The sequence below is a fragment of the Lagenorhynchus albirostris genome, chromosome 5 (assembly GCF_949774975.1).
Source record: "Lagenorhynchus albirostris chromosome 5, mLagAlb1.1, whole genome shotgun sequence".
In the NCBI taxonomy this organism is placed as follows: domain Eukaryota; kingdom Metazoa; phylum Chordata; class Mammalia; order Artiodactyla; family Delphinidae; genus Lagenorhynchus; species Lagenorhynchus albirostris.
Genome location: NC_083099.1, coordinates 30,729,420 through 31,306,135, shown reverse-complemented (window position 1 = coordinate 31,306,135; position 576,716 = coordinate 30,729,420). Strand labels below are relative to the sequence as shown.

General features: G+C 46.5%; 2 protein-coding genes and 1 non-coding gene across 3 annotated transcripts; 2 read left to right on the top strand and 1 right to left on the bottom strand.

The window, feature by feature from the left end:
• Window positions 1-11,065: 11,065 nt before the first annotated feature.
• LOC132520432 (pseudouridine-5'-phosphatase-like) lies at window positions 11,066-11,705 on the bottom strand. Its single transcript, XM_060149178.1, has one exon. The coding sequence runs from the start codon at window positions 11,697-11,699 to the stop codon at window positions 11,088-11,090; it is 612 nt and encodes a 203-aa protein (XP_060005161.1). The 5' UTR covers window positions 11,700-11,705; the 3' UTR covers window positions 11,066-11,087.
• A 196,442-nt stretch (window positions 11,706-208,147) lies between these two features.
• Window positions 208,148-498,407, top strand: EPHB1 (EPH receptor B1). The gene is made up of 16 exons (XM_060149500.1): window positions 208,148-208,169; window positions 208,479-208,543; window positions 231,577-232,258; window positions 357,697-357,852; window positions 382,966-383,301; window positions 406,305-406,429; window positions 414,382-414,544; window positions 418,341-418,449; window positions 419,269-419,333; window positions 431,426-431,548; window positions 445,057-445,304; window positions 452,854-453,069; window positions 485,954-486,103; window positions 492,681-492,874; window positions 494,749-494,904; window positions 498,299-498,407. The coding sequence occupies exons 1-16, from the start codon at window positions 208,148-208,150 to the stop codon at window positions 498,405-498,407; spliced, it is 2,919 nt and encodes a 972-aa protein (XP_060005483.1).
• TRNAK-UUU (transfer RNA lysine (anticodon UUU)) lies at window positions 438,740-438,812 on the top strand. Its single transcript has one exon. It is a non-coding gene; the product is annotated as a tRNA-Lys (tRNA).
• Window positions 498,408-576,716: the final 78,309 nt, after the last annotated feature.

The window sequence follows — 576,716 nt, the reverse complement described above, 5'->3', positions numbered from 1 at the left end:
GCATGGCCGTGCCCTCCAAGAGTTCCTAGTCTACGGAGGGTGACAGCAACAGGATGTCAGCTAACGACAAGAGGGACGTAGGCTAGTCAGGGCCAGAGGGGACACCCCAAGAGGGAGTGGCAGTGTGCTCTGAGGGGAGGAGTCTACAGCACAGAGGCCTGGGACAGCGCTGCTCAGGGCACCATTGGCAGGCGAGAGGAGTTGAAGCAGGTGCGTCGGGAGGAGGCTGGACGCGGGAGAGGCAGAGAACAGGTCCCAGAGGTCCTGCAGGCCGAGACGAGGAATCCAGGCCCGGCAGAGGGAGCCACGGAGGGCTTTTAAGTAGGTCAGTGGTTTTCAGCTTTAGCAGGCATCATAATCACTTGGAGAGCTTGTTAAAACACAAATATATGGGGAAAAAAAAAATACGGTCATAAAGAACCTAGGGGCAAGACGGGAATAAAGACACAGACCTACTAGGGAATGGACTTGAGGATATGGGGAGGGGGAAGGGTAAGCTGGGACAAAGTGAGAGAGTGGCATGGACATATATACACTACCAAACATAAAATAGATAGCTAGGGGGAAGCAGCCGCATAGCACAGGGAGATCAGCTCGGTGCTTTGTGTCCACCTAGAGGGGTGGGATAGGGAGGGTGGGAGGGAGATGCAAGAGGGAGGGGATATGGGGACATGTGTGTGCATATGGCTGATTCACTTTGTTGTAAAGCAGAAACTAACACACCTTTGTAAAGCAATTATACTCCAATAAAGATGTTAAAAAAAAAAACAACCTACAAAACGTTGGGCCCTGCACCGGAGTTGCTGAATCAGTGGATCTGGGATGTGTCCTAAGAATTTGCATTTTTATCTAGTTCCCAGGGGATGCTGATGCTGGTGGTCTGGGAGCCACACTTTGAGAAGCACTGAAGTAGGAAAGTGAAGTGCTCAGATTTTCACTGAGATGGACTGCAGAGGGACTAGTTGGGCGAAGTGGGTTAGAAGGCTGTTGGCTGCTGCAGTGATTCAACAGGGAGCTGAAAGGGCCTGAGCCAGGCGTGTGGGGATGGAGACAGCAGGATGGGAAGCAGAAATGTTAAGAAGAATCAACAGAACTTCTGTGGTTTGGGGAAAGGATAATATAAAATCCAAGTGGATCTTATCACCATTTCAAAATCTCCAGACCAGGAGTCAGGGTGTCCAGCTGGGAGAACTGTATAGAGAGGCAGACAGACCCTCCCTTCCCTTTATTTCTTCCACCTCCTTCCCCTCCTAGTTAGAAGAGCAACAGAAACTGTACAAAGAAAGGAAAAAAAATGCCACAAAGAAGATAAAGTGGGATGATAAAACAAAAGGAGAGATGAGCAGCGAATCGATTGCCAGCTGCAAGCCAGAGACCAGGAGAGCCAGGCAGACGGAGGGGTGGAGGGGAGAGGATGGACAGACAGACCAGAGCTTCCAGCCCTGGGCCCCGCTGGAGGAGGGGTGTGTGCCCCGAGATACTAAGGTCAAGGTGCTCTGTGGCAGGTCCAGTCTCCCAGTGGTTCATTAAGCCCTTGCTCCCATTAGCTGCAGGATGCTAGCTTGGCATTGGAGGGAGGGGACACATAAGCAAGGGCTCCACTCAGCCAGATAACACTTTACTATCTCACCTGCTTTAGCTGGGTTGCTCTCCCCAGATCCTGCAGCTTGCAAGGCTCTGGAGACTAAATCACCATTAGCAGCCCCTGGATAGCAGTCCCACTGTGAGCTCTTCCGGGCACCTTCAAGCACAGCATTCTTATCCAAGACCAGGACAGATATTGACCAAGGCTGTATGATGTGATGGGGTGGGGCCTCTGCTGTGGTTTTGGACAGAGCCCCTCCCTCTCTGCTAATAAATGTCCCCGCCCCTGTAGGCACCTCCTGGAGGAGTGGCCGCACAGAGTCCATCCTTCCTGCTCCTGACCTGGGAACTTCCAGAGCAGGGCTACCCAGCAGTCCGGGTAGATGCTCCTGAGTCCAGGGCAGCAGGATTCCCCTGTTCCTGGCACAGAGCTCCTAAAACTTTTGGAATTTCCTTAGTGATGAGACTGATAAACGTGTCTTTTGTTATATTAATGAGATGACTTTTGGAAAGCTCCTAGGTTACCTAAGGACCAGGGGACCCAACCACAGGATCAGAAGGTTGGAACTTTCAGTCTCACCCCCACCCCCCCACCTCTGGGGAGGGGAAAGGGACTAGAGGTTGAGTTCAATCACCAATGGCTAATAATTGAATCACTCATGCCTATATAAAGTAGCCTCCATAAAAACCCAAAACGAAGGGGTTCAGAGAGCTTCCAGGCTGGTGAATCAGAACTCTTCCACATGCCACTTTGCAAGACCCCAAACTCCATGGGGACAGAAGCTCCTTTGTTCGGGACCTCACCATATGTATCTCTTCCTCTGGCTATTGATTTTCACCCTTTGGTATCCTTTGGAATAAACTGTTAATCTAGTGAGTAAATTGGTTTCCTGAATTCCATGAGCCACCCTAGCAAATTAATCCAACCCAAGGAGGGAGTCATGGGAACATCTAATTTATAGCCAGTCGGTCAGAAGTACAAGTAACCCCCTGGACTTGCGATTGACATCTGAAGTGGAGGGCAGTCTGGTGGGACTGAGCCTTTAACCTGTGGAATCTGATCCTATCTCTGGGTAGATAGCATTAGAATTGATTTGAATTCTAGGACACCCAGCTGATGTCAGAGTATTGCACAGCGGAACAGGGGGAAAAACCCTCACATGTTGGAACTGAGTTAGAATCAGAGGAATCACACAATATATGACCTTCTGCGTCTGGTTTCTTTTACTTAGTATAGCTATTTCAAGGTTCATCCACATGGATCAGTACTTCTATGTTATGGCTGATTAGTTTTGCATTGTGTGGATATACCACATTTCATTTATCTATTCATCCATCGATGGACTTCTGGGTTGTTACCACATTTTGGCTATTGTGAATAGTGCTGCAACAAATATTTGGGTACAAAGACTTGTTTGAGTACCTGTTTTCAATTATTTGGGTATGTACCTATGAGTTGGATTGACTTATATGGGAATGGGTTATGTGATAATTCGTTGTTTAACTTTTGAGGAGCCGTATTTGTAGTTCAGGGGTTTTCCTACCTCATCTGGACCCATACCTCACAGTTCCTAGGATACTGGGATTGTTGTGGTGTGGGTGGGAGGTGGCTCCCAGGGTCTAGCTCGGGCAACTGGACCAATGGGTGAATGGTGGTGCCATCATTATGGGGAGCGCATTGTTGGAGGAGGTCATCAAGAGGACATGACTATTGCTGGTTGACCAGAGAGCTGGACCCAGACAACAAGAGGCTCCTTCTCCTTCCCCTGTCCTTGGGATGTATGTTCTGTCCACTGTTCCTACACTAGGGTGTGTTTCAAGGACACAACCCTCAGAGAGCAATGTGATGCTGAGACCATCTGGACTGAACACCCTTAGGGCCTCTACATAAACTTTTAAGATTCTGGCTGGAGGGTATGGTGATCTACTTGTCTACTGTCCAAGACAAGCCTCTTATGTGAGTTCCCTTGCTGGTTAAACCTGCTGCCTACAAAACTGGAGTGGCTGCCTCTTTCCTCTGTTTCTCCTTGCACTCCATGTATGGGGGCCAGTTTCAGATTTCACCTGGGGAACTCCTGAGATTGTGAACCAATGGTGGGAGATGAGTTCCACTGAGACCTGTTGGATTTGAACTGCCTGTTGGATGCCCACGTGGACATGCCTGGGGGAAGGGCTAAGTGTTCTCACCAGTATCCACAGGGAAAGGTCTAGGCTAGAGGCTGAAGCGGGCCTCATCAGCGTCTCAGGCCATCACATGCATCTTAACTTAACTTGTCATCTCCCTGGACACTGTTCTGAGCACTTTCCACTATTCCATCATCCCAACAACCCTCTGAGGTTCTATGAAAATCCTCATTATCCATATAAGGAAAAATGTGCTGGGCTCCCTTGGCACATCTATATCCCCTAGGCACAAGGCTCCTTGATATTGTTGTTGCTTGTTTCTGGCCACTGTCCTGGAAGACTGGGCTCCTGAGGGCAGCGGTTGCTCTTCCTGCTCTGTTTCCCTGGGCCTGGCACAGGGCTTGGCACACTTGTCCAGTGGGTCCTGAGGGTGACAGACTCTGTGACTGAGATGAGAAGAGGGCCCAGAGTGGTACCTGGGGAACATGACAATTAAGGGCAGGTGGAAAAATGGTAATCAAGAAAATAGATGAAGAAAATCGCTGAGAGGTAGAGAGGAACCAAAGGGAACCCACAAGGGAGGTATTTTAAGATGAGGCAATTCATCCCAAGAACACCTTGCCTGTGGACATTTGAGCACAAGTCCCTAGGGCAGAGGCCATATCAGATGTAACCATCACTGCAACCAGCCCTATGCTCAAGGTAAGTGCTCAACACATGGGGGGAGCAGAGTCAAGATGGCAGTGTGGAAAGACACAGAGTTCCCATCCCCCCACAACTAGGGCCCCTGCCGGATGCTGGTGGGGGTCCTCGATGCCCAAGGAGATGGGAGGAACCCCCAAGTAAACCGGTAGGGCATGGGGGGACTGAGGCAGGAGGAGAAATAGAGGCCAGACAGGACTGGCGCACCTGAGGAGTGGCTGAGAGGGGGGAAGAGTTCCCATGCCTGGAGGGGCCTTTGGGGGCTTGGATCAGAGGATAGCTTGCCCAGTGTTTCCCCTGACCAATCGGCTGGGGAAGTCTGCTAGGTCCTACGCCCTCAGAGGCCCCCTCTGGGCCATGTTGGTCCTGGGGGCCTAGAAGGGAGGTGGAGGGAGAACAGGAGAGGCAAGCAAGAGGGGCTGTCCAGGACCGGAGGACCAGGAGAAGGAACGGAGAGCATTGGTCCCACCCACTTGGGCCCAGGAAGCCTGCTGAGCTCCCAATGGGGTCCCCTGTCTTCTGAGACCAGAGGCTGGAAGCATGCCTGGACCCCTTCTGTTCCATTGAGCTTAAGTCCCACTCCCCCACACCTCCCAGGGCCTTTTCCAGCCCTGTCCTAAGCATAGGTCCCAACCACCGCCCAAACCGTGCCCCTGCTTAGGGCCCACCCTCCACAGCCAAGGCCTTTTCCACTGTTTTTTTTTTTCTCCTCCTCTTTTTTACTATTGTGGTTCTGTTTTACCTTCTAGTTGTTGTTTCATCTATATTTTAATTTTTATATTCTTTCTAACATACCTGTTAGTTTCCTAGTCTAATTTTATATTTTACGTTGTTATTGTTCTTTTCTTTTTTCCACCCCACATGGCTTGCAAGATCTTGGTTCATGAGCTGGAGGTCAGGCCACAGCTCCTATGGTGGGAGCTCTGAGTCTGAACCACTGGACTAACAGAAACCCTCAGACCCCAGGGAATATTCATTGCAGTGAGGTCTCCTGGAAGTCCTCATCTCAGCACCAAGACCCAGGACTACCCAACAGCCTACCGGCTCCAGTATTGGAAGCCTCAGACCAAACAACGAGTAAGACAGGAACACAGTCCCACTCATTAAAATAAAAAAATATATATATATATATATATATGTCACAGATGAAGGAGAAAGGTAAAATCCTACAAAACCAAATAAATGAAGAGGAAATAGGCAATCTACTTGAAAAAGAATTCAGAGTAATGATAGTAAAGATGATCCAGAATCTCAGAAACAGAATGGAGGAACAGATTGAGAAAATTCAAGGAATGTTTAACAAAGATCTAGAAGAACTAAAGAACAAACAGAGATGAACAACACAATAACTGAAATGAAAAATATACTAGAAAGAATATATAACAGAATAACTGAGGCAGAAGAGTGAATAAGTGAGCTGGAAGACAGAATGGTGGAAATAACTGCTGAGGAGCAGAATAAAGAAAAAAGAATGAATATAATTGAAGACAATCTCAGAGACATCTGAGACAACACTAAATACACCAACATTTGAATTATAGGGGTCCCAGAAGAAGAAGAGAAAAAGAAAGGGTCTGAGAAAATATTTGAAGAGATTAGAGTGGAAAACTTCCCTAACATGGGAAAGGAAATAGTCACCCAAGTCCAGGAAACACAGAGAGTCCCATACACGATAAACCCTAGAAGAAACACACCAAGACACATATTAATGCAACTAACAAAAATTAAATTCAAAGAAAAAGTATTAAAAGCAGCAAGGGAAAAAGAAAAAATAATATACAAAGGAATCCCCATAAGGTTATCAGCTGATTTTTCAGCAGAAACTCTTCAGGCCAGAAGGGAGTGGCAAGATATACTTAAAGTGATGAAAGAGAAAAACCGGATTGCTCTATCCAGTAAGGATCTCATTCAGATTCGATAGAGAAATCAAAAGCTTTTCAGACAAACAAAAGCCAAGAGAATTCAGCACCACCAAACCACCTTTGCAACAAATGCTAAAGAAACTTCTTTAGGCAGGACACACAAGAGAAGAAAAAGACCCACAAAAACAATCTCAAAACAATTAAGAAAATGGTAATAGGAACATACATATTGAAAATAACCTTGAATGTAAATGGATTAAATGCCCCAACCAAAAGACACAGACTGGCTGAATGGATTTAAAAACAAGGCCCATATATATGCTGTCTGCAAGAGACCATTTCAGAACTAGGGACACATACAGACTGAAAGTGAAGGGATGGAAAAAGATATTCCATGCAAATGGAAATCTAAAGAAAGCTGGAGTAACAATACTCATATCAGATAAAGTAGACTTTAAAATAAAGAATGTTAAAAGAGATAAGAAAGGACACTACATAATGATCAAGGGATCAATCCAAGAGGAAGATATAACAATTACAAATGTTTATGCACCCAACATAGGAGCACCTCAATACATAAGGCAAATGCTAACAACCATGAAAGGGGAAATCAACAGCAACATAATAATAGTAGGGGATTTTAACATCCCACTTACACCAATGGACAGATCATCCAAACAGAAAATAAATAAGGAAACACAAGCTTTAAATGACACAATAGACCAGATAGATTTAACTCATATTTATAGAACATTCTATCTGAGAGTGGCAGCATACATTTTCTTCTCAAGTGCACACAGAACATTCTCCAGAATAGATCACATCTTGGATCACAAATCAAACCTCAGAAAATTTAAGAAAATTGAAATTACATCAAGCATCTTTTCTGACCACAATGCCATGAGATTGGAAATCAATTACAAAAAAAAAAACTGAGAAAAACACAAATACATGGAGGCTAAACAGTGTGCTGCTAAATAACCAAGAGATCACTGAAGAAATCAAAGAAGAAATTAAAAAATACATAGAAACAAATGACAACGAAAATACAATGACCCAAATCCTATGGGATGCAGCAAAACCAGTTCTAAGAGGGAAGCTTACAGCAATTCAATCGCACCTCAAGAAACAAGAAAAATCTCAAATAAACAATCTAACCCTACACCTAAAGCAACTAGAGAAAGAAGAGCAAAGAAAACACAAAGTAAGTAGAAGGAAAGAAATCATAAAGATCAGAGCAGAAATAAATGAAATAGAAACGAAGAAATCAATAGCAACCAACTAAAAGCTGGTTCTTTGAGAAGATAAACAAAATTGGTAAACCTTTAACCAGACTCATCAAGAAAAAAAAGGGAGAAGATGCAAATCAATAAATTTAGAAATGAAAAAGGATAAATCACAACTGACACCACAGAAATACAAAGGATTATAAGAGACTACTACAAACAACTATACACCAATAAAATGGACAACCATGAAGAAATGGACAAATTCTTGGGAAGGTACAATTTTCCAAGACTGAATCAGGAAGAATTAGAAAATATAAACAGACCTATCACAAGAAATGAAATTGAAACTATGATTAAAAATCTTCCAACAGGGCTTCCCTTGTGGCGCAGTAGTTGAGGGTCTGCCTGCCAATGCAAGGGACACAGGTTCGTGTCCTGGTCCAGAAAGATCCCACATGCCACGGAGCGGCTGGGCCTGTGAGCATGGCTGCTGAGCCTGCATGTGCAGAGCCTGTGCTCCGCAACGGGAGAGGCCACAACAGTGATAGGCCCGCGTACCATAAAAAAAAAAAAAATCTTGCAACAAACAAAGGTCCAGGACCAGATGGCTTCACAGGTGAATTCTACGAAACATTTAGAGACAAGCTAACACCAATCCTTCTCAAACTCTTCCAAAAAACTGCAGAGGGAGGAACACTCCCAAATTCATTCTACAAAGCCACCAAAACCAGAAAAAGATATCACAAGAAAAGAAAATTACAGACCAATATCACTGATGAACATAGATGCCAAAATCCCAAACAAAATACTAGCAAACAGAATCCAACAACATATTAAAAGGATCATACATCATGATCAAGTGGGATTTATCCCAGGGATGCAAGGATTCTTCAATATATGCAAAAAAGTCAATGTGATACACCATATTAACAAACTGAAGGAGAAAAACCATATAATCATCTCAATAGATGCAGAAAAAGCTTTTGACAAAATTCAACACCAACTTATGATAAAAACTCTCCAGAAAATGGGCATAGAGGGAACCTACCTCAACATAATAAAGGCCATATATGACAAACCCACAGCAAACATCATACTCAATGGTGAAAAACTGAAAGCATTTCCTCTAAGATCAGGAACAAGACAAGGATGTCCACTCTTGCCACTCTTATTCAACATAGTTTTGGAAGTCCTAGCCATGACAATCAGACAAGAAAAAGAAATAAAATGAATACAAATTGGAAAAGAAGAAGTAAAACAGTCACTGTTTGCAGCTGACATGATACTACATGATACTATACACAGAAAATCTTAAAGATGCCACCAGAAAACTACTAGAACTAATCAGTGAATTTGGTAAGGTTTCATATATGAAATTAATGCACAGAAATCTCTGGCATTCCTATACACTAACAATGAAAAATCAAAAAGAGAAATTAAGGAAACAATCCCATTTACCACAGCAACAAAAAATACCTAGGAATTAACCTACCTAATGAGGTGAAAGACTCAGAAAACTATAAAACACTGATGAAAGAATTCGAAGATGACATAATCAGATAGAGAGATATATCATGTTCTTGGATTGGAAGAATCAATATTGTGAAAATGACAATACTAACCAAAGCAATCTACAGATTCAGTGCAATCCCTATCGAACTACCAATGGCATTCTTCACAGAATTAGAACAAAAAATTTGACAATTCATATGGAAACACAAAAGTACCCAAATAGCCAAAGCAATCTTAAGAAAGAAAAACAGAGCTGGAGGAATCAGGCTCCCCAACTTCAAACTGCACTACAAAGCTACAGTAATCAAGACAGTATGGTACTGGAACAAAAACAGAAATATAGATCAATGGTACAGTATCAAAAGCCCAGAAATAGACCCACACACATATGGTCACCTAATTTATGACAAAAGAGGCTAGAACACACAATAGAGAAAAGACAGCCTCTACAATAAGTGGTGCTGGGAAAACTGGACAGCTACATATAAAAGAATGAAATTAGAACACTACATAACACCATACACAAAAACAAACTCCAAATGGATTAATGACCTAAATGTAAGACCAGACACTATAAAACTCTTAGAGGAAAACATAGGAAAACACTCTTTGACATAAACCACAGCAAGATCTTTTTTGACCCACCTCTTGAGGAATGAAAATAAAAACAAAAATAAACAAATGGCCAGTACCATACTGTCTTGATTATTGTAGCTTTGTAGTATAGTCTGAAGTCAGGGAGCCTGATTCCTCCAGCTCCATTTTTTTTTTTAAGTGTCAAAACTTTTATTCAATTAAACACACTGGTGAGGGAACAGTAAGATGTTACAACTGATTCCAAGGAGAATTCAAAGAACAGGCACGTATACAGCACTCAAGAATGTTGAAATGAATTTGCTGAAATGATGTAAAATTGGTCAACAGCCAGAGACAACCATGCACAGATAATCATTCCCCCTGACAATCACATACATCACTATCACCTTTCTAAGACTCACAGAATTGAAAATTAGCTCAAGGACAATCAATAACAGAGACCAGGGCAGGACAGAGGTGGGGTGTCCACCAGTGGAAACACCCTGTGATTGTATTGTTCCCATTTTCAATGCCTCTCACTACATTCCCATCACAAAAGGCTGAGTAAATCTACTAAAAGCAGTTAATCACCAAAGTGTAATGTCCAATAAATTGTTCCAAAAATGGGCTACGGCTCTCGGTGGTACCAAGGATGCACTCTGAAATCCAATTCTATCTGCATCAAAGAATGTATTAAAAAAATAAATGTTCTTAAAGGAAATGATTTCTCTGAGGCAGAAAACATTCTGAAACGTGGATATGCACCTCGATATAAGATGTAGGCTACCATTATATTCACACTGAAAGGAAACAACAGAAGATACCGTTCACAGTCAGTCTCTCAGTAGAGGTCCACAGAGATTTAAGGGCACATAAGGAATGTCAACATTTGCTGATAAAGAGAATGATTTATGAAAACCTCAACCTTCATGCAGATTTCCCACTCAGATTACAAACCAAACAGAATTACCATTACCACCTCACTTTTATTAGTTGCTAGCGCATGTTAAGATGAAACACTGAGGAGACTGACACAGTACACAATGTATATAACTAAAATAAATATGTACATACACATATATACATAAAAGCATATACTTATATGTATATATATTTTACATTTTCCAGCCAGGGTTGAGAACAACGAAGAAGAAAAAGAAATGAACCCAAATTATTCAAATACTAAACATGACTATTCAAGCGACAATTTCCATCTGTGTTCTGGGCTGTCTCTCTTTTGCTTTCTGTCTGTCACGTTATAGTTCATTGACCCTTTAGAGAGTGTGGGCCAGACGCTTGTGGGATGAGAAGGCTTCACAGGCTGAAGGACTGTTCACGTGGAGGTCTGGGAGCTGGGCTTTCCTCTGCCCTTCTCCTGGGCAGCGTGGGTCACACGTGTGGGCACAGGAGCCTCTCACTCATAGGGCGGCAGACCGAACAGCTCGGGCTGGAAGTCCTGCAGGGAATCCAGCATGAGGGTGGCCTTTGTGGTCAGGTCTCAGTTTAAGTTTCCGTCGGGAACCATGACCACCTGCATCCCAGCTGCGAGGGCAGCCTCCACCCCATTGGGAGCATCTTCAAAGACCAGGCACTGCTCCACGGGAGCGGCAGGAGAAAACCTGCGGGTGCACGCCAGGAAGATGTCTGGCTCCGGCTTCCCACTCCTCACTTCGGGGTCATCGCCGAGCACGACGTGATGGAACAAGCTGAAGAAGCCCTCGTGTCTGCTGGTCTTCATCTGGAAGGATGCGGTCCCTGAGCTGGTGGCCACGGCACAGGGCACGCCGTGCTTCCGCAGGTGGTGGATCAGCTTCTCCACACCTGGCATGAGCGCGGCGGTGGGGAACACCTCCTTCAGCTTCGCCTGGCTGGCCTCCACCAGCTCCTCCTTGGACGTCGGGAGCTGCAGGGTGTCTACGATGATCTGGGCCACCTCCAACGCCGTCTTACCCATAACAAGGGACTTCACATCCCAGCTGTATTTCTTCCCATAGAGACCGCAGACTGCCTCAAACACCACTGAGTACAGCCGTTCAGTATCCAGAAGGAGGCCATCCAGGTCAAAAAGCAGGTGGGTGACGGGACGCAGCGGGGGCAAGGGCGCCGCCATTGTGCCGCCGTCTCGGCCGAGTCCTCCAGCTCCATTTTTTGTTCTCAAGATTGCTTTGGCTATTCAGGGTCTTTTGTGTTTCCATACAAATTGTGAATTTTTTTATTCTAGTTCGGTGAAAAATGCCAGTGGTAGTTTGATAGGGATTGCATTGAATCTGTAGATTGCTTTGGGTAGTAGAGTCATTTTCACAATGTTCATTCTTCCAATCCAAGAACATGGTATATCTCTCCATCTATTTGTATCATCTTTAATTTCTTTCATCAGTGTCTTATAGTTTTCTCCATACAGGTCTTTTTTCTCCTTAGGTAGGTTTATTCCTGGATATTTTATTCTTTATGTTGCAATGGTAAATGGGAGTGTTTTCTTAATTTCACTTTCAGATTTTTCATCATTAGTGTATAAGAATGCCAGAGATTTCTGTGCATTAATTTTGTATCCTGCAACTTTACCAAATTCATTGGTTAGCTCTAGTAGTTTTCTGGTAGCATCTTTAGGATTCTCTATGTATAGTATCATGTCATCTGCAAACAGTGACAGCTTTACTTCTTCTTTTCTGATTAGGATTCCCTTTATTTCTTTTTCTTCTCTGATTGCTGTGGCTAAAACTTCCAAAACTCTGTTGAATAAGAGTGGTGAGAGTGGGCAACCTTGTCTTGTTCCTGATCTTAGTGGAAATGGTTTCAGCTTTTCACCATTTAGGACGATGTTGGCTGTGGATTTGTCATATATGGCCTTTATTATGTTGAGGAAAGTTCCCTCTATGCCTACTTTCTGCAGGGTTTTTATCATATATGAGTGTTGGATTTTGTCAAAAGCTTTCTCTGCATCTATTGAGATGATCATATGGTTCTTCTCCTTCATTTTGTTAATATGGTGATCTAGAAACACTAAATGCTGGAGAGGGTGTGGAGAAAAGGGAACACTCTTGCACTGTTGGTGGAATGTAAATTGATACAGCCACTATGGAGAACAGTATGGAGGTTCCTTAAAAAACTAAAAGTAGAACTACCATATGACCCAGCAATCCCACTACTGGGTATATACCCTGAGAAAACTGTAATTCAAAAAGAGTCATGTACCAAAATGTTCATTGCAGCTCTATTTACAATAGCCAGGACATGGAAGCAACCTAAGTGTCCATCGACAGGTGAATGGATAAAGAAGATGTGGCACATATATACAATGGAATATTACTCAGCCATAAAAAGAAACAAAATTGAGTTATTTGTAGTGAGGTGGATGGACCTAGAGTCTGTCATACAGAGTGAAGTAAGTCAGAAAGAGAAAAACAAATATCATATGCTGACACATATATATGGAATCTAAGAAAAAAAAAAAAGGTCATGAAGTACCTAGGGGTAAGAGGGGAATAACGGGAATAAAGACAGAGACCTACTAGAGCATGGACTTGAGGATATGGGGCGGGGGAAGGGTAAGCTGTGACAAAGTGAGAGAGTGGCATGGACATATATACACTACAAAACATAAAATAGATAGCTAGTGGGAAGCAGCTGCATAGCACAGGGAGATCAGCTCCATGCTTTGTGACCACCTAGAGGGGTGGGATAGGGAGGGTGGGAGGGAGGCTCAAGAGGGAGGGGATATGGGGACATGTGTATGCATATGGCTGATTCACTTTGTTGTACAACAGAAACTAACACAGTATTGTGAAGCAATTATGCTCCAATGAAGATCTATTACAAAAAACAAAACACATAGGGGCTGTAAGCCTGAGATGTGACCCATGTCCTCCCATCAAGGGGAAGGAAGCCTGAGAAGGAAGGTGGATCCTGCCCAGCACCCTCTAACCTGGGATCTCCTGCTCTACCCCGCAGGCATGGCCCAGCCCTTCCCTCCCCCCACATTCCATAGTGGTGGGACAGCAGCCACCTCCCCTTCTGGGCAAACTACTGGAGGGATGGCAGATGATTAGGTACATGGACAGCATGTTCATTTATTTCCCTTGGAAAGAATTAATTACAGTCATAAAAGAAGACAGAATTTCTGCCACACTCCTCCACAGAGCGGGTGAAGCTAGGACAGGGGAGAGGGGCAGCTTCACAGGGCCAGGACACATAGAAGGACGGCACCTTCTCAGGAGAGAAAATTGCAGGAGGTTTCATTAATGCCATTAAAATGCAGAACTGACAGTGAAGGTCCTTGGCGATTGCCTGTGGCTGCAGGAGCTGTTTCCTCCTGCTGCCTGGGCTCACCGGTGACCTGCGCTGCCCCCCTGCCGCCCGCCCCACAGGCTCTACCGCTGCCCAGGCACGACACGGGCCTGGTGGCCAGCGGCCTGGCAGGGACTCAGCTGCTGGGAGGGAAGGGCCTCTGGGGAGTCCAGGCACGAACTGGGCGCCAAGGTCACCAGCAGACAGGGCTCTGTGTTCCATCCTTTGTCCTCAGTCCTCAGCGGTGGGATCTGGGCATACGTGATTACTGAAGCCTGTGATCCTAGATATCGGTCCTTCTGTCTGTCTGTCCTTCTGTCGGTGGGTCTCTGGCTGGCTGTCTCTCTGTGGTCTTCCTAAGCTGAGCTCTGTATACAGGCCCTCTCTGCTCGTTCCCTTTGCATCTGTCACTGCTCTATTTACAGTTTCTCTTTCTCTATATTTATCCCAGCTCTCTTTCCCCTCATTGTCTCCCTGCGGTCCGAGCTTCCCTCCATGGGGACTTATTAACAGCTGGGTCTTCCAGAAAAGCAGCTAGCAGGCTGAAAGTCCCCAAACTCCACCCCTCCGACAGTCCACAGGCTGTAAGTCTTCTGATGCTGGCTAGGGACCCTCATTCCCCATGGACCACAGGAGATGGAAAACTGCCCTAAAGCCAGTGATACCCGGTGGGCAGGGAGCCAGTCCTCTTGGCTTTGAGAGCACCCACTCAGCACTGTCATCCTGGATTCCCACACACAGCCGGCATCTCAGGGTTACGGGACGGATCTCAGGCCAGGGCTCTGTGGGCCAGTTCCCCATTCTGCCCGCAGAGTGAGCCCTGGGGGCAGATGGTTCTGACACAGGTGCTTTTACAAATGAGAAAACAAAGGCTCAGAGAGGTAGGGTAACTGACCTGTGGACACAGAGCTAGACAGCAGCGCTCTTGGCCCAGGGTCCTCTCTCCCAACCACTTTGCAATACTGCCTCGGGGCACTGTGGTGTGAGCCACAAACGTGTGCAAACCTCACACTGGTGTGCACGCTCAGAGCTGAGTATCTGCAAGGTTGTATGTGCACACGTGTGGGGGGTGTTTTTATGTGTGCTGCTCATGCACCCCTTTTAGGCTTAACTGAAAATGTGACAAAATAGCACCTCTGAGCCCAAAGGACTTGCCAGGAGCAAGGCCGCTTCCGGGCTGGATCACACCCCTGCCTGCCTTGGCATTCTGCACCACACTGCATGGCGACCGGGGCCGGGCCGGGTGGGCAACGTTGTGTCTTAGCCTCAAGGACTCCTCGAGGCCTGGTCCTCTGGTGTCCCGGGGCTGCCCCTGCTGGGCCTGTGACCCTGTGACCGCCACGGGAGAAGCGGGGCTCATGCGCAGAGACCCGGGGCCACCCATTTGGCCCATCGGGAATGTACTCAGAAGGTCAGAGTTTTCTTCCAGGGTTTTGGTGAAGGACACAGCTCATCTTGTCAACGGAAGGGCTGCCCCAGCGTGAGGAGGGTCTCTTCCTGCGTCCTAGCCCTTCCCCTCTATCTGGTCGCTCTCCCAGGTGCACTGACCTGGGGCTTCTGGCCATCCCGAGGCCTCGTGATGCCTAGCTTGGCCATTTTCAAACTGTGTCCTCGAGACTTTTAGCCTCTGCATGAGGTGCTTCAGTGACTGCTCAACTCGGGGGTGGAGGGTGGGGGTAGTTATGGATACTCAGGGGATGGGAGTCTGTTTATCCTCCTCTGACCAGGGCAGCCCTGGTTTTATGTTCTGCAAACTGGGTTTCCTTCTAAGAGCTTGGCTAGGCAGCACAAATTTTTGTCTTCTTAAAAAAGGCTATAGGCCACCTTCCCCCTTGACTCTTAACTAGGGACAGGCAAGCTTTCAGCCCCTCAAATCCTCCCTGCCTGCCCTGTGGGTCTGGGGAAAGCAGACCACGAGCGGGTTGTATGTGTGACTCTGACACTCCTCCCCAGATCTCCGCTGCACCCTGGCTCCCTCTTCACCGCGGGTATCATGGCCAGGACACATGGGGCCTGTTGGGCAGCTGGGTGTGAGGTCAGCTTATTCTGAGCTCAGAGGAAGGGTACTGGGCCATGTGGCCTGTGAGAGCTGATTTATGGAGGACCCAGCAGGTACAAAGGGGGAGGGGAGGGGAGTGCCTCATCCTCTACCAGCTGTGACCTCCGGTCAGCCCTGAGCCCAGGAGGCCCGACAGCTCCCAGAAGGGGCAGAGCCTAGCCCTCACCCAGGGCTGCCCTCTAGTGGAGAGTCTGTGAATGGAGGCCCTCAGGTGGTCAGCAACTCAGCTCCCAGAGGGCATCTCTAGGAGGCTGGAGATGAAGGGTGGTGTCCTCCATAGTGTATGCACAGAACAATCGGGCTTGAGGGCAGCTGCAGGGCTGCTCCAAGCTGACTCGACCTCTAAGCGGAGAGAGATTGCCCCTTTCTTCAGTCTCTGGTGCAGGCTGCTTGGGGCTGGGACCTCTCCAAGCGGCAGAGTTTCCCCCAGCCCCACTCAAGGTGCCTCTTCGGTGGCTGGGGCCACATCTCAGCTTCTGCCCCCCCCTCCTTCATCCTGGCTCCCTTTGTGGAGAAGATCCTGAGAGGAACCCCAGCTTTGGTAACTTCCCCGTACAGCCGATACTTGTGGCTAAGGAGCTGTATGTTGAAAGCTCACCTGGCTGTCTGAGTTTTAGATGAGAACGGGGTTGGTGCTTCGCGTGTCCCCAAATGCAACGTTTAGAGAAATAGCACAAAGTGAGTTCCCGCTTTGCCTCTGAGGGACAGTGCAGGGGCAATTGCCCCTGCTCTGGAGGAAGGCTTGCACGTGTAGTCCACGGGTGGCCTGAGCCCCGTGCAGGGGCAGGATGGTCACTGATGGTCACCGAGCCCTTTGTGCTGGGGCACTTGCCTAGCCCAGTGGGACAGTCTCCACTTGGCACCCCCAGGACAGTTTCAAGTGTTCCTGGTCTGGGTGGCATCTCTTAGCAGTACTTTCTCACTTATACATTCCAGCTTTCCTGAGTTCAGGTTCAAATCGGAGGAGAAGAAGGCCCATTCTTCTGTGTGGAGAGCATTCCCAAGGGGACCATCCATGGACAGCTGGGGAATCCTCATCCCAGCACTGAACATTTGGCAAAGTGTCGGGAGGCCCCTTATCAAGAGCCTCGCAAGGGAAGTCAGGTCCAACTGTGTGCAGGATGGAGGGCTGTGATGTCTGGTACATTTCAGGGACCAGTATGGTGTGGGGTTTAGAAACCAGTCCTGTTCGGTTTCTGTCTATTTCCCAGGTTCTGAGCCTCTAACATAGGCCACTTTATTCCCATGGAGACATCAGCAAGAAGATGCCTTTCCTTTTGCATCTCTTGTATGGAAGACTGATTGCTTACTTGGCTGGTGAAAAGTCTGAGACTGGGAGGACCCCCAGGATGCAGCAGATGTCAGCGTAGGCCAGAACTGGCCACCCGCAGAGAAGCTGGGTTTGTGGCCGAACATATCACCACCCAGGACAGGAGAGGTGCCCCTGGAGGGGAGCCGATGCAGTCTGCGGGACACCCGGAGTGGGTGCTGAGGACATGAAGACCCCTGGGGAGAGAAGGGAAGGAGGGAAGCAGGATGGTGATGTGAGCTGCAGGAGGGTCAGGGAAGGACCAGTTTCCAAGGCTGAGGAGAACTCGATAGAACTGTGGGCTTTGGTGGAGGAGTCAGAGGAAGCAGGGATTTGGGGTGCAAAAGTGAGCAGAGGGGGGGCTTCCCTGGTGACGCAGTGGTTGAGAGTCTGCCTGCTGACACAGGGGACGTGGGTTCGTGCCCCGGTCTGGGAAGATCCCACATGCCGTGGAGCGGCTGGGCCCGTGAGCCATGGCCGCTGAGCCTGTGTGTCTGGAGCCTGTGCTCCACAACGGGACAGGCCACAGCAGGGAGAGGCTCGCGTACCGCAAAAAAAAAAAAAAAAAAAAAAAAGTGAGCAGAGGGACTGGGCGGGGGTAGGGGGTGGCTCCGGTGGCCCCAACACTGGTGGGGGGAGGAGTTGGTGTGGTGGCTCCAGCCCCGGGCCCAGGTGAGGGGCCAGGAGAGCGGGGACTCAGTGCGCTGGGTCTGGGGGTGAACCTGGTTGTGAGCACCTGTGTGCCCCTCGTGTGTGACCGTGAGCTGGCAGAGGCTAAGCCTAAATGGGGTTGGCCGGGGCATTGTGCAGAGATGAGATGAAAAATGGAAAAGCAATTCAAATCACACCTTGTTTGAGACAAAGTTGCCCCTGATCACAGCTGTTACAACGATTATCGACCATTTATGGACTGCTATAAAAAGATGTAACCCAAGGGTCAGCTGGGTGAGATGGGCTCAAGCCCACCCCACCTGCATGGTCTGTGGGAGTCCAAAGGCTCTCCCGTCTGTCTGCAGACGTACGGACATGGGCTGTTCACACCTTCTCTGCTCCCGACACTGCTGGTCTCTGCAACCACACAAAATAAGCCTCCCCTTGGGGCTCCTCAGAGACACCCCACGCCCCCTTCATCCACCCCCAGGCAGTGCAGGCTTCTCTGAAGGGTCGTAGAGGAGACGGGCTGGGCTGGGCATGCATCAGGGCAGCCAGCGGTCACCTCTTCTCTCACAGCATTCGTTGTCCCCCGAGGGCGTGTCACGCCCACCCGCTCCGTCTCTGGCCCCTCCTCAGCTCATCCGCTGTCCCCTACCTCTCCCCTCTTCCTCCTTTTCTGCCTTTTACAGTCTTCCCAGGCAGGTCCCCCTGCTCTGAAGCCTTGGCTGCGACAGACATGCAGCAAGCAACCTTTCCCCGAAAAGGGCAGCCTGTTCCATCAGAAGGTTACACGGAATACGTTTTTCACCACCCACTTATTATTCACGTTTCAGGTTTGCTTTAGTTTAGGCGGCCCTCCAGCTCTGCACTGAACTCCGATCACGTCTGTTCTCTACCATCACGGGCCTGACGACTCTCTGGGTGGTCACGTGGGCTCGACTCCCCAAATAGGACACAGCCGTGCTTTCTAGCTGTCTACACAGAGGAGAGGCACCGGGCCAGGAGCCAAGCCAGGACTTTAGCTGTGGCTGTACCACTGATCATCACGGGGGAGGTTCCTTTTCCCGGGGCCTTGTTTCCTCACCTGTAAGGTGAAGCTGGTCCAGGAACCCTGACAGGGTATTTCTCCCCAGTGGCCGATCTGAACAGCAGCTCTAGGGGATGCCGACTGCCCCTTCCTGTCCTCGCTTCCTGGGCCTATCTCTGCCTGGCTCTGGCCCCGTTTGTCCCAGTGTAACCACACCCTAGTCCCCTAGACACGGCCACCCTAGCCTCCCTGGTCGCTGTGAGCCAGCTCCCAAGGCTGGGACACTCCCTCAGCATTATTCTCTTACTGCTTTTTGTCACCCAAACTTTGGGCTGCCCCAGTCAATGGCAGCTCCATTTCCCTTGAATTGTCACCCACACCCAAACCCAGGGCTTTCCATGGTGTGTGTTCTTTTGACACCCAAGGGATCACCCATTCCTCTGGGGGCTCAGCTTCAACTTTAGGACTGAGCTGGGGATGCCCTGGGGTCCCTCAGGCCCAAGGACCATCCCTGTACATACCTCCCCACAGAATGGGATTCTGATAATTAAGGAGCCGGCAAGTACTCCATTCATTAATTCATTTATCCAACACTTCCTTCCACAGTGGGTTAGTGACCTCCCAAAAGAGAGGGGGTCCTAACCCCCAGTACCTGTGATAGTGACCTTATTTATTAAAAGGGTTTTTGCAGATGTAATTGTTATGAATCTTGAGATGAGATCATTCTGGATTAACCAGGTAGGCCCTAAATCCAATTACAAATGTCCTCCTAAGAGACAGAAGAGGAAAGGACACAGGGAGAAGAAGGGAAGGCCATGTGAAGGTGAGTCAGAGGTTGGAGAGATTCTGCCACAAGCCAAGCAATGCCTGGAGCCACTAGCAGCTGGAAGAGGCAAGGGAAGAGACTCTTTCCTAGAACTTCCAGAAGGAATGCAGCCCTGCTGACACCTTCATTGTAGACTTCTGACCTGCAGAACCATAAGATAGAATCAATTTGTGTGCTTTTAAGCCGCTAAGTTTGTGGTCATTGTTTACAGCAGCCATAGCAAACAAATACAGTCTGTGGCCAAATGGGTCTTTCTCCCCCTTTATAGGAGCAGCCTGTCATGGCCACGGCCCAGGACTCCTAGGAATCAGGCCTTTACTTGCCAGCTCGTTGCTGTTTCCCACAAACTGGTCCTGTACAGAGGCCACAACTTCGCCTCTGGCATCATCACCCCCTGGATTTTCCTGACAAGGGAAACCTTCCCCTCCTTCCAGGCTGCCTACAGCAGACCATCCAGCAACTCCACAGCAGGAAATCAATCCAAAGGAGCCGGAAACAGGTGGGTGCTGACTTTGACTCACAGCACCTGGATTTTAAAACTGGAAACCAGTAAAGCCTGACTTGTAGGGCTGTGGGTGGAAGGAACCTAGTTACAGAGGTGTCTGATAGGAAGAAGGGAGACCAAGCCACTTTCCCCATAGGACAATTGGAAGGGTTAACAGTTATTGAGCAATTACTACATGCCTGCCAGGAATGGTGTTAATCCATTATCATGTGCACATTCAATCTCATAATAGTCCCATGAGGGAGAGACCAGAGAGGTTAAGGAACTTGTTTGAGGTCACACAGCTAATAGCCAGTGGTCAAGCTAGAAACGCTCACATGCTCTTGCTGTGAGGGGAGCTCAGAGTCCAATGCAAACAGCTTCCTCACCATTACTTACAGAACTCGATGGGTCCCGGGTCCCGGGTCCCGGGGTCTTTCTCGTTGGAGGGCACTTCTGCAAGGTAACAAGGGATCATGCCTGCTTCGTTTCTCAGTGCCCACAGAATGCTTTCTCTGCACCGCTCCACTGAATTCTCGTACCGGGACCCTTCCAGGTATTTGGAGTTTTAATTCTTTGGAATGACTAAGCCCATTGCTCAGAAGGCTGTTGTAAGATAAGGCTGAGGGGGGCTTTCCTGGTGGTGCAGTGGTTAAGAATCCACCTACCAATGCAGGGGACACTGGTTTGAGCCCTGGTCTGAGCCCTGGTCTGGGAAGATCCCACATGCCGCAGAGCAACTAAGCCCATGAGCCACAACTACTGAGCCTGGATGCCACAACTACTGAAGCCCACGCACCTAGAGCCTGTGCTCCACAACAAGAGAAGCCACCACAATGAGAAGCCTGTGCACTGCAACAGAGTAACCCCCGCTCGTCGCGACTAGAGAAAGCCCGCACGCAACAAGGAAGATCCAACACAGCCCAAAATAAATAAGTAAAATAAATAAATTAAAAAAAAAAAGGCTGAGGGCTCTTTTTTGCTCTTAAAGTACTTCAGATTTTTGCTGGGGTGACTCCTCAGCTCATCCACTGAGCTCTTTTGTTTAAATGCTCAGACAGACCCCGCCCAGAGCCTGCCAGCTTCCTTCGGCTGCCCACCAAGCTCTGCCATTCGTTCTCCAAATTGGCCCCCTAATCAAATCTTCAGGACTTTTAATTTTCATAAACGTGAATATGGAAAATGAAGCGGGCCGGGAAAGTTATGGAGAGAGGCCCACTGCTGCCCAGACGGGGAAGGTCAGGGCTCTTCCAGGTGAAAAGTGCCTGCCAGGGGGCCCCTGGACACCCCCTGGGCACCAGGCAGCCCTTGAGCTGAGCCTTCAGAGAGGATGGCTCTGAGGAGGTGTCCCCTGGATTCATTTTAAAGCTGAGCCAAGAAAAATTCATTTTGTCCAAAAAGGCCAAGGGGAAACTTCCTGCTGTGGCTGAGATGGCCTTTGGCGGAAGCAGCGTCTCCACCCTGGGCAGCAAGGTGGTGAGATGCTCGGGGCAGGGATCTGGCAGCCTTCTGGGCATGCTGTCCACCCGGCCCTGATATTAGTGCTTCAGATTTGCCTAGGAGACTCAGAGCAGAATTTGCAATTCTTTAGCTTTCTTATTTTCTCTATGTGTAACCCTTGAACGCACCTGAGCCCCTCACTTCTCCTCCTCTTCTATCCCTGATGTGGAGGGGCTCCTGGGGAGGCTCCTCCGAAGCTTCCAGTCACCCAACCTGAAAGTAAGCGGAAGGAGCCTGGGGATCCTCTCTCCACATTCTATATATGACGCTGAATTTCCTTTACCTCTCCAGCTGCTCCCGATTCCTCCTGCAGGAGGAGAACCTTCCAGCAGTTCTTCTCCTGAGATTTAACGGAGTTGCCACATTTTGTAGCTAGCTGAGCAGGAGGAGAGGTGAGAAACCTTGATACTGACCCCTTGGTTATATAGAGTTTCCCACATGTGAGGCCCGCAGATGCATGGTTGACACTGCAGTGAAGGTCCTTGTCTGAGGATGCCATGAAAATAGGCCTAGCCTATAGGTCCAGACTCTGAAAAGACTGGCAGGCCTACAGGAAGTCAGCCTGAGCCAGGCCCAGTGCACATCTGGCTGGTTACCTACCCCGGGTGGGCTCTGTGGAGGGTGATTATTATCAATATATCGATTTCTCCCCTGCACTGTGGAAACATGTCATGTTCTGGGGAACTGGACCAGGTGACTTGGCACTCACATCCCCCATTTGGCACAAGTGCATGTAAGCGGGGTTGTGGGTTGAACTGTGTCCCCCAACCAAATTCCTATGTTGAGTTTTTACCCCCTAGTTCTCCAGAATGTGACCTTATTTGGAGACAAGGATTCATGGAGGTCATCAAGTGAACGTGAAGTGATTAGGGTGGTTCCTGATTCAGTAGGACTGGCATCCTGAAAAGAGGAAGACAGCCTGAAAGCACAGGGAGAAAATGGCCAACTACAGGCCACGCAGCGAGGCCTGGGCAGATCCTTTCCTCACAGCCCCCAGCTGCATGTGAGATCCTGCCAGCACCTGGATTTCAGAGAACAGTGAGGCAACACATTTCCATTGATTAAGCACCCAGTTTGCTGTGGGCAGCTCTCGCAAACTTGTACGGGGGGCTTTACCAGCCAAAACAAAACAAACATAAACAAAAAACACCTCTAGCTACAAATGCAGCACTTAGGGAATAAGAGGGTAAAAGAAGTTCCCCCATGGGGTCCCAGAAACTCACTATGCAACTTCTAGGGTCTGTGCTGGCGAATCTTCTCACTGTGAATAAGAAGGGAGAGACAGTTTGCAGAACCAAATGGAGACGGGTGTGCAGAGGTGGGGGGGAGGGGTAGGGCAGCAGCAGCTTCATCATTAATTTCTGAAAGTAATTTACAAGGCTCGTTAAAAATCAGGGCTTTTCTATAGTTCAGGGCTGTGTTATGGAGTTCCGTACCTGCTTTCCTTTGATGAACCAGGAGTCAGACAGACCAGGACTCCAAAATCTAGAAGTCTGAGATCAGTACCTCTAACATTTATTAGGTGTGTATGAGAGAAACTGTGAGATCTTGTTTTATCCTCCAAACAATCCTGCCTGTAGATATTTTCATCCCTGTTTTTTTTAATTGAAGTATAGTTGACTTACAATGATTCAGGTGTTCAACAAATTGATTCAGTTCTACATAATATATGTGTGTATATATATATATATTTTTTCTTCAGATTCTTTTCCATTATAGATTGTTATAAGATGTTGAATGTAGTTCCCTGTGCTGTACCCCTGTTTTGAGATAACACTAAGAATCAGAAGGACTAAGTTACTTGCTCAAGCTCACACAGTTAGCTGTGTATTGGAGGAGTATTTACCTCCAAAACACATATTCTTTTCAAAACCATCAATTTCTTGTGGATCAAGTGTCTCCCTTAGGTTTTCTGAGATGATGACCTTGGTGTCCTTAGCCCTGAAATAATGCCCCATTCTTAGTAACCCAGTGAAGGCTTTTCTAGCTCCATGTGGCAAATCTGGGGTCTCCACCACTCACTCCTCATTTCTTAGGGTCCCATGTCACAGGGTACTAGGTAGAGTGACAAGGGCTGCAGATTGAGAACCCCCCTTTGTATTCTCTGGATCATCAGGGTGGCCCAAGACCAGTTTCATTACTGTGTAGATTATATTCTGCACGCATGTGAAGACCATCTGAGAGCATACTGCACAGAGATGGGCCATCTAGAAGCATATGGTAGGACTTCAGCCTGCCGCAGGCACAGTTCAACAAGCAAGTCAGCTCTATTTCCAGTGACTTCAATGCCAAGTTTAAGTTGGCTTCAATGCACGACTTCCCACATTCCTAGTCTTTAAAGGAAAATGAGCTCTTTCTGGTGGGCCTTCAGGGACAAGTTCAGGGACCCGAGTTCTGGTTCCTCTTTCCAAAGCCTTCTGAGCCACCTTGGTCTGCTCTCCCCTTGAGCACAGCCCTGGCTCCTTTCACTTGCCCTTATAGTGAGTACATGATGATACCTGCGTCACTGCATAGTACTAACTTACTTCTTTGGTCCAGGCTCTCTTCACCTCCCTGACCTCTGTTATGATCCCATTCCTGTCCTGGAGCCTCCTCCTGAGCCCCAAGGTGCCCACAGCCACCTGGTTGTCACTTCTGTGGCATTTGCCTTTTGCACCCGGGCTGTGTTTCATTTCTCACAAAGGGGCAGCACATGGATTTGGAAAGGGCTTCCTCCCTGGAACCTGCCATGAATGGAACACCTCCCCCATTCCAATGCTCCTTACTTCAGCCACGAAATTAGCTTTCAGCTCTCCGGGTATTCCTTGTTGTCACTTTTCTATTTAGCCTCCAAATTAGTCACCCGACAGAGAAACGATCTCCCCTCCAAACTCTCTTCATCTGCAGTGACACCTCCAACCCTGGAGTTATTGCTTCATACAGACCAATAACTTGGAGAATAAACTGACCTTGGCTTCTCTGAGGGTATAGCTCTACTGACTGCAAACCACCCCCAAGCCTTGTGTCCAGCATCCTCTAAGCAGTGTTCACATACGGCTGACTTCATCGTACCTGAGAGTGCTACCACCTTCAGAATACTCTAGTGTTTCTACTCCTTTGAGGACTCATTATGTGATGGCAGTGGTTCTCAAACTTGAGGGAGCCACCTGGAGGCTTATTAAAACCAAATGACTGGGCCCCACCGCCAGATCATCTGATGAACAGGTCTGGGGTGGGGCCTGAGAATTTATGCTTCTTTTTTTTTTTTTTTTACATCTTTATTGGGGTATAATTGCTTTAGAATGTTGTGTTAGTTTCTGCGGTACATCAAAGTGAATCAGCTATATGTATACATATATCCCCCATCCCCTCCCTCTTGAGCCTCCCTCCCACCCTCCCTATCCAACCCCTCTAGGTCATCACAAAGCACCGAGCTGATCTCCCTGTGCCATGCGGCAGCTTCCCACTAGCTATCTATTTTACATTTGGTAGTGTATATATGTCAATGCTACTCCCTCACTTCGTCCCAGCTTCCCCTTCCTCCCATGTGTCCTCAAGTCTGATCTCTACCTCTGCGTCTTTATTCCTGCCCTGCCACTAGGTTCATCAGTACCCCTTTTCTAGATTCCATATATATACATTAGCATACAGTATTTGTTTTTCTCTTTCTGACTTACTTCACTCTGGTTGACAGACCCTAGGTCCATCCACCTCAGTACAAATTACTCAATTTCGTTTCTTTTTATGGCTGAGTAATATTCCATTGTATATATGTGCCACATCTTCTTTATCCATTCATCTGTCGATGGACACTTAGGTTGCTTCCATGTCCTGGCTATTGTATATGGTGCTGCAATGAACATTGTGGTACATGTATTTTTTGAATTATGGTTTTCTCAGGGTATATACCCAGGACTGGGATTGCTGGGTCATACGGTAGTTCTATTTTTAGATTTTTAAGGAACCTCCGTACCATTCTCCATAGGGGCTGTATCAGTTTGCATTCCCACCAACAGTGCAGGAGTGTTCCTTTTCTCCACACCCTCTCCAGCATTCTTGTTTCTAGATTTTTTGATGAATGGCCATTCTGACTGGCGTGAGGTGATGTCTCATTGTGGTTTTGATTTGTATTTCTCTAATGATTAGAGATGTTGAGCATATTTTCATGTGTTTGTTGGCAATCTGTATGTCTTCTTTGGAGAAATTACATTTCTTTTTTATTTTTCTTATTAAGGTATGGTTGATGTACAATATCGTATAAGTTTCAGATGTACAACATAGTAATTCACAGTTTTTAAAGGTTGTACTCCATTTATAGTTATTATAAAATACTGGCTGTATTCCTTGTGCTATACAATATATCCTTGTAGCTTATTTATTTTATACATAGTAGTTTATTCCTCTTAATCCCCTGCCCCTACTTGCGCCTCCTCCTTCCCTCTCCCCACTAATAACCACTAGTTTGTTCTCTATATCTCTGAGTCTGCTTCTTTTTTCACTAGTTTGTTGTAGTTTTTAGATTCCACCTATAAGTAATATCATATGGTATTTGTCTTTCTCCATCTGACTTATTTCACTTACCATAATGCCCTCCAAGACCATCCATGTTGCTGCAAATGGCAAAATTTCATTCTTTGTATGACTGAGTAATATTCCATTGTGTGTGTGTGTGTGCATATATCTATCTATCTATCTATCTATCTATCTATCTATCTATCTATCTATCTCACATCTTTATCCACTCATCTGTTGATGGACACTGGGGTTGCTTCTATATCTTGGCTATTATAAATAATGCATCAGAGCTGGTGTGTCTCATCCTTTGTGAGGACAGGAGTCAGAGCCATCCTAGTCACCATGTCATCCTCAAGGCCTGGCTAGTGACCAGTAGCCACTCAGAAAATATTTGCTGAATGAATGAATGAACAACATGAACTTGATCATTGTCTTATTAGGATATTATCCTACTTTTAAATCAGGCATAAGTTTAGTACCTTATGCATACACTACCACAGTGGTTCTCAAGGTATGATTCTTGGACTAGTAACACCAGCATCACCTGGGAACATCTTAGAAATGCAAAGTCTCTTTGCAGACCAGCTCTGATGATACGGTGGGCTCAGAGTGACAGGAGGGGAGGCACAGGCTGCTCCTGAAGCTCGGAGCAGGAGTCCCAGACCAGTCTGATGTGTGAATGAGAGAATAAGGGAGAAGGGAAAAGTCTTGTAAGGCTTCCTGAAAGAAGTGGCATCTAAGCTGGATCTTCAAACAGAAATAGGAGTGAGCCAGAGGAAGTCAGGAATGGGTTGTGTTCCAGGTAAAGGAGAGAGCAGGTATAAAGATCTGGGGAGAGTTATGGCATGGCATGATGTGGAACCTGAAAGTTCAGGTAGCGGGGAGGGTGTCTGTGTGTGAGAGGAGGATGGGGAGTAGAGAGAGAGACTGGAGGCTGGAGCTGACCATGGTAACAGGTGATACTGGGGCAGGCGCTCTTCAAGTAGTCCTTGGACCAGCAGCATCTGCATCACTTGGGAACTTCTTGGAAATGCCAGTACTTGGGCCCCATATAGACCTACTGAGTCAGAAACTCTGGGCGTGGGGCCCAGCCATCTATGTTTCCACAAGCCCTCCAGGGAATCTGATGCAGCTCAAGTTTGAGAGTTACTTGACTAGAGAAGTGGGCAGAGGCTGGAGAGAGGCCATGCAGGTCCTAGTAGGGCATCTGGATTTGATCCCACAGCAACCACAGCACAGAATCATTTCTCAGTAACACATATTTGCTGCTTGATTGAACAAGTGAAAGATTTTAAACAAAATGGTAACGTGGCTTACTTGCATTTTCAAGGGATCTCTTTGGCCAGTGTGGAGATTGTCTACAACATCATTTTTGTGCATACCTTTATTCTCAGGGTTAGTTATCTCTTCACTGAAGTAAGGCCTTGGGGTTATATTCACAGGGGTCAGAAGGTGGAGGTATTGGCTGAGCCTGGCTCCCCACAGCTTTCAAATATATTTATTAATGTACCACACATCTACAATAGAATCAACTCCATCATTGTGTGAGAAGAAAGGATGTTCTGGTTTGTGAAATGTTCCTGAGAGCTGAGGTTGGACAGGCTCATACTATGAAAGTCCTTGGGCTCAGGGCCCTGCTCTGTGTGTGTGTGTGTGTGTGTGTGTGTGTGTGTGTGTGGTGTTAGGATCTGCCTCTCCCATGGTTTTCTGCTGTTGACTGCTCTGATGGTGGAGGCTCAGAGATGCCGATCTGAGCAGCCTCCGGGATCCAGCAGTGTCTCTGTGGCTCTGAGCCAGGCGTTGCTCTACCTTGTCCTGTACCCACTTCTGGTGCCTGCCTCCTGATTTGGGGACCCAGATTCTTAGGACCCTGCCTTCTCAGCACAAATGCCAGCCCAGTACCCCCCTGTGCCCCTTGCCTGTCTGCCTGGATCTTTTACCACCAAGGCTACCCTGCAGGGAATGCTCTAACTAGAAAGGGCCCTTTCCACCTGCCCTGACCACACTCTCCCAGTGGAGGCTAAATGGGCTAGTTGGAGGCTGTACCACATGACCTGTAACCAGAGCCTCACCAGCTGGACCAAGGGTGATCGTCTGACCATCATTGCCTGCCTGGTCATCTGAGACTGTGCCTGGGCTAATGTCAGGCCAATTCCTCCCTGTAGAATGCGGAAAATAGACCGGATCGAGCCGTGAGCATAGGGGCTGAAGGAGCAGAGCCATGGTACAGGGGGGATAAGACCAGGACAGGCTCGGGGGCTTGAACAGTCCAAGTCACGTGGGGACAGAAACCACCTGTTAACAGGTGCTGGTCGGAGGAGAGGGTAGTCCTGACAGTGCAGGGACGGGAAAGCAGAGGCACCCAGGGAGAAACTCATCCTCACAGCTTCCTTGCTCCCTGCCGCCTTTAAGTTCTAGTTTGTCCATGGCCTGGTGTCCCCCAGTTTCACTCCATGAGATCCAGCAAGAGCTCTGCTCCAGGCCACCCAATGGCATTTTAAAACTGGCTTGAAAGGTCTGTATTCTTTGTGGCTCTTTGACCTTCAGTGGGCCTCCCTGTCACTGGCGGTGTGCCTGGGACTGACTGGTTCTGTCCAGAGGTTGCCCTCCCACGTGGATGCCCAGCACGCTCACTTACACTGTGCTGTGCTCTGGAGGACCATCTGATCTGCAGCCCAGTCCCCCCATTCAGCTTCATCTTGCTACCCGGAGCCCTCTGGGCCCAGTGGTGGGAAGAGGTTGGCTGCGGACATGTGTGCATTGGTGTGACTTGGCCTTTGCAACTACTACGTGGAGAAATGGGCTGCAGGGTACTCAGGTCCCAGGCAGAGACACAGCCATGCTTTATATCACATGGCCAGTGGTATCATGCAGGCGGTATCTCCCTCTTAGACAAAGAGGTCTCAACTGGAGGCTGAACCACAGCCCCCCTTCATAAGGACAATTTCAGTAGGTTAACTTCATAGACACTTTGACTCAGGCCTGAGGATTTGGGGAAATGGAAGGTGAGTGTTTTGGCCTTGCTGCTTCCACACTTTTAGCCCATGTCAAGATTCCAGACTGGCAGACCTGACTGACAGGCATGTGAACTGTGAAGTCGCACAGGGCTCCATGCTCAGGAACATCCCATGCTCAGTTTAATGCTCTGTCATCTTGAGTTTCTTAATAACTGATTAACAAGGAACCCTGCATTTTCATTTTGCAAAGGGCCCTGTAGGTAAGAAGCAAGTCCAGTGGAATGGGCCCTCTTCTGGCCCTTTCCTGACTCCACACTGATTTTTTCTTCACATGCACAAATCTGGCTCTGATTGCTCTAAGTTCTTGCCACAGGTGTTGGTCTTGTTGCTTGTAAGCAAATATTTTTGAAAGCCCGTGCTGTGCCAGGCACCATGCACTGTTCAGGGAGCTCTCCATTCAGGCAGGAGATAGATGCATAGCTGGAAAATCGACATGCAGGGACAACTAATCTAACCTAGCCATGGAGAGGGAAGAGCCTTCCTGAAAGAGTAGAGTGATGGGGGATTAGAGATTAGTCAAACACTCTAGGCAGTTCAGTCTGAGCAAAGATCTGGAGAAGTGAAGGTCACACTATGTTCAGGGAGCTTGAAACACGTAGGGAGGACTCAGTGTAAGGCTAGGAGTGATAGGAGAAGAGGCTGAGGGACAGACAGGGACAAGACAAGAGGGCCTTTTATATACTCAAGGAACTTGGAATCTTTGGCATCAAATGGGGAGCCATGGAAGGATCAGGAACAGGCAGGAACACAATCAGATTTGCATGTGGGACAAGCTTCAGGTGGCTGTGCTGTGGCCAGTGGATTAGAGGAAGTGAGCCTGGAGGGTGTCTGAAACAAGCTGCCCCATTACCGAAGGTTATCTTTAGCTGGTCAGACTTGAGCTTCCTAGGAACAGGAATTCATTTGGCCCACTGCAGACTTTGCCTACAGATCTGAATTTTGCAAGCCCTGCTTAAAAGTTACTGGAGCTCTAATTAAGGCCATGAAAGGCTTTAACAGTGACCAGAGACATTTTTCCTTCTCTTCCTCTTCACATGGTGCCAGAAGGAGCTGAGAACCCTTCTCTCTTCTCAGTTGGCACTGGCATCCCTTCCTAACTGTGGGCCAGCCCAGGTGCTGGAAACCCAGGGATTCTGGATGTCCAGGTGCCGACTATTTACATGGCTGAAACTAGGAAGTCATAGCTTCTCCAAGTGCCTGCTCATTGGAAAGCACTGCTAAACAGGTAGGGTGCTGTGGTGGGCAGGAGTCTAAAGATGTCTCTCAAAATCCCTGTCCTGGATTATTCAATCAAACACTAACTTAAGTGCTGCTGTGAGGGAACTTTGAGAGGCATTATGGTTGCTATTCAGCTGGCTTTAAGATGGCGTGGTTATCCCAGGTTATCCAGGCAGGCCCGTGGAATCACATGAGCTTTTAAAAGCAGAAGAGGGTCCCAGGAGAGATTCCCAGCAGGAGAAGGGTTTGATGTGCTGTTTCTGGCTCTAAGATAGAGGGGCCAGGAGCAAGGACCAGAGAAGTTACGAGGCACTAGAGGAGCACCAGCTGACAGCCAGCAAAGGCACGGGGAAATCAGTCCTACAGCCTCAAGGAACTGGATTCTGGTAACACCCTGACTAAGCTTAGAAGCAGGTGTCCACCCCCCCACCCCAGCCTCCAATAGGAATGCAGCTGTCTGTGCCTTTCTAATCAAAACAGGCCCTAAAGGCAGGCCAGAGGCTTGGGCTTGGAGATGCACAAGGTGGAACAGTTTTGGGTGGCTCTGTGGTGAGGGAGGTATTACTTTAGGTGGGCTCTGAGGCTGGCTAAGAAACAGGCATGAGAACCTAGTTTCAATCGACTGTAAGTTTCATGAGATGCAGGCACTAAGTACCTCAGTAGCTCTTGAGTGTGGTCCTGGACTGGCAGGATCAGCATTACCTGGGAACTCAGAGAAAAGCAAATTCTTGGGCCCCACCTCAGACTCGCTGAATCAGAAGTCTTGGGGTGAAGGTGGAAGTCTGTGTTGCACCAAGTGCTCCAGGTGGTCCTGATTCTGGCTCTTGTTTGAGGACCGCAGGAGTAATGCTAGTACAGTGAGTCTGAAACTTGGCTGTGCATTAGGAACAGCTGGGATGCTCTCAAACTTACAGCTGCCTAGACCCTATGTCAAACCAATTTACTAAAAATTTCTGGGCTGGACATTTGTAATTAAGTTTCCCCTGCAACTCTAATGTACATTAAGAATTGCTACCCAGATGCCTGGCACATAATTGAAGCCTGGTAAATATTTCCTGACTGGATGGTTGGTTAATAATATACTTTGAAAAATCCTTGGTATTAGTGATTGTTTCACCAGAGAAGTAACCCCAAAGCCGGACCCTAAGTGCCTTGGGAGCTGTTGGGGAGGAAGTGACCAACAAGCCTTGGTCCTGGTTGCCATCTTCACTGAGCACTTTCCTGACCTCTAATCCATCCTACTTAAGTTTATCCAAAAAGGATAGAGATGAGATGCAGGTGTAGGATGAGAGCGTAGTTATTTCCATTCCCTCTTACATCCTCAGTCCTAGGCTGTGGAGTGTAAATGGGCTCATTTCTGAGCCATGGGAGAACCGTATTATGCCAGCTCCTCATAGCTTCCTCCCCGTCCATTCACTGATGTGGAGCCGGCAGATCAAGGCTACTTTTCTTCTCATGGAATTGCTTTCTCCATTAAGGTAAGCAAATGTGCTTGCTTTTCAGTCCAAATAGTTAGTCTTCTCCAGCAGGTGGATAGCAGAAATACCAGATCATTCTCAAATCTGGTTGCCCATCAACATCTCCTGGAAAGTGACGATTCATACTGCTAGGTCCCATGTAGACCCACTGGATCACAAAGTTCAATAGTTGAGCTTTCATTAAAACCCCCAGGAGAGTCTGATGTTGTCAGGCCATGAGAGTTTGGGAATCACTGCATCCTAACATACTCTTTTCACAAAGCTATGTTCCTTCTATAAGAAGGTCTCAACATTGTTAAATATAAACTAACTTTAGGAAAAAGATTGCATTGATAAAAGTATCAGTACATTAGAGTAAAATTTTAAGAATTGCCAATATTTTGCAACAGTTACAATTCTTTCTACTTATCTTCCTTTTCTTTTTCACCAACCTGATTCTTTTCTTGGGATTTACAGGTACTTCTCATTCTAACCTGATTTCTGAATTTAATCTTCCTCTTGTGATATTTTTTTGTTGTGCTATAATTGCTTTACAATGTTGTGTTAGTTTCTGCCACACAGCGAAGTGAATCAGCCATATGCATACACATATCCCCTCCCTCTTGGACCTCCCTCCCTCCCATCCCACCCAACTAGGCCATCACAGAGCTGAGCTCCCCGTGCTATCAAACTAGTTTGTCATCAAACACCATTCAGGATGCTTTTACTTCTCCCCCTTCCCAGCTGCAATCATTGGTTAACTGTATCATAATTGATCAGGGGTGATAGAATTTATCTCCCTAGCCACAGGGTCTTTGCCATTTTCCCTCTTAGCTTCCACCTTATTCTTGTCAAGCGGCAAAGGAAAACTATAAATAGTTAATAGCATCATCAGGCCCACTCCTGAGTTCTCCTCTTGTGTCTGTTTTGTCTTAATCATTAGTACATGGGCTAATTAGCTTCCAAGTCTTTCAAAGTTACAGATTGTATGGATGCTAATTTGGAAAACGGTGATAAGATTTACATACCAAACACTTTTCTCCTGATTCCCTTAGCAACCATCCCCAAACTCAGTGCAAAATTATCAACCCGTGTTGGCCAGAAGTTAACCGTAAGAATACATTGGACAGATGCTAACAAGGGGAGTCCACATCCTCACTTCCACTCCTGGATGCTGACCCTCACAGAGGTGTCAGGTGCTGAAGTCAGAGTAACCCAGCCTCCCACTTCCACACCATCAACTCTGCCAGCTTCCTGAGTCCAGCCAAGAGAGGCTTTACTGTCCTTTCTCCAGGCTGAGTGAGGCGGGCAGACTGAAGGACCAGCGCAGAGCAATCTATGCCCATTTCCACCATCAGAAGGCACCAGATCCAGGAGACCTCTTTTCTCTTCTAGTTCTTGTCCACTGACACTTGAGAAATAGCCAGAATGTTCTTAAAGCCATGAGCACTCTGGATCCCTGACTTAGGGGGAAAGATTTCAGGGATGAAGGGTTATTTGCAAAGGTGCTGGTGAGATCGAGTTGCAGATATCTTCATGGGGAAAGTGGATCCAGCCATCCAGGGTGGATGGGGCGGAAGCAGACATGGGGGCACAGTGCAGAGGCATCGCATCCTGACTAGCCCTGTCTGAAACGTCAGTCTTGGCCACCTGTTGCCTTCTCCCCAGAGGTGCTGCGGGCATTGTGCTCTTTTAGTGCCAGGAGAGGAAGTGGATGGGAGAAACCTGACCCTCTGATGCTAAACGCCCGGTGCTGGATCCTCTTGCCAGACTTGGCTGGCCTCCCTCTCTGTTTGAGGCAGCATTAAGAAGATTGATTTCTGTTAGCCAGCCATAATGGGAGACTGTAATGGCTGAGAGGGAGACACTTGGCTTCTGGACATCTTGTATGGATGCCAGTCGCTTCGGGAGAGAGCACTTGACCGAGAGCCAGACAAGGCTCCTCTTCAGCTTCTTGCTGTTCTGTTTTCTCCCCTCCCCCCTCCTCTCTTTCCCTCCATTTCTTCCCCCTGTCCATTCCCCATGCTCTCCCTTGTGGTCTGGAAATGTTCCATGTGGGAAGCACTCAGAGCCACTCTTGGCTTTGCTTGCAGGGGGCTCGCCAACCTAGATTCTCCCCTTTGTATCCCTGACAAGGGTACACCTGGGGTGGGGCCCCTGCGTTGTCACGGTGGCGGGCTCCCACCATTGCCCCATGATGTTCCCAGACAGCCCTCAGTCTCATCGGCAGAGTGTAAGTGTTGCCTTGTGAAGTCTGACTGCTCCCAAGAGGGAATGGAGAGCTAGACCATCTCAGGCGCTGAAGGGTCATTTCCAGGACCTCAGCTTGCCTGTGACTCAGTTTATGCCCCTTGCAGCCTTCTGGGGTGAGGGGAAGGGAATTTGGCTTCTGGTGGGTGGAGACAGCTATCCAGGCTGGTGCTGCCAAGGCCCTGTGGTCAGTGAACCTCTCCTGGGAAGGGATCTCCAGATTCCAAAGCATGGGTAGCAGCTACTGCCTCCTCTTTCACATACCCTAGGGTCTGCCCAGAGGCGCCCGGAGCCCCTTGGAGTGTGATTACCAGTCCCAGTCTCCCACCAGTACCCATGCACTCGTAGAGACAGCAGGGCTTCAGGAAGCCATGGGCTGGCCGGGGGCAGAGACACTGCGCAGCTTCCTCGCTCTCCTCCCTGGCTGCAAGATCCTGTTCCTGTTTGCTGCCACCTACACTCAGCGGTGAGACCAAGGCCTCAGAAAAGACAGGGGACCCAGACATCCCAGACGGATGGGCAGTCCGGGGGGCTCCCTTCCTGCAGGAGACAGTTACTCTTAGAGCAGACAGAGCCCTCTCTACATGGCGTGGCTGGGAGCGACCTTTGGAGGCCACTTAAGCCACTCCCTTAGCCTAGGCAGCGGCACCCATAGAGTCCAAGTCTATTTTGATCATTAAATTCCAGGTGCTGCTGTTATCAGCCGGTAGGGGTGGGAGAAAAGCCAAGTGCACCCTGGTACCCCTGGTTGCAGGTGTATCCCTCAGCACACATCTCCATGAACGTGATACTTAAAATCGTAACTCAGAACAAACAGGGCTCCACATAAATGAACCCTGCCCATCTTCCCAACCTCATGCCCTACACTTTCAGCTATTGGTTCCTCTCCAGGCTTCAGCCCCACTGCCCTCCCTTGTCCCTGACATTTCTGTTTCCTTCCCCTGATTAAGTGTTATGTGCTCACAGATGCCCTTCCAAATGGCCCTGGGTGAAGCACGGTCCTCATCCCACCAAGAGTCACCCTCTGTCACAAGGTGTTTTACTTTCTACATGGTTCTTGGTTGACACCCTCTGAGATGATCTTATTGTATTTGCTTAGTTTTTTGAGGGGAGGGCCTGTCTCTTTTATAATTCCACACCCATGAGAACAGGGACTTTCTGTCCTGTCATTGTTTCCCCGGCACCCAGCCTAGTGCCCAGGATGCAACAGGTGCTCAGAAAATACATGCTGAGTACATCACTGACTGACAGCAGGAACAGAGAGCCTTGCCCTGCTGCTGCAGAGGCTTCCTGGGTCCAGGCGAGTAAACACTGTCCTCTGGGCACCAGAAGGAAGGAAGGAAACAGTTCCCACTGGCATAGCCTGGGGTATCATTTCCTGATTGACACCTCCTCCCTGCCATGTGGGTGTGTTGGTTCACACACACAGGAGGGTAACACACTGCTGTCTCAAGACTGCATTCTTGAATGGCTTCTAGTGTGGGAACAGTGGGCAGAACATACATTCCAAGGGCAGGGGATGAGGATGAGTAGCCTCTGACTGCCGGGGTCAGCTCAGGGGTCAGCCGGTGGTCACATCCTCTCGAGGACCTCCTACAACAGGCTGATGTTGTCTTCCTCACCTTTACTCTTGTTCTATTCTGCAGGCTGTCTGGGAGATAACGGTATATGCATTCCTGTTTCTTCCCTTGTGCTAAGTCACATAACCAAGAAATGACCGTAACAGTTCACTCTCCAGTTTAGCACACAAACTTAAAACTTAATCCTTAACTTGAGGCAGTGTAATAACATGCCACAATACTAATGCAATAGAGAGGAAAATTACTGTATTAATCTACAAATACCTTGTCAGGAGACTGAGTCCTATAAAATGAATAACTCTTTTGTTCCACTGAATCCCCTAAGAGGCTCTTGTCCACATGGATAGCCTAGAGCCAAGGCAGCAGTGAGGGTCCCGTGGGTGGGGCAGCTGAAGGACTTTGAAGAACAGGAATGTGTAATGTCGTCTGAGTCCATGTGCAGTTCTGCAAAGTAAATATCCCCGTCAGTCCTCAGTGAAGTCTACCTCACACACACAAGCTGTGTGAGAGTGGTGAGTGTGTGTTTGAGTCAGTTTGGCGCCTGGTGGAGAGGCTGAGGACATCCATGCATTGAACTCAGGAAGCAGAGACAAGTTTGGGACTAGTGTTGAAAACTCTTATGCCCATACCACATTCCCTCAGCCCTAGCACTTCAGTCACAGTGGCCTGACTTCCAGCTACCAGCTTTGGGGCCCAAGGCCTTTCTCTGGACCTTGGAGGGCTGCCTGCCTGTATTGACACAGCTGGAAGCGCTGTGGAGTCGATGCTCTCCACCTTGGCAGCCTGAACAAATGTCTGCTGAGAATTGGTGTATAAATACCCCCACTTCCTTGCCCTTGGGTGGGATAACTCGTAGGCCTGTGTTCTATGCTGGCATCCAGCATTTCCCCACAGGGTTACTCTCCAGGCGCCCACTGGTAGTGCTGGCTTGGTAATACACCGTATGTCTGCTTCTCCTCTGTTATCTCACTTCCCCATGTCTCTAAGTGAGGTCCCTAGAAGCAGAGCCTGAAGCAGGACTTAGGGGGAGGTGCTCTCAGGGAAGAGGCAAGAAGGCTGTCATGGGCCAGGGAAAAGAGCTGAGCAAAGCTGTGGTCTTGGCTGGAGACTGGCTTCAGCCTGATCCCTTGGGGAGCTCTGGAGCACAGACTCTACTGTAGAGTTCGTCCCTCCATGGAGTCAAGGGAACTGGCCTTTTGAACCTCCACTTCAGTTAGTTACTTCCTGAAGATCGCCCTGAATGGTGAGGGTGGGTAGGCATATCCTCCTAGCTGAGGCGGTGCCCATTTGGCCAAAGGCAATGCTCCAGAAAAGGGCCCACCCGTGAGCTGTTAGCAGCCAGTGATCACAGCTGGAGGAGGGGTGCACCGGCCAGTGGAGGGGAGCAGCCAGGGTACCTCCATGTAGGCTGGCGTTCTAATCTCTCTCAGGGTCTGATTCTGGGTATGGAATGAGAGACAGATTTACTGTGATCTCCAGGAGAGGGGAGGCATCAAATCTCTTGGTAGTGTATTCAAGTACCCATCAGTCCATCTGGTTCTGGAGGATACTTTGGATAATTTGTGGAGTTAATTAGACAGTGACCTCTTCTCTCTCCATCTTCATTCTGTGTGGAATTGTACCTCTCCTCCTGGAGTGACCTGGCCCCTCTTTTTCAGTCTTCTTCCTGTCATTCAGCTGTAAATGTGGGGCTTTCTGACTGCCCAAACCCCTCTTCTCTGTATCAGATCTACACCATGAGCACTAACAGCTGAAATGGCAAAAATACCAGGGATTACGGACGTGGCCAGCTGCTTCCTCAGCAAACCACCTCCCTGTCCATTTGTCTATGGGTAGAGATATCTGTGGGTTGTAGGACTCCTCCCCTGTGTGGTAGCCTAGTCCCTCTGGATGCCCTGTACCTCAACCCACCTCTGGGTGGCCTTGACACCCACCTAATCCTTGCTAACCTCTGGCCCTAGAGAGCCAGGTTCCATTTCCCATAGTTCCAGTCATCAGCTGGTTAAAATAGAAATATAATATAAGCTATGCATTTTCTAATAAACACATTAAAATGGTAAAAGGAACAGGTGAAATTCATTTTAATATAATTTAAGACAATATATCAAACAATTATTTCAACATGTAATTGATATAAAAATTATGAGACATTTTACATTTTTTTATCCTTAATCCTTGAAAGATGGTATAAATTACAGTATATTTTATGCTGAAAGTACATTCAATTTGGACTAGCCACATACCAAGTGCTCAATAGCCACTTGTGGCTAATGGGTACCATACTGGAGAGACTGATTCTAGAGTGTCTGGTAGTAAGCCTGGCTTTGCTGAAATGGCCAAACTATAGTGTCTAGGCTGGACTAGGGGGCAAGTGAAGCCAGGAGGGCCTGATGCTCTTGATGGTGTGGTGCGGCTGGTTTGGGTTTGAGGTCTGAGATTCACGACGAAGATGAAGGGTAATGATGAGTGGGGGAAGAGGAGAGATGGTTCTGGAAGCCTGGGAAGTCCTGGTCTAAGAGGGGAATTTCCAGAGTTGGAGATGATGGAGGTGGGGCAGTGGCCAATGCTGGTGGCTGTAAAGAGGAGGTGGAGATAGGGACCACTTGCTTGAGGTGCTGGAGGAACTTTCAGGCCAATGCTTTTAAGGTCTTTGAAACTATCCATAGCACTGCTAGCAAGAGGAGCAGATGGACAGGCTATGATGTCGATGCTGATGTTATTTGGGGCACCAGGACCACCTCATTCAGATGGGTTGAGATCAGAGCCAACTGTGTGAACCTGAGGCTCATCTATTTCGTGAGAAAAGTCAACTGTTCTTAGTTCTAATTTTTCAAAAGGAAGATTTCCAAAGGCGAGAAGTGACAAACACAAATTTAATCAGCTTGTTTTCTATTGCATTATTGAGTCCTTGGTGTAGGTGTTAAAAAAGGCACACGTTTCACATTGACCTCCTTGAAAAATATGTGTGGATTTTATCATTAATAAGTTCCCTTTGGTTCTAACTCTCCAATTAATTGTGAGATCACCTAACAGTATTTTGATCTGGACTCTATTTCTTGTTATAATGATTAGCATTTCATACCTTAGACTCTGTGAAGAGCAGGATAAATTGCCTTCATTTCTTCTTCTTGATCAACCACAGAGAATGATCAGATTTTACACTCTCAAGTGTCTTTTAATTGACTTTTGAGCAGGATATATACTCACCTCAGTTTTTAGATGGGTAAACCGAGGCTTTGAACAATTACTGGACTTGTCCAATTGACTCACTTTAAAAAAACAAATTAAACCTAGAGAGTTTGCTTAATGAAAATACATGAAAATGATTAGTAATCGGGGTCTCTAAGTTTTACTTTTGGTGAGATTCAATCCTTCAAATGATTGAATTTTGCAAAGAAGGGACTTTGTAATTCACTGCTGTAGCCCAGATTCTGATGCACTGTGTGCACTCAAATAAATATTTTTGAATGAATGGATGAGTTGCATCATCTCTTCATTTAGTTTTATTTAGATGGTCAAGTATCTTTTATTGGTTTTAAAACATTTTTTAAACTTAATATTTTCAAATAGTTACTCATTCAGGCTTTTTTTAAACAGCAAATTCTTTCTGGAGATAATTCAGAACAAATAAAAAATACATATACACACCCTTTTGGGAGATATAATACTGTTTTCTCTCACTTGTTTTGCAACTTGCCTTTTCACAGAACACTGGGTCTTGAAGATCTATGTACATTAAGCACAGATAGTTCCACATCACTCTTTTAACTCTGGCATTAGTAGTATGACTGGATCATGGTCTACTTGGTCATTTCCTTAATTAATGGCATTTAGGTTATTCTTAATTTTTTCCTATTTTAAAATTTGATGCATCAAACATTTCAGCACATTGAGTCCTTATGTGCCTCCATGACTATTTCTCTACGTTAGTGTTGAGTAGTGAAACTGGAGTTCATAGAAACGCCCAGTTTAAGGCTTTTAGATACTGCCAAAATGCCCTAAAGAGTAAAACTTCAATTTATACTTTTACTGTCTATCTGCTCACACATCCTTGCCTACATTCAGTATAAACAAACACTGGTTTGTACCAGCCAGTGTTGGTAATATCTAGTTCATTTTGAGGAAGTAACTTTGTTATTATAAATACATACATATATACTTATATGTAATGAGTTATTATAAATACACACATATATACTTACATGTAATGAGTATATGTACATATGTGTGTATATGTGTATGTATACACATACAATTTAAATATTAATGCCTACTACTCAGCTGAATATTAATATTGCCTTAGGAGCATCTTTTTAATTATGCAGCAGTAATTCATTCCTTTTTGCTCCTGTATATGAGTATACATAATTTTATCTTTCTGTGCTACAATGATGGACATTTGGGCTATTTCCTCATTTTTCCTACGGTGAATTGTGCATCTCTGAGCTTTCTTGCGTATGTCTCCTGGCTTATATGTGCACCAGCTTTGCTAAGATATACCTAGCTATGAACTTGCTGAGTCCTAGGGTACAGTGGAGACTACCAGTTGTCCACCCAAATCCATTCTCCCCACTTTCACACAAGGTATCCAGCTAGACATCTTTCCCAGCTTCCCTTTTAGTTGGATGTAGCTATATGACTAAGTTTTCATGAATGCAATCTAAGCAACTTTCTATTTTGCTACTTTGGTGTCAAAGATTTAAGGCAATGGGTACACCTCTTCCATGCTCTTATCTCTCTTCCCAGTAGCCAAAATCCAAATGTGGTGATAACCCAACTTCAACTTTGTGGAAAAGGGCAGAATCCTAGAGGATGGAAGAGCAATGACTTGAAAAGGACCAAGGACCTAAATGATCATGAGGATCAGAGTTGTCCCACTGATCAGGACTGTAAACTCCAGGAACTATATGTGTGAGAAATATAAACTTATTTACCTTTAAGCCATTTTACTATTACTATTTTATTGTTAGTGTCTTTATTATGGCAGCCTGTACTTTAATTAATACATAAGGAAGCACATGTTAAACCTCACTGATGCCATACCCCTACCCAAAGGGTTTGAACCAATTGGTACTCCCATTAGCAATGTATGAAAGTTCCTGTTGCTCCACATCAAACCAACCCTGCTATTGTCTGACTGTATTATTTTTGCCTATTGGTGTGTGAGGAGTATTATCTTGGTGTTGTTTCACTTGCAAATGAGGTTGTTCATCTTTTTAGATATTGCTAGCTCATTCATATTTCCTTTTACCTGAAATGTTTATTCGAATTTTTTGCCCTCTTTAATATTGAGGGTTTTAAATATTATGGTCAAATATATATATAATTTGCATTTTAATCATTTTAAGTGTACAATTCAGTGGTGTTAATTACATTCACAATGTTGTGCAACCATCACTACTATTTCCAAAACCCTTTCATCACCTCAAACAGAAACTCTACCCATTAAACAATAACTCCCCACACCTCCTTCCTGTAGCCCCTGTTAGCCTTTAATTTACTTGCTGTCCTTATGAATTTGCCATTCTAGATATTTCATATAAATGGAATCATACAATATTTGCCCTTTTGTGTCTGGCTGAAAAATATGGAACAATTCATGAATTTTTGTTTCAAGGGCTATGCTAATTTCTGTTATCATTCCAATTTTAGTTCCAATATGCTGTCAAAGCAAGCACTTGGGCACTTTTAAATGTTTATTTTTGGTTTGTAGAAGTTCCTTATCTACTCTAGATATGAATACTTTCTTTCTTAATTAAATGGGTTGCAAATATTTTCTTCCAGTGTTGGCTTAACTATGTTTATGTTGTCTTTTGCACTAATGTGTCTCATTTTATGTAGTCAAATGCATCTATATTATCTTCTGTAATTAGTGGATTTTGTGTCTTGTTTATGAAACCCTACTCCACCCACTGTTCCTCATTAAGCTATTCTCCTATATTTTCTTCAAAAACATTTTTCGAGTTTTACCTTTCATATCTATTTATTTATTTTAAAATCTTTATTGGAGTATAATTACTTTACAATGGTGTGTTAGTTTCTGCTTTATAACAAAGTGAATCAGTTATACATATACATATATCCCCATTTCTCCTCCCTCTTGCATCTCCCTCCCACCCTCCCTATCCCACCCCTCTAGGTGGTCACAAAGCACCGAGCTGATCTCCCTGTGCTATGTGGCTGCTTCCCACTAGCTATCCATTTCACATTTGGAAGTGTATATATGTCCATGTCATTCTCTCACTTCGTTCCAGCTTATCTTTCCCCTTCCCCGTGTCCTCAAGTCCATTTTCTACAACTGCATCTTTATTCCTGTTCTGCCCTGAGGTTCTTCACAATGATTTTTTTTAAATTTCCATATATATGTGTTAGCATACGGTATTTATTTTTTCTTTCTGACTTACTTCACTCTGGTTGACAGACCCTAGGTCCATCCACCTCACTACAAATAACTCAATTTCATTTCTTTTATGGCTGAGTAATATTCCATTGTATATATGTGTCACATCTTCTTTATCCATTCATCTGTCTATGGACACTTAGGTTACTTCCATGTCCTGGCTATTGTAAAGAGTGCTGCAACGAACATTGTGGTAGATGTCTCTTTTTGAATTATGATTTTCTCAGGGTATATGCCCAGTAGTGGGATTGCTGGGTCATATGGTAGTTCTATTTTTAGTTTTTTAAGGAACCTCCATACTGTTCTCCATAGTGGCTGTATCAATTTACATTCCTACCAACAGTGCAAGAGGGTTCCCTTTTCTCCACACCCTCTCCAGCATTTATTGTTTCTAGATTTTTGATGATGGCCATTCGGACTGGTGTGAGGTGATATCTCATTGTACTTTTCATTTGCATTTCTCTAATGATTAGTGATGTTGAGCATCCTTTCATGTGTTTGTTGTCAATCTACATATCTTCTTTGGAGAAATGTCTATTTAGGTCTTCTGCCCAATTTTGGATTGAGTTGTTTGTTTTTCTGATATTGAGCTTCATGGATGTTTATGAATTTTGGAGATTAGTCCTTTGTTAGTTGCTTCATTTGCAAATATTTTCTCCCTTTCTGAGGGTTGTATTTCATCTTGTTTATGGTTTCATTTGCTGTGCAAAGGCTTTTAAGTTTCATTAGATCACATTTGTTTACTTTTGTTTATATTACCATTTCTCTAGGAGGTGGGTCAAAAAGGATCCTGCTGTGATTTATGTCATAGAGTGTTCTGTCTATATTTTCCTCTAAGATTTTATAGTGTCTGGCCTTACATTTAGGTCTTTAATCCATTTTGAGTTTATTTTTGTGTATGGTGTTAGGGAGTGTTCTAATTTCATTCTTTCATATGTAGCTGTCCAGTTTTCCCAGCACCACTTATTGAAGAGGCTGTCTTTTCTCCATTATATATTCTTGCCTCCTTTATCAAAGATAAGGTGACCATATGTGCATGGGTTTATATCTGGGCTTTCTATCCTGTTCCATTGATCTATATTTCTGTTTTTGTGCCACTACCATATTGTCTTGATTACTGTAGCTTTGTAATATAGTCTGAAGTCCAGGAACCTGATTCCTCCCACTCCGTTTTTCTTTCTTAAGACTGATTTGGCTATACAGGGTTTTTTGTGTTTCCATACAAATTGTGAAATTTTTTGTTCTAGTTCTGTGAAAAATGCCATTAGTACTTTGAGAGGGATTGCACTGAATCTGTAGATTGCTTTGGGAAGTATAGTCATTTTCACGTTGTTGATTCTTCCAATCCAAGAACATGGTATATCTCTCCATTTGTTGGTATCATCTTTAATTTCTTTCATCAGTGTCTTATAGTTTTCTGCATACAGGTCGTTTGTCTCCTTAGGCAGGTATATTCTTAGATATTTTATTCTTTTGTTGCAATGTTTAATGGGAGGGTTTCCTTAATTTCTTTTTCAGATTTTTCATCATTAATGTGTAGGAATACAAGAGATTTCTGTGCATTAATTTTGTATCCTGCTACTTTACCAAATTCATTGATTTGCTCTAGTAGTTTTCTGGTAGCATCTTAAGGATTATCTCTATATAGTATCATATCATCTGCAAACAGTGACAACTTTACTTCTTCTTTTCTGATTAGGATTCCCTTTATATTTCTTTTCCTTCTCTGATTGCTGTGGCTAAAACTTCCAAAACTATGTTGAATAATAGTGGTTAGAGTGGAGACCCTTGTCTTGTTCCTGATCTTAGTGGAAATGGTTTCACTTATTCACCATTGAAAATGATCTTGGCTGTGAGTTTGTCATACATGGCTTTTATTATGTTGAGGTAAGTTCCCTCTATGCCTACTTTCTGAAGGATTATTTTTTTAATCATAAATGGATGTTGAATTGCGTTAAAAGCTTTTTCTGCATCTATTGAGATGATCATATGGTTTTTCTCCTTCAATTTGTTAATATGGTTTATCACATTGATTAATTTGCGTATATTGAAGAATCCTTGCATTCCTGGAATAAACCCCACTTGATCATGGTGTATGATCCTTTTAATGTGCTTTTGAATTCCTTTTGCTGGGATTTTGTTGAGGATTTTTGCATCTATGTTCATCAGTGATATTGGCCTGTATTTTTCTTTTTTTGTGGCATCTTTGTCTGGTTTTGGTATCAGGATGATGCTGGCCTCGTAGAATGAGTTTGGGAGTGTTCCTCCCTCTGGTATATTTTGGAAGAGTTTGAGAAGGATAGGTGTTAGCTCTTCTCTAAATGTTTGATAGAAATCTCCTGTGAAGCCATCTGGTCCTGGGCCTTTGTTTGTTGGAAGATTTTTAATCACAGTCTCAGTTTCAGTGCTTGTAATTGGTCTGTTTATATTTTCTATTTCTTCTTGGTTCAGTCTCGGAAGGTTGTGCATTTTTAAGAATTTGTCCATTTCTTCCAGGTTGTCCATTTTATTGGCATAGAGTTGCTTGTAGTAATCCCTCATGATCCTATGTATTTCAGCAGTGTCAGTTGTTACTTCTCCTTTTTCATTTCTAATTCTATTGATTTGAGTCTTCTCCCTTTTTTCTTAATGAGTCTGGCTAATGGTTTATCAATTTTGTTTATCTTCCCAAAGAACCAGCTTTTAGTTTTGTTGATCTTGCTACTGTTTCCTTCATTTCTTTTTCATTTATTTCTTATCTGATTTTTATGATTTCTTTCCTTCTGCTAACTTTAGGGTTTTGTGGGGGTTTTTTGGGTTCTTTTTCTCTAATTGCTTTAGGTGTAAGGTTAGGTTGTTCCTTTGAGATGTTTCTTGTTTCTTGAGGTACAATTGTATTGCTATAAACTTCCCTCTTAGAACTGCTTTTGCTGCATCCCATAGGTTTTGGGACATCGAGTTTTCATTGTCATTTGTTTCTAGGTATTTTTTGATTTCCTCTTTGATTTCTTCAGTGATCTCCTGGTTATTAAGTAGTGTATTGTTTAGCCTCCGTGTGTTTGTATTTTTTACAGATTTTTTCCTGTAATTGATATCTAGTCTCATCACGTTGTGGTCAGAAAAGATACTTGATATGATTTCAAGGTCCTTAAATTTACCAAGGCTAGATTTGTGACCCAAGATATGATCTATCCTGGAGAATGTTCCATGAGCACTTGAGAAGAAAGTGTATTCTGTTGGCTTTGGATGGAATATCCTACAAATATCAATTAAGTCCATTTTGTTTAATGTATCATTTAAAGCGTGTGTTTCCTTATTTATTTTCATTTTGGATGATCTGCCCATTGGTGAAAATGGGGTGTTAAAGTCCCCTACTCTGGTAGTGTTACTGTCGGTTTCCCCTTTTATGGCTGTTAGCATTTGCCTTATGTATTGAGGTGCTCATGTTGGGTGCATAAATATTTACAATTGTTATATATATCTTCTTGGATTGATTCCTTGATCATTATGTACTGTCCTTCTTTGTCTCTCATAATAGCCTTTATTTTAAAGTCTATTTTGTCTGATGTGAGAATTGCTACTCCAGCTTTCTTTTGGTTTCCATTTGCATGGAATATATTTTTCCATTCCTTCCCTTTCAGTCTGTATGTGTCCCTAGGTCTGAAATTGGTCTCTTGTAGACAGCATATATACAGGTCTTGTTTTTGTATCCATTCAGCCAGTATATGGCTTTTGGTGGGAGCATTTAATCCATTTACATTGAAGGTAATTATCGATATGTATGTTCCTATTCCCATTTTCTTAATTGTTTTTGGTTTGTTATTGTAGGTCTTTTCCTTCTCTTGTGTTTCCTGCCTAGAGGAGTTCCTTTAGCATTTGTTGTAAAGCTGGTTTGGTGGTGCTGAATTCTCTTAGCTGTTGCTTGTCTGTAAAGGTTTTAATTTCTCCATCGAATCTGCATGAGATCCTCACGGGGTAGAGTAATCTTGGTGGTAGGTTTTTCCCTTTCATCATTTTAAATATGTCCTGCAACTCCCTTCTGGCATGCAGAGTTTCTGCTGAAAGGTCAGCTGTTAACATTATGGGGATTCCCTTGTATGTTATTTGCTGTCTTTCCCTTGCTGCTTTTAATATTTTTACATTGTATTTAATTTTTGATAGTTTGATTAATATGTGTCTTGTCATGTTTCTCCTTGGATTTATCCTGTATGGGACTCTCTGTTGTTGCTGGACTTGATTCACTATTTCCTTTCCCTTATTAGGGAAGTTTTCAACTTTAATATCTTCAAATATTTTCTCAGTCCTTTGTTTTTCTCTTCTTCTTCTGGGACATCTATAATTTGAATGTTGGTGCATTTTTTCTTTTTTAGTTTAATTTTATTGATTTTTTATACAGCAGGTTCTTATTAGTCATCCATTTTATATACATCAGTGTGTACATGTCAATCCCAATCCCTCAATTCATCACAGAACCACCACCACCACCCGCTGTTTTCCCCACTTGGTGTCCACATTTGTTTTCTACATCTGTGTCTCTGTTTCTGCCCTGCAAACCAGTTCATCTGTACAATTTTTCTAGGTTCCACATATATGCGTTAATATACAATATTTGTTTTTCTCTTTCTGACTTTCTTCACTCTGTATTACAGTCTCTAGTTTCATCCACATCTCTACAAATGACCCAGTTTCATTCCTTTTTATGGCTGAGTAATATTCCATTGTATATATGTACCACATCTTCTTTATCCATTGGTCTGTCGATGGACATTTCGTTTGCTTCCATGACCTGGCTATTGTAAATAGTGCAGCAATGAACATTGGGGTGCATGTGTCTCTTTGAATTATGGTTTTCTCTGGGTATATGCCCAGTAGTGGGATTGCTGAGTCATATGGTAATTCTATTTTTAGTTTTTTAAGGGGCCTCCATACTGTTATCAATAGTGGCTGTATCAATTTACATTCCTACCAACAGTGCAAGAGGGTTCCCTTTTCTCCATACCCTCCCCAGCATTTGTTGTTTGTAGATTTTCTGATGATGCCCATTCTAACTGGTGTGAGGTGATACCTCATTGTAGTTTTGATTTGCTTTTCTCTAATAATTAGTGATGTTGAGCAGCTTTTCATGTGCATCTTGGCCATCTGTATGTCTCCTTTAGAGCAATGTCTATTTAGGTCTTCTGCCCATTTTTTGGTTGGGTTCTGTATTCTTCTAATATTGAGCTGAATGAGCTGTTTATATATTTTGGAGATTAATACTTTGTCCATTGATTCGTTTGCAAATATTTTTTCCCATTCTGAGGGTTGTCTTTTCGTCTTGTTTGTAGTTTCCTTTGCTTTGCAAAAGCTTTTAAGTTTCATTCGGTTCCATTTGTTTATTTTTGTTTTTATTTCCATTACTCTAGGAGGTAGATCAAAAAAGATCTTGCTGTGATTTATGTCAAAGAGTGATCTTCCTAAGTTTTCTTCTAAGAGTTTTATAGTCCCCAGTCTTACATTTAGGTCTCTAATCCATTTTGAGTTTATTTTTGTGTATGGTGTTAGGGAGTGTTCTAATTTCATTCTTTTACATGTAGCTATCCAGTTTTCCCAGCACCACTTATTGAAGAGACTGTCTTTTCCCCATTGTATATCCTTGCCTCCTTTGTCATAGATTACTTGACCATAGGTGTGTGGCTTTATCTCTGCGCTTTCTATCCTGTTCCATTGATCTATATTTCTGTTTTTGTGCCAGTATCATGTTGTCTTGATTACTGTAGCTTTGTAGAATATCTGAAGTCAGGGAGTATGATTCCTCCAGCTCCGTTTTTTCCCTCAAGACTGCTTTGGCTATTCTGAGTCTTTTGTGTTTCCATACAAATTTTAAGATTTTTTTGTTCTAGTTCTGTAAAAAATGCCATTGGTAATTTGATAAGGATTGCATTGAGTCTGTAGATTGCTTTGGGTAGTATAGTCATTTAAACAATATTGATTATTCCAATCCAAGAAGATGGTATATCTCTCCATTTGTTGGTAACATCTTTAATTTCTTTCATCAGTGTCTTATAGTTTTCTGCATACAGGTCTTTTGTCTCCCTAGGTAGGTTTATTCCTAGGTATTTTATTCTTTTTCTTGCAATGGTAAATGGGAGTGTTTCCTTAATTTCTCTTTCAGATTTTTCATCATTAGTATATAGGAATGCAAGAGATTTCTGTGCATTAATTTTGTATCCTGCAACTTTACCAAATTCATTGGTTAGCTCTAGTAGTTTTCTGGTAGTATCTTTAGGATTCTCTGTGTATAGTATCATGTCAGCTGCAAACAGTGACAGCTTTAATTCTTCTTTTCCAATTTGTATTCCTTTTATTTCTTTTTCTTCTCTGATTGCCGTGGCTAAGACTCCCAAAACTATGTTGAATAACAGTGGTGAGAGTGGACATGCTTTCCTTGTTCCTGATCTTAGAGGAAATGCTTTTAGTTTTTCACCATAGAGTATGATGTTTGCTGTGGGTTTGTCATATATGGTGTTTATTATGTTGTGGTAGGTTCCCTCTATGCCCACTTTCTGGTGAGTTTTTATTATAAATCGGTGTTGAATTTTGTCAAAAGCTGTTTCTGCATCTATTGAGATGGTCATATAGTTTTTATTCTTCAATTTGTTAATATGGTGTATCACATTGATTGATTTGTGTATATTGAAAAATCCTTGCATCCCTGGGATAAATCCCACTTGATCATGGTGTATGATCCTTTTAATGTGTTGTTGGATTCTGTTTGCTAGTATTTTGTTGAGGATTTTTGCATCCATATTCATCAGTGATATTGGTCTGTAATTTTCTTTTCTTGTAGTATCTTTGTCTGGTTTTGGTATTAGTGTGATGGTGGCCCCATAGAATGAGTTTGGAATTGTTCCTTCCTCTGCAACTTTTTGGAAGAGTTTGAGAAGGATGAGTGTTAGCTCTTCTTTAAATGTTTCATAGAATTCACCTGTGAAGGCATCTGGTCCTGGACTTTTGTTTCTTGGAAGATTTTTAACCACAGTTTCAATTTCATTACTTGTGAGTGGTCTGTTCATATTTTATATTTCTTCCTGGTTCAGTCTTGGAAGGTTATACCTTTCTGTGAATTTGTCCATTTCTTCCAGGTTGTCCATTTTATTGGCATATTGTTGTTTGTAGTAATGTTTTATAATCCTTTGTATTTCTGCAGTGTCAGTTGTGATTTCTTCTTTTTCACTTTTAATTTTATTGATTTGAGTCCTCTCCCTCTTTTTCTTGATGGGTCTGGCAAATGGTTTATCAATTTTGTTTATCTTCTCAAAGAACCACCTTTTAGTTTTATTGCTCTTTGCTATTGCTTTCTTTGCTACTATTTATTTCTGCTCTGAAGTTTATCATTTCTTTCCTTCTGCTAACTATAGGTTTTGTTTGTTTTTCTTTCTCTACTTCCCTTAGGTGTAACATTAGATTGTTTATTTGAGATTTTTCTTGTTTGTTGAGGTATGCTTGTATAGCTATAAACTTCCCTCTAAGAACTGCTTTTGCTGCATCCCATAGGTTTTTGATCTTCGTATTTTCATTGTCATTTGTCTCACAGTATTTTTTGATTTCCTCTTTGATGTCTGCAGTGATCTCTTGGTTATTTAGTAACGTATTGTTTAGCCTCCATATGTTTGTGCTTTTTACGTTTTTTTCCCTGTAATTGATTTCTAATCTCATAGCATTGTGGTCAGAAAAGATGCTTGATATGATTTCACTTTTCTTAAATTTACTGAGGCTTGATTTGTGACCCAGGATGTGCTCTATCCTTGAGTATGTTCTGTGCACACTTGAGAAGAAAGTGTAATCTGTGGTGTTTGTGTGGAATGTCCCATAAATATTAATTAAATCTACCTGGTCTATTGTGTCATTTAAAGCTTGTGTTTCCTTATTAATTTTCTGGTTGAATGATCTGTCCATTGGTGTGGGTGAGGTGTTAAAGTCCCTCACTATTATTGTGTTACTGTTGATATCCTCTTTTAGAGCTGTTAGCAGTTGCCTTTTGTATTGAGGTGCTCCTATGTTGGGTGCATATATATTTATAATTGTTATATCTTCTTCTTGGATTGATCCCTTGATCATTATGTAGTGTCCTTCCTTGTCTCTTGTAACATTCTTTATTTTAAAGTCTATTTTATCTGATATGAGTATTGCTACTCCAGCTTTCTTTCCATTTCCATTTGTATGGAATATCTTTTTCTATTCTCTCACTTTCAGTCTGAATGATCTGAAGGTCTTAAGTGGTTCTCCTGTAGAGAACATATATATGAGTCTTGTTTTTGTATCCATTCAGCATGCCTGTGTCTTTTGATTGGAGCATTTAATCCATTCATGTTTAAGGTAATTATGTATATGTATTTTCCTATGACTATTTTATTAATTGTTTTGGGTTTGTTTTTGCAGGTCCTTTTCTTCTCTTGTGTTTCCCACTTAGAGAAGTTCCTTTAGCATTTGTTGTAGAGCTGGTTTTGTGGAGCTGGTGCTGAATTCTCTTAGCTTTTGCTTGTCTGTAAAGCTTTTGATTTCTCCATTGAATCTGAATGAGATCCTTGCTGGGTAGGGTAATCTTTGTTGTAGGTTCTTCCTTTTCATCACTTTAAGTATATCATGCCACTCCCTTCTGGCTTGTAGAGTTTTTGCAGAGACATCAGCTGTTAACTTTATGGGAGTTCCCTTGTATGTTATTTGCTGTTTTTCCCTTGCTGCTTTCAATAATTTTTCCTTGTCTTTAATTTTTGCCAATTTGCTTACTATGTGTCTCAGCGTGTTTCTCCTTGAGTTTATCCTTTGAGGGACTCTCTGCCCTTCCCGGACTTGGGTGTCTATTTCCTTTCCCATGTTAGGGAAGTTTTCGACTATAATCTCTTCAAATATTTTCTCTAGTCCTTCCTCTGTCTCTTCTCCTTCTGGGACCCCTATAATGTGAATGTTGCTGCATTTAATGTTGTCTCAGAGGTCTCTTAGGCTGTCTTCATTTATTTTCATTCTTTTCTCTTTATTCTGTTCCTCAGCAGTGAATTCCACCATTCTCTCTTCCAGGTCACTTATCCGTTCTACTGCCTCAGTTATGTGCTATTGATTCCTTCTAGTGTAGTTTTCATTTTAGTTATTTTGTTGTTCATCTCTGTTTGTTTGTTCTTTAATTCTTCTAGGTCTTTGTTAAACATTTCTTGCATCTTCTCAATCCTTGCCTCCATTCTTTTTCTGAGGTCCTGGATCATCTTCACTATCATTCTGAATTCTTTTTCTGGGAGGTTGCCTATCTCCACTTCATTTAGTTGTTTTTCTGGGGTTTTATCTTGTTCCTTCATCTGGTACATAGATCTCTGCCTTTTCATCTTGTCTCTCTTTCTGTGAATGTGGTTTTTGTTCTACAGGCTGCAGGATTGTAGTTCTTCTTGCTTCTGCTGTCTGCCCTCTGGTGGATGAGGCTATCTAAGAGGCTTGTGCACATTTCCTGATGGAAGGGACTGGTCTGTTGGTGCATTTAATGTTGTCCCAGAGGTCTCTAAGACTGTCCTCAATTGTTTTCATTCTTTTTTCTTTATTCTGCTCTGTAGTAGTTATTTCTACTATTTTATCATCCAGGTCACTTATCCGTTCTTCTGCTTCAGTTATTCTGCTATTGATTCCTTCTAGAGAATTTTTAATTTCATTTATTTTGTTGTTCATCTTTGTTTGTTTGCTCTTTACTTCTTCTAGGTCATTGTTAAACGTTTCTTGTATTTTCTCCATTCTATTTCCAAGATTTGGGATCATGTTTACTATCATTACTCTGAATTCTTTTTCAGGTAGACTGCCTATTTCTTCTTCATTTGTTTGGTCTGGTGGGTTTTTACCTTGCCCCTTCATGTTCTGTGTGTTTCTCTGTCTTCTCATTTTGCTTAACTTACTGTGTTTGGAGTCTCTTTTTCGCAGGCTACAGGTTTGTAGTTTCCGTTGTTTTTGGTGTCTGCCCCCAGTGGCTCAGGTTGGTTCAGTGAGTTGTGTAGGCTTCCTGGTGGAGGGGACTGCTGCCTGTGTTCTGGTGAATGAGGCTAGATCTTGTCTTTCTGGTGGGCAGGACCACGTCCAGTGGTATGTTTTGGGGTGTCTGTGACCTTATTATGATTTTAGGGAGACTCTCTTCTAATGGGTGGGGTTGTGTTCCTGTCTTGCTACTTGTTTGTCATAGGGTGTCCAGTATCTTGCTGGATTTTGAGTGAAGCTGGGTCTTGGCTTTGAGATGGAGATCTCTTGGAGAGTTTTTGCTGTTTCCTATTATGTGGAGCTAGGAGGTCTCTGGTGGACCAATTACCTGAACTCGGCTCTCCCACATCAGAGGCACAGGTCTGACACCTGACCAGAGCACCAAGACCCTGTCAGCCACACAGCCAGGTACATGGGGAGTTTCTTGCCTTTTGAGAGGTCTGAGGTCTTCTGCCAGCTTCCAGTAGGTGTTCTGTAGGAGTTGTTCCATATTTAGATGTATTTCTGATGTACTTGTGGGGAAGAAGGTGATCTTCATGTCTTACTCCTCTGCCATCTTGAAGGTCTCTCTCATATTTATTTTTAATCTACTTGGAATTGATTATATTTGGTGTGAGAAAAATATCTAATTTTATTTTTTTCAAATTGTCTCAGCAACATTTATTGCTTGATTTATCCCTTCCCCAGTACTTTGTAATTCTTTTTTTGACATGGATTTTCCATCTATACATTGGTCCTAAACCACTACATCAATTCCATATTGTTTTATTTATGATAGCTTTATAATACGTATGGATAGCTGATCAGGCAAGGTCCTCCATTCTATTTGTTTTAAAAATTGTCTTGGTTGTTTTTGTCTTTGCCTGAATTCGGGGTCAAATTGTCAAATTCTTCAAAAATATTGTGGATACTTTTATTGTGTTTGTATTAAATTTCTAGTTAAAATTGGGGATAATTGCCATCACTTTTCTCACCAATTAACATGGTATATCTCCCCTGTTATTTAGGTTTTCTTTAATAGAGTTTTATACTTTTTTCCATACAGGCCTTTTAAAACTTTCTTTAGATTAATTCCAAGATACTTCAATATTTGCTGCTATTAAAATGCTATACTATTAAAAATTACTTATTATTTTTTTGTTGATGTTTAGGAAAGCAGTAGAGTTTTATATATTGGCTTTGTAACCAGCAAACTTGCTCATCTCACATGTTTGGTCTAATGACTTGTCTGTACAGTCTCTTGGGTTTTCTGGATAGATAATCTTACTATTTATGACTCAATATGGTTTTCTTTCTTCCTTTCCATTCTTTATAGCTTTTATTTCTTTTTCATGTCTTATGAGTACTGGCTAGGACCTCCAGTAAAATGTCTATTAGAAACAAAGACAGCAGGCATCCTTTTCCCCACCTTCAAAGGGAATGCTTCTGATGTTTGACCATCTGATGTCTTATCTGCTCTGGGGTTTTGGTATATACCATGTCTCAAGATTAGAAAGTTTCTTCCTATCCTCTTATTAAATACTTTTTAAATTGTGAAAAAGTTATGAATTTTTATCAAATATTTTATGTGTCTATGGAGATGAGTATATACATTTTTCCTTTAATCAGTTAATGAAGTGAATAGATTTCTCTAAAATTAGACTATCCTTACAATCCTAGTACAATCCCAAATTGGTCCCCTTAAAAAAAAGGAAGGTATACAGTACATTGCTGGGTTCAGTTTGAATATATTTTGTTATATATTTGTGCATTTATTTGGTCCTTTATTTTCTTGTAAAGTTTCTCTCAGGTTTTGATATCAAGGTTAAATTAGCTTCCTAACATGATTTGGGAAACATATCCTTGAATGTTTGGAAGAGAACTCACCGGCAAAACCATCTGGACTTAATGTTGTTTCCTTTTTGGTGCATAGATTGTTAATTACTGATTCAAATTATTTCATGGTAATGAGTCTATTCAAATATTCTAATTTTTTATGAATTAGATTGTTTATGTTATATTTTTCTATTTCATTCAAGTGGTTCATAGTATTCTCTAAACTTTCAGAGTTTTATTCTATACCTATGTCCCTCTTTTCATCCCTAACACTTTGTCTCATTACAGATTTCTTGCAAACCAACTCAATCTTGTTAGAAGCTTTTTCCATTTTATTAGTTTCTTTTTTTCAGACAGTGAGTTTTGAGATGAGGTCTTGTTAATAATTTCTGTATTTTCCATTCCTGTATTTTTATGTATTTATCTTTATATTATATTGCTTTCCTTTGAATTATTCTCAGTTTTATTGCTCTTTTTAACTTAGTGATTTCTTCTATTCTTATAAACTTTCTAATATTCCAATATAAGACACAAAATTACCTTTAAATATCATTTTGGCTGCATGTCAAAATTCTGAGAGGTTGAGTTTTAATTATTGTTCTATTTGAAATTTTTTTCATTTCCCATTAAGATGTTTTATTTAAAGGTTGTTAAAGTGTGTTTCAAAGTTTCTTTTGTTATTGATTTCTAATTGAATTACTTTGAGGTTAGATGCTGTGATTTGTATGACCAATTATTTGGACTTTGTTGAGACTTACTTTGTGGCCTGGTAAGTAGTCAATTTTTGCAATTGTTCTACATATACTTGAGAATAATAGGCAATCACTAGTGATTGGATAGGGCTCTGCATATACCTCTTAAATTAAGTAGGGTAGTTATGTTGTTACAGTCTTCCAGTACCAATTTTCATCTGCCTGATCTATAATAAACAAATGAGGTATGTTAAAATCTCTCTCTATAATGGTAGATTTGTCAACTTCTGTTTGAAATTCTGCCCTTTTTTTTTCTTTATACATTTGAGTCCATGTCTTAGGTGCATAGAAATTCAGAATCCATGTGTCTTCCTAAAAAAATTATTCATTTTATTATTGTGTATTGATTCTTTCAGTACTAATAATGCCTTTTCCTTAATTTTTTGTGTTAATCTAGCTATAACAGATTTCTAAAATCAATATTTTCCTGGCATTTTCTGGAATATATTTTTCGTGTCCATTTACTTTGAACATTTTTGAATCCTTATTTTTAAGTGTGTTTCTTCCAACAATATATAACTGGATTTTCTTCTTAACCAGTATGATGTTCACCTTTTAAAAAAAAATTATTTCGAAGTGAGGGGGAAGATGCAGGAAGAGTAAGACGCAGAGATCACCTTCCTCCCCACAGATACACCAGAAATGCATCTACACGTGGAACAACTCCTACAGAACACCTACTGAACGCTGGCAGAAGACCTCAGACCTCCCAAAAGGCAAGAAACTCCCCACGTACCTGGGTACAGCAAAAGAAAAAAGAATAAACAGAGACAAAGTATAAGGACGGGACCTGCACCAGTAGAAGGGAGCCGTGAGGAGGAAAGATTTCCACACACTAGAAGCCCCTTCACGGGCAGAGACTGCGGGTGGCGGAGGGGGCAGCTTCGGAGCCGTGGAGGAGACCACAGCAAAAGGGGTGTGGAGGGCAAAGCGCACAGAGGATCGGTGCCGACCGGCACTCACCAGACCGAAAGGCTTGTCTGCTCACCCGCTGAGGCGGGCAGAGCTGGGAGCTGAGGCTTGGGCTTCGGTTGGAGCACAGGGAGAGGACTGGGGTTGGCGGTGTGAACACAGCCTGCAGGGGGTTAGTGCACCATGGCTAGCCAGGAGGGAGTCCGGGGAAAAGTTTGGACCTGCCGAAGAGGCAAGAGACTTTTTCTTCCCTCTTTGTTTCCTGGTGTGCGAGGAGAGGGGATTAAGAGCGCTGCTTAAAGGAGCTCCAGAGACGGGTGCGAGCCGTGGCTAACAGCGTGAAACTCAGAGACAGGCATGAGACGCTAAGGCTGCTGCTGTGGCCACCAAGAAGCCTGTGTGCGAGCACAGGTCACTATCCACACCTCCCTTCCGGGGAGCCTGTGCAGCCCACCACTGCCATGGTCCCAGGATCCAGGGACAACTTCCATGGGAGAACGCACGGTGCGTCTCAGGCTGGTGCAACGTCGCGCCGACTTCTGCCACCACAGGCTTGCCCCGCAGCCACACCCCTCCCTCCCCCAGACCTGAGTGAGCCAGAGCCCCCGAAGCAGCTGCTCCTTTAGCCCCGTCCTGTCTGGGCGAAGAGCAGAGACCCTCCGGTGACCTAAACGCAGAGGCGGGGCCAAATCCAAAGCTGAGCCCCGGGAGCTGTGCGAACAAAGAAGAGAAAGGGAAATCTCTCCCAGCAGCCTCAGAAGCAGCGGATTAAAGCTTCACAATCAACTTGATGTACCCTGCATCTGTGGAATACCTGAATATACAACGAATCATCCCAAATTGAGGAGGTGGTCTTTGAGAGCAAGATTTATTATTTTTTCCCCATTTCCTCTTTTTGTGAGTGTGTATGTGGATGCTTCTGTGAAAGATTTGTCTGTATAGCTTTGATTTCACCATTTGCTCTAGGGTTCTATCCATCCTTTTTTTTTTTTTTTCCTTAAAACAATTTTTTTTCTTAATAATTATTTTTTTATTTTAATAACTTTATTTTATCCTTTCTTTCTTTCTTTCTTTCTTTCTTTCTTTCTTTCTTTCTTTCTTTCTTTCTTTCTTTCTTTCTTTCTTTCTTTCTTTCTTTCTTTCTTTCTTTCTTTCTTTCTTTCTTTCTTTCTTTCTTTCTTCTTTCTTTCTTTCTTCTTGTTCTCCCTTTTATTCTGAGCTGTGCGGATGAAATGCTCTTGGTGCTGCAGCCAGAAGTCAGTGCTGTGCCTCTGAGGTTGGAGAGCCAACTTCAGGACACTGGTCCACAACAGACCTCCTAGGTCTACATAATATCAAACGGTGAAAATCTCACAGAGATCTCCATGTCAGCAGCAGCATCCAGCTTCACTCAACGACCAGCAAGTTTCAGTGCTAGACACCCTATGCCAAACAACTAGCAGAACAGGAACACAACCCCACACATTAACAGAGAGGCTGCCTAAATTCGTAATAAGTCCACAGACACCCCAAAACACACCACCAGACGTGGACCTGCTCACCAGAAAGAAAAGATCCAGCCTCATCCACCAGAACACAGGAACTAGTCCCCTCTACCAGGAAGCCTACACAACCCACTGAACCAACTTTAGCCACTGGGGACAGACACCAAAAACAATGGGAACTATGAACCTGAAGCCTGCAAAAAGGAGACCCTGAAAACAGTAAGATAAGCAAAATGAGAAGACAGAAAAACACACAGCAGATGAAGGAGCAAGATAAAAACCCACCAGACCTAACAAATGAAGAGGATATAGGCAGTCTACCTGAAAAGAATTCAGAATAATGATAGTAAAGATGATCCAAAATCTTGGAAATAGAATAGACAAAATGCAAGAAACAGTTAACAAGAACCTAGAAGAACTAAAGATGAAACAAACAATGATGAACAACACAATAAATGAAATGAAAAATACTCTAGATGGGATCAATAGCAGAATAACTGAGGCAGAAGGACGGATAAGTGACCTGGAAGATAAAAGAGTGGAAATAACTACTGCAGAGCAGAATAAAGAAAAAAGAATGAAAAGAACTGAGGACAGTCTCAGAGACCTCTGGGACAACATTAAACACACCAACATTCGAATTATAGGGGCTCCAGAAGAAGAAGAGAAAAATAAAGGGACTGAGAAGATATTTGAAGAGATTATAGTTGAAAACTTCCCTAATATGGGAAAGGAAATAGTTAATAAAGTCCAGGAAGCACAGAGAGTCCCATACAGGATAAATCCAAGGAGAAACATGCCAAGACACATGTTAATCAAACTGTCAAAAATTAAATACAAAGAAAACATATTAAAAGCAGCAAGGGAAAAACAACAAATAGCACACAAGGGAATCCCCATAAGGTTAACAGCTGATCTTTCAGCAGAAACTCTGCAAGCCAGAAGGGACTGGCAGGACATATTTAAAGTGATGAAGGACAGAAACCTACAACCAAGATTACTCTACCCAGCAAGGATCTCATTCAGATTTGGTGGAGAACTTAAAACCTTTACAGACAAGCAAAAGCTGAAAGAGTTCAGCACCACCAAACCAGCTTTACAACAAATGCTAAAGGAATTTCTCTAGGCAAGAAACACAAGAGAAGGAAAATATCCACAATAACAAACCCAAAACAAGAAAATGGGAATAGGAACATACATATCGATAATTACCTTAAATGTAAATGGATTAAATGCTCTCACCAAAAGACACAGACTGGCTGAATGGATACAAAACAAGACACATATATATGCTGTCTACAAGAGACCCACTTCAGACCTAGAGACACATACAGACTGAAAGTAAGGCGATGGAAAAAGATTTTCCATGCAAATGGAAACCAAAAGAAAGCTGGAGTAGCAATTCTCATATCAGATAAAATAGACTTTAAAATAAAGACTATTACAAGAGAAAAAGAAGAACACTATAATGATCAAGGGATCAATCCAAGAAGAAGATATAACAATTGTAAATATTTATGCACCCAAAATAGGAGCACCTCAATACATCAGGCAAATACTAACAGCCATAAAAGGGGAAATCGACAGTAACACATTCATAGTACGGGACTTTAACATCCCACTTTCACCAATGGACAGATCATCCAAAATGAAAATAAATAAGGAAACACAAGCTTTAAATGATACATTAAACAAGATGGACTTGATATCTATAGGACATTCTATCCAAAAACAACAGAATACACATTTTTCTCAAGTTCTCACAGAACATTCTCCAGGAGAGATCATATCTTGGGTCACAAAACAAGCCTTGCTAAATTTAAGAAAATTGAAATCGTATTAAGTATCTTTTCTGACCACAATGCTATGAGACTAGATATTAATTACAGGAAAAGATCTGTAAAAAATACAAACAGATGGAGGCTAAACAATACAATACTTAATAACAAAGTGATCACTGAAGAAATCAAAGAGGAAATCAAAAAATACCTAGAAACAAATGACAATGGAGACATGACGACCCAAAACCTATGGTATGCAGCAAAAGCAGTTCTAAGAGGGAAGTTTATAGGCATACCATCCTACCTTAAGAAACAGGAAACATCTCGAATAAACAACCTAACCTTGCACCTAAAGCAATTAGAGAAAGAAGAACAAAAGCACCCCAAAGTTAGCAGAAGGAAAGAAATCATAAAGATCAGATCAGAAATAAATGAAAAAGAAATGAAGAAAACGATAGCAAAGATCAATAAAACTAAAAGCTGGTTCTTTGAGAAGTTAAACAAAATTTATAAACCATTAGCCAGACACATCAAGAAAAAAAGGGAGAAGACTCAAATCAATAGAATTAGAAATGAAAAAGGAGAAGTAACAACTGACACTACAGAAATACAAAAGATCATGAGTGATTACTAAAACAACTCTATGCCAATAAAATGGACAACTTGGCAGAAATGGACAAATTCTTAGAAATGCACAACCTGCCAAGACTGAATCAGGAAGAAATAGAAAATATGAACAGACCAATCACAAGCACTGAAATTGAAAATGTGATTAAAAATCTTCCACCAAACAAAAGCCGAGGACCAGATGGATTCACAGGCGAATTCTATCAAACATTTAGAGAACACCTAACACCTATCCTTCTCAAACTCTTCCAAAATATAGCATAGGGAGGAACACTGTCAAACTCATTCTACGAGGCCACCATCACCCCGATACCAAAACCACGCAAGGATGTCACAAAGAAAGAAAACTATAGGCCAATATCACTGATGAACATAGATGCAAAAATCCTCAACAAAATGCTAGCAGACAGAATCCACCGGCATATTAAAAGGATCATACACCATGATTAAGTGGGGTTTATTCCAGGAATACAAGGATTCTTCAATATATGCAAATCAATCAATGTGATACACCATATTAACAAATTGAAGGAGAAAAACCACAGGATCTTCTCAATAGATGCAGAGAAAACTTTCGTAAAAATTCAACACCCATTTATGATAAAAACCCTGCAGAAAGTAGGCATAGAGGGACATTTCCTAAACATAATAAAGGCCATATATGACAAATCCATAGGAAACATCATCCTCAATGATGAAAAACTGAATGCATTTCCACTAAGGTCAGGAACGAGACAAGGTTGCCCACTCTCACCACTCTTATTCAATACAGTTTAGGAAGTTTTAGCCACAGCAATCAGAGAAGAAAAGGGAATAAAAGGAATACAAATCGGAAAAGAAGAAATAAACTGTCACTCTTTGCAGATGATATGATACTATACATAGAGAATCCTAAAGATACTACCAGAAAACTTACTAGAGCTAGTCAATGAATTTGGTTAAGTAGCAGGATACAAAATTAATGCACAGAAATCTCTGGCATTCCTATACACTAATGATGAAAAATCTCAAAGTGAAATCAAGAAAACACTCCCATTTACCATTGCAACAAAAAGAATAAAATATCTAGGAATAAACCTACCTAAGGAGACAAAAGACCTGTATGGAGAAAACTATAAGACACTGATGAAAGAAATTAAAGATGATACAAATAGATGGAGAGATATACCATGTTCTTGGAATGGAAGAATCAACATTGTGAAAATGACTCTACAACCCAAAGCAATCTACAGATTCAATGCAATCCCTATCAAACTACCACTGGCATTTTTCACAGAACTAGATCAAAAATTTTCACAATTTGTATGGAAAACACAAAAGACCCCGAATAGCCAAAGCAATCTTGAGAACAAAAAACGGAGCTGGAGGAATCAGGTTCCTGGACTTCAGACTATATTACAAAGCTACAGTAATCAAGACAGTATGGTACTGGCACAAAAACAGAAATATAGATCAATGGAACAGGATAGAAAGCCCAGATATAAACCCATGCACATATGGTCACCTTATCTTTGATAAAGGAGGCAAGAATATATAATGGAGAAAAGACAGCCTTTTCAATAAGTGGTACTGGGAAAACTGGACAGGTACATGCAAAAGTATGAGATTAGATCACTCCCTAACACCATACACCAAAATATGCTCAAAATGGATTAAATACGTAAATGTATAGCCAGAAACTATCAAACTCTTAGAGGAAAACATTGGCAGGACACTCTATGACATAAATCACAGCAAGATCCTTTTTGACCCACCTCCTAGAGAAATGGAAATAAAAACAAAAATAAACAAATGGGACCTAATGAAACTTCAAAGCTTTTGCACAGCAAAGGAAACCATAAACAAGACCAAAAGACAACCCTCAGAATGGGAGAAAATATTTGCAAATGAAGCAACTGACAAAGGATTAATCTCCAAAATTTATAAGCAGCTCATGCAGCTCAATAACAAAAAGACAAACAACCTAATCCAAAAATGGGCAGAAGACCTAAATAGACATTTTTCCAAAGAAGATATACAGATTGCCAACAAACACATGAAAGAATGCTCAACATCATTAATCATTAGAGAAATGCAAATCAAAACTACAATGAGATATCATCTCACACCAGTCAGAATGGCCATCATCAAAAAACGTAGAAACAATAAATGCTGGAGAGGGTGTGGAGAAAAGGGAACACTCTTGCACTGCTGGTGGGAATGTGAATTGGTACAGCCACTATGGAGAATAGTGGAGGTTCCTTAAAAAACTAAAAATAAAACTACCATATGACCCATCAATCCCACTACTGGGCATATACCCTGAGAAAGCCATAATCCAAAAAGAGTCATGTACCAAAATGTTAATTGCAGCTCTATTTACAATAGCCAGGACATGGAAGCAAACTAAGTGTCCATCGACAAATGAGTGGATAAAGATGTGGCACATATATACAATGGAATATTACTCAGCCATAAAAGAAATGAAATTGAGTTATTTGTAGTGAGGTGGATGGACCTAGAGTCTGTCATACAGAGTGAAGTAAGTCAGAAAGAGAAAGACAAATACCATATGCTAACACATTTATATGGAATATAAGAAAATAAAATGTCATGAAGAACCTAGGGGTAAGACGGGAATGAAGACACAGGCCTACTAGAGAATGGACTTGAGGATATGGGGATGGGTAAGGGTAAGCTGTGACAAAGTGAGAGAGTAGCATGGACATATATACACTACCAAACGTAAAATAGATAGCTAGTGGGAAGCAGCCGCATAGCACAGGGAGATCAGCTCGGTGCTTTGTGACCACATGGATGGGTGGGATAGGGAGGGTGGGAGGGAGGGAGATGCAAGAGGGAGGAGATATGGGAACATATGTATATGTATAACTGATTCAGTTTGTTATAAAGCAGAAACTAACACACCATTGTAAAGCAATTATACTCCAAAAAAGATCTAAGTAAAATAAAATAAAATTTAAAAAATTAATAACTTTATTTCGTTTATATTTACTATGTTGCAGATACATTTATTGTGATTGCTAATATACTTGGATTTATTTCCATCGTCTTATTTTGTGCTTTGTGTATGTATGCTGTGCTTTTCTTTCCTTAGTTTTACTCCTTTCCTACTTACCATTGTATTGATAAAGTTTCATTATTCCCTTTTTCCCCCACTGCTTATCTGGGAAGTGGTTACCCTTAACATTTTAAAGCATGACTGACTAGATAGACAACATCTAAATTTTTTCAATACCTCTGCCTGCCTCCAGAATGGCACCAGCATTTTTAAAAACATTTAGCTTTTTAACTCCTATCTTAGATGCTGTTCATATTCCGTATTTTATTGTTATTTAGTGCTTTTACAAATGCCAAAGATTTGCCCACATTATTGCCTCTTTCATCTTACTTTGCTCTTTTGATTTCATTTCTCTTATTCATGAATGATTTCTCTTAGTAGATCTCAGAGATAGTATCTTGGTGGTAAATGCCCTAAGTCTTGCTTGATAAAGCGTTTATTTTGCACCCAGTCCTGAATACAAATTTAGCTGGATATAGGATTTTAGGTTATACAAAATTTTAGATTCATAGTTATTTTCCTTCTGCACTTAACATTTTGCTGCTGGGAAGACTAATTTTCATTTCTTAAAAGTAACCATCATTTCTTTTCTTTCTATTTTTCTTTTTTTGAGTTTCATAGATTTTTAATATTTAATATTTTCTCCTTTTTACTTTTTATTTTATATTGGAGTATAGCTGATTAACAATGTTGTGATAGTCTCAGTGCACAGCAAAGGGACTCAGCCATACATACACATGTATCCATTCTCTCCCAAACTCCCCTCCCATCCAGGCTGCCACATAACATTGAGCAGAGTTCCCTGTGCTACTGTCATTTATTTCTGATCACTTTTAAGGTTTTTTCTGTTTTTGGTGTCCTGAAGTTTCATTATGATTTGTCTAGGCATGAATAGTTTTTGTTTATTCTGCTCAGGACTTCCTAAATCTGTGCTTCCTAAACCTGAACAATCCATTTCTTCCATCAGTTCTGGAAAAATTTCTGCCATTGTCTCTTAATATTGCTTAACCACCCCCCACTCCAATTACTTCAATTATTTCCTCTTAAGTATTTAAAAAATTATGATAGCCTTCTCTTTGCATCACCCATATACCTCAACCTCTTTTAATGTTTTACATGTCTATACTTTTCTGTGTTGCATTATAGCCAATTTTCTCAGATTTAACGTGAAATTCAGTAAACTTCTCTTTAAGCATATTTAATGTCTTAAGACTATCCATTTAGTTTTTAATTTCAGTGTCTTTAAGTTTTTTCCTATTTTATGTTGTTCTCTCATAAATATTTAACTTTTTGTAGTGTCTTATTTTAAATATTGATATTTAAGTCTTCCTCTGATAGTTCTATTATAATGTGTCTACTCTGTTTAGTCTGCTGAATTTTGCTTATGGTAGATTTATTCATGTGTTCTGTGATTTTGGATTGTGAGTTCATATTTGGCAGGGCTTTATCTGTGGGAATCTTATGGGGGTGTGTGTCCTTTTTGCATTTCCTTCTACCAACCCATTTACAACAAATTATTTTCAATTGAGTTCTTGGCTTTGGAGATTTGAGATTAAGTAGTATAAATCTGAACTCAAGCCCGTGGTAAGTGAAGGCCTATCACAGGAGTTCTGTGGGGAGGTTACTGTCTCTCACACCCAAGTTAAGCCCAGGTTGAGATGCAAGCTTCCTAGTCCTCCTCTCTGACAGTGGGTAAACGTTTTTCTCAGTCCAGTATTTCAATGAAGATGTTGCAGTTTGAGGCCTCAACTTTATGCAGTGGTCTCAGTTCCAACTTTCTGTCTTGCATTCATTCAAAGCCTTGTTTCCAAGTGATATACATTAAAATTCAAGCCATTAGATTTCCGGACCAGGGACTAGTCCCTGCCCACACTGCAGCATAAGCTCCCACATTTATCATTCTGGATTTTAGTACTTTCTTTCTAGACTCTTAGGGATAATTATGGGCCCTGCAATGTATTGAAAAGAAGATACTTTACATATTATTGAGTTTTTCTCTGGATATGTTTATCAAGAGTTTTGTGGCTTAACCTATAGTATTACCATGAATGAAAGTTATTCTTTTATTATTTATTTTCCCCTTTGTTTTAGGTATGATATGTAAAACGATAATACTTTTTAGCCAAAAAGTCTTCTTTATCAATATTCTGTTTATTCATTTTGTTATTGGAAGTGATTTCTGTCATTTCTTATGCATTCTTTTTGTTTAACAATGATTTATCTTCTGCTTAATAATTTTTCAATTCCTTTTAAAAAATATACAAGTTATATTTTATTTTTATCTTCTCCAATGTTTTCAATGGTATATATACTTCTTTAAATTGTATTTGTGGAAAGCTTCAACTATTTAAAACTGTTTCTAAACTAATTTTAACTATTTTAAACCAATTTCAGTATTTGTAAGAAAGAAGCATTTAAGAAAAAAAGCTTCTGAATCCCTCCTATGTGAACAAGGAATTTCACAAAGCTTTGTTCCCCCACCTAACATCCCCCTCCTCTTTGGTCTTAATATAATTTGAGCTATTAGATTTAGGTTTTTGTAATTTGAATTTTAACAACATGTATATTCTTTATTGAGACTACTTTTGATATTTTTATTCAATTTAAAAGTGGTTTACAAACATTTAGACTTCTATTTTAATTGATTTTACTCTTGTCACCAAACTTCATCTCTATCATTTGGATATATTTTCAAGTAACTTTATTTTTAAAACCGCTGCAAATTTTCTGAGACTGGAAAATTTAACTGAAAATGTCTGTTGCTTTTTAGCCTGCTCAAATATATTATTTGTGTCACAAATTTTTCACTCATCAAAGTCTACAGCTTGGGCTCCATTTTCTTTTGGAATTTAGTGTTATGAAGTTAATGATATTTAGTCTAACTGTAGGTAATCTAATCTGTTTTTCTATGTGTCTGTTTGTGTGTGCCCTTGGGTAGATGTAAGATTTCTTTAAAATATCTTCAAAAACATCACCAAGATGGGACTATTAGGCCTTTACTCAGCTAAGTAAAGTGTTTTTTTTTTCTTTTTTTAATATTGATAGCTTTGCCATTATTTCATGACATTTATACTGCTGCCTCTTTTAGGAACTCTAAACTCTTTCAGGAATGCTTCTGGGAATTCTTTGGAGTCCCCAGCCCCTGGCAAGCATGAACACAATTTTACGTATGTTGGTCCTCCATCTTGTGTCTTCCATATGTTCGTATTCTCTCTCAATGTTTTTCCTTTTCTGTCCATTTTGCATGCATTTTTGGAAAGATTCCCCAGCTTGTCTTCAACACCACTCATTCAATGCTCAGCAGCAACAAATCTGCTCTTTCCTGCCACACCAGTGTAGAGTTTAATTCTGCCCTGCATTTTTATTTCCTTAAAACCCTCTCTCTCTCTCTTTCTCCTCCCTTCTCTCATTCTGTTGCCTTTTCCTCTTAGCCTGTTTTCTTGTCAGCTTCTTCCTTTGTCATGGAATTTGTCTTTATGCATACCAAGAAGCTTGTTGAAAATGTCTCTTGACTGGGCACAGCATCATTTTTAAAGGGATGCTCCCCCTCAGGGTCTTGGAGGTACTGTCCCTGCTCTTTGTCTTGCAGTATTTCCAACAGGTCCCTGGACTCTCTTGACCCCTTTTCACTCCTTCTTGAGAAGGGAGGGACTCATAGTCCTGTTTCATGCTAGGCAGGAGGAGTGGATTGGCCTTGGGCCCCCCATCTCCCTGCTTGCTTGATAGCTGAATCATCCTTTTAGACCTACAGCTGGAGGACCAGCCAGTGTTGCCTTCATCTAGTATATCTGCTCCACTGAGGTGGCGTCTTTCTCCAACTACCATGTTGATTCTCTGGTGCTCTGACCTGATGTGTCACCGGAAAAACTACACTCCGCAGTTGTACTGCTCCCACAATTATTACCATATCTGCTCCAGCCTCTTGACCTTTCTTCCCCTCCAGAATGCATTGTGTCTCCATTAGCCCATCATCTGTCCAGTTGTCTTGCTCATTTTCAGGCTCTTCTGGGTATAAGAAGACCTTGGGGAAGGGAGGAAGTTGACTTGGGGAAACTGTTCTTCATTTGGTTCAGAGTTGAAGCAATAATGGTGATGGATATTTACTCCATTCTCTGGTTAGTAGAGATCCTGGGTGTCTGAGTCAAGTATTGACAGAGTGGGAATTACCATGTATCTTCCTATTTCTTTAAAGCAAGTTCTCTTTATGGAAGAGAACTTGGCATATGTCACACATGTGTTTGATAGGATTTTCTCCATCCAGCTTCATCTGCCTTATAAGGGTTGTTAGTTCCTTCCACATCCTGGCAATTAGGTTGTCTGTCAGTGTTCATTCACCTTGTTACTCTGAGTCTTCATATTTGTCTGTATTTGCTGGGGTGTTTTCCTGAGAAATAGGGAGAGGCTTTGTTAGAAGCCTCTAGCCAGAGACCATTTTGTACAGAAAGTCCCACAATGCATTTCAGTGTCTGTCTTCCCAAGAAGACCTTGAGATCCTTAAAGGGAGGGTTTGGGTCACAGACATCACTGGGTCCCCAGTACTTTGCAGGCAACCAACACTGAATTTCTGATCAATAAACATTGAAAGAACAAAAGAGGGAGAGGAAGCTTTTGTTATTTGTCTATTATCCATTGTTAAAATGTTTTAAATAACTCATAAATGATCCACCTGCCTCTCCAAAAAGAACTGATGAAAATGTGTCTTGCAGCTTAAGAATCTAATTAAAGTTAGCTTGGGTCATGGAGTGCATGACTAAACCTTTCATTTATGCAGTTAAATAATGTTTAGAAAGAAAAAGATGGGATAAGAGAGCAACTTAATATCTCAGGTACAAGACACCCATATGATCATCCTCAGGGTGGTTACTATTTGTCTATGCTCCCACTACTAAGTAGAATGAAGAAAACAGGCTTACACTACAACAAAAGGGATGCAGGTTAGCGGTGAGCAGGAACTTTCTAATAGAGTAGCTTCATAATGTGTAGAATGGAAGCTGGGCAATTGCTTTCACTAGAAATGCTTTTCAATCTTTTAGACACAAAACTGTTTAGAGGTGGGGGTGACCTGGTTAGCTGCCCCCAAACCTTCCAGCCAGAAGGGCCTCTGAGACCTAGAAAAAGGGTCAAGTCACCCTTGGGTGCCTGAGGGCCCTCAGCTGCTGGCTTGGAGGTAAGCATCTGTCACTTTGAAGGAATGATTTAGTGATATCCAATAGCTGGGTGATTAATCAAGAAAACAAGTGAGCATTTGACTTCAGAGAGAAGAAAAAACAGCCAAGGAGTTGCTTTGGGGAAAATGGGCACCCAGCCTTGGAATCCCAAACCAATGGTGCTTTCAGGGATCTTTACAGAGCATAAATCATTGCAAGAGAGAGATCAATCTGCTGCACGGCTAAATTAATATTTAACTTGCTCAGGATAAGTCAATCCCCTGGGTTATTAGAGAAATTAACAAAAGCCCCTAAACTGATGCTATTCTTACCTGAGCCATCAGCATGGGCTAAAAGTCATCAGTGCCGTTCCCTCATACCCTTTCAAGCTGTTGTGCCCCGTCCCCAACCCGATCCAACTCCCTCCTCTAACCCCTCTAATTTTCCCCCTACCTCTTTCTCTTCTTGCCACAGAACACTTCCTTCAAACAAAACCTGATATAGTCAATAGAGTAAAATGAAAAGCTGACGGAGCAGAGGTGAGGTCTGCAGCCCCATCCACTGACCACTTCCCTATCTGCATGTCCCCTGAGAGGACCTCAGAGAACAGTTTGAAACTCCTAGGCAGTGGCTCCAGAGCCTCACTGTGCAGCAGAATCCACTGGCGTGAGGACTATAAAACACACCTGTGGCCCTACCACATCCTTACCAACTTAAAATCCTCGTGAGCCTTGGGTGAGCCTTGCAGGTCAGAAGATATTAAGTGGCTGATTCTTGTGTAATTTTCCCGGCACAGGTTCAGAGACCCTGGCAGAGCTCTTGGGACCCCTGTAATTGTGGTGTCCCAGGGTCCTCCCAGGAGTGAGGGTTGCAGTTGGATAATGCCTTCGGCCAAATCTGGAACTGCTGCTCTGTACCCACACAAGGAGCTGTAGCACAAGACTGTGGGTGAGAGGGACCAGTTAAGGGACACCAAGGCTTCCTGGGAGAGGTGGGCTATGGGTAGAAGTTGAGGGCAAGAAATTCAATTCATTTCATTTCAGTTTGCATGAAAACATCTGGTGCAGTGCTTGTATGCAGCAGGTGCGCAATAAACAGAAGTCATTCCCCTCATGTCTCACTACCCACCATCATCCTTTAGCTGTTAACCTTGCTTATTTTCCAGTCCTTCCCATCATCTGACACCTATTTCCTGGTTATTGTCATCCTTCTCCACTACACCGTAAGCTGCCTCAGAGCAGGGTCTGTGTCTGCGTCTCCCCAGCCTCGAGCAAGCCCTGCCTGGCTCATAGTAGGTACCCAATAAATATTTGTGGAATAAATGGGTGAATGCATGGCTAGCCGGGTGCAAGGGAAGGAGAGCCTGGGTTGGGTGTGGGGATGGTGAGGGGATCAAGCTGGCTGAGCAGCCCAGCACAGAGGGAGGCTGGCAAAGTCTGGGTTGAGAAGGCATGTTCCAGGGAGCTTGTAGAGGAATCTGGATGCCACGCTGAAGTGGTTGGTCTTTCTTTAGCACAAAATGAGGAGCCATTAGGTTTCTGTGCTGGGAAGAGATAAGATCAAGCTTGGCTTGAGGAGGATCGGTTTGGCAGCAGAGTGCCGAAGGATTGGAGACGGGAGGGGATGGAAGCTGGGTGACCAAAGCAGCGGGCTGGCACTGGGACAGGCTCACGGTCATGGGCCAAGGGCATCAGAAGCAAGCTGTGGCACAGGGGACTCTGCCTAATGTACCTCTCAAACGACTATGATGTTCATACAGTGGATTTTGTGTTTTGTATTCAATATGCTTCAAAAACAGGACCACAGTCCTTCCTCCTTGTAAAGTAAGAAAATTTTATTTATGATGTGTGTAGTTTACTTACCCTGCCTCAAAAACAAGAAGGTTAAATATTACACTTTTTCCTTTAGGAAATGTAATTTGGGACAATTACCAACACCATGTTTTTGGTCCTTATTCCTATGGAAACTGTATACATTTTCTTCTTGGGTGCTCTTTATGACTTTTAAAAATATTTTAAAAAAGTAATTTAGAAGTAAGTTTTTCAAATAAAGCAATATTTCTTAAAAAAAAAAGACTGTGATATAGCAAAGGACAGAAAGGAGTCTGAGACTCATCCATCTATCCATCCATGGGGGGAGGGCTGGAGGCAGAAGAGCAGGTGAAGCTGCTGAGGAATTGTCCATGGACCCAGCAAGAGTTGAAGAGGGAACAGTAAGAAGTGCTAAGATAGGTAGGAGGAGAGCAGGCACTATGGAAACTGAGGCAAGAGCTCCCTGAGGTCAAGGGTGCTGAGGGCTTAGGAGGACTGTGGGTAACTGGGTCATCCCCGGGGTGATGGCTCCAGAGATGTTGGGATGTAGTTGGTGGGGTGAGGCAGGACAGAGGGCAGCTGGCACGCCGTAAAGAAGGAGGATGAGGGAATGAAGGCTGGTGCCGAGGCAGGGTGGGATGGAAGGTAGTGGGGAGGGAGGCAGCCTGAGTCAGAGTGCGGGAAGCAAAACAGGGTCAGGATGGGGAGAGGAGTCTGGCTATGACTGAGGCAAAGGAGAGACTAAACATTCAGGGTGGGAAGCTGATTTGGCAAAGCTGGAAGAGGAGGGCGTAGAGCATGGGAGGGGTCATCACATCTGCCCACAGTTAAATCATTGACAAATCTGGGAAAGGCTTGGTGGGGAAGAGGCGACTGTTGGGGGGTTGACCTAAAAGGTCCTCCCTTACCCTGTAGGACCAGACCATCATCAGGTCTGGGGTGGGAGTGATGGGATGAGGACATTTCTCCAGCATAGCTTTACGGACTCAAGGCAGATCTTGAATGCTCCGGCTATCCCTAGAGACAGGAAAAGAAAGCAGAGCTGGGGGTGCTGAGCCCGGGAGAATCGCTCCTGCCTCCAATGCCCTGTCCTCCTGTTGCTGTCTCTGCAAGTCCTTCCAGCCCCTCCCCCACAGTTTTGGTGCCTTCACCCACCTGCCACCTTGCAGAGCTCTCGCTGCCCCTATAGCATTCTGCCCCTCTAAGGGGCTGTGTGACCACTGGTCCCTCCCGCCTGACCTGTCCTCTGGGGTTGGGGCCCTCGGTGGATGGTCACAGAACACATGGGGAAGTGAAAACTAAAGGCAGCCAGAGATTTCTGGGGGACAAGAGCAGCAGGGAGCTGGACAGGAAGCATATCCAGTGCCCTGCACCCTGGGGCTACTGCCCCCAGATTCTCTGAACCTCATTCATTCAGTCAGCGGATACATGCCATCACCTTCTACGGTCCAGGCATTGTTCTAGGCACTGGCCATCCCGTAGTGAACAAAGCACACACGAATCCCGTTCTGGTAAGGAGAGACCCACAATAAACAAAATTGATCAGTAAAAACCACAGTGTGTTAGGTGAAGTGCTACGGACAGGAGGGATAGGGTGTGCCATGGGGGCTGCACTAAATAGAGTAGTCAGGGTAGTCTCGCTGAGAAGATGAAAGAAGACAAATTTGATTATTTATAGTTCACCTAGTCCTGGTGGGCTGTAAGGGGAAGGGTCTTAGTCAGCCCCTTCCCTAGGCCCCCTAGGTTAGGGCATGGAGAGCTGGGGCCGGCCGGTGCGGTTCTCCGAGAGCACCACCAGGGGGAGCCCGGATCCCTCCTAGCGCCTTCCCAGCCCTCCCGCACAGCCTTGCAAGCAAAAGTTTTTCTTAAACTAACAATGCCAGTGTAAGGAGGTGCTCGCGCCTGATTGGACGGGGGAATTTTGCAGGTTTGATTCCTTGATTGGACAGGAGGTGTTAGGGGTGGGGAGAGAGCTGATGGTGGGGGATCCCGCACCCTCCCCCGTCAGTCTGGCCGGCTCAGTCCTCCAGTAGGCTCGGCTGTAGCTCGCAATGTGACACCAGGACGAACACGCACTCGCGCGCTCTCCCCGGCTCGCACTCCCTCGCCCGCTCTCTCACACACGCACGCACACACCCACCTCTCCCATAAACACACACACACACATGCACACCCACACCCACGCGCGCCCGCACCGCCCCACGCGCGCACAATCCCGCCCACGCCCACGCCGCGCTCCGGGGAGTCCGGTCCCAGCCAGAGCGCGAAAGGATACGGAGAAGCCACCGGCGGGGAGCGCAGCGGCACCCCGAGACGCGGTGCCCTCCCCCCGCGGCCGCCTCGGCTCGGGCTCGGCCTGGGGACCGCCGGCCGGCGATGGCCCTGGACTGCCTGCTGCTGCTCCTCCTGGCATCCGCAGTGGCCGCGATGGAAGGTAACGTACCCACCGCGGAGCAAGTTGGCGGCTGTATTCCCGGGGCTTCTGTGGCTGCTACGCGTCGCCTGCATCCCGCGACCCGAGAGCCAGGTTGTTGGGGAGCATCGGCCGCGGCCGAGCGCGGGGCTGGGGCGGCACCCACCCGCGCGCCCCCGGCTGGCTTTCGGCGCCCGCAGCTGGTTCGCGGAGCCCTCTGGCTCCCGCGCCCGGGCGCTCCTTAGCAGCCCCGGTCTCCCGCAGCTCGGCTCAGAGAGCACGGAGCCCGCTGCATTGCGGTGCAGGCTCCTTAGCTCCGGGGAGACCGGCGTTGGGGAGAAAGGGGCGTCTCGGGCGGTCCGGCCCCTGGAGTACGGGCGTCAGTCTGCTCGCTTCCTATCCCGGGCAAGGATGCTCTTAGGCAGCCGCGCGCCACCTCTCCTTTTCCTCCGCTCGGGATCCGCGGGCTCCAGGACTCGGCCCGGCGGGCTAGCGCTGCGCGCCGGGACCGGAGAAGCTCTGCCCCGGTACCTCGCAAGTGGCTGCCGAATGAGAGGAGCTGAGTTCATTGGCCCGACCCTCGGGGGACAGCTGGTGGTACCGGAGCCTGCGGGCTGCATCTTTCCCGGGTCGGTCGGGGCGGGGTGGACACGTTTGTCGCCTCTTGCTCCTGAAAACGGGGGTGGGGTGGGGTGCGTGATCAGTTCTGACGAAACTCGCCCAGTATCCCTCCGGCCTGGGAAGGTAGCCGACGCGCAGCGACGCTCTCCCTGCTACTTCAGCCTCGGCTGTGCCTCTGCCGCCGTGGCCCGGAAAGCGCGCTCCGCGGGCACAGCGCCTGGCGCAGCAGGGAGACCCGCGCTCGGCGGCGCCCGCGAATCCCTGTGGGAAATCCCTGCCCCTCTCCCGCCTCCCGCCCCCTTCCCCCGCCCCCTTCCCCGAAGCAGAGCGGCGGCCGCAGCCCCCTCCCGAAACGCAGCCGGCCTAGAGCGGAGTTTAGTGTCGGGATGGAAGCAATTCTGGGGGGAGATACGCGCCTCAGCCCCGCAGCCCTGGTGTCCGGCGTGGGTGAAACTCCACCGAGGGACTCCGCACGCAGCCCCCGGCACCCGCGCCGCCTTCCGAGCTGGGAGCTCGCTCCGCTGGGCCGCCCAGGTCCTCGACCAACTGCTACTGGTTGCCCAGTGGAACCCTCCGCCCGGCCCCAAACCCCGTGGTTCAGCGCCCCGACCCCTCCGGAAAGTGCTGCCCTTCTCGAAGCGAAGCTGGGGCCTTGTGGCCCCGAGGCGGGGCTGAGATTACCCGGTCTGGTAGCGAAGACCACCATATCCCGCGTTCGTTCTGGTGGCGGCGCGGGGGTGCGGCGATTAATGCCTAGAAAGCTCGCTTTTGCTTTTCTGAAGGTGGCTTTTTGTCTGCCCTCCGCCTGCCGCTGCCCTCTCTGGCTGCTGGGTCTTTGTGCCGAGGGGGTTGCTTTTGGGAACGTACAGGGACTGGAACGTTGGGGAGCGCGATCAACACCCCGCAGAAGGGATGCTTGGATTTGGCTTATTGAGAGGCAAGCGCGGGAGCGGTTGAATTAGGACAAGCCAGGCGAGGCACACCTCCAAACCAGTCGGGACGACCTGGGAGAGCGGGCATTTGCAATGGGCGAGGCCACACGGGACTTTCTAACGCTGGGGCAGAGCGTCCTGCCCGCCGATCTTCGCGCCCCTTGGAGGGTCCGCGGCTCGGTCTCGGAGAGCAGATAGGTGCCTACTTGGGGAGCTTGGTCTCGGCGTTGGGTCTCCATCGTTGAAGGAGGGCATATGCATTCGAGCGAAATTGGAGAGCAAATGTGTGGGAACTCACTGGGCGTCTAGCGGCGCGCGGTTTCTACCCTAGACCCCCTCTTGGCTAGCCCTCCCTATCTGCTGGGCTGGAGAGGCCCCAGGGAGGGTGCCGTGGTGCGGGCGCCCAGCCGCGCGCGTACCGGTCCTGTCACCCAGGTCGTCCGGAGCCCTTCCCTCCTCGCAGCTCGGAAACTTTCCCGTTAGCCTGGCCAGAAGAGCCCGGCTTTCTGGGCTGAACGTCTGTCTCTCCAGTAAGGGTTAAAAGAAATGCCACGTTCAGCAGAATATTAAAGCAGCCCTGGCGTCCCTGCTCAGTGCACAGTGATAGTACACACCATTCACTCCTTCCTCTCCCCGATGAACACAGGCAGGCTCATTTTCTCCTCCTCACACGCGGAGCTGCCTTCCCGCCTGCCTGGCTGGGCTGGGGCCAGCGTCATTCGGTTTGCGATGAGTGAGGAATAATTATCAGAAAAGTGGATCAATGAGCTGCCTACACAGAGAGCAGATCCCTCTTACACTGCCGTGGCCAGGCGGCGCCTTCCCTTGCTGGTTTGGCCACTTTTGTGTCTGTCTGTCTTCTTTCTCTCGTGGGTCTCTGTTGGAATTTCAGTGGGCCCTTGGCAAGCAGCTCTAAGAGCAGTCAGGTCCTCAGCCCAGGCCAGGGCAGGGACAGAGGGATAACGGCAGCCGCGGGCCAGGTGGTGGGGACACTTAGCCAGAAGCAGGAGGGGTCCTAGGAGACCCTCTGCCTGGGTGGAAGGAGGGAAGGGGCTGGCTGACCTGGGGAGTGAGAGGCCCACACTGAAGGAGATGGCCCCTTCCCTCCTCCCTTCCCTCCCCGCTTGCAGCCCGCTCTGCTGTGTGGGGAGAGAGATGGCATGCAGGGCAGAGGCATGGGCTTTTAAAGGCTATTTTCAGAGGGGAGCAGGCAGGCTGGGAGGCAGGGATGCTGACATACTCTGGACTTCTATACACAGAACCAGGGCTCTTTTCTCTGTCTCCAGAAAAACAACTGCCTCTTCAAGTCCATGTCTTTTCACGCTGGGCCTGAGAGCTTGTTGAGAACACGCTGCTGGTGTCTGCGGGCTGCATTCTCTGAGCTGCCCTTTGGCCCATACCCTTTGCGTCGGGGTCTGGAGACCTGGGCTTCTCTTGAGGTGCTTCTCAGGTGTTGGGCTGGCCGCAGACAGTTCTCCCTCAGAGTGGAGTATTCCTGAGCTAAGAGTATTGGCCCTTCTGGGAGGCAGTGCCCTGGAATCACTGGCAGCTCATAGCATCCTTCCAGCCCGAGCACTCATGGGCGTCCACGAATGATCCTAGACATGCAGGTGGCCTCCGTGTTCCACGCTCGCTGACCAGAGCACTCCCGGGAGAACTGCTCTTTGATGTGGCCCAGAGTGAAATCCTGGGCTTGCCACCCTTGTACGTGCACACATTTGATTTGGTGGTAGGGCTTAACAAATAGTGAGTTCTCGAAGGACTGGCTGATGTATGAATACATACACCCCTGAGTTACTGCACCCCTTCGTGGGGTACCCCACCTGGATATGCAACGGCACTGAATCTCACTGTTCACAGATTGTGGCGAAAAAGCCCAACCTCAGCCTGTGTGCCTACAACAGGCCACCAGGCCAGGGGGTAATTGGCAGTTTCTGCATTTTCTGTTAATATTCATTTGCTACATGTGCCTCTGTTTTGGGTACCCATGAGCGTGCATGAGCCGGCAAGCGGTAGCAGGCGCCAAAGATTGAAAAAAATGTCTGGGAGAGAAAAGTAAATTTGAGAGAATTCTATCCATTAGTTGATTATATTTTCTGTGTGTTATGAAACAGTTACCATTACTCAGTGTTTGTGGAGGGACCCCGAAGCCAGTGAGTGGAATGCTGGCGAGGAAAGGTAACGCAGCCCTAGGCCATTGCTTGAGAAAAGTCTTGGCAGTGTAGACAGCTACAGAGGTAGGATGCAGGCCTGAACCTTCTGGGTTGGTAAAGCAGAGCTGCCAGTAGCTGGTGATGCCCACCCATCCCAGCCTTAGAAGTTGGACAGGTAACATACATTCTGAGGATATCCCTGTACTGGTTTAAAAATAAAGATGCTATTAAAGTCAAAGATGCATTCATATTATTAAACTAAAACAATCATCTTAGCTAATCCTCAAGAGTTCTTAGAAACCCTAAGGTTCAGGAGTGTAGGGTTTCCAGCGTGGGCAAAGGGTGGAGGCAGTTTTGGAAGTCAGTCATCTCAGGCAGGGAATTTTAGGCTCTAGGCAGCCTCTTGGCACCTGGGCAATTTGCTATAGACTCCTGGACTCTTCCCACAAAAGTTCAGCAAGTCTGGATAGATCCTGAAAGTCTGCCTCCCAGAAAATCCTGTTGTAGGTGCTTCCTGAAATTCTGCCCAGGGGAATGGTTCTAAAATAGGCTGCGGTCACAAATCCTGGGCAGGTCTTGCTCCACTTTGCACTTACTGAATGGCCTGGGATCTTCATTTTTAATAAAGGGCCCCAGTGATTCAGATGCAGGCAGTCTGGCACCGGTATATTTGGGAACTGCTGATAATAGCTAACACTTAACGCTAGGTGCTTTGCGTAAATTAATTCATTTAATCTTTAGACAACCCTATCAGGTAGGTATTATTATTCACCCTCCTCTCCCATTTTTCAGATGAGAAGACTGAAGTGCAGGGTGGTTCAGTAATTTGATAAGGCCATATAGCTAGTGAGGGGCTTGCACTGGAACCTAGGCAGTCAGGTTCTGGGGTTTGTGTTCTTAACGACTCCACCTCACTGCATCACTTTTGTAGCCTTTGCATGAAGAAAGGTTCAGATCCACCTGAATCCATGGGCGGGAAGAATTCTAATGCTGATTCAGCCACTGGCCGTTGGGTACTCCATTGATTACCGGGGACTCCATGTTTTCTTGGTCATGGGAGAAGAGATGAGTGAAAGTTTCGGATAATCCCAGCACTTCAGCTGAAGCAGCAGTTTCCTACCCCTTCTTTCCCACCTCTCACTCTATTCCCATCCTGTGCACAGGCAGACACAGGGCTAGGGACCTGTACCGTGGTGAGGCTTCTGATAAGGAATCTAGTAGAAAGACTGGGAGCATCTTTGTTCCTCTTCTTGCCCTGGCTGCTCTCCCAAGGAAGAAATGATTGCAGACAAAGGTCCCTAAAGGAGGTGGGCCTGGGCACCCTGTGCATCCTGGGGGCAGTGGAGGGAGCACACTGGATCCTTACCTGTTCCACCCCCCTCACCAATAGTCTAGAGCACATCCCTGTACCTGGATTCTAGGAGTTCACATTCCTTGGAAGAGCTGCCTTTATGTCTCCCTCTTCTGCATTAACCACTTAAGCAACCTGAATATTTCCATCAGATTTCCATGTCACCAAAGGTGGTGGAGAAACAGAACTGGATGCCTGCCCTTCCGAGGAAATTACTGTAATAATAAAGTAACACCCTGGGAGAGATTCCATATTTAAAAGCACAATTTTGCATGAGAAATTTCTCAGCCCCTTCTGTGGATTGCATTTCAATTGCAACAATAGTCAGGGTCCCCAGGTGTGTGTTTGTGCTCAGAAGGGAGGCATTGAGTGGCCAGGTCAGGGCCACCTGCTCCATCAAAGGCCCTCAAGCCTGACGTCTGAGTCACCTCACTGGCTTTTGTTGATCACTCCTCTGGGGGTTAGAGAGATGGGAACACACTGTGCAGGGAGGCCTGGAGGGTGGTGGGCTTCATTCTTCTTTGCTAATGGAACACTGCTTTCCATCTGACCTAAGACACAGGAAGCAACTGGATGTACAGTTTGCTCTCTCCCTCCCTGTGCCCCAGGTTCCTCATTGTTGAAAGGCTAACGGAGGGGCCGTTATGATGGAGAGGGTAGCAGGGGCTTGAGTTGGGCACAAACCCCAGGGTAGAAGCAGTGGTAGAAGTAGGAGGTTTGGGGTGACAGCTGTGGGTAAAATGCAGTCTGGGGCATGGTGACCCTCTGACTAGTTGTGGGTGAGGTGTGGATCCTCTTAGGCTGGCAGGGGTTCTGCAGCAGCACCTCAGAGGTGAGTGAGGGTGAGCTGGGCCGACGTTAAGAAGGGTCTTAGCCTGGTGCGCTCCACGAGGAGACCTTGCTCCCGGGACCTCGTGTTGCCGACCTGGTCCAGCACTGGGGCCACAGTCTTCCCTGGTCTCACGCAGAATTATCCGCCAGGTGTCTCTCGGTGCAACTGGCTTTTACGTTTGCCACTAACTTTGTGAAAGAGAAGGTTTCACTTCCACAGCCTAGGAAGAATATCTTAGCCACCTGCTCCCTCATTCCCCGGGCAGCATGGGAGCCGAAAATCTGGGACCCTTCATGACATCATAACGACCCCCTTAATGGGGTCTTCAGGATGCTCATCTGCTAGAGAGGCTGAAAAAGTGATGAAAAAGGCCGTCTCCCACTCTGCCCCCAGCAGAGGTGTTCCTCCAGGGCAGGGAAACCCCAGCGCCTGCAGACAAACCATTAGCAGCTTCTGAAGGAGGCTGCTCTGTCCCCTCATGGAAGGTTCCCAGAATTCTCTGGAGCAGATCTGGGCCAACGTGGAAACATATAGGAAATTTCCTGAGAATTACCAGGACTAATTTCTGCCCACACGTTGCACCTGAGGCCTGGAGTCTCTCCTCTCGTCCCTCCCCGTTTCCTGGCAGCAAGTGAAAAAATGACTGATTTGAATTTAACCTCCTTGTTCTGCTTCTCCATCCCCCTAGTGGAGGTGATAATGAACAGAGAAATGGGCAGAGGCAGGTGGCCAGGAGGGGAGGGGCAAGTGAGGGAACAGGGGCCCCAGGCTGCAGCCTAGCACTAGCTTCTGAAGTCCCTGGGACTGATCCTGGGGCCGCTTCAGCTCGTGGGGGCCAACAGGGAGTCAGGCTTGTTCCCGGGGCCCCAACACGTCAGGAGAAGGACTGGAGACAAGTTGTAGGGAAGGGAAGAGACTTTGCAGAGATCTTACAGCCTAGCAGCACTAGAGCCAGGACTAGACTAAGCTTCTCTTGCCCATTTACCATGTGCTGATCCCAGACCCTTAATATCCAAGCATGTGTTCTCCCATTTTACAGGTGAGGAAGCTGAGGCACTACTGGCACAAGAGCTAAGATTCAAAGCCAAGTCTTGACAAATTGAAGTTGGACAGCTCCTCAGCCTCTGCCTCCCAGTTCAGTGCCTTTTCTATTGAACATTGCTTACTCATGAATGAAATCAGGGAGCACTTATTAATCACCAGCTGTTTATTCATTGTTCTGCCAGGTGCTGTCAAAGGTACCAGACAATATCCTGGCCTCTGTGCCCAAGTCCCTGTGGCCAGGCTCCTGCTCTCTGGAACTGCCCCACCTGTGCCCCCAGCTGGAGGAAGAGCTTTTTCCTTCTCCGTTTGCATCTTCCTGTTTGCACGTGGCCTTTCCCATGTTGTCCCACCAGTCAGACCCCCACTGTGGTCATTAGTGGTTTTCTTTCTGCCACGTGTCCGTCTGGCTCTTGTCTTTGATGTGTTGCTTAGACGGTGGTGACTCGGCATCGGGGCCGGGCTCGTGATGGTGGGGGTGTGTGGGGAGCAGGTTGCTGTGGGCCTCCTAGAGCTCCCACCACAGGCCCGCCTTCCAGAGGGAGGGCCAGTTGCCCGTGTTCTCCTTTGGGGACCGCCCTGACTTCTGCCGTGTGCACCCTGCCCTGCCCGGGGCCATGTTACTCCCAGAGCTCTGGCAGCTCCTGTCCGTTGGGACAGGTGCAGACCCACAACACCAGGGGAGGACCCGGGGATTTAGCATCAGGTTTGAGTGTGGAAGGGCCTGTAGGAAGAGGGGGGAGAGAACCCCCCCAGCATCCTAGTGTCATTGGACAGTGCCTGGTCCCCCTGGGGCCGTGCCTGTGGACGGTGCTGAGCAGAAGGGCCCGCAATAAGGGCAGGCAGCTTCATCGACAGGGGCGGCAGAGAAAACGCCTTATCTGTGAGAGGCAGATGGGGCCTGCAGTTCATTGTTCTGTTGTTTTCCTCTTGCTATTTTTTCAGTACGTCAAGGTGGGACCTTTGCCCTTGGCTTTCTCATTGATGCTGAGGCTTGAGCTGTGTGGTGAGCTTGGAAGGGGCGAAAGAAGGGAGGACCCTCGCTCAGGAGGGCTGGGAAGGGAGCCCAAAGAGGGGTGCTCTCAGGCCCTTTGGCAATGCATCAAAGAGGTCTGGATGCATTGGGGATGGGGTGGAGTGCAGGTTGTATGCTTCAGGGCAAGGAAGAGGGTCTTAGTATCAGACCATCCACGGAGCTGTAGGTGGGTGCCCAGGGGCCTGTGTTGGGCACTGGTCAGACCATACTTTAGGTGTCAGACCACACTGTGCTACTTAGGTTTACCCTGGCTGGGGCGTGTGTGAATCTCTTCCAGCACCTTCAGGACTGATGCGAGACCCTTCACAATCTGGGTCCCCCTTTCCCCCACTCTGGTCCTGCCAGCAGCACCTTCTGCTGCTCCATCTTCCCCTGCTCCGCACGGGCACAGATGCACACACGCTGCACAGGTACACACCCCCCGGGCATCCCCTTTTCTTTTTCCCCAGCTGTGCAGGGGCCCAACTGAGTGTTCTGTTGCCACATGCCTCCGGGTCTGCACCTGCTTGCTCTGCCTGTGTTGCATTTGTCACTGAGCTTTCCTTGGCTAGCTCTAACTTCGTCTTTAGAATTTGCTATAGTGGTTGCCTCCTCTTGGAAGCCTTCCTCCTAGCCCCAGGCTGGACCAAGTGGCCTGCTGGTCCCCACCACAGCTGCTTCTGCCTCCCTCTGTGGGAGCACAGTCCACACTGGTCTGTAATTGCGTGTTTATTTCACTGGAGACTCCACAGCTCTGTGAGCCCTTGAAGGGTGGGGCTCTGTCTTAATTGTCATGGTATCCCCAGCATGTGACATATAGGTAGCGGCAATGTGTATGTTGTATTAATGAATACAAAGAAAGAAAAGGTCAGTAGAACACACAAAAACCTGAAATCATTTCTTCTGTGGTAGTTTAAAACATGTCTGCAAATTTTTTGATATTCTTTTCATCAAAATATGAAACCTAGCTCTTCTCCATTTAAATATGGGCTGGCCTTCTGCTCACTCTGATGAATAGAACATGGCAGAAGTGATCTTGCCTAACTTTGGAGGTGAGATCAGAGAAGATACTACAGCTTCTGCCTGGCTCTCTCTCACAAGGGATGTGAGACCTTGTGACCCTGCCACCATATTGTGAGGAAGCCCGAGCAACTTGGAGAGACCATGTGGAGATGTTCTAGCCACAGCCCTAGCTTCAATCCCAGCCCACTGCCAGCACCAAATGCCAGACATCTGAGTGAGTGAGTCTTCAGATGGCTGCAGCCTCCATCTTTCCAGCCATGTCTGCTGACTCTAAGTGGGAAGAGACAGGATTTCCTCCCTGAGCCCTGTCCAAATTATAGATTTGTGAACAAAATAAATCTTGTCATAGTTGAAAACCACTAGGGTTTGGATTGGTCTGTTATGTAGCAATTGATAACCAAAATATCCTAAGAGAAGTAGTAGAAGTAAAATTGTTTAGAGAAGATTAGAGAGGACTTAAGGAGAGGCTAGGGAGAGGGAAGAGAAATGGTATCTCATTCATTCAACATCTAACAAATATTTGTCAGCCTCCTACTGTGTGCCAGGCAGTATGTGCAAAACAGGGAGTGGTGGAAAGGGAGCTCAGCCTTTGGGAGCATCTTAGTGGTAGGACAGACAGTTATTAAGCAGACAAATAACGTAGAACATAATTTTAGGAAAGTACTATAAACGGAGTAAACAGGGTGATGTGATTGAGGGTGATGGGTGCAGCCTTGGGCACCTGAAAATCAGGGGAGAATGTGGGGAAGGGAACACCTCTCTCTGTGAATACATGAAGGGTCATTTTGCCAAGCAGGCTTAGCTTTACTCAGCATGGGAGATGGATTTTGGCATGATTATTAAATTCTTTCCAGACAAACTGAACCAAGCTGGGATAGGCTGCCTTGAGGGATGATACAGCCCCATTCCGGGGTATCCAAGGAGGGCTGAGTCACTCCCGGAGGTGAGAGCCCAAATTCTACAAAAGGCAAATGGGGAGTGGGAACAGAGGGGCAGAACTGACAGCTTGGCCTGGGAGCCATCAGGTTCATGAATACTCATACAGAGCACATTTATTGAGCATCTACATGAGAAACTTTGTACTTGAAGCTGAAAACATGAAGGTCAGGAAGACACAGGCTTTCCTTCCAGGAGCTCACCGATTAACAGACTGGTGGGGGAGACAGAGCCATGCAAACTACAAGCTGTAACAGGATGTATGATGGCATATGCTAGCTGTGGGGTATAACAGTTACACATCAGCTGCTAGGAGAAACCAAAGGAGAGGGTCATACTTCCAGTGGGAAGGATTTGAAGCAAGAGTGTGTGTGCAAGAGAGAGAAACAGAGATAGAGGCATGGGGAAAGCTCCTTGGAGGGTGGGTAGAAATTTGTCAGACAGAGATAGGAGTGGGTAGGGATGAGAAACCAAGACTGATAGTCATTCCTATTCTCTGTCTTATGAAGGTGGACTTCAGGAGCTCTCCATGAAGGGCTTTACCTATTTTATTAGCCATATCTTTGGTTGTAGGGACAGATGTACAGCTCAAGCTGGAGAAAAGCAAAGGGTAAGGAGTGATTACTGGCCCTTGTTGTTCCTGGACAGTTTGGGCCTTAGGTTGTGATTATATTTGGGGCACCAAGGCTGTCTTAGGACTCAGTCTCCCTTTCTTCATTCCTTAGCTTTGTGTCTGTGTCAACCCAGGTCCTGGCAGAAAACCCGTGGCATTCTCAAAGGGTTAATAGAGGAGAGTTTAGTGAAGAGACACTTTCCAGAGGTATGAACAGGGTTAAGGGAACCAAAAAGTGTGGGATGCACCCAGGATCTGGCAATAGTGGGAAGCCATAGCTCCCCAAGGCCAGAAAGGGGAAGGGGAGGGACTGGTGCCACCAGGACCTGGCAAGAGCTGTACTTGGAGAGGGCTCCCTGATGGGAGCTGTAGACATAGATAGAGGAATGCAGCTGCTGCCCAAACCGTGCATGGGGATGGGGGGAAGGGCATCATATTCTCTGAACTCTTTCTCCTCCACTATTTCATCACCTGCCAGTACCTCCTGTTAGGTGAACCCAACAGGAAGGCGGTGGACGTGGAAACCTGGTCCATGGAAGTCAGTTTCCTGAGGCTCAGAAGAGGGCAAAGAAATGGGTCTGGAGGGACAACGGAGAATAATCAGCCCAGTCATTTACGTTGACTTCATCCCCCAGCAGTTTCTCCTGCCAGATCGGTCATGTGGCCAGTGACAGCTCAAACTCACATCCTCTTGAAATTTCATCAGAGAGATGAATTCTCACTCCCAGTGGCTCCAGCAAAAGCCCTGGAAGTTTTGTCTCCTTGGTTCCCTTGGGTCCTAAGCCTCTCCATGAGCCAGGCTCTGTCACCAGCTTGTTGAAATGCACTCATTGGCCAGGCTTGGGATGCATGACTACCCATCCCCAGAGCTGGGAGAGGGGGGTGAGAGTTAGCCCAGACCCACCTGAACCACCAGGCCTGCGATGGGGGATGGCTGACTCTCCACAGAAATATCAGGATGCCGTTACCAGAAGAAGCAGGAGTGGGTGCTGGACAGGGCAACAGTCTTCCACACCCATTCAACCTTCCTGCATCACTGGAACATTACAGAGGGCTAGTGTGCAGGAAAGGAAAGAACATGGACTCTGGGGGCAGCAGTAGGAGGCTGCGCCTGTGATGGTCCTGGATGAAGATGTGGGAAAAGCAGGGGAAAGTGAAGGTGATAGAAAAGTGAAAATCCAAGAAGGGAGACCTAGAGATGGCTGGGCAAACAGCTTCTTTCTTGAGAAAGATATTTTCTGTATTTCTGAGCAGCATGATCAAACTCAAAGTGATGAACAGCAAGACAGCAGGGGTGTTTGGCTGAAGGCAAAATGATTTTAAGACTAGGGTATCTCAACTAGACTCTGAAAAAGGGAGGGTTCCTATTTGGGACAAGATGAAAAAACAATGAGTGAGGGGCTATGCTTCTCACTGTAACTCTCTCCAACACAGATACCACAACATCTTAACCTAACCATTGCATTTAAATTGGATGCTCAGAGGAGAGCAAGAATGAAAGAAATGCAAACTCATAGATACAATGAGATGGCTTATTTCCTCTTATTGTCCCCATTCTCAATCATGGCTTAGTCTCACCAGGAATTTCCATTGTGTGTCAGCAGAATATTTAGTCAGTTTTCTGTGTACTTTTTGTCTAGGTTTTGAGACTTGTATAAAGATGGCAGGTCTTCAATGTCCTTTGCAGACTTCTTTCTTCACACCTTAGATGTCTCTTTCTCTTTTGAGAGAGAGGCATCTAAAATCTGCTAAAGTTCATCAGAGGAAGACTCCATTTGCCCTTTCAAGTTCCCTGCTCTTGGCTCCAACTTTCCTCTACTCCCAGCCAAGCAGAAAAAGAACAATTTTTTTTTTTAACACAGTAACACAATGCTGCCATTCTGCATGAAAACCCGTGGTTTTCTTTTTCCAATCAGAAGAAAGTTATTTTCCTTTCACTCACCTGACTAACTTGTTTAAAGCATCCCCTCCCCACCCTTGTCTGATATCTTGCTGCTAAGTATTTGCCAGTTCATTTGCATCTCAATGGTTCCTTAGCAACTATCATACCCTCAGGATTAGGTACAAAGCTGCTCTCTGACACAGACTGCTGGGGCTACATCGCCCTCTTTTATGGTACCTGAGTTGCCAAACCGAGCCCTGCCCAGACACAAGGCACACTCACTGACAACATCACACAGGTTCTGAATTACAGTGCGGTTCCTCCTGACCCTATCTGAGCATGCAGACTTCTCAGAAGACCCTTGTTTTTGAAATGCTCCCAATAGCCTATTGGTGCCTGCAAACTGCCCTCTGATAATACATCTTCAGGAAGAGAATCACAGATCTCAGCATTGGAGGTGAGTCCTGTCTTCAGATGAGCAGTGGATTTGGTCCATTTTATAGATCTGGCAGCTGAGGCTTAGAGAAGTGAAATGGCAAGGTGGGGCAGGTACTGTACATGCCGAGGTAGGATGGGAGCTCAGGGCTCTGCTGTTTCCTAGTGCTTGCTCCACTCACATGCTGCATCCTGATAAGAGTGACTTCCATCTGCCAACTATTGTGAATTTCAGGAATAAACTTAAAGAAAGGTGTTTTTGTGTTTTTTTTTAAACATAGGTATGCTACTCTTCTTCTGAGATCCTAGGAGATTTCTCTTCTCACCTAACCAGAGAGAGTAATTGCCCAAATGAATATGCCAAATATGTACATCACCTCATTTCTCTGCTCTTGGTGGTTGGTATTCTTTCCATCCTTGGGCTTGTAGCTGTGGGTAGCAGTGGAGGAGTGAGGGGAAGCCCGGTGTGTGCGTGTGTCTGTGAGTGTGTGCACTCGTGTGTGTATTTATGCAGATGGTGAGGATAGACAGTGGCACAGAGACTGGTAAGGAAATTAGAATATTCCGCCCAGAGTAGGTGGTGCTACTTTTGTAGCAGCGCCAGGCCTCCACCACCAGGGCTCACTGACATGCAACAGCTGGCAAAGGGAAGACGCTATTCAGAAAAGGACAATAAGAACAAAGCTCGTTCTACAGTAGGGCTGACCTTCGCGACTTCCACTTCACGTTGTTATTAAATATCCAGAAGGGACTGAAAGAACAATTATAGTATCGTCATAACGTGTAAGTGCACGAAGCAAGCCTTGCGCAGGGAGGCTGGGACTCGGCTGAGCTTGACAAAGCAGGGGACTCAGCGACAGCGCTTAATTTCTTCTCACTGGGAGGTTGTTTTCATTATTTCACACGGGCGGAAAACCACCAATGTGCTGCATGCGGTTCTACCATCAGGAGCTCCGGAAGCACAGGCGTCCAGAGGAGAGGGGTGGAAATCCTTGGATTTGTACTTGGCTCCCTGTAGAACTCCACGTGGAGCCCTGATTGTAGCCATCCTGATGGCCTGGGCTTCAATGGGTGCTGGCCGCTGGGGTTCTAGTGACAGTTTACTGAGTTGAGTTGGTTTAAAGGCTTTCATGGGATGGAGAGTGAGTGACTGGCTTTGCCATGACGGGGCGTCCTGTAAAGAAGGATCACAGGGGCTCACGTGGTCACTCCCTCCCTCACACATCCTCCGGCTCATGACGCCACCTCCCTGTGGTAAGGATGGGGACACATATCACAGGAAAAACGATCAGGTGGGAGTTGCACACGTGCACTGGGGGCTGGCTCTGCGGTGTCACGGCTCTCTCTGTTCTGCATCTAAACCAGTGTCTCTCAACCTTATTCTCATTGCCCCTCACCCCACCCCACCCCCCACCTCCCAGGAGCCTTTGTAGACATTTTTCCTGACCACCCCCTACCACACCCTATGAAATGTTAATACCTGGATATACTGTACATCTCTTTATGGACGGAGGCCCTTTGGGGCCGCAAACCATTGTAATATCTAAGATTTTTCACTCCCCACCTTCCCCCAAGAATCACCTTGCACCCCTGTGCAGAAAGCATGATCTAAATCAAATAAGGCCGGCAGCAAATTAGCCAGCCCTCCACTGAGTTAGAGCACAGCTTGGCATCTTCTGTTTTTCTGTATAAGTTTTGCTAAGAGTGGCACCAGCTGGTTGAAAGGATGTCCACCTTAGCTAGTCCAGGATGTCCCCTGCAGGCTGGTATTAACCTTTAGTTGTCAGGTCCTGGGGTGGTCCGGGGAGTGGTGTCCATTGAAGGCCTGGGGCACAGGGGTAACCAGAAGCCTTGGGCAGCGGTGATTTACCAGTAGGTGCGGAAGGATTTCAGTATTTGAACAAGCATGGCTGTGCCAGCCCATACTTAGTCAATGTCAGTCCTGAGTTCCCCAGATTTGGAAATAGTTTCTTGAGTCTGGGTCCATTTTTTAAATAAATAAGCTTTCTTGAGGTATACTTTCCATACAGTAACGTTCACCAAGTTTAACTGTACAATTCCATGAGACTTGACCAACGAATGTGGGTGTGTAGCCCCCATACAAACATGATACAGAACGTTTTCATCACTCCCATGTCCCTTTGCTGCCACCCCCTGCCCCTATCCCTCTCCCCTTGACGTTTGGCAACCACTGATCTGATTTCTGCCTCTACAGTTTTGCCTTTTCTAGAAGTTCGTACAAATGGACTCACAGAGCATGATCTTTCTGTTTGGCTCCTTTCACTCAGCACAATGCATTTCAGATTCATCCATGTCGTCCCACAACTGTGGATCCCTCCTTTTATTGCTGAGTAGTGTTCCATTGCATAGGCATACGCACGTGGTTTATCCATTCAACAGTTGATGGCCATTTCCTTCTAGTTTCTAGTTTTTGACTTTCATGAATAAAGCTACTGTGAACATTTGAGTTATGTTTCTTCGTGAAGACACAGAACGAAAAATAGGTTTTTCTTAGGTACTGGGTAAATACCTAAGCGTGGCGTTGCTGGATAATACGGTTAGTGTGAAGTTGTCTTTATAAGCAACTGCCAATTTGTTTTTCAAACATTTTGCATTCCCGTCAGCTGTGTGGGAGAGTCCCTGTGGCCCCACATCCTCACCAGCAATTGTTATCTTCAGTCTTTTTAGTTTTAGCCATTCTGGGGTGTGTGTAAGGGCATCCCATGGTTTTCATTTGCATTAACAGTGTTGTCCTTATCATGTGCTTCTTAGCCATTCATACATAGTCTTTGATGAAATGGATGTTCAGATCTTTTGTCCAATTTTTTTTTTTTAATTGGATTGTCTGTTCTGGGTCCATTTCCACTTGTACGGTTGTTTGGAGGTAACAGGGAAACCTCACCCCCACTCCTGCCTGTCTGTTGGGGTTGCTGTGTTGTGCTGAGAAGACCATAGGTTGGTACCTGCTGGGTCTCATTCCTGGAGGTGGGGTAGGGATGGGCCATGATCTCCTCAACAAGGATGGTTGTCAGTTATCAGGTAAGAAGTGCATCCCCAGATCGGAGCCACAACCTTGGAAAGTGGGCTCTTGCTGTGGGAATGTGTGAGCAGGAAGCCATAATTCAGGTGATCCAGCGTTGTGTCACCCTGTGTTTACTTCCCATGTGTTATCCCTAAGTTCCAAGCCTGTCTCCGCCATACTCCTGGGTATGAAGGGAGGGCCTGTGCCCTGCCCCGGCCCAGCGTTATGGGGGGAGCTGGGCCTCCATGGTGGTGGCAACAGAAATCAGGCAGAGATCCCCACACATCCTGCTTCTCCAGGTGGTCTTATTACAGGTATCTTTTGGTTTGGGCTTTCCTTCTTAAGGAGAAAGGTGATTCCTCTTCACAGGCTGCCCTCTGAAGGTTGGTCTGGCACTGCTCGGGATGCCTGGTCTCAGGCTGGGCCCATTTGATAGGGCGCCCGGGTGGCTTATCACCTTTCTGCTGCTCCGACTCCTGAGGGGTTTCCCAGCCCCACCAGTTTGTGCTGCATTGAAGCCGTGGAGAATGACTTTGGCTCATTTCTGAACTTCAGGTGACAGATGCAGGATTCCACAGGCTTCTCAACACCAGGGATGATGTAGGTGCTTCGACCACGTTTGCTGTTATTTGCATGACGATGATCAGTGATCATAGTGATCATGGGGGAGGTGACACATAACAAGCACGTGGAGGCCTGCCGTGGTGTCATCAAGAACTGATGGGCTCAGCTGCGCCCTGCGTCACAGCTCACAAGCACTTCTTGTGCCCACGAGCAAAGATGCAGCTGACTCTGCATCACTTCTGGCTCTGGGCAGGGCAGGGCAAGCACCCTGGCCAGAATCCACCCTGACCCTAACCCGGACACAGAGGAGGTACTTGGTAAGTGACGGGTGCCCGGATGGATGGACTGGATCCCTATCACACTGCACAGGGCCACTCAGGGAGAGGCAGGCGCTGGGGCCACCATGGCATAAAACCAGGGACTCATATCAAACAAAACAACAGCAGCATAGGAAACCCAGATCGAACTGTGAAGACAAGACCAACACACCTGGAGCTGGATGGAGAGACCTGAAGATGGTTCAGACCAGGAGACACCATTGAAAGGACCTGTTTTATGGGGAAGCTTAGGGTTAAACTGTACCTTGAACATGTGGAGACGGAGAGTGGCGGGGCACGTGTCATGGGAGAAGTAGCAGAAGCGGAAGTATGGCAATGGGAAAGGAAAGGCAAGCACGTGGAATAGCAATACAGTCAAGTGAGTGCTCAGTGGCTCAGCCAGGTGGCCGGGGCTGTAGGAGGTCAGAGGACGGAGAGACGGAATGTCCAGGGTAGCCAGGATGGCTTCCTGAAGGAGGGGTACCTCTTGCACGAAATAGAGGGTTCTTGCTGGTAGAAGAGGAAGAGCATAGGATTCTCTTCCAGCGAAGCTTGCCCTGCCCTGGGCCAGAATCATCGGGGGTGGAGAACCTGCAGAGAAGCTTGTTTCTGTGACCTCTGCCCCTCTGTCTTGGATCTCCTGGCTCCGGAAAGCCCGGGAGGTGTTCCTGTGGGGCAGGGCTCAGCAGCACTGTTGCATCCTGAGTCCCAGGGTGCAGCTGACACTGCCAACATGGGTTCACCTAGAGGAAAGCAAGATGCTTTTTGCAATGGTCTGGACCAGCTCTCACAGCTGTTTTCTCTGGTCTCACACTCGGGCTGTGGTGTGTGAGCCAGGGCCTGGGCTTTACCTGGGAGCTCGCCCAAAATGCAGAATCTCAGGCCCTGCCTCGCAATGACCGAATTCAGATCTGCCTCGATCAGGCGTCCCAGGCTCTAAAACTTTTGCATCAGGGACGTACCCTTTTTAAACAATTTAACAAACCTTTTTGAGCATTTTTTTTAAAAAAGGAATTGCTCCAGATTAATGAAGACCAAAGAGACATGACAAGTAAATGTAACACATGCTCCTTTACTAGATCTTGTACTGGAAAAAAATTTGTTCTAAAGGACAGTATTTGGACAATTGACAATAAACACCCCCAATTAAGGGAAAGGGTCTCATTAGATGAAAGTATCATCACAATGTTAAAATTTCCAAATTTAACAACTTGTGGTCAAGTAAGAGAATCTCCTTGTTCTCTTAATGTATGTACCCTGTTCTCAGAGGTCTTGGGGAGGAAAAGAAGCGAACAAGTGTGTGCATATCCTATAATAAATGTATACATAATACACAAATGTGTATGTATATTCTCTTATACGCTAAAATATACTTGTAGAAAGAGAGAATAAAAAAGCAAATGTGGCAAAATGTGAAAAATTGGTGACTCAGGGTAAGGGTATATGGTGTTTGTTTTGTTCTATTCATGCAACTTTCTTGTGTGATTGCTATTATTTTGAAAATAAAAAGTTTTTAAAAATGCATCCTGTTTAAAAGTTTGATGGATGTTGTTACCATCCAAAAGTGGTGAACCAATTTATATTTTCACAACACCGTGGGAGGATTGGTGCAGCTGTTTGATGTAGCTATTTTTATCTGGCTATTTTCATGCCAGGGACTTTTTTTGGATGGGGTCATAGATCAGTTTTGACCTGGGGATATTTTGCTTTTTCCCAATTTATTATGAATATTTCTAAAAGTAAAGAAAAATCATAGTGCTGCGAACATCCAGAGCTGACCACCCAGATTCAAGAATTGTTAATATTTCACCCTGTTTATTTATCAGTATGCATTTTTCAGGGAAGGTTGGGAATTGAGGCACAGCAAAATTCAGTAACAGCCAGAGGTAAGTGATGGAGCCCACCACCATATCCTCTGTACCTGGTGCTTTATCTCCTGTCTCCCGGATTTTCCCGAATTGCTTCCTGAACAGATAGAATTGTATTTTTTTCTTTTTCTGAAGCACTTTAGGAGAGTGTTGGAGTCAGATAAGCCTGAATTGGAACTCCATCTCTGACCTTGGGCTCCTTAACCTCTCTATGCCTCAGTTTATTCATCTGATAAGTGGGGATGGCACTACTTACCTCTTCAGATTGTAGTAAAAGATAAATGGGATAACCTGCTTAGCCATTATTCTTGTCATTTCTTCTGAATGTCTCTTTTCATTTAGCACAGACCTCCAGGCCATCTCCTCCAGGAAGGCTGATCCCCAAGTCTTTACCCTGCCTACCAAGACCTTGCCTAGACCTTCCGTTGCTGGTGTGTGGTTCTGTCTTGTCTGCTCCAGTAGTCTCTGGAAAGCTGATACTCAGGCGTGTGTGCTGGGGTGACGCTTGGTAGCTGGACAGCATGACCAGGAATCCCAGACCGTGGACCTCCCATGTCACTAACCCCCAGCTGCGCAGGTCAGGGTGAAGTCCCCACAGCCCTAGCAGAGTAAGGAGAGGGCCTGTGGCCCACTGCTCCCTTTCCCACCGTGTCTCCGGATTCTTCTCACTAGGCCAGGATTTAAGTTTGTGGGGACAGGGAAGCACAGGGCTGGGGCTAGGGTCAGAGGACTGAGGCATGCGGAATTTAAGGGGGTACCCCAAAACTCAGTAACCAAGATAAATATTTGAATGGAATATTAAAAAAACAATTCTTCAAACTCTAGCCTGTGGGCTGGCTGCCTGTTTTTGTAAACAGAAAATAGAGTTTTAAAATAAAGTTTGAGGGCCTCCGTCTGCCCACACGCCCCTCTGCGGCCCCAGGAACTCTCCTGCACTTGCTGTCCTCAATGTGGAATATCCATCAGACCTGCGACTCTGGAGTTTACACAGCTCTTTCATGCCCTAGAGGCCGGACGCCCTGATGCTCTTAGCACCTGTGTCCCCAGGCCCATGGCCAGCGGGGCTCATGGCTCGGCTGGAGGGAACACTGGGCTGGAGGCGGATGTGTGTGGTGGGTTCACATGGTGCGGGTGGCACTGGTTTCCCTGTCGTGGTGGAGGGGTCCCCACGGGGCCCCTCCTTGGCCTTAAGCGGAAGGAGTGCCTCCATGGCAGAGGTGCAGTGCTGGGGTCAGAAGACTGGCTGCCGTGATCTTGGAAAGTCACCTTGTCACCTATCTAATGGAGGTGATGGGGTCCAATCCCCTCCCCTCTGGGCTCTCCAGTAAGAGGCTGTTGAGTAGGAATTAGAGCTGCGGTGTGTGAGATGTCCCAGAGCTGGCCCTTGCTCTGGAGCTGTCAAGCCTCCTCTCCCGTAACGGTGAGTGCAGTTGATTCCGGTGGCTAAGTGGTCATCCCCATGGAGGATCCCCATAGAGGGGATCAAGTCTAAGACCCCACCACCCAGCCCAGAGTGGTGTTCAGCTCTGGGGTAACGAGATCGGAAGTCCCTGGCGCCCTAAGAGTCTGACAGGTGACAGCCAGGTGGGGGGTAAGGCGCCTTTGGTTTCCGATATTTGACCTGGCTCTGGTGTGTCCCTACTCCTGGGGACAATAATATGCTCCCCTGGGAGCCTTCCGCACAGCTGGCCTCTCCTCTCACAGGACTGTGTTTTAGGGTGAACAGGTAGCCTGGCTGGAAACGGAGTGGGGGTGGTAGATGGGAGCAGATTTAATCTTCAGACGACCAAGGGATGCTTAGGGGCCAGCTTATGAGCAGAGAGGGCTGTTTGAATAGGACAGAAATGGGTCTGTACGTGGGGTACCAAACAGGAGAGGCGGCAGAGGTGAGCTCCTAACTGAACACAGAGAAATGGAAGGTGGGCGGGCAGAAACACCCCTCTGTTTTCCCATTGCCGTGATAAACTGGGGTTTTCCATTTGGTATGTGCCTCTCCCTTTCTGTGTCTTGAGGTCTGGGACCTCCTATTTGTGTGTCGGTGCCCTGCACAGGCGGCCAGCAGGCAGGATGCACGTCCCCCGGGAGGTGCAGTGGTACATGTTGGGTGGTCTCCGAGACCAGGTGCCTGTCTTCGTTTGGCCACTCTAGACGTGTGGCCTTGGACAGTCATCTCCTCCGTAAAGTGGGAATGAATAATACCCCCTCGTAGGGGCTTCTGTAGGGAGAAAGTGAGCTAACACAAGTCCGGTGCCTGTTGCAGTGCTGAGTGTGTAGTGGGCACTCAATGAATGCGTCCTTCCATCTTCTTTCCCTCCTCCTTCGGGGCTGTAGCCTGGGGGGTTTGCTTGGAGAAGCTGGGTCTCCACCTCGAGCCCACACCCTGCTTCCCACAGGCTGCTCAGACACTTCTCCTTGTGGGCAAGGTGGCTGCCCTGCCTCGAGCTCCTGCATCCCCACTTCCCTCCTCTCTGCCCTGCTGGGGGCTTCCCTGTGACATTCTTGCCTCCTTCCCTAGCCCAGCCTTGCCTTCCCCACCCTCCTGCTCTGAGCCTCGCTCAGAGGACAGATGGACACCCTTGGTGCCGATTTCCAGTTTGGCCAGTGTCAGCTAATTGCTGTAACAACAGACTTCAAATCTGTTACCCGACGAGATAAAAGTTTATTTCCTCCTCATATCACAGTCCACGGAGGCCAGCGGCGATGATCCGTGCTGATGGAGAAGGCCGGCACTCCTACCTACCCCACCCTGGAGATGACACCCCACTTCCTCTCCTCTCGCGGTCCCGGCTAGACATGAGCTGGGAAATGGAGTAAGCATCCAACTGGGAAGAGGGCGCAGGTTTAGAGAGCAGCTGGCAATGTCCCTGCTGCTGCACCACGGCCTCTCTGAGTCTGGGAACGGGGCAAATGCCTCCCTGTGGCCCGGGGAGGCCTGTCCGCCAGGAGGGCTCAGAACATTCCTCCCTCCCTTCCTGCCTTCCCCCCTTCCCCCTTCCTTTCCTTCCCTCCCTCCGTCCTTCCACGTTTACAGAGCAGCCCCTTAGACGAGAAACTGGCTGCCTTCATGCAGTGGAGGAAGAGATGCTTAGGGTAACTTTTCAGTTCATGAGGGCTGGGCTCTCGATCACAGGTAAATAATGATCCAGGTTATTCCACTTACCAAACGCTTCCTCAACAGCAAGTTCTTGGTAGTTGCTTTTTATTTATTTGGGTTTGTCTGACCACCTGCAGTGCGTGCTCCGATGCCGGCTTCTCTCCTCCTGGCACTCCCCACGCTGCTACCTTGGCTGGGAAAAAGGAGCAAAGGTCACGTAAGCTTTAAGAGGGATGACTGCTTTTTAAAATGAAGAAAAAGTATTAGAATTAAGAGGATACGGACATTTAAAAATGCTAATAAAGTCATACAACCAGGGAACTAATTGCTTGAAAGAATTAGTGGAAGTGAAAAAGGTTTGAGTAAAGATAAAAGACAGGGACACAAGTTATGGTGAAAAGAGGGTGAAAGCCCAAAAGGGCAAGATGAAATGTGAAATCCAAACACCTAAAATAATGGAAGGCTGGATTACGTACCCCAAGAAGACTCAATTTGGAAGAAAGCAGACAGTCCCAAACCATAGGTGATGGGCACACAGCCTGGCTCTTGGGACCATTTCTGTGCCTCTTTCTCTTAGGGTTCTTGGGTGTGAGAAGTTCTAACGTAGGTAGAAAGAAACAACGCTTCTCTTTATGAGAAAGAAGCTGGAGGCGGGGAGGGATGGTGGGGCTGGGGGCCTGGGGTGGCTGGTGCCATTTGTCTTGCCCACTGCCCACAGAAGACACCTCCCTTCTGGGAGCATCATCTTGCCCTTTTCTCCCTGTGTTTGGGACAGCTGGAGGCAAGGAGGTTGGGAGGTCAGAATTTGGGGCCACACGCGAAGAGCAGAGCAGCCCTTCCCAGGCAGCAACTCCAGGAGAACATTGGCTAAATGGAAAGGTAAAGACAGTGTTAAAGTGGGGCAGGTAGGGGCTTAGAGGGTGTCACCAGGGGGCTTGTGCTGTCTGGGAACTGGTGTAGGATCGGGGAGGTCTTCTGCTTTGCTGGGGAGTTGGGTCCCGGTATAAAGGATTGCTTCAGCTGGCAGAGACATCCCCTTTCCCTCCCACTGCCCTCCGGCCTAGAACCCAGCCTCTGGGCTCCACAGCTCTTCATCCCCACTGGCCGCATCACCACACAGGCGGCTTCAGGGCTGTCCCCAGACATGGGCAGACCCCACAGACACCCTCTAGCCGAGGCTTCCCAGACCACTGGCATCTCTGACCGCTGATGCTGGCCATCCTTCACTCCCACCTGGCTGCAGGTGAGCTGTGATGTCGCAGGCTGATGGTGTGTGCAGGCCGGTGAGGGTGGGGCGCTAACCAGCATGTGTGTTTTCCTTTCTCATTCCTCTTGTAAAAGAATTGGCCCCCTAAAGTCAGGGCCTTGCCCTGACACTCCAGGAATGCCCATGATTCTTATTTAAAATCGTAGGATATTATCCTGTACTGCCACCCTCTCCCGCCTTGCTCTAGTGAGCCATCCCTTGCCAAAGCACGTTCCTTTTCCATTTTGTCTCATTTTGCAAAGGTGACAGGTCTAAGTTACATCAGGGACCCTTCTGCTTTTAAATAGCATACTTTTGCTGTTAAAAGATTTTTTTTCCAATCACCTTGGAAGAAATTTGTGTCCTTCTCAGAAGTGTTGGCATAGTTTCTGGGAGTTGGCGTGCTGATAGGAGGGTTGGCCTGGCAAACATGCACCCAGACCGTCCAGCCTGGGGTCAGACTCAGCAAGACGTGCACCCTGCACCCTGGCCTCAGATCCAGCCAAGGGGGAAGCAGAAGTGCCCTTGATGGGGTGCACTGGACCGCCCCTCACCTGCAGCGGGACCACCCAGCTTACCAGTTCCCTGCACCCCCCCCCTTGATTGGGTACACTGGACCACCCCTCACCTGCAGCGGGACCACCCAGCTTACCAGTTCCCTGCACCCCCACGCACCCAGCACTGGGTTGAAAGGCTCCACTGGCTTGCCCCTGGGCCTGTGGCCTCTCAGATAATTGCTTTTGCCATTAAATCTCTCAGGAGAAGGTGTGAACTGTTGTAAATGACTCATCTGCCTTCTTTTTTTTGTTCATGCATGTACTTTTATTTTTATCCTACCTTATTCTGAAAAAGATTTGTAGAAGAAAAAGTAAAGAAACAGGAAATGTTCATTCTCTTCAGTAATCAAATAATTGAATTAAATTACAATTTTAATCACATTAAATTATAAAAAATCTTTTCTTAAAAAAACCTGTTATGAAATTGCAAACCAGTTTGCAATTAATGGATATAATTTATAGTGCTAATGGTATTATAGTTGACAATCTTTTGGAAAGCAATATAATAGATAGCATGAACCATAAACGTAGGCATAACTACTGAATGAGTAGTAATTCTAACCATTATTAATATCATTTTAAAAAAGCAAAATAATATTTGATGGATTTTCATTACAGTACAATCTTTAATTTCAACTAAGAGAGCACTTCTTAATTTCTTATTTCTATGTAACTGTTTTTTTATCCAAAATAGTAGAAATGAGTTGGTAAATTTGAATAAATGAAATAATATTCTGAAGCTCCTCATAAAATAATTATTGAAACTATGGAAAAACATAAAAAATTATGAAACTACATCAAATATAACAGTATAAATTAGGATGTCTGCCTATTGCATTTCTTGAAAAATTATTCATTGCAAACATCACCTGCCTTCTTAATGGAGGAAGTAAATTCAGAGAGAGGCTTCCAGAAAACAACTACAGGCCAAGCTCTCCCAGAAGGGAGGTGTCTTCTGTGGGCAGTGGGTTTGATGAAGGGAGTGGGGCGGAGCTTGCACAGTGGAGAATCAAAAGGGAGCCGGAGGTCACCCTGGACTTGGGGCTTGGAAGGAGCACGGTGTCCTGGGGAAGAGCAAGCCGTTACTGCTGGCGCATGAAGGAAGCCCCATGCAAGAGCCTGCACCTCCATGCAGAGCCGCCAGCCGGTGGATTCTTCCCATGGGGCTACCCAGGCTGACAGATGAGTGCCCTGGGATGGTGGGAGGGAGATCTTTCTGGACGAACGGAGGGTCAGGTCTTGGATTATGGAGTGTGGGAAGGAAGAAAGTGGGGAGCAAGGAAGAAAGTAGAGAGGAAGGGGAGGAGGTAGGTGGGGCTCAGGTTAAGTTTCTCCTGCTTCACTTGGCCCCTTCTGTGCAGAACCACCTGCAGAACCCAGGGGAAGCGGAGAGTGAGGACAGAGAAAGAACGGAGAGAGAGTGGGAGGGAACAAAGGGGCAGTGGGGTTGGTGGCATCCTGGTCCTCTGAGTAGCTCAGAATTTCCAGCTCCCATGGCCAGCCCCCTACCTCTGCCAGGTTCCCCACTGAATCAGGCTGCACAGGCTCTTTAAGTCAGAACTCTGGGGGTCTTGTTGCCTGTTGAGTGCCTGCCTTCCTGCAGGCTCTGTGACAGGTAACCCCAGAGGCCTTTCCATTTTACAGATAGGGAAACTAAGGCTCAGCTTGGCCCAGGTAACACCAGAGCTGCTTCTGGGCCCCAGACAGGGTTCTTTCTCCTATTGCCCTGAGGGAATCTGATGAATATTCTGGAAGTTGATGAATATTCTGGAAGCTGATGTTTCCCATCGACCATCAAGCTGAGGTCCTCTCAGGAAACTGTAAATACAAAGACATTTTGTTGTCGACGTCAGAAGTTGGTGCATCAGTTTTCGTGACAACAGTATAGCATCAGTTAGCAACAGTATAGCATCAGTTTTCGTGACAACAGTATATGATGTCACAGACAGTTGCCTGGCACAGCAGAGACACAAGCAGGCAGGAACATGGGGAACCATGGCAGAGAGGGTGAAAGACACAATCCATTAGCATAGATGCTAAAAGCCTTCCACCCACCCTGTCCCAGCATCGGCTGCTGCTTTCTCAAAGGGAGACACACTGACATTTCGGAGCAAATACATGGGCTTGATGAACCATTGAATGCTTCTGCTTGCAAACTCACACAATTAATCAAAAACAAATATGATTTCCCTAAAAGTTTTCTTTGACTATTTCCTAAAAGAACAATACTTTTTTCTTTCTTTTCTTTTCTTATTTTTTGTTTTGTTTTTGTACCCCTGGGATCTTGCAGTTGGCTAAGTGGCAGTTGGTTTCTTGTGTGCCCAGCAGGGGAAGCTATTAATTCCTGTCGACATGGCAGAGCAGGGTGGGGGTGACAGTGAGAAAGGGCCAGTAGGGGGTCAAGTACTGGGAGGCAAGTGAGTTTCTGGAAGGAGACTGGGAGGTTGAGCCCAGATGCTGAATACGCTGGGGCTGAAAGGCACTAGTTCTGGGGTTCTCACCGTGTGACACGGCAGCACTGGGTCCTCTTGCCAGTTGGAATCATTCTCATTGAAGTGCTCCATGTTGTTAAAAGCTGTGACTGATTATGTTGTTCAAAGAGGGCGACAGCAACATCTTCCATCCCACACGCTCTTTGGCAAAGGGACTGTGCCAGTGTAGAACTGAATTCCCCTTCCCTGGAGCCTGGACTGGTCTTGGTGAATTGCTCCACCAATAAAATGTGGCAGAAGTGACGGGCCTTCCAAAGTTAGGTGATCAGTATCTCGCAGCTTCCACCTGGATGTCTGGGAACTCAGCTGTTAGGATGCTCATGCTGGGAACCCAGAGGCCATGTTGTAAGATGCCCAGGCCACGTGGAGATGCCACGTGGAGGGGCTCCAGGGACAACCCCAGGTGTGCTCCCAGCCATTTGGGCATCAAGCTTGCTAGAGGTTCCAGTGAGTGCAGCCCCTGCCAACATCTGACTGCAGACTCCTGAGTGACCCTCAGTGAGAACTACCCAGCTGAGCCCAGCCAACCAGCAGAACTGTGACATAAAATGAGACATCATCATGTCAAGCCACTACAGGTCCAGGGTGACTAATGGTAACAGGAACACAAGCAATGACTTGAAGCTGTTGTGTGAAACAAAACCCAGACAGGCCCAAGGTCAGAGACCACAGTCATGGCGGATTACTGGCCCTGTGGTGGGCCCTGAGGTCCAAGGCCTCTGACCTTCAGAACCAGGAGACAGTCAGTGGCCTGCCTGTGGGTGAATCCTGCCGTAAGGAGGGCATGTGGGAAGCGTGGGGATCAGCTGTCAGTCCGCTCCAGGAGCCTGGCTGTTGGTCTGCAGTTTGGCAACATAAATGCCAGTCAGGCCAGATCTGCTCCAGCTCTGATGGGGTGGTTTGGAACCTCAGCGTGCAGCACCGTTCATTTTATCTGGTTGGTTTTGGCCGAGTCTCCCAGCAATTGAGATTGGATGAACGTCCCTTTGCAGAGTTTCATCCAAGCGGTTGATAAAAATGCCGGAGAGCGCCGAGTCTGTGAAATCTTACAGAAGATGCTGCTTCCACGGGGCCCTCTTTGGGTACTGTTATTCTGCCAGCTGTGAATCCACCAATTTGTACTTATCTCGGCCTGTGCTTTTCTGTCTGATCCACCATTTCATGAAGTGCTTTACTGAAATCTAGTACAGAATGATTTAGTGGCCTAGGAAAACTTCCAAGCAGGAAAGGAGTTCGAGTTGGTGGTTATTACTAACCCGTCATCCTCCCAGAGACTTCCGTGTTTCCTCTGTGTGTAAGTATCCTCTGGTCCCCACCTTCCCCCATGGGTCGGCTCATGGGATACAGTGTTCACCATTTACATTCTTTTCCCTCTCAGTTTGCCCTCTCAGTTTTCTCCCACTTTATTCATCCTCTCATTTCCTGAAGATGCCTTTCTTTGACTGTATCTGCATTGTCTTTCTATATTGTATTTCCCACCAGATAGTATTATACCATAAAAGGCAATGAAAACATTTTTAGATGTAGAGCTTAGAACCAGTATACATTTAGGAAGTTCTTCCTGTTGTCATCTTCCAATATTTTTTTTATTGAAGTATAGTTGATTTACCATGTTGTGTTAATTTCTGCTGTACAGCAAAGCGAATCAATTATACATACATATATACATTCGTTTTTTATAGTCTTTTCCATTATGGTTTATCATAGGATACTGAATATAGTTCTCTGTGCTTTACAGTAGGACCTGTTGTTTATCCATTCTCTATATAAAAGCTTACATCTGCTGACCCCAACCTCCCACTCCATCCCTCCCCCAACCCCCTCCCCCTTGGCAACCACCAGTCTGTTCTCTATGTCTGTGAGTCTGTTTCTATTTCTTAGATAAGTTCATTTGCATCATATTTTATTTTACTTATTTAATTTTTTAAAGATTTATTTATTTATATTTATTTTTTGGCTGTGTCAGGTCTTTAGTTGCAGCATGCAGGATCTTTGTTGAGGCATGTGGGATCTCATTTGTGGTGCACGAGCTTCTCTCTAGTTGTGGCGTGTGGGCTTCAGGGCTCATGGGCTCTGTAGTTTGAGGCATGCGGGCTCTCTAGTTGGGACATGTGAGCTCAGTAGTTGGGGCGCGTGGGCTTAGTTGCCCCGTGGCAGGTGGGGTCTTAGCTCCCTGGCCAGGGATTGAACCCGTGTCCCCTGCATTGTAAAGACAGATTCTTTACCACTGGACCACCAGGGAAGTCCCTGCATCATATTTTAGATCCCACATACAAGCGATATCATATGGCATTTGTCTTTCTCTTTCTGACTTCACTTAGTATGATAATCTCTAGTTGCATCCATGTTGCTGCAAATGGTATTATTTCATTCTTTTTTATGGCTGAGTAGTATTCCACTGTATATATGTGCCACATCTTCTTTATCCATTCATCTGTTGATGGACATTTAGGTTGTTTCCATGTCTTGGCTATTGTGAACAGTGCTGCTATGAACATAGGGTACACATATCTTTTTGAATTAAAGCTTTGTCTGGATATATGCCCAGGAGTGGGATTGCTGGATCATATGGTAATTCTAGTTTTAGTTTTCTGAGGAACCTCCATACTGTTCTCCGTAGTGGCTGCACCAATATACATTCCCACCAACAGTATAGGAGGATTCCCTTTTCTCCACACCCTCTCCAGCCTCCTGTAGTCACCTTGATGTCTAGCCCATGTCAGCTGGGGTGCAGTGCCATCTCTCTTCCCATTTCTTTCCCCCTCATCATGTAAGGGGAAGAATCAGGCCTCTCCTCAGCAGACCTGCTCTCCATATAATTGACAGTTCTTGCTGTGCCCCTCATCTGCCTTCTCTGCTTCTGGATAAATAATCCCCACTTCCTGTGTGTTTCTTCACTACCCCTGTTCTTCAGGGCCCTAATCATTTTTATTTCATTCTCCACTATAAATGATTTTAAAGTCCCTTGGAAATATAAAGGTTCTCTAAATAATGCATCATCATTTTGGCAAATCATACTGAGACATTCAGAGAGAGAAAATTAATCACCCCCTTAGAGCCACAGAGTGGCTTTCCACAGGGCATACCAAGTAGTTTGTAGAGCTCATCGTTAATCCTCGACCCCTTCCTGGAGAGAGTGGGTAGGGACCATTTATTTTACTGGGGGAAAGGCCATGGAGGTGCAGGCGACTTCTTTGTTGGCACCTCCAGCCAGTGCTGTCCATGGTGTAAAGAGGCCTCTGCTCTCAGCATCCGACACTGCACCTGTGGGTTGTGCTGTCTCTGCTCCACCGTCACACGGTGGGCTTCCTGGGCCCATTCCCTCTGTACATCAGCCTGTACAGAGCCCAGGATAATGACCATAAAGCACTTTTTCCTTAGAGCAAATTCTCTGTCCAGACTGCTGCAGTGTCTCCCACTGCATCTAGTACAAACACCACAGATTCTACCAATGTTCAAGGAGCATGCGCTTTCACATACATCAGCTCATGAATTATTATGTCCATTTTGTAGATGAGGAAACTGTGGCTTGTGGACCCTCAGTGGCTTATTCAAACCCACACAGCTAGCATGTGGCAGTGCTGGGATCTGAGGCCAGGTTAATCTAACAACCTAGTCTAGTACTTTCTCCTCTCTAGCCTGAGCTTATGGCTACATCCATTCTAGTTATTTAGGTTTTGAGTGACAGTAAGCAAAATCTATACACGTGGACACACATACATACACCTTATTGGCCCATGTAATCCAAAGTACAGTGTGATGCTGGTTTCAGGCTTGGCTGGATGCAGTATGCTGTCGTGACTCAGTTTCTGTCTTGTGGCCCCACTTCCTCTGAGTTGGTCTGACGCTCTCCCATCATGGTCAGCAGGTCCGTTGTCCTGATACAATACAAACAGGGAGATTCACTTCTTGGCAGTTCCTGCACAAGGCCTGGGAGTCATGCTGGTTGATGCCAACCTAGGTCATGTGCTCATCCCTGAACCAGTCACCATGCCCAGGGGCTGGAATTCGCTGATGGGCCTAGATTACTGTTTCTCTTGGGCAACTGAGGGGGTGGGGGTTTGGGTACTCTAAAGGGTGGGTGAAATTGCAAACCAAGACCGTGGACAGTTATGATAAGGAGGATGAGTGGGCGCCGGCTGGCAGAAGATAGGTGCCTTCCCTGGGCACCCCCCCTGAGACCTCGTGCTCTGGCTGGGCTGCTCCTCAGATGGACATTGCCTGTCCCACCAGCATCTCTTTGCTAATTTTTGTTTCCTGGTCCTATTTTTCACCCTTCCCATGTGAATCCCCCGTACCCTTTGGTCTGTTTCATGCCTCCCTGGACCGAGGAAACCTTCTTGTCTGCTTGGCACCTGAAAGCTTCCTCCCTTGAGGACCTGTGATCTGGATTCCTGCTTTCTTTTCCTTGGTACCCCATTGAGGAAAGACATCTGCTCGCCACCTTGGACGGTTTGCGAGAGATAGATTATGTCCAAGTTGGAATAAATGTGCAAAATTCACATCTCCGTGCTATTTGGGACTTTTGGTGAATAGTTGGTGAAAATCACTACAGCCAAGGATGGAGGCAAAACCAAGTGTGTATGAATGGGAACAAAAAAGATCCTGGGGTCTTAATAGACCGATGAAGACTCTGACTCTGAATACAGTGCCATAATGCAAAGTCTGGCAGGATCCTCCTGGGCACCAAATGGGATTCAAACAAATGGGGCATTTTGGCCCAGAAGGTCACGTCATCCTCTTGCTCTGTTCCTGGTCAGTTAGAAACTTCTCCGAGCCTCATCCCCAGTTGGGCCCATTATACCTGAAAACGTGTTAATTCCAAGCATCTGACTCAATCTGATCATTTTCTAGATCAGGAATCTGAGATCCTGAGAGGCTGAATTAATTCCCTAGGGTCATGCAGTGGGTTAGGGCATAGCTAGAAGTCGAGATTACTTCTGATGCCCCCTCTAGTGCTGTTTCCAGCCTCTGTGGTTTTCCAGAGCGGCTCAGCAAAGCATTTACGCTGGGGAATGACTCTGTGTGGGAGGCTTGGGGACTGCAGGCTGTGCCCAGACAGACGGAGGCTGAGGGCCATGGACGGGGTCTGATGGTGCTTCCTGGAGACTGGTCAGCATAGTCCTGGGCACACGTGGACACTGAGCCAGTGTGTGGGCACCGAATTGGCCGATTATACTTTTCAGGGTTGGGAAGATTCTGGTTAGGAAGGTACTGCCCCAATGTTTTCTATACTGCAGAGGAATGTGCCTGTCAGGGCGACAGAATGCTGGGGTGGGCCACACAGGATGGCCACTGGGTCCCGTCTCTGGAGGTATTAGAGCAGGAGGTCTGAGTGGCTTAGACAGGAGCTGCCTGAGGCTGGCAAGGTGGGGCCCTCCATCACCCAGCTTGTACTCTGTTTGGGGAGCACCTACCATCTCCCTTTCCTTCCCACAGTCAGTGAAGTATTGTGGTAGAGATGTGCCTTCTTAGACATGATTTGGATAAATGGAAAACTCTCATATGGGAGGGTGCTATTTTTAAGAGATACTAGCTATGGAATAAAATTCTGTGAAACACACAATTATTTAGCTGTCTTTTGTTCAGGAACATTCTTCTAATTAACGGCCACTAGCATCTATTGAGATGTTGGGCAAGCATGCCTGCTATGTGCTTGTTTCGACGGGGAAAAAAATTAGTTTGTATCCTTGACCCCAGTCCTGAGTGAGCCTCCCCTCCAAGGACCTGAGACAGTCACCTCGGGGGTGAGTAGTAGGGGGACACTGGGACTTGGGGAGATTGCCTCCCCAGGTGCCTTTTGGCAGTGGCCTCCCTGGGGGGCTGTTATAACCCTGTGGCTCTGAGAGGGCCACTCAGTAATGCTGCCCTCCCCAGCCACACCCTCCCTTCAGTCCTTCTCAGAGCTCCTTTTCATTTATCTTAAAAAAAAAGAACTTATTTTGAAAGGATTTCAGACCTACGGAAAACATTTTTAGTACAAAGAATTCTATTATACTCTTGTATGGGTTGAACTATGTCCCCCACCCTCGCTGAAATCCTAACCCTCAATACCCCAGAGTGTGACCTTATTTGGAAATGGGTAGTTGCACATATAATTAGTCAAATTATATATATGATGAGGTCATATTGAAGTAGGGTGGGGCCCTAATCCAATATGACTGGTGTCCTTATCAAGAGGGGAAATTTGTATGATACATGTGTGCAGAGAGAGTGTCGTGTGAACACAAGGGCAGGGATCAGGGTGAGGCATCCATGAACCAAGCAATGCCAAAGATTGCCAGCAAACCACCAGGAGCTAGGAGAAAGGTATGGAAATACATCCTTTCTCCCTACTCACAGAAGTCAGCAAGGACTCAACAAGAAGGCAGAGGCCGGGGGTGGGGTGGGGGGCAGGGGCATAGATCCTCATAACTTCCATTAGCTCTCCCTGCTTTCTTGAAATGAAGAGTGATTTCCTGCTCTCATGTCAACTGCATGGCATCCCCAACCAGAGTATTGCTCTTAAACCCTTCTAATCGAGAAATTCCAGAGTGGCCTCTGGGGAGGAGACGTGTCATAAGAGGGCTCCTCATTTGGGGTAATTGAGATCCAGTGTCCTGTCCAGGCAGATAGCTTTGCAGAGCTCTGAAAACACTGGCCAGCGTGGCCTCCAATCTTCCTTGGAGCTTTCAAGAGCAGCTGGGAGGCCAAGAGTGGGCCCGCAGAGTTTTAGGCTCTAATGAGGGAAGCTCTGGCCTGTGGAGCTTGACCCTCGCCCCACAGTTCTAGACCAGCTGCCTGCCCCGTAGCTGAGCAGATTCAGGATCCAGCAGATGCTCTGGGACCATGTCTTCCCACCGTGTCACGCCCTCCTTTTCTCCAGTTTTCCTTCCCCAAGTTTACAGACCTGCTCAGGTCCCTCCAAACAAGGAACAGAAGTTTGCTTCTGGCCTATCCTACCCCTCTGATGCTTCCACTTTCCCTTCCAGTGTCTCCAAAGTAGTTCCCACGGGCTGCTTCCACCTCTGTAAAGACTTTTCCCCTGCAGTTGAATTGACTCTTCATTCCCGTGCTTTCCTAAATGTTGCCTCTACACAAATGGAAAATCATCTCCCACCTTCTCCACCTTCAGGCCGCTGTGACTCGGCCCAGTGCTTTTTCACACTTTGTAACATTTATTGGCTTTTCCCCGATTTCAAAAGAAATGCATGCTCTGAGCTCTCCTCATTTTCCAAAGAGGACTTCCTGTAGTCTTCCTTGGTTCAACTGCATTGTGGGAGAACTTACCTCTTTGAATGCTCGTGCGATCTGCTTGGGAGAATTCGGGGCTGTTACTCTGAAAAGGAAAATGTCAAGTGATGCTTTCTGAAATTGTCCAATGTGCCAACATACTGTGAGGGCAGCATGCTGGCTGGGTAGGGTCACCAGATAAAATACAGGATGCCCAGTTAAATTTGGAGTCCAGAGAAACAGTACACCATTTTTAGTATAAATGTGTCCCAAATACTGTGGGACGTGCACTGACATATTGCATGTGACATTGGGGATATACTTAATACTAAAAATGATTTATTATTTATCTGGAATTCACGTTTAACTGGGTATCCTGCTGTTTGTTGGTTTGCTGAGGCTGGAACCCTATATGGACAGGTGGGATGGAGCTAGGCAACCTGTGGACGGCCTTCATCTGAGGTAAACAAGGGCATTCGTGAATATAACATAAAGGCCAGGCTGGGAGCAAACCAAGACAGAATGAAGCTGAAAGGAAATCTGGGACAGGTCGTGAGACAACTGAACTTCAGACCTTCAAGTGAAGTGTGAGTCCCGAGAATTTGCCCTGTTAATCTGAGGCCCTCTTCTGTCCCCAGCTCCATCCCTCTGAGATCACTGCCATGACTCCCCCCTCACCCCCTATGTGCTAGTAGAGACCTAATATTTTCCCCTAAATCAATTCACTTAAAACCTTGAATGAATGTATTTCAAAAAGGAATACCATCGTTCTCAGGGGAAAAGCAGTCTCACTTTTCACAAAGTGCAGGTGACTTTCAATGTAAGGACAATGACATTGATGTTATTGAACTCTAACCTTTGACTCTGAGTCTGAAGCCTGCTCTTGATTCCTTAAGTGAACTTAGGGCTTCCCTGGTGGCGCAGTGGTTGAGAGTCCACCTGCCGATGCGGGGGACGCAGGTTCGTGCCCCGGTCCGGGAGGATCCCACGTGCCGCAGAGTGGCTGGGCCCGTGAAACGTGGCTGCTGGGCCTGGGTGTCCAGAGCCTGTGCTCTGCAATGGGAGAGGCCACAACAGTGAGAGGCCTGTGTACCACAAAAAAAAAAAAAAAGTGAACTTAGTAAGTGGTGGAGAGGTGCTAATGACACACCAGTCCCTGCTTGAAATTTTCTTCTTGACATAATCACAAGGGCCAAAGAAGAATTGCAGGGGACACAACTTTCTAACCCTGCAGGCCAGCATATTTAATGGTTAATGTGACTCTTGTTTCTAGAAAGTACTGGTGTTGGGTGTGTCTTAGTAATGGCCGGTAATGCTAGTTTGCTTTGTTTTTTTAAAAAGTCCTTTATAAATGAATTTCTTCTTTCTGTGGAGAGAAGTTTGAATTTTTGCAAGTGGGAGTCAAGTTTCCACAGTGCATGCTTGTGGTGACCTGACCCCACATCCTCTGTGCTGGGGCCACCAGCCAACATCCAGCAGAAATCACCTTGGGGTCCTTTGGGGCTCTCATTCCACCGTGAGTGAGGCTGCAGAGGTAAACACAACTAGACTCTCCCGCTTTGATCTGAAGAGGTCCCACTCTGCCCCTGTGACCCCTAGGCCCTCTGGTTTGATGGCAAGGCCAGGACAAGATAGCGTGTGCTGAATGGACTGATATCCTTGTCGTTGGGACTGTGAGTGGGCAAGCCTCGTCCCGACAGGCCAGGCAGGACTTGGAACACAATTTTTCCATGGAAACAATGTACTAAAGGGTGGTTAGGTTTTATGGTATGATTGGTTCAGGATAGTAAATTTTCTTTGAGCTTCTAATATATTCCAGACATTGTGCTGGGACTACAAAACGTAGAAAGCACTGTTTTGGGCTAAATGGAGTTCAGTCCTGTGGGAGAGATGGGCAGAGAACAGACCAACGGGCATTGGCTGCTTGGGGCAATGGGTGCCACAGGACGGATGGAGGCCCAGTGTGCTGTCGGGGTCCAGCAGGGGGCCCGGCTAAACCTGAGAGCGTCAGGAGGAGCTGCCCTGAAGCTGAGTCTTGAAGGGGGAGGAGGTGTTTGATGGTGACGAGCAGGGATGTGGGGCATGCCCAACAGGGTGGACAGCTAGCAGTGGGGCCAGGGGACTGACCTGCATGGTGTGTGCTGAGCTTCTCCCATCCGCCCATATTTCTAAAGTAAGTTGAGTTTGGAGGGATAAGCAGAGGGGTTTTATGGAGGCCCCCCCAGAGCCTGATAAGAAGTGTGGACTCTCAGTTTTAGGCAGGGGAGCCACTAAAGGATTTTGGTCAAGTTCACATTTAAGGAAGTTGCTCTGGCAGTTGTGTGGGTGATGGATGAGAGGATGCTAAGACAGAGGGAAAAGACCAATAGAACGCTTCTGTGTCATTCTAGGCAGGGATGAGAAGGCCTGGGCCGGGGGCTCGCTAGGCTCCCTAGAATGCAAGGCCCAGGAAGGCAGGGATCTTAATCTGTTTTGTTCAGACATATCCCAAACGCCTAGACGAGAGCCCGCTACATAGTAAGTGATAAATAAGTATGTGTTGAGTGAGAGGTTCAGAGTGAGGGGAGATTCAGGGGGTCCAGTTTCGTGGAGATGAAATGGGCATTTGATGTTTCAAACTGGATTCCTAAGTGTCCCCTCTAGCAGACCTCCAGAGACAAGGAGGTCTTTTTGTTTTTCTTACACAAAGCAAACTCCTGACCTATGGATGGTCTTTTGGGATGCGAGTTGTTTGGGAATCTCTGGGTGAGGTCATCTCTGGGGTCTTTTCTGCTGGACTCAGTTTGGCCAGCCCAGGCCTCTCTAGCTTGGTCCTTAGTGGAGACGGAATAATGCTTTGCCCTCGTTTTATGTTCAGAACATGTCACCTTCTAGCTTCTTCTTAGGGATAACCCTACCCTTTGAGCCTTTTTACTATGTAAACATCAAGTGGTCTTTCCAAATTCTCCCATTTGGAGGTTGCCTTATAATCTGTGAGCTGAGGACACCAGGGGAAGGTCTCCTGGCCATTGGGACAGTTTGGGATGTCACCTGGTGGAGGGACATGAACAGCCACGCCATCAAAATCCATGATTAATGGACATAATCTCCACCAGAGCATTAATTTGGGGCATAATCAAAGCCCGCTGAATTACTTCAGTGTCAGACCTTGACAGAGAAGTCAGCTTGGGATTAGCATTTTGATTTAAAGTTCAGGGGGTGGTATTTATCTTTATTTCTGTCACATACGACTGATTGACTGTCTGTCCTAGAAAATAAAAACAAATGCTACTTCCTCAGTCAAGTGAGCAGGGGGCAATTTAGAGGTGCTTTCTCACGGTTGGCTGGACACATACGGAATGGGTCGGCAGCCTCCCATCTTGGCTTCCACAAGGTGTCTGGGCTTCAGGTTCTTGCTTCTGTCAGAGGCCAGATGACTGTGGGAGAAGTCGTGCTAACATCTGTGCAGGGGTGTCGCTCCTGATGGCAGTGCCTTGGCAGAGCCCTGGCCTGAGCTGAGAGGAGCTGGCACGTGGTGTTGGGGACCCTGGAGAAACTAGGTCCATCCCCGTGGGACTGGGTTCAGAACATTGGAGACCCCTCCCCTTCCCCAGGCTGAACAGCACTGAATGGTGGTAGATTTCAGATTCCAGGCCCTGTGATTGCCGCTTGCAGCACTGCAGAGGGGTTGCTCAGGACAACAGCTGAATGTGTGCGTGAACTTGACATTATTGATGCAGACAGTGCAGCCAGGCACTGGGCTGGTGTCTTTACCTTCATTGCCTTGAATCTTGACCACAACTCTTTATAGATGAGGACCTAGAGGCCCAGAGAGGTGAGGCAACATGCCCAAGGTGAGTAGAAATGGCAGGAGCTGAGTCCAGCCCTGGACAGTCTGGCTCCAAAGCCTGGGTTCTTCCTGTCCCTGCACCTGATTCATCTAGCCAGGTGGGGCAGACCACGGGGCCAGAGGTGACGGGCCCCTGAGCCTTGAGCATGGCTCTGTAAAGGGAAGGGCCCGACTGCGGAAGAAGGACGGCAAAGGGGCATCAGGGTTTCCCGGGCTCCTCAGGGCTCCACCCATTCTTAGCCCCACATCTTCACCCTTCTCATAAGAACCCTGAAGTTCCTGTCACCTGTCCTGTGGGCTCTTTGGCCGCAAGTTGGAGGCTGTTGCCTGGTAGCTGTTTTGGTCCAAACTCAGAAGTGATCGGCGCTCCGCCAAGAGTCAGGAAGCTCCTTTGTAAATAGGGTTTAGTGAAAGGTTGGGTCAGAGTCAGCAGTTTGGAGCTTCTGTGGACGTTTCAACTGAAGGCAGAAGCTGATGCAGAGGCTGTCTGGAGATGGGGAGGGTGCGTTCCCCCTCAGGGAGAGTGGTCCACGAGGCACCTGCCCTGCACAGCCATCCCAGTCCTTCTGGCCACACCGAGCACCCCCTAAAGCACAGACACCCTTCATTCTCAGGGTTATCTGACAGCAATGGTCAATGCAAAGTATGATTTCAACATCTATTGTACTCACTTTTTCAATTAAAAAGTAAATTTTAATAATGGATTTTAGCTCCTTATCTCTCATAACTCAGATGCAGTTTTTTCAATACGTGCATTTAAAGAATTACTTCATTTGTCTATTTTTAATTTTGCATCTGAAAATGTAGTCATCTTTCAGGAATTTCATCGAACACAAATCGAAGCAGATCTTTGTAAATTAAGAGGCAAACCATCTGCAATCTAACAGAGGTATGATATGTATTTGGTGAATTTTTTAAAATTATACTTTATTAGGCAAATAAAGTACAACTGAAATAACAGGCAGTGAAACTATTTTCTTTGATTAAAACTGTATATTTATATATTATGAATATTTATTTACATTCGACAAAAGCACATTTTAACAAAAACATGTACCATGCATTGTTCGTATTTTGGTTATAAATATGAAACATGGACTTTAAAAAAAAACTGTAAATATGAATCAGCCTAAGTTTAATCAAGATAAGAAAGTTAATGTCTTCATTATGCAGCCGCTTACCTTCTTCCTGTTAATTCATTGACCGAAAAAGAAATAGGAGCTCGCCTGCTTTTCCAATTCCCAAGTGACTAATCTCAAATAGATTTGTCTAAAGAAAGAAGACATTGTTTCTTCATCTGTAGAAGACGGTACGGTTATTAAAAGCTTGGTTTATCATTTTAATAGTCTGCTGAATGCAGGTAAACAACTTTATTTGAAATTACTCATCGGCAAATCTCTCTCTTAATGTGTCCACCCTTAGCGCCATCTCATAAAGCTGATATTGCAAAAGGATGGTAGCTAGTTGTCCATGTGGCTGGATGCCAAGGTGTCCCTGCAAAGAAAGAGTGACCCCAGCCCACCTATGGGAATACTAGCAACCGGTGTGTCAGGGGCACATTGGGATTTATTTGTAAAATGTTTCTTTAAAAGATTAAAATAATCTATTCTCTCAAACACCCCATAACTAAAAGGTATATTATCTATTCCATGATTATGTCTTTGAGCTTTAGTATATCTTTTTGGCTATGGAAAGCAAATGATTGGGGTTAATTTCTTTCAAAAATAGATGTTTTAAACATCTGATTTACTTCTAAAGGATCTCTGATTCTCATCCTTCTTGGTTCACACGGATGCAGATGTTGTTGATATAAACTCAAGGATGAACACCAAGTGGTTCCCATGGCCTCAGGCTGCTTTGCAAAATGACTCCTGCTGTCCTGGGGCATGACAGGGGAGAGGGCAACCAGTCCTCTCCTGCAGACCTTGCCAGAGCTGGGAAGAGGTGGGGCTGGTGGGACGTGATGCCCACAGGGCTGGACCCTCATGGGTAACAGAGAGGGTATTTTGGCCTGGGGTTTCTTTAGGCCTTGCTAGCTTGAATCTATAAAAGCATGACTTTATCAAAGGAACAAAGTACCAAAGAAAGCTCTCCTCTGGCCCCCAAAGATTGAGAATTAGCCAATATGACTTAAGTATTTAGGGGTATTTGGTGGAATTTTTAACAGTTTCCATACAAGGAAAATTTAGAAAATGGGGAACATGAGAGTAGCTCATTCACGCAATGGGGAGCACAGAATAGGGGCTTTGATTGACTGGGATTTCCCTTCAGGCTTTAGGGAATCTTTGGTCCTGGACCGTGCTTCTGCTCTGCTCTTTCTCCCAGAATCCTCATGCCTGATGGTCAGGTTTCTTATACCTTGGGAATGTCACTGGCCTCCTGACATTCTGGTCTGAGCTCTGTCTTCAGGTGGTGGGGGAATTGTTATCACCTTGGGGGCCCAGGCTTGGAACAGGGAGATGCTGCACAAAAAGGTGGAAGATTCATGGGGCCTGAGGTCCGGGGAGCCATAGGAGGTCATTTACTTGCTCATTTCCAGAGTTTTGAGAGGGTTAGAAGCAGACCCAAAAGGAAACTGTGGCTTCCTTCCTGCCCCAGCCTTTTTGCCCTCTCACAGTTCTCCTGGGCTTCTTTCAGCTCCTGGGGAAGCCTCCTGGATGCCTCCTCCTCAGAGTCTCCTAGAAGTTTATGCTGAAATGTTGTTGCCCTGTTGGTCAATCAGTTCTTCCTAGTGTCTGTCATCTGTGTTGCCCAAAGTTAAAACCTTATCCTCTCATTGCTATACTTGAGATCATAAGAAAATAATTGCTTAGCGCTCTCCTCTAAAAGAAAATTCTTCACTTAATAGAATCTTCTAGGGGGTTGGCGGCGTGAACACAGCCTGCAGGGGGTTAGTGAGCCACGGCTAGCCGGGAGGGAGTCCGGGGAAAAGTCTGGACCTGCCGAAGAGGCAAGAGACTTTTTCTTCCCTCTTTGTTTCCTGGTGCGCAAGGAGAGGGGATTAAGAGCGCTGCTTAAAGGAGCTCCAGAGACGGGCGCGAGCCGCGGCTAACAGCGCGGACCCCAGATACGGGCATGAGATGCTAAGGCTGCTGCTGCCGCCACCCAGAAGCCTGTGTGCGAGCACAGGTCACTATCCACATCTCCCCTCCGGGGAGCCTGTGCAGCCCACCACTGCCAGGATCCCGGGATCCAGGGACAACTTCCCCAGGAGAATGCACGGTGCGCCTCAGGCTGGTGCAACGTCACGCCGGCCTCTGCCGCAGCAGACTCGCCCCGAACTCCGTGCCCCTCCCTCCCCCCGGCCTGAGGGAGCCAGAGTCCCCGAATCAGCGGCTCCTTTAACCCCGTCCTGTCTGAGCAAAGAACAGACGCCCTCAGGCGACCTACACACAGAGGCGGGGCCAAATCCAAAGCTGAACCCCGGGAGCTGTGCGAACAAAGAAGAGAAAGGGAAATCTCTCCCAGCAGCCTCAGGAGCATCAGATTAAATCTCCACAATCAACTTGATGTACCCTGCATCTGTGGAACACATGAATAGACAACGAATCATCCCAAATTGAGGAGGTGGACTTTGAGAGCAAGATTTATTATTTTTTCCCCATTTCCTCTTTTTGTGAGTGTGTATGTGGATGCTTCTGTGTGAGATTTTGTCTGTATAGCTTTGCTTTCACCATTTGTCCTAGGGTTCTATCCGTCCGTTTTTTTTTGTTGTTGTTGTTGTTTGTTTTGTTGTTTTTCCTTTTTAAAAACATTTTTTCTGAATAATTATTTTTTATTTTAATAACTTTATTTTATTTTTTCTTACTTTATTTTATTTTTTTTTGTCCTCTTTCTTTCTTTCTTTCTTTCTACTTTTTCTCCCTTTTATTCTGAGCTGTGCGGCTGAAAGGCTCTTGGTGCTGCAGCCAGGAGTCAGTGCTGTGCCTCTGAGGTGGGAGAGCCAATTTCAGGACACTGGTCCACAAGAGACCTCCAAACTCCATGGAATATCAAACGGTGAAAATCTCCCAGAGATCTCCATCTCAACACCAACACCCAGCTTCACTCAATGACCAGCAAGCTACAGTGTTGGACACCCTATGCCAAACAAATAGCAAGACAGGAACACAACCCCACCCATTAGCAGAGAGGCTGCCTAAAATCATAAAAAGTCCACAGACACCCCAAAACACACCACCAGATGTGGACCTGCCCACCAGAAAGACAAGATCCAGCCTCATCCACCAGAACACAGACACTAGTCCCCTCCACCAGGAAGCCTACATAACCCACTGAACCAACTTTAGCCACTGGGGACAGACACCAGAAACGATGGGAACTACGGACCTGAAGCCTGCAAAAACGAGACCCCAAACACAGTAAGATAAGCAAAATGAGAAGACAGAAAAACACACCGCAGATGAAGGAGCAAGATAAAATCCCACCAGACCTAACAAATGAAGAGGAAATAGGCAGTCTACCTGAAAAAAATTCAGAATAATGATAGTAAAGATGATCCAAAATCTTGGAAATAGAATAGACAAAATGCAAGAAACAGTTAACAGGGACCTAGAAGAACTAAAAAGGAAACAAACAACGATGAACAACACAATAAATGAAATTAAAAATACTCTAGAAAGGATCAATAGCAGAATAACTGAGGCAGAAGGACGGATAAGTGACCTGGAAGATAAAAGAGTGGAAATAACTACTGCAGAGCAGAATAAAGAAAAAAGAATGAAAAGAACTGAGGACAATCTCAGAGACCTCTGGGACAACATTAAACACACCAACATTCAAATTATAGGGGTTCCAGAAGAAGAAGAGAAAAAGAAAGGGACTGAGAAAATATTTGAAGAGATTATAGTTGAAAACTTCCCTAATATGGGAAAGGAAATAGTTAATCAAGTCCAGGAAGCACAGAGAGTCCCATACAGGATAAATCCAAGGAGAAACATGCCAAGACACATATTAGTCAAACTGTCAAAAATTAAATACAAAGAAAACATATTAAAAGCAGCAAGGGAAAAACAACAAATAACACACAAGGGAATGCCCATAAGGTTAACCGCTGATCTTTCAGCAGAAACTCTGCAAGCCAGAAGGGACTGGCAGGACATATTTAAAGTCATGAAGGAGACAAACCTGCAACCAAGATTACTCTACCCAGCAAGGATCTCATTCAGATTTGATGGAGAACTTAAAACCTTTACAGACAAGCAAAAGCTGAAAGAGTTCAGCACCACAAAACCAGCTTTACAACAAATGCTAAATGAACTTCTCTAGGCAAGAAACACAAGAGAAGGAAAAGACCTACAATAACAAACCCAAAACAATTAATAAAATGGGAATAGGAACATACATATTGATAATTACCTTAAATGTAAATGGATTAAATGCTCCCACCAAAAGACACAGACTGGCTGAATGGATACAAAAACAAGACCCGTATATATGCTGTCTACAAGAGACCCACTTCAGACCTAGGGACACATACAGACTGAAAGTGAAGGGATGGAAAAAGATATTCCATGCAAGTGGAAATCAGAAGAAAGCTGGAGTAGCAATTCTCATATCAGACAAAATAAACTTTAAAATAAAGACTATTACAAGAGACAAAGAAGGACACTACATAATGATCAAGGCATCAATCCAAGAAGAAGATATAACAACTGTAAATATTTATGCACCCAACCTAGGAGCACCTCAATACATCAGGCAAATACTAACAGCCATAAAAGGGGAAATCGACAGTAACATAGTCATAGCAGGGGACATTAACACCCCACTTTCACCAATGGACAGATCATCCAAAATGAAAATAAATAAGGAAACACAAGCTTTAAATGATACATTAAACAAGATGGACTTAATTGATATTTTTAGGACATTCCATCCAAAAACAACAGAATACACATTTTTCTCAAGTGCTCATGGAACATTCTCCAGGATAGATCATATCTTGGGTCACAAAACAAGCCTTGGTAAATTTAAGAAAATTGAAATTGTATCAAGTATCTTTTCTGACCACAACGCTATGAGACTAGATATCAATTACAGGAAAAGATCTGTAAAAAATACAGACACATGCAGGATAAACAATACACTACTTAATAACAAAGTGATCACTGAACAAATCAAAGAGGAAATCAAAAAAAAAAAACCTAGAAACAAATGACAATGGAGACACAACGACCCAACACCTATGAGATGCAGGAAAAGCAGTTCTAAGAGGGAAGTTTATAGGTATACCATCCTACCTTAAGAAACAGGAAACATCTCGAATAAACAACCTAACCTTGCACCTAAAGCAATTAGAGAAAGAAGAACCAAAAAAACCCCAAAGTTAGCAAAAGAAAAGAAATAATAAAGATCAGGTCAGAAATAAATGAAAAATAAATAAAGGAAATGATAGCAAAGATCAATAAAACTAAAACCTGGTTCTTTGAGAAGATAAACAAAAGTGATAAACCATTAGCCAGACTCATCAAGAAAAAAAGGGAGAGGACTCAAATCAATAGAATTAGAAATGTAAAAGGAGAAGTAACAACTGACACTGCAGAAATACAAAAGATCATGAGAGATTACTGCAAGCAACTCTATGGCAATGAAATGGACAACCTGGAAGAAATGGACAAATTCTTAAAAATGCACAACCTGCCAAGACTGAGTCAGGAAGAAATAGAAAATATGAACAGACCAATCACAAGCACTGAAATTGAAACTGTGATTAAAAATCTTCCAACAAACAAAAGCCCAGGAACAGATGGCTGCACAGGAGAATTCTATCAAACATTTAGGGAAGAACTAACACCTATCACTCTCAAACTGTTCCAAAATATAGCAGAGGGAGGAACACTCCCAAACTCATTCTACGAGGCCACCATCACCCTTATACCAAAATCACACAAGGATGTCACAAAGAAGGCCAATATTACTGATGAACATAGATGCAAAAATCCTCAACGAAATACTAGCAAACAGAATCCAACAGCACATTAAGAGGATGATACACCATGATCAAATGGGGTTTATTCCAGGCATGCAAGGATTCTTCAACATATGCAAATCAATCAATGTGATACACCATATTAACAAATTGAAGGAGAAAAACCATATCGTCATCTCAATAGATGCACAGAAAGCTTTCGACAAAATTCACCACCCATTTATGATAAAAATCCTGCAGAAAGTAGGCATAGAGGGAACTTTCCTCAACATAATAAAGGCCATATATGAAAAAATCAGCCAACATCGTCCTAATGGTGAAAAACTGAAAGCATTTCCACTAAGATCAGGAACGAGACAAGGTTGCCCACTCTCACCACTCTTATTCAACATAGTTTTGGAAATTTTAGCCACAGCGATCAGAGAAGAAAAGGAAATAAAAGGAATCCAAATCGGAAAAGAAGCAGTAAAGCTGTCACTGTTTGCAGATGACATGATACTATACATAGAGAATCCTAAAGATGCTACCAGAAAACTACTAGAGCTAATCAATGAATTTGGTTAGGTAGCAGCATACAAAACTAATGCACAGAAATCTGTGGCATTCCTTTACACTAATAATGAAGAATCTGAAAGGGAAATCAAGAAAACACTCCCATTTACCACTGCAGCGAAAAGAATAAAATATCCAGGAATAAACCTACCTAAGGAGACAAAAGACCTGTATGCAGAAAATTATAAGACACTGATGAAAGAAATTAAAGATGATACAAATAGATGGAGAGATATACAATGTTCTTGGATTGGAAGAATCAACATTATGAAAATGACTCTACTACCCAAAGCAATCTACAGATTCAATGCAATCCGTATCAAACTACCACTGGCATTTTTCTCCGAACTAGAATAAAAAAATTCACAATTTGTATGGAAACACAAAAGACCCCGAATAGCCAAAGCAATCTTGAGAACAAAAACTTTGCTGGAGGAATCAGGCTCCCTGCCTTCAGACTATACTACAAAGCTACAGTAATCAAGACAGTATGGTACTGGCACAAAAACAGAAATATAGATCAATGGAGCAGGATAGAAAGCCCAGAGATAAACCTACGCACATATGGTCACCTGATCTTTGATAAAGGAGGCAGGAATGTACAGTGGAGAAAGGACAGCCTCTTCAATAAGTGGTGCTGGAAAATTTGGACAGGTACATGTAAAAGTATGAGATTAGATCACTCCCTAACACCATACACAGAAATAAGCTCAAAATGGATTAAAGACCTAAATGTAAGTTCAGACACTATCAAACTCTTAGAGAAAAACACAGGCAGAGCACTCTATGAGATAAATCACAGCAAGATCCTTTTTGACCCACCTTCTAGAGAAATGGAAATAAAAACAAAAATAAACAAATGAGACCTAATGAAACTTCAAAGATTTTGTACAGCAAAGGAAACCATAAACAAGACCAAAAGACAACCCTCAGAATGGGAGAAGATATTTGCAAATGAAGCAACTGACAAAGGATTAATCTCCAAAATTTACAAGCAGCTCATGCAGCTCAATAACAAAAAAACAAACAACCCAATCCAAAAATGGGCAGAAGACCTAAATAGACATTTCTCCAAAGAAGATATACAGACTGCCAACAAACACATGAAAGAATGCTCAACATCATTAATCATTAGAGAAATGCAAATCAAAACTACAATGAGATATCATCTCACACCAGTCAGAATGGCCATCATCAAAAAATCTAGGAACAATAAATGCTGGAGAGGGTGTGGAGAAAAGGGAACCCTCTTGCACTGTTGATGGGAATGTAAATTGATACAGCCACTATGGAGAACAGTATGGAGGTTCCTTAAAAAACTGCAAATAGAACTACCATATGACCCAGCAATCCCACTACTGGGCATATACCCTGATAAAACCATAATTCAAGAAGAGTCATGTAGCAAAATGTTCGTTGCAGCTCTATTTACAATAGCCAGGAGATGGAAACTACCTAAGTGTCCAACATCAGATGAATGGATAAAGAAGATGTGGCACATATATACAATGGAATATTACTCAGCCATAAAAAGAAACGAAATTGAGTTATTTGTAGTGCGGTGGATGGACCTAGAGTCTGTCATACAGAGTGAAGTAAGTCAGAAAGAGAAAGACAAATACCATATGCTAACACATATATATGGAATCTAAGGAAAATAAAAATGTAATGTAGAACCCAGGGGTAAGACAGAAATAAAGACACAGACCTACTAGAGAATGGACTTGAGGATATGGGCTGGGGCTGGGTAAGCTGTGACAAAGTGAGAGAGTGGCATGGACATATATACACTACCAAACGTAAAATAGATAGCTAGTGGGAAGCAGCCGCCTGGCATGGGGAGATCAGCTCGGTGCTCTGTGACCACCAGAGGGGTGGGATAGGGAGGGTGTAAGGGAGGGAGACGCGACGGGGAAGGGATATGGGAATATATGTGTGTGTGTGTGACTGATTCACTTTGTTATGAAGCAGAAACTAGCACACCATTGTAAAGCAATTATACTCCACTAAAGATGTAAAAAAATAGAATCTACTAATCTATCACATGTAGCCTTTCTTGTTCTTTGAAAATTAATATATGGAAAATTCATGGTTGTAGTTGGATCTAAGGCAAATCAGGTGTCTTTCAGCTTGATGAGGAGCTCCGAGCAACCACTGCCACCTGGTGGCAATGTTGCCTAATTACAAGAGAAGTATATAAAAAGAGGGCAGCTTTCTTGTGTGCGACTTTGAAGCTAGAAAAAAAGCGAACATTGTACCCCTAGGCAGGCAGATTTTATTAAAAACAATAAGAGTAAAATAATTAGATGCAGTCTGGAACATGTTCAAGTAAATGAGTTCTTTTTTTTTTTTTTACTGCATATTCATCCATTAATTCATCAATTAATGTTTGGGTGAAAGAGAAGAAATATTTATGTAGTGCCTACTGTATGCCAGGCACTGTATTAAGTGCTTTACATATGTTACCTCATTTGCTTCTCAATATAAAACCCCAAAATATTATTCTTTTTTAACAGATGCCTTGAAGTTAACAGGCAAATCCACACACTCTGGAACTCACAGGGTTACAATGTGAACTCGATTTTTCAGGCCCAAGACCATACTTGTGTTCCTTGCCTCACTGATTCCTGATTCTGCAGCCTGCTGTGTGCTGATGGCATCAATGCTCAGTGGGCACATTCCTGCCCTCACCGTGTTGCTATTGGCTAGTGACTATTTCCCTGTTGTAGATATAATTACTGATTTGAGTTTCACCTAGCATTCTAGAGTCTGTTCCTTTGTTGTTGGCTGTTCTGGCTGTGTTACCAGCTTCTGCTGCTATGAGGCAGAAGTGGATGGGACTGAGTTCTGGGGAAGTGACAGGTTCTAAGTTGTGCTAGGTTACAAGGCAGAGGGGCGGGGCGTGTCCTGAAAACGGCTCAGCCCGTGGACACCCAGGCACAAGTCTCAGGGCGCTTGATCCTGGGCCCCTGACTGAATTGTGACCTTATGCCAGGCTGGCCTGAGTAGGATGACCAATGCAGTGGGCAGCCCCAGAGGGAGAGGCTGTGTCCTGGGATGGGGCCTGGAATAGGTGGGATGGTGATGAGTAATGGGATCCATCCGGTATTTTTCCGTGTGGCGACAACCAGACACCACCCAAAAAGGGAGCTCAACTCCACCGATGGTGGGACCTGTTTGCATGGGGGTGAAGAAGCTTCTAGATGACTCTGCTGTATGTCTTGGGCCACCCTTTGGTGACCAAATAAGTGAAAGGTTGAATGTGCTTCTGCTTTGTTGAGGATTCACTTGGGGTGGGTTTGGACTGACAACTCATTGGGGACCCCAGGGCATCCCACCAGGAGGTCCTGAGGCAATGGCAAGGAGTTCTATTTCTTTCTTTATTACTCCTCTGTCTCTCCCTAAGAACTCTCTTTATCTCCACTTGGTGCCTCCCTTATTGCTTGACACTCATTCTTTTCTGGATCAGTTATTTCTGTGTGTCTGTGTGTCTGTCTCCCAGGCAGCATGAGTCACTAGGGCACAGGGACCAGGTCTTACTGTTTCCCCATGGTGCCTGGAACAGGGCTTTGCCTATCGTAGACTATGCCGTGAGTGTTTGTGGTTCATCTAAAATCAGGGACCCCAAATCCAGAAGCCAGCCGGGGACTTGCAGTGTTCAGAGCCAGCTGAGGTTGCCTGGTGGGGGCCATGTGAACAGAGGAGCCCACGACCCATCTGACTATATGGCCATTGCCTTGTCTTCTGGATTTTCATGGGATAATCCCCAATTTTTAAATGTTGGCAAAAATGTACTTTTTTCTTTCTACATTGGTGTGCAGGCCAAATAAAATCAGTCTGGCTCTCAGAAGCGTTAAAAACCTCTAAATTAAAGCACCACAAAAAGCCCTTGTCCTTTAAAAACTAGTTTCTCAGTGCTCATGCCTAATTAATGGGCCTTGGCAATTGAACTTCTTTCTTTCAGGTGAGTGTGTAAGGGCATCCACTTCATGAGAAGGAAAAACTTTATGAAGTTGTTTGGGTCAGAACCATAACAATACCAATAAAATGTATTTTATGATGTTGGTGAGAAAGTTGTAATCTGGATGCTCTTTTACAGTGTGTAGAACTGATACATGTTGTAAATACCAGTTCCGTGACCGCCCCCTCGGCCACTCCTTTGGTGACAGATGTGAAGCCCCCTCCCTCCCTTTAAGAGCCCCCCTCAAAACTTCCGGCACAGGTATGGGCTTTAATGGCCCTGGTAGCTTACGGCCCTCAGGCCTACTTCTGATCAACTCATTGTGGTGACAGTCACCAGGCTGGTGACTGCAGGTGTTATTAGGAAGACTGGGGGGTGGAATTCAAACTGCAATGAGCTGCCCCATCTTGGGGCTCCCTCCAGGGCACAGGCCCCCTCCCTGATCTCCCATGCTCTCAGAGCCCCCTCCTCTGGCTGCATCTCCCTTCACCTGGCCAGGAGAGGACGTGTGTGCCAAGAAGGGGCAGAACTCACCGGTACTGCGGTGTGACTGGGGTTTCTGCCCCTCCTGGGGCCTTTTCATGGTTTCTGGGAAGATCTCTGATGAGAGCAGGGATCAGGATGTCTCTAAAACCCCATTAGGTGCTCTCTCACCTTGGCTGTGTTCAGATCCAGCCTGGCCACCTTGGAGGACTGGGCGGCCCATCCCAGCAGCCTTCTCCTACTTACTCCTAGCACTGCTGTTCCCTCGGGCTGCCTTTTGATGGAGGCTGCTTTTTAGGCATATGTCAATATGTGGGGGTGGGGCTGGGGGCAATGCTGAGCCCAGGTGTTTTGCTTCCTAGGGAACCTGGACAGGCTTGCAGGCAGTGGGAGGAGATATTCCTGAAAGGAGGCAGGGGCAGCTCTAGCTTAAAGAGCTCTCCTCTCCTTATTTCTCCATTTGATTGATTGAAAAAGCTGACTCTTTGGAGTGGGCATCTCCTCACTGGAAAGAGTGACTGAGTCTGGGAGGAGCGTGTGTGGGGTGTTGGGCACTCGTGCATCTGAATCCTGCTCTGCTGCAAGCTTTCTGTGTGGCCTTGGGCCAATGAGTCCTCAGTCTCCTCCTCTATAACCTGGGCTTAATAAAATCTTCTTTTTAGGCTTAAATGAGGGAATTTGAGATGCTTATCAGAGTGTCTGGCATTGTGTATGGATTGATTTAAATTCTCTTATTTGCTTATTTATTTGGGCTGTCCACCTCTCAGGGTCTCCCTCATTCTTTATACCTTACTGAGCTTATCTGCAGGGATTTTGAGACCTGGGGCAAGAATAAAATAAGAGGATGTCATGGACATCACCACATACCATTAGGGTGGGCTCCTAAGTGACCTCTGTGATCTGAGCCTCACTCCCCCACACCACACCATCCGGAGCCCACCCCATCATGGCTCACTCCATCCAGGACCCGCGCCACCTGCGTGCCAGAAGACCCTTCTGAAGGCACTGATTGGAAAGATCAGTTATTCTAATTTAAAAACAAAATCTGGGAGTTCCCTGGCAGTCCAGTGGTTAGGAATGGATACTTTTACTGCCGTGGCCTGAGTTCAATCCCCAGTCAGGGAACTAAGATCCCGCAAGCTGCTTGCTTTTCATGGGACTCCTTAGTTGTTACCTGCAGCTGACTCTTCCAACCTCACCCTCTAGGTCCTCCAGTCAGACAGCTGACTCTTCCTTAGACATGGCTTTCCTGGCTGCACACTTTCGGCTGTTCAGTTCTCTCTGCCTGTAGGGCCTTCCTCACTGTCTCCACCTTTTACTATCCCACACACCCTTAACAGCCTGCTTGAAGTGGTGCCCTGATCCTCTCCTTTATGCTAATGTTGTATCTGTTATAGCTATAGATGTTATAAACTCAACAACATAGTGTTACAATGATTATATAATCTTATGCTTTTTAAAGATGCTAAGAGAAGACACAAGGAAAATATATTTATAGAGTCTTTTATATTAACCCACATATTTACCATTTCCAGTACTTTCTATGTTTTCTTCTGTTTCCATGTTACTTCTGGTGCCATTTCCTTCAATCCTGAATGACATCCTTTACTATTTTTTTGTGAGTCAGATTTTCCAGCAATGAATTCTCTCTGTCTTTGTCTGGGAATGTCTTTATTTTGCCTTTGGTTTTTGTAGGATAGTTTGGCTGGATATAGAATTCTTACTTGACAGTTTTTTTTCTTTTCTTTTTTTTTTTTTTGGCCGGAGTGTGGGATCTTAGTTCCCCAACAAGGAATTAAACCGACAGCCCCTGTTTTGGAAACACAGAGTCTTAACCCCTGGACCACCAGGGAAGTCTGACAGTTTTTTTTTTTTTTTTTCCTTTTGACGCTTTGAATATATCATTCCACTGCCTTTGGGACTCCATTGTTTCAGAAAAGAATCAGGAGTTAACCATATCGATGTTCCTCTGTACGTGATAAATAATTTTTCTTTTACGATATTCAAAATGTTCTTTTTGCCTTTTAAATGTTTGACTATGATGTATCTATATGTGTCTCTTTTTTTTTTTTTTTTGTGGTACGCAGGCCTCTCACTGCTGCGGCCTCTCCTGTTGCGGAGCACAGGCTCCGGACATGCAGGCTCAGAAGCCATGGCTCACAGGCCCAGCCGCTCCACGGCATGTGGGATCTTCCCAGACCGGGGCACGAACCCGTGTCCCCTGCATCAGCAGGCGGACTCCCAACCACTGTGCCACCAGGGAAGCCCAATATATGTGAGTCTCTATACTTATCCTACTTTGGGTTCATTGAGCTTCCTGACTGTGTATAGATCAATGTTTTGCATCAAATTCAAAAAGTTTTAAGCCATTATTTTTCAAATTTTTTCTGTTCTTTTTTCTCCTCTTCCTCTGGAATGCTCATCAAATGCACATTTGTGTGCTTGATGTTATCTAACAGATTTCTGAGGTTCTGTTGCTTTTTTACTTTAATCTTCTTTCTGTGTTCTTCAGATATTATAATTTCCATTGATCTATCTTCAAGTTCACTGATTTTCTTCCTTTTTCCAACTTGAAGAATCTTCTGTCAAGCTCCTCTAGGAAGTTTCTCATTTCAGTTATTACATTTTCATCTCCAGAATTTCCATTTGATTCATTCTTTATAATTTCTGTCTCCTTAGTGAAAATACCTGTTGTTGGTTCATTGTTTTCACACTTCTCTAAATGTTTAAACATGATTTCCTTTATTTTTGAACATATTTATAATAACTACGTTGAAGTCTTTGTCTGCTGAAGCCATTGGGGGACTACTTTTTTTCTTGGCTCTGGGTTACACCTTCCTATTTTTTTGGGATGTGTCATAATTTTTTTATTGAAAACTGGACATTTAAGATAATATATTGTAGCATCTCTGGTTCTTCTTTCTTTTCCCCTAAAGGCTGTTTTAGATTTTGTATTTGTTTTGTAACTTGCCTGGGTTAAATCTGTGAAATCTGTCTCCCCTGGGGTGTGTGGCCACTGATGTGTTAGTTTAGTTTTTATTTTTAAATTTTTGTTTTTATGTTTATGTCTTGCTTCCTAGGCATAACCCCTCTGTCTGTGTAGCTTCGTGGTCTTCCAGTGATTAGACAGAAGTTGTGCTCAAATGCGTTGAGCCAGTCCATCTTCCATTCTCTGCTGACTGATCTGTGTGTGGGTAAAAATGCTCAAAGTTCAGGCCATTTTGAAACCTACTCCAGCTTTGAATTTTCAGTGGGACCTTTTGTTTCTCCTCTGAACAAGCACAGTCTTAGGGCTAGTGTGTAGATATCTTGGGTTCTCTCTGATCTCCACTGGGCATGTGTGCAACCTAAGCCAGGGGTATGCTTGCCCCAACCATGACCACAGCCTTGCCTGCTGAGATCCTCACTTCTACTGACAATGCTGCTGGACCTGGGCATCACCAATCACCCCAAATCCCAAGTCCTCTTTGACCCCACAGCTCTGCTCTTCTCATGTCATTTCCTCCCCTGGCAGAACCTCCTTATCAACCCAGCTGGGGGGAGGGTGGGAGAGGAGGGCGCAGCTCCAGGCAAGAATACCACAAAGTTCTTACCCAAAGTTCAGCCTCTGAGACATAAACACTTCTCAGGTTGTCTTTGGTAAATTTTCAGAGCGCTGAGATTGTTGTTTTTGTCACTTTTGCCCAGCTTTATAGTTTCTTTTTAAAAAAGAGGTTTTGCTGACCTCCTTTCTCTGCTCAGCCATGAGTCTCTACTGGGTTGCATATTTTTTAAAATGTAATCAGCTTTTTCCTGGCTTCAGAGTCACTGGAGAGCTTGGGTCACCTTCCCTACTTACCCAAGAGCTCCTTCTGAATCCACTTTGGATTCGTCTGTGGATCCTCAATGGGTGGCATCATACCTGGCACACAGCAGGTGCCCGGCACGTGTTTGTTGCTCTTATGATCCTAAAGATGGCTGATAGACGGGACGATCCATGTGAATGTTGGATGTGGGCTCAGACAGACCTGGCTTTGGTTCTCAAGTAAGAAACTGAGAACTTTACTGCGCCTTAGTTTCTCATCTGTAAAATGTCAAAAATAAAACACTTCTTGTGGTAGTTATGTGAATTAAATAAGAGAGAGTGTAGAAGTCATCTAGAACAATCCCAGCCTGGAGTAGTGCTTTGTGACTATTAATTTCATTTCTTCTCCTAAGATATGGGGTTGATGAAGATAATATGCCTTCAGTAATCTGGCTTATTCATCTATCCATCCATCCATTCATCCATCCAGCTGTCCATCCATCTTTCTACAGATGCAGAGATAAATGAGACAGGGGATGTGCTCTGGAGAAACACCTCTAATGGAGAAGACAGACACATAAATAGATAATCTACAATCCTGTGGACAAGAGCTAAGGCAGGTATGAGTGAAGAGCTTCAGGTAAAGAGGCCAAAGGAGTGACATTGGGGTGGCAGTCTCGTGTCCATGCCCTTTTGCTGTGGCTTTGAGGCTCTCTGGTTAGGGGCAGGGAGCTGAGGTGGGTAGAGACAAGACCACCTAGCACTTTCTTCATCCCATACCATCCCAAGGGAGATAACCCAGCAGACCTCAGGCTGCAGCAGTCTTATATATGCTCACACTGCCTCTGTAGGCGGTACAATTTTACTTTTCCTGCCAAGACACTCATCATTTCTATCCACTGTTTTACTGCAAACCACAAATGTATCATGGTTTTTCGTGGAGTCCAGGAGTGCCTAGCAAGCTCTTACTCTTTTTGTCACAGAGGAGGCACCCTCGCCTCTGTTAGGTGAATGGGACTATTTCCCCCTCCCCCGCCCCCACCCCCACCCCAAGCATGTCCATACTTAGGAGATGGAGGCTTTTGTGCACAGGTCGGAGAGAAGACTGGTCATTTCACATCTGCAGAGGGTCTTCTGAGGTGGCCACATCCTTGGGGAAGTGGGACTGCCAACCTGCGCCCCAGACTAGCATTTCCTTCTCTGCTTCAGGCATTGCCTCTTCTCGGGGGCCCACAGGCAGGACGGCAAGGAGCAGTGGACAGGTTTTCCCTGGGTCTGTTCGCCAGGCACTGTGGCCCCTGCCATGTTAAGCCAGCAACAGTTTTTCTCTGCAAACACAGACCCGTTTTAGAAGCTCAGTGCTGAGTATTGCATCTGAATAGAAGGCCATTATGAAGTGGTTCACTGCTTGCATGTCGCGACCTGCCAGGGCAGGGCTCCGGGGCCCCGTTCAGGGGAATGTTAGTGCAGCCCAGCGCTGCTCCACCTGCCCATCACACTGCCTTTGAGAGCCCTCCCGAGCCCTGCACTGCTGCCTGCATGCACGGCATCGGGAGCATCGCCCCAGCGCTCCTTGCCGGCCCTGGGAACTTTATAGCCCATGTTTACTATTCATTCTTGTTTCCACAGTACATCTTGTGTGATGCCTGTTCAGTGAAAAATGGTTCTTTCCCTGTCTTCTCCATGGAGTTACTTCAACACCTGCTCCTGGCTGAGGGCAGGGGCTTTCCTGTTTGTGGAGAGGATGCTTACCTTTGTGGGCGGTGTTTGGGGAAGGAAAGGTTAAGGGCAGACAGGGGAGGCAGGCTGAGGGCTCTGGGGGGCCACTCCCCAGTCCGTTTTGGAAGTTGAAACTGAAACCTCTGGGTATTTACCCAGCCAAGTCACCTGGATGAGGAATGGACCAGGAGGGTCATGTGACGGGAGTTGAGGCGAGCACAAAAGAATCCATTTATTATCCTGGCAGGAAATTTGTTCTTTTGGATTCTGGAGCTGCAGACATAATGATTTCATTTCCTTCAGGGGAGGGAGATTAATGGCCCTTCCCGGGCCTGTGTGGATTGCTGTTTCCTGCATTTCCCCGGGTGTTGTCAGCTCCAGTTTGCTGGGGTCAGGGGGCATGTGCCAGGTCACGCTGATTAAGGGAGCGTGGCCTTCCCTGTGGAAGGCTCCAGGATACCCGGAGGTGACCCAGGCTAAAACACACACATCATGGAAAAACACATACCAGACAGAGAGAGGCTGTCCCTGGAGCCTCTGTGAGCTGCCACCAGAAGTGGCAGGAGGCTGGGTCCCGTCCTGCTTTGGATGTAGCCACTCATCCTACGAGCGGGCTAGAGTGGTAACTGCCCAGGAGACAGCTGGGACCAGGACCCCACCAGCGCTGCCACTCGCCCGTTAGCTGTGTGACTGGGAGCAAGGTACCCAACCTCACCCAGCCCGGCTTCCTCATCTGTAAAATGTGGAGATTACACTTACATCACCAGGCCTTGCTTGGGAGGTTAAATGAGAGCTGTGCCAAAGTGCTTTAAAACCAGAGTCCTTCGCGGGAGGGGTGGCCTCCTGGGGCCCCTCTGGACTCCCGATGGCTGCAGGGAGGACCACTCCTGATGCCGAATCTGCCTTATCTAGAGGACGAGATGAGGTGGGTGGACCGAGGCTGGTAGTCTGCCCTGAGACGAGGAGGTTGAGTAGAAGGCAGGACGAGGGAACCAGAAGGACCTCGCCTGGGCGCTCCTCCCAGAGGTGTCCCCGGGTGACCCAGGTGGCCATTGCAACCTGGCCCCAGTGTTTCATATTGTGTGTAGCAGACATCCCATATGGGGAGTCAGATTCTGTGTCTGGATAAGGATCAGTGTTGTGTTTAAAAAAAAACAAACATTTTCCACTGTGGCCTGGAGACATTGTACCACACTGAGCAAAGATTGCTGTCAGGCTCTGGCTTGTGAGGCATTGGGGCCCCTCCCACTGAGCTTAGCTGTTTGCTCGTTAAGTACCTTTCATTAAACGAAACTTTTGCTTTCCGGAGAGATGCAGAGGTGATTTATTTGGAGAAATTTGTGTTTTTTCCTTCCGTCAGTTTCCCATCTATGTCTGCACTCAACCCCAGTAGCACACCTGTCATGGAGAATAGTGAGTTTCTTCGTCTCTGCATAAAGAGATGTCAGATTGAATGACATGAAATTAAGCTGAGTTAAACTGACAGAGCTGTTGAACACAAGAATGTGTGACTAGGATGAGGGGTTGTCTGTTCCCAGGGGGCCTTGGGAACAGGATGAGTCTCCCAGCAGCGGGTGGTTCCTGGAAGTCTTCCTGAAGGCAGGGGCATGTCTCGACAAAGCATTACTAAACGTAAGTTAAATATGGATAACAGAGCGAGTTTAATAAACATTTTCCTTTTTCTTGTAATATGTTTACACTGTTGTTAATTATCTCTCTAAGTGGAGAAAATAGAAACTGTAGCATATTGAACAAAGATTGCTGATTAGGATAATAAAGTGGAAATTTTAATCAAGACAATAACTTTAAGTCAAAGGAGGTTTTCTCCTAGGCTGCTGGAGCTTCCATCTTTATTAAACTCCCCATTTATCATCACCACTCCATTCATCACCAGCATTAGATTAATATTGACAATTTAAAACAGAAATAACTTTTTCTTGCCATTATGATGCTGATACGATAATGGTGCTGGAGACTTTGAAGAAACCGTCACAAGCTGTCATGCTTCCCTACCCTGCTGCAGTCAGCTGCCACTCTCCAGCCCAAACCTCAAGGCACCAGCCACTCGGCAGGGAGGCTTTTCTCGCGGGAAACTCCTCCACGATCCGTGACCCCCCAAGTCTTGTGTGTTCTTCCTTGAGAAAGCAGAAAGCCTTTGGTGGCTTGAGGTTGTCTCTTCATGGTAGAAGCGTGTCCAGGAGTCACAGGCCTCAATTTTTCAATCCAATGCGACAGGTAGCTGTTGAATATCTATCTGCAAAGTACTGGGCAGAGGCCAAAAGAGGCGAGACTCAGCCCTGCCCTGTGGAGGCCACAACACGCACAAGGCTGGAGACGTGAGTCTCAGATGAACGGTGCAGACAGAAGCACCCAGAGGGTAAACAGAGCTGGCCTGATGACTACAATTGGAGAACCACTGATTTAGACTAAGACTGCTATGAACAAACCAGGAGGGCTTCATGGAGAAGGGTCCTTTGGGCCTTTGCTGGAGGCCTAGAACCTCACCAAGCAGAAAGGAAGAGAAGTCCCAGAAGGTGACAGGGCCAGAGTCGGAGGTGGGAAGTTCGAGGGCAGCCAGCCCAGGAAGAAAGCTGCAGAGCCTTTGCAGTTGACATGGAGGTGGACGGCAGGTGCATCTGGGGGTTGGAGATGGAGAACTCTCTCTCTCCATCTCCGCAGAGGGGTAAGTGGTGCAGGGAGAGCTGTGAGAACGCAGGAGGACCATGAGGGCAGAGCTAGGAGATCTGGGGTCAGAAGCCATTCACGCCAGCTGGACAGCTCCCTCCTGCGATGCAGCCCAGCCAGACCACACCAAAGAGACCTGTGGTTCATGACCCATCACCCCAGGCCTCCTGGTGGAGTTATTATTGCTGCCTTTGCTGGGTGGGGGAGGGGAAAGGGAGGGCTGTGCCCCTGGAGCTCTGCTCCACGGACCCCCTATTGTGGGGAAAAGGACCACCACCTTGGGAAGAGGCTGGCCACCTGCTGCATTAGGTCTGCTGGGCCTGGTTTTGGGCATCGCCCAGCAGCAGGGTGGCCTTGGCCTCTGGGGAGGCTGCTCCTGGTGGGCTGTGCCCTGGGGTGCTGGGGAGGGGACAGGGCCGAGGATGCCCGTGTGGAGCCTCCCCTGTGGAACCACTTCATTCTTCCACCTTCCCAATCCTCTAGGGCTTCTTAAATGTGCTACATATTTCTTAAAAGGCCTCTTTCTTTGCCTTGATCATAAAATTGCCAGGGAACAATGATGCTTATTTAAAACAGCAGCATTAAATCTCCTTCTCCCTAGTTGCCGTTGTCACCTCTGTTCCACATCAAAGCAGCGTGGAGCTCCCGGGAGAGCAGCAACGAGAGCCTGGCTTCCAGGGCCTCGGGGACCAGCTCTCTGGCTGAGACCTTCTTTTTAAGAGGGGTGCCCTCCACTTTGGCCCCTGGGGAGACCACCCAGTTTGGGGCCTGGAGAAACGAGGCTGGGAGACCTCCAAGGATGAGGGCCCCTCAATCCTCTTGGGGGTCCTCTGGGCTTGCCCTCACTGACCACTCTCCAGGGGTGGGAAGAGGGGAATGTGGGCCAGGGAAAGGTTTGTGTCCCAGGCACAGAGGTGAGAAGGGCCGATGGGGTCTGGAGGCTGACTGAGGAGTCAAGGAGTTGTGCCTGAGCAGGGAAGGGCCGCCCACATTGCTGTGCCCACACAGCGGGGATTCTTGACTTGTCTAATGGCGTTGGGGGTCATGATCCATCCCACTTCCCATTCCCTAGGTGCTCCCATGGCTGCCCTGTGGGCATGAGGGTGGCGCAGACAGTCTCCCTGTGGATGCAGCAGACCCTCTGGCTGGTTGGTGCAGAGCTAGGAGGGTGGTTGTGCCCTTCCTCCTGGGAAAGCCCAGCAGAAGCAGCTGGGAGGGAAATTACATCACAGTGGAAGGATGGGCCTTGGCCTGTGCCTGGATCAGGAATCGTCTTTCCCCCTTCTTCCCTGTTGGATCATTGCCCTGTTTCCTCACGGCCAAAGGCCCAAATGTGTTTGTGAGGAAAGGCGCTGGTTCTGTGTCCTTCCACAGTCAGGCTGCGTCCAGCGAAGAGAGAAGCGGGTGCTGGGGCCCCCAGGGCTGGGCAGGCCTTGTCTGGAAGGGAGAATCCAGGCTTCAGGGAGACGGCCCAGCAGGGACCACACATGGCTCCTTAAAGCGGCTTCTCAACCACAGGTTTCCAAGGGTGGTTAAGGTCTCTGGAGACACTCCCCTCCACTGTCCAGTCCTCACACCTGTTTCCACAGGTCCCTGGTACCCTGCGTTCCTGCTTCTCCTCCTGGTACCCCCTTTCCTCTCCCTACTGCCTCTTTGCTCCCCTGAGCTTCCTTTCTCCCCCCACATTGGTTATTTCCTCTTCTCTCATTTCCCTTCCCTTTCTCTGCCCCTCCACCTTCTTCAGTCCCTCGGCACCTTCTCCTGTAAACCCCCTTTCTCCTGCCGACAGCATGCTCCCCTCCCTGCTGGAAGAACTCTGTGTACATTTGTTTGCATGGCAAGTTACACACCTGGTGACCCATGGGCACTGTGGTCACTTTTCCCTGCCTGACAAACGGTAGTTTGTTACGAATCTGAGGCTTATTTACATGTTAAGCCTTACAAAGGAAGGTATAAATATGGAATCCCCTTTGTTACACATTTAATGAATTATGTTGGCTGAAAATCATAAAGTAGTGAAAATCTTGACAGTCTGGAAAACAAATTGTCGCCTTGTTTACCTTTTGGTAGCTATGTCCATGCTCGGAGCTGAGCCATCGTCCTTTGCCAGGCTCTGGAGGCCTGACGTGCTTCTGTGGACCTCAGGATGAGCCTGAATCTTAACCATCCTTCTCTGTCCAATGTTTGTCTTGAAATTCTGCCGCAGGGTGGATTTTCAATAGAACCCCAGGGCTACAAGGGTCTGTCCAAGTTCAGATTATGCGCGCGGCCTCCATGCTGCACGGGTGGCTGTGTACTTAACCTGCCTCGGGGGTGTTTTCCTACCCATTTTAAGGACAGTGCACTGCCGTCTGGTGTCATCCACCTCCCCCCGCCTCTTACCACTGTCCGCCTCAGCGGTCCCCTTGTTTTGGTGACCCCACCCCTCTGGCAGTCTGCCTCGACCCTAAATCTGCAGCCGCACCGTGCACCCTGCCGCTCCCACCCTGGCGAGCAGCATTTTCGCAGATGGCTCTGTTCAACCCGGATGGGCTCCGAAGACGTTATCTGACTTCTGCAGCCCTCTTGTGCGAGACCATGTGGGGCTACAGGAGAAGAGGGCAGAGGGTCAGAGGCGCTTAATCTCCCACCCCCATCCCCTGTATGTCCTTCGGGCACCTTCTTCATGGCACTTTAGTCAGTCCTTTGTGGTGAAATGGTGGGATTTTGAAGAGGATTTTTGTAGGTACCTCCAAGTGCAACAGAACGCATCAGCCTCATCAGGAGGAGAACTGAAGGCCTGAAAAGCCACAGAGTAACATGTGGGGAGGCGGAAACCCGTCTCCTCGGAGACTGTGGGTGCAGGTGTCCGGATGTGCGGTAAATGCGGAGAGAGAGACATACAAAGAGACATACCCAAGCACCCTGGTTATTGATTTGTGTTGTGCAAAGGATGACCAGCCCTGTCTTTAGCCAGAGGCCTAGGCAAAGGGACAGGGACCAGGGGAATCAGTGAAATAGGGAGTGTGAGTGGGGCAGAGAGCTGGACTGGAGCCAGGACATCCGAGTCCTATAGGGCTGACCCTGTGGCCAGCCGCTCTGAAGATGTGGGCGTGTGGCTCTACCATCGGAGCCCCACGTTCCCCCCCTATAAAGTGGGGAGGGCCAGTGAGGTCGCTGCCACCTCTGATTTCCTATGACTGTCCCATCTGAAAAGGGGAAGAGAGTAGGGCTGGGGTGGGGTGGAGAGCGAGAGGGATGGAGAAGGAGGAAAGAGGGAGAGAAAGGAAAGAAATAGACAAAGCCAAGGAGTGGACGTGAATGAAGCAGAATCGAAGGTAACAGAAGCAAGAGGAGAGAAGGGGAGAGAAAGAACAGGTGAGCACTTACCTGAGAGCTGGCATTGTCGGAGGAAGAGAGAGGAAGGAAGCACATCACAGACCCCAGAGGCAGTGTGTGCTCGAGTCCCCATGTGACTCATGGCGCCAGCCTGAAAAAAACCAGGGGGGGCCATAGTGCCCCTGAAGGACCCCCTGGACCTGTGATGGGCTTGGGCAGTCTCTCACAATGGAGCTAGACAAGGGAAGAAATGGCAGACATGTTTTGGTGATAAAATCACAGATTTTAGTGATGGGTTGGCTGTGGGAATTAGTGGGGGGGAGACGTGGCCAAAGGCGGCATCCAGGTTTCTGGCTTTCACAGTCAACGGATGATGGGGCCACTTGTTGAGATGGGAAAGATGGGAAGCCGACCACGTTTGGGGGACTTGGCTGTGCTGACTTGGAGATGCCCATAAGAGTTCCAAGTGGACGTGGTGAAGGAGATTGGATGGATCTGGAGCTCCAAAGAGAGGTCGGTGGGCTGAGATGGAGGTAGAAAGTTGGTAGCCATGCGTATACAGGTGGTTAATTCCCCACCAGAAGCATCGTGGCCCAGCAGTGTTCTTGGACTCTTTCATAGGAGTAGAAAAAGAGAAGGCTTCGGGGAGGAAGAGAAGGCTTTGGACCCATGCCCCGCTCAGAGCTCAAGCAGGGTGGAGAGTATAAGACATGGGTTCCCTGGAAAATATGAGACATGGATGGGTTCCTTACAAGAATGACAACACACCTCAGCAAAGCCTGTTCCCCTCGACCAGGACCCAGAACCCCTCCATCACAGAGTTCTTGCCTATGAGCACACGCTCAGCCTCAGGATCCTTTCCTCCAGTGGCTCCTACCCGCTCTGAATCCTCTCCGTATACAAGCAGGCACACCTGTTCCTCTCCTGCCCTGGAGGTTTACCCAAGGCTCCTGTTCACAGAAATGGTGCTTGTCTTGCTGCAAGCCTGGAGCTGATGTCAGGTGGGGCTGGTTGGGGCTCCGGGTGTGTGACGGATCTGGGATTATTGGGAGGAATCGTGCAGTAGGAGTGCCCAGTAGGTGCTCAGTGAAGACGTGTGGGATGAACAAATGTCCAGCTGAGTGGGTGCCTGAAGCCTCGTGGGGGCAGAGGCGTAAGGACTCTGTCTGATGACCTCAGGACTGAGCTGAGCTAAGCCGAGTCTGGGGGGTGTTCCATGAACAGTGATCTGTGTACTCACTGTGGTCTACTGACATCTCCCTCTGTTCTCAGACCTACCATGAACCTGGCCTCTTGGTTTCCGCTCCTCGAGGAAGTGCCTTTACTGCAGTGCACTTTGGCGCAATGCTATCAGTCTGCACCGAGAGGCTTTGGAAGAACAGCCCTGGGAAATCTTGGTGGTGTTTATCACGAGGGTGTCATTGGCAGTGTTCCTTGCATTACACAGTGTCCTTGTGGGGGCCAGTGGGAGGCATTGGCTTCAGGCTTCCATATCCAGAACAGTGGGCTTTTCTGAGCAATCATCTTATTTATGTCCTATGAACCCCATGACCAGTGTAACTGGTCAGGTTTTCCTCATCCATCTACTGCTAGAAAATACAGCTTTAATGTGTGGCTTGGCCAAAGAAAATGAGTTGTTTCAGCCTCACCGTGGGCTCCAATTTATGCCTTTACTCTTGGTTTGGCTTTTTCTTCTCACCTATTTTTCTTTAGAGATTTTCTATTGCTTTTTTCTTAATATAAAACAAATATAGATGCTCTACAAAAGTTAAGAAAACATAAAAAACTATAAAGAAGAAAACCAAGTCAGTTGTAATCCCAACCCACTCTTTGTGGCAATCTGTTAAATTTTGTGTTCAGCTTACCTGTCTCTGTCCTATACACACATGAGCACATGAGCGCATGACACATAGGTGCACAATATTCAGATAACAATTTCACCATATTATACATAGTGTTTGGTAACTTTAAAAATAGTAATACACAATATGTAATACATAATACGATTTTTACTTGGTTACTTATATATCTTAGAGTATTTTACATAATCCCTGTAAGCCATCTTAAAGCTTCTAAAATAGAGTGCGTTATAAATAAAATAAATGTAAGATCTAAGGCAGAGACTTCCAGGGAAGCTTAGGCCTGAGGCAAGTCAAGTGCTCGGGGTGGAGGTGCTCCCCAGCAGCCGGAGGCTCTGGATAGGGGTGCGAGAGCTGCCCTGTGGGTGGAATTGCTCTGGGAAGGTTGCCTGAGTTCTTGATAGAATTTTGAACATCCTGGAAGAAATTCACGTGTGCCCATTGGATCCCACAGTCAGACTGGAAGAAACTTACCTATGGAACCTGCAGACAGAGTACTGAGGCTGCTATGAAGTGTTGGAATGGGGGGAAGGCACACCATCTGAATGCCCTACCACTCATCTGAGCAGAGACAGCAGACCTCACCTTAAAGCAACAGGATGTCTCCTGGTTACAGACTGGGCTGTAACCTGAGTGTACAGACTATGATGGTGCTGATATGTGGAGATAGCTCCTGATACGTTTTTCTGTATCAGCAGGCTGCTTTATTTCCCTGTAGCCTTTCCACCAGTGATGCTGGGGGAAGGAGAGAGGGAATATACCACAGAGTAGGGAAGAAGGAAGCCAGGACCTAGAGATGTTTCTGCTCCACTGGAATAACTCTTATTATTGAGCCCTGACCCGGTACCGGGCACTCTTCTGAGTGTTTTATGTGTGTTCGGCATTGAATCCACAAAGCAACTCGATTAGATGGTAGTAGTAGGATTATACCCATTTCACAGATGATGAAATAAGAGGAAGAGAGGAGTCAAGCAACTTACTCAAGGTCATGCAGCTACTAAGGGGTGGAGCCAGGTCCAAAGTCAAGGGGCCTGACTACGGATGTCACACTTAATGCACGAGGCTCCAGGGTCCACACAGGAATACATATAAGAACACCCTTCTGGTTCCTGGAGGAAGACAGAAAGCAGGAGAGGAAGGTGAGGGTGGATCTGAGAGCTGGTGCCCCAGCGCCCCACTTTGGGGTGAGGGTGCTGGTGGGGGGCACTGTGGGCTTGGAGACCCTTAGGCAGGTTTGGAGGAGGGGTGGATGTGTGGAGAGGACAAGCAGATGGGAGCAGGCCTGGAGAGGGGCTGCAGCACCATGGGAGTGACCCATGCAGGCACCCAGGGCCTCCACGATAAGCCTGGCAGTTCTGCCTTCCATCGGGGGACAGGCCGGGCGCTCGGCGTGGGTGGGGACAGGAGCAGACGGCCACATCTCATGCCCCTGTATGTGAGGATAGCTGAGCTTCCTGGCACCCCACCCCATTGTGGGATGGGGCAGATGAGCCTGAGTATATCTGAAAAGAGATTCTTTTAAGCTGGAAGAAGTGGAGTTTTCTTTAAGTTTACAGTGCATTTTTGTCTGCTGTCATCAGCACTTGGGGCTGATGAGCAAGAGATCAAATTTTAGACCTGTTTTGTTCGGTATGGTAGCTACTAACCACCTGTGGCTACTGAGCAGATGGAATGTGGCCAGTCCTTCCTGAGAGGTGCTATCAATCTCAAAGATACCCTGGATTTTGAAGACTTTGTATGACAGAAAGAATAAACTATCTCAAGAATTTGTGTATTGATAAGTTTAATGGTACTATTTTGGACATATTAGGGATAAGTAAATTATTAAAGTTAATTCTACTTTTATTAATGTGAAATTAAAAATTACATGTGTGACTTATTATATTTCTGCTGGATAGCACTGTTTTAGACAAGGTGGAAAATCGTAAAAAAAAAAAAAAAGAAGGAAGGTTGTGATTTTTTGCACATTTTATGACACTGTATTTCTGTGGCATAAGATGCATCTGAAGAAGGAATGTACCCTTTCAGAGATAGCGTTAGGTCGGGTTCCTGGGCAGAGTGCTTTAGTGGGATCTGATGACAGGAAACCAGGGGAAGCCCAGTGAGCCAGCCCTGGGAGGGTGGCGGAGGGGTGGTGAGCTCCAAGAGGGGGCGTGCTCCTGGGAGAGCCAGCAGCGTCTCTGAGTTTCCGGGCACCCGTCCCCTTGTCTGCTCCCTGCCGGCATATGTTCTGCCTCTTCTATCGGTACTTTGCCCTGCTTCCTCCGGGCTTGCCCAGACCTGCCTCCTGTCCGCCTCTCAGCCCCGGCTCCTCCTGATGCAGGCATTCTGGTCAGTGAGATTCACCTTTTCACACCAGGCCATGTCCTGGCCACTGACCACCTGAGGATGTCAGTCCTGGGCTGGGTGCCGACCTCGATCCACTCAGTGACTGCCTCTGTGTGGATGCCAACTTGACGTGTGTCCCTGAGCACAGGGCAGGGAAGTTGGGCCTGACAGGCACTATGATAACGGGGGTCAGTCAGGAGAACAGAAGCAAAGACCGGCAGTGTCCATCCCAGCACCACGCTTAGGGGCAGTGTCGGCCCCAAGCACCTGTCCAGGAGCGATGTCTGTACCTCCCCAGGTGGAGGTGAAGGCAGAGCCTGTGAGCTTGATGCTACTGAGTATTTAAGATCTATTATCAGTTCCTCTGTGCCTGTTGGATCATGTGACTCTTCATGTAGCTTGTCCACAGGCAGGAGTGCACTGGTGAACCATAATAGGTACCCTGGCTACCTGGAGAGGTACTTATTTCATTTGAAAGCGACACATTGGCATCCTGGTTATGCATTCCTCTCTGTGAAGCTGGTTGCATGAGTCAGCCCCCTGTTATCACAGTTATGGGTCTGACCTGGTGTGCCGTGATTTCACGAAAGATGGTACCACTTAGACAAACTTCCTGGAAGCCATCTAGGGGGCCTTAGCTTGTGCCATCCCTCCACCTAACTTTTACAGAATGGCTTCAGGCTGACAACTTTCTCTTGCTCTCAATGGCAAGCATTTGGTCCCATCAAAATTGTCATCATTGTTGGACTCCCCTGGTGGCGCAGTGGTTGAGAATCTGCCTGCTAATACAGGGGACACGGGTTTGAGCCCTGGTCTGGGAAGATCCCACATGCCACGGAGCAACTAGGCCCGTGAGCCACAACTACTGAGCCTGCGCGTCTGGAGCCTGTGCTCCGCAACAAGAGAGGCCGCGATAGTGAGAGGCCCGTGCACTGCGATGAAGAGTGGCCCCCACTCGCCACAACTAGAGAAAGCCCTCGCACAGAAACGAAGACCCAACACAGCCAAAATAAATAAATTAATTAATAATTTAAAAAAAATTGCATCATTGTTGTCATCACCAGGTCTCACTGTAGATGGGGTGACATGTTCTCCTTGCTTGGGACCCCTGAAACCTGTCCTGTTACCTTCCCAGATGCTTATTAGGTCCCCTGATGGGCCAGAATCAAAGACGATGCTTTGAGTGTGTTTATGTGAGCACTTGGGGTGGCATGTGGGAGGGCGACTGGGGCTCCCATAGCCGAGTAATTAAACAGGAGAATGTGTCTGATGTCCAGGTAATTACTGCTGAGCATCTGCTAAATACAGAGTTTCATTGATGGCTGGCGTTGTTAGGCACAAGAGGGCTGGTGTGTTTGCACTCCACATGGCAAAGGGATGATTTAAAATCTGTTCCCATCAGCGGCCCCTGGAGCAGCCCCAACATAAATTAAGGAAGCCTGGAGCTTATGTAACCTGACCCAAAAATCACTTCCAGAAAGGGGCACAGGAAAGCTCCTCTGCTCCGGAAAGGCTGCTAGAAATAACAGCATGAAATGATCGACTCTTGACTGAGAAAGGACCCCTGGGAGTTGGTCAAGCTCACGCGTCTGACTGTTGAGGAAACTGAGGCAGCGCAGGGAAGGGAAGGTACCACAGGGTCGGTGACAGAGCCAGGACTGGCTGGCCACCCCTTCCGCCCAGGACATCCCCCCATGGGGACCCCAAAGCCCAGCCTGCCCTGACAGATCCCTCGGAGGCACTTAACGGAAACCCTGGGCCCCTGCCCACCGGGCGAGTGGCAATCCTGGGGTGGCCTTCAGCTCATCCTGCCGCCTGGCCACATAGGGGGCACGCTGCTCACCCCACGTCCTCCCTGCCGAATGGTCACATGGGCTGAGACCCACAGACGAAGGGCAAGAGGAATCTGGGGAGGTCTCCCGTCTGGTTTGGAGGGCTTTTTCTTTTTCCCGTCCATGCCTGAGGGCAGAGCACTCTGGATCTCCTGGCTCTGGGGCCTCTTTCTTCATTGACTACTAGTTAACTGTTTTAGGCTCTGCCCTGGGATGTGTGGTGTAACATCTTCTCTCCACCCTCGCTCCCTAATCGCCCCTCCCTAGGCCTCATCAAACGGTGGGTGGTCGCCAACCAGCAGAGAAAATTCTATTCCAACACAGCCTCGCAGTGGTGGCAACTGGAAGGTGTAGCGGAAGCTCACCTTGGGCTGCACTCTCCACCCAGTCTTCCTGTGGGGAGTTAACTTGGAGGGTGGGAGGAGGTGTCCAGCCCATTCTAGGCCATTCTGGTCAAGGTGTATGACAGGTCTGGGCTCTGATCTGGTCCAGTGGTCCCAGACTTGGGATCTCTAGAGGACCCATCCCAGGGTGCTGCTCTGGGAAGCCTGGTGCCCCCAAGCCCCTGGCGGAGCCCCCACGGAGCCTTCTGCTAGAGGCTGCAGTGGCCACCACAGCTTTTAAAGCATCTTCCTCTGACCGTCAAGACCCTGACTTCGGTCTCCGTGGAGCCTGCCACCATTAGGACTTCAAATTTCTGCTACCCAAATGCAATCATTCATTCAATTAACAAGCATTTATTTGCAAACTTTCCCGTTTTTGAAATAATGCTTTATGTTACCAAAACACTAAGTACATTTTTTTTTTTTGGTGATACCTCTTCGAATCTGTGTCCAGGAGCATACAAATTTACTGTTTATCTTCCCTGCTTTACATAATCTCTATAATTGTCACTTTTCAATGGCTTTGTAAGAGTCTGTCAAATGGCTGTATAGTGTTTAATCATTCCCCTGCTTTGTGAAACTGGGAATAAGTAAGTCATGTATTTGTATTTTTTAATTTTTATTTTATATGGGAGTATAGTTGATTTACACTGCTGTGTTATTTTCAGGTGTACAGCAAAAGTATATTGTGTGTTTAGCTTTTTTATACTGCTTTTTTTTCCCCTTTGGTAAATTCTGAGGAGGGGATTATTTTGAACACTTTTAGCCGTTTAAAGTGCAGAGTTGAATTATATGCACATTTAAGTGACCAGACTTGAGCTCTAACAAAAGAGAAGGGGTGGAGACACACACACACACATACACACACACACACACACACACACACACACACACAGAGCTCTGCTGACCCCTAAGCCAGCTTCCCTCCCTCAAGCCTCCCATTCTGGTAGCCACACCCTCATTAAAGACTCTGGTATTAAAGATGCGTGGCTTTCGTGTTCTCTGGCACCTTAGGGTCCACCAACTGCTTCGTCTGGTACCCAGCCAAAAGAAGGGCCATCTGTTCCCGGGAAAGACGACGTGGCAGCGTCCAGCGTGGTGCCTTCCCCAGGGACTCTCAAGGGCAGTTTTGACTATATAGACTTTCAAACTCACCCTGGTGTAAGAAGCAAGCCCACTTAATACTTTCCAAAAGGTTGCTTGTCAGTGTCACTGTGAGTGACACTAGATCCTCTCACCAGTCATTGCACACCCCATGCATCCCAGCTCATTCCCAGATTAAATAAATGAAAAGCAGTACTTCAGGGCTCGCTGCCCAATTTGCCTGTGTTTGCTCCGTGTTTCTTTTTACTTTTTGTGTTTCCCCAAGAGGCACTTCCCTGGCTATGGACAGGATGAGTAGGACAGTGCATGGAGAAAATTGGTGGCTTGGAAGGCCATGAGAGGGCCGGGCCAGGTTTGCAGATGTTGGAATTTTGGGGCTACAGGGAGTGAATGCGGTGGGGAATGGGGCAGAAGTGGGGGAAACACATACATGCAGAACCCATTAGGGTCCCAGGGGCAGAGGGAACCCCTGAGACCAGGAAGAAGAAATAGAACAGAAGGATGATAACGTCATGCTAGACTTGTCGAGGGCCAGGGCGTTTAAGAAGAAAGCAGTCAAGTGGAGTGCGTGGGATGTGGCCAAGACAGCCAGCCAAGGGCATGGATAGAAGAGCAGACCTTGGCAAGCTTGCTTTCTGGCATAGTGGGAGGAGCTCACGTGGGGGGGTAAGGAGGGGATGGGGGGTAGTGAGCCTCCAGGTATAGACCACTTACCTGAGAGTTTCAGCAACCAAGATTAGAGAACCTGTAATACCAGCTGGAAGAGGCAAGGAGATTTCAGAGTAAGGAGAGTCATGGCAGCTTCCAGAAAGGGAAGCTGCCCTGGAAAGAAGGTTTGTGAAAGAGTTAGGGAAGGGACGGGGGTGGAGGGAAATAAGAGGAGAAACCATCCTCCCAGAGGTAGGAAAGCTGTATACAAACCCTGTTGGGCTAAGAGAATAGCCCGTGTGTGATATAGTCCCTGGGCTTCTGCCCTGTGTCTCACTTGGGTGTTCGTTTTGGAGGAGTGAAGAAATATGAACTTGGCAGCCTCCCAGCCAGTCCTGGGGTGGGAGCTCCACTCTGCGGGGATTCTTTGGAGCGTCCATCGCGGCCTCACTGCTGCCCTGGCGCAGAGTCCGTTCCCAGATTCTCAGCTTCCCCTGAGCAGCCTGGGTGAGGATGAGATGCTGCGGAGAGCAAGGAATCACGGGCCTTGCCCTGGGCCTTCCCTGCCTGCTGGGAGCATGAGGTCTAGTGCAGAGGGTGGTGGGGCTCATGGGCAAAGCCACCTGGGTGTCTAGCTTGGGGCTGATGTCCGGGAGAGGCACCTGGCTCTCTGGGGGAGGAGGGGTTGGTTCTGGATTGCAGGGGCAATTGGGGGGGCAGCAGGGGGGGAGGGCTTTAAGTTGGGCCCAAAGAGGTCAGAGGTGTGTACTCCATGGATGTCCTTAGTCTGTCCCCCTGGAACCCTAAAACAGACTTAAACCTGTCTTGACCACAGTTCTTCTCCTGGGGATACTGGCCTGTTTGGTCTTAGATTTATTTTTGTGGACAAGCTCTTATTCTTTCTTTTGTTCAAACCTTGTGAACTCGAAAAAAAGACACCCAATTAGAATAAAACTTAAATTGAAACACCAATGAAAACATATCATCAATTAAAATAGAGCACTAATTAAAGTGCTTCCAACAGGCAGCAGCCAATAATGGCCCTGTGGCCTGGAAGCCCCAGCCTTGGTCATGGGACGGCTGGAGGGCCAGCCAGACATACTGCTGGTTTGGGGAGTAGGAAACGGAAGGCTGACTTTGGGCCCTGGGAACAGGACATCCCTCTTGTTGAGTCCTTCTACCTGTGGCACAGTTGGTGACCCTGTTGCTCCTTTTCCTGGAGGCAGAGGGGCTCACAGCTGCTGCTGGCTCCATACGGAGTGGAGCAGAGCCTGTCCCCATGGGGCCCAGAGTAGGAAGGGCTGCAGGTCACACACAGGGCTTCACAGGCCACAACTGGCAGAGCCACCTGGACTCAAAGCCACATGCACATTTGCGGGTGCTCGTTTCCTTTCTCTTGGTAGTGAGGCTCTGAGAACCACTCTGTATGTGTAGCTTTGCTCCACGGGTCCCTGGAGCGCAGGTGGGGTGAACCCCAGGCTCCCCCTGACCTGGCAGGCCTGGCATTCATGGCCGTGTGCCACCTGGGCCCTCAGCCCTGTCTTCCTCATCTCCCACCGTGCCTGTGTGTACAGAGGACCTCTGTTCGGCCACTCTGGTCCCCTGGCTAACTGGCAAGCTGTTGGAAGTAATAAGGTGTTCCTCTAAAACTGTCCCTGGTTACCCTCTCCTCAAGGCCCAGTGAGACACGTCTTCTTGCTTCTCCTCTAAGTCGGTCTGTTGACCTTGACCGGCCTGTCTTGCATCATTATGTGCATATCCACCTCCATCCTTCTGTACAAGTCAGGGTATATGTTAATATATAGTATTAAGTTACATCTTTCTTGTATAGGAGACTGCGTGTTTTTAAGGGTAGCGATTGACCTTTGCTTAACTTTTTATTATCCACTAGTTTTTATAGTCATCAACTCAAACTTTTAGAATTTTATTTTACTCATCTAAGGAAGCATTCTAGTTTGACAGGAACAAAATGTCTGTGGAAAGGCCCCTCCGGTGTCTGGCCAGCCTGCCCCACCTACAGAGGCTGGACCACTGGGCTGTAACGCCACCTACCTGATGTGAGCTCACTTCAAGAGCAGGCGAGTTCTTAGGAGAAAATCAATAACCTCATGTGTGCTTGTCTTTTTTTTTTTTTTTTTTTGTGCTTGTCTTTTAAGCCCAATGCTCTTAAGTGGCAGCAAGCTCTACCAGGAACAAAAGAAGGAAGAAATTAGGTAAAGGGAGAATCAATATTTGTGTTGGGTTTTTAAAGACTTAACAGTCTGTTACTAGCCTTGGTTCCGGGGAACAGTAGCTGTTATTGCAGGGCTTCTGGAGCGAGCCTGGGGAAAGAAACTCCGTGTTTGGAATTTGCTCGTCTACCTCCAAGCCTGGAAATAGAACGGGTGTGGCAACCCCTGCAGAGCCCTGTTCCTTCTTTGTAGCGTTGTATGTTTTTACCCAGCTTCCTGTTTAAGGCAGAGATGAGGAGAAGCAGGCCCAAGTGTTGACAGCCTATCGTGTCCAGTGTCCCGATCCCCAGACCGCATCCCCGGAGAGGGAAAACAGATGATGGAAGTGGGCATCTCTGTTGCCTGCCCTTCTCCAGCCATATATCAGCTTTCATTGAGGAGGCAGCTGGTGGGGAGGTGGGGCTCAGGGACAGTACTGCAGGAGGTCACAGCATCTCTGCTGGGGACAGGATGAAGGCTTCCTCACTGGAGAGATGCTTTCAGGAAAGTGGTGCATCCTGGCCTCTGTTGTCTCAAGAACAGCAGAGAAGATGGGTCAGCTGTGACCTCGCGCCCCAGCCCTGGATCTTTTCGTGTCTATTCACCTCCATCTGGCCCTCTTCCGAGCCCCGCTGCAGCTAGTTGCTTTTGCATAAGGTTCCTTCACCTCCTCTTTTAAACCTCCTGATCTGTGGGTTCTGGACCGGGCTGGGCAGTCCTGGGGTCAGGAGAGGGCTTGCAAAGACCTGGGCCCTCATCCCCAGCTGTCAGTGTGGCTGGAGCTCCCACTTGCTCACCTTTCCTCAGGTTGTTTGGAGACCTGTGCACACATGCTCCTGTCCTGGAATGTCCCCCCCACCACCCTCCTTATTCCGCTGGCCTTTTCTAACCCTTGTCTCAGGCCCCCACTGATGGACCTCTCCTTTGACATAATTTGCCTTCTCGCACTTCTCCTCCCCACTCCCCTCTTCCTCTAATGTTCTATTTCTCTCCCGAGAGCCACAAGCTCAGAGTAAAAAAGAAATCAGTGGACTCAAAGGAGAGAAATCATTATTCTCTCTCTCTGTAACCCTTTCCCTCTCTTTTCATAAAACCAAAACAGCAGGTGAGGGACAGTATCACCATGGCTGAGAAAAAGAGGGAGTGGTGGAAGGCACATGGAGGGGATGTGTCAGGAAGAAGCATGGTTTGTTCATTTCTTCAGGGCAGCATGTGTTTTCAGAATACCTCGCTGCCAGAGGGGCTGCCCACGGGGGTGGGAAGACAACCCACTGGCCTGTTCTTGAGCGGCCCACAGTCATCAGCCCAGTATCTCCAGACCTGGGGTCCCTGCATGGGCCTCTGAGAGGTCAGAGATCAGAGATGTTGCGTGTGCAGGTGCATTTTTCTGGGAAGAGTTTCTACAGTTTTCCTCAGATTCCTGAAAAGGTTCAAGATCTAAGACTTTCAAAATTTTTTTGACCATGACCTGCAGTTAAAAAGACCCGTCTAGACCTTGTCTCACACATCTGTGTATGTGTGTGCGTGTGTCTATGTATGTGTGTGTGTATGAGAGAGAGAGAGAGAAAGAGAGAGTGTGTTAGTTTTGTGGGTGTCTATATCTATTTCTATATCCATGTCTATCTATATCATCTCTGAAACAAAATTTCCCCAAACACTACTTACCCTTCTACATGCAAATCAATGTGGTATTTTCTATTTTACTCTTCTTGATTCTATAATAAACTATTCTATTCTGTTTCATTAAAAAAATACTGATTATAGCCCACAAAATTGATTTCATAACCCAGTAATGAGTCACAACCTGAACTTTGGAAAACACTGATCTAAAGGAAAGTGTTAAGGATCACTGATCCGGGAACTCCGGCACATTCTTGATGAGGGCGTTTTGGCAATATCAATGTACAAATACATTCACCCATTGACCCTGATGTTCCTACAGGGATGTTCTACTTCTAGGAATTTCTAGAAATCCCATTACTAGGAATTTCTCTTACAGATATACTCATGCACAATGATGTTCAAGATAATTCTTTGCTTTGTTGTTTATAATAGCAAAAGACTGGAGACAACTCAAATGTCCATCATGATGGGACCGGTTGAATAACTAATGGAACATCCACACAATGGAAGAATACTCTGCAGGTGTTAAAGAAGAAAGGGAAGCTCTCAATGACCTAAGTTGGAAAGATTGCCAAGATATATTAATTCAAACAACAAGGTGCAAAATAGCATGTTTAATCTGTTACCTCTGGAGTGAAAAAGGGGGCAATTAGATTCTATATTCATACCTGCTTATATTGGGTTGGACCATATGAAATTCCCCTTTTTTTTTTTTTGCTGTACTCAGGCCTCTCACTGTTGTGGCCTCTCCTGTTGCGGAGCACAGGCTCTGGACACACAGGCTCAGGGCCCAGCCGCTCCACGGCACGTGGGATCCTCCTGGACCGGGGCACGAACCCGTGTCCCCTGCGTTGGCAGGCGGACTCTCAACCACTGCGCCACCAGGGAAGCCCTGAAATTCCAATTTTTTAAAGATCAAAATAATTGAATATTGGCAGTTTCACATGGTTCAATATAATGTGCATAAAGGAAGTATAAGGTAAGAACGTGTGGGAGAATTCTTGCTGGGACCTGTTAAAATAAGGAATCCCATTGGTTAATGGGACAGGAAAGGGGCTCACTCTGAGCTAAGGCAGAACTGAGGGCAGTCCCATGGCCAAGTGGAGAATAAGCAGAGGCCGCTGGTCCCTGTCCTCGTGCCCGAGACCGAGGCAAGACGAGCCCCAGACGGGGCAAGAGGCTGGGATGGAGTGGGCAGCTGGAGAATCCCTCTGTCTCCCTCCTTTATCCCTCCCTCTTTCTAGATATCAAGTGTGAATGGTATGGTGGGAATGAGATAGAAATTTAACTTTCAAAATTTTAAATTTTGAACGCAATTGCATGTGTCAAAAAAAGCATCACCCAAGGAATGTTGATACCTGCAGACCGGACCAAGTAGGGCTTTTGACTTCTCAGGGCTGGGCTGGAGAGGGCTGAGGATTCAGGAGAGCTGCCCACAGGCACAGAACATTTTTCTCATGCCCAGTACCTGCTGCCTGCTGCCCAGCGTGCTGCTCAAGCTCAGTGAGGTTTCTGGGACCCTAGGGTTATCTGGGCAGGTGTCTCGAGGGGTTGGACACTGTTGAGGTGTGGGTGGGGGTACAGTTGAGGATGGAGGTGGGACCTGGTCTGTTTACCTCGAAGCCCATGCTGATTCTGTTCAGGTTTCCAGGGCTAAGGAGGATTGCTGGGCAGCTGGCAAGGTATTCAGCTAGGACCTCGTAGGGCAACATTTACCTGGCACCTCACCACCATGATCTTAGTGCTACAGACTTGGGGGTTTGTTTTCATTAGCATGTGGATGCTGTTCAGGCTCTCAGAGACGCATATGTAGACCCTGCCCTGTGTGTTCATTACCCTGGGAACAGAACCACCAAGGGGAGTGGATACCCAGGCCCTCTGATCAGTATACCTTCTCCTTTAGGCAGCTCCAAAGGGGCAGAAAGCTATCATCAGAAGGCCTTTCGTAGGCAGGAATCTGAGCTATACAGGCCACCCCCGGGCTATGGAGCAGCAGCCCCGATGGACACCTGGGGACTGATCCTTTCCATTGAAAATGTATGAGGTGAATGTGCGTTAGGTACTGGCGTGGGAGGCAATGCTGGCAGGGCCATGGCTTAATCACCTCTTAGAAGTTTCTTTTTATTCTCTGTGTGTGAGGAGTCTCCCTTGTAGGGCACATTCCTTCATCAGCTTTATATACCTTTAATTCAATTATAGTTGATTCTATCTGGACAGATATCTTCGGTCCCCCTTGGAGGACTCCATGCCTGGACGTTTATCCAAGTTATATATGTATGTATCTATTTTGGCAGGAGAGGATCTTACACTCCCTCTCATTTCCTGCCTACATTTTACCCAAAACGCCAGTGCTCAAATAACAGAAACAGCCTTGGACAGTGTTTAGTAGAGAGAATTGTGGGACCCCCGTGGGGGTCTGTGAAATTAATCAGGAAGTACCAGGCAGACAGAGTGAGCAGGGACTGGGCAGGGCCAGCTAGAAAGCTACTGCAGAAGCTCCAGTGAGCAGCCCAAGGAAGGGCCTGGGCTGGGAGGAGCAGGCAGGTGAAAGCAGGAAGGTGAGTGGTACCAGTGGCCTTGGGAAGGAGAAGAAACAGGCTTTGGAAGCTGACTCAGTATCAGAGGTAAGAGGACAGACATGGCATGGCTCCTCTGATCAAGCCTGGGGGTGGGAAATGTGATGGAGAGGAGTCCTTCGGGAAAGATGCTTAATTAGATGCTTAATTGGACTTTCAGATTTGAGTTGCTGATGGGGGTGGAGAGTCCCATCTCCCTTGGCCCTGGTTCCCTGGTAGTTAATTTCAAGCTCGGGACTCAGTTCAAGATTTTGGCCTAAACTTCATAGAAGTGAAAGGTGGTGACTCACTCACATGAAGCGATGAATGAAATCATTTAAGAGGGAGTACAGAGGATGTAGGTGACCAAAGACCAGATCTTGGGGACTGCTCCATTGGGGAGTGCTGTACCATGTTGCTTCTCATTGGGTCCTGGGCTGAGAGTGATGGGGGTGGCGGGGAGAGTTGAATGGAGACGAGGCTGGTCTCCCAGGGCTTCTGAGGGGAATGCTGTGGGCACGTGTTGGAGGCCCCTTCCTGTGGGCTCTGTCCCCAACAGTCCCTTCAGCCTGTAGTGGAAATGGAACTGGGGGCACTGGCGCAGAATTGGAACCAGCAGAGGGTATACCCTGAGGACAGTAAGTAAAGACCTCATCTCTAAATGTGAAATTCAGGGAGATTTGAAGGAGGGTTTCTGCTTTAGCCAGGGGAGAAGAGTAGGGTTAGGCGAGTCATTGACTGATGAGTTAAAGTTTAATGAAAAGATATCAAATTGTACTTAAGTGCTTATCTTTCTGTGCCTCTTGTTCTTAAATTATTTATCAGGTTTTTAAATGTGGACATGATTAATGCTATTAGGATCTCCGGCTTGGCTGTCTTAACAAAGACTTACGTTTTAACTTAAAAACATAACTGAGTGGAGACTCTTACCATTTTTCGTCAATTAATCACCTGCGTGTGAAGCTCAGCTGTTCGGACCCTAAGGCCATATGCAAAGGCAGCCGCGCCCACTGGGTGGGTTCACCCTCATTACGGGGCAGAATATTTTGGAGAAAGTAAACTGACTTCTGAATGTTGCAGCAGTAATGTGAGATGAAGGTCACTAGGAATGCAGAGGTTCTGTGTTGCACCAGGAAGGGAAATGGATGTAGAGGGTGAGAGGGGAAGAGCACAGTGCTGATGCCAGGGCAGGGGCAGTCTCATCTCCAGACACACCAGGCAGAGTCCATGGAGACTTGGTCCTTGAAGGTCCTTGGTCCTTGGTCTACTGTTCAGAGCTTGGGAAGTGAAGTACCCAGGATGGGCCTGACTTGCACAGTTTAGTTCACTAGACATTTATTGAGCACCTACTATGTGACAGGTTCTGGGGATACAAATAGGAATAGGATACATTCTTGGCTTTAAATATTTCCCAGGTAGTGAGGAAAATGGACTGCTAAACACTGGATGTGATAAACCTGTGGCTTGTTCAATAATAGACGTTTGTATCAGATCTCCTGATGAGAAAATAATGAATCTGGAGTGCAGACCTGCTGTCGTGCTGGACCCTCAGCCATCATGTGCCATTGGGTGGCCACTTGGTTCATGAGAGGCCATGGGCCTCCAGCGTTTGATAAACTCTCACTGAAGGGATGATTACGTGGGTTCAGGTCTTGCCTCTGCCTCTTACAAGTTGTGTAGCCTTGAGTGAGTCACTTAACAACCCCCTGCCTCAGTTTCCTCACAGTGATACTTACTTCACAGGGTTTTCAGAAGGATTAGATGTGTTACATAGTGTTAGCTTAATGATGGAGAAGTGGGAGGGGAGGTCTAGGAAGCAGATCTGGAAGGGCATTCTCAGAGGAGCAAAAGCTAAGCAGGTATAGAAATCCCAGCCCAGCTTGGCTTAAGTGAATGGGGAATTTATTGACTTTCTCAGTGGACCAGGAAGGCGAAGCAGTGCTGTGGACCTGGTTTCTCTCTCCCCTCATTGGCCACGCCCTCTGGGCTGATGTCATTCTCACAGACTCTCAGCACAACCTTATCAAGCTGGTTGCAGGCAGCTGCTGGGACTATAGCCCTCCAGGATGAATTTAGTGGGAAGAAATAGCAAGAGTCTTTGTTCCTGCATTTCTAGCAAGAGCCCTTGGATGGACTCTGAGGGGGTTAAGCCTGTGCCCGACCTTGAACCACGCGCTGAGGTCGGCTGAGTGCTCAGAGACCGTTCCACTCTCTCCATTTAAGATACACCCTTTGCAATGTCCAATTCTGGCTTCTTGTAATGGAACAAGAACTTTAAGACCCTAAAGCATGTTGAGTGCAGAATCTGCCAGATTGTTAGTGATATTCTGTTTCTGATCTTTTAACTTTGTGTTACCCTGTCCAAAAAATGAACTTTTTTAGCAACTCGTTGTGTCTTTCCAAAGCATTCAACTTAATGCCATAGAAGCGAAGCTCTTCTTCTTCACATTGATACTTCATAGATTTATTAATATTTGATTAAATTAAGTATTTATAACCACAAATACAGCTGGCAAACAGGTATGGGGACAAACACAGACTCTGGGCAAGCATTCTGGTTAACTCATGGGCACAAGTGCACAAGTCTCCTTGAGCTGTCACGGGACTGAGGGCATTGGGTCCATGCAGTTGACAGAGCGCATAGAAAGAGTAGGTAAAGCAGGCAATCACATAAGGTCATTAAAGAGAGTTTCCACTGCCCAGGTTTGCTCTTGGATGACTCCATGGCTGGGCCAGTTGCAGAGGATGTTGAGAAAGTGAGCTGAACCCACATGGGATGGGCAAGAGAGGAAGCAAGCTCTGGCCTCCCTAAGGAAAGCCAACGGTCCAGAGAGAGACATAATGACTTCAGTCACATGCAGACCTGATGTCCAGAGTCTGTGGGCATCCAATCTGAGCAAGGAAGATACCCAGGGCAGGGTTGGTGGGGGCAGGGTGGAGGTGTTAGGAGCATCCTGCCCACTCTAAGTGTATCCCCTCAGGGTGGTCCCAGGTGGCAAAGCGAAGCAGGGCGTAGCCTAGCTCACAGTCGGGAGTGTTCTCTTTGGGTCAGTTGAGGAGTATTCAGAAGGGGCTACCGGCCCAGGACGGCCAGGAGGGCACGGACCCTTTGCCAGGGAGTCACAACAAATTTCGAGTCCCACTGGATTCAGGTTCCTGGGCAGAGATTGGCATCATCTAATGCTGCCCTGGACAGCCTGACATCAGCTGCATTGTGCTAGGACGACCCAGCCTCAGAAAACCCCAGCCACACACAGAGCTGGTCTCGGGAGCCTCATCAATAAGATGGGGACAAGGGGACAGACCTCACAGATGGTGCGAGGATTAATGAAATGAGAATCGCTGAGTTCCCAGTACAGAATAAGTACATAGTAAGTCTCAGTTACCCCTTAGCCATGTCTCCCTGGTTTTCCACTGCGGAAACTGATCTCACAGAAGTTATGCAACCTGCCTGGCTTATATGGTACAAGAGGGGCCAAGCAGGGGCCACCGAAGCTTCCTCTTTTTCCCCCAAACCATACGTGGTCCATACACTAGGCAGGCTGCTGCCTCTCTAATAGCTTGGACTCCCCGCTCCCGGCCCTGGGCTGGGTGGCCTTTATCATGGATTCCTGCACAGTGAGAAGGACCTCAGCTTAATAATGTAACAGAGATTAGAAAAGCGTAGGCCAGAGGGAGGCCATAGAAATACCTAGTTACTAAAACAGTATCAGATAACGACCTTTCAAACCAGCTGCAGCTCAGAGAAGGAGCGGAGCAGAGTAATGATTACAGCTCTGGGCCTAAGGGGCCTAACAAGGAGCCCATCACTTATTTATAACACTGCCGCTTTCTGGCTGTTACTGCGCACGTGCCCCTGGGTCTAGGCAGGGGTTACCTTTCATAATCTGAGCAACAAATGAGTCAATTTGGCCAATTCTCTGGGCTGGGGGATTGGCTGGGATGAGGGGTGAGGAATTCAGCAGGTGAGGTCCTCACACACTGGTCCTGGGGTTGGGGGGCAGGGGTGCAAAGCTCTGCAGTTCTCAGAGTCTGTTGTTCAAAGTGGATTCAGTTGCTGGAGACAAATCAAGTCTATGTAGGGTTGTTGATCTGCCACTTCGCCGTGTTCATTATTTATGATCATTATTATCATTGCCTTTATCGAGTGCACTGCACTTTGTAATCCAGGGCTCCCTAGGTGAGCTCAATCAAACCTGGGACTTTCAATACCACCCAGATGCTGACGACCCCCAAACTTATTTCCAGCCCAGTCTCTCTACTCACTGCAAACACATGATTCCCTCTGTCCCTGGATCTGTCCGCTGGGATGTCTCACAGCCTCCTGAACCATAGCAAATCCAAAATGGAACTGCTCCTCCACTAGCCTTTACACCCCAGCGAATGGCACTGTGATCTGTCTGGTTGTCATAGCCCCAAAGCATGGGTCCCCTTTAATCCCTCCTTTCCCTCATAGCCCTCAGCCGGTCACCCACATACCCTGCTGGTTCTCCTTCCAAAGTGCCTCCTGGATCTGTCCTCTTCTCTCCACCTGGTCCTAAGCCCCCAGCATCTTTTGCCTCCAGATTGCTTTACCCCGGTTCTAAGTCTGAGTCAGGTGATCACCCTCTCCACCTCAAACCTCTTGGTGTGTTCCCAGCACACTTAGAATAAGACCCTAACTTGGTGCCATGGCCCTCAGGTCCCCACGTGCTCTGACCCTTGCCCACCTCTGCAACCCCACCCCTTACTCGGAAATATTCCTCAGGCTGCAGTGACCTCTCTGGCCCTTTAACAGAGCAGGCTTGTTTCCATCTCGGGGTCTTTGCAGTTGCTGTTCCCTCTGCCTGGCATGGTTTCCCTCAGGGTCTCCTGGACTGGCTCTTTCTCCGGGCAGGTCCCAGAGAGGCCTTCCCAGCCCACCTTAGTTTAATAATACCCCTCTTATCTTGCCATCTTGCTTCATCATATATGCAGCACTTGTAATTATCTGAAATAAGCTTACTTATTTGTTTACTAATTTACAGCCTGCATGCACTGGAGTCTGCATGCAATGGAGCAGGAAGCTTTGGTTGCAGGTTCTGCTCTGAACAGGGCCTAGTATAGGACGTGGGACATCATAGGCTCTCAATAAATATTTACCGAGTGAATTCACGAACAAGTGTTTTTCTAATTTCAATAATAACCTAGCAAAGTAGATTTCATTTGCTCAGTTTTATAGGAAGCTGAAGTTCAAAGAAGTCACAAAGCTCGCCTAAGGTCATCCAAGCTTGTACATGGCAGAGATGAAGTTCATGCCCAGTTTTGTCTGCCTTAACACTCTTCTCCGAAACCATACTACCTTTTGCCAAGACAAACCTGTTTGGGTGCTGCTCCCAAAAGAAAGTGTGAGGATCCCCTGGGAAGATGTTCCTGAGCGGGCTCATGATCGCTCCTACAGAGTTGTTACTGTATCTGGACCCTGGGGTCTTTGCAATTACCATCCCCATCAGCCTAGAAGCTGCAGGTGAGACAGCAAGTATGAGTGTGTTCGGGGGGAATGGGTGGAATGAGCAGTGGCTGCCCTGAAGCTCTGGGTTTTCCTCACAGGGACCACATCGGTGTGCCCCTTTGATGGCCAGCAGCTGGCCTGCTGAGGGGAGTTAATATAGTTAATGGCACCAAGCTATTAATGCAGCCAAGGGCAGTATCTGCAAAAGGTCCAGACCAGAGTGGAGCTGCATGGGTGGCTATTGGACAGCAAGCACTGGATGCTGTGTCACCACGGGGTGACACAGGGGCTGCCAAATTGCCCTTCCACTCACCTCTGATGGCTGCATCTGCTCCTGTCCCCCATGTGGAGGTGACCCCCCCTTCTTCTGCAAAATCCTTGACTTTCTGGTCCTTTCCCACCACTCTGTGTCTCCGTGGGTTCGTTCTGTTTGTTCTGAGCCTCACCTGGTCCCATAGAATAAAGGACGACTTCTCACAACACATTGACAAAGGGTGGCTGGATTTGGGGTAACAGCTCTGCCTCCCCCAGGAGGGAACCGATGAATCCCCCACTGAGGGGGCTCTGGGATCCCTCCCAAAGGAGCCTTGACGTGGTTTACCTGGGCCCTTATAAGCACATCGGAAAGGTGATTCCCACTCGAGGGAGACGCCTTGTGCTCACAGTGTCTTAGTTCTCTCTCCCATCGCCTCTTCTAATCCTTATAATTTGGATCCCGTACAATTAATCAGACTGTAAGAGTCCAGGAACATTAAGCAGAATTTGCCATTTTCATGCAAAGCTGAAAGACGTGGCTATTTCACATGCAGTGATTGGATGTTTTTATGGCCAACCTATCACATTACACACCACAGACTTCCAATAAATAAAGGAAAGCTAGAACGGGGCCTGCCAGTTGTATTACAATCCAGCTAACAATATCGTGGGCAGAGCAGTGCTTTCTTGACATCTAATTTACTGAATTACGCGAGTGATCGTGTCGCTCCCCGCTTAAGCTCCTTCAATGTCTTTCTGTCAATTAGAGTGACGGTGAGGACCGCACAACTCCCCTCCATCCTGGCACCAGAGCACGATATGAGAATAGTCCGTGGGCCTACTCCATCAGACTGGGTGTCCGTGAGGCAGGGACCACACTATTTTCCATATCCCAGCCTCCAGAGAGAGCCCAGCAGAGGTTGCTGAGTGATGGATGACCGAATGATCCACCCGAGATACTGTGGACCTTGGCTGGTGGGGATGGATGGGGGAACATCTCACAGACCTGACACAGCTCGTGTTCAGCCGTAATTCACAAAGTAACATTTCTGGATATTTGACACATCACCTGGAATTTTCTATCTCAGCCTAACCTGAACCATTAAATTAGAATTCAGGAGCCAACTGATGCCCTCTTGGAGAGAGAGGGAGGGGGAGAGAGATGAACGCATGCCCCAGAGTGAGTGGGGGCCAGGCAATGCTTTCTCCTCTCTCCTGGCTCCCTTGTGCTCCTTGTGACCTGACATCTTGCTGCTCTGAGTGTGATAAAGGATTTGGCCTTTAAACCTAATTCACCCCACCCTTACCCCAAGTCAGAGAATACTGTTCTGGGGTGTATTTGCCACATCTGAGCCACTCAGATGGCTTGGGGATTCATACTGAATGTATCCGTATTCTAATAATCAACCACAGTAACTGTCTTTTCACTTAGTCTGCACTGCATCAATTAAGAGTGTATATATTTATTGAGGAATGGCAGTGGGGACTCATTACCTGCTGTTGTTAGTTCACAAGGTCTGCTCAGAGCTGCCTGTCCTGCACCCAGGAGATGGTCCTGCCCCATCCCCGCCTGCTGCCCTTCTGGAGAAACCGGACTGGCGTGGGGATGGCCGTTAAATGATGACCCTTTCATGCGTCTGGGCCAGCAGGTGGTGGCGGACTGTGTCTCTTGACAGCCCTGCCGAGGGCTGGTCGGGTGGGTTTAAGGGCACTGGCGGGGCCTCCAGTGTGGGCTGAAGAACAGAAGTAAACAAGAACAAGAAGGCAGTCTCTCAACCTCAGATCCCAGCTTTGGCAGGGTAGCCTTCCTTAGGACATCGCTGGGCAGTGGTTTGTCACTCAGCGTGGCCTGAGAGGTTTCAAGGGGAGACTGAGCAAGGAGAATGGGGCGCCCTCCTCTCCAGAGAAACTTTTCCTTTTTTTAACATCTTTATTGGAGTATAATTACTTTACAATGGTGTGTAGTTTCTGCTGTATAACAAAGTGAATCAGCTGTACATATACATATATCCCCATATCTCCTCCCTCTTGCGTCTCCCTCCCACCCTCCCTATCCCACCCCTCTAGGTGGTCACAAAGCACCGAGCTGATCTCCCTTTGCTATGCGGCTGCTTCCCACTAGCTATCTACCTTATGTTTGGTAGTGTATATATATCCATGCGACTCTCTCACTTTGTCACAGCTTACCCTTCCCCCTCCCCATATCCTCAAGTTCATTCTCTAGTAGGTTTGCGTCTTTATTCCCATCCTGCCCCTAGCTTCTTCAGAAACATTTTTTCTTTTTTTTAGATTCCATATATATGTGTTAGTATACGGTATTTGTCTTTCTCTTTCTGACTTACTTCACTCTGTATGACAGACTCTAGGTCCATACACCTCACTACAAATAACTCAATTTTGTTTCTTTTTATGGCTGAGTAATACTCCATTGTATATATGTGCCACATTTTCTTTATCCATTCACCTGTCGATGGACACTTAGGTTGCTTCCATGTCCTGGCTATTGTAAATAGAGCTGCAATGAACATTGCGGTACATGACTCTTTTTGAATTATGGTTTTCTCAGGGTATATGCCCAGTAGTGGGATTGCTGGGTCGTATGGTAGTTCTATTTTTAGTTTTTTAAGGAACCTCCATGCTGTTCTCCATAGTGGCTGTATCAATTTACATTCCCACCAACAGTGCAAGAGGGTTCCCTTTTCTCCACACGCTCTCCAGCATTTATTGTTCCTAGATTTTTTGATGATGGCCATTCTGACAGGTGTGAGGTGATACATCACTGTCGTTGTTTTTTTTTTGCAGTACGCCGGCCTCTCACTGTTGTGGCCTCTCCCATTGCCGAGCGCAGGCTCAGCGGCCATGGCTCACAGGCCTAGCCGCTCCGCGGCCTGTGGGATCTTCCTGGACCGGGGCACAAACCCATGTACCCTGCATCAGCAGGCGGACTCTCAACCACTGCGCCACCAGGGAAGCCCATCATTGTAGTTTTGATTTGCATTTCTCAAATGATTAGTGATGTCAAGCATCTTTTCATGTGTTTGTTGACAATCTATATATCTTAATTGGAGAAATGTCTACTTAGGTCTTCTGCTCATTTTTAGATTGGGTTGTTTGTTTCCAGAGACACTTTGATCAGCGCAGAAATTCAGCTGCTTCCACGGGTTGGTTCTGGGTGGAAACCTGAACTCCGTGGGGCCTGGCCGGTGATGCTGGCAGGCACGTGGGCAGCCTGTGACAGCAGGCTCATTGCTCCAGCCCTGCCCTCGCCTGTAGCAGAGCAGGCACGGCCAGATCTTCACATGTTCTTTAATGCAATCCAGAAATGGGCATTTTTGTGTGAAAGTTTCACTTTTTAAACATTAGCAACAGATTTTTAAAACACTATACACTGTTCCCCCCTCTCACCTTCCCAGAAGGTCTGTGGGCAGCGTAGTCGTTGGCTTCTGGAGGCAACAGACTCGCCCGGATGGCCTGGCGGCACTTGGTGTTGACTACCTCATAGGCCTGTGTGATTCTCCAAGCCCCATCTGAAAGCACAGACAGAAATACTCCTAATGTGGAGACACGTTCCTCCTTCTTCTTGCTGGAGAGTATCCAGAAGGAGGCCCCCAGCCTGGGGGCTGCGTTCATCATAGTGTTACCTGGTGGCCTATTTATAGAGCGTGGGCCCCCACTCTGCTGTCACCGGAGCCCCTTCCTTGCTCTGTTGCAGAGAGATGAGAATGCATCGATGTGCCCTTCTGAGAGCTTGGGGTCCCTGGAAGGGGGACAGTCCACTTCCCTCCATTTCCTCATTGTTGTCTGATCCGGGCAGCCAGCGGGCCAGGTTTTTGCATCATTTCTGGGGTCCCGCCCAGACCTTGGCTCCTGGCGTCCTTAGGAACTCATCCCCAAAGGGATCGGCCTCCCATGGGGCTTGTGGCACCTGGACAGAGTTTTCGGGGGTGAAGGCCCTGCCTAGTTACAACAGGCGAGGAAGCAGGGCGGCTCAGCTCATCGGCTGGCAGGTGGCTCCTAGGAAGACGCCGGGCCTTGTCCTGATGCCTTTCAATCTGAATCGGCCGGGAACAGCTGACCTCCCCGCCTGGTCCTTCACCAGGGCTTGTGTTGGCGGGCAGAGGGGAGCAGAAGGCCGGCTGGGAGGGCGAGTTTGGGCAGATGGAGGTGCTGCCGGCAGTGGGGAGGGCGCACATGGGCAGTGTGGAGAGGCCTTGGCCCAGGTCTCACTTGCGGAGCTGCACGGAGTGTGGGGGGCTGGTGGCCTTCAGGGGACCCCGGGAGGCCCGGGTAGCACGGCCCCGCACGCCTGTTCTTCCCTGAGCCTTCAAGCTGCTGCTGCCACAGTCACAGGAAGTTCCTCAGCACCTCTGAGCTCTCGTTTCCACATCTATAAAGTGTGGATAATAACCGTTCTGATGAGCTAATGTTTGCGAGAGGACTTGAAACACCAGAGATCGCTACACCTAAGTGAGATGATTATTATGTTTACCTATTTTTATTCCACTTCTCAAGTACTTATTTTTCATCCAGGTCTTTAAAGCAAAAATTTTAAAGGCATCCAAATGGAACAGATCAGGGAAGTGGCCACAGGGCCTCTTTTGAGCCTTTGTCATCTCCTACTGCAAAGGAGACTGTTGCCTCCGCCCCCTAACTTGCCTCCCAGAACCCGACCTGGCCTCCTCTGCTTCCTCCTACACACGGCCTGTGGAGGGAGCTTTTGGAAACTGCACCCCTGGTCTTGTCGTCTTCATACTCCACAAACTTCAGTTCATAACTCAGCTCTCACATAAGAGATGTACGCTGAGTTCTGTGCTCGGCAGAGAGCTGGGCGGGAGTGAGTTGCAGCACCGTCCTGTCTCTGGGCTCATGGCCTGGGGCTTCTCTGCCCCTGCTGGGTAAGAGTCCTGGCTCTCAAGGCTTCTGGCACTGTCCCCTGCCCACCTCTCCAACCCATCCTCCTTGCCCCCTCCTCCCAAGCCCCAGGTGAAACAGCCCCAGTGCTGTTCTCCGACACACCCAGGCTGGTGCTGGATCCCTCGCCCTTTCTTCTTCCTCCTTTCCTCTTCATGTGCCCGTTACCTGCCCAGCCTTCACGACTCAGCCTTTGGAGTGTTGCAAGGGATGGAAATTCCACTCAAAATAGCTTCAAGGAAAAGGAAATTTATTGATTCACGGTGAAGAGTTCCATGCTTTCCGGATGCAACATCAGGACCCGATCTCTCCCATCTCCTGGCTCTGCTGTCTTCCCTGGAAGCTTCATGCTTAGGCCCCCAAAGCGGTGGCACAGATGACCAGCCGCCAGTTTAGGCTTAGAATGTGGGCAGTGTGCATCTCCATGGTGGTGCCAGAGAAGGGCCTAGGCTCACTCGGCTGGTATGGGTCATGTGGCTGGGGTCACGGGCTAAGATGGGGTGGATAGTTGGGGCAGGATGGGGAGTCCATGAATCCCACGGACTGAGAGTGGGAGGGAGTAGTTTACTGGAGCAGAATCAGGGGCTCTTAGTAAAGAAGAGGGCGTAAATGCTGGGCGGCAGGCACAGAAGATCCCAGCACACCTCCCGTGACTGTTCCCACCACCCCGGGGGGTGTGTGCTGCCCACGTGCCTTGCTGCTGTCAATAGAGTGGGAGGAATTTTTGTGCCTGTTTCTCCCACTGCACTGTGAGCTGCCTGAGGCCAGGGCGTTTGTCCCCTTCAGCACTGACCCCTCACCACCTGACCCCGGGCCTGAACCCCATGGGGGTTTGGTACCTGTGAGTCCACTGAGGCCCAGCCTCAGGCTCACACACAAATTGGAGAAGTCTGGAGTCAGATGGCAGAGCTGGGGTCATGGCCCTGGGTGTGGACCCTTGCCAAGCACACTGGTCCAGATCCTGTGGGTCCTGTGGTCTGATAAGAGCCACCCTTGGGGGCCATTCTTTCGTGAGCTGAGAATGCCCTGTCACGGACAGGATGCCTGGAGAACCTTAGCTTCAGATGGGGTTGCTGCCCAGCACGAATGGAGATGAGCGGTGCAACATCATCAGAGCTGGTCCTCTCCTTGTGGGGGAGGAACCCACCCAGCCGCCAGCACCATAGCCCCCAGGGAGCAGTGCTGGCCCCGAAACTGTGCTCCTTCCTCATTGAGAACCTCTCCTTATCCTCCTCTGACCCTCAGGCCTTCACATCCTGCCAGCCCATTTGATGGTGGGCTGAGCACACCCAGGACGTTACCCTCCCAAAGGCACCAACTCCAGAAACAGGGTCGCCATCAGTCAGGAGATAGACCATAAGAAAATTGTAACTGATGACAAAAAACCCAAGTTTGTGAATAATCTGTTTGCTTCTTTAGCAAGTTGTAGGGGTCCAAGGTTCCTCCATGTAACAACATTCCCCTCACTCACGTGTGCTTTCCTGTGTGGAAGGGGAGGGTGGCTCCACTGTAGGGGGTTGGGGGCTGAGTGTCACCTGCAGCCTCTCATACCCATGGTGCAGCCCCCTTACCTGGGGACCCTGGGAAGGCTGTGCCCGGCCTGACAGTGTCTCCCAGCCAGGCAGCAGGGTGGCGGCTGAGGGAAGGCCAGCCCCCGCCACGCCCCTGCGTGGAGGTGCCCACCAGCCCTCCCAGCGAAGGTGATGGCTGCACTGAGTGTGTCAGCTCTTCACATCCCAGCTGAGGTGGCCTGGGGAAGGCTGGGGCTTCCTGGAGAACCTTCTGGCTCTGTCTCCATTGATCTTTCTGAGGGATATTTGTATATCATGAATTAAGAAGGAGTTTCAGGCTGTTCTTCAAGCAATTTCTTAAGCAAATGGCCCAGGTGAAATTAGCTATTCTGAATAATTCATTTTCCTTCTTCCAAATTTAAATTTGCTCTTCTCTTAATGGTGAATCAGCTAGATGAGGGGCAGGGGTAGTTGGTGGTTCGTATTAAAGTTATTAAAGAACGGAGAGAGGCTGGAAACCCTAGGAATTAAAAACCACTGTGTCGGTAGAGGGGATTGCCTCTGGGGGTTGGCATCGTTATTCCTGGCCATCATGAGGCGGTCTGCTTGCCATGCACCAGGTGAGTCCACAGAGCTGGGGGCTGAGCACTGTGGGGACAGGGCTCTCGCTGCTGTGACTTCCTCTGGCTTCCACAGAGCTGGTGGGAGGGGAGGATTTTGTCTCTTTGTGATGACTGTGATTACAGGGATGATTGGTTTCCCCAGTCAGGAGTCCAGATGCACAGGGCAGAATGGACCCCCAGGGCCATTTGCCCAGCATTTCCTCCATTTCTGTTGTTCACACAATGACCACACCGATGAATTTTTGCCATGAGTTTACTATTGTTGATTCGCTATTGTACCATTGTTGATTCACTTTTCAAAATTCTAAGTGCATTCATTTGTAAAAGAAAGTTTAAATCAATCTAGTATATGGCAAATATGCAACCAATGGAAGACAACTGTCAAAATGAATCGAATGAAAAACACATTAAGCTTTAGCGTTTCATAAGCTGGTTTTCTTGTTTTTGAGTATCAAGTTTTCAAGAGGTGTTAAAGAAATGCCACACCCAAACTAAGACTTTCTTCCTTAGGGTAGTCAGAAGGATGGAAAGGAAGTCAGAAGGGGCGTGCATTTCTCCCAAAGTCATGCAGTACGATTGAGCGTGGTGTCTGGCGCCACCCTGAAATTGCTTTGAGTGTCACAATGGTGCCTGCCTCTGCCTTCTCACTTAGAAAACCCTGCTCCCCCTCAATCCTCTCGCCCATTTTGCAGAAAGCTTTACTGAGGCTCACAAATAGAGTAATATATCCAAGGTGCCCGGAGCTGGCCAGAGAGCAGAGTCCAGGTCTCAAGACTGTCTGGGGAACTGGAATCTTTGGATCACTGCTAAGGCTGGAAAACCAACATCTGATCCCAATTCCAAGCCAACAGCATTTACCAAGCACAGAGTCCATCAAGAAGTGCAAAGGATGGAGATTCAATGAGGGAAATCGGTCCCATTTCCTGAGCTTTAGAGGAAGGGAATCGAGATTGGACAAAGTTGTGAAAGAGATAATATAGGTCTGCCGAGTTGACCTAGCCTGATGCCATCATAACAGGCAAGATCAAATCCAAAATGGACATTGGTAGGGTACGATTGATAGAGAAGTGATGTAAATGAGGCTGGAAAAAGTCAGCATACCCCAGAGGACGTCTCTGAGCATCCTGGGCTCCTGTTCCTTTATATCCACCCCAAACACTGGGCCTTCCCTCACACCATGCTTCACTCTGTTCTCAGCATTTTGCAGCTGTGCCTTTTGCTGGAAGAGGCCTTGTGAGAGGAAACACTCTGCCTTGGTCTGAATTGGCCAATGTGCAGCTGGCCAGAGAGCAAACACTGAAGCAAAGGTGACAAGGACGCTGCTGCCCTCCAGCCATTGAAGGACTAACTGGGAAAAGTGGAGGGGTTGGGTGCACAGACACGGGCTGCTTTGCTCTGGGACTTCTGTGGAAGCGTGCTTCTTCAAGACACCCCAGTGGCATTTTAGGATTGTGAACAATCTCTTAGGCCAACAAGGGGGCTCTGGTAAGGAGGCCTGCAGGGCTGGTTTGTCCACTTGGCAACGGCCGTGGGCTGCATGCTGCCCATGGGAGGTAAAGGCTGGTTCTGCTCTTTCTTCTTTGTCCATTCCTCTCACCACTGGCTTGAAAGTTTCCCGGGCAGGCCTACTGGTGGTGGCAACTTGCAGTCCACCTATTCAGGGGTTCTTCCTGGAGACTGCAGTAGCCCTCTCCACAGCCAGGAGGTGGTCTCCATCACTTCAGAGGACACGGCATTGAGGGCCCATCACCAGGGACCACAAGGCCAGACAGCTAGCCCCACATCACTGCTCAGCCAAGATTCATCTCCCTGGGCCCCCCTCAGAGTACCCAGCCAGCGCTTGGCAGGGCGAGGCTACAAGGATGAGCATCTGGGCTGCAGGGCCGAGCGGTGAGGCTCTCAACACTGATGAGAATCCCTGATGTGTCCTCTCAGGAAGGTTAGGCAGCTTGGAATTGGGCTTCTGGGTCCTTCTTTCAAGAAGGAAGAGATGTTATTGCTTTATCTGTGAGAGGAAGGGGTGGTGTGAGAATTACATGGCCAAGGGTTCTGAGAATTGTGGTGCAGTTAAGGGGAGTAAATTTGTTCATCATTGGAACAGCGCCATTTCTACGCTCATGTTGGCAGATCAAGGGTAGCAGAGGGGCCCTGGTCAAAACAGTCTGAGCACTCTGTTCTCGTGGGGGATTCTGGGTAGCCGAGCCTTTGCTGGTTGTGGGAGTACCTGTGGTTAGCAGTGGCTCGGAGCCTTTGTACTAACATCCCTAATGCAGGAAATAGCATCTCCCAGGGAGGCAGAGGCCCCAAAGGCTCCATGGGAAGCGACGGGTGGGTGTGTGTTTCACATGTGCATGGGTGTATCGGGTGTGTAGCAAGTATATAGTAGTATGTTATAGTAGTATGTAGCAGTAGTATGTTACAGTAGTATGTAGAATGTATGCTGTGTATGTTGTGGGATGGGACATATAGGTGTGTGCAGGCCGGTAGGGGCAGGGAATTGTCAGAAAGGAAAGCCCATCAAGAAGCAAAATACAGGGCTTCCCTGCTGGCGCAGTGGTTGAGAGTCTGCCTGCCAATGCAGGGGACGCGGGTTCATGCCCCGGTCTGGGAGGATACCGCACGCTGCGGAGCGGCTGGGCCCGTGAGCCATGGCTTCTGAGCCTGCGCATCCGGAGCCTGTGCTCCGCAACGGGAGAGACCACAACAGTGAGAGGCCCGCGTACCGCAAAAAAAAAAAAAAAAAAAAAAAAAAGAAGCAAAATACAGACCCTAGGCTGACTTGAGATAAAGGTGTTTTGGTGGATGATGGATAAGATGCACCCCCCATTCCAGAGCAGGTTCACCTGGGGTCCCCTCTGCCTCAGATCGATTAGGCCACTGGAGAGACCAGCTGGCAGAGACTGAGTGCCAGCCACCTGTGGGGCCAGGTCAGAAGGGACCTCTCTTTATAAACTAGGAAAGATCTACAGGGGCAGGAGGCCTGGCAAAGGACAATGACGGGTTCATGTCCACCAGCAGAGCTGCCTCAACAGACGTCAGCACCAGAATGGTAAATAAATGAATAATTGAAATCAGCCCCCCAACACAGGCATAGATCTTATTTTTAATCCCTGGAATTCTGACTTTTTTGAAAAGAGCTTGACTTGGCAGGCAGCAGCAGAGAACGTGGGAGTGACTGCCTTAACGCCTGGCCATAGCCTAGCGCGGCTTCCCATCAAAGATGACTGAGTAAATGAAAAGAAGTGTTCACAGAGGGTTAATAAAGCTTTATTGAAAAAATCAAACAAAGAATTCATGGAATGAAATGATAATGGGGAGCTGTCCAACAATATTCTTTGGGATGTGTCCAAGACTGTAATCAGAGGCAAGCTAATGCAGTACTAATTTCAGGGGAAAAGATGGGGAAAAAATGGATAATTAGAGAAGAAAATGGGAACACTAGAGGAATCCTATAAACATAAATTAGGTCCCCAAATACTAGCACAATAAATTGCAGCCAGGGGAGAATCAAACCTCATCCTATCAAGAAGAACTGAATATTTCAGTTCTGAAGAAGAACTGAAGAACTGAAAGTATACAGAAAAGGGATGAACCAAGAGGAATATAACCAGCCATAACTAAAACAAACAAACAACCAAAAAAAGAACGCTTGTCAGAAATTAACAAGTGAAATGCAAGAGAGAAATAACATCTTCATTGACCCATGGGGATGAAAAGTAGACTCAGAAAATACAACAAATACTCATATTCCTCAAAGTCCCATCTCTTTCTATTGAAATTACAGGCATAACAAAAATCTTTCTATTTTTCCTCTCTCAGGAGCAGAATGATTCATTGTATATAAAAAGGAAAAGAGAACATAGGAAATAATTAAAGCTATAAAAAAATTCCCAATTATAAAGCATCAGATTCCAGATGGCTGTGACACAGACTCACCATGAAGAATCAACTTGTGTGTGTGTGTGATCGGGGGGCATCTCCAACATGATGGAGTTGGAGACCTGGAGAAGGATGTGCTGTTAGAACTCTTCTTTCCCCCTGAAATTAGGACTTCTTAGGACTGGAAGGGAATATTCCACCATGATGGCTCTTCACTCAGAAGGAGGAGAAACAAGCCATGGTCTGCTCTGAGGAGCAGACTCTGGAAATCTGTCCTGAGAAGAACCATTGAAGCAATGAGGATGGACTGGAGAGAGGAAAACCTCAGAGGTAGATGTGAGAGTTGCTGCAAGGAAAAGGTCCCCCAACACAAAGTTTACACTGAGTGTCTGACTTGGGCCCTAGCTGTCTTACAAAGAAATATCCTGCCTTGGGGGACAGTGAACTCTCCATCCCAAGCGGAGGTTGTACAACCTCCTGTCAGAAATGTTGAGAGCGATTCAAGTACTGAGTTTGAAAGGGCCTTTTTATCCTTACGTTGTTTAATTCTGAGATTACAAGCTGGACCAACTTTAAACTCTCCTAGAAAGGACAAGTGATAGATTTAAGAGTTTGGGAGGAGGAGAGTGAGTGTTCCTTGGCTAGCTTTTAACAACTGGCCATGAACCCTGAGTTACCCATGAAAAAATAAAGGGCGTTACTTCTCTCGTGGAGAGGAATTGGGTGGGTTGTGGACAAGGGGATCACTGCCTGTTCTGAGATTGGACCTTCCTGAGAAACCTCTGGTTACCATGGAGCCTCCACAGCAGCTCCCGTCAGGGCTGAGATGCTCATAGGGCAGGTGTTGCCCTGCCTTGGGGAATCAGGGCACGGGTCAGGGAGAGTAGCCCTTAGGGACCTTCCCTGTGCTGGGCACTGTGCTAAATGCATTTTGTGCATCATCTCATGGCAACTCTATGAATCACAAACTGTTTCCCTTGGTTTAAGAGGTGGAGAAATGTAGTCTCCATGAATATAAAGGTTACACTGTTGGTAGGTGGTGGGAGGATGGGTTTTGAGCCCAGGTCTATCCATTCTAGAGTTGGGTGCACTGCCCTATGCTGCCTTCCATTTTGGCCTCTATGTGTCAGGCCCTGTGGCCACGGCAGGACTTCTGGGCCATGATATCTGAATGTCTGAGTGGTGTTCCATTGGCTGAACTCCACGCCTCAGAGGCTCTGGTCCCCCCCAGCATGTCGGAGAGCAGTGTTGGTGTGGAGAAGCCGAGAGCTGAAATTTCCTTTTTGGGTAGGGCACAGCTGGAAGAATTCTGAGTTCGTGAGCAATCACAATCCTGAAGCCTTAAAGAAGCCTTTTGTATGCATAAGCTTATTATAAATAAATGAGTGTAAGCTTTCTTTCCACTCTAAAATACATGCTTGAAGCCAACGCTGCTCAGATGTTGTTCCTGGGGATTCAGAAGTTCATTTGATCAGAAGGTGGTCTGTTCTTGCCAGAGAGTACAGTGGGTTCTAATTAGCTCAGGTTCAAAGCCTGAGAGAGCACTGGCTACCGTTCTGTTAGTTAAAGACAGTATCAAAAATCAGCATAAACAAGCAATAGGATATGAGTTAATAATACCATTTTCTTTCAAAACACCCGAATGACCCAGACCATATTTCCTTTGGCTAATTTGAATCTTAGCATTTTAAGAGGCCAAGGTACTGGGGCACTGGAATAACATAAGTGAGAAAGCCTCTCAGTTTACTCTGCTGTGTGGGTTGAGCTGTGCGATACCCACAGCTGACATGTGCAGGCACAAGGGAGGCACTGAACCAATGACCAGAAATTGAGCAATCCATCTATTTAGACCTGATCTCTGGAACTGCAGTCAATCAATCAGCATGCATTTATTGAACACATATAAATAAAGGCATGCTGGAATTGACATCAGCCCTTGGAGGAAACACAAGGAGTGGATGCAATGATTCTCATGCTGCAGGTCTGAAAGGATGACTTTGTTTGGTATTCCCCCAAGTAATTGAAGAAAAAGTTTGGATTCTAATGGTGCAGAGTTATCTCTGCTTTTGGAGGAGGTAGAGGAATACATGAGCATGATACGGAGAGACAAAGAAGATGTAAAAAATGTCCAAGTTGAACATCTAGAGATGAACATCTGAGATGAGAAATACACAGGATGGGATTGAAGGAAGATGAGGCACTGCAAGAAAGATTAGTGAACTTGAAGACAATCCAAGATGAAACACAGAGGGATAAATGATTGAAGAATAATGAACAGAGAATCAGTGAACTGGTATTAAAAAACCAAATGTAGTGCCATGTATAATGTTAGAAAATATCAACAACAGAAAAAGTGCAGAATGAAAGTGATAGCCTCTTGCTCCAATCTGCACTCCCATGTCATTCTCCAGCAATAATCACTGGTAAGTTTCTTGTGATTCCTTTCAGAAAAATAAATACACCCATAGCCACCTATTTGTATTTATACATCTGAGAAGCAGTCCCGGGTTTGAGGACAGTTAACTAGCCAGCAACAGGCAGATCATCTTCTCCAGTTCTGTACCTCTAGGACCCCCTAACCATGCTTACTTACATGCCTCCAGGGAATTTTGTGGAACATAATTGATAGTGTGAGAAAGGAGGGTTCCATGGCTTAGAAAGTTTGGGAAACCTTGGGGACAACAAAGTCAAGTGAGCAGGCCTAGCTATTGCTGACCTGGCAGAGCTTCAGACTCCTGGTGAAGGAGAAATTGTTTCTCAGTCTTGGATCCAGGAACTCGTTCAGGGAAGGGTGTGTCCTAAGCATGACCTGGGTGCTTCAGGAATCTTTTGGGAGATGCTGCTCTGCCAACAAATGGGAGACGGTGGCTTGACTGGAAACCAACTGAATCTATGGGGTGGTTGTGTGTGGGTGGCATGAGAGAGACAAAAGTCACACAGCTTGGAAGTGATGCTCCTTTCCAAAAAGTGAGTTCACCTGGGAGGAGATTGGGAAATAGGAAAAAAAAAAAATTAGAGATACAGACTCATGGGGCAACAGACATAGGACAACAGTTATCCATTGTTGCACAGCAAACCACACCCCTCCCTGCCTCCATTCCCCCACATGTAATGGCTTAAGACACTAACAGTGAATGACTTCTCAGAGTTCTCAGGATCAGCTGGGTCCTTTCTCTTCTGGTTTTACCTGGGCTCACTCCTGCAGCTGACTTTGGCTGGAGGGTGGTGGGTTCTAAAGTGGCATCACTCTTGTGTCTGGAAGTTGGTGTAGGCTGTTGGCTGGCGGCCTCGTTCTCCTCCATGTGGCTTCTCATCTGGCTCCAACTGGGCTTCTTTGTGGCACGGTGGGCTTGGGGACAGTGGAGTGGAAGTTGTCAGACCTCCTGAGCTCCTGAACTCACACATCACTTCCACACATGCTTTCGGTCAGAGCAAGCCACGGAGACAACCTGACTTCAAGAAAGTGGAGAAACAGACGCCATCTGTTGAGGGAAGGTGTGGCCAAGTCACATTACAAGAGGCATGAACACAGGGAGGGAGGCAAGATTCACTGGGAACCATTATTATAAGTGTCTGCCACACTGGATTTGGGACAAAGGGCGCCAGAAACAAGGAATGACATTTGCCTAGGAAAGAATAGGAAGTATTTATTTTCATTTATGTCTTTTGATGTTAGCTCAAAGGCTACCAAAACAACTCTTTATCAACCTGAATAATGTAAAGAAGTTGTTTGGGGAGTGATGCCAAAGGAAAATCAGGTTTTTGTTGTTTTAACTCTGCAGGATGATCCATTTTGTAAGTTAATAAAAAGTTGAAGATTAATGAGACCATATCCATGGAGTATTTAGAACTCCTTTTAAGGAGAGTGGAAGATTCATCAAACAGCTGTCCAAAATGCCATTTAAGAGAGGACAGGTCATATTTTCCACCTGTAAGAGTTGGCATCTGACTTTCAGGGGCCTCCCTGCCTGGATTTGTGTTGACTTAGTTCACCTACTCCTCTTGGCAAAGGGTAGGGTGACTACTTTTCTAAGGAGAGGATTTGGGGCCAGGGGAGGACTCGAGCTCCTCTAGCGGGGAGCACTGGGGGAGGGGTAGTGTGGAAGGGCCCACCTCCAATGTGTCCTGGAGGACAGCCCTTCCCTGTGGACAGCCTGAGCACAGCCCACAGGGCAGCTGCTCAGCACGGGAAATCCTTTCTGGGGAGGGGAAGGAATTTCCTCCCCATCCCCACAGGCGGCATCCATGGTTTCACACAGGGGCAGCCAGCCAGAGCCCCAGGGGCCTTCCCATGACAGGACTGGACTAGGACAGTCTCAGCTCCACACCAACCTGGAAGGAAGGTCTCACCACCGAGCTCCATGCCATGAGGGAGAGGGATTCTTTAGGGACCCTAAGGCCCTACGGTCAAAGCATTCTATGCTCTGATGTGGCCTATATCCCTAGTCCCTTCTAGGAAAAGATACCTCTTTTCTGGAAATAAAACATATCTTCTGAGAGTGTCAGTCTTACCCACATGTAATTTGTTTATCCATCAAATATTCTGAGTGGCAGTGCATCCTGGGCAGTGTTCTAGGAAGGGAGACACAGCAATGAACAAGGCAGACAAAATTGCTGCTCTCCTGGAGCTTCAAAGAATGTTCCAGAAGGAGAAAGAGGACAGTGCAGAGGTTCTGAGGGGAGGAGCCTGGCAGATTCCAGTAGCCGAGAGAAATGTTAGTTGGCAGGGACTGACTGTAGGGCCTGGATGCTCAGAGGTGGGCCAAGGTAGACCCCTTGAAAGCCATTCATAGGTCCTGGTGAGGAATTTAGAATTCTGCTGTGTGCAGTGGGGTGCTGTGGAAGGGTTCTACGCAGGAAGGTGAATGGAGGTGGTACATGTTTAAAAGATCCCATGAGCTGTTGAGTAGGGAGGCAAGAGAGGAAACTGCGGGGAGGGGACCAGTGAGGGGCAGGTCCAGGAGGCCAGGCTTGAGGAGATGGTGGCCTGGGCTGGGGAATTATGCATAAGAATGTATTTTTGAGTAGATTGCAATTCTGCCTTTGCTGCAGCAATAAAGATTGAGCCTTCAAAGAAGTTTTGTCCCCATGGTGGGTCACTTTGGGCTGTGGTCCCAGACCCCCAGGTCCCTTGTTCACCACCATCCTATCATGAGGGATTCTTGGGTGAAAAACTGTGCAAAGGGGACTTCCCTGGTGGCGCAGTGGTTAAGAATCCGCCTGCCAATGCAGGAGACACGGGTTCAATCCCTGGTCCGGGAAGATCCCACATGCTGCAGAGCAACTAAGCCTGTGCGCCACAACTACTGAGCCCATGTACCTCAACTACTGAAGCCTGAGAGCCCTAGAGTCCATGCACTGCAACTACTGAGCCCGCGAGCTGCATCTACAAAAGCCTGCATGCCCAGAGCCCGTGTTCCACAACGAGAGAAGCCACCACAGTGAGAAGCCTGTGGACTACAACGAAGAGTAGCCCCCACTCACCACAACTAGGGAAAGTCCGTGCACAACAATGAAGACCCAACACAGCGAAAAAAAAAAAAACAAAAAAAAACTGTGCAAAGCATTACCACACAGAAACTATTGTGTTAGAACAAGTAGGGAGCCTTCTGGAAAAGGAAAGGCAGGGATATTTCGAAACTGTATTTTATTTCATTAATCTACCTGTTTTGATGCCAGTACCACACTGTTTTTACTGGCTGTGGAATGATAATATGTTTTAATATCTAGTAGGACTGTTGCTTGTTCTTTTTTTTTTAACATCTTTATTGGAGTATAATTGCTTTACAATGGTGTGTTAGTTTCTGCTGTATAACAAAGTGAATCAGCCATACATATACATATATCCCCATATCACCTCCCTCTTGCATCTCCCTCCCACCCTCCCTATCCCACCCCTCTAGGTGGTCACAAAGCACCAAGCTGATCTCCCTGTGCTATGCGGCTGCTTCCCACTAGCTATCTGTTTTACATTTGGTAGTGTATATATGTCCATGCCACTCTCTCACTTCATCCCAGCTTACTCTTCCCCCACCTCATGTCCTCAAATCCATTCTCTACATCTGTCTGCATCTTTATTCCTATCCTGTGTATAGGTTCATCAGAACCATTTTTTTTAGATTGCATATATATGTGTTAGCATACGGTATTTGTTTTTCATACTTCACTCTGTATGACAGACTCTAGGTCCATCCACCTCACTACAAATAGCTCAATTTCGTTTCTTTTTATGGCTGAGTAATATTCCACTGTATATATGTGCCACATCTTCTTTATCCATTTGTCTGTTGGTGGACACTTAGGTTGCTTCCATGTCCTGGCTATTGTAAATAGAGCTGCAATGAACATTGTGGTACATGTCTCTTTTTGAATTATGGTTTTCTCAGGGTATATGCCCAGTAGTGGGATTGCTGGGTCATATGGTAGTTCTATTTTTAGTTTTTTAAGGAACCTCCAAGCTGTTCTCCATAGTGGCTGTATCAATTTACATTCCCACCAACAGCTGCAGATGACATGATACTATACATAGAGAATCCTAAAGCTGCTACCAGAAAACTATTAGAGCTAATCAATGAATTTGGTAAAGTAGTGGGATACAAAATTGATGCACAGAAATGTCTTGCATCCCTATACACTAACAATGAAACATCTGAAAGAGAAATTAGGGAAACACTCCCATTTACCATTGCAACAAAAAGAATAAAATACCTAGGAATAAACCTACTTAAGGGGACAAAAGACCTGTATGAAGAAAACTATAAGACACTGATGAAAGAAATTAAAGATGATACAAATAGATGGAGAGATATACCATGTTCTTGGATTGGAAAAATCAACATTGTGAAAATTACTCTACTACCCAAAGCAATCTACAGATTCATTGCAATCCCTATCAAACTACCAATGGCATTTTTCACAGAACTATAACAAAAAATTTTACAACTTGTATGGAAACACAAAAGACCCCGAATAGCCAAAGCAATCTTGAGAAAGAAAAACGGAGCTGGAGGAATCAGGCTCCCTGACTTCAGCCTGTATTACAAAGCTACAGTAATCAAGACAGTATGGTACTGGCAGAAAAGCTGAAATATAGATCAATGGAACAGGATAGAAAGCCCAGAGGTAAACCCACACACTTACGGTCACCTTATCTTTGATAAAGGAGGCAAGAATATACAATGGAGAAAAGACAGCCTCTTCAATAAATGGTGCTGGGAAAACTGAACAGCCATGTAAAAGAATGAAATTAGAACACTTTTTGTTCTTTTATTAAAGTTTTCCTGGTTTTTCTTGTTTGTTTATCTTGTAGTGAAATGTTTTAAAAATGTTTCACATCTATAAAGAGTAGAAAGAATAATGCAACATTTAAAAAAAAAGACCATGTTCTAGACACAGGTCTACTTACCACCTAGCTTCTGAAATCTCTTCCAATTTCCTCTACAAATGCAGAGAAACCCCATCCATCCCACCTCGGTCCCTGCCCCTCCTCCCACCAGGGTGGCCAATGAATTTGGTGGATTTTGGTCCCATGAATTTTATTCACTTTTAATGTCTATGTACGTGGGCCTAAATACAACAGTAATCTAGATGTTTCTAAATTTTATATGAACAGTATTATACTTTGTGTCCTTCTGAATTGTGCTTTTTTTCCCCCAACTCAACATTAAGCTTGAGAGACTCTTCCAAATTGAGATGATTTGCTCTAGTCCATTATTACCACAGCTGTGTGCTATTTTGTTGTATGAAAATACCACAATTTATTCATTTTCCTGTTAATGGGCATTTAGCTTGTATACAATTTTATGCCATTATAAACAGTACTTCTACTGACATTCTTGTGCATTTCTAAGAATTTCCCGTGGATCTTTTGCATCTATACTCAGGAATGGAATAAATTGTTCATCAGATATACACTTGTTCAGGCCTCCTAGATAGAGTCAAACTGATCTTTGAAGTGTGTGTACCTGTTGGTTTTCCTGTTTTAACTTTAGAATTAGCTCAACTATCTGCAAATGAGCATATAAATAAATAACAGTTTCAGCGGATTACATTTATAGATTAATTCAGGAATAATTAACATTTTATGATGTTTAGAATTCTTATCCAAGAATATGGAATTCAACTTTTTTCTTATTAAGTATATCTCCAGATATTTTGTCCTTTTTGGTCCTATTATACATGAGAATTTTCTCTCCTATTGTATCTTCCAGTTGGCTGTTGGTAAATATAAAAGCCATGGCTGTCTAGATATTACTTTGTCACCTGTCCTTTTACCATTTAGAGCAGAGTGCAAGTTGATTGTCTTGGGTTTGCCGGGCATACAATCATAATATCTACTAACGTTGACTGTTTTTGTCTCCTCCTTTCCAATTTATACACCTGATTTCCTAATTAGGTATTAATTGTTTTGCCTACTGCTCCACAACACTGCTCAATAATATGGTAAATCTGGACATTTTGCCTTGTTTTTAATTTTCGTGGGGAAAATCTGTTGTTTTTCCGTTAAACATTTTGTGTTGAGAAAGACATATATCATCGTGGCAGAAAATATCCTTCTATCTCTGTTTTCTTATGAGTTTTTTAAAAACCAAGAATGAGTGTTGAGTATTATTTATTGCCTCTTCAGTATCCATTGAGATGCTTAGATAATGTCTGGATCTAGTAAACTGGTTAAATTATTTTATGGATTCTCTAATATTGAATGATTCTTGTTTTGTAGTCAACCCCACTTAGTCCTTCAGGGTATTGCTGGATTTTCAGCTAATAATTTATTTAGGACTTTTGCACTGCTATTCATAAGCAAGATTGATTTCAAAGGCCTGTCTGGATGGTGGGGAGCTGTGTGGGAAGCACCCTGCGGAATCTGGGTGTTGGAGTCCCCCTTACAGCCTCAACATTTATACCATGAGCCAGTTCTCAAGATTATTTGGGTCCCCAAATGTCCACGGACCTCCAGCCTTCTAGAGATGATCTCCTTCACAATCTTGTCACAGAGGAGGATGGCCTCTCAGGTAGGAGGGGTCTGTTCAGATTCCCACAGCCTCCTATTTCTGCTCGTATTATTCTCTCTCTAGTCTGGCTTTTTTCCATAGAAAATGCATTTTGGGAACGAGGTGTAACTCATTGTCTAAGCAGATCTTCTCCCAGCCTTCTGTCCTCTCTGTTTACTGCTTCAGTAGAAGCACTTCGCAGTTTCCAAGCAGGTTCTTTTCTCAGAGTTGAATTTGTAAGGGAGACATTTAGATCTAGGAGTATACTTTCCCAGAGAAAGGATGTTTTAAATTGTAGATGAATTACTACTTCTTCCTGGCCTTGAAGCCCACTTACTGCTTCTCGTCCCTACCAGGGGTATCCCAGCTACAGCTGCTCACCAGTTGTCATATTCTGGGGACAGGAACGTGGGCTGAGTTCTGTGCTGGGACCCTCCCCAGAGGAACATCCTTTCCAACCTTGGCCCAGCAAGAGCATCTCCACCTCCAAAAGGCCAATTGCTTCTGGAGGATGCTTAGACTGGGCTGCCTACTTGCAACAGGAGTACCAGGAACAGGTTAACTCTGTTTTGAGAGAAGGTCCCTCTCTATCTGCATGAGAAAAGAGAACTCAATACACTTTCTCCAGAGAAAGTAACTGCCCATCAATCACTCCCTAGGTGACCTCTTGGGGGAACAAAGGGCAGTTGGTTTTTTAAATCAAGTGTTTCTAAGTTAGAGGTAACCAGCAAATGGGATCTCTCTTGGTAGGATGCTTTTACTTTTCTTTTTCTTTTTCTGCTGATGGACAAATTAGGCTCCATTTTTATTTCTTTCAGACTCCCCGCATCCCTGTAGGTCTCTGTTCCCTGGTTTTCCCTCTCCCCTTCCTTTTTATACTCACTTTTTCCAATTGGCTACCACTCTACTCTGCCTTCCCTCCCTCCCTCTCTCCATTCTATCTCTTGGTGTATAATTCGTTTGCAGTCAGGTTGTCTCTTTGATTTACTGGGCCTCTTCTCAGCAGAAGTATAATAAATGGATTGCTTTGCTGCACCCCGGCTGGCTCACCACCCTTGCGCAGCCTGGGTCAAGCCCCTTGCAAACAGAGGATGCTTGCGGCCTGCACAAAGGCACGGGCTCACACATACCATATCAGCCCCCTGTATCTTTTTCTAGCCAGATGTAATGAAAAATCTCAAGTCATCCATCTGAGACCCAATTAAGTTGCAAGAATATAGGAAGAGGTGTCCCTGGGGTGGTCCACCTCCGCATAGTGTGGTCCTGGGTGCCGATGGTCTCAGGAGCCTAGAGATTGTCCTGATTACAGACTTAATTAGCTGTGTAATTAGCAAGTGTAGGCCTGTAAAATCTTTGTTGTTTGCATCCAGAATGCATATAAAGAGTGTAAACTTAAACTGTGTTGCCTGAAATGAGGAGCGAGGAAATCCATTCATGGGCTGCTTGGCCTCAAACACACTTCAGCGGTTTCTCCAGGCACTGAGAATACAGTAGAAAAACAAGCAAACAAACCATAAATCCAAACAAAGAACATCTTAATGTGGCCTAGGAGGCCCAGCCTGCCCTGTCTCCCCCCAAATCTCTCTAATGCAAGTGCACACTCCCCCCATCCCGGCCACACGCACACCTATGCAGATGCCCACGAGAGCCTTTCACTTGCTCAGAAGTTCTGGACCTGCAAGCACTTGCGAGGGCCCTGGACCCACCCTTGCTCTGCCTGCTGCATCCTACCAGGCCCCAGCCCCGCCTCCTTCATCAGGCCCCTTCTAGCCATCCCTCTGTCTCAGTCTCAAAGCTGCTTCTTCCAGAAAATGTTCACATCCCCCAGCCCCCTATGTTGAGTGAGGTCCCCTTATCTACTCCACCCACTGGTGGCGTCCTCCGTGTCAGTCAGTGCAAAGGTCATGATATCAGTATTTGGGCCATTCCTTGCGGGATGTCTGTCTGTCCCCCTAGACCATAGACTGCCTGAGAGTTGGGCTCCTGCCTGTTACTTTCTGGGCTTTATCCGCAGACCAGGTGCTGCCCCTTAAGTACCTGTGGGTGAACTGAGGAAGGAAGGAAGCAAGCAAGGAAGGAAGAAAGGAAGGGGGGATGGAGGCGGGGAGGGGAGGAAGGAATGCCAAGAGTAACAGCATCTTTCTTCCCTCTGCTGTTGGGAGATGTTGGCATTGAAGTGTGCATTTTCTCCTGTATGTGCTTCCTCTGCTTCCCACCCTCAGCCCACCCTCCTTTATTCCTGTTTTTCTCTGAGTTGAGCCCATGCTGGTTTCTCCCCACCAAAGCCAGGGCATCGGGGAGGAAGGGCTAAGCTTCCTCCCTAGTGGTACTCCTGCAGCCAGTGCACATGGGGTTCACTCTGTACTTGTTGAACTGTTTAGTAATTTCATCCAGAGGTGTCCCTTCCCGGAGTCGCCTCTTGTCACTATGTCCGAGATGAGCATGGTGTGGCTGGTGGAAGGAGGGAGGGACTGGCAGCGAGGCCTCAGCTTCAGGAGGACCCGACTCATCGTGCTGCCTTGAGACCACACTCCCGATCTCAGTTTCTTCATCTGGGGACCCTTCTATTTTTCTTTTTTAACACCTTTATTGGAGTATAATTGCTTTACAGTGGTGTGCTAGTTTCCGCTTTATAACGAAGTGAATCAGCTATACCTATACATATGTCCCCATATCTCCTCCCTCTTGCGTCTCCCTCCCACCTTCCCTATCCCACCCCTCTAGGTGGTCACAAAGCACCGAGCTGATCTCCCCATGCTATGCAGCTGCTTCCCACTAGCTATCTATTTTATGTTTGGTAGTGTATATATGTCCATGCCACTCTCTCACTTTGTCACAGCTTACCCTTCCCCCTCCCCATGTCCTCAAGTCCATTCTCTAGTAGGTCTGTGTCTTTATTCCTGTCTTACCCCTAGGTTCTTCATGACATTTTTTTCCCCTTAAATTCCATATATATGTGTTAGCATATGGTATTTGTCTTTCTCTTTCTGACTTACTTCACTCTGTATGACAGACTCTAGGTCCATCCACCTCATAACAAATAGCTCAATTTCATTTCTTTTTATGGCTGAGTAATATTCCATTGTATATATGTGCCACATCTTCTTTATCCATTCATCCAATGATGGACACTTAGGTTGCTTCCATGTCCTGGCAATTGTAAATAGAGCTGCAATGAATATTGTGGTACATGTCTCGTTTCGAATTATGGTTTTCTCAGGGTATATGACCAGTAGTGGGATTGCTGGGTCATACGATAGTTCTATTTTTAGTTTTTTAAGGAAACTCCATACTGTTTTCCATAGTGGCTGTACCAATTACATTCCCACCAACAGTGCAAGAGGGTTCCCTTTTCTCCACACCCTCTCCAGCATTTATTGTTTGTAGATTTTTGATGATGGCCATTCTGACAGGTGTGAGGTGATATGAGGACACTTCTATTAATACAGTTTGAACGTTTTGAAGCAGAAATGCAAAGACCGAAGCTTCTCAGCCTAGAAGCCTTCCAGGAGGCTGTCTAAGCCACTGCTAGCCTCCAGGAAAGCTAGCATTTCCTCTCTGAGGGTCTGTTTTTCTCTATTGTCCTTCTACCTGTCTACCTACCGTTTGTGAAGCCCAGGATTGTTGGTTTGGGTCTTTCCTTGGGTTCTGGCAAATGAAATAATGTTCTGGAAGAATGATGGAGAGTTCTGTTTGGAACGAGGGCTCTGATGTCAGAACAAGCGGCCTCTGTCCCCAAACCCTCTGCCCTGGGCTCTTGGAGACTCACGTCTTCGTTCAGCGTTTGAGGATACACCAGTCGTAGAAGGGACATTTCCCCTGCCTTCTCCTGCGGTCACCTCCCATCTGCAGAGGTATGTTGACAAGCCAAGTGCTTTGTTCTTGGAAGATGTCCCCTTCTGATGGTTTTATTCCCCTAACTGGTATTTTTCTGTCTCGTTTTTTCATTTTCTCTTTGTCTCTGGGAATGAGGAACCGCAAAGGCCTCTCTTTTTCTTGTTCGAGTTCAGTAAATCTCCAGCATCTGAAAGGAGTGACAGCCTCCAGCCCTGGGTTTCTGCAGGGGAAACAGGCTTTTCACTCCTTAAGGTATAGCCAGATCTTCTGCGTTAATAATCACTCCCCTTTCTTCTGGGTATTTGCAGCTTAAAAGGTGTCATTTAAAATAAATTAATGCAAAGTAGGGGTCTGTGTTGTGAGGGAGCCCTAACGCCCTCTGCTTGCCCTGCTCCCTCCCTGTGGCCCTGTGGGCTGCCTTGCTTTTCCTGCCAAGCTTGGCTCCCAGGAATCGACATCCACAGACATCAAAACTGCCTCTATCTTGCCTTCTCACTCTGCATTTGGTGGCTCGTTGGATGCCCGGTGAATTAAACCTTTTACCCAATGACAGAGAATCAGGGTTCAGATGGACAGAGGTGTGGCCTTGGTGCCCAGCGCAGAAGGGGTGTGTTGGAGAGGGAGGGCCTGTGATTACCCACGGGCAGAGGGGGAGCTTGGAGAGAATAATCTTTGTTACCAATGCATTTTTTTTCCACAAAGAAAATAAGAAAGCCACAGTTTTGAAGTGGAAACTTTCTAGGCTTGGAAGAAGCTGAAAAGTAAAATATGGTGCTCGGACCTTTTGTGTGCAGATACGGAACCCGAAAACATGCACTTTTCCTATCCAACATGCTCAAATATCTTTCTAGTTCTCTTGTAAGGAAACGTGAATTCACCGTTTTAAGCTCTAAGAGGAAAATCCACCGAATGCTAAGAAGGACAGCTGAAGTTTCTTTTGAAGTTGAAACTGCTAGAGAAGATGGATGATAACAGAAAAGCACGCCAGGTTTATCTTCTGCATTGTGAAACAGATGGGCTGGCCTGGGGACCTGGGTGCAGTTCAAACCCCAAATGTAAGGCACACGGGTCTGTCCATAAGGTCACCCTCTACCTTTCGATTTTGGTCCCAAATTCTGCAGCCTTTGCCAACCATCTTCAAGAGAGGCAAACAAGGCTTGAAGATGAGGTGGGGTTGAGAACAAACAAGGAACTGGAATCTTCTCTTTGGCTCCTTTGCCAGCTTTCTTCCATGTCGCCAGTAACAGGGAGTTGTAGGCTTTCTGGAATCTTTCTAGGATCACTGGGGAGATGTGGAAAGAGCAGCATTTGAATGGCTCACCAGGTCAGGCACATGGCGTGTTGAGGCCGGGGAAGAAGCTCTGAGATGCCAGGCAGAGCGCCCAAACCTCAAAGGGTCCTCCATACCACCCCCTGCAGAGCTCATCTCAGAGATGCCCAGTCTGGGTTTGCTTGGCATCTGACGGATGCTGAGCTTCTTCCCCAACCAGTTCTCTTTAGTCCTGGCATTCTCCCTCCTGTAACCTGGCCCATTGGATGAGAGTTGTCTGTCAGTAAAGGGAGACAATCATAGAACCTACCTCAAAGTCATCAGGGACCAACAGAGGCGCTGAGACCATACCTGGCGCATCATAAGCACCCAATAACAGTTGACGCTGTTGTGGTGGATATTATTATTATTTATTTTTTTGTGGTACGCGGGCCTCTCACTGCCGCGGCCTCTCCCGTTGCGGAGCACAGGCTCCGGATGCGCAGGCTCAGCGGCCATGGCTCACGGGCCCAGCCGCTCCGCGGCATGTGGGATCTTCCCGGACCGGGGCACGAACCCGTGTCCCCTGCATCGGCAGGCGGACTCCCAACCACTGCACCACCAGGGAAGTCCTGGGTATTATTATTATTATTATAATAACAGACATTATTTCCACTCCCATTGCTTACTTTCCTGCCAGTTGACTTGCTGGTTTCCTCCTGTCAAAGCCTGTGCAGGCTGGTCTCCACTGTAGATCTTTGTGGGGTTGACCTCCTCCACCCCACACCCTCTGCCCTCAAGTGTTTTGAGTGCTTTGCTCGCTGGGAGTAATTCCCTGGGGTGTCAGGCTCAGAGGGAAGCCCCACTTGGGAAGACTTGCCAGAGATAGAAAGTGCCATGGGTTTGGTGTTGGCAGAGGGGGCAATCTGAGTGCAGGACCGTGTCCTGAGGGAGGCAGAGCCCCTGCTGTCCTGATTCAAGGGCATGGAGGTGGGTGAAGGCTTAGCCCTGATGGGAAGCTCCCTCTGGGTGAATGTCACCTTCCTCCCCTGGCACCTCTTCCGTCCCCTGGGACACATCTTGGCTATGCTAGACGGGACACGAGGAGGCCACCAGGGGGGTGGTGGGAGGAGGGCTCTGGCCCTTCACTGAGATGGCTGTGCCCCGGAGAGCTTCCCTGAAAGGGTGAGGGCAGAGGTTCTCCCTGATCCTTTCTCACAACCAGGTTTGAGTGGGAGATCCAGGGCACACCCAGCCCCATCACCATATTTATCCCTAAAGAATAGTTTTCTTCTTGGTCAGTTCAGTTCATCAACCTTAGGAGTCTGAAAGGTCCCAACCTCTCTTTGGCCTGGGGAGTGGTGAGGGGCCGCACCATCTTGAAGGGAAGGTGCCCCAATCCCAGCCACTCCCTAACCGCCTGGGACTCAGTCCAAGGGCAAAGGGAGGCGGGTCAGAGCAGCAGCAGTCCCACGGGAGAGCGTGGCCACCCTGGGAGTGCAGACCAGCAAAGCAGCACTTCCCGAGTGGTCCTCATTCACAGGGGTGCCAATCTTCGGGCACCGTCGGTTTCCTTTGCCTGGAATTCCTTCCCCACCAGTCTCTTCAGGGCCACAACTCATCCAGAGCTCAGAGGGGCATTGCCTCTGGGCAGCCTCCCCTGACCACCTGCTCTGAAGTTTCCAGCCCTGATCCTTCTGTTGCACTGTTGACTGATGCACTGAGTGGTCGGCTGTGAAAGCCTGGTGCTGGTTTGGGCCCCAGCCCGAGTATGTGTGTGTCTGCACATCCTCCGTGGGGAGAAACCTCTTTCTGCTCAGGCAGCTGGGTCTCAGTGCTGTGATGAAGGGAGGGGTTTTAGAGACCCTTCCACTGGCAGCTTGTCTTCTCATAGAGCCCAAACTGCATGTGGACCGTGGCCTGAGGCTGTGGCCCTCCTGTATGTCACCATTAAATGTCCCTCAGGGATCTGTGGCTTGGGGCTTCGCTGAAGGATTAATCAGCGAAGGAATTAATTTGCCAAGAAGGCAAATCGATGTTATCTCGTGAGCCAGCTGGCATCGAGTGGGGCGACAGCGGGGTGGGTGAGGAGGGGGTGACTTGGTGGATGAACGTGCCTGGGTCGCCGGCCATCGTGGGCGAGAGGAGAGGTGTGGCTGCACACAGCCTGCATATTTGTCATCCCAGCTCGTCAACTTCATGTCCAGCTCATCTCAGTCACACTTTACAGTCATCACCTCACGACTCCAAGCATCATCCTAGAAATGGGCTTCGTTCACAGCCCCATTTTCAGATGGGAGAAAATGACTTGATCACGTGGCAGGAGTACTGATGGCAGGGCTGGGGGAGAAGCGGGGCTGGTGGAATTTGTAGCCCCACCTCTGCAGGTCCCCCTTCCCCCTGGTCAATCTAACCATCAACCCCACTAAATGGCACTGGTTCAGCTCCTCTGTGTAGTTGGTGGGGGGACAGCCCCTGATGCTCCGACTCCCAGGAGGCTTCAGACGAGCGGCGGCGGAGCCTGCGTGTAGCAGGTGATATGGGGCTTCGGCACAATCTGCAGTTTGGAAGCAACTCTGTGTTTTCCAGGCGCCCATCTGTGGAGGAGAGCGGGGTCTGTGCGGGGTCTGCTTGCTTGTTGAGGAAACAATTGCCGCTCAGGACTGGACGTGTCCGTCCCCTTATGTGTGCCATTTCGTTTCCAAGCTGAGAAGTCCCGGGCTTCTCTGGGGAGGGGCTCCGGCCCTCGGGAGCTCTGCCTGCAGGCCTGGGAGCACCTTGGTGATTCCCTTCCTTGCTGAAATGAACCTGTGCAGCACTGGGTATGCTGCACATGGGCTAGGGGCTCAGGCCTAGCAGTGCACAGGATTCTGATTCGGGCCGGCACCCCGAGGGAGTGGGGCGGAGGGAGTACTGTGTGGGCAGCGGTTTTCTTAATTTCCAGGGTGCTGGTCAGTGGAGTGGAGGACAAGAGGCGGGCCGTGTGTTCTTCACATCACCTGAGATGCATACAGGATGCTTCCCAGGGGTTAGGAGTAGAAAAGTCACTGCAGACCCGTGATGCATGAGTTCCATCACTCATCATCGCCTTCTTCATCACCATTGTTATCATCATTCTCAGCCATGGGGGCCTAGGGATTATGGAACTTTAAAAAAAATTATAGTAGAGTTGATTTACAATGTCGTGTCAGTTTTAGGTGTACAGCAAAGTGATTCAGTTATACACACACACACACACACACACACACAATTCTTTTTCAGATTCTTTTTATGGAACATTTTTTGCTGGATGTTCTAGGCAGAGAGTAAAACTGCTCCTGAGGTTGGCCTGGGGTGTTCATTCACTCTTGCCAATGTATCTGAGATTCTGTACTAGGCAGGTTGCTAACACTTCTCCCCAGCCCCCGCCCAGCATTTCGCTGTTGAATGCTTCAGTGCCTTTGCCCTTGCTCTTCCCTTTGCCTAGAACGCCCTTACATGCTTCTTTGACTAGTATGTTCCTACTCATGCACTAAGCCCCAGCTGAAGCCCCGCTTCTGTCAGGCAGAATAAATATCTTTGCAGGGACAGTGTTGATCACATCCTAAAGTTCATCTCTTCCCTATTTTTCAACCATCCAAAGCACACACTAAGACTTTGAGCTCATTGAGGGGAAGGGCTTTCTAGGGAATGGCACAGCGGGACAATGGACCACACCTGGTGAGTTTGCGAGGTGGTGGGGAAACTGATGGCCCCGGGGCTTGGTGCCCCCAGGCCAGGAGTGGCAGGACCCGGGCCGGGTAGGTGGTGGAGGCGGTTGGTGTCTAAGCTGATGAAACCGTCCGAGGTGAATGGACTTGGGAGTTAGACAGGACCTTGGTTGGAATTAGGTTCTGGGTGCAGTGTATTCTGAGGTTCCATCTCCTTTGAGCCTCAGTTCCTTTTTCTGTGGAAATGTGATAGTAGAGCCTATTGCAGAGGCTGCTGTGAGAATCATGTCGGGTGATGCAGGTAAAGGGCGAAGTAGGTGCTCAGACACGGTGGTCATAACTGAACTCATTCTGGCTGAGAAGCTGAGGCCTTTGGGTGCAGGGGTGGTGCCTTTTCCGTCTTTAGATCTGCCAGTGGGCCTCGCACAGTGCAGGTGCTTACTGGCTGCTCACTTTTTAAAGCAGTCTGAGTGAGATAATGCCCTGAGAAGGATTTTGAACCAGCGAGAGGCAGGGTGAAAGTGGTCGTTAAGGAAGACTTTGGCAGGGGTGTGTGTAGGGTGGGTTATAGGCAGCAGAGGTGTGTGGAGGGGAGCCTGAGAGATCAGGACTTTCAAGCACACTCTGAAGTGACCTGGACTGAGCGCTTCCAGGAAGTCCTGGAGCCTCTTGAGGAAGAGCTTGGGCTCATGGGGCCCAGTGAGAGGTGGACTTGGGCAGAACATGTGCGAACGTGAGGGCGGGCGTGCTTGTGTGCGAGTAGAGGTGCTTGCCGGTGTGTGTAGGGGGTGGGGGATGTGTGTGCGTGTGTGTGTGTGTACTCACATGTGTCCACCCAACACTAACCAAAAGACACATATCCGCCCTCACAAAGCTTGTGACTGTAGTGACACAGGGAAGAAGGACTATAATGACTTAATGAAATCATTACTCAAAAGTGTGATGACAGGTCTGATGGGAAATTTCCGGAATTCTTTGAAAGTTCATACAAGTACCTCATTCATAACTGGGGGCTTGGAAGACAATCTGCTTTTTAAAAAGCTTTCATCTTTTCAACTTATTTATCATAATTTTAATAAACATAATTTATATTTTACATAAATATGTGCACGTTTTCCTTGTGTAACATAACCACAGCACCATTATCACATCTGAAAACATCAGCACTGAGTCCTTAGTGTTATCATAGCCGGTCGGTGTTCAGATTACCCTGCGTGTCTCATGAACGTTTTTACAGCTGGTTTATTCAAATCGGGATCCAAACAAGATCCACACGTTATGTCTGGTTGACTTGTCTCTCAAGCCTCTTCTAATCCATAGCCTCCCCCACCCTTTTTATTTTCCCATGTAATGTATTTGTTGAATGAACCAGGTTACATGTCCTGTAGAGTTCTGCAGAGTCTGGATTTTGCTGATCCAACCCCGTGGTGTTGGTTAGTATGTTCCCCCGGACGTCCTGTAAGCTAAGAGTCAGACCTATTGATCTGGACAGGTTCAGGTTCGATTTGGTTCCCACACAGGCTTTTCCCGGGTGGTTTGGCAGCCACTGGTGGGGGAGGACATCTCATTGATTACAGCATCTAAGCTGAAGCCAGCTGGGCGAGAAGAGTCACCAGGAGAAGGGAAGGGAGGGGATCATGAATCGAGGCTTGGGCGTCTGAGAGGACGTGTCAGAATTGAGCCGCTCGGAGGAGCTGGGAGGTGGGTGGCAAGGTCAGCACTGTGGTAAAAGAGGACTGGGCTGGAAGCAGAGGCAGAGCAGTGCTGTGGGAACTTGGGCGGTCTCTCAGCCTCTTTAGGCATCATCTGTAGAATGGACACCATCCCTGTGATTACCTCCTAAAGGGACTGTGGAGATTAAAAGAGACAGCAGATGAAAAACCTTTAGCACCAGCATCTGGCAAATAGGAAGGAATCAATGGATGCTGTTGGTGACGAGGATGATGAGGGTGACAGCAATGTGAAGAAGGAGGGAAGGGAGCTGGGACTTTTCCCTGAGATCCATGGGAAGTGATTGAAAGCTTCTGGGTCAGAGTGATACGATCAGATTTGCATTTCAGGAAGCCCGACTTGTCTGCAAGATGGAGAATGAATTTGGGAGGTGCAAGAAAAGGAGTGAGACGGCAGTTAGGGGCTGATGTAGTTGTCCAGAGGAGAGGGGGCTGGCCTGGGTGGGGTGATGGCAGTGGGAATGGACGTGAATGGACTTATTGGGAGGTATCCAGAGAATAAACACGGAAACGAGATGACAGACAACACAGGTGAGAGAGGGGAGCCAGGAGGGGGTCGGGGTTTCGGCTTGGGTCTCTAGCAGGAGGCTGATGCCACCCACTGAGACGGTGGGGAATCTCCACACCTCCAGGACCCCAGGCCAAACACCACCCCAGTACTTGTATATTTATGTATTTAGTGAATGCGTGTATGCTTATATATTCTGTGCATTTTAATATATTCAATAAAATAAAAATTATTAAAAATCAGATAAAGATGAAATAAGCAATATTTTAAACTCTCTTACTATGATGAAAATGGCTTCTTAATCTCATTAGCTGGTACAGCAAGGCAAAGTATACACTCAGGGAGAGATTCATCCTTCACAGTAGTAGATGTATATCCATATTTCAAATAGTCTTCCTGATTATTTGATGTTTTTGGCCAATTTCTTGTCAGATCTGATTAGACTGTCACGGCTTTTAGCTCTTCGTGTGGCTGATAAAGAGCTGTTAGTAGGGGTGGGGTGAGCGTCAGCTCCCTCAGGCTCGTGGGCTTACGACCGCGTGCAGTGTTGGAATGGTTCAACTTGTGCGTTCTTTGCCAGAATCTTTTAAAACCACTTATTCCACCTTTGTAAGGATTGGTTTTGTCTAAACCAGATCATAGAAGCTGTAAGTGCTCTTTGCCAGTACCTCACCCTGGAAATGAACAGAGTTAGGACACCTGGGCTCCCCTCCCTCGTGCTGCCTCCCGTTCGGCTCCCAGGACACCTCGGAAGCTGCACCCGGCATGGGACCATGACCATGGCCCGAGCGAGAGCATCAGGGTCCATCTGTATGTTCTGTAGGACTAAAGCTTAACTTTTTCTTTCATCTTCTTTTGTGTATTAAAAAAGAAGAAATAGAAGTTCAGGCACCCCACTTGAGCTCTGGGCTGCTCTTTGCCAAGTTGGGGGAACGATATGCCTTGTGGGAGGTGCTTAAGGCAGGTGAGGCTCTGAGCAGCTGCCGGGGCTCTAGTCTGGGCTCCTGCATCCCAGGTACACCTGCAGCTCATGGGTCTGGCTGTCGAGGTAGCTCCTATTGGTGCTGGAAGAGCTAGGACGGGTGTGTGGGGGAAGGGAGGGGTGGGGCTCCTTGTACCCCCTCTCTGGCTTCTTCATCAGTCAGGCCAGGAGAGAAGCCGCAGCTCACCCCAGGGCCTGGCGTGTGTCGGCATGCATGTTAATACTGGCACGTTTAGCAGCATCCCTTGCGCTTAAAAATGAATTTGCCTGGGACTATGCTGCCCTTTCTGAGAATCCCCTTCTCAGAAGGTCCTGGGGGCTGGAGGTCGGAGTCCTCCCACCGCTGCCCCTGGGCACTCCCCTCCCACCCAGCCCGGGCTGCACGCACCTGTACCAGGTTTATTTCTAGGGAGGAGGCTGATGAGGCCTCTGCAAGGGGAGGGGCCCGGGCACCCTCCAGAGATGGGAATCAGATAATAGATTAACCAGGTAGAGCTGACAGAAAAGAGATTTGTGGGGTTGTTTAAAATTATCCGGTGTTCATGGGGGCTTCCCTGGTGGCGCAGTGGTTGAGAGCCCGCCTGCCGTTGCAGGGGACACGGGTTCGTGCCCTGGTCCGGGAGGATCACATATGCCGCGGAGCGGCTGGGCCCGTCTGCGCATCCGGAGCCTGTGCTCCGCAACGGGAGAGGCCACAGAAGTCAGAGGCCCGCGTACAGCAAAAAAAAAAAAAAAAAATTATCTGGTGTTCTGAAGCCGGTTATCATTCTGTTGCTGTACATCCCGGGTTCTGAAGAATCCCCAGGAGACTGATGGGCTCACACGTTACACCTGTGCTGAGCAGTTCTGCCTCGACCCCAGGGCGGCCAGATGTGCCTGTGAAGGGAAAGTCCGGAGGACTGTGGGCCCTAATTGGCTGCCGCCGGACCATTTTTGATTGAGTGCAGAGGCAGTGCGAGCAGCTGCTCCTGCTTGAGCGAGGAGCCAGGCCAGTTCTCCAGAGAGGGGCCCGCCCCCTGGGCCATTTTCAGGAGGGCGTGTCCACCCGTAGTGGGATGGGCCGCCGCTGGAAGGAGCCTCTGCTACGTCCCAGCGTTCCCCCCCCCCTCCACGCCCCGAGGAGAGGAAGAATCCCAGCGTGGGAAGAGAGACCGCTGGGCTCTGACCCATTAGGAGCCCTACTGCCTGGCGCCTTCGTCCTCTGACTATCACTGCCTTCTTCGGCGGGATTCTGCCCTCTGATTGTCGCAGTGCATGGTCTGTTTGGTTTTTCTCGGTTTACCTCCCACAGTCATTTCGTGCATGAATGGGTACAATGAAACCCGTTTAATTTGCTGTTAATTCTCTGTTCAGAATATTCCCTTCTGTTTCAGGGACGCAGGCAGCTGCGGGGGTGGGGAGGGGGCGGGGAGGGCGGAGTCTTAAGGAAGTGGGTGAGCTCCGCGGGGAAGACATCCTCCTCTCAGAACCTGTGGGGAGGAGGGTCCGGGTTTGTCAGGCCCTTACACTTGCGGAGCTAGGGGTTGGTCGGACTCTCTTTGCAGGGGGTGGGGGGTAGGGGGGAGTTCAGGGTTGGAGAAATTCCTCCAGATGGAGGGGCTGGAGGGGCTTTGGCAGGGAGATTTGAGGGTGCAAACCGAAGCTAGTGTCTGTGGGTCCCCAGCGTGGGAGTGAGGAAATGAATTCTGTGGCGGATCACCAGTTGTGAGGTAGTCAGGGAAGACATCGGATGTGATTTAGGGAACACAAACTTGAAAAATTGCCTCAAAGCGTCTAAATATAGTGTTTGTACAATTTTCTCAAGCTTAGCTGGTCTGAAGGAGATTTATTTTTGACAGAAAGTTGCTTGTTTTGGTTAACTGAGCCTCTCTTTCGCACCTCTGTGTTTTAACCCGGGCCTTTGGAGGGAGGGAGGGGCTTTGCACCTGGTGGCAGATGCTCGATCCCCAGTCACAGGGCTGCATTTTGAGAGACAGATGATGTCCACAGCAGCTGAATCTGCAAAAGCAATGTCGGGGTGAGGGGGCAGCAGCTGTGTCTCTTGGTCACCAGGCCGTCCCTCAGGCCACGTGGAGGTGGGTGGAGGCGGCTGGGTGGTGGATGGGTGGGGCCGGTCCATCAGAAGGGTCTGCCTCGCCCTCCAATAACTGCAGAAAGACCCCTCCCTCGGCAGGGTACCTTTTCAGATACTCTGGTAAGTTGCAGATGGAGAGGTTCAGATGCCGCCCGGGATCAGCCTCCTCCTTGGAGCCATGGAAAGTGCTGGTGGAAGGGGCCCAGGAGCCTCTCTGGAAGCTAACACTTTTGATCTGTGAGTTTGCACCATCTGCGGGCTTCCCAGACTGACTGTGTCCATGGCAGGCACCGCCCTGCCTCACCTCCACACGGCCCTCCAGTCGCCCTCCGTGGTGTCTAACATTCCTGTTGTCACCCTGGGGTTCCTGACCACCCAGCCACTGTGGACCTAGGCAGGAGGGTGAAGTTCTGCTTTGGAAAGCACACAAGCTTTATCCATCAGTTCAGCACATCTGTAGAGACCGCCTGCTGGGTAAAGATGCTAGGTGGGTGCAAAGGGAAGGGAGCAGGACAAAGGCAGAGTGTGGTGGGTGGCTTTACAGGACCAGTCAGTATGGCCTGGGGGCACTCTGCTGTGTACTGCTTGGGGCACTGCCCAGGCTAGGAGCAGGGAGAGAATTCCAGAGACCAGGGATGCTGGGAGGCAGGGATCTTGGGAGCAGGTGCCGCCCTGAGAATGGGGTGAAGGGATGAGCTGGGTTGGGCTGGGCTCAGGGGTAGTGAAGGGGCTACCCCAGGCACGAGGCTGCTTCCCACCCTCTCCACTTCCCGCTGCCCCTTCTTGAAATCAGCACCATTTGGGGAACTGGGGCAGGGATTCCTACCCAGGAGTGAGCTGCGAATGAACCAAATCAGGATCGATGTGCTGTTCAGGGGCACTGTAGTTCTACCAAAGTGGAACATTGTCGTTAAGTTCATCATAAAGGATATAAAATGAAGATAAACACAGTCTGTGCCCGTCATCTTGCCTTCTTTTTTAATTAGGAAGTTTTCCTCCTCACTAGAAAAGATGGAGTTGCTTGTGTTCATGTGGGAGGGGACCTTTGCCCACCAGGTTCTTATCAGAGATGCCTCCAACCCAGATGTGGACCCCCCTCACCTCCGGCGTCACGCCCAGCTCCTGAGTGATGTGGAAGGATGGCTGAGGGTGGTCCAACAAGCTGACACCAGCCTGGCCCTGCCATGGCCACACTCCCCCGTCCATTTACCGTCCCTCTTCTTGGCAGCCAGAGAGCTTGTCCAGTGGCAGCTACTGAGAACTGTCTTTTTCCCTGGAGCCCCACTTCTCAGCTCACCCCTTCACCCTCACTCTGAAGAGTCTTGCAGTAATGACACTGGCTTAACTAACTTCCCTAACTGATTTGACCGACTTATTTCCCCCCTGAAACACGTGCTCTCTTTCCCCAGTTCCACAAACTACCCTTTGGGAAACACTGCTCCAAACCCTCCAACCTCTCATTTCTCTTCTCACACAAATCCTTTGCATAATCCAAGCTATGCCTATTGTCTGCCTCTTGCAGGAAGCCTTCCCTGACCACCCCAGGCTCTTCTCTCCTCCCCCGAGCCCTGGTAGTCTATACCAGTTGGCTCCAAGGATTCTTTTGGACACTGCAGTGATGAGGGCATTTCTCAGGACAGCCTCAAGCCCCGGGGTCATGGCTTGCCAAGAACCCAGCTTCTGCTTCCAGCGGACCCTTGAACCCCTGCCGCACTTCCTCACTCCACTGCCCCAGTGCCCCTGAGCTCAGGACCTCCTGAGCCAAGCCAGAGAAGCCCACAGCCTTCAGGCCAGTGCCTCGGCCAGCTGACCACTCACTTCTTGTCTCACCCTCAGGCCCAGGGACCACCTGTCAGCCAGCTCAGGGCCTCAGGTGGTCCTGACTATCTAAGCCCAGAGCAGGCGGTATATTTACAACGAGCCTGGGGCTGAGGACAGAGGGCAGACAAGACAGACCATGCCCCTGGGATCATGGAAGGGACACGCCGTTCCCAGCTGAATTAGCTTCCTAGGGTTGCTGTGAAAGAAAAAACAAACAAACATACAAAAGCCACCACCACACATTGGGGGCTTAAAACAACAGACATTTATTCTCTCGCTGTTCTGGAGACCAGAAGTCTGGAACCAAGGTGTCAGCAGGGTGCTTCCTTCTTCAGGTTCTGAGGGAGAAGCCGTCACGCCCCCAGCTTCTGGTGGTACTGATGCTTGGTGTTCCTTAGTTATAAGTGCAGAAATTCAGTGTCTGCGTCTGTCCTCATGCGGCCTTCCCCTCTGTGCATCTCTGTGTGTCAGATCTCTTTCTCTCTTTGCTCTTCTAAGAGCACCTGTCATCGGATATAAGGCCCACCCTAAATCCAGGCTGATCTCAGCTCGAGGTCCTCAAAGGTCCCATTCACAGGTCCGTGGGATAGGACCCGGGCTCATCTTTCGGGGGACACACAACTCAACTCACTATGCTGGCCCTTGCTTCTCGCCGCTGGAGGTGTGGTGAGTTCCAGCCCCCTCACCCAGGAGCCCCAGCCATCACCCATTACAGCCATGCACGGTAACACGAGCCAGGTCTGGAGAGGGCTCGCCCTCGGCCTCACCATCTCGCTGGCTGTTGTCTGGGCTTCGTGGACCCACCGGTTTCCCCTTCACTGTGGGAGGAGTTTTGGAGACAGCCACGGGAACCTGCCATCACAGCACTGCTTAGAGCTGTCTCTCATGCTGGAGGCTCCCTGGAGTAACCCTGTTGACCCCAGCCCTCCTTTGTTTGTGAGGTCTGGCCAAACCTGGACTGAGCCTCAGCTACGTTTTCTGCCAGGTGGTGACAGGGGCCTTGGGGTGTCCGTTTCCCCCAGCTGCCCTCTAGGCTTAGGGAGGCGGACAGAGCCCTGCCATCTCCCCATCGTTCCTGGGCAGATCTTGGCCTGTAACGAGTGAGCCTCTTGCTGTTGGCTTCCCTTCTGGAGCCCTCTTGGCCCGTCTGCTCACTTCTCTGCTTCTGCCACCTGGTTTGGCTGTGCCGCATTTTCTCCCATCTCCTTCATCATGCCTCTGATTGTGGTCCCAGCAGATCAGAGGGGGCTCTTCCCTGAGCCCAGGGCCCTTCTGAGTGACCCTGTGATGACACGTTTCCGTTATGTGCCAGGTCCACAGACTCCCCGCTGACAAACACCCTAATTGTACATGTTCCTCTGCAAATTCGTTAGTGGTGAATGAGGCTTACGCTCCCCATGATTCTCCTGTTTCCCTTCAGATCCTCTAGGAAGGACTCAAATTCCCTCCCAAATCTGGGAGAAACCAGTTGCCCCAAGAGGACAGCATCACAGGCCAGAATTGGGCCAGTTGTCTTCTGTAGGTACACTTTGCTAAGATTACCTGTGAATATAAACCTTATTTAAGCTTGTTTTCTTTCCCAAATATTCCCATGGTTCCCGCTGGTGTCTTTCTGGTGTTCTGCAGGTCACAAAGGCTTCTGCGGAAGTCTGTAGTTATAGTAATGGCTAGAAAGATATGTTATTATTGTATGCTAATATAATGAGTTAGTTGATCAAAAATTACAAGAAAACATTTAAATATTGCTGAACACATTTCGTCAGCACATTTGTCCATGCCAGAACCCTTGCCTGTCTGGACAAGGGATGCACAAACAGTAGCCTGCAGTGGCAATGGCAAAGTTGAATAGCTGCAACAGGGACCTTATAGCCCACGAATCCTAAAATAATTACTATCTGGACCTTTATTGAAAGTTGGCCAGCTGCCAGCGTAGGTGATTGTAGTGCACATCCTAGCAGCCCAGCTCCTGGGGGCCAGTGGTAAACTAAGACCACCTGGGAGGGTGTACTCCTGGGCTGGGCTGGAGGACTTCCCCTAGAGCTATGTTTCTCCCCAGCCAAGACGGCGTATCACCTGTATAGATCTGGGGGAATGCAAGCTAAGACCCATTCAACTGATGGTCTTATGTCCAGTTTGTGTAATAAGATCTCACGCTGGGGCTCAGAGAGTTTGTGTAGGGCTAATGCTTATCTCATAATGGTCTTCTGAAATGTGATCATGTTTGTGAAGACATTTATAGATTCTAAGGGCTAGAAAAGGACTATTTATAAAAAGCATACGTTGACACTCCCCAAAATGAAATAGTTATGTATAAATCTAACAAAATGTGTACAAAAACTATAGAAGGAAAAACTATAAAACTGATGAATGAAGTCAAAGAACTAAATAAATGGAGAGATGTTCCGTGTTCATGGATAGGAAGACTCAATATTGCCAAGATGTCTGTTCTTCCCAACTTGATCATAGATTCAATGTAATCCCAATCAAAATCCCAGCAAGTACTTTGTGGATATTGACAAACAGATGCTAATATTTATATGGAGAGGCAAAACACCCAGAATAGCCAACACAATGTTGAAGGAGAAGAACAAAATTGGAGGATTGACATTACCCAACTTCAAGACTTACTATAAAGCTACAGTAATCGAAACAGTGTGATATTGACAAAAAGAATAGAGACATAGATCAATGGAACATAACAGAGAGCCCAGGAATAGACCCACATAAAGATAGTCAACTGATCTTTGATAAAGGAACAAAGGTAATAAAATGGAGCACAGATAGTCTCTTCAAAACATGATGCTGGAAAAACCAGACATCCACATGCCAAAAAAAAAAAAATAGTCTAGACACAGACCTACACCCTTCATAAAAAGCATAATTTTTTAATCCAACTGTTTAGAAATAATAATAGATAATATTGATGAGTTGTTATTATGGGCTAGGAATAGTAATAGACACTCTACAAATAGCATTTCATTTGATCTTCATATTTCCTTAAGAAGCGGGTATATTGCACCCATGTTACCTGTGAAAAATCTGGGGCTCAGCGAGTTTGTGTGGGTTGCCCAGGCCACACTGCTCTTATGTACACAGCCTAGTTAGAACCCATGTCTTGCGACTTCAACTCCAGTGCTCTCCTAGCTACAGCATGGCTGACAAGGTCGGGGTCCTCTGAAGGAGGCAGGTGTGTGTTTACCTCTGCTGGTAAGTAAAGCTGGGCATCGTTTTTCTAAAGGAAGGGTAGGCGGGCCCAAGGACCTTAGTGAAACATAAAGAAAACACAGCTCATTGTCTCTGACCATTCCCAAATTTAACACTGAGTTTTGACTGTTGTAGAAGTTCCATGTCATTTTGCTGAGATGTGAACTTGACCAGGGGACCTGCCGGGAGGGACACAGTTGCTTTGCTATTTGCCATTTATCATCATTGTATTGTGTATGTCCTTTAGAGTAACTCTTATGAAGTGGGGAAAAGGTGGCACCCTCCTTCCCAAGAAAGCCAGCCAGTAGTACTAATGAGAAGGTAAAGACAATAGACATTTTACAAGAAAGATTATACCCTTGGTTGTATTATTCAATTTGAAAATTAATAGAAGTCTTGGAACCTGTCCACATTTCACCAGTTGGGAAAGCGAAGAATGGTCGTCATCCATGCCCACACCTACCTCACCTGCGCTCTCCCCTCCCGTGCGCCAGAATTTGGCCTCCTTCTGCAGGCATCCAACGTGTTGCTGCCCTTAAAGTCAGGGTCTCCCCCTCCAGAGTTAGGGACCAGTGTGTTCCAGATAAGTTGAGATGCTGTAGGCCATCTCCCCTGAGATGCTGTAGGCCAGAGCCGGTGGCCCCACTAGGGTCTCGTTCCCTCACTGATTTGGTCGCTGATCCATTCCCCCGTCCTCACAGCAGACACGAAGGGGCCCGTGTTCGGTGTCTGACCCTCCAGGCACATTTCCCACCCTTAGGAAGCCTGGAGTGTCCTCCTGTTGGCAAGCCCTCATCTCTCAGAATCGAAACACAGGATGTGGGGTCTTCTGTATACCCATCCAGAGGCCCCAGTGTGTCAGGGATGGAGGTGCTGATACCCCCAGTGACTGCGTGAGGCGGGGACCACATCAAGCCCCTGGGACTCTGCAGCTCTGTGACCTCCGACCCTTCCCATCGGCTCTCTCAGGCCCAGGGCCCAGGGCTCCAGCCTCTATGCTCAGGGCTCCCAGGCCCCCACAGCATCCCATGTGGGCAGCACGCAGGGCAGGGGTTTCTTCTCTGTACCTGTCACTCTGCACTACGTGGAGGGCTTTTGTGAGTTCTCAAGTGAATCCACTGACCCATTGTCTGGGCCCAGTTCTCCCTAGACTTCCACCAGCTCTGTGAGGACAAGGGTGGGGCTGGGAAAGGCCAGATGTATTCCCAGCCAGAGCTGAACACACTATTCATCCCAGAGATACCCTGTTAAGCAGCAACAACAGCACAAAGAGGGAGGAGGGGGGACAGGGCAGGGAGGAAGGGGAGCTGGCGATGGATTCAGAGCTCTGAGGAGCCTCCTTTCTCCCAGGGAGACCCTGGCATGCTTGGTGGGATTCTTAAGGGGATCTACAGGGAGATGAGGAGAGAAGTAGAATGTGCCCACTGGGGCGGTGACAGCCCCCTTCTCTCTCCTGTGATGCTGGGAAACTGTCAGAGGTGGTAGGGCTGGAAGGACAGCTAATGGAGCCAGGAGTGTGGGACTGGAAGTGCTGCCGTGGAGAAAGGGGAGCAGTTGGTTCTGTCGGGACCCTTTCGGGGCACAGCAAGGGCCAAAGAAGGAAATCCCAGGAGCCAAGCCTCTGACAGTTTGGACTACCTGACAAGAAAACGGCCCATCTGGACAGGTAGTGAGTGCCTCGTCTTGGGTGGTATGCAAGCAGACATTGAATGGCCGATTGGTGAGGGTGCTGGATCAGAGGCTGAAGCTTGGGGAGGAGGAGTGCACCAAGTCTCTGCAGCTTTTTACCCCTTGAGAGCAGTGCCCGGATTTGGACACAGTCCCTGACTGCGTTTGGATAGGCAGGAAGTGGCGTGGGCAGATGAGGTCTGGACTGGTCATCAGGTCCAAGCTGGAGGGCAGGGAACAGAGCTCCAGATCCAGGGCCACTGAACTTAATCTTTTCTCAGTTCAAAAGGAGGAGAAATGCAGGCCTGATTTTTCTAGAAGTCTGTTCTCTTTGCCAGAAAACCACAATGGAGAGTCTTGAGGTTCCAGCCCCTCAAGAAAATTTTTGCCCCACCCCAGTGGGGAGAATGCAAGGCCAGGTCCACGAGCGACCCTTCCCATTAGCTTCTAGCCCCTAACAGGAGGAGGAGATTTCCAGGGGCCCCAACTGCCTGTTGTCAGAGACCGGGAGCTCTGCTTCTGCTTCCTCTCACACAAGAGCTTCTGATAGAGAATCTGTTCTCATCACACCCGACCCTCCACCCCACCACATCCCTCCAGCTCTCTGAGGCCCGGCCACAGTCCCTCTCATCCTCTCGGGAAGCCTGCCTGGCCACACAGCCCTTGCTCTCCTCCTGCACCCGAGGATGTAGGCCACCCCTCACTGGCGCTCCAGCTCTGTAGGGCCTGAGCTCTGGGCTGCTCCTCTGGTGGTTCCCTGGCCACAGTGGCTTGTAGGCTGTGTGAGTGATGTCAGTCTCCTCCGTGGATCCTCTCTGCCTCGCCTGTGGCCACAGACAGATAGGGAACCCACTGATGTGGCCAGCCCTGCTATGTGAATCAGGCCCAGATTCAAAGGCTGCAGGCTGCGAGGCGGAGGCCCCATCACTCCTCCTCCAGGAGCCTCCCTGCTGGTTGAAGCCACCCATTCTATCCCATGCCTCACCTTGTTCCCTCAGGGCAGCCTCAGTCACTCTCTGCCTTTCGTCCTTCCCCCTGTTCTGTGGGGTGGATCTTGAACTGCTTGTGGTGGCCTGTCTGTCCTGGCTCTGATCCTGCCCTCCTGAACCCCATGACCGCTGTCATCTGCATGGTGGTAGAGGGAGCGAACAGGCCCCCGGTAGCAGAGCCCATGAGAGGAACCTGCCAGGGGAATGGCTCCCTCCTGTCTGCGAGGTCACAGTTCTGGCCTCCTCTAGCTGAGCGGTTGTGGTGGCCAATGGCGTGATGCCCAAGGCCCCTCCAGTGCAGCTCTTGTAACTCCACGGATGCCTCCTACCCCAGGAATGGACCTTTGGCCATTGTGCCTCTCCTTGTCAGGGCCAGCCTGTCATTCCTGCTCCTGAGAATGCTCCAGCATCACCAAGACACCTGGAGAGCGCCCGGGGAAGACTTCTATTTGTGTTTCCCAATCAGTAGCACTGACTGGCTCCTGGCATCCTGCGTTTCCTAAGACCCCAGAACACCTCGATGCCATTAGCGTCCTCCCCAAGCCTTGCAAACACCTGCAATGCATGCCTTTGTGCAGAAAGGTCTCCAGAGATATTGAGGCCCCAAGCAAAGCTCCCTTGTTAGCCTTCGAGGGGTCCTGCTGGGTTTCCACAGCTGGGGGCTGGCAGGCCTGGTGGCCGCAGAGTCCTGCTTCCCTTCCGCCCTGGCCGGGAGTACCTCACCTGCCCTCTGCCACAGAAAGGGAGGGCAGGGGGCCGTCTGGTGCCTAAAAGCCCCCAGGGCCCGAACTGTCACACTCCCAGAGCTGTGAGGCTCTGGGGGCTGGATAAATGCCACATCACAACCCAGAAGACACCCATCCACACCAAGCCTTAGGACAGCACCCTCAGCTACAGAGGAGACATTTTATGCAATTGTTGTCACTTAACAAGCAGCTAAAGTGAGACGTGGAGAAGGGAGGCTGTCTCCGCGTAAGCTTGTCAGAGGGAACAGACCAGGAGACGGCGGACCTGGGGAGTAGGCCTGGCTCTGCCATCAGCATGTGATGTGAGCCTGGACCCTCTCCGCCTGGTCTCCTTGGGTGGACAACGATGGGGTGGCTGGCTGATCACTCTGGGCCTTTCTGGATGGCGCCTGGCTCTCTGGAGGGGGTGGGGGGGGGCGCTGGGCGTGAAGGCTGGATGCCAGGAGAACGGTGCCATGAGACAGCAGCAGCCTCCGCAGGGCCGTGCCGAGGATTGCACACCGCTGGAAGGAGATGTCTGCATCTGGTGGGAGGTGCGCTGCGGAGCGGGTCCAAGGGGTCGTTTCAGCTCTGGTGGCCCCTTGGGACTCAGCAGCCCCAGTCTGGTCCAGCATGTGTCCACGAGAAGGCCAGGGCCTGCCTGCTAGCCGCTGCTCCTTCCTGCTCTGGCTGGTCGCCCCGCCCCTTTGCACATCCTCAAGCCCCTACCACAGCCCTCCCCCGGGGGCCCCCTGGCTGCTGCTGGTGCCTGCAGGGGCCCTAGGCGCAGAGACATCTGAGAGTCACTGTGCCACAGATCAATCCAGGATGAGGGCGCAGGAGGGCCTGGCGGCGGGGCGCGGGGGGGTGGGGGTGGGCAGGCGGCAGCGCGCTTCTTCTGATTAACGAGCCCGGGTGGCCATCCATCGCCGGCCTTCATTAGGGCTGCAGAGAGTCATTTTGCATGGGCGTGCGGCCTCTCCTCCCCGCTGTTCTCCAGGGTGATTGATGCCCCTTGGGTGCCGGCATCCCCCGGAAAGTGAGAGGCTCTCTCTCTTCGCGCCCATGAGGATCAGAGCGCCGCGCTTACTGTGCATGATTCTTACCTGTGTGCCACTGGCGCCAACTCACAGGTCTGTCAGAGTGGGCGGGGCAAAAGGATTTAATCTCCCTTAGAATTCATGGCGCTGGGAGACGGGAAAATGCCAGACTCCTCCATCTTAACGGGTCTTTGACTCTCCCCACAAAAATGCAAATAGGTGGAGCACAGAGCAGTGGGGTCCCGGCCAGGCCTGCGTCATCAGTGTGCCGGGACGATGATTTAAAGGATGTCCCTGGACCAGAGCACTCCTGTGCGGTTCTCTTTTCTCTCCTTGCTGCTAGATGGTGTTGGGGAAGAAGCTGGGTCAGGAGGAGGTGAGGGCTTTGGGCAAAAGCTCTGCTGCAGGGCTGGTTGAGGGCCCCCCTGATGCCTGATGGCCTGGGCGTAGCCAGTGCTGCCGGAGGTCATGCCTGGGCTGGAGGGCAGCCTCGGAGGCCCGCCTTGCCTGTGCCCACCAACACGATCTGGCCGGTTTGGCTTCTGCCTTCAGGTGTTCGGTGCTGGAGAGGACCGGAGATCCCCAGCCAGGAGTGGTGAGACTCATTTTCTTCTTGGCTCTCTGGCTGTGTGGTACTTTCAGACGTAAGAGGGGTGCACTTGGATTTGAGAGGCTGTCTGGTCATCTTGAAGGATCAGGGAATACAGGTATCAGAATGGGAAAGGGAGCTGAGATAGAAGGAACAGAAGGCAGACGAAGGAATCAGGCAGAAGAAAGACAGGCTGTTTGGCATTTAGGGCCTAAAATGAAGGCTTTCAGTCTCTCCTTTTCCTGGCTCCTGTGTTTAGTCTCACTTGCTCAGGGCTTCTCCTTTGTTGGAGAACAGCTATCAGTCCTTGCACCCCAGGCCCCCTCCTCCATCAGGGAGCCCTGTGGAGGCGGGAAGCTGTGCAAGGGCGTGAGCGGGTGGGCAAAGAGTAGTTGAGCTGCTTGCTGGTCTCTTCCCAAAGTTCTCTGGATGCAAGGAGAGACTCTTGCCTTCAGTTCTTGGTGACCTCCCAAGGTGGCACCTATGACAGTAGGTGGGCAAGAAAACCACTGCCTAGCACCATCATTCTCAAACCAGTGATTCTTCAACCATAGTTTTGAAGAAGGAAGCCACAGAGCACCTGACTGAGGGGACCCATGCTCTCTGGAGCCATGGCTGCTGGAGCCCACTGCCTCACGAACAAGACAGGCCGTGGGGCGTGTGTGATGTATAAATCCACTACTCTCTCCCACCCGCCCTCCACAGGCCATGATGGGTCCCTATCCCAGTCCAGGGCCCTTACACGGACATTCATCTTCGGTTAATCCAGAATGTTTCTGCGTCCAGCCCAAGAGAGAGGCTGTGGCCCCCCAAGCCTGGCTGCTGGAGGCTGCAGAGAACCAGCTGACCCCTGGCTGCAGAGCCCATGCCCCACCTTGGGATGGGGAGCTGTGTGCAGAACAGGGCAGTGTCGGGGGCACTGGGTCTGGAGTGTGGCCCGTTCACCCAGAGCAGAACCGTGGCTGGAGCCCGCACATGCCAGCCTCGCAAGTTCTGCACGAACACCAGGGCGCTGGGGCCCTGGTCTTCAGAGGCAGCCTGCGGGAGCGGCATTGGGCGCCAGGTCCCCTGTGCCAGGGGTCCGTGGGGTGAAGCAGGATGCAGCAAGTGTCCCTTGGTGGCTGGGTGGGGGCCTGAGGAGGAATTAGAGTGTGGCTGGAGGGCCGAGGCTTTTCAATCAACCAAGGCTGCCACGGTGGGCTGGGGTGAGGGGGGACCAAAACCCACCCTTCAGCGTGGGCCTCAGGGTCCGAGATGGACCATCTCATAGGGCACAGCTAGGGACCTTAGGCCTGTGAGAGAGTCTACTGCCCACACCAGGACCAGACACGGGGCATGACAGTGCCTACTGCTAGCGGACCAACTTCTGCTTGTCAAGCACTTGTGCAGTAAGTGTCTGGTGACACTTACTTCCCTGGCTCCGCCGACTGCCTTGTGACGTGCGCATCACTACCCTCGTTTAATGAGGGTGCTGAGCATGAGGTTTAGGGGTCTAGGTGACTTGCTCAAGGTCGTACAGCTGGAGAGCGTGGGGCTGGGACTCACACCCAGGTCAGTCTGATCCGAGCTCAGTGTGGTCAGGACAGGCCAGGCTGGCGGGTGGCTGCCTCCCGTGTGCGACACGGGGAGGGCACAGGAGACGAGGTGCTGCCAACCGGGGGCTACGGACCGAGGCCCTGCGTATCCCCAGGGACCTGGAGAAACAGATGTGACACAGTCCAAAGAGGTGATGGGTGGAGATGAACGAGGGGACTGTTTGCCAAGGTTTGCACAGAGTTAAAGAAAGGCGACAAGGATGGCAAAACACTTAGGGACTCGCAGCAGTGGGGAGCTTGTACCAGTCTAGGCCTGAAGGATGAGTGGAGGGACCCTGTGAACAAGATCAGGCAGTAGGAGAGGACCAGCCCCCTCTGCAGCTCAGCAGGGGGCAGCTGGGGATACTGCCCCCCCCAAAGCCTTTCCCTCCCACCACCCCCCCCCAGGCTCCATGGCAGGGGGCCCAGTCCATGTGTCTATGAAGACCTGCCTCCAGGTAAGCAGTGGGGGGTGGGTGAGCGGACCTGGAGCAGCTAATGAAGACCTCCCATCGCCTGCTAGAATGGGGTCTTCGAAGGAGGCACCTGGCCTTCTTTGTGTCTGAGTCTCCTAAGCGCCCAGCGTAAGGCCGGGTATTTGCTGGAGGAAACCCGACAGCCGTATTTCCTGGCATCCTACCCTCCTGTTATGGGTTCACTTGTGTCCCCTCAGAAAAAAATGATACACTGAGGCCCTGACCCCCAGTGCCTTACCATATGACCTTACATGGAAATAGGGTCATTGTGGATATAATTAGTTAAGATGAGGTCATGCATACTGAAGCAGGGCGGGCCCCTAACCCCATAGGACGGATGTCTTATAAGATGGCCATGTGAAGACAGAGACACACGGGGGACACCCTGTGACCCTGAAGGCACAGATTGGAATGATGCAGCTGCAAGGCAGGGAACGCCAAAGATCGCCATTAGGACCCCAGAAACTAGAAGAGGCAAGGAAGGATTCTCCCCTACAGGCTCCAGAGGGAGCATGGCCCTGCCGACACCCTGATTTTGGACTCAGCCTCCAGACCTGTGAGACAAAACATTTCTGTTTCCGAAGCCACCCAAATTGTGTACTTTTGCTATAGCAGCGCTAGGAAACTAATACACCTCCTGAAGCAATTTTTATATTTTATTAGTGAAAAGCATTTGCAGGGGACAGGTGTATGCACTGCTAAGTCACCAAAAGACCAAGCCAGACCTGGGGATTCAGGAGGCAGAGGGGTCCACCCAGGCTCCAGAGGTTCATTTCAGTTTCTTGCCATGTTTCTTAGAGATCACCCTAGGGACAGGGGGCCAGAAGTGACCCGCTGAGGCCGGAGAGGACAGGGACCCTCCCAAGGCAGGTACCAAGTCTGAGCTGGGCTGGGCAGAGAAAGAAGCCCTTCTGAGGCTTGTCCCCAGCCCCTTCCAGCTCCCTAGCTGAACAGACCGTGTCACGTCTCCATGCTGTGGTCTGCTCCCCGGGAGCCTCGCTCGCCCGAGCCCTGGGAGGGAGAGAAAGCAGGGCTGTGCGTCTGGGCCTTGCAGGCTTGTTCATGGGCTCTGCCATGTGGGAACCGGAGCCCCTGCCGGCTCCTGCAAGCATATTTCTATGCTGTGATCCATCTAAGCTGTGGCTTCTTTCTATTTATGATAATGAACTGCACCTTGGAAAATAAAAGCAACAGAAGGAAAAGGGTGTGGTGGGGAGGACTGAGCTAATGTGTGTTCTTTAAAAGAGCAAATTTCACAGTTTGTATTTATAATTTAAGTGCCTGTTCCTACTCATTCAGTCAGTCATTCAGCAGATGGGCTGGACTGGCTCATTCATTTACTCAGGCTTGTTGCTCTTCCTTGCTGGCCACTATTACACGTGAGTCAATGGAGACTTATGTAATAACAGCTTCTCTTGACCTAGCATTTTACACTTGGCAGAGACAGTAAATAAATGTTATTCCAATGAGTGTTCTTAAGAAGATACAGAGCATCTTTCTGGGTCTGGTCTCCCTGGCTCGTGGATGCAGGGGAGACGCCCCTCTCTGTGAAAATCAGACTTTGATGCTCAGAGGTGACTTGATTTGCTTGTCAGTCCTGGAGCTGGGACTTGAACCCAGGTCTCCAGAGCTGATGGAGCATTTCTGCTGTATGAGACATCTGATCAAACTCTGTGGGATATAAGTCACAGCTCTACCTTCTCACGGTACTTACAAAGTACTTGGGGAGGAAAGATGCAAACCAGATTTCAGGTAGAGAAGAGGAAGAAGCCATTCCAGGCAGGAGGACCTGCCTGAGCACAAGTGCAGGGATGAGAGGTGATGGGTCTCCTTTGGGAAATTGAAGATCAATTTGGAAAAGACGGGCTTGGAACAGAAGGTTCATGCAGGCCAGAAGTTTGTGGCATATCTTGGAATAGTGGAGAGATTTTGAAAATCATAAAGTAGGGGAGTGAGGTGGGATGAAAGAGGTATTTTTAGAAGGTGGGTTAAATTTCTATTTCTGAACATGTGTCTTCTAAAACAGCACAGTAGTAGTAAGGATGTAAGTAATAGTAAAACCGACATCCCTGACCCATCAGCCCTTGTACTTTGCTTTCTGGTCTTTGTACTCATGGTGCCATTTTACTCTATTGAAGCACTGTTTCCAGAGTTGCATCTGTGGTGCAGACACAGCTCTGTGTTTAATTGCCGGCATCCTGATGCTGTGACATTATCCTCATAACACTCCAGGAGCATGAATATGAGCACGCCATCCTTCACCTCCTTCCCCTATGCTGCTTCTAGTGTTCTCATATTCTAAATAATGCTGTAATGAACATCTTCACTAAATAGAACCTTTTGTTTTCTTTTCCTTTGGAATTATTTCCTATGGACTAATTCTTGGGGGTGACATCACTGGGTGATCAGAGGACCTGAGATTCTCTAGGCCCTTGCTTAGTGTGGCCATATTGCCTTTGAACCATTTACATTGACAGCAAGAGCTGAACTGGGCAGCTGTGTGGAAAGTGGTGCAGCTGGGGGCTTCTGCTGAGACACCAGCTAGGAGGTGGTTGCTGTGGTCCCACTGTGCAGGGCTGATGCCCTAGACTCAGATACGTTGCCGAGACTGGAAAGGAATACTCAGTGAAGAAGATGCAAGAGTCACTGTGGCATGGTTAGTGATTTGATGATGGACTGAGGGAGAACAAGGAATCAAAGCTAAATGCCTCTGAGGTTTCACATATGGGCTCCAGGGAAGGGCAGTGGGAAAGTGTGGAGGGGGGCAAGTGTGAAGAAGCTTTGGATGGGTGGACACGTGGAATGGGAGGTGAAAGGCTCGCTTGGAATACTTTATCACTTCAGTCTTTCATAGCTGTGCAGGGCCCGGGGCCCAGTTGTGCCAGAACATGCGCCCCGAGGCTAGCTGGTGCCCTTCACAGTTCACACTCAACCAGCATCATCCCCAGACCCAGAGCCAGCAAGGCTTTCCCTCCTCTGGTCCAGGGAGATGATTTGAGGCCTATTCAGAAGGATGGGGCTGAGATTATAGGGAGGCTGGCCTGAACTGGCAGTAGGAGGTCTGGGCAGGTGTGAAGTTGGGGCTTAGCAGCTATTGGTTCTGGGACCCTGTGTCAGGGGCTGAAGATTGCGGGGGCAGCAGACCACCTGAGGAGTCTGTGCCCAGTGAGCGGGGTGTGTGAAGACAGGACACAGCCCCAGGGAAGGGCTGGGGAAAGAGCCCCACGAGGCCTCTGCAGCAAGGCTGGGCTGGAGTCCTTGGCAGGCTGTGGTGATGGATGGAGCAGGACCAGGAGTGGGGGCCACTGAGAAGCCTGGGGTGGTAGCTGGAGGATGTGAGCTCCAAGAAATGCTCAGGTTCTCTGTGATGAGTCCAGGTCTGGAGGGCAGCATGGGGATCCCATGGAAAGGCTGACTACCACACCGTGGTCAGGGCTGCTCAGAACATCGTGGGTACCGGCACGCTCTGGATTTGGGGTGGGGGAGACTACCAACTACATGTCCTATTCCTGCAAGTATGAGCTCAATCCTGGGACAGGAGTGTGCATGTGTGCGTGAGCGTGTGTGTGTGTGTGTGTGTGTACATGCGTGTAAAGCAGGCAGTCCCTGTGCTTCCGTCAGCCGGGGGCTGGGGAAGGAAGGAGGAAGCGCCAGCTGTGTGCCAGGCTCCATACACCTGTCATTTTATTCAGTCTTCACAACTGTCCCTGGGATCACTCTTCCTGCCATTCACCAAGGCTGTAATTGCAGGTTTGGCTGTGTGCTTACTGGATTAATTTCTGTTTTCCCACTTGCCTGCAAGCTCCCTGGGGTGTCTGTCTTTCTCTGCTTTGTCTCTGGTGCCCACACAGTGCCCACCTGGCCTGTGGGAGTGACTTGGACAACCTTTGTTGAATGGGTACCAGCACCCCTTTATGCCACTGCGTTTCAGCCCTCTTCCAATGATCCCGACTGCACTGTGAAGGCAAGGGAGAGGGTGGGCTGCAGGGGGCTGACACCCAACTTCTGGCATTTACCTGATAGGACCTGGACTCATGAAGCAACTCTGTGCTGTGGCTCCTGGGTTTCAGGAGCTCTGTGGGTCACGGAGGGCTGAACAGGGCAATGACAGAACAGCTGCGCTGGTCCTTCCCTGCTTGGAAGGTCCATGGATTTGCCTTATCAAATACACGTGAGGCACTGCTCAGAGAAGGCCTGGAAGCCCCCATTCCATCTGTGTATGTTGTTGTGTATTGTGACCACCATGGAAGGACGTTGTAAATATTTTCAGCTGAATGTCTGATTAATGTCTCTCCAAAAACAGTGACAGAACGGTAAGGAGAGGATTCATTTAGCTCTCTTTCACCGTGATGGACATCTAATTCACCCCAAATGTCAATACATCCCAACGTGCCAATCCACACAGAAACAGGCGCCGTCTGAGAGTCGGGCGGCAGCTGCCTCTTCCCCCTAGCAGGGGGCTCAGACCTGCCCCCTCCACCTGGACCCTCGGGCGGCGGCCCCGTGTGGTTGGTTTCCATATTGAGACCCCTGTAGGGAAATCGTTCCCTGGGAAAATGGGGTCTCTCTGCCAGGCTGCTTGTGTGCCCCAGCCTTTCCGGCGTCTTGCCAATCTGGCCGGCTCTTGCCAGAGACCCCCTTCTGTCTCCCCACGGGGCCTCCCCTCCCCTCTGGCTCAGTCTTCCTCACCCCCGCCCCTTAGGCTTGGGACGGCTCCCACTTCGTTCCAATTGACCTGTCTCTGCTCCCTCCTGGTTGCTCTGGCAGTCACTCTTCCATCTCTGCCCAGGCGCCAGGTGGACCTCTCCATTCTTGCCTCCCACCATGGCCCACCCTTATCCAGGAGACCACAGCATTGCTTTTGCCCATACACAGTGTGAGTCTCCCTTTTGGGACGGGTCCACTGACTCCCCACATGGAGAAGAATTGTGTCCATTCTCTTGAGTTTCTCAGTCTTCTTCTCATGGCCTCAGCCAGAATAGGATGTCTAGTGGAAATTTGTTTCTTATTTCTCCCTGAACTGGGCCATGAGTCCCTCCAGGGGATCCACTGCTCTGATTCACTGCTGTATCCTCCACGTGTCACTCCTTGGTCTTTACAAGGAAGGAGGTAGATGAGATATCTGTAGATATCCACTATCGTTGATTCTTCCATATATCTTATACGTATTTTACAGGTAACGATCGTTAGATTCTTTTCATAGCTAAGAAACAGAAGCTTGGAGTGATTAAGTTATAACAATAAAAGCATTTGTTTTGCGGTGCTTTGTGTCATGCAGTCCATCCATGGTCCTGAGCACTAACTGGCCCTAGCCCCGTTCTGCAGGTGAGGATGGAGGTAGGAGGAGAGAGAGAGGGAGGGGGAGAGAGAGATGGCCACTAAGTGGTGGAAGTGGGACCCGGACCCTGTCTGTCTGCCCATACCAGCGCCCTCTCTGCCTTCTGTGTGCCCTCCCCAGCTTTCCTCCCATGGGCAGTGAGCACGCGCTCCCAGAGAGCAGAGGCTGGCGGTGGGTGGGAGTCCCAGAGTCATGTCCCCTGAAGGCATCGGATCTGACAGCAGCACGTGCACCTCCAGCTGGTTTGGTCCCCATGCCACTGTTTGAGAGTAGAAGTGATGGTAAATATTTAATTGTGCTTCCATCATAACTTTCTGCCAGAACTCTCAATATGCTTTATAAATGCAAATGAGTACTCTCTTCTTCTCCAGGGAGATGTAAACCTCCTCAAATCACTTTAATTCAGCCCCACCAGAGTGTAATGCCATAATCAGGAGCGCTCTGTGCCAGAAAGGAAACTGCCCTTAATCACATCAAGTGGATGGTTTACGGTTTTGTGGTCTTTTGTCTCCACGCGGGCAGGATGCAGAGAAATGGATTCCTCTTGCTGCAACTTCTGTCCAAGAGGGTGGATGGAAAACATTATTTAGAAACAGATTCAATTACAGCCCTTGAGCAGGTAACTATGAATATCATGAACTCTTAGACTGTATTCCTGGGGTTAACAGAACAAACCAGTCCTTGGAAGATTGAGGAGTGAAGGAGGATTCTTACTTTTGATTCTGGACTCTAGTTTCCGCCCCGCCCATGTCCTCTGCCTGTTTACTGCACTCCAACATGATCCTGAGTTTGGGGAGTGCCATGATATACATTATTATCGCATTATGCCTTATCCTGGGGGCTTTTGGGGCTTCTTGGCTTTATGAGCAAGGACTTCCATTCCAGGGCCACAGCAGAGCCACTGGATGCCCAGGTCTGCCTGGTGAGCAGCAAGCTGAGATTTGGGGCTGTCGGCATCAGGATGGGAGGCTGTGTGACCCAGCAGGAGGCACTGCACCTTTCTGTGCCCTAGTCCCCAGCCCTGCCAAATGGGTTCAGTGACTCCTGCTTCAGGCCCACCTGGCGAAGACATTTTAATCATGGAGATGAATTTCTACAGGGCATCATGGAGTGCCTTCTGAGAAGTGTATTATGTAAATTTGGTGTGTCATTATGATCATTATTAGTGCTGTGAAGTGGAGAGAGGGAGGGCTGCTCCATGCAGGGATCTGCCTCCCCAGCTGTTGGAAGAATCGGAGGAGAGAACAAACTGGAGAAGTCTGCTACAGTGCTTCCCTTCCTTCAGATATGCACGGGGCATGGCTCTCAGTCCAGTTCCAAACTCAAATGGGCAAGAAAATCCAGCTAACTTTATTTGCTTTACTCCCCTCCGTTTGCAGTGTAAGACCCCCTTCCACTGGGGTGGCAGAAAAGCTGTCTAGGTTGCAGGCGGGCTGTATAGCGTCAGGTTGTGCGGGAGATGCCTCACTGACCTGTTAGCGCCCATCCACCCCAGCATGCATTGGGACACCCTGGACTCCATCTGACCCTTGTGTATAGTCTAGGCAGGTCACCACTGGGTGGTTCTGGGCTCCCTTCATTAGACCCGTTCTGGCTCAAAGGCTTCCTCTGCTCTGTCTGTGCCATGTCAGCCTGGTGGGGTCACTCCAGGCTGGGATGTTGGGTGTCCAAGGCCCTGTCACCTGGACAGACTTCCTCTATCCCTTTTCTGGGATTGAGCACTTGGAGACGAGAGTGTAGGGGACCCTTTTGCTCAGCATAGCTCCTCGTTTATCACTCTATTTTCACCCCTTCCATCCTGCCCATAGGGTGGGTTTCTTCCCAAACCTTTGGTTTATGCCAGGAGTCCTTCTATTTTCCAAGGGGCCCAACCAAGACTCTGCCTTCTGCCTTCGTACCTCCCATCTCCTGCCTGAAGCACTGAGCAGTGAATGGATGTTCACAGCGGGAAGGATGTTCAGGAGAAAAGGAAACAGAAGAGGGAGAAACCAAAACAACCCGTCATGTCTATTTCCTGTGCCTGTGTTTGTTGAGCACCTGTGCAGCTAGGGCGTGCTGTGCCTGGTCCTTTGATACATGCCCTGGGAAATTCAAGTGCATAAGACACCTCCACTAGCCTAAACAGCCCCATTGTGTGATTTTAAAAGGTGCCCCTCTGGAACACTGGATACCCATGTGAAAAGAAAAAAAAAATGTATATTTGACTCAGAGCTCCCACCTTATGCAAAAATTAACTCAAAATAGATCATAGACCTAAGTAGGAGAAAAGTCTTTGTGGTCTTGGGTTAGGCAAAGATTTCTTAGATATGACACCAAACCATAAAAGAGAAAATTGAAAAATTAGACTTCTCCAAAATTGAAAACTTCTGCTTTTTGAAAGACGCTGTTAAAGGGACAAAAAGATAAGCCATAGAGTGGGAGAAAATATTTGCAGAGCGTACATCTGATAAAGGACTTGTATCCAGAAGATATAAAGAAGTTACCAGGCATTCCCTGGTGGTCCAGTGGTTAAGAATCTGCCTTCCAATGCAAGTGACGCGGGTTCGATCCCTGGCCGGGGAACTAAGATCCCACATGCTGCGGGGCAACTAAGACCACGCACCACAACGAAGAGCCCTCCTGCTGCAGTGAGAGATCCTGCATGCTGCAACGAAGATCCCATGTGCCACAACTAAGACCCGACGTAGCCAAATAAATTAAAAAAAAAAAAAGTTACCAAACTCAACAATAAGGAAACAAGCAACCCAATCTAAAAATGGAAAGATTAAACAGATGCTTCACTAAGAAAGACATATAGATGACAAAAAAAATCATGTGAAAAACTGCTTAACATCATTCTTTATTAAGGAAATGAAAATTAAAACCACAATGAGATACCACTGCACATCTGTTAAAATGGCCAAAATTAAAAATGACTGACGCTGCCAAGTGTTGGTGAGGATGTGGAGGAACTGGAACTCTCATGTAATAGCCCTAAACTGGAAATGACAAGTGAACAGTAGACAAAATGCAGTCTCTCCATACAATGGAATATTACTCGGTGATAAAAAAGAATGAACTATTGTTACACACAAACATGATGAATCTTAAAAACAACTGTGCTGAGTGAAAGAAGCCAGGTTAAGAAAACAGTATATACTATATGATTCCATTGATGTAAAATTCTAGAGAATGCCAGTTAACCTATAGTGACAGAAAGCGGATCAGTCATTGCCCGGGCACAGTGACAGGGTGGGGCAGGGGTAGGAGGGAAGGAGGGATTACAGAGGGACAGGAAACTTCTGGGAATGACAGATATGTTTATTATCTTGATTGTGGTGATGGTTATAAATATATGTCAAAACTTACAAATTGTATGCTTTAGTTATGCGCAGTTTATTGCATGTGATTTCTACCTCGATAAAACTGTTAAAAAAACAAAACAAACAAAACAAAGGGGCTTTTGGATTTGCTGATCAGAGCTCTTATCAGCCTTTGGGGAGGTGTTTCCCTTGAGAGGTGGGGCTGACAGAAGTCAATAATAGATTGAAAAGGAAAGAGAGGAAAAAGAAACAGCTGCCCCGTTTTCAGGACACTTTACTACTAACTGCCAGAAAACAGGTCGAATAAACACCAGCTCTGTGATCACTACATGGTGCCTGGTGATCTCAGCGTGTGTACTGTAGCCACCCTGGTGGCCCCTGGGAGCTCACAGCCAAGTCAGGGTGTCTGTCTTTCCCTTACTGGCCAGAGGGATTGGTGACCAGGAAGCAGGCCCTTGGGGTCTGAGATGTGCATTTATGTTTGGGGTAAGGGCTTTGCCAAAGCTATGTGAGCCCACAGCAGAGTCTTGGGAAAGGGGCTGGCCATGTATCTGGGCCCAGGGGCAAAGGGACCTGCAGGAGGGCTGAGTGTTGGGACCAGAGGGGTTGAAGGGAAATCGGCCAAGAGTGTCAACACGGAGGCCTGAGGGGAGGCGGAGAAGAAGGGTGGGGAGAAAGGAAGGCAGGCAGATGAGGTTGGAGGGTGGGGAAGGAGCACGGAGGAAGAGGGAAGAAGGAGGTGGCCGGGGAAGGCTTGAGGAAGGGATTAGGTTTGGCTACTGGGTCAACATGGCCTGGGAAGACCCTGGAGGTAGAGTGCTATGGGAAGAAGCTGCGTCTCAGGGTTAAAGTGATGAGTAGGCAGATGACTTCACCCCACCCAGGTGGCTTGGTGTCATTCAGGTAGAGACTTAGCATCAGGACACCTGAGGTCTGCGCCTAGCTCTGCCACAAGTTGCGTCCTCCTAGCAGACCTCTTCCTTCTCCGAGCCGTGGGCTTGGCAAAGGAGCCCCGGGCTCCTATCACTGATATTTACAGTCATAAGTAACTTCAAGAACATAAGGGCCACTGTCCAGTCACCCTTCTGATTCACCATTTTTTTCTTTTTTTGATCCGTAGAAACTTTAATGGACACCAGGACGGCTACTGCAGAGCTGGGCTGGACCGCCAATCCCGCATCAGGGGTGAGTTTCAGACCATCCATCCTTCAATCCTGATGAGTAGTCGTGGGAGCAGAGCCTGACTTGCCCGTTTGGGACGTGGAGTATAGGCGTGAATGGCTGTGTCCATGGTCCATCCACAGAGAGGCAGGAGCAGGGCCTTCAGACCTGAGCTGCTCCCTGGTGTGGAGTTGCAGACCATCAGGTGACCAGGGCCTGTGTGGGACTGGGGCCAGTGGCTGCCAATAGCTGGGCTCTCAAGCCAGTGGTGATGGGGCAGACATCCGTGCCACCCATGGGGCTGCAGAAAGGCAAGGGCATGAGGGGGAGCTGGAGTTCAGAAGGGCCGAGGTTCTCTTTCACCTGACATTTCCTTAGAGAGATGTTCTGTATTCATTTGTTCAGTGCTCATGCAGCTGGCCAGACCCTGTAGCTACAAAGATGAAACAGCCTTGAGGAGCTCATGGCCTCCTGTGGGATCCACCATGTTCATGAATGAGCTGAAATGCATGTCTCCTTTGTGGCAGTGGAGAGGTCGACAGGCAGCTGTGGGCACAGCGCTGGGAGTGAGGCACTTCAGAGGGAGACGTGAAGCCTTTATAGAGAAGGTGCACGCGAGCTGGGTTTTGGAGAGGGAGTAGGAGTTCGACAGGTAGTGAATGGGGAACTGGAAAGATATTCCAAGTACGAGGAATAGCTGGTTAAAAGGGATGGGGTCACGAAAAGATGTAAGAGCAAGAGTCTGTGTGTCTGGACCAGGCAGGGTGTGGGCAGTGCTGAGGTTGGGCTGGGATGTGGATTGGCTGGGGCACAGGGTGGGGAACTGGGACTGCCGTGCTGAGCTAGCAGTTTGCATTTATCCTATAGGTAATGGACGGATCTTGTCATGCTTGCTGACAGGATTGTAGGGAACAGTTGAGAGAAAGACCTTTAAGAGGTTCTTTGAGCTGTCTCAGATGGGTTGGAAGCGTCAAATCAAAACGGGATACTTAGGACAGTTGGAGCAAAGCTAAGCAGGAGGTATTGGCAGCGTTTGGCAATGGATGGACTGCGGAGAAGAGAGGCAGAGAGAAGAGTAGGGAGGAGATTCGCATCCCTGGCTTCAGTGATGGGCTCTCTGAGGGGCCTAATCACGAAGGGAGAAGGCAGGAGGAGTGCGTGAACACTTCATCCCAGCAAGGGGGTGAAGCTGGCAGGGGTGAGGTGGGCTAGGCCCCCTTAGCTGCCCCACACCTCCTCTCTCCTCCCTGCCTTTGGTCACCTCCAGCCCAGGGCCTCTCTGCACCCTGGGGTGCACGTCACAGCCAGTCTTAACACACCCACTTCTGCCTTAGGGACACTGGGATTCGGGCCCGAGGCAGGCTGTGGCTTCACCCGCACCCTCTCCCCTGGTTTCTCACTTTCACTGCCCTAGGTGCAGGCATCAAGCCTTGGGGCAGGAGGGCAAAGTCTGGCGTGAGCTGTGTTTCCCAAAGCAGGGGTGGGAGCAGGGGCACATCTTGCCCACTCTGACGAAGTCCAAATCCTGCTGGGAACACTGTGGGCCACTGGGGAACACTTCCCGCTCCCAGTAGGGACTTTATGCAAAGCTGACGAGGTGGCAGCTCTTCAGGTGGCCTGGACATTAAGAACTTGCCACTCTTTTATAAGTGATGTTGTTGCTTGAAGGTTTGCATGTTTTCTCACGAGGCAACGATGTGATTTATGGTTCATTTTTCCCTTGATTTTTGTACACACCACCTGTCTTCTTTAAACTTCTCATCTCCTTTCCCAAGGAAGATCGTCCTTTAGGGGAACATTCAAAGTCAAGAGATGCCCTGTAGAGACAGCAGCTGGCTGGGCTGCTCTCTGCTTACCCTTCCCTGGTTACCAGCCATGCTCGCCGGCCTTGACCTTATTGCTCTCCTCCCAGGGACACACATCCAGATAGTTCTCCTGGCACCCTGAGCAGCTTCTGAGCCTGTCTGGTTTAGGGCGAGGAGCCGGAGGGTCAGGCAGGCCCTTGGCCTGGTCGAGAGGGCGGATCGAGGGCTACACTTCCACCCAAGCTCTTGCCCTGCCTCCCTGTGTTCTCGTCCCTGGAGAGTTGCCTCTGATTCCGTGAACACACCGGTGACTCCCAAGTTTGTCCCTGGCCCAGCTCACATATCCACCTGCCCTGTCTTTCATTGGCTGCTCAGCGTGGCCCGAGCAGAATTCACCCTCCTTTCCTTCCCCCACTGGCACACGCGGGCGCCGTCTTAGCGCACTGTGAAGGCCAGAAACCAGAGCCATTCTTGACTTTCCTCTTTCATCTTCAGGCCTCAGCTCACTCGGCCCATCCTCGGGATAACTTCCCTGCATCCCCAGCCATGTTAGGTCCTCCATCACAGGTCGTCTCAGGGCCGGGGAGCTTTACTTCACAGCCCTTTTCACAGCTGCAAATTTTACATCTCTCTGTTAGTATTGGACCCATCTCCGCCCTTCCCCCACTTTGGCCATAGTGTGGTCTCCATGGTGGCCTGGACTCTATTCGTTCACCATTGGACACTGGCGCCTAGTTCACTACGTATATTTCAATGTATTATTTGTTGACAGTTCTTGACTTGGGCGAGTGGGGGGCTGATGGTGTCGTTCTTGGAGATGAGGACAAAGGAGGAGGGGCACGCTTGGTGGAAGGAGGCCGAGCTCATGAATCTGAAGTGCCCCTGGGCACCCCTGGGGAGGGGCCCATTAGCATGTGACTCCAGGGCAGGGGAATGAGAAGGCAGCCTCACGTGTGGCAGGCGAGCCCAGGGGGTGGCTGCAGTCTCCCAGGGAGAGTGTCTGGAGGGAGAAGAGGTGAGAACTTGGGATGGGTGACCTGACTGAAGTGTGAAATAGAGAAAGAGGAGCCTGAAAAGGGCATGAGAAGGAGTGGCCTGGGAGGCAGGAGAAAACCAAGAGGTGGTCTTCTCACGGGAGGAGGCATCAAGGAGGAAGTGGGGCAAAAGTGCTGCTGGGTGTTGAAAGTTTCCACTGGGCTTGGTTACAGGGACCCTACTGGTGACCTGTGCTGATGGCTTCAGAGGGGACCGGGGTCAGAAGCCAGAAATCAGGGTGTTGAAGGGTCAGGGGGAGGTGAGGATATGGAAGCAGCAGCTCATGAGGAGAGAGAATACAGAGCGTGGGGGGCGGAGGGAACGGGGGGCTGTGGGCGTGGGTGCCTTTCAGGGCCCGGGACTCCTTTGCTGTTGAAATGGCAGTGCAGTGACCGGGTGCCTTCAGAGATGGGCATGCTCAGGATTGGAGACAGAAGCCATCAAAGGGGAAAGTCTTTCAACTTCCTATCTTCTCTCTGAGGTTGGAGGGGAGGTTTGGAGAGTGGAGGTGGGGAGTCTTTTTATTTTCTTTATTTTCTTTTTTCATTTTTATTATCAACAAGCATTGGCCAGAAATTTTAAACAACGTGTGTGATAAAATACTTTCCCCTGCCCACATGCCACTACCACTACAGAGTGGATTGAGAGCCAGGGAGTCGGAGAAGGGAGAATGCTTAAATCCAGAGTAGGACAGCCAGGCTTGAATCCCAGCTCTGATGTTTACTAGCTGTGTGATGTTGGGTGAGTTACTCCACTTCACTGAAGCTTCATTTTCCCACTTGTGAACTGAGTACCATACAGGTTCAGGCATTGTTGATAGCTTTACACAAGTTATGAGTTAGGGAGTCTTGAGTAGCAGGTTTTAGGAGGGAGGAAAAGGTGTGAAGTAAGTGCCACTGCTGGTGACTTGGAGAGAGGCTGGACTTGTCTGGAAGGAGTGTGGCTGGAATAAGGGCCTAGCTGAGGTAGAGACCGTGTGTCTGTGACGGCCCTGATCAGGCGGCGGAGTCATCCTGAGTTATGTTTGTGCAAGAATGGTGGGTCCGGAGCTTCCCTGGTGGCACGGTGGTTGAGATTCCGCCTGCCGATGCAGGGGACATGGGTTCGTGCTCCGGTCCGGGAAGATCCCACATGCCGCGGAGCGGCTGGGCCCGTGAGCCATGGCCGCTGAGCCTGCGCGTCCGGAGCCTGTGCTTCGCAGCGGGAGAGGCCACAACAGCGAGAGGCCCGCGTACCGCAAAAAAAAAAAAAGAATGGTGGGTCCGGAGGGTCAGGAGCTGAGGGCGTTGGCAGCAGGGGGTGGGCTCTTGCAATGTGGCATCGACCCCACGAGAAGAAGAGTGAAGCCAGGACAGACTGACCATGTAACAAAGTATGGGGGGCCCAGTTGAGGGTCTTGGTGAGACTGGAGGAGGACCAGAGGCTGTGGCCTTGAGTCAGGGCTTAGATTTAAGACAAACAGAGTACTTCTGGGTGATGAAGGGGTCCAGAGAGTGGGGCCAGGGCCGGGCATTTGAGAAGCCAGGAGGCTGGGTGGGTGGTCCACATCTTCTTGGGATCCAGTGGGGAAGGAAATCGCCCCGCCAACCCCAGAAAGCGGACAAAGGCCTCAGGTGGTCCCTGCAGTCAGGATACCATGCATTCGTAAGATGTTGAAGGGTGGGCGGACATTGTTCTGGTAGCCTGTGGGTCTCCAGGGAACTGGGTTGGCCTCATCCAGAAGAGGCACCATGATTCTGCCAGGGGGCACAGCTGGCATTTCAATGAACCCTATCCACAGTGCACTGTCTGTTAGGTGGGCTCCCCAGAGAGAGACCAAGAGACTTCCTTTTATGGGGTCAGTAGGTATCTTCACCCCTGTACTTGAGGACTGCCAGATGTGGGAAGGAGTTGGACTGCCCACCCACACATAGCCCGCAAATTGTTTTCAGCTATATTGCTGGAAAGTGGATTATAATATTACGTGTCAAAAGCAGAAAGTATTTCTGCTCAAATGGCAAAATGTTGCTTTATAATCTAATTGCAGCTTTAATTTAAAGCCTTTAGTTTTAACCGGAATCAGAGGCCACCTGGTGAGCAGAGGGAGAAAGTAACAAATACATTTCTAAAGTAACAAATGCCAGGGAGGGGCTGAGGTACCATCAAAGGGCATCCTGGGACCCTCACCCACGACCCTGCTGACCTCACCCTCCTCCCTCAGGCTGCCTTCAGTTACCTCTCCCAAACCCTTGTTTCCAGCCCTGCTCCAGAAGGGTCCTGACCTTCAATTTCAGGAGCTCTGGACAGTGGGGGAGCTCCGAGAGGTCCCGTGGTCAAGCACTCGGTGCTGTGCTGAGCCACCGGCAGAGCTCAGTAAGTGCTAGTCTCCGTGGTTGCATGGTCCATCTTAGCAGTCCGCGCCAGTTCCTAGAGGCTGCCTGGCCCTCTCCCCATTTTCCTTTTCCACTGCCCTCCCTCCTTGCATCACTCTCTGTCTCTCAAGTATCAGTTCCGTTCTCCTCCCCTCAGGGAGCCCTCCTGGACGCCCCTCCCCACCAGGACTCTGTGGTAGGGGCCCTCTTCTTAAAGCAGAGGGCTTGGTGCTGACTTCTAATGTACTGTCCATAAACCTCTGTTGATGTGTGCTTTCTCCCACCGGCCAGAGAATGGAGTGGCTTCATCTCTGTCCCTGGTGCCCAGCACTGGTCCAGCAGAGGACAGGCTCCAGTAAATGTCTGTTGGCCAAATAAATGAGGAAGGACTGAAGCATTCATGATACTTCCCTGCATCTTCAACCCAGGGTTCTGAATTTAGGAGATGCTCAATTTAGGTTTATTGTAGCCCAATAAAATGCTTGTTGTAGGCCTCTCAATACCCAATTGATTGTCCATGTCTTTTTAAAGACGTTAGTTAGTGATGCAGATGGACCCACCTCTCCTGAGATGAGCATGAGAGAGGAGACGAGGACACCCACCGGAAGGTCCCAGTTGCTTTCAGACACTGGCTGTGATGGATTAGGAAGGTGAGCCTGGGTCCCTCTGATAGTGAGGCTTCTTCAGCTTGCTTGCTGGAAATCCAAGCAGGCCCTTTTACTTTCACAGTTTTGCCAGGGCTCACTGGCTATTTGCATGTGGGCGGCCAGTGACCTCTGCATGTGTAGGTTTCTGTGTCTGTGGGATGTGTGGCCCCCGTGTGACCATCTACAGATCGTGAGTTATCTTCAAAGAACACTCCACGGGCTTTCAGACTCCAACTCCATCTGTGCTGCCCTTTGAAACCACCTTCCCGGCCCATGACATGCTCTGTTCTCTACTTTAATATTGGCAAAGGAGGACAGCCAATGGGAAGTGGGGGAGGTTGATAGAAGAAAGATGGAAAAGGAATCTGGAGCCAAGCCTGATGAACCTTCAGGACGAGCAGGCTGGGTGTGTGCGTGCCTGTGCTCCATGTGTGTGTGCATGTGTGTATAGGTATGTGTCTGTGCATATATATATATGATATATGTGTTTGCACGTGTGTGTATCCAGGTACATGTATGTATATATGTGTGTATGTGTCTGTGTATATATGTGCTTCTGAGTATTTCTATGTGATATATGTGTGTATTTCTATGTGACGTGACGTGATGTGTGTGTGTGTGTATGTGTGTGTGTGTGTGTGTGTGTGTGTGTGTGTGTGTATGAAGTTAAATGAGCTTATTTCACCTTATGCCTCTGCAAGCAGTTCCCAGAGTTCTGGAAAAATCTTAAATGATGGGAGGATTATTGGACTAAGTAGAGAGCTTCCAGGGAGACCAGTGTGAAGGGAACAACCTTCATTTGAATGCCTGTGTCTGATAAATTAACTCCCCACGCAGGATGCACGCCCATGAGAGCGGTGCATTGGGATCTTCCTCCCTCACAGCCCTCCTTGTTCACGTGGGGACCCTCCTGGCAGCCTCCCGTCTCCTTGTCTGTCAGATCCAGGCACCCTCACCAGCTGCCCACATCCTGCGAATAAGGACAGCACGCACTGGAGAGAAATCCACCCTAATAACATCCCATTCGTTCCAAGGCCAAGCAAAATCAATTGAAATTTAGCTGGTCTGATGGGTGAGAAGTTTATGGAGCAGCAGTGAAGGCATCAGGCCTTGACATCAAATAATCCGGCTCCCCTTCCCGCTCGGCAGCTCCCTGGCTGTGTGATCTTGGGCCCGTCATGCAGACTCCTTCAGTCCTGGTTTCCTCCTCTGCTCAGCAGAGTGAGGATGGGAAATGTTCCATATATGAAACCATGTCAGTAAAAAGTTTTCCTTCATTCCTGGTTTCCTCCTCTGCTCAGCAGAGTGAGGATGGGAAATGTTCCATATATGAAACCATGTCGGTAAAAAGTTTTCCTGGGTAAACACTCAGGAAGTGTTAGCATAGTACGCATCCTCTGGAGGTCTGGATTTTCTCTTTTCTTCCTTTGATGACTCAATCATGCTAATTAAGACAGAAAAGTCTGAGCTAAATTAGGCAAATCCAAGAGACATTTAACTCTGGGCAAAATGATTCTGTGAATGGAGTTGTACGGTTTTTGAATTTCCGGCCATGCTGGAGGCAGGCAGGCAGAGCGGGACAGAGTTGGTCATCCTTTCTCAGACTGGTACCCCTGCCTGGGACTTGGGGGTGTTGGACCTGGTTGCTGACTGCTGGGAGCCACACTTCTGTATCAGTCAGGGCTTCCTGGTGGCCAGGGACAGCAAAGCCTAAGTCAGTCTTAAGGAAGGTATCTTGGCTCATGTAAATGAATGGTCCAGTGGCTGATGTGGCTTCATGGGTGGCTGGTCCACTTCCTTAGATCAATTTCTCTCTCTCTTCCCACACACTTTTTCCTCTCTCTACTCCCCTGGTGTTGGCTCCATGCTGGGCCTCCTCTTGGTAATAAGAAGTCTGCAGAGGCTCCCGCCCCTACAACCACATCCATCCATGTCCCCTGGGGAAGCGCAAGCACTTCCTCCTGGTCGCCCCAGCAGAAGCCCTGGAATTAGCCCTGAATGGGCCTGACTGGATCAGTTTGACTCCCGTGCCTGCCCTGATCCAGTCCCTGCATTCAGGAAGTACCGAGTGGTACTCCCAGGTCCTGTATTCCAACCCCGTGTTGTGCTGAGCCCACCGGAAGCCTTGGACTGACAGGCTGGCGGAAGTAATTCCCCAGAAGGAATCGGGATGTGGGTACCCGAGAACTGGATAGGTGCTCAGCAGAGAAAGAGGAAATCTAACACTGTATCACAGGCCCCATGTGCTTTACAGCCAGGCGTGCATCAATCGTCACAACAGCCCCGTTTTACAGATGAGGAGACTGAGGCACGGAACAGCTGTTAAATTGCCTCTGGTCACATGGCTAGAAAGCGCCAGTGCTAATAACATCCAGCCTGCTCTCCTGCTGACAACCAGGCCGTACCCTCTTTCCCAGTGAAATGCTACAGTGTCTCCAGAGGGTGGCTTCCAAAGGAACTCCCAGCTCGAGTTGCTGGGGGTTCCTTGAATTCAGGTTCAGTATCCAAAAGGTTTTTCTCACAGTTCAGGACATGGGTGGTATCCTTTCCCCGAGCTGTTACCCAGGAATTAGTACTGCTTTCTCCTCTGGGAGGGGCCCTGCCTCCCAGCAGGTGGGCCTCTGCCCTCCCTACTCCCTCTCCCCTTCCCACCCCTCCCCTGCCCTCTTCAGGTAACCCCCTGAGATAAGTCAGAGCTCCCACCCTGGGCCTCCCACCCACTCTTTATCTTTTTCTCTCGCTACCAAAAGGCCTGTAATTAGGAAACATTAGCAGGCTCAAAACAGCTTTCATACCTGAAACGTCCTCTGTAATTGCACTCAGCAGTGCTCTTCTCTGGCTATTAATGTCACTTTTATGAAACAATGAGGAACAAAACACCCCAAGGCACTTAAAACATTTTTTTTTTTATATAATATGTGTCTTTTAGGAATGGAAGTTTAAAATCACCTGCTTGACAGAGAGAGTTATAGAAAAGGCCTGGGGGCTCAGGACAGAGCCATGGGGGCGGGACCCTGGGGAGGTGGAAGGTGCTCCACGGGGTTCAGACGCTGCTCTGGGAAGTATGACAGCCCTGGGCTGGGTTGGCCGAGGCTGGTGGATCCCAGGGGAGGAGAGGTGGGCTGGACAAGGGCACAGTTCTGCTCTGTTTCATCTTGTGTGGTTGCTGTCTGTCACAGGGCTTTTATATGAGCTCTTTTCTGTGGGCACGTGTGTGCCTTTGACAGAGAGGTGACTAGAATGTTACAGATGACCAGTGTCATTGGTTAGAATATGAATGATTACATTGAGTAGAATATTAATCATTGCAACTGGTTGCAGAAATGCTAGGGAACCGTTGACCGAAACTGCCTGCCTTGGCCAGGCATGATGATAATTTGGGAGGGGCCAAAAGGAGGGAGGAGACGCCAGTCCCTATGTCCTGCTCTCACCTCCCAGAATCCTTCGCTTTGGAATCTATCTTGTCTGAGAGATGCGCGCACCAGGGGAAGGACACTGAGTCAGACCAAATATGGGCCAAGCAAGATGACTGGCCAGAGACAAGCTGGAAACTAACCCCATTACCATAGAACTGGAGACAGCCAGCCACGTGGCAGAGCAGTTCTGGCTTCCCTTACCCTGCTGCTCTCCGCCCAGGCGCCCCTTCCCAATAAAGTCTTTTGCTTTGTCAGTACGTGTGTCTCCTTGGACAATTCATTTACGAGTGTTAGACAAGAGCCCACTCTTGGGCCCTGGAAGGGGTCCCCCTTCCTGCAACAGAAATACATCGGATATGACTGCGTATATGTGTGTGTGGGTGGAGTGGAGAGAGAGACTGACTGAGGGAGAGATGCTTCTCCAACTTGCTGTGTTAAAGAACTTTGGGAGTTGTGGTGGTTTACCAGAACCTTACTGTCCGGCAGATTGATTTTCTTGCTCTCGGAAATGCCTTGCAGACTCATTCATCAGCAGAGCAGGAGATATCTCTGTCCGCAAACTCTGGGAGGGAACCACAGAGGTCACCCAGCCCCCCTCCCCGTCTCAGGGGCAGGCTTAACCCTCATTTGTCCGGACAGATAGGGGTCTTTTCTCTAAAACCTTCCCTAGAATGGCAAATCCCTGGCACACCCCTTGTCCCAATCCTGGAAACCTTTCTCCCACCAACATGTGAGGCTTAGGACCAGCTGCCTGGGACAGCTTTTCTCAGGTTGAAGGCTGGAGCGGCCCTCAGGGCCCTGGAAGGAAACGGGGCTCCTGACACAGGCACCAGGATGCAGCTGAGGGGGTTCCTCAGGGGCTCATTGCCCTGACAGCCTGAACTTGCAGCTCCTCACTGGTCTCATAGGTGAAGGAAAGAAATGTATTACAGGGGAGGATGAAGCATTAGAAGGAAGGTGAGGCAGAGTTAAGAGGCCTGGAGAAGATGGACAGGAGGAAAACGGATGGAGAAGGGGCGTCAGGATGGGCAAAAGACATGGATCTTCTGGCTCTGGAAGGACAAGCCGAGCTTATGCGGGAACAGGGAAGCCCTGGGGGTGCACCCTTGGCCTTACCTCCAGCTACGGCCCGAGGGAGAAGAATCCTTTGGCCTGAATCCCACTGTACTTCCCGTAGCATCAAGGAGCAAACCCAGGATTTGCAATCTAATATTCTGGGTTTATTTCCATTTTCCTCTGAGTTCTTTCACTCCTCTGAGCCCATCTTCCCCCTCTGTCACATGGGTAATGTAAGATCTTATTTACAGAGTGGTTGACAGCATAAATTGGCTTTACCTTCTTTGGAAACACCAAAGCTTAGTCAATACCACTTGCCCTGACTAGTGCTAGTGGTCTCAGTGATTCTTGTCTGAGGGACTTAACTTGCATGGGATGAGGGTAGGAATTGATGGGTGAGGGGGCCCTGAGATGCAAGATCAGATTTCCAGCCTTTCTGTCAGGTTGTGGCTCTTGTGAGAATACCATCAGAGGGTGCACCCTGTTATTATTCATAGCACTTTTATTAGGAATAGTGATAACTACTGCTACTACTAGTTACTGTGAATTAACTACCAGCTGTGTACCAGGCACTGAACATCACTTGTATCACTTCGCTGAATTCTCACCAGGACCCCGCAAGCCAGGGCGGGTATTTCTCCCATTTTACAGAGCAGACACTGAGGCTCGGGGCAATGGTCCAAAGGACTGCTTAGGGGTTTTGCCGAGACTGACCCCAGGCCTGTCTGACCACAGAGCTCACTCCTGTACTTGTACTTCTGCCCCTGGATGAGAGTGAGGAAGGGTGAGTCATACATTGTTGAGAAACCAGAGAACAGGGGGGCAAGGAGAGAAAAAAGTTTCCCAGTTTTCTACAAAGGGAAAGGGTAGGTTTGAGAGTGAAACGTACACATGTTAAACACCCATGAATCGCTTTTTAAGGCAAGCTGTTTGGGGAGGGGTGGCGCAAGCGCTGTGTGATGTGTGGGGTTTGGGGGTAGAGTAGCAAGTCCAGGAAGAGCCTTGAGGGAGCAGCCCTGTTCCCAGGGCAGGTGAGGCCTGGCCAGGGAGCCAGAGGAGGACACAGGTGGTCCCTGGGGATGGCTGGTTCCAGATAGTGATGGAGGAGCGTGTGGTCAGCTCCCGCCCCCAGGCCTTGGCAAATGCTCAGGAAGTGAGGACTCCTGGGAAGGGAGAGAGGTGAGGGGTCTCCGTGAGCTGCTGTTTCCCATCCAGTGGCCCCCCGTGTCAGTTCAGCTGAACCAGCCCCTCCTGCATTTGAGGTGCTCCTCTGCTAATAGAATGGGGGGGGCGTCTAGTCGTGGCACACCCTCATCTCCATACGTACTGTCCCACTCACCACTCTTCCTGGTGGAGAGAGGCATGCCCAACACATTTCCCAGTGTCACAAAGGACAACCACATGAAAGATGTTGCAGTCAAGATTCAGCCTTATCTTCTCAGTGAGAGCTCTGTCTTCAAACTGACATGGTCAGTGGTAATGGTCCACACTTGCGTTTAGGTGTAAATGGGTCACTGTGAGAAACAAGCCAGGGGTGACCCAGGTGGGCAGTGCCTCAGGTGGTGGGAACTTCCATGTGGCTGGCCACATATTCATAGGGACTGACTGCAAGACGCGGGTGCAGGAAAGGCAGCTGCAAGTCACAGGTGATGGTGGTCCCATTGTATGCTGTGCCGGCCTGAGCACATCTTCAGAAATGGGCTTATTCTGGGAGCAGAGTTTTGAAAGGGACAATGGACCCGGAGTGGTGCCTAGTCGGGGGTGGTACCTAGTGGGGGGTGATGCCTAGTGGGGGGTGACCAGTGATCGTGTCATTCAGAGAATGTTGGTGGACCTGGGAACCTCAGCCCAGAAGCAGTCTGAAGCAAAGTCCAGGAGGCAGAAGCACGAGATCAAAGTCCTCCCCAGGCTTCCCAGGACCAAGCTCCAGCAGCCACAGTCCCTCAAAGTGGATCACACACAGTGACCACATTTCCAGAGTTGGGGAGGGGACAGGATGGAGGAGAGTGTGTCCCCTTCCCAGGTCAGATTTGATTTTCCTGCACCCTGAGAATGGGAATGATGCCAGGAGCTCCTCCAGGAAGGCCAGTCTCTTCCTCCCCCGTGGCTTGCTGCCTTGTCTCCAGGACAGCTCCAGCTGGCCACAGCCAGCCTGCCCACACTCAGTCAAAACTCTCTGCACTCATGGAATAAGGAGCCCATCTCCCTGGCCTGTAACCCAGTGTGCTGGCCTTGTCTATGCGTGCTGAGCGGAAATCCCTCCAGGCTGAAGGAAAATGCCATCAGTCTCTCCCAGGGGTAACTGCTCTTCATCAATGGAGCCCAGGCCCGGGCAGAGCAGTTCCAGGCCGCTAGGGCCTGGGGCCCGCATCTCCCGCCCCTGCCTTGTTCGACAAGGCCTTGTTGGACAGCAGTGGGGACCGCATTCAACCGACAGCTTAAGATAATCACATGTGTGAGGCGCTGGGATAATGACAGCTGAATACCCTGCCACCGTTGCCATAGTGACCAGCCAAGCACTGGTTCCCTCCTTTTTTTTTCTTTCTTATTTTCTGGGCCTCCTTGTTATAGTGCTGGCTGGTGGGCGGGGGGGTGAGTTTGGGAAATGGGAAAGAGGAGGAAAGGGGGAGGGGAGACCCAAGAGGGGCAGCCCATTATATGTTCTTTAAATACCCCAGCTGGAGGTGTTTTAAATCTCAACAGAGACAGAGAGAAACAGTGTCTTAATCCCCAGCTCCCTGTGAATTATTTAAAAGGGATCTTGTCAGAAGGATGAATTTGTCACTGTTTCAGTGTCAACAGCAGCAGCAGCTGTCATAATGGCCGAGGACCCCACTCCAGGCAGGGCCTGGTACCAAATGCTGCTTCCTGCTGGAAGTTACAGCGGCCCCGGTGCTGTGGACAGGGAGCCCCCACCCGAGGCACAAGCCTTCAGTGTTTCTCCTGGCGTGCTGACAGAGACTGGGCTGTGAAATGTGCCAGGATGCCGAGATGCAAGCCATCTGGACCTCGGGCCGGCTGGCCTTGCCCTCTGTCAGTGTGGCTCCCATGACCCATAAGCATGGCGTCTCTGTGTAGCGAGGGGCGCTCCCTGGCTGGGAGTGGGCTGACCCACTCACTCACAAATGCTTGTACGGCATTTGATGGGTGGGCATACACCCGAGGGAGGGCACACGGGCTCCACCTGGGCCACAGCCAGCACCCCCAACTACACACACACACACATGCACACCCAGGCATGCATGCACACATGTACATATGCATGAACACATATGCACCCGTGCACATGCCAGAGATGATGCCCAGGTGCAGACAACTAGACAGACAGGAGAGAGTCAGAAATCATACACATCACGGAGGGAGAGCAAGACTTTCAAGGAAAAATGCCTGGTGCTGAGAGAGGTGCTCTGAGGGCTGACAGCCACGACTCGCAGGGGCCTCTTATTCAGGCTGAAGTACTTCGGGCACATCACCACGTTTAATCCTCACAGCCATCTGGTGAGGTGGGTACCCTGAGTATCCCTGTGTTAGAGAAGGAAACCGAGGCTCAGGGAGGTTTAAAGACATGTCCATGGTCACGGGGCTGGGTCTGGCTGACTCCAGAGTCTGTGCACTGAACTCCTGAGCTAAAAGCCAGGGGTCACCATGACCTCTGGGGTTCAGGGTTAGGCAGGGTGACAGCAGTGCTTCTTCATCCCAACCCTTTGTTGCTCAGCACAAAAATCTCCTTCCGAGCAACCTGGGTACGTTATGCTTGGGGCCATTTCTCTCACGCCCACCTCGACACCGTATTTCTTGCATTTTTCCACCATCCAAGTTTCCAGAAGGATTTTGTGGAGATTTATAGAGACTGCCTTGGGAAATAATAAGTATGTTTTCCATACTCTAATTCTTTCCATATTCTAATTGCGTCTGCCACCCCTATCCCCTGCTCTTCTGCACCTTACGCACCCTTTGGAAAATGCATCGCTTTGTGCCCTTTCAAGGCTCTGGGCTCTCAGAAGCAGTGGCTGCCCCAAGCCAGGGGCCCAGCTCCTGGGCTTACCGCATAGGGCCATGGTAATGAACAGCGGCCAACGGGTCCTCCCAGCCCAGTCCATCAGGGAGGTAAATGAAGCATGTCGGGAGGTGAGCTGGGGCTCGCGGCCCTCGGGGGAGCCACTGACTACATGGCTGCCTTGCTTGGTTGGTGTACTAAATGGTAGATCCCTCTGGGCTTGTAGGAATTTATGCCCCACGGACCACATTTTACATTTTAATTAGCCCTCAAGCTTGTCTAATATCCAAACTCTTTCAGGCTTAGTTTACTGTCTACACTGGAGCTGTGTTCTTGGGATCCAGGTTGATTGGAGGTGGTGGCCCCAGCCCTGCCTGAGCCATCTGCTGTCCTGAAGAACCTCTGGCTTCCTGTGGGCTCTGTGAAGTCGCGTGTGGCTCAGGCCTCAGTGGGCTTCTCTTCCTGTTCAGAGAGCAGCCATCTCTTACTGGGAGCCTGAAAGCAGGTCTTTGGACTTCCCCTGATTGAGCAGTGCCATGGGAGTCAGGGTCCTAACAGGGTGTGGTGATGGCAACTGTTTGCAGAATAGCAGGTTCCTCCAAACAAAGGTTTGCGCCCAAATGCAAGCTGAATGGGAGCAAAGCCTGTGATGTGTGTCCAATTTTGTCTCCTTGTGGTCTGGTGGCTGACAGTGGCCCAGGGATTGCCTGGCTGAGGGAATGGGGCCCATGCTGAAACCTGCCCAGAGGCAGCCCTGGAGATTCCGGGAGGCATGGGGAGAAGGCTGCTGGCTGTCCCTCTGGGTCCGTAAGGAGACCGAGTTCAGCCCTTTAGTCCCTGCATTTTCTGCTGACGGAAGGGTAGGATTATTTATCTAAAATGGAGGAGATGATTTCCACACCCTGATGCTCAGGTTAACATAACAGCGATGCTGCTGCGGATAGTAATGATAATAGTTGGTACTTAGTGAATGGTAGTTACTTGCAGGCTCAGTGCTAGGTGATTTCTTACCTAGGTGATGATCTTTGAGTCCTCGTGACACCCTGCAGGGTAAAGAGTGTTTTGCAGATGAGGAAACTGAAGCTCAGAAAGCTGTGTGTGGTTGCAGAGCTGTAACTGGCAAGGGTGGGGTCTGCCTGCGCCCGGCAACCTCTCCTGCCTCCCCTCCTCCCACTTTCCCCCTGCCCTATGCCACTTGACAGCCACCCCGGCACCCTGGCTTTCTCGGCAACATGCCGGCAACACTCTTGCTCCAGAGAAGTCTGTTCTTCTTCCCTGAGCCTGAGGTGCTGCTCCCACATGTGCCCTCCAGGCTGGGGGCCCCTGAGTGTCATTCCCATCTCTACCCAAAAGGAGACCTCTGATGATCCCACTGCCAGCTGTCACTCGCTAACCCCTTACCTGCTCCTCAGTAGTATTTAACACTGTTCAACTTTATGTTATTAATTTGTTTGCTTGTTCATCTACTGGTTTGTTCCCTTAGGTTATCAGGCCCATGGGAGCAGGGCTTTGTCTCTTAGTCACTGCTGTGTCACCAACACCTAAGACCACTACTTGGGGATGTAGTAGGTGCTCAATTCTTTATTTTAAAAATGAGTTAAATAAACTGGGTTGGAAACAAATCAGAATAGCCTCTTGTTAGACTAATAGAGGCCAAAATGCCAATTTTGATGATTTCTGTCCTCATCTTAAATAGCAGTGTCCAGAGGAGCACCCCTTCCTGGACGGGCCCTGTAGAGGTGGCTTATTCTCGGCAATTGCTATGATGCAGCACCACGGCAGCCACTGGGCGCTCTGGGGGGGGGGGGCAGGGCCGGCCCAGGGAGGTGCAGCCGTCCAAGGAAGGGCCAGCGATCATAGATCTTTGCAGAACTCCATGCTTGGAACTGTCTTCAGAGGCATAAGTAGCATCAGCTCCCTCTCCTTAACTTCATTTTATAGTGGTTCTTCATTTTCGACCAAGAACTAGTGTTTCTTAGCTTACTCATCCATCTGACTCATCAGATTGGGCTCCAGAGGACCTTTGCCTGTTTCTGAAATCCAAACCCACCCTTGGAGGATAAAGAATGTGTTAGTGTTTCTGAAGGTTGTTCTAGAAGGGCAGTGTCGATGGACCAGTGGGTAGAGTTCATGGCAGTGGTTTTGAAGGAGAACAGTGTGTTCTATACACACATATGCACACAATCGGCCAGACAGCAAATGCCAGCAGGCACTCGGGGGCTACTCCGGAGCAACAGACCTGCAGGTTCTGACTCCAACAAGCCAGTCAGAGAAACCGAGATCTTGGAGGAACCTACAGGGGTCTTTATCATACATCAAAGTCCTGATCTGAAAGCCTGAACAAGTACTTTCTAGTGGGTGTCATTGTTTTCTTCATTATGTTTATCTCAAGGACAGGTGGTCCATTGGCATCAATAATAATGCCCTTTCAGAGGTTGTTAATATTCTGCTGGTTGTGCAAGGCTGCTTTGCTTCTTCTTCTCCCAGGGACAAGTTAGCCTGGTGGCACCTGCTATAAGTCCCCAGGCAAGGACCAGGGGCTGAGGAACAGACCAGGAACTTGCTCATTCCCTCAATTTGTCAGTATGTATGGAGGGTTAGGCACTGGGTATATTAGGAGGTCCCTAACACAGTCCAGCCTTCTAGGGGGCAAGTCCACATTGGGGAGGGTGGGTGGAGGTTGGATTTTTGAGACTGCAGCAGGACTGTAGAGAGCAAGGAGGTGAGTTCCAGGAGGTTACCAGGAGATATCCAGCAGGCAGCTGGATAAACAAGTCTGGGCACTGGGAAGAGGTCGGTGATGTAGCGCATGGTGGTTGCAGCCTTGTGTGTGGCTGAGATCACCCAGGATAAAAGGTGAGAGGAGAAGGGAGTAAGGGTAGAGCCCCAAGAAACCTGTGGATTTCACTCATCCCAGATATCGCTGAATAACAACGTCATCATGTAATACCAGTGTTGCAAAGCTAAATGCACAGAATTATTTCGCTGTCGACAGAACTAATAAATTAGTCAAAACATAATTCCCTGTCCTCAAGGAGCTCACATCCTGGTAGCGGAAACGAAAGCAATTAACGAATCGTTCAAAGCAGTGTATTATCAAATGCTAAATTGTGTGGAATAGCTCAACCATACTCTAAGCATTTGGGAAGATGGTAGCTGAGTATAAGCTGGGAAGGCATCATGGGAGAAATAAGACTTGAGGCCCCTCAAAGGAAAGGCTGCCGAGAGAGCTAGGCTCTGCCACCCCCCAGCTCCCTGACTCCGGGCCACTATTTTGTCTCTGGGCCTCAGTATGCCCATTTGTCAACAAAAGGTCTTGGTCAACACGACCTATAGTGGTTACCAGCCAGGCTGTTATTCTCTGGTTCTGTGTCATGGAGGAGTTGAGATGGGATGAGGATGGGGTAGAAGAAAAGCTTCAGAACATTAGCAACATTATCAGGAGACAAAAATGGGCACTGTCTCTGAGTGATGGGAGAGGATGTGGCCCTAGCTTGAGCCCTGGCTGTCTCTTGCCTGGTCTGCTGTCATTACTCTCTGACCAAACAGCAAGCCAGGGCATGAATCCAGCCGTGAGGTAATGCTAGCCCTAGGACATGGCCACGGAAAGCAAGAAAGAGGCCAGATAGGAAGAACTTTGTTCTGGAAGAAATGGCAAATTGTGGTGACAAATTGGGCATGAAGTTGCCAGGGGCATACTGTTTGTGGATAATAGAGACCAGGCCAGCATTGTTGGGTGTTGAGGTGCAGGCTGGACCAGAAAACAAAGAGTGTTTTTCAGAAAAAGCTATGTTAGTTATTAGTTACATGTCATAAAATTTACTCATTTTAAGGGTACAATTCAGTGATTTTCAGTACATTTACAGAATTGTGTAATCATCACCACAATCCCATTTTAGAACATTTCCATCACCCCCAAAAAGATTTTTCATGCCCATTTGCAATCACTCTCCTTTCCCATCCACGGTCTCAGGGAAATACTAACACTTTTCTGTCTATAGATTTGCCTTTTCGGGACATTTCATGTAAATGGGACCCTGCAATATGCGGTCTTTTGTGTCTGGCCTCTTTCACTGGGCATCACGTTTTAGAGGTTGTTGCATGTACCAGTGCTTCCTTCTTTTTTTATTTCCAAATAGTACTCCGTCGTATGGCTACATCACATCATTTCTGTCATGCCAATTAAAAATGTATGGAGCTGAATTGATCAATATGTTCATTTACGGCTCCTGAGTTTCATGTCATAATTACTGTGCTTACATTGTCTCCATAGTTTCTTTTAGTATTTTTATGGTTTCATTTTTAATGTTTAAATCTTTGATTCACTGAGAATTCTTTTCTGGAGTAAGGTGGGAAATATGGATGAAAATTATGTGTTCTTTTCCAGATGGCTACCCAGCTATTACAACGATTTTAAAAAATGATTCACCTTTTCCCCACTGATTTGAGTTGTGGCCAACCTTTTAAATGTTGAGAGAAACTATTGATTCGACATCTAAAAAATTCCGCCAGTTACGCTGCCACCAATAGACTTGGGAGTGGCCTTTTCTCTTCATTCTTACGGAGACTTGAGATTTTATCTTTTTAATTTTGTGCCAATCTGATAAGCAAATTACTGTGTTTTGTTGTTTTACTGGGAGGAGATAATTATAGAAAGGAACACAAGAGGCAGTGTGTCAAATGCCTAGAAGTGGAGGCTGAGAAGCTGCCACTGAACGGAGACCTTTAGTAGGAAATTAGCTTTGGAACAGGCAGTGAGAATGCGTCACAGAGACTGGAGCCAGCACAGGTCTTGGGTAGAAGAAATTGGGTCTGAATATCACTGGGGTCATATATCCATTACTGGTGAAACTCCCCCTTTTTAAGGATCTGGGAAGCGGTGTGCCCGGGGACACAGGGTACCTCAAAGCCTGGCTGGGGAGGCAGGCCTGATGCATGAAAGGGTGTTAAGGGAACACACTGCCCGTTGGGTCTGGTTAAAGCAGCCTCTCTCTGTCCCTCCGCCCCCACCCCCACCCTGCCCACCTCGGCTGATGAGAGCCTAGAGCTTCTGCTACACCAAGATATATTTTCAGTGTCCACTGGTCTGGTCCAACCCACCATCATCTCTCACCTGGACTAGGACAGTGCTGTACATGTCCCACATACACTTGTCCAACGCAGTCTCTACTTTGCATCAGATAAATCTTTTAAAAACTCAGCTCTGATCACCTGATTTTCCTCCTTAAAACTCATCAATACCTTCTAGTTACCCTCAGGATGAAATTCGAAGTTCTCTACCAGACTCATCCTCTCCCCAGTCTTCTTCCTGCCACCTCCAGCTTTTTATGACTCTTCATTCCTCAATGGTGCCAGGACACTTTTCCCCACCACAGGGCCTTTGCACTTGCTGTTCCTGGGCCTCAATGCTCTGCCCCTTCTCTGCCCCTCTCTGCCCCCAGCAGATGCACACTTTTCCTGGCTAACTTCTATCCATCCGTCCCTCTCAGCTTGGAGGGTCTTCTCTGCCAGACCTCTGCATATCAAGTACACCCCCCCTCACTTGGCATCCTGAAATTTTTCCTCACAGCAGTTAGCACAATTGTAATAATTTAGTTATTTTAATAACCATTTGTCTAATTTCTGTTTCTCTCACTAGATTATAAGCTTCATATTTCTGCATCCCCAGTGGCTAACGGAATGTCTGGCATAAAGTTGGCATTCAGTAATTATTTTTTCATTGATAGATGAATAAGGTAGAACTATAAAGCAATGACACTGATTCCAAGTATCATAAACAAATAATAATGTCTGTCCTCCCTGCTGGGAACGCTATTCTACCCTCATCTCGATTTCCCCAAACCTTCTCTTTCAAGGCCCCCAATCCTAATTGCCACTAACTTGGAGAGCATTTGTGCCTCCTCCAGCCCCCTCTGATTGCTATATTTCCAACCCCCATACCACCCGCGGGCAGAAGAAGAATGAAAAAAGGAAAGAAAAAGACTCCATCATGGCCTTTTCCTGAACAACTAGGAGTTATTTACCCTTCTCTCAATTTCTCTCTACTCTTTCCCTTTGAATATACAGCTGTATTCCCCCTAATTTGCTTTGATCGCTCCCTTAGGAGTTGTCATGGAATCAATTAGACCCGTAGATTTTTATGACTCCAGGTCACCCAGTATGATTCCTCATTTTACAGATGAGAAAACTGAGGCTCAGAGAGGTTAATGTTTGAAACAATTACTTCTGTTGGGTCTTAAAATACCAATCAGTGTCATTTTCTAAGACAAATGTTCTCAATATCCCAGCTCCACAGGAGCGTAAATCCTCATTCTGTCTGTTTAAGGGTGTACTGGTGGTGATAGTCTCAGTGCTAAGGTGAGCCCCCAAAGGTGGGCTTCCTGTCCTGCTCCCACACAGCAAAGCTGCATTAGTCTTGGGTGGGTCAAGGTCCCCACCCTAATTGGGGCCTCAAGCTTCACCTGTGCTTTGACAAAGGAGCCCCATGTTTGTGCTGAGACCTCATACAGCCCAATGAAATGATGGATCGTGAGTTTAAACAGTTGCAGAACAGCAAAAGAAAAATCCTTTCCTTCCCTCAGAAGTCATGTAGGGTCAACTGGGAAAATGTAATTTCAAAACAGCCATGGGAGAGAGGCCTGAAAATTTGAACTGAAACAACTGTCAGCGATGACTTCTCCCTAATGTATTTGCTTTCTGGTTCCAAAAAACCAGGCAAGCAGAACATAACTATAATGAACACATTTAAATAGAACACAACACAATCTAAAGAAGGAATAAAAAGTGGTTCCTCAACATCTAGAGATTCAATAAGAAATGAAGCAAGGTCTAGGTGCAGTTGGCTGTGTGCGAGGATCCCAGAAGAAGCCCACCAGCTAGAGAGGGAACGGGGCCCCCTGAGAGTGTGGAAGGGGCCTGGGGAGAAGGAGTGGCCATGGGGGTCACTGTACAGGCCTGGGTGGGTGGGGCCCGCTCTCCACATACCCATCTTTCCTCTGCACCATGCCTAGTCATCAGAAGCCCTGGTACAAGTTTAAAGGACAGCCTTGCTTTGCCCTCCTGCTCCTACAGATAATTAATTCTGTGCAAGAAGAAATTCTGGTATATTTCCCATGTACACTTGATTAGCTTTTAGCTCTTTTTTTTTTTTTTTTTTTTTTTTTTTGCTGTACGCGGGCCTCTCACTGTTGTGGCCTCTCCTGTTGCGGAGCACAGGCTCCAGACGCGCAGGCCCAGCGTCCATGGCTCACGGTCCCAGCCGCTCCGCGGCACGCAGGATCTTCCCGGACCGGGACATGAACCTGCGTCCCCTGCATCGGCAGGTGGACTCTCAACCACTGCGCCACCAGGGAAGCCCAGCTTTTAGCTCTTTTAATAAAGAATTCTAATTTATATATTTCAAGTCCACACTGTGAATAATAAGCAATTAATACAATATTTAAAGAAATGGCAGTTGTTTGGGTTTTTCTTGTCACCACTGCTAAATAGTCAAGGACCTTGATCTATTTTCTCTTTTCACTTTAGAAGTTGAATTTCTTCTACCTCTTATTTACTTCTTTAGCAAACACATTGGAACCTCCTGGGAAGACCCCCAGTTCTTGAGGTCAGCGTCCTGAGAGCTCCTCAGTATGGGCAGCTGCTTCCTCTCCCGGCATAAGGAAGAAAGAATGACCCAGCAACTCTTCTTTGACCCCTGCCCCAGAGTGGCTCATTAAGGAAGCTGTGTCTTTATGGAGCCCCTCCCCTTATTGCCTGTTACTGAAATAAGTTACTAGGTGAATTTCGTTGGCCATTCAAAGCACTTGTTTCTATTTCCTCTCTTTCCCATCTCCTTTATGGCCATGGGACCATGGATGAAATTACATGATGTCTTTTCACCTGTAAATTGAGGATGATAATCTAGTTGTATGGGGAACTGTTGAGACTACTGAGAGACATCACTTACTAAATGCATTTTTCCTCCTCTCCTTCCAATCTACAGGACTGCTAAAAGTGAGAGCTCTCTTTTCCAACATGAATCACAACAGTCTCTCCCTTATTAAGAAGCTTTCCTTATTCCCTAAGTAACCCCCTCCAACATTCTCTTCCATCACATCTTTGTTTGACGTATGTGCAGATGATGCTTAATTTGCTTCATTAAGGATCTCTCTTAGTATCTCTACTCTTATTCGCTTCAGTCTAACTTTTTCAGAGATTGATGTTATAAAACAAAAGTTTATGTGAATCTAAGTTTATTGAACAATTCTGAAAAGCTTTATACTCATATGCTTTTTGGAGATATAAAAGAGTTTCACCACAATAAAGAAATTAGGTTCAGAAATGAGAATTTCCCAGGTGGGGGTGTCATGTGGTCAGACCCGTAATACACAGAGTGACTGTTGAGAGCAGAGGCAGTGGCATTGAAGATGAAAGTGCCTACCATTGCACGGGGCTAAGAGCTGCAGGTGGTCCCTTGGATGTGATGAGTCATTGTCACAATGAGAGCTGTGGGTTAGATGAAGGGAGGCTTTCTAGGGTGAAGTCTGTTATATTTTGGGATGGGCTGCAGAGAAGTCTTCCGAAGTCTGCTTATAAGGAGACCTTTAAAAGCAAGTTCAAATTAGGTGCGTTCATTTCTCAAGTCAAGCAGCCAGACTGGTGAGCTCGTAAGGCCCCCTCCAGTGCCAGGCTTCTCCTCTGCTCTGCCTCTCCTTGTCTTCTTACTCTCTATTTTGTGTTTTTCATGTGTGTGCCTGGCCTGCTTGGTACAGTGGGAAGAAGTCAGTGGCTATGATGAAAACCTGAACACCATCCGAACCTACCAGGTGTGCAATGTCTTCGAGCCCAACCAGAACAACTGGCTGCTCACCACCTTCATCAACCGGCGGGGGGCCCATCGCATCTACACGGAGATGCGCTTCACTGTGAGGGACTGCAGCAGCCTCCCCAACGTTCCAGGCTCCTGCAAGGAGACCTTCAACTTGTACTACTACGAGACTGACTCTGTCATTGCCACCAAGAAGTCGGCCTTCTGGTCCGAAGCCCCTTACCTCAAAGTGGACACCATTGCTGCAGATGAGAGCTTCTCCCAGGTGGACTTTGGGGGAAGGTTGATGAAGGTCAACACAGAAGTCAGGAGCTTTGGGCCTCTTACGCGGAATGGTTTTTATCTTGCTTTCCAGGATTATGGAGCCTGTATGTCTCTCCTTTCTGTCCGTGTCTTCTTCAAAAAGTGTCCTAGCATTGTGCAAAATTTTGCAGTGTTCCCAGAGACCATGACTGGGGCGGAAAGCACATCTTTGGTGATTGCTCGGGGCATATGCATCCCCAATGCAGAGGAAGTGGACGTGCCCATCAAACTCTACTGCAACGGGGACGGGGAGTGGATGGTGCCCATCGGGCGCTGCACCTGTAAGCCTGGCTATGAGCCTGAGAACAGCGTGGCCTGCAAGGGTAAGCCCTGAGGCTCTTGAGGCCTCTACTTCCTGCCCTTCTGGGGCAGGGCCGAGTCAGCAAAGGTCCCTGCCTCCAGCTCGGGATCATAAAGGAGCAGAAGAGCCTAATGGCTTCTTCTAAATTTCTGGGGGGAACCTCCATCTCCAGTGCTAGGCCTGATGATTTTCCAGTTGTGTTCAACTGGATATCCGTATTATGGTGGGGGGAAGAGATGGGGAGAATTCCAAACGGTGGATAATAACTTAATAACCACTCAGGTATATTTAGTTTTGGGGACACTGGCACTCATATTCTCCTTCTCTCTCTCTTTCTCCCTCTTTCAGACACACACACACACACACACACACACACACACAGACCCACACACCTGCATCCAGTCCAGCCCCGTGCTCTGAGGTGTGGACTATTTGGGTTGTCATAGACAAGTCACTCAAGGGTAACTGAGAAATGACTGAATTTGGAAAATATTTTTGTTCATTTCAGTCCAGCTCCCACAGCACTCAGCTTGGTACCGAACCCATGTAGCTCATTAACTCAAAACCCCCTGGCTTGGCTGTCTTCCTCCAGGGTCTCAGTGCCAGGCCCTGGGGTAGGAATGGGGTCTAGCATTAGTAGGTCCTGAAAGGAGGTGAAGCTGTTGGAATCGGGGTGGGACAGTACTGTGTGTTCTACTACCTGTGCTTTGGGATGATACAGAGTGATGGTGACTGTGCAGATGGGGGCATCAGGGTACCCTGTGCTCACACTGACCCTCCTCAGTCCAGGAGAGCACGTGTGCAATACATGGCAATAAACGTGCTGAACTGGCTTGAGACTCGATCTTCTCTGGGAGTTAATAGAGGGGTCTAGAGGGTCCATGGCTCATCTGTTGCCTGAGTACATGGAAGATGAACAGGAGGGAATCCAAAGTTGGGGAAGAGAAGACTGTTTTCCTTTATCTTTTGCTTGTGGCTTTCAAAGTTTCAGATTCTTTCAAGAGCAAGGCTTCCCATATGGACCTCAGAAACCACCTTGACCCTAACTCCTTACTACGGTTGCCCCAGTCCTTTGGGGACAAGTTGGAGGTGGGGGGGGGGCTGTGGTTGCTCCTTCTTCTCCATCATGAGCTTCATTCCAGCTGTCCCCCGTCATTATCCACCCCCCGCCTGAGCATCAGAACATCCCTTGCGTGTCTCCTTCCCCACTTACCTTGCTCACCAAACACCTGCAGGCAAAGCACGAGGCACAGGATTGCTAATGCCCACCTGCTCTGCCATCCTCTGGACTCAGCTAATTGCCTGGGCTGGGGCACTCACACAGCCTTTCTGAGGCCTGCTGAGAGCAGAGAGCTGTGCCTTTGTGTCTTTATTGGGTTTCTTGGTTATGGTACCCGTGATGGATGATGTGGAAACTGGAGGGAGAGAGTGCCAGATCAAGTGATGAATCAACGCAGACAGGTTTAAAACCAACCCAGCCTGGTCCCACAGCGCTCCTCTTTGTCCCATTGTTTGGGGGTGGGAGGGAGGTGCCCTCTTGGGCATGTGTCAGGGTCTGAGTGGAGACCCAGGCCCCAGGCTGAGTTCTTAAAGTCGCAGGTGCAGCAGCTGCCAGGCATGCTTGCAATAGCATGGGTGATTTCTCCAGGCTTCAAAGGGTGGCCACACTGCACTTGCTGGCTGGGGCCCTCTTGTTTCCCATTATTTCCTGAGCAGAACAGCAGGAACCAGAGCAAGCATTGATTGGTTCTGATTTAATTGGGACTCTGGGAACAGGCTCTCATTTCTCTGGGCTAACTGGAAATTTTCTCTTTTGGGGGGTTCTTGTGTCCCTGTTGCTTGTCCGTCACCTCCTGTGGTTGTCCTGGGAGGGCCTATGGAGACAAATATGTAAATCCAAGTGGTTACTTTCCATCCTCCCTACTCAGCCCCACCCTCCTCCTGACTTTTGGTGGATGTTCCTGATCTAGAGCTGTCATGAACCTGACCTGATTTCACAAACTACTTGTTGCAAACTCACTGGAAGCTGGAGGAGATGGGGAGACCAGGACATCATCACTTTGCCATTTCAGAGGCACAGGCAGACACATTTTGGTGGCATCTCTAAGAGCAGAGAGTGGCAAGCCAGGTGGCATCATGGGTCCTGCAGCCCAGCGGCCTGGCTGAGCTCAGTGCCCTAGAAAGGCAGAAAAGCACCTTTCCTTCTGTCTCAAGAACTTTAAGCTGAATCTTCCAAATTCTTTGAACTTGGCTCTGCTAGTAACCCGGGCTTGATGGCTGAGCCTGACCTCCCTTCCCAGGGCTCATAGCAAGGGGCTGCCCGGGGAGGTAAAGGGGCCTGGGGCATAGATGGTGATCTTAGGAGGATTCTGCACCCTTTGGATAGGGATGGGCAGTGCATGGAAAGGTACTTGTAACTAGTCCTTGGGGTGTTTCTTCAAGAGAAGGTGCTCAATTCATTTTGGATTCTCATGCTGGGGGGGGTGTCAGGTGGGCACTGTGGCCCTTCACAGCAGTTCTGGGGTGGCCTGCCTGGTACAGGCAATTCTCCTGCGGCAAGAAGCATGGAGATTGGTGGATGCAATAGAGACCTGTAGGTGAGAAAGTCTTGTGAGTCTCCATCAGCTGTCCCGGTAGGACTGGAGAATGAAGGCAAGCTGCTGTCTCTCAATACAGCCCTGAGAACTGATGCCTTGGAGCGCAGCTGGGAGAAACCTGGATGGTTCTGTGATTCACGGTTATGTTGACTTGATTAACTTTCTTTTCCAGATATTTGAATCTGAGCCTCTGCATGTGTCGAATCTATGGGCTGACAGAAAGAATATCTTTTATATTGTTTTTTTCTGGCAGTTCAGACTTTCTTCACAGGCAAGAATCTTATTCTGACTTTTGCCTCTGCATCTGCTAAACCCTCTCCTGTCAAAGACATGGTGACCAATTTCTTGGTTTTGCAGAAGCATTTGGGGACCAATTAGGTAGCTCAACCAGCAAAGAGTGGTCCTGGCCTAGAGCTGTTCCTGTTGTGAGGAGGGAGGGTGCTGGAAGGAAGGGGTGGCAAGCAGAGGAAGCCGTGGGAGGAGCTTGTACATCAGGCTGTGCAGCAAGCGGCTCACACACTTTCTAGAGGTCTCCATGGCCCAAGGCCTGTTCCGGACTCATCCTTTCTGCACACGTAGGTTGGATTGATCAGGCAGAATCACAGCAGCCTGTTGACCCCACCAGTGACTCTGACCCCATCATGCATGTATCTCTGTGAAATTGTTAATTACTAGGAAAATGACCTATATGCCCCACTTTCAAGTTTTATGCTCTTAGTTTAGCAGATTAATGAGAAATCATGGCTTTGTCTTTCCCCACCTGCATGCCTTCCCTGCTCAGGTTGATGGCTAAGTCCATTCTCTTTGTGAGTCCCTGTAGCCTAACTGTCCCTGGGCCAGGGAGGCCAAGAGCTGGTGCTTGACAAGCTCCCTCTGTGCTGTGATGCCTAAAATGTTGCATCAGCTAAAGTTGGTCTCAGGGGTCAGCTAAGATCATTCCAACTCTGGATGTTAGCAGGGCCTTGGCAGCTCCTGAGGAAGCACAGAGCTGTTCTCAGCTGTTCTCTGTCCCTCGTTTTGTGTCTCTTCTGCTCCTTAGCATCCATCAAAGGCCTGCCTTGGGCCCTACAACCTCATGGGCACTGTCTGTGCAGCCCTTCGCCCCCGCCCTCCGCTCCTCCCCCAGGTCTCTTCTTCCCTCCTTCCCTCCCTCCAAACGGGGACTGTTTTCCTTGGTAATTTTCCACCTACATGTAAATTCCTTCATGCCTGGAAACCCAAGGGACATTTTGAAGCTTTCAACAGTTTCGGCACCTTTGTCAACCTGAGCAGCCGAGATGAGCCAATCTATAAGCCTGGGGGAGTCGAGACAAAAAATCTGCAGGATTCGAAGGGGGAGAAAAATGTGTTTAATTTAGCTCCTCTTGGAAAAAAGAAGTTTCTGGGACCTATTTCCACCTCCCTTCATCCTGGATGTTGAAAGAGAAACTGGGGGCCTGACAGAGCGTGTGTGTGTGTGTGTGTGTGTGTGTGTGTGTGTGTGTGTGTGTGTGTGTGTATGGTGTTGTGCTGGTGGCTGCATTCAGGGGCACTGAGGAACCTTTTCTGCTCTGCTCTCTGGCCCATCAGCTGTTGACTGGTGACTGAGAGGAAGGCCACAACCTAGACGCCTCCTCTCAAGCCCCAGGGAGACCTGCTCTGCGGAGGCCAGGGTCATTAACACCGCAGCCTGGTAAGATGAGCTTCATGATAGGATTGCCCAACGGGCTACTTCCTTGAGAAACCTCTCGGGCCTCCATGGTGGCCCCGCCCAGCGCTCTCCAGAGAGGCCTCCTATGTAATTGGCTGGATGTAATGGACACCAGCATGAGCAACAGGAAACAGAGCTGGAAGGATGCCCCCTGCCTCACCGACTCCAGCACGCTGGGCAGGGGTGCATGGTCCCAGACTCTGGTGGTGGCAGGGGACAGCAAGGAGAACAGGGGAGAGGGGCAGCTCTGGGTTCCAAACCCCCTTGTGCTCTGCATCGCCCCTTCTGCCTTTGAAGGACAGGGGTAGAAGCACCCAATACAAGCAATCATGATTCTTCCAGGTCAGTGCTAGTGTAAAGAGAATGTTCTGGGCATGATAGCTGTCCTGGGTAGAAGTCCATGACTTAGTAAATATTATCAAAGATGATGACGAAGGCACCATACGGTCATTGTTGAGTCGGTGTTGGCAGTGGAGACATCATGGGGTGAGCAGTTGAGCTGGGGCTCTGGGCCCACCACTATTGCACCATGAAGAACCATTGAGCCTGAAACAGCCCAAGCCGGGGGGTGGCGGTGAGGGTGGGGGTGGGAGTGGGCAGGATATGGAGAGACCATCTATTCTGACTGCCTCATTTATCCATGGAGAGAGGGCAGCCAGAGAGCATCTCTGGATACCAATCCAGGGAGCCCTGTTGGGTAATGTCAGAGTTGGGATCAGGACCCAGGTCTGGGAGGCCACCATCTGCCTCTGCTTCTGAGTCTGGTTTTTGTTGAAATTAACCGTCCTTGGACACACAACATCTGTTTCCAGGAATATCCACCCCCTCTCAGCTGTTTTCCCATGAACACTTTCTCTGTGTCTGTGTTGTCCCTTGTTTTATCTTGGGTCCAGGCGCTCCGTGGAGCTGTGCTCTACAGTCATACACTTCCGCACCATACAGCACAGGGCTCCACGTTGACTACCCCCATCTTCTTTTTAATCTTTCTGGGAGCAGTACCATGCCTCCAGATGTTCTGACATGTTGACGTGCCTGTGAGCCATCCAGAGGGGCATGGCATCTGGGCGGCGGTGGAGTGGGGGGGTGGTGACACCAAGCTCCCTGAAAAAGGTGAGGTCTAAGGCTTTGTGCTTTCAGAAGAGGACAGGGGGAATGTGGGCTGGAGGCCTGATTGTGGCTCTGTAATCGGCATCAAGGAACAGCATGGGCCCCGAGGGCTGAACCCAGGCTCAGGCAGGGCTGGGGTCAGACTTACCCCCTTTGCTTCCTGACCCCAACTCTCTCTCTGGAGCCAGACAGCCCCTGTATATGCAGAACCTGAGCACACCCATCTGCACAAACTTCCTTGCCTGGAGGGTGAGTCACCACTTTTGAGTTTGAAGCATGGAGATGAAAACTCCCACTGGATCTGAGCTTGCCTGGAGCTGGGACCCTCCGTTCCGGACCACAGGAGCTCTGATGATCTGAGCTCTGTTTCCACTGCTTTGGCCCATTGACAAGCTGTGCTGACAGTGCCCTGATGCTTCTGGGCCTCAGTTCTCTCTCAAGGCAGCGGGGTGAAGATCCCGAGAAAAGTCAGCTCAGGGCAGCTGCAAATGGTGAAGGAACGCATCCTGTTTGCACACCGCCAGGAGCAAGCCTTATTTTGCCAACAGGGCCATGGCAGGGACATTGAGAGAGGGACACCCTGGCCTTTCCCTAGGGGTGGGGTCTCTGTCTGCAGATGTCCTGTCTGTACTGTCCTTGCTGGCTAAGAGCTGGAGTACCAGTTACCTGGTCAGGCAGCTGCAGCTGAGCCTTCCACTTTTGTTTTAACGGTCAGTTAATGAGGCAGGGCAGGAAAACCCCAGGGAGATGTGGCTTAGGACAGAGGAGTATGTCTCGATCTGCTTGGGGTCTCGGGAGCTATCCTGTATGACAGAGAGCATCTTGCCTTCCAGTGTGCCCACCCAGCCTGCCGCACGAGGAGTCTGTGCAGCTGCAGGTGTACTGGGTTCACCCTCTCGTGTGTGTTTTTGTGTGTGTGTGTGTGTATGTGTGCGTGCGCGCGGGCACACTCATGGCCCAAGAGGTCGGGAGGAAATCAACTCGGCTGCGTCAGGCCCTGGAGAGGTTGGTGAGGGTTAGGAGGCACTGTGGGAAACCTCAGGAGGCTTCTTGGAATCACAGGACAGAAATTTAGGGCCAGAGAGGGCCAGGAGCAGCTCTGACAAGGGTTTTTATTGAGGGTGGGACCGGTTCAGGAGGAGGGCTGGACCAGGCCCTTCAGTTTCTAGCTTGTCCCTGGCGTCTGTCTGGAATAGCCCACCAACGCCGTGGGCACATAGTGCCCCTCGTGGGGGCTGGAGTTACTTGGTCTTCAGGTATGACCCTCGGGGCCTGCTCGGGTCACCTCCTTTCAGGCCCTGGCACTTCTGGCCTCCCATTCCTCAGTCTAGCTGAATTCAACTTGTGAGTTCCCATGGATGGAGTGTCTCTATGCTCATTCTTTCTCTAGGTTCTTATTGGACACCTACTGTTGCCAGGCCCTTTACACTTATACACTCAGATGAAGCGATTATGCTTCTGAGAATCTGCTAGATTCTTAGCTCTTAGAAAGCACTTGCAATAACCAGAGGGCAAGGGGACCACAAGTGGCCTATGGAGGGTGGCCCCTCCCAGCTAGGTAAGGCCTCTAAGCCCACCAGATGACACATACTTTGCTTTCCCACAGTGGTCCCCCAGCCTGCTCTTAGACACCACCAGGGATGGGACACTCTGACTTCCTGAGGCAGCCTGGTTCATCACGGAGCCCTTCTTTCTAGGACTGAAATGAATTAGGGGCCCACTGCTGTTGTTCCTGGGTTGGAACTTTTAAGCAAATCTCCCTTATCCCAAGTTACCTTTTGTTGTTGTTATTTTTTAAATGCTTTGAACAGGTAGAACATATGAAATGAAGTTTCCCTTTGACTCTGGTCCTGATCAGGTCCCTCACTGTTTTAGTTTCTGATATTCTCTTGCCAATAGGGTCCATGCATTTGCACACCCAGAATGCAGACAAGCCCTTTCCTCATCTACACAGGGCTTACTGCACAGGGTTTTTCACCTAGTTCCACACCTCCCCCCGCTTTCTTGCTTAACAAGGAAAGTTAGCAGTAGTTTGGTTGGTTGTGTTACCTAGAAATCTGGCCTTTTTCCTTCCAATGATTGTGTAATATTCCACTGGATGGTTGTACCTTTATTTAATTGGTCCTTCATTTATATACATGTAGGTTGCATCTTGTGTTTTGCTATTTCTAAACAATGTTTCAGCAAACATCCTTGTGCTTCATCTTTGCACTTAGGAGTGAGCATATCTGTGAGATTAATTAATTAATTTATTTATTCAATGAATATTTATTGAGGACTTTCTGGTGTGCCACGGACTTTTCTAAGAGCTAAGATGTAGCAAGTTCTTAGAAGTAAAATTGCTGAATCAGAATATAAATTTTTAATTTTGATAGATATTCCCAAATAGTCCTCCAAAAAAAGGACATTTTCTTCCAACTTTTGCTCCCACCAACAATGTATGAGGGTTCCTCTTCCCCATACCTTTGCCAAGATAATAAAATATCAATTGTTTTTAGCTTTGCCAATCTGATAGATGAAAATTGGCCTCCCACTGTGGTTTCGGTTTCCATTTGTCTTGCCATGAGGGGCACTGAACATGGCAAAGATCCATAAATTGCCCTGTTTGTGGGTCGAGACGCAAGTGTTCCTATGTAACGCGTCATTACATTAGGTGGGTTTGCACTTGGCAGTCAGTTTGGAGTGTGCTTACTCCACGATGTAGTCTACCCTTCACTCTCCTCTGGTCCCTTCCCTCCTGCCCTTCATCCCACCCTTCATGCATTCTTTGCCCATCTCTAGCCTCAGGACATTTGGGCACGTGCTGTGCACCTATTTCAGTGTTTCCCGACTGTGGTAGGGGAAAGGAGAACAGGTGGGACAGGATAAGAGCCGGTGCTGTTGCAAAAGGGCCATGCCACCCTTCTGGCCAGTCTCAGGAAGGCTGGCCAAGCCCGGTTTGGGGGGAAACACACCTTGTTTTTCCCATCCTTCTCCTGCCCAGGGCCTGTTCTGGGCTCCCTGCTCCCCTTCTTGCAGTCCTGCTCTGCCCCACGCATCCCTCAGCTCTCACCCTTTGCCCAATGCCTCCACCTGGCATCGCTTCCTTTTACTCTCTCAGCTTACCTCTGGGGCCTCGGGGCTCAGCTCACCCTGGTGACTCCCACTCCACTGCCCCTTCCTAAATCACCAGCCCTCAGTCGGTGCCTCCTCCAGCCTCCTCTACATTTCTTCTGCAGCCTCTCACCCTCACTAGACCTGCCACCCCTTCCACGGCAGCCCTGGATCTGGCTCAGTCCCATCCCTGACCAGGTGTCCTTGCCCAACCTGCAGAAGCCCCAGGCCTACTTCTGCCAGTGGGCGTTGTCTTAGCCCTGGCCTGCGGCTCATTGCCTCGTTCTCTTTTTGGTTTTGTCTTCAACTCTGCAGCAGTTCTTTCTCTCTGGGGCCATGGACTTCCCACCTCTCTTACTAGCCTCAGCCTCTCTCTCCCCTCTCCTCTCCTCTCCACTCCTCTCCCCTCTCCCCCTCCTTTCCATCTTCCTCCCTCCCTTCCTTCCTCACTACTTTTCTGTTTAAATATATTCAGGTTAAAAGGTGAGTCAGCTTAAAGAAAAATAATAAGTTAAATAATAAATTTTAAAATCTGGCATGTAGATATGGCAAAAAGCAATCAAGATAATATGCAAGTGACTGATGTTTAAAAAACTGCTGACTTGGGCTTCCCTGGTGGCGCAGTGGTTGAGAGTCCGCCTGCCGATGCAGGGGACATCGGTACGTGCCCCGGTCCGGGAAGATCCCACATGCCGCGGAGCGGCTGGGCCCGTGAACCATGGCCGCTGAGTCTGCGTGTCCGGAGCCTGTGCTCCGCAACGGGAGAGGCCACAACAGTGAGAGGCCCGTGTACCAAAAAAAACAAAAACAAAAACAACAACAACAAAAAAACTGCTGACTTGCCCCGTTTACCTAGGTTCAGAAAGCAGCCTGTATGCTCTGCAGGGCAGTCCCACACTCCATTGTCAGATCATGCTGACGGCTCTGATTCGGGTACAGAGCAAACTTCTCTGGACTGGCTTTCAGCTTGCATTGAGGCGCTAGTGCAGCGTGGCTATCATTTATAGAGCACTCACATGTACCGGCTGCTCTGCCAAATTCCTCTCCTGCATTATCTCTTAAATCCTCACTGTAACCCTATGAAGTATATACAATCATCATGCTCGCTTTTCAGTTGAAGATACTGAGGCACAGAGAAGCTAAGTAGCTTTGCCGAGGTCATGCAACGTAGGACTCTGAGGCCTGGCTGATAACTCTTATTCTGTATTCCTCTGACAGCTGGAGAAGGGCAAGATTTGCTTAGGGGCAGACCTGTGTTTTGTGAGGGGAGCTAGGGCTTCAGTGTCCCACGTGGACTGAGATATAAGCCTTCCCTAAGGTACCCAAAGAAAAGCCATCAGAGTTTGATCAGCATTTTCCATTGGCTAGGGATGAACCAGGAGGTTCATGGAGGGACCATGCTCATGGCAAGAATGAATCAAAGACACACCCCTCCGGCTCCATGGTCAGCCCAGCTCTCACCCTTCTCCTCCCCAAGCTCCCTACGGGCAGGGCCACCCCTGATGAGCCTCTGTGTCCCAAATGCCTACACTGTGCCATCTGTGAAATGAGAACCAAACAAAACACATTGAAAACAAAATTGGTGGAAACAGGATGTGAGCTGAGGAGGAAGAAAAGCTTTGCAAGTAAGTCAGACAGAGAAAGACAAATATCACATGATAGCGCTTATATGTGGAATCTAAAAAAAAAAAGTAATACAAATGAACTTCTTTACAAAACAAAAGCAGACTCACAGACTTAGAAAACAAACTTATGGATACAAAGGGGAAAGATACTGGGCGGAGTGGGCAGAGATAAATTGGGAGTTTGGGATTGACATGTACACACTACTACATTTAAAATAGATAACCAACAAGGACCTACTGTATAGCACAGGGCTCAATATTGTGTAAGAACCTACATGGGAAAAGAACTTGAAAAAGAATAGATACATGTATATGTATAACTGAATCACTTTGCTGGACGCTGAAACTAACACAACATTGTTAATCGACTATACTCCAATATAAAATAAAAATTAAAAAAAAAAAGATGTTTAAGAAAACATCTCAGCTGAACCAGGCAGTGTAAACTCCGAACAAACCAGGCAGGAACAGAGCGCGAGTCCGATGACAAGGCGTGCACTCGGAGAGGTGACGATGGCAGAACCAGATGGAGGAAGTAACCGGTGATGACAGAGGCCTTGTCTGTTGTCCAATAGAGTGACACGTTGTACACACAGGCACACACGAAGAAAATCAACAGAGCGGTTGCAAGCCCATACGTCATGAAACCCTTTTGCTAAAAGTTGGTGATAATGTGTCAGTTTGACAGAGGACATAAGGTCAGTGTAACGTGTGTGCTTCAAGCAGAAAATGACAATCTGCTCTTTGCACAAGACGGATACAGCTTCTCATTGAAATTGTATGGAATATGCAAGAACTCTGCCAAATCATGAACTTGGCAAAAATGTACCTGTTCTGCGAATTAGGCAATTGGAGGGTTTCTGTTGGGTTTTTGGGTCTGTCACACACATGCCTGTGTTGATCTGAATGTGGAGGCCCTTGTGGCTTGGGCTTCTCTTCTCTCACTGGTTCTGTTTGTCTTCCCCTCTGCATCTTTCGCCAAATTTGTCTCTCCCGTTTTCCTTTTTTTTTTTTTCCTCCATTTATTCTATTCTTTTGTCTGTCTTCTCTCTGGAGTTGATTCGAAAAGAGAGAAAAGAGAAAACACATTCCACTGGTAGAATTTTAATGAATGGATGGCTAATTCCATTCATTTTATTTTTTTTTCCTCTAGGAAACTGTTTAGATGCAAATTGCAAGGACAAATGCATTTTTTCACATAGGAAAATATAGGAAATCAATGTTCATCAGTGAAATCAATTGCAAATATTACGAGTAATTTTTTCATCAAAATTATTAATATGTAATCACACGTGTTGATAATAAGGTTATTTTTTAAAAAGAGCATAGCTTTTAAAAAAAATGTCTTTGTAGAATGCCCTGCTTCTCCATGCTCATTTCTTTATTTTTCTGGAACATACTCTACTGCTTTCAGCTTCTTCAGCCCCATTCTTGATTATTCCTGGCTTATGAGAATTCTTTCAAACTTCCTTTTTTTCTAACATCTTTTAAATCTTTCAGTCCAGCTAATAGTTAAGAACAAGTTACCACAGCCGTTTGTGTTTTTTTTTTAACATCTTTATTGGAGTATAATTGCTTTACAATGGTGTGTTAGTTTCTGCTTTACAACAAAATGAATCAGTTATATATATACATATGCTCCCATAATTCTTCCCTCTTGCATACCCAATCAGAGTGACAGATGCAACCTTTCAGTCTGACAGCTGCCCCTCCCCTCTTGTAGGTAGCTCTAACCCGCTTACCTAGCCCACTTACCTCAGAATTTCCTCATGCAAATTCAGTTATTTGGGAGAGTGTTTCATCTTTGGGGATTGGACTTTCCACTCCCCTTTGCTCTGAACCCCGTCAGGGGGCACTTACCGCCCCTCCTTGCACATTTGTAGAGTCTAAATGTGAACTCACAGTCCCAACGTGGGCAGCAGCCCCCTCCCGTCTGAGGACTTGCTGCAGCCTTGGAGGCAATGGACGTCTCCCCAGAGAGCTGACAGCATCAGCACACTAGCCAGTAGGACATCCACACCCCCACGTCTTCCTGACCAGGAGGAGGTAGAGGTGGCCGGACATCCTGACCCCCCGGGTCCTCTCCCTGCCCTGGCTCCCCCTGATGGCCAGGTCTCTTCTGGCCATCACCACCCACCCCCATGCCCCCAGTCTCCTTTCCCGCCCGTAGCTGTGTGCCGGCCCTTCCTTCTGGGCCACAAAAGCTCTCTAGACAGACATTGTGTGCTGTTTGCCAACACGGGGGCCCGGGTACACTGAGGGGGCGAGGGAGAGGCCAGCTGCTCTCTCTTTTCACACAGACCTTTGCTTTCTCTCTTTCAGTCTCCCCCTGGCTCTCTGTCTTTGAACGTGCATACAAAAATAAAAAAAGCAGTTGCTAATTAGAGCCAGAGAATGAGAGCGAGCCTGGAAGAGGGAGGTAGTAGAGGGGACAGCTCCTGTGCAAATCAACCAGGGAGGAAGGGCAGAGGGGCCCCTGAGGGGCTTGGGAGGGATAGTTGGTCAAAATAAGCAACAATGCTTCTTCGGAATGGCAAAGAGGGATCTTGTCTTAACCTCCCGTCCTAAAAGGGGAGGAAAGGAGAAATGACAGTTTCTTGTAAACTCCCACTGCTGGTTAGTGTCCATCCACCTTCTCATCTTTGTCCCTCTCTCAGTAGCCCCGTAAACAATAGTATCTATTTGGGGGACATTTAAGTGTACCCTTTTATTGGTCATTTTTGTTCTGGCTGATAGAGAATGCAGGATCACTGGCTGAGAGGGGAGCCCCCTTACGGAGGAGCCGCTGGGCATCAGGAAGTGCTAGCTTGGAAAACATCCTCTGACAAATCAAGGCTCTCCGTCAGGGCTTTTTTCTCACCCAGTCCTATTCTTGGTTCGCCAGGCAATTTCTTTTCCCAACCCCATGTCATTAAGTTCGCCAAAAGCAAAAGCAGCCCTGATGCCCGGTGCTGAAGGGCTGGAGGCCCGGTGGATGGCTGGGGAACAGCAGCCAGTGTCAGGACAGGAACCGACTCCGACCGGAGATCTTTGAACCCATTGCAGGCTCACAGAAGGTTCCAGATACCACAGCAGTCAGGGCCTGGGGGCACCTACCTGGCAGTTGTGTGGCTTAGAATGACCCCATGCTTCATGGGGCCAGGATCACTCTGAAGGCTGGGAGATGCCCGGGGGCACTGGCTTTGGAGAGCTGGCAGTCACAGGGAGGGAGGGTTACCTGGTGACTTGGCCTGTCTAGAGATGCAGTTTCTCCAGGCATATGGTGAATGAACTGATGATGCAGATCTATAAAGGTTTTGACGTCAGTGCCCTGTGCGTTGAAAAAAAATGAGGTAATTTTCTGAAAAGGAGAACAGTGGAAGCCTCATCGTGATACACATTGGTACTAACAAGTCAGGAAGGAAGATAGGAAAAGGAAATAGAACCTGGAAAGCAAAGACTATAACTAGCTCATTTTCTTCCACTGGTGGCTGTTTCAGGTGATGGCTACGTGTGAGAAGAGAGACCCCACTGGAATCTATTGGGAACATCCTCCAGTTCTGGGATGAGGTCTCAAAATGAGCTTTTCTGGAGTCCATACACGGTGGACTGTCTGTAGCACACAGTTCAGTGTAGCTCGTCTTAACCCTGCCCAAGGACTCCTCTGGAAAATAAGGGCTTGAATCCATATCCCATGCAACTAGCCAGACCACAAAGCTGTTGAGAAAACAGCCATCGATGGGTAGTTGTCAAGAGCAGGCGGCAGGAAAGCTTGGGTTGTTCTGTCCTGGCTCTGTGTTTATGGGCAGAATGACCTCTCTGGGCTCAGTATCGTGTTAAGTGGTTTTATAACACTGTGTTAAGTGGTCTTATAACACTGGGCTCGGGCTGGCAGTGAAGACACCATGAGAATCTCTGCCTGGGTAGAGCTCAGCCAAGATCTTGGCATGTTGCAAGGGTTCAAAAACGGATGCTGATTATTATCAACATTTTATTATTAAATAAGCCAGAGGATAATTTTCTATCTATGGGGTTGGTTCTCTTGAGGTGTATGAGAATTGTGGAAAGGATGTGGTACATTTACAGAGATCTGGTAAATATTAAGGAGGCTTAGATAACATGATCTGGGTCATGGGTACATAAACGAGTTTAGAGTCTCTGGAGATAGTGGAAGCCACCCATCTAGTCATAAGTGGACATGAGTTTGTCCAGTTTCTCATTGCAAAATTAATTTTTTTTAATTCATTTTTTCATTTTTCAGTAACTTTAAATTTTATTTAAAAAATTATCATACAGAAAAGTTAACTTATTTTGGTGGACCGTTTTATGAACTTTAACACATGTTTAGATTTGTGTAACCTCCATAAAAATTAGGTAACCGAAGAGCTGCCTTATGCTTTCCCTTTATCTCCATTGCCTCCTCCCATCCCCCACCCCTGGCAATCAGTGATCTGTTCTTCATCACCATTATTTTGCCTTTTAAAATGGAATGATACACTGTGCCAACTTTTTTAGACTGGCGTCTTTCACTCAGCATAACGCCTGTGAGATTCATCTTAGCTGCTGTTTGTGTCGGTAATTTGTTCCTTTTCATTGCTGAGTAATAGTCCGTTTTATGGATGCACCATAGTTTTGTGTACCTATTCACCTGCTGAAGAGCATTTGGATTGTTTCCAATTTTTGGTGATTACATATAGTTGCTATAAACGTTCAGGTACACGTTTTTGTGTAGACATACATTTTCATTTCTCTAAGGTTAATACCCAGGAGAGGGATTATTAGGTCATATTAAAATGGGATGTTTTACTGCCAGTCTGATTTTCAGAGTGGCTGTACCATTCTGCATTACCAACAACAATTGCTCTGCATCCTTGTCAGCTCTTGGTATTATCAGTATTTTTTATTTTAGTCATTCTAATTGGTATGTCATGGTTATTTCATGGTGGTTTTAATTTTCATTTCTCTAGTGAATAATGATGTTGAATATCTGTCATGTGCTTATTTGCCATCTCTTTATACTCTTTGGTGAAGTGTCTATTCAACATTTTTGCCCAAGTTTTAATTAGGTTATTTGTTTTCTTACTATTGAGTTTTGAGATTTCTTTGTATATTTTGGATACAAGTAGTTCTGTTGAAAGTGCGATTTAAAAATATTTTCTAGTTTGTAACTTGTCTCTTCTTTCTCTTAACAATGTCTTTTACAAAGCAAACATTTTTAATATTGATGAAATCCAATTTATCCATTAAAATTTTTTTATTAAAGATTGTATTTTTAGAGCAATTTTAGTTTCAGAGCAAAATTGGGAAAAAGGTACAGGTTTTTCCCATATACCCCCTGCCCCACATGGGCATAGCCTCCCCCATTATCAACATCCCCCGACAGAGTGGCATATTTGTTACAACTGATGAATCTACACGAACACATCATACTTATTCAAAGTCCATAGTTTACATTAAAATTCACTCTTGGTGTTGTACATTCTGTGGATTTGGACAAATGTATAATGACATGTCCATCATCATAGTATCATACACAGTACTTTCACTGCCCTAAAAATCATCTGTGCTCTGCCTGTTCATCCCTCCCCACATCCATCCCCTGGCAACCTCTGATCATTTTACTGTCTCCATAATTTTGCCTTTTCCAGAATGTCATACAGTTGTAATCATGCAGTATATAGCCTTTTTTAATTGTCTTCTTTCACTTAGTAATATACATTTAAGTTTTCTCCAGGTCCTTTTCATGGTTTGACAGCTCATTTCTTTTGAGAGCTGAGTGATACTCCATTGTCTGGAGAATTTATCCCTTTTTTTCCAATTTATCCAACCAATTATTTTTTCAATTGTTCCAGGACAAGAATCATATTTTTGGTGTCATGTCCTATAATTCTTTGCCCAACCCCAATTCACAAAGGTTTTCTCCAAATGTTATCTTCTGAAAGTTTTATAGTTTTGTGTTTTTAGGTCTATGATCTGTTTTGAGTTAGCATTTGTTGGAAGTATTTGTTGGAGGTTCAGGTTGAAGGTCATTTTATTATTATTTTGCCTGTGATGTCTAGTTGTTCCAGTACCAGAGATGACTCCTTCACCTCCTCCAAGGCTTTACTTGAATATTATCTTCTCAGTGCCCCCCACCCTGACCACCCTACTCGCAGTGTAGACCACCCTCAGCAGCCCTCCTGTCTCCCCTACCTCACACTCATCATCTCTAAATAGTGTATAACTTATTGGTTATGTGTATTATCTGTCTCTCCTCAGTAGAACGTGGGCCACATGAGGGCAGGGATACTTTGAGGGTGTGTGAAGGTTTGCTTGTTAACTGGTGTGTCCTGAGTGCTTAATAAGAACTGGATGCACGGAGAGGGATGCCCACTCCCTCAGGGCACATGGCTGCAGAGGGTGAAGGAGCAGGGGTGGCTGGTGGAAGCTCCCAGGCCAGGTCAGATCTCAAGTGAGCTGTCGGGAGCCCTGCCTCCCACGTTCATCAGGCATAACAGGTTTGTCAAACACTCCATGCTGAGCTCTCCTCTCACCCACCCGCCCACTGTATTATTTGAGGCCAGTAAGAACTTAAGCAATTATACCATTTTTTTCTATGTCTTAAAGTATTTGTTCCTTGAAACTTAAGCTTTATCCCTTTTTCACCCTTATACCCCTTGAAAAAAAGAAAGTGCTCTAATGCCCTGGGAAAGTGATCTTAAATTCTAATCAGCCCTCAATCCTGGGTGTTGGAAGCCACTCAGCGATGAGGCGTTGGCAGGGCAGGGGTGCACGGGGAAAGTTATTTAGGAGGCAGTCGGCTAAGGTGCAGGTTTCACCTGGACAGTCTTCCGTTCCAGCGAAGAGGCTTAACTTATCAAGGCAGAGGAATCCGAGAAGCAAACAGTACGAAGACATGGAGATGGCAGAAGAAAAGAGGGCAGCTTAGATGAACTGGGGTGGGGGACTTAGTGGGTTCCTGTCCTCCGTAATGGAGCCCCTCTCCATGCTGTCCTTACCTTGAGTCCCAACATCACTCACTCTCTCCACTGGCAGGTGGAAAGAGTGTATGATGCTGTGTCTCCCTGGGGTCGGCTCTGGAATTTCTATATAGGAGGGGTTTGGGGCCATGGCTTGGTTGGACGGGAGGGGAGGGAGCTGGCTGGGCACTTGAAGGCTGCGTTTGTACAGCAGTCTCACTGTACTTAAAGGGAATGTTAATTTGGAGTGCAGGATGCTGATGGGAACAGAAGAGAGGAAGCGACTGTGGGGACCTGGCTGCAGAAGGAGCTGGTCCTCGCCCTGCCTCACTGCAGAGGAATCTGCCCCATAGATACCACCCATCTCCCGCCCCAAGGTGGAACCCTGCTCTCTGATGATCTCTGAACAGCTAAGGCTCCTGGCCTGTTTAGAATCTGGTCACATACTATATTTGTTCCCAGAAAAGCAAACCCACGTTGTCTCCTATTTCTGTCTCATTTCCACCACTGGAGAGACCAAGTCGGCTAATTTTCCCTTTTGATAAATTTGCTTTAGTTCAGTGGGAGGCGCTGCTGCTTTTGAGTCATCAGACCTATGAGGATGGGGGAACCCTACTTGTAATATTTCTTAAATTACACTTTAATGAAGACGCCCACTAACACTTGTAATAATTCACAGAAAAGAAGCTCAAGCAGATCTGGTTGAAATGTCTTCCTTTGTCGTTTTTGTTTTTAAAGAAGTGTAACCAGCTTAAACAGAGGTCTTAATTACGGATCAGAAACAAAAACTTGCAGTGTCTGAGAATTGCTTCTCGCCTGTTCCCTTGGCCACACCTGTCTCCCGTGGCTCCTCAGGGGGAAGACCCACCCAGGAGAGGCTGCTTCTCCCCCTTGGGTCCCCTTCCCTTCCTCCCCCTTTGAAGCATCCTTGCTGTGAGCCAGCACTGGGTGCAGGGCTCCTTAGCTGTATAGACAGTGCCTGGATCTTTGGTCTTTCTCTGAGAATCTATGTGTGGTAATGCCAAAACAGGGTTACAAAAATTGTGGTATGATTTAAGTGTTTGCATTCAACAAATAAATGCTTTGAACACAAAAATTGCAATACTTGATGTTATGCTACAAGAAGATACTTGCAGGGTTTATGAGATGTGTACACGTGCAGCCCCTTAGAGGCAGGCTGGTTGGATAATGTGATGTGTTTGAAGTTGTGATGGACTCCTCATCTCAGTCCTGTGACTCTCTCATCAAGTGTGAATTTGAGACCTTTTCCAAACGGGAGTGAGGCCAGGTGGCCCTCCTACCTTGCCCATGACAGCCCGGCTCGGCCCCTGAGTCTGGGGGATGGGCAGCTCTGACAGAGATGGGTCCCTTGCCCACCTGTGCATCCCAGCTGGTCCTCAGCAGCATCCTCGTCTCTGGGAGTCTGACCCCTATTCTTCCTCCCTCTACAGCCCCGCTGGGGGCTCCATGGACAGAACCATTTGGAGTCTGATTCAGAGGACAGGTAAATCTGACGGCTGACCAAGCTGGGGGTTGCCGGTGCAGTCACTCTCCTTCCTTGGATGTGGGGCACGCATCATCCTGCAGGAGCCCCGCCCTGTGACTCCCCCTGTGGTCTAGATGTATGTGGGCATCTGTGTGCCCTGACACCCAGGTCTGCAGCCCGTTCCAAGGGCAGGTGCCCAAAGGGACTGCTTCTCTGGCTATCTTGATGGGCCCTTTGTCTTTCCTGGGGAGCCAGGCAGGGGAGCCTGATGGGAATGCTCCCTGCTTCTTTATTCTGGGGGATCCCACTGTAGGTCTGGCAGTAGGGGAAAAGCCAAGAAGAAGCTCTCCTTGTCTGTATTCTGGTCTTTCAAAAGGAATCAACTAAGTAGAATTAAAATGCCCAGGAGTGATGGGGTGGGTTGGTGTAGGGGTGGTCAAAGGACCTGGGGAGAAAACATTTGTGGAATGCTTAATCCTAGAGGAAAACACTGAGGCTGGTTCCTGACTCCAAGGCCTGAGTGGAAGGGTGTGCCTGATCTATGCAGGGCGACCCTGAGAAGTGTTATCTGACCTGGAACAACACAGAGACACATGTCTGCAGGAGGGATGATCCCAAGGCCAGTGGGAAGTTGGTGGTTTGGCTGAGGGGATAGTCTTCAGAGAGTACGGTGGAGTGATTTAGAGCTGCCCCTAGGATGGAGGGTGTATCCCATCCCTCTGCCTTCTTGTTGGAGACCCTGCCTAATGCAATGGCCTCTAACCAAACCCTGCCCCAGTACTCCACGTTCACCCCATCTCCAGATTCATCTTCCTAAATCCCAGACTGGCTGTCATCCATCTGCTCACAAACTCTTACAGCTCCTCATTGCTCTAAGAGCACGTCTCAGGCAAGCATTCAAAAGTGCACACATACCCACAAATACTGCAGGCCCCAAAGCCTGGTTAAGAGTGTAGACTCTGGGATCAGACTGCCTGGCTTAACTCTGTCTCCACCACCTACTAGCTGTATGACCTTGGGTAGGTTACTTTACTTCTCCGTGCCTTGGTTTTCTCAGCTGTAAAATGGGCATAATAGTAACCTACTTCCTAGGGTGGCTCTCAGAGAGCATTCAGTGTAAATGAATCATTGTTATTGTTTTCCAACTCTCACAGGTAGCCTGTTGGCACCCCTCCCCATTCAATTCCAAGAGTTCACATTTTAAATCTCATCAACGCCCTCAAGGCCTGACTGAACTTCTGCCTCTTCTTAAACAGTTTTTGATTTCTTGCTCCAGTTGTCAGCTGGACACAATAATTGACTTTTCTGTCCATACGTATCTGCCAGTACATTGCCTATTTGCCCGTTTGTCCCCCAAGTGCCAGAGGCAGACTGTAAGCCCCTGAGGGGTCCCGTTTCTTGTCCTCATGTCCCTGTTTCTTGCAGGGGATGGGCTCTCACTGCTTCTCCTGGCTGAGCTGCTTCAGCACTGGCACCTCCTTGCCCATCTTCCTCCTCTCCCCGGACCCCACCCACCTCCCTCTGTTTCTTTTAGTCCTCCCCTCTTGCCATCTCTTCCTTCTTGATTCTCCTTGTTTCTCTGACCTCCCGCACCTCTCTCTTAATGAGAACTTTCACACGTCATATTGATTTGGAGTTTTAAAAAGCCAGCTTCGATTTTCCTGGGGCACTTTTCATGATCTTACTTTTAAATGTAGGAAGAAAGCTATTTCAAAAGCCATTGACTTTGTTCTGTTGAGTTAGGAGTTGAGGTTGGAAACTCTTTTCTGGAGACTCTGAGAACTCGGGGACCTCAGACGCCACATCTCATGAGCTGGGGCCGGGGCCAGAGAGCCTTGGGCAGGGGAGACCTTGCACACTGGCCTGGACTTGAGGATAAGGGTAAAGGGCAGGTGTAGAGCTGGACGAAGACCAAGCCGACGGACTGTCGGCCGCTGGGGTGAGGGCGGAGGAGAGGGGGACCGTGGTGGGGATTTGTTGGTGAGGCCCCGGCTCCCACTGCTTTGGCATCAGAGACAGGCTGGTCTCATCTCTTCCCACACAAAGCATGTAGTGATCCAGCCCCTGTGCTGAGGGCCCCCGCCTGCCTCATCCCATCTAATCCTTCAGTAACCTTAGGGGCTGGTCACATTATTTACATCTTGCTATATGGGTAAGACGACATTACAGGAATAAAGCTAGGGAAGGGCAGTGGGTTCGAAAACACGATCTGTAAAGATGAAGTAATCGAAACAGCTAAGTGGGCTAAGGGGGGGAATGGCAGCATCCTACCTCCTGGAGGACGTGTGTGTTCACACATGCAGGCTGAAATACATCTTTTTGGGAATGACGCTGTGTATATATATATATATATATATATATATATATATATATATATACACACACATATATATATTATATATATATATACCAACAGAATCAAGGGAATAGTGAAGATATTGGATGAAGGGAAAATAAAGGCAGGGAAGGAAGATGATCTGTAGCTGAAAGTCCTGACGCCCATGGTCAGAGGTGGGTCCTCTGGATGGACTGCTTGCTTGTCACCAGGTTTGCCCTGCTTCTCCCTCCTATCCCCCGGCTTGGGTTCTGCAGCCATGAGCTGTGACCACGTGACTTCAAAGCTCTATGGAAGCAGCCAGAAGAGCAGTAGCCTAACCACATCTCATCTGACCCAGGCTCCTGGGCAGGCGCAGGGAGGAAGGGTCAAGGGCATGGCCTGGTCCATGCAACAGCCCCTCTGGGCACTGCAGCCTGGCAGCCCCTGGCAAACGCAGAACAGCTTCCCCACCTGGCTCAGTAAACATGGCACAGGAACAATTCACAGGGACGTTGAAAGGTGATCAAATCATCCTGAGATGATACAGAATTTTAGCCTGTTTGCCAACTTTTAGATATTGTCTAGATTTCGTTGTGGAAAAATTTTGCCCTTTTTTTCACCAGGCTAACTTCTCCCCAGTTTTTGGATTTCAGCTTAGAGGTCACTTTATCCAGAAGTCGTGCCATCTCCTCCCGGATGCCTAGGATACTCTCCATGGCCCAGGCATTCTTCTGTAACGCAGCACATAATTCCCTAAATTTGCACCCTACAGTGCCATGGCTTCTGGGGAAAGAAAGGCTGGGGCTTGTCCTTCAACGTGTTGGAACTCTGTAGCCAAAGCCCTAAGGAAACAGCAGCCCAGGTAAATCTCTTCCTCCCCATAGGTAGAGGCTTTGTAGCCTTGAAGCCTGGCGCCCTGCCTTCTTCTTGGAAATGTAGGTCCCTGGAGGACGTTCACTTCTAGTTGAGACCCAATTTGTCAAAATTAAAAATCGGAAGCTTCCTTGTGGGTGTTTCAAGACAGACAGCCATGTCTTTGAGGCTGTTGCATTTCCATTCCCACCTTCATGGCTTAACGGAGGGCAGGAGGGGAGGTGCTTGAAGCCACTAAACGGCCACAACTTACACTAAAGGAAGCACGTGTGTAGACTTTCAGCTTGTGCCGAGTGTCACAGGCACTGCCACATAGTGGTCTGGGGTGTGGAGGAGAGAGACTCAGAAAATCCCCAGCTCCTGGACAGGAGGAGGGGCGGGAGCTGCTGGAAATTCATCCTGGGCCCAGTGGATGCCCGGGTTCCGTGTCCTGTCCATCATCCCTCCGGGGCCTATACCATGCTGACACCCCCAAATACCTGTTCCTTCATTTTTAGGCTTTCCTTTCAAGAAAGACAGTGAGGCTCAAAATCTCTCCCTTGGTGACCAGACACCCTCTGGTCCCTTTCCCTCCTATGTCCCCCACCCCAGTTTCTCATCATCACCCTCGACACATTCAGTCTTCCTACAGTTAGAGGCCCCCAATTTGCTCTTGGGGTGAGATGCCCTGGTTTGTTTAGAGTCGGGGGTGCTCCCCACCAGAATCATTCTCTGTGACTCCCCCTGCTCGCTCTATACCCCCCAACTTCACCTCAGCTGCTTCCCCTCCCATCCCCACCATGGGCGGGATGAGTTTTCCACTCTCCCAAGATGCTCCCTGGGTCATCCACAGGAGGTGTAAGGATAGAGGCCTAACCCCAGTGAACGCGGGAAATCTTCAGGGCCGGGAACCGAGCCTCCGGTCTCCCCAGGGCAGGCTGGTGGGAAGGCTTTACTTGTGGAGAAAGGAATCAAAAGAGACTTTCCCACATCTTCTCCATCCTCCGTTTTACTTTCTGCAGTGTCCAGGCCTGTTTAGAGGATCCACAGACAGTGTGATGGATAATGAAGGAGACTGGTGTCTCTGCCATACTTACACATTGGCCCGTGGCTGACTTAAACCCCCTCTGAGGAGGCAGGGGCTTGCTTCCAGAACTTCAAAAATTGGAGGTCCAAGCTTTTCCCTCCTCCTCCCACAGAATCTTCCCATCTCCCCAAGCCATTGAGTTGCCAAGTTCTGTCCATTCTACTACTAAAGCTCTCTGGAACCTTCCCTTTCCATCTGTTGCTCCTATTCTACTGCATTTGGGCCCTCTCTGGTCATCCTGACTCCTGTCCTGGCCCCTTAGTGCATCTTCCACACAGCTGCCGCAAGGGTCTTCCCAGAAGGTAAAGCTGGTCTTGACCACCTATGTAAAACTCTTTAGATCTCTCCATGACTTCTGTTGGATAAAATCTGATGCACCCCAACCCCTTAGCACCTGGGCATTTAGTAATTTGACCGCTGACTTATCTCCAGACTATCTCCTGTGACGCCACCTCAAGCTTCTGGCCGAACAGTGCTCAGGGGTGCCCAGCATTGAGTCTGGTTCTCAGTGTAACTTACATGCTCTTTCTTCTTCCTGGATTTCCCTTCTCTCTCTTCGATTGGTACAGCTTAAGTCTGCTCAAATGGCTCCTCCTTAGTAAGCCTCCCCTGTCTCCCCCACAAAAGCTTGTCAGCAGCTCTTGCTTCTGTGTCCCCAGTGCGTTGTAAGCATTGACTCTGGTGGCATGCATCGCACGGTACCACAGTGTGTCCTCTCTCCTGGTCCTCCCAGGAGATCGTGAGCTCCCTGAAGGCAGGACAACCTCCAGGTCACTTCTGTGGCTCCTCACCCGGCCCAGTGCAGGTATTATAAGGACTCATTGTACATGTGTTGAATGAGTGAATGAATGAATGAATGAGAGAATAGTGTGGGATCTACACAGTGATGTGCCGGTTGGTGGATGCCGCTGCCACCTGGCTTCGGAGGAGTAAAATAGAACCAGCCTTCTTGGGCTTCCTCCCACAATGTGCTGTCCCCATGGAGGGCAGGGCTGTGGGCCTTGGTCATGGGATCTGGAAGCTAGACAAACACTCAGGATTTCTGGCCCCACGATGTAACTTGTTGAAGCCACCAAGGAAACAAAATCAAGATGTTGTAGGATTTTTCCTTAGGGAAATAAATATTCTCAACTTATATTTAGAATGGTACAGTATCTTCTGCATGATGATTTGACTGACAGAAGAAGTGTGTTTAAAGGTATTTTTAACCTGGAATCTGAAGAAGAAATCTAGTGATTAGATCTTTGGAAGCTATTGTATAATTTTAAAACTTTGGTAAAGGAGTATGTTTAAAAAAGAGAGAGAAAAAAAACAAAAAAAACAACCCAACCAGATTGATGTGTTTTAGTTCTCTCCGTAACTTTAGACTTTTGTTTGAAAGGCATCCATTTTCTTCAGAAAGGGGCAACTAGCAGAGTGTGAGTGTGTGTGTGTGTGTGTGTGTGTGTGTGTGTGTGTGTGTGTGTATTCACATCATTCTCCATAAATAGCTTAAGATTACATTCTTCCCTCAAGAAAACATTTTAGAAGGGGTCTTTTTCACTTTGTTAACAGCAACAGCGAGTGCTTGTGAAGAGGTTATTACTGTGACCATTATTATTCTCATTTTGTAAAAGGAAAAAGGTGCAAACAAGGGTGTTTGAATGACCCACGCGAGACCATTCTGTCAACACATGGTTATAGATGGTGTTTGAGCCCAGACCCTTTTTCCCTAAATCGTGTATTTTTTCACAGTTATTTTGATGTCTGAATGCAGAAGTTATTTGGGTTATCCCCACATTGCATTGCTGGAAACTTAATGTGCAGAATTGTGTTTTGCTTACATCTTACTACATAACTAACCAACCTCAATGGTTGGGTAAAATAGTGACCAATTTTATTATGTTCTCAGATCCTCTGGATCGGAAATGTGGACAGAGCACAACAGGGATGGGTTGCCTCTGCTCCACCATGGCTGGGGCCTCAGCTGGGAGACTTGAGCAGCTGAGAGATGGAATCTTCTAGAGGCTTCTTCACTCACATGTCTGGCACCTGGGCTGGGATGACTAAAAGGCAGAACTCAGCTTCTAGAACTGGACTGGACCCTTACAGGTGCCCTCTCCATATGGCTTGGGCTTCCTCATAGCATGGCAGCCTCAAGGCAATTAGACATTTTACAAGGTGGTTCAAGGTTATTAGAGAGAGTATTTGAGTGAAGAAGGCAGAAGCTCCTTGGCTTTCAGGACCTAGTCTCAGGAGTCACACATCATTGCTTCTGCTCTACCCCACTGGTCAAAGAAGTGGTACGCTCACCCAGATGTAAGAAGAGGCAACATAGATCCCAATGAATGTAGATCTCAGTGGGAGGGTTGTCAAGAATTCACAGCCATGTTTTTAAAACCACAACAGATCATTTCTCTTCTGCCTGAATTGATCTGGATTCAGTGTTATCTGGAAGGAAGGGGAGGAAGAAGGTCGCCTCTAGAGAGACTTGCTAGCAGTGGACCTTTAGTGATACCTTAGATTTCTCCAACCACATGAGACGACAGGCCTTCCAGATTGTCCCAGTTAGTTCTCCTGGGCAGGACCAGGCCAGAGAAGAGGTGGACCCTGCCACACTCTGCTGGGATAGACGCTCAGTGCATGTCAGATGGATCACTGGGCACCATGCTAGGCCAGGGGCTTAAGTATTGTCTGGTTTGTGGTTTTTCTGCCTGCTGCTGCTAAGCCATAACCCTGTATCATCTTGGAGGGAAGATATTTCATCTGGCAAAGTCCTCGGGGGTGAAGGGATTGAGAACCTTTCAGAGAGAGGAGCAGACAAAGAGATGGCTTCCTGGAAATTCAAAGCACTTTATCCATGAGCTCCAAGGGTTCCCCCCCTCAACACTGGAGCAAGGAGATAAGCACAGGACCTGCAGGATATGGGACCTCACAGGGTCATCCTTGTCCTGCCGAGGCATTCCCGGCACATTAGGGTTTCCTGGAACACATGTTGACCAACTGCTTCATTCTTGGTAGTCAAAGGTGGGCCCAAGTGAGCCTTCTTACCTTATTTCCCACATGGTGGTCCCCTCCAGTCACACCAGATTTTGCATTAAATTTTCATGAGCCATCATGCCTGTACCAGTCAGCATAGGCTGGGTTATATTGCAGTAACAAATACCACCCCCCCCAAGTCTTAGTGGCTTAAAACAACACCTGTTTATTCCCCCTTCATAGTGTATGTTCATCATGGGTTGGCAAGGGCTGTGTTTCATGCCATCAAAAGTCATCTGTGAGAGGGAAAGGGGACTCTGGTGGGTCTTGCATTGACAATTATGCCCTGGCTTAGAAGTGACACACGTCACTTCCATTTACAACTCAGTGACCAGAACTACATCCGTGGCCTCACCACCACCACTCTGCCCCCAAAAGGGCCAGGAAGCACAATCTTACCATGTACCTGCAACACAGGGAGCTGGAAAACATGGCAAATTGCATTGATTGCTACGTAAATACCACAATGGTCTCCTCAAATCATTATCTTTGCCCTCTCTTCACAATATCCTTTCCCTCTTCTTCACATTTGCATTCATGCCTACATTCCTTCATGCAACCATCCATCTGCCCATCTAATGTTTAGTGAGCACCTGTCCTGTGCCAGCTATGGCTCTAAGCATATGGAGATGAAAAGGTTCCCTGGAGAAGTTCCTAGTCTTAACTGGGGTTGTTCAAAATCTGTCCAACTTTTTCAGGCTGTAGCAGAGTTGAGGTTTAAATCTGGGCCAAGTCCAAATTCTTACTCTTTGATGGCTACATCACACTTATTTTTAATGCTCATGCAATCTTTTTCTCTGAATCAGAGACCTGGAAACAACAAAGATTATTTTCCTGCCGTTGTACTAGGAGCACTTAAAAGGATCATTTCCAGTGATTTCTGATCATTCGAGTCCTTTTTGATGAACGAATGAAGGAGGGAGAAAGAGAGGGAGGGAAAGAAGAAAGGAAGGGAAGAAGGAAAGAGGGAAGAAAGGAACAAAGGAGGGGGAGGAGGGAGAGCGGTTGATGCTCTTGACATAGAGTGAAAGTCTTGCCTGTGAGGTGGCGTGGCTCTCTGGGCTGCAGGCAGGCGAGGGCATCACGGACCCTTTCGGAGGGTGTCCTGTAAGTCGGCAGTGCTGCTTTTATAACCGGATCATCACTGATCAACAGCTCTGTCCATCAGCCTCCCAGTTCCGTGCCTTGGCGCGTCTCATTACCGCTGAAGAGGATCACCCATCTACTACGTCTAAACTGACTACAATTAAATACACAGATGTATCCCTCCTCACTCGGATCCTGAAAAGGAAATATTTTTGAAAAATATGAAACTCAGTATCACAGCTTGGAGAAACTGGAGGAAGGAAGAAAAGGCTACAAAGGAGGCATTAAACAGAATTTTTAAAGGTCACTCTGATTTTGTGTGTTACTTTCCAAAGCGATATTTTGAGATTAAAAAAGAAAAACAAACCTGCGACTATAACAATATGGCTCTCCTCCATCCTCTGCAGTTAAATAATAGTTTACATGGGAATCAACAGCGGTTGGTGAGGCCTGAAAGCATCGGCCTTTCTGCAGCTTGGCACTGTGTGCTAGGTCCAATTTGTTTTCCACGATTGCTCAGGCGTTATCAAAAGAACAATCTGCAGTCCTGGGCTGCTCTCATCTGGTGCCGGAGCCTTAGACTGTGTCCTATATATCGATACAAGGCTTGAGTTAACCTAGATTTTTCTAATGCAGCTTGTTGGCATTTAATAAAAAGGCCCCCCTTAGTGTCTTTCAGACTCCAACCTCGAGGGTCAAATTTCTTTCTTCTGTGTTCACTCCTTCGTGTGTGTGTACCCCTGTGCATGTGGGTGTGCCTCTGTATAAGTGTGTGCACCCCTTTGTATACTGTGTGTGTGCACGCACGCCCATGTGTGACCATGCATACACTAGTGACTACTGTGTTGGCAGCTTGTGGCTTGGAGATGATGTGTAGGCACTAATTTCATTTGCTCTTTAGCAATTAACCACTTGCAGGTGCAACTAGTTATGAGCACAGTTCTGTGTGTGTGACTAATTGCAGGCGTCAAGTGCTCACCTCTTGAGTTCCCTTCATGGCTCAGTGGGGCTCAGCGCTAAATCCCCCTCACCATCTGGGTTCAGGCACCTCCTCTGGCCAGAGCATCTCCTTGGGAGAGGGGCCCAAGGGGAGAGGTGGGAAAGCCGCTTCAGAGCAAGAAGGGGAAGGGAGGTGAAGGGCAGAGTTCCTGGGAGCCTCTGCAGGGAGTCAGAAGCTTAGCCGGTGAGCTGCTTCTCTAACGTGCCACCCATGCCACGCAGAGGATTAACTCTGTCTGGATGGCACAACCTCCACAACCAGGGCCTTGCATCTCCTCTGTGAAGGACTTTGGTTTTCTGAATGGCCTGCAGAGGGTGGCTCCCTCTCCTGGACCCAGGCAGTGACCCAAACCCTCAGGGACAGAGGTGGCGGATGGAAGTCTGGACAAGTGTTCCGGAAGCTGGGGCCCTTCCACAGTATCACCCCCCGCACTGTGTGACAGCTGCACCCTTGGCCTTAGCAGCTCATCTGCAAAGTGGGAATGACCCCCTCCCTCACCTTCCTGGTGGGCCCCCAGTGTGTCCTGAGGGTTAGGCGACTGTGATTTCAATTGTGGACTTGCCTGGTGAAGAATACATTCTGTGCCCTGCAAGGGAGCAGGTGACTCTTGGGTGGCCATGGGCAGTTTCTTACCTGTAATGTGTTCATGGTAAAAATCTCCAAAGGGGTCAAGGGGCTGAAGAAGCAGGAGTGAGAGCAGAACTCTTGGCCCTGAGCTCTCCGCCCTGCATCTGAGCCCCTGTCTCACCACCAGTTGAAAGTGAGGGCCTGAGAGCAGCCTGAGATGACCCTCCTCAGGACATGGGTGGTCCTCCCAGTGGGGGCCCTGTGAGCGCCCTGCAGCTGGGCCTCCTTCCCCTACCCAACGAGGCATACCTACCTAGATGACGGTGGCCCTGACCATGGCCTTCAGAGAGCTCCTCTCCACAGCTCAGGCCTGGGTGGCATGGGGCTTCAGGGAGTGGAGAAATGGGATGAGGCAGAGCCCCAGGGAAGAATGAAGGCCAGGAGGTGGCCAGGACAGTGCCATGTGGCGAGCAAGCACAAGGTGGAGTATTAAGCTCTCCAAGAGGACTCTCTGGAAAGTCTGGGGGGATTGGCTGATTGGATTGGAGAGGGAAGAGCCCTCGCCCTGGGAGCTCCAGAGAGTTCGGAGTGCCCAGCCTAAGGGCGTGCATGGAGCCCCTCTTGCCATGTTAAGGTCCAGACATGCATTCCCGGGGTGAAGGGACTCAGGGAGTCGTGGGGAGAAACCCTCAGAGAGTGACAGCTCAGTGTCCTACGGGGTGAGGTGTGCTAGAAGAGGCCAAAGAGGAGTGTGCAAGGGTGGGGCCTGAGGCCAGGGGAGATGGAGTGGCACAGGGCGAGAACAGTCATGTCATACTCTACCTTGTGGCCAGGGTCAGGGAGCTAGGGTGGCCTCAACGGAAGAGCATGGAGCCTGGCAGAGACCTCGTGGAATTTGTGATTCCCAGAGTTTACTCCACAGGGAAGCTGGGCCAGGGGGACCATAACCCTGGTGTCACATTTTCAGCTGAGTCCTTTTTTTTTTTTTTTTTTTTTTTTTTGCGGTATACGGGCCTCTCACTGTTGTGGCCTCTCCCGTTGCGGAGCACAGGCTCCGGACGCGCAGGCTCAGCGGCCATGGCTCACGGGCCCAGCCGCTCCGCGGCATGTGGGATCTTCCCGGGCCGGGGCACGAACCCGTGTTCCCTGCATCGGCAGGCGGACTCTCAACCACTGCATCACCAGGGAAGCCCCAGCTGAGTCCTTTTTATTGCAGGATTAAACCTGGCTTCCCAGTCCTGAGCCTTGGGTTTCCACTCTGGGCCACTTTCAGTAACTACCCTACAGGATTTAGCTCGACCCTGCGACCCTCGGCCTGCCCCTTGGAGGGATTCAATGGCGTGCGCTGGAGCAATTAAAGATGGCTTTCAGTTGGGATTGAGTTGACTGGTTCGTTTTGCCTTATTTCTGCAGATATTCTGATTCCTTGGAACAGAGATGAGGACTTTTCCATCTACTTTACCACTTGCTACTTGTGCCTCAGATTTCTTGTCTATAAAATGTGATAATATATATTTTTTTAATTTTTATTTTATATTGGAGCATAGTTGATTAACAAGTCATGTTAGTTTCAGGTGTCCAGCAAAGTGATTCAGTTATACATATACATGTATCTATTCTTTTTCAAATTCTTCTCCCATTTAGGTTATTACAGAATATCGAGCAGAGTTCCCTGTGCTATACAGTAGGTCCTTGCTGGTTATCTATTTTAAATATAGTAGTGTGTACATGTCAATCCCAATCTCCTAATTTATCCCTCCCCCCAACTTTCCCCTTCGGTTACCTTAAGTTTGTTTTCTATGTCTGTGAGTCTGTTTCTATTTTGTAAATAAGTTCATTTGTTTCATTTTTTTTTTTAAGATTCCGCATATAAGCAGTATCATATGTTATTTGTCTTTCTCTGACTGACTTACTTCACTTAGTATGATCATCTCCAGGTCCATCCATGTTGCTGCAAATGGCACTATTTCGTTCTTAAAATGGGATATTAGAACCTATTTGTTAGGGTTGTAGGGAGGATTAAATGAGATGAGTAAAATGTTCATTTTAGGTAGAACAGAGCAAACCCACACTAAATGTTAATACTCAGGTTACTCACGTTGTTATTACTGTTCTTACTTTTACTTTACTGAGACTACTTTCTTCCCAGAACACCTGCCCCTCACCCAGGATGGCTTAGTCAGTGTTGCCTGTTGGCTTTGGCTGCCAAGACCCCATAATTCTGAGATCAGTGTGGTCTGAGCCTGAGTTATTGGCCCAGTCATGAGAGCCAATGGCCGTGTGGTCGCTGGGCAATGTCTGGCTAGGAGTCATGAATGGTTCCAGCCAAGAAGAAGATGTGCTCGCCCAGATCATGGCCCTTGGACAAGGGGTTTCACTCGCAACAACTCGGGGGTGAGGCACAAATAAAGACTTTATTTCACCCATTGCTTTAGATCATAAACTCAAGCTTAACACAATCAGTTCAGGATGTGATCATTCAAATGCCGACTCCTCAGCTTCATCCCAAGATCCTGGGGAGTGACCGTATTCCATATAATTAAAGAATGTGAGTGCTGGGAGGATCCCGCATGATTATTCCACAAAACCATCTTTTTCCTTTGAGAAAAGTGGTGACAGAGTGTTCAGTAAATTTAGCCAGAGTTCAGCTGACTTGGGGTGCTTTATCTTTCAGTTGGTTCCTTTTAACTCATTCCTGTCAGATGCAGTGCAGCTTAAATGAGGCTTTCTTAATTGCCAGTACTCACCAAGAAGCATGTGCATTGATAAGTGTCTGTGTGCCTGGCAGTTAGCATCCTGGCCAATGTGGGGCTGATTCTGGACGTTAGCCTGAGGGGCCGGCTGAGGTTCAGCATCAGCCAGGGCACTTGGAAACCAAGTGAGGTCATGATCCAACTTATCCATCTGGAAAGTGGGGGCCTGGGACAGAGAGCTCTGATTTTTCAGTTCATATTGTACCACAGTCCAGCCCATGGATTCCAGACTTTTGGACCAAAAATGATGCCCAAAATACAGGTTACTAATATAAGCTCCCCATTAAGGATATTAAAACACACATGCACACGCACACACACACACACACACTGCCTGAACAAAAACAAGCGAGCCGCTTTCCATCACAGGAGCATCATTTCTTAAAGAAGGTCAGTTTAACACCAGAAAAGGGATAAAAAGGGATCCTTTTTTTTCAGCATAATGTGTTTGTCATCACAGTCCTGGAACAGCGTAATTATATGTTTTCCAAAAAGGGGAGGGGGACATAATCTCAGAATTTAAACACTTAAGAATTTAATCTTTATGAAAATTTCATCTTTGTGAAAATCTCACTACATTACATTTATCTCTCTCATGTTCACAGAGCTCTTTCACCTTTGCCTGATCCAGGTGTGGGAATAACTGATCTAATCTGCTCTAAAGGTGAAGGACATTCCCCTTCTTATCTTGTACAACTCATCAAGACACTCACCTAGAGAGAACTGTGAAAGATTGGACACTCGCTATTTTTCAAACATTAGTCTATGATGACTCAATCTTTTGATAACTATATCAATAATAATTGCTAACATTTATTAAGCATGTAGTACATACAGGCACTGTCCTACCTAAGTGCATCACATGCATTAACTCATCTAATCATCCCCACAACTGTTAGGGACTGGATTGTATCCCCACAAAATTCTAGTGTTGAAGCTCTAACCTCCATTGTGACAGTATTTGGAGGAAGGGCCTTTAACAAGGTGAGGGAGGTTAAATAAGTCATAAGGGTGGGGCTCTCAAAAGAAGAGGAAGGAACACCAGAGCTCTTGCTTCACATATGCACAGAGAAAAGGCCGCCTGAGGACACAGTACGAAGGTGCCATTGGCAAGCTGAGCTCTCACCAGAAACCAGCCCTGCTGGCACCTTAACTTAGACTTCCAGCTTCCAGAACTGTGAGAGATCAAATGTTTGATGTTTAGGTGACCAGTCTGTGGTATTCTGTTATGTCAGCCCAGGCACACGAATACAACAGCAACCCTTTGGGGTATGTACTTTTGTCAGCTCCTTTTTGCCAAGGAAGACCTTAAATCCCGGAATTGTGACCAGCTTGTCCAAGGTGGAGCAGAAATTGTGGCGCTTGGCCTTGTTCCAGAGTCCGAGCTGGTATCCATTAAGGCACCTGTCTTACACTGAGAATGGAGGGAGGCCCAAGTCGCTGCTCTTCAATCTAAGCCAGTCAGTCTGTCCCTCTGAGCCAGGGCACAAGGGTCTGTGTTAAGAAATGCCCGACAGCCCAGTGGGGCTGTTATGGTAGAAAGAGAATGAATATAAAGTCCTGCGCTCAGCTCTGGGCACAAAGTAGGCAAGAGCTCAAGAGATGCTAATAGGATCTGATGAGCAAACACACAAAGAGTACGTTGGCATCTCTTTATCTTCAGCTTAATGTGTGTAACCATGTTCCTAGAACAGCTTAAGTATATTTTTTTTCAAAGAAGAGCAGTTAGCCTAATCAAATGAGTAAACATGAGCAGAATGAATCACTGTGAGTTTCTATAAATTGTGTCTTGAAGTGCTAACAGCCCTAACAAGAGCAACCACAGTAAATGAATGTGCCATTAGGCTGAAAACAGAACTGTTCATACCAGAAGACGCCTGCCCCCACCCCCCTTATTGCTAATGGATACTGGCTGGGGTGACCATGACAGATACATGGTACAAGGGGTCAGGTGTCCAGATTCATGTGATTTGTACTTTACAGGGTTTTGTGTGTACAATAATCCCTCCCCAAACACAGATTCTCTTTTTATGGAATTCTGGTATCCCTGGATTTACTTCTGCATACTTTGAGAATTTCTGTTCCAGGCTACTCAGGTTTTGAGTCACTGCTGTTGGGAATACTTTAGAAATAGAGGAATTGGCGGTAGGAGAAAAGAGGCTTAGTGCAAGGTAGAGCAGTGGGCAGTGCTCACAAAGCTGTCTTGGAGGCAGACCTGGGTGCCCTCCTATGTCCAAGTCTGCTCTGGGAAGGGTATTGTGATGTGCCTTCCCTTGGATCAGAGTTTGAGGCCGGGGGCTGAGGAGCTCTGGCTGTCTCTCCCACCATGTTTGCAGGCAGGCTGAGGAATTAGACACCTACGGAGGTCTTCTGAGTCAGGGTCCAAGTAGCAGGTGACATAAATCACATAAATCAGAAAGGCTCTGAATATTTGATTAGAGGACAAGATAGGGCCATAAAAGTGAATTAGTGTGTGCATTTACTGCCCCAGAATGAGAAAATTACAAATGCCTTTTCAAAACTATGGAGAGGGAGATTCTGAAAGTGTTTTAGCAAATGGGAGCTAGTAAATGGGAATTACTAACATGGAAATCATAAATTATTACTTTAATTTATACAGCAGGTTATTGATATTATTTTTGTGTCCGACATTTTTATTTTAAGAAAAGTGACTTTTTGTTTTTATTAAAGGTACACATTTCTACTAACATTTCACAGAAGAAAAAAAAAGTATAATGAGGAAAGAAAAAATGACTCAAAAAAGTCAGAAACTATAATTGCTAACGTTAGGTCAACAGCACTTTAGATATGCCTCTATAATCTATCTTCACTATAGCTAGAAAGATAGATGAAGAGTCAGAACTAATTTTAGAAAAATGTGATAATGGTAATCTTGAAAACATTAATTTTGTTTAAATGTAACTGAAGAAAAAGAAACTCATGTAAAATGGAGGAAATTGCTACATTTGATAAATGTTTCTTCACCAGAAAATATATTTCCTGAAATATTCTCTTAAGATCAAGAAAGAATATTATCAAAAAAATGTGATTTGATTCATTATTCTAAACTTCATATTTCAATTTTAAATAGTAACTATTAACCTCTTTCTGTTATAAGGTTGGTATATATATTGTATATATAGTATTTCTTTCCCTTTCCCTGACTCCTAATTTTCATTAATTAAAATTTTTTTTAATATTAGGGTTTATAACAACTTCAGAATGTTTTCATTTTATTTCTATATTTAAAAGACTATAACAACTCCCAGTTGCTTCATCACAATTACTCTGTACTGAATTTATCATTTTGGTTTATCTCTTGGTTGATCGAATTTCATTATCAAGTAGCTTTTCCCCCTAGAAGGACTCTCTGTTACCTGAGGTTCTACATCTCTGAGAACATCTGCCTGCAAATGGAAGGTTGCTATAGACAGGCCTGGGGCTCACCTAGGCCTCCCCTGAGAGGTGACCTGCTGAGCATTTCCTTCCCTTTGAAGTTCAGCAACTTCACCAGACTATGCCTTTGACTCTGCTGATAATTCCTTCACTTTTAGGAAATTTCTTTCTGTTGGGTCTCTGAATACTGAATACCTTTTTCTTTTTTTCTTTTTTTTTTGTCTCAGGCTTCTAATTTAGGAATACCAATTATCCTCCATAGATTATTTTGAGCCTTTTTTTTGCTCAGCACTTATTTTTTATGTATTTACTCTGTCAGTAGTTCAGTCTTAAACTCTATCAATTCTGTAGCCTTTTCTGCTTTATTTATTTGCTTTATAATGTTACTTTCATCCATAACTTGTGTCTTTCATTCTGCCATCTCCCTTTCTAATTGTTTTCAGTTGTTTTATCGTCTGGTTTTGAGCTTCGTGTTACTGAGTTCTTCTGGAAATGAATCCTTATGGATACTTTTCTTCTAGTTCTTGGACTGTATTTTCTTCCATACTGAGTTCTATTCCTGTTTTCTTTTCATGCTATGTTTCTATATTTATTTTGTATTTTTTATACAGTTGGTAATGAGTTTGCATATTTGCCTTGCCCTTCATTTCTTTTCATATTGTTCACAGTCCCCAAGGGCAGCTCTGGGCGGACCTCCTGTTTCTCTTCCCCACTTGACTTTCTGCGCCCTTAGCCTTAGGCCCGTTTGTCTTCACACCTGAGCCACAGTTTAAGCGCCTGGTTATTCCTCCCTCCACCTTTCTGTCCCTGTGGGAGGAGGAAAGCTCAGCTAGGTCTATGCACCATCTTTGATAGAGGCACAATATCTACTCTCTATCAATGCTTCTAACTAGGGTTGGTCTTCCTCAGCTTTGAGGTGGTGGGTAGAGCCTTGGCACCCTGTTTCAGGGTGGAGCCCTGAAGTTTCTCCTTCTGTAAGGGTATTAGCCCTGAAAAGAAAAAAAAATTAAATACCCTTTTAGACTGTTCCTTTCCAACTCTACACATGAGGAGGTCTGGAGAGAATTCTCAGAACTCTAACTTACCAGTTGCACTGAACTGGCCCCAGAGACCTGCGTGGTCTGCCTGACTCACCCCTCACCCCTGTGCAAACCAACTTCACCCTTGCCGACCACCCCTCCTGCTGGCCTGATTTTGTTCCTTGCCCTGCCTCATTCTCTAAGTCAGACCTCAGCTCAGATGTCCCAACCTCAAGGAGCCCTCAGGGACCTCTCACACAGGCCATGCTTCTGCTGTTCACACAGCTCTCCATTCCCATTGGTGAGAATCCCTCTTCTTCTCTGAGTCAAGATGTGAGGTTAAACTCCCTCAGGACTTCTACTGGTGGGTAAGTCTGGAAGCTGGCCCCTTTCCAGGGCTGTTTATCTTAGTTATCCATTTCTCCCCATGATTCCCTCAGCCTCCACTTTTTCTAGCTGCATTTTGGAAACTTTAATCTCAGGTCACCTGTGAGAGAAAACCGCCTGTCCTTTTTCATTTGTTTTTTTTAAAGGTCACACAATAAATGAGCTCAATGTTGGGACCTCACATGAGATACTGTGGCTTTAGAAGCCTGTGATTTATGGTGCCGGGACATTAGCGCAGCACCAGAGGGCTGGTCTGGGGGATGAGGGGCGGCCCCGCAGTGAAAATGAAGGTTGGAAGCTGCTCTCGGGCCCGGGCTCCACGGAATCTCTCTTTTTGAGCTGTAAGCTTGTGGGAGCTTGGTAATGCCTTTGAGAGAGGCAGCGCCATGAAGCACGCTGGGCTCCAAACTTCCCTCTGGTTCCAGGACTACGTTGCCCAAACTTCTGACCAGTGTTCTGGATGAAAGTTTGTTTGTGTTCTTAGTTAAATCAAGACAGACATCCCTCAAGTGTTGACTGAGCATCTACTTGGTGCCAGGCAGTGTCTGAGGCTTTGAGCACAAGCACAGAATGGTCCTGCCCCAGTGGAGGGATCTTTAGTCGCACTAGGGCTGCCAAGTAAATGCCCTCTGCAGTCGCTTCCTATAGGAAACAGTGTCTAGGGTCAGGTGGGGACAATGTGGAGCCTTGTCCCTCCCTGTCTGCACTGGGAGCTCCTGGAGGAAAGACCTGTCTTTTCACCCCCACCTGCAATGAGACAGCGGATGGAAGGGAATGTCACAGAACTTCTTCTTCCCTTCTCTTCCCCGAACACTCCAATCCCATCCCTCCTCACCTACATCACCCTGGCCCTGCTGTTGTGGCCCCTGAGTACCACTGTTGAGAGGTGTGCTTCCGGCCCTATCTGGGGATTTCTGCCTCTTGTTTCTCACCCGGATTTGGAGCTAACCGGTGGGGTCCCCCCTCCCTTGTTCCCCTAGCCCTTGGCCCCATGTCCTTTCCTGAAAGCCTTTCCCCAGATTGTACTTGTTCCTGACAGGCATCTCGAGGTCCAGAACGATGCTTGCCTGGCCAGAAAGGTGCTGTCCCCTGCCCTCCACGGCCAGGGTGCCTATCTGCAGTTCTTGCTCTGACTCTTTGGAAGCTACAGCAGCATAGGCTACTGGCTGCCCTTGCTGCCAAAGCACTTGCTGGGAAGCCATCCAGCCTCATCCGGATGCCAGGCGAGTAAGACCTGAGGAAACAGATAGATCTAATCCTGGCCTGGGAGGGGACAGCTAAATTGTCAAGCAGCACACTAATGGGGACTGCTGACTGCACAGGTATCTCTGGGTTATAAATGCCCATCACCAGAGAGCCTCCTAAGTCACACAGAGGACAACTTTATGATCCAGAAAATAAAGAACTAGGACAAGATCAGCTCGTGACAGGGAGCAATTGATTGGGAATGGGAGAGAGCTTGGCCTGGGAGCTTGGAACTCCGTAAACCACGGAGCTCAGTGCTTCCCGAGGGGACGTGCACTGACCACAGCACAGGGGGCCTGGGGAGCTGTGAGAGGGCTCTGAAGGGCTGTGTGGTGGGAACCTAGAGCACAGATGGGGCTGGGTTCCCTGCATCTCCCCAGTTGATTTCCCTCATTGCTCACAGCGTGATCTCCCTCCAGCTAAGTTCTGATCATGAGACTCTCCTGTAAAATAAAAGACTTCAGGGACTCCTCCACACCTCGCCGTTCAGGGTGCTGTGAGATCCTGGGTTTGATTAGCTTTCCAGCCACATTTGATGTCTTGGGTCCCCCCAGCTGTGACACACATTTTCATCTCTGGGCCTTTGTACAAGCCATTGATTCCTTTTACCTTGAAGGCCATCCTTCCCCACCTTCTGCTCATTTGGATTTCTGTCACTGATGCTTCAGGTTTTAGTCCAGATGCCACCTCTTCCATGAAGCCCTCCAGGTTTAGGTGGCCCTTCCATATGCAGTCTGTGCATACTCTGTCATAGGACTTTTCAAAGAATAACGTTTTTGCATTTTTCTCTGTTTGCTTGTCCATATCCCCACCAAAACCTTGGCTGGGGGTGGGGGGGTTGGACAAGGATAGTTTCTTATTTATCATTTTATCCCTAGGGCATGGTGCAGTGTCTAGCACATGGAGGATATTTGTTGAACAAATGAATGAATTAATAAATAAATGAAAGATATAAAAATAAATGAAATAATATGACAAAGGGGGGAAAAATGTTGGCCCTCCTGGGACATCCTCTCTCCCTGTCTGCCCTGCTTCTTACGCCTCTACAGCAGGTTTCTGAGGCTTCAGAGATACGGTCATCACAGGATCTTAAGCTGCGTCTTCAACTACTGCTGTTTCATGCCTGGGAATGTGCTTGCTGCTTACAGTCTTTTCAGACTTCTCAGTCACCTTCCTCCAGGAAGGCCTCGCTGAATCTCTCGTGGGCCTCCCCCAACCTCTGGTGTTCACATTGCTCTTTGCATAGTTATGTCTTAGCCTGTATCTTGTTGCATTTTCGTATATTTTTTTGTCCCATATTTAATTTTTTTTTAATTTTGAGATAATCACAGATTCTTAGGCACTTGTAAGAAATGATACAGAGAGACCCATGTGCCCTTCATCCAGTTCCGCCAAGTGGTATAGTTATGGTATAGTTATATGGTATAGTTATGGTATAGTTATATGCATAACTATAGTGCAAATCACAATGAGGAGGTCGACACTGATACAGTCCATTGACCTTATTCAGATTTCACCAGTTTTACACGCACTCACTGTGTGTGTGTGTGTGTGTGTGTGTGTGATTAGATCTATTCATTTTAATCACACGTATACAATTGTATGACCATCACCATGGTCAATATGTGGATAGTTTATCACAGGCGTCCCTAGAGATACCCTTTTGGAACCGTAGCCAACTCCTTTTCTCTTCTTCCTGCATCATTGGCAACCAACCTGTTCTCCATCCTTATAATTTTGTCTTTTCAAGAATGCCATATAAATGGAATTATGTAGTATGTAACCTTTAGAGACTGGCTTTTTTTTCACTCAGCATTATGCCATTGAGATTCATCCAAGTTTTGTGTATCAGATATTTTTTTTATTGCTGATTAGTGTTCCATGGTGTTGATGTACAGTCAGCTCTCCGTATCTATGGATTCCACATATGCAGGTTCAACCAATTACGGATCAAAAATATTTGGAAAAGAATTCCAGGAAGTTCCCAAAAGAAAAACTTGAATTTTCCATGTACCAGCAACTATTTACATAACATTTACATCGTATTAGGTATTATAAGTAACTAGAGATAATTTAAAGTATATAAGAGGATGTATGTAGGTTATATGCAAATACTAGGCCATTTTATATAAGGGACTTGAGCGTCCACACATTTTTCTATCCTTGGGGGTCCTGGAACCAATCCTCTGAGGGTTGACCATACTGTAGTTTGTTTAACCATTCACCCATTGAGAGAGATCTGGGTTTTTTCCAGTTTGGGGCAATTATGAATAAAGCTGCTGTGAACATTCATGTACAGGTTTTTGTGTAACCATAAGTTTTCATTTTTCTATGGATGGCTGACAAGCACATGAAAAGGTGTTTGACATCATTAGCCATTAGGGACATACCAATAAAAACCACAATGAGATACCACTATACACCTCTCAAAATGGCTAAAATAAAAAATAGTGACAACACCAAATGCTGGCAAGGATGTGGAGAAACTGCATCATACATTGCCAGTGGGAATGTAAAATGGTACAGTCACTCTGGCAAAGAATATCACAGGTTCTTACAAAACTGTGCATGTGCTTATCATATGACCCAGCAATTGCACTCTTGAGCATTTTAACTGTATATTAAAGCAAGTTTGAAAAAATACATAATTCATATCCATAATAAAAAAAGTAGAAATATGAATAAACATAAAGGAAATAATCTCCTGTAATCTTGCCATAACTACTTGACATATCTACTGATAATATTTTGATGTACTCTGTGTGTGTGTGTGTAGTTCTTTCATCAAAAATGGTGGCGTATACTTTTCTGACTTGTTTTTTTTTTTTTTAACAATATAGTGTTTCCCCCCCCCGCCCCATATCAATGGATGCCTACGTTATCATGTTAACACTTGCCTTATATTAAGTTTGGTGACTTATTTCACTAAACTGAGACATCTAGGTTATTTTAATTTTTTTCTCCTGCTGTTATAAACAATACCTAATGAAATTCCTTATTCACATATTTTTGATAACTTAATAGATGATATTCTCAAGATAAGTTTCAATATGTAGAATTTTTGGATCAAACTTTTTCCCATTTTTAAGTTTTTTTTTTTTTTTGAGGTATGCGGGCCTCTCACTGTTGTGGCCTCTCCCGCTGTGGAGCACAGACTCCAGACGCGCAGGCTCAGCGGTCATGGCTCACAGGCCCAGCCGCTCCGTGGCATGTGGGATCTTCCCAGACGGGTGCACGAACCCGTGTCCTCTGCATTGGCAGGCGGACTCTCAACCACTGAGCCACCAGGGAAGCCCTAAGGTTTTTGATAAAATTCCCAACTGCCATTCAGGCAGGTTGCACTGATGTACCCTTCATATCCTAGCTGCTCATGAGTGAGCCCTGACTGTCTCCAGCAACGGCCATTGTAATTCTTCTTATTCTATGTTAGTCTGACAGCTGAAAATGATGTCTTAGCTATTTTATTTTAGATTTTTAAATTTGACTGCCAGAAGGACTAAATTTTTGTTTGGATTTCTTCTATTGTGAATCGCCCGCTTTTATTTTTTATCCATTTATCTATTGATTGGAAGGATATGACCTTGGTCATCTGTATTTCATTTTTCCTAAATTTGTAATTAGATTTAGAACAGTATTTTTTCAGCAAACCTTAAAATTTTATGTAGTTCAGTCTATCAGTTTTTCTTCTAAGTGCTTTTCCCTTCGGTTCCTTCTTTGAAAGTTCTTCCTCACTCTAAAGTTATATAAATATTCATCTGTGCTTTACCATATCACTTTTATGGCTCTTTTTTTTTTTTTTTCAGTACATGGGCCTCTCACTGTTGTGGCTTCTCCCATTGCAGAGCACAGGCTCCGGACGCGTAGGCTCAGTGGCCATGGCTCACGGGCCCAGCCGCTCCCCGGCATGTGGGATCTTCCCAGACTGTGGCATGAACCCGTGTCCCCTGCATCGGCAGGTGGACTGTCAACCACTGCGCCACCAGGGAAGCCCTATGGCTCAATTTTTCATTTAAATATTTAATCCAGCAGGGATTCATTTGAAGGATTTGGTATAAAGTAGGGATTTAACTTGTTTTCCTGTAGCTAACTTGTGTCTCTGCCTGGTTCCCTGAGTAATTCACTCTTTCCCCCAACTGGAAAGGTCATCTTCATCAGGGCCCACATCCTTCTCTGCCCTCAGGTCTGTTCTGTGTCACCAAGATGTCTGAAGCCACCTTATTCAACCTGCGAGCAGCCTGCTTTCTCTCTTCAACATTATCTTTATTATTTTCCATGATGCATCTAGGGTCTCTTTTTGCTGACTTTACCTGTTGAGCCCATCGGTCTGTACACACAGGTCTTTATCTTCAGCTCGGTAACATTTTATTATATTATATCTTTCATTTCTCTTCTGCGTCATTTGTTGTGGATTCTATTTTAAGAATCCTCATTATCTACATGTGTTCTTCATTTTCTATTTGCCAAATCTTTCACCTTCGGCCATGTTGTCTGAATTTCTTTCACATTTGTTTTCTGTGTTATTGACTTGATATCCTGAAGCTTGACTGCTACTCTTCCCTGCCTACAAAGTGGCTGTGTTTCTGCTATTGCATTTTCAGTTTCCTTGCTATCCTCTCATTTTGAATGCATCCTCCTTTTCATCTCATCGTGCTGATAGCCTCGTCTTGTGACTTTCTGTTCCTCTGTCTTAGAAGCCAAGCTTCTTGTACACTCCTGAAAAAAGTAAACAGTTTCCTGAACTTTTCTTCTGAATTCTGCAGTATCTCACTTTTAGAGGCATGCTCTTCCTCTGGCTGCACAGAATGATATTCCCATTCTTGTGGTATGTGGTGTTTTCCCTTGTTATTGAAAGCATGATAGAAACTTGGTGAGGTTTCACCAAACTTTGGTGAAACTTGGTGAGGTTCCACAAACTGGGTGAGAGGCCTGTCCTGAAAACCTATATCCATTCGATTCTGGGGGAGGCCTGCTCTGGGACTCCGTGTCTGCCCACTTCCAGGGTGACTTCATTCCCCTCTCAGCACCAGCTGGGGAGATGGATGTGTCCACTTTCTCACATCTAAAATGCTTCCATGATGCATTTCCCCCCTGCTCAGCTGGCACATTCCTTTGGCCTGCAGCATCTGGTTCTTTGGTTGTTCTAGTCTGATGTGATAGGTGAAAAGTATGATTTCCTGCCTGCATCACTTCTGGGCATTACTCTCCTTACCCTTTCCCCAAAGTGCTCTTCCTCTCAGACCACAGCACTCAGATGCATGATGTTACTTGTACACCTTGGATAGCTATGTTGTATCTGGCTGTTTTCTGGGAAGGGAAGAGAGTATGGGGAGCAGGGTGGTGAAATGGAAACTTCCTTGACTCCCAGCATAGCCCAGTTCCTCGCAGGTAGTAAGTAGCCTTGGATCTCTGGGGCAGGGACAGCGTGTGGATCTTATTACTTTTTTTCTCAGGCAGTCCTCTGTTTCAGGCAGCAGAGTCAGGGTGTGCCTGTCCCAAGTCCCAGCGCATTTTCTCAACCCAGCCCTGATGCAGAGACTCCCTTCCCCCATCCTGACACCGGATTATCTGATTATCTGTCAGTATTAGAATGAAGAAATGTTGTTGTGAGCTTTCAACATTCCTCTGACATGATAATAATTTTACTGAAAAATTGGGCATGCCTTGGGCTGCTCTCCCCATTTTGAACCAGAAAGTCTTCTTAATATAGTGTGTTCAATCATTTATTTATCTGTCTACACCCTCCTCCCCTCATTTGTCTGTCAGCTTTTGGTAAGAATTATAATTCACCACTACATCAACAGTATCTAACAGAGTCTTGTGCGTAGTGTTTAATAGAATTTTTTTTTTTTTGAATTAAACTGAGATATGATTGCCAAGGAAGAGACTGGGGAGAGAGACAACACTGACCTTTGAGAGACAAGGCAGCAGCAGGAGGAAGATACTCCAGCAAGGGAGACAGCAGAGCAGGCAGGAGTGTGGGTGGGAGAGGGCTGGGCAGGTGGACTGGTCAGGGCTGACGGGGTCGGCCGTGTGGCTGAGAAGGGCGATGAGTGAAGAGGTGATGCCTGGTCAGTCTCTGGTGACCTTTAGTTTCAGAAACGTGATGGAGACAATCCCTTCCTTAGTTGAAAGGCTGTGTAGGTTGAGGAAGGAGTTCAGAACAGATTTTAAAAGAAAAAGTGAAACAGAGAAAAAAGAGGTCTTGAGAGGAAATCGGCATGCCAGAAGGGATTTTTGTTTTGGTTACTGCTGTTGCTGTTGTTGGAATGGGGAAGATCTGATCAGCTTAATATCCAAAGGGAAGGAGATTGTGACTAGAAAGAGCAATTTGCAAGACAGAGGAGGAATATGGGCCAAAGCCAGTCTGAGTCTGATCTGAGGAGGAAGGAATCAAAGGAGTGAACGAGTGGAGGGAAGGCTGGTCTGAGAACTGGATGATGAGGGCTGAGCTCCCTGTGCAGGAGGTCCCTGGGCGAGGGAGGTGCGGGGATTGTTGGGTGGGGAAGGCAGCCCAGGGAGGTGGTGGAGATACCTTAGGTGGCAAGGACAGAGGGGAGGGGCGCCCTCTTCTCCCTGCTCCTAGTATAAGGGTAGTGGTTGGGCGGGGGAGGGGAGGACGAGAGGCACAGAAGGCCTGGTGTAGCAAAATGTGGAAAGATGAAAGGGTTAGCCGGCAGCCTGCAGGCCCAGCCTAGGGGCAGAAGAAGCCTCTAGATCTGATATTGGGTGTCACCACAAGAGACCTGAAAGCCTCTCGATTCAGGTGGCCTTGTGCACTGTGCTAACATTGTTTGCCTTTCTAGGAGGCTTGAGGAAAGGTTTTAGGAAGTGGCTTCAAGCCAGCAGGGAGGCACTCCCTGGACTACAGCCCTTTTTTCCTCACCTTTCAGATGTTTTGGGGGATTGCTTCATACTTGTCTCCAGAGATATGAAATACATGGGCTGAGGACACACAGTAAACCTCTGTAGAGATGTCCCTGTCCTGGATCCTCTGATCTCCAGACACCGGCAGTGGCTCCCCTCACACCCCCTGTGCCCCTGCCCACCCCCTCTCTGCTAATTTACCTCTCCGAGGACTAACCTGAGCCCCTCAAGTGGTCTGGCTTAGCACTGTCAGCTGGACCAGAAAGCTGGTTGTGAAATACGCAGCTCTGAACTTGTGCTTAAGATAGCCTTCTGGGGTTGAAAAACAAGATCTCAATTAATGAATTCATCAATTAATAAATAAAACATGTCCAAGAACCTTGTGTATGTCTGATACCCTAGAGGCAATCAGGCCATCATCCATGTCCATGAGAGTGTACACGTACCTCAATGAAAGAAAGTCACAGAAATAAAAGCCTTTAAACTAAGGGGGACAATTCATCTGAGGTCTGAGGGGTAGACAGTCCATTTAAAGGAGAGGCAGAGGGGTGGATGAAGTGAGTCTGGAGTCCTGTCTCAACCAAACCGTTTCATTTTAAAGCAGGACTTGCAAATTAACTTTTCCTTTTGGTATTCTTCAACACCCTTTGAAACAAATAATTAGCCATGCAAAAATTCTAGAACTCAATTCCTAGTACTACTCTCCAGAGCACTTGAACCGTGCCCCGAAGCTGGCATTGTTACAAGGAACTCTTGATGAGAATAATGCCTGATCCTGTGCAATTGTGTGCAGTTGGCCTTCCTTGCGTGGTTCTGTGTACGCACATCAATTACATGCATTCAGGATAATTTGTCTTTTTAAAATCACACCTTCTATTTCACCCCAAGAAGATAAATGGATCCTGCCTCAGTCCCAGTTCCATTGATTTTTCTGTGGTCCTATGGTGAGGCTATTACCAACACTAATCTCAAACCCTGCTAGGAGCCAGGAAGGCCTTAGAATTCAGAGCGTCAATTTCGGCAACTTTCACCTTAATTTTCTTTTCACGGGCTTTGTTCTGACTCCCCTCCTCACATCTCATTTTCAAGTATGATTTGATTATCATCCTGTGAGGTCTGTTCCGCTGACTCTGAGCAGACACCTTTTCGCCATATGCAGCTTGCAGGAGGAGGACAGTGGCCTCTCTTGGTGAGGGTGACCCTCCTCAGGGCAGGGTGTCCCTGCAGCTTTGAAGCCTCACCCCATGGCCTCCCCTTCTGGCCGGGTGAGCCCACAACCTTCACCTTGTAGCTCTCAAAGTTACTTTTCTAGGGAGAGGAGGAAGAAAAGAAGAAACGGGGAGTGGAATTGAGAGGCTACAGGCACTGGGGAGGGTTCTGATAGTGAGCTCAGTGTTGGAAGTTAGGGCAGCTGCCGCCATGTTCCCAGGGTTTGAAGTGATAGATGTCAGGTGGCCCTTTCCTTCCGTTTCCCAGGGCTGTTCTGCAGCCTCCCGGCTGTCACACATCCCCACCTTCTGCTGGACCCAGGACCACACTCAGGATCTGAAGAGATCACACACCAATTAAAAAACGTACTGATTAATTTTCAGAAGGCAAACCATTCAGTTCATTAAGATATTTCTAACAGGACCGAGGGCATATAAGAAAGAGTAAGTCTTCCTTCACTGTTAACCCTGGGCCCAGTGGCCTCCCAGAGTACTGCTCTTAGTGGCTCCGTGGAACCTTCCAGGGACAGTCTATAAATAAGGCATGCCCTCAATTCCTCCTGCCACGTCACTGTCCACGCTTCTGCTGTCCTTTTCTGCTTCATTTCCCTTCCTCCTCTTCCTCTCTCTCCTCCCTCTCCTTCCCCCCCACTTCTTTTCCTTCTTTGATATAATAATTTATCTTGTAGATGGTTCCATACCAAGACTCATAAACCTGCCTCATTCTAAAGGGTTGCATAGTATTCTACCGTGTGGAAATATAATAAGTTATTTATCTAATCCCCTAGTAATAGTTATTTTGGTTGTTTCCACTCATTTTTTTTTTAACCATTAAAAAGAATGCTGCACAAAAGAATTGAAAGCAGGGACTCAAAGTGATATTTTTATGAAGATGTTTATAGCAGTATTGTTCACGGCCACAGTAGCTAAAAAGCAGAAACAACCCAACTGTCCATCAGGAGACGAATGGATAAACAAAATGTGGTATATCCATACAATGGACTATTATCCAGGCACAGAAAGGAATGAAATGCTGATATATAGGACAACATGAAAACAGTATGCCAAGTGAAAGGAGTAGCACACAGAAGGACAAATGTTTATGATTCTATTTATATGTATGAGGTACATAGAATAGGCAAATTCATAGAGATAAAAGTAAATGGAGGTTTTGGGGTGGAGGCGAAGGGGAATGGGGAGTTATTGTTTAACGGATACAAAGTTTTATGTTGGGGATGATGAAAATGTTTTAGGTATAGATAGTAGTGATGGTTGTGCAATATTGCAAAGGTATTTGTTTTCTTTTTGTGCATGTGAATGTATTTAATATTACTGAATTATGCACTTGCAAATAGTTAAAAGTGAAAATTATCATGCCATGTACATTTTATCACAATAAAAAGAAATGATGATAGAAAGATAGGAAAGATAATAATATGCTGCTGAAGCCTTAGAAAGAAAAGAATGCTGCAGGGAACATCCTTGTACAATAGGGCACTCCGTAGGAACACAAGTGTATCTGTATGATACATTCCCAGAAATGGAGAAGGAGTGTGTACATTTTAAATTTTGATATACAATGCCAAATTTTCTTCAGAATATTGGACTAGGTAATGCTCTGACTCATGAGATATGAGGTTGGTTTGATACCAACCACAGTCTGACATCAAACAGTTTGATCTTTGCCACCCTGACAGCTGAAACATAGACCCCTTGTCGATTTAATTCACATTTCTCTGAGGGGGTTAAGCCATATATGTGGTGAGTGTCACAGACTCCCCTGATCAGGAGTCACCTTGGGGCCAGGTCAAGATGGAAATAGGTCAGGAGCAGCCTGGAGGCACAAGGGCGGGCTGGCTGGCTGAGCGTGAAAGAAGAATTTCTGGCTCCTTTACCCCCTCTGCAGCCTCCCTCTACTTGCTGCCTCAGCTTTATTATGTGGTTCATGGAACCGCAGAATGGCACCTTGGAAGAGGACCTAACAGGTCCAGATGCCCAGCACAGCGAGTCCTTGGTGTGCTCCCTTCCCAGCTTTGAGAGTCTCTGCGCACTGCTCGTGACAGCAACCTCACTTCTTCCTGATTCCTAGGAAGGTTATTCTCCATCAAATGTACCTCCTCCTGGTTTTCCACCCCATGATCGTAGACCCTCTGAAGAACCAGAACAAGTGTAGTCCTTCTCTGAGCAGCTCTTGGGCCAGTCACTTGCAAAGATAAAGCCTGAAATAAATGATGGTGAATGGATCCCTGAATACATGCATTATCTGCAAATTTCAATCACTAATATTATTATCCTGTGGCTTCCATAACAGTATAGAGTTCTTAGAAAGGAACTTCCTCAATTCAGAGACAGTGGGCTGGCCCTGTCTGGGGTACAGCCTGCGCTGAGTCAATGCAGGAAGCATGTAGCCACCTGGCATGCTTTGACCTTCTTCACATAGTGAGCTACAGAGCCAAGGCACCTTGATTTATAATGTACATGTGTCCTGTCTAAGGACCACCTTCTCTTGGCTTCAATCCAGAATTCCAAACCCCCATGATCAGTCTGAGTGAATCTTAACTCACTCACCAGCATTTTAGTAATTTCTTCCAGCTTTTTGTCACTTCCTGATTTGATATATATTCCGTTAAATATTCTTCCTCCACTCTATGGATTACAATGTTGATTAGGTCAGGACCAAGGGCAGTGTCAGGTAATGACATCCCATTTCTCAAGCCTGACGGGATACAGTTATTTAACAGAACTATTCCTAATGGGATGGCTGAGGTCTCAGCCAACTATCACATTTATGGTGAAATCATGAGGGGCTCAGACGCTCTGCTGATATCAGGATGCTGGGGACAGTGGGAAGAGGTGGGAGACAAAACAGGAAAGTTACTGTTAGTGCTTGAGTTCTGACTACCAAGGAACAAGCAGGTTGTGCAGTGGAAGTGGGGGTGGGGTGGGGGCAGGGAACTTGGACCAGATCATTGGCTTGGTATGTGGAACTGCGGGAGGAGAGTAGGGTGCTTGGATTCAGACGCGTAGGTATAATTCGAGCCTCGCAATAACAAATCTATACGTAGGGCTTACTGTGTGTCAGACGCTGTCCTATGCACATACGAACTCATTTCATTCTTACACATCCTAGGAGGCAGGTGCAGTTATTATCTCCATTTTACAGATGAGGACACGGAAGCACAGAGAATGGTTAAATAATTTACCCTGAATCATACCTGCAGGGTTTAAAGCCAAGCCTGCTGGCTCCAGGGTGTGTGCTCTTAACCACTTCACTCTACGGCCTTGGAAAGCTCAGCCTCCATCATATTACTGAATGGATTTCAGAGTCTGCTGGCATGTTCAGCTTCTAGAAAGAGGACGTGGCTAACCCCAGGGACTCCAGACCTCAGGGCAGTCTCTCCAGGGCCAGCAGTCCCTGAGGAATCTTCTCTCAACCAAGTGGGAGAGGTGAAAGTGACTGCTGTGAGGAGTTGTTAAATAATCTGCCTCAAAAGATGTCTTATCATGTTCTGAATGTACGGTGGCATTTCCTAGCTGAGTGGGAATGGTACAGGGCCAGTGGGAGAAGGTAGGGCTTTGCCATCACCTGACTCCTTGGTCCCCAGTTGTCTCTTCTGTGAATACACAAAGCTGAGCTAAAAGATAACGTTAGTGTAGTTACTTTCTTATGTAAAAGTTTAGTATGTCTTAAGATGGGGGAGCTTAAGTTATATACCTGGATGAGTGCATTCAGTGCAGGCAGGTGTGGTCACTGGACAGGTGTGGTCAACACAGGGCTAGACTTGCCTTCTGTCACGCTCGGAAGTGACAGAGTCCTGCGTTGCCTGGGGAAGGGAAGCAGAATAAACCCACATCCTTCATTAGATCCAAGAACAGGTGTGAGGGCAGTGGTTCTCAGCCCTGGCTGCCGTTGGATCACCTGCAGAGATGCTGAAGCACACATGGGAGCCGTGAGGGAGGATAGAGCCCAGGCTGTTACATTTTTACCAAGTTTTCCTGGACGGATTCTGATCATCATCAAAATTTGAGAACTAGTGGTCTGGGGTGTGGCTCACAGTCATTGCTTAAAGTCCTGGGGGTTCTATTGTGCAGGTAAGGTGATACAGTCTGTGGGCTCTCCTGTATTTGGCTGTTAGAGGTACAGAGAGCAGCAGAGGACAGGAAAGCAAAGGCAGGCCTCAGTGAGCTCAATCAGGGACTGGTGACACCAGGACAGGCCACAGCTGAAGCTGCAGGCACCGGCGTGGCATGGAGGGACAGAGCCCTGGAGAGCGACAGAGCCCTGGAGAGATCCAGTGCATTTGCAAACTGCCGGAGAAGCTTCTTAAAACAGAAAGCACTGCGAGGTTTTTCTAACGTCCTGGAACATAATAAAAAAACAGTGTTTAGTGGACCTAGGGTAATTAAATTTTTAGCCAGCTTATCTCCCAATTTGACTTCTTTTAGCCTCATTTTAATTATTTTCCCTTAGGATTTATACAATATAAGTTCTAATTAGAACATCACATAAATCTGTTATTTAAAACAAAGACAGATCTTTCTGATTATGTTTTTTAAGAATTTTTTTTTGTGAAATTGATACAAACCCATTATTTGTTTTTTCAATCAAGTAATATACAAAAGTACCCAAAAAAAGAAACAGAAGAAATTACTTCAAATTCTGCCATGGAGAAGAAATTAACATTTGGTGAACATTATCACAGCTCTCTCTCTCTGATAGAGTGATAGCTAATTAGGTAAATTGAAACACTTTTACAAAAATAGAATCTTACTGTACACATTTTTAAATTAAAAGCAATATGTTTAGTTTGATTCAAATTTAATAGCCAAATAAATTAAAATGAAACTTCAAAAATTGCTGAAGTTCCTTCCAAGTTATTTCAATTTCAGAAAGAATTTTCTGAAGTTATTTATTTTGGGGAAGGAAGATGAGTTTTAGTCCCAGTTTTAAAATTGCACAGTGACTCCTGCCACTTTCCACCATCCCTCCAACTCTGGATTTCTCTTGCTACTATTTTTACATCAACAAGGTTTGCAGCATTTGCATTCTGTTGTGTGCTGTCACGCCCAGGTGTTTACCGTACTCCCCTCTGCTCACCTGCTGTTTGCCTGACCTTCACCAGCACTTCTGTATTCCAGGGCAATGATTCTCAAACTTTAAAGTGTATATGAATCACTTGGGGATTTGGTTAAAATGCGGATTTTGGTGCCCTAAGTCTGAGGTGGGGGTCTGTATTTCTTACAGGCTCCCTTACGATACTCACGCTGCTGCTGTAAGAACCACACTTTGATGACAGGTTCTAAAATGTTCTACTTCTCAGATGATCAGACTCTATCCTCTGACCCCTACCCACCCACCCCTCTCCCCATAGCTCATTGGTGCTGTGTTCCCTGAAATGTGGCATTCTTGAGCATGCTTGGATCTTCTTGCCTGTTCGTATGCATGGGGTGGGGAGCAACCTGCCTGGCTTTAAAATACCCGGGTGACATACATTCCTTTGCTCAGAATTGTGGACATTTTTCAGTGTCTTCTGGCATTGGACATTGCTGTGGTCAGTTTAGGACAAGCCTGATTTTTACCTTTTTAAGATGATTTGCCTTTTTCCACTTGGATAGCCGGAGGAGTCCTTCTTTATCCTTGAGGTCTGGTAATTCACCAGGATGTGTCTTGATTTGATCTTGGGATGTATTTTGACTTTTTCAGAGGGCAGTGTCAAGCCTTTAATTCAGGAAGCCTTTGTCCCATCTGCCCTCGAACCGTCTGTACTGTGCTTCTGGAGTCTTAGGCAGAACACTGATGAAGCATTGCCGGTGGATGCACCGGGGTGTGCCGTTTGTCACTGGGGCTGTGGGCTGGGACCCACTGAGGTTGTTTCCCTGCCTCCTCCACACTCTCTCTGGAAGCTGCTCTCGGCCAGGAATTCTTGTCCTGGTAGCGCTGGAGATGGGGACAGGAAGAGGCAGAGACACAGGAGAGAGAGAGCTATTTCACAGATTCCCACACCTCCCCTGCACCTTGGCTCTCATATCGCTGGAGGGCCTTTCAGGATGCAACATTTCCTTTGGAGAAATACAAATCTTGCCCAAAGTCTGAGGAGATTTGGGCCAGCTTTCAATATTCTTCCAAATTTCTCTGCATTTTCTACTATGCAGTTTGTAGTAGTGGCTGTTTCTTTTAGTAAAGGTTGGTCTTTCTTCCCTTCCTACAAGAAAAAGCCCTTTTCCTTTGTGCATTTAGCTAGAGATACATGGGAGGAGATAGAAGGCTTCAGCTTTCCAACTTTGCTTTCCTCCACCTTTCTAAGCCAAGGCCAGGATGAGGTTCAACCTATTTCACATTTAACTGGGATTTTTCTTCTCCTTTTTTTTGTTTTTTGCTTTTTTTGCAATTGGATCTTGCAATGGCTAATGGCGGGACACCTGACCAACAGGGGCCTGGCCCTCTGTCCCTGCTGCCTGGGTTCCTGCCTCTGAAGCTGCTCAGTGCTGGGGCAGCCCCAAGCCAACTCCCTCTCAAGAGGAATATACTTCAGCCCAGGTGTATCCTCAGCTATTTTCTCTGCAAGGCCCGTTTTTTTTTGGTACGCGGGCCTCTCACTGTTGTGGCCTCTCCCATTGCGGACCACAGGCTCTGGACGCGCAGGCTCAGTGTCCATGGCTCACGGGCCCAGCCGCTCCGCGGCATGTGGGATCTTCCCGGACCGGGGCACGAACCCGTGTCCCCTGCATCGGCAGGCAGAATCTCAACCACTGCGCCACCAGGGAAGCCCTGCAAGGCTTGTTTTATTGGCAAATGGTGAACCGGGAGAAAGTCTGAAACCACCGAACCCACTGACCCAGATCCTTGGTTGAAAGACACTTGCACCATCATTACTTGTGCTATTATTTGCATATCTAGGCTTTACTGGGAAACAGGGAAGGCTGACTGGAGGTACTTCAGGGTGACCAAAACCTAATAGATGTGGCATCTGACCACTTCAGAGTGAAGGCCCTGCAGTCTCTCAAATCATCCCCACCTTTACCCATTTAGGATGGTGCCAAACAGGAGGGCCATCATCTCCACTTTCGAGAAAGGAAAGTTGAGGGAACAGAAGTGGGAGTCACAGACCCAACCTTGTTTCTACCTAAAACAATGAAACAGATGACGATAGCCCCCCACCTCAGGACCTTAGTGACAGTTATTAGGGAATTGAGGAAGGTGCAAAGGTTTACCCCTGATGCAAACTCACGTGTGGTCCATTCCTGTGGTTCCCCCACTGCTCCCACACCTAGTGATGCTCACCCTCCTTATTGGGACAGCTGAGAAGTCAGCTGCCTTCGGGGAGGATGGACGATGAAGCAGATTGCAGGCACTGGGAGGGGCAGCCCGACCCGCTGCCTCACCACAGCGTGCCATGTGTCAGAGGACACATCTGGGAGAGCTGGCAGCAGATGGAGAGATGCTTTTAGGGTAAGATCGGGCAGGGGAAAAGGAGGAGGTGTCAGCCGTCAGGCTGAAAATCCTGGGGCTAAGCTCCACTAAGAGAGAAAAGTAGTTTTGTTCAGACCTCTGCTTCCTGCCAAGGTTGCGACCTCTCCTCCCCCCAGCCCCAGCCCATAGCTTGAAAACAACCTAGTTCTCTAAGGCAGCATTATCTTCTTCCCACGTGTCTACCCCAGACAGTGTTCCTAGCCTCCTTTTGTAACCAGAGGCTAAAGTTACAACTGCCACCGTTTCCCCGTGGCTGTAGCTTAAGCGTGTTGTAAACACTAGATTGTAAAACTGAGTCCATTACACATCAAGCAAGAGAGCTGCTTCAATTCAGCTAGTTTTCAAAGTCTGCTGGAATGAAGTCATTCTGGAAATTGAAGATGGGATTCCATGTTGTAGTGGACACATGTCTGGTGGGCTAGGGGCACCACTTAGAACACTCCTTCCTGCTTGAACGGGGCTGGGGGAGTCTACCTGGAGAGCCTCAGGAGCTTTGAGGGGCCCAGATGGTCTTCCTCCCACCTCAGGGAGCTAGGACATGGGCACCGGGCCTGGCTCAGCCACCTGGATGCGCCTCACTAAGGCTTTGACTTTTTTGTTTGTTTGTTTTTGCGGTACGTGGGCCTCTCACTGTTGTGGCCTCTCCCATCGCAGAGCACAGGCTCCGGACGCTCAGGCTCAGCGGCCATGGCTCACGGGCCTAGCCGCTCCGCGGCATGTGGGATCTTCCCAGACCAGGGCACGAACCCGTGTCCCCTGCATCGGCAGGTGGACTCTCAACCACTGCGCCACCAGGGAAGCCCAGGCTTTGACTTTTGAGGGAGCGACTCAAAGGTTTAGGAGACTTGGGACATTTGCAGCAGCATTAAGTCCCAGCAGCTGCATCTGCGTCGGGCGTTTGGAGGGTGGGCAGGGCGGAGGGGCCATCAGGAGTGTCTAGGCAGGTCCAGACCCTCTAGGGTCTAGGTGCAGCCCAGGCTGCTTTGTCTGCTACCCAGCTTCTCCAATGATTCTGAGCACTGCTCCATTGCTTTCCAAAAGGCTGCCTCCCTTTTCTGTTTCTTTCGTTTAACCACAGTCAATTTCCATTGCTTGAAACCAGGAATCCTCACTGATACAAGAGTGGTGCCGAGTTTTGAGTTTGCCAGTTATTTCTTAGAGGAAGGCTGCGCCTAGCAGGAAGACCGTACCTGTGGAGGAGATGCAGGAATGCCCATTCCTAATTTAGTAAAGGGCTATCTAGTGGGTGCCGGTGGCAGGCACTGTGCTCAACAGTAGGAAGCATGCCTTCATGGAGCTTTCGCACGAGTGGAGGAGACGTGCCTGTCCAGCTTCCGGATCACGGCCCCAGGTGGGCCCCGTCTGGAAGGCTGCCTGCCTGGTGGGAGGCTGTGCCATCCACTCGCACAGCAGGCTCGCAGCAGGCCTGTGTGGAGGGTCAGGTAAGGTCCTGGCGTTCATCCGTTGCAAGTCACCTAGAGCCCAGTGTTCATGCACGCACAAATCGCCCAGTCTTTCATGGGTTGTTATAGCTATTTCTTCTAGTTTTTGCTTTCTGGTTTTATTTTTCTTTCTTCTTATTTAGACTTCAAGGGGGAGAGAATTACTGGTCACAGCCAATCGCAGATTTACCCTCTGTTTTTAGGGTTGAAAGGACACTGGACTACCAGGTGCTTATATGTTTGGGGGTGTTAGGAGCCCCCATGCGGCACCCCAGGCTCCGGTCCTGACTCTTCCTTTGCACAGCCATCCCATTTGGGCCCAGAGCCTGACTACAGCCTTCTGCAAGCAGGGCCGTGGCTCCCGTGCGCCAGTTTCTATGCTGTTCTTGCTGCTGCCCTCTGCCTGCTTCCTCATTCCTGGAGTCACTGGGCATCTCAGTGCCCATCAGCTGGAGCCTTGGACTTCTGGCTGCTCACCACTGACCCAGTGGCCTTTGCATACCTCCAAGGGCAGGTAGCACACGTCCCTAAGTGCTGATCCAGGGCTTCTTAACCTGGCTGAACTTAAGAAAGGCCTGGGGAACTTTTAAAGCAACACTGATACCAGCCCTTGCCCCTCCCCTGCCATCTGAGCCCCCATGGGGATGGGCTGTAGTATCTTTAAAATCTTCCCAGGTGATTCCATGAGGTGCCAGTGTTTAAAGGCACTGTTCGAGGTCTTTTGTTCTGGGATAAGCCTTCAAGGGGGAACGAAGCCCAGTCCTGCCCTGCCCAGGGTCTGGCAGCCAGGCGGGGGCCCTGCCCTCCTGCTCAGGCCCAGACCCAGAATCCTGGGGGGCAGTGTCCTCCCTTGCAGGAAAACTAAGGAAAACTAAGAGATTTTCTCCTCTTCTCTCAAGATTAGAATAGGAACTTCACCAGAGAAGCATGGCCGTCATCCCATCCACTTGATGTGTTTCCCTTCAGAATGTCTGCCGTGCTTACTTCTCAGGACGCTGGCCAGGAGTGTGTTCTCACTGCAGAGATGCCCAGACGGCCCTCCCCGGCCTGGGCTGTGGCCAGCACACGACTCCCTTCCCTCCTCTCCAAGCGACGGCCGAAGGCCTGGAGCCTGAGGGGGCAGAGGATAAAGAATTGGCAGACATTTTCCTCAGGCAGTCTGGGAAAGATTGTTTAAATTTAGGCCCTCTCCTCCCAGAATGAAAATAAGTTATTTTTATGTGAGTAAGTATTTGTTATTGAATTAAATATAAGTCCAGGACACTTCTCCTAATTTACGGCTGTGGGTGCAGAGCTGAGGTGGCCTGCGTCACCAGGTGCCCCCTTTATGGCCATGCTGCCTTCACAGCATCTTTCCCACCCCCTACCATTGCTCATCCGTTTCGGTGTCTCTCCCAACTTTGTCAAATGTAATGTGAAATTAAAAGGAAACAAAAGAGAGATTTTCCAAGAGGAGAAATCAGATTTATCCTGAGGTAATTAAATGTGTAGAAAACCCAGAACAAAGGATTGCAAATAGTGTGCATGTGTGTCTGTGTGTAAGGGTAAGAGAACGAATCATTATTTCCCAGACAGCCAGAGCCTTCTGATTAATCTTAGGTTCAGGCGCCTCTGAGATGGCGTCAGCCAGAGAGGCCACCCGCTCAGGTGTCCCAGCACCTGCACAGACGCCGTCAGCGCCCCGGGGCACCCCACAGCACCTCAGGTGGAAAACCAGCCACTGCCTTTCCTGGCAGCCTTCTGCTCTCACTGTCCTGCAGAACTGGCCTTCCCTGTCTGAGCTCAGGGACCTTGGACTTTTCTCTTGTCTGTGTCATCTACTAGAAGCTGAATAGTTTGGGGTCAAAGACTGAGTCTTTCATGGTCTTTTATTGTGGCATTCCCAGGAGTCCACCACAGGGCCTGGCTTACTGTGGTCAGTCTGTATGTGTTTGTTGAATGAATAAATGAATGAATGGATGACTGGGCACAGAAGGGACCTGCAGACATTTCAGACACATTGAGGTCATCTCGCTGCCATCTTTGACAGGTGCATCCACCGTGCCTGAGCTGTGAGGTGGGGTGTGACGGGACTCCCGGGGGGCACAGAGGAGGGAGGAGAAACTATGAGGTAGGAGGTGGTGCTTAAACTGGGTCTGGACAGATGGACAGGTTCTGTGAAGCCCCCATCATAAGGGGTGCTGGTACTTCCAGGCAAGCAGCAGTCTCCCTCATCCTCCCCACACTCTGCTCAACTTAGACCCGTGGACATGGGTCCTCTAAGAAACAGTGCTGGTGAGTGGCCAGCAAGGCCTTTCAGCTGCTTTGATGGGATGCTGAGCAAGGACCAACCTCCTGGGGAGGCTCACTGGGGGTGTAGTCTACACAGGCCATCTGACACTCCTCCCACCTTGGGGACCTTGCTGATGCTGTGAGTTCCCTCTGTTGTGGCCTTCTTCCCCTTCTTCAATGAGCAGCTCAGGTGTCACCTTCTTCCCCTTAGTAGATTCTTGAAACCTCTGCTTACACTGTGACCACTGTCAGCCCTGTGTCTTGGCTGCTGCCGCGCTGTCTTTTCCTGTGACGTTCCCGTCCACGCGTTGCACAGGACACGAATCGCATCCTGTTGGCTTGGTAGCTGCTGAATAAATGCAGGGCTTGTTTCCTTGACAGACCAATTTCCTAATGCTTTTTGAGTGACACTGTATGACAGGGATTATCCATGGGCTTTGGTGGTGCTCTCATTTCCTCCTCAACACTGAGCAGGAGTGAGTCTTGCCAGCTGACGGGGACCGAGGGATAGAAATTCCGGGCTGGGGCTGTGCCTTGGAGAGGACTATGGGGACAGGGGGACCGAGACCGTTTGGGGTAAAGTCTGCCTGAGAACCTGTGTGTTCAGAGTGCTCTTGCCTTTCTACCAAGGTTTAACCACAACAGACCGCCCAGCCGAGCTCTGTGTGCCATGCTGCAAAATACCTAGAGGCCCCATCTGGTGTGCCCCGTGCTCCAGCCTTCGGCTCCAGCATAGGAGGGGCTGCCCACAGCGACAGGCTTGGGGGCTGAGTGGAGACTCTTCCTCATCTCTTCCACAGGCCTGATTTTCCACCATGAGACATCCTTTGGATAAACTGTGGTAAAATATTGAAACACATCTTACTGTCTAAACCATTTTGAAGTATAAAATTCATTGGTACTAAGTTCATTCATATTGTGGTGCAGCCATCACCACCCTCCATCTCCAGGACTCTTTTCACTTTGCACAGTTAACATCTTGCTGGTTAAGCAATAGCTCCCCATGAACCCCTGCCCCCAGCCGTTGGCAACTACCATCTTAATTTTATCTCCCTATTTCCCCCATACCTCAGCCTCTGGTGACTACCATTCTGTTACTATGAGTTTGGCTTTTAATCTATATTCCACTTATATATAAGTGAGATTATTCACTCTTTGTCTTTCTGTGTCTAGCTTACTTCACTTAGCACAATGTCCTCCAGGTTCACCCATGTTGTCCCAAATGGCAGAATTTCCTTTTTTTTAAGGCTGAATAATATTCCATTGTATGATAGAATATATATATATATATATACACACACACACACACACACAAACACACACACTCATGTATACACACATATCACAGTTATATACAATGGAATATATACATATATATGAGTACATATATACCACATTTTATTTACTCATGAGACATACTTTTCACTGAGTTTTAAAGGTTCTTTAGCCTTTAATATGTTCTTTGTTAGAATAAATACTACTTTGGGGGAAAAGACCTTTAGATGCATCAATATTGCCAGCTTTATTATTCTCTGAGATTCTCAGCTCCCAGAGATAAGAGCCTAGGTGAGCTGGAGCATAGGAGTGCTTCACAGTCAGTGCTGTGGTCTGAATGTTTGTGTCCTCCCCACCCCAACCAAGTTCATATGTTGAAATCCTAACCCCTAAGGGGATGGAATTAGGAGGTGGGGCCTTTGGGAGGTGATTAGATCACAAGGGTGGGACCCTCACAAATGGGATTAGTGGCTTTATAAAAGTGGGTCCAGAAAGTTCCTTTGCCCTTTTGGCCATGTGAGCATACACTGAGAAGTCTGCAACCTGGAAGAGGGCTTTTACCCGACCATGCTGGCACCCTAATCTCAGAATTCTAGGCTCCAGAACTGTGACAAATAAATTTCTGTTGTTTATAAGCCACTCAGTGTGTGGCATTTTGTTATAGCAGCCTGTATAGTCTAAGACGGCCAGGCAGGTCTAGCAGGATGGAGCTGCCCCCAGGAGAGTGGGTGGGCCTTTAAAACGGACTCCACCCCAGGACTCTGGGAGAAGGGAGGGCAGCCGGGGGCGGGGGGCGTGCAAAGCAGGTACCAGATTTCAAAGAAATTGGTTTTTCATTCTTCTGGCCAAATACTTGTCTGTAGATGAATATTCCAGAAAAATATCAATTTTTTGTTTTTGAATTACAGTAATAAAATATGCCTATTGTAGGAAATGTGGCAGATATGGGAAATAAAAAGAAAAATGAAAATCACCCAGAATACCATCTAGAGATCATTTCTGCAGCCTTTTGGTATATTTCATCCCAGCATTTTGTGTGTATGGGGTCATATTGTAAGCAATTTTATATCTTTCATCCACTGAACATTACATTGTGATCATTTTCCCTGTCATTAAATTTATTTGAAAACATTATTTTTAATGGCTGCATAATATTCAGTCTTGTGGCTGATACATAATTTATTTAACCATTTCTCCCTTTTTTTTTCCTGAACACTTATGCTCATTCTAATTTGTGGATATTATGAATACCCACAAAATAATGATGCTGTGAACATCCTCATACATGAATCCTTGGACACTCTGTGCTTAAGGACGGAGGACAGAATTCTAGACATGGAATAAAAGGTGTGTGATTTGGTGATGGGTCTGGGTGCTTACTTACAAGTTGCTTTCCAGCAAGGTCTCCAGATGAAGGCTTTGCCACAATAGATGAGAATGTCCTTGCTCTGGCAACTTCTTCTGCATTGAGCATTACTGTTCCTCAAACCTCTGCTAACTTGATGGAATAGATACATTGGTTTCTTAGTCATTTACCGTCTGTTCATTGATTTTGCCCAGTTTTCCAATAGGGTGTCAGTCTTTTACTTATTAAAGAGTCCCCCATATATTATCTCAAGATTATTAATCTTTTCTCAAATATGTTACAAATCTTTCTCCCAGTTGCTTATTTGCCATTACATTTTTCATAACAGCTTTACTGAGATACAATTCACATACCATATAATTCACCCCATTAAAGTGTACAATTCACTGGTCTTTAGAATATTCATAGAATTGTGCAACCATCACTACGATCAATTTTAGGACATTTTTAACATCTTATAAAGAAACCCCATACCCACCAGCAGTCACTTCCCATTTCACCTCCCCTCCCCTTGCCCCCAGCTCCTGGCGACCACTAATCTACTTTCTGTTTCTACGGATTTGCCTATTCTGGACATTCCATATAATGGGAAGCATACAATACATGGGCTTTTGTAACCAGCTTCTTTCATTTAATAGGATGTTTTCAAGGTTGCATCATGTCTCAGTACCTCAATGTGCCATTAAATTTTGCTTATGATTTTTAATAGTAGAAGTTCTAAATTTTTATGTAGTGAATGTTTTGAGCTTTCTTTCTGTGATCTACCTTCTCTCTCTCAAGGCTTTTATGCTTAAAATGTCCTTCAGTTAAATTTACAACTGTATTTTCTGTTAGGTTTTTTTTTTTTTTTAACTGCTTCATTAAAACATTAGAATGAGGGCCTCCCTGGTGGCGCGGTGGTTGAGAGTCCACCTGCCGATGCAGGGGACACTGGTTTGTGCCCTGGTCCGGGAAGATCTCACATGCTGCAGAGCGGCTGGGCCTGTGAGCCATGGCCGCTGAGCCTGCGCGTCCAGAGCCTGTGCTCCGCAACGGGAGAGGCCACAATGGTGAGAGGCCTGCATACCGCAAAAAAAAAAAAAAAAAAAAAAACACATTAGAATGATTAATCTCAACGTAATACACGGATATAGCCCTGTTTTAAATGGCTTTAATTTTTATATGCACTCTTCAATCCACCTGGCATGTATTTTAGTAAATAGTAATAGGGTGAGAGTCTAATTTAATTTTTTTTTCCAATAGTCAATTGTCCCAGTGCATTTCTACCCCATTTACTTGTGCTGCTTCCTTTGTAATTTATTAAGTTCTCAAATGTACTTTGGTTTATTTTAGTACTGTTGCAGTGCTCTGTTTATCCACCACTGCACCAGGGCTGGGCTTTCTAATTCTAACAGTTGTAAAATAAAGTACAGTCTGGTTAGACTTGTACACCTCTCTTTATTCTTCTTTTTACGGACTTTCTTAATTCCTTTGCCCATTCATTTCACCCGAAGATCTGAGAATTTTTTTGGTCAAATTTCCTTCCCTTCTCTGGAACAATGCCTTCTCCCCACCAAACAGCTGCTGGTAATTTCATTGGTCATGCTTTAAACTTCCATGTTATTTTGAGAATTGATTATATTCAGTCTTTTATCCAGGAGCATGTCTCCCCATTTTGTCGAATCTTATTTTATATATTTTAGTAATGCTTTTAATTTTCCTCATTTTGGTGTCACAATTTAGGGCTATTCTGATCTCTTTGATTGCTTTTGATATTTTTTATTGCTCTTGTGAGTGGATTTTTAAAACTGGTTATTTCTTTTATTAAAGAAGGCTCTTTTTTCCCCCTGTTTGTAATGGTCTACTTTTCTGAACTCTCTTTTCTAATTATAGGATATTTTCCAGTTGTTTCTTTTGTAATTTCTCTGTCTCTAATCATACTGTCCAAAGCCACGATGATTTCTTTCTTCCTTTCTAATAGTTACATCTCTATTTCTGTTTCATTTCGTATTGTCTTGGCTTGATCTTCCAGAAAAGTGTAAAGCATTAGTGAGAGGGAACAAGCTCATTTTCTTTACTGGAACTGACTTTAGTTGTTTCATTATTAAAATAGTGTAGGTTTAAAGTAGAAAGCTAGGGAGAAAAATAGAGTACATTTATTTGAAAAAATAATAAAGAATATAGTCAGTATGTTTTGAGATAAGCATATTGTTTTCTCTGTTGCTCAGTTGACATGGGGTTTTGATTAATATTAATAAAAATATATAAAACTATATTTTCATTTTTTAGAATAAAACTTAGTTGGCCATGGTGAATGTTGTATTTGATTTATAGTGCTTTTATTTGGATGCTCGCATCTGTATTCATAAGTGAATTATTCTTTATTTTTTTTAGTTATATTGGCACATTTGGACACAATGTTTTACTAACTTCATAAAATGAGCTAGATAGAGCTTTATATATTTTTAATGCATGGGACAGGTATGCAGTTATCTTTTTCTTAAAAGTTTGAAAGAACCCCCCCCTTGTAAAAGTATTTAGTCTTGGAATATTTCTCTGATGTAAACATTGGTAGTATTTTCATTCTACCCTGATAACTAATCGATTGCTTAAGGTTTTTATTTTTTCCTGTATCATATTTTGATAATTAACATTTTTCAGGAAAACTATTCAATTCGTTGAGATTTTTCAATTCATTAGCACAGTGCTATACACAGATTTTTTTGAACTACAAGAAACCACTGTGTCTGTCCCTTATTAGTTATGCTATTTGTTTCCTCTCATTCTCATTTACAATAATAATATACAGAAGTTTACATTTGAATGGGTTTATCGCTTACTTCCAGCTTTCCCATTCTTGAATTCTTCATTTTGATTCATCACTCAGTCGGGTGAAGTGTATTTTCAAGTAATATTTTCTTTTCTACACAATACACGTTAAAATTTCAGAGTTCATGCTTTATCTTGAAATGTCTGTTGCTCCACATTTAGACAATGTATTGGTTGAGTATAAAATTTCATGGTCACAACCATTTTCTGCAAAACTCAATGGGTGTTGTTGTCTGAAGTCTTCTGTTCTTGCCTTTGTGATATTGCAGAGGTGATCTGAGGCTAGTCCTTTATTGTTATTTCATTTTTGTTTTGTTTTGTTTTGCTTTTTCTCCTGCCTGAATACTTGTATATTTTTAAAAAGTCCTTTTAGATAACAATATTAGGGGCTTCAAGCCTAATGTATTATGGTGTATTGTGAGAGAGAGAGAGAAAGAGAGAGTGAGCATGTGTGTGTGTGTGTGTATGTGTGTGTGTGTGTGTGTGTGTTATGATGGGAAAATAGATATTCTCATTGACTTAAAATATATACCCCACACGAGTATTCCCTGGTGGCACAGTGGTTAAGACTTGTTGCTTTCACTGCTGTGGGCCCGGGTTCCATCCCTGGTCGGGGAACTAAGATCCCACAAGCCGTGTGGTGCTACCAAAAACATATATATATATATATATATATATATATATATATATATATATATACACTCCACAAGGTACAGCAGTTTTTCTCATCATTGAAACTATTGACATTTTGGTCCAGATCATTGTTTGGGGAGCCATCTGTAAGATGTTGAGCAGCCTCCTTGGCCTCTGCCCACTAGAGGCCAGGAGCATTCCCCCTCTTCAAGTTGCAACAGCTCCAAATGTCCCCAAACGTTGTGAAATGTTTCCTAGGGGGCAAAATCACCCCTGTGGAGAATCTCTGGAGAGAGGGTGGCATGAACTTGTGTTTTGAACTTGGGTTCAGGAACAGAACGTCTTCTCCATCTTACTTTAATTGGTCTGTAAGTCAAGCAAATATATATATATATATATATATATATATATATATATATATATATATAGTGTTTGTGTTTTTCAGTCCTGCTCCCATGGCTTTATAATTGGTGGAAATCCCTCAAGGTTTTAGCACCAGATCGAATGTAGTTTATGTAGTGGCTTTTGAGTTTTTACTTGTCTAGTTTTTACCGGTGTTTTAGTGGGAATTTGAGAGAAACTGTCAGGCATTTCTGGCCAGTGACTATTTAACACCATTCTCCCTTGTGAATTTTCTCACTCTGCATTTTTATACTCAGACTTTAAAAAATAGTTTTTGTTTCTTAGAGGAATTGTTTTGAATCCATATGTTGGTGTTTCGGGTGACTATGTCACTGGTTCAGGTTGTAGTTTGGGATGCCCAGTGAAGTCGTTTATTCTGGGCCACACTGAAAAACGGCCCCTATGCAAGCTTCAGACCTCAATCAGCGATTCCAGACCCGCAGACAGCTTGGTTCAGACCACACGTGCTGGCTGAGATTGCTGGGCTGAGCTATCAGCTTGCGGTCTACACCTAGTCAGTTCTGAAACCAGGCAGTGATGAAAATCCCCTCTAAATGCAAAGATGTGTGAGACTCAGTCGAGGCTTGGTGTGAAAATAGTTTGGCTGCGCCCCCTCTGCCCAGCTTCATCTCAAGAGACTCGGGAGAAACACAGAAGCACCTCCTTTCCAGGATTGTTTATTTTCATGTCACACACTGTGCGGTGGAATGAAAACAGTGCCCTAGTGTGGCTCTAGTTGTGAAAATTCGAGTTTTACTTCTATTTTAATCCCGCAAAGGGAAAATTCCAACTAATCTGCTAAAGCCACCTTCTTTGAAACCTTTCAACTCATGGTTTAGAAACAAAGCTGGATGTCACCAGAATTTAAGAAGAGTGTCAGTCCCATTCAGAGTGGAACACGTGTTTCGGGGACTCCCTTGTCATTTGCCCCCTCCCTACCCCACACCGGGGGGGGACCAGCACCTTCTCCCCCTCGTTGTAGTGGGCCCACCTGTGGAAAAAGCAGCTTTTCATTTTTTCAATTAATTTTAATTTTTATCAAAGTAAATGGATTAAAAAGTTCAATTAGTACCAAAGCGAAAAAATATCAGTTTCCTGACCATCTACCTCCCCCGCACCCCATCCTGTTCCCTAACACTTTGATCTGTTTCTTATATTTACTTCCATTTTTTGAATTATATACTCCTAATGCTATTTATTGATATCAGTTTAGACATTGTCTTTTGACTCCTCCCCATGGTTGCTGAGGATTTACCTCTCCTATTTCGTCCTTCTCCACAGCCCTCCTCTTCCCTCAGTTTGTTAATATCCATCACTTTTATCGCTTATATATAATTATATAATGTTTTGGTTATATATATCTGACTTTGGGATACCCACCTGTGTGTAATGCAGAATATATTTATATATTTTGTTAATTTATACTGATAACTTTTTGGTTAAATCCATATCACGTTTACATTATTATATCTATGCAACCATTTTTCAGTGCTGAGTCGAGTTACATGGTTATTTTCTTTCTTGTATTCTTTTTATAAAATTTGGAATTAATAAAAGTTAATAATTTTTTCACTTATTTAATTTTCTATATAGTATCTATGTTTTTCACAAAATCAAATCGATCCAATAATGATCAATATTATTTTCCCAAAGCTCAAAAATTCAAATGATCTCCCAAGTCCTTCCTGAAATCCTCTATCAACCTGCTTAAACCTTGCTCTCCAGTCCTGCTGCCCACTTGGCATTTTAGGACTTTTCTTTGCTACTTTCATACATTGCTTCTTGTGTTTCCTGAGTCTTATGTCTTCACCTGTATTGGTTTACTCTCTTGTTTAGCTTGAGCGCATCTTTCGGAAATTTTGTTAAAAAAAAAGTGTGCTTGGGAGATAAATGTTTTGTATTCTCACCATGTCTGAGAAGATTATTTTACTCTTGTACTTGATTGATTGGCTGGGTATGAATTCTAGGTTAAAAAATCATTTGAAGACACTTAATTGGCTTCTTCTACATGTCAGTGCTGCTGTTGGGATGTCCAGTGACATTCTGATTTTCCTTATTTTATATTTGGTATTTTGTTTGCTTTTCTTCATTGGAAGTTTTTAATATCTTCTTGTATCCTTGGGATTCTGACATTTCAACCTTTTTTTTTTTATTTTGTAAACACTCATTGCCGGGCACTCCATGAATATTTTAATCTGGAGTCTGCTGCTTTTTGTTCTGGTAAAATTTATGCTACTATTTTTTAAAAATCATTTCTTTCTGTCCATTTTATCAGTTATCTTTTTCCTAAACTCTCATTAGTCAGATATGAATGAGACCTCCTAGCTTGATTTTTTTTTCTAAATCTTTTTCCTATTTTTCATCTCTAATTTTTTTGTTCTCCTGTGTAGGTGATTTCCTTAATTTCATCATGCCATCATTTTACTGATTTTTTTCTTTTACTTTTATTTTCTAAGACCTGTTTCTTTTCATAGCATCCTATTCTTTTTTCACAAGTGTAATACCTTTCCATCTCTCTGAGGATATTTACATTAATCTTAGGCATTTTCTTCAATTCTCTGCTTTCCTTCTTTTTCTTCTGGATGCACTTTCTGTTTGTAGGTTTTGCTTTCTCATGTTGCAGGCTTAAAAATCATATCTGAGTATTCAGGCAATCTGTTCGTATTTTAATGTATGGCACTGAAAGATGGTCAGACATTCCACATGAGTGGCTGGGGCTTGTTGGTGGATGGATAAAACTGTCAGGTAGTCAGATGGCAAAGGTGACCAATTCACTGGGGTCAGTATCCAGAGATCTTTTCCCAGATGCCCTCCAATTTCTCAAGAGATGGTTTCTCCAGTACCCTGATCTGTTATTTATCTGTTTGTTTGCAGCAGAGACATCTCTGCCTGCATGTCCCACTCTTACCCTCTGAGGCCTGTGCCTCTGAGGAGTTCCAGTGACCCAATAGCTCATATGGCCCCACTCGAAGCCTGGACACTGTGGCCATTCCTCAAAGTCAGTGTCAACTCCTCTCTTCAAAAATATACACAGTCCTGGACTTCCCTGGTGGCGCAGTGGTTGGGAGTCCGCCTGCCAATGCAGGGGACACGGGTTCGTGCCCTGGTCCAGGAAGATCCCACATGCTGCGGAGCGGCTGGGCCCGTGAGCCATGGCCGCTGAGCCTGCGCATCCTGAGCCTGTGCTCTGCAACACGAGAGGTCACAACAGTGAGAGGCCCGCATACCGCAAAAAATAAAAAAATAATTAAAATTTAAAAAAAATACACAGACCTTTGTGTGCTGAGTCTCCCTGTTCTTTGGGAGTTTACACATTTTCTACTGTTTATTGTCATTTCCCGGGTTGCAAGAGGTAGCAAAGAGAAGCATGTGTTTAAATTAGAGGTTTGACTGTGGATGACATTAGTAGTAAAGTCCATGTGACTGTCTAGCACAATGGGGCAGGGAAGAAGAACCTGAAGGGATCACCAGGCGGGAATAAGAGCCCCTGGGCTTTGATACAGGATTCAGTCTGTGTTGGGATAGGGTATTGCAGGGGAATTCCTTTCCTGCAATGTGACAATCAGGGTAGATTCTGGAATTGTTTACTGTTGATTTAGCTTAAATCGTTTACTGTCTTTAGCTTAAAGACAGAGGGATAGACTCAGAGAACTCAAGGCCAAAGCTCATCTTGAGGACAAGGCAGCATGTGTCCTGCAGGGAAGGTCAGCTCCCCTTGGGACCTTCCATCGTTACAGCCACTGGAGTCCCTAGAATCAAGGCCAACCTAAGCCTGCAGGAATCACGCAGGACAGCTGCTCTCTCTGTTACATTGACTCACTAGGCCTCCTCCCTCCTGACTCTAAAGTGAGGAGATTGTTTCTAACCTCCTGGGGCATGTGGCTGTGAAATCACAATCTACACAAGGGTCTGGAGGCTCTAGGAAGGGAACCACCATTGATTGAGAGCTTGCTTTACACCAGAGCCAGCGTTAGGGATTTCACACACGTCCTCCTAGGAAGATGGAAGATAGCTAGAGTCGGGGTAGTATCCTTAAAAAAACAAGAAATCGCTGTTTCTGAATAAATTGTTTGCAAATATGTTGAGAATGGGAATCAGGATATGAAGGTGAATAAATCACCAGCCCTCTCCTGTTGCATCAGGAAGGTTCTATCCAAGTCCAGTGTGCTCTGCCTTGGCCCCCTGAGTGCGCTCAATAATGTGTCACAGATTCAGAGAGTTAAGTTGCTGGAAGGGGCCTGAAAGGTTCTAGCAAAACGCTTCCCTTTTGTAGATCCTGCTGCGGCAAAGCTGTTGTGCTGCACGCTCTCCCTCACACCATTAGTGTCAAACCCTCGTCAATATTTAAACATTCATTATTCAGAATTTCATTTCTCCGCTCCTCATTTTTTTTTTTTTTAATTTGGAGAAGGAAAGAAAAACAAGGTTAGCAACTATATCCTGTATTTCTGCAGGAAAGAAATGAGCCACTTCAAAGCTGAGTTGATTTACTGGATAAATATATATTTAGGCATTTGGGAACTTTAAATGTATATGATTTACCAGAGAAATAGGGGGCATCCTTCAGAATCCATTATGCAAAGACATACTGACACAATTTCCACTGTATGGTTATGTCTTTGATAAATCAGCCTGCCACCTGCAGACCTTCATGGTCCACTGGACATAAAATATGCACCTCCTGTCTGGGGAGGGGCAGGGGGCAGGCAGGCTGGGAAGTACGGCCACGTCTGCCTGGAAGGGTCTCACACGGGAGGCTCCTGTGTGGCCCAGAAGCTCAGCCTGGGAATCCTGTGTGTGTGGTGGTTGTGGGGCTGGTGTTGGCCGCAGGCTCCTGACTGTGCGTTTGCAGCCAGGTCGGGGGCCGTGAGAGGCAGGCACTGTCTGCTTAGGGGAGAGCTGGAGGCTGGAACCCCATGTGGGACCCTGGTGGAGGTGGGCTGTGCTGAAGTGATAGCTCTACTGCCTGGACAAGGCTCGGCCCCAGTCACAGCCACGGAGGCCCTGGGCAGGTCCTGCCAGGTGGCTTTCCCCAGAAAATCCCTGCATGTGAGCTCAGGTGATCCTGTCAAAGCAACTGTCGGAGGTCCTGACAGCGCGCGCTTTTGAAGGTCACTAGAGGGGGCTGGTGACTATTTAAGCAGGTGGGGGACCCCAGCCCTGTAGCTGGTGTGTAAGTGCAACCTCTCGTCGCCTGGGAGCCTTTGGAACCCCTCCTGCAGGGAGCCCTGCAGGATGGACCCTGCCTGGAGGACCTGAGTAGGACGTAGAGCCAGAAGGAAGGGGGACAACGGACGGGGAGGCTGCCGAGTGGAGCTGAGGAGGGACAGAGAGGCCCCCTGCATATCGGAGGCTGAGGAGGCCAAGCGCTCACACACTCTTCCGGCTGGAGCAATCTTCCGCGGGCACACGCCCGCCTGCTGCCGGCTCACAACCATTGCCATGGCCACGTTCGGAGCTCATTCTTCTGATCCCACTGGGGTTTGGAGCCACGTGGCTTCTGCTGCTCACATGGGGTGGGCATGCGCTGTGCCAGCAGCCCCGATTGCATCTAGCCCCTGCCCTCCTGCATCCATCTCCCCTCGGGGAGGCTGCAGAGATACCCGCCGTCATCCTTGGCAGGGGTGTCTTATCCACAGGCCTTGTCTGCTGCCCTTTCCCACTGACAGGGCCTGGCTTCTTACCCACCAAGTGGGAATTTTGCCACCCAGTTCCACAGATGCTGAAGCTAGAATCGCACGGGGAAAAACTAACTTTCTTATTCCAGGCCACTATTTACAATAATTACACGCAGTGATAAATGGAATTGGGAAAAGTGAATTAGCTTTAATTAGAGGGTCTTTTATTCTTAAAGTACATCCTAGAGAGCACTTCCTTGGGTAATTAGAGAAGGAGGTTGAAATCCAGCAGGTTCTGTGTTTGGGGCATGGCCTCACCGCTCAGGACAACCCTGCTGCTCACCAGCACAACCCCTCTCACACCATTTGCATGGATCTGGTTCCTATTGCTGGGGGAAGCTGGGCTGGCTGGAGACCTGGAGTCTGTTGGCCTTGAGTCACTATTTCAGCATCTCCTGCCACCACAGACATCCTTGCCTGATGCATGAGGCATAGGCCTATCCAAAGCTTTTGAGCCTGTGGCAGGTGTCAGATGACTGGCCCACTTGAGGCCTGTGTGTAATATGCCAGTCGTCTGCTGTACCACCAAGAAGAGAAGATTGGTCCCTAGGGAGGTCGGCTCATGGGACTTGTCAAAGTTTCTGGTCTGGGCAGGTCCACAGGTATGAGGAAAGGAGGGGCATGAGGGCTTGGGAATCCCTTTAGGTGCTAACGTTCATTTACTTCTCCCTCCATCCATCCTCCCTTCCATCCACCCATGTCTCCACCCATTCATGGATGCCACGTACACCCACAGAGTGGCTGCCAGGCTCTGGGCTAAAGGCTGAGGACAGGTGAGAAGCTACTTCTGATCCCTGGGAGTCCATGGTTGGGTGGGGAAGGCTGACAAGGCCAACAGCATAAACAGCACGGCAAGGCTGATGCAGCACGGCCTCTGGAGGACCAGAGCCTCAGACTCACATCATACCTAAAGGGGACAGGTAGTTCAAGGGAGGGCTGGGGCCAGTCTGACCAAGATGCTAGACTGTGCTTGAATTGGACAGGGAGAGACTTCATCAAGGCAGTGGTGGAATTGGCACACACCTGTCCAAACTGGCCAGGATGCAGGGGGCAGGCCTCGATGGGTCAGAAGGCCCCTCACTACTTTACCGTTCTGTGCCGTCTCTACCACATGGGGACCCTGCAGTGCACAGATTACCACACCCTGAGATGGAGAGAGGTGTGTGCCCTGCAGCCTTTCACAGCGCTATCTTCACCATTCTTTTCACCTTCAGACCTATGTGGGGTCCTTTCAGCTCAGCCACCGTGACAGTGTAACTGGGGGGGTGTCCCAGCCCTCACCTTACCCTGAAGAGCTGTCTGAACTTGGGATTGGTGCCTTCACCTCTCTGGTCAGTAGGGTCCTTGTGCCTATTTAGGAAACTTCTAAAATAGCAGGCTGTCTAGACGACAGGCAGCCAGGTTAGGAAACCAAAATTTGGAAGCCACAGTTAGGATCTACCCAGCAATGGGCTGGAGTGGCCAGGATCCAGGGCTGTAGAGGTTTACAGGGTGAGCATTGGGGCTTGACAAGCAGTAACCATAAGGACAGCGTTCTGCTGCCCTGGTTGATTTGGGGAGTGGAACATCAGGTGAAGTGGGCGGGACCAGGGCTCTGGGTTGGTAACTGGACCACGGAGAAATGAATGGGTTGCTATTCTGGAATCAGACTTTCTGAGACGTGGGCAGCATCCTGACCTAGGATGCTGCCACCGTCACACCAGGCCCGGTAACAAGAGAATTAGCGTGTGCCGAGGACCCCAAGTCGCTGCTCAGGTCCGGAAGCGATATGAAGGTTTTCAGTGCAGGGAATCACTCCGAACTCAATCAATCTCCTCACCCCAGATGCACACTGAAAATGAAAAGTCTACTCTTTGTTTCAAATCTCCATGAGACAGAAGTCCTAATGGGATGAGTCTCTGGCCTCTGGGAAGGATTTGATAGAATTTTCTGTGGTCTTGGCCTTGAAAACTGGAGAGAGTTCAAACCCTCAGGGTGGTGTCCCTTGAGGATAAATGTTCTGTGAAGAAAAGCACTCGTTAGGTATGTGAGGGAGAAAATGACTAGTTTTGCGTGGATTTGGCTTTTAAAGGTCATTGGCAGTAGTTCCCGACATAAAAATATTGGAAGAGATTTAGAAATCAAGTAGACCAAGTCCCTTTTACATAAGGGGAGACTGAGGTTCAGAGAGCTTAGGTGACTTGCCTGTGGCCAGGCACAGCATCTATTTCTATTCTATGCCCAACCCCCATCTAAAATAGCAGGGGGGCGAGGGGGTGGGTGTCGCACTTGATGGTTGAAAAAGAGTGAATGAACAAGCTAAAAATTTGCATTGTACCTCAGGTCCATTTGGGATTACAGTCTCATTACAGAGCAAGCCAAGAGGTACAAAGTTGCAGTGTGGATTTCATATGTCCTGGAGGTTCCACCATGTCTGCCTGGAGTGGGTACTAATTCATCTGTGTTGCTTGAATGGTGGATTTCATCAGGCCACATGTGCTCTGCCTCCTTGGCCTTTGACTATTGCAGCGATTTATGAAGAAAAGTTACAGGAATTCTGCAGTTAGTGTTAGAATACTTTTCTGGTATGCCCTTTGTCAGTCCCTATCCTTCTTTTTTTTTTTAAATTATGATCATTGTTTACACCCAGCAGCCTAAGATCTCCCAGTCTACAAGCCCCAGAACCGTTGCTCCTGCCACAGGGCTCTGGTGTCCCCCTGGCTGCAAGCATGCTACTCCCAACACCTTTAGCAGAATAAGGTGTGAGGGGCAAGTTGGCCATGTGTAGCTCCAGTGGGGCAGCCTGGCCAAGTCTATCTGTGGGTTTACTTATCCCCTGCGGGGGAATAGAGACGACAGCAAATTCTTTGACACTCATCCCATGGAGAGATGGGATCCATTTACTCTCCCCCTGAATCTGCTCTGGCCTGTGACTACTTTGACAAACAGAGTGTGGTAAGAGTGACACTTTGCCACTTCCAGGCCTTGCCTATAAACATGTGTGCTGCTCTTTCCCTGGTCTCTTGGTGCCCTGCTAGAGAGAGGACACTGCAGGGCGAGGGTGAGGGAGATGGGCCCAGCTCAGCCCCGCTGGCCCTGCCATGGTTCCAGGCAGGTAAGTGAGGCCATCTTGGACCCTCTTGCCCAGTTCAGCCACCAACTGAGGGACACAGCTTAATGCCACTTGGAGCCCGAGAATTACCCCATCAACCTCTGTTTGAATTCCTGACCCACACAAACTCTACAGATAATAAAAATACGAGTTTGGAGTCTGACTTCCTGGGCTTGAATCCCAGTTCTGCCAGTTTCTGGCTGTGTGACTAGAAGCAAATACTGATCCTCTCTGAAACCTTAGTTCCAGTACCTATAAAATTGGATAACACTACTTTCCTTTCAGAGGAATAGTATACACCATAGTATGGTGTGAAGGGCTTGGCATATAGTAGGTGTACAATAAGTCCAAGCTATCCTTTGAACATTTTGTCAGCAAATCAGAATTCCCTCAGGCAGTGGGATCTTGGGAATAGCTCCCCACATGCAGTGTGATGTCCCAAGAGCTTCCCTGCTTGTCCTCTTGGGGACCTGAGGTATTGATAGGGAAGGGCCACCCAAAGATGCTGAGCCCTGGGTCTGGGGGCATTTGGTGAGCTGGAGGCCCATGTCCCAACTTGCCATGAATGCAGGAGTTGGGTTTATGGTTGAGACACACCTGTATCTACAAGGCATGTCTATGTGCCTGTGCACACATGTGCGTGTGTCAAAGGGGAGAAGGAACTGAGGTTGAAGGTGTTCAGTCCAGTGAGCGTGGCTGTGAGAACCGCTGAAGCAGGAGCTGCAAAGGCTCAGAGCAAATGTCCCAGCCCGGGAGGGTCACCGGTCTGCCTGGCTCAAAGACAATGCACGGAAAGCTCTTCCTAAACTGTAAAGCGCTCTCTGTGCACAAGGCACCATTCTTAATAGCATGACAAGGAGGAAGAGAAGTTAGAAGAAGTGGACAAGTAGAAATCCACCTGTGTCCTCCTGATAACAATTTTACATTGGAATTTTATGGGATTAGTGAGCGTCCAGCTGAAGAAGGGCCGAAGCCTCTTAGGAAAGGCTCAGCTAGGACTTTATTTAATGAATCCCCTCAGAAGGGATTTTCTATTGTGTGGATATATTCCCTGCTGGTAAGGGATGTTTTCCATAGCCTGGGGCCCGTTCCTTGGGTCTCTGTAATCCAGGAGGGCAGGGATGAGCCCACTCTCCAGGATGTAGTGGTGGGTGCGTTGGTTGAACTACTTAGAACTCCATAGCCATTCTAATTTCCTCCCTCCTTGTCTCTGCCCTGGAGAGAATGGCTCCCAGACCTATCATTCCCCATTCCCCACACACCATAATGTGGTCCCCCTGGAGTTTACTTGTGTGGGCCAGAACTGCTGGCTTGTTCCCACGAAATGCCTGGGGAGACTTCTGTGGCTGCAGAAGTGCTAGCTGTGATGCTGGGGTTCTTGGCCTTCCTGTAGAGCTACTTCCTCAAGTGGGGTTTCTCAAATGCATTCCAACTAGTCTTTCATAAGGAATCCTATGGTCTTATCCCCCCCACCATGATAGCCCGAGCAGGCCTATGCCCTGAAAAGATAAAGAAAGGTCCACAGTCCCTGGGCAAGGAGGTGAAAATGTGAAGCCCAAGATTTGAGACCATGAGGATGGGGTGGCCAGATAAAATATAGAAGGCCCAGTTAAGTTCGAATTTCAGAGAAGCAGTAAATAACTTTTTAGTATGCCCCGAATGGACTTCTCACAAAGATGAGTTTTCAGTATAAGTATATCCCATGCAATATTTGGGACCCACTTATGCTAAAAGAAAATGACTTGTTGTTTGTCTGAAATTCAGAGCCAGCTGTGTGGGCCTCTTGTGTTTCATTTGCTAAATCCCCCGAGCCTGCCTCAGGAGGCTGCTCTCCTGCGGTGGTGGTTGGGTCTTGCGTACTGAGCTGAGTCTTTGCTGAGTTCGCTGAGTTTGCAAGGCAGCCTCAGCTGATTATTTCCTCTCAAGGAATTCATTTGCTCCAAGGTCGGTGGCCCCAGGTAGGCAAGATGCTGCTTTGTTATCTGGTCTGTCCAAACAGCAAGTGCATTCTTCAGCTGATCTAGAGAGACCTCATGACTCATCCCCTCATGCCCCTTCTTTAAGCATATGACCATCTCCCCACGCCAAACAGCAAATGGTAGACCATTGAATTAAAGAGGGTAACTGCTAGGAATTTACATTCTTGTTTACCTCCTATTCTCGTATCAAAAATAATGTGGAGTATCTGAGCCCCTAAACTTTTCTCTCTGATCTTTTAACTGTTAGTCAACCAGGTTCAGACTTAATCAAGGCGAGAACGGTGCTGTCTTGTGCCCAAATATCCATCTCAGAATGTAAACCCCTCCATGAGGACAAAGCTGGGAGTAGACTCTCCCCAGCAACAGTTCTCCCATCGTCCCTCCCCTCTGCTTCCCCCTCCTCCTGCACACCAGTTCCCATGACTTGCCTGTTAGGAGAGGGTCTCGCTGACCTCCCCGTCAGGGGAGGCATCTTTTCCATGTCCCGTGTCCACCTCCCTGCCCTCTCCCATGTGAGGTCCTGCTCCGGCTCCCTACTAGGAATTCCCAAGATGCATTCCTTGGGTGGAAGCCTTTTGCATCCATAGAGATGCAGCTGCTTCCGGCGCCCATGGTGCCTTGAGGCTGATTGGTCCATAATACCTCAGATTGTGCTACACAGGTCCTTTCCTGAGTTAGTGCCTGGGGAAGAAGAAGTGGGAGAGGCTGACCTGCATAAGTCCCCAAAGCCGGTGGTGGGAGGGGGCCAGTGAGGAGGGAGCATCGAGGACGTGGCTTGTCGGCTGGCCGCCTGATGATACCACTCCAGCTCTGCTCTGGAGTCTCCCCAGCACTCCACTCTTCCCAGGCTGACTGTCAGGGCTGGGCTTGTCCTAGAGCAGGTAGGACAGTCACAGATTCACAAGGTAGATTGTAAAATGAATGTCCTGAGTAGTGAATTTATCAGGAAATGGATTCTAATTAAAACGGAATCTATCTCACTTTCAAACCACTAATTTTTTTTAAAAAAAGGGTGTTCTGCCTATAGTTATGGCAGCTCCCCAGGATGTCGGGGAGGGGGTGGATGTTTCTGTATATGTCACAAGTATGTGTGGGCAGTTTGGTGCTGCCATGGCCACTGTAATGAAGACGATGGAAATGATGGGAAGGCAAGACCACACCTCTTGAAGGTTTGCAAATGTGGCAGAGACACGCTCTCCTGGAGGACAGCAGCTGTGCCTGCATCTGCCCTGAGGGACCAGTCCCCATGGATGCAGGTCAGCATCGAGCCCTCGGCAAGCAGCAGAGTAACGTCAGCCCAGCCTATGGGCAGCCATGCTCAAGGTGCTGCAGAGCAGAGAGGCTGAGACCACCAGCTTCCTGGTCAGACGGAACCAAGTTTGTGATCACAGTTCTGCTTACTTCTTTACTGTTCTTTGATATGGGGCACATTACTTCACCTCTCTGAGTCTTAGTTTCCTGGCCTGTAAATGGAGGTAATTATATTTGTTACATAGGTTGTTGGAAAGAGCAAACAAGATAACATAGGCAAAAGTCTCAGCACAATGTCTATCCCTTAGTAAATGTTTAATAAATGGTACTGATTATTATTAGAAAACTTATTAATTAAGTCTGTAGTATCTTAACACATTTGGTTGTTTTTAAAGTGATGCCTTTTAAGCTAAATTAAGCTGCCTGCTTAATTCAACTATATTAGCTCATGCACTGCAGTAGAGACTATTAACTTTCCTGAAATGTTTCCTCCTTACATTTTCACCTTTTGTGTTTTCTTTTCTTGATGTGTCTAATCTCTTAAGGCATCTCAGAAGCAAGGTTGAGTATGAACTGGATAGTTAGTTGTTCAGGAGGTGCCTCAGAAATGGAATTTAGTGCTACTGTAGCACAGGGGTTCTTAATGTGTGCTCCATGGGCCCCTGAGTGTTCCTTTTATGGGGTCTTCAAGGTCAGAACTGTTTTCATAATAAAACTTATATGCCATTTGCCTATTTCCCTGTGTTGATATTTGCACAGATGGTGGGTAAAACTTGGATCTACCTGACTTTGAAGCTGGTATTCTTAATTCTTACCTTATCTAAGATTAAAGCACCAAAGTGTACTAGTTGTCATTCTGTCCTTTACTAAGAGTCAAAAAAACAAACAGAATATGTCATTTTCACTTAAGAATGTCCTTGATGAAGCAGCACAAGTTAACAATATTTTTAAAAGTCTTGATCCTTGAGTACATGTCCTTTTAACATGTGATGAAATGCCAGGTTCAGATAAAAAACTTCTGCTGCACGCTGACGTGTCATGGTTGTCTCAAGGAAAAGCACGCTTGTGATTGTTTGAGTTGCAAGCTGAACTAGCCATTTTTTAAATGGAACATCATTTTTTACTTGAAAGAACAGCAGACATACAAATTATGGCTACTCAGACTTGGATATTTGGCAGATGTTTTCTTGAAAATACAAGGAGTGAGCTTATCATTCGAAGGAAAACACCTGAAAAATTTGGTTGCTAATGATGATGATAAAATGTGAGGTTTCAAGTGAAAATTAGAGCTTTGGGACACTTGAAAGTTTCCCATTATTTTAGAGATTATATTTTAATGAATATCGGGTTTTTTTTGGTACTATATGATGTGCCAACATCTGGAAGTCCTGCATAACTCATTTTATTGATATTTGCCACACGACCTCTGCATGATGTGACTAAATCAAACATAAGTAAAAGTTCCATGAAAAATTCAAAATAGATGAATACATTTGTAAAGCAACATGAATGCAAAATTTTCATTGTTTAAGTTTAAGTTTCCACATTGCAACCAAGTCTACTGAGTTTTGGTGTAGTATTAGAGAAGAATAGCCTCAGTCATCTGAAAAGGCTACTACAATGCCTTTCTCTTTTCCAACTACATATCTGCGTGAGATGGCTTTTCTTCATATACTTCAACCAAAGTAACATATAACATCTGGTTGAATGCAGAAGCACAAGTGTGGGTCCATTTGTCTTGTACTGAACCAAATATAAAGAGATTTGAAAAACTGTAAAGCAATGCTAATATCACTTGTATAGTTATTTTTCATAAAATATGGTACTTATGTTTACAATGTAATGATTCTATTATTGGCGTTCTCAATAATTTTTAAGATTATAAAAGGACACCAAGACCAAAACAATTTAAGGACTGCTGCTCTAGCAAATGCTTTGTTCTTTCTGAACCGTAGCTCTGCTGGCATTTTATTGTAATTATTGGTGTGTGTGCCTCTCTCTCCCTCAATGGAGCTATAAGCTCACGGAGAACAACTTACTATTTTTGTTTGCATCCCCAGCAACTAGCGCATGGCAGATGTTTGGTAAATATTTAAAGAGTGGGATAATGGCTGTTGGATTGTCTCTCCATCTATAAAAATGGGATCTGTTGGTCCACAGAGTTACCTGAAGTGATGTCAAGTTATGACTTCAGACTCTACTATCCAAGAGACCTGGTTCCCATCCATACCTGCCGCCTCGGCATCTGTGTAGTAACTTGAGTAAGTTACTTGGTTTCTAGTCTAAGGCATTCATACTCTAGTTGAGAAATACAAATTCCCTGGCCCCAGTCCAGACCTACTGAATAGAAACTCTGGAAATGGGGCCCAGCCATCTGGGTTTTAACAGGCCCTCCAGGTGATTCTGATGTACCTTAAAATTTGAGGACTTCTAAACACCTTTTATTTTCCTGTAAAATGGAGACAAGGAGTCTCACTCCTGGGGGTTGCTGACAGATTCCATGAGGTGATAGTCCTAAGACTCTTAGCAGCAATGCCTAGACACTCGATAAGCAGGACCTAGTCTCATTTTTTTTAATCATCCTGGGCTTCCTTTTTATTGTATTCCTGGGCTATATCCACTTTTTCGTGCATCCATGTCTTCCATTTCCATGGACTTTATTATTGTTAAACTTTTGATTTTAAGATAATTATAGATTTATATGCAGTTATAAGAAATAAGCCAGAGAGATCCCAGGTAACTTTTACCCCAATGGTAACATCTTGCAAAACTGCAATGCAATATCACAACCAGCATCTTGACATTGAAACGATTAAGATACAAAACATTTCCATCATCACAAGGAACACTTATGTTGCCCTTTATAGCCACATTCACTTCTCTCCCACCTTAACCCCTAACAACCAATAATCTGTTCTCTATTTCAATAATCTTGTCATTTCAATCATGTTCAACAAATGGAACATGGGACTGGCTTTCTACCAAATATATAAAGAAGAATCCTAAACAATCTCTTCCAAGAGATATAGGATGTAACACTTCTCAATTTACTTTATGAAGCTAGTATTACACTGACACAAAAACCAAAAACAGTACAAAAATAAACTAGAGATCAATATCCATAATGAATATACATGCAAAAATCCCTAACAAAATTTAACAAATAAATTCAGCAGTCTATAAGAAAAATGATCACTACAATAAAAATTAATAAAAAAAAGAGTGACCACATAGGGTTTATTCCAGGAATGCATCAAAAAGGAACAAATTGTATTATATATTCTATCTATCTATCTATCTATCTATCTATCTATCTATCTATCTATCTAATCTTTAGAGAGAGAGACTTGAATGAATCTTCAGAGAATTACAGTGAGTGAAAAAAAGGACTTATTCTCATTTTAAAGGCCAAAGATGGGGCTTCCCTGGTGGCGCAGTGGTTAGGAATCTGCCTGCCAATGGAGGGGACACAGGTTCAACCCCTGGCCCTGGAAGATCCCACATGCTGTGGATCAACTAAGCCTGTGCGCCACAACCACTGAGCCTGCGCTCTAGAGCCCGTGCTCTGCAACAAGAGAAGCCATGACAATGAGAAAACTTTGCACCGCATGAAGAGTAGCCACTGCTTGCCTCAACCAGAGAAAGCCCATGCACAGCAATGAAGACCCAACACAGCCAAAAAAAAAAAAGAATAAATAAATGTATTAAAAAAACAAAGGGCTTCCCTGGTGGCCCAGTGGTTGAGAGTCCACCTGCCGATGCAGGGGACACGGGTTCGTGCCCCGGTCCAGGAGGATCCCGCATGCCGCGGAGCGGCTGGGCCCGTGAGCCATGGCCGCTGAGCCTGCGCGTCCGGAGCCTGTGCTCCACAACGGCAGAGGCCACAACAGTGAGAGGCCCGCGTAACGCAAAAAAAACAAAACAAAAAAAACAAAAAAACCCCAAAAAAGGCCAAGGATGCCTAGACTATTTTATACCCTACTGGACTGTTTCCTTGCCCACAGCCCAGCCCTCGCTCACATTCTGGGGCCCCGAGCTCGGGGTAAGGATAAGGAGTGTGGCTGAGTTGGAGAGCGAGAAGAGAGGCCCAGGAGGCTGAGGAAGGATGGCATGCAGCCCGGCCCCTGAGCCCTCTGTCTCCTTCTCCTTCCTGATGAAAGTGTGCCGACTTTTAATCCTGCAACGAGGGACAGCACACAGCAGTCCAGTGAACCACAAAAGAGGCCCTGATGGAGGGAGAGAAGTGACAGCTCAGAGAGAGGTTAAGGGAGGAGAAATGCCAGGCAAATTAGAGCAGGTAACCTTTGCAGATGGCAGTTGGGGAAGCAGAAGGTGAGAAGCTGTCATTCCAAACTACAGCTTGACAAAGGGATGAATCAGCTCCTCGGCAGACAGGTACCTGAGCTTCCCGTGTCACTCTCTGAATTCAGCCTGGCTTATCAGAGGCCCCATTCCTGTGGCCCTATTAAAGCCATTGGCATCTGCAAGTCTTCTCGTTAATTGAAAACGCATTGAACTGCATAGCCAGCAAAAGCCCATTGAGGATGCAGGGCCTCAGTAGGACCCGCTGACTCTTTAATTCTTCTCTGCCTACAGCTCTCAGCTTTCTGTACCCAGGACTCTCCAGGGGCAGAATGCTTCCTCTCCAGTACACTGATTCACTAACTCATTCATTCATTCATTCATTTCTCTTGTTCCTTCCCTTAACAAACATTTATTCACACCCTTCTGGCAGCCCCTCTTTACTCTAGACTCAGGGGTTCTTAAACAGAAGAGGCATTTTTTTCCCCTCTTCCCTTCTGTAGAATATTTGGCTTTTGACTTTCAAAGCTGGAGGGTGTATTGGACAAACAGTAGGTAAAGATGATGCTGTAATGCACAGGGCAGCTCCCTGCACAAAAAAGAATTATTTGGCACCCCATGTCCATAGTGCTGAGATGGAGAACCCTGTGCTAGATGGAAGATGAATATTTGAGGGTTATCCAGGGAGTGAACAGGCAATGGAGAGAGCAGATAGCAACCACGTTGTCAAGGTGAAGAACGAGACTGTGGAGTGATGGCTTGAAGAGGGAGCCTGGGGAAGCTGAAGATTTTTCTCTCTAAATGGGTCAGTAGAGGACAAGGGCAAGGGTGCTGGGCAGAGTGGCATGACTACAGATTGAGGTCTCAGGGAGGGAGGGAAAGAAGCCTCCTTTAGTCTGTCCTCTGAGTCTCAGCAAGTCTCTCCTCTTGCCAAGGGCCCATGACCTTAGGTTTGAAGCTGGTGTCATGGAACATAGGGGAGCAGAGTAGCTAAGCTGTCACCGCATCCACCACTCCCTGCACACAGAGGGGGCTAGTCACACCTGCTGGACGGCAAACACTGTGTTTCTGCACACCTGGGCCTCCACACCAGGACTGCAGGGCTCTTGAACATGAGGCCACTGTTGCTTCTGCTCCTTCCAACTTTGTGTCTCCTCACATGAGTGTCTGTCTCAGGAGATGGTAGAATAGCTCAAATGCCCAACCAATAGCCAGTTCACTCCTGCTTCCTTCCTCTGTGGGCTTGGTTGCTAAGCACACATTTCTAGAAGGTGTGGGGACCAGTCAAGCTAGACTTCCACCCCTGTGGATGCATCCTTACAGGCTCGGAAGTGGGCCATCTACTACTCTGGAGAAGGTGCCTCTGGCCATCGTGGTCCACTGGCTCTTCTGGGATCTAAATGGAGCAGTCTGATCTATAAGCACCACCTTCTGGTTCCTCCTGCTCCACCACTGGACTGCACTCAGCTTTCGGCAGCTGAGCGAGAGAGGATCCTCCTCACTGATATCTTTGCATATCTTGAAAAGTATCTCCTTGCTTAAGTATTTGGCTCAGACTACATCTTTAAGCCACTTAATGTGGTTTTGTCTATTGTGTAACAAATGTATTGGCTAAAAACAACAACAACCATTTTACTACCATTTCTCACAGTTCTAAGACTTTGCTGGGCTTAGCTGGACACATCTTCCTCATCTTCTCTTGTGCGTTTGCAATCAGATGATGCTGGGCTGGGATCATTGAAAAGGCTTCTGCTCTTACAGGTTTGATGGTTGATGGTAGCTGTCACTGAGAACTCATCTGCAGCTGTGGTCCAGAAAACACCTTTCCTCCTCATGTGCCTTGGGCTTCCACACAGCATGGTGGCTGGGTTCTAAGAGGGAGTGTCCCAAGAGATAGGAATTGAAAGCTGCCAGGAGTTTCTTAATGCCTCTGCATGGAAACTGGCAGAGCTTCCATCATTGTCAACTCCTCAGTCACAAGAGTCCAGATTTAAGGGTGGAGACATAGACCCCACCTCTGAATCAGAGGAGTGTCAGGTACTTTGGGGACCATGTTTTAAAACCCTTCACAGCGTGTGATTAGAGAGGAGTGAATAGGCTCTTTATGCATTCATTCACTGACCAAATGGTCCTGAGCGCCAGCTTTGTGCCAAGTTCTCTGTGGGGAAAGAGGCAAGCCATGCCTCCTGCCTGTGAGGAATTCAGGGCTCTCGGGCTTAACTTCTGGACTTTTGAACTCTGTGCTCTGAGTGTTCTTCCTGCTTGGTGACCTGAGATGGGACAAAAGCTGGCTGGTCCCTGAGTTCACAATGTCTTTCTTCTGTGAGCTTCCATTGGTCTCCCAGGAGAAGCACTCCAAGGAAACTCACCTCGGGGAGTGAAGCCTGCTTCCCTCTTCCATTTTAACCTTCACAGCCAGTGTGTTCCCTTTGGAGTTTAAGCTCATGTGCAATGGGTATTCTGTTACTTGCATTCAAACTGATATAGAGCATTGACTAAGAATGAATTAGGGGGAATGATACAGGGACGCATGCGTGCCATCAAGTATGTATGACTGCCACGGAAGGCTAATGGAGAGGCTTTTTGGGGATTAGACTTTAAGGCTTTTATCTTATGTGCTGACTTTATAGCCTAACCTTTGAGTTGGTATGCGCTTCTTCTGTGAAACCACCGAAAATGTAATGACCACCTACAGCCATTGTTAATTCCATAAAAGAGAAGACACCTTAACCCAACCCCCAAAGTGGCAAACACATAATAATAAAGGGCAGTGCTTTCAATTAAAATGAATTTATCTTTATGAAAGCATATTGCATTTTTCATATTTTTGTCATCATACTGCAGATTAATAATCAATGTTGTGGGCGCTGTCTTCCTGGGGCCCATCCTTTCTGCATGGGAAAGTGAGTGACTTTTGATTACTAGGCATGGTTTCTGCTTCTTGTAGCTTTGGGCCTCACCTCATTCATGAGTATTTGCCTCAGAACCTCTGATCCACTTGCAGTTGCTGATGGAATAACTCCAATATCCAACCACCAGTCATAGTTGGGTCTTTTTATCCTTGATTTTCTGGGCCTTTGTTAACTTTGAGAATGGACAAAAGGACAGGAAATAAGAAATCCAACAAACTAGAGTGTGTATGTGGAAGTTTATTTTATTCTAGCCCACCCTTACTCTGGGCTTGGAGACTAACCACCTTTACTTCTTCCCAAAGTTAATTTATTTTGCTTTGAAAACTAAGATAGACAAAGGCACCGAGGTGGTTATTCTCTAACAATAACTGCCCACCTCCACCACCAGCCTCTTTTCTATCATTCCATTAATGACTTAGTCCCTTGGAGGTTTCCTCTTGGAAATTTAGGAATGGCTCGAGCAAAAGCCTTCATCTTTCTAAATCGTTTCTGATCAGAGCTTCAAGATTGATTAGCACCTGCTCTCCTATTTCTCCCCACCTGCAGGCATTTTTGAGAGCAACACACTGAAAAGACGACAACGGTAGGGACCTACGTAATTCATAAATGGCTTTGACTGCGTGGGTTTTGATGAGGCAATATGGAAAATGATTGCATTAAGCACTGCTATTTATTTACTTGACTTTGTACAGGACAATCAATTTGTTCACATTCTGTGCCTCCTGTCAGGAAGTTAAACAGCAGAGAAGGCAGGCTGGATGCATTACCTCATTGCTCTAAGAGATGCTGTCACTTCGTAAATCACTTTAGATTGTTTTTAATAACAGCATCTTTCATTCCGGTCCATGGAGGGAGTGGAGATTCTCTCTGCACAGAGAACAGGATGCTGAGGAAGGTGAGGTCCGACCAGGAAAAGATGAGCTCATTTTTCCTTGAACTCCATGAAAATGCTGTTTCCTAGGTCAAATATCAGCAATTTCCTATGGATCGACCTAATAGTTTAACACATGCCTTTGCCAGGATAGAGTTCATCTGTACTGGGAAGGGAGGAATAGGTCCTATGTGAGCATTTAGGAAAAAATTCCCAATCCTTGCCGAGAGAGCTGGTCAGTATTCAGCCCTGGTCACGGCAGACATCAAACTGAGGTTATGTAAAAAGATGGCAGGTCAGAGGCTGAACTGAACCCACGGGATGAGCCCAATTGGACAGTGCATGCATCTCTGGTGTGTGCTGATTGAATATTTTTGGAAGTTCTGGAAAATTGATCAGAACGATAGTACCTTTAAGATGGCCTCTGAGTTTGAATAAGCTCTGGAAATCAGGCTTCTGGGTTTAAGGAAAAGGCTGAATAGAAAATAGCAAAGGAAAAAAATATCTTTGCTATTGATTTAAGAGGTGTAGAGTGGAGGAGGGAAGTTGCATAGACACCAGATTGACTATGAGTTTAAGCTCTGTCAGCTCTGTGGCCAAGTCATGGTGTCTCCAAGGATTGGCTTTTTTCTCATCTATAAAACTATAAGATTAGTGTGATGGTTAATTTACTATGTCAACTTGGCTGGGCCATGGTATCCAGATAGTTGGTCAAACAGTATTCGAGATGTCTCTGTGAAGATTTGTTTTAGATGAGATTAACATGTAAATCGGTAGACTTTGAGTACGGCAGATTACTCTCCACACATGGGTAGGCCTCATCTAATCAGCTGAAGGCCTACATTAAAAAAAAGAAAAAAAAAAAGATGGACATCCCCCAAGAAAGAGGGAATTTTGCCAGTAGACTCCCTTGGACTTGAACTGTAGCTCCTCCCTGGGTGCTCAGACAGCTGACCTAAAATATGACCTGCATAATTTGGACTTGCCAGATCCCATAGTTGTGTCAGCCAATTCCTTAAAATCTCTGTCTTTCTCTCTCTCTCTCCACACACACACACACACACACACACACACACACACACACACACACACACACACACACCCTCTTATTTGTTCTGTTTCTCTGGACAACTCTGACTAGTACAGTGGATAAAATTATTTTTAAGTTATCCCACTTACTCATTCAAGGCTTGAGGCATCTACTCTGGGTCTGACCCAGCACAAGGTACCTTGACAATAATTTAACCTCTAGGAGACCACAACTGACTCATTCACCTCTAGGCTCCAAGTTCCCTGCACAGCACTTAGCACACAATGTATTCCTATCAAATGATCATTCTTTTTCTTTTTGGGCCCTTAAATTTGGGGTCTGATCCAGAGGAGTGGGGCTTGGCTTGGAACTGGAGCAGAAGAAAGTGGATTGAAAGATGGGATACAATGTCTTCAGAGCCCTGGGAAGCCAGGTGCAGAGAGGAAAATTCAGGGAGCTCCGGGTAGATGCTAGAAAGGGTCTGGATGGGCGTGCTATATGCTGCACGTCTTGCTTTACCCTGTCCTGGAGGGCATCAGATGGCATCCCACACAGGTGAGGGAGGGCGACGGCCTCAGAGCATAGCCAGCTAAACCCACCATTGTTGTACCAAGGCCCCCAGTCGTCTGTGGGGAGCCTGAGACTTCTCACAGTGCTAGCTGGCATGGACATTAGCTCAACGGATCTTCACAGATTTATTATAAAAGATTTACATTATATACATATTTATTGTTCTTTTTTCCAACCACAACACAATTTCCACAAACACTGCATGTTTATTCCTTATAAACTCGAATTTATGATAGATTCAATTTTCTTTTTCTCGGCATGGGTTTCATCCTTCCCTTTCTGGGTGTTTTCCTGATTTTAGAGCTGCTTCTTCCAAAGGCGTCCATTTGTCCTGATGCATCTCATTCCCTTATGCCTCTTGATGCCTTACATCCTACATTATATTCCTCTGGCTCTCATTTTTCATTTTTGTTCAAGTAAATTAAATATTTTAATACACAGTTGGCCCTTTGTATCTGCAGGTTCCGCATCCATGGATTCAATCAACCATGGATCAAAAATATCCGGAAAAAAAAATTCCAGAAAGTTTCAAAAGGCAAAACTTGAATTTGCCACGCACTGGCAGATATTTACATAGCATTTACATTGTATTTACAACTATTTACATAGAATTTGCATTGTATTTACATAGCATTTACATTGTACTAAGTGTTACATGTAATCTGGAGATGATTTAAACTGTATGGGAAGATGTGCGTTGGTTATATGTGAATACTACATCATTTTATATAAGGAACTTGAAAATCTGAAGATTTTAGATTCTGCAGGGGGAACCAATCCCTTGCAGATACTGAAGGATGACTATATAATTAACAGATGCCTACTGTCAAAAAGTGGAGAAGTTGAACATAATAAAGAAGTAGGCAACACAGTACCCATAATTCTATTAATATTTTGGTATGTTTACTTTAACTTGTAGCCTCATTACCTGCTTTATTATCATTTGGTACCTAACAGTCTAGTCCAAATATTTGATATAAAACATCATGAACCTCCTTTTTAATGGCTGTCCATTTGGCTGTCTACCTTTAGGTATAATATCATCTAGAAAACAATTCCTATAATGTTGGATATTTGGTTTGTATCTGCTTTTCATAAAATGATGATGCATAACACTTTAAAGAACATATTGTACCTAGCTCTCTGTCTTTGGGGGTACATATTTAGGGAAGATCCCATCATACTGCTGGCTCCCACCTACCGTGCACTCCTGCGGGTGCTGCCTGGTTGCTTGTGAAGCAGCCTTATGGAATTGCTACCACTACTCCCATTTTTTAAGGAGGAGAACACCAAAGTATAAGGAGATGAGGTGACTGGGACTTGTCCACGATCACTGCTCAGTCAGCAAGTGGCAGAGCCCCCTTTGAAGCTGAATGGGGTCATGCAGCCAAGGCCTGGCACCAGCCCACACTTGGTCGGTGCCCAGAGGGATGGCTGCGTCATCTCTATGGCGAGACCTCCACAGCATAGGTCTATGAATGGGCCATTCTTCCCCACCTGTGGGGAGGCTCCTACTCTCTCCATCCATGCATCTTCCTGACCTGTGGCCTAGAAGACAGGGAAGCAGGAAACACAGCATTCCCCCAGAGCTCTTCCACCCGGGGTCTCCCTGGACAGCACTCTTCCCTGTGTCCTGTGTCCTAGCACTGATAGCCCACCCGTCAGATGCTCATTCCCTGGAGAAAGAGTGCTCTTCACATCCAAGCCCTGGCCTGGTGACCGTGGTACCCGGAAACCCGCGCATCACTGTGGAGCATTGGTCTGGAGCCTTCTGCCTCTAAAGCTCATACAGGGCACACTGAACACAGTAGGGGCAAGGCTCTGTCCTGCAGGGATGCTCACCCCCAGGCTGCAGAGGCTCCGCAGACATTTCACACACCCCCTCCTTCTCTTTAGATGGAGCAGCCCTGCTAGGAGCCCTGCTCTTCCCAGAATGCACCGCATCAGCAGGCTTATGGACTCCCTGGAGTCTCTGGAAGGGCCTGTCATAGGCAGAGTCAATTTGATACTCTGTGTTCTACCCCAGAAGCAGCAGATTTCCCCAGAAGGGCCAGAGCTGTCATGGAGACTAACTCAGGTGTGCTGATGGTATCCCAGGGCGCTTCTGAACAAAGGCAGGGCCACATCCAGGGACACATGAGATGACAACATCAAATCCAGGACTGGGAGAGAGAAGTTAAATTCTGTTTTTCTATTATCCTCTGGTCTCATTAGTTTCCCAACAGATTTCATGCTTCCAAATGCATTTGCCACACAGAGGTGCTTGAGGTTTCTCGGAGGCTTTGCAGACAGGCAGGTGGGGAGGGAGGAAGCTCGGCCCCGGGGGCAGGGCTGCTGACAAGCAGGGGGCCTGAGGAGTATGGGCGGGGCTAGAGGACATGAGCCCCAAGAGCTGTGACCAGGGTGGGAGAAGATTCCTGCCAAAGTCACTCAGGGTGACCTGCCCCTCCTGCATGGGCTGAGAGGACATCCATGTATGCAGAGCACTGAGATTGGGAGTCCCCTCTGGGCCGGCTCAGTGACCCCCAGGATAGCAGTTACTGGGTACCCTGGAGAAACCATCAGACCCCACGCACATCACAGCCACATCCCTCCTGCTGCCTCTGATCCAGGAGCAGGTGAGGCAGGGGTGGGGGAACGATCAGACACAGGCTCAGAGGTGTCCTGCCTACACAGACGGGCTCCAGGGACCACATGCCACCCAGGTTATCTTGGGAGAGCCCTTCCCGGCAGGAGTCCCTGGATAAGGAAGGCTTATATGAGAGGGGGGCCAAAAAACAGGAAGTCACAGGCTGGAGGGCTTTGGGGGCAGATGAAAGGGATGGAGAACAGGAAACGTAGGGGCTGCCTGTGAACCCCTAGCGTCCGGTGCTGAGGCCACTGGGCTCATTCCCATCCTGCCCCGGGGACAGTACCACTTGTCTCTCCCGTCCTCTTCCTCTGTTCCTTCTCTTCCCGCTCTATTATTCTCTTCCCCTTTGGGCAGGTTCTTGTATGGCCTACTAATGGGGTTATCAAGTCCTCCAGACCCCAAATCCCCCAAACCCCAGCTCCACGCGTTCCTTAAACCACCCTCCTGGACCCACGGAGGACTGCGGTCCCTGCTGTGTCATTCCATCCGTGATGCTTACCAGCGCCCCCTGTCCTGCCTTCTGTCCACAGGACTGGGCAGTCTGGGCATGGGCTGGATCCCTTGTCCAGCTCTTCAGAGGTGTTCTGCTCCCAACTTCCCAAGGCTTTGGTCTCTCTTTCTTCCTTGCAGGTTTTCTGAGTGTAGTGACCACATTTTCCAATCTAATCAGACACCTTGACATATGTACACCATGTCATACGTATGCGTGTGTCTGTACACACACACATACTGTATTTGTCAGTATACACATATCGGTAGGGATGCTCCAAATCCTGTGCTTTTCTGCCTTTACTGAAAGCCCGGGACAGGCTTGGCTGTGGTGCTGAGCCCCTACCTGCTCGGGCGTTGTGCTCGGGCTTTGTCTTTCAGGTTGCTTCACTTCTAGCTCCCTTGCTTTAGTGGGTTTATTTTTCTCTCTCAACTGGAAAATCACATCCAATCAGCTGTAGAGAGCAATCAGATACCGAAACGTTGGGATTTTGCCCAGGAGGTGGCTCCTCCAAAGCTGGTATGCATTCTCTGGGGTGAGACGGGACTCATGGGAAACACACCCAAGCTTCAGGAACAGGGAGTCAGGCAGACGGCGGATGGGTGCAGACTGAGAGAGACAGAAATGAAGCAGCCAAAAAGCTATACTGTGCTGACCTCTGGAGCCCCAAGCTTCTGAGTTTGGGCTGGTGCCTTCTGTCAGCCTCGCTCTCGCTCTCATGCTTCTGCTCTTAATCTCCCTTGATGAACGTGACAAAAGGTGAATGAAGTGACTTCGTGGCAGCACCTATGTCCACTCCTCTGCTGCTGGGACATTCCGTGCATAGGAATGGTGGGGTGGGCACCTGGCAAGACAGTGGGCTCAGCCCTCCTCTGCTCCCCATCCCTTCCCCGCTGCCTGTGGCCACTCCATGCCCCGGAGAGGAAGAGGGCCAGCCACAATAGGGGCTTCCTTGCAGGCCTGTCTTCACCGCTATTCCAGATCTCGTGGGCAAAGCTCTCCTGCTGATGTATAAACATAGTCCGAGCAGCATCTCTGGGCATCTGCCCGCATAAAGCTCCTGGAGGAATGCATTAGTCCATAGCCCGGAGGGTCCTCACACCAACCCACTCATCCCATCCTTAGTATCAACCCAGGCTCCAAAACACCTTACCTGCTTCTGCTGCTCGCCCATACCCAGCATCGGAAGCTCAATCTGCTCCTTCAGCCCTGGCTGTCCTGCAGCATCCTTGGCTCAACCATGGCATCTCCTACCTACGTCCACAGAGCTCCTGTTCCTTCAGCTAACATGGGGGTCTGTGGAAAAGGGTCCACAGTCAGAAGGATGCGGGGCACATGGGAGGGCTCTTCTCTGCAGACCCCCTAGATCTCTCATATTCTGGGGTGCTTCTTAAGACTCCACAGGGAGGTATAGTATGAACCTTCTACTAAACTTATTTGAGCACAGGAAACTTCTCTTCTCAGAACACCTTATGATACCTCCCAGAATACAGTTTGGGAGAAGCAATTTATTTTTAAGGTTGACTCCTCGTTCAAGTTCCTGAAGTGATCCTTAATGGATAATATCAAACAAATCGTATCAACAAAGATTTTTCATGCCCCTTCTACGTGCAGTGTATCAAGTTGTTCCCTACAGCAGCAGATTCTTCTGTCCAAATTCCGTTCTGTGATAAAACTGGAGGGCTTAGGCTCAGCTTCTCTACAAGGTTTACTTCTGAAGCAGGAAGAATTTTATTAGAGAAGGAGCCCTCTCGGAGTGAACACAATCATTTTCTGCTTCACAGCTCCTAATTTGACATTTAGAATTCAGGTGTCACCCGAGAATGTCTGAACTAGCAGGTTATCTAGATATTATGACATGGGTCACTCTTCCTCTATAGGCTGATCCTTGACAGCTCACCCCATTACAGGGAGGTCTTCCAATTTGCCATTACTTGAGGCGCGAACTCCCACCTGCTTGAAACAACTCGAAAAGGGGGGCGGAGAGGGGAGGAAAGGTGGAGGTTTGTGGCAGAGAAGGAGGTGAGGCCCAGCCAGTGGGGGTTTTGGGGGAGCAAAAGTTGCCAAGCCTCCCGGATTCACTGTCAGTGTCTGTTATGTGAGAGGCATGGGGTTTTTATCTGTTTTAGGTGTGATGGATATTTGCTTCCTAATGGGAGTGGATGGGGGTGGTGATAACATAGACATAAAAAAGCAAAGTATATATTTTACTCCAAATAGCATCCCACAAGGCCTCAAATTCCTAGGGCAGCTGAGTAGGTCCTTAGAGGCTCTGAGGTATGGGGACATGGGCTCTGGTTCCAGCTCCGCCACTGCTAACATGTGACCTTGGACAGGTCCCTGTGGCCTAAGTATGCTCATGCATAAGATGAGAATCATTTTGGGCCACAGTTCCCAGAGGCAGTGTCTAGAAGGGCCAATCCAGGGACAAGGCCACAGGCAGGGACGGGAGCGCCAGTGTGCATGTGTTCTCTCTCTCTCTTTCAATATTGAGATAGTTCCCGTATCATAAAATTCACCCTTTAAAATGGCTTTTAGTATATTCACAAAGTTGTGCAACCATCACCACTATCTTATTCCATAGGATTTTCATCACCCTAGAAATAAGTCCATCAGGAGTGAGGCAACCACTCATCTACTTGCTATCTCTGTGGGTTTGCCTATTCTGGACATTTCACGTGAATGGAATCATGTAATATGTGGTCTTTTGTAACTGGCTTATTTCACTCAGCTTAATGTTTTCAAAGTTCTCCAGCTTGTATCTTTCCTCTTTATGACTGAATAATATACCATTGTATAGATATACCACATTTTCTTTCTCTATTCATCAGTTGATGAACATTGGATTGTTTCTACTTTTAGCTATTACGAATAATAATAAGATTTGTGTACAAGCTTTTGCATGGACATATGTTTTCGATTCTCCTGGGTTTGGGATTAGAAATTCTGGATCATATGCTAACTCTATGTTTAACTTTTAGAAGAACTGCAGAACTGTTTTACAAAGTAGTTGCACCATTTTACGTTCCCACCAACAACGTGTGAGCATTCCAACTTCCCCGCGTCCTCACCAATACTTGTTATTGTCCATCTTTTTGACTATAGCCATCCTAGTGGGTATGAAGTGGTACCTCATTGTAGTTTTAATTTGCATTTCCAATGACTAATGTTGTTGAGTACCTTTTCATATGCTCATTGGGGCCATTGGTACATTTTCAGACAAATGTCTGTTCAACTCATTTGCCCATTTTTAAATTGAGTTATTTGCCTTTTTATTGTTGAGTCATAAGAGTTTTTATATATTCTGGATACTAGTCCCTTCTCAGATATATGATTTGCAAATACTTCCTCCCATTCTGTTGGTTGTCCTTTACTTTTTTAATAGTATCCTTCGAAGCACAGAAGTTTAATTTTGGTGAAATTCAATTTCCCTATTATTTCTTTTTTGCTGCTTGTGTGTTTGGTGTCACAGTTAAGAAACCATTACCTAAATTCAAGATCATAAAGATTTATATCTATGCTTTCTTCTAAGAATTTTATAGTTTTAGCTCTTAATTTAGGTCTTTTATTCATTTGAGTTAATTTTTGTAGCACCCTCTTTTAAGACAATCTATGCAATTGAAAACAAACAAAACCTTCTTGTGTTTTGTTGGGCCAAGCCAAGCCTTCCTGTGGGTCACTAGTTTTGCAAGTTCTGAGCAAGGGTTTTCTAAGGGATCTCTGCTACTTCTCTGTCAGGCTGCCCTCCTTTAATGAGTTACTGGGGAAGAACCTAGAACCCCAGGGAAGACAGTTTAGAGCAGGATCTCCAGCAGCAGTAGAGGCCAATGGGGCCGTCCTGGGACAGGGAAGTGTATCGGGTCTTCTGACGAGGAAGGCCAGATGGACACAGATGTGCTGCTCAGCGGGCCCCAGAGCTGGGTAAGCCTTGCCAGGTTAGATTGAGGCTGACCCAAGTTCCGTTGGCTTAGGCCTGGTGTGCTTGCTTATACGTGTCCTCACAGAGCTCAAGCACTGGCCTGGTTTCTGGAGCTCTGGGTCCCCTTACTATTTCTCCTACAACCTGCTGCGTGTTCCTAGGCCACTCACTGAACCACTCTGAGCCTCCAGTTTTTGCTTGAAACATGACATTGGTGACCTTGTATTAAAGATTCTGATGGCTGCTTGAGTCCCACTGACATACGATGTTTTCAAAACAGAAAGGTTTGATCGTGTAGATGCTGAGTAGCGTTTCCTGAAGGGCATACCACAGAAATGTGAGAGACAATGGCTGTGTGCACAAATGACTGAGAAACACTAAATTAAACACAAATAAGTCTCTTTACCATGGCACTTTCCAGAGTTTTTCTGGGAACATCGAGCCTGAATCTGTAGGAGGGAGGTGTGCCATGCAGGATTTCCCAAATTAGTTTAACTATGAAAAGGCTATTGAAAAAAAGTGAACGCTGCCTGTTTCACATCATGTAAATGAAACGACAGTCATGGAGCTGGACGTCTGCCTGTATGTGATGCTGTTGGGTCAGGTGCCACTCTGTCCAACCTAGCACAATGTATTTTTGCCACCCAGAGTACGCTTTCCCCTCTAGGGTACCGAAAACAATCCATCAAGCTGGACTGGTTATGGAAAGGGACTCTGGGTAGCCTGTAAAGGCTGGTCTTCACTCCCAGCTGGTCTGACATTCAGGGCTGCCTGCATTCCTCTTGGAATTGGCAGCCAAGGAACCCCATAATTCACCTGAGCTGTCCTGGACCAGTGAGGCTTTGACCTTTGATCATGTCCGAGATGGAAAGCCAGGTGTCTTGGGCTCATCCACAAGCATTACTGGCAGTAGAACTGGCCAGGCCACCAAGACGCTGAGCCCTAGAATTTGGGAAAGAGTCCCAGGCCCAGGGAGGAGAAGAAGGGTCTGACAAGGCCAATGTCCCAGGTGACTTCCCTCTTTTCATCAGCCCAGGTCATTTGCTTATTATTACTGTGAGGAGTTTGGGGTGGGGTGGGTGGAGATAGTAATGAAGGAAAAACTCTACACAGGAATGTAATTGATTAATTTATTCAATAATAATTTGATGTTAGATCCTTTTTGTATTCAATTTAACTCCATGGTTTTGCAGTTTTAGACAAATGTTTGCATTATTTTGCACCCCTAAAGTACACATTGAGAGTTGCAGGATGGATGGCAGGGTGGGAGGTGGGATTGGGACATGGGAGAGGGAGTTCTACACCTGAGACAGGTAGACAGGGACACCAGGCTGTAAGCTCTGATTCTGCACGTAATCAAAAATGATGCACGTGGCCAGGTGTTCATTGTATCCCAGAAGTGTGGCCTGTAGGGTCAGAGGGTGGTGTGTCTGGTCCATGTCTTCTTTCCTTCCACACAGCTGGGAGCTTGGGGAGTGAGCAAGGCCACTTCCTTGTATATAGTCCTCCTCAAGGGCCAAGGAGACCTGCTCCCAGCTGCACTTCCTCTGTTGACCTGACCTGGCTCTGCCTTGGCACAAGATTTTGTAAACCTTCAACAATAGATGATCCTTCACTGAAAGAACCACTAAGGAGACCCTGGTTCCAAACATCCATCCACTTTGTGCTGGGATGCATAGGTGAGGCTGACACAGCCTCTGCTCCTGGGGACATCACAGTCTGGCTGAGGCTGACGGTGCCCACGTATTCACAGTACTAGGCTGACAGCAGGCAATCTCAGAGAAAGGCAGATGCAGGGCAATGGGAGTCAGAGAAAGAAAGATCATTTCCAACCAGCCTGAGGGACAGGAAGCCTTCATGAGAATAACATGACTTTTTAAGAGTCCTCAAAGAGGGTTGGAGTTGCATATGCCGAGTCAGAGGAAGGGTTTTTGTGGCTTCTTCCAAGAGTTCATGCAGAGGAACTACACGGATACGAAGAGAGAATGTGCTGGACCAGAATGCGTGGAGTCTTACATGCTGGGCTCTGGAGGTTGACAATTTAAAGCTGTTTGACCCCTCTTTCTCTTCCAGCACCATTTCATTTGAAGTTAGAGATATCTTGGGAAATGAAGTGGGGCCTCCCCTTAGTGTTTTATTTTGGTAATGAGTGCAAAAGCTCATAGCTCTAAATACCATCTATATGCTAATGACTCCAAAATTTACATCTCCAGCCAGACCTGAGCTCCAGAGTCATATGTTCACCTGCTGACTTGACATCTCCCCCTGGATGGCTAATAGGCATTTCAAACTCAATGCCACCCACACAGAACTCCCGCGTTTCTCTTTCACATCAGCTGCTCCCCACTTTTCAACATCTCAATAAATGGCATGAGCACAGATCCAGCTGTTGAATTGAATAAGTTAGGACATTCTTGATTCTGCTTCTCAGAAGCTTTCCCAACCCTGCTTGCAGTCCACCAGTAAGTTCTATCAGCTCTACCTCGAGGATATGTTCCAGCCTTTGCTTCATCTCAGCTGTAGAGTCCAGCCCAGACTGCCATTGTCTTTCCCTTAATAAAACCGTCATTGTCTTTCTCAATAAAACTAAATTCCTTACCAGCCTTCTGTGACATGACCCCTCTCTACTCTCTGACATGTCTCCTTCCGCCCCGCCCAGGTCCACTGAGATGCAGCCACGTCAGACCCAAACAGCCCATGATCATTCTGAGGCTTTTGGTACTTGCCACTTCTGCCTAGAAAGTTACTTCCCTGATCTTGTGTGTGGCTGACTCTGACCTTCCCTGACTTTAAAGTCTAAGAGATCCTTCATGCCCCATCCCTATCACTCACATTTTCCCTGTTCTATTGTCTTCAAGGCATTTATCATTGTATGACCTTGTCTTATGCATTAGTTTATTTATTATCTGTCTCTTCCTCCTGCTCTACCCTCAGTAGAATGGAAGCCCCATGAGTGCCATGAGAATGTTTATATTTCCCGTCTAATTCACTGTTGCATCCTCTGCACTGTCACCTAGAAGCTCAAAGATATATTTTTAACTTATTTATAATGAAAAGTTTCCTACATGCACAAAAGTAGAGAGAATAGGATAATGAACCCACTTCTCATCACTCAGCTTCAACAATAATCAGCCCAAGGCCAATCTGTTTTCATCTATCCCCCTATATTGAAGCAAATCCAAGATACCATGTAAGTTCATCTATAAATATTTCAGTGTGTATCTCCAAAAGATAAGAGTTCTTCAGAAAAAAAAATGCCATTATCGTATCTACACAAATTTACAATAATCCCTTAATATCATCAAATATCCAGTGAGTTTTCAAAGTTCTCTGAATGTCTCACTTTTTTTTTTTACAGGTTGTTGTTGTTTGAATTAGGCTCTAAAGAAGGTCTTTAAATTGCAATTGTTTATAATGTCTTTCAGTCTGTTTTAATCCCTCCAACTCTCTTGCTTTGTTCTTGCAATCTATTTATTGAAGAAACTAGATAATTTGTCCAGCAGAGTATCCCATAATCTAGGTTTGCTAATTGCATTCCAGTGATGTTGTTTAACACGGTTCCTCTGTTCCCTGCATTTTCTGTAAATTGGACTTAAGAGGCTTGATAAGATTCAGGTTTGTTTCTTTGGAAAGAATGCTTCTGCCTCATATTCTTCCATCAGGAGGCACATCATGTCTGCTTGTCTCCCGGTGATGTCAGAGGGGTTGGTTATCATTGCCCAGATCCAGTATTTCATTAGACGTGAAAAAATGTTAATATTCTTCTGTCTTTCCTTCTACATATATTAGCTGAAATACTTTTATAAGGAGAAACTTACCCTGATTATGATTTGGTTACCTTGAGATATAGTTTATATAGGAAAGGCAGATAAATGCTTGATCCTCTCTCTTTGTCCATTTCCAAAATAATGAGTTGGTCCCTACATCCTCCAAAGTTTACCAGTGAGGATTTTCATTTTAAGTATCATCATGAGTTCATAAACTTAAACAAAAGTGATGCATTTCAATCAATAGATATTTGTTGAATTGATGCATGAATAATTGAGCAAATGCAAGTTTAGAACTTTCTATAGGCTTTCAGTTCTTTCTTTCCAGACTTTATAGTCCCAGATTTTACATGCAAAGCCACTGGGTGATTTTCCTTTAGGGTTAATTCTGTTCCTTAACTATTTACTTAGTCCTCTAGGGTTTAATTGAGTAGGTACCACACAGTCCCTGTTTTTAGAAATATGTTGATCCATCTGCTACTAGACAAAATGCCTTCAGTTAGATCCTGAATCAGTTCATTATCAAAACTCACTGATGTGCTTCCCACTTGGGAAAGTACTGGTCACTGACCCAGAGGCAGTGGCACTGATCAGGCCTGGTCCAGGCTCCTCTGCTGTGGGCTTGGACCAATCACCTCCCCTTTGGATCTCAGCTTCTGCATCGGAACATGTAGGGAAGGTACCAAGTCATTACCAAGGCCCCTCCTCCTCAGTGTGTGTGACCTCTTGGTAGAGGCCATGTGAATGGCGTCAGATGGGGTGAGCGAGGCAGCAGTGGAGTGGGGGTGGGGAGGGAGGAATGGGACCCACCGGCCAGTAGGGAGAGCCTCCCACACACAATTCAACCAGCGGCTTAGAAGGCGCCATGGCTGAAATACATGTGCAATTCTGCGTGCTGTCTTTAAAAGCTTTCTGGCATGTGGTGGGAGCAGCAGGTGCCTACCAGGTTAGGAAAGATTTCTGAAAGTGTTTGGTGGCCTCTGGAGGAAGAGAAGCTAGGTGCTGGATGCAGAAAGCTGTTTTCGTAGTATGGTCCCTGGAGCACGGGATCTGAGGCCTGAGCCATCCCCCTGCTCCGCCCCACATTTCCTGCTGGAGCTGCTCCAAACCCTCAGCCCATCTCCCGCTGTCCCTGCCGCCCTCTTGGAGGCAGAGGCAGCCTTGCCAGCTGCCCTGGCAGCTCTGCCCATCTGGGAATTCAGACATTTGGAGTGCCAGAGGGTCTGCTGGCATTTTCCTTTTGTCTGCCACAGGTTTGCATTGCGTGGGCCTCGATAGCCTGCATTCTGGGAGCTTTCTGAGGAGCAGGCCTGCTGCTGAGTTGTTGTCTGTGTCCCCACCCTCCAATCACAGGGCCCACATTTCCCCATCTCCATCAGCGATGTGCAACACAGGCCCCCATAGAGATCAGTTTATCTGATGCTCACGTGGACCTGACAAGGTATCTAGAGATGATGCACTGTCTCTCTCTCCTGCTTCCTGACACTAGCTGCAATAGCCAGGGGCTGGTGAGGGTTTTTTTTATTAACCAAGGACAAACATTTGGCTGATAAGGGCATATGGTGGCTTCCTGCCCTCTGTGGTAGGAAGGCTGCTATCCTGCCCCCGCCCCCATCACCTTCACAGTTCTCCTCCATCACTGCCATCAGCCTGAGTGTGAACAGTGGGCAGGTGACCCTAAGAGGGGAGAGGTAAGCTCTGCACCCTGCAAGGAGGAGCTCCTGGGCCTTTCTCCTCAGCACCTTGTAGGCAGTGTTACTTTCCATTTGAGGCATCTGGGGATGATTGGATGGTCAGAGTCACATTGGTGGCTGGAAAGCATCCCAAGAGGTGGGTTCCTGGTGTTCGTTTAGAAAGAAGGCACAGTGGTTGGGACAGTTGGATATCCATACTCAAGAGAAACAAACACAGACTCTTAAATCACCCCATACACAAATATCAACTCAAAATGCATCATAGACCTAAATGGATAAACCAAAAGTATAAAACTTCTAGGAAAATATTTTGTGACCTTAGGGCAAATATTTCTTTGATATGATTCTAAAAACACAATCCATAGGAGAGAAAATCAATAAATTGGATTTCATCAAAATTCAAACTTTTGCTCTTCAGAAGATACCATTAAGAAAATTAGAAGACATGGCGCAGACTGGGAGAAAATATATGTATATCATATATCTGATAAGGGACTTATATTCAGAATATATAGAACTCTTAAAACTCAATAGTAAAGAGTAAAGCAACTCAGTTAAAAATGAGCGAAAGATTTGAATAGGCATTTCAGCAAAAAAAGATATAAAAATGACTAATATGTACATGAAAATATGCCCAACATCATCAGTCAGCAGGGAAATACAAATCAAAACCACAATGAGGGGCTTCCCTGGTGATGCAGTGGTTGAGAATCCGCCTGCCTATGCAGGGGACACGGGTTCGTGCCCCGGTCCGGGAGGATCCCACGTGCCACGGAGCGCCTGGGCCCGTGAGCCATGGCCGCTGAGCCTGTGCGTCCGGAGCCTGTGCTCCGCAACAGGAGAGGCCACAACAGTGAGAGGCCCACGTACCGCCAAAAAAAAAAAAAAAACCCACAATGGGCTACCACTTCACGCCCACTAGCATGGCTATAATTCTAAAATTTAAATTTAAAGAATGTGTCCCTTGTACATTACAGATGGTGGAAATATAAATTACACAGCCCCTTTGGAGAACAATTTCCTCATTCTCTTAAGTTAAACGTAAATTTACCATACGACCCCAAAATTCCATTCCTAGGTTTCTACCCAAGAGAATGGAAACATATGTCCACACAATGACTTGTATGTACATGTTCACAGCAGCATTATTTATAACAGCCAAAAAGTGGAAATTATACAAATGTCTATTAACTGGTGAGTGGCTAAACAAAATGTGATATATCCATACAGTGGAATATTATTCATCAATAAAAGGGAATGAAGTACTCACATATGCTACAATATGGATGAAATTCAAAACCATTATGCTAAGTGAAAGAAGCCAGATCCAAAGAAAATATAGAACAAGTCCATGAAATATCTGGAAAAGGGAATCTGTAGACAGAAAGTAGATCAGTCGTTGCCTGGGGTTGGGGGGTGACAGCAGTTATTGGCTATAGGGCATGAGGGAACTTTCAGGGGGTGATGGACATGTTGTAAAATTGGATTGGGGTAATTGTTGCACAACTCTATAAATTCACTAAAAATCATTGAAATGTACACTTAAAATTAATTTTTTATGGTATGTTAATTATACCTCCATAAAACTGCTTAAGGAAAAAAAAAGGAAGAAGGGAGAGAGGTAGACTCCAAAATGTGCTTTGCCAAAGGGACCACCTCATCCAGGGAGAGAAGGGGAGAGTGGGTGCAGGACCTCATAAACAAGCCCCAGCCTCCAGGTAGGGTGCAGACCCCACCCGGTCCAGCCCACTGAGCTGAGTCCTGAGGACCTTCTACTGCCCCCTGCAGGAGGGGCAGCCATTGGCGGCTCTGCAGCTCAACCGTGAGGCCTCAGCTCACCACCCCGTCTCCCAAGCTTGTTCTCCCTTCCTCCAGCAGACAGCATGGGTGCCTTCCTGATCTCTGCACCCGCTCAGCCATCACGGTCCTGCCCTGTCCCACTTCTGGAGTCTGCCATTCCTCCCACCTTCTCCATTGTCCTGCAAAAAGTTTCCTCTAACGGGCATGCTTGTTTTCTAGTGTACGTCACTGGGTCATGAGATGGCTGGGTGTAGACTTGCTGGGAAATGGTCCCAAATCTAGGGAAGGGGAAGACATAGTAGAAGAAGCAGACTGGATTGAGAGGGAGCTGAAGGAACATCGCATGGGATGTGGGCAAACATAAAGAGCATCGGATGTCTGCACACAGGAGGGGCGGGACAACTCGAGGTAGGATGCTTTGGAGCAGCTAAGGCCTTCTGGGGTTGACTTTGCTGAATTTCAAGAATTGAGGCCCCCTGGAAGGTCAGCCCTTGCCACTGGTTTAGTCACTTACTTCAGAGTATGAACCAGCCCCTCAGAACTTTAAGCCCAGTTTTGGAGCCTTTAATACCTGGTAGATTCTATTGAAAGTATGTAGTCAGCATCAATTTATTTAATCCTCAAAAAACTCTTTGAAGTAGGTGCTATTATTATCACTCCATTTTGCAAATGAATGGAACTGAGGTCCAAGCTTTGGAAAGCAATGAGCAGCAGAGCATGGATTGGAGCCCAAACAATGGGTCTCTAATTCCTGCATCCCACCAGGTCCCTGCCAAGAGTGGGTTTGATGGGGTAAGAAGCCAGACTCTTAAAGGCCCAATATGAGAAGGCTGGAGGCCTTCAGGACAAGTTCATCTACTGGGGCCAGCAAGACAGGGAAGAAGGAAAGAAGTAAGAGAAGAAGCTGACATGCTCTGGGTTGGAGGATAGCACGGGTCCCCCCAGGGAGGTGTCCTGGGAACCCAAGGGGCCTGAGGCTGCCTGTCTCCTGGGGGGAGAGGAGCTGGTTGGGCAAGGCACCCTAAGCCCAGCTCCCTGGCTCAAGGTGGCAGGAAAGACCAGCCACACACAAGACCAGCTCTTACATCTGTAAGGTACAGAAAAGTAGAACCCTGTGGCCTGGGCACCGCAAAACCAGCACCTTCTCTAGCCACAGCCAGCTGAGGTCTTCCAAAAGAGCAGCCCATAAGGCCAGTGTGGGCAGAGATGGCACTGCCTGCATGAGAGGAAGGCAGAGGGAAGCAGAGGGAGTTTGGGGAGCTGGGATGTGTTGTGCCAAGAGAAACCTGATCTTGCATCTTTCTTAGGGAGAGTAGGGGCTCACAGCAGCAAGGGGCTAAGCCTCGAAGAACCCAGTGACAGAAGAGTCTTGAAATTCAAGAGAATTTTTACCTTCTCCTAGCGTGGCTTCTAGGAGATTCAACCTAGATTGAATCTAAGTACATGTTGAATCGTGGCTTCTAGATTCAACCTGTACTTTCTGAGCCTTACTATGTGCTTGGCTTCTAGGATAGAGGCCTTCTCATAGATCTGGGCAGGCTCATTCCCTTCTTGGCATCCTTTTTCCTTTTCTTTGATTTCTGTACTCACAGAGAGGGTCCTTGGGGTAACAGTATTTGTGAGCAGGTGCCACAGATATCCAACACCACAAGGCTGAGCCCAAAACAGTGCCTGGGTTAGGAAGTGGGTGGGGAGCTGTAGACATAAATTTAAAAACCAACCCACCAACCAACCACTAAAGACTTACCCCCCACAACATCTTCTTAGAAAATCGATGCCTCTCTTGGGCTTGGGCTCAGAAGGCTAGAATGAGTTGATCATAGAGCTCTCAGCCTACAGAATGATGGTAACCTGCGTATGGGCCCATGCCTCCAACCAGCTGGGACCTTTCCCTCCATCCAACTGGGACCCATGCCTCCATCCAAATGAAACTCATGCCCCTCCAACCAGTTGGGACCCATGCCTCCATCCACTTGGGATCCATGCCTCCATCCAAATGAAACTCATGCTCCTCCGTTCAGTTGGCACCCAAACTTCCATCCCAAAGCCTATGCCTCTCTCCAAAGGGCACCCATGTCTCCATCATAATGGGCCTGTGCCTCCAATTAATCGGTGCTAGGTGAGACTTCTTTCTGCTGCTGCTGCTGCTGCCACAAACTCCCTGATTCCATTAGAGCAAGTACTCCACAAAGCCCATGAGAGAGAGCAGGCCTCAATCTGCTTCCCAACTCCCGGAGCCCAGCCATTCATTTAGATAGTAATGCTGGGGAGCTGGGCGGGGAGGCCCTTGGCAGAGCAGTCCTGAGCTCCCTCAGGGCGGTTCTTCTTCCCTTTCCCTTCACTTTGATTGTTATTCCAAAGGCCTCGTTATGGAAATTACAAAATAATGGTTCTGCAATTTGTGCCTGTATGGCTATGTGCACAGTAATTGCCATCCCTGTGTACCCTCTCTAGGAGGCACTGCAGCAGCAACCGACGCGAATCACTCTTCACTGCAGCTTTGCCTCCCACTCCTGTCACCTGTCACCCCAGCTATCTCCTTTCTCCAGGGTGCCGGGATAAAGTGAGTGTCTGGGTAGAAATGGCCACCCCAAGCCCACCTACATATATCTAAAGGGGTCCAGGGCACACAAGGGATGTAGAGATGCCTCCTGGCTTCAAGATCTATGAAGCATGCCCACTGTTTTAACAGAGATCCTGTTGATTTGGGGGTGACTCTGGGGGGCTGGTAGAGATAATGAGGCACACTGTCCCTTGGCACTGTCACTGTGGCAGCCCCGCCTCCTGGTTTGCACAATCCTTGCAGGTTGGGAAGTTACTTGCAGGGTTGGGAAAGGGAAGGGTGGGAGAGAGGAAGCTCATGGCAGATGGGGGTGTTACTGCAAATCCTGGTCCAGGCGTGGTGCCCTGAGCAGGAGAGATCTTGGGCTCAGAGGAGGGCTTCATGGAGGAGGAGTGGCCCTCAGTTGGATTTCAGAAGGGCAAGCTAGGGCCAAGGAAGAGAGCAGAGAGGGCGGCAGGGCGAGAGGTGAGCAGAAACAACCTGCCCCAAACCCCAAACTCCTGTTGCTTGTACTTACAAGCTTAATCAGATTCTTTCTAAAGGAAATTGTTTCTGGGGAAACTCAAACTTTCTTTGCAAGAAAAGGTAAATTGCTTTCATCAAATTACCCCTGGGAACACTTGGCCTGGGGCAGAGCCTTCAGAACACCCACCCTGCTTGAACTGTTTGAGGAGAGTGTGGTTCTGGGGAAGGGGAAGGGGCAGCAAGTGTGAGAAGGACTCAAAGAGGTGAGCACTGGCAGGACAACTTGGCATCTCTAGGATTCGAGGGCCAGTGAAAATGGCTGTAGGTCGTGGTCTGAAGCTTCAAATTTCACCTTGCCTCAACTTCAATCAGGTGCAGGAGTGACACAGACCTGGGTTGAATTTTGATTCTGTCTCTTGCAGCTGTAGGACCTGGGTGGAGCTACTTAATCTCTCTGTATCTTTGTTTCCACATCTATTAAAAGGTGTAATGACAGCACCTCCTTTGTGAGCTGGGGGGAGAAGTGAACATGACAAGGTAGCTGAGCCCTGAGTGCAACACTCTCCCAGAGGGAGTCCTTGCCTGCAATGGCCATTTGCTGTTGTTATTGTGCATGGTGGTTGTGCTGTTTTGAGGATTAACTGTCATAATTATGTAATTTCTGTACAGCATCAGCACAGTGCCTGGTACGTAACCACTGTTTATTGTGTTGACTATTGCCTTTACATCCAACCTCTTTCAGTTCAGTCAGACATCTCCCGCTCCAAATCTCCATCCTCTCTCCCTCCAGAGAAGTGAGGGGAAGTATCAGGTGGAGGGGAGAGGGGCGGGGGAGTGCCCAGGGTTCCGCCCCACCCCCTCCTCCATCATCAGCAAAGCACACGAAGTCCTTGAGGAATTTCATATTCCTGGTACCTTTGAATACCTTCTCACAAGTTCTCAGAGTGTGTAGCATAAAACTAGGGCTTTGGGAAGAATTATTTCAGCATATTTTAGAAAAAAAAGCTGTGTATGGAGAGGAGAAGGGAGTTGATATAGAAATATCCCAGTATTTCAAGTGGAATCAGACTAGGTATATTCCTATACTAGATATAGGAACTTAGATGCCTACAAAACCCTTGAAAGAGACAGGAGACAGAGGTCAGTCAGGCCCCTGAGCGCTCTCAGGTTGGACACTAATATCCAGGGGCTCAGTAGCCGGAAGGTGGTGTTCCAATGGTCATAGCTGCCCCCAGCACAGAGGCAAATGCAGGGACAACACGTGGAGGTCACTGTGACGCTTCACATCTGCCTAAACAAAGGGTGGCTGCTTCCCACGCCTGCCCAAGAGGCATCCCAGCTGCTGCCTCCTGTCCCCCTCCCCCTCTGGTGGGAGGGCCTCTCCTTGGTGGGCTCTAGTCCAGACCCCACAGGACAGCATTCTGGGAAATGTAGTTCTCCTGCTTCCAGCCGCTGAGGGGCGCCTGAGGGGAGCAGAAAAGGTAGGAGGTGGATGGGGGCTGATTGTCTAACAGACAATGCGTTGAGAAGGCAGCGGTCACATGTGCAGAGGTGGGACCCACATCAGGGAGGCAGGAGAGCACAGAAGGCACCAACAGGGTGGGTGTGCGCAGAGAGCTCAGAGCTGCACAACTTCTGGGGGAGGGAGGGGAAGGAGAGGTGAGGCCTGGGCGCCTCCCCGTGAGGCGGATGAAGCAGCAGCAGGAGTGGGGTGATCGGAGCAGGATGCCCAGTCTAGGAGGTGCTAAATTAAGGCTCTCCCTAGCACAGGTGATGGGCAGTGTAGGAGGGATAAACTCAGAGCTACAGCAAATCCTGTATCGCCCCAGAGGCCCCCTAAAACTGGGTCAGGGCCAAGACAAGAGCTTGGGGAAAGCCAGGGGTTTCCGTGGAAAGACTGCAGGACCACCGTGGACAAACACGAGAGCCCAAGAGCCAATGGGGATATAAGGACAGTATTGTAGTGAATTTAATTCAACAAGTACCTGAAGCCACCATCTGGGCTTTACAGGACTTTGACATAGAAGGGTACAAACGTGACCTGGATACAGCCTCAGCAATGTACTGTTTCGTGAAAGAGGCCGAACGATGATGGTGACGGTGGTGGTGAAGATTCTGGTGAGGTTGATGGTGATGAGCTAACTAACTAACTAACTGTTGACTGCTTAGTATACAAACAGTTGTTTTACATGGATTGTCACATCTACTCTCCAACAGTACAGGTAGGCACTATTAATGTTATGCACTGTCCTTATGTACTATTATTCTTCTAGCAGGTAGGAACTACTGTATTCCTAGTTTACAGGTGGGGAGCCTGAGGCTTCGAGAAGCTAGTGACTCTGGTCACACAGCTTATAGGAGGTGGGGCCACTTTCCCTCCCTGGGCCCCCTGACTCCATAGGCTGCACTGTAACGCAGACAGACAGGACACAAATGCATGGGCAGTGTGCTAAGGGGGAATTCAGGGAGGAGACATTCTCACCAGCCGGGAAGTGAGGGGCACTGGCATGGGTAGGGTGGCATGAGCTAAGCTGGAGGGAATGGGCACATTTCAGGTGCAGAGCTGGGTGAGAAGGGCCTGCAGAGAGTGGGATTCATGTTAGCAACGTCTTGGAAGGTGACAAGTCATATAGTACGGAAAAGTAAACAAGAGGTCTGAGCTCTTCAATGTTTATCTGGCTTGTACCCATTCTTTTGCCCATTCAACACGAGTACGTGAGTGCTGGCAGAGGCGCACAGGGTACTGGGAGCAGCTTAGGGGGGAGGCAGGCCGGTAAACAGTCACACCCGGTGTGGGCACACAGAAGTCTAGAACAGGTACAGAAGCCGCAGTGCCTCCAGGATGAGGGGGCCCTGAGCGGTTCTGACACATGGATGGAGCACCTCAGGCAGCCGGGCATGGGTGTTTAGGGGCAGGGAGAGGCTGATGAAGAGGCTGGAAGGGTGAGTAGGACCACTGATCCCAAGGGGCTTGGAAAAGACACAAACCAGGCATAGGACTTCATTGCCAAGTCAGAGGCGCCTTCGGAGCCTTTAGACAGGAAAGTGGCATCGATTCAGATCCCTGTTATTGGAAGATTTCTCTGGCAGGTGTACAGGGGAGGCAAGAAGCAGTCAGGGAAATCAGGGAGCTGGTGACAAGACAAGGGCCTGAACCAAGGTAGAGACAGAAATCAGGAGATTTGACAACAGCGCGGACAGATGACAGGATGTGGAGACAAGTGGATGCGGGGAGTGGGGGGGAGGTTAGGGAAGTAACAGGTGTGGGACATCTGCTGGTGGACCATCCACAGGATGCGTCCTAGGGGCAGAGGCCGAAAATACAGAAGAGAGGATGAGACCATTAGGGCAAGGCTCCAATCCCAGCAGAAATGGGGCTGAGAGTGAGTGGGGGTGGCGTGGGGTTCATCTCCATCACAAGGAACATCTTCTCTGGAGCCTGGGGAGGGGCAGGGGGGAGGTGGTGAGCCTCTCTCCTGCTGTTCTCCTGTGTCTCTAACTGGAGATTTTTTTTTACATCTTTATTGGAGTATAATTGCTTTACAGTGGTGTTAGTTTCTGCTTTATAACAAAGTGAATCAGTTAAACATATACATATATTCCCATATCTCTTCCCTCTTGTGTCTCCCTCCCTCCCACCCTCCCTATCGCACCCCTCTAGGCGGTCACAAAGCACAGAGCTGATCTCCCTGTGCTATGCGGCTGCTTCCCCCTAGCTATCTATTTTACGTTTGGTAGTGTATATATGTCCATGCCACTCTCTCACTTTGTCACAGCTTACCCTTCCCCCTCCCCATGTCCTCAAGTCCATTCTCTAGTAGGTCTGTGTCTTTTTCCCTGTCTTACCCCTAGGTTCTTCATGACATTTTTTTTCTTTAATTCCATATATATGTGTTAGCATATGGTATTTGTCTTTCTCTCGCTGACTTACTTCACTCTGTATGACAGACTCTAGGTCCATCCACCTCATTACAAATAGCTCAGTTTCGTTTCTTTTTATGGCTGAGTAATATTCCATTGTATATATGTGCCAAAAAAAAAAAGAGAGAAGGAATCTAACTGGAGCTTTTAATTGTGTGTAGTAGGCAAGTTAGTGCTGTGTGGGTCAACTTAATTAAAGCCTGCACATTGAAAAATGAGAAATGATAATAAAGGCCAAGTGCGTTCATCACATCTGTCCCGCTGGCTCCATCCCCAGCTTCCTGGGAAGCCTGGAGTAGCCCGTGTAGACCTGGTCTCCATGGTCCCCAGTCCCATCCTGGAGCCCCTCACCTCTGAAGAGCAGGTGATGATAGCAGTTCAATGAGCACCCGCACAGGGCACGTTTGTGGCAGCAGAACCGTGAAATAGTGAATCTAGGAGGTGAGTAAAATCTTTGCTGGATTTCACTCTCTCCTTTTCAGGACAGATTTTTCCCTTTCTTTCTTTCTTTCTTTCTTTCTTTCTTTTTTAGCTCAGAGATATGCCAAGAAAATGAAATAAAGTAAAGGAGGGAGAGAGAGACCAAAGTGCTTTCAATTTGAATAGCTTTTTCCCATGTGAAAAAGCGACAGTTCATTGCAAAATATTTATCTTCATCACGGCTGGTATCATTATTGATGGAGAAGCCCTACAGACTAGTGGGGAAATCTCTGTAGGAGGCCTGAATCCAGATGAGCTGAGTCTTCACCTTGCCTTCAACATTCTGGCTGAGCACGGCCTTTAATTTCTGGGTGCCCCCAGCTGACCCACGGGTACAGCCGGAAAGGACAGTGCTCGTGGCTGGGTTAGCCGCATAGAAGTGGGAGAGGTCCTCCATATCAGGGAGTGAGCTCCTTGTGGCTGGGACTGCTTCTTGCTTGCCTTTGTATTATGCGGGGGCCCCTGCTTAATAAAGGTGTGTACTGAATGGCTGGAGGATGGATGGATGACCGTGAGAGCGAGCGTGTGCTAAAGGGATAGGCGGGTCACTGAATCCAGTTTAACCATTCATTTCACCAAAGAGGTCAGCGTGGTCCAGAGAGGGGGCTCACACCCATCAGCGGCACAGCTGAACTGAGGTTGAGCCCCTTCCTTCCCAGGGACTTCTCTGTCCCTGTCCCTTCTGCTGAGAGATGTTGTAAGATATAAATGAGAACGTGCTCTTGCAGCTATTTTTGCTACTCAGAATAAAAGGAGTTTACAACAATCAAAGTGTCATTTACCATGACGGATGTCTCAGAGGCTCAGGTTAGCAACCGTGGGAGCTGTAATTCACATGAAAATCAAGCCTTGTGTGCGTCCACCAGTCAACAGCAAAGGTGCAGAACTGGTCTTGCTCCCCCCATTCCCATCTCACAGATGAGCCCACTATGGCTCAGAGAGGCGACAATGGGTCTTACCCAGGACCTCACAGGCAGCAAAGGTTTAGGAACTGGTTCTGGAGCCCCGGCGTTTGGAATCAACACTCAGGGTGAATTCTGCTCGCCCGTTGCCACGTCCTGTGACACCCTGGGCCACGTGTTGAATGTGCAGCCATGAGCAGTCGGGGCCAGGGCTCAGCTGGGTTTTCTGGCGGCTGAGCCGGTTGATTAACACAGGAGGTGCTGAGAACAGCCCTGACTTTGAGGAATTCCTCGAGGGGAGCTGACTGCATCTTCCCAAGCTTATTACCTGGTCTCAGAACTTTACAGCCACACCTCATAAATTGCTACAGTGTAACATGTGGCTGTTTCCAGGGAAGAGATGGCAGGGTGATTTAGAGCTCCTGCATGCGGGTTTCTGTGCTGTGTCAGCGCACGGAAAGCTTCTGGAGGACGGAGGCCTTTATGAATTGTTTTTTGCCTTCACGCTCAGCCACTTTCAGGCCCAGGTTTACTGCTCTGAGGTTGTAAAGATGCCGAGGAAGGGAGCCTGGGCCTGATTTTGCCCGCGACTGCCTCAGAAGGCACCTGCTGGCCTGGACAAAGATAGCATCACAGATGCCTGACAGGGGACAGAGCTCGCCCTGTCCTGAGGGCGTGGGTCAGAGGTCCCCAGTACATCCCTCCCAGCAGCAGAAACAAGGCATCCAGGCACTGCCTTCCTGCATCCGTCTCCCCCAGGCAACCGGCCTCCCCTCTCACGCGTCCATCTCCGTGCTTTACCGACACCTCCTCTGCCTCATGCCGCTTCCCTTCCCCCAGGGAGTGCTATGGGTTTGAAATGATGGTCTTTAATCATTTCTTAAGTGACCAGCCCAGAAATCATTTCTTAGTGCCATACACACAAATTAAATCATAAATCCACACGGGGCCCTGCCTGAGAAGGACGGAAGTACAGCCTGATTTGGAGCAGGGAGGAGGCCTCCGTAGGAGACAGGAATCAGCCTGCGCCTGGAGGGAAGGCCAGGGCCTGGGAGAAAAGGAAGACACATCCTACCATCTGAGCGGGAACTGCTCTAACAAAATACCCCAGACTGAGGGGTTTAAACAACATACATGTATTTCTCTCAGTTCTGGAGGCTGGGAAGTCCAAGATCAAGGCGCCAGCAGATTCGGTGTCTGGTGAGGGCCCGCTTCCTGGCTTGGAGGCCGTTTTCCCATTAAATCCTCACATGCCCTTTCTTTGTTGCTTGCGGGGGTGGGGTGGGAGGTGGGTCTCATGTCTCTTTTTTTTAAAATAAGGGCATGAATCCCATCATGGGGGCCCCACTCTCATGATGTAGTCTAACCCCCATTACCTCTGAAAGGCACCACCTCCAAATACCTATCACATTGGCAGTTAGGACTTCAACATATGAATTTGATGGGGTAGGTGAGGAACAAACATTCAGTCCATTGCACCTACTAACTCTCCTTCTTCAGAAGGGCCCTTTTGTACTTCTGTTATTCTGCTCTGGACAAAAGAGGTCTGAGAGAATGCAGACAAGTGGGTTCAGGGCATTAGAAATGTGCTTATCTCAGGGTTAGGAAGGCTGGGCAGCCCCATCCAGGGCTGAGACACCCATATCCTGCTATTCGGAATCAGCCAGGTCCAAGAGTTTCTTTAATTAGCTCTGGGAGGTCGGAAGGAGGAGGGAGAGTGAGGCAGGCGCTCATCAAGAGAGACTCAGCATTGGGGGATGCAAGTGTGTGTTCCTGAAACATCCATGATTCCTACTTATTTCAAGACTCAGTGCAACATTCTGCCTCCATTCAAGACTAATTCCAGCCTATTTGAAACAGCTGATATCTCTCCCCATGAAGACAAAGTCTTCTCCTTGATTAGGTTGGTGATGGGCTTACAGCAAGGACACTAGCAAACTACTAAACATCCTTGACTCTTTCTCAATCACCATGCCTTTGCACATGCCATTTTCTTTGCCTGAATGCCTTCCTTCATTTTATCTACTTAGTAAACTCCTATTCATGCTTCAAAACCCAGATCAGCTGTCTTCTCCAAGAGACTTCTCCTCTCTCCCAACTAATACAGAGAGGGGATTGCCTCTTTTCTCCCCACTCTTATACATGCTTCTCTTTTCCCATTAATCATGCTATTTTATAATTACTGTTAGTATTTTGTTCTTTCATTAGGCCTGTGTTCCTTGAGAATGGGGACCTTAGCTTACTCTGCTCTGTATCTCCGGCTGCCTGCCTAGCGCCTGGATCCAAGGAATGATATTTCTTAAGCTGTGTAGTCAAGTGATTGGAGCCCCAAATTGAAAGAGCTGCTGCCTATCTTTCCTTTGCCTCCAATATGCTTTGTTTATGTAAGTCACTCAGCTTCTGAGTTGAAAATCCAAGTTTCTTTCTCTGCAAAATGGGAGGAATAAAACCAGTGCCTTCACTATTTCAGAAGTCTGCAAAGAAGATGAATCTGAGAGCGGGTTGGTGGGGAATGTGTCGAAACCCTTTAGCTTGAAAAAATCCATTAAGAAGTCAAGGTGTTCGTATTGCAATTATTATTTGATTCCCAAATGGTGAGAGTGCTTCCAGAGATGTGCTTTGCTTGATGAACCAATACATTCTCAGCCCCCACTGATGAATTTGGGAATCGAATACCTGTCATCTTGAAATAATTGACACATCTTGGTGAAGCGCTTATATTCCTCTGATGAAATTCTGGAATCTTATTGAGAGCAAGGAGAAAGACATGTTACATGGGAGCAATATTGTTTTATGGACCTTTATCTTGGTTATTAACAAATGAGTGTTACGTGTAGAAATGGTGAAGGGGGAATTCAGTAATGAAGTTTCATAGGATTATAATGATTATTAGTCTGATGATGAGGAAATCCAGACTTCAATGCATGTGGTTTCCTTGGCCCTCACTGCTCTGTGCCCCCAATGCTGGAGGACAGCAGGCTGTCCTCTGTTCCATTCTGAAGTTATCTGGGAAGTTGGCATAAAGGTAATAGCCTCTTTTGGCATATTTGGACTGAGATGTAGTAAACAATAATAATTCAAGTGCCCATATGTCATGTCTATAGCGAACATCTTATGTTCTAGGAAGCTGGCACCCACTGGAGGTGGGAGCAGTGACTGCCAGTGAATACTCAGCCCCCACCTGCTGCTGGGCTGCCCACGTGTCCTCTGGAAAATCAGCCTGTCTCACCATTGACGCTGCCTTCCTTTCCCTCTGCCCACCGGAAGCCACAGGGAGGATGAATTTGCCTTTCAGAGCAGGCCTCTGCAGAATGCCCAGCAACCAGACATCACCTTTTTACACGTGGTCAGGAGTCCAGGCAGGCAGGGGGACTCAGAGGGCTCAGAGCCAGTATATGACATAGACCATAGCTGGTTTTCCTCCCTCCCCTTGGAAGCAGGGAAAGTAGGGCAAGATGACTTCAGTGAGCAGGAAAGCAATACATCTTGTCCCTTTCCCAAGCCTCTCATCCAAACTCATGTGCATTTGAACACGTCACTCTCAAGCCTAAGTGCACAGGCCCATAAATACAGAATGCTGCCACCCCCATGAATAGGTTATCTTAGTAAATATAACCGGGAAGGGTATCAGCTTTGAAGCCAAGCAGATCTGGTTTTGAATTCTGCCTCTGCCACAGATTAGCTGTGAAATACCAGGCAAGTTGTTTTACCTCTCTGAGCCTTAATGTCGTTGCCAGTGAAATGGGAATGATACTATCTTTCTTACAAAGTTTCATTGAAAAGAAATGGTATGTTAAGATTACAGTTGTCTATGAGAAAGGGAAAACATGTAAGATAATTCGGTTTTTAAAATATAGAGATTTGTTTTCTGTCATGGAAAATATATACAGGCTGGTAGAGCACTCCATAGCCTGGTGTTAGAGACCCAAGTATATTCAAACTTGTTGCTCTGATATCTTCACAGCCCAAGATGGCTGCCTGAGTGTCAGCCATCATGTCTACTTTCCAACTAGCTTTCTCTCTTGACAGTCACTGCCCAGAAGTCACATATGCTTCTGTTTACATCCCTAAATCTTAGCAATTCAAGCCGAGGCTCATGCATTATTAAACCTTGATGAGAATGTTCCATGTGGTGGGACAAATGTTGACTATAAAAAATGTAGAACATTAGCAAGGTGATAACACACTGCCTATAGTGAACACATTACAATTTTATAACAGAATAATATTAACAGCTACTTTTAATTGAGTAGTTAATACATGCCAGGAACTGCACCCAACATTTTATATTTATTATCTCATTCAATGATCAAAACAACTCTTATTAGATAGGGACAGTTATTCCATTTTTACAGATGAGGAAACCAAGGCTCAAAAAGATGACAGAACTTGCTTCCTATGGCTCTGGAGTAGTGGAGTCTGTAACTCAGAAGCTGGTATTCCTTCCCCATGAAGTTATGTTGGCATAGTTTGCATTTAACATGATATACACTAGTTTTTATTGGTTGCAAGGAAATTTATTTGATTTTAAAACATTCCAACCAATGAGTCAGGCAGGCTGTGTTCAATTCCTGGCTCCACCACTGACTGTGGAGCCTCAGACAAGCTGCTGATCTTGTTTGAGCCTCAGTTTCCTGATGTGCAAAATGGGAATAATTGTAGCATATGTCTCTTAGGGCTGTTATGAGTATGAAGTGAGGTCATGCTGAGCACCCGAGTACCTGGCCCTTGATAAGTGCTATTTAAATATTGATTGTTGTTATTATTAATAATATTGACACAATTTTGTAACCAATTTTAGCCAGTGGAGGTCAGCTTGGCAACCCACAGAACTTGCCTTCGAAGGCTCCTGAGGGTGGGAGGAGAGGGCCCAGCATTACGCCCCAACTGTGCTCTGCAGGAAAGGCTAGTCTCTCATTTAATAAGAGGCCTCTGCTGGCCTGACCCAAAGGCTGGCGGGGAGTGGGTGAGCAAGGAAAAGCAGGCCCCTTCCTCTGCAGTGGAGGGTTAGGGTAGTAGTCTCCTGTCCAGCTAGGCTCCTGTGAGCCCTTCAGCCCCAGACTTGTTTTGTTTGGGGAGGTACTCTCCCAAGCTGCCCAGGAGGGCCTGTGCCCGCTCTCCCCACTCCTTCCTCCTGGCTCTCCCGGAGGTCTGCACCTGCCGCTCCTTCCTTAGGCCCTCCCTCATGTGGTGTCTTCAGAGGGATGGTTCTCTTGGCCTCCCCTAGGTATGCACCAAGATCTAAGTGCTAAGTGCACCCTTCACACCTCTGATCTTTGCTGGAAGCTTCCCCCTCAATCATGTTTAACTGACAAATCTGAAGGCAGCCGGTGATGCTAATGTATATCCAGGAACTGCAAATAGGGAGGACGCAGAGCACTTTGGAAATTACCTCTCAGCACCTGGGAATAAATGGTCACTCGAGAGACTACAACTCTTCAACCCTTTTCTGCCCTTCCTGCAGCAGGAGCCCTCTCCCAACTGCTCTGATTTACAACAGCTGCTGGGCCACTCACACGGCCTCCAGGGGTCCAGTGCCTTGGGCGGCCCTGCTCAGCTGCGCCCAAGGATGGCATCCTCTCTATTCCAGAATCCATGAGCCCTGTTTCCCTGTTCAGATTTGGTGAGGTTCCTGAGCAAAGTCATGGGTCAGACAAAACATATTCCTCCAACTTTGTCGTCCTTCAGCCTTTTGGATAAATGTCATGTTCACTCCTACTTGGAGAATCTTTTGGGATGAGTATAACCTTATTATTTCAATACTGATTATTACTCACAGCTATTTCCTGTTTTTTGGAGTTGACACTGGGACTTGCTGAGTGGTACACCCACTGCCACTGCAGTTGAGGAGCTGAGACAGGGCCCAACACACCCTCCTGGCAGGGGACCCAACTGTTTCCTCTGTGACCTTGGACAGGCCCCTTTTCTCTGACACTCTGCAGGAAGGCCCATGCCACACTCTTTGTGCCACCAGGCCAGGCCAGGGCAGCATGAGGGAAGGATTCCTGTCCTTTATCTGTCAAGACAGCTCTGGTAATCCAGCTTGAGAATCTCAGCCTCAATGCTTTTGCTTTGTCATTACCAAAAAATAAAAATCATCTATTTTGCTCACTTATCCCACTTGAATGGTGTGTAATAGTGCCATAGATTGATGGTGTTTATGACTTTGTGACCTAGGGAGAAGCTGGAAATTCCACTGTGCCCATTTCTACTCCTGGATTTCTGTAAAGGTCACAGTGAAATTATTCTATCAAGTACACCGCAGAAGGGGAAAATCTTAATCTTATATTATACATATGCAGCACTTGACCTTCTCTTGAGATGTGGCACCTCTTAGCTACACTTACTTAAACATAATGCAGCTCTTCCCCGGATGCACACAGAGAGAATAATTAGGTGCCATGGCATTCCGGCTGGAGAGGAGTCTGTGCTGTGGGGCTGACCTCAAAGATGAAAAGGAAAAGGAGTCGAGGTAGGTAGGGACAGGGATGGAGTGAGCACCCCAGGGCTGCGGCGGGCTTGTCCTGATGAGGCAAGTGGAGCGGACTCTGTGGCTTTTTCTGGTTCCCCCACTGACTGTGCATCTCTGGCCAAGATATTCATTGCCTTCTCTGGTCGTTAGTTTCCCCATCATAGATCTGGGATGTGCCAGCTTTGATCTGTGGGTAGTGGCTGCCTGGGACATTGTGTTAAAGGTTCTAAGCTCTGGTCCGGGTTGAGTGGGAATGAGTGCCATGATTGATTAGTGATGTCTGTCATGGGCAGCGTTGAGGCTTGGTGATCATAGCTACATGGGCTAACCCTGTTCTAGGGTGTTTCTTAAGTCTTTTTCCAGCCTGACCGCATGTGATTTGTGGACTCACCAAAGCCCTGGGGTGAGGAAGCTTAGAAAAGGGGAAACAGTAACAACCTTCCCTGAGAGAAGAGTACTATTTGCCTTGTCAGATTTTGGAGCGGAAATGAGATTTGTGTGATGCATCCAAACACGGTTCTTTTTTTAGTATTTTTCACATCGGCTCTGTGAGAAGCGGAGAGACTAGGGGACAGCAGTGCTTTCTCTGGGTGTGATGACTCCCCAGACCTGGCTGTCTATGTGCGTGCAGGTGGCCGGCCCTGCCCCGGCCACAGGAAAGAGCGAGGAGCCCTGGGTGGCTTTTCGTCATTGTCTAGCCTTGAGAAATGCAGTAAGCAGTCACCTTTGTTTATCTTAAAGACTTGCTATAAACTATATTTTAAAGGGAATCCATCAAGGTCTGTGTCAGGGGAATACTTAAAAATAAGGCTTTTCTCAAAGGGTAAAATAAGCACTTCAGTTCGAAAATGTGGGAAGCAGCCTGACTGCCAGCATATGTCCCCTTGCCTGCTGCCCAGAGCTACCAGATTGACGGCGCTTTTAGAACGCTGGCAGCCGGGCTCTGACGTGGGTGGAGACAGGGCCTGGGGAGGGGACATGTGGGGATTCCCTGCCCTCCCCTTCCCCTGGCATAGCAGTGGGGGGTCTAGGCCCGGCAGCCCTGTGACCTAATGGGTCGGATCAAGATAGAGAACCTTGGGGCCCTTTGGAGTAGCCAAAGCGATCTGACCCTCACTTCCTCTTTGCTGAGTCCCAGGGTCCCCGGGAAGCATCTCTCTGGTGGTGGAGAAGGAAACGGGAAGCCCATATTCCCTTAAAGGAATCTGTCCTGCTGCTGGCAGGGTGCTTCTGCTCTCTTCTCAAGGACAGACCCCCTCCCGCCCTGTCCCCCCAGCATGGGTTCACCCACCTCCTTCACCACCTGGCTATGACATCAGCTCTTCTCCAGGAGGCTTTCCTCTGCCCCTGGAGCCCCACATCTAAAGAATTCCACCCTCCCTGGCCAACTGCTCCCTCTGGATTGAGGGCTCCTCCAGGCCCCCTTCCACTTCTGATTCCCTGCACATCTGCCCTCACTCCTCAACAATAGCCTTCTTCTTTCCCAAGGTAAAGAAAGTGACTCTCTTATATCGAACTCAGGGCACGTAGGAAATGTTCCCCAAATAAGACAAGTGTATAAAAGGGAAAGGGCTCTGCTGGGCTAAAGGTTAGGAAGCGGCTCCAAGGCTGTCCAGGTGGCCCGCTGGGAAGGCGCGCTGGTAGCACTGCACCTTCAAGGTCCAGTGACCTCAAGTAGATGTCGGGGGTGGGTCTCAGCTAGAGGCCCCTCCCCTACCAAAGTCCCGAAGGGTTCCTGAGTCTGAAGGACCCTCCACGGTGGGTGGGCTCCTCCAGCCCCATTTGCAGGCTGGTGGGGAGGGGGCAGACTTGGGGAGCAGACCTAGCCAGTTCCCAGAGGAGCCGCCCCCCACCTTCCCTACTCTCCCCTCTCCTAATGTCACTCTCAACCCCCTCAAAGTCATCGGGACAGTGAACCCACTGCCAGGGTATAGGATTTTTAAAAGAGAGCTCCAGGAAGAGGAAAATGCCTGGCCCAAGTGGTTGAAGTGTGGAGGGAGGGCTTTCTGGCATTGGTAGGAAAGTAGGGGTACAAGCCAGACAAGAGGTCACCTGGCCCAGTGCCTGGCACCCAGTAGGGGCTCTGCTGAATGAATGAGTGATCCCCAGTAATCACCAGATCCTCTTCTTCTAAATGACTCTGGACTGTTCCCACTACCCTGGTGATTATCACTCTTTCTGGACTCCTGTGTCTCCCCCTAGCTGTCCCCACTCCTCTGCTCCCTTGTCTTCCCAGAAGCCAGTGTGATCTTTCAGACACAAAAATCTGATGAGTGTGTTTTCCCCATGTTAAACCCAACTGTGGCTTTCATGACCTAAGGATAAAGTCCAGGGGCTGCCATGAGCTCAGGTTACCTCTCCAGACTCAGCCTCCCCCTTGCCAACTGACCCCTGCCCAGCCCACGAACAACTGTCTGCCTGAGCCCGTGGCACTCACACTACACGTTGATCGATCATGGAAACGCTGCTCTCAGTTTATTGACTGAGTCGTACTTTTTCTCCAGGGCCTTTGCACATGCTTCTCTCTCCACGTGGAGGGTTCTCTGTTTCCCCTCACTCACCCACCTTACCTCTGACAACCCATATGGCCCCTATTCATTCTGTATGACTTGACTTAGACCTCACTTGCCCAAGACGCTCCCAGACTCAGAGAGGTCCCTGAGCCGGCCTCCTACACTGATTACCTCTGTTGGAATTTCCAGTTTAGAGTCTGTCTTCCTCCACTAGGATGTCAGCTCCATGGGGGAGAGCTCTTTGCGTGTTTCATCCATTGGTGGATCCCAGTGCCGAGCACAGCTCCAAGTTAACATTAAGTGGCCAATTTAAATACTTTAAAATGAATAATTGATGAAAACATTCAGCCTGGCTCCTTGCGGGAAACGCCCAGCTGCTATTTACTGAGGAGATGCTACATTCCAGAAAGTTTGCACTGACCTTCACAAAGCAATAAGAAGGAAGTTACCCTAGTACCCCTTTTTACAGAGGAGGTGGCTGAGGTTGAGGGTTAAGTAACTTTCATAAGATCACATAACCAGTAAGTGGCAGTTTTCACGGACACCAAGGCCAGGATGTTTCCTCTCTACCTGGAGGTCTAGAGCAGCGGTTCTCAAACTGGAGCTGCATCAGAATCCCCTGGAGGGCTTGCAGACACTCAGATTTCTGGGCCTCACCCCAGAGTTTCTGGTTCAGTAGGTTTGGAGTGGGGTCTCAGATTCTGAGTTTCTACAACTTCCCAGGTGATGCTGCTTCTGCTGTCGGTCTGGAGACCACAGTTTGAGAATCTCTCGCGTAGGTCACAGAAAACCTCTGGGTTTGCTTTATGCTACCCCACTACCCAACCACACTGACCTTGGGCCAGGATTGCAGGATGCAGCCCTGAATTCCCTGCTGAGAGGCTCTGATGCCCAGCCCAGCCTCCCTCCCTGAACCTGGCCTTGGCTGTGCTGTGCCCGGCTGTTCCCTAGGGACAGGCGCCATCAGGACTTAAGGGCCTGCCCCTCCCCCTTGGGACACTGCCCTTCTGTTTGTCGTGTTTCAGTCCTGACCAGTGATCTCCCCATTCCACCAAGGCTAAGTGCCCCGACCCTGACCCCACGTCTTTAACAACTTCCATGCTGATTGATGCATGCTAGGCTCGCTGCTGCTGCTGCCGGAGCAGCTTAATAGCACGGGAAGTTACAGTCTCGTCTGTGTCAAGGTGCCTGCAGCATTCGTCAATTTCAGCAAGCGTCACCAAGAGTGATACGAGTGTATGACACAGCTAAGTGTTCCCTCTGCGCAGGCCATTACAGCTGGAGGTGGGCCCATGGAGACAGGGACTGGAGACCAATTTGACCTCGTGTGTGCAGGTTGACATAGACACGAGTGCCGCAGGTCACCTCCTGCTGTGGCCCCTTGAATGCTGTGTGTGCCTGGCAGTCTCTACTGCCAGGTTCCCTCTCCCTACAGGTTCCCTCTCCCTACGGGCAAGTGCGGGTCCTGTTCTCTCTGATGCTTGGGGCACTCTTTTCCCTTGGCCTCACCCTCCCATTTCTGCATCAACTTTTACCTGTCCTTCAAGGCCTGTGCATGTGCCACCATCTCCAGGCAGCTTTCCCAGCTCTCCTTTACTTTCCCCTTCCTCCAAAGACCTTTGGCACAGGGCACCTCCGCCTCTGGTGTAGAGCTTTCCTCGGTAAGCAGCCCACTCTGACCTGCCCTGCTCATCTCAGCTCCTTGGAGTTGGAGGTTGCCGTCCATACTTTTGTGTCCTCGGCCAAATTTAAAAATGTAGTGATTGAGATTTTCTTTGATTACTCGAGTCCTGTGTATACAACGCAAAACACTGGGAAATTATGGAAAAGCACAAAATCATCACCATTGCTACCACTCCCAGTTTTTATTTTACTGCTTATGGTTTATATATATATATATGTTTGCATATATATGTATATGCTTGTGTGTATATGCTTGTATAACGATGTTCATACTCTATAGTTTAAAATGACTTAAAAAATATTTTTCCATGACATAATTTAATGACTGTGTAGTATCACACTATACAGATGTTCCATAATTTATTTAGTGAATACCCTATTATTTGACTTTTAAGTTCTTCTTTTTTTCCTTCCTTCCTTTCTTCTGCATTATAAATAGCAGTGGTGTAAGCATCCATTAACATAAATCTTTTTCCACATCTCCTTGCTTTTTCTTCAGAAGTAGAATTGTTGGATCAAAACTCTGGACATTTTGAAGGTCTTAATGGAGAAAAGTTTTAAGAATCCACACTTTGTAGGAGAGTGCCAGTCACCTCTTACCCTGTAATGTTAAGATCTTGTCATTATTGTTGTTGTTATTATTTTTTTAATCACAGCTTTTATCTTTGGGTCTTATCACAGCAGGCCTTCAGTGAACTTACAGTTCAACCAGCCGCAGAATGCATGTGCCTACGTGTAAGGCCTGTGCTCAGTACCAGGGAGAGGACAATACAAAGATGGCGACACCTAGCATCAGCCTTCAGAGAACTTTCAATCTAGTGCAGTAGTTGGAGTGCTGGCTGGCTGGCTGGCTGGATGCCTGGGAACTACTTCTGTGCTAGTGGTTTTCTCAACACATTGCCCTGACTATAAGGGGAAATGGAGGTTCCACCAGATCCTGGGTCCCACTGGGATGGCCTGGGGTTCTTCAGGGAGACCCATTTCTGGGAAACGCAAAGACTGTTTATAAGCATAGACAAGGAACCCTGGCACACAGCCTTCCCTGGAGCTTCACACCTGGAGTTCCAGAGTCAAGAACCCCTGGGGTCAGCCCCCATAATGTGAAGATGAGGGAGGCATTGAGCTGCAGGTGTGACTCTAAATACTGTACGGGGCTCAATTAGAGGCCACAAGACCTGTGAGTAGAGCCGTGCAGAGCTGTGCGCATGCTCTGCAGGAAGCTCTTGTCCCCATCCCCTGCCCCACCCGCCACGCCCATCCCAGGGATCTCAGCATCTGCCCAGAACGGCTGGCTCTTTGCTTGTCTTCCAGAGCAGCAGCAGAGCCTTGAGACCAAGGGGAGCTTGAGAGGCAGTGAGCTCAGGGCTGTTTATCTCTTTCTCCCCCACCAGGAACGCGAGCCTTGCCCCTCTCACTGTCACCTCTCGAGGCAGGCACACCGCCCGAGCCAGCTGCTAGGCTGCACCTGCCTTGAGAAAAAGGCACCCGGTTCTTAAGCAGGGGATGAATATTCATTGGCATGAACCTTTGCAAACTCATTTGGGGAAAAAAAAATTAGATCAGGAGCAGTAATCAGATTATTAAAAAGAAAAAGCAAGGCCAGAAGACAGCGGTGGAGGGAAGCATCACATTTAAAATGCAAGGAGAGACTTCCTTCCTGCAGAGAAGCTGGGACCCACCCCTGGACCATGCACCGGGAATAGTTAAGCTCTCCTGCATTCCTGCTGCATAAAAATGTTGTTTTGCGAGGCTTCTGTGGAGGGGGCAGGGGCAGAGGCAGTGTGCACCCTCCACGTACAAAAATTATAAAATAATGTTATGAGGTTTTCATTTTATCTTCCTTGGATATCAGGAAAAATTGTGAGAGCTAAAGAGGCTCTGGCGAGTGCTGAGTGACAGGTTAAAGGGCTCCAATAAAGATTAGATGGTCCACTATCTCCTGAGGAAATTGCATAAAAGTGGTTATTCCCTCTTGCTTCTATTAATTTCCTCTTCCTGGCTGCTTGGAAATGCTTCATAACCTGATGTTGCAGATGGGGACGAGAGGTGCTTTCCATTATCTCAATCACTGCACTGTTTATGAGACACTTAATCTGTTTCTTTATAAAGTAATAGTACTGTAGGTGATGGATTTAGTGTCACTGGAAGGCTGTGTGCAGGGATGTCAGGGGACGGGGTTCTCAAGAGCACCGTAAACACTAGGTAATTTGTTACATCTCAAGACTCTGAGAAGTTGGGTGGGCGTTTCAAGGTGATCTTCTGGATATCAGCTGGAGGTCACGCATACCAGTCCCTTCTTGCTTGAAGGGGGAGGGAAGAGCTGCATGTTTTGCTTGGGGAATGGAAAATGCACACATGCTTAGGGACCTCACGTCTTATCTCTTCCTCTCCGCCAAAGTCAGAGGCGGGGAAAGAGGTGTGTATGTGGGGTGCCACCTAAAAGCTGCATCTATCACCTTGTCAGAACTGTGATCCCCTACAATGGAGGGAAGTCAACCCGCTTTTCTTAAGGAAACGAAGCCATCCGGGCTGCGCTGGTGTCAGAAATGTACAGCCCTCCAACTCACAGGTGTTCCATGGACAAAGGTCTTGTGGGAATACACAGCGACTCTTCCTTTCCCACCTACCTCCTGGAACAGTGATGAAACCCTCCTGGCTGAGATGGAGCTGAGCACTGTCTGACCTAATTCCCCTTCCTACCTCTCCTGTTCTTCCACCTCTTTCTTTCTAGCTTTGTCTTTGCCTCTCTTGAATCTCACCTCGTAGTCCCCACAAGAAAATGCTTTTTCTGGTTCTCGTCTCATAGCGATGGATCCTCCAAGTCAGCCACTTCCTGCCTGACGGGTCCCCCACCCCAACCCTGTGCACACATAAGCATAACACAGACGATGCTGTGTGGGAATCAGCCAGCGTTCCATCGTCTGCCTCCTTCCTCACCCCCCAAGGAAGGCGGGCACTTCCCAGGGTCTGTCCCTCACCCTCTGTGCTCTGCTCTTTTCCTCTAGCAAGGTGCCAAGCTCACCTAGATCTTTTGTAAAATTTAGTTGAATGAGAGGTTCATGACTGTAGTGACAATGCTGACCATAATTTTAAATCAAGAGAAAGGCAACCCCTGAGTTTTGAAATGATATTAAAGCAAGTAGCTGTGCTATCCACTTCGAAATTTCTTGACAGTGTGGATATGTGCTTGATTAGATGATCACAGTGTTTAATTGTTATTTTTTGAGCCTGCAGGCAGATGTGAGGTCTGCAGGCTGCTGGGGTCCCCACCATTCTCCGCTGTGTTACTCCCAACCACTTTATATATTCAGGTGATTTCTCTGGGCTGAGGTGATTGCTTTTACCTCCCTTGGTCTAAATATTCTTTGTTACACTCTACCCAGCAGCTCCACGTATCACCTCTAATTAAAGCTGCTTTTCCTCAAGGAGCAGCACAATTTTCTTATTTATTGTTCTATGTAAATTTGTAGTAAAATAACAATCTTATTCACTTCTATTTCTCATTAGTGGCGTCTGGTACAAGGTGAGTTAAAAAAGGCTTTGTGGACTAGCCTGGCACTTTAAGCATTATTTAAAACATTAATTCTATGAGAAAATATAGTCCAGGTGTGCTTACAACTTACAGTCCACTTTGTCACTCTCTCACTTTGTCACAGCTTCCCCTTCCCCCTCCCCATATCCTCAAGTCCATTCTCTAGTCGAGTCTGTTTCTTTATTCCCATCTTGCCCCTATGTTTTTCATGACCTTTTTTTTTTTTCTTAAATTCCATATATATGTGTGAGCATACGGTATTTGTTTTTCTCTTTCTGACTTACTTCACTCTGTATGACAGACTCTGGGTACATCCACCTCACTACAAATAACTCAATTTCGTTTCTTTTTATGGCTGAGTAATATTCCATTGTATATATGTGCCACAAAGCGAGAGAGTGGCATGGACATATATACACTACCAAACGTAAAATAGATAGCTAGTGGGAAGCAGCCGCATAGCACAGGGAGATCAGCTCGGTGCTTTGTGACCACCTAGAGGGGTGGGAAAGGGAGGGTGGGAGGGAGGGAGACACAAGAGGGAGGAGATATGGGAACATATGTATGTGTATAACTGATTCACTTTATTATAAAGCAGAAATTAAAACACCATTGTAAAGCAATTATACTCCAATAAAGATATTAAAAAAAAAGTTATAGGCCAAATGTTCAATAAATGAACCTAGGCATACTGTTTCTTTATAAATTAGGGAATGCCTACACATAGATTTTAATAAAATATTAACTTATGAAATGTGAATATTAATGTGTTTCATCCACTTTGTAATTATCGATCAAATATATTTTACAGATATAATGATCCTCCCATTATACAAAACAAAAATAATCTGTGCAGAAACACATTCTTCCATTTGGTTCTAGGATTTATTTGCCGACTTTGGGACTCTAAGTTTATATTCGAACCCTCAATTCTAAAAGTTTGTTGAAAGAAAACTTGTTTTTCAACAGGGACTGGATAAATGGAGGTAAAGAGGAATTAGCACTATTTAACACTTACTGCGCATAGGTAAATTTTCATATTTGAGTTTAATAAATTCTAATGACCTGTGGGAGTTGTTGTGAGAAGTGTTAAATTTCTTTTTTATGGATACTTTATACAGATGAGGAAGTGAGGATTACATAGCTTGCCAGTGATCACCCAGCTAGGATCCAGCAGAGCCAGGAATTGGACCCGGGACTGTTTGATCACTACCTGGTGCTCACTGCTCTGGGGAAGATGGAGTCATACCCCCTCCCAGGGCCTTTCACCCTAACCCTTCTCTGAGCTTCTCTCTCTTAAAGCTCAGCTTGGCCTCCCTCTCCTTCATTTCCTCCCTCTGTGGCTGTCAGAGTCTAGAGCCACCCAGTTCTTCCTTCCTTCATCAGAAATCTCAGAGGAAGACACTTTCTAAATCCCTCTGCTACTTGTGGACATCAGGATGGTTGTTTATGCTGTTAACTTATTAAATGTAAAGCAAGGAGGCTTTTAAATGCTGGAAAGAAAGTGAAAACACCTTGTGTCTCTTGGATTGATACATTAAGAAAATTACATGTGGCAGGGCTCCAGTGAATGCATGAGTCTCCACATTCCTCTCCCCCACTTTCCAGGGAAAGAGCTTCCACTGGGTTTGGGCAGCACAGGCCTGGGATTTCTCTGTGTTCTCCAGCTCCAGAACTGAATGGGGTGCAGAAACGCTGGGAGATTTACAATAGAAAGGGCCAAGTGCTTCTCATGGGTGATAAGGAAGAGATGTAGAAAGAAGAAAGGGAGAGAGGAGGAAAGAAATAGGGGGAGAGACTTTACTGAGTGAGCTTGGAAAGATAGATGAGCGAGCCAATTTCTAGGATACTAGGTGTACCATTCAGAGTTTTCCTTTTGATGTTTTATTTGTTGAGCCTTTCGTAGAGATTGAATTTTTTTTTTCTTTCTACTAAGAAGTTTATTTGAATGTACTGAGATGGGTAGCAAGTGGCCCATTTTTACATGTGTTACAACAGAAATCCTTAAGAACCTTATTGTAGCGCCTAGACAACATTTACCCCAGTACGTTCCATGGAACTTGAATCCCAGGAGATGCTCTACAGTATAGGGCTTCTTGGTGAGAAAACACAGCATTCTGTATCCCATTTGGGGAAATTCTGAAAAATTCTGTAATAAAAGATGAGATGAACTTTTTAAACCCACAGATTCAAAATATCTGACCACAGACCCCTTTTGTAAGTAACAGGTGTTAACAATCCTAAGGACATGGACTCCGTTGAACACTCTTGGGTTATGCCATTCCAGGACATTCCATTTCAGAAATTCCCTCCCATTCAAGATGAGCTTCTGCCCCGGGGCACTTCCAGAGTGACTGAAACCCTATACCTCACGTCAAGTGAGCAAAGGAGTGAGAAAACTTACCCAGCATAGGAAACGGTTCTTCTTTCTTGTCTTGGTAGAAAAGCTGTGGATATTATTCACATAGTTTATATGTATATCATCGCTATTACTTCTCCCACTGTGTGATTCTGGGCAACTCTTTTAACCTTTCAGTGTCCCAAAATGGAGCTAATCATAGCTACCCCATAGAAGAATGCATGCAAAGCACTTAACAAGAATGTTAACAGATGGTGGCTACTGCTCCTGTTAAAGAATACTCTGCACTTTCCAGGAGGGAACAGTATATTTGGGAAGATGAGCTTTGTATAAGTAGAAATCTTTATAATGGTACGTCTACTATGGCAACGATCACATTGTATTGCAACTGCATGACCTCACTGGATCAAGAACTCCTTGAGGGCAGGCTCTGTTCTCAAAATTCCCTGGATCAGGTTCTCAGCAGGGTCACAGTAAATGTCTGTTGAATGAATTAGTGAAGTATGTAAGAAAGCCAAATGAGTTGACCATGAAATTAGTTTTACCTGGTATCAAAGGAGGATAAGCCAGAGCAGGTTTCTTGGGGACCAGAAGAGTCAGGAGCTGAGATAGTGAGGAAGGGCCTCAGGGAAGCAGGGCAGGCAGGGACAATTTTCTGTGGAATCAGCAAGGCAGAGACCAGATGTCTGGAGTCAAAGGTCTCTGTAGATGAGGCATGGTAAAAGCTTGAGGGATGGCCTAGAGCCAGACATTTTGGGGCATGGCTCTTCACAGGCTGACCCATGGAGCAAGGAGAATAAGTGCCTCATATCTGAGAAAAGCTCCAGTGGGCATCGGGCTATACCAGGTGTTCCCAATCTTCCCCACTGACATGTACATGATAGATGACACCAAGTGCATGACACATTCCCTGGTGCACTGCCTACAAAGGCATCCTGCTTTGCCCCCCCCCAAGCATTTCAAAATGCAATTAAGGGAGAATGTTGTTGTTAAGCCAGTAACCTTGAAATCACTTTAATTTCTTCTTAAAGAATCACTCATGAATTTCAGCCCTTTACCACCATTCATAATAAGTGTTAACAGAGCTCACAGTTTCCCTCATGTGTGTTGAAACATGGGATTTAAGAACCATGTGTCCAGTTCATTGTCAACCAGGACCTCTTCCCATCTGAGGCCCAGGTGAAATTTCTTCACTGAGTGAATCAGGTTAAGGCCATGACTGTTAACAGGTGGAAGAGGGAGGGAATAACCATTTATAGAGCACTTATGCCTCAGACACTGTGCTACACATTAAATCATTTTCTCAATTAAATCTCTTGACGCACCTGAAAGGGAAGAATCATTATTCATATTGTTCAAGTGAGAGAAGCCATTGGTACCAGGAAGGTATATTTCACTAAGGATGTTTGAAGACTTGGAAGTGTTAAGTAGGGGTTGCCTCTATCCGAAATGCTCACTTTGTGCAAGGGGGTATCTCAATGTCCTTTTTAAGGTGACAGAATGTTTCATTTTCCAGTTCCAGGGAAGGATCTCTGACTGCCACTCTTCCATTAATTCTAAGATGGTCTCTTTGTGTTACAGCCTGCCCTGCTGGGATGTTCAAGGCCAACCAGGAAGCTGAGGGCTGCTCCCACTGTCCCTCCAACAGCAGATCCCCTTCAGAGGCATCTCCCATCTGCACCTGCCGGACTGGCTATTACCGGGCTGATTTTGACCCCCCAGAAGTGGCATGCACTAGTAAGTATCTAGCAGGGGCTCTGGGGTGGGGAGTTTGGTTGTCTGATAGTGCAAGTGGTGGACCTAGGGCAGGGAAGACTTAAGACAGCATCCTCCAATTGCATAGTACAAAGCGGAGACGTTGGCTGTGGTGCTGAAACGGACAGCTCCTCGCTGGGCAAGCAGCGCCCCTCTTTCAGTAGTACCGGGTCAAGACTTTTTTCTTGGCCCCGTCCTCTCAGATGGGAGGGCCTTCCCCCCACCCAAAGAAGACAACTTATGCCCACCAGATGGTTAAAAAATGTCAACTGGACAGTTCTTTTGAGTGCAAACTCAAGATGCACCAGGATGTTCTAACAATTCCTAGTAACTCTTCCAGTCACCTCCTCCAAGAAGCCCCCTTGGTCTTGACAGATGAGAATATCCTCTCTTTTCACTGGGCTTCCTGTATCTCTGTGACCAGGCTCCCTCAAAACTCTCCTGATTTCATTAGTTGTCCAATCATTCTGCACTTGCCTTCTTGGTTACCCAATGAAGGTCCTTGTGTGTCAGCTCCATGTATTCATCTCCCTGTGTCCCTTCCAGTGCCTAGTGTGGTGCATCCATGCCTCTGTCAAATGACAAGACCAGAGTCCTGGCCTGTGTGCACTGAGGCAGAACTTCTACGGGCTGGGTCCAGAGCGTGAGCTCCACCACTCTCCCACTCTCTGCTGTAGAGGGAAGAGCAGTCATCCTGCCCAAAGTTGAGGCAGCAACTCCACTCCCTGGGGAGGGATGGATGAGAGGAGAATTTCCTCACAATCTTCTCCCATATGATCCACAATCGTGGGGAGTCAGGAAGCACTACTCTCCCTGCACAACACTTTCAAGAACTTGTTCCTCCTCTCCTAAGTGTAGCAGCCCTGAAATAGGGACGCTTTTTCTTCTCAGTATTCTTGTTGCGTTCAGAAGTCAGTGCTCCAGGTTAATCTCTAATTATGCTAGAACTTTCTTCTGGGTTGGATGCTGTTGCCTGGATCCCTCTGAGCAAGAACCTTCCCTTCGCCTCCTCTGACCAAACTCCTTCCGCCCACCCCCAGCATAGAAAGGCACAGACAGAGCATTTCATGCCTATTTGCAGTTTGATGAACAGAAAAGATATGACTGAGCTCCAAGTAGAATAATTTCTTAATTCTGGCCTTGCAGTTTACATAATCTTGGCTGGATAAAAAAGAAGAATGAAAGTGTCTTCTAGATCAAGGTCTTAAGGTCAATCAATGCTTATAGATTTGAACTGAGGAAAAGCGCATCCTCTTATAAACTGATTTTCCCCCAGACCTCCCTGGGTTGGTATGAACAAAAATGATTCCATTTCTGCTGACTGGAGTCCCTGTCTTTCTGTTGTGTTATCCCGTCTACTGATTTCGGAGGTTCCCCTGTGTGTCTCTGTAGGCTTGAGAAACATTGTTTAATGTACTTCTTTAGAAGCCACTTAAGGATGCTGAATCTCTGCTGCCTGGATGTCCAGACCAAGGACCAGTCCCCATGATTGCCAAAGCCCAGGTCTCACATCTTCCCTTCTGGAAACATTCCCCTCCACTCTGCTCATGGACCCTCTCTGATTGGCCAGGCTCCTTCTGCAGATAAATTCATGCAAATAAAATTCTGGGCCCCCAGCTTCCCACCTAGGGAAGTTCAGCAGACACACCCTGTAAACGCATCCAGCCCCTGGACAAGGTCACCTAGAGAGAAGGTAGACCAATAACCAGAGGCAGAATACTGACGTGGAGCTCCTTGCTATACAACGCCTCTCCCATCTACCTCTCACCTGACATCTCCCATCTACCTTCTATTACCTGACTTGATGTGCTTGAACCAACAGGACTTATTCCTGGTATAAACAGGAACATCCCAGAGCCTTCACTCTGCACATTGCAGACCCTTCCTCTGTGCTGCTTACCCATATTCTGAGTCCAGCTCATTAAAATCAGACCTCCCAGGCTTTTCTCTCCTGTCCTGGCCCAGCCAACTCTGAGTTAGGGACACCTTCCCACCCACTATGTCCCACCAAAATCTCCACATCTTTCCCAGAGTGGGGGTGAATGCTGGACATGCCTGGGGGTGTCATCACATGCTGTACACAGCCCTGTGCTCTTTTCCCCCCAAAGGAGAGCTCTAGGGTCAGACCAGAAATCACCAAATCAGAGCCACACTTGCCTGTGAAGTTCAGGCCAAGAGGTGCTCAGGGACACATTGTCTGGCTCCCTGCCCTGGCCAGCAGGGGCCAGTACTGGGTGAGAGGACACAGAGGCCAGGCTGGGCAGCAGCACAATGCTAGGCAAAACAAGTGTAAACAAACCTATTACTTTATTGAGACTCATTATATATTTGATTTATTGTGTGGGAAGTACTGTATGAAAAAGTCAATTTGTTGGCTTTTATAATCTCATTAGGCTTTCCTTTTAAAGCATTCTATTTGGAGGTGCCATCTGTTCTCTTAAAAAGGCATCACACATCACCACAGTAAATAATTTTTCAGATACAAGGAGCATATCTGGAGCTCTGGAGGTCAGGCACAGCCCTGCACCATGGCCTGGGGCCCAGTTGGTTCTGCAGGTGGAGCAAGGTGGCCAGCATGGGCCCAGCCATCTGACAGAGGGTGGGAGGGGGAGCAGAAAGGGCCCAGGTGCTTGCTCACATTGCAAGTGCATCCCTCTCTCCATCCAAGCAGGAGACGGTGATGGCCCGGTCGGACACTGGGAGGACCCAGGCAAAGGTCTGTTCTAAAATGTACAGGACAGCGGGCATCTACAGTGTTCAGGTCCCATGGGTGTCAGGGAAAGGGGACACAGTGTCAGAAGCTTCCGAGATCCTAGGCCTTAGGTGTCACCTGTTGCCACCATCTTTAAATGAGGTTGTATCAAGAGTCATTCACTGACAATATTGAAAAGGTTACAGAGAATCCTACGATTTAAAATGTACTCTTTTACAAGGCTAAAAATATCTATAGTGTGCTAAAAATGAATGTTTTTAATGAATCATGTTAATCTCATGAAATGAGCACATATATATCCATTGTATTTTTTTATTGTGTTCAAAGTGTTAATTTATTCTAAATTAATCTAAACATTTAGAATGCATGACAACTTTTGTAGCCCTGTGTGGACATTTCTTCATTTTCTTTTTAATCTCCTGGGAGAGCCTGTCATTTCCTTGACCTCTGAGAGGCTCTGGCATCCCTGTGTGTCCAGCCTTATCCTTGACAATGTTCATAGATTCAGCAGGGATTTGAGCACACCCCAAGCTAAGGTGTCAAAAGGGCTGTTGTGGGCTTCAAATGAAGTGAGACGAGGGGCCTTAGGGAACACGGAGAATGAGTCTGTGATGATGTATTTCTGCTGGTCTTGGACCCCCAGCTCCCTTCTTCTTCCTTCCTCATCCTCCTTGCACCTCTGCCAGGCCTGGCATTCTGGATCTGTTGCATCAGTATCTGGCCGACTGCCTCCTGGTACAGTCATGGCCCCATGTGCTCATGTTCAGGAGGAGGCCTTGTCTCTGACAGGCTATGGAGAGAGGGAAGGTAGTACCGGGAGGCTGATGTCAGGGTTTAGGGTGCACGCTGCATCATGTCAGGGCTGCCCTCAGAGACAGAGGGACAACCTAAGCCATGGATGGGATGAGGTGGGAGCTTGGGGGATGGCTAGAGGCAGGTCACAGGTGACCTCACCCCTCCCCGCTAGCAAAACCCTCTGAAAGAAGCCAGGCTACACAGAGTGGACAGTGGGGACCAGGTTTAATGAGGAGTTACCAAAGGGCCACTTACAGCAGGGGGCAGGGGGAGACGTCAAGGGGAAGGTGCAGCCCCACCCGCCAGAGGGGTTGCAGAGGTTGTAGGCTGGGGAGCTGAGACCCTGAAGGTTTTCTGAGCTTCAGCTGAGGAAGTTGCAGCTTTCCTCCTCCTGCTGTCTCCCTGGGCCACTGTGCAAGAGGCCCTGAGGTCCCCTGGGGAGTCCTGGCACCCCAAACAGCCCCAACTTTGAGTGGGTCCTGGGAAAGCGTATTGAATCATCGATTTGCACGTAGCACTGGGAAGGTAGGCTTGGCACTTCACAGACAAAAGTTTGAATCCTGACTCTGTCTCTTACCATCTCTGTGACCTTGAGCTAATGTCTTAACTTTTTTACATTCTGTCATTTTCTTCTCATGACCTCATAATAATGTATTCCTTTCTGGTTGTTATGAGGATTAAGCAAAATCATATTATGGAGTCTTTGGCGCAGTGCCTGGTGCATAGTAAACTCTCAGTCAGTGGTAGAACTTGCTTTGGTTATATCCCTGGAAAGTGTGAAGATTGCAGCAGATATGGAAGCTTCCAGCATGATAGGAGATCTAAAAATAAAAGTGACGTCCTTAGGGAGAGTACAGGTTTGACGCCAGCCCCACGTGTCACAGCAGAATCCATCGTGTGGCTCAGATCACAGTCACTATTCACCTTAGCCTGGAGATCCTGATGAAAACCAGCCAGAAGGTGACAGCCACTGGGAGCTGATGGGCTGTAGGAGGGGGGGGAGGTGCAGATAGAGCATCAGAGAACTGCAGACACTGCTGAGCCCTCTCCTCCACGACTGAGATGTGCTGAGAAGCTGGGCAGGAGTGGCCACTGAGGAGATGGGCTCTCAGTTCTCAGGGAGCAGGGGCTCAGTGACTCCTCAGGCTTAGACCCGCTTCTTTCACAGGAGGGTCTGATGGCCCTGGAAGCGTGACGGGCGGGACATCAGGAGAGAGGTGGCAGCCAGGAACATATGAGGAAGTGCATGACAATGTGAAACCAAGCACTGAAATGCATGTCTTCAGTTTTAAGTAATTTCTATTTACGGGAGGAAGAAATGGAAAGGAGGAATTTATGAAGCAGGTGAAAATAGATAATTATGCCTTATAAAATTGCTGTCTGTGAAAAACTATGCAAAAGGACTGGTGTAAAAATAATTACCTTGTTATGTTTCCAACCACAGAAACCCTTTTTTCTGCATCCACATGGGAGAAACTTTGACGGATCACAGAGACAAGCTAGTGCTTGTCTTGTTTCTTTATTTCTTCTTCAAATACAATGGGTTTCCCTCTGCAGTTTTGATTATAGAGGTGGAGTGAAAAGGGGCTCCAGAGATCATTGTCTTGTCCCCTGGCCCCGCCTGCCATCCCCTCCCATGGGGGGCACATTGGCGGCCAGCCCTTCAGGGTCCCCCAGAGACCACCCCTGACCTCCCTGCTGACTCAGAGAAGTGGCTGGGAAGCTAAGCAGCAAGGCAGGCACTTTGGGTGTGGATCCCAAAGGTGTGTGACCTGGGGCATGGGACGGCCTCTGTGAGCAGGGGCTTCTCATCGGCAGAATTGGGCATGATGGAACTCAAATTAGGAGGTCGTGGGAATTAAATGACAGGATGTCAGGCAAGCCCCAGGATGGAAACTCAGGTCTGTCTGCTTCCAATGCCACGACCTCATACACAGTTAGAGCTACAGTTTGGTAGCTCTTAGGAGCATGTTGTAGATGGTCATGGCAGGGATAGGGATTTGCTGTTACTCTCACTCTTGAATCTGTACCTCCCACAGAGAAGGATAAGAATCCAAGCTTCCCTCCCCCATCTCTGCCTACTCCCATTTCTCTCTTTTAAGCTCATGTTTCACCCTTTATGGGGCTGGCAGCTGTTTCCCTCTTTCATCCCAACTGCCCCAGGGCAGCAGGGTGGTCCCTATGATGCAGGGAACATACTCCTTGGATGGACTGCCCAGGAGTGTGGCACTGCCCAGACCCTGGTCTTTGCAGGCAGGGTGGGTGGAATGGAGAAGAGGGCCCAGAAGATGGAAAGAACCTTGGGATGACAGAGAAAGAAGGGAGTCCTCTGCAGCCAGGTCTCATGGCCTTTGTGGTGTTGTGAAAAGTCTGTAAGGACATCAGATCATAACCTCCTCCTGCCAGTCCTGGGTCCTGATGGCTTATGCTTGACAAGTTGGCCAGTGATGGTTTCCTTTGCAGCAGTGGTTTTTGGATGCAGTGCTTGGACGAACAGCCTCAGTGTCACCAGGGAACTTGGTGGGAATACAAATTCTCAGCCCCTCCCTAGACCTCCTGGATGACATACTCTGGGGATGGGGAGTGGGGAGGGGAGGGGGCAGAGATCTGAGTTTTAACAAAACCTCCAGATGATTCTGAAGCTCGCTAAAGTTTGAGAACGTTGCTTTAGAATTAGGTCATATTTCTCTGTCCTTTGCCTTATGACTCCTGGGGAGAAAGGCTATTGAGTGAATTCCTGCAGACTGGGACCACAGGCCTGCCCCTCCCCGTCAATGTCTTGTGTAGCAGGCTGGAGAGACAGAGAGAGAGAGACAGAGAGAGAGATGGAGAGAGAGAGAGAGAGAGAGAGAGAGAGAGAGGCTATGAATACATGCCTGAGGACTAAGAGAAGAAGGGTATGTTGTGATGTGAGTGTGTGTCTGTGTTTGAGTGTTTCAGGGAGGCTCTCACTAGTTCTCAGAACCACCCATCTTCTCTGGCCCAGTTTACATTTCATTCTCAGTCTTGGGTGGTGGCAGCAGTGGTGGGAGAGACAGTGGAGACCATAGAGCACGACCTGGCTGGAGTGGGCTCAGGGAGAGCTGAGGGGGAAACTAAAGCAGAAGCAAAGTGACTGGTGGGGACCGTTGTCCTGAGCTCAGATGGAGGATCAGGTGGGCAGGGTGATGGGTGATGGGCCTCACCCCTCAGGTGACCTCTGGGGGCCACTGCTTCAGGGAGGGGCCCTTCAGTCCAGTAGGGCAGGAAGGTCCCCCAAGGCGACAAACACTCCACAGGACACAGGAATCCAGTGTTATAAATTGAGGACTGTTTGCTCGTTAGTCTACATGCCTTCACATTAGGGATGATTTTAAATACTTTTCAAAACCCTGAAAAGGTAAGTGCTTTTCAAAAGCACTTACCTCCTCATCTAGGAGTTGCAACCTATTAAAAGAGGGCTGCTTTAGTCAAGGTTAGTTTCACTCATTCATTGCTGATCAGGGTTTTAGTAAAACGTCCACCATGTGCCCCTTTCTATAGGCAAAGGTGCTGCTTGATTTTACCCTGGTTTGTGATCCACACTGCATATAAAAATACATCATTTGTGTTTTTGAGGGGGAGGTAATCTGTGTGTTCCTTGAGATGAAATTCCAACAGGGGTCACAGATAAGCAAGAGTCATAGGGTAAGCTGCTTCTCGGAGCGCCTGGATCTGGGTAGTGTATACATGTAGATGCAGAATTGAGGGAGTGTGACAGCAATCTGAAAGCTATTTAGAACTGTCAGTGCTGTTTCAAGAAGGGTCAGCATTACCTGTGTACATGGACTTTCACACTTCTATCATCTACAATTTCTTTTCACAGTTGTTGGACCCAAGTGGGTGTAACTCTTAGGAGGCATCATATAGCTCTAAGTTTTAAGCTAATAGCCGGGCACAGGCTCCGCTGTTTCTGCTTCAGCATTTCCTCTTAAGAGCATTTCATCTAATGGGCATTTGGAGTCACAGATTATTAACACTCTGAGCAGCCTTCTAGGCCCTGCCACCCAAACCCCTCCCGAGTGCCAGCCTTGTCTCTCCAACAACCCTGAGAGGTAGTCGTTCCATTTTTAGTTTTCTGAATATTTGTGATGACGGACAGCTGATATATTTTGCAGGGCAGCTCCACTCCACTGTTAGGCAGCCATCACCCATCACTGTAAGAGAGATTTTCTGGACCTTGGATCAGGCACTGCCTTCCTCCCAGCCTCACCACTGGTCCACCATTGAGGACCAAAGTCCTGCAGGTGGAACCAGTGGTTCCAGTGCTTATGAAGAATTTCCTTATCCTTCCTTAATCACCTACTGTAGGCAAAGCATTGGTTAAGTTATCTACTCCCCAACACGTATGATCTCCTGAACCCCAGTGTCCTGGCAGCCTTTTCTGAATCTCTCATTTATCAATACAACTCTTAAAACATGGCAGCCAGATTGAAACATGTGATCCTCGCTCCCGAAAATCCAGTGGAAACTTGGTGGATTTTCTCCTGTGACTGGGATACCGGTGATTGTTCACTTTGGTTGCAGCCTCTCGCATCGTGGGCTCCGACCGTACTTTTTGACCACTGAACATTCAAAGTTTTTGTTTGTCCCTTTAGGAAATGCTGCCCATTTGGGTCTCCCCTTTTCTGCACTTACACATGTAACTTCAGACATTTTGCCTTGTGGATTTGGGCACCATGCTCTTTCAAGTGTAGACCATTTTGAAAACTGATTTCAATGGACAAGTATTAACATAATTGTTAGGAGTGTGCGCTCTGGTGTCTGGGTTCAAACACTGCTCTGACGTTTGCCAGCTGTGTGATGAGGGGCAAGTGACAGGGCTATGTGTCTCTACTTTCTCATTCAAAAAGTGGGTATAGTATTAGTGTCTGCCTCACTGTGTCGTCAAGGGTCTAAATGGAGTAATGCTATTTAGAACAGTGTTTGGCATTGTTCAAACAGGAAGCATTCAATGAAAGTAAGATATTTTATTTTACTACTATTATTGGAGTTGCTTACCCTACTTTTGTGCTATTTTCAAAGCAGCTAAAATCCAAGCGCTGGAATTAACATTTTGCTAACATTTCTTCCTTCAGTACACAAGTATCTGTGTACTTTTTTCAGTTTCCATTCTTAAAACCTAGGTATACTCTTTATATTCTTTTTCTCTAAAGGCTCATACATTTTAAAAAGAAACAGTGCCATGTGGCCATATTTAGAGACCCATGCTGGTTTTTGTCATTGTTTCCTCGAGGCTCACCATGCACTGATTTAACTATGAAGTTTCAGAAGTAGGAGGGGATTGAGGTAAAATTTATTTATTTAATCCACTTTCTTCTCTATTTTGAAAATCGGAACAAAACTGTCTACCCCATGGCTCTAGGACCCTCTGTTGTCCTGAATGTTCCTTGCTGGCCTTCAGGCAATGGCTCTGATGTCCAATTTGCAGGCTCTGATCCCAGGTGGGGCTGGTCTCGGAGGGATGCTGGAATTTGATGGCAGCTGCATCTCAGGGTCCTTAAATCTTCTCTGCTCCAATTCTCCTCCTCAAAGGAGGAGACAGTCGGAGGCAGGTGGCTGTGCAACCTCTGTGTTCTGCCAGCATCTTACCTCATCCCCAGGAAAGGAGACGCACGCTCTGAATATTCTATTCAGATCTATTCAGGTGTAGGGCTTTCTCTGTCCACTGGACTGGAAGCTGTCGACATGCTGATCTGATTTTTTATCCCCTCTGTGGCCTTACGTGGTAGGTGCCCAACATAGCCAGGTGGTAAGAGCCCTGCTCTTGGGATCAGGTAGACCAGACTGGACTCTTGGCTCCTTTGCCATGGTTACTTAACCTCTCTGAACCTCTGTTCTTTTCCATAAAATGAGGATACTGTTTATTATTGTGCCAAGTTGTGATTATGTATATACCTAACTCAGTGTCAGACGTATGGTAAGGGCTCAAAAATTGTCTTTGTTTTGGTTGTTATGAATAAGGTTTGAGTCAAATCTGAATTGCACGGTCCAAAATAAGAACAGAAAAAAAAGTGTGGGGAAAATGGGCATTTTAGGGCAGTTGCTTCTGGAGAGTCATCCTAGGTTGGCAGGAATCTTACACCATCACCCCTATCTCCACCCCATCACGATGTGATCACAGATCTGTGTGTTACGTGTGCAGACCACCTTGGTCCCCAGCTCCTCATAGGTGGTCCCCAGCTGTGACTAAGGTCCTGGTTCCCCAAGTCCGCCTTCTTCCATCCATGTAACCCAGAATCAGATCCTGATCCAGTTCTGACACCAGAGGCCAAGCCCAAGTCCCATGGGGAGGGGGTCAGGTCTGGGACTCCCTCCTAGACCTCCAACCAGTTTCTTCTTTGCAATCACCTTTCAAAGTCACCACTGCCAATCAGTCCTGGAACCGATATGGACCCACTGCACCCCTCTGTTACTGATCATTGACCCTGTCCAGGGAACGAGTTCAGAACCTACCCTCAAACTACATTACACTGGGTGGAATCACTGGCTCCACCCCTGTTTTCATTCTCTGGACCTCCAGCTGCCATATTGGAAACGTGGCACTAGCCAACCCTTTCCCAGACCAGGACTGTGATCTTCTGTATGCCCCAGTTGGCTAAAACATGTGAATGCAGCAAGGCAGTTAGAGCCAGAGACCCACAGATGTCCCTGATGGCTTCACTTGGGTGTGACAAAGACCAAGAGCCCCAGGTATCTTTGACTCTCATCAGAGATTTAGAAGGAAGCCACTTTCAACTTAGTCTAAGGGTAGATTCTGAACACCGTCCAAGAGAGTGAAGCCCCCTGAGTGATTAGTGATCTACTCCCAACTGGAAGTGTACAAAGAGGTACTGGTGATGCCTTCTGAATTGTGCGGGAGGTTGGGTGAAGTGGAAAGAAATGAGTCTCATAGTCAGTGTTGGGCATGTCCATGCTGTCTGAATTATGTGTGGCATTGGACCAGGACAATAGCATTTTATTTTATTTATTTATTTATTTATTTTTCCGGTACGCGGGGCTCTCGCTGCTGTGGCCTCTCCTGTTGCAGAGCACAGGCTCCAGACGCGCAGGCTCAGTGGCCATGGCTCACGGGCCCAGCCGCTCCGCGGCATGTGTGTTCTTCCCAGACCGGGGCACGAACCCGTGTCCCCTGCATCGGCAGGCGGACTCTCAACCACTGCGCCACCAGGGAAGCCCCAGGACAATAGCATTTTAGAGTAATTTATTTTGAAACTCTGTGTTGGTCTTCTGAGAAACTTTCCACACAATTGACTGTAAAGTGTCCAGCTGGAGCCAGACAACTGAGAACTGTTATGACAGGGGGTTGGCTGTGGGCTTAAAGTCTCAACTCCCCAATGGGTAAAAGATCACGGATGACTTTGCAGAGAGAGAGCAGGCTGCAGTCTGAAGTCAACTGTGGAAGTCCCTCCAGCTTGTGCCAGAGACCACCTCTGCCCCACTCAATCAAGGTGCTCTGACCCTGAAACCACATTAAGAAGGGGGGCTTGTCTCAGGGGTTGATGGGTAGAGGGCCAGAAGCCACTTGGACACAGAGGTGGCTCTGTCCTCCCTCCCCATTCTGTAGAGAGAAGGTTGGGGCAATGGTAGTCTTGGTGTGTGTCTTCCTACCCGCCTCTCGTGACTGTGGGCTTAGACTTGCCAAGAGATGCCCAAGGTGGCCTTTTGAGCAGCCCCTCTGGGGCTCATCTCACAAGCTCTGTTCATCTTGGAAATGGCAATAAAGGAAGCTCCACATTGCAGTGTGAAGTGAGGCCAGCATGACAGCTGTGCAGTGAGATGCGCCTTGGTGCAGGCTGTCTCTGTTGGTGGGTGATTGGGGGCCGGGGGGGCAGGTGGGCCATGGAAAGCCATGGTCACCACCAAGCCCTAACAGTGCTCAGTGAGCAGAGATGGAGAGCAACTCTGTTACTCCAGAGAGGGTGCTGTTTGCTGGCCAGCACAGGGGAACTTGCTTATGAGGTGAGAATTCACTCTCCCTGTGAGCAAAGGGCAGGCTTTGTGCCAGTGCCTGTCAACTGTGGAAGGACAAGGGCTTCCTGGTCCTTCCAGGGCTGTAGGCAGCTCTGATGAGGTTAGCCATGCCCGTACCTGTACCCCCAGCATGGGGAAGGCTGTGCACCACCACGGCCTAGGGCAGAGGCCTCTTCCGAGTGAACCCCAAGTGCTGTGTGCCTGGTGCTCCCTGATACAGCCCACAACCAACTGGAACAGGAACATAAGCGCCTAACATAATAGCTGATGCTGATTAAGGCCCTGACATGGAGTTTCTCAGTTAACCTCACAGAATATAAGATAGCTACCTCTGTTATTCCTAATTTATAGATGAGAGAACTGAGGCCCGGCAGGGCTAGTACCCTAGCTCATACATTCGAGAGTGTCAGGGCCCGATTTCTGCCCAGAACTGACGGGTTCAGGGCTCCCTACCCGCAGTGCTGGACTGTATCCCTCAGGAAGGAGTACGGTTGCCTCTGAGCTGGCCCGACAGCACAGTAATGCTGATGTCTGCTTGAGACAGTGAAGGATTGCATTTCATTGGTCAAGATTCCTCATGTGATCTCTGTGGAAGTGGTTGGGAAATGTGTCTTCAGTGAGACTGGGGAAGAGAGGAGAGTTGGTGTGGTGGTGGAGGGGAGATGGCAGAGGGGGGAGCAGGGGGATGGGGGAAGGGAGGGGAAGAGCAACCTCTGCTGTGTTATACAGTTCCCCATAGGTGGGCATTTGGGCCAACACAGTGTTTCACTAATACGAACAATACTGCCATGAAAACGCTCAGACATACCTTGGGGGCACATAAGCCTGTATTTGTGGAGGAAATTCACCTAGAAATAGAATTGCTGGGTTACTGGGCACATACACTCAGAAAGCCAATCAATACCACCAAAGTGCTTCCCCAGAAGACTCGACCAAGTGACACGCCTACCAGTGGTGTACATCTTGCTTCCCCACTGGCAGGCCCAGCTGGATGTTATCAAGACTTCTGGCTTTTGCCAATTTGACTGACCTCCTAGTAATTTTGATGGTATTTCCCTCATTATAAATTAGTGTTTTTCATATATTGACCAATTTATTTTGTCTTCTGGGAATTGACTGTTCATAACATTTGCCCTTTTTCTATTTTTAAAAATTGATTTCTAGATGCCTATTCATTATATGTGACATCTTGCCCCCCAGCCCTGTACTTATTTTTAACTCAATTTATAAGTGTATTTGTTGGCATTATCGAGGTTTTTAATTTTTGAGCTCATACCTGACCATCTTTCTCTTTCTGGTTTCGAGGATTTGTGTCTTGACTTTTTGCCTGGGTTTTGTATATGTCCTCCCCACTCTAAGGTATAAAAACACTCTCCTATTTTATTTTAAATCTTTATATAGAGTTTATTTTTAGCCCCTTCCTCCATCTAAAATTTATTTTTGTGTAAGATGTGATATTGGTATTCTTATTTCTCTTATTAAAAATAACATCCCGGGGCTTCCCTGGTGGCGCAGTGGTTAAGAATCTGCCTGCCAATGCAGGGGACATGGGTTTGAGCCCTGGTCTGGGAAGATCCCACACGCCATGGAGTAACTAAGCCCATGCGCCACAACTACTGACCCTGCGTGCGTCAACTACTGAAGCCTGTGTGCCTAGGGCCCGTGTTCCGCAACAAGAGAAGCCACCGCAATGAGAAGCCTGCACACAACGAAGAGTAGCCCCCACTCACCACAACTAGAGAAAGTCCACACACAGCAATGAAGACCCAGCGCAGCCAAAAATAAATAAATAAATTTATTAAAAAATTAACATCCTGTGAGCTCCATCTGAATTGTCCAAAATGTTAGTGAGATATCTCTTTTATTACCTACTAAGTGACTGTACAGACTTATCTTTATTCTTTCCCATTGATTGTTTAGTCTTTCCTGGCACCAGTTCTAAGCTGTTCTAAAGATAGTAGCTTTATTGTATGTTTCAATAACTGGTAAACCAAGTCTGTACATATTATTCATTGTCAAAATATCTTGCCAATTCTGAAACATTTTTATCTTCAAGATGAGCTTTGAAATCAGCTTGGCACAGCTCATTAATCAATCCTACTACATTGGGATTGGGATAGCATTGACTAGAGAGATTACTTTGGAGATGACTATCATATTTATGATGTGCACCTCTTCATCCAGGAGCATGTGTTCAAGTCTTCTTTTGTGCCCTTAAGTAAAGTTTTATAGTTGTCTCCATACAAGTGTTACGCAGGTCTGGTGAGATTTAATTCTACCTATTTTATGGGTTTTGTGGTATTGAGAATAGGTAACTTTTTTCATTGTATTTTCAAAGAGGTTATGATTATTGTTAGCAGATGACTTCCTGGTGGTGGGAGTAGTGAGCTTCCCATCACTGGAGGAATCAAACAGAGGCTGGCCAACCAGGTAGGGACTGTAGAGGGCATTCACCACCAGGGACACACCCTGACCTCCAAGGTTCCTTCCCATGCCAAGAATGAGTGTGTCTATGAAGTGTCAGAATCAGGACTTGCTTTTGATGACCCAAACCTTTCTGGGAGGTATACCTGCCTTTTCAATTTCTCTTTTTGTTCCCTTAACCTTAAATTGTTATCTTTGGATTCTGGGCCTTTTCTGTACACCTGGAAAAAGACAGTACAAGTCTCTTTTAGAACCACATACAGCAGTGCTGGGAGACTCTTCTGTGTATTCCCAGGGAAAATTAAATGAATAATCCATGACTATGTAACCCATAGTCTCTTCCCAGCTGTTTTCTTGATGCCATTCTGTTATACAGCCTCTAAAAAAGATGGAGAATTATGACAACTGGAAAAATTCTGCCACACGGTGAGGGGCTTTTTGTCATTTGTGAAGAACTGTGGAGATGCAGGAGTCCTTTATGGGCACCACACTCTCTCTGTGGATGGTGGAGAGAGGACTGCTTATCCTGAAGTAGCCTTGAGGCCTTATCCCAGCTACCACCCCTGCATGCTGTAGGGGCTTCTCCAGTCTGGCCCAGATGGTTATTTTCTTTTAAAAACTACCTTGGAAGATACTTGCCCTTCTCTCTTTAGTACCTAGTATCTGAGAGTTCAGAGTAGGTTGTGTGCCGAGAAGAGTTCAGAGGAGTTGAGATGCTTTACCTGCAAAGCTTCCATCAAGTGTGTGACCCTCATCCTTGACAGGCCTTGGCCCAGTGACTGCCAACTGTACCTCAAGACACATAGGATCAGTTTCCTTGCTCTAGATTTCTTTCCTGATCTCAGTCTCCACACTGGCACCAGCCTGGGGGAAATTACCAAGCTCTGGGTTGAGTCAGGACATGCTAAATCAAATGAGTTGTTTGGGGTGATTCAGCATTTGAGTTTGCATCAAGTAAGAATGATATTCCAAAACAAGTTGCTCTGTGGGAGACCCTGCCCAAGAACGGTCTATCCTTCTGTTGTGCCAAAGACTGAAGTGTGTCCCAAAGTCCTTTGACTTCAAGAAGAATCTGACTGGCTTATACTGTTGCCTCTGGTGGCAGCAAACACCTTAGAGCCTGCCTGGCAGGTTGTGACCTAGTGTATGGATCTTTCAGCAGGATGATCTATGGGGATTCTTTCTCTCAGGGACTACCTGAATCCCGCAGAGAAAGAATCCCAGTCTGGGGTGGGAGCCCTGTGTAGAAGCCTGGTAGATCCCATAGAGAAGATCTGCCTGGGGCCTCAAAAGCCTTAGGCAGGAAGATGTCATCAGAGGGCATTCAGGTCAAATGTTCTGGACAGTGTCTTTTATTCACTGTACAGGTGTGCACGTGGTCACTCTTTCTCTGCTGGAAGATGCATGGATGGGCAGAGATTCCTGGGTAACTATACTGAATAGTCTTTAATGCATGTGGAGCATACTAAGATACACTATGGCTTCAACATATATTCTGCCATTTGATTCTCCCATAAGTAGGAAGAAGGCAGGGACCCTGCATGTCCCTGCAGCATGGTGCCTGGCCTGCTCAGGGCCTGGGGATGCGTCTCCACCAGTCTTGTCAGTCAGTGGCTTGTGTGACAGCTGTGCAGGTGCCCACCTCCCCTGCAGACTTTGAGCTCCTCAGGGTAGACGCCAGGGAATTTTTCATACCATAATCTTACATACGGGGCTTAGCACACTGTAGGGTCTCAGCAACACAGATGGATTGATCAGTCAAGAATCCATGAAAGATTAGGCTCAGAGAGCATGAGTGACCTGCCTAAAGTCACAAAGCTGGCACTCAGCCCGATTTTCTTTGTGAGTCCAGTGGATCTTTCACCACTTCTGATAGCCCTGGAGGCCACATTTCAGGGCCAGGAAGGAGGTCTTGATGGGCAGGTCTTTAAGACGACATGACCTCTAGCTTTCCTTGACTTGAAGTGTCCCCAAGGAATCTGCAGGGGGTGTCATGTCCAAGCTCCCCTCTCTCTGGCCTCACTTTGGGCCACAAATAGAAGATTCCACCTTCTATCCCTCCCTCACACAGACAGTGACGCAAGATGGCTGTCAGCCATTCCTGCTGAGATACACTGCCTCTTGGGGTGCAGGGCCCTCAGCCATCCTCCAAGGGCTCCTGCAGCCCTGGGGAAACCTACATGCTCAGGCTTTGGCTTAGGCCAGGTAGAGGGGCTGTCTCTTTTCCCACAAAGTGAAACTCACCCCCTTCTCTCCCAGGCAATTAGCTCCATAGAAGCAGGAGAGACAAGAATTATTTTCTACAAACATTGGTGTTTGGTGAAATGTGTAACACTGGGTTCTTTGATGCTCCTGAAATCCCTCTCAGCGGGGTCTCTCCTTGTTTTGACTAGTCATTTCTTCTTATTACTAACTGTTATGATTAGGAGAATTGCCTGAGTACAGGACCAGTGTTTCCAAGACCCTAAAGAGCAACAGACTCAGACGTGCTCAGCAAGGCCCTGGAACCACGGTTGCCCTGTTTCTATAGGGAAACTACTGAAACGGTTCAGGAACAAGAGCTTCCTGCCTCCACAAGGGACCTACCCCCTACCCCCCAGCACCTGGCTACGTTTGCATCACACTTGCACCTTGCACCCTTAGGTGCCTCCACCCTAGGGGGAAGAGTTATTAAGAGTGCACTTTGGAACCATTCAAGCCTGTACTCAAGTCTTGATTCCAGCATTCACCCACCACATGATTTAGGCAAGTTATTTAATGGCTCTGAGCTACAGTTTCCTTATATGTAAAATGGGGATAATAGTTCCTACACCATGGGATGTTGGGAAAATGAGATTTCATTAAGTTATGTAACAAAATGCCTATGATAGTACTTTGCATAGAGGGTTTGTTGTTAAAATGAAATTCACAATTCCATATAGAACTCCACTGAAAAGGAAACCACAGCCATCTCTATGATCTTTTAGATGATCTTTGTAGAAATCTATTCTAGGCAAACTACCAAAATTACTCACTCACTCAGTGGCATGAAGCAAATGAGTTCCACCCAATCAAAGCCTTGTCCTCCTGACATCCATGCAGATGCCACAGGTGTCTACCCCGAGGAAGACTATGTCCCTGGGGTTCATTTTAAACTGGTTCAAAAGGTGACATAAAGTTGTCTCTGGGAACATTGAGATCTGAGGGCAGTTAGGAAAAGTAAAGCAACATGACCGCTCCAGGTTTCTATGTCCTCTCCTCCTTTCTCCAGGGGGGACAGCCTACATTTTGAGAGGAGTAACCGGCGTAGCTGAGCTTACAAAGGGACAGACATGACTCAGTTTTCCGGTCCTGTGCCCCCAGCACAGCTCCTTCTTTGGAAAAGACACCTCAGGACTTCAGACACTACCATTTTCACATTGAGCAAAACAGTGTTCTAATTGTCTGGTGCTCATCCCTCACAAATTATAGATAATCCTTGATCAGTTTTTCCCAAAGGTCCCAAGCCCCTCCAAGCTTCCACTATTGAACGGAGGGTGCCTCAGCGGTCTGTTCATTTGATGCCACTGCTTTCCACCAGGTCCCTGATAACTTACTCTTGGTTTCCTGATATGGCAAGTAGTCATACACCCCACCCCCTTAATGACAAAACTTTACAACCCCTGTTGTCGAAGACCCTTGTTATTGTGGTGTTATTGGTGCCTGACAGAGAACCTTTGGGAACTGCCCACTGCCATCCAGGGAACCCCAGTGAAAGTGGGGGTGCTCAGGCTCATATGCTCCTCTCCAAGGTGCTGAACCTGCACGACACACCACGTCACAAACCTTTCCTCTAGCATAGCGGTCACTCTTGTCCAATCTCTCCCAGGAAGTCTACAGCAAGTGAAGGAATGGTGGAAGAGGAATTGGTGCCTCAGGAGGGAAAGAGAAATGGAGAGAGAGAGAGAGAGAGAGAAAGAGAGAGAGAGAGAGAGAGCTGAACTTAGTCTGAAGAGTGTCAAAGCTACACGTGGCAGCCAGAGAGAATAAAGAGACGTTCTTTGTTTTGACATTGTTTTCAATAAACAAGTTACCAAAGAAGGAACTACAGCTGAACATGAAGTTGACCTCATGTTTATTTGGTAACTCTACAGCCTTTCTGACATTCACAGACTTTCCCCTTTTTGGCTTATGTTACCCTCCAACCCATCCTGCTTTCAGCCCTGTATGCTGTATTGAGGGCAAAGGCGTAACCACCAGCCTGACTTAGTTTCCTGCATACTTTGCCTATATATAAAACCTCTTCAGACCTTCATAGCCTCCATTTCCATGTCTGCCTCTTCTCCCTGATTCCTATCTATTTCTCTATAAAATCTCAAAGACCTTTATTCTTCCCTAGGAAGACTTCCAATCACTCAGACATGGTTCCTTAAAGTAGCTATGTCACAGTGAGCAGTGAGTAAAGAGATGTCCTGATAGTACTATCACTTTTGATAACCAGTCCTGGACCACTCCTCACATGTCTTCCTTGCCCCTCACAACACACTTTTTTTGCCATATCTATCCCTGATATTATTTTCTGATCTCCCTTTCTCTCCCTTCTTAATCCTCAGCCCACATTAAAATATGCAAACCACATATTTCCAAACTAAAATCTTGACTCCTCTCAGCCATGAGAACACTGTTGCTGCATTCGAGAGTCTTGAGTATCAAATGTCCTTTTTGGCTCATTCACAAATCCTATCTCAACCCTTTCTCCTAAAGGAAGATTGCATAGAGAACACAGTTTGCTGTAGGAGTATAAAGGTGGGGTTTCCCTGCCAAGAGGAAGGAGAATAAGCAAGACCAGATACTGGTCAAAGCCAGACAGCCTCTTAGAAGGCCAGAAAGCAGGTGTACAGATGTACACAGAGGTTCTGAGCCCAGGAGCTAAAAAGAGCTGGAACCATTCTGGAGACACAGCCCTATACTCAAGACTAGGGCTCTACCCAGAATGTGCTTGCAAGGGTTAGGTGTCCCAGAGGGTACAGACTAGAGCAGAAAGCCTTCAGGGTGTTTCTCCCCAAGTACAACTCCAATCTTGTAGGCAGGATGCCCAGACACCATCTCTAAAAATTTTTTTCTTCATTGATCTTATCATTCCTCAAACATCCGTTTGTAACTCTTTGTGTCTGTATCACTTGCTTTGACACGTAACTGTATGTGCCCACAATTCCCAGTATTCTGTAGGTAAGAGTTCTTGCCTCATTAATAAGCATATGGGTTCCTCTTATCTTCATGGATGTCAGCATAGGTCTGGGCATCAGTGTTTCTGCTCAAGGAACAAGTGGCTGAATTAGATTAATCTTAGTTCAACGAGTGGGTCAACCAGATCATCCAATAATGACAATACTAATAATAGTAGCAGCTGACATTAACTGAGTTTTTCTGGGTACCAACCATATAGCTAAACTCCTTGGACTTACTATCTCATTAAATCCTCAAAACTACCATTTTTCAGATGAGAAAATTAAGGCTTAGAAGTTCACATCCCTAAGTTTTGCCAACAAGAGAATATTTTTTTAACTTTGTTGCTGTGAACATTTAGGAGGTTTGTTGGTTGGTTTCAGAGACCTCTCAGAGTCTCTGGAAACAAGTATCTGTTCAAGTACATGTTCATTTTTCTCAGGAAAATCTTCGTTGCTCTCATCAGATTCTTCAATGGGTCATGCACACAAAAGGGATGGCCTCATCTGTGGCCTTATGCAGAGCAGTTCAATTCCAGCCTGCACAAGGAGTCTCCCAGGAGAGCATTGCCTCGCTGTGATTGCCACCCTCACCTGCTCCCCATGGGGAGGGGTACAAGGACACAGACCCTGGCAGCAGCAATGCACAGTTAGCTGGACACTGCCTGCTCTATACCTCGGACCAGCCAGAAATTCACATCTAAATTCTCAAACCAGGATGTTGGCTTTATTAAGATTCCTAATAAAGAAATTGGCTTCCGGGGCTTCCCTGTCTTCAGCAGATTTTCCCTTTGATTACTCAAGAGTGCTCTTATTTCCAGCTTTATGCCTACAAATAAACTCAACTACTCTCTCCCACCCACCCTGTCTCTCGATTCTTTAAAAAAAAATCATCTGGCCCAAAGCACATTAAGAAGCAGGAGATTCTATCTCAATGTGACAACACTTGGGCTAGCCCTATGGCTCTAGAGGGATCATTTCTGCTTAACTCTTTGAAGTCCCAACGCCATCCATGCTCCATGCAGTCTGAGCCAACCTCTCAGGCATATCCTGGAAGACCCTGGAGACCCATCCCTACAACCCAGAATCCACCCTGTTCCTCAGCTCAGCAGTTTTCCCATCCTTTAAAAGGACTGAGTTTTCCTAGCCCTTTCATCAGGAAGCTTTCATCAGTAGTAACCGTGGCAACAGATCAGAGAGGCTTCAAAAAGCCTGTCTGTATGTAATTAAGAAAAACGAGGACACGGATGAGAGAGCAGGGAGTTTAGACAAGGAGACCCTGGCTCTGAGCCCTGCCAGTGTACTTCCCGAGGGCTTCTGAGGACGGAGAAAGCAGATTTTCTTCTCCCTCTGGCCTCCCTCTCCACTCCCCCTTTAAAGTTTTGGTTTGCTGGTCTCATTTGGCCTCCTTCCTGAGGATGTTGCTGGGGACCCCAGTGCTGGCCAAACACTCTCTGCAGGGGGAGGGCCCCAAACCCAGGGGATGCAGCCTAGATGGGTAGGAAATGGCCCTAAATCTAGGGAGAGTTATTTGGAGGCCAAATCTGCTCTCTGGTTAGACTCTTTGTTCAGGCACAGGAGAGACTAGGCTGCCTACTTGCAGGAATGCATCCTTGTCATCAGGACAATGGAGCACAAACTTGAGGACAATCATTGTTTTAGCTGCCCAGACACTGGGCCTGGCTTGCCTGGCCTGGAAGAAACCTCGTGGGAAAAGGGACAGGAGCAAGCATGGTGGGGAGGCAATCTGAGCCTGGGGATGGCTTTATTTCCTGACACTTATTCTCATCTGGAACCATCTCCTTTATCTCTGTGTTTCCTTTTTCCCTGTCAGTTTTTTCTCTCCATGTAAGCTCCATGGGAGTAGGAGCTTGTCTGGCTTTCTTTTTCCTATTTCCCAAGTGCCCAGAACAGTGCAAGAGTATTTATTAAAAGAGTGAGTGAGTGAACAAATGAATAATGAATTGGGTTCTAGCCATTGTTTGTGGCCCAGACTTGGGTCACTTCCACAAGTATGTGCTGGGAGCCCAGGCACCGTGCAGGTTCTCCGAGCTCTCTGAGTCTGCTCTCCAGGGAAGGCTCTTAATGTCTGTTCCTGCTCCTTGGAAGGAAAGGATTCAGATTTATGCAGCCTTGGACTCGGCAACCACGGCTCCCGCAGAGCCCTGTTCATGCCCCACAGATGCATTTGCTCTGGAGTGCAGCCATGAATGAGGGGTGGTTGCTTCATATGAAGCCTGTTTTTAAATAAACTTGAAAAATTCTTCTTGGAAACCCACTGCTTTTCTTCTTGAGTGGGAAGCAAATGAACAGACGTGGAGAAAGTATTGACCAGGGTTGTTCTCCCCCAGCTGCCATGGACACCAATGGATCAGGGACGGGGCAGCTCCTTACCTGCCACTTTATCTCACCAAAGCCTCTACCATTCAGGGGTACAAGCGGGGTCCTCCCTGCTGCTGCTGCTGCATCCTTTCTCAGCCCCGCCACAGGGCATCATGTCTCATGCTGGAGAGGGGTGCACACATGTGACCTGAAGCCTTGCACACTGCGTAGAGGTTGAAAACTGGTGGAATGGGGCCTCTCCCAGGCAAAATGCTGAGCGTAAGAATCATGGAGACTAACCAGCCACCAGCCCCTGCTCACCAGGAGGCCACAGCATGGTGAGGACATATAAGAAGAGCCCATCACAGTGCAATGGTGGATTCTGAGTTAGGCATCCAGAAATGGGCTTATGGAAGCCCAGCACGGAGATGCATGACTCCTGGTGGAATGTGCTGGATCTGGAGGGTGAGCAGGAGTTCTTCAAGTAGATAGAAGGAAAAGAATTCCAGACAGAGGAGAAAGCACAGTGCAAAGGCTTGGCGGAAGTAAAGAGAGCTTAGTGTGCACAGGACATCACAGGAATCTTCCTGTTCGTTCCAATATGAGGGTTAAGGTCCAAGGGGCCAGAGATGAGATCAAAAGCAGCAAGACCACATGGGGACCTGAAGGACTTGGAAAGGAGGGTGAACTTTTGAATAATTGGGGTTTGAGTAGAAAACAGTATGATCCCATGTACGTTTGGAACTTACACCCTGGCAGGAGAGAATGGATAGGAGAGATGGAAAGTGATGTTAGAGAATTGTTAGGAGTCTGCAATAGGGCAGGAAAATTGACGAGGCCCATCACTGTGAGGCAGTGGAGATACAGAGGAAGGGAAAGATCAGAGGAAAAGAGATATGTGGACAGACTGTGTGTTGGGCTCCCACATGTGGTGACCACACAGGGAGTTGTCAGGAAGGTAAGGACTGAATTGTGTTCCCTGGATTTTTCAAGTAGGGGCCCCCCTGCCAAAAAAGGCAGGCATGGTGGTGGAGTGGGAGAGCAACCAGGCTGCAGCTCGCTGAGCAGGGAGAGAGGGAGGCCCAAAAGGGTGACTCCGCTTTGGGAAAGATTGGCTGGAGAGTAGATAGAGGACATGTAATATAGAGAAAGAAACGCCAGGTGACCATATTTTGGTTTTAAAATGGCAATGACTGGGCTTCCCTGGTGGCGCAGTGGTTGAGAGTCTGCCTGCCAGTGCAGGGGACGTGGGTTCGTGCCCCGGTCTGGGAAGATCCCACATGCCGCGGAGTGGCTGGGCCCGTGAGCCATGGCCGCTGGGCCTGCGCGTCCGGAGCCTGTGCTCCGCAACGGGAGAGGCCACAACAGTGAGAGGCCCGCGTACCACAAAAAAAAAAAAAAAAAAAATGGCAATGACTTATTCACATTTAAGGGGATAAGGTGGAGTTAGAGGAGAGGGTGAAGTTGAAGTTCAAGGGAGAGAGGAGGTAACTGAAGTGGGGAGGTCTCCAAAGGGTGGCAGGGGTGAGTGGTCACTCTCCCTGTCGGTACCTGTCTCTGCTCCTCCGCCCAAGGCTGCTTTCTGAGTGATAGCCTCAAGATAGCCTAAGGATGCAGCAAGATAACATGGTTAAAGGATTTACCCCATGCCTGGCATAGAGCACGCGCTTGGTGAACGTAATTATTATGATCATGAGAAACAGTGGCCTGTGGCTGAAGCTAGGCTGTCTGCTGTAACAATGAGACAGGCAGGGATGGCACTGACCACTGGGAGCTTGTGGTCTGAGTGTCATCAGTGCAAGCAAACAGACATGTCTAAGACAGGCGCCCGCCGATATGACCATTTAGTGACTAGTGCAGTGTGAGATGAGGCTGGCCACGACCTGTAGAAGCCCACCTAGCGTGGTCCCAATTGCCCGCCCAGTACTAGTTGTGTGCTGATTCCCAAAGAGGTGGATGTTCATCCCTGGGCACATGGGTGGGGAATTCTTGGACACTATTTGCAAGACTTTAGTAAAAATGCTTCATGAATCCTGCCCTGTCACAAGCATGCATGAAAGTCGTGCTTTAGCTCAGGCCTAACGGGCTTTATATAGTACAGTACTGATTTTCTTTCATGTTTTCATACAATCCAATTTAATATTTGCTTTCTGCTCTAGCTGCTTGCTGTTGACTGATTCAACACAGAATCCTTCCCTGGTGCCCCCCGACCTTGTTGTTATTCCCTCATTCTGTGTGTTGGCATTTGATTCCTGTCTCCAGCATGAATTGCCCTACACGTCTTCGTTCAGCTGGCGACAGTCACGTGCGTGAATTCTGAAAGCATTACTATCCAGAGCGGTGGCTCCAGCCGGCCCACCATTCGTGGCGGGGGGGGGGGGCGGTGCTTCCAGGAGGGATCCATTTCCATCAGGTGGATACTGAAGATAAGCAGAGCTCAGCCTGGGAGCCAGAGGCTGTGATCTGCTCTGTTCTTGGGCAGGAGATTCTCCAACTTAATCTCCAAATGCTCAGGACTGCGGCCGGCCATTAATTCGGCAGCATTTTTGCCCTCCTACTAGGGACCAGGCTTTCTAGAGTTTTGCAACAAGGCATTTCAGCCTTTGCCAGAGTGTGACCAGCAGCCATGGGCAGAACTTTCCAGAGGGAAGAGGCTGCCCTCCTTGAGTCCCTGTGAGCCAGGCTGATTTGTAGGAGAGGCAGTCTGTTCAAATGTCCTGTTGTCCGTTTATAGATTTGACTGCCAACTCTTGGAGTGTCATATCAGAGTAAGGCCAGCTCTTTCCTTAGTAGGAAAAGATAGTTTCACTAACAGGCAGCACAGGGCTATAGCTAAGAACGTGAGCTTTGGAATCGGGCAGATGTGGTGTCCATGCCAATTTTAGTTCTCATAGACCAAATGATCTATAGCCAGTCCCCATTCTCAGCATTAGTTTCCCTTTCAATAAAATTGAATTAATTATTGTACCTTCCCAATAGCGTTCTTGGGGTGGGGGGCGTGTTAAATGCATGCAAAGTAGCTAGCAGAGTGTCTGGGACAAACCCCTGTGTTCTTCTAGTGTCATGGGGTCAAAAATGGTGGCTGCGTGAATTTCCTGACTTCATGCACCAAAACTTGTGCAATGTGAATATTCATCTCTCCAGGTCTTCTGGCAGCCCATCCTACAGAAAAACACTCCCAATGCCATGCACACACCACATAGATCCCAGATTGTATGAGATTTTATGCAGGATACCGGGATATGTTTGGTCTTATGAGGGGTCACTCCTATCCCTCAACCCTTGAGCTCTACACCAATTAAGAAAAGACAAGGAATCCAATAAGAGTCCAATATACATACATGTTATTGATACTAAAGTTGCCTGGAGGATGCAGCTTGGTCCTTCGAACAGAAGGGCTTGTACCCAAGTCCTCCATCCTCCTCTCCCTTGGCACACATGATTCAAAGAAGGAAAACCCCAGTGGGGATGACTAAAAGGGGAGTGGGAAACAGGTTGTCATCTCTGTCATTTTTTCTCAGAATGGATTGAGGCATGGAGATTTGGGGCTGAGGGAGGAGAAGGGATGTGTGTATGTGATGAGAGTAGGAACACACCAAAGACAAATGGAGAGATGCTGGGGAAACTTCTATCCAACCTCACTGTCCTTTCGTTGTCTCCCTATAGGTGTGCCATCAGGTCCCCGCAATGTCATATCCATCGTCAATGAGACATCCATCATTTTGGAGTGGCACCCTCCTCGGGAGACGGGTGGGCGGGATGATGTCACCTACAACATCATCTGTAAGAAGTGCCGGGCAGACCGCCGGAGCTGCTCCCGCTGCGATGACAACGTAGAGTTCGTGCCCAGGCAGCTGGGCCTGACTGAGTGCCGTGTCTCCATCAGCAGCCTGTGGGCCCACACCCCCTACACCTTTGACATCCAGGCCGTCAATGGGGTCTCCAGCAAAAGTCCCTTCCCCCCACAGCACGTCTCCGTCAACATCACCACAAACCAAGCTGGTAAGTCTGCAGGCATCTGTGCTCCTGTCTGTCTGTCTGTGGGGCTGGCTCTTTGCCACTTCTGTGCAGGAACAAAACTTCAGCCACACATATCCCGTTTGTCTGCCCTCAGGCCTCCTCCCAGGAGTGAAAGTATTAGGCGATGGGCATTTGTGGCCATGGAGGAAAAGGCTATAGTGTTTCACCTCTGAGAATGAACCGGATTCTGAGGGGTTTTCTTGTGCCCAGTTCAAAAGCAAAGATGTACATCCAAGCCAGAGTATGACCCAGTGCTCTGCAACCAGCTGGGGCTCAATGAATGTCCTTGGAAGGGTGGATGGACAGATGGATGGATGGGTAGGTGGGTGGATGGGCAGAAACACTGCACGATCTTGAGAACACCAGTGCGGCTCTATTAGCCAGCCCAGCGAAAGAAACTTGCCAGAAATCATGTGATAGTCAGTGCTGCCTTCATAGATTATTTTTCAATTAAACCCATGTAATTCAACAGTACGTTCTCCTTTACAACTTGGTCAGATGAATGCTAAACTGTTATAGAGACTTCAGATAGTTGGCAGTAGATCACTCCTGATGGCTGGTACATCCCTGTGGCATGCATAGCTCAGAACACATTTTCTTCTCTTCTCTTTATTTCTGTATCTTTTGCTCTTCTGACCTTTTCCTTTTATTGCTTTTCACACCCCTTGCAGCAATCCATTTCTTTTTATATCCATTTAACCAGTCCATTCATGCACTCACTCATTTGTTTATTTATTCACTCAATTATTGAGACAGTTATTCAACATTTACTGTGTGCCAAGCTATGGATTAGACACTGTGAGGGATACAATGATACTTGGACACCATCGTTCCTCCCGTGAAACTCAATCACTGAAGAATTTCCAGGACATAGACACAACGTACAGAGCTAAGTATTGTGTGCTGTAAACATGCAGTAAATACCAAAGGAGCTAGAGAGAAATGAGCAATCTCCCCCTTGAAGGGAAGGTGCAAGGCTGCAGAGGGGACATGAAGATCACGTCTACAGGCAACGATGGGGGTCGTGGGCAGTGGACCATGATCTTCCTTGGAATTATGGATTTTTCTCAATCAACAAATTCTAAAAGGACAGCTTTTTAGCGGAATAGCAGGACACGAGCATTTCTTTTTGCTCCCTCTCCCTCCACATAGCCCCCAATTCTTGACCTCTTCTATTCTTCTCCATCTTTTCCTACTCCTCCTCTCCCCATCCCGAGACTCATTCTACCTCTTTTAACACCAGGCATCTTTGATGACAGATGATTCTTGGGTTTAAGCTGTCAGAACTGAGAAGAAAAAAAGGTGTCGTCGGAGAGCATGGCTATCCAGATGGCTGCGTTGTTGCTGTGAGCGTGTGTGTGTTCGTGTGTGCGTGTTTGTATGTATGCGTATGGTCACGTGTTTACATGCATACGTGTGTAGTGAGAAAATAAGAGTGGAAGTGTGGAAGCCTCCAGCTGGTGACCACAGCCCCAGTGCCATGGAGACAAAGGTTGTGACAGCCCATCTTACTCAAAGAGAAGAGAACGGTAATTTCTGCATCATGATGAGCACATAACATGAGCAGCCTTTGTTAGCAGTATTTCCCTTGGAGAGTTTAAGGCAGAAAACTGGCTGAAATATTTTAGTGTCCCAGCTTCTGGGAATAATAATCCTTCCAGTCTGTCATGTTACGCTGGGCTTGGCTGTCTTTTCCCTCTCTCTAAGCATGTGTGAACAAACCTGCCACTTATATTGGTTTGCTTTGATTTCTGCCCCTCCCTTCCCTTCCCCTGCTATTCCCGAACCTGCCCATCTGCTTGTCTTGCCATCTGCACCTTCTCAGGCTGCCGTGGAGCTGAGGGACCAGGGCTTCTACAAGGGACCCTGTGTTACCAATATTCAAAATATTTATTTCTGTCCTTACCCATTGGCCCCTCCAGGAGCATTTCTCATGCCCTTTGTTCGCCCTCTCATGGGCCCTTTATTCTTAACCTTCCCTGATTTTGTAGTCCCAGCCCCATTGTCACTGTCCAATCTATGATTTCTCTTTAGAAATTCTGGAATTTGGGTGTCAGAAAAGTTTACAATCAACAAGGTAAGGTTGCAAGTGCTTCTCGGTGGCATATGGTTATTATAAAATAAAGGTCAAGTTAACCAGTGGTTTCTCATCCGTGGGCTGTGGGGCTCTGAGGAGCACGGTGCTGTTTGGTGAGTCCACATGTGAATGCAAGTTACTTTCCACAAACAGATATTTGTTTAAAAAGATGAGAAGTTTCAAAATAAACACTCGAGCCTGTACCTCTGCAAGAAGAGTTTAGAAACATGAATGGAAGCTCCAGATTTTATAAGGGATGAAAGAGACACTAAATAACAGGCATCATAAAATCCCTAGTGACTCACTCAGATCCATTAAGAGACAAGGTGGATGAACCCCTGTATCACCAAGAAGTCATGATATGCCTGTCCCCTTTCCAGAGCAGCCCTGGGCTCTTCCACTCTGGGCAAGATCCAGGTCAGCCTTCCCCCTTGGACCTCCAGGTATGGTGCGACCCTTGTCAGTACCTGTGGCCACATTTGTCCTACTGTTTGGATCATGAGTAGGTAGATGGCAGGTAAAGAAGTGGACCAAGAGCCGTCCTGGAATCAATCATTAAATCAACTGTTAAGTGTTTACTGCGTATATATTCCCTGCCTGGAACATATCGAATTGAAATGGTGGGGGGACTATTGAGTGGGTTCTGATTGAGTAATAGTTATTATTCATATTTTGTGTCTCTTTTGAGTTGACAAACAATTTTGGAATATACAGACTCATTTGATCTTCATAATTACCCTGTGACTTGTACATTATTGTTCCCATTTTTCCTATAAGGAAGCAGAGACTTGAAGGGCTTGGGAAATCTGGGATTAGAAGGAGGGTCGGCAGGGCATCCATTCTGTTTCTCTCTTCTGTTTCCTGCCCTAAAAGGTGGGCAGTCCCTCTGGGCTCCCCATATCATAGCCTCCAAGCACAGTGCCATCCGGCTGAGTGGATGGCATCTCAGTGTGCAGGCTGATGACCCTTCCACAATTTTCTCTGTGACGCTGAGCCATGAAAGGCTTCCCCCTGCCTCTGGGTGGAAATGGGAGATAGGTGTGTGTTTGTTGAGGGGTACAAGTTGTTCCAAGGTGAATTGGATCCTGACAATGGATATCAGGGTCACATGAGAGAAGGGTTTGGACAAGTTGTCTGCCAAGGGTTGTGGGCTTGATCTGAATGTGGGAATCTATTTTGGGAGGCTGCTCACTGCTCTGGGCTGGTTCCTCCTTTGTTTAGGAGCTATGGACAGCATCTGTGGCTGGGTGTGCCATTCTTACTGTCCAGTAGAGGCAGGATTGTCATGCTCTCCTTCCTTGGGGCTGCCCAGATGTGCCACGTTGGTGCTGCATCGTGTTGCTCTCATGAGCCCTGCCCAGCGGAGGCAGGCAGCTCATCTTAGCTGATTTAGCTACCCAACAAAAAGAGTCATGGTTGGTATCAGTCTATCAGAGAAAGTCACCAGTAGGCTTCTCTTTCTTTTTTTTTTTTTAACATCTTTATTGGAATACAATTGCTCTACAGTGGTGTGTTATTTTCTGCTTTATAACAAAGTGAATCACCTATACGTATACATATATCCCCATATCCCCTCCCTCTTGCATTTCCCTCCCACCCTCCCTATCCCAGCCCTCTAGGTGGTCACAAAGCCAGTAGGCTTCTCTTGACCCTAGGGTTTTGATCTAAGGAGATTTTGTAGTCATCTTTTGGTCCATTGGATACATATTAGGTACAGTTCTTCCCTCGGAACCAGCATGACTGGGGGACACCACAGGGTCTATTGCATCCTGAGATCCAACAAGCCTTCATTTCCTTCTGTGATGACCCCAGTCAAGTATATATACTCAAGGATCTCGTATCACTCGGAGAGTATCAGGATGGGATTCTCATGCAGCCCATAGGCTGAGGCAGAGGACTACCATTTTTGAGCACCTCCAGTGTGCCAAGCCCCTACCAAGTTCCTTACAAAACTGATGTGGGTCATATGAAGAAACCGAGGTCAGAATGCTTTTGGAATTTGCTCAGCATCTCACAGCCAGCAAATGATGTTTCTGGGTTTCATACTCAGGTTTGTGGCCATTTTATCCTCAGACTGATCAAAAGTTGCATTATGGTGAGCTGTGTAGGTTGTAAGCTCCCTCTAAGCTATTGCCACGTAGCTGGGCCACTTTAGGTGTCAAAAAAATGTCCATCACCTTTGGTCAGGGTTGGTCATGAATTATGCAAGCTCAGATTTACGTGAGGTCTTTAGGGATGCAGCCTTGCGCTGAATACAGCTGCCTTGAGTTTAAACTAGGCCAGATCAGGTGGAACTCTCTCTGTTCCAGTGGCCAAGCGATCTGCAGAGAGGTTGTTATCACCAGTAACTTCTGCGATCACTCTCCGGCACCTGGCCCCAGGTTCAGACTGATGGCCGGATCATCTGGCTGTCAGAGAGAATTAAAGTGAATGACAAACTTGACTTCTCTTTTCTGCCAACTAGACTCTGAGTGTCAGAGTTGGGGAAGACAACCTCAGAGGAAATCTTGGAAAAAATACATAAGACAAATCAGACCAGCACATCTATAAAATCAACTTGTAGTGTGGTAAAATAAAGTCAGTAAATTTGGGAGCATCTGAGCCAGAGAGAACACACTCAAAGACCCATGAGGCCAGGCAGGTAATGGCAGGAGCGACACGGAGCCAGGAGTCACACAAGAGGGAGTGGTGGGGACTATATAGGGAGTTGAAGAGAAGAACAGGGGCAGCCCCTACTCAGCTCCAGCAAGTGGCGTCATACCCAGCGCTGCCAGATGTTATAAGCTGAAAATCCAGATTAAAAATGTTGACAACTAATTAGAAAAGTTTAAAACACTTGAGAGGCAAACAAATCCAATTCTGGATTTGGCCTTTTGGCTGTGGCTTGCAGCCTCTGATTCAGAGGGCTAATCTGACTTACACAGGCTTGAAGGGTGAGTGTGCTGTGTGGTACCATCTCATCCCCCCTCGGGGCAGTCACCTTCCCAGTCACTCCTGGGCTCAGTCACTCCTGGGCTCATGGTGGCAGCCGTGCAGTGGGGAGGGGAGACGTGGGGTTGGCCCCTCTCTCTGCTCCTCACATGACTCATGCAAGTTCATTGAATTGCCGTGATCCCTCCTTTCTCCACAGTAAGATGGGAGGACTGGCACCTGCTTCCTAGTGCTGTGTGATAAGCAAATGAGACAGAGGAGAGAAAATCACTTTGCAAACCGTGTGATGGACTGGGAGATGAGCATAATTTCTGAGAATATGTCCTGAGCCAGACAGCAATTTGCTGGGCTTTTTTTCCCCCCTAGGCTGTTTCCTTCCAAGGCCCCTGGTCCCTTTGTTTGGGACTGATGTCATCTAGATCAGATAAATGACAGATATTGGTTTGGCCACTCTTCAAGGAAGGAGTAGGCACCAGAAAGGGGAGCAGTGAAATCTGTGTTCCAGGGGTTAATGAAGACGGCAGGGAAGGAACAGAACCTGTATACCCGACATAGGATCAACCTGCCGCTCAGAGGAGCCTGACTGTCTTTCCTCATCATGTGTTTGGAGATGCAGCACTTTTCCCTTCCCTGTATGATGCATCAGCAGCATTTATATTGTGCACAGTTCATGTATGGCCTGTGGTGCCAACTGCATGTGAAACACTAACATATACACTGTGCCCACAACACAGACACAAGCCGTTACTTAATTTTATTTAAAAAATACTACACTACTCTGTCAGTCATCACAAGCCCCTATAGTTTGCCCATTTTTAAGGCATTTTCAAAGTTCCTAGACAATTAAACTAACTCAGAGATGCTACTTTTCCCACACATGAATTACCCAGCCCACCAATTTCTCTGAACACATCACCTAATTTGCATTATTCCTTGGTTAAGTATAGTATTTGCATGCATAAAGAATAATCTTTGAATATGAAAAGGACTTTTATGATATTGCAATATATTGAGCTCTTTGGAGGGAAGATATTATGTAAATCTCAAAATTAAATATTAAAACAATATTACACTGCTGCCTGTAAAAATTTAGAGTGTTAAGGTCCATATGCTGAATCTAGTCCATTTTTAAGGGCTGGTTTCACTGGAAATTAACAGGTGAAATTTGTTCCAGAGCAGAGAAAAAGATTGAGTCAGAACCTCAAAAAGATGGGAATGACTTTAAGGAAAACTTTCATTGAACTTAATAAGGAAAAGTTAAAAACAAACTTAAGTCAATGACAATTTCACTGTTCTTAATTCAATTTCATAGTTCATTTTATTGATTTCTTCTCATTTTTAATCTCCAAAAGGCTGTTTTTATTGTTTCTTAAGTCCTGGCATTGAGGAGGAACTTCCAAGTGGCCTCAGAAAGGTCCTGCCATCTGCAAACAGGGGTTGTTGTCTCTTGAGTGGAACAGGTCACCACATACCATTGCCCTTGACCAAAGTCATGGCCTTCCACTCCCAGCAGCCTTGGGTTCTCCACTAGGTGGTAAGTTCTGCAGAGAATCAGACTTTCCAACCTACTCCACTGTCATGAGGGAGGGACCCACAGCACTAGGCATAGAACCTTGATAAATATTTGCCAGGCTCCTTTAATCCCTACATATGAGCTTTGGTATATAAATGTTTGGTTGATGTGTAGTGATCAGAATATATCCTGGTGGTCCACGGGTGGGCAGGTGCTCCCTCCAGGTCAGCCAGGGTACAAGGTATCTTCCTCTCCTTTGGCTCTTAGAAGGAAAACTTAAGGGGATGACCTTAGGATGTTACCAGAAGCCCTGATGTACTCAGAGGAAAACAGTGAGATTCAAAGGGGGGTTTGTTTAAGCACATTAACTTTGGAAATGCATTCATTCATTCACCACAATCTTTGTGACTGCTTTCCACATGCTGACTTCTTGGCTTCTGCTTCTAGGGGCTCCCATTCACTTACTCAACAAATATTTATTGATGTCTTCTGTGTGTCATTCACGGCTCCAGGCCTGAGGAACACAGGAGCAAACAGCACAGACAAGCGTCTGTGCCTTGGGGAGCTCCCATTCTGATCCCCAGCGCTCATTGAGACTGGGCTCAGATGCCTAGAAAGTCACCAAGGGGGATCTCAGCTGGGCTATGGGTGCCACAGCCCACTGAGGTGCCAGCTCTCACTTTGCAAAAGTTAGGATGTGATCACATGCCATTGCTAGAAAGCATTTCAATCCGAGGAGGTTGTTGCTATACAGTGACAGTACAGGGTGGGATATCTTATTACTTACTATCTGACCAATTTGAACTTCTTGCGGACAGATTTCACATGCTGGGCCACGCGGTGGTTGGGCGTAGGAAAGCTCCCTGTTCCAGGTCCTGAGCAGTGCCTAAGATGCTGCTAAAAGCTGGAGAACAGCTGTGTGGCTCTGAGGATGACTAGAGGGCCCCACGGGCCCCAGGGACCTATTTGCTCATTTTACTACCTCTTGGGCGCTCTAAATACACGTCTTGTTCAGTGAAAATGGGACTGCCAGGCAGTGAGATGTAGTAAGTTCCTTCCCCTGTTCAAAGTCCAAATGAGATTGTTATCACCCTCATTACAGAGGGAGCCTCTAGTTGCATTACGAGATAGTTTCTGTTCGCCTTGTGGCCAAGGCACAGGGGGCAGGAGGGAGGAGGAGACTGGTGATGAGTCTGTCCTCGCTCCTCTGGCAAATGTCAGTTCCTGAGTGGCTACTGTTCCCCAGTGTCTAGCTAGGTGCTATTATTCCTCTAATAACAGCATTTGAGAAATGTTCATTGAATGATTTAATAAATTATCAAATAAATGTATGAATGGATGCCTCCATCCTTCTTAAACTCATCACAGACATCAGCAAATGGTGTGGCTTTAGCTTTCTCTGTGATCTTTCCTTCCTCCGGCATCTCTGTGCGGGCACTGTGATTGCAGTTAAGACCCCACATTCTCCCAGATGTTGGTGAGACCTGGACATCCCGGGTGCACTGTCCTCCCAAAACACGGCCCTGCGGGAGACACTCTGCTATGCCCAGGCTGGGCTGCCCCCTCCCGCATAGGCAGGGCCCTAGCTGCTCCAGCAGGCACCAGTGGGGGTGTCGGGTTGGCAATTCCGACGCTGCTGTCCATCCACCTGCACGCCAACTCTGCGCCTATCATTTTCACAGCACCATCCATGTTAAACAGGCAGGAGCACCAGGGGTTTTTGAATGCAGCAATTAACAAAACAGTAATCAAGCTAAGTGTTTAATTTCAGAAAATTAACATCTTCTCTGAGCGGATATGAAAGATGAGGAAAAAAGGCACATTAAATGTTCTGGGTAAATAAAGGCAAAGCCGGACTACAAATATTTTCCAGTGCAAGAGGGACTTTTTGCCAACCCTCCAGGCCCTGGGATCCGTTTCCTTCTGAGAGCCGAGCCGCAGCACAACCTCAGCTATAGAAATGAGCCCTGGGAATTTGAAGTGTGTGTGTCTCTCTTTTGCTTCCTTTCTTTTTCTTTTCTTTACTTTTCCTTTCTTTTCTTTTCCTTTCTTTTCTTTTCTTTTCTTTTCTTTTCTTTTCTTTTCTTTCTTATCTTTTCTTTTCTTTCTTCCCTTCCTTCCTTCCTTCCTTCCTTCCTTCCTTCCTTCCTTCCTTCCTTCCTTCCTTTCTTTCTTCCTTCCTTCCTTCCTTCCTTCCTTCCTTCCTTCCTTCCTTCCTTCCTTCCTTCCTTCCTTCCTTTCTTCCTTTCTTTCTTTCTTTCTTGACAGAACAAATGCTTTATGTATCCAGAAGACCTCGGGGAAGAAGCATGCCTCTGTGAGCCCGTCTGCCCCATAGAAACCCCTGATGTGTTTCTTGTCCTTCTCTTAGCGGTACTAGTTATAAGGATGGCACATGAGTTCTTGAATGTGTAGGAGTTTTTTGTGTGCATGGGCCATATGTCTCCTGATAGACTGAGGGCTCCCGAGGGAAAACACCAGGTCTCATTGCTCCAGTAACCCTTGCACCTCAGTGCGGTGTCCTATGTGTCCCAGGAAGTCCTGTTAGGCCTGACATAATGTTCACAGTCTGGTGGTACCTCATAACCCAGTGGGCTGGCATTTGTTCGCAGGAACGGGTTTGCATGTGGGTAGGGAAGCTTGTGAGGAGGTGTGTATGTGGAGGGCTGGTTGGAAACAGGGCCTCCTGGTGTCTGTTGTCTCATCTGATGCCCTAGAAGGAGTGAGGACGAGGGCAAGGAAGGAGGCTTTGCAGGAGGGTCGCCGAGGTTTGAGGCCCAAATAGGCAGCCCGAAGGCTCCTGAGGAGGAGCTGCAGCTCAGCAGGGAGGTGGGCTTGGGAGGCTGAGTGGGTGCTGCCTCAGGGAGCACAGGGGAACCGTGTCCCCACAGGCCCACAGCTCCCCAGGGAGGGCCCTGGAAGTCTGGCTCAGGGAGCAGGTTTCCCAGGGGGCTCTTGCAGGCAGCCGACATGGAAAACAAAGAAACCAAAGCAGGAGAATAAGCGGATGGTTTGCAGATACGTGGGAGATGTGCCGCGGGCTCCCAGAAGTGCACAGGGACCGTGGGTTCGGTTTTGCGCATGCGCAATTTGAGGAGACTTTGAGTACCCGAGCCGCGATATTATTGATGCAGTTGGACGTTCAGGCATCTATTTTCTCTGTAGGTGGGTGGTAAGCTTGGTTGCTGAGAGTGAAAGAGGAGACACTGGGGTTGAAGGGTTAAGGAGAATGAAAAATGTTAGGCAGTCCACTCCAGAGAATGGGAGATGGAATTGACCAGAGAAATTCAGCATTTCCAGAAAGTGTTTTGAAGGCTTATTTGAAGTTGGTGATCTTTTATTTACAAAGCTGCCCATTTGCCCTGTTTTGTGGCTTTCTCAGCAGTGCCTGGCTGCTCGGAGCAGACCCTACAGGAAGAGGATGGTGGGTCTCTCGCGGGTTGAGTTTTGCTGCTTGTATCCTATGGAAAGATAAAGGCAACTCACACCTGAGGCTTTGGGGAGTATCGTCAATTACACTATGGCAAAATGGAACCCAAGCTGGATGATGCGAGATATGAATTGGGAGAGGGCTACGCAGAGACAAAGGCGGAGAGAGCCAGATGAGGCTGCAGCGGCTGGGGGCAGTTATCAGAGGTTGCCCCAGGCAGGATGCTTGCATTCAAGAATACCTGAACGTGTGGCTTGGAAACTGGAGCACCTTCAGATGAGGCCAAGTCCAACTGTCCGGTGGGGAGGGTCAGACATGGAGGAGTAGTGGGGCTGTGAGCGTGTGCTGTTCAGGTGGGTGTCAGAGTCACCCACAGGAGGGCGAGGCTGGGATTGAGAAGAAGATAGAGGTGGAAGCCCAAGGCTTCAGTGAGTCAGGGAGTGATGTGGGAAGGAGTGCCCCGCGGTCCCAGGCTCAGGGAGCAGCGGCCCGGCCGGCATGAGGACAGAGGGGGAGGTGGTGAGCAACGGTGGAGAACACAGCCCGCCTCCTGACCCTGAGATGTGCCGGGCGTAAAGTCATACACTGCCACGCTGGAGAGAGCTGCAGGGCGGAGGGCGTGGAGGGAGTGTTCTGGGAAGAGCCAGGTGGAGGCCATGGGGGAATTTTGGGCTCCTGAGCAGCCGTTTTGGAGGGCCTGGGGCAGCGGTGTGTGCAGTGGTGGAGGAGGAAGGAGGCCCCGGACGTAGTGGGGACGGGGGTGCAGGGAGGGCTCCAGCTGGGCAGTGCCCTGCAGGAGGCGGGCTCTCGTCCCTGAGGCCAGAAGACTTTGACCTCCGGGCCCAGGGAGGACAGTCACAGTGGCTGCAGGTGCGGCTCCCCTGCCTGGTGGCAGTGGCAGTGATGTCAGGCTTTAGGTGGTGGTGGGTGCCCTACTGAACCCCTGTGGGTGAGAGCCAGGAGTAATGGGGCACACAGGGTGTCCTCTGCTCACTCCTGTGGCTTCCCCAGTACTGCCTTCTGTGCTCAAACACTCAATAAACCAGAGCTGCCATTGCTCTGGTCCCTCAAAGCCACTCTGGGGTGCCTGCCTAGGACTGGCATCACCTGACAAGAATACCCATCTCTCACACACCCCTGCATAGCCTCCTGCTGCCACAGGGCACAACATTCAGGTTTGCTCCCTTTAATTGGCGCACCTTCTGGTTTCCCCAGGAAGAAGAAGGAACAGAGGAAAAGTGCCAGGCAGGGGTGACCCGGGGGCAGAGGGGCCCTAGGAACACACTACTGAGGATGCCTCATCCTCCTGGCACAGGGCTCTGCTCACATCCACCTCTGCTGGGACCCCTGATCTCTCCAAGGGATCAAGGGTCCCAGAGGGCAGCACCCACCCGTGAACGATGTGACCCTGACCACACCCCTCCACATGCTGGGTATGCTCCAGGGGCTCTGAAAATGCGGGGTGCTTGAGTGTAGGGGGAAGGGAGAGAGAGCCAGCGTCCATCTCAGGGACAGGAGCCAGGTTGATCTGGGCTCTGCTCTAGCCTGCTGGGGACATAGGGAAACAGCTTCTCTCTCTTACCCTCAGTACTGTAATCCATAGATGGTAAGAACTGACAGAAAACTGAATAACATCAGATGTCCTTTTAAAATGTAACATTCTGGACTTGCCTGGTGGCGCAGTGGTTAAGAATCCACCTGCCAATGCAGGGGACACGGGTTCGAGCCGTGGTCCGGGAAGATCCCACATGCCACAGAGAGACTAAGCCCACGAGCCACAACAACTGAACCTGCATACCACAACTACTGAAGCCCACACGCCTAGAGCCCGTGCTCCGCAACAAGAGAAGCCACTGCAGTGAGAAGCCCACGCACCGCTATGAAGAGTAGCCCCCAATCACTGCACCTAGAGAAAGTCTGCATGCAGCAACGAAATTGAAAAGAAATAAAATTAATTAAATAAAATTAAATTAAAAAATAAAATGTAACTTTCTGATTTCTAGACAAAGTTTTCAAACTTGAACTTGCCTCAGAATCCCCTGGAGGGCTTGTTAAAACTCAGATGGTTGGGCCACACCTCCAGGGTTTCTGATTCAGGAGATCTGAGATGGGGCTCAAGGTAGTGGGAAGGTTCTGCATTTCTTATCAGTTCTCAGGTGATGTGGATCTGGGGGTATGTTTTAAGAACATACTTAAAACAGCGTCAGATAGATGATCCCAAGAAAGAACCCACCCCCAATCAGAGGCAATATCAAAAACGAGGGCCTCTGCTGTAAACCCACAAACCCAGAGCAGCCCCCAGCCCCCAACGCCCAATGTCACAGGCTCCCTTGGCTTTTAGAACAAAACCCTTAGTGGATGGACCGGTGAGGGAGGAGCCCCTCTGGGGGGGTGGGGTTGACTCAGCCACCCAGGCTGGAAGCCCTCACTTTCTCTCCCACTCACACTTGGTTGAGCCCATGATGAGACTCAGCCAATATTCTACAACAGCATCGAACTGATGCCGCCCACCCAGAGCAGTCCTCTGTCCCCAGGGGACTCAAGGTAGAGAAGGAGATTGGAAAGGGTTGTCAGGGCCACCTCAAGGCACAGCCCAGAGCAAAAGCAAAGAAGCCAATGTCCACACTAGGGGAAAACAATTAGAAAAATAATGAATTCTGCTTTTATAGTCATACCCAGTCTCCAAACTAATTACTTATTTGTTTAATCTACTTTGACCAGAAGTGTTACTGCACCAAAAATATTTAATGAGTCAGGCTTCCTGATGTAAAATTCAAGCGTATTTGTGCAATGAAATGAGTTTCCATCAACAGAGGCGGAACCTGTTATCTAAGCAGTACCTTCTCAACAAAGTTCTCTCCTAGAATACGGATGTCAGAAGAGACAAGATTCTTCTATGCACAGTTCATCATTTGCACAATTCATCTGTGTGCAAATGATTCTTCTTTGTCATCAGTACTATTGGGCCTGATGTCTTTACCTGACATTTAAATACAGATTTTAGTTTTTTCCTAAGGATGTATTTCGTATAAGGAAAAAGATAACCCACAACCCTTAACTCCTCATATCCAACCTCGAGACCCATGCCTTTTAGGAACTCACGTAATTTAACCTGAGGTCTCAAGGGGACTTTTGGAGGCTGCCTAGCAGTTTTGGATTTTTCCATGAAACCTTCAGAGTCTGGGCTGGGGAGATGGGAAATGGACCAGCCTCGGGGCTCTGGGACCCCTGCTTCTGATTCACCCAGAGCAGCATTGCATTGTTCTGCTTCACACTTTATACTTCAGGGAATCTTTTCTTGGTAGAAAGGATTTTACAGCTTAAAAAGAAAAGTTAGAAAACCACTCATGTTAAGGTAACCTTTCAGTTGAAACATCTCAGTGAGATGGGAATGACCCCAGCCTCCCCAGTTTCTGCCTCTGCTATCTAGAAGCACTCCTGTCCCCACTGCCCTGGGACCGCTGTGTTCAGACCCACTCTGTGTTCCTTCCCAGGTACAGGCTGCAGAATCACAACCCTGCCTCCCCTCCCCCAACATCCTTCTCCTTTAAAGGCCTATGTCCATGTTTGGTGCAACTGTGTAATTTTCCGACCCCTCTTACTTCCAGAGCCTTTGGGGAAGAGCCCACAGCCATTCCAGTAAAGGCAAACTTTCACTGAACATCGATTAGGGGCTAACACAGTGGGAAGAAGCTAAAAATAGGACTTGTGCCCTAAAGAGTTTATTCCAGTGATGGAGACCAGAGATGATCACCTGGAAAGTTAGATCCCAGGGCGCTGTGTCCCAAGGTGGTAATTACAGCCCCATGAGAGTTATTAAAAGTAAGGACTTTGAGTTGGGAGGAGAGAAGGGACACTTTGGTGGGCATGGTCTGGCGTGGCTAAGCCAGGGCAGTGTGTGGACTGATCAGGACCTTTGAAGGCTGGTGGGGTTATGAAAAGAGGTGGCCGTAGTGGGAGATCCCTGAAGCTGAGTTCTGCTGAGACTCAATGAGTGGAACAGTGAGATGAGAGCAGCGGGCTCCTTAGAGGGAACCATGGGAGGCACCTGGACTGGCCAGCGGCTGCCACATTGTAAAATGTTAGAGAAGGAGTTGAGATGTTTTTTCCAATGGGGATGCCATTTTTGAGCATCAGAGGAAGTGAGTAAAATGAGCTTTGAGACAGTTAATCTGGCTGCATTATACTTTAAACTGAAGAAGCCCAGAGGTGGACAAGGGATCTGGGACAGGATATTAGGTGTAAGGCAATGCCAGTGACCAGACCAAGAGAAAGGTGGGCACGGAGCCGAGGGAACATTGTGACTCCTGGACCTGAGTCACACCATGGGATGGGTGGGCCATGCCTCAGCCCCTTCCCACAGTCACAAGCTTTCCTTGTCCTCAAGGACAAGGCACCCCATTGTTTACTTCCTAGATTACGTCCCAGAGAAACTTCAGGTCATCTCCAGATGTTACAGGAAACCATCTTCCTTCTGGAGCATTTATCACACCCACCTCCGGGAAACCCGCTGTTAGCCTTCCCTTTCTCCAAGCCCGTTCTTATTCATCACTCCACTCTGACTGGGTTGACATGTTTATTTATCTCCTCAAAGCTATTTATCATACGAATACCCAAGGCTTGTCACTGGATTGTGCTCTTCACATTTACCTGGGGGAACGATGCCCAGGGATTGATTTGCATCTGTGAACACTGGTGGACCCAGAAGGAGACTTTGGGCTGGTTGCCAAGTCCCCTGGGCTAGCAGACTGGATCTAGTTGGAAGAAACAATGGACCACACAGGGCACATCCTCAGAACATTTGAAAACCTCATGACATCAGGGTTAATATTCTTGTTTTACAGTTGAAAAATTTGAGGCCCAAAGTACTTAAGTAACCTTAACCCAAGATCACAGAGTAAGCAGATAGCAGAGCCAGAATAGGAGCCCTCCTCTCTCTGCAACATCTCTAGAGCCCTGAGCACAGTCCGTCTCTATTTTTGCTAATTTCTACTTCCCTAGACTGGGGCCCTTGGCTCCTTACTATTCCTTACCACCCCCCTTGTTTTCCTCACAGCTGGGATCTATGGTGTAGATTGCAGGTGGTTAGTCCAAGGATGATTTAGCTGGAAAATGCTATTCTAGAAAGAGTAGGAGAGGTTAGCATTACCATATGATCCAGCAATTCCACTCCTCAGTATATACCCAAGAGCAATGCAAATATAGGTCCATGCAGAAACTTGTACATGAATGTTCTTAGCCGCATTATTCACAATAGTCAAAATGTGGAAACATCCCAAATGTTCATCAAATGATGGATGTTTGTCCGAGAAACAGCAATGCCCCAGATGGCTGAAGTGACGATAACACTCAGATGCTCACTGTTCTGGCTGGGGCAGCTGTATCACTCTGAGGGGTCACTGTGGGGACCTCCTCCCACCCCACAAACCTTTCCCCATGGAAGGACAGGGGAAAGATCCCCAACCCGACCCAGCATGAGTTACTGTGAGGGAGGCAGTGGGCTGCCCTTTCCATGGGCCTCCTTGGGAAGTTCAGACAGGAAAGCTTCCTAAGTGGAGACACCGTTTGTCTTCCAGGACACTTGCTAGGCTTGTTACCTGAGCCCAGGCAGAGGGGACTCAGCTGTGACCCTCACCCCTGCTCTAGGGCAGGTAAGGGGTAGCCTCACAGCAAAGCTGTCCCTGGCATGATTTCCACCTGCAGAAGCAACACTGTTTTCCCCTTTAGATGAGATTTACTGAACTCTGAAAATCCAAGTTCCATATTTTTATAGCCTCTTCAAACTTTTTTCTCCAATAGGTCAACTTAATTTTGAATGTATGTGTGTTTTGCTATTATTTTTCTTCAAAACTAGTGATAATACTTTTGACGTCTTAAATAAAATATTTTAACATCATTTATTATATCCCAAAATGGATTATGGTGATAACTGTTGAAAGAATTCTTTTGACACAAAAATCAACGAAGACATTAGGAGGTAATTTTTAATAAGCAAAGATAATGCTTTAGAACTTAGTAATTGTCCTAGGAAAAAAGCATCAGTTCGTTCTCACATTTTGGAAGCTGAGATGCTTAATCATTGGGGGAAAATGCCCCTATCAGATAAGGAAAACAAAATGAGTAAGAGAAAACTTTGAATATGACTGAGTCAGTAACTAAATTAAAGGGTCAAGGAATGTCATAAACATAAACTGTATGGTCCAGGAGAACCTGAGATAGGAAATCAAGGCTCCACACATTAAGAGCCAGGGTCCAGATTTGGGGTTATTAACTTGCAGACAGATTCATGCCACCCTCCCAAGACCCAGCCTGACTCTGACAGGAGTGCAGGCCCTATGATCTCTTTTGGAGCCCTTCTTACAAATGGAGGGCTGGTGGTGGTCCACCAGGCTGCATCCGTGATGCCACTGGCAGTGACCTGTGGCTAGTTTGGGCTGATACTTGTCCCATGTCACTGGTGAGTTGTTTCATAACTTACAGCTGGGGCCATCCTGTCCCTGCAATTTATCCACATCTCCCTTGTCAGTTCAGACAAGAACGTTCTGTGCACTCTCGCTGCTGTATGTGATATACTATCTTAGATCTGTCTGCTTCAAAACAATGGACTTGAGGATATGGGGAGGGGGAAGGGTAAGATGGGACAAAGTGAGAGAGTGGCAGGGACATATATACACTACCAAACGTAAGGTAGATAGCTAGTGGGAAGCAGCCGCATAGCACAGGGAGATCAGCTCGGTGCTTTGTGACCACCTAGAAGGGTGGGATAGGGAGTGTGGGAGGGAGGGAGACGCAAGAGGGAAGAGATATGGGAACATATGTATATATATAACTGATTCACTTTGTTATAAAGCAGAAGTTAACACACCATTGTAAAGCAATTATACTCCAATAAAGATGTTAAAAAAAAAAAAAAAAGCACTTTGGGAGGAAGTTCTCCCCAAAGTCTTCCTTGGTAAAAACAGAGACAAAGGACTCACTCCACCTGCATTTGCAGTTTCTTCATCCCTAAACCCTTTGACCAATGGCGTTTAAGTCTCTTTCTGCTTCTGACACATTTAAAGGGCTTCTTATTATTGGCTGTGAACAATACAGGTGTGTGACTTTTACACACTCCTGGTTTTGATTCTGGTTGAACGCTCAAACAGATTTTCCTCAGTGCCTGACAGGACACTTGTCATTGCTTCTCCACTGTCCTCTTTGGATTCTGGCTTCCTGTTGGGCCAGCCTCTTTATTTTGCTGAAAAGAAGTGCAGGGCAATTTTGATTATGTTTGGATTTTTTGAGCACCGCCTCTTTAGGCCAAACAAATCTTTCTTTCTTTCATTTTAAAAAGTTTTTGAAGTACAGTTGATTTACAATGTTGCATTAATTTCTGCTGTGCAGCAAAGTGACTCAGTTATACATATATATATTATTTTCATATATATTCTTTCATATTCATATATATATTTCTTACATATTCTTTTCATATATATATTCTTTTTCATATTCTTTTCCATTATGGTTTATCACAGGATATTAAATATAGTTGCCCTGTGCTATACAGTAGAACCTTGTTGTTTATCCATCCCATGTGAATACTTTGCTAATCCCAAACTCCCAGTCCAACCCTCCCCTCCCCTCCCCTCCTTCCCCCTTGGCAACCACCAGTGTGGTCTCTATGTCTGCAAATACATCTTTCTTGATCCTTCAGTACCTTCTTTCCAAATAGCCCCTAAGCTAATCCTTTGTCCGTACTTTTTCTAAAGAAAGGTCTATATTTGCTTATTTGCTAAAGTTTAATAATTTTCATTTCCTTCTCTCTGTAAAATGTTTAATTTAGTCAAAAACATTCTGTGTGCTTGTGAGGGAGAGACTCTTTCAAGCATTCAGTGAAACTGTCCCTTCATCTTAGGATGCAGGTTGGTTTATGGAGAAAAGACAGCTGGCCAGGACATACTGTTCAAACTATTGTATTCAGGGGTCCCAAGGGCTGCTTCTTTGAATTAATTTTCCCTTCCTATCTTAGTCTGCCTTAGTTTTGCTAAAAGAAGTTGGTGTTTGAGTGGATACCTGAGCTCCCTTTTATTTTGTTTTGTCTGAAGGTTTTATTGCATGTGAAACACCAGATTTAGAGGTGGCATTTGCACTTGGAGAAGGAAAAAAGCATTTGTCACCGTAGGTGATCACTGATGGCAGAGTACCAAATGTAAGCTGTTCTGATCTTCAGAGAGGAGGCGTGATACTTTCTTACTTTCTCCCCTGTGCAAAATCCCATCTCAGTTAAAAGGTAAGACATTTAGAGTGACCTGTATGGGAATAGATGGCCTGCCAGGGGGCCCGTGACGGTGGTATCATCACCATAAATCTGAGAAATGCTGGCGGAGGTGACTGTCACCCTCCAGCAGCTTCTCCTGGATCTGTGTGCTGCTGCTGGCCTTCTGGGAGGTCCTTGCCACCTGTATAACAGGGACACTCCTCTCAGTGGATTTGACTATCCATTGCGTCTGGATCACCTTACCTCTTTGCCATTTGACCCCAAATGGGACCTTCAAGCAGGGCTGTGACTTTCTTACTTGTCCTTCTGTCTTGAGTGATTAGAGCAGGGGCGTGGCACAATGGTTGGCATATATGCTGAGTTTTGAATGATGGCTTTCCAGGGATTAGAGGCAAAATAAAGAACCAAGCCCATCAAAAATCCTCAGGCCATTGGGATTAAACTCTCTAATTTTTAATACATGATGCTTCAGCTTTTGAGGCAGAAGGATCCTGAAAACCTATATGACACTGACATGATAAAAAAACATGTCAACTGAATCGTGTTTCCACAGAGGCCTGAAAGGGCAGCCCTTTCAGTGTGGTGGGCGGTGGCCGGGGATAGTGTAGAGAGGGGAGGATTAATAGGGGCCGTTCCCATCCATCCTGGTGGGCCCAGCAGGATCCCAAACCATCCAGACTGACTCCAAAACACTGTCTCACTTTCCTGAAGCTCCTTCATCCTCTCTTGGGGCTCTGCACAGCACACACAGGCCTTGGGAAGAAAAACCCCAAGCACCCCGTTAACCATTCAACCTGAACTAAATCCACACTCACTGCCTAGTTTCACTATGGCGACTCGGCAGTGGCATCTCACACCTCCTGTCCTCCGGGGAAGGCTGACTGCCACTTGATTTCTAGGTGATCACACTCTCTGGTTCTCCTTCCACATCACTGGCCTTCTTTCTCAGGCCCCTTGGTGGCTTTCCCATCACCTCCTGAATCTTAGACTATATATCCTCTTCTGCTCCTTCTCTTGGTGATTTCTGTCATTTCCAGTGCTTTCAATATCTTTGAAATATGATGACTTCACATTTATAACTTCAGTCTGGACCTCTTCGACATGCATTTGCCTACTCAGCATCTCCTCTGGGACATCCTGGATGTCTTAAAGCCAGCAGGTCCGAAGTGGATCACCTGTGCTTTCCTCCCAAACTGTTTGTACCTATGTCGTCCCTGATCTCAGTCGATGGCTACCCCACTTTTCCAGCTGCTCAGACCAGAAACACAGCCATTGAGATATATTCTAAATATATTCAGAATCTGACCATCTCCTCTCTCACCACCTCCACCACTCCAAGCCTGGTCCAAGTCACCATGATCTTCCAGCTGGATTATTCTTTCAGCTTTCACAGGGCCCCTGCACTCCATTAGCAATATAGCACAGGGTGATACTGGTAACATGTAACTCACATGATGTCATTCCCCTGTTTGCGACCCTCCCATGGGTCCCCATGTCTCTCAGTAGAAGCCAACATCCGCTTTTAGTGTCTCTGGGGGCCCTACCATCTGTGACCTCATTTCTGCATCAGTCCCACTGGCTCTTTTCTGTTTCCCTGAAACACCAGGATGCTCCCAGATCAGAAACTTTGCCCTGGCCTCTCCCTCTCACATGCTCTTCTCCCAGGCATCCGCCTGGCTCCCTCTTTGTCCTCTTTCATCTCTGTGCTCCTGCGTCCACTTCTCAGACAAGGCCTGGCCGAACACAAGATTCAGAATTGCAGTCTTCCCCTGGCCGACCTCCTATATTTTGGCATTCTGTATCCCTTCTCCTCTGCTCCATTTTTTCCCATTGTACTTAATATTTTTAACATACCTTGTCATGTATTTATTTATTATGTCTAGTCTCTGAATCCCTCCACTAGAAAAGAAGCTCTATGAAGGCAAGAAATGTTAATTTGTTCACTAGGGAATCTTTACAACCTAGAACGATTACTGGCACATGACAGATGCTCAATAAATATTTGTTTAAATAGCTGATTAATGGATCTGGGCCATGATCCTAAGTTGGAAGAGAAGATGCATTTGATGGTTGAGTCAGGATCAAAAATTATTTCAACTTACCAGACTCATAGGCCAAATTAGCACCATAAAGGCGCATGTAAATCCCTGTAGTCAAAGCTAAAAGCCAACTCTACAGACAAAAGGTGAGGAGCATACCATGGGAAAACCTAAAGGTTATACTGACTGTGGTTTCAAAATCAAGTAGCAGGGGCCTCCCTGGTGGCGCAGTGGTTGAGAGTCCGCCTGCCGATGCAGGGGACGCAGGTTCGTGCCCCGGTCTGGGAAGATCCCACATGCTGCGGAGCGGCTGGACCCGTGAGCCATGACCGCTGAGGCTGCGCGTCCGGAGCCTGTGCTCCACAGCGGGAGAGGCCACAGCAGTGAGAGGCCCGCGTACAGCAAAAAAAAAAAAAAAAAAAAAAAAAAAAAAAAAAAATCAAATAGCAGGGACATGTTTTTGAAGCAAAGGCTAATGGTAATATTAATAGATGTATAGTACACAGATCATGGTGGATATTAGTTTTACTCTAATCTTTGCTGTTCAAACAGCAGTGAGAGAACTGGGTTCACCTCTGGGCCTTATGCTTAAAGAGATTTAGGTAACGTGAGCCCCGTGTGGAAAAAAGCCACCTCAGGTGCCGGCATATCATGGGAGAAATGTTCATAATATCTGGCCATTCTTTTCAGCAGGAAAAACTCAGGGGAGACCTCAATAGTTTCTTTCGCTATTTAACAAGCCATTCTGTGGAAGAGGGAACATTCTATATTACTTCACTTGGCAGAACTGAGACCGGTAGGAAGAAGACATATTTCAGATAAGAATAAGGAAGACATGCAAATTGGTGAGAGGTATCCAGGTATGGAGCGGCAGCTTCTGTAGGCAGTGAGCTTCCCATCCCTGGGAACGCAGCAGGGCGGGGCAGGGAATACTTGATAGGGGGATTCAGGACTGCATCAACTCAGGTCCTCCACAAAGCAGACACCACGATGGGATCAGATGGGATCAGATTTACTAGGGAAATGGGGTGGAGGCCAGAGGAGGCTGGGAGAGCTATCAGACCACAATGAAGGTCTGATCCCTCTGAAGGAGAGAGAGAAGGAAGGAGGATTGAGTGGGAAGAGTCTTAGACTGCCACGAGTTACAGGGAAGTGTTGGGATATCCAGTGGGCAGTATTTGCCCATCAGAAGAGGGCAGAAGAGGGCAGAAGAGGGCATATCCAGTGGGCAGTGGGCAGAAGTTGCCCATCAGAAGAGTCAGGAACGGACCTGCCTTAGCATCCCCGCCATTCTCAGTCATTGGCTGGGAGCAGCATGTGGGAAGTGGGCTCTGCGTGGATGCAGTGATGGATCGCAGCAGCTGGGGTCATTAGGCAATTATGCTCCCAGGGGTAGGAGCTCTGAGGGGCACATTTTCACGGCCATGATGAGGTCTCTAATGGGAACTGGGCAAAGTCCCAGGCAGACACTGCAATTCTAAGGGCTCATCACAGCACCTCTCACTCTGTGCTCTCCTTACGGCTCCCCTGGACCGTGGGTATCTTCACAGCTCTGCATCTCCACCCCGACCCAGGGGCCTCACGCAATAGGTTCTCACTGAGAGTCCGTGGATCGTGGAGAATGAGGAACCGCCCGTGACCTGGTACCCGTGCTCTGTAATTTCAGGTCTTGCAGGGGAATCTGTTAACTTAAATCCAGGATAGTAAATGTCACTCAGCCATGGTCCCCAGAGAAAGCCTTGTAAAGTGGAGTTCGTGTGAGGAAGCGACCTTCATCACTGCAGAAGTGCCAGGACTAAATGGAACAGCCCCTGAGCAGAGCACAGACCGCAGCCTCATCCATCACCTGCCTCTTCTCCTAGACAGACGACCCTCATTTATTATCTCCAGACTGTTTTCATTTTACTTACACTCTGTGAAAAATGTTGAATTGGGAAATAAATATTATTCTTTTTAAAGAGAGATTTCGGAAGCACTTCACAGATTTTGGAATTATTATTCTGTTTCCAAATGTTTGGTTTGTGTATCATTTCTTCATTTATATTTGTGAGCTCTCAACAGCAAATGTCCTCATTTGGAAAACTCTGACAGAAGTCTACAAGAACTCTGTTTTTGGTCTGTGTTCATGTCTTCTTGAGAGATGCCACCTCTCTTCCTTTGGAAATGCAGCAAAATCTTCCATGCAGTCTCAGAAGGAGATGTTTGCTAGAATGTTCCTTTTCACTGCACAGCAATTCTGTACTGATCAGCTCGACTCTCTCTCTGTCAGTTCTTGCCTCTAGATCCTCTTCTCTGTGATGGCTCAGCCCATTCCTGCAAGACTGAGGTTCCTTCAACACCATCTGCTCAAAGACATTCCATCGCGCCTCTTGTCCCACTGCCTGAAGCCTGGACTTGTCCTGCTGGTCACATCCTCCATGCCTGTCTCCAACTTTCCCCACCCACACTGTTTTCCTGTGATTTCTCCAGCCATCTCTTGTTTTGGTCAAAACTTTTTTCTTCCTGTCCACTCTGTTCCCTACCCTCACACATGTTCTCCTGTCCTAAATTGTCACCTGTTCTCTCCTTTGGTACCCAAACTCCATTTGTTCTGCAAAACTCACAGAAAGTTCTATAGATCCAGCTTAGTTGATGAGAAATGTCCAATGACATTTCTCTGCCTCTTTGTCTCTGAAAGACAGCACTTCTCGTATAATCGAGGGTCTGTTCATCTGCCCTGTCTCTTCCTCTCTCTGCAGCCCCTTCCACTGTCCCCATCATGCACCAGGTCAGTGCCACCATGAGGAGCATCACCTTGTCATGGCCGCAGCCGGAGCAGCCCAATGGCATCATCCTGGACTATGAGATCCGGTACTATGAGAAGGTGAGCCAGCCCTGCCTGCAGGCTTGCAAGACCCAGGGCCAGCCACTTTTCCATGGGTGGTGGTCAGCTGAGGTCCCAGGGAGACAGGCTGGAGGGAGTCCTGAGTGGGGGAGGAATCTGGTGATGCAGATCAGAGGCTCCCTGAGAGTGCTCCCAGCCCTGCCCCAGAAAAGGCCTCCAAAGCCCAGGCACTTTCTGTACCAACTCAGGAGAGAACCTTCCAACCCCACTGTCTGCACCACTCACTGGGCTGTCATGGATGGGCAGGACCAATCCCATTCTCCCAGTCACATGCTTGCTATACTAAAGCAGATGCTACACAGCCACCAGGTGTCCCTTGAACTTTCTGAAGATTCTGTGGTTTTGAAAACTAGTCTTTTTCTTTTTCTTTTATGGCCGTGCCACACGGCTTGCAGGATCTTAGTTCCCCAACCAGGGATTGAACCTGGGCCCATGGCAGTGAAAGCACGGAGTCCTAACCAATGTACCACCAGGAAATTACCTAAACTGGTGTTTTTTAAAGTTTTTGACCATATACCTCCAATATAAGATTGTTTATTTATAAATTATATGCATATACTACTGTGCTGAGCTATGTATGGAGGTTTCAAATATTTAAATGGAAATGTAAAAGGATAGATAGAAATTTCGAATACATTTTGAATAATATGTTATTTCCCTTGACTGCTCTCTCACAGCTGCTGCTGGGGGCTACAGCAGGGCCTGCCCTGCCATGAAGAGGGAAATGGTGCCCTGTGGAGTTGACCCCTGGCCTATCTGTGGGGGAAGCAGGGCTTTCCTTCCACCATGGTGATCTATAGCATTTGCAAAATCCCAGGAAAACAGAGTGCTTTCTATACGGACCCAACACAATATTTTTGCAAATACCAGATTTATTCCTTTATTATTCAGCAAGTTATTTATTGAGTGCCTGCTATTTGGCAGTTACTATTCTAAGATACATTTGTGATCAAAACAAGGATTCCTGCCCTCAAGAAGCTTACTTTCCAACAGAAAGAGAGAGACAATGAATAATGAATATAACAAATAAAGATCTCATATAGTGTGTTAGAAAATGAGTGTAAATTGGGGGGGAAGCAGATCAAGGTAAATGGGGTCAGGAGGGTCAGGTTTGGGGGAGGAGTAGGTTGCAGAAATAAATAGAATGGTAAAGGTGGGCCTCTTGGAGAAGGTAAGTTCTAAGTAAAGACCTGCAGGAGATAAGGGTGTTGTGAAGCAGGCATCTGGGGAATAAAGAGCCTGTGCAAAGGCCCTGAGGTGAGATCATGACTGTTGGTTCAAGGAGCAGGAAGGAGACTGGCATGACTGGAGTCATACGAGCAATGGGAAAATAGTAGTCAGGGGAGAGGTAATCAGAGGAGGTGCTCATGTTAGGCCTTAAGAACTTGAGCCTTTCCTCTGAATAAGATGGGAATCCATAGCAGGGTTTGGTGCAGAGGAGAAACAAAATCTGACTTACATTTTAAAAGGGTCATTCAGGCTTTTCCACTGAAAATAGACCTGTTAGATTATAATCATCTAAGACAAGGATGATGGTGGCTTGAATCAAAGTGGAAGCAGATGGCTGATGAAACATAGTTGATTTCCAGGGGTATAAACTAAAGACAAACCAATGGGATTTCCAACAGGTTGGGTTTGGGATGTGGGAGGGTTTGGGCCTGAGTCACTAGAAAAATGGTAACACCAGTGGCTGAGAAGAGGATCACTGTAGGCAGAGCCTGTCTGGGGTGAGGGAAGGGACCAAAGTTCAGCTCCGTGTCTAAAATTCCCCTGAGATAGCCAAGTGTAGATGTGGAGCAGGCAGCTAAATGTGCACATCTGGAGTTCAGGGGAGAGGACGGGCTGGAGATGACCATTTGGAAGTTGCCAGTGTGTGGATGGTATGGGTGAGATCATCCAGTGCGTCAGTGGGGATACGAAGAGGAACAGGGATGAAGACCTGCAGCCTCCAACATGGAGGCAGTGTTGAAAGTGGAGCATGACTGCACTGGGAAGGGAGCCCTGGATTCCAGGGCCGTCCATAACTGACAGACACACAGCCATGGTCCCATTACTGAACCACTTACTCTAGATTGGTTTTCACACTTGTAAAATGGTACCAATTTACCTCCCTGAAAGCAGAAGCTCAGATGGATCACCAGTCTAGCCTGCAAGGAGGTGTGCCCTTCAGCCATTACAGCCAAACTTGCAAGCAAGGTGAGGGTTCGGCGGCTTTCTACTCATTTAGAGGAAACTGGGTTTTGTAGACAGTTGATTCTGATAATTCAGGGAATTGGGGGTAACTTAAATGGTATGGATTCATAAGCAGCCATTATATCCATTCAACTTTGAATTGGGGACCCTTATTTACTAGATATTTTTTATCATTAAGTAAAGTAAATGTTGGACCAATCCAAAAATGTTTTGGACCTATTTGGACCTATTGATTACATGGCCTCGTTTCATCACCAAAGTTGACCTAGACCAAGTTCAAGTTGACCTAGACCTAGTTCTATTGACCAAGTCCAGTAGGATATTATGCTTGGCCATATATGGTGTGATGTCAGAGTCACCAGTAAGGTCCCACCCAGCCCCCCTTCCCACACACACGTGAACTTGAGCCTTTTGGCTCATCTCAGATAAATAATAATACTTTCTCCCTAGCGTGCCCCTGTTGAGTGTCAGAGGCTTTCTAAACATCATCTCCTCTCCCCTTTCACAACTCAGTGTAGTAAATCTTAGTATCGTTGTTTTGGGTAAAAGAAACAAATGCACAAAGAAGTTGAAAAAAACAAAGCCCAGTTGCTCAGGTCACACAGCTAGAAAGGGAGTCTATAGCCTGAGTTCTTTGCCCTGCAGCCCGGGGCGGTGCTGGGAAGGGGTTGGACGCATGGGAAACCACCGGCCCTTCTCCTCACCTGCCATGCCAAGGGCATTCACCCTGGGACGGGGGTGAAAGGCGCAGAACCGAAACCATGAGGCTCATGCCTGTGTCCCCTGACTCCTCATTCCCCAGCCCACACCCGAGTCCTCCATGGCCTTTCCCTGTACAAACTGTAGTTGACCTCAACTTCTTGCTGGACAAACTGTAGTTGGCCTCAACTTCTGACACTATGAAGGAAGATTATTCTCCCATCTTAGGCCCTGTCCCTACTTCTCAGTAATTTATACCAATTATTAACAGAACACATGCACAGTAGCTCAAGACCTGAGGGGGCTTCCACACCTCAGTGAAGGATGTCATTGTCCCAGAAGATAGAATGCTTTTTTTAGGAACGCAGAAGATTCTTCACCTAAGCACTGGTTGCCATTTGGTATATTACAATAGAACTCTTCCTCACTTATAAAGTGCTTGACTATAAAATACATTACATGCCTTGACCATTTCTAATATGTCTAAAGGAAGGACATTGCCTTGTGAGGGCATTTTGAAATAATAGCCCCAATGATAATAATTCATCATATGTTGAGTGCCTATTATATGCCAAATATATTACTTCTGATCCTTAAAAGAAATAAAAGAAAGATACTTGAAAGCCAGGTATAACCAATTTATGGATGATGGAACTAAGTCACAGAAAGGTTAAATGACTTACCCATGACCTCACAGGTCGCAGCTAGAGAACCACAGAACTAGAACTATAGATATTTTTACTATATTTCAGTATATTTCTGAGCTCAGTGTAGGACTGGATGCAATTGTGCTGATGCTGAGGATCTGAAAATTATCATGGCCCCCTGAAATAAGAGATTGTATCTTAATTTTCAATCCAAATGCTTGTAACCAGAATGGTTTCCCTCCCTGCTCCACAAGGCTGTGGAATCCTGGTCTTAAGAAGATGCAAACACAAGTAGAACTCAGCCCAGTACATGTCCTGGGTTCAGTCCAAAGAAACTGAACTCATCATTCCTCCATCCTGCACTACTTCTTCTAAACCAGGAATCAGCACATTTTTCTGTGAGAACCAGGTAGTAAATATTTTAGGCTTGTGGGCCATAGAGTCTCTAGCCCGACTACGCAACTCTGCCTTTGTAGCAGGAAAGCAGCCATGGGCAATAGATGTCAATAGATGGGCATGGCTGGGATCCAATAAAACTTTATTTACAAAAACAGGTAGCTGGCCATAGGCTGTAGTTCTCCAAGCCCAGGTCTCCTGCTCCATATCACACTCATGGTTTGTGCTTGGTACACCTTTCAATCTCAGTGCTGTGAGTAGAATCAATGAGGCTTTCATCTCCTGCAACAGCTCATTAATAGAGAGCTCAGATGCCATCGAGCTGATGACACTTCCAGGGTCTCTCCCATGTTCATCTTCTTCCCCATTTTAATACGTTTCCATTCATCATTCCCTCTTGTTTACTGTCTTGTAGCACTTTTCACTCCTGGCATCAGCACTTGTAGGCAAACCAAGGGAGGAGCATCTACAGCTGCCCTCGGCTGTCTTAATGACTAAGTGTTTAGACGTGTACTCGCCCTTCATATTAACTGTCTAGGTGAGAAGGGGCTGCTTTAGGCCTTGGGAATTTCTACCCTTCAAATTTAGGATCATTTTCTCATAGGAACTATTTCAGACTCTGGCAACGTCTTGTGCTCCATCGATGGGTTAAAATGACTGGTCCAAAGTGTGCTGTTTATTCATTCATTTAGCACTGAGGTGTTGGGCACTCAGGCAGGGCAAGCCCTGTGCTATGCATTGGGGATGGAGAAAGATGTGGTCTCTGCCTTCCACAGCTGTAGCCTCTGTCTCCCATACACTTGTGAAATCAGTCATAAGCAACCAGAAAAAAAAAAAAAAGAAAGAAAAACAACAACAAAAAGCAACCCTGCTCTTCACTCTCACTTGTTTGCCTGAGGTTGATTAATGGTTCTGAGAGAACAAGGACTGATACTCATTTTAATCACTGAACTTCTTGAAGGATGCATAGACGATAAAGTGATTATGGGTTAATGTTTGGTCCTCACAATCCAAATGCCAATATACCAGAACACATTTTTCAGTAAACGAGCTGCTCAGCCAATGCTTCACTTATTTCAAGCAGTGCACACTTGCATCTGATTCCAGTAAAACCAGAGAATTCAGGCAGTCACCTGGATTTTTTAGCAATGGGATTTTGTCCTAATTCGTAAGGTGAACTAAGATTTTCATAGTTTCAGATCTCCAGCGTGTCAAGATAGTAATGACCAAAGTTCTAGATGGCATCCCTTCTAGAGTGGATGACCTTCTTTCTGCTGAATCCCTGATTGGTGGGGGCTGGGTTGGGGGGGGCATCCACCTACTTTTTAAGTAGATCAAATGATGGACAGGTGGTCCCTCCCCAGGCCGTCTCTCCCAGAGGCCAATGGATATCACCTCACTTAGTGTGAGCGTGGGCCTCTTTGTAACGTTCACATGTCTCTTTGCTCTGGCCTCTAACCTGGAGTCCCTTACAACTGCTCCCAAGCCACTCATCACCACCCCCATGCCACTCATGCTCCAGAGATGCCCACTCACTTGCAGGCTCCTGAAGCCCTTTAGGGCTTTTTTTGCAATCCTGTTTTATCCTGTTCTCAGGGGATATTCTACTCAGTTCTCACTCTCCTCACTCATCCATGGGGCTAATTTCTTTCCTCTTCCATGACTCACTCATGTCACCCTTTCTCGGAGCCCCTCTCAACTGCCTTGTCACTCTAGGCTGGGGGACCTCCTGAGCTGCCCTCTGCCAAGTCACTCACTCAGCACTGCTGTCATCTCCTGTTTGCTTTTGGCCCCACACCACACGATGTTGCATACCCAAGGGCAGGGACCATGCCTTGGTTCCTGCAGCCCTTGTATTGTGCCCAGCACATGGTAGTGTGTCATCAATATGACCGCCTGGCCAAATGAATGAATGATTACACATCCAGTCATCTCTGCCTCTGCAAAGTAGAATTTCTTCATATTTTAAGACCACGGTAATTTCTTATCATGGGGCTGTATTCTTTTGTCCTGGTTCAACTCCCCATGTTTCTTCTGTCCTTTAACTAAGGATGTGGCTTACAGACCTCTGGTCATCAGCTTTCCTCTCATTTGTCATCATGCCTCTTGGACTGCTGTGCCTAGAACTCGTCACAGTGCCGTAGATCTGTACGTGGGACTCGGGACCTCCTTCTCAGTGACCCAAGATCTTCATTTTCACTAATGTTGCCGTTTTACTCTAAGATTCATGGTGCAAAACAGGGGCAGACCCAGACTCTAGACTTCTGTGCCTGCACACTGGAGGATAAGCCACCATCTTCGCAATGCTCACGGGGGAATGATTAGAGACCAGGAATGGTGTTCACGAAAGTGCTGAGGGTTAGGTGGAAGGATGAAGGGCAGCAGTGAAGAGAGTGCATGGGCTGGAATAGTGAGGGGTGCTTTCCTAGGAGAGGAGGACTTGAGGGGTGTAGGCGTAAGGAACCTGGAGACTGCAGAAGAGGCCTGGAGAGGCATTTCAAACTGGGAAAACAGCCTAAGCGAAGGCCTGGGGGCCAGGGCTGTGGTACCTGGAGGGGCAGCAAGGTGGCGATTTAGGGGCATGTGAGAGATTGGAATTGACTTTGTTATGAAAGACCCGTGGACTGAGATTGAGGAGTTTTGTCTTTATCTGATAATAGCTTTAGGGAGTCGGAGATCTTTTTTTCTTTTTTTTTTTAATTAATGTGTATCCCTTAGAGTTTTTTTTTAGATGTTGGGGGTAGGAGTTTATTAATTAATTAATTTATTTTTGCTGTGTTGGGTCTTTGTTTCTGTGTGAGGGCTTTCTCCAGTTGTGGCAAGCAGGGGCCGCTCTTCATCACGGTGCGTGGGCCTCTCACTATTGCGGCCTCCCTTGTTGCGGAGCACAGGCTCCAGATGCGCAGGCTCAGTAGTTGTGGCTCACGGGCCTAGTTGCTCTGAGGCATGTGGGATCCTCCCAGACCAGGACTCAAACCCATGTCCCCTGCATTGGCAGGCAGATTCTCAACCACTGTGCCACCAGGGAAGCCCTCAGAGATCTTTTTTACAAACGAAGTTTAGTTTGGGTAGGGAGGGAGTGGCAGAAAAGATGGGAGGCTACAAAAGTCCAGGTGCAAACCATATATTACACAAGATCAGCAACAAGGAGAACAAAAGCAAGGACCCTTTAAGGGCACTCACAGTGGATGGGAGGGTCAGAAGGAAGAGACCCAAGCAAGGTCTGTGCATGCCAGAGGACACACGTGTGCAGGTAACAGGGACTGCAGAGGGCAGGGCAGAAGGTGCTGGAGACAGTGACACACAGGAGGATGGGGCTGACCCCTGGATAGTGGGAGAGGTGAGGACCCATGCCCTGCTCTCCAGGAGAAGGGGCATGTCCTCCCTAGATGCTAGTGGAGAGGAACTCAGACTATGGGGACCCAGACGGACACACACCAAAGCGAAGGCAGAAGCAGGTAGTCCAGAACGGCCTCAAGTTTTCAGTGGAGTGAGTGGACACAAAGCCATTTGTCTAAGGACTTGAGGGCCCTTACGGAGTGATCTAGAATAGCCACTGTGCGGGGTGACCGAGAAGATCTTGAGTGAGGAGAGGAAAGACCAGGACTCAGCAGAAGCAACAAAGAGAGAGGCAGGTAGGGTGTGAACGTGACCCAGTTTGCTTCGGCTGAGGTCAGAGACCAGAGTGGGTTTGCAAACCTGGATGTGCTTTGTGATTCTGTCTCTGAACCCCGGAGGCGAAGGAGTAGAAAATAACTGTGTCCCCCTTGCCAGTCCATGAGAGCTCAGCCATTTGCTCAGACCCCTCTCTTCAGAGCATCACCACCACATGGTCCAGAGCTGATTTGGCATTCTTTAGGTCCAGGCCAGCCTGTCCCTGTTTCGAGGGATGGCTTGGGGCTGGGGACAACTTCTAGCAGGTCTGCAGGACCAAGAACTGAGGGGCCCGCATGCTTAGGAGCAGGCTGCCCACCTCTTCCCCTTGCTTTTCTGCAGGAACACAACGAGTTCAACTCCTCCATGGCTAGGAGCCAGACCAACACTGCACGGATCGATGGCCTGCGGCCCGGCATGGTGTACGTGGTCCAGGTGCGCGCCCGCACCGTGGCCGGCTATGGCAAGTTCAGCGGCAAGATGTGCTTCCAGACTCTGACGGATGGTAAGAAGCAGGCTGGTGACCTGGGTACAGGGCAGGACGCTGGAGGAGGGAAGAGCCCCCCGCAAGGCTGTACTCGCAGACAAAATGCCAACTGCTAACTGGATTCCAGTGGAATTCCCAAGGAAGTGTTTGTCCCCAGTAGGGCCATGTAGACTCCTCGATTCACCAGGCAGGGCATCTGAGTCTGGCCCGTTTCTCAATATCTAGTGGATTTGCCTTGGAAATGTCTATGTACCCCACATGCGCAGAGGCCCCCACGTGTTGGCCTGTGTTTGCCCAGCAGTGAGACACACACAGAACTCAAGAATATGCCTCTGTTGGTGCCTGTGTGGTTTTACCCTCACTCCCACTTCACTCCTCTGTTCTGGAGGCTGGGAGCTGAACACGCAGCCTCCTTGTATGAGCTGAGGACTCCAGAAAGAAAACAGAGGGACACAATTTGGGAAGTGGCTGTCCCACGTGTCTCAGAACATTTGAAGCAGCTTCATGTGTGACCCTCAGTAGGTCCTGCTGAGGCGTCTCCAGAGAGCATGACCACTGGTTTCCGAAATGTCCCCAAGGCCACACAATCTGTCACCAAAAATACTTTCACCTTTGAGCTTTATTAGTTCTCTGTTTTAACAATCGCCCCTAGTCCTCTGAGATCTCCTCATTTAATTGTTATGAAAATCCAATTCCCTGTAACCTCAGCCTTGTGTATGGGTGTCTGTCTCTACATTAGCCACTTACTGTAGTGTATGTATTCATTTACCTATCTACTATCTCTCCACCTATCTCTCTATATTTATTTATTCACTGATGAGCTGTTTCCTGATAGTTTCCAAGGTGTCACTCTATTCCCAGCGTCACAAATTGAAAGCCTTTAATTTTTCTTTCATTACTTAAATTATATAGAAAACACTCTGCCCTTACATAACATTTTATTTTAGGCCAGCACTCTCTGATGAGGCCCTTAAGAGGGCTTGAGGTTTTCTACTGACCCATATTATATTTTGAAACAATTTAAAGAATCATCAGAAGATTTAAAAATCAAATGATTTTATATAAAAATTATACTATCCATTTTCTTATGAAAAATTGTAAGAGAAGCCAATGCTGGTGGGCATCCTAGTGTGAGGACTCTGCCTTGAGCTGGGGGCTTTCCCCCCACTTCCCAGTGATCTGTACTTGGATGCTTTGATGTGAGCTGTCTGGCCTTTGTAGGATGAGAGTTTGCAGCCAGCTCTGAGTTTATTTTAGGTGAGTTTTGGTTCATAATTTGAGGATAGTGAGCTAGGGTAGAAAGGTGAGCCACTTTATCCAGATGAATAATACTGCTGGTATGAAAGAACACAGGCTGTCTTCGGTTCCTTAAGGATTCTGTTCCCCTCTTTGCACCTCACTTACCATCTAGATTTATGGGCACTTTGGCATCAGGAGGTACACAGGATTAAAAGCCCAAACTCAAAATGCTCTGAGTACTGGTCTCTTGGCAGTTCTGCTAGACAAATCAAGAAGTAAAAATTTCTCCCAAGAAGGCTATTCCTTTTACATTTGGCAGTTAAGTTTTGTAAACCCAACAGAGGTTGGATGTAGGAGAGTTCTGGTAAGTGGCCAAATTCGAGAGTATTTATCGTAATGACTGAGGTTCACACATCGGTAGTAATTATGTTCACTGAGGCTTCAGGCCTCCCTGCAGCACAAAGGTGAGTCTGAAGGTTGTCAGTGATAGGGTCACTGGGGCGGGCAGGACCTGTGGGATCCCGCCCAGGGTCAGTGACCCTGCTTTGGGCAGGTGATGTCCACATGGGGCAGAGCTGCTGTGGTCCTGGATGCTCTTAGCTACAGCCTGCTAACTTTTTACTTGCTCACCTCATTTTTTTTTTTAAACCCATTTATACAGCAGGGTATCTACATGTTTACCACGTATTCTGGGTGATTCTTATGCACCCCAGTGTTTGAGAACCATCCTTCAACTCTGTGCGTGGCGAAGGAGACTTCTAAACCCAAGGATATTGGTTCTCGAAGCCTCTGACTCTCTAGAAATTAGTGGGAAAGGGTGAAGGTCACATGGCTTAGGAATTTTTTAATTAACATGAATTTTATTTTATTTTTTGCCAAATTATTTTTTCTTTAAACACACATATTACAAAAAGCTCGCAGCAGAGGGAAACTGAAACTCTACCTTCAGTCTTTTAAATTGATTTCTAGAGAGTGGGAGACTTCAAGAACAACATCCTTGTCTTTTTTTTTTTTTTTTTTTTTTAGGGTAAGCAGGCCTCTCACTGTTATGGCCTCTCCCATTGTGGAGCACAGGCTCCGGACGCGCAGGCCCAGCGGCCATGGCTCACAGGCCCAGTCGCTCCGCGGCATGTGGGATCTTCCCAGACCAGGGCACGAACCCGTGTCCCCTGCATCGGCAGGCAGACTCTCAACCACTGAGCCACCAGGGAAGCCCCGTCCTTGTCTTTTGAAATCTCATCCTCCACCCGCAGAGTTGAAGCATGGTTCCCAAACGTCAGGGTTCATAAGAACCACCTGGAGTGCTTGGTAAACACGCAGATACCCTGCCTTTCACTCACAGGTTCTGATTCAGTAGGTCTGAGGGGCCTGGAAATAGGTCTAACAGTCGGGCTCGGGTGATTCTGATGCAGGGCCTGAGAACCTCACTTCAAGAGGAATTATTGTTAGGGGGGCCAGATAAAATACAGGATGGTCAGTTAAATGTTGTGAATTTCAGATAAACAACAAATAATGTTCTAGTCTAAGTATCTCCCATGTAATATTTGGGTCCTACTTAGACTAAAACATTATTTGTTGTTTATCTGAAATTCACATTTAACCGGCCAGCGCATACTTTTATTCACTATATCCGCCTACCCTACTTGTAATAGCACATACTTAGCTTGACCTCCGTCTGCCTCAGTCCCGAACATTCGATAATGGCTCCTTGACACCAAGTGAGAGAATAACCACAATAATAATAATAGCCCACTGGGCCAAGTGGTCTATATGGCTTAAGGAAAAGAGAATTCGTATTAAGGACATCTGTGATAGATCACACACTGTGAAATATGTCACATGATCTGATTAAAAAATTTATTTTAACAGATAAGAAGTCTGAGAGTCAGAGAGGCTAAATGCTTTGTCCGAGATCACCAAGCTTCCCCGTGGTAAAGCCAGGGTTTGGGCGAGCTCTGTCTGTCTCTGTGACTGGCGGGCAACCGCTCCCCCGCGTGATACAGCCTGGTTCTAACACCAGCGGAAGCCTGGACCCATTCTCTTGAGTGTGAGCTTGAGAGTGCTGGGCTGTTTTCTTGGCATTTCCTCCATCCTCTGCAGTACTGGGTGCGGTGCTGGCTGGCTGCAGATACGCTTAAATCTCTGCTCAGCGAATCTGTCGACTGGGCTGCATCTCAGCGACTTTGTGTTTTAGAAGGTACTTCAGCAGTGGTTTCCATTCCCCCCATTAGACGTACCCTTAAGGTGGCTGACAGACCTTTGAGAGACCTTCCGAATGAGGGCGTGTAGATCGGAGTCACCTCTGCTCTGGGACCAGTGTCATCAATTTAGTTCTGAGGTCCTCTGTCACTGCTGTTTTGCCTTTATTGTTGACACTGTGATTTGGTTTTCGTTGTTTTTGTTTATTTGTGACAAAGATTACTCTTGGTTTGGGTCAGGCTTACAGCTCTGAAGCATAGAACCTATCTATCTGTTTATCTATCTATCTATCGTCTAATGTCTTTGTTGTCATCACTGAGTACCAGCCCTATGCAAAGGGCATACAGGAAGCTTCTAATGCCTCTTTCTCACCTAGACGATTACAAGTCTGAGCTGCGTGAGCAGCTGCCCCTGATCGCTGGCTCGGCAGCAGCTGGGGTCGTGTTCGTCGTGTCCTTGGTGGCCATCTCCATCGTCTGCAGCAGGTAGGCCCCCCGCTCCTGCCCCCACCTGCTCTCCTTAGACCCAGGAAGCCCCGCTTGTGGACCCCTCCCATGCCATGCAGACTGGACAGGGCCAAACTCACCACAGTCATCATCCCATCTCCATCCACAGGCAGCCTAGAATTCTCCAGATTATTTATTTTCTCTGTGCTTGGGATAAAATCTGCTGTTAAGAGCTGGGCCAGCCTCTGAGCATTCATCCTCAAACCTCATTTTAGCCAAGACGTTTAGCCCACCTACACACACGGTTTTCCTGGAGTGACAGTTACAAAATTGCACTTGACCCACTGGAGCATCACACCATGTGCAGCAGCCCATCCTCTGGCTACAGAGCTATAGGGCCCTCGGCACAGGGCACAGTGGGGCAGTAGGGGAGCCAAGGAGGAAACGAGGAGCTCTGTGTCCTTCAGGAGGGCAGGCCCCGAAGGCCTTGTGAATTTTTAATACTGTTGCTGCTGCCTTGGGTGGTTAGCCCAGATTCAGCTGGCCCCTCCCGAGAAGTTCTGCAGTGCGGCCAGAGTGCTAGTAGGCATCATCCAGAGCCTCTGCACCAAGCTCTGATGGAGACGTACAGCCCCGCCCGGCCTCTGACAGACGTTGACTTGAAAGACCTCCACCCAGCTGCCCAAGGTGGTGGTCAAGCCAGAATGCTGGCCACGACAGGAGCTCCATTTAAAGTGAGAGTTGCAGTACCCAATCCCACGAGATGCCTGGGTGAGCCCCCATCAGGACAGGAGGCCCGGGGGCAGGGTGGTCGGGGTGCACCCCAGCTGAGAGCGCTCCTCTCCCTTGTGTCCACAGGAAACGGGCTTACAGCAAAGAAGCTGTGTACAGTGATAAGCTCCAGCATTACAGCACAGGCCGAGGTGAGTAGAAAGTAGACACCTACCACCTGAGCCCCGGAAAACCACTGAGTCGAACAGGCGAGCGCTTGGAGGTCTCCTTATAGCCAGACTGGCCAGTCCCAATCACAAGCCCCCTCCCGGCCCCCAGCGCCCAGCGGCTGGGTCCCCAGGGACTGAGGCTGCCCACCCCATCTGTGTCCACCCTTCATGGGCACTCATTGGATGCCTGGTGGGTAGATTATCTTCTGCATTGATAAGCCCATAGAGGACATGGGATGCAGGGAGAAGATTGGGTTTAGCAAGCCAGTGAATCCTGAAATCAGACCCAGTGGGAAAAGACAGAGGGTTCTCTATTAACATCTTCTGCCTTATCTTATCCAATGGAGCGGCTGGGGAATGTGTTAACCAAATTCACAGGTAAGTCAGAGAACACGAATGTAGGGAATTAAAAAGATAGCAGAGCCCAAGAGGCCGAAGTGTTGGGATATCTCCCAAGTGTTTTCTTTTAAGCAGTGCCTTTAAAAGTTTTTCTCACTCATTATCTACTCTCTTTTTTTTCAAAACCTAAATGTAATATTTTATAACTAAAATTTCCCCTCGCCAGCGTGCAACGTAAAGGCCTGTGTCAGGATTATTCTTTGATCTGTGTAATGACAACGTTTCAGGATCTGCACAGGTCCCACTCAGTCCAGAAAGCAGAACGCTTAGATCTTTACAGCAGACAAGCTCTGATTCTAAATAACTCCTTTTGAATTCCACGGACACCCTCAGAAACCTGCCCCAGCACTGTGTGCTGTGCACTCTCTGTCCCAGGCTTCTGCCGTGAGCTGCATCTCACCTGAGTCCTGCTGGGCAGTGAGCATGCAAAACAGGCTCCGTCTACACACATCCTAAGCTGGCTTTCACTGGGCGGTTCTGGGAGTGGAAATGGGCTCCAAGGCAAAAGTTTTCACCTGAGGTCACCCAAGGCAGGAGAGTGATGCCAGGTTGCTCCCATGGCAGCTTCACTGCGGAGGGGCTCGTGTTCGGGCGTGGCCAAGGTCGATGCTGGCTGGAGCTGCACAAAGGCCACTCTGTAGATATGGCTTTGTTTCCCGGGGGGCTTTCAATCCAAGAACAAGAACCTGCCAAGGGTCTGTAGAGGACCAAACCCCTGGCAGCTGGGCTGCTGTTCCACAGTCATGGCTGGGAGAGGTCTGTGGGCTGGGCACCGGCTGAGGCTCCCACGGTGGTCCAGGCAGCCCCCATGATCAGGAGCACAAATGGGGAGTGAGGGTTTGGGAGAGCAGCCCCCTTCTAAGGCGATAGGCACAGCTCCTGCAACACTCAGAGTCCCATTTACCCCTCTTTCTTTCCCCCAGCAGGCCAGTTGGGCCTCCATTTTAACCAGACATCACTGGTTTTAGAGGGGAAACTAGAATGTGTTCTCTCTCCTTTCCTCACATCCTGACTCTGCACCTCACGGCAAAATCTACAGATGATTTTTCTTATAGTAACCGGGGCATTTCCCTTCTAGGAAGGGCCTTACCTTCCTAAGAACAGAGACTTTGATTTATCTGTGATTCTTAAGTTAAGGTGCCCCCTTCCAGGGTGCCTCAGAATTACCTGGAGGGCTTTCTCCACTGCCCTGCCTCCCTACCTCTGCCTCTCGGGATTCTGACATCGCCCCGCCTCCCTGCTCTGGGCTGACTCCTGGCCATGTTGAGAGCCACTATAAAGTCTATTTCAGATTTGGCATCCTTTGAACTCTGGATGAAACATTTAAAGACGGCCATGTGGGCTTGAAAGCAGAGGACACAAAATTGGGTTCAAAAGGAAGAGTGCCATTTTGAAGACTAGAGACGCCCAAAGGTGAGAATGTCCCTTTTTAAAGGCATGTAAGTTAAGCCTTGTCACCACCCCTTAGTCGGGGTACAGAAAGTCCCTAAGCATCAAGCTGGGGTGCATCTTGCTGCCTTTTTGGGCACTTCAACCTCAGACCTGACCATTCTGCTCTGAAGTGGCCGGCTTGGCCGGGCCGCCACATGGCACCCACGTGCACAGAGGTCTGCTCCCAAAGTGCTCACAGCCCGCTTCTGGGGAACTCTGTCCCCTCTAAGACCAACAGAAGGAGGCTTCCCTGGTTCTCAGGGTCCACAGAAAACCCACCACCCAGTCTGCAGTAGCAGAGGCCTTGCTGCAACCAGTGAGGGTGGGACCCGGGAACGCAGAGTTCTTCACGGACCAGAGTTCGCTCCCTCCTTGGCCTTAGAAGTCTGTCTTCTTTTAAAATCCATTCTCCTTTTTATAAATGCTCTTTCCTCCTATTCATAACTGTTCTCTTTTTATCCAGTCCTCGAAACCTGGCTCCTCTTTGCACTCTGGTTCTCTAAACTCATAGCCTCATGCTTTGAGCTGCATTAGTGCATTTTCTCCCACGGACATCCATCATTCTGACTAAAGCTATTACTGTTGGAGAATGACAGTCTAAGAGCTGTGGAGCTGGGAGAAAACTCAGCACACATATAGCAGAAGAGGAAACTCGAGGCTCTGGTGGAGAATAGGCCTGGCCCGAGACGGGGGAGGGTACGAGTAATTAGTTATGGAAAGCCTACTCGGTGCATTGGGAACTTTATGCTGGAGGCTCGTGTCCATCCCTCTGACTCTGACAACCACTCTAGGTGGCAGACATTAATGACATGACTTTGCCTGGTCTCACCACTCATGGGTGGCCAAGGTGGACTGCACACCCTCTAAACCTGGCTGCAGAGCCCATGATCTTACCATATTTCAGAGGCGCAAGGTGGCTGGAGGTCAGAAGCAAGTCAAAATGGGGTGAGGACTAATCTCAGAAGCCCTGGTTGGTGGCTTGTTGGTCCTCTCTCTGGGTCCCACTGCAGGAGGCAGAAAGGTGGATGCACCTGATGTGAATGTGTGCACATAACCATTCCTGGGCCATCCACGTGCATGTACCTCACTGTGGGACGTGGATGGTAACCTGGACATCTAAGTGCTTCCTGCCCTGAGAGGGACAGAAAACCTGCAGCAGTTCCCCAGCCTCACTCATCAGTACCCGAGAGGGCCCCTGCCTCTCTTCCCCGCAGGCAGGGAGGGCATAGGGCCACATACAGAGGTCAGCGGCCCCTGCCCTCCCAGACCTACCTTTCAAGCTGATGCAAAGGCTGAAGGAGACATAACAGAAATGTTGGCAAACATAATACCTTCTCTAGTCCGTGAAGCCCTGGCAGATCTGGTCAATTTGAGAATGCCAAGTGCTCCCTAAGGCACTGGCTTACATCCCCACTCTGAGCCTGCAGCACAGAGAACAGACTTGTAAGGGGGGATTTGATTTGGGTGAAAGAGACTAGAGGGAAGGCAGGTAGGGAAGTGAAAGTGCATGGATGCTGGACTGAAGAGCCTGGGAACCTGTGGTTCATGTTCAAGGGTGGGTGGGAGTGTGGGTTTCCCATGTCGGGGAAGAGGCAGACAGACGGAGTGTTCTCGTGGTTTCCGTGGGCCAGTCTGCAGAAGGTGCTGGCTGCCTAAAAATTGCCTGGATGGGATGATCCAGGTGGGCTAGGGTAGGCTGGGTAATCTATCTTTAGAAAACTTCCAGTTGATGCTACATTTTGGAAGTGTTACCAGGTACTTATGGGGCTTGGATGGACAACTATACACTTGATGGTGATTGACACTGCACTGATTTCTGAGATGGATGGAGTGTGCAGGCGTGGGGAGAGAAGAAGATAAGGGCTTGGTAAGGGGTCAAGGGCTTTCAGAAAGCAACCCTAACAGAATCATCTCCTTGTTACAGGCAACTGCAGATATAATCACCGAGCTACTTTTGTTAAGCTTTGAGAAAAGCAAAAACAGATAAGATATGTGTCTAAAGACCATAAGACTGGCAAACACACTAATTTTCACACAGGACAAGAGGACAGAACACAGGGACCACAGAACAGGAGGGTGAGCTTGATCCCTGCCAAATGCTCCAGAGACTGGGAAGCAGATGGGTTCTAAAACTAAATCATTGGGAACGAACACAGGATTGTTAAGAAAAGTTATGGGGACCTCATCTCATTTACTAGGGTTACGCATTTAGTAAATTCAAGAGGAATTGTATACATAGTGGATTTTTATTTTGGCAAAAATATTTTATGATCTCCCATGGGAAAGCATTGTAAAGTGGGTACAGAGCTGGTCATCATACGAAAAGATAGTGGGTTAGTGAGTCTGTCAGCCAGGAAGGAAGTCACCAGTTTTATTCTAGTTCTCGTCCAATTCAATCTCTTGTTCGTTTGATTGTTTTTTAAATTCATGAGTCAGGTGCAAGCCTAGGGATGCTTATCAAGTCTGTAGGTAACAGTCGGGTGGCTCAAGGAACTCCACAGAAGACAGAATCAAAATTCAGAACTATACAACAGCTTTGAACGCTAATTTGAAATCTGCAAGACAAAATGTTAGAGGGATAAATCTAGAAGCTAGTGTTGGTTAAAACAAAAATAAAGCACTACAAAAAGGAGGAGACCTGACTTGCTATCTGTTTGTATGGAAAAGTTTCAGTACTTAGTTGATCACATGCGTAATAGGAGTGAGAAAAAGCTAATAAAAAAGGCTAAGCACTCTTACTAATGCAGAATAATACTACTAAAAGCCTCCAATTTGAGCACTTACTATGTTGAGCACAGTAACTTTAAATTAACTAATTTCAGCCTCATAACTGTCCCATGAGGTAGATTTGGCATGTGAAGAAACAGAGCCTCAGAGAAGTCAAGTAGCCTGTCCAGAGTTTTATGCCTCTGTGGTCACAATTAAAGTTGGGATCAGAGGAGGTGATACACAGAAATGCTGTCCTCTGTGCTGGTGAGAACACATCTAGAAGGACGTTCTTGGTTCTGGGGACCCCATGTGTCAAGAAGGACTTTGTCAACAAAGCAGCTGACCCATGGAGGGTGCCAAGTCCTGACCTGTCACCTCAGAGACACCAACCGATTTGGTGCTGGAGAAGTGCAGGCAGGAGCCTGGGGGTCAAAAGCATGACACCATCACAGCAAAAGAAAGGTGATACTGTTGTGCTTTGTTGTGTTAAATGGAACCATCGGTGAGAGATCCAAGTAGGCAGACTTTGATTCAATATATGAACAGCCCCCCAAACTGGAACTGTACACACAGAGACAGGCTGCTTTGTGGGGAGGGAGGTAAGCTCTCTGGTCTTGCAGAGACAGATATCAGTAAAGGCTGCTGTAGAGGATGTTGTAGAGAGGATTCCTGCTTTAGGTAGGACACTGGACTTGATTCGACCCAAGATTCTGCACCCAGCTTTCTTGACTCTGGGTGGGAGGGACGTATCTGAACCGTTCAGGACACAGCATCCAGTGCACTGGAAATCGCCTTTGGACACCAGGGTGAAGGTCAGGTGTAGCTGGAGGAGGGACACAGACCATGGATATTTTGGCTGCCTCTCCTGAAGCTAACAGGAGCATTAGTACCTGAACATGAGTAAATGAGGGCCTATGGGAAGAGGAGGAAAGGCCCCCAGGTGCAAAAGGTGGCTGAGTGTTCAGTGAGTGTTTATTAAATGTCAAATAAATTTAACGAGCTAGCTTCACCCATTTGTCTGCTGCTGGCTCAAAGCCAGAGCCTCTAGAAACCAGGGTAACCCTTTGAGTCCCCAGCTCCTGGGCTGTTGCCCTCAGGTTCCTGGCAGGACTTCAGTGGCCCAGAGACAGTGGGCCTTGCCTGGAAGGACCTGCCTGTCCTGGTCATTGATACCCAAGAAGCAGGGAGATGTTTTTTTCCTGAAACTATTTTTCCTGAAATACCTTCCTCAATAGCAAGTAGCCTGTGGTCCACTTTCCTTCTCTTGGAGACACATATTAGGCAATAACTGTGGTTTTAAGAACAAATCTTGAAATGTGGTGAAACCCCCAAACAGAAGGTGGAAGGAAGAGCTTCCTCAGATTCGGTGCTTTTCCACCAGCCTTGTTGCCCACCCTGGGGCTCCCTCTCTTGGATTCTCCCTCTAGCCTTGGCTGGACACCCATGACCTCCATTCTTTCAGGGAAAAAGACAACCACCCATCATCCTGGTCTTGACCCCAAGCAGGCGGAGCAAAGTGTTTCTAGTGCCCATCAACCTTTCCTAGTAGATTTGCTCTGAGAAACTACCCGTCCTCAGCCTTTCACATCAACAGCTTCAACTGTGTGAAGCTCTGGGTAACTCATGTGTCCACCACATCCACCACTCCACATCCAGCCTTTCAGCTCTGTTTCCATCCTGAGTTTTCTGACTGACTTCTAGGCCTTGCATATTTCATCCATGCATTCAAAGTCTAAAGCCACGTGTGCAAACTTCCCTAACAATAGGGTTTCCTTCCCAAAGTCCATCACCTGGTTAATAGGACCACTTGATTCTGGAAGCCTTGGCATTGATTCGCATTCTTCTGGTCCTTCCTTCATTCCTCATCTTTAATTGCTCACCAAGTGCTGTCAGTTATTCCTTTGAAATTTCTTTTGCCTCTTCTGCTGTTGTCATTGCGATGATCTGCTTAAAAACTGTTATCTTGTACCGTAATTACAGCAGCAACCTCAGAGCTGTTTTCTCAGCCTCCAGCCCCTTCCCCGCAACAATGCAAGGGAATGCTGTGGGCTGTCAGCAAAGTGAACTCCCTGATGCCTTGCTCTCATCCCTTCCCTGCTGCTGGCACAGTTGTCGGCTCTGTGTGTCCAATGACAGCAATCCAGATGCCTTTGATGGTAGTCAAGGCCCTCCCACTAGTGCATTAACACTGTTCCGCCTCAGACACCCTCTTCCTTCCACACTCAAGCTGACCACACTGCCCCTGCTCACGCAATGGCAGGTCTCTCTCTGAGCTGTGCCTCATGACACTTCAAGCTTCTCCCTCTTCAGTGAAGGACCACATGACCTGTCCTTCTAGAACTCTGACCTTGAAGGCTAGCATCCACAGTCCTCCACCTTCTCTGGTTTCTGCAGCACTTACAGCTTGTTTCCGGGTGTGGGATCCTGATTCTAGACTCTCTGGCACTGCTCCCAGGTTTGTTCACATCTCAGTGACCTGAGAACTCCACGAGCTCTGTTTTCCCTGTAGATCCCACAGTCCCTGGCACAGGCTAGTTGGGTGTCTGGTCAGCATTGAGAAAAAGAGGGACGATCAATGTTCTGAGGCAGAGGACTGGATGAGGTCCCTCCCAGGAACCGGAGTTTATGTGCAGATCCCTAAACAGCTTCCCTCTTGTGCTTAGATATCTGGACCAAATTTAGGTGAGTCATGAATATGACAAAGTCTGCCTTGGATCCAGAATGGGGAATGAGGAGGCAGATGTTCCCCTTTCCTATGGCTCCATCAAACCTGCTGGGACACAAGATATCAACGACTGAAAACAACCTAATTTATGCACTAGCTTTCCGGACCCTACTGTGGGATTCTAGGAATCCTCCACTAGCAGGAGGGCACTGGGCTCTTCCTGGCACCCTGAAGCCTCCCTCATGGGACCCGCAAGCTGTCCGTGGTACTGATTTTGTCCTTTCTGAATGCGCAAGAGGGTTGAATGGCAGTATTCCATCTTCTTCTTCCACTTTTAATACCTAAATGTCACTTACTGTTTAGAACTGGCCCTTTACCAGCCCACGCTATCCTGCCCTGAGACCCTGGCACTTGTAAACACATCGAGCTGACTTTTTAGCTACACCCCACAATCTGCCAGCATCCCCCAAATTTATCCCAGCCTCTTCCCTTTTGAGAGCACACTAATCTACTACAGGATCTCCAACAATACCCAGGAGTTTCTTGTGCTTCAAGGACTGCTCCCTGCCATGCAGGAAGGCTCTGGATAATGGCGAAGTCATTTCTCCCCAAAGTTAATATCTTTAAAGCCTTGGTTCATGTTTGAGATTTTGCAGATCTCCTGGGACTATGGTCCTTTAAAGCTTTAACAGTCCAGGCTGTGACCCCACTCATAGCATAAATGGGTTTTGAGATCAAAGAATAAACATATCTGCAAATCAGATCTTTAATAGAGATTAGTAAACTAGAAGATCATAAAATTGAAGTTTTTCTTTTCTCTCTCTCGACACCATCAACCAGTTTAGATCTGTACATACCACTTTTGTGCCAAAGGTATGTAACCTATGTTAAAAATGATGAAAATAATCAGAAACTATAAGATATTATAAATATTAACACTAACAATAATATGAAGCATTGGACAGAGCATTATAAAATGTCTTACATTATAGAGCTATATTACATCTGATATTATTATAACTGCCATTAATAATATTTCCCCAACAGTCACCATCTGAGAAGATTTTCTGAGCCCTGTCTCTAAACGTTTGGCTGTGCCCGACTCCACAGCTGACTCAAATTCCTTGTTCACTGTCTGGTGATTCATTGCACTAAATACCATTTCCCTGATAATTAAAAACTGCTCACTGGCAAGTGGGAGCAGAAACAGGCTGATGCAGGATTTATGCAGAAACACAGAATGAGCCAAAAGACAAATGACCTGTTCTGCCTAGCTGAAGACATTTTATTTTTCCTCATCATCTTCTGGGACTAGAAAAAGGTTAGCTGTGATGTGGGAAACAGGTCTGGAGAGATGTGTCATCCCGAGACGAGGTGGATGCAGGGACAGCCATTAGTGCACGTGTTCCGCCAAAGCACTCTTCAGACTTAGGACCTAGGGACCCTGCCCACAGCCATTCCTAGACTGGCCCTATCTGACCCTCATCAGAGGAAAAGCACTGAGTTTGAACCATTTGTTAGACTTCTGATTTCAGTTTTCCTTCTTCAGTCTAACAAAGGTATCCTCAATTTCAGGGAAAACAAGAACTGATTCCTACCCTGCATAGGTGCAGGATGCTCTAAATTGACATTGCATCACCAGGTCTAGGCTCCGTGCCACCTCCTCGGCTTCTTGTGAAAAGCTTCAATGATGACCAAAGCCTCTGCCTGGCCCAGAGCAGCAGCTGAGACATCGTGTGTGCTCACAAACGCACATACTCATACACACGCACATTTGTACACTCACACACACTCACATACACACAAACGCACTCACACACACACACTCCTTAATTCCACAAGCCAGTGCGGTAGCACAGCTGCCCGTGAATAAACCACACAGTGATTAGAATGTGAACTTTCTCCCATGCAGATGCCCTTGCTTGGACGCCACTGGCCTAAATGAATCCTGGCACCATCAAGAGATGAGCTCTACCTTCTGGGAATAGCTCCTTCCCAGAACTGATTGGGGCCAGTATCTGTGGAGCTCATTAACTCATAACCCTCTCTCATTCATCCTTACATATGTCTTTACTTGCAAACCATTCATTACAGCACATTCTAGATTATTTAATTAGTTTCCATGGAAGAGTTCCTGTAGGACAGCTTAGCATACATTGTTTAAAAGCCCTTGATCCAAAATAACAAGGTGGTATTTTTAAAGTAACTAATATAACCCCAAGCGGTTTACAGCCCCCCAGTGCTCATCTCCCATGCCCGCCCCCCCCGCTTCCTCTTCCTACCGCCCCAAACACTTCCTAGAACAATTTACTGATAATAATCACGAGCATATCAGCTTGTGAGCCCTCCCTGTACATCAGACACCGTGTTAGGCATATCACTTGCAACATGGTCCTTAATATCAGAGCCGCCCCAGGAGGAAGGTGTTCCCTCCTCCGTCAGCAGAGGAAAACGACGTTATAAGAGATGTATGTGGTCTTGGCTCAGAATGCCCAGCTAGTGAGAGGCTTTGGTGTTGTGACCTCACCTCTAGATCCCAGCTTCTGGGCTCTGAGCCTTCTCTCATTTCAGCCCAGAACTGGGAAGAAGTCACAGGTTGTTGACACTGGCCTGCTGCCCCTGTGGCATTTTGAGTGGGTCTTTTGTGGTGACCTCGTCTCCTGAGCTCACGCCTCCAGCGCACACTAGCCAGCTTCCACCTGAAGCATCTGTGTTTCTTCACCTAAGCACCTCTCAGGCCCTGGAGTCTCCCCGCCCACCTGCCCAGCAGGGCAGCCAGCCCTCAACCAATGACTGATGGGAGTCCTGTGGAGCTTCGCCAGCTCCCTCCACCCTATGGTGGGCCAACTCTGAAGCATATGGTCTCAGAGATTCCTAGGGGCTGGGGAGTTAAGCCTGTGTCAGTTACTCACAGTCCCAAGGCAGTAAGTGCCCTGAGAGCACACCTTTCATAGGCTGCCTTCCTTTCCTACCTACCTGTCACACTTGCCTGCGGCTACTTCTTCGGATCACCTCCCAGATGAGCCACTTGCTTTCAAAACCTTGTCTCAAGTTGTTGCTTCTGGAGAAACCCAAAGTGAGACTGCCTGGAAATACTGGTCTGGGTTGTTAGACTTTCTATGTGGTTTCAATCCTTCCTGCACTTCACTTGTTCTCCACACCAAAGGAGAAAGGGATGAACCTCCAACTCTGTTTTCCCCTTTCTCCACTGTTATTAAAGTAAACTCTCCCTCTCCCTCTCTCTCTCTCTCTCTCTCCCCCTCTCTCCCTCCCTCCATCCCCCCAGGGATTAGAATGTTCTATTATAAAGATGAGGATTTGCTTTGTCCAAAGTTCAATCAGCAGATTCCAAAGTCAATGTTGTCATCCCCAAGTTTTCAAAGAGCATTCTAGAGTGACGTCGACCACCCTAAAGCAAGCCGCCTAGCGTGCTTGGAGTGCTTTCATTTCATGACTGGGAATAACCCAGCTTTCAAAAGAAGCAATTCCTCTGGTCAGAGCACCTGGCTCTCTTTGGCTTTCAGAACATATCCCCCTTTAATTGTTTGCTGCATCTTCCTCCTCCCTCTGGATTGTATTCTGGCCTGAACTGGTGATCAGGGCAACATTAATCTGGGGGATCTATAGAGTCACCAGAAGTTTTCTGGATGAAAGATGTCAAAATTAGACCACGCGCTCAGGGCTGGGACTCACTGAGAAGAAGCCACGGTGGCTGGGTGGGAAGTGTGCGCTGAGAGGAGCTCAGCTCGGGGAACCTGAGATCCAGCCTCCACCGCGGGCACAGCACTTGGGCTTTTGCACACCTGCCTGCCCTGCTGACCTGACTCTTCCACGAACCAGACAGCAGCGACGGGCAGGGAAAATGGCTGCTCTTCCCAAGAATGCGATGCCAGACCGTGCTGAGCAGCTTTCGAAGCTCAGCTCCCACTACATCACCGCCAGGAAAACCATCTCCATTCTTGCCTAATGACACATCCAACACGGTGAAAAACGACATTGTGATGAATCCATTTGTTTTTGGGTTCCATTTCCTTTCTTTTGTCCCCTCTCCTCCACTTTTTGAATGTATTTTTCCTGCAATGACGATTCTCTATTTTGTCCCCGTGCACACCTATTTATCTTGCCACTGTAAACATCAGTGACAAAGTCCATATTCCTTTATGTATTTCTCATTCACCATTTTATTCACTTTTCATACTTCACTGTGTCTGAGGGCATGGGGGTTCAATCACCATTTTTCTTTCATTCCACCTCATTTTTTTCTATGTAGACTTTGTTCTTTCCTCTCCCAGTGTTTTCTATGCTTTTCTCTTCCCATTTTCTCTTCTGGTATACTGGCTTAGCACTCCTATCTTGAGGTTTTTCTAATAGCAATTTCTTCCTTTTTTTTTTTTTTTAAATCCATCCTCATCCCTCTTCCAGCCCTGGACACAGCCGTCAGTTATAACCTTAACGGTGGCCTCCACTCAGGAAAGTTGTCAAGTTGATAATATTGATATCTGCCCTACCATTTTACCACCACTTTTCTGCTAATGCATTTGGTTGGCATCAATCAGCTTCTTTGCCTTCTGTGAGTGCCCGGTGTGGGAACTGGTTCCAATCTGTCATTTATAAGTAATCTGCTCCACATTTCATCAAGAGCTCAAAAACAGAAGAAAATACAGAGGAGAAGTAGAGGACAGAGAACCAGTCTAGCGTGGCCCAGAGGGAAGGGAGATGGGGAGGCCCGGCAAGGAAAAGAGAGGCAGCCCTATGTGTAGGAGAGACACCCCTGTCCCGATCATACCCTTACAGCTGGGGACATCAGCCAGTGCTTAATGACAACCGTGTCCTCTTTGGGATGTTAACCCTGCTTATCTCCTCTAAAAAGGCTCCCCAGGGATGAAGATCTACATTGACCCCTTCACTTATGAGGACCCCAACGAAGCTGTCCGGGAGTTTGCCAAGGAGATTGATGTCTCTTTTGTGAAAATCGAAGAGGTCATCGGAGCAGGTATGGCTCTCCCCTCCCCTCCTTTCTGTTCTCTTGGTGTCCAAACAACCTCTTCCCACCGCTCTGGGTGTTCTCTACCATCTTTTTCCCCAGAAGATACGTCTAAGCCATCTACAATGTGTGTCTAAGAATTGTTTGGGGAGCTTGTTCGTGGTGTCCAAGCTTATTTGGTATTGCAGAGAAGTCAACTCTAGTCTAAAAAGATTCAGAAATAGCTTTGGAAATGGACCACCAAATGCAGATAAAGAGAGAGAAATAGGGTAACCAACTGAGAAATATACACTTCTAGAAGCTGGACCTAGTATCCCCTTCACTGACTCTCATATCTCCATGGCTTTGGGCCAAGATTTCTTCCCACACTTTCAGTTCTCCTTTTCTGATGTACATGGATTTGGAGGCAGACCATGATAAACTGAAGAGGGACTACTATTTCCAGAAGAACGCTAACCCATATCCATATTTTTAAACAAAAGGTCTATGATATGGATGGTAATACAAGACAAATTTCTGTCCCCAAAACGTGTGCTCTCATCCAGCTCCCTGCATTGGAACAGAAACCCAGCCCAGCAGAGAACTAACTGCCTGAGATGCTCTTAGGAAATTCTACCTAAAGACTGATCTAAAACTTTCATCTTCCTTTAATGGATCAGTAGTTGAGTCAGTTGGGCAATGGATACAGCCTTATTGATATAAATGAGTAAAATATCTCAAAATATCATTCCTTTGGAAGTAATCTCTTTACTGCCCCCTCTGCTATCTTTTCTGAATCTTCTCAAAGATGTGTTTGCTTTGTGTCCTCTTTCCTACTTTTGTTTCTACAACATTCTTTGTCTTCTCTTCTTCTTTAAATTGTATTAGCCACTATTCAATCTCTCTTCACTCATATGTTGTATTCTTCTTTGTAGTTCATATGTATGGAAGTGCTTTTTCTCACGTCAGTATTTGGAGAGCCATGGGGTTGTCTCTCCGAATAATATTTTAAACTCCATAAAATATGTTTAGTCAAAGTCTTCCAGACAGCCACTCCATATATTGTCTTTAGGGGGAAAGTCACACTCTTTCCATTCATTGCCTCTCTTAATGCACTGAGGGTTCAAAAATCCATCTGTGAAATTGAAAGTCACATTTGAAAGCTTGCCTCATTAAGCCACCATTCTCATGCTCTGATTTCCCTCTTAAAGAGCTCCAAACTCATGGCATCCCTGTGGTGGGTGCTGGGACTCTCCCTATCAGGACACACAACTCTCTTCCTACCAACCCCTCACATGTTCCAGCCGGCTGACCATAATCTGATCCACATGAGTCTATATATATTTCCCATTGACTTTCATTAAATACTGAACCACGACATTCACTTCTGTGCAGATAATTTTCTGTTCCCCCTTAGACACTGACAGACCTAAGGATCATGCCTTGGAAGGCTGGATCCCAGCTAAATTTGATGACTCATAGGGGCTCAGACTTCTCCAGTAAACTTGAAAGAGCGTTGGGCAGGGTGGGAAGGCGTTCAGTCTGACATGCTATTCCTCCACGTTGTTCATTGTTGTTATGTGGCAATGGTGATAACAATTTTAATGTTGTTATTTATGTCATGTGCTTAGAGCAATGTGTTCTGGACTGCATTTCATCCCAGAGAGCATATGTCAGCCCCCCTCCCGACTTTGTCAGGGGAGGAGTAAAGAGCCTTCTCACTTTATGACCCTGCTGGGGAGTGGCAACTTGGAGTGAGCCCACCAACTGCTGGATGCTGGGTAGCATTTGCTGATGCTGCCGTTTTTGTGCATTCTGCTCAAAGAAGGCTCAGTCCCCGCCATGGCTCACCTGATCCCGGGGAGGGTTGATACATGCAGCAGTTTATAAGATGGCCAGCAGCTTGGGATAAAGACTTCCACCCAGGTGCTGCTGACCGCCCTCTACCTGACACCCATCTGCTCACGATTCAGAAATCACAGAGCTAATCCCTGCGGATATGAATTCACTATGTGTAACTTGATGCAGTTTCAACAGGAGACACTCCTGGCTGGTGTCAACCTCTCTCCACTCTCCGGTTCTTTCTCTCTGTCACCACCCCTGCTTCTCCCACGCCCTGCCTTACTGAGACTGACTTCACATTGTGCTAAAAGAGCTGGTGTGAAGGTTGAGTTTAAAAAAAAAAATTTGTAAGGTAACATTTATGCAGTGTAATTGGCAATATTTCCCTTAGCCACCTGGCAGATTCGGCTCGGGGGACCAAATCTGGGATGCAAAATGGTAACACAACATGAGAAGAAGAATCAGAAATCATTTCTCCTTCCTTCCTTCTATTCCTTCCCACCTTCCCTCAATAAGCTCTTATTGAATAATTTTTGCATGTGGGTGTGGAGAAGAACAGACACTCTCCTGTTCAGAGGTCTGACAGTCTTGGGGAGAAACAGGCCAGTAACATGCTCACTATTTCACACAACCCACAACACAGGTATGTGCAAAGGTTGTGACCAACATAGAGCAGTATTTAGCTCCCTGTTCTGGGAGTGAGTTGGGGCATCAGGAAGACTTCACAAAGGAGATCACCTGTGGCCTGAGCTTTCAAGCATGGAAGCTAGTAGAGAAAGTAAGTTTCTGTGAAACTCATGAGAGGATGAGACAGAAGAGGAAAATTAAATGACAAAAGGAGGGGAATGACCATGACTTTCCAGCAGTGGTGTGCTGGAGCCAGCTTGCACTACTTCGCAGGAGCCAACTGTGTGCATCTTTTTCCAGCCCTGTGTTCGGTGGCATCATGTTGGTAGTTTGACATTAGCCATGGAAGGAATATTTACACCGTGAGAATTAGCAAATGCTACAAATCAGGGGTCTTTGTTTCTTCGTTTTCTGGAGAGCTGGTAGTTGAATGCTTACCAGCACACTCCGGCCTTCCAGAAGGTGCAAGATAATTTCAAAGAGGTTGCAGAAAAACTGGCCCATTCCTGCTGAGAACAGATCCAGAGGAGAGGGCTATGTTTGTTGCAGGAGGGATTAGGTTGAGAATTCAAAAGATCACAGCCTGTGACTGTGGTGGATTCTGGAAAACACACTCAGTGCCTAATAATCCCGGCTGATATGTTAGTGTCTAACACAGATGCAGTCCTGCTCCACGAGAGGAGAGGAGGAGACTGAGAGCTAAGACAAGGGACCAGAGAACACGCAGCCCCGGAGGTGGGAGGAGGAGAGGCTTGATGGCCGGAGAGGACTCAGGGAAGAGTCCCCCGAGGGCTTGGAGGCTGTGGATGGGCTGACACTCTGTGCGGCACATTCTGAGAACAAGGCTGAGAGGAGGCTGCTAGGGAGGGGGTTCCTGAAGGTAGGAATCAAGCATTAAGTCTGGAATCAGACTGAGGCTTAGCAATCCAGAGACTGCAGTATGGATTTTATCCTGTAGAAAATGGCGAGTGGGGTGCTTTCTGAGCAGGGTGGGTGGTAGGAGTGAGGGGGGAGAAGAACCTGAGGAACCTGTGTTTCGAATGGACTGGAAGGGGTGCTGAGAAATGGTAGGTAAGGACTCAGAGGCATGCAGACCAGTTATGGGGCTTGGAAACGTGGAGAAGTTTTGAGATGGCCGATGCTGGGATCAAGGGTGGTAGGGAAGGCTGCTTTGCAGTGAGTAAACTCATCTAAACCGGAATGTACCCACACACGGCAAACGGAGTGACCAGTGGGCTTGGTGGCATGGAGGTTGTGACCAGAAGCAAGGGCCATCAGGTTAAACACCTTGAAGGGAGAGGGGGGCTGCCTGGCCCCCAGGGTGTGGGACTGGAGGTTGTGCTTGCGAGTAAAGGCCGATAGAGTAAAATCTAAAAACCATAAGGTTGAAGAATGGCACCAACCTCCAAAGTTTCTTCTACAGTTGTTGAGGATATTGAACAAAGGAATAAATAACAAATCACTGTGAGCCAGGTGTGACACCAGTCAAGAGGACTGAATTACATTTGACCCTAGAACAACACAGGGGTTAGGCGCATCGACCCCCATGAGCTGTTGAAAATCCGCGTGTATAACTTGACAGGCAGCCCTCTGTATCCATGGGTCCACATCCCTGGAATCAACCAGCTGTGGATAGCCTAGTACTGTAGTACCTATTGAAAAGAATTCTGCGTATAAGTGGACCTGTGCAGTTCAAACCCATGTTGCTCAAGGGCCAACTGTATAATTAGCTCATTAATCATTATGTAATTATTTGTTTAGTGACCCTCTTTTATCACCGTGCTTAAAGTTCCATGGGAGTGATGAAACTTAAGTACTTCTGTGAGTCCCATGCTTGGCCTGGTGTGGCACTCAGGTACTCAGTTAAACATTTGTTGTGTAGGGTTGAATGTCTTTGGGGGAAAACCATAACAGGGATAAGAATTTGGAGAACTGGGTGGAGTTTGGGAGAATGCAGAGAGACTAGAGAGAGGTTGAGTGAGGTTATGAGTCGTTCAGTGCTCTGAAAGAAGCCTACTGGAATGAGGAAGGCTGATCCTTCCTCTTTTCCCTGCAGATGATGGGAATGATTGAAGTCCCTTTAGAGAGGGCAGACGGCCATCTGATATCTTTGGAGAATGTCAGCTTTTTATAACCATGAATCTGACTCAGGAGTCACTCACAGGTCAGCTTCAATTGACCTGTGGAGTTCTGATCCAATGCTTAATTCTTTTTTTGTTTGTTTTTTTGCGGTACGCAAGCCTCTCACTGTTGTGGCCTCTCCCGTTGCACAGGCTCCGGACACGCAGGCTCAGCGGCCATGGCTCATGGGCCCAGCCGCGGGTGGGATCCTCCCGGACTGGGGCACGAACCCACGTCCCCTGAATCGGCAGGCGGACTCCCAACCACTGCACCACCAGGGAAGCCCCAATGCTTAATTCTGATCGGTTTGATCTGTAGACATTCCCAGAGCATAAAGCAGAGCTGCCATGTCTAATTGGGCTCTACAGCATGAATGGTGCTCCTGGGTCATGCAGTGTGCAACCTACATAACTGTATGTAGCAGCCCTGAGCATGACAAATGCATGAAAATAGAGGTGTCACCATAAGGGGTCATCCAAGGGGAGACATGCCAGTTGTATTTTAATTAGTAAACACATCCTCCCCTGACGCAGCAGCTGCTGATCCAGCATGTCCATGGATGGCTTACTGTGAAGGAGAAAGAGGCTTGAGGTGAGAGGGCTGGGTAAGGAGAGCTGGGGAGAGGGAATTTGTGATGTATATGGATGGAATGGGGCCAGCAAGGCCCACCATTTCTCTTTGAAGAAGAGGATGTGTTTCTTGGGGATGACTTGGTAGAAAGTCACCTGCCAGCCTGACTCTCTTGGGCTCACTCAGACCGAGGATGGGCAGGATGAGGGTAGCCTCATACTGGATAAGAATCACAGCAGGAAGGGTTTCCAGAGGAGCAAATCAAATAGATATTGCCTGTAAGTATGATTAATATAACTGGCATGAACTCAACATGTACATACTTTACAAGCATTGTCTCATTCAACTCTCATAATGGCCCTGTTAGCCCTGTGTGTTAGTTTGTGTGTGTGTGTGTGTGTGTGGTGTGTGCGTGCACATCTGTGTGCGTGCATGCATTTGTAGGCTGGTAAGGATATCCACATTCGGTGAACAGCTTGCCAAAGGCCATGCTACTGGTTGGACTGAGTTAACGGTAGAGCAAAAACTGAAACCCAGATAAGGTTGATCTTAGTCTGGTGAACGTAACTCCCACACTACCTGCCACTTTTGTCACTGTTCTGGAAAATGGCAGCTAAGTATAGAGACATTGTTTCTGATGGCAAACCCTAGCTAGCAGTTTGGAATACCCAAGCCTCTTGGCTGGAAATGACGGGACTCTCCTAGAATTCAGTATTCCCATATGGTGGTGCCACAAAGATGCCCTGGGGAGAGCATGTTCTTCCTAGAATACCCTTGTCCCATCCTCTGGTCCTCCTATTCTAGTATGATCAGTTATTTCCTTAAGAAGGATAACAATGAGGGCCAAGATATTTACCATTTTTAATTATGTGTGCTTGCTTATATTAAGAAAATAAGTAATATCTAGGTATGTGGTTGTCTAATGAATACATGAAGCTATGAGAAAAGAGAAAGCTAGGTTTACTCTCGCCATCTACATATTAGGTATTGTGGGCACCGTGGCTATTAATTAGATTCCATCTCATTTGCCAACCCCAGTAGCCTGGTAATGGGTACCTGGGGAACTCTGCTGAGGAGAAATAGGGTTGTGATCAATTAGTAATGTCTGTCCTGGGTGCAAGGACAGGAGGTGGTGGAATGCCTGTCATGGTTTTACTATCCCTGGTTTAGCATAACCTATCTTGCACAGGACAGTGTGAAAACTTGCTGGAAATCATACTTTAAAAACCTAGTTTAAATTAATTCTTTAAAAGTTTCTTTTCCGGTGGAAGCTTGAACTAGTAGTGAGAAGCTCTGCTTTCCTTTTTCCCTCCCTAAGGCAGTGTGTGACTTCACAATGCTGCTAAAAAAAAAAAAAAAAAGACTGAAATTGTGTGTAGAGCCACGTGGCACATAGCCAACAGCTAGTGCTTGAAATGTCTGCTGGCAGGTTGGATGTTTCATTTTCAAAAATTGAAAATTCTTTCCTTCTGATTTTACATATAATAGTTGAGGCATTTAATGCTGCTGAGCCACTTTTTCTCTCTTCCTCACTTTGTCAAGGAGCTGAAACTTGTAGGGAATAATTTCAGCAGCTGTCTGGGAGGGCAGTGACAGGAACTGGCAAAATGACACTCAGCTGACAGCTCTGAGGGCCACGGTTCTCAAACCGGAGCCAGGCATCAGAATCACCTGGAGGCAAGTTGAAACCCAAGTCACAGGGCCCTGTACTAAACTTTTGATCCCATTGGATATAAATGGGGCTTGAAAATCTGCATTTTCTAACAGGTTTCCAGGTGATGCTGATGCTGTTGGACAGGAGCCACACTTTGAGAACAACTGCTAAGAATCACTGGCACGAAGCTGGAGCTAGTTTAATGCCAGTCCTAGCCAAGAGGTTGTTTGGCTGTAGGAGAGGGTCCAAGGTCAGCTGCAAAGATGTGTGCCAATCAGAGTCCAGCCAGACCAAAGTTAGGTTGGCTGCAATTACTATCAGTCAGCAAGCTGTACAGAAAGAACTAACCATAACCACTACCCAGTCATTTACTGTAAGTATCTATTTTAAATATAATGCTGGGGAGTTCCCTGGTGGTCCAGTGGTTAGGACTCAGTGCTTTTACTGTCGTGGCCCCGGGTTCAATCCCCGGTTGGGGAACTAAGATCCCACAAGCCTCACAGTGCGGCCAAAATAAAAATAAATAAATATAATACTAATGCTTCATTTGTTGAAAATATTTTTTAGGCATTAAGAATTTTTCTTAAAAAGATGAAAAATGGATGGCCATGTTTTGGAGCTCATATGAAAGGAAGCTCTATAGAGTTCAGATCATGGCAAATCGAAGCACCACAGACCTCAAGTTCTGGCCCTAATGACAGGAAAGGTGTCCCAAAAGCAAAAATAGTTCCCTGAGCAAAGTATGTGAACCTGAAGTCAAAGATCACAGGTGACAGCAGTCAGATTGCAAGTGTCACAAGGTCTTGGTTTTCTGTTTGCTACTAAAAAGGGCCCATCGACTCCTACTCCCTAGGAGTCCGTGGCAGTGCAAGGGGGCCAGAGACCCCAGACTTCAATGCCCCGGGCTTACCTGAAGACACCCTCCATGCCCAGATACCTGGCAGGGGGACTTCCCAGCACCCCTGGCAAGATGCTCCGCTGTGTCTTGGATCAGCCTCCTTCAAGTTCCGCTAGGCTACAGAAACCTATGTTTGCTACCTTTTCTCTTCCACTACCCATCCCCACTCCCTACCCCATGACCCTACCCTCACTTCCCACCCCACTCTCTACCCCTGGATTGTCTTTTCCTGTGTCTCCAACAGTGTGTAGTTTACAAAGCACTTTTTCAGAGACCCCACACCCTGTTAGGAAGGCCCCACAGTTGATCAGGTCCTTTTGTCCAACAGAGCTGAGAAAGCTGAGGCTGAACAAGGGAAGCACCCTGCCCCAGGTCCAGTGGGCGGAGAAGGAAGGGAGGATGGTGTAGACTCAAGCTTCTTCCCCCAGAGTTTCTTCTTCTGGCCAGAGTTTGCCCCAGCTGCAATGAGGGCCACTTAATTACAGGGTGGAGCACAGCCTCTGAGTAAGGACTGTGGATTAAGTGACTTCCTCCGCAGTTGGTGGTTGGAAAACCTCCGGGCTTGGGGAATATGAAGTCATTTCTTTGTCAGACACAGAAAAAGAGCTATTTTTACAGAATCACCATCCTTTAAGCTGCTGCTTTCCAGTGATTATAGAGCAGATTTCCAAGAGCAGTAACGATACAGAACCCATCTCTCCCAACCCAAGGAGAGCACTTTCTTTTTTTAAAAAGACTTTATGGGCTTCCCTGGTGGCACAGCAGTTGAGAGTCCGCCTGCCGATGCTAGGGGACACGGGTTCGTGCCCCGGTCCGGGAAGATCCCACATGCCACGGAGCGGCTGGGCCCGTGAGCCATGGCTGCTGAGCCTGCGCGTCCAGAGCCTGTGCTCCACAATGGGAGAGGCCACAACAGTGAGAGGCCCGTGTACCGCAAAAAAAAAAAAAAAAAAAGACTTTATTTTCTGGAGCAGTTTTAGGTTCACAGAAAAATTGAGTGGAAGGTACAGAGATTTCCCATATACGCCCTGCCCCACACATGCATAGCCTCTTCCATTATCAACATCCCCCCGTAGAGTGGTACATTGGTTACAATTGATAAACCTACACTGATACATCATTATCACCCAAGGTCCACAGTGAAGGTTCACTCTTTTTTTGTTGTTTTTTTTTTTTTGCGGTATGCGGGCCTCTCACTGTTGTGGCCTCTCCCGTTGCGGAGCACAGGCTCCGGATGCTCAGGCTTAGCGGCCATGGCTCACGGGCCCAGCCGCTCCGCGGCATGTGGGATCTTCCTGGACCGGGGCACGAACCCGTGTCCCCTGCATCGGCAGGTGGACTCTCAACCACTGAGCCACCAGGGAAGCCCAAGGTTCACTCTTGATGTTGTACATTCTATGGATTTAAACAAATGTATAATGACGTGTATCCACCATTTAATTTCATATAGAGTAATTTTACTGCCCTAAAAATCCTCTCAGGAGAGCACGTTTTTATTTTATAATTTCAAAAATCTATATGATGAGACCCCTACAGAGGATATAATTTGGAGCTAAAGTATTGGGAACACTGAACCTGAAGACCAGTCAGCCACAAAGATTAAACAATGATATGACATTTGTCAATTAGGAAACGAATATACGTAGCCCACACTGCTCTATACAGATAGGACTTTGCAAAGCCACACGTTCATTGATTTCTTGCTTCCTTCTCTTCTTTCTCTCCGCTCACAGCTACAAAGCCCACACTATGTGTCAGGCCCTGTGCAGTGAAAGGCAGCTTGTAGGCAAGCACTGCTTTCAAATGAATTCAAAGGTGTAGGGATGAATTCCAGGTACTCCAGGACCTTTAGCAGTTCCCTAATCCGTTTGAAATACGCTTGGGTGGTTTAGACCCCTGGCTCTCAACGTTGGCTGTTCCTCAGAACCACCTGGGCAGCTAGGCCTGGCTTCATGGGACCTGTGTGGTCGCACGGAGTCCCATGCTCAGCAGGGCCCACACTTAGTTTAATGCTCTGCTGTCACCGTGTTGAAATTCTTAATAAATTTTGAACAGGGAGTCCTGCATTTTCATTTTGTACCAGGCCCTGCAAATTACGTTGCTGCTCCTGTGAGCAGCTTTTAACTATGTCCGTGCCCAGGCTGCACCCAGACCAACTAAACAGAATTCCTGGAGGTGGGACCCAGGCCTCTGTGCTTTGTAAGCTTCCCAGGGGATTGCAGTGGGCAGCCAACTTTGGGAACGCTGGTATATAACAGAAGTCCTCAACTGGGGAGTTTATGTGTATGTTGTGGGGAATAGCAGATTCACCTGGGGCACTTTTACACACTCCCCAGACTGATGTGTAGAAATTCATAAATATTCTGATTCCTAAATATTCTGATCTCATCTGACTAGCCGGGCAGGAACTTTCCATGAATATGATATTTGTCTATAAGGTAGTCCTGATGCCAACCAGGGTTCTTGGCCTTCCCCAATCAATAAAAATTGACTAGAGGCCAGAGGAGAAATTCAGGCAAGGCTTTACTGTGACCCCTGCTACAGCAGAGGGGAGTGGGAACAAACAACAGTTTCCCTGCTTGCTAGCTCCCTCAGGAGGGGCGAGCTTGCTCCTTATATGGTGTGTGTGCAGGGGTCAGTCTGGAGGGGTGGCTTTGGTGTTTTGCCCACCCCTTAGGAGGTGTGGTGTGCAGGGGGCATGCGCAGTGCCCTGCTTTTGCTCCTGACTCCTTGCTCTTGCTCTGGGCTCTGCAAAAGTGGCAGTTGGGTTTCTTGGTCTCTTTGTATCTTTTGCCCATAATTTTGCCCAAACTGCGCATGCATGCAGTTATTTTTAATCCCATACAGTTTCTTTGTATTTTGTTGCTTGAGGAGAGGTGTGTCCAGGTGCAAGCACTGCAGCACTGCAGCAAAGGGTCCCAGATCCCAGCCTGTCTCAGTCACACTGTGTTTGCTGTTCCCTGGTTACTGAGTCACTATAACAGTAACTGCATATGAATGGTTAGGACTTGCACAGTTGGAGCACAGTGGGCCCTGCATTGTGACTTCACATCCACCCAGCTCTCTTCCCTGTGGCACTGCTAACCGAACACACCTTCTGAGAGGCGGTATGGCAGGAAAAGGGATAGGCCCAGGGAGTATCCCTGGCTCTGCCTCACAGATGTGGGGTTTGAGGCATGTTTTCATCGTGCCTCAGTTTCCTTATTAGTAAAATGGGCATAATAATACCCAGCTCATGAAGGTGCTGTGAGGATTAAGACATGCAAAGAGCCCAGCACGGTACCTGGCACAGAGCAGGTAGTCAAGACATTTTGGTGTGTATCTCCCCCAAGAAGAAATATTAGCATACTTTCCCCTCACTCTCAACCGTGTCTTTTTACTAAAAGAAAATAGAAGTCATTAGTATGACAACAGGGAAGAAATACTGATATTCTTCAATTAGTATGCTTATTAAATATGCAAGCTGTATTCATTCAGCTCATAGTTATTGAATAACTACTAGGTGCAGGTTTCAGAGAGATGGATTCCATATATCTCTATACACAGACACATATATATACATACAAAAATATATAGAGACACATCCATATATACAATATATGCACAAATGCATACAGACACATACATATATGCACATATATACACAAGTATGTATACATACATACATATACATACTCTACACAAATATATATACATAGAGAAGCACACATATATGACAGGTGGTTGTTATTCAGTACTTTTCTTTAAATTTTACTCATTTGAACTGCAAAGACAGTGCTTATTGTAACAATTTAAACGAAAAAGTAACTAAAGTTTACTAATCCATACTTCCCCACTCCTATTCCCACCATTCTAGTGTAACCAATTTTTAAAATAATTTGAAGTTGAAAGTAAATTTGCTATGAATTTTTTCCATAATGTTTTTTTTTGGCATTCACCACCCCCCTACAGGCATATTCTACAGACCACATTCTATTAATATAACTTTCTCTTCTTTTCTGCTTCACTTAGCAATGTAATGCAGACATTTTTGAAGCCAATACATCTCACTCCTCTATTAGTTTTCAGAAGCTCATAGCATTCTGCAGGATGGCTGTCCCTTTCCAGCCATCCCCCTGGTTATGGTCATATGGTATTTGGCTGTTGAAGGAGATGCTGCCATAAACAGCCTTTTGTAAAAATGTAAATACTGGTACCTCCACTTCTTTTGGAGCCTCCAGCAGTTTGTAACCCAAGAATGGGCAAAGCCAAACAAATAATAATAAATAAGATACCCCAACTTTTACTGGCATACCTACCACGTACCAGACACCTCAGTGGTGTGTACAAGTTACGGACATGAATGAGACTTGGTCTGACCTCAAACAGTTGTGATCTCATGTCAAAACCAGTATTACACATGCTCTCTATCTTAGGTCCATGCTGAAACCTTCCTAATGGTGCTTAAGCCAACCTCTACTCCAGCCTTAGATTCTAACAAGTTCCATAGACTCTGGAGCAGTTCTGCATCCACAGGCCTTTCATGCAGCTTCCTTCCAACCTATGCAGCAGAAAATATAAGAAGTTCCCAACTAAATCACAGATGTTAACTTGCTTTTCTAATTCGGCCAGTAACGTATCTGATTGCTCACAGTTTGCTCCATCATCGCCTTGCAGAAGCTGAAAGTGAGAAAGAAAGTTTTCCCAGCAGAAATCCATGTTTCTCCTATCAGGCCTTTGACACCTGTTTCTGCAATGCACTTACAAGTAGATTCTAAATTGCTTCACATGAAAGAACTGAAGTTACAAAATCAAGTTAAATCATAAGATAACTTTTGAAAGCACGTTGAATGGGATTCAACAGATTTTTTAAGCAGCTGTGAAATAGTGTCACCAGAATTGTTTTTACTCTTGGTGATTTTACTGCAAAAATGTTTAAATGCTGTGGCACCCATGGAGGTGTGCAGCTCGTGTCTGCTTGAAAAAGCCACTGTTCAGCTGCCAGGAGTGCAGGTAGCTGCCAGCCTCCTGCTGCAGCACCTTCAAGATCTGCCTCGGCTTTCTCGCAGGGACCCAGCTCTTTCTGGCAGCCCCAGTCAGTGACTGAGCACAGTGGGATGCTAGGGCCTGGGCCTTTCTGGAATGGGCACTCTTTATTCTGAAGCTCCTCATTGGGTTAGATGAGACTGTCAGGTCTGCATCAACCAGGTCTGCACTGCAATCTGGGCCTCTCCTTGCCCACTCCCGCTTCCCCCTTCTTTTCATAAAGTCAGGTCTGCACCATGATCTGGGACTCTGGCAATCCTACTTCTCTCCCCTTTATCCTGCAGTGTCTGCTAACTTACCTTCCTTACTCCTCAGTTTCTGTTTTCCGAGGGACCCAATAGACACAAACACTTTCAGGGCAATGTAGGAACATAAACGCTATACATCTCATTCAGAGGACTAAAGTACCTGAACGTATCCCATAACCCCTGGACATTCTTGCACTAGGCTCTGCTAAAAATGAATTATGATTCTGCCACAGTGAAACTGACCATTTCATTTCAATTGTTCATCTGGGATGCAAATGAAAAAACAAATGAGGAAAAACAAACCCGTATAGAGTCTGAAATTTCACTTTAGTTACCCAAGAGATCCGAGGTAAAGAACATATTTGGGTATTCCTTCTGTGTTTGCCGTGAACTGCATAGTGCTGGGACGTCACAATTACAGTGAGAGGACACTATTTCCTTTCTGCCACCTTAATCACCGTTCCACCTGGAGCACCATTGTTCTTGATAAGCTGCCTCCCCTCATGGTTCCACAGACAGAAGGAAGTGAGTAATAATTGCATTCTTGTTGCAGGAGAGTTTGGAGAGGTGTACAAGGGGCGTTTGAAACTTCCAGGCAAGAGGGAAATCAATGTGGCCATCAAGACACTGAAGGCTGGGTACTCGGAGAAGCAGCGACGGGACTTTCTGAGCGAGGCGAGCATCATGGGCCAGTTCGACCATCCCAACATCATTCGCCTGGAGGGCGTGGTCACCAAGAGTCGGCCGGTCATGATCATCACGGAGTTCATGGAGAATGGCGCTTTGGATTCTTTCCTCAGGGTAAGAGCAGCTCAGCTCACCTTTACTCCTCAGGGCAAAAGCATGGATGATGCTGGCGCTGGTGGACGCTGGCAGACCGTCGTGGGCTGGGGAGAAGTGTCCGTGTGAGGACAGCCTGTCGCTCAGGAATCCCTGATGAAATGCGGGTGGGCGTTGAAGATGTTAGCGAGGTTAACAGATTTGCTGCTGAAAGGAAAGAACAAAGCAGAGCATGTGGACCCCTCTGTAGGAGGACAGCATCGAGCCAGGCCTGGATAAGTGCTTGCTGGATGAGTAAGAGTGAATAGAGGAGGACGGAGAATGGCCGTCGGTGTCACTGAAGAGACTGAAGAGACTTCCAGCCTCTATGCTGTCCTGCGTGATTCACGCAGATGCCAGTGGCTATCTCTGCCTCTTCCCCAGCATAGCCGCCCTCCCAGACAGCTCCCTTTGTTCACAGTTCAGAGATAAAACAGGTTGCCCTTTTCTGATGCCTGGGCATCCCGGCCTCTGAGGAGGCGCTTCTGGGCAGGTCAGGGGAAGAGTGTGTTGCAGGCGTCCACAAGTCTTTCCTGGAGTTGATGGAGAACTGTGGCTCCCAAACACCTGCAGCAGAGGTGCGGGTCCCTGAAGGCCTATGGCCAGGAGATCTGCAAAGGACCGTTGTCAGAGCATGCCCACGCAGCCACAAAGGAAGCATTTTCACTACTGTGGGGTATTCCAGAGCTATTCAGAGAAGGGGCGAGTGAGCATGGCCGAGGTGCTCATGTCTGGAGGGTAGAAGCTGTCTGACCACAGGCCACGGAGCAAGGCCTGCCTCGGACCAAAGGGACAGCTGGGCAGCCTGGGAGGAAGAGAGTGCAGGGAGTGGCATGAAAGAATGGGGCAGGACCTTCTGAGCAAGGGCTTCAGAGTAATACTAAGTAGCCAGCTATGCATGTCACCAAAGCTACCAAACAGTAGCTATGGCTGAAGATCAAAGGACCATTCATAGAGTCTCATTGAAACAGTCATGAGGTGCCCTGTGCTGGGATAAGAGAGACATTGCTCTAATGCTGTGGAACAAATCACCCCAAGATTTTAGTGACTTAGCCCAACAACAATTTGGTTTGCTCACAAATCTGCAATTTGGGTAGGCCTCGGTGGAGACCTCTCTGTTTCATGTGTTGTCAGCAGGAGAAGCTCAAGGGTTAAGGCCTGGAATCGTCAGAAGCCTCATTCATTCATCTGTCCCAGGGTTGATGCTGGGTATCAGCTGGCATCTCTCCACCTGGCTGACTAGGGCTTCCTCACTGCAAGCTGGGTCCCAAGAACAAGCAACCCAAGAGTAGAAGGCAGAGGCTGTATCAGTTTTGAAACCTAGCCTGAAATGTCACAAAGCATCCTTCAACCACATTGATGGACCCACCCAGATTCAAGGGGAAGAAACATGTCCCACATCTTGATGGGGGACAGCAGCCTTCTTACACATAAGGGATGGGAGGTCCTGTTATATCCATTTTAGAGAATACAACCTGCATAAATGCCTCTGACCCCCCAGGACCTTAGTGCCCAAAGCTTCCAGCAATCATCTGCCTGGATTATACTTTTTGTTTCTGTACATGAAGTACAGGGGTATCACATAAAGAAGAACTGAAATCTTCCTGAGGAAGCCAGGGAAGGCTTCAAGGAAGAGAGAGAATTTCTCTGATATGGGAGAAGGAGGAATTTGCCAGACAGGTCAGGAATGGGCAGGTAGGCTCACAGAACAGTGGAGCTGTGTGTTCATAGGTCAAAGTCAGCGTGGCCTATTTGGTAATCTGTCATCAGCGGCCTGGTGGTTCCAAAGCTCAGAAGCAGAGCTTAGGGGCTGCAGTGTGGAAAGGGAGCTGAGGACTTGTCTAGAAGCTGCATTTGTACATACTGAACCTACCTTTGCAGGGGGAGCACACACTTTATGCCTCGTCTTAGTCATTAGGCAGTAGTGGCTTTTGTTTGGTGGGGTGGGGGACAGCTGATGTAGGTGATGGGCCCCACGTACTTTGCCTGGTACAGCCTCCTTGAGGGTGTGGGTTATGCTTTGTATTTTGAAACCCCAGCGCCTAGCACACTGAGCACCGGGTCGAGGCTAGTTGAATGAAGAACAGTTTCTGGAGCAAAAGAGTTTGGTCAGGAGAGATGGAGCTTGCTGAGTGTACACGGTCTCTTGTCCTTGTAGCCAGACCTCTCGTGTCAGCCAAAGAAACGTGAATAGGAGGTAATGTTAGGAGAAAAAGTATTTTCCGGAACCAGCCTCTGGACCTATCAGGAGTCATTTACTTCCTGCAAGTCACCTGTCTGTGCTTCACAGAGACTCTCAACGCGATCTGGAGACTGTGATGAGACTCTTTCCCTGGAACGCACAGGCGAACAGGAAGATTCCTTCTCAGGAGCCTGCGGAAAATCAGAACCCTGCACCACTGCTCTGCACACACCTGTTCCATTTTGGGGGCGCAGGACATGGGGGCAGGTTGGATGCCCGTTATTTTTCATGACAATGTGGCCCAGGCAGTGGGAGAAAAGCTAGGGGCGAGAGAGGAGCACAGGGAAAAAGAGGGGAAAGGATGGCCAGAAGGGAGCGGCCAGAGCAGGCGGTGCTGGGAGCTGCGGGAAATGAAGCATGTCCAACTCCCCACCCGGCACAGAGACAGGTAATCTATAAATCTAATTTCAGCCTCACTACCAAACCCTGGAGCATAGCAGCATTAATTGATGTATTTGCTGCTTGATAAAATTGAATAGTGGGTCATCAGTTCCGTCCTGCAGGGTCCATCTTCTGGGAGGTAGTATACTTTTAAGATCACCATTCAGAGAAGAAAGGAAAAGGGTTAGTCTTCAATTTGTGCACCTGCTTCCTCCCCAACCCCCCACTGGTCCTTTCATACCAGACGTGGTGGCTTTGGAGAGTGACCACAACTCCAGCTCTGGATGGGTGTCTCAGAGGCTCTGGGCATCGAGGGTCCAGGGAGCACATCGGAAAGGGCTTCTCACAGTCTGCTCACTGCTCCCCACTCATTTCAGGACTCAGGATTCTTCACATTCTGGAGGGATTAGAAACACCATTATTCTTTAACCACACATTCTGTAGGTTCATAATTATCCATTTTTTAAAAAAAAGTCTGTGCCATGGGTTAGGTAGACTGCAAATCCATAATTAAATATTTCCTTCTTGGCACTCAGATTCAGGGGATTCAACCTGGTAGCTCTTCCATAATCTTAGGCACAAGCCCTGAAGCCCTCCTCAATGCCTCATGCCTCAGCCAAGAGGGTCGACCTGCTCCATACGGCCTTCGTGGCTAAAGCTTGGCCTTGTGGTTACTGCTGGTTCATTCACAGATGGTTGTAACTGGAAGACTCTTGGAAGTCACTGAGCAATGTCAAATGGGGACATTTATCATTCATGGGGTGCTCATTCATGGCCTGGAGCTAGAGGACAGCAAGCCAGTTGTCAGAAAGAGAACACCAGGTTGCAAGTTCTGAGACTGAGGCCCAGATTTGGGCTCTGCTATGAGTCACCCTGTGGCCTTGAGCAAATCCGTTAACTCAATTTCCCAATCTATAAACTAAAGGCATTGAGCTGGATGATCTTGAAAGGGCTCTTTCAGGTTAAAAAAAAAAAACTATGATTCATTTTCTTCAAACAAATCAAATAAAGGTTTCATTTCCTGAAGTGGGTTTGTCAATGTAAGTTGAAATACCTAAATCCTTCCTGGCTAATAAAAGGGCCAGCAAGTGGCTTCAGTGAATTTGCAGAAAAGCAATTTCAGCAGAAAGCACTTCATGAAAGGAAGAAAGTTTAAATCACTTCACCCAGCCTGTATTTCTACTACAAACTGTGTTTTTACCATGTGCTCAGCACAGAATCACATCTTTCCCAAAGTTCTAAGAAATCTGTTTTTCTTTTTCTGTGTTGTTTATCTTTGTATGCTGATGCTCATATCTCTGAAAGTTCTTTTTTGGGAGTTTATATCAATGAAGTGAACATAAAACAGCTGGACATGTCAGAAAATCTTAATATGTTTATGTCTCTAAGTTTCCAAGATTATGGACACAACAGGTATGACTGTCTTATCATGATACCTGATTCTCCTGCAGATTCTAAAGAAAATGTGTGTAGAGTCAGCATTTTCCAGTGGAAAAGGCACTGGACAGGAATTATAAAAGATTCAGATAAAGTAGCATATTTGTGGTACATGTTTCTACTTTCTCTTTCTATGGCCATGGCAGACATCATTAATCAATCATAGATCTTCTTCCTACAAAGCTTATACACAGACTTCTCCACACAACATTGGAGGCAGCCATTACCAACTGATAAAAGATGAAATGTAAATGGAGAAGCAATTTGCTGTTTGGACTTAGATTCTTGTTATAAGTCAAAAATCACACAGAGTGATTTAAGGCTGATCACTTAAACTTTCTGGACTTCCTTTATCTTCTCTATAAAAACAGTGTAATATTGCCTGCCTTGCCTACTCCACAGGACTGGAGTTAAGGATGAAAACATATTCCATGAAGTATGACTTGCCATTCAAAGGCCAAGAAGGGAAGAAATCAGAGTTTGTAGATTAGTTGATCCTAATTTCAGGCCTACATTATTAGTTCCTACTACAGTTAGGGTGGGGATGATTATTACAGATGCCAAACTGCTGAGCTCAGAATGCGCTGTGAACTAGGCTCTCTGAAGGCACTGATCCTAGGATGTCTGCCCCACACGCCCAGGAAGCCAGAAGGAACCTGCAGTCCTCATCCAAGGTGTCCTCAGTCTCTCTCACCAGGCATCTGGGGGTCATGGGAGAGAGGATTTGTGAGACATTATGGCCTTGCTGATAATTCCAGCAGTCATTGCTGCTGTCTTAGTATTCATGGGGCACTGAGCTGAGCCCTCCACATGTATTGTCTCATTTAACCTTGAATCTCAAATCTCAGGAAGAATGGGCACTCTGTTCTTATTTTACAGATGTGGGAATCACTGCTCTGGAGGTTAAATAACTTGCCCAAGAGCATGCAGCCAGTGAGAGAGAGAGCCCAGACCCACCATGGTCTGTCTGGCTCCAAAGCCTGAACTTTTAATCACTTTTTGCCCTTTGTCAACACCAGAATCTATAAGATGACTGATCTAAACATTTAAACAAATCAGAAAATGAAGCAGCTCAGTGAAGTCTTTAATGACTTAAAGTAGAAACATAGACACAAATCTGCAAAAGATTTCAACACTGCTCTTGGCAAAGCTGCTTCCAACCAGCACTGGTGCCCTTCCCAACATCTGTCTACAAGTGGGCTTCTGTAGGGAGACATTTATTTTTAACCACATTGTTGTCTCCACTTACAGAGGAGAAGAAACAAACTGAATTGAAAAAATCTGACCCTTGGGACTTGTGGCTGAAATATATTTTCTAATATGCGGAAGTCGCATGACAACTTTCTGGAGAGGCAGATCCCCAGAGACCTACTTAGAGAAATGATGGTGCTGGGGAAATCTGGGCTAGCTTCTCAAGGAAGTGTGGAGTGAAGTTCATTAGTGAGCAAGATTTGCATCACTCACGGCACATCCAGCTCTGGCAGATGGGCACCATGTGCTGAAAACCAATCAGTTTCCAAAAAGCAGCTCTGCACTTTATTTTGGAGTTGGTTAGAAGCAAATATTGCAGAGGAAGCATTCTGGGCAGATTGGGAGGTGGTTAAGGTTTGAGTGAGAACTTGGAACTTGGAGTATGTCAAACTCAGTGTGTTTGGGGGGTCCTCCTTCTGGTGGGGGTTGGGGGCTCAGGAAGGAGTGCAAGGAGTGCCAGTTTGCTCCAGTCCTTCAACTGAGCGAGGGGTATAACCAACCCTCGGGCTTGCAATCTCTCATGAGGAACAAAGTCTTCAACAATTCATGCTACCGTTGTTAGACTTTTCAATTGTTGGAATATTTTCCCTAATAAATAGTGTATTTTTACAACAGCTCTTTTATTTTTCTTTACTTATTTTTGCATAGAAAATTACTTTTGCAGGAGCTCATGCATAAATGATGTGTCCATACATATTAGTGAGATAATGCATGTGAGTGCATTGGGCACCATCTCACAGACAGTAGGTGCTCAATAAATGGGAACTCCTCACACTGTTTATGCTTCCTGCCTTTCACAGGAGGATCCTGGGGCAGAGGGAGGGACTGCCTTGCCCAAGGTCTGTGTTCAGCAGTAACTGGACTAGCCCAGGGTGCCCCGCCTCCTCCTCCCTCTCCCCCACTCAGAGCATCTCAATGCCTGGGCCATGCTCTGCTTACACAATACAACTCATAACCCTTTAGGGAGCAGCTGGGGCTGGACTAGTTGGGAAAATGTGTTCTTGGCAGCATGGCCCAAGGTCCACTGATGTAACCAGTGTGTGCGGAGCCCAGACTCAGGGGCTTTGGGGAGGTGGAGGAAGGCATACATTCACTCACAGAAGAGCCTGTCCTCTAACCATGGAGGAGGGAGGCCACCCAGGTAAGAAACTGTGATTGGAGAGAAGGCAGCACTTCAGGTTGGCAGGAGGAGGGGCAGCAACAGTTCCCATTCACTGGGAGAGTCCACGAGCCAGACACGGTGTGTGTGCTCCTCCTGACCATCCAGCCCTCTGAGGCAGGTGTGTTATCCACTGTCGACCAAGACACCATAAACATTTAATTCTGGAGACAAGAAGAGATGTACCAGCCATTCATTCAGCATATGTTTATCGAGCTACATCTGTCTACTCAAACGTTCTCAGCACTGGGAATGCTATGGTGACTGCAAGAGGGAGGGTTCTTGTCTCAAAGAGCTTAGAGTCAAGTAGCAGAGACAGACAGACAGGCACACACACACACACACAACTAAACCTTGTGATACATGCTAAGAAGGAAAATAAGAGCATACACTGAAGGATAGTAGTAAGAAAGTGCTACTTATGTGTGGGGGAGGGGACTGGCTAGAGAGACATCCTCTCTGAGGGAGTGACATTTAAGTGGAGACCTGAAGCAAGTAGGTGTTGATTGTGGGGAAAAGACAGAGGGAACAGCATGTGTAAGGGCCCTGAGGCAGGAAGGGCTTGGCCAGGGGGAGGATTGAAAAGTCACCAGTCACTCTGTCTTTAGCACAGGAGTGCAGGACAAAGTGACATAAGGTGAGGCAGTAGCTGATCCCATGGGGCCCCGTGGGCCACGCTGAAGAGTTTGGCACTTTCCCTTAACACAGTGGGAGGCCATTAGAGCGCTTCGATGACGTGACCTGATTTCTGTCTTACGAGGATGGCTCTAGCTGCCCTTAGAGAATGGATTGGGACGGGGGAAGGTGTAGGGAGGCTGTTACAGGTGATGGATGATGATGAGTTGGTTAGAATGGTGTCAGTGAAGGTGGAGAGGACTGGATGGCTCTGAGATGTAATTTGAAGATGAAATCCGCAAGACGGCAAGGAGAAGGCAGAGTGTTCAAGGAGAGGGAGGAGAATGGGAGTCGGAAGGGAGAAGGCAGTGGGGCCCTGGCACCTCAGCTTCTGCTTGACCACTGAAGCCCATCTTGATCTGGTTGCCCTTGGTGTCTTATTACAGCAAAATGATGGACAGTTCACCGTGATCCAGCTGGTAGGGATGCTGAGGGGCATTGCCGCCGGCATGAAGTACCTGGCCGAGATGAACTACGTGCACCGGGATCTGGCTGCGAGGAACATTCTGGTCAACAGTAACCTGGTGTGCAAGGTGTCTGACTTTGGCCTTTCCCGCTACCTCCAGGACGACACCTCAGACCCCACCTACACCAGCTCCTTGGTGAGTCCTTCTGTGTCTTCTCAGGTCAAAGTACGACAGGGGTGAAAGGTGGCTGCTCATGGCAGGGACCCATGACGGACCATACTGGGAGGGACTGGGACCAGAACTCATCTATCCACTGAGGGGAGCCAGGTGCTGGGCGAACCATTCAACCAGGAGAAATTACAGTAGCTGTTTGTCCAGGCAAGCATTGGGGCATAGGCTGTGAGAAAGGGTCGGTGTCTCCTCTGAAGCCATGCTGTTCCTGGCCCACGAAGAGGACATTTTGGAAAGGACGATTTGAGGGAATCCAAACATTTGGACAGTGGCATTGGAGACAGCTGTCAGCAGGGAGTGGGCTGCAGTTGTGTTGAGCACTGTGATACCAGGTAGACTCCTGGCCCTCTTCTCTTTCCCTATCACTTCCAGAAAGCCTTAAGTGCCATCTACATGATGAGTAATCTCAAATTTGTATTTCTTGCTCAGCCTCCCTCTCTACAGCCCAAGCAGCTTAATCATCTGTGTCCAGCTGCCTAGTTCACACAATTCCCTTTAGAACTTTCACAGGTCCAAAATAGAGCTCTTGATTTACTCTCTAATTTCCCCTCCCCCATCTCTTCAACTCAGTGGTTGCACCATTCAACTAATGACTGAAACCTAGGAATCAGTCTTGAGTTCTCTCTGTGCCTCCCCATCCGTGTCCAATCCCTCAGCTACTCCTATAGGTTTCTATAAAGTCTGTCCCTTTCTTCCCACCTTTGCTGTGCATCCACCCTGTTTCTAAGCACCATTCTCTTTTACCTGGACTGTTACACTGGCTTCCTAGTTAGTCTCCCTGGTTTCCTTTTGTCTTCTTACATCTATTCCCAACAACATCCAAAGTGATAGATCTTCCTACTTAACTACCTACCTATATTCCTTAAGCTTGCAGAAGCAATACATAATTATCATAAAAATCAAAACAAGACAGAGGAGAGGAAAGACTAACTCAGAACCTACAATTTCCTTGAAGCAAGGGTTGGTAAATTTTTCCTAAAGGGCCATATAGTAAATATTTTAGACTTTGCTGGCCAAGAGGCCAAATGAGTATATTATGCACACGATTATATAACCATTTAAAATGTAACCCTTTAAAAATGTATGAACACCACCTTTAGCCCATGGGCTGTAAGAAACCGGGTGACCTGCCAGATTTGGTACTTAGGCCATAGTTTACCAAGCCCTGTCCTGAAGCATCGGTTCCAACAATTAGGTGTGCCTGCTTTCACACTTTTCTCTTTGTTCAAAAATTTGAAAACTTTTATTTTATAAAAATGGGATCATACTATGCCTATTTCTCTGTGTCTTGTTTGTCTCTTGGGGATTCTTACAACAGGTTGCTGCTTTGAAAGTCTGTAAACATTCACACTCCATTAGGGATATACAGTGCCCATCTTCCAACATCCTCACCAGCATTGAAAGTAATCAATATTTTAAAATTTGCTAATCCAAAGGTGAAAAATCATACCTCATTTTGTTTTAATTTGCATTTTCAACTGACTGCTGGAGATATTACTGTCTTTTTGCACAGTTACTGGGATTCATGTTTCTTCTTTTGTTAATTATCTGTACATGTATTTACCTATTTTTTATTGGGTTATTTTCTTGTTTCTTAGAAATTTATAGGAATTCTTTTTATGTAAGAGATGTTAACCCTTTTTCTGCCATATATGATACAATTAGTTCCTTCACCTTCTTCTGTACAAAAAAATACAATTCTTTTTTTTTTATTCAAAAGAATACAATTGTCCTTTTGATAGTGTTTATGATATCCTTTGGCTTGCAAAAGTGGTTCGTATTCATTTAGTCAAAAATATCGATCTTTTCCTCTACTAATTGGATTTTCTGGTTTATTCTTAAAGTTCTCAGGGTTATAAAATGCCTTTTAAAGTGGGTTGTCCTATATCTAAATAGTTAGTACACCTGAAATGTATTTATTTTTCCCAAGTTTTTAGTTTGAAAAATTTCAAGTGTACAGAGAACTTGATAGAATTTTGCAAAAGACAGCCATATTCTCACCACATAGATTCTAGAATTATTATCTTGCTATGTTTGCTTTATCATATAACTATTTAATCCATCCCTCTGTCTATTCATCACTCCATCCTATTTTGTTGATGTATTTCCAGATAAGTTGCAGATATTAGTACACATCACCCCTAAATGCTTCAGCATACACATCTTTAATAAGATTTAAATATTTGTTTATAGTTCTTTCCTTAATTAGGGTAAAATTTTCATATAAAGAAGTGCACAAATCGTAAGTGTACACTTACAGAGTTTTAACAAATGCATGCAACTGTGTGACCCCAAATCCTATCAAGATAAAGAACATTGTCATCATACCAGGAAGTTCCCTCATGTCCCTCCCTTGCCCCACACCCAGAGGCACCCACTGTTCTGATTTTTTTTCTACCATAGGTTTGTTTTGCCTGTTCTTGAACTTCACATAAGTGGAATCAGGATGTTCTTTGTGTCTGGCTGCTTTCTCTTAGCATTCTGTGTGTACGATTCATTCCTATTGTTGTGTGCAGAAGTAGTTTGTTCTTATTTACTGTAGCATTCCACTGTTTATTTATCCATTCTCTTGTTGATAGACACCAGGGCTATTCTCAAATATGTTTCTGAATATGTGTTAGGACGTATATTCTTACCCTGTTTTCATACAGGTGAATAGATAATTATACCAACACCATTTATTGAAGATATTTTCCATATTTTATTGAATCACATGTCATCCTTGTCATATGTTAAGTTCCTTACATAAACTATGTTTTGATTCTCAAATCTGCTCCATTAATCAACTTAAATTCTTATTCCCAACCATATTGTTCTAATTATAGTAACTTTATCAGAAGTTTTACTATATGATTACAAGAATTTTAGCAAGAGTTTTACTGTTTGGATAAAGTAAGTTATTCTTCATTCTTCTTTTAATAAAAATTCTTGGCTCTTTTCAAATATCTTTTTTTTTTTTTTCAATTTAAGATCACTCTGTCTGGTTCCAAAACATGCAGTGATACATATACACTCACATATGGATTTTGAATGCAATTCTACTCTACATTTGGAAGGACTAACATTTTAATGACCCTGAGTCACCTAAATTATAATGTGAGTCAAACATACAATCTCTATATGTCTTACATTGAAAGTTTCTTAAGTGAAATATTCTCCACATTACTTTCCTACACACGTTATTTAGATCATTTGCTGTGATTTTGTGTTTCTTCTAAATGATGAAGCTTATAAACTAAACCTAACAGCTTTCAGGATCCTTCACATTTTATCATATTATTCTTCCATGTTTTGCCTTTTATTCAAAATAGAGAAAATTATCATGTTTGCTGATTAAACTATTGATATTTCTAAAATTTCTAAATATGCAATTTATTCACATGAAAAATATTTATTGATCATCTGCTATGTGCCAATCCTGGGCTACAAGCTAGAGGCACAATTAGGATTGAAAAGAGGCAGCATTACTATTCTCACATTCGAATGAGGAAAAGGAAGATTAATCAGACACATACACAAATAAGTGCATAATTGCCAGTTGAGATAAGAGCCACTGTGTTCTGTGAGAGCATGAAGAAAATAATAAATAAGAAAAATACCCTGACTAGATCTAGGGGAATTAAGGGTTTCCAGAGGAGGAGATGGTGCTCCAGCAGAGATTTGAAGAATAAGTCACCCAAATGAACGGGGCAGGTTAGAGCACTGAGAAACATAAGCAGCACATACAAAGGCTCTGTGTCAAGAGGGAAGGTGGAATTTTAGAGGAGCTGAGAGAGGAGTCCTGTGCTTGGCATTTGGAGAAAGAAGGGAAAGTGACCAAGGAGGTCAGCAGTAGTTACATAGGACAGGGCCTCCTAGACGCTTGTGATGGAATTTACCTCCTTAGAGCAATGAGAATTCATTCAAGGGCTCTGTGTGGGGTGGGGGTGGGTGGTGGGAGGGGTGTACACAGATGCACACACATGACCCAAAGGTGATGAATTTGCATTTTAGAAAAATAACCTGGTTTTTCTCTTGCTTTTCCTTTCCAATATTTTCCCTCCCTTCTTTATAAACAAAACAAACAAAAAAACTTTCTTGGCTTTCTTCCTTCTTTCTTTCATCCAAAAGTCATTTAGCAAGCCCAGTCAAGGTAGATGTCCTGATCTAGAGAGGCAAGCCCTAGCAGGGATCAGGACCCACGGGTGAGGGGGCTGGAAGGCCAGCACTATTGGAAGATTAGCTATAGACAGGGATATTGAGAAATATATTGGAGACAATGGGACCTTTTGGTAAAGGAGGTACAAATATGGAAAGCATGAAAGCTAGAATGAATTATGTGATGTTGAATTGGAATTGGAGGTATCTGTGAGAACTTGTGGTTTTCAATATATAAGGAGATAGAGAAATAAATAAGAGCTGAGAGTGCCTGTACACAATGGTACCTGTGTAGCAAAAAGTACACCTGGCACTCATATCTTGGATTCTGTATTCTCTTCTATACTAAAAGCACCAAGGACTCATTAGAGAAATGGCCCCTTCCAATGGCCTGGGTAGGAGTATTAGATGAGCCCAGTACATATTTATGTGCCAGAAAGTAAGAAAGTACTCAAAGAATGATGGGAATATGTCAAAAGTACACAATACCATACCCAGCTTAAAGGGCTTCAATGTCCAAATATAGTATAAAATGAACTTCAAAATATATACTGATGGTAACAGATTATAACCTATTGAATAAGATAGTAACTATGGAGTCCACACTGATATGAATATGAATGAGTAAATAAGAGAAGATAAAGCTTTTCCCAATAGTGGAAAGAATGGTGTTATTAGAAAAATCACTATTTGGTGACCATAAGATTAATAGTTAAGAAACATGTTGATACATGGAGTGAAACGAGAGAGAATGGGGACTTTACATAGCCTCAAAGTATTTCCCCCAAAATATTAATAACATAAAGGGAGAAAGTAAGTTTACAGAGAAGTCTGGTAATACCATCTGAATCAAAGATTAGAGTTCACACCTCCAATAACAGACATTGTGTGCCACTGAGAGTATGCAGTGAAAGAACATAGCATTTCAGATACTCTGTTCAAAATGTATAACTTGGATCTTATCATGAGGAAAACTCAGACTAATTAAAATTGAGATACATTCTATTAAATGCCTAACCTATGATCTTAAAATTTCAAGGTCATGAAAGTTAAGCAGACTACCAACTGTTCCAGATTGAAGGGCATTAGAGAGGCATGATAAGCAGGTAATATTTACATATGATCCCTAAGAGGGCATTTCTGTGACAGTTGTTAAGAATTTGAATGGAGTATCTGGATGAGGAGTGTATAGGCATTCTTTGTAGTATTCTTGAAACTTTTCTAGACATTGAAACTGTCTCAGAATAAAATATTTTTTAAAAACATTTACCCTGGCTGAAGTGTAGAGGACAGATGGGGGAGGCAACAGTAGAAGCAAGATGGTCAGTGGAGTGAATGAAGCCCAGGGAGATCAGGGGAGAAACATGGAAAAGACTTGAGAGTGGGTGATGCTTAGGGGTGAGGGTAACAGAGGTTCAAGGATGACACCTGGTATCTGGACTGTGTCTTTGGATGGATGATGGTGCCATTCCCTGAGAATGGGGATTCTGGAAAGGAACTGGTTGGAGGAATAGAAGGATTGAGAGTAAATTGAGGGTTTAGTTTAAAGCAGAATCTCTCAAATTTTGGTGAGTATCAGGTTTACCTGGAGAGCTAATAAGGAAAACAGAGGAACAGACTCATGAAGTTGAATAGAGTCTGGGCCTTGGCATTTTCACCAATATTTCACACATGATTCTGTTACAAAATTTGTAAGACACTTGTTTAGAATATTTTGACTTTTATGTGCTGGTAGGATATCTAAGTAGAGTTGCTGAACAGGCAGCTGGAAATCTGTGTTTGGAGCATGGAGGAGAAGTCCAAATGACGATGTGCATTTAGGAGTCATCAGCATAAAGACAAGAATCAAAACAGGGGGTGTAAATGCACTTGACTTGGAAGAGATAGAGTGGGCAAAGGACCTCATTCTGAGCATGAAGAAGCCCAACATTGACCAATACAGATGTCTGTAAAGCAGGAAGCATGGACGTCCAACTGTCCCTTTCCTCCAGAGAGGCAATTACTAAGAATTTGTTGTAAATCCTACCCCCTCACTTTGCAGAGGAGAGATTGAGGCCCAGAGTGGTCAAATGAGTTACTCAGTCACATAGGTTGTCAGTGCAGCTTTGGCCCTTCAGTTCAGGTTTCTGGACTCTGAATCCAGTGCTTGGGACACCATGGCTTCCTCTCTGGCCCCACAGTGTGCCAGACTCCCTGCTCAACTTGGGTCATTTGTGATATCCCAGAAAGCCTATTTCTCTTTCTTTCTTTCCCCTTTTCTTCCCAAAAATCCAGCAAAGGATTGTCATCTTTGCCAAATGGCTCTGCTGGCCTTTGGGCAATACACACAGAGGTCAGGCCATATTGCATTGCCCTCACCCCACCTTCAGGCAGAGGTGGGTGTCTGTTAACTTTCATTTATCTATTGATTTCTTTTCAGCTCTACTTCTTTACATTTTTTTATGGTTACTCTAGGATTTATATATATAAACACAAATATAAATATAAATAGTGACTTTTTCTATGTTTGCTTTCAAGATTTTCTCATTATCTTTTGTTTTTAGCTTGACTATGGTCAAGCTGGTCATATTTTTCTCCCCTAATTTATCTTGTTTGAGATCCTATCAGCTTCTTAAATCTGTAAATTTATATCTTTTACTATTATTGGGGAATTTTTCAGCCACAATTCTTCAAATATTATTTCCTGTCCCCTTTTCCCTCCTTCTAGGACTACAATTACTTATGTGTAAAACTTGTGAAATTGTCCCACAGGTTCCTGAGGCTCTGTTCATTACTTTCCCCATTTTTTCTTCTCCCTTTCTCAGATCTATCTTTAAATTAATTGATTCTTTCATTTGCTATCTCCATTCTTCTAAGAAAAGTCCCTCAAGAGACTTTTTTTTTGATATTGTATTTTTTAGCTCTATACTTTCTTATGAATCTTTCTTTTATACTTTCCAATTCTCAGCTGAGATGTCTTATTTTTTTTATTCATCATAAACATATTTTTCTTTACCCCGTTGATCATAGCCATAATAGCTGCTCTTGTAAGTCTGGGTCATCCTGGGATTGGCATCTTTTTTTCCAATGAAAATGGATCACATTTCTCTGGCTCTTTGTATGTCTAGTAGTTTTGGATTATATGTGTTGTGAGTGTTGTATATGTGATGTAGAGACTCTGAATTCTATTACACTGATCCAAAGAGTGTTGCTCTCTTTGATTTAGCAGGAAATTAACATGTTATACTCAACCTGCAGACTCTGTCATGTCTGCAGTGGGCAACAGCTCAGATTTCAGTTCCTGTGGTTTTCAATCTGTCTTATACTTGCATGGTTTAGGAGTCAGCCAGAGAACTGGCAAAAGTTTATACCCAGAATTTGGAATCCCATTTCCCTGGTTCTCTTGTGTCCAGGGATTCTTTCCCAACTCTCTAGCATCCCTGATTATCCAGGACTCCTTCACTTGGTTTCTCCAGCCAGAAAGATGGTAGGTTTTTCCACTAGAGTTTTAGCCATTGGGTGGACAGCTGCCCCCAGGGCAAAACTGCAAAAAGTAAAACTCACCTCATGCTGCTCAGTTTCTGGAACCTTCAGGTAGCTTTTCCTTTCTTTTCTTTCTTCTTTCCTTTTCTCTTCTCTTGTACTTTGTTGTTATTTGCTGGAGAGTCTGTTTGTTAGAAGCATACTCCTCCACATCAAAAGTGGAAGCTTCAGCTTATTACCATAATCAGCAGGTCTGTAAGACAGCCCTTAAGCCTGCTTTACTCTATCTTAAGTTCCTTATTCATGCAGTTCTTTCAAGATCTTTTAAACATCGTCACCTTCTAATACATCTTGTTTTACTTTATAGGTGGAGACCTCAGTCGTAGCTATAAAAGTTTTCTAGTTTTTCCTACTAGGCCCTCAGTTTTCATCTCTTATTCTGTCTTAATTCTCCAACATGCTTCCCCCAGGTCTTCCCTCTCTATTTTAAATTGCTATTTCTAGCCCCAAGAGCATTTCCTTCCCATCAGGCTCCTGGAATAATGAACAGATAGAATTTGCTCCTTTGTGCTTTTCTATGACTGGAATAAACCCACTAAAATAAGGAGGAGTTCTGTACTGCTCCTAACATTCCAGAGAGACAGATCAGTGAGCTGGGGTGGGCTCTAATACCTGTTCAATTTATATAACTTTCTTTTTGGCAGGTGTATTTCTGAATACTGTTATGGGTGTTCAAAATAACATTTCTACGTGTCTTAGTCTGCTCAGGCTGCTCTAACAAAATATCATAGGCTACGTGGCTTAAATAACAGACATTTCTTTCTCACAGTTCTGGAGAAACTGGAGGCTGGGAGTCCAAGATCAATGTGCTGGCAAATTTAGTTCCTGGTTGGAGCCCTCTTACTGGCTTGCAGATGGTCGCCTTCTTGTTGGGTGCTCACATGGCAGAGAGAGATAGAGACAGAGAGAGAGGCAGAGACAGAAACAGAGAGAGCAACAGCTCTGGTCTCTTTTCCTCTTCCTGTAAAGACACTAATCCCATCACGGGGGCCCCACCCTCATGACCTCCTCTAAACCCAATTACCTCCCAAAAGGCCCAACCTCCAAACTGGGGGTTAGGGCTTCAAAATATGAATTTTGAAAGGACACACTCATTCAATCCATAACACTGTGCTTGTGTTAAAGACCAATGCTCAGTGTTTGACTTCACAGGTAACATTCTGGTTATTACTGGTCCTGTCTCCTGTTACCAAGGGAAAAAAAGGCACGCATATCAGGGAAAGTGCCACATCTTTGTTTAACTCTGCATTTGGGGCTCACATACACATTCACAAAACTGACCTTAGCCCTTTCTCAGCTCACACTGGTGGAGAGAGCCCCAACAGGGTCCCACAAACCCTCTCTGCATGGCAGCTTTCTGCTGGTTAAGTCAAATGCTCTGCTCCAGCATGCCTTGCTTTCTTTTCTGATCAGTAGGAAGAGGCCCCATCCGGTCCCTTTGTGAGCAAAATCTTTGCTTCTTCGTATTCAGCCAGGTTCCTTCTGCTAAAGTAGTGTTAACTTTCCCATCCTTCAAAGCCCCAGGCTGTCTCTCTGAGAAGTCTCTGGCCTTGCCCATGCCTTCCCTCAACGCTGCTCCCGGCAGACCTCTGTATTTTATCCTGAAGTGCACTCTGTCTTCAAGGCGCCTCTGATCTCCCCCAGCCCCTTCCCCTTTGCTCCTCCTGACTCTCAGCCCTCCTTTCTCAGTCCCCGGCTCCTCCCACACCTGGTGTTTTTGCACTTCTGAGGCTCCCTTCCTTCCAAGCCTGCCAGTGCCTCCCTCCTCTTTGCTTTCTCTGTTCTAATGTCTGCTGATGTTCCCTGCCCCCTCTGTCCCCCTCTGGGGAACCTCAAATAGAGCTGCTTCTTGGGCATCTGCCCCTCCTGGTGGGAAGCAGAAGCCATTTTCTCAGGCGATTCGCCAGCCGCTCCTTGTCCTGCCTTGATCTCCGTGCCTGCCCAGCTCTCCCTCACATACTGCCCTCACTTCCCTCAATGACTGCCTGGACTGGCTCCAGGAGAGCTCAGCTGGTCTTTCCTCTAGAAGCTGCCGCATCTGCATTAGACTCATTTCTTGAGCTGCCCCAGGGGCACTGGACACGGAGGGTCCACCCTCCCCATGGGACAAGGGTCAGACTGTCCCGCAGGGACATCTCTGCGAGCACCTGTCCCACTGGCTCGTCCTGAACCTGCCGGGGAAACCAGGTCTGCCCCACACGTGCTCTACAGAGGTTCTTGTTCCCCTGTGATGAATTTCAGTCACCCTGTCACCATGGAGGCAGGACCCTGTCTCATCCTCCCCCATTATTCCCATGAATTATTGTCTCAGCTGCAGCCTCCAATTTCACCATGTTTCTGGGAGGGAGCATCCATTCTAGCCACAATCCATTTCCTGCTGAAGTCTCCAGGGCCTTTCCTTTCACAAAAAAATTGACCTTTATTCCATGATATTATGCTGCCCATGTCTTCAACAATGTGGGCTGGGAAGGTGGCAAAAGATCCCTTCTAGAAGTCTCTCCCACTCTGGGGTAGCAAAATAGTTCTATGGTAGGAAGATGCAGGATTTAGTTTCAAACTATGCTCTATAAATTTGGCCTTTGGTCTCCTCATCCATAAGATGGGATTTGGAAGAATTGTCAGATTCATATGACCCCCTGTGATAAACTGGAAACAACCCCTAATGTAGGTCCTGCCCTGGTTGCAGCGTCTGTGATTATTGTGGGTGCTGCCACCAGTGCATCCCGGGCTCTCAGAATCCATACCCCATGGCGACAGACACCCAGGTATACATTTTCACGGCTAACTGATAAAAAAGATTGTGACTTTCCCTCTTCCTACTCACTCCAAAACAGAAAACAATAAAGCAGAGAGCTTCCAGAAGCCCAGGATATTTTGTGAATATTTTGATATTCACAAAGGAGAACAGGGCCCTCGTGACAGGATCCCCATGGAAGAATTTTGAAGAAGACTTCTCAGGAGAGAAGAGGGGAAAAGGCAGTTAAGATTATTGTGTCTAGGGAATTCCCTGGTGGTCCAGTGGTTAAGATTCAGTGCTTTCACTGCAGTGGGTCGGGTTCGATCCCTGGACCAGGGAACTAAGATCCCACAAGCTGCAAGGCGCAGACAAAAAAATAAAATAAAAGATTATTGTGTCCACTGAAACCCGTGGTTCTCACACTTCCCTGTGCCCCAGGATCCCCTGGAGCGCTAGGAAAGTGGAGGTTTCTGGGCCCTGCCCTCAGAGTTTCTGATCAGTAGGTCTAAGGTGGGGCCCAGGAATATGCATTTCATACAAGAACCCAGATAATGCTGATAGCACTAGTGCTGGACTGCACTTTTAACATGACTGCATTGAAACTATTTTAGGGAGCATAAATTCACTCACAAACCTGCGTTGCAAGAAAGGTCAGTTATTTTTCAAAAATCAAAGTAAATCTGACACTGAGTCCCCATCCTGTCAGACTAGAAAGGAAAATGGATTTTCAGGCATCCTGGAGCGTTTCCTCTCTCCCCAAGCCCGAGGGATTATGCAGGTCCTGGGGCCACACTGGGGCACCATGTCTTTGCAGGGACTAGAGCCCCTCCGCCTCTGGCCCAGCATCACCTGTGTCTGGTGAGGCGGGGAGGGCACAGCGCCCATAGGTGTCCCCACCACAGAGCCCCAAACCAGCATCTGTCTCCAGGTCTTAGAACCTCCATCTGACCCTGCCACTTAGCTCCCCCAATAACCCATTTCTCAGAATCTGAATCCCCATCCTGCCCCATTCATCAGCTCTTTTGGAAAAAGAAAAAAAAAAGCAAAGTTGATTAAATCAGCCCTGAAGATCCCGGGGTTGTTTTTTGAGGAGCTGGGGACATATTGATGATCATCCTCAGTCTTGAGGTTCTTCAGTGCCATAGCACCAAACACACATGAATCAACACCTCAGTCATTTTCATTGACATGGTTACCAGTGAAATGGCTGCCCAGTAAACTGGAGTTCAACTCAGAGAGGGTATCTGGCATTGTGTTTGTCTACCCTCCATCTTCTATACGTAAATAAGGGCTTAAGGAAGGAAGGTGGTCCAGGGTGCCGGAGGGGCTCACCCATGTTTGGGATGGAGAATCTTTTTTCTCCAGGAACTTTTACTTGGGTGACTCAAAGAGGGGATCCACCGAGAAAAGACCAAGAGAGTCAAAGCCTCAGCCTTAGGGGCCCTCCCCCTTCCCCGTGCCAGGTCCTGAGCCCGACCTGCACAGGAGAAGTGGGTGCCCCAGTCTGAGAACCCCTTTGCTTTGACACGTCTCAGAGGAGTGGCCGACCTGCATCCCTGTTCTCTGAACCAGCTGGGGACCGAGGGCAGAGCAGGGAGCGTAACCATCTCCCCGTCCAGGCTGCCCAGACTTTCTGTTCCACCAGGAGCCAGCAATGCTGTCCCTAGCCCTTGTGGGTGACAGATGGTTAGGGGGACTCTGTGATGAAGGTAGGAAGCCTCTGTGAACTTTCTTTAAAGCCTGTGGTGAGTGGCTCCCACCAGCAACACACACGTGGCATGCACAGGCATACACACAGGTACAGTGCAGTACACACACGTGGATACCCAAGCACAGAGACGGACAGAGAAACACACAGGCACCCGGGGCTACCTTGAGACAGGCACGTGCCTTCCCAGTTGCTGTGAGGCAAGGGCTAGGCTTTTCCTTTCTTTACCACTGAGAAGTGAGTTCGACTGCTAGAGCACTGATTTTTTGTTTTGTTTTGTTTTGTTTTTCTTATAATGTACTTAATGCTTAAAAGGTGCAAAGAAAGCAGAACATTATCTGAGATAATCCTTCCTGCAAGCCTTTGGGAAAAAGCCCCCTCCGTCTGCACTTTGCAGAAGTCGCTGCTGAGAAGGTTCATCCCTCTGCTTGATGGTTTGGGCTCAGGCTAGGAACTTGGTCCTTCCAAATGAGAAAGGTTTGCTGGCTTTCTGTCCAGTGACCCCAGGCCCAGTTTCACTTCTCCCCACCATTCTTGGCGGTTTTTACGTTTAAATCATACTTCTCTTCCCGGTCTGATCCCTGGCTTCCCTCAGGAGGCCGTTTTCAAATTGTGATTTCTCACTCTTCTTTCAGTCACTGAGTTAGGGTGACAGGTTCTCTCTTGGTTGGATGGGAAAGTTTAGAGGGATGAAGACAAGCAAAGAAAAGAGGGAAGCCCCTTTAACTGCAGCTGGAATAAAACCGAGGCCCAGTCCCCCGGACATTCTCCCCCAGCATTAATTAAGCTGAGGGCAGAATCACTCAAATTCCACTCCAGTCACCCCACTCTGCCGCTCACATCACTCTTCTTCAGGCAGCCCTGCCCTCCGCTTCCACCGATATCTCTCCCTGGATCACTTTGTCACCAGATGCTCAGTTAGGGATATCAAGCCCTGTCTGAAACGCCCTTTTGAAAAAGACTCAGCATAATTATGATTAGTGAGGCCAGTGTATTATTAGCATGAGTAGGATCGGATGGGATTTCAGAGCCTGAGCTAGCTCGTACCCTGGTGACTGGCGCAAGATCAGGGTCAGTTTTCCCGGCCAGCACATCTCTCTGCTCTGAGTGTGGTATGTGGGGTCAGCCAGGCAAAGCCCTCCTCCGTGTGTGCCTGTCATCATGCAGGAGGGGCCAGCCACCTGCAGGAGCATGCAGATGCATGCAATGCCTCTACCAGCCATTCTCAGCCAATGCATATTTATTAAGCACCTACTGTGTGCAAAGCCCACCTACTGTATGCAAAGCCCAGCCCAAAAACAAAACAGATGCTTCCTGAGCTCTTTGAAGTTCCTTCCTAGCAAAAAAGATGGACATTAAACAGCTGATGCAATTAACTATGTAATTACAATTGTTAGGTGCTATAATTACAATTGTTAGGTGCCATGGAGAAGCATATATCAAGCATGTATTGCATACCCTGAGGAAGGAACATCTGGGCCGAAACTCAGAGGTGTTCATTAGGGCAAGAGTACAGCCAGGAATCCATGGGAAGAGTCCCAGAGCTGGAGGCAGACTCTGCTTCCTCAGCAAGGACAGGGCGTGGAGGAGAGGAGGGTGCTGGGACACTTGTGCACAAGCACAGATTGGGGAGAAGCAGCTGCCCAGTGGAAAAGGCTTTCAAAAGAGATGTTGCAGGAAATGGCGAGTAAAGATGAGTCAGGATCATGGGGTAGGACTGTGTGAGCAGCCCACGTGGGCTCACAGTAGCTTTGCTCCAAGCTGTGAACTTCGAGGGCGGGGCGGGAGGGGGCTGTTGGCCAGGGGAGGTAGGAAAAGAGGAAGAACCGGAAATGAGACCCTGACCCAGGTCCTCAGGGAGTAGGCCTGGGAGCCCTGTGCAGACATGGAGGCTTGAACTGTGAGGGCACCTGGATTGAAGCACACCCAGCAGATGGTGGAGAGATTTTACCTTCTCAGCTGAGGTCCCAAAGAGTCAGTCAAGAAGTCAGTGGACCAATCAATCAAGGATCATTGATTCCTTGCAAGACCTCTGCTAGAGAAGGTCGTTATTTAATATGTTGATTGGCAGTAGTATCTGTAAATCACTCACTAAGATTTAAGCTCACTTTCCTGATTGGGTGCTTAGTAAATAAAAGTTTGGAGCCATGGCTTAGAGAAAAGAGAGATGGCTTTCAGCTGAGATGAGAGAAGGGGGTGGAATAGATTCCCAGATGAATTGGAGGTGAACTAGGCAGTAAAACTGGGCACATTAAAGGTACTCAGTAACCGTTTATAGGATGGATGGGTAAATGAATAAGGTTATAAGGGCTCAGAGGCTGAGGGTTTTCCAGAAAGAGGTAACATCAGGATGGAACAGGTCAGGAGGTCAGAAAGTAGTGTGCTTGCTGCTGCACTCCCAGCTTGTAAACAGGCTCATCTGGCTGGTTTTGGGAAGAGGGCGTGCAGGCCGATAAAATCAAGGTGTGCTAGCCCTTGAAGGGCCCTGTTATCGGCTGTATCGTGTTCCCCCCAAAAAAGTTACTTGAAGTTCTAACCCCTGTATCTGTGAGTGTGACCTCATTTGGAAATAGGGTCTTTGCAGATATAATTCAGGTTAAGATGAGGTGGATTAAGGTGGGCCCTAAATCCAATGACTGGTGTCCTTTTAAGAAGGAGATCCTGGAGTCTTTGCAAATCTCCCTCTAGTTCTGCGGGCCTCCTCTGCATCATTAGAGAAGTTGGTACCAGGGGGTGGAGGTGCTCATCCCCTGCACCTAGCTTAATAGGGCCTTAAAGACCTGATAGGGCTTGACCTGTGAGCCCTGCACAGGGCTGAGCCTCTTCACAAAAAGAGGCCTCTGGGTCTAGCAAATCTCTAGAAGGCAAGGTGTTTATCCAAGGAAGCGACGCCAGGCCCTTCAATCCAGTCCTCCGAGAGCACACGGAAACAAAAGCGATTTTTTAAAGACCCCAGTAGCTCAAAACCGGCCCTATTGAGGCTGAGCATATTACACCTCCTCTGGGAAAGCTGAATTTAAAAATGTGAAGGCAGCCAAGAAAGTCTCTTCCAGTGTAGTTTACAGATCCAGAGGTAAAAGAAAGAGTCAGAGTGTAAGCAAGAGAGAAAGAGAGAGCAGAGTGAGGCAGGGGGAGAGCTGATCAAAGGCCACTCTGCTCCCACTCATTCTGCAGATACTCCAGCTGCTTGGGGCGGGGGGGATATGCGGGGAGGACTTTAGAGGGGAAGGTTTTATTTTAATCCTCCCACAAAAGCATTCAAGTAAACCCTTTCCCTGTGAGAAAGCGAGAGAGTATAAAACAGGAAGAGAAGATTCTCAGTGAAAAGATCCATGTAGACTTCTACTAATACTGCTCACTTAGAGAACACATGCCATCTGGGTGCTTGATAAAAAGAAAAAAAAAGGCATAAAGAAAAGTTCAAAGCCCATGGATTCAGCTTGTGAGTTGCAAGCTGCTCGCCTCTCCTCCTGGCAGATACTTTTCTGTCTTGGTCAGCAATGACTAGCTTTTCAAAGTGACCTGTCAGATCTTCGTTCCTTTCTTCTCTTGTCGGCCAAGGAGCTGAGCAGTGGGGAGAAGCGAGAGGAGGTGACCCAGGTGACAAGAGCAAGGCTGACCTTCTATTCATTAACCTTCTGAGAATTTTCTATTGAAATACAAAGCTTCAGCCCACTTGTGCCTGGGCCTGACCCAGCAGCTTCACATCTTGCTACTCCATGCCAGATGGGACAAGACACCTGCCTTGATCCATGCACAATTTTTTACTTCTTGTCTGTTAGAGGTGTATATTTTGGGAACATGCCCCAGGGCTCTGACCCATGACTTAGCCAGGAGTGGCCATGGGACCTTGATTTTAGGCCCCATCATTTTTTAAAATTTCTCCTTTGGAAGGGAATTTGGCATCCTCCAGGGATCGCAGAGGATGACAGAAAATCCAGGGAGGCTCCGTCTCCAGTTACCAAGCAATGTAAGTTCATACGCTTTTAAACCAACATCACTGATAAAACGGTATGAAGCAGCTTTGTAGTTAGATATTCTACCTGGAGAAATTAGAAGGGCAAAGGTTTTGTCAGGAAATGCTGTGACAGGAGGGGGTAGAATGGGGTGAAAGTTTGGGGCAAAAGCCTGGACAGGGAGAGGGGCTGGTTCCTTAGCATCACCTTAAGATAGTTTATGTTCCTCCTAAATTACTTTTTTTCCTATTACACAAGCTATAGCTCTTTTATTCTAAAATAATGATTAGTATTCTACAATAGCTCTCTATTAGAAAATTATTTTAGTTAATAAGACATCATTTAGGGCTTCCCTGGTGGTGCAGTGGTTGGGAGTCCTCCTGCCGATGCAGGGGACGCGGGTTCGTGCCCCGATGCGGGGGGGATCCCGCATGCCGCGGAGCGGCTGGGCCCGTGGGCCATGGCCGCTGGGCCTGCGTGTCCGGGGCCTGTGCTCCACGGCGGGAGAGGCCACAGCAATGAGAGGCTCACATACCGCAAAAAAAAAAAAAAAAAAAAAGACATCATTTAAAACCCATTATTCAATTTGTTGTTGTTTATTTGTATTGGCTTTTGATATGCATTATTCTACCAGTAATCATTATCTTCAATGACAAACACACTAAACTCATTCTTTCCTTCATTTTTCAATGTTTTCATCGCATTTCAAAAAATGTAGCAAACTCGGTCCAATAGCTCTAATGACAAACAATTCAATGCATAGAACTTCACAGTAGATAATTCTGAAGGGTGGTCCCCTCAGCATTTATAAGGACAAGGCTGGATTTTCAGCCAGAAAACATGACTTGAGTCCTGGCCAATTATTAACTTAGGGTGAAAGTCACTTTACCTCTCTGAGGCTCCATTCCATTATTTGTCAAATGGGAATAGGATATTATACTCGGTCTGTATCACATGGCTATTGTAGAGATCAAAGGAAAAATATTGTATTGAAAGTGCTTTAATAAATTTCTGAAGTCCTGTAAAATGTAACAAAATAAAAGTTACTATAAAAGCTGATGCAATAGAATAAATTATTCTGGATCTTAGTGAAATACTTTTACCTGATTTGGGGGGAAAGATCTGTTCCAATACAATTCCATTCAGTTAATAATGCAAGTGGTAGTAGCTTGCTTTGAACTCTAACCAATGTAATATAAAGAGTACAAACTTGGATGGCAATGAGACTGAACTACAAACCCTGGCTCTGCTACTAATACATTATGTAAACCGGGTGAGGTCTTTACTTTGTGAGCCTCAGTTTTCTAACCTGTAAAACAGGGATAAGAACCTACCTCTTAGTATGACTGTGAAAATTAGGTGATATTAAATATGTCAAGTGCCCAGCAGAGCAGCTGGCACCCAGTGGATCCTTGATAAATGTCCATTTGCTCTAGCCTTCTCTGAGATTCCTCATAAAAATGGGAATGGAAATAGAGCCTGTTCTCTTACAGTGCCTACTTCTTCAAGGTGAACTCACTCAATATGTGGTTGATAAATTGGGGAATGACATTGGTATAATGGTTCTCATATAACCTTTTTCTGGGATATTTATGTCCTAAAGCAATAAGGGGCAAGATTTCTTGCAATTAAAGAGAAAGCCTTAGCATCATAAGAAGACCTTAAAGGAAAAAGTTGGAATTGACAGAAAAGCCTTTCTTTAGTGCAAGTAGTGGCTAGTTTAGTGGTTTCCAGAACCACTATATTTTCCACTCTGTTACCTGGTAAAGCTGAGATAAAAAATTGAGGAGACTATGAAAGCATGTCCTTTATGTTAAATTATAATTTTTTGGACAAAGAAGTCTATACTCTGGGTCAGATTTTTAATTTTAATGAATCTGATCTCTGTGAGATGGGAATGCCACCCCCTCTGACCCCCACCCAGGACCTATTTCTCCAAGGAGGAAGCACAAAATCCAGGGTTTTGGTTGCAAAGGATTGACTGACTTACGTAAAGGCAGGTTTTAATTTACCTGTGTTGCTAGTTTTATTAGGATTGTTGTGTTTTTGTTACATTTGGGTGGTCTTCTCCAAATGCAATTTTGTCCCTTAGTCTCTGTTATTTTATTGTGCAATTTTGCAGAATGTGAGGTTTTTAAAATATATAGCATTATAGCAGAAAGCCTGTATTAGGAAATTAGAGTCCATTCAGTCACCTACAGGAAGCATATGCTCCATTTCGGTATAATAAATAGTTGAACCATCACTAGGCCTAACCATTTGAGACAGGGAATATTTTTAGAATTTTTAATAAGATCAAAATGAAAGCAATTATGTTAGAATATATATGTGAGTCAAAGGAAAGGAAAAAATGTGAGTCACTAGAATGCCTTTCAACGCATGTGATTGATAACGTCAGCTTCACATCCTAGAGTTTATAAGAACTGGGTCAGGGCCCTGCTGGGGTGATGGGGAAACCTAGCCAGGCTCCAGACCACCACCCAGCTTCAATCACAGAAGCTCCTCTCTTCTCTGTTTTAGATTGAACTTACACTGAGGTTTCCTTTCAGACAAGGGTTTTTGAAGACTATAAGTCATTAAATGTGATGACAATGGGTCATTTGCGGTCAATATTTCTGTCCCACCAATTGTCCTTTATCCAGGCCTAGAAGAGACTCTACAGATCATGACCAATGTTGGTCTTTAAGGAAGATTCAGAAAAATTTTATTACATTTCAAGAACTTCAAAGCTAGGATATTGTCCATACTGCACTTTCTTCACTGCCTGCATTTGAAGTTATGGTAAAAATGCTTTCCAAAAAAAAAAAAAAAAAATGCTTGGGGCACTCCTCTCCTCACTGGCTTCTCTGTAAGAACAACTTCAAAAGGAAATGCCATTGCTTGGTCAGAGAATTCCTTTAGATACCTGATCATTTGAAAAGGAGATTTTTAAGAACTTTTTATTTGGATAAAATTTCCCCCCCAAATTTTAACGAAGACAACTATACTATGGTAAGATTTTTAATTTTGTCCAAACCAATCTCTAGGAGGAGTGACTGCCTTCCAGGACCTGCGTTCCAGGGTCTAGTCTTAATCCTCATGTCCCTTCAGTCTCCTTCAGTCTGGAATATTTCCACTGTCTTTCTTTGTCTTTGATGACATTCACATTTTTTTTTTAAGAGTACATTCTTTTTTCATTAATAGAACATTCTTCCTTTGAGGTTTTCTGGTATTCTTCATAATTAGATTCAGGTTCTACATTCTTGGCCACAGTCTTACATTAAGTGATATGTGTCCTTCCTAAGGTATCATACCTCAAGACACAGGATGTCCATATAACCCCTCAATGGACGTACTGATCTTGATCACCCAATCAAGGTTTGCTCCAACTTCTCCAATGTATATTTACACGTAATATATATTACATATTGTTTTCTCTTGTAACTGATAAGCAGTCTCTGGGAAGACAGTTAGGCTATGTAAATATCCTGTTCTTCATCAAAATCCCTCCTCCCCCTTCCCCAGTTTTAGCATCCACTGATGATTCTTATCTGAACCAGTCAGTACTACCATGGCTGCCAAATGACCTTTTCCAACTCCAGCCAGCAGGCCAGCACTTGTCATTGACAAGAGAATATTTTGGATGGTAGTTCCATAACCCAATAAAATGTTTTTTTGTCTTGCTTGGAAATTCAACCTAATAACATTCTGAAGATCACACTCTCTATGATTTTTATCTGAGAACTTTTGGAATGACCTTTGGCTAAAAACATTAAGATTCTCATCTGTCCCCAGGTTGCCAATCCCTGTTTTAGGTTATGACCTTTCAGACTGGTCTTGTCCCATCACTGTGCCCACACCTTTGATCTAAATAGTCTGATTTACTTGAAGGGAGGTCAGATGAGGAAGTTAGGCAGACAAGCTCCAATCTGTCGCACAAATATGCTGGCTCATTAATTCCTGGTTCTCTGCCTCGTGGCTGCTCTGCTCCAGAGCTAGGATGCCCTGCCCTCTACCTCCTCGTGTCCTAACCTCACCCATCCTTTGCCACAGGTAGTAAAATACAGACCTGGAGGGCTCAGAAATGTGAAAGTCTGAGAGGCCTCAAGAGATACTGAAATGTTCCTACAGGATATAGAGCCCCTGGGAGGCTCTCCAGCAAGCCCAGAGGAGCAGTCTCTGCTTACCACGTGCAGAGGCCACAGATCTTGGGAAGTTGTGAGAGCTTCTCTTGACTTGTGGTTGAGGATTATCACCTGAAACTTTTAGGCTCCTATAAAACACTGGGTTCCCAGGCCTTGGGAGACCATGGATCTGGTGGAAATGGGAATTATTTTGGAGGGGCTCACAGTTCACCAGCCCCAGATAAAAATGGGTTCTGAACTCTCTGAAGAGAGAGTCTTAGACTTCAGCAGGGGATGCTTCCATGACTCTCACAATTCCAGAAAATTCTGGAACAGAGGCCTGGCAGTTCTAGACAGAGCTTCAAGGCTATGGTGAGATTAGGAAGGCCCTAGTGAGCGGGGCTGGTGATAACAGCCACTAAGTGCCACAGCAAAAAAGTCACGTTCAGGGTTGGAGGGGCAGACACTGATGGGTCTCTCCTTCCCACTGTGAAGAACCCAGCTGCCTTTGGGACCACCATATGGTCAGCCCATCTCTGGGCTCCCATGGGCCCAAGCAGGTCAGGCAGGGAGGCAGACCAGGGGTTTAGACCCACCAAGTTGGGAGAAAGCTAAGTCTGGGAATGCAGGGGGATCTCCAGGAGTTGGTTTTTCTAAAGAATGGGAAAACAGCATAAATTCTAAAGTAGATCAGAAAATAGATTAGTCAAGAGAAGGAACAGATAAGATGCAAGCAGCATTGGCTAAAGTCTAAATCAAGCTGGGGTCCCAGTACACCTCAAGCAAGTTCTGTAGTGCAGGCCGAGGTAGGACAACAGAATCCGAGGCCAAAAGAATGAGAGTTTGGGAACAACCTTGGGCAGCTCAGCCCACGGTCCAGCCCCCGCCGTGCTCTCAATGCTACTCGTACAGCCTGTACCAGCTTTCACATCAGTGCCCTTGTCCAGGCTGTTCAGTGGCTCTTCAAAGCCTCTGCCACATGCCTCGTGGTGTCACCCAGCCCTGCATCCTTCTCTCCCAGCAGCTGGTTTGGCTTCCTCTTTCATCACAGCATCCCTGAGCTTTCGTGTGCTGCTCAGTAAGTGTTCGTGGAGTGAATTAAGAAATTAATTAATGAGTGACACACATATGCCTGGAGATCTGAGATACCAAGCAGGAGACTGGTCAGTGTTGACTAGAGCAGAAGCCTGTGTACCCAGGGAGAGAGATGGCTGTCCCAAGACAGCTGGGCTCTACACAGCGGGAAGAAGATACCCTTCAGTTCCTGCTCTTCCAGGCTGGACTTGACGCTTCCCCAGAGGCTCTTAGTGGCTGTTATCACTGGCCCCCCTCACCAGACTTACGCCTGTCATAACCCCCACTCCCTCTCCCCACATCTGGGGAGGACTGATCCCAGACCAGGCAGGGAGAAGGGACTCATTGGTCCAACTTGAAACGTCAGCCCATCTGAAGAAAGGGACCCAAAGAAGTCTCTAGAATGCTGTATTTTAAAATATTATGGTTTTATTTTTAAAAGCAATGCTTAAAAACATCAAAAGAAAAAGTATATTTAAAGTAAAAAGTGAAAAAGACTTTCCCTTCCCAATCCCCAGAAGTCAGTCATGAATAGTTTGGTGTGTTTCCTTCCCAGCTTGTGTGTGTGTGTGTGTGTGTGTGTGTGTGTGTGTGTGTGTACTTATATTTTTAATGGTCTCAAAAATGGTCTCAATATACATACCAATCCATTCATCACCTTGCTTTGTCACTTAACAATGCATCATGAACATGAACTTTTCCCCTCTTAGTACCTTACTTCCCGCCTTTGGAAACATTTTGCTGCTGCTCCTTTAGGTTTCTTAGATTCTTTCTCAGGCATCCTTTGTATGAATGAGCTGTAGAAACTATTTAACAAGCTCTCTTTTTAAACAAGCTCTCTTTGACAGCCATCTAGGTAGCTTCTGATGTATTATTTCAAACAATACTTCAGTGAATATTCTTAAGGAGATGCCTCTGCACACTTATATAGATAGTTCTATAAAATTAATTTCAAGAAAAAAATTACTGGGCCAAAGAATTTGCACATTTAAAAAAATTTAAAGTAACGTCAAACTTAAAGAAAAGTTCCAAGGATAATACAAACAATACCCACATAACCTTTGCCCAGATTCTTTACCTATTCTTATCATTTCACACCATTTCTTTGTTATTTGCCTGCTCCTGACCAATTTTTTTTTTCCTAAACTCTTGGAAGACACGCTACATGCATCATGGCTTTTATCCCCATAAGGTAACACATACTTCAGTGTGTATTTCTGTACTTCCTAAGAAAAAGGATATTCTCTTAATAACTGTAATAGTACAGTTGTCAACTTAATTTAATTTAACATGGATAAAATACTTTTTATCAAATCTACTGTCTGTATTCTAATACTGTTAACTGAGCCCCAAAAGTCCTTTTTAGCACTTTTTCCTCCTAGTACAAGATCCAGTCCAGGATCAGATATTGCATTTCGTTGTCATGTTGTTAAAGCCTCTTTTAATCTGGAACATTTTCACAGCCTTACTTTATTTTTTATGATATTGACATTGTTAAAGAATACTGCCCCTATTTGTAATAGTAGCTTCCTCTTTGGGGGTTTGTCTGATCTCTCCTCACGATTAGACCCAGGCTCTGCATCATGCATTACATAAATGATGGTGTGTGCTTCTCAGGGTACCACATCTAAGCACGTGATGTTCATTGGCTCCTCACGGTGATGTTAAGAACTGCATATTTTAAATTCTGGTAGGAAAAAAGTTCATTTCCCAAAACGTTTTTCCCCGTGTATACTCCTGCCACAGTTTGTGAGATTTCTGCACAACCCTATCCCTTTCCTTACGCAGGCACCACCACCAGTCTTCTCAACATATGCCCGGTCAGTACACTGTGCTTGTTAATGCTTTATTTTAAAAAGAAAGCAATACATTTTTTTTTCTCATTTCATTTTGAGATACTCTTTAGTATTCTTATGCCTCAACAAAGGTTCCCCAAACATCAGAAATGCAGTAGACTCCCATGGTCTTTTGTAGCCCCAAACTCACTGGGACTTGGACAGTGTGAGTGTGATGACGGCACAGGTGGGATGGGACCCTTGGCTGAGAGTTTGGGGCTCCACGCTCTGTAAAAGCAAAACAGAAACGAGTCTTTTTATCCCCCACTTTGGGAGAGAAAAGATGCCCCTGCCCTCCATATGCAGGGACATTTATCTCCATTTACGCTTCCATCTTCTTTCCTATTATCTGCTATGAGGAAAAGGAAGCATGGGATTGGGAGTTGAAGGATCGGTTTCAAGTGTCCCCTCCACTTTCTATCAGGTGTGGACTCATGGCCACCCTCCTCGCCTCCCCCGGTTCACATACCTGATGAGTAAGGGACTCAGGAGGAGCTGGTCTCCCCGAATGGTCTTTGGGGCTGGCCCTGCCCTCCCTGGCCTCCCTCACTGCCACCAGAGAGGACAGGCAGCCCGGGGAACAGGGCTCCTGCCGGGAGACAGGCGGAGCAGCCTCACTCACGCATCTCACACGCTGCCAGCATCAGCCAGCAGCACCTCGTATGCCCCTCTGAGATAATTAAGCATTATTATCCCTATTGGCAGGTGGAGACAGTGAGACAGTGGTTCAGTGACTTGGTTATAACTGCCGGGATTGTTTGAGGGAGAAGCCGTGCCAAGAAGGGAGTGCAGTTCAGGAAGCTAGAAGAACTTAAGCTATTTAATGTGACTGATGATTTTAAAATAGCTGCTGGAGGGTGGGGGCCGGAAGAGGGGCTAGAGGCATGGCCAGTGGACGTCGGGGAGGCACCAGAAATTACCCTGCGGACGAGGAATAGACCTAGTATACCTGAGAAAATGGGTTGCCACAGTCTGTCAGATGCTTACAGAAGAGGAGGGAAAACACTGAAGGCTTAGTCAGCTCTGTGAGGACAAGGAATAAACCCCTCAGCTTCCCGCAGAGCTGGACAGAGGTCCCCAGGATGGGCGTGTAGACAGAGCATCCACCCTACCGGCGCCCTCCCCTCACGGCTCAGCGTCTGGAGCGCTGCCGCGTTGCCCTAGGAGGTGTAGCACTACCTCAGAGTGGCAGGAAGCCCCGAGTGTCTCCATACACAGAGGTGGGAATAGAATGGGAGAAGAGTGGGTGCCTGCCTGAGGGTCACAGGGGAGACACTTGGGACAAAGGTGGGGAAGCCATCAGGGCCTGTTGACAGAGACAGGAGCCACAGAGACCTGGTGCCAGGTGTCACTAGTGAGGCAAACAGATGCACTAGAAAAGGAGAGGAGAACTGTGGTCTCTAAGGGCGAGGCAGACAGGCAGCAGTGAAGCTGTGGCGATGGCAGCTCCAGGGAAAAGCACAATTCCTTCCATGTTCAGAAAAGCAGCCAATACACCCTGGACCAGCCTGGGCGAGGAAGGGTAGAGAGCACGGTGACTGGCCACCCTCGTCCTCAAGCCTGACCATCCCGTTTGCTGGCCCTCCCCGCCAACCTGGCCATTCCGAGGTCACATAGAGGTTCACCCTCCCACCCCACCCTCTTGGGGCCCAGGCTTGGGGGTTGCACCAGGGGAGACTAAGCCCCATCATCCCTGCCAGTTACCACTGTGGAATTCCCCACACAGTGCCCTCCTCAGGGCAGAAGTGGTTTTGTTCTCTTTCCCTCTACTGACCCTGACCTTGCCCAGAGAGGCTTGTGGAATGAATGAAGGCAGCATGTGAATTTTTAGCCCTTGTCTCTCCACCCTTTCTTTTTAATTATAACCTCGAGAAATGCTGTGTGATAAAAAAATATATAGTGAAATGCCCACATCTCAGCCATCGGGGGCTATTTTGGGGGTGGATAGTAAGAGACAGCTGTTTGCCCTGACAGTATAGTACAGAGAAACAACGTCTGTTTGGTTGAAGAACAGGGTTTTTTTATTATTTTTTTTTCCAGCTGGGAAACGTCACCAAGTGGCCTTTCTGTTCTTCACACATGAAACACACACTATCATCCGCATATTTTTAGTTAATTTATGTCCAAATAGGCCTTTCTCTCGCTGCTGGAAAATGATGTTTGGGCTGCAATTACCTTTCCAGCATCTCACAGAAGGGTTTCAGCGCTCACAAAGCTCAGCGGAGAGGCAGCACGTACCCCACCGACTGTAAATCTCTCCATTTGTAGCTATTCAAATCACATATTTTATTACGAGTACAAAATACGTTGTGTCATTCATTTTGGAGGAGCAGCTAATGCTTCAAGAAAAGCTTTGAAAAACATTCTATTTAGAAACAATTTTGTCTGCAGCCAATGCATTGTGTCTTTTGGGGTTGTCTTTTCTCCCAGCCCTTTTCTCTGTTCTGTGTGCCACTTGCATGACAAATGAGATCATCTTCTCTCCAAAAGCTCACCTGTCCATGCAGCCGGTTTCCCACCTAAAGTTCTAATTCTCTGTATGTTGCATCATAATCCTTAGCATGGTAATAAATTACAGTGTCACCATCAAGATCGTGGCTTCTGGAAAGAAATAAGCAGCGGGGCCAGATGAACTCTCTCAGAAGATTGAGAGACTGTTTTCATGCAAATTCCTGGCATCCTGGGGAACTAGAAACAGCCTCTTTATTATATAGACTCAGTTGCAACCCAGCAGCCAGAAGCCATTTCCACTGGCTCTTAGAAGCCGGTAATGCTAGAGAAAGATAACCTTTTTGGCAGAAACTTCTTTTTCTTCTTGGCTGATACGGGTCTTATCTGGAAACATCACTTTGCTCATTAGGTTGGGCATAATGGGTCAGTGTACTTTCCAGAGTGCTTTTAAATAGAGACATTCATTCTAAAATACCTTCTTAATTTAACACTTAGAATCACGTTAGATCTCTGGGTCCAAAGCAGTGGACGGTGACTGGGGAGCAGTGGACGGTGACTGGGGAGCAGCGCACAGTGACTGCAGGGCAGGAGGAGTGCGTGTCCCATGGATGCACCCTAGGGCAGGGCCATCTGTGTCTGAACTGTCTACAGAGGGCTGCACAGAGCCAAGGCTGATCAGCCACATGGTCAGGATGGTCACCGCTTCAAGGGGGAGTGTTCAACCTGCCACTCCAGAGGGCCACTTGCTCTATGTGATGTGAACTTCACCCCAGTTCACCCTCCATTCCCCTTGAGTCATAGATACACTGGACAGAAACTTTGAGGAAGCCAGCTCATTGCCTTTTTCCCCATCATTTTAAGATCTTTTGCAGTTCAGTGCAGTAAGGCAAATACTTGCCAAATATAGGCTACTTATTCTCTCACCTGTAGCAGGCATCACTCATTAGTCATGGCAGCATTCCATGCTGAGCCCAGATGAAGCCTCAGAATCCTTCTCAACCCAGCCATTAACAACGACCAGAGTTGGTATATGAGATGAGACTTCACTCAGTCCATGACTTATGCTGGATTGATCTATGCCAGTGGTTCTTAAAGTATAGGAACCACACTGAGAATTTGTTAGAAATGTAAATTCTCAAAGCCAATCCCAGGACTAGTACATTTGAAAGTCCAGGTTAGGGCCCCTGTGATGTGTGTTTTAACAAGGCTTCCAGGAGAGTCTGATGCACACTCAAATTTGAGAACCACTGCTGCAGGCCAGTGCTTGTGACTAATGACTGCTCATTAGAATCACCTGAAGCATGTTAAAACTTACCAATGCTTGAGCACCCCTCCCAGAGATTCTGAAGAAATTAGAACACCCACTGGCATTAAATAAGAATAATAATAATAACCTTCCCCAGAGTGATTCCCAATGGGTAACCAAGCTTGAGAAGCACACGCTAGTATTTATGGGTATGTCAGGAAAAGGGATATTGACATGGCCTTCAGCTACTGTTGTGCAATTAAGATAAAGCTCCCCAGGCCTGGAGTGGCCACCTGGGTCTGTGGACACTGCTGGTGGAGTGAGGGTGGTTCTCCCTCAGGCATGTCACGCCTCTCCAGTGAGTAGGGGTAGTGATGTGGCTCCAGCACTGCCTTCTGACTGTTGTCCCCGTGTCCACATCCGTGGAGATGCCAAGGATCTGTCCCTCGAAGCCCTCACCCCACAGCACTCACATTGCTCAGCAAAGGGCAGTCCTTCAAGGAGTAGACTGGCCGGGTCTGAGCAACAGCGCTGAGGAAGTATTACAGAGGACCCTGTGGGCTTCCACCTAAATGTTAGAGGTTTCCCTCACCCCCAATAGTAGCCCATGGTGGATCTGCCACCTGGGAATTTAACAACAGTATTTTTAAACTAGTGCCTGGTAGAATGGTGTATACTCAATGTATTCATTCCTAGGGCTGCTGTAACAAAGTACCACCAATTGGGTGACTTTAAGCAGCAGGATTTTTTTTTTCTCTCCCAGTTCTGAAGCCTAGAAGTCCAAAATCAAGGTGTTGGCTGGGTCATATTCCCTCCAAAGTCTCCAGGGAGGAGTCTGGTCCCTGCCTCTCTCTCCTCGTTTCTGGTGGTTGCTGTTGCTATCAATCTTTGCAGTTGCTTGGCTTGTAGGTGCATCACTCCCACCACTGCCTCCATCTTCACTTGGTATTCTCTCCTACATCTCTGTGTTTTCACATGGCCTCCTTATAAGGACACCACTGGCTGGATTTAGGGACCACTCGAATCTGGTATGACCTCATCTTTTACTTTATGTTACCGAGCAAAGGGCTTGCTGCCTGACATGCATAGAAGCCAATACCATGGAACCAGCATTTGAGAAAAGAAAAGGCTTTATTGTGAGGTTAATCAGCAAGGAGACAGGAGGCAAGGCTCTCAAATCTGTCTCCCTGATCCAGGGTTGGGTCACAGTTCTTCGAATTAGGGGAGGATGGTTGGTAAACGGAAGCACTGGTGGGGCAGGTTTTGATTGGAGGGCTTTTGAACTTGGCCATTTATGGTAAGGTATGGTAAAGGGGCTTCAGCACAGGTCTTCATGGACAGCGCACCCTTAGTATCTGAAAGGGTTCCAGCATTCAGGTTCCAGTCATGTCCCAGTTCTTTGGTTCTGTGGGGTGGAGAAACTTTGGTTCCGGGTGTTATTTGAGATCGAAAATTTCTCCTCTGTGTATGCTTCAGCTGCATGAGTTGCAGTTTTGTTCTGTTGTCTCTGAAAAACAACTCAGTATATTGCTAGAAACAGAATGGGGCCAGTTTGGGGCTGGTTACAGTTACATCCCAAAAGACCAGATTTCCAAATAAAATCAGGAGTTTAAAAGTTGAACGTATCTTTTTTGGGGGTGGGGGTGCATAAATCAACTCACAACTCTCAATAAATTCTTGTTTAATGGTAACAATAATATACTGGGTGATTTACGTATATATAATGTTGGATCTTCAAAACAACCCTCATATGTTTTATATATTACAAACCTATTCGAGAGTGAGCATTGTGAAATTCAGGACCATTGTGTGATGATCTCGGTCATAAACCTATCACTCCAAGGGGATTCCTCATGAGGCACGATTCCAATGATTCCATGATCATGATACTCAATATTCATGAGTGTCTGGATTCCTGTTACATCCCTGCTGAGACTTCCTCTCACACATGATGGGGGAGAAAAGTACTGTAGCAACGCCCAGACACACAGAAGCATTACCCTTATGGGCATCTCTAGGATAAGTAACTAGCAAGGGAAATCAGTCCTCTGCTCAGACTTTAGCCTGGAAAACTCCACAATTGGGTGGGTTCTAGAAACGAAAGCTACAAGCTGTGCCTATCTAATGTCACTGTGGCAAGGCAGTGAGCTGTCTGGGTGGCACTGGAGATATCCTTCACTCCTTGAGAGTAGGGTTGAGTCTCGTCACTGCCAGGTTCCCAGCCGGGTGCCAGGCAGAGTGGGTGCTGCATAGATGCTTGTTGCAGGCTGGCTGAGGCTGAGGGACTAAAGTACCTCTATGCTGGAACCTTCTACCTGTTGGCATCACTCTTGGTGGCAGGTGTAGATGTAAGTTATCAGCACGTGCCCCTGCAGATGGCTAGGTTAAAATTAATCTGCTGCCAGACATCATCTCCTACTTTATCAAATTACACACACACAAAACACACACACGATCTTTATAGTTTGTCTCACACCTGAATTAAGGCATGATTATCCTGAAGCAAACTTTTAGAGATGTTAAACTTTTGAAGAATTTCTGGGCAGCACAACCATTCAATGCCAAGCTTTACCTGGAAGGTCAGTGTAGGAAGTACACTGATAGCGGTGAGATGCCTCTCCCTCCGCGCCTCTTCTCCCTCCCCCACATCCCAACAGTGCCCCCCTGATGCAGCTCTGGGGGAACCAGGTCCCTGCCGAATGCACACCTGCGACTTCAGCATCCCTGGGGGCATCGAGTCATCTGGTGCTTTGAGGAACCTCTGCAGGAGACAATGCTCTCTGCAAGCCCAGTGTTGTCCCCTCTTGCCCACGTGGGCACAGATTCCTTCCAGAGAGTCTCGCCTTTTCTCCATCCCCTGAGAATTCTTCCCTCATGCTTCTTCCCATCCAACAGAGCAAACCACTCCTTCCTTATGCCCCTTCCTCATGCCTGCATTGGTAATAACTGGGACCCTCAGAGAACTTTGCAGTCACAGGAATGCCTTGGCCTTGGACTTTCCAGTCCAGACTCCTCTTCTGGCAAGAAGACTTCCCTCACTAACAGAAGCCCTGGTGGCTGCAACACTATCCCACTTCCTTTACTCCTAGTCCCCTGCGTGGAGCTGGTCACATCCTCTACATTAATAGATTTCCTTTCATGTCATTGAAGATGGGTTAAATAATCATCACCATAATTATCTCTGAGCATCAGAAGGCAACGCTGATGACATGATGTTTGAAAGGCTGAGAGGAAATCGAAAACTCCCAGAAGGAAAACACCCATCCCCATGCTCCCCTGGCTGCCTTGGAGGTCAGCGCCCCCTGCTCTCATGGCAGGGGGCCGGTGGTGACAACCTGTCACCTGCCTGTCCGGCCACTCTTCTCAAAGCCTCTGCCACCTGCTGGGATGGGGGCGGGGTAGTGACAGGCCAAACTCCGTGTTCAGTGAGGCCCAACAGCGCAAGGTGGCAGGAGGGCTGAGGCGCGTCAGTGGGCCTGGCACTGCTACTTGACATGCAGGAGGGAGGGCTCAACAGCTGTCACTGGTGGCCCCTGGGGTCTGCTCCAGACTCGGGAGAGAGGACACCTTCAGACTCCCACATTTCCTCTTTGAAGTTCAGAAGAATCACACTTTCGTCTCCCCTCCCTCTTCCCTCTGACACAAACAGATGCATAAAAGATAAGCCCTAACTCTCTTTTACCCACAGACCTACACGGCCAAGTTTTCTCTCTGTCTCTCTGTCACACACACTGGTAAATTGTCACTCACAGAGTCTCATTCCCTCTCTCTCTCTCTCTCTCTCTCTCTCACACACACACACACACACAAACACACACACACACACACTCACACTGATCTCTCCTACCTCAGGTAACCCAAGTGTATTGAGAGACCAGAAACCGCTCCCCTCTGGGGGAGCCCCAGGCGCCCTCCAGGTGTGGCAATACCACTTCCCCTAATGGGGACACACAGCATGGGGTCCCTGCGCTGTCAGACACCTGCCTCAGGTGTCTGACAACTCCCTGTTCGCTGGCTGAGTTTTCCACCTCTCTTCCCAGCCATGGTACCGAGGAGATAAAGCCAGTAAATTCATTCATGTTTTGGGGAATGGTGAGAACAGAGCCTCCTGTTGCCTCGCAGCCCAAGCCTGCCCTCCAGGCATTTGTCACGTTGCTGGCATTTGAGCTGAGAATGTCTCCCACCACAAAAGCCTGCCATCTCCTGGGGGAAATCAGGGCTGTCTTCTTGGCAGAAAACTGGATGTGTGCCTGGGGAGGTCGGGGCCAGACAGCCTTTATTCCTCCCAGACCCCGGGTAGGAAACCAGGTAAAAATACACTTTGCAGTTTGCTCCTTTTTCTCTCACTCATGCTCAGATTAACCACTTATATATACTTTTTTTTTTTTTTTTTTTTGCGGTATGCGGGCCTCTTACTGTTGTGGCCTCTCCTGTTGCGGAGCACAGGCTCCGGACGCGCAGGCTCAGCGGCCATGGCTCAGGGACCCAGCCGCTCCGCGGCATGTGGGATCTTCCCAGACTGGGGCACGAACCCGTGTCCCCTGCATTGGCAGGCAGACTCTCAACCACTGTGCCACCAGGGAAGCCCTCCCCTTATACATTTTTAAGGTATTTTTGCTAAAGTCCAACACATGTTTCTGGTGATTTGAACAGATCGTGGGAATGGTCAGTATAAAAATAACCTCCTTCAGCTGAGGCAGGAGGCAGATGAGAAGGGGGAGGAGATAGGGATCTTCAGGTCTCATAGCCCAGGCATCGCAACGGGGCCGTGGGAGTGAAGTCCAATATTTGGCCTGGAGAATTGAAAATGAGGACCATTTGCTCTAGAGAATGATGAACTCCACCCCCGTAAGTGGCATCAGTGCCCTACAGAGCTGCTCTGCTCTCTGCTCCCCTCTATTTCCCCCGTGAGAGTTCCGTGCTCTAGCCATCCTGCATTGCTGGCAGTTACCATCTTCTCTGTTACCCCAGCATCTGCACATGCTGCTCTCTGCCTGGACTTCCCTCCTCCCCACACTCTGCCTGATTAACTAGGTACCACGTGTATAGCATGGACCCTCTATGCCAGGCCCTGCCCCAGCACTAGATGGAGCGTAATCCACTTATCCTCACGATGACCTGACTATGTAAGTGTGATCACTACCCCCATTTTGGTAATGAGATACAGAGGCACAGAGAGGTTAGGTAACTTCCCCTAGGTCACACAGGTAGAAAGGGACAGTACTGGTATCCACACCTGGCCAAAGGCTTCAGAAAACTGCCCTTCTGACTGCTCCTGTCCACCTTCCCTGACCCCTTCCTATGTTAGGGAGTTTCCTCTGGTTCTCAGAACACCCCATATCCACCTGGCCTCACCCTCATCACTTTCCACCTTGTTAGCAATATGTATTGTTTCTATTTTCTTGTCTGCCTCCCCATGCCTGCCCAGCTTGAGGGCAGGGCCCCTGGCTGGCTCAGCCCTGGGACACCAGCTCCTCAGACAGGGCCTGGCACAAAGCAGTGCTTCTTGCCTATTTGTTGACGGGGTGCATGGATGGATGGATGGATAGCAACGCCTTAGGTAAACAAAACAGGCCAAGTTCTGGCGGACAAACAAAGGGCCAAGCAGAGAGCCGAAGTGGAAACTCCCAGGGTGGGATCGGAGGGTAAAATGGAGAAACAAACCTAAGGGTGGCCCTTTAGAAAAATGTGTCTGCAGCTCCGCATGTCGACCTGCACAGAAGGGCAGGGAGGAGAGCCAGCATCTATCCGCTCTGGGCCCGGTAAACCCAGTGCAGCTGGGGCTGCCTGCAGGCTGCAGAGTGAGGAAAACCTGTCCCCCAGGGCTGGAGCACAAGGCAAGTGGGGCAGAGGGGCGGCGCAGCGTGATCTTGTAGTCCGGGGTGTCCCAGGAGGTATTACCAATCACTACCTTCGTGTTTGCTTGTTTTGCTTCCTTCTGGCCCAAGTGTTGTGACTCATACATGCTGCGGGACAGCAGAGCATCACCTGCCTGTCACGGCACGGTGCCCACTTTATTCTCACGCACCTTCAGGTAGGAACCCTACGGTTGGGCTGACCAGGTTTCTCCTTCCCACAGGGAGGCAAGATCCCCGTGAGATGGACAGCTCCAGAGGCCATCGCCTACCGCAAGTTCACGTCTGCCAGCGACGTCTGGAGCTACGGGATTGTCATGTGGGAAGTCATGTCGTTTGGAGAGAGACCCTATTGGGATATGTCCAACCAAGATGTGAGTGTCAGTGGCACCTGGCTGCTACAACCCTTACCCCAGGGGTCCCACAGGCCATGGCATGCCAAGCCCACCTATCTGTTTTCTGCTTGGGGCCTCAGAACGTGAACGTGAGGTGTCCAGGGCAGGGGATATTGGATCCCCTTGGCACCAATATTTGAACTAATCAAAGAGCCCAGCATGACCCCAAAGCCTGTAAAGATGCCCAGGGCAATGCAGGAGACAATGGGCTGGTTCCGAATGGCCAGGAACCATGAATAGATCAGGCCCAAAGTGAATCAGGAAATTTTACCCCACTTCAGAGCTCCATCATCACGTGTAAAGGAAGGGAAGCCGTGCTGGTGGGAGGGCGGGCCTGGCTTCCAGGCTGCTCTGCTCTGACAGATGTGCTGTGTTGAGCCAGCTGCAGCTTCTGTCTGGGACTCACACCTCTCCGCTTTAAAGAGAGGAATTAATCATAAAAGCCCTTCTTTCCTGAGAATCCGCTCTTCTGGGAGTCTGTGTCACCTGTCAGTGAAGGAGGTGCTGAGTGAGAGTCCCAAGGCTGGTCAGCTTCAGATGGGCCTCAGGAGGGGACCTGTCTGAGTGGAGGTCAGCAACAACCCTCCAGGCCACTCACAAGGGACAGGGGGAAAGGAAAGGGCCATCTGAGATGCTTTAAGCAGAGGCATTTTGGGGAGGTGTTCCAGAGGGGACCCTTTGCTACATAATTACTAAAAGGTAGGAAGACTTTGAGGATGATTTGCTTTGGTAAGGTCCCAGTCAAAATCCTACCTGGATTCCCCCACTGCCTTGGACCCTGGGCTGTTCCCCAGGGCCACTCCTCCTTTGTGTTCTGAATACATGCCCTCCCCTTGGAGAGTCTGCAGTGTCCGTGTTACCTCTGTTCTCTGCTTGCTCTTCCCATCACCTCGGGGGACAGTTATTATCTTTCCCAACTTCCAAGCAAGAAGAGGCAGAGCTGGCCCAGTCCAGATGGGGAAACCAGCCACCCCATAAGCACCTACAGAGTGGGTAGGCTCTTCGTTACTCGTAAACTGGAGAAGTCTGCCCCCAGCCAGCCCTCTATCCAGACAGACATTCCGAGCCATGGCTGTCGCTCATAAGGTTGAGAAAGGTGGCCATCTGGGAGTCCAGGAAACACTTTCCAATGAGCCAAAATGGGAGCTGGGTGCTGCCGTGACAGTGGGTAGAGTGGCTTCAGCCCAGAGCAGGTGAAATGGCTGCGTCCTTAACCAGGTCCTGCTGCCGACCATGTGTGGCATCTAGGTCCTCTATTATCTCTGATTATCCATGCTTTGTCTCTGCTCCTGTAGCATGTCAAATCGGTAAGTGTTGGAATTGATGCCAAGGCTGCTTTCATGAAATCAAGTGCACCCTGGTTTTGTCCATACTGTCAGCTAGATGAGTAATAAACGTTAGCCGGAAAACGCAGACCCATTTTGTCCTGCCCGGAGACTGTAATCCGATTAAGCTCAATTCAGCACACATGGAACGGATTATGAAACTCTGACAGGCAAGATTTGACATTCAAGATATTCTCAGCAAATGCATTCACCTCTGCTGAAAACAAGTGAAGTTTCTGATATTAGACTTCCAGAATTCCCAAATCATTCATTCAACGAACACTCAGGGTATGCTAACTGTGACTAAGCATTGTGCTTGTCGGCTCTGTTCTTGGGGGGGGGGGGTTATAGCCCAGTGGCACATACACAGGGCTGTGGGAACATTTTGGGGGGAGGTAAGGAAGGTTTCCAGATATTTGACACTTGAGCTGGGTCTCAAAGGGAATAAGGACATCTGCAAAGTAGCTGTTTATTCTAATTTTATTGTATTTCTCCAAAATAAAGCCTCTCAGCATTGTTCCAAGTACCATTCCACTCTCTGTGGAAGGCGGAGGGTGACTTTTGCCCATTCAGAAGGTATCTTCTGACCCAGCCTGGGAGAGAGGCAGGAGGGGCTCCCAGCAGCTCGGGCTGCAGCCCAACTCATCAGAAACCACTGAGGTGGTGGCAATAAAGGATTTTACAGATGACAATTGAAAGGCTTTACGAAAGAGAATTGCAGAGGCAAGTCAGAGTGCTGGTAATTGGGCTTCCGGAGCCCAGGAAGGTCTTTGAACATGTACAGAGTTTGTCAGCCAGAGAGAGAACTTGGAAGTTCTACGGCTTGGATCTGATTGACAGAGATAATGAGAGTGGCAGTGTCTGTGGGGAGAAGCTGTGGTTTTATTGAAACATCAGAGCTCATCTTAACCCCCTCTGCCCTGGATCCTCCACTGCTCTGAGCTCCTCCACTTTTCTCCCTCCGCATGGAAGGTCGAGGAAGCCCGCCCACCGCCCAACTTCACTAATGAAAAGTGCACGTCTGGGGGCAGCCAGGAGCCCCTCTGGGGACAGGAAAGCAAGGGGAGGGGCCCTGCTCCTTTCCCAGAGGAGCTCCAGCCCTGGTCCCCAGTCCAGACCACCTGTCCCTGGTCCCCACCTAATACCCGCACCTGCCATCTCGGGGTACAGGTGAGCAAAGGCAGCCCTCACCCCATCCCGTTGCTGCAGACCATTCAAAGCAAGTCAGCCCTGCTCCGTGACAGCTGCCGAGACTGGTTCTCGCTGCCACACTCGCCATCACCTTCTGTCTGGAGACGCCATCTGATCTCATTTCAATCTCCAGTCTTTTCAGCATCCATTTATCTCATCCTGTTGTGGACCAAGGAAAGGGGCCCAGGACTCACTCTGATTTTTCTATTCTGCTCAGCAGGACCCCCTCTGCCCCCAAGCTTGGGCCATATCTTTCTTCACAATGCAGACGCTGTCACTGGCGTTTGGACTGAAAGTGGTTCTCCTGCCTCCTACCTGTTTTCTCCATACCTGCCAGTGAAGCAGGCATGACAGGGAGTGATCCCAAAGCCCCATTAGAGGACTACAATTCCTTTTTCAAAATAACGATGTTTTAATTCGATTGTAAGTTATATGTATTTGGAAAATTTAGAAAACACCCAGATCCTTAAAAAGAACAAAAATCTCCAAAGGCATAGTGCTTCAGAGAAAGACTTGACTAGATAAATATTACCCACACAGCAATTAATGACGTAGTACTTTTTCTTTGGAGTGGAGGGTAAAGCTTTTGTTTTTTTCATATGTGCAAGAAGCGTCAACGCTCCCAGAGCATCTACTCGAGTAATCACAACAAAGTTATCTAGAAGAAATAGCAAATAGGAATTCCCTGGTGGTCCAGTGGTTAGGACTCTGTGCTTTTCGATTTCTCACTCCCAAGGGCATGGGTTCGATCCCTGGTCAGGAACTAACATCTCTCAAGCTGCGAGGTGGGGCCAAACATTAAAAAAAAAAAAAAGAAAAAGAAATAGCAAATGGAATAAAGTCCCATTTGTAAACAAGAGCATGGGAAGGGGGCTCCTCTATCCTCTCTCCTGAAAGGTGAGATACAGAGAGGGAGGTGGCATTTACCAAGTCCCCACTACATGCTGGGAGCTTCCCAAACACCATCTTCCTGGACCTCCAGTTGGCCGGCAGCAGAACAGCAACCCTCTTTGAAGAGAAGACCTCCACTGTGATAGACGTGGCCGCAGTGACAGCCTCCATGTGATGATGGGATTCTTTCTACTCATATGTGTGGTGCTCAATGCTCATCACCTCACTGTGTCATTTAATCCTTCTAACACCCCCATCTGTGCAGTTTCAGGAAGTCAACTGACTCTCCCAAGTTTCTGGAGCTAATAAGAAATGGAACTAGGATCTGAACCCAGACCTCCAAGGTCTATGCCCTTGATGGCAATGCCATACCATCACTAACACAGTGCGTGGGGCTACACTCCTGTGGACCTGCAGGGAGGAGGAATCAGTGACTCTCTGATGTCCTCTTAAAAGGAAAGTCAGCACGTCAAACAAACAGAGGAAGTACAAAAACACATGCCAGGATGGTGTTCCAAAAATTCCAACGAGGTGGCCTGCAGAAGAGATGGGGGAAAAGCAGCTTAGTGGCGTCCAGTCTAAAGCTCACAGATGGAAGAGTCGGCACGTGCCTGGGTCCCCAGTCTCTCGATGCTCTGCCAGGAGTGCTCGGGTCAGCTGGTCACACCTCTGAGTTGCGCCCCCTTAGCGGGCTCCTTCCTCTTACGGGCAGATGGGAGAGTAATCTTGTTGGGGGGAACATTTGTGTTTGGGAATCTGGTCATCAAATAATTTGGGCAGCAATGCCAGCGGTTTAAGGGGAACAGGAGCTTCCCTACACTGGAAGACTTTGGGGGCCCCTAACCCCCCAAAGAAGTTGAATTTGGACACCAGCCCCTCCTGCTGGTCCCACCTAGCTTGTCCTTAGGCAGCCCAGAAAGAGCTCGTGGGGCCATTCAGTGGGTAATCCCACTTGTCCCCTTGGTGAGTGGGGACTCTGTGACAGGGCCCCTTAATCTGGCTGCTTGGAAGGAGCTGGAAAGGATGCCAGTTTTAAGCAAGGCTATTCATCCTCATGGATTACTTGGTTTAGCTCCATACCCCTGTTTCCTACCGTGAAGACATCAAATAGCTCCAAGGACTGTTCTCCAGGCTGAGATTCCTGTGGCATCCCCACAGAGCCTAGGAAGAGTGGGTCTCAAGGTATTCAAAACTTAAACTCAGGGACTTCCCTGGTGGTCCAGTGGGTAAGACTCCACGCTCCCAATGCAAGGGGCCCAGGTTCGATCCCTGGTCGGGGAACTAGATCTCACATGCATGCGGCAACTAAGAGTCAGCATGCCGCAACTAAGAGCCCACACGCTGCAACTAAACATGTCACAACAAAGATCCTCCTGCATGCTGCAACTAAGACTCGGTGCAGATAAATAAATAAATAAATATTAAAAAAAATTTAAACTCAGATACCCCTGTGATTTTTTTCCCAACCCTATCCCTTACTAGCTTCGTGCCCTCAGGCAAATGACTTCCCTGTTTGTGCATTTATTTCCTCATGGGGAAAATAGGGCTAAAATGCCCTCCTCAGAGGATAACAGGTAATTTGACTGACAACAGTCTGGCTAAGATAAACATTTGTTAGTGGTAGAAAATATTATTCAAAAGTGCATATTCCCAGTTGCTGTTTTTTTATAAAGTGGTCACATTGGTGTGGCTTGTATGCTTGTTTGTTTTTCTGCCACATCGAATAGAAGGAATAATACACCTTGATTATCTCTAATGACTTCAGGTTATTATATTATCTCATGCCCCGTCTCATGCCCTGTATCCTGTGCATAGAATTTGTAAAACTATAAACTGATTGAGAATGTTCACTTTCTGACCAATTTACAAAGTAAAAAAAAAAGAATAATCAGTTGAAATGAATCTGACATTTTTTAAAGTAGAGGCAAAAATACCTGAAAATCCCTGAACTCCAAATTATTCCCTATGTTGTTAAAGGTGCTTTAACTGTTTATATTAATATAAAGTCAATGCCTAATTATTATAGAAAATAAACATACAAAGAAACAAAAAGAAAAACACAAAGGGCATTCATGTTTCTACCTGCCCAGAGGCAACCACCGTTAGTTCCATGATACAGATCCTTCCAAGGACTTTTCTATGCATGTGTGTAATTATTAGTTTTTGTTTTGTTTTGATTCTTGCTTTTTTACAAAAGCAAGCTTATACCATACCTGCTTTATACCATACCTGCACTTATGCAGCCTGCTGTTTTGCCTAATATTACAATGTGAGTATATTTACATTTCAATAGGCACATTTTTGTAACATCTTAAGGCCTGCATTGTATTCCTGGGCTTCCATTGTGTTATAATAAATTACAGAGCAGGCATAATTGTTTTAAATGAATTGGAAATTAAGAAGTAAAGGGTGAAAAACACAACAATCTGAAGAACAGAAAAAGGACTTAAAGATCCTAAAATCTTTGCAAAACTGTCCCCTGGAGCCTGCGAAAATTAACAAAACCTGATTGGAGATATTCATGTTGGATCACCTTGTTATTTCCACTGTTGTCATTGTACCGAACCAATTTGTTTAACTAGATTATCTTCTACCCAATTCCTGTCGCTGCCTCGTGAAGGTTAAGGCAGAAAGTGCCTAGGAAGCATCTAGAGGGTCCCTGGCATGGAGTAGGCTCTCCATCAAATTGTGATCCCTTCTCCCACTTTCTTTTCCCGTAGCAGTGAAAGGATGAGGTCACGACGGGCTTTGGTGGGTGTCCTTCGCAAATAGTTGGCACGTTTCCCATGTGCCATTGTTTCATCTGCCCTGGTGCCACCAGCTGCCAATAAGGCAGAATTGGGCCTGACGTCCTCTCAGGGAGAAGCTCAAACCATTCTTCAGTAAACATTTACAGCCATTTAGTGCGTGTCAGGCCCTGTGCCAGGTGCTGGGGACACAAAGGCACAAGAAGAGGGGGACCCTGCTTTCTGGGAACTTAGTGTAGGGGGAAAAGCCAAGTACATGTAAAATCTCTTACTGTGGGAGGTATAGGAGCACAGAAGGTGGGGCGCCTGGGGTAAGGAGGCTCCATCCTCGGAAGCTAATTTGTGAATGACTGGCTGGTTGCTCATCACCAATCACACCTGTTCCCATGTGTGTCACTGCAGGTCATCAATGCCATTGAGCAGGACTACAGGCTGCCCCCACCCATGGACTGCCCAGCTGCTCTACACCAGCTCATGCTGGACTGCTGGCAAAAAGACCGCAACAGCCGGCCCCGATTTGCAGAGATTGTCAACACCCTGGACAAGATGATCCGGAACCCAGCAAGTCTCAAGACTGTGGCAACCATCACCGCCGTGTGAGTGTAGTGGAACCGGGTGGCTCCTAGGGGTGAGTGGTCTCACAGTCAGGCAGGGCCCAGAGCGAGGCTCCTAGCCTTCAGTCTACTGAGATCAAGGGGGAGACAGCTGAGCTTATCCATGGATGGAAGAAGTTCCAAGACTCTTCCCTTCCTTTTTCTCTTCTATCTCTCTGAAATATTCCCTGCCTCCAGCATGCGCTGTAGACAGATGAAAAGATAACATATCTGTATCTCTACCTTCCATTGGCCTCAGATGGGCTGGGCACTGGGCTCTGTAGTAGTTGAGTGTATCTGGTCTGACTGGTATGAGACCCCACTTGTGGGCAATCCTGTTTCAGGAAGGCACCCCTTCTGTTAACCACACCAGCGCATGAGGCAGGTGGAGCTGCAGACTTGGAACCTTGGCCAACCTATTAACAGGTAAAGGCCCTGATTGATGTGGGACAAAGAAATTCAGAGCAGTTGGATTTGTTATAAGCAAATGCACAGAACTGTCAGCTGTCAGCCACAGTCAGCTGTACATCACTCCTTTACATTTGCAGAGTGAACTCATTTATTAATTCATCCTTTCGACCAGAGTTTATTGGGTGCTTATGTGCTGAGCACTGTGCCCTTGCTGGCTGTATAGAATAAGCAAGATAGACATGCCCTCATGGAGCTTAGAATCATTTAGGAGCAGCGAACATTAATCAGATGATTGCCCAAAGAAATACAAATTGAGACTTCACTGGCCAGTGCGGCAGGGAAGCGCCTGATGTTTGGAGAGCATACACCTTGGTCTGGCGTCAGGGAGGCGACCCTGATGCCTGTTATTTTGGTTGCGAGCTGAGGAGGGAGGGTGCGTTAACTGAATGAAAGGAAGATGGGAGTAGAGAGTCAGGGTTCCAGATCAAGGGTACAGCATGTGCAGAGGCCTGAGTGTGCGAAGGACAGGGCCAGCGTGTTGGGAGTGCAGTTTGTGGGGGGACCAGGTGGGGACTGGGGCTGGTGAGGTGGGCGAGAGCCAGACACTCAGAGCCTTTAGGCCCTGCTAAGACTTCGGAGCTTGGTTTTCAGAGCAATGATCACCCACTGAAGGGTTTGACATGAATCAGGTCAGGAGTTGGGTTATTGTCAGGATCACATCTCCATATTTTAAAGAGCACCAGGCTATAACATGGACCTGTTGTTGAGGGGACCATGAAGACAGAGTTGGTAGGAGGACATGGCAGTAGTAACCATGGTAGAGAAGAGAGCATCTTAAGTCAGGCTAACGGTGTGGAAAGAAGCGTTGAGTTTGAGAGATTTTGAAGGTCAAATCTTTATGACTTGGTGAAGGGTTGGGCATGGGTGCTGAAAGAGGGCGATGTGAAGATGGTACCCTGATTTCTGGACTGGGTACCTGGGGTGGGGGGTTCTGCTTTGAGAACATGCCCGAGAAGGTCAGTGGTGGGCTGCTCTGTTCTATTTCTTTCAGTTAGCTGAGGACGGAACCCGGAGGAAAAAATGTTACCGATAGATTTGGAGAGGTTGCAGTGAACTTTATATATTTGTTAAAGGAGCATATCTTTGGTTGGTGAAGCTCTTAGATTTCAGTTTACAAAGGAGTTGTGGTCCTTCTCTTCCTTTCAGACTGCCTGCTGTGCCAGTCTGCCCGTCTGGGCTGACCGGCATGGGACAGAGCCCAGAGCCAGGGGGACTGGCCACCCGGCCTTGAGAAGACATGCAAGCTCAGGATTGTGTAGGGAAGGAAGGGTCAGCCTGGGTTTCCTGCATAATCCTCATCTCACCAAGGGTGCTGAACCTCCGTGAAGTCTGCCGTCTGCCCAGAGTGTGCCTCTGCCCATGCGCCCCTGCAGCTGTGGGGTCACCTGCTCCCCTCTGTCTTCCAGGCCTTCCCAGCCCCTGCTCGACCGTTCCATCCCAGACTTCACTGCCTTTACCACCGTGGATGACTGGCTCAGTGCCATCAAAATGGTCCAGTACAGGGACAGCTTCCTCACCGCCGGCTTCACCTCCCTCCAGCTGGTCACCCAGATGACGTCGGAGTGAGTGACGGGAATCACCTCTGTCCGGCCCGTGGGTGGGGTCAAGGCTCCTTGCCTGCAATCACCCGTGGTGCAAGTCATGCCTTCTGGCCTCATCCTCAGGGCTCCACCTCAGCGCAGAATCGGACCTGGTGGGGAAGCGCCTTGGGAAGGCGGAGGGCTGGGGTGGGGAGGCCCAGATCTATTCTGGGTCCCAAATGAGAGTTCTTCAAAGTCACAGCCATATGTCATTTGCCTAATCACTGAGAGTCTCTCCTCTGTTTAAGTTTTTAAACTCAGCCCATCAAAGAGAGCATCCAGCTGGAAAGAACACAGCCAGCCAGCACTTTAAACAGCATAGCAGGAAGAGGCAGAGCCTGATTCAGCAGCAATCTCCGATGTACTGGGAGCCTGTTTTCGTGCTTAGACAGCGCTTGTAAATAAGCCGACGTTTCCATCCCCCACTAGTTATTTTCTAGGCTGCAACCCCCATAAGAGTGTGGAAGAATACAAAAACTAAAATTATTCAAATCAGATGAGAGCCAGAAAGGGTCTTAAAGGCCCACGTAGTCCATCATTTCCCCAAGAATGTTCTGAGCGGTACCCGCTCTGGGAAATGTTAATAGGTTCTCCTTGGAAAAAAGGTCCCATGGTCAAATAAATTTGGGAAATACTGAACACTTTAGCACTCTCTTGGAGAGTCACTCCACATATTAGCATTGTAAAGGCCATAAGAAATCCCGAAGTAAAGAAACCCACATAAAATTATTAAATACCATGGAAGCGTATTTCGGAGGGGTGGGGTTTTCTGGGCCTGCATTTTGGGAAATCTCTATCTAGTTCCACCCCTTCTATTCAGCGATTCAGAAAGGAGGTGATGTTAGTGCCTGAAGACTCGGCCATCAGGAGTGACAAAGCGGGAACAGAAGCCTGCTTTCCTGACTGCCGGGTCCATACGTTCCAGCCTGTCCATCCAGGGCCACATGGGGCCATACTTGGCTATACACGCCCTGGAGTCACCTGGGCGTCTTTAACTACTGATGTCTGATTCCTACACCCAATGTAGATCTTCTGATTCATTTGGTACATGGTGAGACCTGGGCATCAGGATGTTAAAACTCCCCAGGTGATTCTAATGTGCAGCAAAGCTTGGGACCCACTGGACTAGAGTGGGCAAGTCAAATTTTGAATACACACACACACACACACACACACACACACACACACACACACACACAGAGCAGGGACCTCACCAGCTGCCCGGCTGTGACATGCACTAACAGCACCAGGGTTGGTAGCCTATGACACACAGTTTCCCTGACAGAGGATAAATCAGTCCGCCAGGCAGTTGACAAACACTTATTGATCACCTGTTCTGTGTCAGGTTCAGTGCTGGGTGCTGGGATTCCCTGCTGGGGCAGGCCCGTTGCTGAGTCCCAGGGGAGAGGCGGGGGTCATCCATCCTGAGCAGTTGAGCCCCAGGGGGATGGCTTATTGAAACTCAGCCTTCCAACCCAGATTCCTGCTCTGCAGTCAGTATTCATAGAGTCCAGCTTCATGTCTCTCAAGTTTTTTTCTTGCCTGAAATGATGGAACCTCCAGTTTCTCCCAGGAAATGACTTGGATGTGCCTCTAGCCTTGGATCCACTAAACACCAGAATTCACTTTTTCAAACCTGAGTTCATTTCCTGGTGATGCCTAAAAACGTCCTTACCATTATGAGTTATCGTCAGACACCAAAAATAAACACTAACCCCTTCCCAGTGGAGAACCAGCTTTCCCAGCCCACAGAGCTGAAAAGCATGCCTGGGCTCAGGGGCAGAGTGGGCGTCCATGAAGGCAGGGCTGCGCCTGCTTTCCCACTGTCATGGGGCTGCGTACGAGGACCATCATCACCCGATCCCCCACAAACTGAAGGAGTCAAATGAGTAATTCCCTCAGTCTGGGAATAGCCACATGAAGAAGAGCTAGAGGAAAAATAAAAGGAAAGTGAAACTGAAAAGTAAGGGATTTACTTCAAAGTAAAAAATGTCCACACACTATTGGAGCACTCTCGTTTGCTACTTGAGAGAAAAAAGGCAGGAAAAGAATATGTGTACGTAAATAAAGTAGATTGAGGGACAATTTGTGAATTCAAAATCCAAGCATACCTCTCAAACTTGTGTGCTGAAAAGACGTGGGCAATTTGACAATCTAGACCAGTGACAGCCCTCGGGGGGCTGAGAGCCAGCTGAAAGGAGGGGTCAGGAGAGCCCAGGCATTGTGGACGGGGGCCCAGCACAGGGGCCTCCTCATACACCTTGTGCACAGTGCACAGAGCGATCTGCTCGGCTGGGGCAGGGGGGGTCCTCAGGGAATACAGTCAGGACGTTAGAAGAATTCTGAGAGCAGCCCTGCAGGGTGGCTGAGAGCCAGGCCATCCTGAATTTGAAGCCCAGCTCCTCCACTGCTTACCTGCTGTGTGATCTTGAGCATGTTACTTAACTTCTCTGAGGCCTACTCTAGAAAGGGGCAAATAATAATAGTGCCCACCTCTTGGTTTGTGCTAAGAGGTAAGTGGAATAGTACATACAAGGCAACTGGCCTATTGTCTGCCTGCAGGACACACATGAGAAATGATGGCTGGTAAATTATTATCATTGACTCTGAGTGGTTTGACAGTTTTTATGAAATGCTTCCATAGGTATAAATAAGTTAGTATATGGCACATGGGAAGCACTCAAGTACTGTAATATTATTAACTAAAAAAAGATGTATGGGTCTCCCCAAAGACAAGTGTAAGCCATGAACTTGTTCATATTAAGATTCACAGTTCAGAGATGAATCCAGTGCAAATCCCTACCCTAAACATCTTCCTTGGATTCCTGCTCGGGCAGATATTTGAAAGTTATTTTGAGATCACCCTTCTTAAAAATTCATGACGTTAAAATTCAAACAGAGGCAGAAAATGGAAACTCAGGGGAAAACATCAGAAAACCAGGCAAGCCTCACATCTTTTCAATCACAGTGGGCGATCACTAATTTAGGCAGAAACCTCACAGAATAACTGAAGCCCCATACAGTGTGTGCTTGCATTGTTAAAAAAAAATAGCAGAGGAAAGTTCTAGCCCACCTAGGGTCATGGACACAAGGAAGGGCTGCTCCAGAACCCGCAGGCAAGCAACAAGGCACAGCACTTCCAGGGTCATCTAAGTTGGAGGGGGCATTGGAGGTGGGGGCCACTGCTTGGAGGAAGTGAGATAGAGCAAGAGAATATCTAGTTAGGTGTTTTTCAGACTCGGGTAAACTTGGGCTCATTAGAGTTTAAACCCTTTTATTTGCCTACCCCACTATTATCAGGAGCTTGCCTTCTGTGACGAGTTTTGATCTGTGAAAAGCACTAACGTGCCTTCTTTTGTGGCTTTTTCCCACCTAGAGACCTCCTGAGAATAGGCGTCACCTTGGCAGGTCATCAGAAGAAGATCCTGAACAGCATCCTGTCTATGAGGGTCCAGATGAGTCAATCACCAACGGCAATGGCATGAGAACTCTCGTTTTCTGTGGGGAGGAGAGGAAGGAAAAGGACCAGGCTCGGGGGGAACCAGAGGTTGACCACTGTGGAATGTCCTGGAGAGACTGGCTTTTCAGCTGAGAAATGCATTCTCATCAACGAAGAATAAACTGGACCTATTCCTAATAGGCAACCTTCATTTCTCAGTGACAGACGCAGGTTTAAGATGACGTGGGAAACCAAATATGTAAGAATAAAAATACACAAAGGTGATGTTTGACGGAAGTGAAGACAAAACAATATGTGTCTGGGGCACCAAGCGTGAACACAGCTCCCACCCTGGGTGGGCTGGAGTCATCCATCTACAAGAAGAAAGGGAAGGAGGTAGAGGGAAGAAACAGAAGCAATTTCCCATTTTCTTCCTCACCAATGACATTCTTTTCTTTTCTCCTTTTGTCCTCCTCCCTGAGTCCTCACCCTCCCCCCACATCCATCTCCCTTTGCTCATGACTCGTGTAGGGAAGTTTCTTCAAACAAACCCCAGCTCCTGAGTCTCCAGATGTTCTGTCAGTTGCCAAAGGACCTTGCTGACCACTGCATGGGGAATCCAACCAATTCAATTAATGTCTTCATATTGAAGAAGAGATGTACCTTCAATTGAAACCTTGTTTTTCTTTTGTTTGCATTTTCTGCAAAAAGGAAAAAAGAAACCACAAATTGGAAAAAGAAAAAAAAAAAGAAAAACCTGTTTCCGTGTTCAAGGGCACGCCTATGTATGTCTGTGTTATAAAATGACCGCTTGTTCGTAACAGATGCAAACAAGAAAGAACTGGGAAGTCTTCGACCCTGGAAGATCCAAAGGGGCCAGGGCATGCTGTTGGTCTGGTTTTCTGATTGGCTCCATTGGCCTATTGGCTCAATGAGGAGACAGGGTAGGGAGAAAAATAAAATGAAAAGGGGGAAAAAAACCTCCAGAGGGCTTGCAAATTCAGACAGGAAACAGGTGAGTGGGTTTGAATTGGATGCAGTGTGGGACATTCGAGAATGAGACTGACTGATTCACTATTCTTGGTGACACCTGAAGAGAAGGAGAAGGAAGGTGTTTCTGGAGAATGTTCTTCCAAATCCCTGGAATCTACAATTCAAGATGGCGAGGGCAAGTCCTTCTTCCCTTGTCTGGGGACTGGCTTAAGCTGTGTGACGTCCGAGGAATGTTTCAGATGTGTCTGTGTTTCTCTGTATTCCTTCCTGTACCACAATGTTCAATTCACTTTTGTAAATTCCACCTAACATTTAAATATTTTTAATTTCTCCTTCTACCTTAATCTCCTTGCTAATTTTATCTGTCTAATTAAAATGAGCAGAAGCATGTCTGGGTTTACATAGAATGGTGTCGGAGTGTGTGTTCCCAGACGCCACGTTATAGGAGAATCCTTTATAACTGCCCTTCTTCCCCTAATAGGGGAGGGAGGGAGGGAAACACAGACCGGACCCAGGGACTCCCAAGAAGCAGAGTTTGTGAGAATCACTCTCACGGGAGTGACCCAAAGGAAGAACTAAATAAATAGGAGGCTCTGAAGCCTCAAATATGCAGCGTAAGAAGTCACTGGCAAATAAACATAAACAATCACCGATAACGCACGATCTGCCCTGAGCTCGGTTTACACACTGCATTTGAGAAGTTCACATCCAGGCCAAATTTGTAAAAGCCACTGAAGACCATTCCAGACTGCTTCCTTGTGGGGTCCGTGAATGTACAGTTACGGGGGGTGGGGGGATGCGGCAGCGAAAAAAGCTAGGTTTCCCACGTAGCTTGTTTCAAACATATTTAAGGTGAGATGAGCCTTTTTCCCTATTCCGAGGTAACTTTGTACTTGGAGAGATCCTTACCTTCTGAGGCCCCTTCAAAGAGGCTCTTAGGCCTGGGGGTACAGCTCTGATGCAGAGAAGCCCCATCTTAAAGCTCCACCCTTTGCTTAGTGGGCTGGGAGAAGATGGAGAGAAGTGTCTCAGCAGATTGGCATATGGCTGCAAGGGGCCCCCATCCAGCCATATAGCTGGTAGAAGAGAAAACTTCCCTTATTAATAGCTTACCAATTCCATGCACAATTTGCTAATTACCCCCACGACCTCAGTCCATGCCATGTCTTACAAGCCTAAGCAATTCAGCTAATCTACTCTCAGTTCTCCACAGGAATGAATTCTAATTTGTCACCAAATTCCTCAGGCAGCCTCCTGAGCATGAAATCCTCACTGTGCCTCCACCAAGGCCAGCCCATCTCCTGGCTGTGGACAAAGCAAGGTCAAGGTGAAGGTCATGTCATGCCCTTTAGTTAGTTTTGTCTATAAGATCCCGCAAAAGAGAGAAAGAGAAAGAACCCAACATACACAAGGGGAAAGCATGAGGGGTCAGCAGAGCCAAGGCCTGGGCAAATCAAGGCATAGTTCCCAGTGGCAAGAATGTCACCAAGTCTGGACACGGCCCCTCCCTGTAGATGCCCCGCACGGCTTCACAGGCCAAGATCGCCCCCTCCATAGCCCGAAAGGCAGTGTCTCTCTGGAGAGTGAAACCCTGTGTACTCCCTCTGGGCAAGGGCAGGTCTCTAACCTCTCTGACATCAGTTTCCTCAGGTGCATAGTCAGCTGGTGATAACTACCTTGGAGGAAGCCTAGCTAACGCTCTGGGGCAGGCCCTCCATGCCAGGCACGTTTCTAAGGACTTTACATGTATTAACTCTCAGCAGATGCTTTATTGTTCCCCATTTTCAGGTGAGGACACTGAAATACAAAGACCTATCTTAGATCACACAATGGTGGAGCCAGGATGTGGCTCAGGCTCTCTGACTCCGTGCTCTTACTCTCCATCCCAGCAGGGCTTACCCCTAAGTCTGCATCAGCGTCACCTGGAGGGTGTGTTAAATAAAACACAAGTCACTGGGCCCCACCTCCGAGTTTTCTGATTCGGTAGATCTCAGGAGGGAAACCCAAGAATGTGCATTTCTCACAAGTTGTCAGGTGGTACTGATGCTGCTGGTCCGGGGATCACACTTGGAGAAGCACTGCACTGCACAAACCTACCTTCCTAACAATTAGTAATAATAGACATAAAGCCCTTGACTCAGGCAATGATAGGCATCGAGGTTCTTGGGCTGCCCAGGAAGAGGGAAATGAACCCTCACACTCTTGGGCGTGAGGGATGGGAGAGGCTGGTCTCCTGCACCAGATGTCAGTGCCCACCTTCACTTTAGCACCAAGGGACTTTACTCACACCATGAAAAGAATTCCCTGGGGAGAAGGCTAGTGGCAGCAAGACCCCAGTCCTCTGAATTTCAGTTAGACAGGCTGCCTCACCATGTGGTAGAGAATACTAATTCAGATCCTTTCTTAAAAACACACTTTGCACAGTGGTCAGTGGCCTGTGGCCCTGAGAGCCAAGTTAGAAATGGAAACTACAGCCATGCAGTGCAGCCCAGGGTATGGCTCCCAGGGGAAGCACCTGCAGCCACCAGGAGTCACAGGGGTGCGGACGACATAGGAGGCAGGTGGGAGATGCTTAATTAATGTTCCTGGGTCAGGAGTTATGGGAATGGAGGCGATTTGTGGGAAAGCCTTGGAGATTATGACTCACCTCCTTGTGGCCCCTCCCTGCCCCTCTCTAATACTCGAAGATAGGAATGAAGAATAGAGTAGATAAATCTACAGACACGTGTTTATTGCATCATCTGAAAAGCATGAAGTCCTTAGATGTTGAATAGGTATACGTACTTCTAAGATCATATGTCTCCTTCCACCTCCCTGTAACCCCCTCCCCAAGTTATGTGTAGAACCAGGTCACTGGGCTCACACCAAGGACCCCTAGGATAATTCAAATCCAATGAGGATTAGAAGTTACCCTTGACCATCCATTTGTGAAGAGGAACAGAAACCAGTGAGGACTGAAGCCTATAGGACTCCAAGAACACTGGAGGGCAGGAAGGATGAGACAGGAAGGAAGGTGAGAATCTTCAACGTATCAGTTAACAAAGATGCCACCAGCTATGTTTCATTCCAGGAAAGCCTTTGTGGGCTGGCCTGGAACTTTCATTATCATTTCTGAAACAATAGTGGCTCTGGCACCAACTGATTAAGCATGATGAGTTCCTCCCCCAGAAAGTGAAGCAAGGGAGAAGCACAGCGTGATGGGGTACCAGCAGCAGACAGGCACCATCCAGAGTTCACTGCCACCAGGAAGGCTCAAAGGACACTTAAGATCCCTCAGAGTGAGCTCCGTGTTCATGGCCACACCTTGCAGTTCATATAGAAGTCACAGGGTCATTTTCAAAAGTAGCCAGAGGTTTTGTATTGTCCAAATTATCAATGGGCCTGAGGGCTGCAGGCTGTACAGGGCAGTCACTGAGGTCACAGAAAGGTTATCAAATGGAGGAAGGTCATTCAAGCTGATTGGGGTCAAAAGGTGAATTATTCACCACTGGGAGTCTTTTGAGATCAGCAATTTCCAATTGAGAATAGAACAGGAGCACAGAGGTCTGAGAACAAACTCTCTGTCCCTCTCAGAGAGCAACAGTCCTGGGGGTGGGGGTAAGGATGGGGGACAATGCACTCTGCAGACCCCACTTCAGGGTGGATGGGCTGGACAGAGCCACAGGCAGTGGTAGATGGACCTGTATCACCCACCTGAGAGAAAAGAAGAGCCCTCCACGCCTTTCCCTCCATGCTTGCATCCCTCCTGGGCTGACCATGTTATCACAGGCCCTTGATGGGTCTCATGTTGCTGGGAGTCATGATTGGCACACAGCGTTCCCAGACAGAACCTTCTGGTGATCCCCAGAGTGAGAGTGGACACAGGGCATGTCCTATTCACTTCTGTACCTGGCATACCGCCTGCCACAAGGAAGGTGCTCCATACATATTTGGTGGCTTAAACAAGTTTGAGTTGAGAAAGTCTAACATGTCCTACATCACCTGCATTGGTCCATGACCTTAACAACAGGCTTTTAAAGAAGTGAATCCCTAGGTATTTCGTTGGAATCTTTCTCATTACTCTTAACTACAATCAATTGTAGGCTATTCTAATTTTAGTTTTGTGAAGTTAAACACACTCCTTTTCAACCCTGCATCTTTGATACAATGTCATGAACTTCCCCAGAGCACCAGCCTGGGAAAGCAGCCTCCCACTGAGTGTCAGTCCCTGTGCAAAGTTCCTGAGATGCAGAAATGAAATCGGCACCATCCCTGGGACAATAGAGGCAAACTGGAAGGGCAATTAAGCACAGTGAGTGGCCCAGCCTTCTGAAAGCAGAACCAGGCCCTTGCCCCTCCAGGAAGATGTCCAGCTGGGCAAAGAGGATAGGCAGGACTTTCCTGGCCAGGGAAACTTTATTTGCATCTTTGCCACTCCCTGTCCAGTAAGACTTTCTTCTAAGAGTTGTTTTACCTTTCTAAAGACACCCTTACTCCTGTAGATTTCCTGTAGCCACACATTCACCAGAAGAAGTTAAAATAAGCAAACAAAATGATGGGCAAATAAGCCACTTCTAAGCTACTGAGATGCTGAGCCCATGCTATGCTGTTCTCCTAAACGAGAGAGGTTCTCTTCACTCCAATAAGACTTCAATTTCCTTTTCTGATCTTTAAATTCATATTGGCAAGTACATTATGAACAAATGTAGCTCTGGAAATGGCTTTCAGACACAGAATACGATGGCAAGTCTCAGCTACCTTCTTTATTGCACAACTCAACTTCGTAAATAACTTCAATGGGGAAATAAACATGGCCATAGGAGCCAGAGAAGGGCACTGTCATTGTCCTAGGGGGTCAAAGAAGGCATTCTTGAGGGAGTTCACTGAGGAGTGAAAGGACTTATCAAATTGGGACGAGGGAGATGTTAGTGATGGAACTTGTATTGTAGGAGGAGGACGCAGCAGCATGGACAAAAGTTCAAAAGCCATAGAGTAGGTGGCATGTGTGTGAGATCATGGGCTGTTCAGCAAGGCTGTAAAATAAGATTCTGGATATAGGTACCTGGAGGGGGAGGCAGTGGCTAGGTCATGAAGGGTCTTCTATGGCATAAGTAATCTGGATACTATTCTGAATGCAATTGGTGGAAAGTGGGTTGAAGCAAGGGAATTATATTTTCTATAAATCACTCTGGCCGCAAAATTGAAAATGGAGCGGAGGAACTAGACTCAAGTCTGGGAGCCTGGTTAAAAGGCTAGTAGGCCATAAAGTAGGCAAGAGATGATGGTGGCCTGGGTGGGGGTGTGAAGTAACATTGGGAATGGAGAAAAGTGGACCCATTCAAGAAACATGAAGGAGGTAAGACCAGCAGAAGGCAGAGGTGGATTAGCTGACAGGGGTGAGGGAGGGAGGAGTTGAGGATGACACTCCATTTCTGGCTTGGGCAACTGAGTGGGTTTTGATACCATTCACTGAAAAAAAGGGATACAAAAGGAGGAAGAAATGGCGGAGGGGGGTAACAATATGAATTTGATTTGCCCATGGCCCATTGGACACAGAAGTTCATAATTCAGCAAAGAGATTTGGGCTGATGATATAGATTTGGGAGCCATCTTTTTCGTCATGACACTCTTCCACTTCCGTGGTCATCAAAGCCACGGGAGTGGAAGAGTGTCCTGCATGAGAATGTGAGGGTGGAGAGAGGACACAGAATCCTGAGCACAGCCATATTTAAAACATGCCCCAGCAAAGGGAGGCCCACAGAAGAGTGGGGATGGGGCCACTGCAGGGAACAAGGAAAAGCCAGAGTGTGCTGTGTCTGTGGAGCCAAAGGAAAGCCTTTCAGGGAGACAGCAGCAGCACCAGGGTTCAGTGCCACCAAGCAGGGCTAATACGAGGCAAGGGTTGAAAACTGCCCATGGGCTTGGCCACAGGAGGCCATGGGTGACCTTGGTAAGGGCAGTTTCAGCAGAAGTGGTAGCAGAAGACACTGGCTGGATTGACGACAGGGAGGCCATCACAATCTTTCAAGAAGCTCGACTTCGAAGGGAAGAAGAAAAAGAAGGAAGTAGCTGGATGAGTCTTCCTTTGGTTGTTATTTTTTAGTGGGAAAGACTTGAGCATGTTAAAAGCCGATGAAAAGGAATTGGGACTTCCCTGGCGGTCCAGTGGTTAAGACTCCCCGCTTCCACTGCAGGGGGCATGGGTTTGATCCCTGGTCAGAGAACTAAGATCTCGCATCTTAGTTCAGCGTTGCCAGGAAAAAAAAATGCCAATGTAAAGGAGTCCATGGGGAGAGAAGTAGAGAAGGAGGCTCATGGAGAGGGTCAAGCCCCGAGAAGGCAGGGGGTGTGGCCGGATGGGTGCTATGGCTGAAAATGCAATCACTGTAATTTGGTTTGGAGGGTGAAACGAAGAATGACATGAGTTCCTAGCAGAACTCCTTGAGCTCACCTTCCCAGCTCCTCCCAACTTAATCACATGGCTCCCGCAGCCCCTTGTGCAGACCTCCAGAGCCGTGACTGAACCCATGGGCCTTGCCACCGCAGTGCTAGAGCAAGCAGCACTTGGTGACAGCCAAGTCCTATTAGGAGAGGCATTAGGAGAGGTCTGGGAGTAGAGTGCACAGCACTTAAGGCTGGTGGGGTTTGGTGCACCAACTGGGCTTTCTGTGTGACCGCAGACGTCTCCAGGACCTCTGATCACAGCCAAGAGATTTTCCAAGGCAGATAAGCTAATTAGGGCTCCTATACCAGGTTTCGGTCTGAATAAGAGCTAGGAGTATGCTACATTTAGAATTTAAAGTGAGTCTTTCTATCAGATAATTAGAGGAGGTATTCCTGGGGTGAGGCCGGAATTATGGCCACTTGAGAAGTTCTCAAAAATAATAATCACAAATTCAATTATATAATTGGTAATAGCAATTCCTACTTTTTTTTTTTTTGAGCACTTGCTATGAGCCAGGCACGCCGAGTATTTATACAGCTGGTATTAGTATACCCATTTCACAAATGAATTAACTAGCGAGGCTCAAGTTCAAGAAGCTTGTTCTAGATCACAGTGAAGAGTGAGGATTTGAACCCAGCTTGTTTGTCTGAAGTGTGTTCCCTGAATCACCAAGTATACTGTCACTAGAACGAGGAATCTCGCAGGAATTTCTGCTGGCCATCCCAGTCCTGTCACTCAGCACTGGTGACATTATTAACACTCCAAGGCTTTGTGTCTGTAAAATGGGGATAATACTATCTACCCCACGAGGTTTTTGTGAGGGGAAAAGAGGGGCCCTTATATATCACCCAGGCTAGTTTCTGTTTTATAGGGAGTGCTCCATAAATGTTGCCTGGTATCAGTTAGTTTATTTTGCTTCTAGAGATTTGGAAACATGACCTAAAAATAGAAGGCTAATCAGTGCCCGGGGTTTGCTGTAAAAAGCCTTCTTGCATCTGATAAGGTCAATCCTTAACATCTGTGGATGTGGGGTTTGTGTGAACTTCACAGTTGCGTGTTATCTGTCATCTTGATCATTTCTGCCTTCACCTTGCCTGTCTGCCGAGGTTGGAACTGAGCTTTGCCTTGCTCCAGAGTGGGTTCCCAGGCTGCCTGTCATCCTGGACAAAGGGTTGGATTCTGGAAACGTCTTCAATATGCTGCCTAGGCATGCTGCCTGCTCTCGTCCTTTCTGGTGCTAAACCAAACCTCTTCATTGGATTAAAACCCAATTTCTGGGTCTATTGGTCCATATGAGGGGCTTTCTTCAGCTAATAACTATTCCGAGATTTTCTTGTGACTGAAATGCCGTCCTTGGGGTCAACCTGCTGGGTTTCCAAGAATGCATCAATTGGCAAGAGGGTTTTAGGATGTACATGTCCAAATTCTTTAAAACCATAAAAGTTATACATTTATCTTAATGTATACTAGAGAAAAAAATATATAGTGCATAAAATACATACTACAGGGAGTTGAGGAAGATGGCGGAAGAGTAAGACGCGGAGATCACCTTCCTCCCCGCAGATACACCAGAAATACATCTACACATGGATCTGCTCCTATAGAACACCCACTGAAAGCTGGCATAAGACCTCAGACCTCCCAAAAGGCAAGAAACTCCCCACGTACCTGGGTAGGGCAAAAGAAAAACAATAAACAGAGACAAAAGGATAGGGACGGGACCTACACCAGTGGGAGGCAGCTGTGAAGGAGGAAAGGTTTCCACACACTAGGAAGCCCCTTGGCGGGTGGAGACTGCGGGTGGCGGAGGGGAAAAGCTTCGGAGCCACGGAGGAGAGCACAGCAACAGGGGTGCGGAAGGCAAAGCAGAGAGATTTCCGCACAGAGGATCGGTGCCGATCGGCACTCATCAGCCCAAGAGGCTTGTCTGCTCACCCGCTGGGCGGGCAGGGCTGGGAGCGGAGGCTTGGGCTTCGGTCGGAGCGCAGGGAGAGGACTGGGGTTGGCGGCATGAACACAGCCTGCAGCGGGTGAGTGCACCAAGGCTAGCCGGGAGGGAGTCCGGGAAAAAGTCTGGAGCTGCCGAAGAGGCAAGAGACTTTTTCTTGCCTCCTTGTTTCCTGGTGCGCGAGGAGAGGGGATTAAGAGCGCGCCGCTTAAAGGAGCTCCAGAGACGGCGCGAGCCGCGGCTAAAAGCGCGGACCCCAGAGAAGGGCATGAGATGCTAAGGCTGCTGCTGCTGCCACCAAGAAGCCTGTGTGCGAGCACAGGTCACTATCCACACCCCCCTTCCGGGGAACCTGTGCAGCCCGCCACTGCCAGGGTCCCGGGATCCAGGGACAACTTCCCCAGGAGAATGCACGACGCGCCTAGGGCTGGTGAAATGTCATGCCGGCCTCTGCCGCCGCAGGCTCACCCCGCACTCCGTGCTCCTCCCTACCCCCAGGCTGAGTGAGCCAGAGCCCCCGAATCAGCTGCTCCTTTAACCCCATCCTGAGCGAAGAACAGGCGCCCTCAGGCGACCTATATGCAGAGGCGGGGCCAAATCCAAAGCTGAACCCCAGGAGCTGTGCGAACAAAGAAGAGAAAGGGAAATCTCTCCCAGCAACCTCAGGAGCAGCGGATTAAATCTCCACAATCAACTTGATGTACTCTGCATCTGTGGAATACATGAATAGACAACGAATCATCCCAAATTGAGGAGGTGGACTTTGAGAGCAAGACATATTATTTTTTCCCCTTTTCCTCTTTTTGTGAGTGTGTATGTGTATGCTTCTGTGTGAGATTCTGTCTGTATAGCTTTGCTTTCACCATTTGTCCAAGGATTCTGTCCATCCGTTTTTTTTGTTGTTGTTTGTTTTTTACTTTTTAAAAAGCTTTTTCTTAATAATTGTTTTTTATTTTAATAACTTTATTATATTTTATCTTACTTTATCTTATTTTATTTTATCCTTTTTCTTTCCTTCCTTCCTTCCTTCCTTCTTTCGTTCTTTCCCTTCCTTCTTTTCTTTCTTTCTTTCCTTCCTTCTTTCTTTCCTTCCTTCTTTCTTTCTCTTTCTTTCTTCCTTCCTTCCTTCCTTCCTTCCTTCCTTCCTTCCTTCCTTCCTTCCTTCCTTTCTTTCTTTCTTTCTTTCTTTCTTTCTTTCTTTCTTCCTTCCTTCCTTCCTTCCTTCCTTCCTTCCTTCCTTCCTTTCTTTCTTTCTTAGTTTTTCTCCCTTTACTTCTGAGCCATGTGGATGAAAGGTTCTTGGTGCTCCAGCCAGAGTCAGTGCTGTGCCTCTGAGGTGGGAGAGCCAACTTCAGGACACTGGTGCACAAGAGACCTCCCAACTCCATGTAATATCAAATGGCGAAAATCTCCCACAGATCTCCATCTCAACAACAACATCTTCACTCAATGACCAGCAAGCTACAGTGCTTGACACCCTATGCCAAACAGCTAGCAAGACAGGAACACAACACCACCCACTAGAAGAGAGGCTGCCTAAAATCATAATAACTCCACAGACACCCCAAAACACACCACCAGATGTGGACCTGCCCAACAAAAAGACAAGCTCCAGCCTCATCCACCAGAACACAGGCACTAGTCCCCTCCACCAGGAAGCCTACACAACCCACTGAACCAACTTTAGCCACTGGGGACAGACACCAAAAACAACAGGAACTACGAACCTGCAGCCTGCAAAAAGGAGACCCCAAACACAGTAAGATAAGCAAAATTAGAAGACAGAAAAACACACAGCAGATGAAGGAGCAAGGTAAAAACCCACCAGACCTAACAAAGGAAGAGGAAATAGGCATCTACCTGAAAAATAATTCAGAATAATGATAGTAAACATGATCCAAAATCTTGGAAATAGAATAGAGAAAATGCAAGAAACATTTAACAAGGACCTAGAAGAACTAAAGAGGAAATAAGCAACGAGGAACAACACAATAAATGAAATTAAAAATACTCTAGAAAGGATCAATAGCAGAATAATTGAGGCAGAAGAATGGATAAGTGGCCTGGAAGATAAAATAGTGTAAATAACTACTGCAGAGAAGAAAAAAGAATGAAAAGAACTGAGGACAGTCTCAGAGACCTCTGGGACAACATTAAATGCACCAACATTCGAATTATAAGGGTCCCAGAAGAAGAAGAGGAAAAGAAAGGGACTGAGAAAATATTTGAAGAGATTATAGTTGAAAACTTCCCTAATATGGGAAAGGAAATATCTAATCAAGTCCAGGAAGCACAGAGTCCCATACAGGATAAATCCAAGGAGAAACATGCCAAGACACATATTAATCAAACTATCAAAAATTAAATACAAAGAAAACATATTAAAAGCAGCAAGGGAAAAACAACAAAAAGCACACAAGGGAATCCCCATAAGGTTAACAGGTGATCTTTCAGCAGAAACTCTGCAAGCCAGAAGGGACTGGCAAGACATATTTAAAGTGATGAAGGAGAAAAACCTACAACTAAGATTACTCTACCCAGCAAGGATCTCATTCAGATTTGATGGAGAAATTAAAACCTTCACAGACAAGCAAAAGCAGAGAGAGTTGAGCACCACCAAACCAACTTTACAACAAATGCTAAAGGAACGTCTCTAGGCAAGAAACACAAGAGAAGGAAAAGACCTACAATAACAAACCCAAAACAATTCAGAAAATGGGAATAGGAACATACATATCAATAATTACCTTAAATGTAAATGGATTAAATGCTCCCACCAAAAGACACAGACTGGCTGAGTGGATACAAAAACAAGACCCATATATATGCTGTCTACAAGAAACCCACTACAGACCTAGGGACACATACAGACTGAAAGTGAGGGGATGCAAAAAGATATTCCATGCAAATGGAAATCAAAAGAAAGCTGGAGTAGCAATCCACATATCATACAAAATAGACTTTAAAATAAAGACTATTACAAGAGACAAAGAAGGACACTACATAATGATCAAGGGATTGATCCAAGAAGAAAATATAACAATTGTAAATATTTATGCACCCAACATAGGAGCACCTCAATACATAAGGCAAATACTAACAACCATAAAAGGGGAAATTGACAGTAACACAATCATAGTAGGGGACTTTAACACCCCACTTTAACCAATGGACAGATCATCTAAAATGAAAATAAATAAGGAACACAAGTTTTAAATAACCCATTAAACAAGATGGACTTAATTGATATTTATAGGACATTCCATCCAAAAACAACAGAATACATATTTTTCTCAAGTGCTCATGGAACATTCTCCAGGATAGATCATATCTTGGGTCACAAATCAAGCCTTGATAAATTTAAGAAAATTGAAATTGTACCAAGTCTCTTTTCCGACCACAACGCTATGAGACTAGATATCAATTACAGGAAAAGACCTGTAAAAAATACAAACACATGGAGACTAAACAATACACTATTTAATAATGAAGTGATCACTGAAGAAATCAAAGAGGAAATCAAAAAATACCTAGAAACAAATGACAATGGAGACACGATGACCCAAAACCTATGGGATACAGCAAAAGCAGTTCTAAGAGGGAAGTTTATAGCAATACAATCCTACCTTAAGAAACAGGAAGCATCTCGAATAACAACCTAACATTGCACCTAATGCAATTAAGAAGAACAAAGAAACCCCAAAGTTAGCAGAAGGAAAGAAATCATAAATATCAGATCAGAAATAAATGAAAAAGAAATGAAGGAAATGATAGCAAAGATCAATAAAACTAAAACCTTGTTCTTTGAGAAGATAAACAAAATTGATAAACCATTAGCCAGACTCATCACGAAAAAAAGAGAAGACTCAATCAATAGATTTAGAAATGAAAAAGGAGAAGTAACAACTGACACTGCAGAAATACAAAGGATCATGAGACATTACTACAAGCAACTCTATGCCAATAAAATGGACAACCTGGAAGAAATGAATAAATTTTTAGAAATGCACAACCTGCTGAGACTGAGTCAGGAAGAAATAAAAAATATGAATAGACCAATCACAAGCACTGAAATTAAAACTGTGATTATAAATCTTGCAACAAACAAAAGCCCAGGACCAGGTGGCTTCACAGGCGAATTCTATGAAACATTTAGAGAAGATCTAACACCTATCCTTCTCAAACTCTTCCAAAATATAACAGAGGGAGGAACACTGTCAAACTCATTCTACAAAGCCACTATCACCCTGATTCCAAAACCAGACAAAGATGTCACAAAGGAAGAAAACTACAGACCAATATCACTGATGAACATAGATGCAAAAATCCTCAACAAAATACTAGCAAACAATCCAACAGTACATTAAAAGGATCATACACCATGATCAAGTGGGTTTTTTTTTTCCAGGAATGCAAGGATTCTTCAATATATGCAAATCGATCATCATGATAGACCATATTAACAGACTGAAGGAGAAAAACCATATGATCATCTCAATAGATGCAGAGAAAGCTTTTGACAAAATTCAACACCCATTTATGATAAAAACCCTGTAGAAAGTAGGCATAGAGGGAACTTTCCTCAACATAATAAAGGCTATATATGACAAACCCACAGCCAACATTGTCCTCAATGGTGAAAAACTGAAACCATTTCCACTAAGATCAGGAAGAAGACAAGGTTGCCCACTCTCACCATTCTTATTCAACATAGTTTTGGAAGTTTTAGCCACAGCAATCAGAGAAGAAAAAGAAATAAAAGGAATCCAAACTGGAAAAGAAGAAGTAAAGCTGTCACTGTTGGCAGATGACATGATACTATACATAGAGAATCCTAAAGATGCTACCAGAAAACTACTAGAGCTAATCAGTGAATTTGGTAAGAGTAGCAGGATACAAAATTAATGCACAGAAATCTCTGGCATTCCTCTACACTAATGATGAAAAATCTGAAAATGAAATTAAGAAAACACTCCCATTTACCATTGCAACGAAAAGAATAAAATATCTAGGAATAAACCTACCTAAGGAGACAAAAGACCTGTATGCAGAAAATTATAAGACACTGATGAAAGAAATTAAAGATGATACAAATAGATGGAGAGATATACCATGTTCTTTGAGTGGAAGAATCAACATTCTGAAAATGACTCTACTACCCAAAGCAATCTACAGATTCAATGCAATCCCTATCAAACTACCGCTGGCATTTTTCACAGAACTAGAACAAAAAATTTCACAATTTGTATGGAAATGCAAAAGACCCCGAATAGCCAAAACAATCTTGAGAACGAAAAAAGGAGCTAGAGGAATCAGGCTCCCTGACTTCAGACTATACTACAAAGTTACAGTAATAAAGACAGTATGGTACTGGCACAAAAACAGAAATATAGATCAATGGAACAGGATAGAAAGCCCAGAGATAAACCTATGCACATATGGTCACCTTATCTTTGATAAAGGAGGCAAGAATATACAGTGGAGAAAAGACAGCCTCTGCAATAAGTGGTGCTGGGAAAACTGGACAGGTACATGTAAGAGTATGAGATTAGAACTCTTCCTAACATCATACACAAAAATAAGCTCAAAATGGATTAAAGACCTAAATGTAAGGCCAGACACTATAAAACTCTTAGAGGAAAACATAGGCAGAACACTCTATGACATAAATCATAGCAAGATCCTTTTTGACCCACCTCCTAGAGAAATGGAAATAAAAACAAAAATAAACAATGGGACCTAATGAAACTTAAAAGCTTTTTCACAGCAAAGGAATCCATAAACAAGACGAAAAGACAACCCTCAGAATGGGAGAAAATATTTGCAAATGAAGCAACTGACAAAGGATTAATCTCCAAAATTTACAAGCAGCCCATGCAGCTCAATAACAAAAAAACAAACAACCCAATCCAAAAATGGGCAGAAGACCTAAATAGACATTTCTTGAAAGAAGATATACAGATTGCCAGCAAACACATGAAAGAATGCTCAACATCATTAATCATTAGAGAAATGCAAATCAAAACTACAATGAGATATCATCTCACACCAGTCAGAATGGCCATCATCAAAAAATCTACAAACAGTAAATGCTGGAGAGGTTGTGGAGAAAAGGGAACCCTCTTGCACTGCTGGTGGGAATGTAAATTCATACAGCCACTATGGAAAATAGTATGGAGGTTCGTTAAAAAACTACAAATAGAACTACCATGTGACCCAGCAATCCCACTACTGGGCATATACCCTGAGAAAACCATAATTCAAAAAGAGTCATGTACCAATATGTTCATTGCAGCTCTATTTACAATAGCCAGGCGATGGAAGCAACCTAAGTGTCCATCAACAGATGAATGGATAAAGAAGATGTGGTACATATATACAATGGAATATTTTTCAGCCATAAAAAGAAACGAAATTGAGTTATTTGTGATGAGGTGGATGGACCTAGAGTCTGTCATACAAAGTTAAGTAAGTCAGAAAGAGAAAGACAAATACCTTATGCTAACACATATATAAGGAATCTAAGGAAAAGGAAAAAAAAAAAGGGTCACGAAGAACCTAGGGGTAAGACGGGAATAAAGACACAGACCTACTAAAGAATGGACTTGAGGATATGGGGAGGGGGAAGTGTAAGCTGGGTTGAAGTGAGAGAGAGGCATGGACATATATACACTACCAAACGTAAAATAGATAGCTAGTGGGAAGCAGCCGCATAGCACAGGGAGATCAGCTCAGTGCTTTGTGACCACCTAGAGGGGTGGGATAGGGAGTGTGGGAGGGAGGGAGACGCAAGAGGGAAGTGATATGGGAACATATGTATATGTATAACTGATTCACTTTGTTATAAAGCAGAAACTAACACACCATTGTAAAGCAATTATACTCCAATAAAGATGTTAAAAAAATACATACTACATTATTTCACAGATATCAGGAAGTTTCCTTCTAAAATAATTTTATTCAAGGAAAACAGGGCCTTGGTTTGAAGAAGAAAGAGTAACTAAATGATAGTATAGTTAATATGTGGATATGGCAAAGAAACTTAATGGAGGGACTTGAAAAATGGAAGTTCTGAAACCTATGAATCCTCCTCACTTTTTTGTGTTTTCCAACCCCCGCTCTGGCACCTCCCATGACATTCACTTTCCCTGATACCCATGGCCTTGCCTTCTGTCCTGGGATTCCAAGCTGGAGCAATGCCCTGGCCCACCTCTTCTCACCAGAAGGCTGCTTCCCGGCTCTGCCTTGAGCCTCAACTCCACTTGAAGGCATCCCGGAGCCCTCCCACCCGGTCAGCTGCTTCTCCTCTGGGGCCCCTCAGCTCCCTGTGCTTCTCACCATCATAATGCTCATTCTCTGTATTATAATGATCTGTATCCAACCCTCCCAGACTGCGAGCTTAGCCAAACTGGGGAGCATGTCTTATTCATGGCTGAATCTGCAGGCCTGGGGCACAGTCATCACACAGCAAATCTGCTGAATAAATGAACTGGTAATTGAATCCATGTACCTCTGACAACAGTTGCTTCCAACCGAGGAAACCAAAGGACCAACAATACTCATTGATTACACTGATTCTTCTTGAAGTTACTTCACTACAGGCTCAAGACTGGGCCACGTTTACTCTAACTCTTTAGAACCATGTTTACACCGCCTTGCTCACATGGTTTTATTTGTGCTTTCTCTAAAGGAAAATGCAGCAGCTGAGCAGGGCACCTGGTGATGGGTCTCTCTGCAGAACAGAGCAGGTGGCACCAAGCCTCGCATCCACTTTGCCCAGTGGGGAAAGGGCTCCTTTGTCTTACTGGTGACCTCCAGCCTTATTCACAATCATACTTTCCAAATGCAAACTGCCTACTGCAACTTGGAAAGATATTCTCTCTGACAACCAATTTAACAATTAACAATTTTTTTATTGCTTTTTTTTTCCACCATGGGGCTTAACTCCTGCTGGGATGTTTCACAGAGAGGGCAGTTTGCCAAGCATTAACTTGTCTGGCCCAGAGGGCATAACTGTACAGTGGATTTCATCTGAGTGAACATCATTCCTTTGGTCTTATTTGAAAACTGTCATATAGTGCTGAGATTTAGTTAACCACTTGTGGTTCTGAGTCCTGCAGATAGCCAGAGAGCAAGACTATCCAGCATCTCTTCTAAAATCTAGAGCAGCAGATGTAATCCAGGGGACGGTAGAACTTTTCTGTTAAGTGCCTGAGAATAAATATTTGAGACTCATGAGCCATATGGTGTCTGCCACAACTATTCAACTCTGCTGTTGTAGTATGAAAGCAGACAGGAGTGATATTTAGATGAGTGGGCATGGCTGTGTTCCAATAAAACTTTATTTACAAAAACAGGTAGAGGGCTACATAAAGTACACAGGTATTACCTTGCCGAGCCTGGTCTAACTAGTGGTTAAGAGTTCCCTGCTCTGGAGTCAGGCCAACCTGGATGCAACCTGCCTCAGATGGATGAATGGGCAGTGCCTAGAATCAGGGAGACTGTGGCATAGTTCAGAAATCCAAAACACTTATAAAAGCCTCCCCAACTAAATCCCGATCCTGGGACGGTCTCATCAGTGGTCTCTCACAGTCATCCTTGAAAGCCCATTTTAGAAGAATCTTACTGGACTCTAACCCTGCTTATTACCACCCATATCATACAGAAAGGTGGAAACAAAGCATTTTTCTCAGAATATTGCTGGGAGTGGTGAAAAGTAGATGCTCATGGTCAGTGTTAAAATGATCATGGTCCTGAACTAAAGCACCAGGAAAGGGAACAGTCAGCCCCATGGACTCTGTCTCCTTAGGGATTAGGGCAAATGATGAGATCTTCTCCAGGCAACCAGCAGGGGTCAGGGGAAAGTAGAGACTCAGGAGACTCTAAGCAGGTGACTCAGGAGGGAGTGGTGGCAGTCAAGATCAAAGAGAGTGGGCTTCCCTGGTGGAGCAGTGGTTGAGAGTCTGCCTGCCGATTCAGGGGACACGGGTTCGTGCCCCGGTCCGGGAAGATCCCGCATGCCACGGAGCAGCTGGGCCCGTGAGCCATGGCTGCTGAGCCTGCGCGTCCGGAGCCTGTGCTCCACAATGGGAGAGGCCACAACAGTGATCCGGAGCCTGTGCTCCACAACGGGAGAGGCCACAACAGTGAGGGGCCCGCGTACTGCAAAAAATAAATAAATAAAAAGATCAAGCAGAGTCTCTAGGAGGTAAAACATATATTTATTTACGTATTCATGCAGTCATTGACTCACACCTCTTTACTGAATCCCTATAAATGCCAGGCACACTCTTTGCTCTAATGGCACTCAACAGTCAAATCAGGGAGTAGAGAAAAATGATGTGAGAGGCGCTGCCATAAGGGCAGGAGTCCTGAAGGAGGCAGAGGAGGCCGATTTCTGAAGGTCTGGCCTCCTGGCTGAGAGATCTGTTAGAAGACAAGGTGGCCATTTCCATGCACGAAGGGAGCAGCAGACATGCTCCAGAGAGAGGCCGGCTCGAGAAGCTTAGCCCCCAGCTGCTTGCCCCTCCCCCTGGCTCTCAGAGCCATCAGCGCACCTCTGCGGTCTCTGGGGCCCCTGAGAGCGCTCCGGAGGCCTCGCTAAGACTTGCACTCTCCAGATGCCACGCGGAAATTGTCCCTTTCCCAGCCCCCGCAGAGCAGCAAGCATAACCAGCTGCCTCACACGTGTAATTAGGAGAAATAAGAGCAATGAGCGAAAATTGGTTAAATAAGCTCAAAATGACTTTTTTTAAAAAAATGAAGGAATAAACCTCAGGGAAAAGAAGCGAAATTAAGGCAGTGTGTTCCCTTTTGCCACACCTCAGTTCTTTAGAAGGAATCCCAAGGTCCCCTGGCCGACACCGGGCTCTGCCTCACCCACACCAGAAGGCTAGTGGGCGGTCCCACTGCTGGCTGAAGGCGGAGAGCATCCGGACGGTCCCTGTGGCATGGCTACATTTCTGCAGACCCTGTGTTGTTTGTGTCTCTTGCTCTAGGACTACATTCTGATGTCAGCCCTGCCCTCTGGCAGGATCTGCGCTCCTAGGCGGGGACCTCGCTCCATATCTTCTTTCCTCCAAACACATATTATACAACTGCCTATCGATCAGCTGCTCCTCTCGCCCCATTCATCACCCTCCCCTCCTTCTCCTTTGCACTGCGGAAGCTTCTCAGTTGTCAGTTCCATTTCTATGGCAACCACAACCCCCAGCCTCATTGCCTTTCCACCCCTCCTGCTTTTCTCCCCATCCCCTCCTCCTTTTGTAAGTAGGATTTGCAGGGAAGCTGCTGACAGGCTGGTCTAGTAATTTCCCTCATAAAACAAACAGCTGAGGAGAGGGAGTTGGGAGGCGGGGCTGCAGGGTGGGCAGGGGGGAACAAGCTCCTCGGAAGACAGAAGGGGACAGATAAACACAAGAGAGTGGTGTGCACGCAAAGAAAGAGTCCGGGGCACAGTGAGTGAGAGCAGTATGAAGTCGGGGCCACCCCATCCTGGGGGGCTGAGCGAGATGTGGAAGACTCCCTCCAGACGTGCAGGGATGATGGGCCAAGTGCCAGCCTGACTGTTGGCCATCCCACCGGCCCCCAGGGGAGGCACGCCTGCCTGGCTGCCGTGATACAGACCCGGGCGAGTGAGGACACAAGCTGCAGCCCACAGGGGACATTATCCCAAATATCCTCATTATCGAGGCAAGTGTCTCTGAACCCATCAGTGTTTAACAGCCGCAAGTGCCCTCACCCTGGAAGACAGGGCCATTTCACCAACTCTAATGGCAATTTTCCTCCATCCCAGTCGCTTGCGAGTCACAGGCTCCTCTGGGTGCTGGAGGCCACCAGGCAGGTGTCAGGCACAGAGCAGGTGTGTGGATGCAAAGTCCACCAGGGGGCACGTTGCTGGGGGCCAAGGTGAGGCAGGAGTTTTAAGTTGGAGCGAGTCAGCAGGCCAGAGCTCGGGAGGAGAGTAAATATTAATAGCTTTATTACATGTCTTTTTTATAAATAAAAGAAAAATATTTTTGGCTGCTAATGACCTTCAAATTAGCAGCTCTTTCAAAAAGCACTTATGTATTTTTAATTCCAAATATAGCTGAGTGTCAGTTGCAGCAGCAATGGAAGCAGTAGGGCAGCTGGGTAGTTTTAAATAAGAGGAAATCCAGATCATTATTTTTGAAACTGTCAGCTTTTACGCCTTTTAATGGATTCACTTTCTCTCATCTCTTCCCCCACTTCTGTGCTCTTTGAAGATTCCCAGGCATTCTCCGTGGGAGAAAGGAACAGAGGCACAGGTCTGCCATATGGAAGGACCTGGGCTTTAGTTCCTACCTGGGCATGCAGGGTGTCACAGTCCCCGGCAGGGAGGCTTTGGCACAAGGGCTTGTGAAGAGCATCAGAGAGAAGAGGAGAGAGAGAGTTCCAGCCTGGGATGCAGGGTGCTGGGTAATGGGACCTGGGGCTTCCTTCTCTACCCTGCTCCTGATTCTAAGTAACCAAAAGAGAAATCAGTGACCTCAGAGCAGCAGACAGAGAGATTAGCAGGGACGTAGAAGATAGACCATACAATGAGAGAGAGGACACGGAGGCAGAAGTAGATAGAGAATCAGTGAGAAGCTGAGTAGGGAGGAAACTAGCAATAGAGCAGGGCTTCTCGGCGTGGGACCCCAGACCGGAAGCTGCAGCATCGCCTGGGAACTTGTTAGAGTTGCAAGCTCTCGGGCTCCAGCCCAGAAGCAATGGATCAGAAGCTCTAAGGGATGGGCCCCACCACCCGTGTTTTCATAAGTCTTCCAAGTAGTTCTGGTGCTCACTAATGTGTGAGGACCACTGACCTAGAGCAGAGGAACCCAGGCAGAGGAAGGAAGGCAGGAGGGCAGCGAAGGGAGGCGAGAAGGTAGGAAGACGTCTTGATAGTGGCAAAGGAGGAGGAAGAGGCACCTAAGAGAGAAGAGAAATGCGGGTGTGAGTCTATCCCTCCACTCATACACTCCTTGTCATTTTCGAATAGCCCACAGATGACTGTTCCACGGATGCCACAGACACCTGTGCTCACACCTGGGACCTCTCTTTCCCAGTGGGTTTCTTAGTTGAGCTGGCCTCCAAGTCGCCAGTAACCTGCAGCTGTACCAGGCTTCTTCCGACACTGGGGAGGATGCTGTGTCATTTCGCTGATCTGAAAAATGGGGGTGGTGTTCCTCCTTTGCTCTTGTGGGCTCCTGACAATCCTTTCCAATGGGCACACCATTTTCATCTCAGCTTCCAGAAGGACCAGCTTCCAGGCTGAATTTTACATAAAACTGAGCTTTTCTCCAAGTGTCAGGCTGATGGACAACGGGCAAGGATATTTCTCGTTTGGTCATGGAGATCTTGGTGCTTAAGGCATAAATGTTCGCATGTTCAAAGTTAGCAAACGCATGCCGTCTCCAAATCCAGCCAATAGACCTTTATTAAATGCCTACTCCATACAAAGGTGACTCTACCTAGCTAAACCCCCACCCCCAAGGACCTCTGATCTCCTAGATAGTGATTGATAATAAGGACCCCGACCCCACACAGACCTCAGCCTGGTGTTTGTCTTCTCCAAAGACTTACTTTCTCAAGCATTCATTCTGGCACTGTGAAAAATGGGGCTCTCAGGACTACTCTGATTTTAGCAGTGCTAAGTGCAACTATTAATTCAACAAATGTTTATTTAATAGGGACTTCAAGCCATCTGGAAACAGGCACTCTTTCCAAGTGCTTAGGATCCATCAGTAGACAAAACACAGATCTGGGTCTTCAACAGGATCTAGGAAGGGGAGACAGAGAAGTAACAATAAACGTAAACATAAATAAAATTTCTAACATCTTTGAAGGTAAAAGTGCTGTGGAAAAAGGAAAAGTTGGAGAGTAAGAGAGTAGTTTGCAATTTTAATTATGGTGATGGGGCAGAACTCATTGAGAAGGTGGGACTTGGGCAAATACTTGAAGGAGGTAAGGGAGTGAGCCAGGATGGGAGTCCTGCAGGCAAACGCCACTGGAGCTATGGTCTGGTATGTTCAAACAACAGCCTGACATCTTCAAAGAACAGTAAACAGACTTTCCATATGCTATCTCACTATGCCTTAATGCACCAGCTATTGCTATTAGCATTTCACTGATGTAAAAACTTAGATGTAAAAACAGAGGTTTAGGAAGTCTGCATGGTTTGGTTAAGGTACTGGGTTTCAGAGCAGAGATTCCAATCCTGATTGAAATGATCCTAAAACACACATTGTTTTCTACAACTTACCTTGCTTCCCTGTGTGTAAAAGTGGATGTGGGGATGTGGATCACAAATTGAACACAGAGCCAAGCCATGAAGACAAGGGAACTGCCACAAAGTATGGCCCATCTTCCAAACAGGGCACATGCATCTTTGTGTAAGACACAAAGGAAAATGGTCTTACACTAGAAAAGGGAAAACTCAGGGCCAACAGAAGATGCAAGTCCTCAACAGTAACAGAAGAGTCAAGATCAGCCATTTTAAGTGATTTCAAATCTCCCAGCTGGTTGACTGATGTCACAGGGCTCTACCAGGAGTTGTCTGATGGTAAGAAGTCAAGGCAATCTGGGTGCCCATTGCTGAGGAAGTCAATAGTCAACATGTGCTGGATGCACACCAGGAGTGCTTGTGTTCCAGGTAATGGACTGTTAGACTTTTTTCACATTAACAGTTGCATAGAGTTTAAGATCATAGGGCTCAATAGGCAAAGCAAGAATTAGGTTGGATATGTAATATAACACCTATTCTACAAGAACATACATAACCAAATTATCTGCATTGAACACAGTAGAATGGTTGCCTATGGTTGGGGATAATGGAGATAAGCTACCATTTCCCATTTATTTCTCTTGCTGCCTTTAAACTAGATCAATACACTTATGTGTGTGTATATATATATATATATATATATATGTATATACATATCTGTTTCTGGACATATGAGATGCTTCATGAGTCTGCCAACTCTTATTCTAAGACAGCACTATCTTAATTATCACAGCCTCATTACACATTTTAATGTTGTGTAACATGGGTCATCCATCCTTATTCACTTTCATAATTCTCATGACTATTTTCACCTGTATATTTTTCCAATTGAATTATGAGATAATTTTGTAAAGTTCCAAAATACTGGTATTTTTATTGATATAGCTCTAACTATTAAATTAATATGGGAGAATGGAAATCTTTATACCAGATATATCTTCTAATTTACAAATATGGACATTTGTCTCTGTTTCATCAAGTAGTCTTTTGTACTCCTCAGCAAAGTGTTGTACTTTTCTTATGGATGCTGTGTATTTTTTGCTAAAAATGCCTATAATTCAAGTTTGGCTGTAGTCAAGGGAATCTTCTTTTTCATTACACTTTCTAATGATTTTTTCAGTGATAATGAGTGCTTTATTTATTTTTAACATCTTTGTTGGAGTATAATTGCTTTACATTGTTGTGTTAGTTTCTGCTGTATAACAAAGTGAATCAGTTATACATATATCTCCATATCTCCACCCTCTTGCATCTCCCTCCCTCCCACCCTCCCTATCCCACCCGTCTAGGTGGTCACAAAGCACCGAGCTGATCTCCCTGTGCTATGCGGCTGCTTCCCACTAGCTAGCTATTTTACATTTGGTAGTGTATAGATGTCCACGCCGCTCTCTCACTTCGTCCCAGCTTACTCTTCCCGCTACCCGTGTCCTCAGTTCCATTCTCTACATCTGCGTCTTTATTCCTGTCCTGCCCCTAGGTTCTTCAGAACCTTTTTTTTTAGATTCCATATATATGTGTTAGCATACGGTATTTGTTTTTCTCTTTCTGACTTACTTCACTCTGTATGACAGACTCTAGGTCCATCCACTTCACTACAAATAACTCAATTTCATTTCTTTTTATGGCTGAGTAATATTCCATAGTATATATGTGCCACATCTTCTTTATCCATTCATCTGTCGATGGACACTTAGGTTGCTTCCATGTCCTGGCTATTGTAAATAGTGCTTCAATGAACATTGTGTTACATGATTCTGTGTGTGTGTGTGTGTGTGTGTGTGTGCACGTGTGTGTGAGACATCAAAAGCTGGGACATACCCAAGGAAAGAGATGAAGTTACTGATCTGAAATTATTTTTCTTTTTCAAGTGTAAATATTTACTGTTATAAATTTCCTTCTAAGCATTGCTTTTTATGCTTTCTGTTGTTCAGTGGAGTGTCCTACAAGTATCAATAAGATAAACTGGTTGATAGTGTTGTACAGGTCAGCTATATTCCTGCTGATTTCTGACTACTTATTTATTAAGGATTAAGGTCTGGAAGTGTTGCTGTAGATTTGTCTACTTTTGCTTTCAGATTTTTTTCTTTAATGTTTATTATTTATTTATTTATTTTTCTTATTAGTCATCCATTTTATGCACATCAGTGTATACATGTCAATCCCAATTGCCCAATTCATCACACCGCCACCCCCACCCCCCGCCATTTTCCCCCCTTGGTGTCCATACATTAGTTCTCTACATCTGTGTCTCAATTTCTTCTCGGCAAACTGGTTCATCTGTACAGTTTTCTAGGTTCCACATATATGTGTTAATATACGATATTTGTTTTTCTCTTTCTGACTTACCTCAGTCTGTATGACAGTCTCTAGATCCAACCACATCTCTACAAATGACCCAATATCGTTCCTTTTTCTGGCTGAGTAATATTCCATCATATATATGTACCACATCTTCCTTATCCATTCGTCTGTCAATGGGCATTTAGGTTGCTTCCATGACCTGGCTATTGTAAATACAGCTGCAATGAACATTGGGGGTGCATGTGTCTTTTTGAATTATGGTTTTCTCTGGGTATATGCCCAGTAGTGGGATAACTGGGTCATATGGTAATTCTATTTTTAGTTCTTTAAGGAACCCCCATACTGTTCTCCATAGTGGCTGTATCAATTTACATTCCCACCAACAGTGCAAGAGGGTCCCCTTTTCTCCACATCCTCTCCAGCATTTGTTGTTTGTAGATTTTCTGATGATGTCCATTTTAACTTGTGTGAGGTGATACCACATTGTAGTTTCGACTTGCATTTCTCTAATGATTAGTGATGTTGAGCAGCTTTTCATATGCTTCTTGGCCATCTGTATGTCTTCTTTGGGGAAATGTCTATTTAGGTCTTCTGCCCATTTTGGAATTGGGTTGTTTGTTTTTATAATATTGAGCTACATGAGCTGCTTGTAAATTTTGGAGATTAATCCTATGTCAGTTGCTTCATTTGCAAATATCTTCTCCCATTCTGAGGGTTGTCTTTTCGTCTTGTTTATGGTTTCCTTTGCTGTGCAAAAGCTTTTAAGTTTCGTTAGGTCCCATTTGTTTATTTTTGTTTTTATTTCCATTACTCTATGAGGTGGATCAAAAAAGATCTTGCTGTGATTTATGTCATAGAGTGTTCTGCCTATGTTTTCCTCTAAGAGTTTTATAGTGTCTGGCCTTACATTTAGGTCTTTAATCCATTTTGAGTTTATTTTTGTTTATGGTGTTAGGGAGTGTTCTACTTTCATTCTTTTACATGTAGCTGTCCAGTTTTCCCAGCACCACTTATTGAAGAGACTGTCTTTTCTCCATTGTATATCCTTGCCTTCTTTGTCATAGATTAGTTGACCATAGGTGCGTGGGTTTATCTCTGGGCTTTCTATCCTGTTCCATTGATCTATATTTCTGTTTTTTGTGCCAGTACCATATTGTCTTGATTACTGTAGCTTTGTAGTATAGTCTGAAGTCAGGGAGTCTGATTCTTCCAGCTCCATTTTTTTCCCTCAAGACTGATTTGGCTATTCGGGGTCTTTTGTGTTTCCATACAAATTGTGATTTTTTTTTGTTCTAGTTCTGTGAAAAATGCCATTGGTAATTTGATAGGGATTGCACTGAATCTGTAGATCGCCTTGGGTAGTATAGTCATTTTCACAATATTGATTCTTCCAATCCAAGAACATGGTATATCTCTCCATCTGTTTGTATCATCTTTAATTTCTTTCATCAGTGTCTTATAGTTTTCTGCATACAGGTCTTTTGTCTCCTGAGGTAGGTTTATTCCTAGGTATTTTATTCTTTTTGTTGGAGCGGTAAATGTGAGTGTTTCCTTAATTTCTCTTTCAGATTTTTCATCATTAGTGTATAGGAATGCAAAAGAATGCATTAATTTTGTATCCTGCAACATTATCAAATTAATTGATTAGCTCTTGTAGTTTTCTGGTGTCATCTTTAGGATTCTCTATGTATAGTGTCATGTCATCTGCAAACAGTGACAGTTTTACTTCGTCTTTTCCCATTTGTATTCCTTTTATTTCCTTTTCTTCTCTGAATGCCATGGCTAGGACTCCCAAAACTACGTTGAATAATAGTGGTGAGAGTGGACATCCTTGTCTTGTTCCTGATCTTAGAGGAAATGCTTTCAGTTTTTCACCATTGAGAATGATGTTTGCTGTGGGTTTGTTGTATATGGCCTTTATTATGTTGAAATAGGTTCCCTCTATGCCCACTTTCTGGAGAGTTTTTATCATAAATTGCTGTTGAATTTTCTCAAAAGCTTGTTCTGCAACTATTGAGATGACCATATGGTTTTTCTTCTTCAATTTTTAATATGGTGTATCACATTGATTGATTTATGTATGTTGAAGAATCCTTGCATCCCTGGGATAAATCCCACTTGATCATGGTGTATGATCCTTTTAATGTGTTGTTGGATTGAGTTTGCTAGTATTTTGTTGAGGATTTTTCTATCTATATTCATCAGTGATATTGGTCTGTAATTTTCTTTTCTTGTAGTATCTTTGTCTGGTTTTGGTATCAGGGTGATAGTGACCTCATAGAATAAGTTTGGGAGTGTTCCTTCCTCTGCAATTTTTTGGAAGAGTTTCAGAAGGATGGGTGTTATCTCTTCTCTAAATGTTTGATAGAATTCACCTGTGAAGTCTTCTGGTCCCAGACTTTTGTTTGTTGGAAGATTTTTAATGACAGCTTCAAATTCATTATATTTTATTTGTCTGTTCATATTTTCTATTTCTTCCTGTTCAGACTTGGAAGGTTTTACCTTTCTAAGAATTTGTCCATTTCTTCCAGGTTGTCCATTTTATTGGCATAGAGTCTCTTAGGCTGCTTTGTATTTCTGTGATGTTGTTTGTAACTTCTCATTTTTTTTAATTTCTAATTTTATTGATTTGAGTCCTCTCCCTCTTTTGCTTCATGAGCCTGGTTAAAGGTTATCAACTTAGTTTATCTTCTCAAAGAACAAGATTTTACTTTCAGTGATTTTTGCTAATGTTTTCTTCATCCCTGTTTCATTTATTCCTCTCTGGTCTTTAAGATTTCTTTCCTTCTGCTAACTTTGGGTTTTGTTTTTTCTTCTTTCTCTACTTCCTTTAGGTGTAAGGTTAGATTATTTATTTGAGATTTTTCTTGTTTCTTGAGGTAGGCTTGTATAGCTATAATCTTCCCTCTTAGAACTGCTTTTGCTGCATCCCATAGGCTTTGGATCATCGTGTTTTCATTTGTCTTTAGGTATTTTTTGATTTCCTCTTTGAATTCTTCAGTGATCTCTTGTTTATTTAGTAACATATTGTTTAGTCTCCATGTCTTTGTGTATTTTAAGTTTTTTTTCTCTGTAATTGATTTCTAATCTCATACCATTGTGATCAGAAAAGATGCTTGATATGATTTCAATGTTCTTAAATTTACTGAGGCTTGATTTGTGACCCAGGATGTGATCTATCCTGGAGAATGTTCCATGCACACTTGAGAGGAAAATGTAATCTGTTGTTTTTGGATGGAATGTCCTATAAATATCAATTAAATCTATCTGGTCTATTGTGTCATTTAAAACTTGTGTTTCCTTATTAATTTTCTGTTTGGATGATCTGTCCTTTGGTGTAAGTGAGGTGTTAAAGTCCCCCACTACTATTGTGTTACTGTCGATTTCCTCTTTTAGAGCTGTTAGCAGTTGCCTTATGTATTGAGGTGCTCCTATGTTGGGTGCATATATATTTATAATTGTTATATTTTCTTCTTGGATTGATCCCTTGATCATTACGTAGTGTCCTTCCTTGTCTCCTGTAATATTCTTTATTTTAAAGTCTATTTTATCTGATATGAGTATTGCTACTCCAGCTTTCTTTTGATTTCCATTTGCATGGAATATCTTTTTCCATCCCTCTCTTTCAGTCTGTATGTGTCCCTATGTGTGAAGTGAGTCTCTTGCAGACAGCAAGAAAAGTAGGTGTTGTTTTTGTATCCATTCAGCAAGCCTGTGTCTTTTGGTTGGAGCATTTAATCCATTCACGTTTAAGGTGATTATTGATATGTGTGTTCCTATGACCATTTTCTTAATTGTTTTGGGTTTGTTTTTGTAGGTCCTTTTCTTCTATTGTGTTTCCCACTTAGAGAAGTTCCTTTAACACTTGTTGTAGAGCTTGTTTGGTGGTGCTGAATTCTCTTAGCTTTTCCTTGCCTGTAAAACTTTTGATTTCTCTATCGAATGTGAATAAGATCCTTGCCGGCTAGAGTAATCTTGGTTGTAGGTTCTTCCCTTTCATCACTTTAAGTATATCATGACACTCCCTTCTGGCTTGTAGAGTTTCTGCTGAGAAATCAGCTGTTAACCTTATGGGAATTCCCTTGTAGGTTGTTTGTCATTTTTCCCTTGCTGCTTCAATAATTTTTCTTTGTCTTTAGTTTTTGCCAGTTTGATTACTATGTGTCTCAGTGTGTTTCTCCTCAGGACTCTCTGCTCTTCCTTGACTTGCATGGCTATTTCCTTTCCCATGTTAGGGAAGTTTTCCACTATAATCTCTTCAAATATTTACTTGGGTCCTTTCTCTCTCTTTTCTCCTTTTGGGACCCCTGTAATGCAAATGTTGTTGCTTTTAGTGTTGTCCCAGTGGTCTCTTAGGCTGTCTTCATTTCTTTTCATTCTTTTTTCTTCATTCTGTTCCACAGCAGTGAATTCCACCATTCTGTCTTCCAGGTCACTTATCCGTTCTTCTACCACAGATATTCTGCTATTGATTCCTTCTAGTGTATTTTTAATTTAAATTATAGTATTGTTCATCTCTGTTTGTTTGTTCTTTAATTCTCCTAGATCTTTGTTAAACATTTCTTGCATCTTCTCGATCTTTGCTTCCATTCTTTTTCCGAGGTCCTGGATCATTTTCACTACCATTATTCTGAATTCTTTTTCTGGATTGTTGCCTATCTCCATTTCATTTAGTTGTTTTCCTGGGGTTTTATCTTGTTCCTTCATCTGGTACATAGCCCTCTGCCTTTTCATCTTGTCTATCTTTCTGTGAATGTGGTTTTTGTTCCACAGGCTGCAGGATTGTAGTTCTTCATGCTTCTGCTCTGTGGTGCATGACTCTTTTTGAATTATGGTTTTCTCAGGGTATATGCCCAGTAGTCAGGTTGATGGGTCAAATGGTAGTTCTATTTTTAAGGAAACTCCACACTATTCTCCATAATGGCTGTATCAGTTTACATTCCCACCAACAGTGCAAGAGGGTTTCCTTTTCTCCACACCCTCTCCAGCATTTATTGTTTGTAGATTTTTCGATGATGGCCCTTCTGACCAGTGTGAGGTGATACCTCATTGTAGTTTTGATTTGCATTTCTCTAATGATTAGTGATGTTAAGCATCCCTTCATGTGTTTGTTGGCCATCTGTATGTCTTCTTTGGAGAACTGTCGATTTAGGTCTTCTGCCCATTTTTAGATTGGGTTGTTTGTTTTTTTGATATTGAACTGCATGAGCTGCTTGTGTATTTTGGAGATTAATCCTTTGTCAGTTGCTTCACTTGCAAATATTTTCTCCTATTCTGAGGGTTGTCTTTTTGTTTTGTTTATGGTTTCCTTTTCTGTGCAAAAGCTTTAAAGTTTCGTTAGGTCCCATTTATTTACTTTTGTTTTTATTTCCATTTCTCTAGGAGGTGGGTCAAAAACGATCTTGCTGTGATTTATGTCATAGAGCGTCCTGCCTATGTTTTCCTCTAAGAGTTTTATAGAGTCTGGCCTTACATTTAGGTCTTTAATCCATTTTGAGTTTATTTTTGTGTGTGGTGTTTGGGAGTGTTTTCTGCATACAGATCTTTTTTCTCCTTAGGTAGGTTTATTCCTAGGTATTTTATTCTTTTCGTTGCAATGGTAAATGGGAGTGTTTCCTTAATTTCTCTTTCAGATTTTTCATTGTTAGTGTACAGGACTGCAAGAGATTTCTGTGCATTAATTTTATAACCTGCTACTTTACCAGATTCATTGATTAGTTCTAGTAGTTTTCTGGTAGCATCTTTAGGATTCTCTATGTATAGTATCATGTCATCTGCAAACAATGACAGTTTTACTTCTTTTCTGATTTGGATTGTTTTTATTTCTTTTCTGTCTCTGGTTGATGTGGCTAAAACTTTGAAAACTCTGTTGAATAATAGTGGTGAGAGTGGGCAACCTTGTCTTGTTCCTGATCTTACTGGAAATGGTTTCAGTTTTTCACTATTGAGGATGATGTTGGCTGTGGGTTTGTCATATATGGCCGTTATTATGTTGAGGTAAGTTCCCTCTAGGCCTACGTTTTGGAGAGTTTTTATCATAAATTGGTGTTGAATTTTCTCAGAAGTTTTTTCTGCATCTATTGAGATGATCATATGGTTTTTCTCATTCAATTTGTTAATATGGTGTATCACATTGATTGAAATGCATATACTGAAGAATCCTTGCTTTCCTGGGTTAAACCCCACTTGATCATGGTGTGTGATCCTTTTAATATGCTGTTGGATTCTGTTTGCTAGTATTTTGTTCAGGTTTTTCGCATTTATGTTCATCAGTGATATTGGCCTGTAGTTTTCTTTTTGGGGGACATCTTTGTCTGGTTTTGGTATCAGGATGATGGTGGCCTCATACAATGAGTTTGGGAGTGTTCCTCCCTCTGCTATATTTTGGAAGAGTTTGAGAAGGATAGGTATTAGCTCTTCTCTAAATGTTTGATAGAATTCGCCTGTGAAGCCATCTGGTCCTGGGCTTTTGTTTTTTGGAAGATTTTTAATCACAATTTCAATTTCAGTGCTTGCGATTAGTCTGTTTATATTTTCTATTTTTTCCTGGTTCAATCGCAGAAGGTTGGGCTTTTCTAAGAATTTATCCATTTCTTCCAGGTTGTCCATTTTATTGGCATATAGTAGCTTGTAGTAATCTCTTGTGATCCTTTGTATTTCAGTAGTATCAGTTGTTGCTTCTTTTTTTTCTTTTCTAATTCTGTTGATTTGAGTCTTCTCCCTTTTTTTCTTGATGAGTCTGGCTAATGATTTATCAATTTTGTTTATCTTCTTAAAGAACAAGCTTTTAGTTTTATTGATCTTTGCCATTGTTTCCTTCATTTCCTTTTCATTTATTTCTGATCTGATCTTTATGATTTCTTTCCTTCTGTTAACTTTGGGTTTTTTGGGGTTTTTTTGTTTTTTGTTTTTTGTTTTTTTTGTTTTTTTTGGTTCTCCTTTCTCTAATTGCTTTAGGTGTAAGTTTAGGTTGTTTATTTGAGATTTTTCTTGTTACTTGAGGTAGGATTGTATTGCTATAAACCTCCCTCTTAGAACTGCTTTTGCTACATCCCATAGGTTTTGCATCATCATGTTTTCATTGTCATTTGTTTCTAGGTATTTTTTTATTTCCTCTTTGATTTCTTCAGTGATCTCTTTGTTTTTTAGTAGTGTATTGTTTAGCCCCAAGTGTTTGTATTTTTTACAGATTTTTTCCTCTAATTGATATCTAGTCTCATAGCATTGTGGTTGGAAAAGATACTTGATATGATTTCAATTTTCTTAAATTTACCAAGGCTCAATTTGTGACCAAAGATATGATCTATCCTGGAGAATGTTCCATGAGCACTTGAGAAGAAAGTGTATTCTGTTGTTTTTGGATAGAATGTCCTATAAATATCAATTAAGTCCATCTTTTTAATGTGTCAATTAAACCTTGTGTTTCCTTATTTGTTTTCATTTTGGTTGATCTGTCCATTGGTGAAATTGGGATATTAAAGTCCCCTACTATGATTGTGTTACTGTTGATTTCCCCTTTTATGGCTGTTAGCATTTGCTTTATGTAGTGAGGTGTTCCTAGGTTGGGTGCATAAATATTTACAATTGTTATATCTTCTTCTTGGATTGATCCCTTGATCATTATGTAGTGTCCTTCTTTGTCTCTTGTAATAGTCTTTATTTTAAAGTCTCTTTTGTCTGATATGAGAATTGCTGCTCCAGCTTTCTTTTGATTTCCATTTGCATGGAATATCTTTTTCCATCCCCTCACTTTCAGTCTGTATGTGTCCCCAGGTCTGAAGTGGGTCTCTTGTAGACAGCATATATACGGTCTTGTTTTTGGATCCATTCAGCTAGTCTATGTCTTTTGGTTGGAGCATTTAATCCATTTCCATTTAAGGGAATTATTGATATGTATGTTCCTATTACTATTTTCTTAATTGTGTTGGGTTTGTTTTTGTAGAACTTTTCCTTCTGTTGTGTTTCCTGCCTTGAGAATTTCTTGTAGCATTTGTTGTAAAGGTGGTTTTAGTGGTGCTGAATTCTCTTAGCTTTTGCTTGTCTGTAAAGCTTTTAATTTCTCTGTCAAATATGAAGGAGATCCTTGCTTTGTAGTGTAATCTTTTTTTTTTTTTCGATACGTGTGCTTCTCACTGTTGTGGCCTCTCGCATTGTGGAGCACAGGCTCCAGACACGCGGGCTCAGTGACCATGGCTCACGGGCCTAGCCACTCCACAGCATGTGGGATCTTCCCGGAACAGGGCACCAACCCATGTTCCCTGCATCGGCAGGTGGACTCTCAACCACTGTGCCACCAGGGAAGCCCATAGCATAATCTTGGTTGTAGGTTTTTCCCTTTCATCACTTTAAATATGTCCTGCCACTCCCCTCTAGCTTGCAGAGTTTCTGCTGAAAGATCAGCTGTTAACCTTATGGGGATTCCCTTGTATATTATTTGTTGCTGATTTTAATATTTTTTTCTTTGTGTTTAATTTTTAATAGTTTTATTAATATGTGTCTTGGCATGTTTCTCCTAGGATTTATCCTGTATGGGATTCTCTGCACTTCCTGGATTTGATTGATTATTTCCTTTCCCCTATTAGGGAAGTTTTCAACTATAATCTCTTCAAATATTTTCTCAGTCCATTTTCTCAGTCTTGTTTTTCTCTTCTTCTTCTGGGACCCATATAATTTGAATGTTGTTGCATTTAATGTTGTCCCAGAGGTCTCTGAGACTGTCCTCAATTCTTTTCATTCTTTTTCTCTATTCTGCTCTGTGGTAGTTATATGCACTATTTTATTTTCCAGGACACTTATCCGTTCTTCTGCCTCAGTTATTCTGTTATTGATTCCTTCTAGAGATTTTTTAATATCACTTATATTGTTGTTCATCATTGTTTGGTTGCTCTTTAGTTCTTCTAGGTCCTTGTTAACAGTTTCCTGTATTTTCTCCATTCTACATCCAAGATTTTGGATACATTTATTCTCATTACTCTGAATTCTTTTTCAGGTAGACTACCTCTTTCCTCTTCATTTGTTTGGTCTGGTGGGTTTTTACCTTGCTCCTTCATCTGCAGCATATTTCTCTGTCTTTTTGTTTTTCTTAACTTACTGTGTTTGGGGTCTCCTTTTTGCAGGCTGCAGGTTTATAGTTCCCATTGTTTTTGGTGTCTGCCCCCAGCGGCTAAGATTGGTTCAGAGGGTTGTGTAGGCTTTCTGGTGGAGGGGACTAGTGCCTGTGTTCTGGTGGATGAAGCTGCATCTTGTCTTTCTGATGGGCAGGTCCATGTCTGGTGGTGTGTTTTGGGGTGTCTGTAGACTTATTATGATTTTAGGCAGCCTCTCTGGTAATAGGTGGGATTGTGTTCCTCTCTTGCTAGTTGTTTGCTATGGGGTGTCCAGCACTGGAACTTGCTGGTCATTGAGTGGTGCTGGGTCTTAGCATTGAGATGGATATCTCTGGGAGAGCTCTTGCCGACTGATATCACGTGGGGCTGGGAGGTCTCTGGTGGTCCAGTGTCCTAAACTTGGATCTCCCACCTCCGAGACCCAGGCCCAACACCCCTCCAGAGAGCTAAGACCCAGTCAGCCACACAGCTCAGAAGAAAAGGGAGAGGAAAAAAAAGAAATAAAATAAAATAAAATAAAAATTATTATAATAAAATTTTTTAATATTATTAAAGTTAAAAATAATAGAAAAAAAGAGCACAATAAAACCAATAAACAAATCCACCCATTATAAGAAGCGCTAAAACTTAAACTAAGATAAACATATAAATCAGAAACTAGTCAGTCACATACAGCAAACCCCAAGTCTACTGTTTCTCACAAAATCCACCACCTCAATTTTGGAATGATTCATTGTCTATTCAGGTATTCCACATATGCAAGGTACATCAAGTTGATTGTGTAGATTTAACCCACTGTTCCTGAGGCTGCTGGAGTAATTTCCCTTTCTCTTCTTTTTTCGCACAGCTCCTGGGTTCAGCTTTGGATTTGACACTGCCTCTGCATATAGGTTGCCCTCTGGCATCTGTTCTCCATCCAGATAGAAGGGAGTTAAAGGAGCAGCAGATTAGGTGGCTCTGGCTCACTCAGGCCGGGGAGAGGGAGGGGTATGGAATGCGGGGTGAGCCTGTGGTGGCAGAGGCCAGCGTGATGTCACAACAGCCTGAGCCATGTCATGTGTTCTCCTGGGGAAGTTGTCCCTGGATCACAGGACCCTGGCAGTGGTGGATCACACAGGCTCCCAGGAGGGGAGGTATGGATGGTGACCTGTGCTTGCACACAGGATCCTTGGTTGCTGCAGCAGCAGCGTTAGCATTTCATAACCGTCTCTGCAGTCCACGTTGATAGCCATGGCTCACGCCCATTTCTGAAGCTCAATTAGGTGGTGCTCTGAATCTCCTCTCCTCACACACCCCGAAGCAATGGTCTCTTGTTTCTTAGGCAGGTCCAGAGTTTTTCCCAGACTCCCTCCCAGCTAGCTGTGGTGTACTAGCCTGCTTCAGGCTGTGTTCACACAGCCAAGCTCAGTCCTCTCTCTGGGATCTGACCTCCGAAGCCTGAGCCTCAGCTCCCAACTCCCACCCACCCCAGCGGGTGAGCAGACAAGCTTCTCAGGCTGGTGAGTGCTGGTCGGCACTGAATCTCTGTGCAGAAATCTCTCTGCTTTGCCCTCTGCACCCCTGTTGCTGCACTATCCTCTGTGGCTCCAAGCTTCCCCAACCCGCAGACCCCCCATCTCTGCCAGTGAAGAGGATTCGTAGTGTGTGGAAACTTTTCCTCCTTCACGTCTCCCTCCAAAAGGTGCAGGTCCTGTCCCTATTCTTTTGCCTCTGTTTGTTCTTTTTTCTTTTGCCTTACCCAGGTACATGAGGAGTTTCTTGCCTTTTTGGAAGTATGAGGTCTTCTGCCAGCATTCAGTAGGTGTTCTGTAAGAGTTGTTCCACATGTAGATGTATTTTTGATGTATTTGTTGGGAGGAAGGTGATCTCTGCGTCTAACTCCTCCATCATCTTGAAGGTCCTCTACACTTTCTAGTTTTTAATGTATATTTTATAAATATCAAACACGCTGAGCATTATTATTTAAATTTTCTTCAATGGAATTTATTATTTCATTTGTTTGTGTTTTATTCAGGCACATAATATCACAGTCTATAATATAAGAAAATATTAATTTCAAGTTATCCATATTTTTAATTTGTTTTCCTACCTTACTGCATTGTCTGAAACTTCTAGAAAAATATTCAATAATATATTGGCAGAAGTATTTCTCTTTCTTCTCATTTAGGTGGAAATGCCTTTATTTTTTCACAATGAAGTGTGCTATTCATTGCTGCTGTTATATGAATATTCAAATAAGGGAGTTCCTATCCTTGTTTTACTAAGAATTATTATTTTAAATAGATACTTTATTTTTTTCAAATGCATTTTAACATCTACAGATAAGAGAATATATTGAACCAGACTTGAATTCCTGAAGTAAACTCTACTTCATCATGGCATGTTTTGTTTTTAATTTACTGGTGGATCTAATATGCTATAATTTTACTTAGGATTCTTGCTTCCATATTAATAAATATGACTAGGGTGTAGTTTTCTTGTTTGCATATTTGCTAGCATTTTATTTTCAATGGCCCTGAGTATTTAATTTTCACCTTTATGAAAGTATAATATAGAAGAAAAACTGTCCAAATTATATCAACAGCCTGATGAATTTTCATAAAGCAAACTTACCCATGTAACCACCACCTACATCAGGAAATAAGAAAGCGACTAGCATCAAGTTCCCTCCCAGTCACTATTCCCCCAGCTTTGCAAAAGTAAACAGGTAGCCATCTCCTGACTTCTAAAACCAAAGACTGTTTTGCATTATTTTGGACTTTATATAAATGGAATAATAGTGTTTATTATTCTGTGTCTGATTTGTTTTGCTCAAATCATATTTGTGAAATTCATGTCCTTATAATTTAATTCATTCATCTGAATAGCTGTATGATATTCATTTGTATGAATATACCACAATTTGCTTATTTACTCCATTGTCATACATTTGAGCTATTTCCAGTTTTTGATTGTTATAATTGTACTATGAATATTCTCACACATGTCTTTTGGTGTACATGTCTTTCAATAAACACATGTCTGCATTTCTGTTAGTATATATATCCAGAAGTGAAATTGCTGGGTCCTGGAATATCTATATGTACTGTTTTAATAGGTACTTTCAAGTAGTTTTCTAAAGTCATAGAATAGGAGATGAAGTTTCTCCCAAAGAGATAGCTTCCACTTTTTCATGAAAAACCAAGGTGCTGTTGGGCCAACCTGGCTAAGGACTTGAATATAAAATTTCCATTTGACAAGTGAGGCTCATTGGACACTCCCCAATTTGTTAAATCATTGATCCTGGGTCACAAGGACTTCATGATCAGGCATTTACTTTCCACAAGAGAAAACTAATAGGTGGTTTTCAGAAGGGATGTACTTGAACACTGTGAATCCATCCACACAGTCCCATAGACTCAGAGAGCAGGATTTGAATTTTATCAGTTTATCGGCCACCCCAGAGGCATGATCACATTACAGTCAGAAACACAGAGACCCAAGTTTCTGACTTGCCAACCAACAGGACATCATTTATGTAGGAAAGCATTGGACATCAGGAAGTAGAAACACTCTTGCTAAAATCTGATTCATTCACCACTGGCAAATCACAGCACAGTTTAAGCACCCATGGGGAAATGTTAAGCATCCAGTGAGCACTTCTCTTCTGATCAAGAGACCCTCCTTTGCACTTTATGAGCATTCACAATGCATGCATGTAAAACATCAATATCAATTACACATTCAGCAGTGAAAGCCACAACCATAGTACATTTAATTGTCCTGAAGGGTCCCAACCACAAAATTACATTAACTCCCTTCCCCTTCTCTGAACCTTGTCTAAACCCCCATTAACTACATCTGCTTTTTTATTTCCTGATCTGGGTGGTGGTTACATGGGTGAGTTTGTTTTATGAAAATTCATCAGGCTTTTGACTTATCATTTGGACAATTTTTATTCTATATTATAGTTTCATAATGGTGAATATTAAATTATCAGGCAATGGGCACAATGGTGACTTGGGCAACTGTGTCCAACAGAGCCACAAAATTTGAATCTCTTCCCTCCCTGAAGTTCCCTAGCACACACAGACAGGTGCATATTGCCTTCAGTACTTCTGAACAGGAGGAGATCTCAGCCCCAAGTCTAATCATCTTTCTCCTTAAAGAAACTGAGAGAGTGAGGGAAAGATGAATCGAGGGGACTGGAGAGAAAGTGGCTTCACACCGTAAGTAAGGCACATTTACCTTCCATTTCGAGCAGTGCAGCAGCTACTCTCAGCTCAAACAAAATTCCATTGTTTCAGCCTATCTAATACTATATGGAATGGTGATGTCCTCATGGCTAACACCCTCTGTTTCATCCTTGGGAATCTCTTGACTCAGCAATCACAGCCACATTGATTTCCAGCTGGGGTCATGGGGTATGTGCCATCTGGCTGGCTTGGGCTTGGCTCCCACAGCAGTAACCTTCTTTGAGGAACCCATATTAATCTGGGACCTCATTTCCCATTAAGAAGATAACATTTCCTAAGTTCTTACTTGGTCTCCACATAAGCGCTAGGGGAATTTTCCAGGGTGGCAGGGTTGAGAGCAAGCATTTATCTAGATTTCTTTGGGTCAGTTTCTCATTCTACAGTGGGTCACTTTCATCATTATAGTAAACCCAGTTCAGAGCAGTAAGACCCTGAATACTAGTCAACAACTCATTTATGGTTTCCCAGAGGAGTTTGTCTGTTTTAGGGAAAACTCCTTTATTGCAGCCAGTACCTACTGCAAAAAAAAAAAAAACAAAACAAAACTCTAAACCTATTATTGTCAGCTGCAAATGGACCTGCAGTTGTCATGACAGACTGACAGAGCCCTAAGATGAACCAGCTGTTCCCATTCTTCCTTAACAAGCATCATGCATCCCACCCCCTTCATCTCCCAAGTGAATCGGCCAAAGGTCTATAGATTCTCCTGTTTTCTGCACATTGTGGTAACAAATTTCCCTCCTTTCATTATCTGTGTATGTGAGTGTTTTTGTAACTGTTATTTCACAGAGACAGAACCTTTAACCAGCTACCCTCAAGAGAAATCTTCATATCAGTTATAGGGTCAACTTGAAGTTGACCACTGGACTGGCGAAGTGGAGAGTTACAATATCCAAGGCCCAGTTCAGGCAGCTGTTTTTGAACCTATTTCCTGGTATTTGATCTACAGTTTCTCCCCAATTCCTTGTCATTAACAGGCAATGAAGTAGAGGACAATTTATTGCCTGGTTGAACATATATTTTGGTCAACATGTTTGCTGAAAATGTCAAAACTGTGAAGGGTCAGAGATTTTACCCTACTTTCAAGCTAACAAGGTACCCTGCCATTGTTTCATGAATGCTGTTCTACCAGATTCCTGGGTCAGAGATGAAGGACAGTTTATTACCACAGAAATAATAGTAACCAGAATATCATAACTTTTGGACCATTCCCTGAGTCCCAGTTCCCACAGGGTGTCATGACATGGGCCAAAGGACACCTGCACGTGCAGCGTGTTGCATTGCAGAAGAGAAACCCTGAACTTACTCAACAGTAAGTTTTCTTTTTGACCCAGAGAGAGAGACTTTCTTTACTATACTTGACTAAGTATGCCTGTGCTTTGCTCCAGACAGTGTCTCCCAAGGCTATTTGCTATGCAAACATTCTTGAAAAAATAGTCCAGAACAAAGGGTAAGCATTGCCTTACCCACAGGACATGCAAGAAATCTAATTTACATAAAGTTCACCCTTTTGAGGTGTACAGTCCTCTGAGTTTTGAAAAACGTATACAGTCATGTAATCACTAGCACAATCAATATAGAATATTTTATCATCCCCAAGAGTTCACTTGTGTTCCTTTGTTGTCAGTTTCTTCCCTCCACCCACAATCCCTGGCAACCACTGATCAGATTTTGAGCTCTATTGTTTTCCTTTTCCAGAGTGTTATATAAATGGAATCATAAAAAATATAACCATTTATGTCTGGCTTCTTTCACTTAGTGCAATGCTTTTGAGATTTGTCCATGTATTTTTAATGCTGAGTAGTATTCCATTGTATACACAACGATTTCTTTATCAATTCACCAGTTGATGGAAATTTGGATTGTTTCCAGTTTTTTACTATTATGAATAAATATGCTATAAACATCCACATACAGGCTTTTGGTGAACCTATGTTTTCATTTCTTTTGAATAATTAGTTTGAAATAGATGCTTGGGCCATATAGTAAGTTCATGTTTAACTTTTTAAAAGAACTGACTGCGGTTTTCCTAAGTGATTTGTATCGTTCACTTGTAGCAGCAATGGATGAAAACATTACTTCACATCCTCGCACTTGACATGGAATTGTTTTTAATTCCAACCATTCTAATAAGTGTTTAGTTATACTTTTCATTTACATTTCTCTAATGATTAATGATGCCAAGCACCTTTTCATGTCCTTATTGTTTTGTATGTCTTATTTGGTGAAGCAGCTATTCAAGTCTTCTTTCCATTTTTTAATTTTTTTTTTCTTATTGAGTTTGGAGAATTCTTTACATATTTTGGATAGACATTTTTTTTTTATCAGACTTTCTTTTTTTTTTTACCCCAGATTTTTTCTTCCAGTCTGTGGCTTTTTATTTTCTTAACGTTCAAAGAACCTAAGTTTTACATTTTAATTAAATTCAATTTATCTTTTTTTTAATCTCATGGTTTGTATTTTTGTGTCTTCTCTGATAAATCTTTGCTTAACTGAAAGTAAAAAACATTCTCTTTTATGTTTTCTTTGTTATGCTTTACAGTTTTCCGTTTTCTTTTCATTTTTTTTTTTTTTTACTTTTTAAATTTTTTTGGCCACTCTGAAAAGATTGTGAGATCTTAGTTCCCCAACCACGGATTGAACTGGGGACCCTGCAGTAGAAGCACAGAGTCCTAACCGCTAGAACACCAGGGAATCCCCAGTTTTTCATTTTATATTTAGGTTTGTGGTCCTTTTTCAGTTGTTTTTGTTGAAGTTTTGTTTTGTTTTGTTTTTCTTTTTACATGTGGATATCCAACTCTTCCATCAATATTTGCTGAAAAGACTGTCTTTCATCTATTAAATTACATTGGGAACTTTAGTGAAAAATCAATTGATTACATAGGTTTGAACCTATTTCTGCTATCTTTATTCTGTTCCATTTATCAGTATGTCTAACCTTTCACAAATATTACAGTGTTAATTATTGTATTTTATGGTAAGTGTGTAAATGATGTGGTCGTGTCCTCTGTGGTCTTTAAAAAATTGTTTTAGCTATTCTAAATAATTTCTTAACTTTTCCATGTAGATTTTAGAATCAGCTTTCTCATTTATACAAAAAGGTCTGCTGGTATTTTGAATGGAGTTGCAATGAATTTATAGTATAACTCTCCATTTATTTAGTCCTTCTTTGATAGCTTTCATTAATATTTTGTAGTTTCATGATGCAAATACTGGAATATATTTTGTTAATATTTTGTGTTTATGATGCTATTATAAGTGAAACTAATTTATATTTTAAATAAATGAACTATTTATTTTATTTTATATTTAAGTGATCATCTCTACTATGTAGAAATGCAATTATTTTTTAATCTTGACCTTGTTAAATTTACTTATTAATTCTAGGAGCTTGTTTGTACATCCTTTAGGATTTTCTACATAGACACTCATGTTATCAGCAAATAAATACAGCTTTATTCCTTCCTTTCTAAACTAGATGTCTTTCTTTCTTTTTTGTCTTCCTTGTTGGCCTGGCTAGAAACTCCAGTAAAATGTTGGATAAAAGTGATATATATATATATATATATATATATATATATATATATATATATATATATATAAATGAGAGCAGACAAACCTGCCTTATTCCTTAGGGGGAAAGTTTTCAGTCTTTCACACTAAATATGGTGTTAAATGTAGGTTTTTCTAGATGCCCCTTTTTAGACTGAGGGAGTTCACTTCTTTTCCTAGTTTGATAAACATATTTCATCATGAATAGATACAGAATTTTGTCAAATGCTTTTTCTGCGTCTATTGAGATGATCATGTTTTTCTCTTTTTTAGCTTGTAATATGGCTAATTGAATCAATTAATATGCTAGTGTTAACCCAGCCTCACATTCCTGACATAAGCCCAGTTTGGTCATGGTGTATTATCCTTTTTATGCATTCAGGTTGCTAAAGTTTGGTTAAAGATTTTTTTTTTTTTCAGTATGCAGGCCTCTCACTGTTGTGGCCTCTCCCATTGCATAGCACAGGCTCCGGACGCGCAGGCCCAGCGGCCATGGCTCATGGGCCCAGCCGCTCCGCGGCATGTGGGATCCTCCTGGACTGGGGCACGAACCTGTGTCCCCTGCATCGGCAGGCGGACTCTGAACCACTGCGCCACCAGGGAAGCCTTGGTTAAAGATTTTTGCATTGATGTTCATGAGGGATATTAGTCTACTGTTTACTTTTCTTGTAATGTCTTTGTCTGGTTTGGTATCAGTGTAATGCTGGCCACATAGAATTCCTTGGGAAGTTTTCCTTCCTCTTAAATTTTCAGAAAGAGTTTGTGCAGAGTTGGTATTTTTCCTCCTTGTATGTTTGGTGGAACTTCCCACTGATGTGAACTATTCCTGGGGTTCTTTGTGAGAAGGGATTTAGTTACATATTCAATTTCTTTAATAATAAAGGGCTATTTAAATTATCTGCTTCTTAAGAAAGCTTTGACAGTTTGTGCATTTCAAGGAAATATACCATTTCATCTAAGATTTTAAAATTCTATTGCTATAAAATTCTCTATAATGTTTTCTTAAATTTTTTATAGCTATAGAATCTGTTTTGCTGCATATTTCTTTCTTTTAATTAATTTTTTATTGAAATATAGTTGAATTACAATGTTGTGTTAATAACTGCTGTACAATAAAGTGCCTCAGTTATATATATATATATATATATATATATACATTCTTTTTCATATTCTTTTTCATTATGGTTTATCACAGGATATTGAATATAATTCCCAGTGCTATAGAGTTGGACCTTGTTGTTTACCCTTTCTATATATACCAGCTTGCATCTGTTAATCCCAAGCTCCCAATCCAACCCCCTCCTCCTTGGCAACCACCAGTCTGTTCTCTATGTCCCTGAGTCTGTTTCTGTTTCATAGATAGGTTCATTTGTGTCACATTTTAGATTCTGCATATAAGTGATATCATGGTATTTGTCTTTCTCTTCCTGACTTACTTCACTTAGTATAATAATCTCTAGTTGCATCCATGTTGCTGCAAATGGCATTATTTCATTCTTTTTTATGGCTGAGTAGTATTCCATTGTATATATGTATACAATATTTACACATCTCCTTTACCCATCCATCTGTCTTGCTGAGTATTTCATTGCTGACATTGACAACTAGTGTCTTCTCTCTCTTTCTCATAATCTGTCTGGCTAAAGTCTATCAATTTTTTGATCTTCTGAAAAAACTTTTGTTTTTATTGACTTTGTTTTCCTGTTTTCTATTTCATTGTCTTCCACTTTGATCTTTATTGTTTTCTTTTTTTCTACTTACTTGAACTTATTTTACACTTCTTTTTCTAGTTTCTAGAGATGGAAGCTGATTTGGGATTTTTTTTTTTGTTTTTTAGTTCCAAATATTTTCTAACTTCCCTTTTGATTTTTCTCTTTGATGCATGAGTTATTTGAAAGCATGTTATTTACTTTCAAGTATTTAGGAATTTTCTAGATATTGTTTTTTTACTGATTTCTAATGTAATTTTGGTTTTGGTCAAAGGGTAAACTTTTAATCATTTCAATTCTTTCAAATGTATTGAGATTTATTTTATGGTCCATAATATGGTCTATCCTTGTAAACAGTTCATGTGCATTTGAAAAAAGCTGTATTACACTGCTGTTGGGTGAGTGTACTATGCATGTCATGTAGCCCAGGTTGGTTGACAGTGTTGTGCAAGTCTTCCATATCTAGTTTTCTGTCTTCTCATTCTGTCAATTATTAAGAGAACAGTATTGACATTTCTAAAAATGATTGTTTGATTTATCTATTTCTTTTTGTAGTTTGTCAGTTTTTGTGTATTTTCAAACTCTGTTGTTTAGAGCATAAACATTTAGCGTTGTTACATTCTCCTGCTACATTGATATCTTTATTATCATGATATGCCCTTCTTTATCCCTGGTAATATTCTTTACTCTGATTAATGTTAGCATGCTATATCATTTTCCATCCTTTCATTTTTAATCTACTTATGTCTTTATATTTAAAGTGCATTTCTTCTAGGCAGCAAGCACTTGAGCCTTATTTCTTATCCAATCTACAATTCCACTGTGCAGTTAGAGTGGTGACACCATTTTCATTTAATGTAATTACTGAATAACATTGTTATAAGGGTAACTTTTAAAATACTATTGAGAGACACAAAATAAGTTTTTAATAATGGAAAGGCTATTGTATTATTGGATAGAAAAAATCAGTATTATAAAGAGTTCACTTGGTCTTAACTTAATATCTACATTTAATTTTGATCCCTATAAAATCAGTAGGTTATTTTTGAAGCAGAATAAATTGAATCATATATTGTTAGAAAACTAACCACATATGTATCTCTAAGAAAATTCTGAAAAATAAAAATAATGAGGAAAAAATCAGTCTTACAAATACTAAAATATTTTATAAATATAGAGTAAATAGTGTACTGTTGACATTACTGGAATATCTATGAGTGGAACAGAAAAGGGAACGGAGAAATAGACACAACATTCATGTAAAAATTTTGTATATGAGGAATCTGGATCAAGATGGTAGAGTAGGAAGATCCTGAACTCACCTCACATGGACACAACAAAACTACAACTATATATAGAACAAACATCTGAGAATGACCTGAAGACAAGCAGAACAGATTTTTTGCAACTAAGGATACAAAGTAAATGTCACTTTGAGACAGGTATGTGGGGGCAGAGATGTAGTCTTATCAGAACTTTCACCCCTGATATGGGGACCCACAGGCAGGAGGGTTATAACGATTGCAGAATTTCCCCCTGAGGAGCCAGGATTCCAAGACCCACATAATGGTCCCCAGCCTGGGGGACCTGCAGCAGGAAGAGAGTCCCCATAACATCTAGCTTTGAAAACCTGTGGGACTTACATCTGGGAGAACCAGAAGGCTGTGGGAAAACCAAGACTCCACTCTTGAAGGGTTCACACACAAGTACTCTCTCCAAGTCCCAGCACAGAAACAGAGACTTGAAAAGCACCTGGATCATATGGGAAGGAGATTCATTGACTAATTTTAAGGTATATGCCAGAGGGGGCAAGGGATTAGGTGGAAGTTTCTCCAGGGACAGAAGTGCTGGAAGCCCCCCTTTTTTTTTTTATCTTTTTCTTTGGTGAAATTATTGTGTATGATACTGTGTTGTATACTGGCTTGACTTGATTTCAAACCCACTTGTTTATTATTTAAAAACGTAGTTTTAATCCATTTGTTTATGACAAAGACCAAAAAAAGTTGTTTTTAGCAATAAAGTTGTTTTGATATAAAAATAAAATAAATTGTGTCAAGATTTCATCATGTCATCTGTTGTCATTGATAAGCACTTAGTAGCTTTACTTCTGAGGGCTCCCACTGGGGGTTTATCAATAAAACAGATAAAGAAACAACTATGGAAAGGGGACACTTAAACGATAAATATTGAGAGTATGTAAGGAATATCCTAGAGTTTCGGTCAGAGGAAAGCTACCCTTTGCTGACCTGCTCTCTCAAGATCTTGAGACACTTGCTCCTGCCATAGCCAAGCGACTCTTTTTCAGTCGGCCGTGGTGTTAAATAGTGCAGCAGTCTCAGGAAGAGAAGGGACATTTGCCTCCACCCTAATAAAGGAGACTCCTTTATTGGCAGTGGTGGCAAACTTTGCAACAGCCTGAAAAGATCAGGCAGCCAGTCAACACCATTGTTCCCTAGCAATGCGCTCTAGCAACAAGGGACTTTTATTTTTGTGCTGGCAGCTGAACTTCAGCAAAGCCTCTCTCCAGAGAAACTCTACAAAAGGTAAACCTCCACTTAATTTGAACTTTATTCCTTTCATTTTACCTTGCTTGGAACAATAGAGTAATAAAGCTATCATTTGTTTGGAGTATGTTATTTATTGGCTTATTAAGAAACATTATTCTGTATGCTATTGGCTTGCAAAATTATTATAATTCCCACTGTGAATCTGTGTTAAATAAAATATTGGCAAAGACAATTTCAGTCTCTGAGCATAATTTGCCACCCCCCAAAACAAAACACACTGTAATTGTAACTGTATGACACTATACAATTGCCAACCCTGTAGAACTTTAAAGCACAAAGAGTAAACCTTAACATCTGCAAATTTTAAAAACTCATTTAGGAAATTGTGAGAGCACCCTAGGATGGAAAGTAGAATGTGACAGAAGAATCTAACTGCATTACAAATGTATGGAACAACCTCACTGAAGAGGATGAGGGAAAAATTGCTAATCTAAGTACTTTGGAAGTGAGTAGAATCTGTAAGACTAAAAGCAAAGGGACATGTACTTCAACGCTGTACTCTAATTGATAAAGTTGTTTTCCAAGGAGTACAGGTTAACAATTCTGAAAACACTATACATGTATACTGGAATTGAGCAATTAAGTAAGTGCGTGACAGATGGTAGGAGCCAGGGTTCTCAATGTTAGAGAAGGATTTTACTGATAGGCAAGGAAGGAAGCTAGAAAGAACATGTGGTGCTGGATTATAGTTGAAGACATTGATAGAAACTCATGTTTAGCTTAGTATACGTTCAGATGGTTGTATAGAAATATTTATAGATATGTGTATATACACGGGCTATTATACACACATATATTCCTTGTTCTGTCAGCTGAGAGGGCCTAGAAGCAATGACAGTCCAATTAAAATGAGCACACCTAGCACCCATACCTTGGTTTGTAATATCATTCTCCAGTGAAAGGAATAGGGCTCCTTAGAGAAATGGTTGATTCTAGGACTGGGACAGGAAATATAAAGATGAGCCTGGAACATCTTGAAGTAAGGAAGTACTTAAGAAGACACACATTCACAGTGATGGGAGTATGCCAAAGGGACACAGGGTCCAGCTAAAGACTTCCCAATGGCCAAAGCAAAACAACTGGAGCAACAAAATAAATAAAGTGATATTGGATTATAAACCAAATTATAAAATAAATATTCATGAGTCCATACTGACATAAATAAATCATTGACTAAATAAACAAACAAATATGTACATACTTACATAACTTATAAATAGTGGGAGAATAGACAAATCTGCCATGTAGAATTCTCAATAATTCATGAAGATACTCTGCTTCAAGAAAGTAGAGCATAAGTCCCCACTCCTTAGATGTGAGCTGCACATAGCAACTTCCTTCCAAAGAGTAAAGTGTAGAAAGGGGGAAAAACAGAGTGACTTTACAGTGGAGAAACCTGACTACCTCAGCCAGGTAATCAAGGTTAACATCAACAGTAATTTAGTCATGTGTATAGTATGTTCGTTTTACATGATGTGATGAGAATGGTACTTTACCTTTGTGGTCTTCCTCCCAGTCTAATCATGAGAAAAACATCAGACAAAGCCTAACTGAAGGACACTATACAAAGTACCCAACCAGTGCTCCTCAAAACTGTCAAGGTCATCAGAAACAAGGGAAATCTGAAAAACTGACTAAGAGGAATCTAAGGAGATGTGATGACTAAATGTGATGTGATAAGATCCTGGAACAGGAAAAGGACATTAGATAAAAACTAAGGAAAATCTGAACAATAAAGTATGGACTTCAGTTAATAATAATATGTTAATATTGATTTATTAATTGCTTCTATTGAATCATACTAATCTAAGATGTTAATAATAGGAGAATCTGAGATGGGGTATATAGAAACTGTACTTCGCAATTTAAAAGAAAAATTTGAAACTATTCTAAATTTTTTTCTCAATAAAAAGTTTGTTGGAAATTTAAGATGGAAAAAACTCCATAAATAGTATCTAAATAAATGTTTTTAACTCACATGATAGCAAAATACTAATTTCTGTAACCCATAAAGAATTCCCATAAAACTTTAAAAATAGCAATAACTTAATAGATATGTGGTCCAGGTTTAACTAAATAGTTAACAGAAATTAAATTGCAAAAGACTTTTGAACGTATAATAATTTGATTTATAGCACTCATAAAAAGAAAAATGCAAATTAAACTATACTAAAATATCATTTTTCACCGATGAAGGTGGTCAAGTCTGACAGCATACTTTGTTGAAGAAGGGGTAGGACGCAGAACTCTCTTCACTCTGTGGGGTTGTAAATAGTGACTCAGTGGATGAAGATTTGACAATACCTATCAAAATGAGCAGTGCATATACACTTCAACTTAGCACTTTTTGTTTATTTATTTAGTGTACTGTTTAGGTGCCAACTCTTTTTTTTTTAATTGAAATATAACTGACATAACATTATATTCATTTCTGGTGTAAAATGTAATGATTTGATATTTGTATATATTGCAAAATGATCATCACATTAAATCCAGTTATCATCCATCACCGCACATAGTTACAATAATTTTTTTTCTTGTGATGAGAAGATCTTGTGATTTCAAGATCCACTCTCCCAGCTACTTTCAAATATGCAATATAAATTATTAACTATAATCATCATGCTGTACATGCTATACTTCAGCACTTTTTACAACTATGAATTTATTCCACTGAAATGATAACCTATATGCACAAAGATATTCATACAAGGAGAATAATTGCAAAATTGTGAGTGTAATATCATTTCTATATTTTAAAGCCAGATATCATTAAGACACTTGTTAAAGAGTTACACATATGTAAAATATAAAATGAGATACAATGTTGCTATTAAGAAGAATTGAAATAACCTCATGGGTGCTGACATACAACAATTGCCAAAATAAACTGTCAGGTGAAAAAAAGCAAAGTTCAGAATATTGCGTTCCTAATAATAATTCATATTAGTATACATAACAACAATTTAAGAGAAAATATATCCCTAGAAGAAGAATTAGATCATTTAAAAAGTATCATCAGAAAAAAAAGTGTTCTAAGTAATAAAATATGATTGCAAAAATAAAAAAATTAAATTGCATTCTGAATAATAAGTGCACAGCTGAAGACAAAGTTGATCCTCTGGCAAATAAAGTTATGTTAATGTCTCAAAACAGAATAAAGTGAAAAATATAATTGAAAGTTCGAGCACTGTAAGACAGGTGTAGCCGTTCTAATATTCATACAGAAGAGATTTAAAAGAGAAAACTGAGGGGAAAAAATGATAATAACAAATTATCAAGGAAGTATTAAAAGAAAATGTCCTGAAGCTAAAGAAGAGATTCTTCCAATGGAAAGATGTGACCAAATTCCAACTGGGATTAACACAAAAAAAGCTCACATTGAGAAAAATCTTACTGACATTTCTGAACTCCAAACAGAAAGAGACAAATCCTAAAACTTCCTAGAGAGAAACAAAGAGATGACCTCAAAAGAAGAAAAATCAAACTGATCCAGACTTCTCATATGCAACAACGGGTTCTAGAAGACAAAGGAGAAATGCCTTCAAAATTCTGAAGGAAATCATTTGAATCCAGAATTCCATGCCAGTCTGAATGATCAATCAAGTGTGAGGCTAAATGAAGACATTTCAGGCATTCCAAAATTCTTAAAGTTTAAATTCCATTCACATATATTGATATTTTCTGAACAAAAACTCAAGGATGTATCCCAGATACCTGAATAAAAGAGGAAAACATGGACTTCCAAAATAACATTAAGTGCTGTATAGCCGTCCTAGAACAGAACTGGTCACATAAAAACAGCATAGAGGATTTCTGTGAAGACTGTTAGGGTAAAAAAAGGGGGATTTCATTCAATCAGCAGCATGATTAGGCACTTAAAGATCTTCAAATGTGAAAAGGATCTCAGTTACAATGTCTAGGAGAAATGAAAGGCTACCCAAGAAAAACACTGTTCTTTATTTAAAAGCAACTTAGAAATGAGGCATGGTTATGTGCTAAAAGGGGTGTAAGGAAAGAGAAAAAGCACTTGGCTTTTACATTCTTACCAATCTTCCTTAATAATGAAGGAGAATATACATTTTTGAGAGGAAAAAATCTCAGTATTGGAAGTGGCATTGAACAAGTGTTACATATTCATAATAGTTTAAGAGATATTTATTTACTTTTGGAATTAACTTATGGATAAGTGCTTAGAGGACTAAATTATGTTTACAGAATAAAAATAAATGTTACAAACTTTGACCATGTAAAAGGTACAGGGGAGAAATGAATGTCAATTTCTTCTCCATACATTGTAGGGAGTAGATAATGTCTAAAGTTGAAAATAAAAAAAAAAGAACCTAACATTAATGCTGTCTGAAGTTTGAACAATTACAAGAGGATAGCAGGTTATTTAGCAACACAGTGATAAATGACCATCAGACATGCTAAGTACAGGAGAGGTGATGAGTGGCTAACCCAGGGGAGTGGGACTTGTGTGTTTGGGCTGAAGGAAGACAATGAGGGTTATCAGTTTCCATAGCAGGCTCTACTGTACAATTTGAAATTGTTTAGCAATGTGCATGTTTGCTTCCATGATAAAAAGTGTGAAATAAATTATTAAACCAATGATCAGGGAAAATTAGAAAGTAAAACTGTAATCAGTTAGAGCCTTCATAGATATATTTATTATTATTATTTTTTAATCTCCTTGATGCGGTCTTATGAAAACCATAGTGGAAAACCAGTATTCTAGTCCTGGGTTTGCTGAGAACTCACTCCTTCTGAGTCGTTTCCTCTTTCGGGCCTCAGGTTCCTCCAATAAAATGGAGGCTTGAGCTTGACAATGTCTAGGTTCTTTTCAGCTCTAAATTTCTAACATTCTAATATGAACTTTATTTCACATTTGATAAGCTCACTAGCTTGGCCGATTAAGGGCATCCCACAGATCCTTGTATTTTGAGGCTGTCAGGTTTGGGCTGTCTGGTTGATCTATTCATGATGAGCCATGTGGTTGATGAAGTGCTGGGATGGAAGGCAGGCCAGCTTGTGGTACAACAGTCGCTTCTAATGAGTAGGGTTCTGGGCTTATGGCTACTTGGAAGGCAGGGAGGGTACATAGCCCTGTCTTTATTGACAAGGTTATCAATGCATCCACATGGGACCTGCAGAGTGGTACTTAGGGTTCATTTTGCAGAAAGACAGTCACCACAAGCACAATGGAAGAGTTTGCGGCAATAGATGCTAGAGTCCGGCATTGAGTCCATGAGTGGAAGGAGTGGGGTGGGGGGTGAGGGTGGCTTTGGCACGGCATCACGTGTTCAGAAAGGACTGGTTCTGAAGGAGGAGGAGAGGGGAGAGAACATCTCACCTGCTCACTCACACTCAAGGTCAGCCGGCCCCAGCTGCTGCGGGCAGGGAGCAGTAGTGCAGAGTTGTACCTCCAGGGGCACTGAAAGGACAGAAAAACCTTGGCTGTGATGTGATATTGTGATTTATAATAAGAATTATATATTTGGTCATTATTCCCATTCCTGGCACAGAGCTCCTAAACTCTTGTAATTTCCAGTGATAAGAGCACTAAATGTATCTTTTGCTGTGTTAATGAGGTGACTTTCAGAAAACACCTAAGGATGGGGGCTGGTTGCCAGGAGAACCAACCATGGGATTAGAGGGTTGGAACTTTCAGTCCCATCTCCCTGACCTCTGGGAAGGGGAGAGAGGCTGGAGGTTGAATCAATCACCAATGGCCAATGATTAAATCAATCATGTCTGTGTAATGGAGCCTCCATAAAAACCAAAAAGATGGGGTTTGGAGAGCTTCCATGTTGGTGAACACATGGATGTGCTGGGAGAGTTGCAAGCTTTGAAAGAACATGGAAGCTCCAAGCTCTTTCCCCACACATTGCTCTATGCGTCTCGTTCATCTGGCTGTTCCTAAGATGTATCCTTTTATAATAAACTACTAATCTAGTAAGTAAAATGTTTCTCTGAGTTCTGTGAGCTGCTCTAGCAAATTAAGAGAATGCAAGGAGGGGGCTATTGATACCTCCCATCTATGGTCTGTCCTTCAGAAGCACAGTTGACAACCTGGGCTTGAGATTACCATCTGAAGTTGGGGGAAGCAGTCTTGTAAGGTGAGCCCTTAACCTGTGGAATCTGACACTATCTCCAGTAGGTAGTGTCAGAGCTGAGTTGAACTGTAGGACACCCAGCTGGTGTCAGAGAATTGCTTAGTGTAGGGAAAACACCCACACATTGTAATTGCAGAATCTGAGGTGGCCTCAGCTATTAGTTTCCTGGCACTGCCATAAGAAAGTACTCCTCAAACTGGGTGGCTTAAACAATAGAAATGTATTGTTTCAAACTGCTGGAGGCTGGGAGTCTGAGATCACGGCGTCTGCGGGGCTGCTTCCTTCGGAGGCTGTGAGGAAGAATCTGTTTCATGCTTCCCTCCTAGCTCCTGATGGTCTGCTGGCAATGTTTGTCATTCCTTAGCTTTTAGAAGCATCACCCTGATCTCTGCCTTCAGGTTCACGTGGGTGTTCTCCCTGTGTGTGTGTCTGTCTCCGTGTCCAAATTCTCTTTCTTTAATGGACACTACTCACAATGGATCAGGGGCCTGCCCTACTCCACTATGACCTCATCTTAACTAATCACATCTGCAATGACCCTATTTTCAAATAAGGTCACATTCTGAGGTGCTGGGGGTTAGGACTTCAGCAAGTGAATTTGGAAGGGACACGATTCAACTCACAACAACTCATAATTAAGCTGTAGACCAGAGCCCTTTCTACTGCACAGAACAGGAATGTTTGGAGAAAAGAATGTTAGGACTAGCCAGGAAGTGTGGCTTCCACTCCCTTACCTGCCATGTAGGTGATGGAAGCAAGTGACTCAAGGGCAGGAGTCAGTGAGCGTAACTGCAGTGGCTGGGGGTGAAGCACAAAGCAAGGAGAGGGTAACTACAATAGCTGGAGAAGGGTGGGCGACTATTGTCAGGACACACTGGTCAGCATGGGAGGAGCTGACTCTCCCTTCTAGTCAGTTATTACTGTAATTATGCTACTATTTTAAAAACTCCCCTGATTACGTTTATTTTTCTCAATCAGGTTTCCGTGGGTTGATGGGGGAATGGGGATTTCTGCCTTGGGCTATGGACCAGGGTGACATCTGCTCAAAGGGCTCTCAATTCTGGGACCAACGGCTACCTGGGGCACACCTTTCTCTTGGTGGATGGTGGGCTGCAGAAGCACAAGGGGCCAATCAGACCACACAAACAAGCTGATGCCTCTGCTCACATCACACCAGGTAATATCATACTGTCCATAGCAAGTCACATGGTCAAACCCTAAACCCAATCAATAGATCAGGCACGAACACAGTGCTTACTCTACTGGGAGCCAGTACAAAGTGTCCCAGCAAAAGGAATGGGTGTATCATCTCTTTCAGGAAGACAATGAAGAGGTGGAAACAATATCCAATCAGTAAAATTCCTGCTTTTATTTCTTTTTTAAAAATGACAAAATTAACCCATGCTCATCGTTAAGCATTTGGAAAATATAGGAAAATACCCATCATCTGGAAATAGCCACTGCTGACATTTGGTGCATTTTTGGTATATTTCATTGTTAATACACTGACCCTCATAAACCATCCCTATACCCTCTTCGCGCCAGCCCTGCAGTTGCCCCTTTAGGCCTTGGAAAATAAGGGTATACTTATTAGACTTATGAAGGAGAAAGCTTCTAGGCTTTCGATTCAGAAGTAAAAAAAGATTTAATTCGCTGGAATGCTAGAACACAACCAGCTACATGAAACTCAGTAAGAAGATATAAAATATCCTACATTTAGGTGACAAAAAAAACTATACAAGATGGAGAGATGAAAACTTAATAACACTTCATGTGCGAAAGATATGGTTGTTCCAATTCATCATAAATAAAACAGGAGCCAATCGCAAGACTGTTTAACAGATGTAGCCAAGCTAAGAGTGGATCGTGTGTGTGTTATATATGTACCTACGTGTGTATATGTGTGTGTGTTCATTACTTTAAATGAAGAACACATTTTTTGAAAGACATACAAGAAACTGCTAACAGTGATGATCTCAAAGTGGAGCAGGGCTACTGGAGAGGGAGCTCTTTACTTTTTATTTTATATCCTTTTGTGTGTATGATTTTTTTTTTACCATGAATGTGTATTATACATGTATCGTAAACATGGTTTAATTCGAAAGAAAATGTAATGAGGTGGTAGAAACACTGTTGGAGCTGGATAAAGCTGTGTTCTCTTTGGGGCATGCTGCTTTTTTATTATTTTTATTACAATAGCACAATTTGACAGCATTATAGCATATGCAGTATATATCCTCATAGCTGCAGTTATGGCTTATATAGAGCTCTGTATCTGTGGCTTTATCATTTTAGCAGTGGTCAGGCACAGTTACTCTCAAACTAAACTGCCTGGGCTCTAGCTGTATGACTGTGGGCAAGTTACTCAGCCTCTCTGGGCCTCTTTCACTGCTTTTAAAATGGGAATAACAGTGTTATCTAGCTTGTGATTCAAGGAGGTAATCACTAATGTACTGTGAACAGAGTCTGAGGTGTAGTCAATGCTCTCTTTAATGTTATTGTCATGAGTACTTCCTTAGGTTTCTATGTAGTTTCTACATCGCTTCTATGTGTAATATCTCATAGCTTAAATATGTCATAATGTAATTAATCTTTCTCCTATTGTTTGGCATAGAGGTTACATTTGAACGTGTGTGTTGCTATGAAGATGCTATAAGCCAGTGCTTCCGGTATTTCTCAAAGTTTACCATGTATGTAAATCACCTAGAGAACCTGTTAAAAGGCGGATTCTAATTCAGGAGTTCTAGGATGTGACTTAAGATTCTGCATGTCTAACAGGCTTCCAGGGGATGCGAAATCTGTTGGTCTGTGGACCGCACTTTGAGTAGCAAGTTATGAACATCCAGTGAAAATAGGAGGATTAAGAGGGGTTTAGAAACAGTCCCTGGAGAAACAAGGGGTCACTTGCCTGGATCCTATGGGTGCTGTGACTCTCGAATGCCTTTAAATACTGGGAAGACTGTCACACAAAGGAGAAGCCTGATTTTTGGAACTTCAGAATTCAGACTAATGGGTAGAAATTGTAGGGAGGAAAAATTTCCATCAGTACAAGGAAGAACTTTCTTATGGGTCCCCTTGATCTCCACAGCTCTAGAGGTATGGGAACCAACAGGGCTCAGCTGGTGACCACGGTGACACAGCTGGCACCCTGCATCAAAACGAGGAAGTGGCAGGGATGAATGACCCCACACACAGTGACAGCTCGAAGGGAGGAGATGAGCCTCCGAATGTGCTCACAAAGGAGCCCTGGAGTCCCCACCGTATTCTTCGTGCCCCTCTAGATCTTGCCAGTCCTTCCTCTGCCCTGAGCGGCTGTCGTGAGACCCCGTCTGGTGGCTGGATGGCTCTGCCTGCAAGTTCTTCCTGTGCCAGACTCTTGGAGCCTGCCTGCAGCCACGCTGCTCACTAACTCATTTCCTGGCTCTTGGTCTCTCCATGAACTTGCAGCCCGGAGACTGCCAAGACAGCAGACTTCAGTGACAGATTTTTGCTCACCACGTGGCCAGGAAGGATCTGGGCATGTCCTTCAGTGGGATGTAGGCATCTCATCGTCCCACTGGCAGAAGTCAGTGGCACCTAAGTTCTCTCCTCTCTTGAAGTGGTGGGCCTGGCTCTCCACCCGCTGAGCAGGAACAGCTGTGCCTCTGCAGGAGCGGACGAGCACCAGATTTCCTGTCCCTGTTCTGCCTGGAAACAGAGTACCGTTAGGGTCCTAGGTGACTTCTGAAGGGCAAAGGAAAGGGGGGAAGGGTGTGCAGGCGATAAGCAGGGCAGCCCAAGCTCTAACTGGAGCCGGCCCCAGAAGCCAAGAGGGGTGGAGGTGTTCTAGAGTCATAGAGTCTGGCCTGGGGAGGGGTTGTCATAGGAGAGGCTCCCTGTCAGTGACGTCCTACAGTGGGACAACTTTTGTCCCGAGAGACAGCTCTCACTCGAATGCAAACTCATCTCCTTTCATCTCAACACAGAACAAAACTTGCCCGGCAGAGCCTTTTCTTCCGTCAGTCATGTTTGCTACGACACAAACGGGGTACAAGGTAAGTGAGATGTTTTGCAGTATTAGAACTCAAGCCTAAAGTCCTTCCTAAGATGCTGGAATGAGAAGAGGGTGTCAGGAAAGCAAAAGACCACACTACTATTAATAGTAGTTCACAGATGCTGCTGTGAATGATGGAGAAACAGGAAAGCTGGAAGCGAGCACCCCATACCATCCGCCTTGCCCTGGGGTGGGGTGGGCAAGGTGGCCTATCTCTCACGTGTTTATCTTCTGGTGCTGACTCAGAGCAGACATTTGATATTTATCTGTTTGTCTTGCATCCCCAGTGTGTGGTTCCAGCCCCACACTGAGAGCTGATTCTCAGGAAAATCTTGTTGAGTGACTGTGTCTCTGGCTGAAAGGGGAGGGAAGGAAGGGCCAAGAAAGAGATGAGAATAACAGTGTGAACTCCCCAGCACAGTGCCTGGCACGTGGTGTGTACCAACACTCGTAACAGAAGATGGGCCTTCTTTTTTCATAACCATCTGAGAAATGATGATCATTTTTCTCAAGGCCAAAGACAGGAACATTAAGTAAATCAACGGAAGGTATTTCTTGAGCACAACTTGTATTCTCCCCGGTGCTCAGTATGGTTAAAATATACAAAGCCCTCCACTCAAAGTTATTCACCTTGACATAACCAATATCTTTAGAACAGAGGAGGCTTCTGATGAACATTTGTTAATGAATGAATATGAAGCACCAATAACAATGGGACATAACATGGAAACCTTCTATTCAGTTTATTTCAAAGGGGAAGGAGAAGGATGTGAGGAGAAGAGAAAAAAGAGAGGAGAGTGATCCCTAATTCAGCCTGAAGGAACTCAGAGCTGAGCTTGTGTGTTGAGTGGCCAGGTGGAATTCTAGCTTGAATCTTGGTGGTGGACACACACCAATGGGAGATGGGGTCGGGTGGGGGGCCACCAGCTCACCGTTGCATGTACTCATGCATTGTCAGGTTCTCCATTCTCCCAGGCCTTGCTCTAATCTCCCTCTTTTTGATTATCTTATAAACACCCTTATTAGACAATTAAATGCTTAAGTTGGATAAAAGAAGAGAGGGTGTGAAAACGTTAGTTCACATGCACACCTAATTACTACTGAGTGGGACAGATTGCATAAGGCCCAACTTGGATGCATAAAGAGAACTAAGCTGGAGCTGCAAAACCAAACTCTTTGTTGAAATGCGGAGGGAGATGGGTGTCAGCCTGATCTTCCCACTGTTTGCCAGTGACATTACTTTATTGTCTCCCCACCCCTCTCAACCCACATCTTCACTTTATATTATTGTTTTCTTTAACAGGAAGCGTACAAAGCTCTTTAGGTCACTTGACTGTGATGGTAGAGTTCAAATGCATTATCAAGACATCTTCAAGGTATAGAGAGCATAAAAGGAAGCTCTTTCACACTCTGCATGCATGGTTTGTTCTCTGGCACCTTCCAAAGCTGGGGCCTAGCAGGTGGAGGGAACTGCCAAACAGTGGGTTGGCCTGGACCCAGAGACTGGATCTGTCCTCAGGCCCTAGGAAAGGTGCAGGTCCAGGCATCAGGCAACAGAAGATTGACCAAGCAAGATAGTAAAAGGAAATTGCCTCCTTCCTGAATAAAACAAACCCCAATCACCCAAGGCTAGAAACGTATTAAATTTGATAGACACCATTTATTGAGAACTTACTATGTTCCAGGCCCTATGCTGGATATATTATATACAGCATATATTATCTCAATTAATTCCTATAATTCAAGTATTAGAGTTTTTACTTTATAAGTGAGAAAAGTAAGGAACAGAGCGTTTAGGTAAATTGTCCAAATTGTAAATATAGTGAGTGATGGAGGTGTGTCTGTAACCCAGGACCATCTGCATTCAAAATCCATACTTGTAAGTACTCCACCACCGCCAGCCTCCTAGGGATGGTGGGTCTCCAACAGGAGGGCTAATGGAACCAGTTCACTCGATTCTCACCCCCAAGGTTCTGATTCCCTTTGAGATCTTACTGATAGTTGATGCCACCTTCACCTGGTTTCGGGTGATCTGATTTGTGATTTCATATTCCAGCCCAAACAGAAACCCTGAACCCTACCTCATGTGGCTAAAACCAGGTTGCAAGATTGGAATGAGGCTCAATATTTCATACTCAGGATACCACCACACACCTCCCTGTAGTCAGGATGGTCTTGTTTGCTTTTAATGCAGTATGTACTCTATAAATGTTTGTAACATGACATCAGGTAATTGACTACAAAATAGAGTCAATTTTCAAGGGCCAATTGCTCCAGCCCTTCCTACTGGATGGTCTGCACCCTTCTGGTGGATACCATCAAAGCACCCTTTACAACCAAGAAGCACATGCTTAGCTCTCTTAGCATAAAATATGGTCCCTCTTGGTACCTTCAGAGAGGCAACTGGTGTCACCTATCCAGCTGGCCTGAGTATGAAGCTGGCATCTGAGTAATTGTCCAGAGGGATGGCCCTACCCTTCAGAGCCAACCCATAGACACAGGGCACAGCACAAGCCCAGTAGATCGTGGGATCAATGAAGGCAGCATTGGGTGGGAGGAGGTCTTGCCAATATCTTCCAGCAAGCAGGACAGTGACAAGAGGTCAGAAGGTAGCACTAAACCCACCCAGTAGGAGCTGGGAACTTAGACCACGAGGGCAGGGAGATAAGCATATGTCCAGAGGGTATGGCATCCTAAGATGTAGTCTGGGCAGACATTTAACAGGAGGATGGGGCACAGGTGTTCAAGTCTGGAGCAATAAGGGACTCTGTGGGTGTGTAAGGTATGTAGGGGTATTAATGGCTAGGTCCAGGGATGGGATAGAACCTGTGGGTGGGGGTCAGAGGAAGGCAAAGGCTGAGAATAAGACAAAGTCTGAGTAATATCAGGGTCCCAGACACAGACTCAGGGCAGGACCAATCTCTGGAAGACTTGAGGTCAATCAGGACCTGCCATAGGTCAGGAGGAGCTGGAACCCAGAGATGCAAATTCACTGTAGAGGATAAGTCTGGGTCAAAAGAAGATAAAAAGAAAGGCTGATCCTAGACAAGGGGTGAATGCCTTGGTTCTGTAATCCAGGACACTTGACATGGTACCACAACCAGGCTGATGGAATCCCAAGTCAACAAGTCACAGAGCCCAGGCTCCTTACAGAACACTTGCCTGAAGCTGGATGTGGTCTCTGAGACTGGAATGGTTGCAGCTTCCTGTGAGGGTTAAATGGTCAAGTTACAGGGGAAGGCTGTGGGAGCCAGGATCTGAACAGGCAAGCTATCTCATCACTTTCCTTCTGTCTGGTGTGATATCAACTGCAGATCAGCCATCTGTGGAAATCCAATAGACATATAACATGGACATGTTAAGTAAATCAGTCTCCAATTGACCTGGACCAGACGTTTCTGCTTCTTGCCCTGAGTGGGTGCCACTCAGGAGCTGGCTGACAGCTCAGACCACAATGTCATGACCTTCCTGCAGGATGCCCGGGGCTCCACTTTCACTGTACCAGGCTCCTCTCCCTGGGACTGGAGGGGCTTCAAGGAGTGTGTATGGTCTGACAGCAGTCCGAGCCTTACAAAGGGAACCTTCAGGATGGAAAACACTCCCCAGGCCTTATCATGCTAGTGTCCTTAGCAGGCTCAGAGAACAATTACCTCACTACCAAGAGGAAGCAACCCAGCATTTGGCCATCAGGAGTCAAGCCACCAATCCAGAAATCTCTACTCCTTCCTCAAAAATCTTTAATGGCTCCCCATCCCCTGGGCCCCCAGCACTGGTCCTGAGGCTGCCCTCCTCCACCCTGCCTGGCTTTGGGCTAATCCCAATTTAGCCATCCAAGAAACAGAGAAGCCCCCTTTCCTACCATGAGTTGGAATCCCTGGCTGGAACATGAGGCCTTATTCCCATCAGTCCCTTCCCCAGGGTCAAGGTTCTGTTGTGATAAAAAAAGGAGACTGTGGTTCAGGAAGACGAGACATATTCATAGTCATAAGTGTAGTGAGGGCCTGGCACTGAGGAGGGGTCCCACAGGTAGAGGGGTAAACTAATGAACAGATGAAGAAGCACAGAATCACACCAATGGGAATCATCCTTATCCATGAAAGGGTTTGCTAAGAAGATGTGTACAGAGGAGACGGTATTTTTTTTTTTTGCTTCCACTACCCAGACCTTGATAGAGTATAAGTGTGCCCTGATGACGGAAAGGCAGGTGTAGAAGATGGAGGAGTAGGAAAACCCTGAGCTCACCTTCCCTCATAGGCACGACCACAGTATAACGATTTACGAAACAACTGTCTATGAGAACAATCTGAGGACGAGCAGAAAAGATTTTCCACAACTAAAGACAGATACGGGTAAGAAGGTTGGTGACTCAGTATAGTCAAGACCGACCCCCCCCAGGTAGGTGCCCACACATGGGAGGCTTATAATAATAGCAGAGGTTCACCACAAGGATCGAGGGTCCAAGCCCCACATATCGGGTTCCCTAGCCCCGGGAGTTCTGCATCAGGAAGAGTGCCCCCCAAAACATCCTTCTTTGAAGGCCAGTGGGGCAGGTGCACGGGAAAGCTAGAGGGCAGTGGAAACAGAGACTCCTTTCTCCAAGGGCACATGCAGAATCTCACACACTCTAACCACCCACCCAATTCCCCAGCCACTCTCAGAAATTGTGTGGATCCTTAACCTCAGCTTGTCTACACGTCCAGGCTGAACTGGTCTTCCGGGAGGGGTTCCCTTCTCCAGTGGTGGTTCAAGCCATCTCTGAGAGGGGATGCATTCACTTCTTGGTGGGACTGACAGATGCTGTTGGAACCACCCAAGGGTCAGCCTCTCATTTTTTCTCATTGTTGTGTAAAGGTCTCAGAGAATGTTCCCATAGTGTCATAGGTGCTGTGTGATAAGCAGGTGAATAGGGTGGTAGTCAGAATTAGGTTTTTTTCCCAATTATTTTCATCTCTCCACTTTTAAGTACACAGTAGACTGTGTTTCCTGGCTTCCTATTGGTTGGGCGGGCCTGTGTGACTACTTCTGCCCAATGAGAAATCATATGTGTCCCTCCTTTGAGGCTGAGTGTGAGACCCGCTCCCCAGATCTCCCTCTCCTGGGTGTGACCCACATCATTTGAGATAGTGTCTACTTCATCCCCTTGGGCCTATATATAACCATGAGGACCACAGCCCTCCCCAGTCCCCTCCTCTGAGTAACCCTCAGTGGAAAATGGTATTGAGTGAGAGGGATTTACATCTTTGTTATCTTAAGTAAGTGACATTGCAGGAGCTGTTTGTTACTGCACCATGACCTAGCCTGAGCTGAGTGATACAGACTCTGAGGTGGTCACAGTCTCTGGGGCACATGACTGTTTGATCACAGCTAGTTATTGCTAGGTGTAAGACCCTTCACTGAGTCCCAACCACACTTATAAAACTGTCTGAGAACCAAAACTGCTTTGCTTCTAGCTGTGCCCTGGACCATATCATTCTAAGATTCTTCCATCCCCAAGGATACCAAGGGCCCATTTTGAGTGAGCCCCATCCACAATATTCGTGCCCAGAGGGAACTATCAGTAGAGTATTTTTAAAAGATCCTGACATTTCCCTTACCATCTCTTCCTCAAGGCAAGGGAAATAGAAGAGTCTTTGGGGCCCTGTCAAGGGATAAGCAAGAGAGTAAGTTTCCGAATTTCCTTCTCTGCATTGCTGCAGAGCTTTCTGGCCATTTGGTTCCACCCAGCATGGGCCAGTTTTTAGGAGAAATGTTCATTAATGAAAGCATCCAATTGTTGGAACCCAGCTGACTGTCCAAGCAGGCACACAGCAGGTACAGCAACTGACGGGCTCACCTATGACAATAGATTCTGCCTCATTTAAAATTTTATTTCAACTTCATTAGTTAACTCTCAAAATGTATGCCTCCAAGTTACCCCAGGTGATGGAGCTATAATTATTTCCAGGCACATCATTTTCTTTTGTATCCTGATTATCCATTTTACCTCCAGGCCATGTCGACTCCAACTCTTGCTTATTCAGAGAGGAACAGTGAGGAGGGGTATCAGACTGTCAGCCCCTTTGACAGGCAAGAGAGGGGTACAGTGGGTGTGTGTTTCAGAGGGGTTTGGAGAAGGAGGGTCCTCAAGTCCTCCCATGCTCAGAGGTCCCCATGCCAGTATCATGAGCTCCCTTCTCCACACCCCTGGGTCATGAGGTTGTGAATTAAGGAATGCTGTCATTCAGAAACTGGAAGACTCAATCTTTGGAATTTTTATTTATTTATTTATTTATTTATTTATTTTTTTACATCTTTATTGGAGTATAATTGCTTTACAATGGTGTGTTAGTTTCTGCTTTATAATAAAGTGAATCAGTTATACATATACATATGTTCCCATATCTCTTCCCTCTTGCGTCTCCCTCCCTCCCACCCTCCCTATCCCACCCCTCCAGGCGGTCACAAAGCACCGAGCTGATCTCCCTGTGCTATGCGGAATTTTTAAAGGTGCATCAGCCCAACAGCCACAGATAGGAAATGATCTACTTTAAGGAGAGATTTTTGATTGAGCTGAGGTTAGGGCACTTGCTTATGCTATCGGATGCTCTGCCAAGGACCCACCATGCCCACGGCTCGCCCCTTACGTGCTCTGTGGCAGGGCTGCTGGTCCCCAGCACTGCACCCTCATTGGACTAGTGGAGTCTCAGGTGAACACAACAGGTAACCAGTCGCTGCTCCTTCTCTGTCTATTCACACATTCCATCTGGGCCCACGAGCAATTCCACACACCCCGAGGGCCTGCTGACAACCACTTATTTCTGGAACCAATTTCTATATCAGCCAAGATTTTGCTGCAACAACAGAAACCAGTTCTGACCGACTTAAGCAGGGGGAAAAAAACTGCGAGGAAAGAAGGAGGTTTGTGTGTGTGATTAATTGGAAGGAACCCAAGGTAGCCCGCAGAACTGAGGAGTGAAAAGTTGGCCTCGGAACCTGGGATCTCAGGAACGGGACTGTTCCACGCATCTTAGCAGCAGCAGGAACCAGGAGTCTTTCTTGGGTGATATATGTGACCCTTTATCTTCCTTTGTCCCACAATTATATTTTCCAGGATAGAATATGAGATTGGTCCAGCTTGATCACGTGTGCAGTCCTGGGAAGAGTCAAACTCTGCTACCAGCAGTAGGGGAAGAAATAGGAGTCCATGTAGAAATGCCTTGACCCCTTCACCCATCCCGAGGCCACGCAGCCCTTTCTCCTGAGCACCCTTCCTACCAAGAAAGCAATATGGGGGGATACGTGTCACAGCTGCCTGCCAATGAGCAGCCTCTCCTTGTCTAGTGGAGAGGTTGGTGTCTCTGAGACCCTAGACACAGGGACCCCTGGGTCACTGTCCAGACCCCGCCCAGAAGGAATTCCTCTGAGCTTCTCTTCATCAGCCTCCCAGATCTGCCTGCTTTCACTACAGAACAGGTTTCTCAAGCATCACAGGAGCCTGGAGAAGAGACACAGACCCAGTGGGACTCTTCCCCTAGATGCAGGGGTACACATTCTTTTACTCTTTTCCATCCCTGCTAGGAGGTAGTAGTCAGGAAAGATACCATTCTCTACTTCCACTGGGTGGAATTAACACGACCCTAGGTGAACCCCCTTAGCACACTTGGCAAAAGGGCGGGTTTCACTCAAGAAATCCTTTCAACACCTTACCAGCAGCAGACTCTCTTGAGAAGACTGATCCCCACGTGAGTTCACTGACAGTATGAAATCTCCTCCCTGCGAGTGTGAAAGCTCACTTCACTGAAAATAATGCGCCCCCCACCCCTGACAGCACAGGGAGGACTGGGCTGTAGGGAGAGCTATAGTTTGGAAGGCAAATGCCCATACGTCTCCATATCCCAGCCTGAAAGAACATTGGCAACAGGCCCGTGAGTTTCCAGAGGTCTGTTTGTATGACCAGAAGCCACATCCCATCATGACCAAATGCCTACCTTACCACAGGGCAGGGCCTGATTCTCACATTAACCCAGCTTCTTACAAGGGGTGATGCTGACAGGAAACAGGTCAGGCACTTGTCCAGGAATTTGTGGCTAGGCATTTACTTCTTGTCATGAGTTGACTCTAGGATAGCCTCTTCCCTGCTAAAGCCCCACCATGCTCCTTCCTGCCTGGTCCCTGTCTACACTTAACTTCTTTCTCCCCTTCACACTTGACTCCCATGCCATCTACTATTTACCTTCCAAACTCATCTTCTTTGGATCCCTCCTGACCACATGCTCAGCCCCTCTCTCCAGGATAACTGGCTACCTTCCTGTGCCCCCGTGTCTCCCGTATTTCTGTTAGAGCACCTTAGCAATTGTGTGCAATTATTTGCTTAACCTCCTTCCTTTTCCTGTAAACTATGAGCTCCTCCTGGGCAGGCACCACACATCTTTCTATCTGAGAGCCCAGCAGAGTGCTTAGCGTGAAAGCCATTCCAAGCAAGTATCAGACAAATGGGTGCATGGGTGCAGCAGCCCGTGCCCTGTGTGCTCAGGACAACGTTAGGATCCAGGCACCTGCACAAGCCCTTCTTCAGCCTAACTGGCTCCACACTCAGCTTTCTAGAGCCTCCTCTTATTCACGCCCCCGATGCCACTTTGTAGTGCTTCAAATAGTATCAAGGCTTTAACTCTCCACCAGCAGCCTTTTCACACTGTCTCTGCTGACAGAGAAGAGCAAGTTGGGAGAAGAGTTATGAAATGCATCTTTCCATTTTTAGTAAATTCCAATTTTGTTAAAGCCAGGTATGAGAACAAGTTGGGAAGCAATATCAGCTGACAGGGAGAGGCAAGCAGACTGGCCTGGGTCTTTCCTACTTGTTCTACACCTCCCCTCCATGATCATGGGTTTTTCCATCTATGAAAGAAGCAAACCCTCCACACAGGCTTAATGTGAATTGTAATGGAGTAAAATAGGTTAAGCACTTAGCAGTGTTTGGCTTATGCTAAGCATTGACTATCCCTAGTTTGAGCAATAAAATAGCTGGTTAAATGAGAATTTCCAGGAAGCATCTAAAAATATATATAAAATCTAGGAAAATCAGCAACATGGAATCTGAACAGCAGCTTGCATGAAGATTCCATGAACTCATTATACTTTGTATCAGAAGCTCTTTCTCCCCTGCAAAAGCCAGAGACCCTACTGTTTTCAGAGGAAGGCCCAGCCTGAGGTACCGAGGGCTAACAGTGCCTATCGATTCTGAGAAAGTAGCTTGTGTCTACTAAAACTGTACATACACATACTGCATGACACAGCAATTTCATCCAACAGAAACACATCCTAAATTCATCAAAATCATGTACATTACTACTATTCATAGCAACTCTGTGCATGACAGCCTAAAACTTGAAACTACCTACATGACCATTAACAAAGAATGGATAGCAATGGTGTATACATTCAATGGAATACTGAACATCAATGAGGATGAATGAACTACAACCACATGTGTTGACATGGGTGAATCCCACCTTGTAATATTGAGTGAAAGAAGCCAGGCACAAAGGAAGACACGCTCTATGATTCTATTTACATAAATTTCAAAAGCAGGTGAATCACATATATGCTGTTAAAAGTCAAGAGAATGTCCATCGACAGAAGAATGGATAAAGAAAATGAGGTATCTATATATACAATGAACTCAGCCATAAAAAAGAAGGAAATCCTGCCCTTGTGACAACATAGCTGGACCTTGAGGGCATTATGCTAAGTGAAATAAATCAGAGAAAGATGAATACTATGTGATCTCATTTATATATGGAATGTAAAAAAAAAACTAATGGAAACAGAGATCAGATTGGTGGTTGTCAGAGGCAGGAAGTAGGTGGTGGGGGAATTGGATGAAAGGGGTCAAAAGGTACACACTTCCAGGTACAAGATAAATAAGTTCTGGGGATGTAATGTAGAGCATGGTGACTATAGTTAACACTACTGTATTATGTATTTGAAAATTGCTAAGAGAGTAGATCTTAAAAGTTCTCATCATAAGGAAAAAAATTGTTACTATGTGAGGTGATGGATGTTAATGAAACTTACTGTGGTGATTCTTTTGCAATATACATATATAAAATCATTATGTTGTACACGTTAAACTTACACTGTGTTATACATCAATTTTATCTCAATAAATATTGAAAAAAAATCAAGAGAGCTGTCAATTTTGGAAGAGGAATTATTAACAGGAAGGGGTGCTAGTAATGTTTTGCTTCTTGATCTGGGTGCAGGTTACATGCAAATGTCCAGATGATAAAAATATTCATCAAACTGGACATTTATCATTTGTGATTCTTTTCTTTCTTTCTTTCTTTTAACATCTTTATTGGAATATAATTGCTTTACAATGGTGTGTTAGTGTCTGCTGTTTAACAAAGTGAATCAGCTATACGTATACATACATCCCCATATCTCCTCCCTCTTGCATCTCCCTCCCATCCTATCCCACCCCTCTAGGTGGTCACAAAGCATGGAGCTGATCTCCCCGTGCTATGCGGCTGCTTCCCACTAGCTATCTATTTTACGTTTGGTAGTGTATATATGTCAAATATGTCAATGCCACTCTCTCACTTCTTCCCAGCTTACCCTTCCCCATCCCTGTGTCCTCAAGTCCATTCTCTACATCTGTGTCTTTATTCCGGTCCTGCCCCTAGATTCTTCAGAAGCTTTTTTTTTTTTTTACTTTCCATATAAATGTGTTAGCATATGGTATTTGTTTTTCTCTTTCTGACTTACTTCACTCTGTATGACAGACTCTAGGTCCATCCACCTCACTACAAATAACTCAGTTTCATTTCCTTTTATGGCTGAGTAATATTCCATTGTATATATGTGCCACATATTCTTTATCCATTCATCTGTCGATTGACACTTAGGTTGCTTCCATGTCCTGGCTATTGTAAATAGAGCTACAATGAACATTTTGGTACATTACTCTTTTGGAATTATGGTTGTCTCAGGGTATATGCCCAGTAGTGGGATTGCTGGGTCGTATGGTAGCTCTATTTTTAGTTTTTTAAGGAACCTCCATACTGTTCTCCATAGTGGCTATATCAATTTACATTCCCACCAACAGTGCAAGAGGGTTCTGTTTTCTCCACACTCTCTCCAGAATTTATTGTTTGTAGATTTTTTGATGATGGCAATTCTGAGTGGTGTCAGGTGATACCTCACTGTAGTTTTGATTTGCATTTCTCTAATGATTAGTGATGTTGAGCATCCTTTCATGTGTTTGTTGGCAATCTGTATATCTTCTTTGGAGAAATGTCTATTTAGGTCTTCTCCCCATTTGGGGATTGGGTTGTTTGTTTTCTTTTTGATATTGAGCTGCATGAGCTGCTTATAAATTTTGGAGATTAGTTCTTTGTCAGTTGCTTCATTTGCAAATATTTTCTCCCATTCTGAGTGTTGTCTTTTCATTTTGTCTATGGTTTCCTTTGTTGCACAAAATCTTTAAAGTTTCATTAGGTCCCATTTGTTTATTTTTGTTTTTATTTCCATTTCTCTAGGAGGTAGGTCAAAAAGGATCTTACTATGATATATGCCATAGAGTGTTCTGCCTATGTTTTCCTCTAAGAGTTTTATAGTGTCTGGCCTTACATTTAGGTCTCTAATCCATTTTGAGTTTATTTTTGTGTATGGTGTTAGGGAGTGTTCTAATTTCATACTTTTACATGCAGCTGTCCAGTTTTCCCAGCACCACTTATTGAAGAGGCTGTCTTTTCTCCACTGTATATTCTTGCCTCCTTTATTAAAGATAAGGTGACCATATGTGCATGGGTTTATCTCTGGGCTTTCTATACTGTGCCCTTGATCTATATTTCTGTTTTTGTGCCAGTACCATATTGTCTTGATTACTGTGGCTTTGTAGTATAGTCTGAAGTCAGGGAGCCTGATTCTTCCAGCTCTGTTTTTCTTTCTCAAGATTGCTTTGGCTATTCGGGGTCTTTTGTGTTTCTGATTTTTTTTCTATATGTATGTTATACTCTAATTTTTTTAATTACTAAAATCTTACTACACATGCACACAAAAAATGTGGCCTATGGCAAGGCCTCTGAAGAAGTGGTCACGTTGGATGTCTGGGTGAGCCATGGTTCCTACATCTGTGGGAATGTGATACCCACTCCATGCCAAATGGGATACAGAATTTTTCCAGTGATGACACAACATCTGATGAACTGCCTGGAGCCAAAGAAGAGAGCTTTTAAGATGAATTCTGATTCTAGGGTTCCCTTAAAACTGTGCTGGGTTGTGGACTATGATTCTTACAAAACACTTTACTCCAAATAATTGGGCAGGTTTGCCCCAAAGTCTATTTAATGACTCTAAAGAAGGTAATCCTTGGCTTCCCCAAATTTTAGCTACGTCAGCCCATTGAATGTACCTTCAATTTGGTGCCAGCTCTATCTTAGATAAACAATCTAGGTACTTCAATTGGAAATACTCTGTGTGGTCTGTTTTCCTCTAATTGGAAACACAAGTAAAGATAACCTAAGACCTGGAAGCATGTATTGATCTTGTCATCAACTATTTACACCACAGACAGAAATCAAACCTGGCCTAAGCTGTACAACCTCATTATTGACCCAAGCCTATTTAACTCTCTTTCAGAGACTTTAATGCAAGAATTAGACTGTAAGAAATGGCCTTATCCCTCACAAAATTACCAATATCATAAAAAAAATTTGTGCCCTATACCCATTCTGATAGTTTCCAGATTATTTGAATTTATTTTTGTCTGCTGAAGCAGAAAACGATGGCCGGCTTCTTTTGTCTAAAGATAGTGTAGCATTCTGGGGAGGGGTCTCACGAGGCAGCTTCCGTCACCAAGAGCGGTTGATGACTAGTTGTGCCTGTGGCAGACACTGCTGGTTGGTGTACCCTCCAGCCATTCCCATTCCCCTCCCCCCTTTCCACTTGTCATTGCAAGAATATGAAGAGCTAAATACTTTGCCATCATCTGCCACAACTAGAGGTAGTCATACTACACAGTTACAGCCAAGGAGACTTCAGCAGAAGTTTTCCAGAAGGTTGTTTTGTTGATTAATGAGAAAGCCAGCTGGCATTTCCTTTATCATTTCTTCCTGCATTGACTATGAATGATGTCTGGAAGTTCAGCTGCCATCTTGTCACTGTACCATGTAAGTCAACCTGCTAAGGATGGTGGAGAGGAAAAACAGAAAGATCATGGAATGCCTACTTCCAAACAAGAAGGGACACTGCGGAGATAAAAAACAGAATATTTGGTAGAACCATAATATATCTAGACAGTAAAATTGTAGCAATGTATTTCCTATGGTTGCCAGCATATCATGAAGAACTATCTATAAACTAGGCCTAAGTTTAGGGAGCCAATTGTCACACAGGAATATGTGTACGGAGGGAGAGAGGAAATGCAGCTCTATAAGGAAGGAGTCTGAGTCACTGGTGAATTTGACTTGCTTGGGCCTGCAGGACCTGCGTGAGGCTGATCATTTGTATCATTTATATTTTTACTTGATAGTAAGTTGCCACAGTGATTCTTGCCAGAAGACACGAAGAGCTTCAGAAACTATGTGACATTGGCTCTGCTAGGTCATAGGGAACAAACATCAGGGTCTCTTGCCCTGAAGCCTGGATTCTTGCAGAGCCTCTCTTTCTCTGAGACCCATTTAAAACTTTCAGTTCACTTGATAAATAGGTCTGAACATCACATTCAAAGGTGCTGTATGTCACCTCCAATATTCAAAGAAGTTCGAAAAATGTTGTTCCATCTTCTGCAGTACATGGTACAAGGTGCAGGCACTTTCGTTCACATTGAAGACTATATCCCATATGATCCAGATCATAGGAACCCTAGACTTGTTGCTGACATTGTAGGCCCTTGAAATTTTATGGGATTTATCTCCAGTCCTCTGGCACCAATGTGTCTTACTAAAACTTCTAAGGTACCTGATACTTTCAGATTTTCAGGGCCAGCAGTGATCAGTGTGATATTCTATAGAATATAGAATGTCAAGATGACTAATATCTCTGGATAAGATGGCAAAGAGTAAGAGAGTTGGCGTAGCCTGAGAGCAACCAGGAAGGTGTATTGAAGCCCCAGCCAGGTGAAAGAAAACCACTTCTTGTAGCGCTTGTAAACTGATATAGTGCTAAAGCATTTGCTATACAAATAGCTGTGTAATAGGTTCCAGGGGCTGTGTCATTTTGCTCCAGGAGAGAGTCCACATCTGGAACAGCTGCTGTAATTCGCATCAGTACATAATTAAGTTTACAATACTCTGCAGTTATTCCCCAAGTTCCATTCACCTCCTGCACAAGCCCAGGAGACCAAATTCAATGGGATCTGAGAAAAATTACCCCCCTTGCTCCTTTCAAGTCTTTAATGGTAGCACTAATCTTTGCAGTTTCCCCTGAGGTATGGTTTTGCCTTGGGCTTACTATCCTAATAGGAACAATAAGTTCCAGAGGATTCTGCTTGGCCTTTCCTGCTATAAGAGTCCTTATTTCTTAAATCAGGCAGCCAATGTGGGAGTCCTACTTGTTGCTGAGTATGTCTATTCTAATTGTATGTTAAAAAAACAGGAAAATACACACAAAGAGGACATATAGAGCAGCAGATGGGACAGAATCGGGCCCAATTTATCACCAACACTCTGTGGCATTTTGGGTCCTCAAGGATTAACATTAAATCAGAGCCAGTGTTTGGCTAATTCCTGAAAGGCCTTGATATTACCCATTAGCCTGTGTAAAATCGTCCTAGTAAATGTCTTCCTACACCTTTGCAGAATTTGCGGAGGCAGACATGGAGGTGGTGTTGCAGGGACTTGTCTCAAGAGAACTCAGTCTTCCCAGCCATCAAGGACTCTGCGTCTGTGACCTGATTTAGGCTTTGAAGCTGGGAGAGAGACCAGTATCCTCCATTCTGGCGTCTCTCTCCAGGTTTTGGACAAGCAGACTGTAGTTTTTCCTGTTATATCAATTAAGATAACAGTCTAAGAGGCTGTTTACATATTTTATTCCTTGGGACATTGTGATCAACTAGCCAACTGCCAAAAATACTTGCAGGTTAAAACTGCTCAAATGACGAGTATCACTTTGTCCTTGCTGCTCATTATGGTCATTCTACCCACCTTGTCTCTGATAGTTTGGTGTTATCACTTGGTTTCTGCTACTTCAGAATTCTATCCACCTCATTGAAATCAGGAAACCATGTCACAGACAGCATCTCCCAGCCTACAGATGGCCACAACACAGCTATTAAGATTTCAGGTGTTCCTTCACTAATGCTCTTCTCAATACCTTAATTAAGGAAATGCACCCTGGGCCTTTTGGTGGACTTAGTGGGGCTGAGGAACTGTGGAGTCTGCACAAGATAAATCCACCTCAACGTTTTTATTTTCTTCCGCATTTTGACTTTCCTCTCTATTATGCCAGAGAAGTTTGAGTATCTCAGCATCACTAAGCTTGGGTTTCAGTCGACTACCCAAGAACCATATAGATAAATTCAGCCTGATTCACTATTATAGACAACCCTTCTTGCTCTATCACCTTATAAATCATCCCCAGACTATTTTCCAGGTTTCTGCTTATGTAAATTAGCAAAATCTTGCAGATATTTGGGCCTCTCAGCTCTTTTCCTCTGAGACAGACTTTGCACCTGTCCTCTGGAACATGTAATCTACCTCTGGGTATATGTCCAGAAATAAGGAAGGCGAAGAACTAGAGGCAATAGCTCAGGCAAGAATGGTTCTGGAAGGCCCAAAAGAAACTGGGGCTGGAGCCAACCTTCTGCTGTTATTGGAAGGAAGATGAAGAAAACATGAAAACTGAAATAAATTCCCCTTTTTCCTCTTCTCTTTTCTAGTCTTCCTCTAGTGCCTCCCATTGGTAAAATTTAATAGAAATCTTGCTGACAAGGGAGCCTGGGGAGTGGAGATTGCAGGATCTCCACCCCAGCATCACAGAGCAAAGTATGAAGGAGTGGTCTTGAGGGTGAGATACAATAGGTGAATAGCTGATCCTTGTATGGCCCCAGCATTTTTTCATTTATCCCTTTTGCCACACAGCATCCATCCACTTTCTCCTGGACAAAAGCAATATCATCAAATTTTTTTGGAACCCATTTTTCTCAGTCTCAATCCTTGCAAATTAGGTAAAATGATTCACCCCCAGCTCCAGAGGTGAGGCTTAAATGGGTGTAAGCCAATCAGAGCACCACATCACACTGATCATCATGAAGAGGAACTAAAAGGCAATATGACAAAATTCAGCCAGAGTGAATGTGGTGCATGGAGACCACCCTGCGATTTCTGGGACAAGGGCAGAAAGAAGATTAAGGCTGACCTGAACATTTTTAGACTGAAGCTCCTACCAGTATCTTGCTGGAACTTGAGTCTATGCATAAAGTCAACACATGGAGGAAGGTAGAGCTGAGACAAGACAATCCATGCCCTGGTGACATTGTATAAGCCCCAATCAAGCTTTGCCTGAAACCAGCATTATCTATGAACATTTCCATGTTATCAACCATATCCTCCCTTTTTGCTGGGCCAGTGCACCATTTCTTTTGGTATCTACTTGACACAATACTCCAGAGAACTGCCAGCGAACAGTAGGATCTGTTACAAGATGAATGGCTATTTCTATAGGAGACCACCTACCACATTACATTTACAGATTGTAAATCCGTAGGCTGGATTGTAAGTTTATGGGAAAAGACCAGGGCATAGGTCAGCTCTCCACAGAGGGATAAAATCCAGGTGCTCAACCTTATTAACATGGTGCTGATAACCAAATAAATTGACTTAGTAAAACTATTATAGACTTAAATCTGCCAGCTTCAAGAGTGTATTTGAGATGGGTATAAAACATAAACACATACAAAGTAGAATGATGCAAAATGAAAACAAAGAGAAATCTGAAAAAAGGGGACAGAAGAATAGATGCTGGCAGTGAGCTCTGAGTTTCCTGGCAGAAAAGAAGGAAAGAGAAAGACGCTGATTTATACCATCCTCACACTAAGATGAAATGAAGCCCACAGATTTGTTTGCAGAAAGAAGAAGGCATCAATGTTCATTTAGCACCTACTGTGTGGCAAACACTCTCCATGTATTATTTCATTCACCTCTCTAACTCAGTGGAATTAATGTTAGTCTCCAAGATTTAGAGATAAAAGAACAGTGGTTCAAATAAATTAAATAAATACCTGGCCCATGGTTTCAGCTGTAGAAAGTGGTGGAGCCAGGATGTGAGCTCAGATCTGGCACCTGGTTCCAAGCGCATATCCATCCACCACCTCCTAGAATTAAAGGTTATGTGTAAATCATGAGCAGTTACAAGATGCTTATTTAGTACCCAAAGGATCCAAGGATCATCACACATGTGGCCACAGTCGACCTTCCCAACAGCCCAGAAAGGTAACTACATGAGGCCATATCACAAATAGGAAAGCCGTGTTGGATGTTTTTCTTGATGCTGAAGGAAACAAAGTTCTAAAAAGGAGGCTCCTAATAAGGGAGGGTTATTGTGGGATTATATGAAATCATGTGTGTGAAACTTTTGAAAGTTGTAAAGCACTGTAGAATCATTTAAAGATCATAGAATCTTTAAAGAATTTTAAAGCATTGTAGAATAATTTAAAGATCATCTTTCATTCAATTAAAAAAAAAGATGTGAGAAAAAAATTCGAATAAAGGTAAAATTTAAAATAAATAAATAAAATAAAAGAGAGGCTCCTCAGATAAGAGATATTGATTACTTGATAGTAATTACTTGATGTCTTTAACCTCAGTTTGAGAAAAACGCAGAGCATTTTTCCAGGTGGATGGTTCTTGTATAAATGAAATATCATTAAGTGCCAGGTCTGCAATGGCATGCCTGTGGGGGAACTAAAACGGCCCAGGCCAAGCATTTTGTTTTCTGATGACCTTGCTAGGTAAAAGTACAGAGCTTAGGGGGTCCAGGAAAATGGGGAACTAGTGTGCTGTTCTGACTGTCTCTTTCAAATCGCCTATGACTGAAGAAGACCTGTGGGAAGGGTTGGATTTCTGTATATCTGTGCTGAATTCTCTAGACTGCAACTAGAATGATCTTTCTAAAATGCAAATCTAAGCATGACATTATCTTGCTTAAAAAACCGTATTAAAGCTACACATTATATATACACTACCAAACGTAAAATAGATAGCTAGTGGGAAGCAGCCGCATAGCACAGGGAGATCAGCTCGGTGCTTTGTGACCACCTAGAGGGGTGGGATAGGGAGGGTGGGAGGGAGACGCAAGAAGGAAGAGATATTGGAACATATGTATATGTATAACTGATTTACTTTGTTATAAAGCAGAAACTAACACACCATTGTAAAGCAATTATACTCCAATAAAGAATTTTTTTTAAAAAGCTACACATTAAAAAAAAAAAAAAGCTACACATGGACTTTGGGATAAAATCCAAGACCCTTAATGTGTTCCTTTATGACTAAGCCCTCACACTCTGGACTCATGTACCACCTCTCTCTTCTTCCCCAAACTCTATACTCAAGTCACACTGCACCCTCCCCTCACCTCCTGGCATTTCTCTGTGCTGCTTCTTCCTCCAAGAATGTCCTCTCTGACTATTCCCTCCTTTTGCCCTTTCCCAAGCCATCTTTGCCTGTCTTATATTTACTCACATTTCAGGAGCCAGATCAGGCCTTTCCTTCCCCGAGAAGCCTTCTCTGACCCCCAGTTCTGGACTGAGATGATACAGCACCTGGGCTCATGCCCATCCTGGCACTCCCACCCCAAAACGTCATTGCCTCTTTTTGCATCGGACTCACTCATTTCTCTGCCAAGTCTCAGGGGAAGCACTAAGTATACGGTGCTTGCTGGAAGAAACAGTTGATGAAATTCACAAAAAGAGTCTTGAGTATGAAGTGTCTACACTGAAAGAAATTTTCCTAAGTTTCAGTTCCTGGATGTATAGGTAAAAGAGATGACCACTTGCCATGGAAGCTTGATTTCTGAGTTAAATTCTGCTCTAGACATAACAATTAAGCTGTGGACAAAAATGAATAATGTACTGGAGTGGGTTCAAAATGAGCTGAAGTTCAGTCACTGAAAGACGATGTCACTACGGACTAGTTGGACCAGCAGCTTCTGAGCCAGAGCATCTGATGTTCCTGCCCCCAGGGCCAGGCCTGGGCTGAGTCCAGAGGTGGGGGAAGAAGTAGCCACAGCTGTGGGAATTTATGGACCATGGGAGCTCGGGACGAGATCTGCCAATGGTCAGCTTTATTTCTAACTTAAGTTTGCTCCATTGTAGCCAGGGAAATCTTAATGGGGTCGATTCCTACACAGTCTCCAGAACAGGGCACAGAAAGCCTCAGGGAGCACATACATCTCCTACATTGGACAGAGCCAATATCAAATATCTCAATCACCCCAGCTTCTCAATCCCTGGTCCCTCAAACACCAACAGGGCAAGGCAATGCGGTGTGGCAGAAAGAGCACTGATGTAGCCATCAAAGGCTTGACACTAGTCCAGTCTCCTCAAGTTTGGGGGTTGTTGTCACCTTGGGACAAATCTCCATCTCTCTGAGCCCTAGATTTCTCATCTGTAAAATGGGGATAAAGATACCTTCCCCGCCCATCTCAGGGGTTGTCGTGAGGATCAAATAAGAAAACGGCTTTGAAAGAGCTTTGAAAACTGTAAAGTGCCGTGGAAATGCCAGAGAGTGTGATTAATAGACAGCGGCTGCCCCCACGCTTACTTCAAAGGGGAGAAACAGGGTGGAGAAGGCTGACATGCCCTGCTTTTGAAGTGCACAAGAGCAGCTCTCAGCAGAGAGAAAACAGTGTTGCTGCTTAAAAGGCAACTTTCAAAACAACCATTTTCTGTCTGAAGGGAGAATATAGTTGGGAGTACTTCAAAGGCTGGGGAAAATTTCCAGAAAAAAAAAAATGACGTTCTCAATCCAACTTTTAGTCAAGTCAGAGTTATTTAAAAAACCTTCAGAACTCGTCACTTGTTTAAAAAGGATTTTAATGCATTGAAAAGTTAGAAACCGTTAACAGGGGCAGATGAAGGCACTGTTTTCCCCTTTCCTGAGGATCACACTGCAGAAGGCGGATATCTGGGCAGAAGTCTGCCCGTCGTTCATCGCTCACCACTTCCTCTGATTAAACGTTCTCTCCAAGGCTTTTCTCACTGTCCTGATGCATTTCATACCAAGAATAAGTCACCAGGAATAGGCCTTTATCTCCCTCTCTGACACCTAGCCATCAAGCATGGTGAGATTATTTATTCGGTTTTTCTTTCTCCTTCCTTTAAATATGGCAGCCTACCAAAGATCAACTTGAAAAAGCCAGAGCAGAATTACTATATCCTACTTAGAGGGAAAAAGACATCTCCACCTCCAAGCAAAGAGAGACCCCTCTTTTAAAACAACTAAATACAAAAATCAATAAACCCGGTCTTAATTCTAGTGGGCAGTGAATAGCGATGGAGAAGAAGTGCCTGGCCATGATGCCCGGGAGGTCAGCCAACTGGAACTTGGCCAGACTTATATTGAAATGTGACCATGCCCCCCTCCCAGCCCCCTGTCCCTTCATGTTCCCAGTATTGTGCTGAGGAAGCAGCTTGAGACTGAGGTCCCCAAGGTCCTGAAGAAACAAGCTTTCCCCTCAACTCTGTCCTGAAAGGACTGACTCTTCAGGCCTCTGTGGACATGATGGCATTATGGTTGCTGGAAGACCCGGGTTATTTTCCCCACAGGTGTTAACCCTGTCTATAGGATATGAGCAAATGAGATACCTCTTAGACAACATGCAACGCTCAATTGGACAGTCACATTTCCTACTCTTATTACGCACAACCAGACAGGAGTAGGGGGTGAAGAGGAGAGGGTACAAAAAGACTTCCCTCTTCCCAAAGGGGCAACCCACAGAGAGGAAGCTTTTTCTGCCTCCACTCCCCACTAGATTTGGCCTCAGAGTTTATTTTTGTGAAGGGCTTTGACAGCAGAAATTAAAGAAATCTCAATGGTCTGAAGTCAGAGAACGGCAGCTGCCAAGGGGAGATTAGTCCAGAGGAGAGGAGAAAGGAAGGCTGCAAGTCGGGTGATGTCATAGGAGAGAAGAGACTCTCTGAGCCCCAGCGCTCCTGCCACACTTTTAAGCAACCTCGTTTAATTAAAGTTGTGCCTTGCCCTGGCATGAGAGCAATGGAAGTGTCAGTGTGCTTGTCAGGAGCTCCTTTGCCCAGAGCACAGATCGGTATACCCATGGCTGAGTGCCAGGCTTCATCTCCAGTACAGATGGGAAGGCCAGGGGTAATAACCCCACCTTGGCCAGTAGCCTTCCTGGGTAAAATCACAGAAAATTAGGAGACAGCAGCTCCATCTGATTCTTAGTCAACATCATTTCCAGGGAAGGAATGAAGACAATCAAGCACGACATTCTGATTTGGGCAGGAAGGCAGCCCTGAATCTCTCCATGCCATGGACCAATTTGTAGGAAAGTTAAGTCAGAGACACGGGCATGCTGTGAACTGGCCCCTCAGTGGTCCACTCTGGCACCCGGCTCCACAAATGGAACCAGCTAATTGAACCGTCTGAACTCTGCAGGACACATACCTGAAGGGGTCTTCCTCCAATATCTGTCTCCAGTTGTGCTTTGTCCAATCTCCCCTTCCCATCTTTCAAGTATTTCTTGGACTATTTTGGGCTTTCTAGTCATCTCCAGTCTAGATTGCTACTTTAGATTTCCCCTTCCTCATTGTAGGCCTGGGGGGACAGGGAGTGGGGAGGAGAGGGCACCATCCATCCTTCCACTTGCCCCCACATTTCTCACCTGCATTGAAGAGGGTGCGACCTGCCTCTGGGGCACATCAGCCAGTGGCCCATGTGCCCAATGCCCTTCCTTGCACATGTTCACTAGGCAGTGTTCCCTTGGTGTCCACCTTTATAGCTACAGAGCCCATGCCTCTTCCTCATTCTCTCCATGTTCCAAAAAGGCTATCAAGGACCACGTCTATGTCCTCTGGAGACCACTGGCAAATGAGGACCACTGCCCCATCTACTTTTGGGACAGACCATCCATAGTTCCTCCCT

What these genes read in the sequence shown, in the direction of transcription:
- LOC132520432 (XM_060149178.1), bottom strand. Translation starts at nt 11,699, where the DNA reads ATGGCGGCGCCCTTGCCCCCGCTGCGTCCCGTCACCCACCTGCTTTTT.
- EPHB1 (XM_060149500.1), top strand. Translation starts at nt 208,148, where the DNA reads ATGGCCTGGGAAGACCCTGGAG. An exon ending in GAACAGCGTGGCCTGCAAGG is followed by an intron (nt 232,259 to 357,696) that starts GTAAGCCCTGAG and finishes TTTGTGTTACAG; the next exon opens with CCTGCCCTGCTGGGATGTTC. An exon ending in CTTTGGATTCTTTCCTCAGG is followed by an intron (nt 445,305 to 452,853) that starts GTAAGAGCAGCT and finishes GTCTTATTACAG; the next exon opens with CAAAATGATGGACAGTTCAC.